General features: G+C 44.7%; 2 protein-coding genes, 5 long non-coding RNA genes and 1 pseudogene across 11 annotated transcripts; 5 read left to right on the top strand and 3 right to left on the bottom strand.

The window, feature by feature from the left end:
- Positions 1 to 7,902: 7,902 nt before the first annotated feature.
- On the top strand, positions 7,903 to 30,117 carry LOC141270544 (uncharacterized). Of its 3 annotated transcripts, XM_073680601.1 has the most exons (8): positions 18,110 to 18,168; positions 20,826 to 20,942; positions 23,941 to 24,088; positions 24,218 to 24,397; positions 24,481 to 24,604; positions 24,686 to 24,783; positions 24,982 to 25,072; positions 28,774 to 30,117. In XM_073680601.1, the coding sequence occupies exons 3-8, from the start codon at positions 24,011 to 24,013 to the stop codon at positions 29,886 to 29,888; spliced, it is 1,686 nt and encodes a 561-aa protein (XP_073536702.1). In that variant the 5' UTR covers positions 18,110 to 18,168; positions 20,826 to 20,942; positions 23,941 to 24,010; the 3' UTR covers positions 29,889 to 30,117. The 3 variants fall into 3 exon arrangements, with proteins under 3 accessions (XP_073536705.1, XP_073536703.1, XP_073536702.1); XM_073680604.1 differs by lacking the exons at positions 18,110 to 18,168; positions 20,826 to 20,942 and adding an exon at positions 7,903 to 8,316; XM_073680602.1 differs by lacking the exon at positions 20,826 to 20,942 and having other exon boundaries at positions 18,100 to 18,168.
- A 16,500-nt stretch (positions 30,118 to 46,617) lies between these two features.
- LOC141270499 (uncharacterized) lies at positions 46,618 to 275,225 on the top strand. Of its 2 annotated transcripts, XM_073680505.1 has the most exons (15): positions 46,618 to 46,704; positions 48,800 to 48,840; positions 71,997 to 72,153; positions 72,283 to 72,462; positions 72,546 to 72,669; positions 72,753 to 72,847; positions 73,046 to 73,136; positions 170,508 to 170,543; positions 185,144 to 185,301; positions 261,471 to 261,620; positions 261,750 to 261,929; positions 262,008 to 262,131; positions 262,211 to 262,308; positions 262,507 to 262,597; positions 272,719 to 275,020. In XM_073680505.1, the coding sequence occupies exons 2-15, from the start codon at positions 48,815 to 48,817 to the stop codon at positions 273,894 to 273,896; spliced, it is 2,688 nt and encodes an 895-aa protein (XP_073536606.1). In that variant the 5' UTR covers positions 46,618 to 46,704; positions 48,800 to 48,814; the 3' UTR covers positions 273,897 to 275,020. The 2 variants fall into 2 exon arrangements, with proteins under 2 accessions (XP_073536606.1, XP_073536607.1); XM_073680506.1 differs by lacking the exons at positions 46,618 to 46,704; positions 48,800 to 48,840; positions 71,997 to 72,153; ... (2 more) ...; positions 72,753 to 72,847; positions 73,046 to 73,136 and adding exons at positions 138,150 to 138,210; positions 161,094 to 161,243; positions 161,373 to 161,552; ... (1 more) ...; positions 161,842 to 161,939; positions 162,138 to 162,228 and having other exon boundaries at positions 272,719 to 275,225.
- Positions 52,896 to 69,515, bottom strand: LOC141270603 (uncharacterized). 2 transcript variants are annotated; one of them, XR_012321704.1, is made up of 4 exons: positions 69,426 to 69,515; positions 68,093 to 68,260; positions 67,752 to 67,800; positions 52,896 to 55,048 (listed from the first exon to the last, which is right to left on the bottom strand). It is a non-coding gene; the product is annotated as an uncharacterized lncRNA (long non-coding RNA). The 2 variants fall into 2 exon arrangements; XR_012321703.1 differs by lacking the exon at positions 67,752 to 67,800.
- LOC141270607 (uncharacterized) lies at positions 75,458 to 107,211 on the top strand. Its single transcript, XR_012321707.1, has 3 exons — positions 75,458 to 75,589; positions 79,954 to 79,989; positions 107,108 to 107,211. It is a non-coding gene; the product is annotated as an uncharacterized lncRNA (long non-coding RNA).
- On the bottom strand, positions 104,227 to 118,095 carry LOC141270609 (uncharacterized). Its single transcript, XR_012321709.1, has 3 exons — positions 118,011 to 118,095; positions 109,511 to 109,615; positions 104,227 to 105,253 (listed from the first exon to the last, which is right to left on the bottom strand). It is a non-coding gene; the product is annotated as an uncharacterized lncRNA (long non-coding RNA).
- An 88,687-nt stretch (positions 275,226 to 363,912) lies between the features above and the next one.
- Positions 363,913 to 487,032, top strand: LOC141270552 (uncharacterized; annotated as a pseudogene).
- Positions 398,006 to 398,551, bottom strand: LOC141270604 (uncharacterized). The gene is made up of 3 exons (XR_012321705.1): positions 398,456 to 398,551; positions 398,290 to 398,385; positions 398,006 to 398,209 (listed from the first exon to the last, which is right to left on the bottom strand). It is a non-coding gene; the product is annotated as an uncharacterized lncRNA (long non-coding RNA).
- LOC141270602 (uncharacterized) lies at positions 399,410 to 400,201 on the top strand. Its single transcript, XR_012321702.1, has 4 exons — positions 399,410 to 399,508; positions 399,590 to 399,751; positions 399,822 to 399,917; positions 399,998 to 400,201. It is a non-coding gene; the product is annotated as an uncharacterized lncRNA (long non-coding RNA).
- Positions 487,033 to 498,888: the final 11,856 nt, after the last annotated feature.

Here is a 498,888-nt window from a genome sequence, read left to right as displayed (position 1 = left end):
CTACAAACAAGGGATCTAAAGAACCTCCCTTGGCCACGTTTCTCTTTTCACCCTCCTCCTCACCCCCTCAAGGACCAAGTTGATGTTAAAGTTGAAGTCTGCCCCGAGTGTAACATATAAATGTAAAAATTCATGCATACCAGTCCATAGGGCATTAATAGCAAAGGATATCACTTGATTGAGTAATCCATCTTGATCCGAGGATTGCCATGATTAGGCGTGTGTTGGAGGGTGGCTGTCAGCAGGAGGCGGGTAGTCCATCAAAGGGTAGAGAGACCCGCACAATCATGGATCAACATCCGGTGCTTAAGCCATATCGGTTGTTGTAGCCAAGGAGGATGAAAAGTGGTTTCGCCATCTTGGACACTGCGGTAAAGGAGGGTAACGCTCCACCAAGAGCCAATTAGGAATAGTGATGAAGTCAATACCCAAGTGTTCAAAGGGAGCAGGCAGGTCTCTGTGTCTTTAAGAAAGAAGGTAGAACTCCCCCTTTTAACCTCTCTGATCTTTGCCAGAAATGGTTGCAGTAGACGTCTCGTGTATAAAGTGCGACCAGAAACATCCGTAAACAACTTCACCATTGCTTCATTCATAGATATGATACTAGACGACCAGGCACAACGAAAAATCTCTTGTCCGTGTAGTAATGTAGACTGCATAAAACATCTCTCGGGTTAGAGGGTCAAGGGGATCCATTCTGGTTACCCTATGCACTCTATCAATGACATAAGAGGCATCTGAGGTTCTCTGGGTGACTTTATTAAATAGAGAAACGATCTGAGGCTTAAGGTCTTCCTGGCCCGTGGTCTCTGGGATCCCCTTTATACTAATATTATCTCTCTGGCCTCTGTTTTCTTGGTCGTCAAGTAAAAGGGATAAGTTCTGTATCTGGGAATTGATATTCTCTCGTTTTCACTCAAGGGATTGCAGTCGGTCAGAAAAATCCTTAGAGACTCTTTCTGTTGCTGTTGCTCTTGAGGAGAGCAAGTTGATGTCACCCCGTAATGTGCCCATAGCCTGCTGATGAGTGGCTTCAATTCTCTGGGCCAAATAGTCAATGTTTTGTTTTGTTGGCAGAGCTTGTATCAAATCCCATAGTGTTTGAAAATCTGAGTGCATCTGGGGAGAATGTGGTGTCCCTGCACTTGGGTGCAAATGAATTGGTAAGCTTGTCTGTGAGGATTGTGAGATGACTAAGTCTTCCATGTCGACTGTATCGGAGAGAGTCTCTGCAAGCGGTAAGAAAGAACTACTCTGCTAAAAATAGTATTTGAGGTTTTGAGAGGCGTCACCTTAGGTTTCTTAGACACTCCACGTGATCCTGCTGTTGAGTTAGGCATATAGGTCACTTTAGCCAATCAGGTATGAGATACTGCCACGATAGCAGGTGTAAAGAAATGTCCTATGGAAATTTTTGTAGGTCAGTAGAGCTGCTCAATAGAATCGATGAAGAAGATTGTTACGGATCCGGGTGGTGGAACCTCTGTGCTTCGGTGCAAGGAGGGGCGTAACTGGGTATCAACTCGGACTGACCAAGGTCACACGGCAGTTCAGTCGACTCCGTGAACCATGGAAGGACCGAGCAGAGGGACCAGGTGCTACTCTGGACCAGTCCTTGTATGAGAGCAGGTGACTCCCACGTGTCAGAAGGCAGGGACTGACCAGTACAGCAGATGAGCACGGCAGGTAGGCTGACGGGTGATCCGGGAAGACGGACTGGCAGACACCACGGGTAACTGGCAGTAGCCTCCAAGTAGGCTGGATGGTAGGTACGGCAGGTAACTGGTACGTTCTCCGGGTAGGCAGGCAAGCTGGCCCATAGACAGATTGGCGGGTTTGGACCGTAAGCAGACCATCGGGCTGGAGAGTGTACTTGGCTGGCAGACACAGGTAGTCAGGCTGGCGGACTGGACTGGTAGTCAGGCTGGCGGACTGGACTGGTAGTCAGGCTGGTGGACTGGACTGGTAGTCAGTCTGGCGGGCTGGACTGGTAGTCAGACTAGCAGCGGGACCTGAAGGCTGAAGCAGACTTTAGAACACAGAGCTACAACCTTGCACGGGCACCTCCATTTTGGAGGAGGCACCTTTTATATGAGAGGTCCTCCGGCCATTGGCCGGGGACTCCTCAGGACAGCGCACGCAGCCCCTTTAAGCACAGTGCTCAGGAATCTGCGCGCGCAGGCAGCAGCAGAGGGTCGGAAGATGGCGGGCCAGGAGCGCGGCAGTAAGGGGGACGGCGTCTCTGCCTGTCAGGGGGCAGAGACGCCGATGCTACAGTACTCCCCCCTCCCCACCCCCCCTTTATGCCGCTTCTTTTTTAGGCCTGAAAAAAAAAATTTAAGAAGAAGCTGGCCATGGATGTTCTCCCTGGGTTCCCAAGTTCTCTCCTCTGGGCCAAACCCCTTCCAACCCACCAGAAAAAAGGTTTTTCCTCTTACCCTCTTGGTGGCCAGAATGTTCTCTACCTCATAGACATCCTCAGCAGAGACCGGAGCTGGGGAGGTACCGGGATCGTCGGAAAAAAGAATTAAGATCAACTGGTTTGAGGAGAGATACGTGGAAGGAGTTGGGAATCTGTAAGGTGGCCGGGAGTTTTAACTTGTAGGCCACTGGATTGATTTGCTTGAGGACTTCAAATGGACCCAACTTATAGGAGTGTTTTTTGAGATTAACATGTTTGGAGGAGAGCCAAACCTTGTCTCCTGGACGGAATTGAGCCGCATCCAGACGTCTCTTATCAGCATGTCTCTTCATCCACTCGGAGGATGAAGAAGTGTGAATCTAGTGTCCTCCCAAATGGTGGAAAATTTGCTGACCAGAGAATCCGCGGCAGGATTATCCACTGAAGCGGAGACGGGAAACAGAATCCGGGGGTGTTGACCGTAGACCACAAAGAACGGGGACTTGGAAGAAGATTCGCTCTCATGGTTATTATAGGAGAACTCGGCCCATGGTAGGAGCTCTACGCAATCGATATGGTGAGCGTTGACGAAGTGCCGGAGGAAGCTGGTAAGGATCTGGTTGATATGTTCCACTTGGCCATTGGACTGAGGATGATAAGCAGACCGTCAGGCTGGAGAGTGTACTTGGCTGGTGGACTGGTAGTGTTAGGCATCGGGCTGCTGCTGGATTTGAAATGGATCCAGAACCTTCTGTGGTCTCCCATTCCAGTCCAGCCAGGGCTGATGCTGCTCAGCATCATCATCAGCCCAAATGCCTAGCTGGTCCACGAGATGTACAGATTGTCTCTTGGGTATTTGTGCCTAGCAATGTTAAACATAGGTTGCGGAGGGAGACAGGGCAGTTGGAGTCTAAGTCCAGGATTCGCTGCACTGAGCATGCCCGTGACCTGGCGGACCGTGATTGGTGGTTTGGAAACCACCTGACCCGGTGACCTGGCACTGCCTGATTGGTCCACGGGTGGCGTCACCAATGGTGCGATGGTGGGCAGGGCTTAGTCTTTAAAAGGCCCGCCCACAAACATGGGGGCGCGCTCTGATCATTGAGCAAGTGATGCTGTTGTGTGGACGACTGTGTTCCACGTAGTTTTCATAGGCAGGCTAGTGGAAATAGGCAGGTAGCTTCGTCTAGCAGTCTGGCTCTGCCAAAGGGGTCGCCTAACACCCCGAGCAGCCTGCAGACATCCTATCCACGGCTATCGCCTGTTAGTCACGTGGAGTAGTACCCTTCAGTCTGGTAGCACACCGGCTGGAGGCACGTGTACCCGTCGGCGTAGTCACACATGCATCCTAGTGCCGCCAGTGTAGTCCCTGTGCTGTAACAGGACTACAGATAGTTTTTCACCGCATATCTCTCGTGCTGCTAGCGGAGATAGTGCGAATTGCTATCCCCGTACCAGTGTGCAGTAACACGGAAGGGTTTATCATTTAAGTTGGTTGCTTTCCTTTTCACCCGGAAAGTGTTCGGCAGCAGTCCACCAGGCCGCATCGCGGACCCCGGGGTCGGTTGCATTCCATTATAATAAAGTTGTTTGCAACCGCCCTCCTAACAGTATCAGAGCGCCAGGGTCTTGCCGAACATAACCGACAACCAGCAACTGCAGCGTTACATACAGCAACTGGAGACCAGACGTAGGTCTCTGGAACAAGCTCCGGTCGCTGATATCACTGCAGTAGGTACCCAAGCGGCTTCTCAAGCAGCCAATCTGGTTAACTCAGCTGCGGTAAATGCTGCGACCGCTGCAACTGCCCCATTACCCCGTTTTGCTCTCCTGGAAAAATTTTCTGGAGACAGTAAATCCTGCAGGGGTTTTATTAATTTATGCTCCATTCAGTTGGAGATGATGGAGGCACGGTTCCCCTCCTAAAGAGCCAAAGTGGGTTATGTCACCTCATTACTCTCCCACAGGGCTCTGGAGTGGGTTACTCCTCTATGGGAGCGGAATGATCCGGTTGTAGCAAATGCTGGTCTTTTCCTTAAGACCCTAAAAAGTATATTCCTAGGTCCTCAGGTCACGCATGATATGGCTCTTAAGCTTCTTGCGTTGATCCAGGGTTCGGCCACCGCCAGCCACTATGCCATCCAGTTTAGAACCCTAGCTTCTGAACTGGATTGGTCTGAGCGGTCACTTATCCTGGTGTTCTGGAAGGGTCTGGCTGGGCATATTAAAAATGCTCTATCTACCAGAGAGATTCCAACCTCCCTGAAGGAGTTAATCTCTCTTGCTAGCCGAATAGATTTGCGTCATGCAGAACACAAATTAGAGTTGGAGGTTCCCAGACCTCAGTATCGGTTGGCACCGTCCTTCTCTAGGCCCGTTTCCAGACCCGCGACTCCTGACCCGGAGCCTGAGGCTATGGATATATCCCGGACTGAGTCTAGTCCCTCTCGTTCCCGACCTGCACATCTCTTGGAGTACTCCGTAAATAAGGGTTCCAAGCAGTCGGAAGAACGAGTAGGTCTTACCACCGTTGGAGGAGGTGTGTTAGATTCTGGAGCTTCTTCCTCCAAATTATTATATAAGGTGACATTGTCCTTTGGTACATCTGCAGTTACTGCCAAGGCGTGGGTGGACTGTGGTGCTGATGGCAATTTTTTGTCATCTACGTTTGCCCAGAGGCACGCCATCCCTATAGAGTTACTGCCTAGACCAATGAACATTAGAATAGTCAATGGTTCACTTCTGGACACGCAAATCACCCACCAGTCGATTCCCTTCACCATGTCATTTCCTCAGGGCCACCGGAAGGTCATCTCCTTTCTTATTATTCCCGGTGGATTAGACAAGGTGTTATTGGGTCTCCCCTGGTTATATTGTCATACTCCACACATTGACTGGAATACGTGGAGAATTTCTTCCTGGAGTGAGAATTGTGTGTCTCAGTGTATGGTCACAGTCACCCGGAGGGTAGTCTCTGATCCCTCTACCGTTGTGGCTTCCGGTACAAATTCTTTGTTTGTCCCCAGGACCCGGGTCTTGTCAGACTATGTCAAAAAGAACTCTCAGGTAGAGAGGGTGGCTGCAGTGTCCTCTAACCAGGTTCCGTCGGGGAGGACGTTTGTTCCCCCTAATTTACAAAATGTGGTGCTCTCCTGGGCTCATGCCCCTAAGATCGGAGCTCATCTGGGGGTTAAACGTACCACTAAGTCCCTTCAACGGTCCTATTGTTGGCCCCAGTGGCCCCAGGACGTCAAGGAATTTGTTCTCGCGTGTGCCTTCTGTGCGAGAGATAAATCATTCCGTCAAAGTCCGGCTGGTCTTCTCCATCCGTCACTCGGGATGGACTCCACAGATAGACAGTCGGTTGGCACTTCTCGTCGTCCTGCCCCCGTATTCTATCCGGGCGACAGATTGTGGCTATTGGCTTGCAATTCTAAATTTTGCGGGAGATCTGCTAAGTTGGCTCCTCACTTTATTGGCCCGTTCAAAATTTTGGCTCAAGTAAACTCTGTAATGTACCGGTTACAGTTACCACGATACCTGAGGAGTCACGACACTTTTCATGTGTCGCTCCTTAGACCCTTTCACCTGTCAGAACTCGCTGTTCCCCAACCTGCTTCAGACACCAGGGGTGATAATCTTGAGCTACAGGCTATTATGGGGTCTAAGATGGTTCGTGGGAAAAAAGGGTACCCTGTACACCAGAGGGGTCACGGATCTGAGGATCTGCTGTGAACCGGTGGACCACATTCATGCTCCTCTGCTCTTTGAGGAAAATGAGCGGCAAGTGGAGGGGGGATAATGTTAGGCGTCGGGCTGCTGCTGGATTTGAAATGGGTCCAGAACCTTCTGTGGTCTCCCATACTGGTCCAGCCAGGGCTGATGCTGCTCAGCATCATCATCAGCCCAAACGCCTAGCTGGTCCACGAGATGCACAGATTGTCTCTTGGGTATTTGTGCCTAGCAATGTTAAACATAGGTTGCGGAGGGAGACAGGGCAGTTGGAGTCTAAGTCCAGGATTCGCTGCACTGAGCATGCCCGTGACCTGGCAGACCGTGATTGGTGGTTTGGAAACCACCTGACCCGGTGACCTGACACCACCTGATTGGTCCACGGGTGGCATCACCAATGGTGCGATGGTGGGCAGGGCTTAGTCTTTAAAAGGCCCGCCCACAAACATGGGGGCGCGCTCTGATCATTGAGCAAGTGATGCTGTTGTGTGGACGACTGTGTTCCACGTAGTTTCCATAGGCAGGTGTAGTGGAAATAGGCAGGTAGCTTCGTCTAGCAGTCTGGCTCTGCCAAAGGGGTCGCCTAACACCCCGAGCAGCCTGCAGACATCCTATCCACGGCTATCATCTGTCAGCCACATGGAGTAGTACCCTTCAGTCCGGTAGCACACCGGCTGGAGGCACGTGTACCCGTCGGCGTAGTCACACACGCATCCTAGCACCGCCAGTGTAGTCCCTGTGCTGTAACAGGACTACAGATAGTTTTTCACCGCATATCTCTCGTGCTGCTAACGGAGATAGTGCGAATTGCTATACCCGTACCAGTGTGCAGTAACACGGAAGGGTTTATCATTTAAGTTGGTTGCTTTCCTTTTCACCCGGAAAGTGTTCGGCAGCAGTCCACCAGGCTGCATCGCGGACCCTGGGGTCGGTTGCGTTCCATTATAATAAAGTTGTTTGCAACCGCCCTCCTAACAGGTAGTCAGACTAGCAGTGGGACCTGAGGGCTGAAACAGAGTTTAGAACACAGAGCTACAACCTTGCACGGGCACCTCCATTTTGGAGGAGGCGCCTTTTATATGAGAGGTCCTCCGGCCATTGGCCAGGGACTCCTCAGGACGGCGCGCGCAGCCCCTTTAAGAGGGAGGGAGCGCCCTAAGCACAGTGCTCGGGAAGTTGCGCACGCTGGCAGCAGCAGCAGGAGGGCCGGAAGACGCCGGGCCAGGAGCGCGGCGGTAAGGGGGACGGCGTCTTTGCCTGTCAGAGGGCAGAGACGCCGATGCTACAAAGATCTTATATCGTAGTCTGGCCGCTTCCCTGACATTCCTGAGAGCATAGGTAATGAAAAGAGTCCATGTCAGGTGTCTGGGCCCATATAGCACAAAATTCATTTTATTCTCACTTCATCATAGTTGAGCCTCATGAACCGGTCAATTGGTTATCGGAACAGAAGCGGTGTGCCGTCCAGGGTAATATACACTAAACACGGGCCAGTTAGTTTTATCATATGAAAAGCCTGTCGTACTTCAGCGTATGGTCACCGGATGTCAGGGATGCATCTGTTATATGCTGAGCCGTTGGATTCCTGGCTAGACCTGTTAAAAGTGGTGCTAGGGATGCCACTCTTATATATAATAATTCCGATGGTCTGTGCCCGATTATAACAATTAGTCAGCAGTTGTGATTGAGGATGTAATTATGGTGGATAACCACTAGATGGCAATAGTGTCAATGTGAGCCCCAGTGGTATTAACTCTCATAATTCTGAAATCTTCCAACACTTCCCAGCGTATTGTAATACGAGGCCTGTGTGCTGAGGCCTTATAGAGAGGCTGCTGTTGTTGTATATCACAAGGATACTTAGCAAGATGGCAGGGGGCTGCTTAAGTGTCACAGCTGAGCTGTCAGTGGAGACTTTTTGCTAGTGTGAGAGAGATGGGCGCCTGTTTATGTTTCCTTCCAGCCCTGGTTTAAATTTCCCCAGTGGAGGCTGCTCAGGACTTCAATGCCAGCTGCTCACCCTTAGATCACAGAGTGTCGGCGGTTCTCCCCTGTGCTCACGCAGTTCCTCTCACCTCCAGTGCATGTCTGCCGTGGATCACCGAATGCCCAGATAACGGGGCTGGCCTCCTCCTCCAGAGCCTAGATGCCCAGCAGGAGAGACTGTGGTCTCAGACTCTCAGGTAGGCCGCAACTCACCATTGCATCGTATCTCCACCAGAAAGGTCTCAAAATGCTCCTCTCACCCAGACAGAGCTTTTGGGACACGGTAGGGTTTAGGATGGAGCCTCTGTTTTACTGAATTGTGTGGATTGGGTTTTTTTACCCTAGGAACTCTCACATCCACCTCCGTCCTTTACCACTTCCGGTCACGCTCCCCAGGTCATAAATTCTTAAAATAATCAAAAACTATGCAGAAATAAGAGTTCCTAGAGTATGTTTTAATTCACCATCAAAAGAAAAGGACAAATATTAGGATTAAAAGAAGCATCCAAATGTTAGCTGTTCATTTAGACCATGTGGTGACATTGTACACTGCTCAATGAATGAAATATTCCAGTACCTCTGGCAAGCACATGGAGGGCTGTGTGACCCTCCAAAGAAATGCCTTCCCACACCATTACTGACCCACTGCCAAACCGGCCATGCTGAAGGATGTTGCAGGCAGCAGAACGTTCTCCATGTCGTCTCCAGGCTCTGTCACGTCTGTCACATGTGCTCAGTGTGAACCTGCTCTCATCCATGAAGAGAACAGGGCGACAATGTTGAATCTGCCTAAGTTGATGTTCTCTGTCAAATGCCAATCGCCCTGCACGGTGTTGGGCTGTAAGCACAACACCCAATTGTGAACATCTCGCCCTCATACCACCCTCATGGAGTCTGTTTCTGACAATTTGAGCAGATACATGGATGTTAGTGGCCTGCTGGAGGTAATTTTGCAGGGCCCTTGCACTGTTCCTCCTGTTTCCCCTAGCACAAAGGAGGAGGTAGCAGACCTGATGCTGAGTTGTTGACCTCCTACGTCCCACTCCACATCTCCTGGTATCTGCTCCATGGTCTGTATACTGTGCTGACAGACACAGCTACCCTTCTTGCCACAGCTCGCATTGATATGCCATCTTGGATGAGCTATGTGAAAACCCAGGGTCTCCCGTGGGCGTAATACTACTCAGACAACACAGGGTGAGGGTAAAACCTTGTGGCAATATTTTATTGAACCACCAAACAGACAATAAACACATAGAACAGTCCCAGCAAAATACCCAAGATGGTGCGAAATTACACAGTATCACCCGTCCACTGGCCCGCCAGGAATAGAACAACTGCAACTTTGGGACTTCCAGGGCCAACTACCTCAACCAGTGGCCCCCCGCTTTTGGCGGGCCCTCACAGAGAGGAGGTAGCGGCAAGCTTAGGAAACTGACAGTTCATTGAGATATAAGGCCAGGAGACCCGAGGGTCCCATCCTGACCTCTTCAAACAACTCCATGGGTTTCAGGTGACCTCATTGTCCCAACCTGGTTTTCCCAAATGTATCCATGGGATCTCTGGTGGTCAATGGAACAGATCTGTATCCTTCCAGTTAGGTCCCTGTACCCTTTGGCTGGAATCCTGTAAAATCCAAATCTGTGTCTCTCTGGTTGGAGCCATGCTACCAAACTACTGTCCTGAAGTGTCTTTCTGATTCTCCTTGCAGAAGGATAGAAAACCCTTTTTATATGTACATATGTGGCTAAGGTCATCAGTCACAGGTCAGGGGGAAAGGTGCAGGGTTCAGGTCTCATTGTTTGAGCATTAAATCTATTTACACAGTTGGTATCCCCCTGCTCTTGTAAATCAACAATTAGCTGGCTTAATACAAAATGTAATTAGCATATTAACAAATACTATTGTTTCCAGACCAAGAAAAGTCAATATTTAGGTTTATACAAATACTAGTATGTCCTTCTTGACCCATCAAAGGAACACACACAAATTCTAAAGTCAGCACAAACACAATAGTGTATTTTTCCTGGCTTAACAAATCTAGATATCTGAGTAATTAAGATTAGAAGCGGTGTCGTCACAGACAAAGTCTTCTGACCTACTGAAAATAGACGTCTGGATAATTAAGATTTAATTCTGTTTCGTCAAATCTCGTAATTGTGAAGGCAGCATATAACATCTTTTGTTGGGAACGCCGCAGATTTAGGCTTCAAGGCCCTGTGAGCTCTATCGAATTTAATAGATGTACTCTGGCTATCATCTGTAATGGAACTAAAGATCTCTTGGAGCGTTGTCTTTAGTTCCTCTCGACCCTCCGTCTCAGGAAGGCCTCTCAGCCTGATATTACATCTCCTGCCTCTATTGTCCAGGTCTTGTATATGAGAGTGCAGATACTGTAATTTGATTTTTTGATGGCTAACCACTTGCTGAAGATTAATCACATGGGTTCTGGTAATGTCATGGTCCCTCTCCAGGGGGGGACCTGTTAACTGATGAAGATCTTACCTTATACTTGCGATTTCAGACCTGCATGTTTCCTTCACTTCTGCTATTAAGTTCTTAACGTCATTCTTAGAGGGCAAGTTTTCCAAATATTTCTTCCAGGTTAGATTATAAGATGCGGAGCCCTGTTTACCCCACTCATCATCTGACTGTGCAGGAGAGGAGGACCAACTGTCCATCTCTGAGTGACTGATAAAGAGAGGTATATCCCCTGCCCCAGTCCCCTCATCACCCTGAGTGACTTAATTTCCCCAGCACACTTTATGAGGGTGTTTATTTTGCCCTTGGAGGGAGCTCATATAAAGATTTTGAGTGAGGACCGCCTGTTGACCCTGTTGATATGGTTGAAGAAAAGGAGCAGGACAAGAAAATTAAAAAAACATGAACCATATACCCTTTTTTGGGTGAGAAGGTGTACATGTGAATACACCGGAAAAAAAGGAACATTTTAATTGGCTTTATGTCTTTCTGCTGTCACCCAGTAGGGTTGAGAAACCTGGGCCAATTCAGGCCTTGTGCATTTTGATAAGAGTCAGCCTGTCAGGGTTTAATATTGCCATTGCAGCTCTTGTGTACCGTTGCTGTTGCTCAATTAAAACAACAGTCCTTGTCAGGGAAAAAAATGTTTTCCTTATTAATACTGTAAAGTTTGAAGTCATATATATATATACCTAATTTAAAATGTGCAAGGGAAGGGGAAGTGGACATGCTGCTGATGGTACATACAGAGGCTGAGGCCTTTCGCCAGGCGAAACTGTGCCTGCTGCAGGAGCACAATAAACGCACTCATCCACGACACCAAGCTTCCTATCCCACTTTGCAAGGAATAATTGAACACCACCCTTAAAGCCAGAACGGTGCGAACAAGTGGTTGATTGGATGGCAGATAATTCTTCTGTAACGCTGGCATCCCGGCATGCTTCTGCTCCTCCCTCCTGACAGGGACGCCAACTTACTCACTGCCCCGGCCGCCCTGCTGTGTCCCCTGCTCCGGCACCCATGTCCCAGTCTCGGCATGCGCCGCACAACTCCCCTGGCGGTGCGCTTGGGGCGCGTGCGCACTCCCAGTCTCTTAAAGAGACAGCACGCACAATCCTAATGTGTCCCTAGCCTATAGCTGGGAGGCACTTAGTACTTAAAGCGCACCTGTCAGCAGGATTGTGCTCAGTAAACTACATATACTGTCAGGAGGGAGAAATTACACTGATTAATATGATACCTTGGTTGTTGAAATCCATCCTGTGGTTCTAGTGTAATCTTTACTTTCAGTTTGGAGATAATGATATGCTCGTGCTTTGGGGTGGGCTTTATCTGGTGCTCTGCTTACATATTCGTCTGTATGCTCTTATGACTTTATGTCCCACTGCCTTTTCCGTGACCCTCGCATTATACGCATTTTGGCTAACACTGATTACTGATTGTTCACCCTTCTAGACCCACGCTACAAGGAGAACTTTCCATGTGTCTTTCATGCAGCGGAGAGGGCTAGTAAAATTGTGCAAAAGCAAAAGGCCGTAGTCGAACAAATAGTAAAAAAATTCCCATCTGACAACGCTGGCAACAGAGGTCATAGATTTTTGGGCAATAAGGAGGAGAGACGAAGAAGACACACAACAGGTCCAACAGAGGCTGGGGAACAGTATCAAAGGTCTGGGACAGTTTCATTAGACCCTCCCAGCGCCCAGGCCCTAATGCGGGGGATAGTCTGTCAAAGAGGGAAACGTTGGTGAAGAAGTACCTGGCCAACTGTACCAGTGTCCTCCGTGATTCCTCTGTGCTGTACAACTATTGGGTATCCAAGCGGCATACGTGGCATGAACTGTTCCTCTATGCCTTGAAGGTGGTGACCTGCCGTGCCCCTAACATTTTGTCAGAGAGGATTTTTCGTGCCACCGGGGGCATAATAATTGATAGGCGCATCTGCCTGTCAACTGAAAATCCTGCCTAGATGACTCTAATCCTAAACTTTCCCTCCACTGTATGCAGGTTACAGTGGTTTTGCTAGAGAAAGAAATATTTAGCCCTGATAAGGACTGTTGTTTTAATGCTGCAGGAACAGTATGCAAGTACTGCTATAGCAATATTAGTAAACCCTGACTATATCCCTGCTCTAAACTTCACTCTCCCTTGTATAACAACTCTTCCTGAACAGCTTCCTGAACATACTTTACTGAGCATCACATCACCGGGTTTTATATAAGACCCTAAGACGCAATGCTGCCGGCCAATCACAGTAAAGCCAGTAGCCAATGGCTATGGCATTACCATGCATAGCAGGTTATTCCCACATGTTCATTGACTGTCTAACAGGCGCCAAACATGTGGGGTGAGGACTCAAGCATGGCGCTCGAGCACCCGCGATACTCTATCCAGTGTCGAGCAATGGTGATCATGCTCGCTCATCATTAATCCTTATCCATCTCAAGTATAGGCCAGTATTTTTCAAAAATATTTCTTATCTCTTTAGCTCCGAGGCTGAAAGTGGTGATAAATCTCACAACCTCATAATTCTTTGTTTTAATGGCCGGAGTTAAGTGTTCCACCCTATCCTTAAGTTTAAGTGTTCCTTAAAAACTTTGTATGTTATCCCCTTTCTAGGTATCTTGATTCAAGATCATCTGCCTGTTCTTTAAAAACCTTATTGTTGGAACAGTTCCTCCATATATGCAAATACTGACCTCTGGGAATACCTTTTTTGAGGGTAACTGGATGGTTACTCTACCATCTCAGCAAAGAATTGGTTGCTGTGGGTTTTCTATAAGTTCAAGTCTCCAAAAGTCCAGTATCCATCCTCCTAACAAGTACATCCAGAAATGGCAGGCATGTGGGACCACATTCGAAAGTGAATTTGAGACCTATGAGATTTTCATTTAGGCTATCCACAAAGCATGAAGTCATCATCAGGCGTGCCTTTCCAGATAACAAAAATGTCATCTATATAGCTGGCCCACATGTATACGCTTTCAGTGTTATAGGAGTTACGGATCCGGGTGGTGGAACCTCTGTGCTGCGGTGCAAGGAGGGACCAGAGGGGCGTAACTAGGTATGAACTCGGACTGACCAAGGTCGCACGGCGGCTCAATTGACTCCGTGAACCAGGGAAGGACCGAGCAGAGGGACCAGGTGCTACTCTGGGCCAGTCCTTATATGAGAGCAGGTGACTCCCACGCGTAACTGGCAGGAGCCTCCAGGTAGGCTGGCTAATAGGCATGGCAGGTAACTGGTAGGAGCCTACAGGTAGGCTGGCTGGTAGGCACGGCAGGTAACAGGTACGTTCTCCGGGTAGGCAGGCAAGCCTGGCCCATAGACAGACTGGTGGGTTAGGACCGTAGGCAGACCGTCGGGCTGGAGAGTACACTTGGCTGGTGGAGACAGGTAGTCAGGCTGGCGGACTGGACTGGTAGTCACAAAGAGAATGACGGCACTTCCACTACAAAAACTAGGTGTGAACAGGTGCTTACTAAGAGCAGCTACCTCCATATATAATGAACAAATAAAGTAGCACACTGTAACACTGAGTATATAGATGTGAAATATGAAATATGAATAGCATAACTGCTGTAAAAAATAGAAATAAATGAAAAATTTTTTGAAAAATTTTTTTAGCGCATGAAATATGAAGTATGGAAAATGAATAGCATTACTGCTGTAAATAAATGAGAAATCTTAGCGCATAAATTGGCCAATTCATGTGTACCTGACAGCCGCGGTAAGGCGTTTCTCGATGTCAGGACCTACCAATGTGAATACCTCTCTAAGAGACCTCCGTCTGCTTATGTGTGGGAAAGACAGATCCTGATGCATTTAAAACCACCTGCGGCATGGGGGTGGGGGTGGAGTGCTCAGTCAACGCTAAATCTAGTAACAAAGAGAATGACGGCACTTCCACTACAAAAACTAGGTGTGAACAGGTGCTTACTAAGAGCAGCTACCTCCATATATAATGAACAAATAAAGTAGCACACTGTAACACTGAGTATATAGATGTGAAATATGAAATATGAATAGCATAACTGCTGTAAAAAATAGAAATAAATGAAAAATTTTTTGAAAAATTTTTTTAGCGCATGAAATATGAAGTATGGAAAATGAATAGCATTACTGCTGTAAATAAATGAGAAATCTTAGCGCATAAATTGGCCAATTCATGTGTACCTGACAGCCGCGGTAAGGCGTTTCTCGATGTCAGGACCTACCAATGTGAATACCTCTCTAAGAGACCTCCGTCTGCTTATGTGTGGGAAAGACAGATCCTGATGCATTTAAAACCACCTGCGGCATGGGGGTGGGGGTGGAGTGCTCAGTCAACGCTAAATCTAGTAACAAAGAGAATGACGGCACTTCCACTACAAAAACTAGGTGTGAACAGGTGCTTACTAAGAGCAGCTACCTCCATATATAATGAACAAATAAAGTAGCACACTGTAACACTGAGTATATAGATGTGAAATATGAAATATGAATAGCATAACTGCTGTAAAAAATAGAAATAAATGAAAAATGTTTTGAAAAATTTTTTTAGCGCATGAAATATGAAGTATGGAAAATGAATAGCATTACTGCTGTAAATAAATGAGAAATCTTAGCGCATAAATTGGCCAATTCATGTGTACCTGACAGCCGCGGTAAGGCGTTTCTCGATTTCAGGACCTACCAATGTGAATACCTCTCTAAGAGACCTCCGTCTGCTTATGTGTGGGAAAGACAGATCCTGATGCATTTAAAACCACCTGCGGCATGGGGGTGGGGGTGGAGTGCTCAGTCAACGCTAAATCTAGTAACAAAGAGAATGACGGCACTTCCACTACAAAAACTAGGTGTGAACAGGTGCTTACTAAGAGCAGCTACCTCCATATATAATGAACAAATAAAGTAGCAGCAGTAATGCTATTCATTTTCCATACTTCATATTTCATGCGCTAAAAAAAAATTTCGAAAAAAAAAAAAAAAATTCATTTATTTCTATTTTTTACAGCAGTTATGCTATTCATATTTCATATTTCACATCTATATACTCAGTGTTACAGTGTGCTACTTTATTTGTTCATTATATATGGAGGTAGCTGCTCTTAGTAAGCACCTGTTCACACCTAGTTTTTGTAGTGGAAGTGCCGTCATTCTCTTTGTTACTAGATTTAGCGTTGACTGAGCACTCCACCCCCACCCCCATGCCGCAGGTGGTTTTAAATGCATCAGGATCTGTCTTTCCCACACATAAGCAGACGGAGGTCTCTTAGAGAGGTATTCACATTGGTAGGTCCTGACATCGAGAAACGCCTTACCGCGGCTGTCAGGTACACATGAATTGGCCAATTTATGCGCTAAGATTTCTCATTTATTTACAGCAGTAATGCTATTCATTTTCCATACTTCATATTTCATGCGCTAAAAAAAATTTTCAAAAAATTTTTCATTTATTTCTATTTTTTACAGCAGTTATGCTATTCATATTTCATATTTCACATCTATATACTCAGTGTTACAGTGTGCTACTTTATTTGTTCATTATATATGGACTGGTAGTCAGGCTGGCGGACTGGACTGGTAGTCAGGCTAGCAGCGGGACCTGAGGGCTGAAGCAGAGTTTAGAACACAAAGCTACAACCTTGCACGGGCACCTCCATATTGGAGGAGGTGCCTTTTATATGAGAAGTCCTCCGGCCATTGGCCGGGGACTCCTTAAGACGGCGCGCGGCCCCTTTAAGAGGGAGGGAGCGCGCCGCCCTAAGCACAGTGCCCTGGAAGCTGCGCGCGCCAGCACCAGCAGCAACAGGAGAGCCGGAAGACGCCGGGCCAGGAGCGCGGCGGTAAGGGGGACGGTGTCTTTGCCTGTCAGGGGGCAGAGACGCCGATGCTACAATAGGGCATATGGTTACAAAAAAAACATAGTTTCCTCCCACCAGCCCAGGAGCAGATTTGTGTAAGTGAGTGCACAGGAGCTACCCATCGCAGTGCCCTTAAGCTGGTGGTAGTACTTTTGATCAAATATGAAGTAATTCTTTGTGAGGCAAAATTCAAGAACCCTAAGAACAAAATTACTGTGTATCTGACATTGTGTGCCCCTCAGTATGTGATCGCATCCAATCCTTTATCATGGGGAATTGAGGAGTATAGAGCCTCAACATCTATACTTGCTAGGTCTGTTCCAGGGCCCACTGAGATCCTCCCCTTCACTTTTAATAAGAGGTCAGTTGTATCTCTGGTATATGACTGTAAAGGACAAAGGGTCGGAGTACTTGATCCAGATAAATACTCAGATTCTGGCAAAGACCGTCTATCCCCGAGACAATGGGTCTACCCTTAAGGGGGTTCATACTCTTGTGTATCTGACAACCCTTCTTCTCCTCTTCTGAGTGATGTCTCCGCTCTTCTGACTCTCCGGATTACTCTGCGCTCTGCGTGACCCAGATGTGACTTCTACAATGTAAGTCTATGGGGTGTCAGGACGAGGATAAATACACTTACATTATATAAGAGACTTCGGCTCACACATTGAATATAGCGAGAGCCGTGAGTGTCAACTGAGGTGACATCACTGAGAAGAGGAACAGAACGGCGTTGGACACCGGAGAGGGTGGCGGTAGGACAGTATAGTAATACCCTCACACTACATTACATGCACATACACACATTTACTGAATAGAACACTTAATGGCCGAGCTTCTCTAATACAGGAGAAATGTGGCCCCTCAAATCCACTTATAAAATGACTTGGTCTCCAAAGAAAAAAGATCGATGTTGGATATTTGCTACTAAACCAATAAACCTTCTAATGTCCTAAAAAATAAAAGGACGTTAAAAAATATAATGTCGCCATATAGTAGACGTCCAGTAACTGGTAATAATAATGTATGTCGTCTATTTGTCTCCACCGTTACATTCACACATAAAACTGTAGAAAAGGCGGCGCTGGGTAATTGTACCAGTAGTGAGGGGAAATAATGCCGGAAATGTCACTGACTGCGGAGAAGTCTCCAAGTAGCGTCTGTTAGAACCCTCCTGTTAGTGTTTTCTATTTTTGCTGGTCACATGACTTTTTGCCTATATAATCCAGCTCCGCCCTTCTGGCCTTGCTGGACTTCAGTGTTACATTTACTGTTAAGCTAGCCAGGTGCCTTGTACCTTACTCTGTAGTTTGCTTGGTCTTTTGACCACTAGTACTTCTGTTTGTTTGTTTGTCTTTGTTCTGCTACAATTTCTGTCAGGAGGTGTCCAACTATATCCCAGTCCTTAGTTCTCGTAGGGACCCCTCCCTTATATCTATAGGTCTGCGTTCAGGCTAGCCGAGGACTTAGGCCGGTCTGTTCACAAGGAACAGGTCCCCCGCTGCATCGTAGGGAATCAGCTTAGTCCTATTGTAGGGACAGTTTTCCTTTCTTTTCTTAGTGTTTGTAGCAGTTCATAATAGCGTCTTCACTCCAGATATCACTGTACATACATGGAGGCCCCTGATCATGTGACCCCTGACTCCTCCCCTCCTGTGACCTCATCACAGGTCCTGTGCGCACAGAACAGCCATATATGTGGTGGCGGCTCTGCAGGTGGAGGTATGTGGAGATCCCCCATTACTGACGCATTAATACTAGATATATATTGCACAAGGGATATCGCAGGCGATTCCCTCTAGAATAATCCTGGAAACACAGAATTAGAGATGATTATTTCTCAGCAGTTTCTATAGGACTTAATACATTCCTGATTCCGGAGAGTGATATAAATACAGCAGAAAACAGAGGAGTAAAGTTCCGAGAAGAAGCTTCATAGAAAGACCCTGAAGTTACAGACGTCGTTTAACCCTTTGAGAGGAAGTGATTCCAGGGAGTAAATCCAGAACTCGTCTCAGTAGAAGTTTACAGCGTTGTGATTGTGAATCCGCTGCGGTCGTCTCTTCTAACGCCGACCATCGGAGATCAGAACTTTTCTCACCATCTCCGAGAAATGTCTGGCCACGGTGGTCACCAAACTACTGCTCTTCTTCATTTTTTTTTTTGCAGGGGCCGCAGTGGATTTCACTCTAGATTCAAGTTAAATGTGTGTTAGATCTAAGCACATACTTCCCTATTTATTTAGACCTAGCTAAGGGGAAGGCACTTCATGCAGGGGCGCATTTGTGTAGATTTTATCAAAGTGCCATAATTTTTTAAGTGACAGGACAGTGAAACATGACAGTTGGACAGGGCAGGAGACAGGTAAGACATTCAAGACAATTAAATAAACTTGCTTCCAGGTAATCTGATTTGCAAATAGTATTAATCTATGTGTTTGTAACATTTATATTCTGCTGCATCTACTCACATCCACTGTCCTTTCACACACTCTTTGTACTACATCCATATAAGCCCCTCTCTCCTCTCCTATGTATAGCACTCACGCTCTCTTCACAATTTTAAACCGCACAGATCCATTCACTCCCACCATGCAACACAAGAGATGGTTTCACAAATCGCTCAACCATCTGCTCACTCTCTCTATTCTCATTCTCCTAGTCGCCAGAGATATTTCTCCTAATCCAGGCCCTTCTTGTAATAATAAGTCTAACTCCTTCCCTGCTACACTCAGAAACCCTGCAAATCTCATTAATATTCCCTGCATGCCTTCTGTCTCTTTTAATTGTACCCTTTGGAACGCTCAGTCAGTATGTAACAAAACTTCCTACATCCATGACTTTTTTTCTTTCAAATTCCCTTAACCTTCTGGCTCTTACTGAAACCTGAATCCAGCAGTTGGACACCATTACCATTGCTCTTATATAGTGGCCTACACTTTTATCATACCCCGAGACCTGACAACAGATCAGGTGGAGGTGTCAGCCTGCTCCTTTCAACAAAATTAACTTTTAAGGTCATTCCCCCAGTTCCCTCTCTTATTTTCCCTTCTTTTGAGACCCACACTGTGAGACTCTACCGGCTCTTCTCCCTGCGAGTGGCGGTTGTGTATCGCCCTCCAGGCACCTCCTGTCAGTTCCTGGATCATCTTGCCACCTGGTTTCTAAACTTTCTATCCTGTAACATCCCCACCCTCATCATGGGGGACTTTAACATCCCCATTGATGATCCCCTCTCCCTATCTTCCTTCCACCTTTTATCGCTAACTTCCTCCTTTGGCCTTTCACAGCTTACTAATTCTCCTATACATGAAGATGGTAATACGCTCGACCTGGTCCTTTCCCGGCTCTGCTCAGTGTATGACTTCACTAACTCCCCTCTTCCGCTCTCTGACCAAGAATCATCACCTGGCTCAGAACACCAACACTTTCCACACGTTGAGAAATATACGTGCCATTAACACGAATGGCACCTTTTAGACCTTTTCTACCTTTTGGCTCAGCAAAAACTCGTACAGTTGCTCTTATTCATTCTCATCTGGACTATTGCAACTCTTTACTAATCGGTCTCCCCGTTACTAAACTCTCCCCTCTCCAATCCTTCTTGAATGCAGCAGCCAGGATCATATTCTTTTCCAACCACTACACCGATGTCTCTACCCTGTGCCAGTCGTTGCACTGGTTGCCCATCCGATACAGAGTTCAATATAATCTTAGCACTCTCACCCACAAAGTGCTCCACGGTTCAGCACCACTCTACATCTCCTCCCTCATTTCAGTCTACCACCCTACCCGTGCCTTCTGTTCTGCTAATGACTTAAAACTAAAATCTCAATAATCCGAACCTTCCATTCCTTTCTCCAAGACTTTTTTGCGTACTGCGCTAATTCTTTGGAATGCACTACCCAGGAAAATTTGATTAATTCCCCAATACCCACAGTTTTAAGCGTGGTCTAAAAATGCATTTCTTTATACTGGCCTATTGCCTCACCTCACTTATCTAACTATCCCTGTTTGGCCCATACAAAATTTTCTTAAAAAAACATGACCCCCGTATCATCTGTTCACGCCCTCCATGCACTTAATAGCCCTATATGTCTCTACTCTATACATACTGTCTGGCAACCAGTTTATGCAGCATTATGTGCATACCCTATTTAGTATATTATGGCTGTATTGTACAATATAATCACATTTTACCATTCACCTTTCGCGTCTTCCCTATTTCCTCATAGATTGTAAGCTTGAGATCAGGACCCTCACGCCTTTTGATATCTTAGTTATGCTTATTCTGTAGTGCCTGTACAAGTCCCCTCTAAAATTGTAAAGTGCTGCGGAATATGTTTGGCACTATAAAAATAAAAATTATTATTATTATAGAGCCGAACTGAGGACCGATGTTCGTTCAGTCTGATTTTAATTGATCGTGACGTTTGTCCAACGTCCACTTTACCACAAGGGCACTTTAACGAGTAAATCACACCAGAACTGTAGCAGGTAAGAAACACCAATATCCACAGGTGTCCCTTCTAATTGGTGATGAACACTGTCACCTTAAATAATCCTCGAATCCTTTTTGGATCAGAAAGGAAGTCTGTTTAGAAACTTTAGCTTAATAGTATCAGCTCTAATCACATAGTTAGATAGCGATTTACTCTGAAGATGCAGAGATTGTGGGGTTGTTTTAAAAATATTATATTCAGGGTGTTTTTGTGTTGCCACCTTAAAAGAATCACAATGGTTTTGTTCCCTTTCCACTGATAGATACATACGACGCGACTATTAAAAACTGGAACCAAGTAAAAATGTATTGCCCACATAGTACAGTGCTCCTTTCTTGGCCTACCCACGCAGTATAATGTTCCCCCAATACTGCCATCCTCAACATACATTATGATAGTACAAGATGCCTCACACAATATGCTATCTCCCAAACCACTGGATAATAAATCCTAATTTATCCCCATTCTTAATGCAGTACAGTGCCCCTTTATTTTTTCCCACACAAAGTATAAAGTTTCCCAGACTACTGCCATGACCCCACACACTGTATAATATCCCCCTAGTACTGCTATCCCCCACACACAGTATAATGTTCTCACAGTACCGTCATTCCCCCACACATTGTATAATCTTCCCACAGTACTGCCACCCCCCCACACGCAGTTTAATGTTCCCACAGTACCACCATCCCCAACACAGTACAATGTTCCCACAGTACCGCCATTCCCCCACACACTGTATCGTGTTCCCACAGTACCGCCATCTCCCCACACACAGGATAATGTTCCCACAGTACCTCCATCCCCTTACACACTGTATAATGTTCCCACAGTACTAGCATCCCCTACACGCAATATAATGTTCCCACAATACTGCCATTCCCCCACCCACAGTACAATATTCCCACAGTACTTCTATCCCTTGTGGCAAGCCGACTCACTCAGCCGCCTTTGGAAGTAGACTCAGGAACTGGTTTTCTCTGCAGGTTTATTGTATGGGATAAAGCCCTGCAGCTCCAGCAAAAATAAACACGGCCTTTCTGGCAAAACGACAAAGCAAAAGCTAAACGATAGCTCAGTCCATAGAAGTGTGCGGTTCTCCCACACAGGTTGTAGCGCAGCCTTCAGCTCCTCCTGAAGGCTATAGCTTCCCAGTCTGGAGTCCTTGCCTCTCCATATGCACAACACAGAAAAAAAAGAAATATTGATTGAGCATTTAATCTTGCTCAGCCCCAGCCCCAGGGGAGGTAGGGTAAATGACTTCCCACCCATCTCTATGCCATTCACACAAAACCACGACCGTTAGGTGAATTAACCTCCAACATATAACATGCTGGAGGAAAGTTGTAGGTTTAGTTCACACAGGCTAGCAGCTGGAGTAACACATACCTCCCCTCGCATATAACAGCAGTGACTCTGTCACACACCCCCACACACTGTATAATGATCCCACAGCACCCCCATGCACCAATACACAATATAATGTTACCACAGTACAACCATCCCCTCACAAACAGTATAATGTTCCCAGAGTACTGCCACTCCCCCACACACAGTATAATGTTTCCACAGTACTGCCATCTCCTCACACACAGTATAATGTTCACACAGTACTAGCATCCCCCCACACACAGTATAATGTTCCCACAGTACCACCACCCCCCAACACAGTATAATGTTCCCACAGTATTACCATCCCTACACACTGTATAATGTTTACTCAGTACTAGCATCCCCTCATACACAGTATAATGTTCCTACGGTATCTCCATCACCTCACACGCTGTATAATGTTCACACAGTACTGCCATCCTTCCCACACACAGTATAATGTTCCCACAGTACCGCCATTTCCCTATATACCAGATAATGTTCTCACAGTTTGACCATCCCCCCACACACAGTATAATGTTCCCACAGTACCACCACCCCCCACACACAGTATAATGTTCCCACAGTTCCGCCACCCCCCACACACTGTATAATGTTCACACAGTACTAGCATCCCCCCACACACAGTATAATGTTCCCATAGTATTACCATCCCTTCACACTGTATAATGTTTACTCAGTACTAGCATCCCCTCATACACAGTATAATGTTACCACAGTACCGCCATCCCCTCACACACAGTATAACGTTCCCACAGCACTGCCATCCCCCAAACACAGCATAATGTTCCCACATTACCTCCATGCCCTGACACACGCTATAATGTTCTAACAGTAACACCCCCCCCCCAAACACAGCATAGGTGTTCTCATGGTACTGCCATCTCCCCACACACAGTATAATGTACCAACACTTCCGCCACCCCGCCCACATACATTATAATGTTCACACAGTACCATCATTCCAATGTTATTTTTTTTTTTACATTTTAACAACTGTTTTTTTGGGGGTGTTTTTCATGTGAAATATGGAAAACTACTAAAAAAAATCATCATATCCAGAGAAAAAGAAAGCACTATACATGGAGATATTGGCAACAAATAACTCCTGTCTTGGTGTTCTTACAAACAAGCTTTTATAAATGCCTGAAACTATCAGACATGAGATCTATCGGGATAGAAGATTACAGTCCGGGGAAGACAGGAAACATTAATATAGACGGCTGGTGGTGATGTAGTCTGTAACGGAACCTGGCCAAATTTTTATAGAGCCATAGTAGAAGATGAAGATGTGGTCCTCATTATGAAGTAGTTATTTCTCATGTCATGTAATGAATATCTCCTGCAGTATTGCTTATGCTGATTCCAGTGTCGGTAAATGAGACGAGAATTAGCTTTATGGAAGTTGGGTCTATGAGAAACGTATTCAGCTGCATACTCGGAGGGAGAAACTGTTTGTTGTCTGTGGCCTAAAATATATAGGTTTTATTAGTAGATCTCAGTGAAGAAAAAAAGAATGTTTTAAAATATTGTCTCCAGTAATTGTATTATTACACGGAATTCTTTATGATGTTACATTGGCTCATCGTCTTCCTATTCAGGTACCTACAATATCAGATCCTCTCATTGGACATCTATAGTTAGAGAATTTTTCTGATTTACCCATCAAGGATGGATATGGACAAGAAGAATATGGCAGGGAGGATATTACACCTCACCCTAGAGATCCTCTTCCGTCTTACTGGAGAGGTGAGATATTCTGATGACGTCACATTACATCTTTCTTATCTATGGGAATAACAGATGGACAGAACTGGAGAGGTGAGGACTCTGGAAATGTCTGTAGTGAGATTTATTAATGTGTCTCTCCATGACCAGGATTACACAATAGTGAAGAAGACATCTAATGAGCACTGTCAGGATCCTGTGTCTGAGGAATGGGGAAGACCCCTGAGCCCAATCACAGGGTATCCACCTCACCCTCTGATACATGAGGACATCAATGAACAGAAGATCCTAGAACTCACCTACAAGATGGTTGAGCTGCTGACTGGAGAGGTGAAACTGCTGGGAATGCTGGGACATTATACAGTAATGCTATGGAGGGATCGGGGGAATGACGGTATCATTGTATGTGTCAGGTACCTATAAGGTGTCAAGATGTCGCTGTCTATTTTTCTGTGGAGGAGTGGGAGTATTTTGAAGGAAACAAAGATCTGTACAAGGACGTCATGATGGAGGTTCCCCAGGCCCTCACATCACTGGGTAATACACAGGATTAAATACACACTCTATAATTATCTGTATGCAAAGAATGAATTCAGTCCCTGTATGTCTTTGATCCAGATCTATCCAGTAAGAGGACAACACCAGAAAGATGTCCCCATCCTCTTCTTCCACAGGACTGTAAACAAGAAGATCCCAATGTTTCTCAGGATCACGAGGTAGATGGAGAGAAGGTGTCATGAGATTTCCCCTATGATGTGTAGATGGCTTCGAAGGTCTTGTTTTCAGTCTTGTTTTATCCACCAGGATTATATGTTTTATACTTGTGTAATGAGAACGGTGGAGATGGCAGGATTAGAGCTGATCATAGATGGGACTTCTCCATCTGTCTGTGACTTTTACAATATTTGTTCCAGGGTGAAGATCTGACCTATATTAATACTTCAAAGACACATATGAGGGGAGATGAGCGGTGTAAAGAGGAGATTCCTACATATGACTACCCAGGTGAGTAGTAACCACTAAATGCAGAGCAGTCACAGATTCTTCTCGGTCACCGGCTGTGGTTGCTTTATCGGTGGTGTAGTTCGGCCGTATCACAATAGTTTGATCACCATTTTGCCGCTAGAGCATAACATTCTCCTCCATCCGAAAATGTTCAAATTACTTTGAAATTGCGAAAGCCCTTATCTATAGAACTTACAACCTGGAGAATCCACCTACCCCCTGGGGTTAGAAGACGCTGACCCTTACATGCCCAGGTCTGTAAACTACTATATAAAATGATAGCGTACATAGAATGTGCTGACAAGTTAGAAAATCTCTTGAAGAAAAATATTGTGATGGGCCTTTAAGAGAAAGCGGAGGGTAATGATGCTGTTGGCTTCCTAGAACCCAGATATCTTATTGGATGAACCTACCTTCTCTCCCTTCTGTGCTGCTGAATGTGCTCATATGGTCCCTACAAGACCAGGTCCAGTCTTTCTGGCCAAACTTGGCATTTATGATCCACAACACTAAATGTGCAGTGAGGGCCAAGTGTAAATTTCTGTACAATAGCAACAGAGTTTCCCTTTATCCTGACTTTTCAATTTCTTTTAAAACCAACTAACTTCAAACAAGATCGTGATAAACTACATACAAACTATGTAGTGATTTTTTTTTATTTAACCCACTTATATAGCGCCATTAATTTCACAGTGCTTTACAGACATTATCTGCACTGTCCCCATTGGGGCTCACAATCTAGATTTGCTATCAGTATGTGTTTGGAGTGTGGGAGGAAACTGGAGAACCTGAAGGAAACCCACGCAAACATGGGGAAAACATACAAACTCCTTGCAGATGTTGTCGTTGGTGGGATTTGAACCCAGGACCCCAGCGTTGCAAAGCGACAGTGTTAACCACTGAGCCATCTTGCTGCCCATATAACTTTAAGCTGTGAGTGGCTGATGGCTGTAATATACATTAATTTATATCTACATGAGATGTTTTATAAAGAAACCTTAGGCACTAAATTGAAGTAGATTTGCAAAAAATAGTTTATTGAATCAGCCCTTGAGAGACAACTTTAAGTACCAGCAGTGTTTCAGCCTCTCTGGCCTTTATCAAGGTTATCTGTCCATGTGCTCATCAATAGAAAAAGGGGATATCTGTCCCATTGTGTGTCAAAGTAAGCAGGTGTGTCACTCTGGCGTGCTATGACACGCTGTTCATCTCCATATTTTGACAAGGGATTGCTCAATAAACAATTTTTTTGCAAATCTACTTCAATTTAGTGCCAAAAGTTTATTTATAAGTGATTTACTCTTTTCCTTCTTGGTACTTACAATTTTGGTCTTGCAGATCCTCTATAAACTGTATTGCTGGAGATGTGTTGGCATGGCTGGAGCCCTGGTTACATGAATTCACTCCACATCATAAAGTCCATTATGATTTCAATCCTAAGGAATTCAGATTACTGCAAATCTATCCTGAAATGGGGGACACTAATACTTTCTCTACTCTTCTGGTCAGAATTCATAGTAGCTCCAATGATCCACCATAAATGAGTGCAACTCCGGTTTAGTGTTGGAGCTTTCCCCTCATATATATATTGTTGTTGAGGATTTAACATATTTTTATTCTATATCTTTTTTTACAGGTTAATTTTGCATGTTAGTTTGATTGTGGTCGGATCGGCCTTCCTCATTGATGCTAGTCTGTAACTACCTGGTAGTCTTAAAAAAAAAACAGATCTCCATTTCTTCTTCATAATGCCAGAGATCTACATCTAAGACACTTCAGCTCTGCACTATTGTAAAAAATTTTCTTTTAATGCCTAAAATTTCTTCAAGAAACTCATCTAACAGAAAATATTGGCCCCTACGATAGTTTCGATTGCAAAGAACCACCGAGCCACATAGTCTAATTACTCCAGAGAGGTTTCACCGCTAGTTACTAATTTTTTACTGATGAAGACTGTTGAGTTTGATCATTTCAGTAGATGTGCTATTGTCTATAGTCACAGTTTTTGACTACAGTAGTTTGTGTCCAAAATACTCTGATTTAACCACTATCTGCATTCAGTTTTGTGTTCCTAACCAGTAAATCTGACATGTGTCACTTTCTGTGGTGAAAACTTTGGATTCTTCTTCTGATTACAAGAATTCTGAGATATTTTTTTTTCTGTGACGCATTGTTTTTTATGTTTCTGGTAATTTTAGGTTGATATGATGTGTTAATTTTTGAAAATATCTGAAAATTGCCAAATAATTTAGAAAGATTTATACTTTTAAAACTCTAAATTTTTACGCTCTTAAAACAGTTAGTTATACCACACAAAATAGTCAATAAAGATAATTTACCATATTTCTACTTTAATAGAATATCCTTTTCATTTTGTCAACATCCTTTTAATTTTTTGGATGATAGAAGGCCTACAAGTTTAGCAACAAGTGTTGTGTGAACCAGACCTTAATCACAGGACAATAAAACTTTCACACTCCTTATCTATGAACTGCTCCAATGTTTACAGCCACAACTCTTTATCCCACCTCCCATACTTATAGTTCAGCTTCACGTCACTTGTCTCATCTATTGCATTATTTTTGTGCCCTGTTGTGTATAAATATGTGATTCTTCAGATTTTGTGTTATTCTATGCCTGATGAAAAGGCCTGAGCCATTAAAAGGTATCAACCACTGAGGGCTCTCAAATCATAATATTTTTCTGTATGTTCAATTACAGTCATATGAAAAAGTTTGGGCACCCCTATTAATCTTAAGCTTAATGTTTTATAAAAATTGGTGTTTTTGCAACAGCTATTTCAGTTTGATATATGTAATAACTGTTGGACACAGTAATGTTTCTGCCTTGAAATGAGGTTTATTGTTCTAACAGAAAATGTGCAATCTGCATTCAAACAAAATTTGACAGGTGCATAAGTATGGGCACCCTAATCATTCTCATGATTGCATACACCTGGCTATGAAGTTCAAAGCTCAATGAGGTTACAAAACCAAAAAAAAGTGCTTTAGTAAGTCAGTAAAAAGTAGGTAGGAGTATTTAAAACAAGAAAATGATAAGGGTGCCCATACTTATGCACCTGTCAAATTTTGTTTGAATGCAGATTGCACATTTTCTGTTAGTACAATAAACCTCATTTCAAGGCAGAAACATTACTGTATCCAACAGTTATTACATATATCAAACTGAAATAGCTGTTGCAAAAACACCAATTTTTATAAAACATTAAGCTTAAGATTAATAGGGGTGCCCAAACTTTTTCATATGATTGTACATTTACAAAACCTCTTTTTTGGATAACAAATCGTTTTTCAAAATGACTTTGAGGAGCCTAGAAAGTTGAGTCACTAAAAATATGGAAACCTGTGTTTTTCCATTCACAGATGAAGAACCTGAGTAGAGGCTTGTTTTTTATGAGATGAGTAGAAGTTTTTATTGGTATTATTTTTGCCTACGTAACATATTTTAGTGACTTTTTATTCCATATTTAGGAGGCCGAATGAAGAACAGTTGAACACCACGCTCTACTGGTTCATTTTATGAGGATTTCTATTAGACTATGAACTGTCATTGTCTTACTAAGTAATTCAATTTTTTTACATAACTTGCCATTTTTAAGGGCATTTTAAGTAGAAATGTTCAAAAACATAAATTTCATGGATATTTTGTTAAAAAATAATAATTTGTTTTATTCTTGGCAGGTGACTGTACCAGGGTATCAGAGGGACAGCTGACATCTTCAATTTTTAAATCAGATGATCTTGAGATCCCACAGGATACAATTGAAGTTAATGTCATTACTCCAGATATACCATCATCACTTCACAGCAAAGATCTGTCATCTCATCCTTGGAAACAGGTCCTGTCTTCTGATTCATTTTCACGTTCAGAATATGGAAATTGTTTTCCCCTTGAAAAGGCTTTTCTTAAACATAAAAAAAATCAGACTGCAAAGAATAGACTTTCTTGTTCCAAGTGTGGGAGATATTTTAACCAGAAATCAGATCTTGCTAGGCATGAGAGAATTCACACAGGGGAGAAGCCATTTTCATGTTCAAATTGTGGGAAATGTTTTAACCGAAAAGCACATCTTGATAGCCACCAGAGAACTCACACAGGGGAGAAGCCTTTTTTATGTTCAGAATGTGGGAAATGTTTTAACCAAAAATCAGATCTTGTTTGTCATGAGAGAACTCACACAGGGGAGACCCCATTTTCATGTTCAGAATGTGGGAAATATTTTACAAAGAAATCAACTCTAGTTACACATCAGAGAATTCACACAGGGGAGAAGCCTTTTTCATGTTCAGAATGTGGGAAATGTTTTGGAGAGAAATCTTTTCTTGTTAGACACCAGATCAGACACACAGGGGAGAAGCCATTTGCGTGTTCAGAATGTGGGAAATGTTTTACAGAGAAATCAACTCTTGTTACACATCAGAGAACTCACACAGGCGAGAAGCCTTTTTCATGTTCAGAATGTGGGAAATGTTTTGGAGGGAAATCACACCTTATTACACACCAGAGACTTCACACCGGGGAGAAGCCTTTTTCATGTGTAGAATGTGGGAAATGTTTTGTAGGGAAATCACACCTTGTTAGACACCAGAGACTTCACACAGGGGAGAAGCCTTTTTCCTGTCCAGAATGTGGGAAATATTTTAACCAGAAATGGAATCTTATTATACATCAAAGAACTCACACAGGAAAAAAGCCTAATTCATGTTCAGAATGTGGGAAATGTTTTAACCAGGAATTAGATTTTGTTGTGCACCAAAGAACTCACACAGGGGAGAAGCCTTTTTCTTGTTCTTAATGTGGGAAATGTTTTACATGGAAATCAACTCTTTTTAAACATCAGAGAAGTGACACAGTGGAAAAGTCCTTTTCATGTTCAGAATGATGTCAGTTTGAGGCTAAATACCCTGTCTGAGAACTGATTCTGACGAGTGAATTTGAAGAGTGAATTTGAAGACTGATTCTGACGACTGATTCTGACAAGTGACTTTTACAACTATAATAATAAAAATAAACTGTTTGCTGATGGGACTTGAACCCAAAATTCTGTGTCCCAAAGCCAGTGCACTAACCACTGAGCTATAAACTCAGTTGTGAAATCCTAGGAGTTCTATTTGGTTATATGATTTTCAGTGCAAACTTGTCTAAAACTCATTGGGACTTATGCACAGACTGCAAGCAAGCTAAATTCAAATGATGTTTGATTTTGATGTGTGAGTCTGATGTGACTTTCTTCAAACATCAGAATCAAAATCATAATGACTTTTAGTTACCCTGAGTATTTTCATGGTTGATCTCATAAGACAAGAACAGCTATCAGTTAGTATCACTTGACTGAATAGCTTAATGGTAAGGCGTCAGTTTCTGAAACTACAGTGTTTGAGTTCAAATCCTCATAGGAATAAGATTTTTTTTTTTTTTTTATTATGGCTATTTAGCACACAAACTACAGGGGTGTTTTACTTTTAATATCTGACACTCTGATTGTCATCCTGATGTGTTAAGAGTTTCAGACGCGCTGTATATTTGCATGGTAAATTACATAGCCAAAGTAAATGTAAATTGGGAGTTTGCAGCCAGTACTTGGGTGGATGGAAATAAAAATTTACAATAAAGACATTTTATCAATAGACCCCTTTAAGAAATTATGCAAATACAAAGTCACTTGGAAATAGATATGTAGTAAATTATTGCCTCCCAATTTACTTTGGCTATGTAATTTACCATGCAAATAGACAGCATGTCTGAAACTCTTAACACGTCAGGATGACAATCAGAGTGTCAGATATTAAAAGTAAAACACCCCTGTAGTTTGTGTGCTAAACAGGCATAATTTAAAAAAAAATATTTTTTTTTATTCCTATCAGGATTTGAACTGTTAATACCATAGCTTCAGAGGCTGACACCTTACCTTTGCACTATCCAGTCAAGTGAAACTAAATGATAGCTTTTCTTGTCTTATGAGATCAACCATGAAAATACTCAGGGTGACTAAAAGTCATTGAGATTCTGATTCTGATATTTGAAGAAAGTCACATCAGACTCACACATCAAAATCGACCACCATTTGAATTTGGCTTGCTTGCAGTCTGTGCATAAGACCTAATGAGTTTTAGACATGTTTGCACTGAAAATCATATAACCAAATAGAACTAATTTTACTACTGAGTTTATAGCTCAGTGGTTAGTGCACTTGTTTTGGGATACAGAATTTTGGGTTCAAGTCCCATCAGCAAACAGTTACTTTTTTTTATTATTATTATTATTATTATTATTACAGTCACTTGTCAGAGTCACTCGTCAGAGTCACATGTCAGACAGGGTATTTAGCCTCAAACTGACATCATTCTGATGTTTGATTTTGATATCTGATCATGTCCTAAAATGGACACTGTATGTTGGAAATGTTTTAACCGAAAATTGTATCATTTCTGTTAACTGTAAAACTGATCAAAAGCTGTTAAGATTTTTCTAGGGTTTAATTTCTCAGCCACATAGTGGCTGGAACACTTGACAGAATAGACACTGGTGCAGGTTCAGACTACATGGGTTTCACAAACAGGTTCTGGATCAGACAACAAAGGTTTCAGTTTCAGACAACACGGGACTTAAATATAGGGACCTGGCAACATACTAGTTGCACACAAACCCAGTAGGAAAATACAGGGTTTGCTCAGGCACATCCCTATGGGGGAGGGTTCCTTATATACCTGATGCCTCCCAGCTATTGGCTGGGGGCATTTCGAAAGTGCACGTGCTGCCACTTTAAGAATCTAGGCATGCCGCTGGGAGACCTGTGTAGCATGTATAGGTCCAGAGAAGCAGAAAGCCATAGCAGGGAACAAAGACACCGCCGGGGCTGTGAGTATGTCGACTTCCCTGCTGGGAGGAGGGAGAGGGAACCATTAATGACAGAGGCAGGAACATTTTTCTATATAGTAGAAAAAAAGCTTTTATCCCTTTCAGGTCGCTACTTAAGGGGATCATAAAAAACGTCATTGCCGACTACCTAAGTCGCCATTCACTCCGTCAAGGGGAGTGGACTTTAAATTGGAGAATTTTTAGTCAAATTTGTATGGCATGGGGTCGCAAGAGGTAGGCCTATCACTGCCAAAGAAAATCACCAGGTGGACAAATTTTTCTCCCTAAACCCAAGGGAGTTCCTGAGTGAAGTGGATGCGCTTCTCCAAAAATGGGATTTTTGTCTGGCCCACGCCTTCCCACCCTTTCCTCTGATACCAATAGTATTGAAGAAAATATGTGAGGAGAAAGCCATAAATTTCTCCCTTTTGGCCAAAAAGAGCATGGTTTACTTGGCTAAGAGTAATGTCAATTTCAGACCCCTGGATACTACCCAACAATCCAGATCTCCTGTCACAGGTACAGGTCGTCCACCCACAGGTTCCCAACTTATGTGGCACCCTGCTACTACAGGTACCACAGGACCCAAAAGGGTGCATGGACGGACTTCTCCACAAGAAGCCCTCACTACAAACAGACACCTCCACCCTTCCACCTCAGACCACCAGAGGGAGCCCTGTTAGGGATATATATATGGAGGGTGGAGTCAGGCAGTTCAGTTCAGTCAGAGAGTTCAGTCGGAGAGTGTGCTGGCACTTAGACCAGTGAAGAAGCAGCACGTGAGCTGCTGTGTTCTGAGGGCCTGGCCTTGAGTGTGGCCGGAGGCAAAGAGGAGAGGAGAAAGGAGTTAAGGGGGCAGAGGACCATCACAGGCTCACCCCAGAATACAAACTGGACACCGGGTCCGCGCCTACAGGGTCCTCTACACCCAGTAGGGATTAACGGCATACCAGGAGGATTACAGATCCCTGGTCGACCTGAAGCTAAACCCTTTACAGGACTAGGAACCACAAAGGCCCCAGCGTCCAGGGATAGTGGTTGCCAGGGAAAGGTTCTACTACCAAGCGACAGGTGTGAGAACAACACAACTCAGAAGCTAGGCCCAGTTGCAGGCTGGCCAGGAGCTTAGAGAGAGGGAGAAACGGACCAGGATGCCTTATACCCACTCACTGGGGAGAGTCCTGAAGTGCACCCTTCCTACCGAGTACCCTGGACAGTACCTGACATCTGCACCAGTAAAGGTACTGAAGTGAATCTCCAGTCTCTGTCAGTTACTCCTGCTGCGCCATCTCTTCTCCACTACAACACCCAGCATCACCATCTGCACCTACACTGCCCTGGGGCTGTGCTCTGCCTGTGGAGAGCCGCACCAACACAGCTGCCCTAACACGTGCCCCGGAGGTCTGCAGCAGCGCTGGTACCCCTTACCAGAAACCACAGGTGGCGTCACGAGACAAAAACTGTTACCGACCAAAAAGACCCCTTTTTCAAGAGAGACCCCAGAGTACGGGACCGGGAGCCGACTGCCTTCACATCCTAAACAAGGTAAAAGGCCCTGGTACCGAGTCCCCTATATCCCCCTGGGCGAGACACTTACACCTGACTGCCTCGAATTTGAAAGGGAGTATTGTTTGAACAGAAAATAGCTGACCACCCATGGGTGCATAGATTCATTACAGCCTCCTTTTCGTTTAGGCCAGTAAGTGCTCCTTAGATAGCCCCTTGGGACCTGAATTTGGTTTTGAATGCTGTTACAAAGCCTCCTTTTGAACCTATATAATCTGCTACTATTAAGGTGCTTACACTAAAAACAATACTTTTAGCAGTGCTTTGGCTAGACGGGTGAGTGAGCTACGGGCTATTTCAATTAATACTCCTATTACAAATATCTTAGAGGATAGGATGAAATTAAGAAGTGACCCAGCATTCCTTCCAAAAGTAAGTTCTTGGTTTTACAGAGGCAAGGAAATAATTCTTCCCTCTTTTTGTGACAAGCCAAAAACCCAGCAAACGAGACATGCTACAGCGCATGCGTGGGGGCCAGCGCCATGTTGCTGCAAGCAAATTTCTGGATTTGTACCACAGAATTACACATGCAGTACTTAAGCTTTGCCCTGATGAAGGGCAGTACCCCGAAACATAGTGTCTGCAAATTGACATTTTGGTTTTGTCTATTATCCAAAGTCATGTGACAAGGCTCGTCGGAGAGTCAATATTGACTTTTAGGATTGCTACTTCATATAGGTGGCACTAGAGTTCTAGTTCTCTTCCTCTCTGGAGAGACAATTTGCATATTTCCCAGAGGAGCATTGTGGCTTAAAAGTCTCACCTTGACATGCTTAACATGTCACTCTCCACAAGGAGAAACGTTACCCCTTGGATAAAGTGTAATACTGACATGTGGACAGTGTCACGAGGACTAGTAGCAGGGCTGATTCTAGCTATCCTGATAGCTGAAGTTAAAGTTAAAATGGCGTCCCTTCCCCACAGTGCAATAAAAACATGTAGTGAATAAACGCAAATCCTCTTATTTTTGTTTTCTTTCTTCTGTTGGGAGGGAGGTGGGAAGGGTATTGTTTTCAACATTATCGGCATGGTAAAATGACTTGTCAGTATGATTCTGTTGGTCATTATAACACTGCTGCAATCCCAAAATAATAACACCAGGTGCCTCCCCTCCCTCCAAAACCCTATAGAACAGATAACAATACGCACACAAGTTGATGGATGAAGGTCTTTCACAGCTTTTTCTATGGTACATATTTATAGTGTAACACCAAAACGCAAGCACGTAAAACTTTGAAAAATACAAGAGTGGCAGCCTAATGCCCTACAGCACTTCAACAGGCAAGTCAGCCTACGTAGTTGAAATGTTCCGGGGTTTCCTTTCTTTAATTGAAACAGCCACTGTGACTTGAATTTCTACAATGAAACAACAATTATTAAAATCACACAAGGAAAAAAAAAGGGGAGATTGTGATGGATGAGAGTACCTCCAGGACTCAAAAGGGAAGAGCAAGAGACTGGCAAGCACCGGAAGTGGCTGTACTAGACCCTCTGACTATAATTGTCACATTGAAAGGTACTAGCCTCTCTGGCCACATTGAAAAGCTAAGCAAACACATCCTCAACAGAGGGGGAGAGAGGCCTCTGAATCGCACAGTACCAGGGTGGGTTGGAGAAAGGGGGCAACTGCCTTGAACAGTGTTGTGCCATCCAGACTGCAGTGACTCCAAAATGATAACACGGGGTGCCTTCCATCTCTCCAAAACCCCATAGAACAAATAACGACACTCCCACAAGTTGATGGATGAAGGTCAGTCTCAGCTTTACTAAAGTATACATTTATAGTGTAACAGCAAAAGAAAAGCACATAAAACATTGAAAAATACAAGACTATCAGCCAAATTCCCTGCAGCACTTCAATAGGCAAGCTATCCTACATAATTGAAACGTTCCAGTGCTTTCTTTCTTTAATTGAAAGAGCCAAGGAGGATACTTTGTAAACCTATATAGGACTCTGACCCCCACCGATCAGAGACAATGCTTGTTCAACTCCATCTTGAAGGCCAGATAAGAAAATATCAAGGCCGATATCTGTAAGATGCACACCATCTGACCTGAGTAGGAATGAGTTGTCACCTTCAAGTTGGTGATGTCTTACTACAACATTACTTTTATCACAAATGAACTTGGCCATACAAGCATTTATAGTGCGCCAGCTCCGCTCCACCGCCATACTATCCGGTGCTCCTTTCCATACTGCTCATGGAACTATCTCAGACCAAACCAGAAGGAGTTTGTAGAAAAAAATGGGAAATTACCACCCGCTTGCAAAACCAATATTACTGGGCCAGACACATCTCTCTCAATGTCGATGACCTCAGGTAAGACCTGAGGCCATTGTAAACCTCTGATACCTCTCCAAGTCACATTAATACCCCGAAAACCCACGTTTCTCCCGCCTGGGTGACATGCGACCTGCTGTGCAACTCCTAATATGTAAATGTAGCCCAACAGCCACACAGATGGCTTGATGGAACCTAAAATCCAGAAATAACAAAACTTTATTTTTTAAATGAGGTCTGACATATCATACAAAACAAGCCGAACGTCATCTATGTAGCATCGGCGTCTCTGCCTCTTGCACGGCAGAGACGCCATCCCCCTTACCGCCGCGGTCCTGCTCAGGCGTCTTCTGGACTCCCTGCAGCTGCTGCTGGTGCTCGCAGCTTCCCTGGCTCTGTGCTTAGGGTGCGCGCGCGCTTCCTCCCTCTTAAAGGGGCCGCGCGTGCCATCCTAAAAAGTTCCCGCCCAGTGGCCGGAGAACTTCCCCTATAAAAGGCACCTCCTCCAATATGGAGGTGCCCGTGCATGGTTATAGCTTTGTGTGTTATACTCTGCTTTAGCCCTCAGGTCCCGCTGCTAGCCTGACTACAAGTCCTGTCCGCCAGCCTGACTACTAGTCCAGTCCGCCAGCCTGACTACAAGTCCAGTCCGCCAGCCTGACTACAAGTCCAGTCCACCAGCCTGACTACAAGTTCTGCCCGCCAACCTGACTACAAGTCCAATCCGCCTGCTTGTCTACTCTCCAGCCCGACAGTCTGTCTTCAGTCCAGTCAGCCAGTCTGTCTAGGGGCTCTGTCCGCCTGCTTACCTGGAAGCACTTGCCCGTTACCTGCCGTGCCTACCAGCCAGCCTACCTGGAGGCTCCTGCCTGTTACCTGCCGTGCCTGCCAGCTCGCTTACCTAGAAGCACCTGCCTGTTACCTGCCGTGCCTTCCAGCTCTTTTACCTAGAAGCACCTGCCTGTTACCTGCCATGCCTACCAGCCAGCCTACCTGGAGGCTCCTGCCTGTTACCTGCCGTGCCTGCCAGCCTGTCTGCCCGGATCACCCGTCAGCCTGCCTGCCGTACTCATCGGCTGTACCGGTCAGCCCCTGCCTTCTGACTCGTGGGAGTCACCTGCTCTCATTCAAGGTCGGTCCCCAGAGTAGCACCTGGTCCCTCTGCTCGGTCCTTCCCTGGTCACGGAGTCGATTGAGCCGCCGTACAACCTTGGTCGGTCCGAGTTGATACCTAGTAACGCCCCTCTGGTCTCACCTTGCATCGCAGCACAGAGGTTCCACCACCTGGATCCGTAACAATCTACTAATCCTCTGAACCTCAGCCTCGGACACACCCACCCTGGCAGCCTCAGTAGCGGCCCCTATTAGAAAAGAATGTGTGTAGCGTCGGCGTCCTTGCACGCTTTCACTCCTCCCTCCCGTCAAGGACGCAGACTTACTCACTGCCCAGGCCACCCCTCCGTGCCTCCTGCTCTTGCGTCCCAGGGTCTGCACATGTCAGGCAGGTCCCATGGCAGCGCACTTAGGGTGCGCTTCTTGTCTCTTAAAGTGCATTCTCCAAAATTATTACCAGCCAAAAGCTGAGAGACACTTACTATCTAAGGCACCACCACCTAATGGGAGGTGCCTGAGCAACATTAATGCAAAGTCAGTTATTTCTTGCCTGCCTAATCAGTTCCCTTGTCCGTTTTGTCTTTTCTCTTTCCTGTATTACTTAGCTTGTAACCCACCTTGATACCTGACCCATCTGCTATCCAGAAATCGAACAATCTGTACCAGTACCAGTGGCCATCCTGTCTGCTATCTAGAAGCCACACAGTGTACCAGTACCAGTGGCCACACTATCTTCTATCGTGAAGCTGCACAATCTGTATGCGTACCAGTGGCCGTCCTGTCCTGCCTGGGACACACGCCTAACCAGCATCCCTGACTTTTGGGGTCAGCCTCTATTGTTTCGGAAACTGCCCTGGAGTTGTACCTGGCAGCTACCTGCTGCGCAAGCCTGACCTCACCATCAGAGGCCTCAGTGAAAACCAGGTAGCTGCTTAGTTATGCCCCTTCAGGATAAACCCGGCTAGTGGCACAGTGGGTACATGATCCACTAGCATTACAATGTGTACAATAACCATGTTGTCAAACTCCTGCAGCCTGTAAGCATTTATGATAAATTGCCTGGAATTGAAATTTTGTTAAGGGGGAACCATCCACATGTGACAAGAAGAATTTACAGCCACATCTACAACTTAAATAGTTGACGACTAATTTAAATGGACAAACCAAACCTGAAACTGAGTGTAAGGGAAGCCAAGTGCCCCTGCCCGCTTTTTCTGTTTTTGATATGCGAATATGGAGACGTATTGCATTAGCCTCAATAACCATGTCGCCAAATAGTAAGCCACCCACTGACCTATTTTTTGAACTTGGAATGAATTCACTAATATACTAGGAGCCAAAAAATTGCAAACATAGCAGGCAAGAGAGACAACTTAAAATGGGAAGAACAAACCAATGGCTTAAGGGAAAGAGAGAGCAAGGAGAGAGAATAGGTCATCTACATTCCTTGCTAGGTTGAGACCTTTTCTACCCTTTTAAGGCCTGTCTAACAATAAATGCATTTGTAACATTCGGCCATCCTTAGCTGAAAATAAAAAGCCAAACCAGATAAACGCATATGGGCAGAAAACCCCGAATCCTCCTTATTATAAAGTTGCAAAATAAACTCGATTGTTACTTCAAGTTTGGACTGGCACCAATTGTGGACTTAATCAAGAGGCACCACCTTTCCCAAGCCTTACCATAAGATTACCATTTTGAGGGTGCAATGGAAGATCAAACTAAAGGCATCCAATGTTCGCTACTAGGTCCCACAGGGAAGACTGGCAAGGCGAGCCCACCTGATGGGCATTGGGGAGAAGCTCTCTGAAAACCTGCCAATTAAAGCTTGATAATGTATCAGCAATACTATTATTAATTCCAGGAATGTGACTGGCTCCAAACCAGATATTTTTTTTGCATAAACACATCAGTGCTAGGTGGCGAAGGAGGCTGTGTATCGGAAGTGAGGATGAAGATAAACGATTTATGCAATGGGCCACACTGAGGTTGTCACACCAAAACACGCACTTTCTTACTGGCCAAATGGCCACCCCATATTTCTACCACTGCAACAATTGGAAAAAAATCTAGTAAAGTAAGGTTTTTGCAAAAACCTTGGTTCTTCCATGAATCAGGCAACGCTCCTGCACACCACTGATTACAAAAGATTGTACCAAAATCTGTCGATCCTGCTGCATCAGAAAATAAATTAAGTGCCTGGTTAGAGATCTCAGGGGACATGCAACAAGTGTGACCATTATGACCATTAAAATAAATTAAGAAGCTTGTTTGAGACTGGCATGCTCATAGCCGAACAAAACATTAGATGGATTCTCTGCTGGGCAGACTGGAGACTTCTCATAAATGCGATATGTCTAAGGGAAGGATCTTCGTGCTCAGATGTGCTTGGCACTCGCCGAGCATTGGCTGGTGCTCGAATTTCAAGCTTGAATTCCCACCCCGCATGTTTGTCGCCTGTTACAGAGCCAGTAAACATGTGGGGATTGCCTGCCAGTCACTGTAATGCCGCTTGGTGGCATTATTGTGATTGGCTGGCCACATAGTAGGTTGTAGTTGTAGGGAGTAGTTGTCCAGGCCTGTGTGTGCACAGTTTCACGAATCAGAGTCCTTTAGTGGTGATACTGGTGCTGAACATCATACTAACAGTTCTTGCAAGGGTTAATCTTGTGCTTTGCTGTTTGTATGTATGAGATACAGTCTGCATTTAGCCTAGGGACAACTGCAGGTGCAGGGAGAGTGGCTGAATACAGCCTCTAGCCGGGGCTTTGCAAACCGTTGCTAAATATATAGCTGCTGCAGTTGAAAACCTTCATTTTTTGAGGGGTGAAAAAATTGAATATATTGTCATCCATTCAGTTTAACATGCTTAGTGTTACATTACGGTGGTATATTAAACTCCCAAAAACTTTGCCTGCTGTAGGTGACTCATTTTTTTTAAATTAAAAATATACTTGGTTTCCAGAGATCTAGCAATTAGAAAATGAGTAAGGCGTGTGATAAGGGACAGAAAAGTAGAAGTGCTGATGAGTGTGCACGCAAACGCCGAGGACATGGGGCAGGTGCGACTGTGCCTGTTTCTGGAGCACAAGAAACACACCCATCCATGACACATAGCTTCATGTCCTACTTTGCAGGGAGGCACTGGTCACCACTTTTCAAGCCACACTAGTGCGAACAGGTGGTCAGTTGGATAGCAGATAATGCTTCCAGCATGCTCGCCAGCACCACTCAGTCTTCCACACAGTCCAGTCTCACCAGCCAAGAGTCTGGATCACTTTATCCTCACCCTGGCCCACCTTTCTCCCAGCATCTTGAGTCCCAGGAGACCAGTGATCCCACCCTAGGACACTCAGAGGTGCTCTTTACAACATAATTTCTTGATTATGACCTCTCACTCCGCATGTTCCAAGAGGAACAGGAGGACATGCTGTTAGTAATGCACAAAACTTAGAACAGCCACAGTCACAAGAAGATGAAGGTGGGGAATGGCAATGGCAAAGCAGGTACATGATGATGAGTCACAGTTGCTGATAACTCAGGTTCTAGTTAAGTCACCAAGTCAGGAGGACCAGGGTGCGGGAGTGGAAGACAAAGTGGTGGATGACGAATTCACTAATCCAAACTGGGATGCTGACATGCAAAGCGAGGCCAGCAGCGCTGAAGGGGGTGGATCAGCAGCACCAAAACAGTCAGGAAGTGGCAGGTGGGGACCAGAGGGAGGAAGCAGACAACTGTTCTTCAGAGCAACAACACTCGTGAATTTCTGCGTCAAAAAGTTAGGTGTTCCCCAGTCTGGGACTTTTTTTTAAAGAGAGTTCTGAAACAAAAAAATGGTCATTTGCAACCTGTGCCATGCCAAAATCAGCAGGGGCTTGACCACTAAGAGCCTAACCAGCACCAGCCTGATCAGGCACATGTCATCTAAGCACCCGAGAGGCCAAAGATTGCTGGCCCTACTTTTATCAGGGTTTCCTCCACCTCCTAAACCAGTTCCTCTACCCCCTCCTACTTCTCCCCATCTTCTATCTCCGATTTATCTCAGAGTGCATCGTCCACATCAGCAGGAAGCTGGAAGATCTGCAGTACTGCCTCAGCGAAGAGGCAACAGGCTCTGCTGAAGCTAATTTGTCTAGGAGACAAACTGCACATTGCAGCAGAGTTATTGAAAGGAATAACAGACCAGACAGATCTGTGGCTTTTGCTGCTGAACCTCTACCCAGGCATGGACGTGCGTGATAATCGGCGTAACCTGGTGTCAGCTGTGAAGCTCATACATGTACCATGCTTAGCACACATGCTCAACTTGGTAGTTCAGCGATTTCTGAAAACATACCCAGATTTGTCAGAGCTTCTGGTCAAGATACGCCGCATAAGCGCCCATTTACGCAAGTTGGCTATAGCTGCCACCGCATTGGCAGTACTGCAGCAGCGCATGCAAGTGCCAGCTCACTAACTGGTGTGCAACGTGACCATGCTCTTTAACTCCACACTGTACATGCTGGCAAGGTTTTGTGAGCAGCAGAGGCCAGTTGTCGAATACAAGCTCCAACACGACTGTCGGTATTCTGGACAGCCTCCGCACATAACAACTGAAGAGTGGGGATGGATGTCTGCCATTTGTGCTGTTCTCCAAGACTTTGAGGACTCCACAAAGATGGTGAGTGGTGATGACGCCATAATCAGCACAACGATCCCGCTTCTGTGCCTACTTAAACAGTCACTGCTCACAATGAAACATGAAGCTATGCATGCGGACCAAGTGGAGATGGAGGAAGACATGAGACAGGGAGATACAAGCCAGCTCAGCCTCATCTCATCTTCTCAGCATGGATTGGGTAATAATGAGAATGTAAAGGCTGAGGAGGAGGAACAGGAGCTAGTTTCTAGAGCAATAGAGGCTAGTAGGCTGTTGGCTGTAGGGAGCTTGGTACATATGGCCAACATTATGTACCGCTGCCATCCCTGTGACCCTCGTGTTATATTCATATTGCACAAAAAAAGAGTACTGTTTGTTTGCCCTGCTAGACCCATGCTACAAGGAGAACTTTGCATCTCTTCTTCCTGAGGCTGAGAGATTTACTAAAATGGTGCTATGCCAGAAGGCCATTGTGGAAAATATGTTGAAAAAATTCCCATCAGACAACGCTAGCAACAGGGGGAAAGCTTCCTTGCCAACCAAGGAGGAGAGACGAGGGAGACACACACCAGGTACAACAGAGGCAGGGGTACACTGTAAAAGTCCTGGGCCAATTTCATAACACCCTCCCAGCGTCCAGGGCCTGATGACCTGGTATTTTTGACAAGGAGGGAAAAGTTTGTAGAGATGGTCAAGCAATTCCTGGCCGACCAAACAAGCGTACTCCTTAATTCCTCTTATAGATATTGTTTTTGCTGTGTATACCCCCTTTTTCACATGTAAAGCGCCATGGAATAAATGGCGCTATAATAATAAATAATAATAATAATAATAAATAAACCAAAAAGCAAAAGATTCTTCAAAAAATGCCAGGACAAAAATGGTCTACCCCTGATGAAGCATTTGCGAAATGCGTATTGGGTCTTTGGTGGGTAAGTGAATAACTGTGGATATATACCACATGATGACTGACTTCATTCTTTTCAACTGTGGGACATCTCCTATTTTATACACTTAAATGTACACTGCTCAAAAAAATAAAGGGAACACTTAAACAACACAATGTAACTCCAAGTCAATAACACTTCTGTGAAATCTACCTGTCCAGTTATGAAGCGACACTGTTTGTGAATCAATTTCTCCTGCTGTTGTGCAAATGGAACAGACAACTGGTAGAAATGATAGGCAATTAGCAATATACCCCCTATAAAGGAGTGGTTCTGCAAGAGGTGACCACAGACCATTTCTCTGTTCTCATCCTCTTTGACTGTTGTTTTGGTCACTTTTTCATTTTACCATTGCTCTCACCCCTAGAGGTACAGTAGCATGAGGCAGTGTCTACAGAACATCCCACAGAAGTTGCTCAGGTAGTGCAGTTCATCCAGGATGGCACATCAGTGCGAGCTGTGGCAAGAAGGGTAGCTGTGTCTGTCAGCACAGTGTCCAAAGCATGGAGCAGATACCAGGAGATGTGGAGGGAGCCATAGGAGGGCAACAACCCAGCAGCAGGACCATTACCTCCTCCTTTGTGCAAGGAGGAACAGGAGGAGCACTGCCAGAGGCCTGCGAAATGACCTCCAGCAGGCCACAAATGTGCATGTGTCTGCACAAACGGTTAGAAACCGACTCCATGAGGGTGGTGTGAGGGCCCGACGTCCACAGATGGGGGTTGTGCTCACAGCCCAACACCGTGCTGGACGCTTTGCATTTGCCACAGAACACCAGGATTGACAAAGTCGCCACTGGCACCCTGTGCTCTTCACAGATGAAAGCAGGTTCACACTGAGCACATGTGACAGACGTGACAGAGTCTGGAGACGCCATGGAGAGTGATCTGCTGCCTGCAACATCCTTCAGCATGACCGGTTTGGCAGTGGGTCAGTAATGGTGTGGGGTGGCATTTCTTTGGAGAGCCGCACAGCCCTCCATGTGTTCACCAGAGGTAGCCTGACTGCCATTAGGTACCGAGATGAGATCCTCAGACCCCTTGTGAGACCATATGCTGGTGCGGTTGGCCCTGGGTTCCTCGTAATGCAGGACAATGCCAGACCTCATGTGGTTGGAGTGTGTCAGCAGTTCCTGCAAGATGAAGGCATTGAAGCTATGGACTGGCCGGCTCGTTCCCTAGACCTGAATCCGATCGAGCACATATGGGACATCATGTCTCGCTCCATCCACCAACGTCACGTTGCACCACAGACTGTCCAGGAGTTGGCGGATGCTTTAGTCCAGATCTGGGAGGAGATCCCACAGGAGACCATCCGCAACCTCATCAGGAGCATGCCCAGGCGTTGTAGGGAGGTCATACAGGCACGTGGAGGCCACACACAATACTGAGCCTCATTTTGACTTGTTTTAAGGACATTACATCAAAGTTGGATCAGCCTGTAGTGTGTTTTTCCACTTTAATTTTGGGGGTGACTCCAAATCCAGGCCTCCATTGGTTAACAAATTTGATTTCCATTGATGATTTTTGTGTGATTTTGTGGTCAGCACATTCAACTTTGCACAGAACAAAGTATTCAATGAGAATATTTTGCAGATCTAGGATGTGTTGTTTGAGTGATCCCTTTATTTTTTTGAGCAGTGTATCTCTACCTAGTTAAACTACCTGAGAGTGTATTATTATTACAAAACTATTGTGTCATACTTACCTGACTGCTCAGTGTATATACTAAAATATTATATATATTGTTTACCTAGTGTAAATTTTACCTTTTGGTCTCCTCAGTAACCCACCAACCTTTTTTGTATGTGTCTTTGGGTCTGTATTTTGGATTTTATTGTTAATGTTTTACTATGTAATAAAATTTATAACTTTTTAAAATTTATAAAAGATCATTTTTGTCCTGGCATTTTTTTTGTTGCAGAATCTTTTTGCTTTTTGTATATTGAGTAAATGCTTTATGGGATAATTACCCCTGCGAGGGATTCTCTTGCAGTTTAATGATACTCCCTAATTCCTCTGTGACCTTCAACTATTGGGTCTCAAAGCTGGACACCTGGCATGAGCTGTCCCTCTATGCCTTGGAGGTGTTGTGCTACCCTACCACTTTTGTCTTGTCTGAGCGGGTTTTTAGTACCACCGGAGGGGGATCATAACAGACAGGCACTTTTGCCTGTCAACAGAAAGTGCTGATAGGCTCACTCTGATAAAAATGAGCAAAGCCTGGACTAGACCAGACTTTTCCACACCACCAGATGACAGCAGCACATAAAGCATTTTTAATCTTCAATATTTGAATGAGGCCCTCCAGTTGTTGCCCTCTAGGGACTATATATGACTGGATGACCCTCCTTATTATTTTTTCCTAGATTTGAACTTTGTGCAGAGCCTTTATGAGTGTAGGAGCACATAAACTACACTTTCTTAATATTGGAATGAGGCCCTCTAATTGTTGCCTTCAAAGGACTATGGATGACAGTGCACTTTATTATAGACTACTGCGGTATTGGGCAGAGTTAGTGATTATAGCTGACATCTATTACTACCGTAATATTACAAACTGCTAGACCTATGTCATCTCATTTTTATGGGATAATTAGGGGGTGTACAGTTGTGTCCCAAGGCAGATTTATACATGATAGTGAAATAATTTGCCAAGATAACAATTAATTTTCATATTCTTTGAATTGCATAACTGCTCCACCTGATATTAGCATTGAGGCTATTCCAATATATGGGGATATCATTTACATATTTCCTCGGTCCTATATTAGAGGGACTGGACAGAGGTGTCCCAAATTTGCCCTACACTGCATCTAGCCAGACTTATTAGTGGGTACCATCTTTATACTCTAATAGATGGTTACCTTATATGCATCTATAGATGCATTAAATATTTTGTATTTTAAGATTTAATAAATGAATAAAGGTTATGAATTTTAAATTTAAATTTTTCTATATATCCACACTTCTCCTACTTCCCCTTCCCCCTATCTAACATGATTATTTTTGGTGGTGTACACCTGTGGATATGTGGATATAGATCTGATGAGAATAGACCATCTCCCTTCTCTTTCAAAGGTAGCCTGATTATGACCTAGTAATTTGGACACCATAAGTCTAATCTAGGGCAGGGATCTTTGGCATTATTTTGTCTTGCAACAGCAACGTCTCCTCAGGGGAATTTACCTGCACTGGAGCGCTCGGAGAAGCGGCAGCTTTCTGAGAAGCATCTGACCACCCTTAATCAATCTTCCCCAATGAGATGATGAACACTTCTAGAGATGAAGCATTTAGAGAAGTACTCCCATTAAGGTTTATGTTCAATAAATTTGTGTATGTAATGTAATGTAGTGTGAGTGTATTAATATACTTTCCTATCGCTGCTCTCTCTGGTGTCCAGCGCCGTTCTTCTCTTCTTCTGAGTGATGTCTCCGCTCTTCTGACTCTCCGGATTACTCTGCGCTCTGCGTGACCCAGAAGTGACTTCTACAATGTAAGTCTATGGAGCGTCAGAACGAGGATAAATACACTTACATTGTATAAGAGACTTCGGCTCACACATTGAGTATAGCGAGAGCCGCGAGTGTCAGCTGAGGTGACATCACTGAAGAGGAACAGAACAGCGCTGGACACCAGAGAGGGTGGCAGTAGGACAGTATAGAAATACCCTCACACTACATTACATGCACATACACACATTTACTGGATATAACACTTAATGGCCGAGCTTCTCTAATACAGGAGAAATGTGGCCCCTCAAATATCACTTATAAAATGACTTGGTCTCCAAAGAAGAAAGATCCATGTTGGATATTTGCTACTAAACCAATAAACCTTCTAATGTCCTAAAAAATAAAAGGACGTTCAAAAATATAATGCCGCCATATAGTAGACGTCCGGTAACTGGTAATAATAATGTATGTCGTCTATTTGTCTTCAAGCAGGAAAATCCCACGTTACATTCACACATAAAACTGTAGAAAAGGCGGCGCGGGGTAATTGTGCCAGTAGTGGGGGGCAAATAATGCCGGAAATGTCACTGACTGCGGAGAAGTCTCCATGTAACGTCTTCACTACAGACATCCCTGTACATACACGGAGACCCCTGATCATGTGACCCCTGACTCCTCCCCTCCTGTGACCTCATCACAGGTCCTGTGTGCACAGAACAGCCATATATGTGGTGGCGGCTCTGCAGGTGGAGGTATGTGGAGATCCCCCATTACTGGCGCATTAATACTAGATATATATTGCTCAGGGGATATCGCAGCCGATTCCCACAAGAATAATCCTGTAAGCACAGAACAACCATATATCTAGTCATGTGGCTAAATCCCAGTGGGCTAAAGGACCTGATCCTTATTAGTGAATTAATACTAGACCTGGTGGTCATAAATTCACCATGACTCACGGGTTCAGGAGTTTCCTCCGATGATCTTCATGGAAACACCATAGAGATATAACCTCATGCAAAATTAAGAGCACTGAATGAGTTAATAAACCATTTCAAGGAAGAGCGCATCGGAGGATACTCCTGAACATGGTGGATTTATTCCTAACAGACCACATCGCCTTTGGGAATTACCATTATTTATCATTAGGATTAAAAAATAATGTATATATTTTTTTCATACATCTTTTTTGTGTCATTATTATCATGTGGTGTAACGCCAATGAAGGCAAACCACGTGGCCGCTATGGGGCACGTAAGTTGGGGGAGGGCTCTGTGCCAGCACTGACACTGGCCCCCCATCGCCCAGCATCACGTTTTCAAGTACTGGCATCCTGGATGCTGATACAGTTGAAAGCAATGATGGAGGAGAAAGAATCCGCAAACATTTCCTCCTCCATAATTGTCGAGCAGTGCAGAGCTGCAGAAGACACGCCGAGGACACCAGAGCAACGGGGACCGGAGACAGGTGAGTATTTTTTATTTTTTTTTCTAATCATTGGGTACATTGTAGGGGATATTATATTATATGGAACCCAATGAGGGGCCCATTACATTATATTTAGGGATATATGGGACCATTATATTTCTAGATTGTGAGCCCTCATGGGCAGGGTCCTCTCTCCTCCTGTACTAGTCGGTGACTTGTTTTTGTTCAAACAATTGTACTTGTTGTCTGCTACATATACCCCATTTTCACATGTAAAGCGCCATGGAAATAATGGCGCTATAATAATAAATAGTAATAATATGGAAGGCTATGTGGGGCCATGATATTGTCTGGAGGTCTGTGTGGGGGATATTATATGATGAGCTACGTGGAGCCCATTATATTACATGGAAGGCAATATGGGGCACATTCTATTACATGGAAGGCTATGTAGGGCCATTATAATGTTTGGAGGGCTAAGTGGGGGCCATTATTCTGTTTGCAGGCCTATGTGGAGGTCTGTATGGGGGCCCATCATATTGTGTGGAGAGCGGTGTTGGGGCATCATATTGTGTTGGGGTCACCATAGTTTGCTCTTTAGCTACAGTCAGGGCCGTGACGAGGCGTAGGCACCTGTATAGGGCACTACCTTGCTGAATGCCTGCAGCTCCGCTTCACCTTCCTCCAGCCCCAGGCATCCAGCATAGTAATGGCTGGGGCTAGGGCACACAGTGGAGCAATGTTGCAGCCGATTCCCACAAGAATAATCCTGTAAGCACAGAACAGCCATATATCTAGTCATGTGGCTAAATCCCAGTGGGCTAAAGGACCTGATCCTTATTAGTGAATTAATACTAGACCTGGTGGTCATAAATTCACCATGACTCACGGGTTCAGGAGTTTCCTCCGATGATCTTCATGGAAACACCATAGAGATATAACCTCATGCAAAATTAAGAGCACTGAATGAGTTAATAAACCATTTCAAGGAAGAGCGCATCGGAGGATACTCCTGAACATGGTGGATTTATTCCTAACAGACCACATCGCCTTTGGGAATTAACATTATTTATCATTAGGATTAAAAAAAAATTATATATTTTTTTCATACATCTTTTATTTTGTGTTATTATTATCATAAGTGGTGTAATGCCAATGACGGCAAACCACGTGGCCGCTATGAGGTTAGCGTGGCAGCAATGGTATAGGTCGTGGTTTATAGAGGCAGATGGTGTGGCGGTTATAGCTGATAATGGCAGACAGTGAGGCGGGTATTCCTCATTAAGGCAGACATTGTGGCAGATGTAGCTCATAAGGGCAGACAGTGTGGAGGCCATATACAATAGGAGGTTTATTTAAGTCATAATATGGACAGATATTTTTATGCTGAGGACATTTTAAAAACACTCTTATTTTTAGGGGCACCGTGTCGGGATGTGCTGCAGGAGACTGGAGAAGAGGTAAGTCTGCAGAGAAGTGTGGATGTGAAAAGTCACCATGCCATCTGGACAACATGGAGATGAAAAGATAGAAACTACTCAAATAAAAAAAGATGTCACCTATAAGGTACCTGGATGTAAATGTTTATTTTTTTATACTGACTACATCTCATCAGTACTGTGGTCCACAGTCTAATAATGACTGATTACAACAACAACTCCCAGCATCTCCTTACTATTGTTAAGGACATACTGGGAGTTGTAGGTTCACCAGATACAAATGTATATGGGTCTAACTTGACATTACAATTGATTGCTATAATAAGCTTGGGAATATATTCATGTATTGATGGTGATTCTGGTGATATATTCATGTACTGATGGTACTGGTATTGTATTTATTTACTGACAATGATTCTTGTGAGGTATTCATGTACTGATGAAGGTTCTGATGATGCATTTATCTACTGATGGCGGTTTTGGTGATGTATTCATGCACTGATGTTGGTTCTAGTGACCTATTAATTTACTGATGATGGTTCTGGTGCCGTTTTTATGTACTGTTGATGGCTCTGGTGATGTATTCATATACTGATGATGATTTTAGTTTTGTATTCATTTACTGATGTTTCTGGTGAGGAATACAGACCCAGAACCATCATCGCTACGTGATTACATCAACAAAACCATTAATAGTACATGAATACAGTACCAGAACAACCATCACTACATTAAGATGTCACCACAATCCCCATCTGTACATGAATACGTCACCAGAACCACTCTCCATACAGGAATATGGCACCAGAACCAATATCCGTTTTGTTTCAAACTGTATTTATTGCATGACGGATATAAAAATCATCATCCACATCTCTTTATAATGTTTTTTTTTTCTAACTTCCATTGTGGTATCCGCCAAATGCTGCACACTTTAATTGAAACCAAACGACCCCCATTATAGTTAAGCTATATTAGTATCCACGACTATCCTTGAGCTTGACATTTAAAATAAAATTTAAAATAAAGGATTTCAGGGATGAATAGTGATATTTTTACCTGGTATTGTATATATGGTCTGCAAGCAATGTATGATTTCATATCTAACTATTAAAACACACTCCCTGTTGAGCCTCACCTCTAAAGTACACCACTTTTTTGTACTTTTGCTGCTACAGGTGCTACTCACTAAATTAGAATATCATCAAAAAGGTAATTTATTTCAGTTCTTCAATACAAAACGTAAAACTCATATATTATATAGAGTCATTACAAACAGAGTGATCTATTTCACGTGTTTATTTCTGTTAATGGAAACTGTTTGTGGAAACTTCACACTAGACCTCAAGCAGCCTGGATAGTAACATAGTCTTCCTTCAACCTTAAAAACTAAGTCCATCTAGTTCAACCCATAGCCTACCATGTTGATCCAGAGGAAAGCAAAAAAAAACCCATGTGGCAAACACTAAGCTCCACATTGGGGAAAAAAATTCCTTCTTGACTCCACATACTGCAATCAGACTAGCTCCCTGGATCAACGCCCTATCAAGCAATCTAATATATATATCCTCTAATATTATACTTTTCAAGAAAGTAATCCAGGCCCTTCTTAAATTTTAGTAGTGAATCACTTATTACAACATCATGTGGCAAAGAGTTCCATAGTCTCACTGCTCTTACAGTAAAGAATCCGCGTCTGTGATTATGATTAAACCTTCTTTCTTCCAGACGTAGAAGATGCCCCCTTGTCCCCGTCTCAGGCCTCAGAGTAAAACGATTAGTAGAAAGGTACTGTCCCCTCGTATACTTGTACATAGTAATAAGATCACCCCTAAGCCTTCGTTTTTTCCACAGTAAATAACCCCAAGTGTAATAACCTGTCTTGGTATTGCAGACCCCTCGGTCCTTTAATAACCTTGGTCGCTATTCTCTGCACCCGCTCTAGTTCAGCAATGTCTTTCTTATACACCGGAGACCAGAACTGTAAACAGTATTCTAAGTGTGGTCGCACTAGTGACTTGTATAGAGGTAAAATTATTTGTGTGCCTCTCCACTGTTCCTCCAGACTCTGGGACCTTGATTTCCAAATGAAAATTGGAACTCTGGGACCTTGTGGAGTGTATCAATGACTACCTTCTGGACATCTGTCAAGTCAGCAGTCTTCCCCATGATTGTGGAGCCTACTGAAATAGACTACGGGACCTTTTTAAACGCTTAGGGAGCCTTTGCAGGTGTTTTTTGTTAATTATTTTAATTTACTGAGATAATGACTTTTGTGTTGTGATTTCATTGGCTGTAAGCCATAATCATCAACATTACCAGAAATAAACACTTGAAATAGATCACTGTTTGTAATGACTCTATATAATATATGACTTTCACTTTTTGTATTGAAGAACTGAAATAAATTAACTTTGTGCTGATATTCTAATTTAGTGAGATTCACCTGTATGTGTGTAATATACAGTGGAGTAAATATTTGACACGCTGCCGATTTTGCAAGTTTTCCCACCTACAAACAATGGAGAGGTCTTTAATTTTAATTGTAGGTACAGTTCACCTGTGAGAGGCAGAATGTTAAGAAAAAAAATCAGAAAATCACATTGTATGATTTTTACATAATTAGATTTTAGACATGAAATAATTATTTGATACAATAAAAAAACAAAACTTAATATTTATTACACTAACCTTTGTTTGCAGTTACAGAGGTCAGACGTTTCCTGTAGTTCATGACCAAGTTTACACACACTGCACAAGGGATTTTGGCCCACTCCTCCATATAGATCTTCTCCAGAACTTTCAGGATTCGGGGCTGTCACTGGGATTTTCTATTGGGTCAGGTCTGGAGACTGGCTAGGCCATTCCAGGACCTTGAAATGCTTCTTATGGAGCCACTCCTTAGTTGTCCTGGCTGTGAGTTTCAGGTCATTGTCATGCTGGAAGACCCAGCCACAACTCATCTTCAATGCTCTTACTGAGGTAAGGAGGTTGTTGGCCAAAATCTCGCAATACATGACCCCATCCATCTTCCCTTCATTGCGGTGCAGTCACCCTGTCCCCTTTACAGACAAGCACCCCAAAAGTATGATGTTTCCCCCACCATCCTTGCCAGTTGAAAAGGTGTCCTCATCCTTCTTCCACCAAACACGGTGAATGGAGTTGATATCAAAAGTTCTATTTTGATCTCATCTGACCACATGACCTTATCCCATGCCTCCTCTGGATCATCCAGATGGTCATTGACAAACTTCAACTGGGCCTGGACATGTGCTGGTGTGACTAGTGGAACCTTGTGTGCCCTTCAGTATTTTAATCCATGATGGCGTAGTGTGTTACTAATTGTAATGTTTGAGACTGGTTCCAGGTCTCTTCAGGTCATTGACCAGGTCCTCCCATGTAGCTCTGGGCTCATTCATGACCGCTCATAATCATCCTTACCCCACGAGGCGAGATCTTACATGGAGCCCCAGACTGAGGAAGATTGACAGTCATCTTAGGTTTCTTCCATTTTCTAATAATTGTGCCTGCCAAAAGTTGTTGCCTTCTCACCAAGTTGCTTGCCTATTGTCCTGTAGCCCATTTCAGCCTTGTGCAGGTCTACAATTTTGTCCCTGGTGTACTTAGACAGCTCTTTGGTATTGGTCATGGTGGAGAGGTTGGAGTGTGATTGATTGAGTGTGTGGACAGGTGTCTTTTATACAGGTAACGAGTTCAAACAGGTGCAATTAATACAGGTAATGAGTGCAGAGTAGGAGGGCTTCTTAAAGGAAAACTAACTGGTCTGTGACCGTCAGAATTCTTGCTGGTTGGTAAGTAATCAAATACTTATACTTATTTCATGCAATAAAATGCAATTTAATTATTTAAAAATCTTACAATGTGATTTTCTGTTTTTTATTTTTAGATTATGTTTCTCACAGGTGAAGTGTACCTACGATAAAAATTACAGACCTCTCCATTCTTTGTTGGTGGAAAAACTTGCAATATCGGCAGTGTATTAAATACTTACTTTTCCCCACTATGTATACATACATTTATAAAGTTGGTGTGTGTGTGTAATAATTTCTTGGCTTTTTAATGCTTTTTTGGAGTAAATGGGGTTTTTAATGGCGTAGACATCAAAAGTTGTACATTAATTTTGATAATTGCTGTTAGGGGAGAGAAAGATCCGGTGTATTGGAATTCCAATAGTTGATCCTCTTGTTCTCTCTGAAGATAAGCTGCCACCAGAGGAGTTCGACACCTGCTCTCTAATAGAGAGCACAAGAACGTCTGGCTCCTGTATGATAGTCATGAGAGAGCTGTCAACCATTGGATTGTAGGTATGTTGAGGGAGGGCACCAACGTCCCTTCACAGTTGACCAAGTGAGTGTCAAATTATTATGTTGATTGCGCAATCCACAGAAAACCATACAGAGACAGTGCTCTGTATGGGAGGATTCAGAGAATCTCTAATCCCGTTTATTTCTACTTAGCATTTTATATTGTTTTGAGTTTATTAATAGACAATCATCTACAGCCATACTACAGTACTACAGGCTTAGGCCAATGTTAGTGCAATTATTACGGAAACACACATATGGTCATATATCATCATTAGTTTGGCGCATGATGGAAATTTACAAGGTTACCCATCCCGGCTCAGACTAGTCAGATAACGAGAGCAGGGTGTCTCACAGAATGTTCTTGTGAGAAAAGGTTAGTGTGGGAAAGATGCTTGGGAAGCATGAGAAAAGAAGGAAAGAATGCATGTTATGCAAGGAGTATAATTGATTTTAAAGCAAGCAGACAAAATGGAGTTGCTCTAGCATGAGTATCAATATGTCCTTTACACTTGGATAGCATGAATATTAATATGTCCTTTACATTCCATCCTAAAAATTATGTTATTATCAACAATAGAGGTGCTTTTCCAGGGTCATGTTTTGAGCCTGAGGGACATTGGTCTTCACTCAATTAGTGCCCTTGTTACCAATTGAGGCTGTCGCGGCATGTCCATCCCCCCTTGTTTGTTGACATAATCATAAAGCTCTGATCTTCAGACGTGAGGTTGGTGGGGGCAAGCAGGTAAAGGTCATCATTCCTTTGTCGTCCAGGTCCTCAATGCTGGTTACATCTGGGAGGTCCGTGTATAGTAGCACTGGATGTTGGTTGACAGAGTCCTCCTTGCTCTCTGATGATTGGCAGGTTTTCCTCATGCAAAATGGGATACAATAAAAGACTAGTTTTAGTAAGTCAAATATTAACAAGATGCAAGCAGCAATATGCAACACTCCTTGTAATATTCCAGCAATCCATCCACCAATCCCTTTAAACCAATTAGCAGGATTTAAAAAGGAAAATGTATCAGCCCACCAATTGTCTTTGGTCAATTCATTATGTTTGTTATATTGTTCTCTGAGTTTCCTAATGTCTTCCATTTTAGTCTTTAACCGCATGGTAGAGTTGGGGTCAATATAGTGACAACAGGCTGGGCCTATAACCTGACACATCCCTCCTTGAGCTGCTGTCAAATAGTCCAGCACTAAAGTATGTTGATTAGCTACTATAATAAGTTGATTCTGCACTGCAACAGTAGTATTAATTACTTCCAATACACTCCAAATCTGGTCATCTAAGTAATCAGTGACTTTCACTAATTTGTCCCACATTTGTGTTACCATAGGCTACAGGAAGACAGTACTGACTATCTTATTGGGTATACTCATTTGTACTAAATGAGGTCTTCCTGATGGGCGTGGGGTGTTGTCCTTAGCACGTTTATAGATGGTATGAAGAGGGATGGCTCTCATATCTACTTTACTATGGGGAATAAGATAAGTGGCTGGAGTTAGCCGGGCCAACGTACAAATCCCCCCTACTCCGACTGGGAGCCATTTATATGCATTATTCCTACAGACCCAATATGTGGCTGATGGCAGATCCCATAAAGCAGAGCGCTGTAATACTAATTTATGTACCAAATTGATAAAAACGCTGTTATTTGATAGCATACACCATGAAGGCATTTGTCCCCGGGGGCTACAATATCCAACATCCGGATTGCCACATGTTGGATCACTAGACTTCTATTCAGAAAATTCATGTTTTACTGCTGTTGGGGTTGTCAGGAGCACTTGATATGGTCCGTCATACAATGGTTCTAGTCCGTGTTTCCAAACATGCTTCTTCATATACACATAATCTCCAGGTTTGAGGGTATGACAACCTTCTGCATCAGCTGGATCTGGAATAGAAGATGATACTAAGGCATGGGTGTTAGTTAGTGCTTTGGCAAGCTGAATCACATATTGCACAACATGATCTGTTTCTTCTGATAATCGAGCTATGGCTGGTTGCGACCCAAATAGTATCTCATAGGGTGACAGTTTGTATTTCCCTATGGGGGTGGTGCGTATGTAATATAGTGCAATGGGAAGGAGCTCAGGCCACTGGGCTGTAGTCTCCTGCATCATTTTGGTTAATTGCCTTTTCAGTGTGCTATTCAATCTCTCCACCTTGCTGCTTGACTATGGATGGTAAGGAGTATGCAGCGCCACTGTTGATCCGATCATTGTAAGTATTTCTTGATATACGCATGAGGAAAAGGCTGGTCCTTGATCACTTTCGATAACTTCTGGGACTCCATACCAGCAAACAACTTCAGAGACCAACTTCTTGGTGGTAGTCTCACAGGATAACCTGCAGTCGTGACAAATCCTCTCCTTGCCCAGATCTCCCCAAAAACATGTGCAATCCCGAAGGCGTATCTTGAGTCAGTAAATATATTCACACGTTTTCCTTTGGCCTGTTGACAAGCAGCAATCAGGGCTTTGAGCTCTGCTTCTTGTGCTGGCATACTGGGAGGTAAGGCTGCAGCCTCTACCAATGTATCTTCAGTTGTGACAGCATATCCAGTATGAAACCTGCCAGAGGTGTCAGCATATCTGGATCCAACCATATATAACGTAAGTTCTGGGTCATCCAAAGGTACTTCCCCCACTAAAACAGGTGGAGGTGACTCCGCAGTAATCTGTTCCAGACAGTCATGTGGTGGAGCCTCTTTCCCCTCTCCTTCAGGTGCTGGTGGCAGGGTGGCCGGGTTGATGGTGGTGCGCCGGTGTAATTTCACATTTTCTGGCAAAATCAACGAACACTGCAGCTGCAGATGTCTCTGTGTGGACAGATGTTTATCATAGAATCATAGAATGTTAGAGTTGGAGGGGACCTCCTGGGTCATCTGGTCCAACCCCCTGCTCAAAGCAGGATTCACTAAATCATCTCAGACAGATATCTGTCCTGCCTCTGTTTGAAGACATCCATTGAAGGGGAACTCACCACCTCTCGTGGCAGCCTGTTCCACTCATTGATCACCCTAACTGTCAAAAAGTTTTTTCTAACATCTAATCTGTGTCTCCTCCCATTCAGTTTCATCCCATTGCTTCTAGTCTTTCCTTGTGCAAATGAGAATAAAGATGATCCTTCTACAATGTGACAGCCCTTGAGATATTTGTAGACAGCTATTAAGTCTCCTCCCAGTCTTCTTTTTTGCAAGCTAAACATTCCCAAATCCTGTAACCGTTCCTCATAGGACATGGTTTGCAGACCGGTCACCATTCTGGTCGCTCTTCTCTGAACTTGCTCCAGTTTGTCGATGTCTTTTTTAAAACGTGGTGTCCAAAACTGGACGCTGTATTCCAGATGAGGTCTGACCAAAGAGGAGTAAAGTCTGATAATGACTTCACGTGATCTAGACTGTATGCTTCTGTTAATACATCCCAGAATTGTATTTGCCTTTTTTGCTGCTGCATCACACTGTTGACTCATGTTCAGTCTATGATCTATTAATATACCTGTCTTTTTCACATGTACTGTTGCTTAGCTCTATTTCTCCCATTTTGTATATGCTTTTTTCATTTTTATTGCCCAGATGTAGTACTTTGCATTTTTCCCTGTTAAAAAACATTCTGTCAGTTACAGCCCACTGCTCCAGTTTATTTAGGTCTTTTTGATTCCTCTCTCTCTCTTCTCTAGTATTAGCTATCCCTCCTAGCTTTGTGTCATCAGCAAATTTAATCAGTTTACCCTCAATTCCTTCATCTAAATCATTGATAAAGATGTTGAACAATACAGGTCCCAGGACAGAGCCCTGTGGTACCGCACTTGAGACATTCATCCAACTGGATGTGAAGCCATTTACGACCACTCTTTGAGTCCGATCACTAAGCCAGTTATGAATCCACCTAACAGTTGCCTTGTCCATTCCATACTTGGTAATTTTTTCAATAAGGATGGTGTGAGATACTTTGTCAAATGCTTTGCTGAAGTAAAGATATACTATATCTACAGCATTTCCCTGATCCACCCAGTCAGTGATTCTGCCATAGAAGGAAATTAAGTTAGTCTGACATGACTTGTTAGTTACAAACCGCTCGTAGACAGCTGGGGGAGGCCCTGGCTACCGGGTCCAGATGTGCTGAGTGATAACCGACTGGGCGCTGCTTTGTACAGTGAGTGAGTACTCCGACTGCATGCCCTCCTGTCTCAGAAACATACAAGTGGAAAAGTTGAGCATAGTCCGGCGTTCCAAGGGCAGGGGCTGTCATTATCCTTGATTTTAGTTGCTCAAAGGCTTGTTGCAGCTGTTCTTGCTGGTCCTTGTTGTTTACATCAGCCAGAGTGTCTTCTTTTAATGCATCATATAGGGGCTGCATCAGACGTGAGGCATCTGGGATCCATTGTCTGCAATATATACATAGTCCAAGGAACCGTTGCAGCTCTATGGGATCTTTTGGGAATGGTAGCAGGTACATGGCCGTCATCCTTTCTTCTGTGAGATGTCTGGCACCCTGAGTAAGGCAGTGGCCTAAGAAGACCACTTTACCAAGGCAGAACTGAAGTTTCGAGGCTGAGACTCGACAATTCAGTTTTGCTAGATGCTTGAGGAGGCTAACACTGGCCCTGATGGACACTTGCTCCGTGAGGGCACACAAAAGAAGATCATCCACTTATTGTAATAGTACTACCTCAGAGTTGTCCAGCTGCCACGGCAGCAGACAGCTAGGCATGTTCTTTGCAAACTGATTAGGGCTATTCTGCGCACCCTGCGGCATCACCGTCCAAGTCAATTGCCTGTCCTGATATGTAAATGCAAACAGAAACTGACAGTCTTTGTGTAGTGGAATGCTGAAAAAGGCATTTACTAAATCAATTACTGTAAACCAGGCTGCGGTAGATGGTATTTGTGAGAGAAGTGTATGTGGGTTATGCACCACAGGAGTTTCCAAGACTGTCGCTGCATTTAGTATGTAAACCCTGGATAAAGGTGGACACTAACAGCTGGCAATGAGTTTTAGTATGTAAGGAGAACCCAAGGTTCTTATAGACCTGCAAAAGGCTCCCATAAAACTTCTCAACTGACTCTCCCTTCTCTTGAGTGACATCTGTGAGGGTGGTGGATTGATCAGCCAGCTTATCCTGAGCCCATATTTTAAGGGCTTGACAGAAGTCAACCCCACTCTCATACGTATTGGCGTCTAATGCTCTGTCACACACTGATCATGATGATCTTCCTCATACACATTCTGGGTGTAGTGTGTATTGCGGCCTGTATTCCGTGTGTGCCAAGATGGCCGCCACCAAAGGGACATCTGGTCAGAGGCCGGAGGTGATGCAATGGGTGTAGCTACATGGCCGCTGCAGGAAGGGTTGGAACTTTGGGCGGACATATGTATAACAGATGAGGATGGGGCACTAGGAGTGGCTTGGGTAGTAGCGAGAGGTGGGCCTCTTGGATGGGGTGCGTGACATGCAACACAATAATCTGCTGACTGCAATTTGTACAGGTCAACACCCCCCCGTCCGTCATTATCGGGCGGTGGCTGGAGAGCAGTAGCTTTGTAATACACATAACATGGCATCTTTCCCTTATTGTCTGTATTTTCTTCCTCCATCCACCCTTCTTTGACAAATTCTCTGCTGTTCTGTATCAAGCCAAGGCTGTTTGCTATTCTAGCAGCTGTAACCGGCCCTTATCTAGTAGCTCGCATATTTTAGTTAACTGTTTAAGTTTCTGCACATACTTTTTCCCTTCTTTCGATAAACTCAGCACAGCCTTTTTTCCACATCAGCTTCATTTTGTAGCACAAAACAACCAATCTTTGTTACAGTGCTAGATAATTCTCCCGTCTTGACATAAAGATAATTGAAACAACCAGGCTTCGTCTCCTCCTCTATTTCAACATACCCCTCACCACAAATCTTGTGGGCAACTTTTCTGAACTTTTCAGCGTCTTCCAACAATCCACAGTCAACTAATCTTCCCGTTTTGACGGATTCCTTCGTCCCACAATGCAGGCCGAAGTCTCCCCTCCATGGGAAAATGTAACACCTTAAACACTTTTGGTGCATTCTTAAATGATCTTTTCCCCTCTCGACCGACCATGATATTCATCACATCCTCTCCCTCCTGCAGGGGAGACAATTTCTTTCTGCTCCACGGAAACATTGATTAATCACTACAACTGACAAAAGATCCTTGGTTTGTGCACAGCACGAGTCCGGCCGAAACTCATCTGCTATTCCACTGACTTCACTTCACCCCTCCCATCGGGGGAGTCTCGAAAGGCTCAGATGAAAGGAGAACTCTCGTCCGCAGCTCTCTGGACACTAGATATATGTATATCTGTGTGTGTGTCCTACCCAATCTTCGATCACCTGCCGCGACTGAAACTAACAGTGTTCAGTCTCCTAAGGATCTTTGTCAGAAGTTAAGGAAGATTCACACAATATTCACTTGTCAATCCGAGGTGATACTGCTTTGAAAGTTATCAATATCAGACCCCTAATGGGACTACACCGCTTATAGTCTCACCTTTGACTATATCCAACCAAGACGTCCGATGATACTGGAAACAACCACACACCACGTGGAAACCACGCCAAATGGTCAGTATCACTAGTAAAGAACTCATGCACTTACCATGGCTTTTTGTGGGGGATGATCAGTCCCAATTCCAGTGGGGGAGGCTGAAAGCAAGTCTCTGTTTGTGGACGTCCAGGGGTGGTGGGGCGTCCCCGGTTAGGGATCCGAGTCACGGCACCAAGCTGTTGAGGGAGGGCACCAACGTCCCTTCACGGTTGACCAAGTGAGTGTCAAATTATTATGTTGATTGCGCAATCCACAGAAAACCAAACGGAGACAGTGCTCTGTATGGGAGGATTCAGAGAATCTCTAATCCCGTTTATTTCTACTTAGCATTTTATATTGTTTTGAGTTTATTAATAGCCAATCACCTACAGCCGTACTACAGTACTACAGGCTTAGGCCAATGTTAGTGCAATTATTACGGAAACACACATATGGTCATATATCATCGTTAGTTCGGCGCATGATGGAAATTTACAAGGTTACCCATCCGGGCTCAGACTAGTCAGATAACGGGAGCAGGGTGTCTCACAGAATGTTCTTGTGAGAAAAGGTTAGTGTGGGAAAGATGCTTGGGAAGCATGAGAAAAGAAGGAGAGAATACATGTTATGCAAGGAGTATAATAACATGATTTTAAAGCAAGCAGACAAAATGGAGTTGCTCTAGCATGAGTATCAATATGTCCTTTACACTTGGATAGCACGAATATTAATATGTCCTTTCCAGGTATTGGGTGTTTATTGGCCTTAAAGGGTTTGTTTAATGAAAACAAGTTATCATCTATCCATGAGATAGGTGATAACTTGATAATCAGTGAGTGTCCGACCCACACTGATTGGGAAAATGGGGAATTTTTAGCCCTGTTACAGAATGGAGCAGCAGGTTGGATGTCTGACCATTGCTCCACGCTATCAATGTGGCTGCTGGAAAAAAAAACAGAGCATCACTTCACAGCCCCATACGGTAAGAATGGAGCTCAGAATGAGCATGGGCACAGCTGCTCAATTCTACAAGAGATAAAAGTGCCGCATTCTGCTCGATAGATGCTCGCCGAGTATTTCCGGGTTGCTCGGCGGGAGCTCGGGTCCCTTCACTGCATGTTTGGCGCTCTTTAGAGAGCCAATGAACATGCCGGGATTGTCTGCCACACACGGTAATGCCGCAGCCATGTTGGTTGTGGCATGACAGTGATTGGCTGGACGCATAGCGTCATCAGGTCTATATCAGACCTGGCGCCGCTGTGCTCATCACAGTCACTCCGGAATCAGGCAGTGTAGGGAGAGATGCTGCTGAGCTAGGGAGAGATTTGCTTGTTTCTTAGTTAGTGTAGGTATACCACAACATATTCTACACATATCCATCTGAACTAACAGTCCTTCTGAGGACTAATCCAGCTGCATAGATATCAGTGCTAGGCAGCTAGCAGTGTATGTGGCAGACTGCAGTGCATATAGCAAGAGGGTCCATTCCAGTTCTGTCTGCTGGTGCTTTTACAGATATTTCTAGAAATAGCCCCAGGTATCAGGGGCCAGGAATATATTTTTTTGGATCTTAATCCTGATTATTTGCTTAAAAAGCAATCCAGAGAACACAGATTTTCTACTCCATTTGCTTTTTGGCACTGCAGAATACAGCCATATAACTTCCATATTACAGCGCTAAAAATCCATCTATTTAAAACTGTGGTTTGTTCATCACACGGATCACATATAATTGCGCTGAAAATTCTGCCATTTCTGGCCTCCATTGAAATTTTGTTGCAGTGCGTCAGCGAAGTTATTGACATGAGGTCGGCACTATTAAAAATAGTTACCTACAGGTCAGCTATTTAAAACTGTGGTTTGTCCGTCACACAGATCACATATCACTGCGGTTCAAATGCAGCTATTTGTACTGAACGTGGAAAATATTGTCCTCCATTTAAAATGAGCAAGGCGCATGGCAAGGGACGGGGAAGTGGACGTGATGGTGATGATGGTACATGCAGAGGACGAGGCCGAGACCATCGGATAGCTGACATTGTGCCACAACAAACACCCACATCTTCTCGCTCAACCTTCCTGCCCCAATTAATTGGGGACCGCAGAATACCACTATTGAACACAGAGCAGTGTGAAAAGATTATTGGTTGGATAACAGATAATGCTTCTAGTCACTTAGCCACCACCACCCTGTCTTCCACATGGTCAAGTCTCAGTAGCCGTGAGTCTGGAACGCATATTCCTCACCCTGATCCTCCTTCCTCCCACCATGCCGAGTGCCCGGAGACAACTGATCCCACACTTGGACACTCCGAAGAGCTGTTCACTTCCATTTATAGATTCGGCCTCTTGCCTGGTCCACTTGAAGTGGGGCAAGAGGAGATCGCATGTAGCAATGCCCTAATATTTGAGAAGCCATGGTCACATGAAGGCGATGGTGGGAAACTGTCACAAGAGGTGGATGATGAGGAGACACAATTGCCAGAAAGTCAGGAGGAGGACCAGGATGCAGAAGTGGAAGCCGAGGTTGTGGATGATATAGTAATTGACCCAACCTGGCAGGGGTACATACAGAGCCAGGACAGTAGCACACAGGGGGAGGGAGGCGTAGCACAACAACAGTTCAACAGTTAGGAAGAAGCAGTGTGGTAGCCGCAGACAGAAGGCGGGCAACCGTTCTCCGTAACATCAACACGACCGAAGTTGCCAGTACAACTGGTAGGTCTTCCCGAGTCTGGTTGTTTTTTAAAGACTCTGCCGATAACCCCGAAAAGGCCATTTGCACCACCTGCGAGGCCAGCATCAGCAGACATAGCAAAACTACCAGCCTGACCACTACCAACATGATCAGGCACATGGCAGCAAAGCACCCGACTAAGTGGGCCAAACCCCAGGGTCCATGAACAGTGTCTGCGGGTTGCACCACTGCTTCTTCTGCTGTTTTGCGTGCAAGCCAATCCTCTGTCCATGGCGCATGCGAATATGCCTCCTCCCTGCACCTGTCGTTGCACACTCTCAAATAGCACCATCAGCAAGAACGTCCACGTCATTGTCCCAGCGTAGCGTTCAGTTGTCCCTACCCCAGTCCTTGGAACGCAAGCGCAAATACGCAGGCAACGCCCCACAGGCCTCACTACTAAAATCACACATTTCGCGACTTACGCTCAAAATGTTGCCTTTTAGGCTCGTGGAGACTGAAGCTTTCCGCAACCTGATGGCGGTGGCTGTCCCTCGGTACTCAGTCCCCAGCCGCCACTATTTCTCCCGGTGTGCCGTCCCTGCATTACACGAGCATGTGTCCCACAATATTAGCCGTGCCCTCAACAACGCAGTTACTGAAAAAGTCCACCTAACCACGGCCACGTGGACAAGTCCTTGTGGGCAGGGACGGTACATCTCGCTGACGGCACACTGGGTAAACATAGTGGAAGCCGGGACCCAGTCGGACCTTGGGACAGAACACGTCCTCCCGATGCCGAGGATTGCAGGCCCTGGGTCAATCAGCATTGCCCCCACATTCTACATCTCCTGCACCTCCTCCTCCTCTTCAGCATCCATCTCCGAAATGACCACATAAGTCGCAAGCTGGAAGCACTGCAGCACTGCCTCGGCCAAGCGGCAACAGGCTGTGCTGAAGCTAATATGCTTAGGTGACAAACCACACAAAGCTGAAGAGTTGTGGACAGCTCTGAAAGAGCAGGCAGATCTGTGACTGACACCGCTGAACCTACAGCCAGGCATGGTCGTGTGTGACAATGACCGGAACCTGGTGGCGGCACTGAGGCAGGCAAGCTCACACACATACCATGCCTGGCCCATGTGCTTAACCTCGTGGTTCAGAGGTTTCTCAAAATCGACCTGGAGCTGCTGGATCGGTTTCTCAAAGTACGCCGCCTCTGTGCCCATTTTAGAAAGTCACCTACAGCTTCCGCCGCCCTTGCCGTGTTTCAGCAGCGTTTGCAATTTCCGGCTCACCGGTTTGTGATGTCCCCACGCATTGGAACTCTACGTTGCAGATGTTGGAAAGGATTTGTGAGCAGAAGAGGGCAGTTGTTGACTACCAGCATAAAAAAGGCTGTCGGTATTCAGTTCAGACTCCATACATAAGACCTCAGGAGTGAACATGGATGTCAGACATATGCACCATCCTCCAAAAACTTTGAGGACTCCACCAAGATGGTGAGAGGCGATGATGTCATAATTAGCGTCACCATCCCGCTTCTCTCTCTTCTAAAACGCTCTCTGCTCACAATCAAAGAGGATGCATTGCAGGCGGAACACGATGAGATTGAGCAAAGAACCATACAGAGTGATTACATGCAGCCCAGCCTCATCTCATCCCAACGTGGATTGGGTGACAATGAGGAAGAGGAGGAGGAGCTAGTTTCATGCGCTTTAGATGGTACTACCAGCACAACTGTCATACTGTCTGTTCAGCGTAGATTGCATGGGGACAGGGAGGAGTAGGAGGAGAGCATGGTCAGCCATCCTCTTGGTGAGGACACAGAAGTCTTGTCTGTTAGCAGTCTGGCACACATGGCTGAGTTTATGTTACGCTGCCTTTCCCGTGACCCTCGCGTTCTCCAAATTTTGGATGACAGTCATTACGTGACACTTCTAGACCCACGCTAGAAGGAGAACTTTATATCTCTTATTCCCGAGGCGGACAGGTCTATTAAAATGGGGCAGTACCAGAAGGCCCTTGTTGCGGAATTATTAAAAAAATTCCCATCTGAAAACGCTGTCGGCAAAAGTCACAGTTCGTTGGACAACCAAGGAGTACAGGCGAGAGAGACACAACTCCAATCCAGCAGAGGTAGGGGAACACTGTCAAAGTTCTGGGACAGTTTTCTCAGACCCTCCCATCTTACAGGCCCTGAGGCGCGGGGTTCTCTCACAAGGCGTGCAATGTTTGGGAAGATGGTGAGGGAGTAACAACGTCTTCCGTGATTCCTCTGTGCCTTATAATTACTGGGTATCCAAGCTGGACATGTGGAATGAACTGGCTCTCTACACCTTGGAGGTCCTGGCCTGCCCTGCCGCTAGCGTTTTATCAGAGCAGGTTTTTAGTGCCGCCGGTGGAATTATAACCGATAGGCGCATCTGTCTGTGAACTGAAAATGCTGACAGGCTGACTCTTATAAAAATGAACAAGCGCTGGATTGGGCCAGACTTCTCAACAGCACCGAATGATAGCAGCGTAACAAACTCAAATCCTGTGTCTTTTTTTGGGAGGTCTATTCCCATGCACCTCTTTACACCTACATATGGGTATATGCTTCCTGATTTTGTCTATTTGCTCTTGTCCTCCTCCTTCTCCTCATCCTCCATCACCATATCATTCACCACCATATCTACCATATAACCTCCTCTATGTGTCTTCCAAGGTGCATTGGAGTGCCTCCAAATTTTTGGCAGCCCTTGCAGTCACTGCATACGCAATAACAATATAGGAGACCCACTCGTTATGGGAACAACAAAACATAGCCGGCTGATGGCTCTCTAACAATAGCGAGGGCCAACTGCTGGCCCTTTAAGAATAGTAAGGGCCGCCTGATGGCCCTATAAAAATAGGCTGTGACTTTCAGAGTCCCTTCATCATAAATGAAACAGGATGTGTCAGATGATGTGTCACACAGCACATGGCCAGATAAGGTTGTAAAATGTTTAAATGACATTTACCAGTGAATGCATTTGTCTTGGTTGAAAGCAATGCAAAAGTGCAAAAACGCATCAAAAACGCTACATGTGAACATAGCCCAAGGTGTGGAGGAGCATTTTTATTTTTGCATATTTATTTTGTCTTATATACAAGTCATTACCCTGGAAAGGATGTTCCTTAACATATTTCCCAGGAAAATCCATTTTGGTTTCGTTTTTGTATGTTTTATTGTAAGTCCGTAAAAGTGGCATAATACCTCTGACAACTTTGTTGACAGCAGTGACCTGGGAGTCAGAAATGCTTCCAGGGGTCTTCCCCATGCTGTTCTCATGTCATTTGAGCACTGTTCCCATCAATTTGGGCAATTTTTAGGCCCTGTGCAGACCGCCGGGGGGAGCCGCCTAAAAAATGCTCGAGTTTCCCATAGACTTACATTGGGCTCGTTGCTCAGGTCGAGCACCCGAGCATCTTAGTTCTTGCCCATCACTAGTAATGTGACCTCTACCAGAGCCTGTCCTAAGGAACAGTGGCGGCACCAGCAGTCAGACCTTCAGCTAAAAGCAACTGATCTCTCTTTGCACAAAAAAATAAAAATTTGCAAAATAAAAATGTTTTGCCCCATATATCACCTGGACAACTAACCAGGCTGTATGGCCCTCATAGAAAGCGAAGTCGCATTAGTGAGTATCATGTTTTTTTTTTTTAAAGCTTGCTCCTGAAGACAAAATAAATAGTCAGCGAGAGCTGAACCATTTAGTGCTGGTCTACTCAGGACCAGTGTCACCACCCGGGCAAGTGCCGGGGCCCTGAAGCGAGCGTGGGGGCCCACTCGCCATTGGGGACAACGGCACACTATGGGGCCTTCCCAGTTGCTTTAGGCAGTTTGAAATACTTACCACTCCTGTTCCACGCAGCTCCGGTGTCTTCCACATCTTCTGAATCTGTGACATCTCTGGGCAGAGGGTTCGATGATGTATGGAGCATTATTATATGTGGCCCATTCTGTATGGAGCATTATTATATGGGGCACTGGGGCCCATTCTCTATAGAGCACTGTGCGGTGCCCATAACACTCTATGGAGCATTGTGCGGTGCCCATAACACTGTATGGAGGACTATACTGTCCGGTCTAAAATAAAAACTTTTGAATCCTCCAAGGACATGCACTGTGCACTGCGAGGATCGCCGGTTTCTGAGCTATTGTAGAATTTACAATAGATATCGCTCATGTAATGTAAGAAGTGAAATCTTTGGCATTGTACTATATATATATTTCTCTGCTGTATCTGTGCATCATGAATCGTGGTATGTGTTAAAGGGGCCCACTGAGACTCTCTTGCCCGGTGCCCACGAAAATCTGGAGCCGGCCCTGGGTCTACTGGTGAGGACTGCTGCAGATAATTTCCCCAGCAAATCGCAATGTGTGAACATGCCATGATACAGATCCAACTGGCAGTTACTCTTCACTAATGTCACACCAAGATTTATAATTATAAAAATGAAAATTCAGCCCATAGTTCTCAAACAGTTTTATTAAAAAACATAAATAATCTAACAAAAAGGCGCAAGATATAAATATATTTATACATGCAAGTCTATAACAATGAACTTTACAAATCAATACGTAGAATTAAGCTTTTTTGGATATTTTGGATATTAGGGCTAATGAAAGCAAAAACCCTTTGTACCCGAGTCCCCAGCGCTTTAGTAGTAAAAAAATTGTTGAAAAATGTGATTTCTATATTTACCATAAAATTCCTTTCTGGTTTAATACATTGGAGGACGCAAGGGCGTGACTATATGTCCTGCCACTAGAGGGCATTCCATCTTATAACCTGGATATACCAGAGTCAGGGATGTGGTGTCCATCCGGATCCCCCTGAGGGAGAGCTGTCCTCCAAGCTGGAAAGGTGAAATGACCACAGGAGGCGGCCTATGGGGCTTCCAGCAAGATGACAGGGTTCCTGGAAAAAATGAAAAATAGGCCCAGGAGGAGTAACGGTGCAGGAGCTGTGACACCACGCTGTGACCGCAAATGGCAAGAGTGACAGAAGGCACCTGGGTCTTCTGTCTGGATGTTTGCCATGGAAATGAACAGTGCCAGGAGAAAAGAGGCAGAAAAGGGTCCTGCAGTAGTGCAAACACCAGCTGGAGCCCAAGAGAAAAGAGATAGTAATAGAGCCGGCAGAAGTGCCAACATCAGCTGGAGTCCAGGAATGAAAACCCAGGAAAATAAACACTGAAAACTGCTTGAGGGGAGAGAAAAAACTAATCTTCAACCCTGTCACTCACTGACCCCCAGCAGGGTGGCGGAGGTTAGAGTGGTATCATGCCATCCTATAGGCTAGTTGTGATAAAAGCATTATTTTGTGAGACTACCTGGCAACTTGGAATCTTGGAGCAGAAGCCAGTGGAAGTTGACCAGAGCCTAGAGAAGAAGAAGAAAAAAAAAAGAGGCCACCGGTCAGAAGGAAGGGGACCTGGGTGGCCCCATACCACAGATAACACTTCCTAGGATGGTGCAGAAAAACGACATAGTGCCGGAAAAAAACAGAAGCGTCAAAGTATAGAAAGGGGCTGTAAAGCAAAAGTCAGCAAAGGGGGGGAAAGACTTCCCAAGGGAAGTAAAAAGGTGGGAGACACCCAGGGGACAGAACCTAGCAAGCCAATAGAAATGTAGAGAGGGAGAGGGGGGGTTTAGAGGAAGTATACTCATCTACCTGACATCATCAGACGTCCGTAGTGTCACCCCTTCGTTGTTCTCACATGGATTGTGACAGCAGTCCACATGGTGAAGAGATGACCAGTGATGGAATGGCATCTACAGGGAGGTGCACTATTCTGGAGTCACAGGAGGGTGAAAACATGGTGGTGGAAATCCACAATATCTAGAACAGAAAAAAAAATCATGCAGAAGACTGGATACAAGTCGTGCCTGACTCCTATAGACACTAGGCTAAAACGGAGCAGCATAGAGTCTGAGGAGAGAATATAACCCGTTATGTGGAAGCAACTTTTTCTTTTGCAGTCCTGTGTCACTCAATACTATTAATGAGAAAAACAGATTTATGTACAAAACAGGACTCACTCATCACCAAGCAGCCCCTTCAGGCAGATTTTCATATAAATAATATCAATCCCCCCTTTAGATCACCCCGTTAACTATTCTGCCCCACCCACCACGCGCAGACCTTCACAAGTAACACTACACTTCCCTGCACACTCCCCAACCGCCGACACATAACAGGCCTCCCTCCATCCCCATGCGAATAACTGCACCACCTCGCAGCACCACGCAGACCCCCAGCACCCCCTCCTTCCCAATGCAAACCCCAAGCAAGCAGCCCTACAAAAGTAACAGCGCCCCCTCCTTCCCCACACAGACCCACAGCACGCAACCACATGCAAGTAACAGAACCCCTCCATCCTTACACACAGCACAAGAACGCAGCCTCACACATGTAACAGCATCCCCTCCTTTCCCATGCAAATGCCCAACACGCAGCCCCATGCAAGTAACAGCACCCCCTAATTACCCATGCTGACCCCCAGCATGCAGCCCCACGCAAGTAACAGCACCCCCTAATTCTCCATGCAGACCCCCAGCACGCAGCCTAATGCAAGTAACAGCACCCCCTAATTCTCCATGCAGACCCCCAGCACGCAGCCTAATGCAAGTAACAGCACCCGCTAATTCCCCATGCAGACCCCCAGAAAGTAACAGCACCCACTAATTCCTCATGCAGACCCCCAACATGCAGCCCCACACAAGTAACAGCACCCCCTCCTTCCCCACGCACAACCCCAGCATGCAGCCCCACCCAAGTAACAGCACCCCCTAATGCCCCACACAGACCCCCAGTCCCATGCAAGTAACAAGACCCCCAGCACACAGCCCCACACAAGTAATAGGACACCTCTCCTTAATCATACAGCTTCACACTTGCATACAAAATCCCCCTGTTCCATGTGCAGTCTCCAACATGCAGCCCCCATGCAGGAACATCCACTTATCTGCGCCCCTAAAACCCCTCAGCTCCTCAATGTCATCACCACAGCCTCAGCAGCAGAAACCATCTTCCTAGAACCAGGTCTGCACTGGAGTCCCCGCCCCTTCCTGTGACATCACCACCTCACCTGGTCACATGGGCATGACATCAGCAGAGGTCCTTTAGCCTACTTGGATTTAGCCTTTACCGGCTCTGCAGGTGGAGGTATGTGGAGATCCCCCATTACTGGAGCATTAATACTAGATATATATTGCACAGGGGATATAGCAGCAGATTCCCTCTAGAATAATCCTGGAAACACAGAATTAGAGATGATTATTTCTCTATAGGACTTAATACATTCCTGATTCCAGAGAGTAATATAAATACAGCAGAAAACAGAGGAGTAAAGATCAGAGAAGAAGCTTCATAGAAAGACTCTGAAGTTACAGACGTCATTTAACCCTTTGGGAGAAAGTGATTCCAGGGAGTAAATCCAGAACTCGTCTCTGTAGAAGTTTACTGTGTTGTGATTGTGAATCCGCTGCGGTCGCCTCTTCTAACATCGACCATCGGAGATCAGAACTTTTATCACCATCTCCGAGAGATGTTTGGCCATGGTGGTCTCACCAAACTTCTGCTCTTCTTCATTCTTATTCTTGCAGTGGATTTCATCCTAGATTCATAGAGCCGAATAGAGGAGCAATGTTCCTTCAGCCTGATAGTAATTGATCGTGACGTTTGTCCAACATCCACTTTACCACTAGGGCACTTTAGTGAGTAAATCACTCCAGAACTGTAACAGGTAAAAAAAAACACCAATATCCACAGGTGTCCCCTCTAATTGGTGGGAAAACTATCACCTACAATAACCCTCGAATAGTTCTGGCATGACAAACACGGTAAAGTGACCCTTTATGGATTGGAAAGAAAGTCTGACCAGACACTTTAGCTTAATAGTATCAGCCCTAATCAAATGGTTAGATAGCGATTTACCCTGAAGATGCAGAAATTGTGGGGTGGTTTTAAAACTGTTATATTTAAGATGTTTTTGTGTTGCCACCTTATAAGAATCTCAATGGTTTTGTTCCTTTTCCGCTGATAGATACATACGACCCAAGTATGAAAGATGGAAACCAAGGAATTATGTATTGTTCTCATAGTACAGGACCCCTTCCTTGACCTTCACACACAGTATAATGTTCCCCCAGTACAGCCATTTTCCATAAACATGACAATACAAGATGCTCCACACAATACAGTGCCGATTTTTTGGCCAAAACACACTGTATAATGTTCTTACAGTACCATCATCCCCACCCCTCACACATAGTATAATGTTCCAGCCTTACCACTATTACCCCCACACACAGCGTATTGTTCTCACAGTACCGCCATTACCCCACATACAATATAATTTTCCCACAGTACCGCCATCCCCCACACACTGTATAATGTTCTCCCAGTACTGCCATTACACCACACGCTGTATAATGTTCTCACAGTACCGCCATCCCCTCACATACAATATAATTTTTCCACAGTATGCCATCCCACACATAGTATAATGTTCCCACAGTACCGCCATCCCCCACACACTGTATAATGTTCTCCCAGTACCGCCATTACACCACACGCTGTATAATGTTCCCACAGTACCGCCATCCCCCACACACTGTATAATGTTCCCCAAGTACCAACATTACCCCACACACTGTATAATGTTCCCACAATACTGCCATCCCCCCACATATGGTATAATGTTCCCACAGTACCGCCATCACCTCCACACACAGTATAGTGTTCTTACAGTACTGCCACCCGTACACAGTGTAATGTTCCCACAGTACCACCATGCCCCCACATACAGTATAGTGTTCTTACAGTACTGCCATCCCCCTACATAAAGTATAATGTTCCCACAGTACCACCATGGCACCAGGACATAGTATAATGTTCCCACAGTACCTCTATCCCCAATTTTATTTTTTTGTAACATTTTAACAACTGTTTTTTTGGGGGTATTTTTCATGTAATATATTGAAGCCTACGGGAAAATGCCAAAAAACACATCATATCCAGAGAAAAAAAAACACTGTACATGGAGACTTTGACATCATCTAATTTAGTGTTATTACAAACAAGCTTTTATAAATGCCTCAAACTTCCGTGTGTGAATCAGACATGAGATCTAATGTGATAAAAGATTACAGTCGTGGGAAGACGGGAAACATTCATATAGACGGCCGGTGGTGATGTAGTCAGTGACGGACACTGGCCAAATGGTTCCAGAGCCGTATTAGAAGATGAAGATGTCATCCTCATCGTGAAGTAGTTATTTCTCATGTCATGTGTAATGAATATCTCATGCAGTATTGCTAATGCCGATTCCAGTTTGGTAAATTCCTACAGCTGTCCAGGTTCCCAAAGCAGTGGCAAACTTAGCCAGTGATTGGGAGCATGGAGGAGATGTCTTAGTCAGCAATTCAGCTTGGGTTCCAGTCCATATAAGACTAGAGAAAACAACATCTACACGTTCTAGCTCCTGATAAGTTTCCCCTTATTATCTCCAGTAATTGAATTATTACACAGAATTTGTTTTGATGTTCCATCTGCTCATCCTTTTCCTATTCAGGTCCTTACAATATCAGATCCTCTCCCTCTCAGTGGACATTTTCTATATTAAGAAAATTTTTCTGATTTACCCATCAAAGATGGATATGGACAAAGACAAGATGGCAGAGAAAATATTAGACCTCACCCTAGAGATCCTCTTCCGGCTTACTGGAGAGGTGAGAGATTCTGATGACGTCACATTACATCTTTTTTATCTATGGGAATAACAGATGGACAGAACTGGAGAGCTGAGGACTCTGGAAATGTCTGTAGTGAGATTTATTAATGTGTCTCTCCATAACCAGGATTACACAGTAGTGAAGAAGACCTCTAGTGAGCGCTGCCAGGACCCTGTGTCTGAGGGATGTGGAAAAATCTTGAGCCCAATCACAGGGCCTCCACCTCACCTCCTGATGCATGAGGACATCAATGACCAGATCATCCTAGAACTCACCTACAAGATGATCGAGCTGCTGACTGGAGAGGTGACACTGCTGGGAATGTTGGGACATTATACAGTAACGCTATGAAGGGATCGGGGGGATGACGGTATCATTGTATGTGTCAGGTTCCTATAAGGTGTCAGGATGTCACCATCCATTTTTCCATGGAAGAGTGGGAATATTTAGAAGAACACAAAAATCTGTACAAGGACGTCATGATGGAGGTTCTGCAGCCCATCACGTCACCAGGTAATAGACAGGACTAAATACACACAGCCTATAATTATCTCTATGTAAAGAATGAATTCAGTCCCTGTATGTGTTTTCTCCAGATCTATCCAGTAGGAGGACAACACCAGAGAGATGTCCCCGTCCTCTTCCACAGGACTGTAAACAAGAAGATCCCAATGTTCCTCAGGATCATCAGGTAGATGGAGAGAAGGTGTCATGAGATCTCCCCTATGACGTGTAGACAGCTGTGAAGGTCTTGTGTTCAGTCTTGTTTTATCCACCAGTATTATATGTTATATACTTGTGTAATGAGAACGGTAGAGATGGAAGGATTAGAGCTGATCATAGATGTGACTTCTCCATCTGTCTGTGACTTTTACAATATTTGTTTCAGGGTGAAGATCTGACCCATATTGATACTATAGAGACATATGTGAGGGGTGATGAGTGGTGTAAAGAGGAGATTCCTACATATGACTACCCAGGTAAGTAGTAACCACTAAATACAGAGAAGTCACAGATTCTTCTCAGTCACTGGCTGTGGTTGCTTTATCGGTGGTGTAGTCCGGCCGTATCACAATCACGTGATCACCATTTTGCTGCTAGAGCATAACATTTTCCTCCACCCAAAAATGTCCAAATGACTTTGTGAAAGTCTAGTGATTCTCCCATGTCTTGCTACCTGACGTGTGGCTTAATAAAAGAGAACTTCGAGAACACCGTAGCATAGTCATATACACAGAAACCATGTTGTTATACGCTACTATGGGGACTGTTTTATAGACCAACCGCTCTATGCATTATCAGAAAGGAGGGTGACCCGAGGGTCAAAAAATAAGCGGTACTTGGTCATCAATATGTGAAAAAATGTGTAAATATCTTTATTAATATCATAATTACAGACAAATGGAATAAAGTGCGTCAGACAAATAAATAAAAACCAACACCTAAGGTGCTCATGGTGGTATATATAGGACTAATACATTAAATCCAAAAATGTAGAATGCAGCAGAAACGAAGGGGTACAAGAGGATATGTTTAGCCTAATATACACTGTGTTCCAAATTATTATGTCAATAATATTTTCTCAGATTTTCCCAAATTACCTATATGAATTGCAGTCATTGTAATTTTCCAGTCAAATAACTATTAGAGTACAATTGAAAGGTTTTTGTACAAACTGCCTATGATAACAGTAGATTTTTTAAAAAAATAAAAAACTCAAACTGCACTCAAAATGCATGTTCCAAATTATTATGCACAGCAGCATTTTCAACCTTTTCATTTTAATAAAGAACAAAAAAATTGTCATTTTTGAAATTATAAGCATAAGCAGGTTATTACAAACTGAAATCAAAGTTTTCAACTCAAAACTTTATTCTAGGTGATGTTACATTTGCACATAGGACCGCTTGTTCGAAAGGAGCTTCTGAACTCTCTCGTCCATTGAATTTGTCAGGTTTTGGATGGTTTCTGCTTCAATTGTTTTGCATGAGGACAGAATACCCTCCCAGAGCTGTTGCTTAGATGTGAACTGCCTCCCGCCATCATAGACACTCCTTTTGATGATGCTCCAGAGGTTCTCAATGGGGTTGAGGTCAGGGGAGCATGGGTGCCACACCATAAGTTTGTCCCCTTTTATGCCCATAGCAGCCAGAGATGCAGATGTGTTATGTGCAGCATGAGACGGGGCATTATCATGCATGAAAATGATCTTGCTGCGGAATGCACGGTTCTTCTTCTTGAACCATGGAAGGAAGTGCTGTTTGAGAAACTCAACATACATTATGGAGTTCATCTTTACCCCTTCAGGGATCCTAAAAGGGCCGACAATCTCTCTCCCTATGATTCCAGCCCAAAACATTACTCTACCTCCTCCTTGTTAGCGCCGTAGCCGTGTTTGCATGGGGTGTCCATCAACCAGCCATCCTCCACTCCATCCATCTGGACCATCGAGATCATTTCATGCATGATAATGCCCCGTCTCATGCTGCACATAACACATCTGCATCTCTGGCTGCTATGGGCATAAAAGGGGACAAACTTATGGTGTGGCACCCATGCTCCCCTGACCTCAACCCCATTGAGAACCTCTGGAGCATCATCAAAAGGAGTGTCTATGATGGCGGGAGGCAGTTCACATCTAAGCAACAGCTCTGGGAGGGTATTCTGTCCTCATGCAAAACAATTGAAGCAGAAACCATCCAAAACCTGACAAATTCAATGGACGAGAGAGTTCAGAAGCTCCTTTCGAACAAGGGGTCCTATGTGCAAATGTAACATCACCTAGAATAAAGTTTTGAGTTGAAAACTGTTTGATTTCAGTTTGTAATAACCTGCTAATGCTTATAATTTCAAAAATGACCATTTTTTTGTTCTTTATTAAAATGAAAAGGTTGAAAACTCTGCTGTGCATAATAATTTGGAACATGCATTTTGAGTGCAGTTTGAGTTTTTTATTTTTTTAAAAATATACTGTTATCATTGGCAGTTTGTACAATAACCTTTCAATTGTACTCTAATAGTTATTTGACTGGAAAATTACAATGACTGCAATTCATATAGGTAATTTGGGAAAATCTGAGAAAATATTATTTGCATAATAATTTGGAACACAGTGTAAATAAAACATGGTAAAATTAGATACTAAAATCACATTAAAACATATATGTCAAGATGTAACATAGGACTTCTAACAGGCCGGGAACTACAAGAATGGAACGAAGCTAATATTTTCATTCAATCCAGATGGATGCAACGTTTTGAGTGTCCAAATCCATCTGGATTCCATTTGTGCTAGCCGCTGGGAAGCAGGGCCTCCACGTATGTTGTCCGCAATATTGTCAATGCCTCTCACTCTTAATAACCTTGCATCACAAGCATGATGAAGTTTGAAATGCCGCGGAATGGTTTTTAGTCTGGACCCTGCGAGATTAAGGTAACAAAATGCAGTGATTACACTGCCATGGCTATGTGGGACAATTTAATTTATGTGAATTGATGATATATAGCCATGTGGCCTATAAAGAGTATATGACTGTTCACATTTTGTATTTTACATGAAATATTGCCATTGCATACCCTAATATTTAATAACCCAAATACATCAATCCAGGACCCACCACTACAAGCACTGTAATGTTATGCGGGAGGCGCTCTATGTGATTGGTTTAAACTTTAAGTCATTGAGATAATATGTTATGTGGATGGTACAATACATGTAAATCAAGCAACATAGCCTATAGATGGCACATGATTGATTATATTATGTACTATGTAATGTGTATACCCTCTGCATATTTTTGGATTGAATGTATTAGTCCTATATATACCACCATGAGCACCTTAGGTGTTGGTTTTTAATTATTTGTCTGACGCACTTTATTCCATTTGTCTGTAATTATGATATTAATAAAGATATTTATACATTTTTTCACATATTGATGACCGAGTACCGCTTATTTTTTGACCCTTGGTCACCCTCCTTTCTGGCGTGTATCTTGCAGCCTGGGCGTGTGGCCTGCAGCCTGGGCATGTTGCGTGCAGCCTGGCGTTTCTTGTTTAGGTGCTGTGGCTTAGTTGGTTAAACAGCCCATCTTGTCAACAGATCCTGTGTTCGATTCTCAGTAGTGTCTGGCCTCATATCTTGTATGTTGGGCCTGCCACCTCATGTCTTGTGTGTTGGGCCTGCCGCCTCATGTTTTGTGTATTGGGCATGCCGATTCATGTCTTGTGTGTTGGGCATGCCAATTCATGTCTGGCCTCATGTCATGTCTGTTGGGCCAGTTGTTTCGGGTATGGCCTCATGTCATGTGTGGGGGCCTGTTGCTTCATGTCAGGCCTCATGGTATTTGTGCTGGGCCTGCCACCTCATGTGTGGCCTCATGTCTTGTGTGTTGGGCCGGCCGGCCGCCTCGGGTATGGCCTCATGTTATGTGTGGGGGGCCTGCTCATTGGTGTCTGCCGCCTCATGTCTAGTGTGTTGGGCTTGCCTTCTCATGTCTTGTGTGTTGGGCCTGCCGCCTTATGTCTCTGATGCTGGACCTGACGCCTCATTTCTGGCCTCATGTTTTGTGTGTTGGGCCAGTCGCCTTGTGTTAAGGGGACGGTTGCAAACAACTTTATTAAATAATGGAAAGCAACCGAACCTAGGGTCCGCGATGCAGCCTGGAGGACTGCGGCCGAACACCTTCCGGGTAAGAAGGTAAAACAACCAACTGAAATAACAATCCCCTCAGTGTTACTGCACACCGGAATAGGAATAGGGATTCGCACTATCTTCGTTAACTGCACGAGAGATGTGCGACAAATAATGTATCCGTAGCCCTGTTTACTGCTCAGGAACTACGCTGCAGGCGCTAGGATGCGTGTGTGATTCACGCCGGCGTATACGTGCTCCCAGCCGGCGTGCTACCGGACTGAGGAGTATCTCTCCACGTGGCTTACAGGTGGTGCCGGGAATACGGCGTCTGCAGACTGCTCGGGGTGTATGGCGACCCCTTTGTAGGAGCCAGACTGTCGGACAAAGCTACCTGCCTCCCTCCATCTAAGGCTGCCTATCCCCCGCTAAACCTGCCTGACAGAAGCTAAAGCACACGTGGAGCCCAAACGACCAAGCGTCCACACAATAGCACCACCATAGCTCAATGAGCAGAGCGCGCCGCCATGTTTGTGTTGGGCTGGCCGCCTCGTGTATGACCTTTTGTAATGTGTGTTGGGCTGGTCTCCTCAGGTATGGTCTCATGTCTCATGTTTGCCCATGCCACCTCATTTCTCATGTTTGGCCTGCCTGAAGGGTTTCCGGCTGCTTCATAGTGTGGAATAGCTTGGCATTAGGGATTAGCAACCCGAATTGTAAAGTTGGGGCTTCGTACCGGTTGCCTAGTGACCGGTACCGAACTCTGAACACGGACTTTTTACCGGAAGTGCGTTTTACTGTTCGAATTCAGTGCCGAATAAAGTTTGTTGAATAGCTAAGCTCCAGCCTATCAACAAGCTTTTAGGGAGCTCCAGCCTATCAACAAGCTTTTAGCCTGTGGGCAGTTCAGAAGCCATCACAGCCATTTCAAGTTTTGACAAGGCTGTGATTTTCCAGCCCACGTGACCAGGGCTGTATAAATGCTGGATCAAGGGTGCTGCTGCCATTCTTCTCTGATTATCTTAGGGACAGGATGCAACTCAAATGAGAGACAGTGTTAGGTTCTTCAGGTTTACTCATGCATGCGTCCTTGTGGGAGTACTGTGCCAAAAAGTCTTTGTGTGTACTCTGCACCTGTGATTGTGGAGTACTGTGCCTAGAAACCTCTTTTTTTTTACTCTGCACCCATGTTTTTGGGAGTAGTGTGCCCAAAAAAAACATTTTTTCTTACTCTGCACCTGTGTCTGTTGTAGTATTGGGCCAAAAATGCACTTTTTTTTTTACTCTGCACCCTTGTCTGTTGGAGTACTGTGCCTGAAAAACACTTTTTTTTTTTTAAGCTCTGCACCGGTGTCTGTGGGAGTCCTCTGCCAAAAAGCCTCTGTGTGTGCAGAGTGCCATAACAGCCTGGTACAGAGTACAATAAAAGCCTGGTGCAGAGAATCATAAAAACATGATGTAGAGTGCCATAACATGCTGGTACTTGTGGTACAGGGCCTCACCTTCCAAATGCCATCCACTTCACAATCTTTAAATTCATCCCAAATTTTTTTCAGAGAGTCAAATTCTTGCTTTTGCCATCTTGTTCTGTTTCATGTTGTCTTGTATAAATATCATCTGCTGGAAATGAGTGTCCCTTCTGGTCACATACCTTTTTTTCCACAGTCCACAACATGATAGCTTCTTTCCATGCATTCATTGAAAGATTTAGACTGCTTATGGTCATCTGCAGACAGAAATTCCCAAAAGCAGGCAAAATGAACTGATTTAATGACCATTCACAGTTTCACTGTACCATCCGTGTGTATTCGGTAGTCGTGGGAGAGGGCCTCCTGTTTCAAACCTTTTCAAATGCAATCCAATTCACAATGTTTTTAAAATTGTCCCAAAATTTTTTTGGCGGTCAAGTCAAATTCTTGCTTTGTCCCATCTTCTTGTATTTCTCGTCTCTGTTTGTGTACTCTGCAAAACAGTCTCTGTCAGTGTACAATGCAAAACAGCCTCTTGGGGGGGTACTCTGAAAACAGCCTGTGGGTCACTCTGCATAAAGGCAGAATAATAATCGTGTATTGTTATTTTGCCTCACCACCTCACCGGGTTGGGAGTGGGTAATTTGCACTTGCTGCCTTCCTTGGATGTGGTAGTCGTTCTCAGGCTCCCTCTCTGGAATTGCGAACACTGATTCTCCGTTCACAGGCAAAAAGAAAGGGGTATTCCAGCTCCTTTAAAAAGTGTAACTTTTATTTATTAAACTTACAATAGTCTCTAGCAGGAATTACTTGAGGAGATACTGCAATACTGCTCCATATCGCAGAGCCATATAATACGCAGTTCAACGTCAAAATTTGCATAACATATCAGAACATATCAGAAAGACGCTTGAAGAACTAATGATGATTATAAAAATATACATTTTATTAATTTCAATATTATAAAGCCAATTAATATTAGGTAACAATGACAGAAAAGTTATGGTGGCTATTGCCAAAGAAACAGGAGCACTATGGAATGGCACATACACACCAAAAGTAGTACAAGTTAAATGCAATATACCTTAAACCCACAGATGAGATGGAACTAATTACCACTATTGTCCCAGTTGTTAGTACATAAAGCTAACGTGCACAGTGCAAATGGCTAATCTCATACCAAGATTCATACCTTAAACCATCATGGGGTAAATGTAATAGTTGATAGCAATAACTTACATAGGTGTGGATGCGCCAAACGATGGTGCCACTTCCCCTACGCGCGTTTCGGCAAGCGAGCCTTCGTCTGGGGGGAGTCATTAAATCCATTAAAAGTAGATGTGTCCCCAAATTAGCAGAGACTAAGGGGGGGCACGTGGTGCAGCGCGTTTCGAACGCTGTTTGAGCGTTCTTTTTCAAAGCTGCTATGGCAAAAGTGAGCAAATATTAAATACATACATAATGAATAGCAGATGGTTAGACTGGTCATGTGATTAGTGACCTCATCAGATAATAATAATATGCAGTTTACAATATACAGTATATGCAACCCATTAGTAATGGTACAAGAATTCTTTGCGCATGTTCAGACCGTTAGGAGCATATGTACCTAAATTTTAGATCCAGAACGCTTCCCTTGTGCGCAAATGTTGTCAGTGATCTCCACCTCTGAACGATTTTTTTATTTTTTTCCAGACCAAACACCTGCAGACTATCCGTTTGTCTTTGATGGTAAGTAATAAAATGAAAAAACGCATGTGATATATTGCGGCTAGCAGAACTAGTACTGATGATATCTGTTATATGTTCCGACATTCGGGTCTTTAATCTGCGTGTAGTGCAGCCTATGTATAATTTATGGCAGATTGTGCAGTTTATGCCATATACCACGTCCTGAGAGTTGCAATTTATGAAATCCTTTATGATATATCTGTAGGATCCGTCTAGATTTTGGAAAGTTTTAGTAACACAGGCGTGAGCACATGTGCGGCAACGATTTCCGCCACATTTAAAAAGTCCCTTGCAGGAAAGCCAGGTTCCAGAAAGTTTCTGGGACGAAAAATAATTTGGTGATATTATGTTACCTATGGTATTTGCTTTTTTAGCGACATTACAACCAGGCTCCAAAATAGAAAATAATATAGATGGATGGGTATTAAATGTAATACTATTGATTTAATGTGACTAAATTGTGAACTATACTGAATTGATAAAACAGGTTTATCTATTTGACTATTTTTATGTTTTTTGTGTATTAATTACGATCTGTTTTTGGATTGAATGATATTGGCCGCTCTTTTTAAGGTCCATGAAGAAAAATTTCTTTTACTCAATATATCACGGGATTCCATAATTTACTTGTCCAAAATATCAGGGTTATTGCAGTTTCTTTTAATTCTGCTGAATTCTCAGACAGGGATGGCCTGGATGGTGTGTGTCGGGTGACTGATTTTTGCATATAAAATGGTATTTCCTGTAATTGGTTTGACATAAGCAGAAGTAGAAATAATTTTACCTGGGACACCTGGGTCTAACCACCTGCTATTCATTATGTATGTATTTAATGTTTGCTCACATTTGCCCTAGCACCTTTGAAAAAGAACGCTCAAACTGCGTTCGAAACGTGTCGCATCGCATTTGGGTACACGTCTACTTTTAATGGATTTATAAATAAAAGTTATACTTCGTAAAGGAGCTGGAATACTCCTTTCTTTTTGCCTGTGAATGTTCTACATCTGGTCAGGATGAATCTTCCGTGCTCCCGACCTCTATATCACTGCAGGTGAGCTGGCATTTTCACTTTTTTTTTACTCCACTGATTCTCCGTTACCCGTGGTCACCATGGAAGTGAGCCCATATGGCATGGGGGCATGATCGGAAGGGAAAGTGGCTGCTGTGCAGGCAGGTCCCAAAGTGGCTGGCATCCGGAAAACACCCCTTGCATGGGGAGGGCGAGGTGACTGACCTCCAGAGGACATCACGGCCACCCTGCCTCATCACCCACCGCACCCAAGGTGTTGCACAGGGTCACTCGGGCAAGGGCGTGGGGGGTCTATGTGGTGCCTCCGTCAGGCTTAGGACCTGCCTCCGCCACGGGGGTCCTCAACCCACCAGCGGACAGGCTCTTGGGAAAGAGAATGTGACCATCAGGGTCCCCGTGCCTCCAGCACAAACTATTTAAATATAGTGGCTCCTGGGCCTGAGGTGGAAAGCCTTTTTTACACATGTCCTACCACCAGCAACGTGTTGTGTGCCATGCCGCGCTGCTATGAGTACTTCACAAAGATGGCCAGTGCTGATAATGCCATCATCATCGTTCCTATTCCACTTCTATTCTTCCTTTGTTAAAACGCTTCAGGCGATAATGGATGGGGTGGTGGCACAGGACGAAGAGGAGGAGGAACAGGGACCATTCACACCATTATGAGACCAGTCATCCACACATGGCTCAGAGGTTGGGTTCCTGTACCAACAGCGGCCAGGTAAACAACTGTCCAGCCAGGGTCCAGTTTTGGAGGAGGAGGATCCGTGTTCACAACAGTGTGGCACTCAAAGCAGCTCACGGGTATCATTGGAGCATGGCTGGGGGGGATAAAGAGGACCCAGTCGATACACCTCCAACCGAGGACATCTTCTCATTGTTTTTGGCAGCCTGGCACACATGAGCCAATATATGTTGCTGTGTCTGCGCAACGACCATAAAGTTGCCCATATTGTTACTAGTGTTTATTACTGGGTCGCCACCCTGCTGGATCCCCACTACAAGGACAACGTACCATGCTTACATCCGTCACTGGAGCGGGATCGGAAAATGCGGGAATACAAGCATACGCTGGTAGACACACTACTGACTGTGTTCCCACCTGACAGCCGGGGCTCAGTAGAAGAACAAGGAAGAGGAGGAAGTAGTCAACGCAGCTGGGGCACACGCACCACCTCAGAAGGGAGAGGGTTACCGTGGCCGAAATGTGGAAAACCTTCCTCAGCACACCACAACATCCAGCACCACCATCTAATACGGTCCGTATTAGCAAGAGGTAGCATTTCAAAAACATGGTGGAAGAGTACGTGTCCACACGTCTCTATGCACTAACTGATGGGTCTGCCACCTTTAACTTATGGGTCTTTAAATTGGACACATGGCCTCAGCTTGCCTTTTACACCTTGGAGGTGCTGGCCTTCCCTGCAGCAATTGTACTGTCAGAACGTGTGTTTAACACATAAGGGGGTGTAATCACAGCCACGGGCATCCGACTGTCAACAGCCAACCTGGGCAAGCTCACATTCATTAAAATGAACCAGGTGTGGATCCCACAAGACGTACCTTTGGCTGACTAGAGAAGTAGAATAACCGCATCCATACATTATTATACTCAACCGCAGTTTATTCATTCAGTTTGCCATTCCCAATGTTTTGGGACCTGTCCAAATTATAAAAAAAAAAGTGTTGGCTGCCTCCTCCTCCGACTCTTCCACGTACTCCCCACATTCACCTCCTCAGCCTCCTCCTCCAGTTGGACTTCCTCCTCCTGGTTCAAAATTATTATTTTTTTTTATTCTGTTATTTTAAAGGGGTTGTCCCATGAACAAAGTTTATTTTAATCAATACATCTTGGAAAAAAAAAATAACCACAATTGGATGTGTTTAAAAAAAAAAATGTTCCTGTGCTGATATGTTATAAATGTTCCCCTGCTGTAGTGGGAATCCAGCATGGTGGACACCCTGCTGTACTGTGTAATGATTGTTTCTGACCATACACGGAACATGGTCTGATTATACCACATCTCCTGGGCAGGGGAGGAAAGAAAAAACGTATACAGACCTTACAGCACGAATAATTCTTCCTTTGAGGTAAATAATTTTTTAAAAACAGGCAGGGAAATGCTTTATCTCACAAAAAAAATCAGCTGTGATCCCCTGCTGTCATGTCTGAATACTCTTTTGCTTCCTCCCCTGCCCAGGAGATGTGGTATGATCAGACCATGTTCCTGCATGGTCAGACACAGCCATTACACAGTACACAGCAGGGGCATATTTATAAAATTATCTCAGCAGAGGAATATTTTTTTAAACACACCCAATTGTGGAAATGATTATTATTTCAAGACGTATTGATTAAAATCAACTTTAAAATTAACTTTGTACATGGGAAAACCCCTATCCACATTCTTTGCACCCCAAAAAAGTGCAGAGTGTTACACAGCCTGGGCAGAGAGAGAGAGTGGCCAGCAGATTATTACACTGCTTGTATGTAGTGTGCCCCCAAGGAGCCTGTATTCCGAGTACTCGCCCCTCTGCCACCAAAAAAAATTAAAACAAAACACAAAAACAGTGTTGGCTACCTCCTTCTCCGCCTCTTCCACCTACACTGCCCCGTCCACCTACTCCTCAACTTCCTCCTCCACTTGGACCTCCGCCTCCTGGTTCAAGATTATTATTATTTTTTTATTCTCTGTTATATTAAGTCATTTCCCTATCCACATTTGTTTGCAGGGCAATTGTCCAGCTCTTACCCACATTTTGCTTCCTTTTGCAGCCCCCTAGCCCTTAATCTGACTTTTTTACTGCAATTTTGAAGCACCAAAGTTCGGGTTCCCATTGACTTGTATTGGGTTTGGGTCAAGTTCTGATTCCCGAACTGAACTTTGAGCTACAGCAGTTTGGCCAAAGCCGAGCATCCACGGGTCCGCTCATCCCTACCTGCCATGTCAGGTCTAGGGTATTCTTGGGCTGTCTCTGCCTCATGGCATGACTTGATGGGGCCTTTGGAAGAGCATGACTTTCAGTGGTATGTACAAATTTGGGGGCCGTGGCATTTGCCTGGTCAGCCGGCTGACTTGAGGCTTGTAGGTCTGTTTTCACTACTTTCTCAAAGCTTCACTACCCTTTACTAGCAATACTGCTGATATTGGTAAGGATGGATGACAGATGATGCCGCCAGTCTGTGGTGATTCTATTAAACAACAGGGAGGGACCTTAATAAAATACCGTCCTGAGGGTAGCTGGTGAGTCCAACAGATATCAAGTCAATCCCTTATACTTGGGAAGCATATTGAACTGGTCCGCATTTAACATCTATGTCCCAGTTTGTCCTCTTGTAAATGGTTGGAGGTGTAAATGGTTGTGCTAATCAGAATGAAACCACTGTAAGTCCAGTGTAGGGAGTCTCAAAATGTACTGGTCGACTTTCAGCTTTGGAAGATATCTACGTCCCAGTTTTCCTTCTAGTTGGATTTGGTCATGGTTGTGATAAACCAAATGAAATCATTGTAAGTCCAGTTAATATTCAGGATCTGAAGTCATAATTTGGACTGGTTGGCATTTAAGTTGGTTAATCGTTTAGGTTCCAGGTTAACCTTCTAGCGAGATCTGTAGCTTAGACATGGCTAAGCTGAACAAAACCAGTGTAAGTCTCCAGCTGATCCTACCGGTCTGATGTTAAAAGACGGTTGCTAAGCATTTAAGTTGATAAACATTTACATTTCAGTTCACCCTTCTAGTTGGAGGTGCAAGATTAACATGGTTGCGCTAAGCTGAATAAAACCACCGTAAGTCCAGTTAAGGCTCCTAGCTGGAGTCACAAAATGGCCTTTTGGACGCTAAGTGATTAAACTCTTGATGCCCCAATCTACCCTACTGGTATGAAGTGGTATGATGAACTTGATGGTGCCAAGTCATGCAGCATTATACTGGTCTGCCCTACGAATGGAGGTGCGAATTGGACTCGCCAGTACGGGGCTGATACACTACCAATTGCCCCAATCTACCCTCCTGGTATGGAGTAGTAAGATGAACTTGATTGTGCCAAGTCACTATACCAGTCTGCTCTCCTAATGGAGGTGCAAGTTGGACTCGTCGTTATGGGGCTGATAAACCATCAATATCTCAGTCTATCATTCTAATAATTGGAGTTGCATGACACACATGGTTATACCAGATCTGGTGAAAATATTTCAAGACCAGTGTATTGTGGGAAATCAGAATCCATTTTGTCTTATCAGTTCCAATTTTATGCTCTAAAATCTATCACACAGCATTTTTACAAAGAAACTTCCCCACTACACATTCCAAGTCCCTGAGATCTAGATCGAACCAGACACTTAGACACAACTATGTCTGAATCCCACAAAATAGTTTCTTGCTTGTTGGCATAAAGCCCTTTCTACCAGGGGTGTATATAACCCTCACCCACATTTAATTAAAGTGCAATCTTATGCTAGACACTATATGTGTGCGTGTACTGTAATAATTCTCCGAAGTCGTTCTTTATACCTCTAATCTGGCCTCGCACATCAACTCTGGTGGGCCCGTTGTGCCCACAGTATTCTTCTGGTTGAAGTTGGAAAATGGATTAATTGGAAATTAAGTCGGAGGAGGTATTATACCCAATAAGTATTTTGGGAATGAAGTCATAAAACTGTAGACTGAACTAAGTGGTGAGTTGGTTAAATATCCAGTCAATGCGCTTTTGGAGTAATAAAACGGCAACTCTGCAAAAAACCTATAAAAGGAGGAATTGATGGATGAGTTAAAATCTTCACTTACCTGTCAGACTCCTGTGGCAAAGAAGGAACATCTTCACTTGTCAAGATGAATGCCTTAGCACTGAAGGAAAACCATTTTCTTTATTACTCAAGAAAGGCATGATACATCCATAAGGTACAGTAGTGTTCAAAATAATAGCAGTGTGTTCAAAAACATGTTAAGCACAAAATCTTTATACTAGTTTTTATTTCCATGCATTGGGAACATTGCACACTGTTTTCTAATTTAAAACTTGAAGAGGAATGTATATAATTTTTCACTACTTTACAGAAAATAACAAAAAATGAACATTGGGCTGTTCTAAAAAATAGCAGTGTCTGCATTTGTCTTTACAAACTCACAATATGTACTCTTTTTTGAGGATTTAGCATCCCTGTGAATCAATAACCTAATATTTAGTTGTATAACCACAGTTTTTTAGAACTGCTTCTCATCTATGTTGCATAGAGTCAACCAACTTCTGGCATCTGTCAACTGTTATTCCAGCCCAGGATGCTTTGACTACATCTCACTATTTTTTGGCATTTGTTGGCTTTGCATCAGAAACTGCATTTTTGATGTCACCCTACAACTATTCTATCGGATTAAGGTCCGGGGATTGGGCTGGCCAGTCTATAGCCTCAATTTTGTTGGCCTGGAACCAAGATTTTGCTCGTTTAGGGTCATTGTCTTGTTGAAACACCCATTTCAAGGGCATATCCTCTTCAGCGTAAGGCAACATGACCTCTTAGAGTATTTTAATGTATGCAAACTGGTCCATGATCCTTGGTATGTGGTAAATAGGTCCGGCGCCATAGTAAGAGAAACATGCCCATATCATGATACTTGCACCACCATGCTTCACTGTCTTCAGAGTGTACTGTGGCTTGAATGTAGAGTTTGGGGGTCGTCTGACGAACTGTCTGTGGCCCTAGGATCCAAAAAGAACAATTTTACTTTCATCAGTCCACAAAATGTTTCTCGATTTCTCTTTAGGTTAGTTGATGTGTTCTTTGGCAAATTGTATCCGCTTCAGTACATGTCTGTTTTTTAACAGTGGGTCTTTGCGGGATTTCATGCTAAGAGATTAGCTTCACACGGGCGTCTTCTAATTATCACAGTACTCACAGGTAACTTGAGACTGTCTTTGATCATCCTGGAGCTGATCGTTGGCTGAGCCTTTGCCATTCTGGCTATTCTTTGATCCATTCGAATGGTAGACTGTTTTCTTCCACATCTCTCTAGTTTTGCTTTCTATTTTAAAGAATTGGTGATCATTTTAGCTGAACAGCCTATCATTGTCTGCACTTCTTTATAAGTTTTACCCTCTCCAATCAACTTTTTAAATCAAAGTACGCTGCTCTTCTGAACAATGTCTCGAATGACCCATATTTCTCAGGCTTTCAAGGAGAAATGCATGCATAACATGTGCTGGCTTCACACTTAAATAAGGGCCTCCTGATTCACACCTGTTTCTTCACAGAATGATTGACCTCACTAATTGAACTCCACACTGTTATTATTTTGAACACATTAATTATTCAAATACACAGACTCAAAAACATGCAGATCATGAATGCGGAGTCTGTTGGTTTTCTTATAACCTACTGCACCAACTCGTAAATTGTTTGACATGTGGTAATATAATTTTATACCAAAACCAGTGATTAATCTGGTTAGTCATATTGGACTGCTATTATTTTGAACACTACTCTACATGGTTGAGGGGATGGGGTCTAATAGCTTGGTTTAAGACCATCTGAGATTTGGCCAATACCATATGATGTCTATATCTCTGACTGAGTCGCTTCCTCATTGGAAAAAAAGAACAGTGGTGTATCAGAGGTGATTGTTATCACTTGGTTTTCTTAAGTTCTTTGCTCAAAAACTAATCTATTTTACATTGGACTGTTTTCAACTAACAATCTTCATGTTTGGATTGTATTATTAGCATACATTTACGTTGTGGAATTGATGCCATTATAGAGAATATGATAAATTCTATCATCCCTAAATGAATGTTTGATTGTGGCGGCTCTTTATATTGAATAGCTCAGACCTCTATTTTTTTGGGGGTATTATAGTTGTTTCAGCTCTTACTACTTGGCTAGGATGCGGTAACCAGAAATTCTCTAAACTTTAGTTGTTAGTTTTGGATTAAATAAATTTCTAAGGGGAACTTAATGATACATCCTTAGGGACACACACACACACAAAAATGGAATTGTTAAAGTTGGATTATAATAAAGTACTAAATATTTCTTCTGGTTTCTGGAACCCCTTTGGCAATTTGAGTTCTCAATCTACACTTGATAGCATAGAGGTGAGCAGATTTTGAACCATTAGGTGATCATTGAAACTAGAAAGGTTTCTTACGATTCAGATCTTGGCCTTAGGGGTTCCTTACTTCAATGGAAAATGTCAACAATATTGGGTGTGATATTACTTAATATTTTAACCCCTTTAAAGCCCAAGAAGCACTAATACGTATCTGCGCCCTGGGACTTAAGAGCCTGATACGTATTAGTACGTCTTGGCAATCGCACCCGCACACAGGCTGTGCGGGCGCGATCACTGCCGGGTGTCAGCTGATTGTTACAGCTGACACCCGGTGCTATGTGCAGGGAGCGGCCCCGCACCGCTCCCGGCACATTAACCCCCACAATGCTGAGATCGAAGTCGATCGCAGCACTGCGGTGGCAAGGGGAGGTGATCGGGATACTCACCTCTCCTGCCGGCATCCAGCGATGTCTGCCGCGGCTTCCCGGATGTTGCCATGACAACCCGATGTTTCCAAAATGGGGTCACTTGTGGGGGGTTTCCACTATTTAGGCACATCAGGGGCTCTCCAAATGCGACATGGCGTCCGCTCTCGATTTCAGCCAATTTTGCGTTCAAAAAGTCACACAGTGCTCCTTCCCTTCTGAACTCTGCCGTGCGCCCAAACACTGTATTTTCCCCGCATATGGGGTATTGGCGTACTCAGGAGAAATTGCACAAAAGTTTTAGGGCTCCATTTTCTCCTCTTACCCTTGTGAAAATAAACGAAAATGGGGCTAAAACATCATTTTTGTGGAAAAAGTTAGATTTTTTATTTTCACGGCTCCATGTTATAAACTTCTGTAAAGCACTTGGGGGTTCAGGGTGCTAACCACACATCTAGATAAGTTCCCCGAGGGGTCTAATTTCCAAAATGGTGTCACTTGTGGGGGATTTCCACTGTTTAGGCACATCAGGGGCACATCCGCTAATTATTCAAGCAAATTTTACATTCAAAAAGTCAAATGGTTCTCCTTCCCTTCCGAACCCTGCCATATGCCCAAGCAGTGGTTTTCCCCCACATATGGGGTATTGGCTTACTCAGGGGAAATTGCACAACAAACTGCATGGTGCAATTTCTCCTGTTACCCTTATTAAAATGCAAAATTGGGGTCTGAAAAACATTTTTATGGGAAAAATGTGAAAACTTTATTTTTACGGCTCAATGTTATAAACTTCTGTAAAGCACTTGGGGGTTCAGGGTGCTCACCACACATCTAGATAAGTTCCCTGAGGGGTCTAGTTTCCAAAATGGTGTTACTTGTGGGGGGTTTCCACTGTTTAGGCACATCAGGGGCTCTCCAAACGCAACATGGCGTCCACTAATTATTCAAGCAAATTTTACAATCAAAAAGTCAAATGGCACTCCTTCCCTTCCAAACCCTGCCGTGCGCCCAAACAGTGGTTTTCCCCCACGTATGGGGTATCTGCGTACTCAGGGGAAATTGCACAACAAATTTTGGGGTCCATTTTTTCCTGTTACCCCTGCGAAAATAAAAAAAATTGGGTCTAAAGTAAGATTTTTGTGAAAAAAGTTAAATGTTCATTTTTTTCTTCCACATTCCAAAAATTCCTGTGAAACACCTGAAGGATTAATAAAGTTCTTGAATATGGTTTTGAGTACCTTGAGGGGTGCAGTTTTTAGAATGGTGTCACTTTAGGGTATTTTCTGTCAAAGACCCCTCAAAGTGACTTCAAATGTGATGTGGTCCCTAAAAAAATGGTTTTGTAAATTTTGTTGGAAAAATGAGAAATTGCTGGTCAAAGTTTAACCCTTATAGCTCCCTAATAAAAAAAATTTTTTCTCAAAATTGTGCTGATGTAAAGTAGACATGTGGGAAATGTTATTTATTAACTATTTTGTGTGACATATCTCTCTGATTTAAGGGCATAAAAATTAAAATTTTGAAAATTACAAAATTTTCAACATTTTCGCCAAATTTCCATTTTTTTCACAAATAAACGCAAGTGATGTCGAAGAAATGTTACCACAATCATGAAGTACAGTATGTCACGAAAAAACTTTCTCAGAATCAGGGGGATCCGTTGAAGCGTTCCGGAGTAATTACCTCATAAAGTGACAGTGGTCAGAATTGTAAAAATTGGCCTGGTCATTAACATGCAAACCACCATGGGTTGTAAAGGGGTTAAGCAGGTGCAGTTGCTGGGCCCATTGGACACTAGGAACCCTAGTCAAGGCCTTGTTAAATTTATCAGATTCTTTGAATCACTTGAATTCTGTCTCCATTAATATGCTAAGTCTTAGTACCAGTTTCTATATATTTCAGTTGTTGGTTAGGTGATTTAATAAGTACAGAATATCTAATTAAAGCTGAGGAAGAAAACCAACCATACATATAAGTGAAGTCTATAAATATAAACCCTCTCTGAAAAAAAAGAGAAAAAGTTGTTGTAACTAGTGATGAGCGAATATGTTTGAAATTCGATCTCCAAACTTAAGTTCGACACGAATGTGGCACATTCGGATTCGTGATCGGAAAGGCGAGCATTTTTTCTTAAATTCGGTAAAATCGACACCGTTCGGCGAATAAGTGTGGGAGCGTGTGTATAGTGCCTGTTTATGATGAGTGTGGGGACGTGTTAGATGTGTGGAGTGGCTGGTGAAAGCTCAGAAGAGGTCAAAGCAGCGGCGCACTTGTAATTTTTTTTTACCTGCACCTTTAAGTGAGGAAAGAGCGGCTAGCCACTCAGAGCTCAGGAAGCATCCACACTGTTCAGACACAAGGGCTTCTGCAATTGGCTGCTGAAATCACATGTCCTCTCTATATAAAGAGTGGCCATGCTCTCTCAGCGCCATTTTATGCATGTCACACTGTCGGTTACAGACGCTGCTGAGTGTGCTCCTGTAATATGAGAGAAATTGGTTAGATAGATGGACGCCAGAAGTCAGATAGTGTAGATAAGAACTGTGCTGTTTACCTGTGAAATCGATGTTGCAGCACATATTTTTTTTCTTGCGCAATTACTGAGATTCTGACAGAAACACCAGTTGTATTGTGCTCCATGCATGAGCATGCCTTCAATCTATTTTTTCACTTGCTACTGTGATAAAGCAAGCAAGCCCTTTCAGCCTATCTTTTGATTTTGTGTGGTTGAAATTGAGCACTCTGCTAAAAGCCACCTACTATTTTAGTGGCGTTGAAGTTCAGCTGTTTTCAGAGTAAAAAAATATATTTTTTCTCTTGCTAGGCAGAGCCCAAAAAATATATATTTTTTGTGTGACAAACATGATACACTCTGCTATAAGCCATCTACTATGTTAGTGACAGTGAACTTCAGCTGTTTTCAGAGTAAAAAAATATATTTTTTCTGTTGCTATATATATTCCACCACCAAATATTTTTTTGTGTCGCAAACGTAATACACTCTGCTAAAAGCCACCTACTATTTTAGTAGCGTTGAAGTTCAGCTGTTTTCAGAGTAAAAAAATTGATTTACCTACCAGACGTTAACCACCGGGGAGGGAGGTGATCCTGTTGGGACTCAGATACCTAAGGCTCATGCAGACTGTACTGTGCTGTCAGGGCAACAAGAGGAGAAGGGTCACTCTGAGGGTGAGGGATGGTATTACACATTGGATGATGACGAGGTTGAAGGTCCTACTTGGTGTGAACCCAGAGTCACGTAACCGAGTAGCTCATCTGAGGAGGTGGAGGAGGAAGACAAGGAGGTTACCTTTCGCTGTATGGCGCAGACACGGAGTGAAGCAAGCACGAGGAGCACTGCATCCTTAGCCACAACTGTGGCTGTGGCCAGCAGCGGTCGCGGGTCTGCAGCTCGCAGGGGTGGCAAGGGTTGCCTAGCCTGGGCCTTTTTTGAGACCGCAAAGGATGAACCAACTCATGTTATCTGCAAACTTTGCAATAAAAAACTCAGTAGAGGGAAAAAGTGCAATAATTTAACTACTACATGCATGAACCTTCAGATGCTCACACAACATGCATTACGCTGGGAATCTCACTGCACTAAAATGTGAACCTCAACAACCATCAGCTGCCCTATAAACTGCATCAGCTGCTTCTTCCTCCTCCTCTGTTACCGTGCCAAGCATCGTCACGCAGGTCTCCCACCGCAGAACCTCTGGTTCTGTACCCGCTCCAGTCAGACTGAGTGAGAGTCTGTTAGCTGTAACAGAAGCGCATATACCTGCTGTGTTTGTTTCACCGAGCACACCACATCTTTCTCAATCCACCGTAACATCTCTGCCTGCACCTCACTCACGGTCCAGCAGTTTGTCCGGTTCACCCTTACTCCACCCTCTCTCAGCACTGCTGCTAGCCCTCGGTCCCGCAGTTGTGGTCACGTAAAAGATTGTTTCCTCCTACACATGACAAAGATAAGAGGTTGAGCTCCACCATCTCCAATCTGTTGGCCATGGAAATGGTGGTGTTAGATCCTAATTTTTTAAAATGTGAACACTCCTGATTGTATTTCCATCTGTTGGGTTGGCTGTAGTGGAAGAGGTGTCGGTCCCTATTATAATACTTACAAGCTATTAAGCCCGTTCTACGCCCGGGTGGTGAGCATTTTTATTGGTATATGGTCTCCCATCCTGGTATTTGTGCTGCCCCCATCCTGGTATTTGTGCTGCCCCCATCCTGGTATTTGTGCTGCCCCCATCCTGGTATTTGTGCTCCCCAATCTTGTTCCCCCATCCTGTTATGTGCTGCCCTCATGCCTATCCTGGCATGCATGGCACGCCTCATCCCTATCCTGGTATGCATGGCACCCTTCACCCTCAATCCTAGTATGCATGGCACCCCTCACCCTCAATCCTGGTACGCATGGCACCCAAAACAAAACCAAGAACCAAAGGCTCAAGTAGTAGTGTTAAATAGGTGTACCAAAAATGCAAAAACCACAAAGAACATGAAGTATACACCCTAAGACAGAGGTCCCCAACCGCCGGTCCGCGGACCAGGACCGGGCCGTTGGGGTTTTTCAGCCGGTCCGCGGCGCCGCTGACAGCTAGCTCCGCGGCCCTGCGCCTGGTCAGAGCTCGCTCTGTGTGGATTTATAATGTTTTCTGCCATAGCCGTGACAGCTCGCAGCTCCTGGCAGAGAACATTATGCAGGACGGGGTGGGGCGTCGGGCGGGTCTTAGTGACGCGGCCCTCCACAGCACAGCATGGTGTGTTCCTGACGGGGTGGGGCGGCAGGCTCTCCTCACTGACACGCCCCCGGCAGAACATGTTATGTGGGGCGTGCTGGGGCAGCAGACTGGCTTCAGTGACGCGGCTCCCGGTACCGGTGTTCAGTGTGTAGCGCTGCTAAGCAGCAGCGCTGTATACACTGACGCTCAATGTACAATGCTGCTACTTAGCAGCGCTGTACACCGAGGTTCCGCCAGCATCCTCCCCATACAGCTCCACCCCTCCATAACCCCACCCCCATATGACCAAAGCCCCGCCCCCACCCCCACCGGGCCATGGAAAACTGGTCTTCCTTATAGCCGGTCCCTGGTGCAAAAAAGGTTGGGGACCTCTGCCCTAAGATATAACTTTTAATAGATATTTTAAAAGATAATAGCAATAATTCAGGACAAAAATTCAGATAAAAGTATGGGGAAGGAAAGGCAATGGGGCAACACAAAATGGCATACAGACTTGCCCTATAGACCCTAAGGGAGGAATGCCCTACCTAACAGCGGAGTAATCACCCTAATGTGTCGGCGTGGTGTCCCCGCTCCACGGAGGCTGTCCCTTGCCTGTCCCTAGCACGTCCCTATACAGACATACAAACATAAAAACAAAAAGCAAAAAACAGGAACAAAAAATAAACCGGTGTCCCAAAATTGGGAGACCTGACAGTCATATCAAGAGTTAATATGCTGTAAGAGTAAATAAAAACCATGCATCAGTTATGATAAGATGGGTAAGGAGTGTCAACAAGATAACTTATTCTATTGAAATGACCACAGACAATCACTGTCAATGCCCCAAGGAAGTTAGGGGTATAGTTGTAAAAAATGGACTTGACAGAGACCATGTACCCCTATCAATAAATTTCTGTATGAGAACCATAGATCACTGTCTTTTTTGTAAACCAAAGATAGGATTGGAATAGCTTTTTGCGTCTCAGTTAATGCACATAATGGCCAAAAAAGGTATCCGCAGACCACTTTAATAATCATATAGTAACAACAGTGTTAATCAAATGTTCTCATTAAGGTAATATAACAGCAGTCATAAATATACAGACTGCTAGATAACAGAGACATGTGATGCTCAATAATTCATAGTAATAATGTGTGCTACACTCCCAGTACTTATTGCAATGTGCTAAATGAATTCACATCACAGCAATCACATAATAACAAACTGCTAGATTGCAGACTTATCTGATGCTGATAGGTTCATTATCACAATATATATAGATGAGGTCCCAGTCCCAACACGTTTCACCCCCTCCTAGGTCAGGGCTCATCAGGGGACAATCACAGGAGTACACCATAATAGGTCGGGCTGGATGGAAAAGTAAATATATCCCATCAATTGAATCACCAAGCCAAAAGAGTCAGTGACCCATCAGACTTAAATACACCCCCTGCAATAATTGTACAGGAAACACCTGTCAGCTGTATCTAGCGCGGTTGAGCAATCACCGCGGATGATGATGAGATTGTAGATCCCACTTGGTGTGAATCCAGAGGCACGCAGCTGAGTAGCTCATGTGACGAGGTGGAGCTGGAGGAAGACGATGAGGTTACGTTGCGTCCTACGGCGCACACACAGTGATGCAACCGCGATGAGCACTGCATCCTTAGCCACAACTGTGGCTGTGGCCAGCAGCGGTTGCGGGTCGGCAGCTCACAGGGATCGCAAGGGTTGCCTAGCCAGGGCCTTTTTTGAGATCGCAAAGGATGAGCCAACTGACGTTATCTGCAAACTTTGGGATAAAAAGCTCAGTAGAGGGGAAAAGTGCAATAATTTGACTACTACATGCTTGAACCTTCACATGCGCAATCAAGATGCGTTACTCTGGCAATCTCACTGCGGACCTCAACAACCATCAGCCGCCCCATCAAACGCATCTGCTGCTTCTTCCTCCTCCTCTGTTACCATGCCAAGTATTGTCATGCTGGTCTCCCACCACAGAACCTCTGGTTCTTTACCCACTCCAGTCAGGCTGAGTGAGAGCCCGTCAGCTGTAACGGAAGCAGACATGCCTGCTGTTTTTGACCGATCTCAGAAAACGAGCACACCACAACTTTATCAACCCATCGTAACATCTCCACCTGCATCTCACTCACGGTCCTCTCTCTGAATAGCAGCCAGCCCCCGGTCCCGTAGTTGTGGTCAAGTAAAAGATTGTTTCCTCCTACACATGACAAAGCTAAGAGGTTGAACTCCACCATCTCCAATCTGTTGGCCATGGAAATGGTGGTGTCAGGCCCTAGTGTTTTGAACTGTGAAAACTCCTGTATGGCTGTTTTTTTACTGAGGAAGAAACCGGAGAACCTGGGGGAAACCCCTGCAAACACAGGGAGAACATACAAACTACTTGCAGATGTTGTCCTTGGTGGGATTTGAACCCAGGACTCCAGCGCTGCAAGGCAGCAGTGCTAACCACTGAGCCACCGTGCTGCTCTCTGTTCTCCCAGCTCTGATATCTAACATGCTGGAGAAACTTGCACCTACTGCCACTCAGTGTCTTCAGCTCATTTGTGAGAAACTAACGTTTGGGCAGCCACTCAGTCTACCAAATAAAATTCCTGAGAAGGAAATTGTGGGTGGCTTCTCTTCTGGTACTTAGTACACTGCTAATAACATGGCTTTGTGCCATAATTCACTGGAAATATTCCAGGCTGGTGGGAGACGAGCTCATTCCCACAGAAAAATACCAGCAGCAAACTAAGGAGATGGTGGCCTCTATCATCATAAAGAAGTTAGCTCGTTGTCTAGGAGACCGACCACCGCTGCTGTCTACTTTGTGAACATTGTGTTGAAGCTTGCAAGGAGTTACAGATTTATCGTGACAAACAGGAGCCAGAAGACCACAGCGTCTGATTCCTCCCACTCCTGCAGTCATTAGAAGCCTTTCGCCTTCATTATAATCGGTGCAGGGGTTAATCTGCTCAGTTGTGAGCTCCTGGAAGCTTACGGTGATTTAGGCACTCAGCAGATTTGTCCCGTGCATCTCACCTACTGTGTAACACTGTACCCCAATACATCAGACTGTCGCCTATCGTGGAAACCTTGAAAAGGAAGCTGAAGACCCACTTCTTGTGACAAGTGTACTCTGCGGTAACCCTTGCTCCAGCATACCGCTGCACGAATAGCTGTATCCTGACCTACTGTATCCTCACTCATTCCTTGTAAATTGTTTGTGCGCCCTTGCGGGCAGGGTCATCTCTCCTCTTCTACCAGTCGGTGACCCCATTTCACATGTAAAGTGCCATGGAATAAATACCGCTGTAATAATAAAAATAATTATAGTACTTGTACTTTGGGTTAATTGATGTCACTTTCCAGGTATCTACCCCTAATTTGATGTGTTTAGGAAGCTTTTGGGCCTGTTTGAAGGTGTTGTATATGCATTTTTTTTGCCCCCCATTGAATCCTATGGTGTTCTGTAATGTTCGGCGAATATTCTACAAATTAATCGGCGAATATTACAAATTCAGCGATCGTAATCCGAACCGAATATTGAAACATTCGCTCATCTTTAGCTGTAACCAGTAAAATAATTCCCTTTTTTTACTCTTGTTGGTGCTTTTTTGATGGAGCTCCAAATTGATAGAGAAATTATCTTAATTGAATGATATCTAAAACTGTCACAATCTTCCTTCCTGAAATTGTTAGAATATGTTTAGAGCAACAACTCCATCCCTGTGTATGTAAATGTTCTATTGCTAGGTTTGTGTATTGTCTATAAAGTTAAAAAAAAAAAAAACTCCCAGAGGCTCACACACAGAAAAGACCATGATGTGACTGTGTTCAGTTTCCTGTGTCTGTGCATGAGAGGAGAAGCAGCCTGCTGATGCTACACAGAAACACTTAAGATATGTATATTCCTGATTCCACAAAGCCTATCATATCTGTACCTGTTTATAGCTAATTAAAGCTTTGTTCTGTTGTCAACACGTTTTGAGAGTATCCTGAATGATCCGCTGCCAACAGGTTATGGGCCCAGCGTGACACAGAACCCCAGGAGTGACACAGAAGAGTAATACAGCAACAGAAGTCCAAAGCCAAAGCGGCACAGAGCAACAGAGAAGATGTCCACAAGCAGGCATCATTGCAAGTTCTCAGTGCAAAGTCTCATCAATCAGAATTATCAGTCTTGGAAATTTAAGATGAAAAGATGATGATCAGATTGTGCATATATGCAAATGTGCAACTGCAAAAGAGATGTGGGATGAATTACAGAAAGTGCATGAAAGATCAAATCTCAGCAATAAGCTTTATCTCATGAGAAAACTGTATCAGTCTAAGCTAAGCTAAGTAATGGGCAGATTATGCTGGACTATATAAGAAACACCCTAGAGATTGTGGAGCGTCTCAGAGGCATTGGAGAAAAAATGAAAGACTTTCATGTTGCTGCACTACTATTAAGTGGTCTTCCAGAAAATTATGACAAACTTGTCACTGCACTAGATGCAAGGCCAGATGATGAGCTCACACTAGAATATGTCAAAGGCAATCTTGTAGATTAATTCAAGCGAAAAACACACAATGTAAGCAGCAGTAATGAATCTAGAGCAGAAACTGCATTATAGACACAGGACTTTCCTAAAAATAAGAGCAATCTAAGGGAAATTCGTGAATGTTTTGTCTGTAGAAAGCCCGGCCACCTTAAAGCGGACTGAACAATTTGGAAAGCAAGAATGAGTCAGCTTCAAAAGCAGAACAGTGATCAAAAGGTGAAAACAGCTGTAGAGGAAAAGTCTGCATGTGTTGAAACTGCATTTAATACCAGTACCGGCTCATCTGCAAAGCATATGTGGTGTATAGACTCTGGTGCTCGCAGCCATATGACGAATAACATGGATTTCTTCACTGACCTTGATGAAAGCAAGTCAGAAAAGGTCATCTTAGCCAATGGTCAATATATGACTTCGGAAGGAGTAGGAGATGGCTACCTCCACTGTCCAGTTTCCTCAGCACAAAGCAGAAAGATCCCAGTAAAGGATGTTCTCTATGTTCCCAGTCTTGAAAGCAATCTTCTGTCAGTAAAGAAGCTTACGCAAAAAGAGAATGTAGTTACTTTTAAAGACAACAGCTGCATTATATCAAAGAAGGGTCACACTCTTGCAGAAGGAAAAATCTAAAATGAACTTTATCAGCTAAAATGCAAAGAAAGAGTGTACATTGCTAGACAACATCTGCATAAGAACTGTATCCATATATGGTACAGACGTCTTGCGCACAGAGACCCAGAAGCAATAAGGAAGCTAAGTCAACTTGCAAATGGTGTGGAAATCAAGCAATGTAGTCAAATGATGAAGTGCACTAGCTGTCTTAAATGGAAAATGTCCAGAAAATCCTTTCCTAAAATAAGCACCACTAGATCTGCACAGCCACTGGATTTGATACACACAGATGTTTGCGGTCCAATGAGTGTTCAAACTCCAAGCAAGAAGAGATATTTTCTCACATTTATTGATGACTACTCCAGATATACAGTCGCCTACCTGCTTCACAGTAAGGATGAAGTTCCACAGAAACTTGAAGAATATCTTGCCGTAGTATTTAACAAATTTGGAAGAATGCCAAAAGCCCTGCGTGCAGATAATGGGACTGAATATACAAGTGGTAAGGTGCAAACCATTTTGAAAAATAATAGAATCGTGTTCCAGACTACCATCCCATACAACCCAGAGCAGAATGGCATTGCAGAGAGAAAGAACCGCACTCTCTGTGAAAGTGGAAGAAGTATGTTGTTTGATGCGAATCTACCTACAATGTATTGGGGAGAAGCCATCACGACAGCTTGCTATCTTCAAAACAGACTGCCAGGTAAAGCCACAAATAAAACTCCATATGAGCTATGGAACTGTGAGAAGCCTAACCTGAAGCACCTAACGATATTTGGAAGCAAAACGTTTGTGTATGTTCCCAAACAAAAACGTTCGAAGTGGGAATCACATGCAAAGCCAGGACGGTGGGCTATAGTGAAACGCAAAAGGGATACAGAATCTTGCACCCAGAGACCAACACAGTAACAATCAGCAGAGACGTAGTGATTGATGAGAACTCAGTTTCGCTCAAAATGAAGTTACACCAGTCATTCAAGCCAAGAAACTAGAACAAGAATCTTAATTACCAAACCCAGACACTGAAAAAGAAAACACTGAAGTCTGGATAAGCTCTGAAGCCAGCAAGAAAGAAACAGAAGAACCGAGTCAATCTCCAGTCAGGAGATCAGAAAGACCAAACAAAGGTATCCCAGCTCGACACCTTTCTAATATGGTCAGAACACTTCCTGAGCCAGAGCCACCGTCATGGCAAGAGATGCAAAAACTGCCTGTCCACGAGAAGCAGAAGTGGATAAATGCCGCTAATGAAGAGGTGGAGTCCCTTCACCAACTCCAGACATGGGAGCTTATAGAGCTGCCACAAGGAAAAAGAGCTATCGGATGCAAGTGGGTCTTGAAAAACAAATATGACTCAGAAGGTAAAGTTCACCGGTTTAAGGCAAGATTGATCGCAAAAGGGTACTCGCAAAAATATGGTGAAGATTATGATGCTACATTTTCTCCAGTTGCGAAGAAAACCACATTCAGAACTTTAATGTCCGTAGTTGCAGTTCAACAGATAACAGTGAGACATTTTGACATCAAAACAGTCTTCCTACATGGTGATATTGAAGAAGAGTTGTACATGAGCCAACCCGAGGGATATATTAAAAAGGGTGAAGAGCACCTTGTTTGTAGAATGCAAAAATCTCTCTATGGACTTAAGCAGTCGGCAAGAGCATGGAACTCAAAAATGAACAAAGTTTTGATGGATGAAGGATTTAAAGGGTCTCAAGCTGATCCATGTTTGTATATGAAAATTGCAGCAAAGGAGTGGATGTATGTTCTCCTATATGTAGACGATGTAATCATGTCTCATCGAGATGAAAAGGAAATTACAAAGTTAGGTGAAATTCTCAACCAGCACTTTGAGACCAAGGACCTTGGAAATGTGACGTATTATATGAGAATTCAAATCCAGAGAGAGGAAGATGGGAGTTTTCTTCTCAATCAAAGTTCTAAAATTTCCACAATCCTGAACCAATTTGAACTGTCAGAAGCCAAAGGTGCGTCAACACCAATGAATCCATCCTACGTAAAGTTGGAAGGAGAAGAATATCTGCTACCCACCAATGAGAGTTAAAGACAAGCAGTGGGGGCGCTTCTGTATATAGCAATCACAACTCGTCCAGATATTACAGCTGCAGTTGGAATTCTCTGCCGACGTGTAAGCAAGCCACGCCAAAGAGACTGGAACACAACTAAGAGAGTTCTACAATATCTTAAGGAAACTCAAAGGCTAAATCTTAAGATATCTGCATCAGGAGATCTCACTCTCAGAGGTTATGTGGATGCAGATTGGGCTGGAGATACAAGTGATTGGAAATCAACAAGTGGTTACTTGTTCAAGTTAGGAGAAAATTCAATTTCTTGGTCCAGCAGAAAACAAGTGTCAGTCGCATTGTCTTCTACAGAAGCAGAATAGGCGTCAGCTGCTTATTCAAGTCAAGAAGTTATTTGGTTGAAACAACTTTTGGAAGATTTCGGCAAGCCACTAGCTCAGCCAATAGTTATCTATGAGGACAACCAAGGATGTATTAAACTTGCCAGCAGTGAGAAGATTAGTGCAAGGACTAAACACATCGACGTTAAACATCACCACTTACGTGCCTTAGTAGAACGTGGTGTACTAGAGTTTGTTTATTGCGAGTCTGACAAGATGTTAGCTGATGGTATGACAAAACCATTGCCATGAGCCAAGTTCGAGGACTTCAGAACCGCAATGGGACTAACAGGATAAGTAGTTGTTGAGTGGGGGTGTTGGAATATGTTTACTGCAACAACTCCATTCCTGTGTATGTAAATGTTCTATTGCTAGGTTTGTGTATTGTCTATAAAGTTAAAAAAAAAAAAAAAAAAAAAAACTCCCGGAGACTCACACACAGAAAAGACCATGTTACTGTGTTCAGTTTCCTGTGTCAGTGCATGGAGAGGAGAAGCAGCCTGCTGATGCTGCAGAGACACTTAAGATATGTACACTGCTCAAAAAAATAAAGGGAACACTTAAACAACAGAATTTAGCTCCAAGTAAATCAAACTTCTGTGAAATCAAACTATCCACTTAGGAAGCAACACTGATTGACAATCAATTTCACATACTGTTGTGCAAATGGAATAGACAATAGATGGAAATTATTGGCAATTATCAAGACACACTCAATAAAGGAGTGGTTCTGCAGGTGGGGACCACAGACCACATCTCAGTACCAATGCTTTTGGGCTGATCTTTTGGTCACTATTGAATGCTGGTTGTGCTTTCACACTCGTGGTAGCATGAGACGGACTCTACAACCCACAGACGTTGCTCAGGTAGTGCAGTTCATCCAGGATGGCACATCAATGCGAGCTGTGGCAAGAAGGTTTGCTGGGTCTGTCAGCATAGTGTCCAGAGGCTGGAGGCGCTACCAGGAAACAGGCCTGTACACCAGGAGACATGGAGGGGGCCGTAGGAGGGCAACAACCCAGCAGCAAGACCGCTACCTCCGCCTTTGTGCAAGGAGGAACAGGAGGAGCACTACCAGAGCCCTGCAAAATTACCTCCAGCAGGCCACAAATGTGCATGTGTCTGCACAAACGGTTAGAATCCGACTCCATGAGGGTGTTATGAGGACCCGACATCCACAAATGGGGGTTGTGCTCAAAGCCCAACACCGTGCAGGACGCTTGGCATTTGCCACAGAACACCAGGATTGGCCAAGTCGCCACTGGCGCCCTGTGCTCTTCACAGATGAAAGCAGGTTCACACTGAGCACAAGTGACAGACGTGAGAGTCTGGAGATGCCGTGGAGAGCGATCTGCTGCCTGCAATATCCTTCAACATGATCGGTTTGGCAGTGGATCAGTAACGGTGTGGGGTGGCATTTCTTTGGAGGGCTGCACAGCCCTCCAAGTGCTCACAAGAGGTAGCCTGACTGCCATTAGGTACCGAGATGAGATCCTCAGACCCCTTGTGAGACGATATGCTGGTGCGGTTGGCCCTGGGTTCCTCCTAATGCAGGACAATGCCAGACCTCATGTGGCTGGAGTGTGTCAGCAGTTCCTGCAAGATGGAGGCATTGAAGCTATGGACTGGCCCGCCCGTTCTCCAGACCTAAATCTGATTGAGCACAAGCTTTAGTCCAGGTCTGGGAGGAGATCCCACAGGAGACCATCCGCAACCTCATCAGGAGCATGCCCAGGCGTTGTAGGGAGGTCATACAGGCATATGGAGGCCACACACAATACTGAACCTCTTTTTGACTTGTTTTAAGGACATTGCATCAAAGTTGGATCAGCCGTAGTGTGTTTTTCCACTTTAATTTTGTGGGTGACTCCAAATCCAGGCCTCCATTGGTTAATAAATTTGATTTCCATTGATGATTTTTGTGTGATTTTGTTGTCAGTACATTCAACTTTGTACAGAACAAAGCATTCAATGAGAATATTTCATTCATTCAGATCTAGGATGTGTTATTTGAGTGTTCCCTTTATTTTTTTTGAGCAGTGTATATTCCTGATTCCACAAAGCATATCATATCTGTACCTGTTTAGAGCTAATTAATGCTTTGTTCTGTTGTCAACACACTTTCAGAGTATCCTGAATGGTCTGCTGCCAGCAGAAATACTATCTGTTGAACTAGGATATTCTTGGGATCTTTCTTCAGGTGTAAGATCTTACAGGGGTGCTCTCTCTCTATCAGAGGATTCCTTGGTTATTGTCTCTCAGGTGCTGTCATGGGTGAGGCGAAAAATGCTAATTACTTACTGGTAATTTGATTTTCCGGAAACCCATGACAGCACCCCTATTTTTCCCTCGCTCTGGCTTATGGTTGGTGGTGGTTCTCAATTTTCTCTTCTCACAAGAATAAGCTTGAGTGAGTAACGGCCAAAAGTTTTGCTTTTTTTTTTAAAGTGTGATTACTTCTGTCTGGTTGCTGTGATGCCATTTCCCTGGTGATGAATTGAAAGTGCATGAAGTTCTCATCATGCAAGACCTTAGTTTTAACCAAAATGCTATTGAATATAGGTATGGTCATTTCATTAAAGAAAATTGTATGGCAAAAGTTTTGCATATACTATTTATTGATCACAACATAGAGAGTAATTCATGGTTTACAATGCCATAACTTAGTATTTTTTAGCATAGCCTCTTACTTTAATTACTGCAGCACACCGACGGGGCATTGAAGCCACTCGGGTATTCAAGTCATCTTGAGGGATCGTGCTCCATTCCATTTGCAAATCTGCAAACTATCCATCTTTATTGCTATGGGTACAGGCCCCAACTCATTGCCCTAACTCATCCCAAAAGTGCTCTATATGGTATAAATCAGGTGACTGGCTTGGCCATTGCAACAGTCGAACATTTTTATTTGCTAACCAATTTTTGACTAAATTGGATGTGTGTTTAGGATCATTGTATTGCTGGAATCTCCATCCCCTACCTACTTTGGTTTTACCATGTGGCAGCATTACATTCTCCAGTATATCCTTGTACATGGCAGCATTCATATTTCCATCAATTCTATGGCGAAGGCCAATGGCAGATGCAGAGAAGCAGCTCCAAACCATGACATTGGCATCACCATGTTTCACTGTAGGTTTTTGGTACCTTACATCATTACATTTTCCAATTGGGCAGTATATATAGTGCTTGTCATCACTACCAGACAGATTGAACTTGGATTCATCTGACCACAACAACGTAGACCAATCTGTCTCTTTCCATTAGCTGTGTTCTTTGAAAAACTGAAGTCGGACCTTTTGAGTTCTTTGCAGAGATGAAAGGTTTTTTGACTGGAACTCGTGCATTCAACTCTACTGCCCTTAGATGTCGCACCACAGCTTGGCAACTCCCTTTGACCTCATATTCTTCGTTCTGACTTTTTCTTAATAATGTGATCAATTCTGGAGGAAGTTTTCCATGGTCCACTTCTAGGTTTGTCAGCTTTTCCATAACCTTCTTTTTCTTTCTTTATGTAAGGCAGCGCTAGTCATCACGCTGGGGGACACTCGCTTCACCGGGTCAATTAAAGCACACATGCAACATTTTCCAGTAACATGAAATTCAGCAGTTTATTACACTTCATAACTGCTTATAACATAGTCCATCTCAGTGGCTCACCGGCATGTATACACACATAATATCCAAGAGCCTTTCAAGTGGCTGACAGGCCCACTTGGCTCCAGTTACAGCCTTCAGCAAAGTAACTATATCAATGTCCATATAACGCACCGCTTTTACCTTTCGCCAGGTCTAGCGGTTTCCATCAGTTTTGTTCTGCCACAGCTGTGGCTTTACGGCTTCCCAGATGGGGGTCTCCAGCCCTCGTACCTTCCAAGGCTACTGGCATCTGTTACACACACAGGGATCCAGCCTCTGCCTTTCAGGACTCTTGTCTTCCAAGCCTCTTGCCCTCCAAGGCTACTGGCATCTCTTACACACAGGGATCCAGCCTCTGTCTTTCAGGTTTCACCAGGCTTCACCAGGCCTCTCTAGGCCTCACTAAGCCTCTCCAGGCTAACGGTGTCCCACACACGAGGAACAGGTCTCACACCTTTCACACCCTGTTTCAAAAGCACCAGGGTTTATATATCCTTCAGTGCACACAGGGCCTGCAATGATGTCACAGTCATGTGATCAGTCCTTCAGTGCACACAGAACCTGTACTGATGTCACAGTCATGTGATCAGTCCCTCTGAGGGAGAGGTACATGGTCAGCCAGAACACCCTGGACTATTACAGTAATGCTGCAAGCCGCTGCATTACATTTACTATATGTGACACTTGACTCTGAGAACAGTAGAATTCCATATCTGCCTCTTTTTGGCTTTTGCCTGACTTCACTCTCAGACTTCACTCTTCCTGACATCTGGTGATAAATTTGGCTTGGTCTTTGCCATGTTTTAACCTAAGAACACAAAAAATAAATACAATTTTAGCCAAAATTCGACCACCCATGACAAAATATGCAAAATATTTGGACCAGCAAATGTTGAAAACTAACACATAAACAAGTGGTTATATGTTCAGTTAAATTTACAAAACCTCTTTTTTGGGTAACAAATCGTTTTTGAAATGACTCTTGAGAGTCCTAGAAAATTGAGTTTTATATAGCATCAAAAACCACATACAAGAATTCACACAAAGCGGAATGCAAAAATTATTATTTTTCTTTAAAATGTTGATGTAGCCCCAATTTATTTCATTTTCACAAAGGCTAATAACAAACAGATGGACCTTACAAATTATTTTCCAACTTCTTCTGAATCTGACTTCCTATATGAATCTGAATCCCTATATATGGTTGTACACTACTGTGTGGGAACATGGCAGGGTTTTGAAGGGAAGGTGCACCATTTACCTGTTGCATTGTAGATTTTTCTGAAATAGTTTGCAGATACAATGTACTGGGGCTCTGGTTGTGGTCACCTGGCAGCTGAAAAGATGGTTACTATGATCTGGCTTGGCGCTATTTACTTTGCTTTCCAGATCCCAGGGATTGCCTTAGCCTTCATCCTTTAACCCATATACATGGATCTGGACTTACACAGAGACTCCTAGCCTTGTGCCACGGTGTTACATTCTTTTCTGTTGTGTGAGATGTCAAGAAGAATAGTCATTTAGCCTTTTCAGAACCAGGAGGGCAGAAAAAATACAAAATCAGAAGCCACAATAGTAGTCAGTAAAGAGATCTGGATCACAACAGGAAACAAATACACAAGCCGGGAGCTGAGCACAGAGGACTAAACCAGAGGAAAACAAGGCTGTATCTGGCAGCCTCTGCAATATGCTCCAAGCTTTGTTAGGGTGTGATGCTTTTCAATTTTCAAGAAGCAGGGAGCTGAGTACTCCAGCAGGACAGCACACATCCATACTGCCAAAGTGGATACTACAGCTCCAGGCTGGACAGAACATGCAGCGCCCAGAGCTTCTGGTTCCGACATCTTTTCTATCAACAGCGCCATCTGCAGAATGAATAAGGCGGCGCCTGGTGACAGAAGCAGATGTCACAGGAGCAGATCCCAGAAGAGAAGATACACACCATTTACAGAATCCTTAATATGACTAAATGGCAGAAAACCAGAGCTGTAAAAATCCACATAAAGTTACTACATTTTGGAAATTATAACCCTTATTGAATTAATCTATAGGAGTAGTGAATGTTGGAGAGTGAAAATTCCAAATATGCCATTTTATTACCCAACATATAGTGCCCAGATTGTGCTCCAGTAGACAAACACACAGTAAATTAAGTGGGTTCTTCTCACTGTCGTAATATAGTAATACCAAATACATGGATGCTAAATGTGATTTGGTCATTGCAAGGCTCAGAAGCAAGGGAGAGATTTGACTTTGGGAAAGCGGATATTGCTGGATTGGTTTGTGGAAGCCATGTTGGTTTTCAAGAACCTTTGAGACACAAATAATGTGGAAACCTCTCTTATTTCATTGACAGATGATGGACCTGAGTGGGGGGCTTGTTTTTTGTGAGATGACAAAGTTTTTATTATTTTCACCCACATAACATTTTTTGGTTACTTTTTATGCCATATTTGGGATTCAGAATGAACAAAGAGTTGAACACCACGTTCCACTACTATGAGGTTTTCTATTGGACTGTAAACTGTCATTGTCTTGGAGAATAATTAACAGTTTTTACATAACCTACCATTTTTACAGACAATTTTAAGTAGAAATATTCAAGTATATAAAACTCGAGAATAATTGCTTAAACAATAATATCTGGTTATTTTTTTGGCAGATGACTGTACCAGGAGATCAGAGGGACAACTGACATCTTCAATTTTTAAATCAGATGATCTTGAGATCCCACAGGATACAATTGAAGTGAATGCCATTACTCCAGATATACCATTATTCCTTCACAGCAAAGATCTGTCATCTGATCCTTGGAAACAGCTCCTGTTTTCTGATTCATTACCGACTACTAAGGAAAATCTAAGTCACAAAATAAGCATTATAAAACAAACTGTCCCTAAAGCAAAAAAGTCATTTTCACGTTCAGAATATGGAAATAGTTTTCCACTCAAAAAGTCTTTTCTTAAACTTGAAAAAATTCACACAGCGCAGAATAGATTTTCTTGCTCCATGTGTGGGAAATGTTTTAAAGGGAAATCAAATCTTGTTAGTCACCAGAGAACTCACACAGGTGAGAAGCCTTTTCCGTGTTCAGAATGTGGGAAATGTTTTAACCATAAATCAGATTTTTTTAGGCACCAGAGAATTCACACAGGGGAGAAGCCTTTTTCATGTTCAGAATGTGGAAAATGTTTTAACCAGAAAGCACCTCTTGATAGCCACCTGAGAACCCACACAGGGGAGAAGCCTTTTTCATGTTCAGAATGTGGAAAATGTTTTAACCAGAAAGCGCCTCTTGATAGCCACCTGAGAGCTCACACAGGGGAGAAGCCTTTTTCATGTTCAGAATGTGGGAAATGTTTTAACCATAAATCAAATTTTGTTAAGCACCAGAGAACTCACACAGGGGAGAAGCCTTTTTCATGTACAGAATGTGGGAAATGTTTTGTACAGATATCACATCTTAATCAACATCAGAGAACTCACACAGGGGAGAAGCCTTTTTCATGTTCAGAATGTGGGAAATGTTTTGTACAGAAATCACATCTTAATAAACATCAGAGAACCCATACAGGGGAGAAGCCTTTTTCATGTTCGGATTGTGGAAATTGTTTTGTGAAGAAATCATCTCTTCTTAGTCATCAAAGAATTCACACATTGGAGAAGCCTTTTTCTTGTTTATAATGTTGGAAATGTTTTACATGGAAATCAACTCTTAATAAACGTCAGAGAACTCACACAGTGGAGAAACCTTTTTCATGTTCAGAATGTTGGAAATATTTTAACTGAAAATTGTATCTTTTTAAAGGGGTTGTCCAATATTAGGAAAACCCTTTTGTAATTCCTCGTGTTTGACCTTGTTAAAATAAAAATACTCATACTCACTTTCCCTTTCCGTTCCTGCACCATTCCAGTGGTGCTGTCAATCACGTTCCCGGGGCTCATGTGAGATTGTTACTTCACACGAGCCCTGCGCCCAATCAGCGCCAGCTTCACTATCCCCGCCTTCCAACTTACTGAACAGGAAGCAGGAAATTTCCGGAGGTTCTCCCGTGAATGGTAAGTGGAGATCCCCACAGAGAGATTCAAATGGAACCGCTTGATTAGCATTCAGGTTACAAATCTCGGTATCGAATAAAAAATAGTGTTTTTATTTAAAAATAGTACAATCACGGAGATTTTTAGAATTATCGCACAACTCTTTTCTGCTCCCAAGGAGCCTTCATTGGGTGCATATGGAACTGTGCAATATACAACCTTTATATACCCCATTTTACTTGGTAGGAGGTGGAGTTCCCACCGCATGCTGAGATCACATTAATTATTGCAAACAGCTGGTACAAACCTCTGATCGTGCACACATACTCGTAGCTATGTGAGCACCTCGTTAGAGAAGAAACACCCAAACAATAGTAGACTGTTTTTTAGATATTGAAACAAATCCCTACATTTATCCTTTTCTTTTAATATTTAATCAAGTGTATATTAGCATAATAATAACTCATGGATAAATATAAGTGTATAATTGCCCTACTACAATTTGACTCAATGCCTAAAATACAGTATATCTATTTGTGTATTGAATATGGACAGTTTAGCCATATAACCTTTGCTATTATCCGATTGCAAGGTCACACCATACATTTTTACCATTAACATTCATCTTTTAAAAAATTATTTTCTCCCATATGAAATTAACCCTTACCATTATATTTTTCAGCAGAACACCTCTGTTCAATGATTATTCAGTATCCGTTCCAAATTTGTCACATTTAGAGGTTTTAGCATATACTTCCTAATATTCAAACATCCTCCATGGTACATATAAATATATTTGATGAATCAATACTGTGTTCTACTCATTATTGTACATGTACATCAATGCCTTCTGAAAAATGAATGTACTGAAACAGAATATTTTTATTGAAAATATATAGATTATCACAATTCCCTTTCCTTTGATTATATATCTCAGCGGCTGTCTTTTTTATTTGGAGATAGGGATATATTCATCCCAGAGAGACCGCGCAAGCTTCCATCCCTGCAAGGACGCAAACTTACTCACCGTCCAGGCCATCCGTCTGCACCTCCTGCTCCGGCTCCAGCATCCCAGGGTCTGCACATGCCAGACACGTCCCATGGCGGAGCGCTTAGGGTGCTCTTCTTGTCTCTAAAAGAGAAAGTGTGCACTTTCCTAAACATTCACCAGTCAAAATCTGGGAAACAGTACGTACGGCACCGCCACCTGTTGGGAGCTGCCTGAGTAACATTAGTGCAAAGTCAGTTATTTCTTGCCTGCCTGTTTTTAGGTTCCCTTGCCCATTTTGCCAGTTCTCTATATTGTATTGCCTAGTCTGTAACCCGCCTTGATACCGGACCCATCTGCTATCCAAAAACCGCATAGTCTATACCAGTACCAGTGGGTGTCCCATCTGCTATCCAGAAGCTGCAGACTCTGTATGGGCACCAGTCCTGTGCTGCCTGGGACACTTGCCGAACCAGCGTCCCTGACCTTTGGGGTCAATTGCTACTGTTCCGGAAACTGCCCTGGAGTGGTACCTGGCAGCTACCTGCTGCACAAGCCTGACCTCACCATCAGAGGCTCCAGTGAAAACCAGGTACCTGTTTAGTTACGCTCCTCCAGGGTAAGCCTGGCTAGAGGCACAGGTGGTTCACGATCCACTAGCATTACAATGTATACTATAATCATGTTGTCGAACTCCCACAGCTTCTAAACATTTAAGATAAATCACCTAGAATTGAAATTTCATTAAGGGGGAACCATCCATATGTGACAAGAAGAATTTGCCGCCACATCTACAACTTAAATAGTTGCCAATTAATTTAACTGGACAAAATGAACGTGAAAATGAGTGTAAGGGAACCCAAGTGCCCCTCCCCGCTGGGTCTCTTTTTGATATGTGAATATGGAGATGTATCGCATTATCCCCAATGACCACGTCGCCAAATAGTACGCCACCCACTGACCTATTTTTGAACTTGGAATCAATTCACTAATATGTAAGGTGCCAAAAAAATTGCGAACACAGCAGACAAGAGACATGACTCAAAATGGGAAAAACAAACCAATGGCTTAAGGGAAATCATACTACCCAGTACTCGTAGATTCTCTGCGTTCCTTGCTAGGTTGAGACCTTTTCCACCTTTTGAAGCCTATCTAACAGTAAATACCTTTGTAATATTCCGCCGTCCTAATAGTTGAAAATAAAAAGCCAAACCAGATAAACGCAGTTGGGCAGAAAACCCTGAATCCCACTTATTGTATAGTTGCAAAAAAAAAAACTAGATTGTTAATTCAAGTTTGGACTGGCAGCAATTATGGACTTACCATAAGATTGCCATGTTGAGGGTGCAACTGAGGATCGAACTAATGGCATCCACTGTTCTCTACTAGGTCCCATAGGGAAGACGGGCAAGGCAAGCCCACCTGATAGGTATTAGGGAGAAGCTCTCTGAAAACCTGCCAATTAAAGCTTGATAATGCATCAGCAATACTATTATTAATTTCAGGAATGTGACTGGCTCTAAACCAGAAATTTCTGCATAAACACATCAGTGCTAGGTGGCGAAGAAGGCTGAGTATCGGAAGTGAAGATGAAGATAAACAATTTATGCAATGGGCCACAATTAGGTTTTCTCCCCAAAACACACACGTTTTTATTGGCCAGATAGCCACCCCATACTTCTACCGCTGCAAAAATAGGAAAAATTTTTAACAAAGTAAGTTTTTTACAAAAACCTTGATTACCAAGGATTGTACCAAAATATGTTGAACCTTCTGCATCAGAAAATAAATTAAGCTCCTGGTTAGAGACCTCAGGAGACATGAAAAAAGAGCATTAAAAAAAAATTGAGAAGCTTTTCCAAGCCTCTACGTGCACCTGCAAAGATCTGGTTATCCAAATTCTATGGCGGGGAAGAGATGCCCCTCTTGTTGCCAATCACAAGGGCCATGAAAAAACCCTACTTACTGCCATGATATGGCAGGCAGAAATCCAGCAACCCTAGTAATGATTGTATTTGTCATAGTGTAACTTTAACAGAACAAAAACCCTTGATCTTGTGCATAAACTTCTCAATTTTCTCTAATGGTAAATGGAAATCCATTGCCACATTGTCTATCTCAATTCTCAAGAAAGACAGGGTGGTAACAAGGGCCAATAGATTTTTCTGAAGATAAAAAGACACCGAAACATTGAGTAATGATTTTGAAATAATCTAATAACTGTTGGAATAATACCAAATCTTTTGGACCCACAAATAAAAAATCATCCAAATAATGGGTAAGGGACCTATTACCAATCTCGAATCTAACAGCCTAATCCAGGAAGGAACTAAAAAGTTCAAAATACTAACATGAAATTGAACAACTCATTGTGAGGCACGTATCAAAATTATAACCATCATCAACCTGACAGCCCAAGAGATGAAAACAATCAGAATGAAAAGGTGGACTCAATATCAGATTTTGCTAAAAGAGCCCCGGCCCTAGCCTACGGGATTAACGTGACTGCCCTGTCGAAGGAGACGTACAATACTGAGGCATCCTTGAGGGAGATCCCATCATTACCAGAGTCACCCTTAGGGTGGGATAAATGGTGTGTAAGTCGGAACGTACAAAGTTCTTTTTTTGGAACTGCGCCCAATGGTGAAACTCTAAATTTCCAAAATGACAGTGATTGAAATGGTCCATCAATTCTGCCTAATGCTACCCCTTTATTGATTTTATTACGGAGTATCTCAGGGTATTCTTGGGTTGGATAATAAAGAACCTTCAAGGAATATCGCAGCAAGAGACTTCTTTTCCAGCAGCGCAGCTGATTTTAAACTTGATTTTTATCCTATTTCAGAAAGCTTCCATCTGGTGGATTCCTCCCCCAGCCACGAGGCAGCAGCAGCAGCAGTTGGTTATTTAAACCTTTACAATGCTTGTGTCTGTACACAACCACCCCAAGTGAGCCAACCCTATTGTATGGTCCACCTCCTATATTAGGGATTTACACTATTGTACGCATCTACCTCCACAGTTATTGTTTCTCCTTATTGTTAGGGAAGCTTTGTGAATTTTGTCAAGAGGAAGAAAACATTTCATGAGTCTCAAGTCCAGAACAATCCCCAGGAATAACAGACTTTAAAGTGGAATCAGACTGGATTTTGGGAAATAATCCAGCCTAGATGAGTCATGATCTTCACTACTTGCTCTACTTTGACCCAATTTTTCTGTTGTCCCTGAACCTTCACTTCTGTTGGAGCTACAATCAACAAATGGTCCAAGTAAGCAATGAAGAGAATATCCTTTTCTCAGTTATGAGCTGCCATCTCTGCCATGATCTTGATGATGATCCAAAGGGTAGATAAATTCTAAATGGTGGGTCCCGATACTAGAAATGAGATATTTTTCCCTTGAATAATGTTACTGCTCCAAGGAATCTTTTATAGTCCTTGTGAATTAGTTCTTGGTAATATGCATTCTTTATATCTGCTACATCAGTCCTGAAAAAGAAGGTCTACTGTAGACTTTATAGTTTACATTTTTAATTTCTTACAAACAAGGTGTCTGTTTAGACTTTTGAGGTTTGTGATACATTCTGAACTCCCCATTTGGTTTTTTGAAGAGATTATGACCTGGTAATTTGGACACCAGAAATCTTAGCGAGGGTTGGGATCTGAGCTCTTTCTTTAATTTGACCCTTTGGCATTATTTTGTTGTGCAGCAGCAACTTCTCCCCAAGGGAATTTAACCACACTGGAGCTCTCAGAGAAGCAGACAGCTTTTGAGCAGCATGTGACCAGCCTTAAAATTGTTCTTCAAAGAGAACTTCGAGCTCACATGTTGAGTATAGCATGAACTGACTAGTATCAATTGTGGTGATGTCACTGAGAAGAAGACAGAACGGCGTTGGACACCATAGAGAGCAGCGGTAGGTAATGTAATGCAGCGGTGTTTGCACAGTGTGGTAAAGAGGCAGTGACCCAGATTACTCCAACTTAAAAGTCTTTATTTTGGCTACGTACAACGAAAATGCAAACGTTATCCTCTGGATCACAACCGGATCATCCAAACAGTCCTTAACACTCCGTCGGCGACGACATCACCGTATATCCCGTGGGTGTATCCGTGGCTTTGTTTTCCGTGGCTCTGGTCTGTGTTCAGTCTCACACAGGGACCTGTGCTACAGAGAGCTCCTACTATCAAGCTTGCAAACTAAAAACTGACAGCTCAAACCTTTACTGCAGGTTTAAATGAAAACTGTGGACATGGGCCACTTGTAAGACCTGGACTGGTGGGAGAGACCTCACTTGGGAGCGATCTGAGGTATCACTGGAACTGTTTCTATTTAACCCCTTAACGACCACTGTAACACACTTTTACGGTGGTCATTAAGGGTCGCTGTGGAATAGGAGTATAGCGCCGCCCTGCGGCGATTCCTGCGGGTGCCAGTACAGAGGTACTGCAGTGTATGAGACCAGCAATCAAAGTGAAAATCACACATGTCCCATAGTGGGACTTGGTGAAAAAGTGAAAAAAAAACACCCAATGTGCACACAAATCACTAAAATCCGTTTCGCTGCTCAAAACGCAGCGTTTGTGACAAAACAAAAAGAGACACAAAATGTACACATAATTAGTATAACCGCGTCCAGAATGACCCGCTCTATAAAACTGTCGCATAATTTAGTCTGTTTGGCGAATGCCGTAAAAACATAAATAAAAAATACGCCAAAAATGACGCTTTCATCATACTGACTCACCAAAAAAGTGAATAAAAAGCGATCAAAAAGTCGTATGTAAAAAACAATTATATAAATAAAAACACCAAACTGTCCCGCAAAAAAACAAGCCATAATATGGCTCATTTGGCAAAAAAATAAAAAATGTACAGCTCTCAGAATGTGACGATGCAAAATCAAGTTCTTTTTTTGTAAAATACTGTTTTTAGTCTGTAAAAATAGCTAAACACAAAAAAACCCAATATAAATCTGGTATCGCTGCAATTGTACCGGTCCGACGAACATATCGGTCTTATCACTTTTTCTGCACGGCGCAAAAAATAAAAACAATAACTGAATTGCTGTTTTTTGTACATTCTGTGTCTGAAAAATCTGAATAAAAAGTGATCAAAAATTACTATGTTCCCCAAAATGGTACGAAAAAAATCTGCAACTCGTCCTGCAAAAAAGAAGCCATCATACAGCTCTGTTCATCAAAAAGTAAAAAAGTTACAGCTCTTAGAATATGGTGACGTAAATAACTACTTTTTATTAGAAAAAAGCATTTTTACTGTGTGATGGCAACAAAACCTAACAAAGCCCATATAAATCTGGTATCACTGTAATCGCACCAACCGGAAGAATAAATCCGCCTTATCACTCATACCGCACTGTGAACCCTGAAAAAACAAAAATAAGAACTATTCTGGTACTGTTGTCTATTTCTTCATTCTGTCTCCAAAAAAATCGGAATAAGGTTCGGCTCACGTTTATCCTGCGCTCTCCGCTGAGCGCTTATATTGGGGTTTCCATGTAAATTTACCAAAACCGCAATTCAGGCAAAAAACCCAGATGGAGCCACTCACTTATGAGGCCGATGGAGTCCCTTTGGACTCATCTCTGTTCCGGTGCTGTACCATTATTTTAGTTGTTTTTTTTAGCGCACAAGTGTGGACAACCACAGATCTCTGTGTGCCTAAAAAGATGGAGACCACCGGAGCAGACATCAAACGGACTCCAAAGTGTCTCCCTCTGCCTCTTTGTGGAGGGTGGTTCCGTTGGGGGTTTCGTCTGAATTTCATTTTTGTGGGATTTACACGGAAACCCTGTTGTAAGTGCTCAGCATAGACTTGCGATTCTGTCTTATTCTGGAAGCAATCAAAAATGATGTACCCCAAAATGTTACCAATAAAAACCCTAATTTATCCCACACAAAACCAGCTCCCTCTCAGGTCCATCATCTGTCACTTAGACTATAGGGGGTCCCACGTTACTGGTAGAAAAAGACCCTGGAAAAGCGACATGGCTCCCACCCCCTCAATTAAAATCCAGTGAATTCTGCACTCCCAAATCCAAATGCCCCCTCCTTCTGAGCCCCACTGTGCCTAAACCGCAGTAAGAGGCCACATGTTTGACATTATTGTAGCGGGGAGCGCATTTAATTTATGGGGTGTGTGTCACCAGGAGAAATGTATGGGGGCACTACATTTTTTGGGGGCACAATCTATGGGCACTAAACTGGCATATTTGGAATTCTCTGGAATAAAGCATAGCGTGGATGTTACATAATAGTCACTGCAGAGTAGATGATTTCATTGAGTTGTGTAATTTCTACAATGGGGTCACTTTTGGGGTTTTTGTGCTGTTCTGGCACCTTAGGGGCTTCACAAATGTCGCCCACAAACTATTGTATAAAAATCTATGCTCAAATGGTGCTCCTTCCCTTCCAAACCCTGCCGTGCGCCCAATCAGTGGTTTTCCCCCACATATGGGATATCGGCATGCTTATGAGAAATTGCTCAACAAATTTGTGGTCCATTTTCGCTCGTTACCCTTGTGAAAATAAAAAAATTGGGTCTGAAGTAAACATTTTGTGAAAAAAAGTTAAATGTTAATTTTTTCCTTCCAGTTCCTGTGAAGCACGTGAAGGGTTAATTAACTTCTTGAATGTGGTTTTGAGCTCCTTAAGGGGTACAGTTTTTAAAATGTTGTCACTTTTGGGTATTTCTGTCATATAGATCCCTCAAAGTCACTTCATATGTGATGTGGTCCCTAAAAAAATGGTTTTGTAAATTTTGTTGGAAAAATGATAAATCGCTGGTCAACTTTTAACCCTTATAACTTCTGAATAAAAAAAAAAAATTGGTTCCAAAATTGTTTTGATGTAAAGTAGATATGTGGCAAATGTATTTATTAACTATTTTGTGTGACATATCTCTCTCATTTAAGGGCTGAAATGAAAATTCAGAGTTTGAAAATTGCAAAATTTTCTAAATTTTCTCCAAGTTTCTTTTTTTTTTTCACAAGTAAAAGCAAGTCTTATTGAAGAAATTTTACCACTATCATGAAGTACAAAATTTAATTAAAAAAAAACAGTCTCAGAATCAGTGGGATCCCTTGTAGCGTTCCGGAGTAATTACCTCATAAAGTGACAGTGGTAAGAATTGTAAAATTTGGCCCGGTCATTAAGGACATAATTGGCTCCATGCTTAAGGGGTTAAAGTCCGGCTGGTTTATTTCAGTCCTCATAAACGACATCACAGGAAAACTTAAATACAGCCTTTGTCCGGCACAAAGTGAAACATAATGTAACAAGTCCATACAATAGTGCTGGTTAGTCCGCCTGGCTTAGAGTCCAGCTTTTTAGTCCTTTAGCAAAGGTACTGAATCCAGGAGATCTGTACACCTTCATACACACAGACATGTGTGAGACAAACAGGTCTCATTTTACAAAGTGAACCATACAAAGGGGTGGAGATATGGTGAGCAGCCGTCTCTCCCAACTCTTCAGTTGCTCACAATCTACCGGTCATGGCCGATTAACCCCATTCTAGTCCTATATATACAAAATCAATATTCCAGGTTTATCTCCCATCCACTTAGTGTCCTATAGCCTTCTTACATACCTTCCCCCTGGAGCCTTGCAGTGCTGGGGTCCTGGGTTCAAATCCCACCAAAGACAACATCTGCAAGGAGTGTGTATGTTCTCCCCGTGTTTGCGTGGGTTTCCTTCCGGGTACTCCGGTTTCCTCCCACACTTCAAAAACTTACTGGTTGGGAATGTAGATTGTGAGCCCTAATGGGGACAGTGCCCATAATGTCTGTAAAGCACTGTGGAATTAATGGCGCTATATAAGTGAGTAAAATAAATAAATAAGTATTTGGCGGCCTCTTTCTCGATGGCACATTTTTTTTTGATTTATAGAGAACCCTGCCTTCCTGAGAGCATCAAACACCACCTGGACCTTTCCCAGATGACTTCCCCAATCTGGGTTGAAGATTACAATATCATCCAGGTATGCCACAGCTTAATTCTTATGGGATGCCAGAATCCAGTCCCAACGGAATCCGGACATATTGGAAGCAACCGTCGGGCGTAGAGAAAGCCGTCTTCTCCTTGGCTTCTTGTGACATGGGGATTTGCCAAATATCTCTTTGTTAGATACAAGAGATCCAAGGTGGTTATGTACCCTGCTGGCCCAACTCTCTCGATCAGCTCATCGACAAACGACATCAGATATGCATCGAACTTGGAGACTTTGTTCAGCTTTTGATAATCATTACAGAATCCCCATTCTTCATTGGGTTTTGGACAATCAGGTTAGACCACTCGCTCTTAGATTCCTCAATGACTCCAAGACTTTCTCAACGGGCCTCTTGAATTTGGTAGGGCTTCGAATTCAACAACACTAAAAAAGAACCACCTACTATATACAACAACTTTAATCGAAAAATCTTAAAAAGGGCGGCTTTTTTAATTATCAAACAGGGATAGGTCATAGAAATGATCGATATGGGTACTGGCCCTAATTTCGGCCTGATGGTTACCTTACCTTGTCTCAGAGGTTGGCACCCTAGGAAATGATGTGGCGCCCTCGCTCAATGCTAGCTTGCCCCGGCACTGCCCATAACTGACCCTGTAAAAAGAAAGCACCACCGTGAAAAAACAACAATCAAGAATACGTGATCTTAAAAACCCCAACAGTGTATATACAGAAATAATCACATCAAGGATACTATTTTAATGTCAATCCTGTCCTTCATTAAATAAATAGTGAACATCAAGAGCATTTCCTGGCTAGAACAGACAGAAGTTGTGTTTGGTTTGTCAAGTACAGTATGTCACAGATATGGACACTTGGGATACTGACCCTAATTTTGGCCTGATAGAATCCCTACTTTGATGCATAGGTTGGCAACCTAAAGAGCGATATGGCGCACCCCGCTCAACGACAGCTAGCCCTCAATGACCCTGTTATGCCCTACAGATAAGATGTACAACCATGAATAAATGAACAAGAAAAATATATGTGACCACTTATAACCCAATTGGTAACCTAAGGATACTATAACAACTATACAAAAAGAGATAGTTGTGTCCAAGACGCAAAAAATTATCAATCATATGTCAATATTTAGTTACTAATTCACATACACCTCATCGGAATAGATAATTGGTATTGTGAGCATTTTTTTTATAATAAACCAGATCCAAATAATGTTTGGACTATGATCCTGTGTAATCGACAGGTAATGTTTAAAGGTATATTTCACAAGCCCAAATGGCCTAGGACAGTTGCATCAGATACAAATACCCTGAGAAATGTACTTTGCCCAATTTGTGTATTCAAAGAAAGTCAAACATTGCACTTGCCCAGTGGACCCTTAATGTTAATACATGCCGCCCTAGAGTATGCACATAAAAATACAGGGACATAATCAACCTATCATAACTGATAACCCATGGGAAAAATATAAGGACACAGGAACATGATCACAAATAATAGCTAATAGCCCATGGGAGACATATAAATGATGTCTATAAGGGACTTATCATAAATGTACTAATGTTCATCCCAACGCGTTTCCCCCCTCTCATGTCATAGGTTCATCAGGGGAGCATTGTACCATACAGCAGTATTCTATGCAGAAATTCTCACAAATTGAAGAAATGGCGTGATGACCTGGTGCTTAATTAATGTTCCAGTTATATAGAACCTGGAGCTCACTATTTCCAAGTCTAGAACGGCCATGTGACTTCACTATGGCGTGTGGCATAGGTGTCTGCTGGAGCGCAAAATCATTCCATGCCTCTCTTCTGGGCTAGATTGTAAAAAGATGTAGATGGAATGCAAGTATGTTACACATCATGGTCAGGTTACTGTAATTAATACAGGTCATGTGACTGGAAGAGCGCGGGCCATAATGTTCCTCTGCCAACAATTAGATATGCAGATGCGTACCACGTCAGAACAAATGGCCAGGGGGAGTGACCCCTGCCGGTCAAAAATGATTATAGCACCCTCTTTCTAATTTCTTGACCATGTTATTTAGCGTTACTGCTTTTTTACAGACTGTCATACTGACGCGCCCCCTGGGCCGTGGGGTACTTGGTAGCCGGGCTGGTCGATGCTGGGGGATGTCATGTACACTATTGTATGCTGGCAAACCTGATTAGGGGACCCCTCCTTGCTTCCAGGCATGGCATCACCCCCTGTGAGGGAGGCAATGCCACTGTGGCAACCAGACCCCTGGGGTGCCACATTCCCCCTTAGTTAAATTCAGTACTCCCGGACTGAGGACACCCTTTTGGAATTAACAATTAACAACAATAGCAATTCACATTACAAATAGTTTAAAAAGTCTCAAAAAGGCAAAAATTGCAGAATAACAAAAACCAAATTAGAATTGAGAACAGTCATTGCGGCACTTAGTCTTTACGCCACAATCCGGGAATTGTCTTTTTCCGGGCATTTGAAGGTTGGTTGGTGGGAACCGCCTCAGCCCACTTTGTGTATCGTCCCTGGGCGTGGCTTCAGGGCATTCTGTTGGTGGGCCTAGTTTTCGGCCACACCTGCGGTTTATTTTCAAGGCCAACAATTAACTTTATTCAACACTGTCCTGACCACACCTAGTCCTGTGGTCCATTTGTCCATAGATTTAATAACTATTTACACTCACGATTACTTAAAAGTTCTTACAGGAAGTCTCTGTAGGCTCTCATACTTAACGGTTGCAACTATATAACATATACTACTATATTATTTACACTTTAGTCCCTATAACGGGCAGGGAGCTGACCTATGGTACTATAGGTTGATCTACGCAGTACAGTGGTGGCCAATTACCTACCCGGGTCTCTAGTGTCTACCGCTGGTGTGGTGGGCTCAGTGTGGACTACATTACGGTTATGTACACTACGGTTAGTCTGAGGTAACACCGGTAGGCTTGGCAGTCTTCTTCGACTTCTTTGACTCACCATGGGTATGACAGATTCACCGCTAGCATGGGGTAGATTCTCCTGATCTGCTGCTGAAGAAGCATCTGTTTCTGGGGCCGTCTGGTCTCTCTGCTGGTCTAGAGTCTCTGCGGCTTCCAGTGAGGCTACTTTGGGAAAGGTCAGGACAGGTACCACGATTGCTTGGTTCACCTGAGTCCAAGACCGGGGAAATTCTCCAAGGATGGTTTGAACCGTTTCTTCCACCTTTTCTGTGTGCTGGGGGCTGTTTTGGTCTTCCGCTTTGTTCCTCTTAATTGATATCATAAGCATTCTGGATCAGGGTGCGAGTCAGGTTGAGTCAGCTTGCGTCAGCAATTCCTTTACTAGGTGGACAGCCAGGTCGCTATCCTGCGTCTCTGCCTATCCATGGTGGGGCAATGGGTTAAACGTGGCCTCTCTGTTGGCGGAGCGCATGTTCCTCACACAGTGGGAGCACTGGGTCACCCCGTGATGGAAAGTGGGTATGTCTATCTCCTCCAGCTCTTCTCCCCATCTGGCAAGTTGGGCATCCTGGACAGCGCATCAGCATTAGTGTTTTTATGCCCCACCCGATACTTGATGGTAAACTCGTAGTTGGACAGTCAAGCCATCCATCATTGTTCTAGGGCACAAAGCTTCGCAGTCTCCAGGTGCATCAGTGTGAAGACTGTAAATCTGGAGGAGGTGAGGTAGTGTTTGAAGTGCTCTGTTACAGCCCAGACTATGGCTAAAAACTCCAACTTAAAGGAAATATAGTTTTCAGGATTCCTTTCCGTAGGACAGAGCTTCCTGCTGGAGTAGGCAATCACTCTCTCTGCCCTGCTTTACCTGGGACAGCACCGCTCCCAATCCCATGTTGCTGGCATCCGTATGGAGTATAAAGGGTTGGCCATAGTCGGGGTAGGCCAGGAATTCGTCTCCCGTAAGAGTCTCTTTCAGTCGAGTGAATGATTCGTCTTCTGTTTTACTCCACTTGAATGGAGGATTCGGGTTCTTGGCCTTCATGGACTGGCCCACTAGGAGGTCCTGCATGGGTGCTGCTATCTTGGTGAAACCCTTGATGAATCTTCTGTAGTAGCCTACCATCCCGAGGAACTGCCGCACTTCCTTGATAGTGGAGGGTCTTGGCCAGTCGTTGATCACAGTGACTTTTTCAGGGTCTGGTGCTACACCTTCGTCGCTTACCACATGACCTAGGTACTGCACCTTGGGCTTCAACAAGTGGCACTTAGATGGCTTTACTTTCAGGCCATAACCAGATAGGGCTTCAAGCACCTCGGCCAGGTGCTCCAGGTGGTCTTCATATGACTTTGAGTAGACTATTACGTCGTCTAGGTACAGCAGGACGGTTTAGAAGTTTTTGTGTCCTAGGCAACAGTCCATTAACCGCTGGAAAGTTCCCGGGGTCGTTGCAGAGCCCGAATGGCATGCAGTTGAACTCGCAGAGGCCCATTGGTGTCGTAAACGCGGTCTTCTCTGTGTCCGCCTCAGCCACGGGAACCTGCCAATACCCACTGGTGAGATTCAAAGTGGAGAAATAGTTAGGGGATCTTAGTGCACCTAATGATTCCTCAATTCTGGGTAATGGGTAGGCATCCTTATGTGTAATGCGGTTAATCTGCCTATAATCAACACACATCCTCATTGTTCCATCTTTCTTTCTAACGAGGACTAATGGAGCTGCCCAGGGGCTACAACTATCTCTGATCACCCGAACCTCCTTCATCTCCTGTAACATTCCTTTGTCACATTGATAGTGAGCTGGGGGTACAGGCCGGTACCTCTCTTTAATGGGCGGATGATATCCTGTGGGGATATGATGTTGGACCGCTTTTACCTGCCCAAAGTTTAGCCTTGCTAAAGACTCGCTCATATTCTTGGATCACCAGGTACACCCCATGCTTTTGGTGCAAAGGGGTGGACTCAGTGCCTACTTGTAGCTTCTGACACCAATCCTCCAGCTGCACCTTGGAGCCATTATCCTCCGCCTGTTTGGGCGGAGGCAAGGGATTCCATTGCCTTTATTGCATTGTTACTGACAGTGAACAGCTTAGCAAGGGTGGCATACCGGGGTAAATGGACCTCTTTCTCCCCACAATTCAGGATGCGTATCGGTACTCTCCCCTTGCGGACATCGACCACTCCTCTGGCCGTCAAGATGGTGGGCCTACTATCAGAGTACATGAGTTCTACCAGGGCCTGATAATCTTGAGCCCTGAGACCTATTGCTGCCCGACACCATATTAACATTTCACTCCTAGGAGGCATTGCAATGGGAAATGGATCACTTATTCTGACACTGCCGACTTCTCCACCAGACAGCTCTACCTGTTGTCTTTGCATCAGGGCTTTGATCTCCTTCTGCAGAACTCACTGCTGACTGGAACTGGCAGTCTCTGCGACCTCTTGCAACAAAACAATAATTTCCCCAAGACAATTCTCTATCACATTGGTACCTATAGTTATCATAGGATGACTTTCTCGACAATCAATACCAACAATAATCATCCCTTGTGATAGCAATTCTACTTGGCCAACCTTTATGGTCACCTCTTTATACCCCACCTGAGGCAAGGGCTGACCATTGCTGGCATAGATGTCAATATGTTCATCTGGACTGCGGGTAATGTCTGAATCAGTCCAGTATCGTTTGAAAAGGATATATGGCATCGTTGTCACCTGGGAACCGGTGTCCAGCAATGTGTTCATCGGGATGCCATCAAGCACGACAGGTAGGACCGGTCGTCCTCCCACATACTTGTCTCGCCAGCTTTGTGGGCCTGGTCTTTTTACTCCTGGGGTTTGGCCCTCTGCCCCAGTGGTTGCTCTTTTAAATTGCAGAATCTTGCGAGGTGCCCCGCCTTTTGACAGCGGCGGCAGATGGGCTGCCCGTCCTGGTCGTAGCCATCGCTGTTTCTCCCTCTGGTCGGTGGAATTCTTCTCTCTCATCACCACGGGACGTTATCTCGACTGGAAGCCAGCGGGATTCTTTCCTTTGGAGACACTTGCATGGCCTGCACGGTTTTGGTTAGTGTAGCCTTTTGGTCAGCTCCTGGACCTGAAGGCGTAGGTCTGCAGAGGGGTCATTATCTAGGGTCTGCGCATCAGCCTCCACAGGTGCTGGGGAAAAGGACGCCACCTCCTGGTGGTATGTGATAGCTGGGCGCCGGAGGGGTGCAGTGCCACTTGGGGTTGGTTCTCGCTGCACCCGGATGGTTTTGCAGAGCCATTATGCGCAGCTGTGTCCGGTGAGTGTTAGACAGGAGCCCCTCAATAAACTGCTCAGTTAGCAATCCGTCCTCGTCTCGCACACTGTCGGGGTCTACCTGTTTAATGGCCTACAGCGCCTCCTGCAGGTTTAGAGCATAGTCCCGTACACTGTCCTGTACCCTTTGTTTGCACCCGTAGAACTTCATTTTAATCTCTGCTGCTGTGCGGGTGTCAAAGGTATCCTTCAACCGGGCCAATATTTCTTTAACAGTGCTTTTGTCCCTGCCAGGCCAGGACTTCACCTCTCTCTGGGCCGCACCGATTAGCTGGCCTATGAGGATGCTGACTTTTTGCTCCTCAGACAGGGGGTACACTTGAAACAAACTGCGCAGTCGCTCCTCAAATTCACTCAGGGTGTGCGACTCCCCTGAGTACTGGGGCAACCACGCCGCCCCCTGGTACATACTGCATGGATAAAGGCATTACTGTGGCGGCTGCCGCACCCGCAGCTAGATCCTCTCCCAGGTTAGGCATCTTCCTCCCCCCTAGTGTACCTCAGCCAGGTCCTGGGTTTCTGCTGACGTACCAGTATGCTGCTCTGCAGGCGAGAGGGATCGCTTACCCGGCGGTTCCGGATCGGGGCTTCCTGCTTCCCCTCGGCTGACGGCAAATGACATGATGATACAGTTCAGCAAAGTCTATGGCACACAGTACCCGGTTATAACGGGCTTCGAATCCTGTTCGTGATGCCAAGTTGATGCGCCCCCTGGGCCGTGAGGTACTCGATAGCTGGGCCGGTCGATGCTGGAGGATGTCACGGTGGCAGTGACCCGGTCCGTGACTCAGGGCGGTCAATTAAAGGGAAAGTAAAAGGAAAAATAACGTTTTTAGAGATAATGTTCGTGACGCCATCTGTGGTATGCGGCTATATGGGGCTGCCGCTGCAGTGCAGATCCTCTGGAGCTGATGGTGACACAGCAGAGTTGGTTTAGTTCTCCACAGGCAGAGCTTAGCTCCATGGCAGTAGATGGTGATTTTATGAGGTAGATGTTGTTGGTGTGGTGTAATGCAGGTGATGGCGCAGATAATGACCAGTCCACAGCTTAATGGCGGTTTCCTCTTATCTTTACTTGCGGTTTGTTAAGCAGACCGGGGCACGGGTACTAGCTTGTAGTAGAGGTACGGGCGGCCTGGGGGGCACGGGTACTAGCTGGTAGTAGAGGTCCGGGCGGCCTGGGGGCAAGTTGGAGATCCACCTCGCCAGGTGAAGTTGTAGGCCTTCCCTCTGAGCTAATCTCTTTGGCCCTGCTGCTTGAAGCTATGCTGTGGCCCTCGTCCCTGAGTAAAACGTCTTTTTCCTCACCCGTATGGCAGGCAGCTCGAGCCTTACGTAAGGGTCGCTCCCACGTGGCGGTGCAGGGCCCTATGGTGCTGCTGTGTTGCCGGGCGTCTGGTGGAGCCAGGAGACCTGCAGTCTCCTGCCCTCTGGATTCTGCTACTGGGCCTTCCGTGCCCCACAACCATGGACTCCGGTGTCCGGTTCACTTGTGCTTCTCTCCTCTGGGGTGAGCTTGTACACAGCTCCATTCCCCAGGTTCTTCCTCGTGGCTGTTCTGTCTTCAACTCCTCTCAACTCCCAACTCACTAACCCCACCTCCAGATTCCAGTTTGAAGGAGAGGAGCTCCCCTTTCTGGTCTGGAGCCAGGAAAGTGTTGTATGCTGGTAAACCTGATTAGGTGACCCCTCCTTGCTTCCAGGCATGGCATCACCCCCTGTGAGGGAGGCAATACCACTGTGGCAATCGGACCCCTGGGGTGCCGCAATACCGTGTGTGGCTGGCTGTGTTGACCGTCCTACTTTGTGTGATGAGGGCTGTGAGGACCATCATTACTGTCTGTGGGGGATATGTGGGCTATCACTATGTTTGGGGGGCTGTGATGACCACCAAACCATGTGTGGAGGAGGGCTCTGAGATCCCCCATAATGTGTGGGGAGCTGTGTGGCCATCAAATTATGTTGGGGAGCTGTGGGGGCATCATACTGTGTTGGGCATTGAACTGTGTGTGACGGGAGCTGTGTGTGTGTGGGGGTAGAGCATCGTACTGTGTGTGTAGACATTTGGGAACATCATACTATGTGTAGCTGTTGTAATGCAGCAGCTTGCTGCATTGCTAAAATGTCCAGGGGGTGTGTTCTGGCTGACCATTTACCTCCCCCTCAGGTGACTGATCACATGACTGTGACATCATCACAGGTCATGTGTGCACAAAAGGATATATAAATCCTGGTGGTTTTGAAACAGGGATAGAGAGGCCTGGTGAGGCAAGAAGCCTGGTCCCTGTGTCTGGATATGTCATAGGTCTTGTATCCCCCTCTGATCCCACATCCTTTCCAGCACATGACAGCTGATTTGGTCCATCCACTAGCCAGGAAGGCAGAGGCTGGATCCCTGTGTCTGGGATACCAGTAGCCTTGGAAGGCAAGAGGTCTGGTCCCTGTGTCTGGGACTCCACTAGCCTGGAAGGCAGAGGCTGGATCCCTGTGTCTGAGATACTAGTAGCCTTGGAAGGCAAGAGGTCTGGTCCCTGTGTCTGGGACTCCACTAGCCTGGAAGGCAGAGGCTGGATCCCTGTATTTGGGACACCAGTAGCCTTGGAAGGCACGTGGCCTGGAGAATACGTCTGGGGAGCCTTAAAGCCACAGCTGTGGCAGAACAGAGCTGATAGAAGCAGCTGAGACCCAGCAAAGGTAAATCAGCGCTTTAAGTGAATATTGTTGCTGTACCTTGCTGAAGTCTGTATTTGAAGCCAAGCGGGCATAGCTGCCACTGAAAAGGCTTGAGGATATACATGTGTAACATTCCTGCGGGCCATTGAGATGGACTATGTTATAAACAGTTTATGAGGTGTAATAAACTGCTGGTCTTCATATTACCGGAAAACGGTGCATGTGTGCTTTGATTGACCCGGTGAAACGAGTGCCCCAGCGTGATGAATAGCGCTACCTTACACTGTTTATTAAGGTACAATGGCTGAATAACAAGAACACATGATTTATACACTTTATATAAAGCAGTGAATTATATGGTGCTGATTTGCTGCTACAAGTAAGGATACAAGTTACAATAATCCCTATCATAATATGTAGCAGCGAGTCAGCGGAATTAATTCTGCTCAGTATTAAGGGATATAAATAATATAAAATAATTATATTAATATTGAGCAGAATTAATTTCAGCCTATTGGCTCAGCCCTCTACAACAGTCACAGTCTCTCATCTGGCCCCTCGGGAAAATAAATTGGCTACCCCTGGTCTTCGTAGAATCTCATTATGAGGATAGGTGATCGGTGGTGTCCAACAGCAGGGACCTGCACTGGTTGACAGAATGGGGCAGTTTTATGTCTTTTAGAATTGAACAGCAGTGCACATGCTCAGTCTGAGCTCCATTCTTGTTCTGAGGCTGCCGAGCGATCCATAAAGAATGAATAGAGTACTGGTCGAGCATCCAACCAGTCGCTCCATTTTGGAACGGGGATAGAAAGTCCCTGTTTTGCCTATCGGTGCAGGTCCCAGCGATCGCACACTCACTGTTCAGCAAGTTATCACCTATCCCATAGTTAGGCGATAACTTGTTTTCACTGCACAACCCCTTTAAAGTGACTCTGTCAGCACAGAATGACTATTCAAACCAAAAACAGGCTCTCGGTGCACACTTGGTGTGGCCAAACATTTAACCCCACTCACGACTTATTACGTATAGATATGTCATAGGTCTTGTATCCCCCTCTGATCCCACATCCTTTCCGGCACATGACAGCTGATTTGGTCCACCCACAGTTATTAACATGTTAAATTTCGCTTCCAATCTCTGACCGGCATTTAACTTGCGCAAACTGGATGCACGTCACAAACTCTGATCATTGGTGCGCTCCTGTCACATGATCGCAGGGCGCCGACAGTTGATCTGCAGAAGACCTCTGTGCTTGTTATTGTCATTGTCACTGTGGCCGGTGTTTAAAGGAGATGATTACTGCTACACATAGCAGGGCTGAAGCACTGCTATGTGTAGCACAAGTGATCAATTGGTAAATGTCAATCTCTGACAGCGGTCTTTAACATGTTCGCACCGGAAGCGTGTCACACACTCCACCCATCAGCACCCCTGTCGCATCATTGCGAGGTGCCGATAGGTTGGCATGACAACTGGGGGTCTGCCCATGGCTGGCATTCATAGCAGATGTTGATTTTTGCTACACATAGCAGGGCTGAACAAGCGATCAGGCGATTGCAGCTTCAAGTCTCCTAAGATTATTGAAACCAGTAAAAAGTAGAAAAGAAAGGTTTAAAAAAATGTAAAAAATATAAAAGTTCAAATCCCCCCCAAAATAAAAAATACATGTTTGTTATTGCTGTGTTCAGAAACACCCAATCTATCAAAATATAAATCCGATCGGTAAGCGGCGTAACAAAACAAAAATCGAAATGCCAGAATTCCATTTTTTTGGTCGCTGCAACATTGCAATAAAATGCAATAACAGGTGATCAAAACATTGTATGTATCCCAAAATGGTATCAATAAAAACATCAGCTCGGCGCACAAAAAATAAGCCCTCACTCAGCCCCAGATCCCGAAAAATGGAGACACTATGGGTCTCAGAAAATGAAATAAGAAGAAAAGATGTGAGCACATAACAGGGATCACCACAGATGTATAAAATAAACTAATTGTATTAAATGTTAACAGACCAATACTGACATGTTAAAAACATTTAAAAAGGGGAAAAAAAAACATAACAATCGGACAGACAACAGTGTGATAATACCATAGTCTTAAACATCAGCTTGCACTTTTATACAAGAGAGCCCATTGCAATTATAGCCTAGAATTGGATATACACATAATTTTCAATCCCCTCAAATTAGCAGTAAATAAGGTGTGAAAGTGCACTAGAGCGTAATATAGCAATATTATCAAATAATGAAAAAAAATTATACTAAAGAATTAGAAAATACTAGAAAATGGTCCAATAAGAGAGACCAATCTCAAGTACATATAAGGTAATATACCTATAAAGATTATACTACTTGCACAAGAGGCAAAATGAGTAAATAACCACTAAGCAGCATCATTATCCCTATTATTTAGAGTAGATTATCAAGGCTAAAGCTGCAACAACTCACTTATACAGGAATGTATATATGCAACCTGTTAAAATGAACAAGGCAGACCATGATGGAAAAAAGATACCCAAAACGCCCCACATGTATCGCCACTCAAAGGAGTAGCTTCATCAGAGGTAGAACTATGGCCATGTGAGGTCAGGAAACATATATACTGTATATACATCTTATAACAAAAGTTAATTAGATACCTAATTAGGAACCAGCCACAGAGAGGCAGATAGGTTTGGAACACCTGTATGTTAAAAGATGCCAGAAGTGATGCATCGCGCTCCAACATGGAGCGCAGGCACCTCCCAGCAATACAGCATGATTATTTGATCTGATTGGTGCAGACGGCGCACGCATCAGCGCACATACTGGAAGAGATGCACTGCGCTTACCTGTGGAGCACAATCACTTCCAGGCAGTGCAGCAAAAATACTTAGCATGATTAATCCAGTACAAACGGTGCAGGCCCAAGTGCACATGTCGGAAGTGATGCACTGGACCACCGTGGACCACAGGCACCGGGGGGCAGCACAACACAATTTCTCCATAGGATTGATCCAGCACAGATGGCACAAGCATCAGTGCATATTCCAGAAGAGGTGTACTGCGCTCCACTGTGGAACGCAGACACCCCTTTGGGAATGGAGAATAGTCCATGCATATGATAATAAAGACAACATTTATGTGCCTATGTCTGACACCGTGTCATTGCGTTTCACAATAGATCACAGACACTTCTCCAAAAGTAATTATTTTATCTTATGTGGTAAAGAGACTTGCTCGACTCTCACAGAGGCAGACACAGGAAACACGTCTCGGGTTAACTTCCTGCAGGTTTAGTGATATATGGCATAAACCTCAGCAGGGTTCCACAAAATAAACAAGGCCTCTCCGGAATAACAAAAAAACAAAAAAAAAAAGATAAATTATAGAACAGTCCATTGGCGAGCAGGGTTTCGCCCTCTCTGGGTAGCACATAAAGGTTTCACCACAAAGTCCTTCTGTGGAGCTCTCTGGCTTCCACACACACAGTCTGGAGACTTTCTTCTCCAGACCACACCAGAGAAAAAAAACAGTGACTGAACATTTAACTTCCCCAGCCACACCCTTTAGGCAAACATATGGTGAATGACCTCCCACAATTCACAATGTCATTCACAAAAAAACACTCCCTTTTGAAATGGTGATTTAACCCCCCAACACATAATATGCTGGAGAACTTGTAGGTATAGTTCACTGAAGCTAGTAACCACAGCGAAACATATCTCTCCTCACATATCACCAGTGACTCTGTCACACTTATCAAAATAGGGATACTGTATATATGCTAATAAGCCCCGGAGGTGGAGTCCTGCGTTCCACCATGGAACACGGGCAGCACTCCGGAAGTAGTAAATTCAAATCGTTAGCTCAAAAAGCAAATAAAACCCATAAAATAAAAAAAAATCATATTTCACAAAGTACAAACCAAGAGGCACAAACCTACGAGAATCAATCTAAGGTTATTTACACCGCAAAAATGTGGATACACTGCGTTTTTATAACAGAAGATATGTCAGAAATGACCTAGGTTAAGCGCAGAGATGAATACCAGGTCGTGCATTAGTTTGCACAGCGAGAAGGGGTTAAAAAGGTGGGGAGAGGTAGACATTCCATATTGCCAACACATATAGGATTCAACTACACAGGGCTCACAAGGGCTCAATATGTTATATTCATGTAAATCATTGGATATTAAGAATGCATAGATAGAAAGTCACCCTATATAAACCTATATGGTGGATGTACTAATTGTGCATATATTAATACGCATCCATAGGATATGCACATCCACAATCCATTAATATTCACCAAAAGAGCCCACATAAATCTCCCATGTACAGGAAAATCACTCCCATTATCAATCATGTTAATAAATTAATACCAGTTGTGCCAGCAGTATAATAGGTGAATATATATATGTATATAACCTATACATTTTTTGTATCTGCGAACCCATCATGACCTGGAGAATCATAATGGCTGGTCAGTTTTTTAGTGAACATAGTAAAAAAAAAAACAATTGTGGAATTGCACGTTTTGCAATTTCACCGCATGTGGAAATTTTTTCCCGTTTTCCAGTACAATATATGGTAAAACCAATTGTGTTGTTCAAAAGTACAACTCGTCCTGCAAAAAAACAAGCCCTCATATGGCCATATTAATGGAAAAATTAAAAAGTTATCGCTCTGGGAAGAAGGGGAGCAAAGAATGAAAACGCAAAAACGCAAAAACGGAAAATTCCAAGGTCGTGAAGAGGTTACGGCTTTTTTCTCTATCTCCGCCCTCCCTCTATTATTTTGATTTGACAGCTCTGGCTTTATTGAACCAGAGAAGGGCAGAGATAGAGGGAAAACAAGTAGGTGAGAAGATGCAGTTAAAAGTTTGGTTGCACCTTAGGTGCATCGAGCACCTGTGCTTGGTTTGAACAGTCATTCTGTACAGACAGAGTCCCTTTAAGGCCCTCAAACATATTAGATAAGTGTCAGCCCTACAGCCATTTGGCCGACAACAATCTCTCCTAATTAGCACATACACAGGAGCACTTTGCCAAATGTTTTTGTGCTATTAGCAGATGTGTGACTCCTCTAGCAGTGGCTGGTGTTCAGAGAAAACAAGAGGATCAACCATTGGTACTCCATGTCAGATCCTTCCCTTTCCTCACATACACTATCAGAGGAAAGTCAAGAGGCCCGAATATACATCAGATTGTTGACTGAACCTGCCGACTTTAGCCTTATATGCATGGAAGTCTTAGTGTAAGGTCACGGCACCACTATCAGTATTTGGTCAGTGTTCGGTCAGTATTTTTTCTCAGGAGTGGAAGACAAAACCAGGAGTGGGTGATAAATGCAGAATTGGTGACTTGTTTCTATTATACCTTTTCTCTGGTTTTGGGTCTCAACCCTGAGATAAAATATTGACCAAATACTGATAGGGGGGCCGTGGCCTTACCTGTAGAATAGACAGTACTGTGTGCACAGCAAGCATAGGCCTCTGTACAGTAACTCCACTCTACTCATCTCTGTAGTTAGGTGACTAGAATGGAGTTGCTGAGTGCACAGAAATCATGAACCTCAGCGCAGCAACTCTGATCTAATCATCTCTGTAGTGAGACAGCTAGAATGGAGTTGCTGTATAGAGGACATCCTTATAGACAGTACTGTGTTCACAGAAATAAACCTCAGTGCAGCAACTCCAATCTAATCATCTCTATAGTGAGGTGGCTAGCATGGAGTTGCTGTATAGAGGATGTTCTTATAGACAGTACTGTGTGCACAGAAATCAAGAACCTCTGTACAGCAACTCTGATCTAATCATCTCTCTAGTGAGACAGCTAGAATGCAGTTGCTGTATAGAGGACGTCCTTATAGACAGTACAGTCATGGCCAAAAGTATTGAGAATGAGACAAATAGTAATTTTTCCAAAGTTTACTGCTTCATTTTTTGTAATGGCAATTTGCATATACTCCTGAATGTCAAAGAGTGATCAGCTTAACAGCAATTACTGTACTTGCAAAGTCAATATTTGCCCAGAAAATGATTTTTAACCCCCAAAACACATTTCAACATCATTGCAGTCCTGCCTTAAAAGGAGCAGCTAACATCGTTTTAGTGATTGATCCATTAACACAGGTGTGGGTGTTGATGAGGACAAGGCTGGCGATCAATCAGTCATGATTAAGTAAGAATGACATCACTGGACACTTTAAAAGGAGGCTGGTTCTTGGTATCATTGTTTCTCTTCAGTTAACCATGGTTATCTCTAAAGAAACACATGCAGCCATCATTGCACTGCACAAAAATGGCCTAACAGGGAAGAGTATCGCAGCTACAAAGATTGCACCTCAGTCAACAATCTATCGCATCATCAAGAACTTCAAGGAGAGAGCTTCCATTGTTGTCAAAAAGGCTCCAGGGCGCTCAAGAAAGACCAGCAAGCGCCAGGACCATATCTTAAAACTGTTTCAGCTGCGGAATCGGACTACCAGCAGTGCCGAGCTTGCTCAGGAATGGCAGCAGGCTGGTGTGAGTGCTTCTGCACACACTGTGAGGCGGAGACTCTTTGAGCAAGGGCTGGTTTCAAGGAGGGCAGCAAAGAAGCCACTTCTCTCCAGAAAAAACATCAGGGACCGACTGATATTCTGCAAAAGGTACAGGGAGTGGACTGCTGAGGACTGGGGCAAAGTCATTTTCTCTGATGAATCCCCTTTTCGATTGTTTGGGACATCTGGAAAACAGCTTATTCGGAGAAGAAGAGGTGAGCGCTACCACCAGTCTTGTCTCATGCCAACTGTAAAGCATCCTGAAACCATTCATGTGTGGTGTTGCTTCTCAGCCAAGAGAATCGGCTCACTCACAGTCTTGCCTAAAAACACAGCCATGAATAAAGAATGGTACCAGAATGTCCTCCATGTTAGAACCTTGCTCTTAGGTTTTTTCCTTTGCTGGTCACATGACCTTGTTGGCCTATTTAATCCTGCTCCGCCCTTCTGGCTTTGCTGGACTTCATTGTTTAACTACTTTCTAGCTAGCCTGTGCTCTGTATCTAACTCTGTTAGTTTGCTTGGTCTACGGACCTCTATGTTCTATATATTTTGTTTGTTCGTCTGTCTGCTACTATTTCTGTTAGGAGGTGTCCCATTTTCCTCCCAGTCCTTAGTACTTGTAGGGATTCCTTCCCCACATCTATAGGTCTCCGTACAGACTAGCTTAGGACTTTAGCAGGTCTGATCGCAGGATCAGGTTCCCTGTTACATCGTAGGGATTAAGCTGAGTTCTATCGTAGGGACAGATCTCCTCTCTTTCCTTAGCTCTGGTAGCAGAACATAACAGTAAGTCCAGCCCAGCAAATGCTCTAAGGAAAGATTTTTTTTTCTGTTTCATCATGGTGTCGGTTCTGGATTTGGCTAAACACCTGCAGGGACTCTCTTTGGAGGTGACTGAGCTCCGTCAGCACGTGAGTAACTGTCCTGGAGCACATTTCTTGGAGCCTAAGGTACGTTTCCCGGATTTATTTTTTGGTGAACACCGAGAATTTTTTTCATTTAAAAATGCTTGCTTATTGTATTTTCGTTTGAGACCCAAGTCCTCTGGGGATGATTCCCAGCGCATAGGGTTTATAATGTCACTTTTGCGCAAAGAGCCTCAGGAGTGGGCCTTTTCTTTGCAACCTAGTGATACATGCTTCAGTTCAGTGGATAGTTTTTTTTCTGCTTTGGGACTATTATATGATGATCCTGATCGTGTCTCATCAGCTGAGACTGAGTTAAGACGTTTGAGACAGGGATCAGGTAATGTGGAAAAATATTGTACTCATTTCCGTCGTTTGGGTCGTTCTCCAAGTTGGGATCTGCCGTGCCTGAGGAGGAGAATTTTTCCGGTGATTTGGAGAGAGTTTGGACGGATGTGCGTGGTAATCTTCAGGAGGCCAACAGAAAATCTAAAGACTACTTTGATAGGAAACGACAGGAGGTTTTGTTCGCTGTTGGTGACATGGTTTGGTTGTCCTCTAGGAATCTGCGGTTGAGGATTCCTTCTAAGAAATTGGGTCCCAAGTTTGTAGGGCCCTTTAAGGTGCTTCAGGTTGTCAACCAATCTGCTGTTAGGTTGGAGGTTCCTACCTCCTGGAGAATTAATCCGGTATTTCATGTCTCTCTGTTGAAAAAAGCTGTTGTATCGGATTGTGACGCCTCTGCCTCTGTTCCTCCAGTGGTGGAGGACAGGGAATATGAAATTTCTCGCATCCTTAACTCTAGACAGTATAGAGGTAGTTTGCAGTATCTTGTGGCCTGGAAAGGTTTCGGACCCGAGGATTACTCTTGGGTGAGGTCGGATGATGTTTCCGCGTCCAGACTTATCAGAGCGTTTCACAGGAGATTTCCTGATAAGCCTGGTCCTAGGGGATCCGGAGGATCCTCTTAGAAGGGGGGGTACTGTTAGAACCTTGCTCTTAGGTTTTTTCCTTTGCTGGTCACATGACCTTGTTGGCCTATTTAATCCTGCTCCGCCCTTCTGGCTTTGCTGGACTTCATTGTTTAACTACTTTCTAGCTAGCCTGTGCTCTGTATCTAACTCTGTTAGTTTGCTTGGTCTACGGACCTCTATGTTCTATATATTTTGTTTGTTCGTCTGTCTGCTACTATTTCTGTTAGGAGGTGTCCCATTTTCCTCCCAGTTCTTAGTACTTGTAGGGATTCCTTCCCCACATCTATAGGTCTCCGTACAGACTAGCTTAGGACTTTAGCAGGTCTGATCGCAGGATCAGGTTCCCTGTTACATCGTAGGGATTAAGCTGAGTTCTATCGTAGGGACAGATCTCCTCTCTTTCCTTAGCTCTGGTAGCAGAACATAACACTCCAAGAGCAACTTCTCCCAACCGTCCAAGAGCAGTTTGGTGCCCAACAATGCCTTTTCCAGCATGATGGAGCACCTTGCCATAAAGCAAAGGTGATAACTAAATGGCTCATGGAACAAAACATAGAGATTTTGGGTCCATGGCCTGGAAACTCCCCAGATCTTAATCCCATTGAGAACTTGTGGTCAATCATCAAGAGACGGGTGGACAAACAAAAACCAACAAATTCTGGCAAAATGCAAGCATTGATTATGCAAGAATGGACTGCTATCAGTCAGGATTTGGTCCAAAAGTTGATTGAGAGCATGCCAGGGAGAATTACAGAGGTCTTGAAGAAGGAGCAACACTGCAAATATTGACTTGCTGCATTAACTCATTCTAACTGTCAATATAACCTATTGGTACTCATAATATGATTGCAATTATATTTCTGTATGTGATATAAACATCAGACAAACACTAATAAAAACCAGAGGCCAGCAGATCATGTGAAAATATAATTTTGGTGTCATTCTCAAAACTTTTGGCCATGACTGTACACTGTGCACAGAAATCATGAGCCTCAATGCAGCAACTCCAATCTAGTCATCTCTGTAGAGAGACAGCTAGAATGGAGTTGCTGCAGTGAGTTTCGTTATTTCTGAGCAGTTACATAAGATTACAGCCCTGATAAACGAACACTGGCATGTTACAGGCCCGTCTTAGTGAAGGTTTAGCGGGAAAAAACTGTTGCACATTTCGTAGTATAAAACATTACACACAGCGCTGATTGTTCAGTTTTGATAGAATTCGGCTTTTCCCGTATGTACACATGTCTCGACCACCATTTTGGAGAGTGGGTGGAGCTTTGCAGGGAGGGGCGTGGCCATGATGGAGCTCAGCCGACATCATCAACTTACATAACAGAAGTGGCGTAAATTCAAGCAGAATCGCCCCCACATTTCTGTCATTGACGTCACATTTGTGTTGTACATTATGGTGACTGTCGGCAGCGCTCCATTACACATCTCCCCATGACTGTTGGCAGCACTCCGTTACACCTCTCCCCATGACTGTCGGCAGTGCTCCGTTACACCTCTCCCCATGACTGTCGGAAGCGCTCCGTTACACCTCTCCCCATGACTGTCGGAAGCGCTCCGTTACACCTCTCCCCATGACTGTCGGCAGTGCTCCGTTACACCTCTCCCCATGACTGTCGGCAGCGCTCCGTTACACCTCTCCCCATGACTGTCGGAAGCGCTCCGTTACACCTCTCCCCATGACTGTCGGAAGAGCTCCGTTATACCTCTCCCCATGACTGTCAGAAGCGCTCCGTTACACCTCTCTCCATGACTGTCAGCAGCGATCCGTTACACCTCTCCCCATGACTGTCAGAAGCGCTCCGTTACGCCGCTCCCCATGACTGTCGGCAGCGCTCCGTTACACCGCTTCCCATAGAGCTCCGTCATTTATCTTATTTTTGTTAGCCATTAAAAGGTATCTTAACTACAGGATAATCTTGTTTTTCCCACTTTCAACTGGCTTACAAGGTATCAAACCCCTTTTGTACACCTCGTACACGCGCGGCTCTGCTCCGTACGCCTCGTACACGCGCGGCTCTGCTCCGTACGCCTCGTACACGTGCGGCTCTGCTCCGTACGCCTCGTACACGCGCGGCTCTGCTCCGTACGCCTCGTACACGCGCGGCTCTGCTCCGTACGCCTCGTACACGCGCGGCTCCGCTCCCTACACCTCGTACACGTGCGGCTCCGCTCCGTACACCTCGTACACACGCGGCTCCGCTCCGTACACCTTGTACACACGCGGCTCTGCTCCGTACACCTCGTACACAAGCGGCTCCGTACACCTCGTACACACGCGGCTCCGCTCCGTACACCTCGTACACACACGCGGCTCCGCTCCGTACACCTCGTACACACGGCTCTGCTCCGTACACCTCGTACACGCGCGGCTCTGCTCCGTACACCTCGTACACGCGCGGCTCTGCTCCGTACACCTCATACACACGCGGCTCCGCTCCGTACACCTTGTACACACGCGGCTCTGCTCCGTACACCTCGTACACGCGCGGCTCCGCTCCGTACACCTCGTACATGTGCGGCTCTGCTCCGTACACCTCGTACACACGCGGCTCCGCTCCATACACCTCGTGCACACGCGGCTCCGCTCCGTAATCCTCGTACACACGCGGCTCCGCTCCGTACACCTCGTACACGCGCGGCTCTGCTCCGTACTCCTCGTACACACGCGGCTCCGGTCCGTACGCCTCGTACACGCGCGGCTCCGCTCCGTACTCCTCGTACACACGCGGCTCTGCTCCGTACACCTCGTACACGCGCGGCTCCGCTCCGTACACCTCGTACACACGCGGCTCCGCTCCGTACACCTCGTACACACACAGCTCTGCTCCGTACACCTCGTACATACGCGGCTCCGCTCCGTACACCTCGTACACACACAGCTCTGCTCCGTACACCTCGTACACACACAGCTCTGCTCCGTACGCCTCGTACACACACAGCTCTGCTCCGTACGCCTCGTACACGCGCGGCTCTGCTCCGTACACCTCATACACACGGCTCTGCTCCGTACACCTCGTACACACACGGCTCTGCTCCGTACACCTCGTACACACGCGGCTCCGCTCCGTACGCCTCGTACACACACGGCTCTGCTCCGTACACCTCGTACACGCGCGGCTCCGCTCCGTACGCCTCGTACACACACGGCTCTGCTCCGTACACCTCGTACACACACGGCTCTGCTCCGTACACCTCGTACACACGCGGCTCTGCTACATCCACACTGTAAACCCCTCCTGACCCCACACATAAACTTCCCCTCATCCAGCACCATGACAACCAGCACAGCAGAGTCCTGCATCCACTGAGGCCCCTGATCATGTGACCCCTGACTCCTCCCCTCCTGTGACCTCATCACAGGTCCTGTGCGCACAGAGCAGCCATATATGTGGTGGCGGCTCTGCAGGTGGAGGTATGTGGAGATCCCCCATTACTGGCGCATTAATACTAGATATATATATTGCACAGGGGATATTGCACAGGGGATATTGTTCACTATACCCCTTGATAAAATCCTCGAGGGGTCTAGTTTCCAATATTTAGGCGCATCAGGGGCTCTCCAAACGTGACATGGCATCCGCTCTCTATTCCAGCCAATTTTGCGTTCAAAAAGTCACACAGTACTCCTTCCCTTCTGAACCCTGCCCTGCGCCAACAGTGTATTTTCTCCACATATGGGGTATCGGCGTACTCAGGAGAAGTTGCACAACAGTTTTTGGGGTCCATTTTCTCCTTTTACCCTTGTGAAAATAAAAAAATTGCAGCTAAAAATAATTTTTGTGGAAAAAGTTTGATTTTTTTTTTTAAATTTTTTCGGCTCCATGTTATAAACTTCTGTGAAGCACCTGGGGGTTCAGGGTGCTCGCTACACATCTAGATAAGTTCCCTGAAGGGTCTAGTTTCCAAAATGGTGTTACTTGTGGGGGGTTTCCACTGTTTAGACACATCAGGGGCTCCCCAAATGCAACATGGAGTCCACTAATTATTCAAGCAAATTTTACATTCAAAAAGTCAAATGGAGCCCCTTCCCTTCCAAACCATGCCATGTGCCCAAACAGGGGTTTTCCCCCACATATGGGGTATTGGCGTGCTCAGGAGAAACTGCACAATACATTTTTGTGGTCCATTTTTTCCTGTTACCCTTGCGAAAATAAAAAAATTGGGATCTAAAGTAATATTTTTGTGAAAAAAGTTAAATGTTCATTTTTTTCTTCCACATGCCAAAAATTCCTGTGAAGCAACTGAAGGGTTAATAAACTTCTTGAATGTTGTTTTGAGCACCTTGAGGGATGCAGTTTTTAGAATGGTGTCACTTTTGGTTATTTTCTGTCATAAAGGCCGATCAAAGTCACTTCAAATGTGATGTGGTCCCTAAAAAAGGTTTTGTAAATTTTGTTGGAAAAATGAGAAATCACTGGTCAACTTTTAACCCTTATAACTTCCTAACAAAAAAAAATTTTGGTTCTAAAATTGTGGTGATGTAAAGTAGACATGTGGGAAATGATCTTTATTAACTATTTTGTGTGACATATCTCTCTGATTTAAGGGCATAAAAATTCAAAGTTTGAAAATTGCGAAATTTTCAAAATTTTTGCCAAATTTCCACTTTTTAGCACAAATAAACGCAAGTCATATCGAAGAAATTTTTTACCACTATCATGAAGTACAATGTGTCAGGAAAAAACGTTCTTAGAATCAGTGGGATCCGTTGAAGCGTTGCAGAGTTATTACCTCATAAAGTGAAAGTGGTCAGAATTGTAAAAATTGGCCTGCTCATTAACATGCAAACCACCCTCGGGGGTAAAGGGGTCAAAGCTCTGCACAGAGTGCAAAGCCTGACAATAATTACAAGCAGAGTCATCCATACTCCCTTGAATGCACCAACTGCCAACTGCCTGCAATTTAAGAAAGTGTAGTTGTGGTACTTATAAACTCATAAAGACTTTCCACAAAGTGTACAGCTAGGTAAAAATGATAAATAGGGTCATACAGTCATGTATAGCCCCTTGAAAGCCGCAACTGTTGGGCCTCATTCAAATATTGAACATTAAAAACACTTTATTTTGCTGCTATCATCTGGTGGTGTGGAAAAGTCGGGTCTAATCCAGGCTTTGTTCATTGTTATCAGAGTGAGCTTGTCAGCACTTAAAACCCGCTCAGATAAGACGCTAGTGGCAGGGCAGCATAATTGGAAGTGGAAACCCACAGTCTGGGGAGCGCCAGGAAATCAGATGGGGGAGAGAGGTGCTGAAAAAAAACTCTATTTCTAAGTGTTTTCACACAGACTGCGAATCTCCACTTCCAATTCATCCACGTAGGAGAGACTGGACTAAGCTTGTGTGGGTACTAGACTCTTTTGCGCTATCAGCCAGCTTCTGTTCCTCCTCCTGTTCCTCAACCTATACCTCTTCATTGTTCCTCAACCTGCGCTGAGCAGAAGAGATGAGGCTGGGCTGGGTAGTATTTCCCTGGCTCATGTTTTCCTCCATCTACACCAGGTCTGTATGCAAAGTTTCATGTTTAATTGTCAGCAGTGACTGTTTAAGTAGGCATAGAAGCGAGATCGTTGCGGTGATGATGGCGTCATCACTGCTCACCATCTTTGTGGCGTCTTCAAAGTCTTGGAGACCTGCACAAATGTCAGACATCCATGCCCACTCTTCAGTTGTTATGTGTGGTGGCAGACCAGAATACCAACGGGCGTGTTGGAGCTGGTAATCTATAATTGGCCTCTGCTGCTCACAAAGCTTTGCCAGCATGTGCAGTGTGGAGTTCCAGCCCGTGGCCACATTACACACCAGTCGGTGAGCTGGAACATGCATGCACTGCTGTAGTACTGGCAGAGCGGCGGCAGCTGTAGCCGACTTGCGGAAATGGGCGCTGATGCGGCTTACCTTGACCGGAAGCTCTTGCAAATCTGGGTTTTCAGAAATTGCTGAACCACCAAGTTGAGCACGTGGGCCAAGCATGGTATGTGTATGAGCTTGCCGAGCTTCACAGCCGCAACCAGGTTATGCCCTTTATCACACATGACCATGCCTGACTATAGGTTCAGCTGTGAAAGCCACAGGTCTGTCTGGTCTGTTATTTCTTTCAATAACTCTACTGCAGTGTGCGGTTTGTCTCCTAGACAAATTAGCTTCAGCAGAGCCTGCTGCCACTTCTCTGAGGCAGTTATACAGCGCTTCCAGCTAATGCAGACGACGTGATCTGAGAGAGCACATCAGAGATGGAGGAGGAGGAGCTGGAAAGAGTGCAGGAACTGGTGTAGAAGATGGAGGAGACCTTGATAGAAGTGGGGACAGCAATCCTCGGTGTCGGTAGCACAAGTGCCGTGCCAGGGTGAGACTCAGACCCAAACTCCACAATGTTCACCCAGTGTGCCGTCAGGGAAATGTAGCGTCTTTGGCCACAAGCACTTATTCACGTGTCGGTCATTAAGTGGACAACCCCAGTAACTGTGTGGTTAGGGGCATGGGTGACGCCACACAGGGAGAAATAATGGCAACTTTGAACAAAAATATTTTGTCAATTGTACCAGGCCAAACGGATTTTAAACATTTTAACCCACCGTAATTTTACACAAAGCACATTAAACTGAATAGATGACTAATTGAATCCAGAAAAAAATTCTGAATGTTGTTTTTGGAGTTTTAGATCCAGACAAATTTTTCAACGCTTTTTTGGAGTCTTATATACCACCGAAATTTAACATAAAGCACCTAGTAATGTATGGATGACTAATTGAATCCAGACCAATTTTTTATCTCTTTTTTTTCGTCTAATATATCACCGAAATTAAACAGAAAGCACGTAATGCTCTATAGATGACAGATTGAACACAAACAAAGTTTAAATGCTTTTTTGGAGTCTTATTTACCACCAAAACGTCAGAAGAAGCACCAGATAATAAGTGGATGACTAACTGAATAGAGAGAAATTTTTCAACTCTTTTTTTTTTTTTTTTTTGTTGCAGTCTTATATACCACCGAAATGTCACAGAGAGCACCTAATTCTCTATGGATGACTAATTGAATACAGGCAAATTTTTCAACTATTTTTTGGAATGTTAGATACCACCGAAATGTAACAAAAAGCACCTAATACTGTATGGATGACTAATTGAAACCAGACAAATTTTTCAACACTTTTTGGAGTCTTATTTACCACTTTAATGTAACAGCATGTAATACTGTACGAATGATTAGTTGAATTCAGAAAAAAATGAAGAAAGGTGGGCGGTTTTATGTACCTCATCCAAACTCCCAAATAATTTGGCTTCCAAACCGTCCCTAATGAACCAGAAATCTGACAATGTTGGGGATGCTAGCTCCCCTCAGCCAGATGATGAGGAAATATTGGACTCTTTAATTTTCACTGTCCATCTTGACAATTCCGATACATTTGAAAAATTATCACCAGTAGGAACATATAGGGGGTCTGATTAAGTCAGAATTCCGGACACCTCAATAGGCAGAGATATTCCTCCGCAGATAATACCAAGGAATGAAGTTAGCTCTTTTTTAAACTCTGCCCCCTTTTTGGAAGAAAATCCCACTATATCCCCCAGATCCAGATAACTGTGGAACCTTGCAGACAAGTAAATAAAATCACCAAATTTTTTCCAAAAATTCCTCGGGTGACGACTGCATCTCAGAAATATACAAAAAGAAAAGCAAAACCAGAGGAAGGGGAAAACGGGGCAATTTTGTCAGTCATCCCATCTCAAGTACCCAACCTCCCAAAAAGGAACAAACTATAGAAATCTTTAATTTGTCCAAGTATATTCTTTCCAAAAATGAGGTCCAATTATTAAATAAGGGGCTATCCTTTTGCCCAATGGCTCACGCTTATACATAAAGAAAGCACTTAATGCTCTATGGATGACTAATTGAATATAGACACATTTTTATATTCTTTTTTGGAGTCTTATATATCACCAAAATGTCACAAAAAGCACCAAATACTAAATGGATGACTAACTGAATACAGACAAATTCAACTCTTTTTTGCAGTCTTCTATACCACTGAAATGTCACAGAAATCACCTAATTAAATACAGACAAATTTTTCAACACGTTCTGGAATCTTATATACCACCAAAATGTTACAGAAAGCACCTATAATAATAATTTTTATTTATATAGTGCCAACATATTCCGCAGCGCTTTACAATTAAGGGGGGACATGTACAAACAATAAATTCAATACAAGGTGAGACAGTTTAACAGTTACATCAGGAGTGAGGTCCCTGCTCGCAAGCTTACATTCTACACGGAAATGGGGGGACACAATAGGTGGAAAGTGCTTGTTATTTCAGGTCAGGCAATTATAATAAGTCGGGATTATCATATAAAGCTGTATGATCCGGTCATCAGCCTGTATGTTAAAGTGCAATACTCAATTACCGAGTGCAGTTATCGTGTGCATGGAGGGTGTAGAAACAGATGAACAGTAGGGGGCAGATTCTGAGTAGTATTTAGGAGGGAACAGGGAAAAGTTAGTTTACTGGGTATTTGAGATGGTAGGCTTGTTTAAAGAGGTGGGTTTTTAAAGCGCGCTTGAAGACATCGGGGCTAGGCATCAATCGGATCGTCTGGGGTAGAGCATTCCAGAGAACTGGTGCAGCACGAGAGTAGTCTTGGAGACGGAGGTGCGAGGTTCGGATTATGGGAGATGTTAGCCTTAGGTCATTTGTGGAACGGAGGGCACGTGTAGGACGATAGACTGAGATGAGAGAGGAGATATAAGGTGGTGCAGAACTGTGGAGAGCTTTGTGGGTGAGAGCAATGAGTTTATATTGGACCCTGTAGCGAATGGGTAACAAGTGTAATGACTGGCACAAGGTGGAGGCATCGATGAAGCGGCTGGACAGAAATACGACCCTGGCTGCCGCATTCAGGACAGATTGGAGAGGGGAAATTTTGGTAAGAGGGAGACCGATCAGAAGAGAGTTGCAGTAGTCCAGACGAGAGTGAATAAGAGTGACAGTAAGAGTTTTAGCAGTTTCCAAAGTGAGAAAAGATCGGATTCTGGAGATGTTTTTAAGATGCTGGTGACAAGAGCGAGTGAGTGATCGGATATAGGCAGTAAAGGAAAGGTTAGTGTCGAATATGACCCCAAGGCAGCGGGCGTGCTGCTTGGGAGTTATGGTTGAACCCTCCAAGGTAATTTCGATGTTAGGTAGAGTTCGGTTAGTAGATGGGGGAAACACAAGAAGTTCAGTTTTGGAGAGATTCAGTTTGAGATAGAGGGAGGACATGATGCTAGACACAGCAGACAAACAATCCTTGGTATTTTGTATTAGGGTAGGGGTGATGTCAGGGGAAGAAGTGTATAGTTGGGTGTCGTCAGCATAGAGATGATACTGGAACCCAAATCTGCTGATTGTTTGTCCAATAGGGGCAGTGTATAGAGAGAAGAGGAGGGGGCCTCCATAATGCTGTATGGATGACTAATTAAATCCTGACTAATTTTTTAACTTTCTTTAGTGTTATATACCACCCCAATGTCACAGAAAGCACCTAATACCCTATGCATGACTAATTGAATCCAGAATTTTTTTTTTAACACTTTTTGGCATGTAATATACCACCGAAATGTACCTCAGAGCCCGTAAAACTCTATGGATGAGTAAGTGAATCCAGATACATTTTTGAACGCTTTTTTTTAAGTGTTATATACCACCGAAATGTAACCCAGAGCACGTAATAATCTATGGATGAGTAAGTGAATCCAGATAAATTTTTGAATGCTTTTTTTGGAGGGTTATAGATCACCAAAATGAACCCCAAATCACGTACACTGTGTGCAGAATTATTAGGCAAGTTGTATTTTAGAGGATTATTTTTATTATTGATCAACAACTATGTTCTCAATCAACCCAAAAGACTCATAAATATCCAAGCTTAATATTTTTGGTAGTTGGAGTGGTTTTTTTTTTAGATTTGGATATCTTAGGAGGATATCTGTTTGTGCAGGTAACTATTACAGTGCAGAATTATTAGGCAACCTAATAAAAACCAAATATAATCCCATCTCACTTGTTTATTTTCACCAGGTAAACCAATATCAGTGCACAAAATTTAGAAATAAACATTTCTGACATGCAAAAACAAAAACCAAAAAAATTAGTGATCAATATAGCCACCTTTCTTTATGATGACACTCAACAGCCCTCCATCCATAGATTCTGTCACTTGCTTGATCTGTTTTCGATCAATATTGCGTGCAGCAGCCACCACAGCCTCCCAGACACTGTTCCGAGAGGTGTACTGTTTTCCCTCCCTGTAGATCTCACATTTTATGATGGACCACAGGTTCTCTATGGGGTTCAGATCAGGTGAACAAGGGGGCCATGTCATTATTTTTTTCTTCTTTTAGACCTTTACTGGCCAGCCACGCTGTGGAGTAGTTGGATGCATGTGATTGAGCATTGTCCTGCATGAAAATCATGTTTTTCTTGAACGATACCGACTTCTTCCTGTACCACTGTTTGAAGAAGTTGTCTTCCAGAAACTGGCAGTAGGTCTGGGAGTTGAGTTTCACTCCATCCTCAACCCGAAAAGGTCCCACAAGTTCATCTTTGATGATACCAGCCCATACCAGTACCCCACCTCCAACTTGCTGGCGTCTGAGTCGGAGTGGAGCTCTCTTCCCTTTACTGATCCAGCCTCTGGCCCATCCATCTGGCCCACCAAGAGTCACTCTCATTTTATCAGTCCATAAAACCTTTGAAAAATCAGTCTTAAGATATTTCTTGGCCCATTCTTGACGTTTTATCTTATGTTTCTTGTTCAAAGGTGGTCATTTTTCAGCCTTTCTTACCTTGGCCATGTCCCTGAGTATCGCACACCTTGTGCTTTTTTCATACTCCAGTAACGTTGCAGCTCTGATATATGGCAAAACTGGTGGCGAATGGCATCTTGGCAGCTTCGCGCTTGATTTTCCTCAATTAATGGGCAGTTATTTTGCCCTTTTTTGGCAAACACGCTTCTTGCGACCCTGTTGGCTATTTGCCATGAAACGCTTGATTGTTCAGTGATCACGCTTCAAAAGTTTGGAAATTTCAAGACTGCTGCATCCCTCTGCAAGACATCTCACAATTTTGGACTTTTCGGAGCCAGACAAATCTCTCTTCTGACCCATTTTGCTAAAGGAAAGGAAGTTGCCTAATAATTAAGCACACCTTATATAGGGTGTTGATGTCATTAGTCAACACCCCTCCTCATTACAGAGATGCACATCACCAGATTTACTTAATTAGTAGTTGGCTCTCAAGCCTATGCAGCTTGGAGTAGGACAACATGTATAAAAAGTATCATGTGATCAAAATACTCATTTGCCTAATAATTCTGCACACAGTGTAATACTCTATGGATGAATAAGTGAATCCAGATAAATGTTTGAATGCTTTTTTGGAGGGTTATATAGCACCAAAATGTAGCAGAAATCAAATAATACTCTATGGGTGAGTAATTAAATCCAGATACATTTTTAAACCCTTTTTTGGAGTTTGACATACCATCATAATGTACCCCAGAGCAAATAATAGTAAATGGATGAGTAATTGTTTACAGAAAAAAATTTGAACACTTTTTTTAGAGGGTTATATACCACAGAAATGTACTCAAAGGACGTAATACTGTATGGATGACTAATTGTATACTGAAAATTTTTTAATGCTTTTTTGGAGGGTTATATACCACAGAAAGGAAATGGGAAGCAAGTAATACTCTATGGATGAGTAGTTGAATGTTTCAACACTTTCATGGAGTGTTATATAACAGAATGTACCACAAATCGCATAATACTGTATGAATCACAATATAGTCAATTTTTTCACACAAAAAAAAGAATGTGGTCAATTGCCGCACCTATATATTTAACAACGGACTGCAAAGCCATAATCCCGGCCTAGTGGCTGTATTCAGCCATGCACCCTGTTCCTGCAAGTCTCTCTCCCTCCCTATGCTAAATGCAGAATGTATGTGATACAAACAGCAAAGCACAAGATTAGCCCTTAGAAGGACTGTTAGTATGATGGGTCAGCTTCAGCACCAGTATCAACACTACAGGACTCTGAATCGTTGAACTGTGCACACACACCCCTGGACAAGCACTCTCTCCCTCCAATAACAACTGTCACAGAGCTGTGCAATGGCATCCGTCTGCCGAGCATGTTGGAGCCTGTCCTTTTATATAGTTACATAGTTTATAAGGCCGAAAAAAGACAAGCATCCATCCAGTTCAGCCTATTTCTTGTGCACTGCAGCTATTCCGCAGCGTTGATCCAGGGGAAGGCAAAAAAAAAACCATGCGGTATAGGCCAATTTACATCATTGAGGAAAAATTCACTTCCCGACACCAATCTTGCAGTCAGATTAAATCCCTGGATTAATTAACTAAGCATAAGATGTAATTCTATTGTTCTCAAGAAAGGCGTCCAGGCCTCTCTTGAACTCATTAAGTGAGTTGGACATCACCACCTCCTCTCCCAGAGAGTTCCAGAGTCTCACGGCTCTGACCGTAAAGAATCCCCTTCTATGCTGGTGCAGGAACCTCCTTTCCTCCAGACGCATAGTGTGCCCCCTCGTCTTTGTCACCATCCTTGGTATAAACAGGTCATGGGAGAGATCTCTGTACTGCCCCCTGATGTATTTATACATGTTTATGAGGTCTCCCCTAAGCCTTCTCTTTTCCAACGTAAATAGGCCTAATTTTGACAACCTCTCTGGGTATTCTAGTCCCTCCATTCCCTTTATTACCTTATTCGCCCTCCTTTGTACCCTCTCTAGCTCCAATATGTCTTTCCTGAGCACCGGAGCCCAGAACTGTGCACAATATTCTAAGTGCGGCCTTACCAGCGCTTTATACAGAGGAAGAACAATGTTCTCATCATATGCCCCTATTCCTCTTCTGATGCATGCCATGACTCTATTTGCCTTCGCAGCTGCTGCCTGACACTGGGCACTCCAATTTAATTTGCTATTAACCAAGACGCCCAGGTCCTTCTCCATGTCAGATTTCCCCAACGGTTTCCCATTTAATATGTATGGGTGACTGCTGTTTTTCTTTCCCATGTGCATGACCTTACATTTATTGGCATTGAACCCCATTTGCCATTTTTTGGCCCAACTCCCCAATTTATCTAAATCCTCCTGTAGCTGTGCCCTATCCTCATCTGTATTAACTACTTTACAAAGTTTAGTATCATCTGCAAATATTGCTATTTTACTATGCAACCCTTCCACTAGATCATTAATAAATATATTAAATAATATAGGGCCCAAGACAGACCCTTGAGGCACCCCGCTAGTAACCCTGACACACCCTGAGCTTACTCCATTGATAACCACCCTCTGCTTTCTATCACTCAGCCAGCTATTTACCCACCTGCACACATTATCCCCCAGACCAAGCATTCTCATTTTATATACCAACTTTTTGTGCGGCACGGTATCAAACGCTTTGGAGAAGTCAAGGTATACAACATCCACTGACTCTCCCCGGTCCAGCTGTGAGCTCACCTCCTCGTAGAAGGCGATCAGGTTTGTTTGGCAGGAGCGATCCCTCATGAATCCATGTTGATATGGAGTTAGACAGTTATTATCATTAAGATATTCTACAATAGCATCTCTAAGAAATCCTTCAAACAATTTACCCACAACAGACGTTAAGCTGACTGGTCTATAGTTCCCAGGGTCACTTTTAGACCCCTTTTTCAATATTGGTACCATATTTGCTTGGCGCCAGTCTAGTGGGACAGTCCCTGTCCATAAAGAGTGCTTGAATATAAGATACAGCGGTCTGTCTATCACATTACTTAATTCTTTTAGTACCCGGGGGTGTATGCCATCTGGGCCTGGTGACTTGTCTATTTTGATATTATTTAGGCGTTTCTGAACTTCCTCCTGGGTTAAGTGGGTGATATTTAGCGGAGGGTTTACTTTATCACTCTGCATTTCCTCCGATAAATTGTTTTCTTTTGTGAAAACAGTGGAGAAGAAGCTATTGAGTAGGTTTGCTTTACCCTCATCGCCCTCTATGATTTTACCCAGGTTATTTTTCAATGGGCCAACTCCATCAGTTTTAATCCTTTTACTGTTTATATAGTTAAAGAACAGTTTGGGATTCGTTTTACTTTCCTTGGCAATTAGTCTCTCTGTCTCCTCTTTTGCTATTCTTATTTGTTTCTTACAGATTTTGTTTTTTTCCCTATAAGATATTAGCGCTTCCTCGCTGCCTTCTTGTTTAAGTTTACCGAAAGCCCTTTTTTTGTTTTTCATTGCCCTCTTGACTTCCTTATTTAGCCACATTGGCTTCCTCCTATTCCTAGCCCTTTTATTCCCATAAGGTATGTACCTTCTACAGTGACTATGTAGGACTGTTTTGAAAATTTCCCATTTTCTATCCGTGCTCCTATTACAAAAGATACTATCCCAGTCTATAAGGTGAAGGGCATCTCTTAGCTGATCAAACTTTGCTCTCCCGAAGTTCAATGTTTTTGTGACTCCCTTGCTGGGCACCCTACTGAAGCACATGTGGAATTATATAATGTTGTGGTCACTATTTCCCAGGTGCTCCCCGACCTGCACCTCAGTTATTCTGTCTGGCCTGTTAGTTAATATTAAGTCTAAAAGGGCCATCCCTCTAGTTGTTTCCTTCACAAGTTGTGACAAATAATTGTCTTTGATAATTGACAGATACCTGTTTCCTTTCTGAGATCTACAGCTTTCGGTTTCCCAGTCTATATCGGGATAGTTGAAGTCCCCCATAATAATCACCTTGTTATTTTTTGCTACTTCGTCTATTTGTCTCATTAATAGACTTTCCGTGGCTTCTGCTATATTTGGTGGTTTATAACAGACTCCTATGATAATTTTATTATTGTTTTTTGCCCCATGTATCTCCACCCATAAGGACTCGACCTCCTCATTTCCCTCCCATACATCCTCCCGTATTGTAGGCTTTAGACACGTCTTTACATATAGACAGACTCCACCCCCTTTTCGACTTCTTAGATCCCTTCTAAACAGACTGTAACCCTGTAAGTTAACTGCCCAGTCATAGCTTTCATCTAACCATGTCTCGGTTATTCCCACTATGTCATAGTTACCTGTAGATATTTCTGCTTCCAGTTCATCCATCTTGTTTGTCAGGCTCCTGGCATTTGCTAGCACGCAGTTTACACGATTTTGTTTTGTTCCAATCTTCTCCCTGTGGATTGTATTGGAAATTTTCTTACCTCCCTTCCAAGTATCTTGTCTTGGACCTTCTTTGTCGCACTTCATATCTTTCATTAGTATGTTCTCTGGTTGCATGTTCGTGTCCGGTGTTTTTCTTCCCATCCCCTCTTCTTCTAGTTATAACCCTTGATGATGTCACATGGCCAGCCAATCACAGTAATGCCACTACCAAGATGGCTACGGCAATCCCCGTATGCTTATTGGCTGAGTAACAGGCGTCAAACATGTGGGGCGGGGACTTGAGTTTGAAATTGAGTACCAGCTAATGCTCGCCAAGTAACAAGCACATCCGAGCACTCAGATACTATAGTGATATCCGAGTATCACCGAGCATGTTCACTCATCCCTACGGATTGCGGAGAGTATTATAAATATGGCAGAAAACAGAGGAATAAAGTTCAGAGAAGAAGCTTCATAAAAAGGCATTGCAGTTTGTCAGGAAGATATTAATGTCAGGGCGATATTTAGAACATATTAACCATTTCTCCTCCCTGAAGCCCCCTCACCACTTGTCAGTGCAAAAGCTGTCTCCATGTAAATCGCAGTTCTGATGATAACGGGACCCATAGTTTTAGTGGCAGGGACAGCCACGAAACAAGATGCTCATTTTCTCGTAGCCGTAGGCTCCTCTGGAGGGCTGTGGTGCAAAAGTAACAAAATTTGTAACACTGCCTCCGTTTTAGATTAAATATAAAATGTAATAATCCTTTTTCTTTTGTCCAGTAATCGTTCCCTTCCCCAAAGCCGTACGCTACCAGAACGCAGGCGTCCAGCGAGGCCTGTATTATATTTCAAACTCGGCCGGATGTGACAGAGAATAATAATAATTGGGCTATTGTGAAGCAGACAGTGACCATACAGAGGACGTAAACATGTATTCAATGCGTTGGAATCCAGAGGTGTAGCGCCCATACGCTCACTTGTCGCTTGCTGATACCTAAGGAGTGTGTAGTCAGGATCGAGTGCCCGCGAATATAGACGAAATCCGTGACATAGTGACAACACGGTGAGATATTGCCCGGTGTCGTCTCTGTGGAATACCTGACCCAGTTACAGATGTAATTTAACCCTTTGGGAGAAAGTGACTCTGGGGAGTAAATCCAGAACACGTCTCTGTAAAAGTTTACTGCGTTATGATTGTGAATTCGCTGCGGTTGCCTCTTCTAACACCGACCATCGTAGATTAGAACTTTTTTCACCTATCTCCAAGAAATGTCTGGCAACTGTGGTCTCACCAAACTTCTGCTATTTTTCATTCTTTTTCTTGCAGTGGCCTCAGTGGATTTCATTCTAGATTCAAAGAGCCGAATAGTGGACCCGTGTTCCTTCATTCTGATTTTAATTGATCATGACTAGAGATGAGCGAATCTTTCAATATTCGGTTTGTTCCAGTTCGGCAAACTTCCCGATGTTCACAGAATAATTCACCGAACATACTGAACCCCATTGGATTCAGTGGGAGGCAACACCACACTCATACACAAACCTTCAAAAGAGATCAAATTAGGAGCAGACACCAGGAAAGTAACATCAATTGACCCACAGTACAAATGTTATACCCAGCAGCAATCAGCCATGGGCCATGCATGAGATATGAGGGTATAGGCCAGCATTTACAGCTTTAAATTGAACTTCAAATTAACTTCAAATTAAGAAGAGGTGGGTGAGGGATCGCTGTAGGTCTGCTGTGCTGGGGGCACTGATACCACATGCAACAGCTCAAGCTGCTTTTATGCTCAGCCACACTTAGATGGCAGAAAAATCAGTTTCATAGAGTAGTATTGGTACAAAAATTTAAGGATAGTAACACGGGTAGTTGACTGAAAGTGAGTGGAGGCCTGCCAGTCCCGGAGGCCTGCTTCTACAGGCGACACACATGAAGGGAACCCAACCGGGAGTCTCCCAATTTCCAAAAATTAGTGGCAGACACCACCAAAGTGGCATCAGTTTTACAAGAGTAGAACTAGTATAATGGGGACAGACACCTCTTCGACTACAGCCAACCCAGCAGATGGACACCCAACCAGGAGTCTCCACATTTCCAAAAATTATTGTTAACATCTGCAGCAAACGCAAGCACAGAAGCCTTGCTAAAGATATCACAGACTGCAATTACGCGAGATCAATGCAGCACACTAAAAACTACATCAACTAGTCTGTACAGTCATGGCCAAAAGTTTTGAGATTGACACCAAAATTATATTTTCACATGATCTGCTGGCCTCTGGTTTTTATTAGTGTTTGTCTGATGTTTATATCACATACAGAAATATAATTGCAATCATATTATGAGTACCAATAGGTTATATTGATAGTTAGAATGAGTTAATGCAGCAAGTCAATATTTGCAGTGTTGCCCCTTCTTCTTCAAGACCTCTGTAATTCTCCCTGGCATGCTCTCAATCAACTTTTGGACCAAATCCTGACTGATAGCAGTCCATTCTTGCATAATCAATGCTTGCATTTTGCCAGAATTTGTTGGTTTTTGTTTGTCCACCCGCCTCTTGATGATTGACCACAAGTTCTCAATGGGATTAAGATCTGGGGAGTTTCCAGGCCATGGACCCAAAATCTCTATGTTTTGTTCCATGAGCCATTTAGTTATCACCTTTGCTTTATGGCAAGGTGCTCCATCATGCTGGAAAAGGCATTGTTGGGCACCAAACTGCTCTTGGACGGTTGGGAGAAGTTGCTCTTGGAGGACATTCTGGTACCATTCTTTATTCATGGCTGTGTTTTTAGGCAAGACTGTGAGTGAGCCGATTCCCTTGGCTGAGAAGCAACCCCACACATGAATGGTTTCAGGATGCTTTACAGTTGGCATGAGACAAGACTGGTGGTAGCGCTCACCTCTTCTTCTCCGAATAAGCTGTTTTCCAGATGTCCCAAACAATCGAAAAGGGGTTTCATCAGAGAAAATGACTTTGCCCCAGTCTTCAGCAGTCCACTCCCTGTACCTTTTGCAGAATATCAGTCGGTCCCTGATGTTTTTTCTGGAGAGAAGTGGCTTCTTTGCTGCCCTCCTTGAAACCAGCCCTTGCTCAAAGAGTCTCCGCCTCACAGTGCGTGCAGAAGCTCTCACACCAGCCTGCTGCCATTCCTGAGCAAGCTCGGCACTGCTGGTAGCCTGATCCCGCAGCTGAAACAGTTTTAAGATACGGTCCTGGCGCTTGCTGGTCTTTCTTGGGCGCCCTGGAGCCTTTTTGACAACAATGGAAGCTCTCTCCTTGAAGTTCTTGATGATGCGATAGATTGTTGACTGAGGTGCAATCTTTGTAGCTGCGATACTCTTCCCTGTTAGGCCATTTTTGTGCAGTGCAATGATGGCTGCATGTGTTTCTTTAGAGATAACCATGGTTAACTGAAGAGAAACAATGATACCAAGAACCAGCCTCCTTTTAAAGTGTCCAGTGATGTAATTGTTACTTAATCATGACTGATTGATCGCCAGCCTTGTCCTCATCAACACCCACACCTGTGTTAATGGATCAATCACTAAAACGATGTTAGCTGCTCCTTTTAAGGCAGGACTGCAATGATGTTGAAATGTGTTTTGGGGGTTAAAAATCATTTTCTGGGCAAATATTGACTTTGCAAGTACAGTAATTGCTGTTAAGCTGATCACTCTTTGACATTCAGGAGTATATGCAAATTGCCATTACAAAAAATGAAGCAGTAAACTTTGGAAAAATTACTATTTGTCTCATTCTCAATACTTTTGGCCATGACTGTACTGTCTGCGATTAGAATTGAAAAGTCCTTGTAGATCCATGAGTTGTTCATCTTGATAAAAGTTAGGCGGTCTACACTTTCAGGACTACGCTTATTCATCAGGACACCATCAGCTGCGCTGAAGACACGTTCTGAGAGAACACTGGCTGCCGAGTATGATACAACCTCCAAGGCATGACAGGCGAGCTCAGGTCACTCTTCCATTTTTGAAGACCATAATGTAAATGGGTCCAAACCCTCCTTGATGGTATTGATATTGAGCTCTAGATACTCTTGCACCATCCTCTCCAGTCGTTCACCATGTGTCAGACTTGTACTCTGTTATGCTGGTGCAAGAGCTGGCCTAAAAAATGTGCGAAAGGACTCACAGAAATTGCTTCTGCCACTTGCGCAGTGGCTAATGTTTTAGCGTTGACGAATTGACATCCCTGAGGTTGGAAGTCTATAGCTGCGATGCACACTGCGTGCATTGCTGTCTTGGGGAAAACCTCCCTTAAGGTTGTGTAAAAGCGTGTTTCAATACTACAGCATTCGCGGGTCTGTTTCCAGGGTGGGAAGCATCTGGCAAAATTTACTCTTATAACTTGGATCTAACAGAGTGACAACCCAGTAGTCATGACTATTTTGAATCATAACTATATGGGAATCATGTTGCAGATAGTGCAACAAGAATGCACTCATGTGTCGGGCTCTTACATGAGGTCCAAGCCCATGGTGTGTTGATGGTGAGATAACACGCAAGCTTGCTTCCTCCATCCTCTCCTGTCAACCACAAACAACAAAGAGGGGATGATTATCCTCTTCAACTCCTGACTGTTTCTCGCCCATCACCTCTTCCTCCTCCATTTGTTCCTTGGCTTGTGCACCTTCACTAACAGTTTGTCTTGTATCACAAGCCCCCCTCGATCGCTGTAATCCACACTCACTTGACACCCGCCTGTGTGATGACAGTCTGGAATGTAAAGACATTGTTATCCATTCCACATCCTCCTCTGCTTCTTCTGGGACTGCCACCTCCCCCCCACAGGCTATTCAAAGTCTGCTCCATGTAGATGACCAGAATGGTGATGCTGATGACGGCATCGTCAGTGCTAACCATCTTAGTAGCCATTTCAAAACTGTGGAGAATGGTGCAGAGGTCCTTAATCTGTGCCCACTCTGTAAACATAAGATGCCCCACGTACGTACCAGGTTGGCTCAGGCTATACGACATGACATGTTGCATCAGGGCTCATTGCTGCCATAGTCGCTGCAACATATGCAGAGTGGAATTCCACTGTGTGGGCACATCGCCTATGAACCGGTTAACTGGCATAGACAAAGATCTCTGTATCGATGCAAATCGATGACCTGAGGAGTGCAAACGGCAGAAGTGAACACACAGCTTCCTTGCTTTCTGAAGCGGAGCATCCAGGTCGGGATAGTGGCGGAGAAATTGCTGTACCACCAGGTTGAGGACATGAGCCATGCAAGGCACGTTTGTGAGCTTGCCTTGGCGTAGGGTCCCCACCAGGTTCCCACAGTTATCGCACACGGCCTTCCCTGGCTCCAGGTTCAGCTTAGACAGCCATTGCTCAAACTCGGCCTTTATAGCTGTCCACAACTCTTCACCTGTATGACTGCGCCCCTTCCCTGTGTGTTCCCATAGCCACCAGAGTCACCCAGTGCCCAGTCAGCGAGATGTAATGCCCCTGGCCATGCTTTCTTGTTCAGCTGTCTGTGGTGAAATGCACCCTGGCAGACATAGATTTAGTCAAGAAACGAGTGATGTTGTCAGTGACATGCTTGTGTAGCGCAGACACAGCTTTCTTAGAAAAGTAATGGCGACTGGGCAACTGGTACTGGGGGACTGTGATGGCCACGAGCTTTTGGAAACTGTATATCTACCAGGCGGAAAAGCAGCATTAACGTGGCCAACAGATTGGAGATGGTGGAGTTCAACCTCTTAGCTTTGTCGTGTAGGAGGAAACAATCTTTTACCTGACTACAACTGCGGGACCAAGGGCTGGCTGCAGTGCTGAGAGAGGGCGGAGTATGGTGTACAGGACAAACTGCTGGACCATGAGTGAGGTGCAGTCGGAGATATTACAGTGGATTGAGAATGATGTGGTGTGCTCATTGTCTGAGATTAGTCAAAAACAGCAGGCATGTACACTTCGGTTACAGCTGACGATCTCTCACTCAGCCTGACTGGAGCAGGTAAACAACAGGTGGTTCTGCGGTTGGAGACCTGCGTGATAACACTTGGCACGGTAACAGAGGAGGAGGAAGAAACAGCAGATGCGGTTGATGGGGCGGCTGATGGTTGTTGAGATCCACTGGTCCCCATTTTATCACAGTGAGATTGCCAGAGTAATGCATGTTGACTGCACATGTGAAGGTTCATGCATGTAGTAGTAAAATTATTGCACTTTTTCCCTCTACTGAGTTTTTTTTTTTTTTTACAAAGTTGGCTGATGTGAGTTGGCTCTTCATTTGCAGTGTCAAAAAAGGCCTAGGCTAGGCAGCCCTTGCCGCCCCTGCGAGCTGCACACCCGCAACCGCTGCTGACAACAGCCACAGTTGTGGCTAAGATGCAGTGCTCGTCGTGGTTGCATCACTCCGTGTCTGTACCGTAGGGCGGAATGTAACCTCTTCGTCTTCCTTCTCCGCCACTCCTCAGATGACTGACTCCGCTGTGTGCCTCTGGGTTCGCACCAAGTGGGATCTACAACCTCATCATCATCCTCTGTTCTCCCATTCCATGCCCTGAGAGTCACCCTCCTCCTGCCCTGACAGCACAATACAGTCCACTTAAGCGTCAGGTATCTGAGTCTCATCAGGATGACCTCCCCCCCAGGGGTTAAGGTCTGGTGACGAGGTATGTTGCTCGGACCCTACTTCGTCCGGCCCCAGATAGAACCGAAAAAAAATTTAGGCATCGGTGCAGATGCTTTCCTCCTCTTGAGTCTCTAAATCTTTGGAACAGACTTCTGATTCCCATGGCATAGAATATGTGAACAGCTCTGCAGAGTCACCCATCTGTGGTTTCCTGCAGTCAGTTGGGTGGTTGGAAAGTTGTGACGTGGGGGAAAGCAAGGGTAATTGGGATGCAAACTCTGAGGACAGTACTGTGTGTGATGTTGAGGTGAAGGAAGAGGAGAGGCCACTTGATGCAGCGCTTGCCATCCACTGGAGCACATGCTCTTTCTGGCCCTCATTTACAAGGCGTACCGCTGTGCGGCTGCCAAAGGAAAGGAGTGAAGTAACCCGTCCAGTAACAGAAGTTGTCATTTGTCTTTGGATAGGACGTGACGGTGTTGGTTCACCAGTACTTTCACTAACGTTACCACCTACCCCACATATACCTTGAACACCAAGCCTATTCCCCCTTCTACCATGACCTCGCTTTTTCCCACTCATGTTGCTCAGATAGTGTGGTTGGAACATGCTGTGAGCAATAAAAAATTTCATTTTTTACTGTGGATGAGGCCTGTATACAATAGATTATATGCTCCAAGAAATTTCAAACTGAGATCTAGCGTGCTGTATCACCTTAGTAACAGAAGAAAGTTTTTTTTTTTTATTGTGGATGAGGCCTTTATAATATAGAATATATGCTCCAAACAATTTCAGACTGAGATCTGGCCTGCAGTATAACATTAGTAACAGAAAAAAATATATTTTTTTTATTGTGGATTAGGCCTGTATTAAATAGAATATATGCTCCAAACAATTTTAAAACTGATATCTCCCATGCTGTATCACGTTAGTAACAAAAAAATAGTTTTTTTTTTACTCTGAACGAGCTCTCCATACAGCCACAAAATGACAAATTGAGATATGACGTGCTGTATCACGTTAGCAACAGGAAAAATTAGATTTTTAAAGGTGTACTCGTGCATTGAGTACAATAGAAGCAGTGCACAACAGATTTCTTTGAAATATGCCCTGCTGTCTTTGTCTGGACCTCACTAATGGCACAAAAAAAAGAAGGTTGATTTTACAGCCACACAGGACCCTATCTATCTAAAGTATCTGACTTAGAAGCAACCGCCTAGCTAGCTATCTAAAAACGCTCAGTATCCAGGAGCAGCCTCTCTGACCTGTTCTTTTAGCGCCATTTTTTCAGTATCACGTGTCTGCTCTTTATATAGAGAAGGACATGTGATTTCAGCAGTCAATGGCTCAAGCCCTTTGGTCTGGACACTGTGGTTGGTTACTGAGCCCTGATTGGCTAACTGCAATTTGCACACATAAAGTTTAGGGAAAAAAATTAGATCACAAAACGCCGCTCCTCTGGCCTCTCCCCACCCCCTCCCCTCATCAAACACTTTCCCCCGCTCATCATACAGCACCACTATCCTAGCCAAAGTGATAAAAATACTGTAGGGGAAACACAATCATTTCCCGCACTTTTACTGAATTTTGCTGATTTTAAGTAAAAACGTTCGGGTGTCTGATCACAAATCCGAATGTGCAACATTCATGCCGAATTTGAAATTGGCGACCGTTTTTCGAGCATATTTGCTCATCTCTAATTGTGCCATTTGTCTAACATCCACTTTACAACAAGTGCACTTTAACGAGTACATGACATCAGAACTGTAGCAGGTGAAAAACCACCAATATCCACAGGTGTCCCTTCTAATTGGAGGGGAAATTATCACCTTTAATAATCCTCGAACAGTTCTGGCATAACAAACATGGAAAAGTGCCCCTTTTTGTATTTGAAGGAAAGTCAGTTTAGACATTTCAGCTTAATAGTATCAGTTCTAATCAAATAGTTAGATAACAATTTACCCTTAAGATGCAGAAATTGTGGTGTTGTTTTAAAAATTGTATATTTAGGGTCATTTTGTGTTGCCACCTTATAAGAATCACAATGGTTTTGTTCCTTTTCCACCGATAGATACATACAGCCGACTATGAAAGACGGGAACCAAGGAAACATGTATTACTCTTTTTAGAATGGTACCCCTTTCTCGGCCCTCTCAAACAGTATATTGTTCCCCCAGTACCCCCATTATGATAATACAAGATGACCTACACAATATGCTACTTCCAAAACCACTAGACAATAAATTCTCACTTACCCCATTCTTGATGCAGTACGGTGCCCCTTTCTTGGTTCTTACACACGGTATAATGTGCCCACAGAACTGCCATCCCTCCACACACTTTATAAAGTGTATAATATTCCCACAATACCGACTCCCCCCCCACAGTATAATGTTCTTACAGTACCACCATCTCCCCTTACTGTATAATATTCCCACAGTACCACCACCCCCCACATACAGTATAATGTTGCTGTCAAACACTGTATAATGTTCCTACAGTACTGCCATTCCCCCACACACAGTATAATGTTCCCACAGTACCTCCGTCCCCTCAAACACTGTATAATGTTCCTACAGTACTGCCATTCCCCTATACACAGTATAATGTTCTCACAGTATCACCTTACCCTCCCACTGTATAATGTTCCCACAGTACCACTATCCAACCACAGACAGTATAATGTTCTCACAATACTGCATTCCCTACACACACTGTGTAATGTTCCTACAGTACTGTCTTTCCACCACACACAGTATAATGTTCTCACAGTACCTCCATTCCCAATTTTGGATTGTAATTGTAACATTTTAACACTTGTTTTTCTTTTGGTATTTTCCATGTAATATATAGAAGCCTACGGGAAAATGCTAAAAGAAACCATCATATCCAGAGATAATAAAAACACTGTACTTGGAGTCATTGGCATCAAATCACTCCAGCCTTTGTGTTACAAACAAGCTTTTATAAATGCCTCAAACTTTTGTGTGTGAATTAGACATGAGATCTACCGTGATAGAAGATTACAGTCTGGGGAAGAAGAAAAACATTCATATAGACGGCCGGTGGTGATGTAGTCAGTGACGGACGCTGGCCAAATATGTTTCTAGAGCCGTAGTAGAAGATGAAGATGTCGTCCTCATAATGATGTAGTTATTTCTCATTTCTCGTGTAATGAATATCTCCTGCAGTATTGCTAATGCCGATTCCAGTGTTGGTAAAGGAGACGAAAATTAGCATTATGGAAGATGAGTCTGAGAAATGTATTTGTCATGGTTTCATCACTCACTATGGCGTATGAATGCTGTGAGTGACAGCTCAGCCACCCTATAGGATCTGGAGTTTGCTTGACTTCAGTATTGTGAGTGACAGCCCAGTCATCCAATCTGAGGCAGGGGCATGCTGGGCTGCCAGCATTTTGATTGACAGCACTGCTGCTCAATCTGGCCTAGACTGTGGGCTTTCCTCCAGGTGTTTTCCATTCTTGTTAATTTGCTAGCTATTTAGCTGGCTAGCTATGAGCAGATCATTGTCAGCTGTAGTGTTTCTCAGTGATCTGTATGCTTTGCTCTGTGTCTGATATCCTAATCTTGTTGCTGGACCTTGGATTTGCCTTGACTATTCGTATGTGTTATCCATTTTGCTCTTGACACTTTCTGACCTCAGGTACCTGAACTCAGACTTGGCCTCTGAATATCCGTTTCTCTTATCCCCTTATCTTGACGTTCCCTCCTGGCATTTGACCTCAGACTGATATTTGACCATGTCTGTGGGTTGCCCCTCTGTACTATGAGCCCTCCTGGTAACTGACCTCAGATCTCCAGACTACCCTGTCTGACGGCTTGTCCGTGAGTAGTGACTCAGCATCACAGTATTCAACTGCAGACTCAAAGGAAGAAACTGCTTAGTATGTGAGTGGCCTAAAATATATTAATTTTATTAATAGATGACAGGGAAAAAGACTGAATATTGTAAAATAATTAAAATACTATTGCTGCATGGGTCCCCCCCCACAGTCTCTGTATTTCCTGGTCAGTCCCAACGAACTTGTGATTCCTACAGCTAATCAGTTGCTGAAGCAGTGGTCAACTTGACCAGTGATTGGGAGCATTGAGGAGATGTCTTAGTCAGCAATTCAGCTTATGTTCCAGCCCATACAAGACTAGAGAATACAACATCTACACGTTCTATCTCCTGATATGTTTCTCCTTATTATCTCCTGTAATTGTATTATTACACAGAATTCTTTATCATGTTACATCAGCTCATCTTCTTCTCATTCAAGTCTCTACAATATTCAGCTGCAGACTCTGAGGATGAAGCTGCTTGTTGTCTGTGGCCTAGAATAAGTATTTTTTATTACTAGATCTAAAGAAGAAAACGAAATACTGTAAAATAATAAATCTCATCATATGTTTCTCTTATTATTTCCAGTAATTTTATTATTACACATGATTTTTATGATGCTACATCGGCTCATCATCTTCTCATTCAGGTCTCTATAATATCGGATCCTCTCAGTGAAGATCTTCTAGATAAGAGAATTTTCCTGATTTACCCACCAAAGATATATATGGACAGAGACAAGATGGCAGAGAAAATATTACACCTCACCCTAGAGATCCTCTTCCGGCTTACTGGAGAGGTGAGAGATTCTGATGACGTCACATTACATCATTCTTATCTATGAGAATAACAGATGGACAGAACTGGAGAGGTGAGGACTCTGGAAATGTCTGTAGTGAGATTTATTAATGTGTCTCTCCATAACCAGGATTACACAGTAGTGAAGAAGACCTCTAGTGAGTGCTGTCAGGACCCTGTGTCTGAGGGATGGGGAAGACCCCTGAGCCCAATCACGGGGCCTCCACCTTACCCCCTGATACATGAGGACATCAATGACCAGGAGATCCTAGAACTCACCTACAAGATGATTGAGCTGCTGACTGGAGAGGTGACACTGCTGGGAATGCTGAGACATTATACAGTAACGCTATGAAGGTATTGGGGGATGACGGTATTATTGTATGTGTTAGGTTCCTATAAGGTGTCAGGATGTCACAATCCATTTCTCCATGGAGGAGTGGGAGTATTTAGAAAAACACAAAGACCTGTACAAGGACGTCATGATAGAGGTTTCCCAGCCCCTCACATCACCAGGTAATAGACAGGATTAAATACACACGGCCTATAATTATCTGTATGTAAAGAATGAATTCAGTACCTGTATGTGTTTCCTCCAGATCTATCCAGTAAGAGGACAACACCAGAGAGATGTCCCCGTCCTCTTCTTCCACAGGACTGTAAACAAGAAGATCCCAATGTTCCTCAGGATCATCAGGTAGATGGAGAAAAGGTGTCATGAGATCTCCCCTATGATATGTAGACGGCTGTGAAGGTCTTGTTTTCAGTCTTGTTTTATCCACCAATATTATATGTTTTATACTTGTGTAATGAGAACGGTGGAGATGACAGGATTAGAGCTGATCATAGATGTGACTTCTCCAGCTGTCTGTGACTTTTGCAATATTTGTTTCAGGGTAGAGATCTGACCCATATTAATACTACAGAGACATATGTGAGGGGTGATGAGCGGTGTAAAGAGGAGATTCCTACATATGACTACCCAGGTGAGTAGTGACCATTAAATACAGAGAAGTCACAGATTCTTCTCAGTCACAGGCTGTTGCTGCTTTATCAGTAGTGTAGTCCGGCCGTATCACTATCGCGTGATCACCATTTTGCCGCTAGACCACAACATTCTCCTCCACCCAAAAATGTCCAAATGAATTTGTGAAATTGTGAAAGCCCTTTTCTGTAGAAATTACAACCTGGAAAATCAACCACCCACTGGGATAAGAAGACGCTGACTCATACCTGCCTATGTCTGTAAACTAGAAAGCCATATGACAGCGTACGTAGAATATGCTGATAAACTAGAAAATCTCTTTAAAGAAAAATATTGTGATGGGCCTGTAAGAGAAAGTGAAGGGTAATGATGCTGTTGGCTTCCTAGATCCCTGATATCTTATTGGATGAATCTACTTTCTCTCCCTTCTGTGCTGCTGAATGCGCTCATATGGTCCCTACAAGACCAGGTCCAGTCTTTCTGGCCAAACTTCACTTTTATGATCAATAACATTAAATGTGCAGTGAGGGCCAAGTGTGAATTTCTGTACAATAACAACAGAGTTTCCCTTTATCCTGACTTTTCAATTTCTTTTAAAACTGATTAACCTCAAACAGGAGGGCGATAATCTACATAAAAAATTTAACACCTTTGCCATGATGTATTTCTAAGCTGTGCGTGGCTGGTGGCTGTGGTATATATTTATTCACGCCTGCAGGAAATGTGTTGGTGTTATGATCTGCAACATGTACTAAGGAAAGATAGGGGAAAGCTGTCCCTACAGTAAGACTAAGCTGAATCCCTACGATGTAGTGGGCTGCCTGTTCCTAGTGAACAGACCCGCTTTAGTCCTCGGCTAGTCTGAACGAAGACCTATAGAATTAAGGGAGGGGTCCCTAAAAGAACTAAGGACTGGGATAAAAATGGGACACTTCCTAAACAAAGAAGTTGTTGCAGAACACAAAAAGACAAACTGACAAAAATGTACTAGAGGTCCCAGAGGACCAAGCGAACTTGACAGAGAAAGGCACCGAAGCACCTGGATAGAGAAACAGTCAAACACTGAAGTCCAGCACAGCCACAAGGGCGGAGCTGGAATATAAAGGCAGATGGTCACGTGACCGCAAAACACAAGATGGAAAAAAACAAACACGAGGGTTCTAACAGTTGGCATGGCTCGAGCCCTGGTTTCATGGATTCACTCCATGTTATAAATTACATTTATGTTTTCGATCCTAAGGAATTCGGATTACTGCACAATCTCTCCTGAAATGGGGAGCATTAATACTTTTCCCTTCACCAATGATGGCACCTGACAGAAATGAGATCTGCCCCTAACACAGGAGAGGAAGCTAAAAGCTCAAAATAAAAATGAGATAGAAATAGTAGTCGGCACTCCGTCATTAATCGTCCTATTTCAGTGGTGCACGTGGAGAGGTTACATACCACAGCAGAAAAAGATCCCGGCACTCACGTGTGAAAATCAATTATTTATTCACATCAACAAAACGTTTCCACTCCACCAGAGCTTTTGTCAATTGTGAACAATCACTTTCAATTATGACATACAGTACATATAGAGAAACCAAGGAAATGACATCACAAATGAATATATAAAAAACATATTTCAAAAAAATATATAAAGCATGCAAAAAACATAGATAAATATATATGTATATAAACCTAAAAAAAAAAAAAATATATATATATATATATATATATATATATATATATATATATATATATACATAAACGTAGGAGAAAGCCTATGAAAAAAACCTACAAAAAAAGGAATATACAATTAATATAATGGGATTACCACAATAAACGCTAGCTTATCTTAATCATTTTGCTGTCTAATTTCAGCAGAATTTTATAATTAATTCATAAGTCATATTGACTTCGCAAATATTATTCATCTTCCTTTTTTATTAATTTTTTTTATTTATTTTTTATTTTACATTTTTAAAAATGTTGTTACTTTTTAATATTTTTATAATGCTCTGAATTACAATTAACCACAAACCCATGAGAGCTGAAATTAGTGTCATCCCACTGACAAAACATCAGCATGTTCACTCAGCATAATCAATGGAATGATTCTGAAAAATTTTGCTATACACTCAATGATCATATGAATCACCCATCTTATACAACCCCTGGAAAAAATTATGGAATCACCGGGCTCGGAGGATGTTCATTCAGTTCCATAATTTTTTCCCTCTGCTTGGTCTGAAAAAAATGACCCTTACCGAGTACCACATTTTTTATCTTGATTTCTTTTAGTGTTTCTTAAAGCCCTAAAGTTGCCATTTGAAATGACTTTAGTTTTGTGCCATGTCTGTGATCTGCTTTTTTTCAACAACATTAAACAACTGAATGACAATCCTCCGATTCCATAATTTTTGCCACGGGTTGTATATGGTACTCGAAAGTCCAAAATCGATTATATAGAGACATTCCACAATCTGATGATGTACCAATCCAGATAAATACCTTCCTGTCCAGTGCGGGATAAAACGTGAAATTCTCAATAGTTTGATGTGTCACATAACCCTCTTCCCATTGGAAAAAATAAAGTTGGATCCAAAATGGCTGCCATGGTCACCACCCATCTGGAAAAGTTTTCTCCCTCCCATATACTAATGTGCCACAAACAGGAAGTTGATATCACCAACCATTCCCATTTAATTTAGGTTTATCTATATAAATGGCCCACCCTGTATAATGTGGGTCAGATTTTTTGAGTTCCCGTAGAAGCAGTTTATAAGATGTACTCTTTCTTTCCTTTTATGCAGACTTCACAGATGCGGTGATTTTATCCCGCACTGGACAGGAAGGTATTTATCTGGATTGGTACATCATCAGATTGTGGAATGTCTCTATATAATCGATTTTGGGCTTTCGAGTACGATATATACAGTGCTGGCCAAAAGTATTGGCACCCCTGCAATTCTGTCAGATAATACTCAGTTTCTTCCTGAAAATGATTGCAATCACAAATTCTTTGGTATTATTATCTTCATTTAATTTGTCTTCAATGAAAAAAAACACAAAAAGAATTGTCCTAAAGCTAAATTGGATATAATTCCACACCAAACCTAAAAAAGGGGGTGGACAAAAGTATTGGCACCCTTTGAAAAAATCATGTGACGCTTCTCTAATTCGTGTAATTAACAGCACCTGTAACTTACCTGTGGCACCTAACAGGTGTTGGCAATAACTAAATCACTCTTGCAGCCAGTTAACATGGATTAAAGTTGACTCAACCTCTGTCCTGTGTCCTTGTGTGTACCACATTGAACATGGAGAAAAGAAAGAAGACCAAAGAACTGTCTGAGGACTTGAGAAACCAAATTGTGAGGAAGCATGAGCAATCTCAAGGCTACAAGTCCATCTCCAAAGACCTGAATGTTCCTGTGTCTTCCGTGTGAAGTGTCATCAAGAAGTTTAAAGCCCATGGCACTGTGGCTAACCTCCCTAGATGTGGACGGAAAAGAAAAATTGACGAGAGATTTCAACGCAAGATTGTGCGGATGGTGGATAAAGAACCTCGACTAACATCCAAACAAGTTCAAGCTGCCCTGCAGTCCGAGGGTACAACAGTGTCAACCCATACTATTCATCGACATCTGAATGAAAAGGGACTGTATGGTAGGATACCCAGGGAAACCCCACTTCTTACCCCGAGACCTAAAAAAGCCAGGCTGGAGTTTGCCAAAACTTACCTGAGAAAGCCTAAAACGTTTTGGAAGAATGTTCTCTGGTCAAATGAGACAAAAGTAGAGCTTTTTGGGAAAAAGCATCAACATAGAGTGTACAGGAAAAAAAAGAGGCATTCAAAGAAAAGAACACGGTCCCTACAGTCAAACATGGCGGAGGTTCCCTGATGTTTTGGGGTTGCTTTGCTGCCTCTGGCACTGGACTGCTTGACTGTGTGCATGGCATTATGAAGTCTGAAGACTACCAACAAATTTTGCAGCATAATGTAGGGCCCAGTGTGAGAAAGCTGGGCCTCTCTCAGAGGTCATGGGTCTTCCAGCAGGACAATAACCCAAAACACACTTCCAAAAGCACTATAAAATGGTTTGAGAGAAAGCACTGGAGACTTCTAAGGTGGCCAGCAATGAGTTCAGACCTAAATCCCATAGAACACCTGTGGAGAGATCTCAAAATGGCAGTTTGGAGAAGGCACCCTTCAAATATCAGGGACCTGGAGCAGTTTGCCAAAGAAGAATGGTCTACAATTCCAGCAGAGCATTGTAAGAAACTCATTGATGGTTACCGGAAGCAGTTGTTCGCAGTTATTTTGGCTAAAGGTTGTGCAACCAAGTATTAGGCTGAGGGTGCCAATACTTTTGTCTGGCCCATTTTTGGAGTTTTGTGTGAAATGATCAATGATTTGATTTTTGCTTCATTCTCTTTTGTGTTTTTTCCTTGCAAGCAAATTAAATGAAGATAATAATACCAAAGGATTTGTGATTGCAATCATTTTCAGGAAGAAAGTATTATCTGACAAAATTGCAGGGGTGCCAATTTTTTTGGCTAGCACTGTAAGATGGGTGATTTATATGATCATCATTGAGTGTATAGCAAAGTTTTTCAGAATGATTAAATCATTCCATTGAACATGCCAATGTTTTGTCGGTGGGATGACCCTAATTTCAGCTCTCATGGGTTTGTGGTTAATTGTAATTCAGAGTATTATAAAAATATTAAAAATCAACATTTTTAAAAATTCAAAATAAAAAATAAATGTAAAAAAATTATAAAAAAAAAAGGAAGATGAATAATATTTGTGAAGTCAATATGACTCTAAAGAATTAATTATAAAATTCTGCTGAAATTAGACTGAAAAATGATTAAGATAAGCTAGTGTTTATTGTGGTAATCCCGTTATATTAATTGTATATTCCTTTTTTCATGGGTTTTCTCTTACATCTATATATATATATATATATATATATATATATATATAATGTGTGTGTGTATATATATATATATTTTTTTTCTTATGTTTATATACATATACATTTATATATGTTTTTTTTTGCATGCTTTATATAGTTTTTTGTAATATATTTTTTGTATACTCATTTGTGATTACGATGCAGTTTCTTTATTAATATGATTTGTGATGTCATTTCCTTGGTTTCTCCATATATACTGTATGTCATGATTGCGTTTTGCTGATGTGAATAAATAATTGATTCTTCACACGTGAGTGCTGGGATCTTTTTCTGCCAAAATAAAAATAAAACTCCCACTCCTTCAAATGCAAATGTTTTTTCCTGTCCTTTGAATGTAGGAGCCTTGAGCAGACAGCTGGAGCAGCCGTGAATCATAGAACACCATAGTTTATTCTGTAGCAACCTCTAGTAAGAAAGGTAGTGGATACAGGAAGCTAGCTGGGTGCTGAAATATTAACATCAGTCTGGGAGTATGCTTCAATATCTCCCTATGTTTGATGTCTGGTCTATGGGCTTTTGTATGGCCTGGGTCCTGGTGATTCTCCCATGTCTTGCTACCTGGCGTGTGGCCTGCAGCCTGGGCATGTGGCCTGCATCCTGTGGTTTCTTGTTTCGATGCTGTTGGTTAAACAGCCCATCTTGTCAACAGATCCTGTGTTCAATTCTCAGTAGTGTCTGGCCTCATGTCTTGTGTGTTGGGCCTGCCTCCTCATGTCTGGCCTCATGTCTTTTTTGTTGGGCCAGTTGCCTCGGGTATGGCCTCATGTCATGTGTGGGGACCTGCTGCTTCATGTCAGGCCTCATGTATTTTGTGCTGAGCCTGCCCCCTCATGTGTGACCTCACGTCTTGTGTGTTGGGCCTGCCGGCCGCCTCAGTTATGACCTCATGTCATGTGTGGGGGGCTTGCTGCTTGATGTCTGGCCTCATGTCTAGTGTGTTGGGCTTGCCTCCTCATGTCTTTTGTGCTGCACCTGACGTCTCATTTCTGACCTCATGTCTTGTGTGTTGGGCCTGCCACCTCATGTCTAGCCTTATGTCTTGTGTGGGCCAGTCGCCTCGGGTTTATGGCCTCATGTCATATATGGGGGGCCTGCTGCTTGATGTCTGGCCTCATGTCTTGTGTGTTAGGCCTGCCTCCTCATGTCTTGTGTGTTGGGCATGCTGATTGGTGTCTGGCCTCATTTCTTGTGTGTTGGGCCTGCTGCCTCATGTCTGGACCCATGCCTTGTGTGTTGGGCTGGCCGCCTCGTGTATAACCTTTTGTAATGTGTGTTGGGCTGGTCTCCTCAGGTATGGTCTCATGTCACCTCATTTCTCATGTTTGGCCTGCTTGAAGGGTTTCCGGCTGCTTCATAGTGGGGAATAGATTGGCATTAGCGAAACCGAATTATAAAGTTCTGGTTTCATACCGGACGCCTAGTGTCCGAAACCGAACTCCGAACACAGACTTTTTACCAGAAGTCCATTTTACTGTTTCAGTTTAGTGCCGAATAAAGTTTGTTGAAAGGTTGGAGCTCAGACAATCAACAAGCTTTTAGGCTGCGGGCAGTTCCGAAGCCATCACAGCCATTTCAAGTTTTGGCAATGCTGTGATTTTCCGACCCACGTGACCCGGACTGTATAAATGCTGGATCAAGGGTGTCGCTGCCATTCATCTCTGATTATCGTAGGAACAGGATGCAGCTCAAGTGAGAGACCGTGTTAGGCTCTTCGTGTGTACTCTGCATGCGGCTTTGTGGGAGTACTGTGCCAAAAGCCTTTGTGTGTACTCTGCACTTGTGCTTGTGGAGTACTGTGCCTAGAAATCACTTTTTTTTTACTCTGCACCCATGTCTGTGGGAGTAGTGTGCCTGAAAAAAAACATTTTTTTTTTACTCTGCACCTGTGTCTGTTGTACTATTGGGCCAAAAATGCACTTTTTTTTTTTTTTTTTTTTTTACTCTGCACACGTGTCTTGGAGTACTGTGCCTGACAAACACTTTTTTAAAAAAAAAAACCCTCTGCACTGGTGTCTGTGGGAGTCCTCTGCCAAAAAGCCTCTGTGTGTGCTGAGTGCCATAACAGCCTGGTGCAGAGTACAATAACAGCCTGGTGCAGAGAATCATAAAAGCCTGGTGTAGAGTGCAATACCATGCTGGTACTCGTGGTACAGGGCCTCACCTTCCAAACGTTTTCAAATGCCATCCACTTCACAATCTTTAAATTCGTCCCAAATTTTTTTCAGAGAGTCAATTTCTTGCTTTTTGCCATCTTGTTCTGTTTCATGTTGTTTCGTATAAATATCATCTGCTGGAAATGAGTGTCCCTTCTAGTCACATACATCTTTTCCACAGTCCACAACATGATGGCTTCTTTCCATGCATTTATTGAAAGATGTAGACTGCTTATGGTCATCTGTAGACAGAAATTCCCCAAAGCAGGCAAAATGAACTGATGTAATGACCATTCGCAGTTTCACTGTACCATCAGTGTGTACGCGGTAGTCGTGGGAGAGGGCCTCCTGTTCCAAACCTTTTCAAATACAATCCAATTCACAATGTTTTTAAAATTGCCCAAAACATTTTTTGGAAGCCAAATTAAATTCTTGCCTTGTCCTATCTTCTTGTATTTCTCGTCTCTATTTGTGTGCTCTGCAAAACAGTCTCTGTAGGTGTACTCTGCAAAACAGCCTCTTGGGGGTACTCTCCACCTGGCTCTGTGGGGGTACTCTACATAAAGGTAGTATAATAATCATGTATTGTTATTTTGCCTCACTACCTCACCGGGTTGGGAGTGGGTAATTTGCACTTGCTGCCTTCCTTGGATGTGGTAGCTGTTCCTCAGGCTCCCTCTCTGGAATTGTGAACTCTGATTCTCCATTCACAGGCAAAAAAGAAATAGGTATTCCAGCTCCTTTAAAAAATATAACTTTTATTTATAAATCCATTAAAAGTAGATGTGTCCCCAAATTAGCAGAGCAAAAGCTATGCTTTGCATTAGCAAAGGGGGGCAGGTGGTGCATCGCGTTTCCAACACAGTTTGAGCGTTCTTTTTCAAAGCTGCTATGGCAAATGTGAGCAAACATTAAATACATACATAATGAATAGCAGATGGTTAGACCGGTCATGTGATTAGTGACCTCATCAGAAAATAATAATATGCAGTTTACAAAATATATGCAACCCATTAGTAATGGTACAAGAATTCTTTGCGCATGTTCAGACTGTTAGGAGCATATGTACATAAATTTTAGATCTAGAACGCTTCACTTGTGCGCAAATGTCGTCGGGGATATCCGCCTCCTCAATGATTTTTTTTATTTTTTTCCAGACCAAACACCTGCAGACTATCCGTTTGTCTTTGATGGTAAGTAATAAAATGAAAAGACGCATGTGATATATTGCGGCTAGCAGAACTAGTACTGATGATATCTGTTATATGTTCCGACATTCGGGTCTTTAATCTGCGTGTAGTGCAGCCTATGTATAATTTATGGCAGATTGTGCAGTTTATGCCATATACCACGTCCTGAGAGTTGCAATTTATGAAATCCTTTATGATATATCTGCAGAATCTGTCACGGTTTTGGAAAGTTTTAGTAACTCAGGCGTGAGCACATGTGTGGCAATGATTTCCTCCACATTTAAAAAATCCCTTGTATTAAATTTAATACTATTGATTTATGTGACTAAATTGTGAACTATACTGAATTGATAAATCAGGTTTATCTATTTGACTATTTTTATTGTGTATTAATTCCAATCTGTTTTTGGATTGAATAATATTGGCCGCTCTTTTCAAGGTCCATGCAAAATATCCTCTTGTGGGGTTTATACTCACTTAGGAGCGTTGGTAGGCAAAACAGGAAGCGTTTCCATTTAAAAGTCCATTCTGGTTTATTACGGTGTCATAAACCAGCCATAAACAAAGGAAAATAAACAGCCTTCAGTTCAGGCAAACAAAGTAAACAGTTCTTTAGGCAAAGTCTCTTTGAGAACCAGTTCTAGTCACATCGGCTGGAAAGCATGGAGTACACCAGCTCAGTTTGCAGATACCACACAGGAGGACCTCTTCCTCCTCACACAGAGACCATGTGTCAAACCACGGACTCCATTTTACCTTGTTAACTACACCCAGAGGTGATGTATGTGTAGCCAGACCCATCCATTTCTCTGGCTATCAGTAAAACCTGGGCCCAGATGCACCAAACAATCCTCTTAGTGCTTATGTGCAGTAGAACAACATTCCAGGATTACATCACAGATGACAGCCATCTCTATGATACATACCTCCCATCAACTATGTGTCCGTTAGTCACTTTACATATCTCCCCCCTCTGCCTAAAGCTCTGAGGCTCGGTACCTTCTACTACTAGTCAGGGGGAATTCTTGAGAGTACATCGGCATTGCCATGTAGCTTCCCTGCTCTATGTTCCACATGGAAGTTGAAATACTGTAGGGCTAAAAACCAGCGGGTGACCCTAGCATTTTTTTCCCTCATCCATCTGAGTGGGGCATGGTTGGATACTAATTTAACCCTTTTCCGACGAGGTCAGCAATAGTACGTAGCTGCGCCCTGGGCCTATTGGGCCAGCTACGTACTATTACGTGTGTGACGATTGTGCCCGCACACAAGCAGTGCGGGGCGATCGCCGCCGGGTGTCAGCTGATTGTCACAGCTGACACCTGGTGCTATGTACCAGGAGCGGTCAAGCACCACTTCCAGCACATTAACCCTCGAAATACTGCGATCGAAGTCGATCGCAGCATTCCGTGAGCAAGGGGAGGGAAGCGCAGATACTTACCTCCTCTCCGGTGTCCCGCGCTGTCTGTGTCGGGTCCCGGATGTTGTCTTGGTGACCCAATGTCGTCATGACAACATCCGGGTCACCAGGAGGCAAGAAGTTACTTTAGTCATGCGCAATGCGTGACCAAAGTGACTTCTGCATGCAGTGCTGATAGGCTGTATATAGCATAGAGATGCTGCTGCATCTCTATGCTATAAAAGTGATCAGACTGCAAAAAGTGGAAGTCCCATAGTGGGACAAAGTGTAAAAATTCCAAAAGTCTCAGAAAGTGAAAAAAAATACAAAAAAAATTTGTAAAAATATTAAAAAAATATCCAAAAAAATAAAAATATACTGTACCCATAAATAAATATTATTGTGAAAAAGCAAAACAAAACAATAAAAGTACAAATATTTGGTTTCGCCGCGTCTGGAACGACCTGACCTATAAAACTGTCCCACTAGTTAACCCTTTTAGTGAACACGGTAAAGAAAAAAAAACGAAGCAAAAAACGGTGCTTTATCATCATACCGCCAAACAAAAAATGGAGTAAAACGCGATCAAAAAGACTAATGTACTGTATTTTCCGGAGTATAAGATGACAGGGTGTATAAGACGACCCCCAACTTTTCCAGTTAAAATATAGAGTTTGGGATATACTCGCCGTATAAGACTACCCCTCTTCTAAAGCACATACGGTAAAAATTTAAAAAAAAAAATCAGATTTGATTTCAATATGGTAAGTTTAAAATGATGAACCTTACCGGCGATTGGCTGGTTGTTGTATACAAATCCTGCTTGGATTGGTCAGCTCTCCCTGCCTGCCCAGCTCTCCCTGTCTCAAAGACTATCAGAGCTGTAGCACATCCCTCTGGCCCGCCCTTGTATCCTATTACCGGTACCTCCTCCCTCTCTGATCTCCTCTCTCTGAGGACTGCAGTGATGAGGTGAGGGGGCGCCTCACCGGGAAAGTGTAAGTGAAGCAAGCTGCAGGCGTCCGGGAAGCCCGGGGTATGGAAAAAAGAGAGGGAGCGGTGCTGTGCCCAGAAAAACACGCCCTTCACTCATCTGGCCCGCCCTTGTATTACCTCCTTCTCTGCCTCTCAGATCTCGCACATGCTTGCCCTCGCCGCTTCACTGCAGTCCTCAGGAGCGAGATCAGAGAGGCAGAGTAGGAGGTACCAGTAATAGAATACAAGGGCGTGATGTGCTACCGCTCTGATAGTCTTGGAGACAGGGAGGGCTTATAAATTACCATAAATACCGTATTTTTCGGACTATAAGACGCACCGGACCATAAGACGCACCTAGGTTTTAGAGGAGGAAAATAGAAAAAAAAATGTAAGCAAAAAATGTGTTTACGATGCACTTTTAAGGGGGAGGGGGTCTTCTGCTGACACTGGTATAGGGGTAATGTCCCCCAGTTCTGACAATATCCCCCATCCTGGTATATATACCCCCCCTTCCTTTTATATGTGGCCCCCATACCCATCCTGGTATGCCTCGCATCCCTCCATCCTGGTATGCATGGACCCCCTCCATCCTTGTATGCATGGCACCCCTCATCCCTATCCTGGTATGCATGGCACCCCTCATCCCTATCCTGGTATGCATGGCACAGCAATACCCCATCCTGGTATTCATGGCACCCCTCATCCCTGTCCTGGTATGCATGACACCCCTCATCCCTGTCCTGGTATGCATGACACCCCTCATCCCTGTCCCGGTATGCATGGCACCCCTCATCCCTGTCCTGGTATGCATGACACCCCTAATTCCTATCCTGGTATGAATGGCACAGCAATCCCCATCCTGGTATGCATGGCACCCCTCATCCCTGTCCTGGTATGCCTGGCACCCCTCATCCCTGTCCTGGTATGCATGGCCGACTCATCTTTATCCTGTTATGTATGCCCCCCCTCAGCCTTATCCTGGTATGTATGGCCCCCTCAGCTTTATCCTGTTATGTATGCCCCCTCATTCTTTTACTGGTATGCATGGTCCCCCTAATCCCCATCATGCTGCAGATAAAAAAATAAACACTCCTACTCACCTTTCTTCTCTCCTCCAGCGCTGCGTCCTGCCTGCCCGCACTGATCTCTCCATGTGAGCCGCGCATGGCGTCACTACCATGCACGGCTCACAAGGAGAGATCAGCTGCCAGAAGTCACTGCTCCCCAAGCCGGGACTGTGTGCGCGGGGAGCAGTGACATCATGCTCCTTAATAGCTGGCACACAGCGTAGCTGCAGTGCGGCTCCTGCTGCTGCCGGGCGATCGCGTGTGCTCGCTATTAAAGGGCATGAATATTCACCCCTCCCCACGCCCATGGGCGTGAAGAGAGATTGAATATTCATGCCCTTTAACAGCGGGCACAGGCGATTCCGGCAGCAGCAGGAGCCGCGCTGCAGCTACACTGTGTGCCGCTATTAAGGAGCATGAATATTCTGTGCTCCCCATGCCCCATGGGCGTGGGGAGCACTGATTATTCATTTTCTTTAGAAGCTGGGACAGTGTAGGCTGCAGCGCGGCTGCTGCCTCCTGTGCCCTGCTCCTCCGCGGCTACCTCTCCCCCACACCCCACACATCATATGTATATACCCCCTCCTCCCCCAACATTCGGACTATAAGGGTATATGCCCTATAAGATGACACCCGGCATATAAAACCACTCCTGACTTTTGAGAAGATTTTCAAGTGTTAAAAAGTCATATTATGCGCTGGAAAATCCGGTAAATAAAAATGGTACCACTAAAAACGTCATCTTGTCCCGCAAAAAAGAATCCGCCATACAGCTCCATCAGCCGAAAAATAAAAATTTATAGCTCTCAGAATAAAGTGATGCAAAAAATATATATTTTCTATATAATATTTTTTATTGTGTAAAAGCGCCAAAACATTAAAGATATAAATGCGGTACCGCTGTAAACGTACTGACCCGAAAAAGAAAGCTGCCTTATCAATTTTACCACATGCAGAACAGCATAAAAAAAGCCCAAAAAACAATTCCTGAACTGTTGGTTTTTGTTTATTCATTCCTCCCAAAAATCGAAATACAAAGCAATCAAAAAATGTCACGTGCCTGAAAATGGTACCAATAAAAACGTCAACTCGTCCCGCAAAAGACAAGCTGTCACATGACTCTGTCAGCCGAAATATGAACCAATTATAGCTCTCAAAATATGGTGATGCAAAAACTAGTCTTTTGCAAAAAAAGTTTTTTTTTAGTGTGTGACAGCTGTCAATCATAAAAACCTGATATGAATCTGGCATCGCTGTAATCGCACCGACCCCAAGAATAAAGTCGTCTAATCATTTATACCGCACGAGGAAAGGTGTAAAAAATAAACTCTAGGGTTAGGGTTGTGCTATCGTTAGGGTTGTGCTTGGGTTAGGTTTAGGGTTGTGCTAGGATTAGGGTTATGTTAGGGTTGTGCTAGAGTTAAGGTTGTGCTAGAGTTAAGGTTGTGCTAGAGTTAGGGTTGTGCTAGAGTTAGGGTTGTGCTAGAGTTAGGGTTGTGCTAGAGTTAGGGTTGTGCTAGAGTTAGGGTTGTGCTAGAGTTAGGGTTGTGCTAGAGTTAGGGTTGTGCTAGAGTTAGGGTTGTGCTAGAGTTAGGGTTGTGCTAGAGTTAGGGTTGTGCTAGAGTTAGGGTTGTGCTAGAGTTAGGGTTGTGCTAGAGTTAGGGTTGTGCTAGAATTAGGGTTGTGTTAGGGTTAGGGTTGTGCTAGGGTTAGGTTTAGGGTTGTGCTAGGATTAGGGTTCTGTTAGGGTTAGGGTTGTGCTAGGGTTATGCTAGGGTTAGGGTTGTGCTAGGGTTATGCTAGGGTTAGGGTTATGCTAGGGTTAGGGTTGTGTGTGCTAGGGTTGGGGTTGTGCTAGGGTTGGGGTTGTGCTAGGGTTGGGGTTAGAGTTGTGCTAGGGTTGGGGTTGCGTTAAGGTTTGGATTTTTCCAAAAGTAAATACAAAAAAAATGATGATGATATGGCGACTAGTGTTGAGCACAAGTGGTCCCTACTTTAGTTTGCATTGGGTGCTTGGGTATTCACCGAGTATCGCGGGTGCTCAAGTGACATTCTCGAGTTTCCACCCCATATGCTTTGCGGCCAAAAAACGTTGCGGGGATTGCCTGCCATGCACGAGCGATCCCCGCATGTTTTTTTGGGGGTCTAATAACCATGAAACATGCGGGGCGGGGACTTGAGCACTTGCGATACATGGTGTATACCTGAGTACCCGATGCAAACTCAAGTAGCGAGCACTTGCGCTCAAGACTAATCACTACTTATTCAATATGATGACCTAATGTTATCAATTTCAGTGTCATACCTTTCAGTTCAAAATGATAAAATCCTTAAGGGGTCTAGTTTCCAAAATGGGGTCACTTGTGGGGGGGTTTTCATTATTTAGGTGCATCAGGGGCTCTCCAAATGCGACATGGCATCCGCGTTCAATTCTAGCCAATTTTGCATTCAAAAAGTCACACAGTGCTCCTTCCCTTCCTAACCCTGCCGTGCGCCCAAACAGTGTATTTTCCCCACATATGGGGTATCGGCTTATGCAGGAGAAATTGCACAACAAATGGTATTGCACAATTTCTCCTGTTACCCTTATGAAAATGCAAAATTGGGGGCTGAAATACATTTTTGTGGGAAAAATGGGAAAAATGTATTTTTACGGCTCAATGTTATAAACTTTTGTGAAGCACCTGGGGGTTTAAGGTGCTTACCACACTTCTAGATAAGTTCCCTGAGGGGTCTAGTTTCCAAAATGATGTCCCGTGTGGGGGGTTTCCACTGGTTAGGCACATCAGGGGGTTCAAACGCAACATGGCATCTGCTAATTATTCAAGCAAATTTTACATTCAAAAAGTCAAATAGCGCTCCTTCCCTTCCGAGCCCTGCCGTGCACCCAAACAGTGGTTTGCCCCCACATATGGGGTATTGGCGTGCTCAGGAGAAATTGCACAACAAATTTTGGGGTTCATTTTTTCCTGTTACCCTTGCGAAAATAAATAAATTGGGGTCTAAATTAACATTTTTGTGAAAAAAGTTAAATGTTCTTTTTTTTCTTCCATATTCCAAAAATTCCTGTAAAGCACCTGAAGGGTTAATAAACTTCTTGAATGTGGTTTTCAGCATCTTGAGGGGTGCAGTTTTTAGAATGGTGTCACTTTTAGGTATTTTCTGTCATAAAGGCCCCTCAAAGTCACTTCAAATGTGATATGGTCCCTAAAAAAAATGTTTTTGTAAATTTTGTTGGAAAAATGAGAAATTGCTGGTCAACTTTTAACCCTTATAACTTTCTAACAAAAAAAATTTTGGTTCCAAAATTGTGCTGATGTAAAATAGACATGTGGGAAATGTTATTTATTAACTATTTTGTGTGACATGTCTCTCTGATTTAAGGGCATGAAAATTCAAAGTTTGAAAATTGCGAAATTTTCAAAATTTTCGCCAAATTTCAGATTTTTTCACAAATAAACACAAGTCATATCAAAGAAATTTTACCACAATCATGAAGTACAATATGTCATGAAAAAACAATCGCAGAATCAGTGGGATCCATTGAAGCATTTCAGAGTTATTACCTCATAAAGTGACAGTGGTCAGAATTGTAAAACTTGTCCTGGTCATTAACGTGCAAACCACCCTCGGGGGTAAAGGGGTTAAATTTTCGTCCTAACAGACAGTACCATAATGTATCCACCGCCCACTTTATGGCCATGCATTCCTTTTCTATGATGCAATAATTAATTTCACATGCGGATAGCTTCCTATTTGGGTAAAGAATCGGGTGCTCCTCCCCGTGCATCTACTGAAAAAGGACTGGTCCTAAACCAACATCTGAGGCGTCTGTCTCTAGTATAAATTCCTTCTTGAAGTCAGGGGCAACCAGAACCGGTTGCTTATAGAGAGCTACTTTCAGTTTTTGAAAGGCTGTCTCCACCTCTGCAGTCCATTTGGCCATTGCTGATTTAATCCCCTTAAGGAGGTCAGTCAGAGGTGCGGCCATCATGGCAAAGTTTGAGATGAACCTCCTGTACTATTCCATGATTCCAAGAAAGGCTCTCACTTGCTTCTTTGACAGCGATCTTGGCCAATTTTGGATTGCTTCCACTTTACTGATTTGGGATTTGATCTCGCCTCTACCTACTATATAACCTAAGTATTTGGCTTCTTCTTTCCCCATGGCACACTTTTTTGGATTTATTAAAAATCCCGCCTTCCTAATAGCATCAAACACTGCCTGGACCTTTTCCAGATGACTTCCCCAGTCCAGGCTGAAGATTACAATATCGGCCAGGTATTTCTTATGGGGTGCGAGGATCCGGTCCATGGCCCTTTGGAAGGTGGCCGGGGCTCCCTGCAGTCCAAATGGTATCCTGACAAATTGGAAGCACCCGTCGGGCATAAAAAAAGCAGTCTTATCCTTGGGTCCCTGTGACATCGGGATTTGCCAAGTTCCCTTAGTTAAATCCAAGGTGGTTATGTACCTTGCAGGCCCAAGTCTCTCCATAAGCTCATAGACACGCGACATTGGATGTGCATCAACTTTGGAGCCTTCATTCACCTTCCTATATTCGTTGCAGAATCTCCACTCGCCATCGGGTTTTGGAACGAGGACAATCGGGCTTTACTATCTGCTCTTGGATTCCTCATTGACTCAGAGTTTCAACATACATCTCACTTCCTTGGAGATCAACTCTCGTCGTGCCTCGTGAATTTGATAGGGCTTCAAGTTCACTCACGTGGTTGCGTCAGAACCTCATGTTCTATGACTTTTGTATACCCAGGCAGTTCAGAGAACAGGTCTCTGTTCTTCTGCAGCAATTCCCGACACTGCTGTTTTTGGGCCTTTGACAGCATCTACTCCAACCTCGGCTTCTGGCTTGACCAGCAAACATGGAGTTTTAACAGGCTCTCTGTCTTGCCATTCATTGATGAGATTGACATGGTAGATCTGGTATGGTTTACGTCTTCCCGGTTGATGAATCTTATAATTCACTTCACCAAGCTTCTCTACCACCTCATAAGGCCCTTGCCACTTGGCCAAGAATTTACTTTCCACAGGAGGAATTAGTATGAGGACTCTGTCTCCAGGATTGAACTGCCTCACTCTGGCTGACCGGTTGTAGACCCTAGCTTGAGGATCTTGTGCCTGGAGGTGGTGTCCTTTTATGATGGACATCACCTTCGCAATCCTTTCCTGCATCTGTGCCACTTGCTCGATGATGCTCCTGTGGGGTGTGACTTCAGCTTCCCAGGCTTCCTTTGCAATATCAAGGAGACCCCGCGGATGTCGGCCAAACAGAAGTTCAAATGGCGAGAACCCAGTAGAGGCATGTAGAAACTCTTGGATAGAGAACCGCTGAGCTGATTTAACCTGGGGACAAACCAAGTCCATGGCAATTCTCTCAAACGGCACTTCAGTGATGGGCAATGACACATGGGAACTTCGAAAGTGAGAAGTGGGGGCAATTAACTGGCACGTAGGACAGGACCTGCAATACTTTAAGATTTCCCAGTGACATCAGGGCCAATAGAACCTTTGCATGATCCGTTCCTAAGTTTTTTCCACTCCCTGATGGCCACCCAAGACATGTGAATGGGCCATATCCAACACCCTTTGTCTATAGGGCACTGGTACCAATAAGTGTTCCACAAGCTCCTACCTCACTTTTGTAACCCAATACAATAACTCCCCACTCAACATAAAATAGGGAAATTTTGTGTCAGCCCCCTGCTCCTGTGCAATACCATTTATGACTGTGACATTGTTAAATGCTTCCCTCAGAGTTAGGTCCCTATGTTGGGCAGACCCAAAATTTTCGCTGGTCACCCCTAACTAAGGAATGCCAGTCTCAGGGGACACTACCTTCTCATCCCCCATAAAGACACAGAAAAGGAAACCAGTCCGACTCTGGATGTGGTGATACCTCTTTAGGGCTAACTGGTTTCGTATCCGAGCTACCGAGCCCTGAACCCTTCCCCCTCAGATCCCAAAACAAGCAAAAGTCCCGGCCTATAAAAATGGGGTGCAATAAGTCCTGGACGACTTCGACCTCATGGGCTGTTTCAATGTTCACTCTGGCCACAGGATAGTCTTTAGCATCACCATGAATGCTGCAGATGCCACCCTTCTTCCCTGGGATCAGCTGCAGAGGAAGTGTGGCCCTCACAAGGGTCACCAGACTCCCTGAGTCTAGCAGTCCAGTTACTTGCCAACCATTTACCTTTACGAGACAATCTTGTAGCCCCTCGCTGGGTGGACAGTTCACACTGCAGGCCGGATACACATAGTATGAACAGCGGCGTCCCAGGCTGTTGTCCATTTGCTTGGAGGTCAGGGGACAATGGGTGGCTATATGATCTGGGCCGTGGCATTTCCAGCATATAATATCACCAGCAGGGACCTTGGACATTACCTCCCCCCGCCCCTTTTGACCTTGGACGCCCCACCCCCTTTTGGGCCTCTGCACCCTGTTGGGATCCCCAGTATGGAGTGGGATGCTTTTCCAAGGAACCTTAAATCCCCTGATACATCTCGACCAGTCCAAATCAGTTCATCACCATTCCGGGGATCACCCTAGGCAACCCAAGTCTGTATTGGCCTTGGCAGGGAATGCACAAACCAGTCCATCACCACTCGCTCCACCATCTGCGCAGGGGTACAAGACTCCGGTTGCAACCATTTGTGGACCAGATGCAGTAGGTCAAACATTTGGGAGTGAGTGGATTTGTCATGGTGATATGCCCAGCGGTGGACCCGCTGAGCCCTGACAGTCGTCGTTACCCCCAAGCGTGCCAAAATTTCAGTTTTTTAGCTTGCCATATTCCTTGGTGTCTTGCAAGGCCAAGTCATAGTAAGCCTTCTGGGCTTTCCTCGCCAAGTATGGCGCCCGCACCTCTGCCCACTGCTCTGGCGGAAGTTTCTCCCTCTCGGCGACCCTTTCAAACAGTCTACAAGGCCTCTATGTCATCACCCTTTTCTGCAGGGCTCTCCTTACTACCTTCCGGATGGAAAAATCGTCCACTGACCTTGTCGGAGCGGTCGCCGTGCCACAAATTGCCTCTGCAAGCAGGCTGCTCTGTTCACGGTGCTGGTCCTGTTGCTGCTACTGCTGGAGCTGGAGCTGCTGCATAAGCTGCTTACTTGTCTCCTGTTGCGCCATTTGTTGCTGCTGCTCCCTGTGCTGCTGTAACAATTGCAGGTGCTGCTGGTGCTGTGCCTGCTGTGCTTGCACTAGATGATTAAGCAGGTCCTCCATTTTGTCTGGCGTCGCTTCCTAGCTTGTGGCAGACTTCACCCAAGACATGCACTACGTCTTGTAGCAGTCACACGTACTTGCTGGGAACGCTGCCTGCACTTCTAACACCAATTGTGGGGTTTCTACTCAATTGGGTGCACTGGTCCGTACAGGAAACGTTTCCATTTAAAAGTCCATTCTGGTTTATTGCAGTGTCATACTGCATAAGCAAAGAAAATTAAACAGCCTTCAGTTCAGGCAAACAAAGTAAACAGTTCTTTAGACAAAGTCTCTTGAGAACCTACCTGACTATTCTTCTTGACATCTCACACAACAGAAAAGCAGGTAACACCGCGGCCCAAGCCTAGGGGTCTCTGTGTAAGTCCAGATCCATGTATATGGGTTAAAGGATGAAGGTTAAGGCAATTCCTGGGATCTGAAAAGCAAAGTAGAATAGTGCCAAGCCAGTTCATAGTAACAATCTTTTGTGCTGCCAGGTGACCACGAACAGTGTCCCTTTACATTGTGCCTACAAACTATTCCAAAAAAATCTGCAATGCAATAGCTAAATGGCACTCCTTCCCTTCTAAACCCTGTCATGTTCCCACAGAGTCAGACTCAGAAGAAGTTGGAAAATAATTTGTAAGGTCCATCTGTTTGCTATTACCCTTTGTGAAAATTAAAAAATTGGGGCTACATCAACATTTTAAAGAATAATATATTTTCCATTCCACTTTGTATTAATTCCTGTATGTGGCTTTTGATATATAAAATTCAACTCTCTCCCTTCTGAGGAGGTGCCGGTGCCCCAGCTGTGTTGACGACTTCCTCTTCCTCCTCTACCTTGTTCTTCCACTGAGCCCCCGCAGTCAGGTGGGAACACAGTCAGTAGTGTGTCTACCAGCGTATGCTTGTATTCCCGCAGTTTCCGATCCCGCTCCAGTGATGGATGTAAGGATGGTACGTTGTCCTTGTAGTAAGAATTCAGTAGGGTGGCTACCCAGTAATCAACACCAGTAACAATATGGGCAACTTGACGGTCGTTGCGCAGGCACAGGAGCATGTATTGGCTCATGTGTGCCAGGCTGCCAAAAAGCAACGACAAGATGTCCTCGGTTGGAGGTGTATCGACTGGGTCCTCTTTATCCTCCCCAACCACGCTCCAGTGATACCTGTGAGCTGCTTTGAGTGCCACACTGTTGTGAACACGGATCCTCCTCCTCCAAAACTGGCCCCTGGCTGGACAGTTGTTTATCTGGCTACTGTTAGTACAGGAACACACCCTCTGAGCCATGTGTGGATGACTAGTCTGATAATGGTGTGAATGGTCCCTGTTCCTCCTCCTCTTCCTCCTGTGCCTCCACCCCATCCATTATCGCCTGAAGCGTTTTTTCAAGGAAGCATAGAAGTGGGATAGTAAGGATGATGATGGCATTATCAGCGCTTGCCATCTTCGTGGAGTACTCGAAGCAGCGCGACACTGCACACAACACGGTGGTGGCAGGACATGCATAAAAGAACGCTTTCCGCCTCAGGCTCAGCCGCCACTATATTTAACCACTTTGTGCTGAAGGCGCGGGGGACCCTGATGGCCAGACTCCCTTTCCCAAGCGCCTGTCCGCTGGTGGGTCGAGGACCCTCGTGGCAAAGGCAGGTCTAAGCCTGACAGAGGCACCTCATAGACCCCAACACACTCATCCGAGTGACCCTGTGCAACACCTTGGGTGCGGTGGGTGATAAGACAGGGTGGCCGTGATGTCCTCTGGAGGCCAGTCAACTGGCCCTCACAATGCAAGGGGTGTTTTCCGAACGCTTGCTGCTTTGGGACCTGCCCGCACAGCAGCCACGTTCCCTTCCGATCATACCCCCCATGCCGTATGGGCTCTTCCATAGTGACCACGGGTAACAGAGAATCAGTGGGAATAAAAAAGGGAAAATGCTAGCTCACCTCCAACAGTTTAGAGGTCGGAGGCACGGAAGATTCGTCCTGATGAGACGTAGAACATTCACAGGCAAAAAGAAAGGAGTATTCCAGCTCCTTTACGAAGTATAACTTTTAGTTATAAAACCATTAAAAGTAGATGCGTCCCCAAATTAGCAGAGGCAAAGGAGGGGGGCAGGTGGTGCAGCATGTTTCGAACGCAATTTGAGAGTTCTTTTTCAAAGCTGCTAGGGCAAATTTGAGCAAACACTAAATATGTACATAATGAATAGCAGATGGTTAGACCCAGGTGTCCCAGGTAAAATAATTTCTACATCTACTTATGTCAAACCAATTACGGTAAATACCATTTTACATGCAAAAAGCAGTCACCCGACACACACCATCCAGGCCATCCCTGTCTGAAAATTCAGCAGAATTAAAAGAAACTGCAATAACTTTGATGTTTTAGACAAGGAAGTTATGGAATCCCGTGAAAGATTGAGTAAAAGAGTGTAAGATGGCTGACGGACACATAGTTGATGGGAGGTATGTATCACAGAGATGGCTGTCGTCTGTGATGTAATCCTGGAATGTTGCTCTAGTACGTAAGCACTAAAAGGATTGTTTGGTGCATCTGGGCCCAGGTTTTACCGGTAGCCGGAAAGAGGTGCGGGTCTGGCTACCGACATACCTCACATCTGAGTGTGGATAATAAGGTAAAATGTAGTCCGTTGTTTGACACATGGTCTCTGTGTGGGATGAGATCGGTCCTCCTGTGTGGTATCTGCAAACTGAGCCGGTGTACTGGATGCATTCTAGCCAGTGTGACTAGGACTGGCTGGGTCAAAACCAGAAGGGCAGAGGAAATACAAAATCAGAAGACTCAATAGTAGTCCGTAAACAGATCGGGATCACCACAGGAAACAAATACACAAGCTGGTAGCTGAGCACAGGAGACTGAAACAGATGAGAGCAAGGCTGTATCTGGCAGATTCTCGTAATATACTTGGAGCTATAGTAGTGTATGGTGCTTTCCAGTTGGCTGAAGCAGGGAACTGATTATTCCAGCTGGACAGCACACACACCCATACTGCCAAAGTGGATAATACAGGTCCAGACTGCACAGAACATGCACTGCCCAGAGCTTCTGGTCCCGTCATCTCTGCCATCACCAGTGCCGTCTGCAGAATGAATATGGCCATGACAAAAGTAGACATCACAGGAGTAGAGCCAGAAAAGATGGGACACACCATTTGCAGAAGCCTTGATATGACAAAATGGCAGAAAACCACAGCAGTAAAAATCCACATAAAGTTACTACATTTTGGAAATTATAACTTTCTGTGAAATAATCTATAGGAGTAGTGACTATTGTAAATCCACAGTCACTTTCTGGAAATTGGCATACAGTGGATGGTGGAGAGTGAAAATTGCAAATATGCCATTTTATTACCCAACACATAGTGCCCAGATTGTGGTCCAGGAGACTCATACAGTAAATTAAGTGGGTTCTTCTCACTATAGTAATGCCAAATACATGGATGCTAAATGTGGTTTGGGCACACTGCAAGGCTCAGAAGTGAGTGGGAGATTTGACTTTGGGAAAGCAGATATTGCTGGAGTCATTTATGAAAGCCATGTTGTTTTTCAAGAACCTTTGAGACCATAATAATGTTGAAACCTCTCTTATTTCATTGACAGATGATGGACCTTAGTGAGGGCTTTTTTTATGAGATGACTAAAAGTTTTTATTATTTTCACCCACATAACATTTGTTGGTTACTTTTTATTCCATATTTGGGAGGCAGAATGAACAAAGAGTTGAACACCACGTTCTACTGATTCATCCTATGAGGTTTTCTATTAGACTGTGAACTGTCATTGTCCTGGTGAATAATTTAAATTTTCTACATAACTTGCCATTTTTACGGACAGTTTAAATAGAAATAATCAAATATATAAAACTTAAGAATATTTTATTAAAAAATATCTGGTTATATTCTTGGCAGATGACTGTACCAGGAGATCAGAGGGACAGCTGACATCTTTAATTTCTAAATCAGATGATCTTGAGATCCCACAGGACAAAATTGAAGTGAATGTTAATACGCCAGATATACCATCATTCCTTCACAGCAAAGATCTGTCATCTGATCCTTGGAAACAGGTTCTGTCTTCTGATTCATTACCGACTACTAAGGAAAGTCAAAGTAACAAAATAAGCATAAATAAAAAAACTGCTCCTAAAGCAAAAAAGCCATTTTCCTGTTCAGAATATGGAAATAGTTTTCCCCTCGAAAAGTATTTTCTTAAACATGAAAAAATTCACACAGCAGAGAATAGATTTTCTTGCTCCAAGTGTGGGAAATGTTTTAACCAGAAATCAAATCTTGTTAGTCACCAGAGAATTCACACAGAGGAGAAGCCTTTTTCATGTTCAGAATGTGGAAAATGTTTTAACCATAAATCAAATTTTTTTAGGCACCAGAGAATTCACACAGGGGAGAAGCCTTTTTCATGTTCAGAATGTGGAAAATGTTTTAACCAGAAAGCACCTCTCGATAGCCACCTGAAAACCCACACAGGGGAGAAACCTTTTTCATGTTCAGAATGTGGAAAATGTTTTAAACAGAAAGCGCATCTTGATAGCCACCTGAGAGCTCACACTGGGGAGAAGCCTTTTTCATGTTCAGAATGTGGGAAATGTTTTAATCATAAATCAAATTTTGTTAAGCACCAGAGAACCCACACAGGGGAGAAGCCTTTTTCATGTGCAGAATGTGGGAAATGTTTTGTACATATATCACATCTTAATCAACATCAAAGAACTCACACAGGAGAGAAGCCATTTTCATGTTCAGAATGTGGGAAATCTTTTGTACAGAAATCACATCTTAATAAACATCAGGGAACTCACACAAGGGAGAAGCCTTTTTCATGTTCAGAATGTGGAAAATGTTTTAACCAGAAAGCACCTCTCGATACCCACCTGAAAACCCACACAGGGGAGAAACCTTTTTCATGTTCAGAATGTGGAAAATGTTTTAACCAGAAAGCGCATCTTGATAGCCACCTGAGAACTCACACTGGGGAGAAGCCTTTTTCATGTTCAGAATGTGGGAAATGTTTTAACCATAAATCAAATTTTGTTAAGCACCAGAGAACCCACACAGGGGAGAAGCCTTTTTCATGTGCAGAATGTGGGAAATGTTTTGTACATATATCACATCTTAATCAACATCAGGGAACTCACACAATGGAGAAGCCTTTTTCATGTTCAGAATGTGGAAATTGTTTTGTGAAGAAATCATCTCTTCTTAGTCACCAAAGAATTCACACATTGGAGAAGCCTTTTTCTTGTTTATAATGTTGGAAATGCTTTATACAGAAATCAACTCTTAATAAACATCACAGAACTCAGACAGTGGAGAAGCCTTTTTTCATGTTCAGAATGTTGGAAATATTTTAACTGAAAATTGTATCTTTTTAAAGGGATTGTCCAATACTAGGACAACCCTTTGTAATTCCTCGTGTTTGACCTCGTTAAATTAAAACACCCATACTCAGTTTCCGTTCCTGAATCTTTCCAGTGGTGTTGGCACTCGCGTTCCCGGTGCTCTTGTGAGGTTGTTACTTCACACGAGCCCTGTGCTCAATCAGCGCCGGCTTCACTGTCCTCCCCTTTCCGACTTATTGAACTTCAACAGGAAGTCAGGACTACAACTGGTCTTGGAGTTCCTCTTAAAGAAGTTATCCACTACTCTTACTCATTTCATTTTTTATTCATTAATCTTTCTATTACGTGACAGTAAATGCATCCATGCTCTTATTATAGTAATACAGTGTCATGTAAAAGTTTGGGCACCCCTGGTCAAAGTTAGTGTTATTGTGAACAGTTAAGCAAGTTGAAGATGAAATGATCTCTAAAAGGCCTGAAGTTAAAGATAACAGATTTCCTTTGTATTTTAGGCAAAAAATATATATTTTTTAATCTTTTACATTTTAAAAATGACGAAAAAGGAAAATGGACCAATGCAAAAGTTTGGACATCCTGCATGGTTAGTACTTAGTAGCACCCCCTTTTGAAAGTATCACAGCTTGTAAAAGCTTTTTGTAGCAAGACAAGAGTCTTTCAATTCTTGTTTGAGGTATTTTCATCCATTCTTCCTTGGAAAATTCTTCCAGTTCTGTGAGATTCCTTGGTCATCTTGCATGCACTGCTATTTTGAGGTCTAGCCACAGATTTTCATTGATGTTCAGAAGAGGGGACTGTGAGGGCCATTGTAAAACCTTCAGCTTGCACCTTTTGAGGTAGCCTATTGTGTATTTTGATGTTTGTTTAGGATCATTAACCATTTGTAGAAGCCATCCTCTTTTCAACTTCAGCTTTTTTTTACAGATGGTGTTATGTTTGCATCAAGAATTTGTTGAAATTTCATTGAATCCATTGTTCCCTCTACCCGTGAAATGTCCCATGTACCATTGGCTGCAGCACAACCCCAAAGCATGACTGATCCACCCTCATGCTTAATAATTGGCGAGATGTTATTTTCCTGAAATTTGGTGGCCTTTTTTCTCCACACATACCTTTGATCATTGTGGCCAAAGACTTCTATTTTAACCTTTTCAGTCGACAGAACTTGTTTCCAAAATGTATCAGGCTTGTTTAGATGTTCTTTTGCATACTTCTGATGCTGACTTTTATGGTGAGGCTGCAGGAGAGGTTTTCTTCTGATGACTCTTCCATGAAGGTCATATTTGTGCAGGTGTCTCTGAACAGTAGAACAATGAACCACAAAGCTAGAGTCTGTTAAATCTTTCTGTAGGTCTTTGGAGGTCAAGCGGGGGTTCTGATTTGCCTCTCTAGCAATCGTACGAACAGCTCTCACTGAAATTTTGCTTGGTCTTCCAGACCTTCTCTTGACCTTCACTGTTCCTGTTAACTGCCATTTCTTAATTACATTTCAAACTGAGGAAAGGGCAACTTGAAAACACTTTGCTATCTTCTTATAGCCTTCTCCTGTTTTATGGGCCTCCACCATTTTCATTTTCAGAGTGCTAGGCAGCTGCTTAGAAGAACCCATGGCTGCTATTTTTTGGCATAAAGTTAGAGGAGGCGTAGTTTTTATAAAGCTGGGAAATTTTCATTACCTGGCATTTCCTAACGATGGTAGTGAACAAGCCATAACCCTAACAGGCTAATTAAGGTCAGAAACTTTGGTCAAAATTATCAAAGCACACAAATCTCCAAGGGTGCCCAAACTTTTGCATAGGCCCATTTCCCTTATTGTAATTTTTTAAAATGAAAAAAAAAAAGACCATCTATATACTTATTTACCTAAAATACAACTGAAATATGTCATCTTTAACAATATGCCTTTTAGAGATCATTTCATCTTCAACTTGCTTAACTGTTCACAATAACAATTATTTTGACCAGGGGTGCCCAAACTTTTACATGCCACTGTACATATCTTTATCATGCAGATAGCATCACTTGGTGTCTGCCAGCTGCAATGTTTATCTCGATCACTTCCTTTCCCTAGGCTTACTGTGTTACTACAATACTACACGTTCCATCATGCATTGCAGTGGCCTGTGAGCCATCACTAATCACACCTCCTCTATTCTCCACCCAAACTCCTCACTCCCTCCTCACTCGTTAGGAAGCATGCTCAGGCAAGCTGTCATTCAATTCCGATTCCTGTGCCCGGAAAAGGAAGTATCAGACAAGACAGAAGAGGAAGAAGAATCTCTATTATACAGTACCATGTGATCCCCACATGAGCCCCAGGAAGGCAAGTGCCGACACCGCTGGAATGGCACTGGCATGGGAAGATTGTACAATTGTTTTTATTTTAACAGGACCAAACATGAAGAATGAGAAGGGATTGTCCAATTAGTGGGCAATCCATTTAAACATCAAAAATCCCACAAAGAGAGAAGTTATTATCATATCTAGAGTGAGAAAAATTAATTACTGGAAAATCGTATTTTGTTGACCATCAAAAATAACTCAGACAGGATGAAATTATATATGTTATTGACAAATTGTACAAAATCATATACCAGAAAGTTGTATAATTAATTGAGAAAGGGAAATTACTTTAGAACTTACTGCATTTTTTGAACTATAAGACACACTTTTAGCAAGAAAAAATCGTGCTAATTACTGAGTGTGTCTTACAGACTGGAGGCAGCTTCCTGTGGCAGAGGTGAACAATGAGACAGTGCTCTTCGTGATCACTGAAACAACTGCTCTCTCTTCCAGCCCCACACTTATCTAACTGATTGGTGCAGATTAGGAGAGGAAGGTAACGGGACATGCAAGGAGGCTACACATTCTGAGTGAGCAGTTGAAGAACCTTCCACCTGTCTAGCTCAAGGACCTTTCAGATCATGTAAACAATCACATGACCTGGAAAGAACTGCATAATGAAGTAGTGTATATACAGTGTATGTGTATTCAAACGTGCATATGTAGCAGAGTTGTGTGTATGTAAATTTGCATGTGTAGCAGAGCTGTTTATATGTGAATGTGTGTATTTAGCAGAGCTGAGTGCTTATGTCGATTTGCATATGCAGCAGTGTTGTGTGTGTATTTAAATATGCAAATGTAGCAAAGCTATGTATGTAAATGTGCTTATGTAGCAGAGATGTGTATATAAATGAATAATAAATCGTAATAATAAATAGTAAATAAAAACACTTGGTCATACCTTGCAGCCCTCTGGCGCCCCCTTATCCTGCTGGTCAAACATGGTATTGACCAAGGATAAGCACGGGCGCAGCTGCTCTAATTTATGTCGACTATTGTGGCACGTGATGTGACAGGACGTATATATACCACCAGTTCCTTCCAGGAACGTATGTATACTTCCGTCCAGCCACCCTCAAACCACAATATCACATAAATACTGGTATACTGCCACTACCGATCGCTTAACAGGTGGATCGGGTACCTGTTAGGTAATGTGAATTAGCGGGTGAGGAACGTGTTTGCTCGACATAGGACAAGAAGAACAAAGCTGGTAAATAATAATGATTTACTCCCGAAAGTGGGCAGTGTTTACAAAAGATATACAAGATATTATAAAAGAGACAATTTACATATACAGTGCCTACAAGTAGTATTCAACCCCCTGCAGATTTAGCTGGTTGACACATGCGGAATTAACTTGGCATTGTGACATTTGTACTGTAGATCAGCCTGGAAGTGGGAAATGCACTGCAGCAAATTTTTTTTTTATTTTTTTTTTTTAAAACGTAAAAAGTTAATTCAGAGTGTCATTTATTATTCAACCCCTCAAACCACAAGAATTCTGTTTGGTCCCCCTAAAGTATTAAGAAGTAGTTCAGGCACCAAGAATAATGAGCTTCACATGTGTGGATTAAAGATCTCTTTTGCCAGCCTTTTGTGACTATTTAAGACCCTCCCCAAACTTGTGAACAGCACTCAGACATGGTCAACATGGGAAAGACAAAGGAGCATTCCAAGGCCATCAGAGACAAGATCGTGGAGGGTCACAAGGCTGGCAAGGGGTACAAAACCCTTTCCAAGGAGTTGGGCCTACCTGTCTCCACTGTTGGGAGCATCATCCGTAAGTGGAAGGCTTATGGAACTACTGTTAGCCTTCCACGGCCAGGACAGCCTTTGAAAGTGTCCTCCCGTGCTGAGGCCAGGCTTGTCCGAAGAGTCAAGGCTAACCCAAGGACAACAAGGAAGGAGCTCCGGGAAGATCTCATGGCAGTGGGGGCATTGGTTTCAGTCAATACCATAAGTAACGTACTCCACCGCAATGGTCTCCGTTCCAGACAAGCCCGTAAGGTACCTTTACTTTCAAAGCGTCATGTCAAGGCTCGTCTACAGTTTGCTCATGATCACTTGGAGGACTCTGAGACAGACTGGTTCAAGGTTCTATGGTCTGATGAGACCAAGATCGAGATCTTTGGTGCCAACCACACATGTGACGTTTGGAGACTGGATGGCACTGCATACGACCCCAAGAATACCATCCCTACAGTCAAGCATGGTGGTGGCAGCATCATGCTGTGGGGCTGTTTCTCTGCCAAGGGGCCTGGCCATCTGGTCCGCATCCATGGGAAGATGGATAGCACGGCCTACCTGGAGATTTTGGCTAAGAACCTCCGCTCCTCCATCAAGGATCTTAAGATGGGTCATAATTTCATCTTCCAACAAGACAACGACCCAAAGCACACAGCCAAGAAAACCAAGGCCTGGTTCAATAGGGAAAAAGTAAAGGTGTTGGAGTGGCCTAGTCAGTCTCCTGACCTTAACCCAATCGAAAACTTGTGCAAGGAGCTCAAGAATAAAGTCCACATGAGACACCCAAAGAACCTAGATAACTTGGAGAAGATCTGCATGGAGGAGTGGGCCAAGGTAACTCCAGAGACCTGTGCCGGCCTGATCAGGTCTTATAAAAGACGATTATTAGCTGTAATTGCAAACAAGGGTTATTCCACAAAATATTAAACATAGGGGTTGTATAATAATTGACCCACACTTTTATGTTTAAAATTTAATAAAATTCAACTGAGCAACATAACTTTTTGGTTTGTAAGATTTATGCTTCTGTTCATAAAACCTACTCTCGTTTGCAGTTTGAAGGCTCTAACTTATTTGCATCTTATCAAACCAGCTAAATCTGCAGGGGGTTGAATACTACTTGTAGGCACTGTATGCATAAAACAGTTATTAAAATAAAAGGGATAAGTAATCGCAAAACCTGCGCCACGAGGTGATGGTCTCAGATTCTGTGGGGGGACGGCTCCCCGGAAATTAAATGTGATTCTTCCTTGCAGCGAGGAGTGCATGCGTCTGACGTCCCGGGTAAGAATGAATAAAAATGGCCGTTCTGGTTTTTAGTAAGGGGCCAAAACATTAGGAGACACCCATGTTGTTTACCTCACATGGGGGCTCGGTTTTGTGAACCCACCCAGCTGCATAAGACATAAAGATCCTTCAGATTTCATATCTTGGTATGGGGGGGTCCCACATCCAAGATGGAGACATCATGTTTGCCGTCACCACTATTCATGAAGATGGATATCAAATATGATATCTCTATGATGCTCAGAAGCTCAGAATCCATTTCCCAGGTTCCTGGTGGTGTCCCAGCCACAAAAACCACACCATCACAATTGGAAAAAGGTGAACATCTAAAAAATGTGGTCCCTGTGTTTGTGACAGTCATGTGCATTATTAAAATCGACATTAAAAGTTTGTACAGTTAGACAATAGGATCTTGGAGGGAATTTCCAGTTTAGACCAGAATGCTTGCTCTGGGCTGAGGCTTTATGGCGGTCATAAAAATTATTATTATTATAAATGTGCATAAGTAGCAGAGCTGAGTGCGTGCACTGTCCATGTAGCAGTGTGTAGATATATGCGCTGTATAGTGTACATTAGTATTCGCGCTGTGTGTTAGAACCCTCCTGTTTGTTTTTTCCAACTTGTGTTTAGCGGTCACGTGACCATCTGCCTTTATATTCCAGCTCCGCCTCTATGGCTGTGCTGGACTTCAGTGTTTGACTGTTTCTCTAGCCTGGTGCTTCGGTGCCTTTCTCTGTCAGTTCGCTTGGTCCTCTGGGACATCTAGTACATTTTTGTCAGTTTGTCTTTTTGTGTTCTGCAACATCTTCTCTGTTTAGGAGGTGTCCCATTTTTGTCCCAGTCCTTAGTACTTTTAGCGACCCCTCCCTTTATTCTATAGGTCTTCGTTCAGACTAGCCGAGGACTAAGGCGGGTCTGTTCACTAGGAACAGGCAGCCCGCTACATCGTAGGGATTCAGCTTAGTCTTGCTGTAGGAACAGCTTTCCCCCATCTTTCCTTAGTACATGTTGCAGATCATAACACTGTGAAGCAATATGTGAATAAAACACATGTTGCAGAGAAAGGCCCGGGTCCGACTAGCGTATGGCATTCGATGCCAGAGCATCGGATGCGATATGCTAATGACACTCAGCTCCCTCTCTGCTGCAAGCAGGAGCCGAGTGTCAGTGCACCGTGCTCCGATTCTCTCACACAGAGAGGATCGCAGCACAGCTGCAGAGGGGACAGAGAAATCAATTTCTCCATCTCCTCTGTTGCCAGCGTCAGCCGGAATCTCACTGCACTCGGGTGTTATCAGAGTGCAGTGTGATATTTCACACGCACCCATAGGCTTATATGGGTGCATGCAATCCGAATCCAGCATGCAATCGCAGCATGCTGCATTTTTTTCCGTCCGATCGCAATCCGATCAGAGCTGGAGATAAAAACGCCACTGGGCACACCATCATAGGATTAAATTGGTCTGAATGCAATTCTATTTTTTATCAGATTGCATTTGTCTGATTTAATGGCAAGTGAGAGAGAGCCCAAACTCGAACAATAGATTTATTACTTCACTATTCTACCCTAGTGCTTTTAAAATTTGTACTATTCACCCCTCCACTTTACACCATCAGGGGAAATTTAATTAGCAGAAAAATAGTTATTCCTTTTTTCTACTGTCTAAACCTTGGATGCGTCTTATGGTTAGGTGTGTTTTATGGTCCAAAAAATACGATATATTAAAATTAAAAATACTTGCAGTTACTAATATATTTAATACAATAAGTATTTAAAAAGCAATATTCAATGTGCAGTCAATATTTCACATTGTTAAACAGCAAGTGAAATAAGCATTGAACACCTCACCAAGTAAATATACTTCTAAAGGTGCTATTGACATTAAATTCTCATCAGAATGCCACACAATAAACATCTTACGATGGGTAAAACCAGTGAGCTATCGTAAGACCTTTGCAACCTTATTGTTGCAAAACATACTGATGGCATTGGTTACAGAAGGATTTCTACACTACTGAATACTGTTGTGGCAACAATCCGGTACTTGAAAGAACATCATGTCACCATAAACCAGCCATGACCAGGTTTCAGACAATTTCAGTCAGAGGACTAAAAATAATTATTCAAAAAATTGTTCAAGACCCAAGGATTACATGAGGAGAGCTATAGAAAGACCAGGAATCAGCAGGTACAGTTGTTACAAAGAAAACTAAAAGTAATGTACTCAACTTCCATAGCCTCTTTGCACGCTCACCACGCAAGACTTCAAAAGCATGTTTAATATAGATGAGCGAGCACTAAAATTCTCAGATGCTCGTTATTCGAATCAAGCAATTTCTAATGCTCGGGTGCTCATTTAGAGTAATGAGTATAATGGGGGTCAATATAAATCGGAGCATTTTTCCGGCAGCCTCTAGGGGGCCAGTGAACATGTTAAAATGGTTGGAAAAAGTGCTTAATGGAAGTAGAAGAGCATGGGGAAGAATCATGGAAGCATCTCAGACTCCCAGGTCACTGCTGAAAACAATGGTGTCACACTTTTACTCCACTTTAAAGGCTGACAATAAAACATTCAAAATTGATGAGAAATTGTAGTTTACAGGGAAAATAAATGTTAAGAAACATTTCTTTCCTGTATAATGACTTGTACATAAGGATAAATTTAAAAAGTATTTTAAAAAATATAGAATTTAAGTAAACAAAATTGAATTTTTTTATTAAATTTCAGTGAAATTAATGAAGGAAGCAAGAAGTGCCAAAAATTAGAAACTTTAACCCCTTTCCGACCATGTCAGTAATAGTACGTAGCTGTGCCCTGGGACTTATGGACCAGCTACGTTCTATTACGCGTTGTAATGCAGCGCCTTGCTTGGCATTACTTTAATGGTCCAGTGTATGTTTTGACTGACCATGTACCTCCCCCTCAGCTGACTGGTCACATGACTGTGACATCACACAGGTCCTTCTGCACACCGAAGGTCTGAACACTTGACTGTGACATCAGCTCAGGTCCTGTCTGTGTGTGTGCGTGCTACAGGATATAAAAACCCTGTTAATTTGAGACAGGTGTGAGAGAGGCATGAGGCCTGTTCCCGCGTGTGTGGGACACCGTTCGTGTGAGGCCTAGTGAGGCCGAGAGTGAAGCCTGGCAGCCTGAAAGGTCGAGCCTGGATCCTGTGCGTGGATGCCAGTGGCCTTTGAGGGAGAGCCGGCTTGGCATACAAGAGTCCTGAAAGGTGCAGGCTGGATGTTGTGAGTGTGAAAGACATACCAGTAGCCTTAGAGGGAGCGACTGCTAGAGACCCCCATCTGGGAAGCCGCAAAGCCACAGTGGTGGCAAACAAATGGACTGAAGCAGCTAAATCCCGGCCAAGGTAATACTCTTTGTTATATGGACATTTACATGGACATTGCTAATTTATTACCTTGCTGAAGGCTGTACCTGGAGCCAAGTGGGCCTGTCTGCCACTTGGGGCTCATGGACATTGTGTGTGAACAGCGGTTTATGATAATAATAATAAACGGCTGCATTGAGAAAATACCGGAAGGATATTGCATGTGTGCTTAATTTACCCGGTGCAGCGAGTATCCCCCAGTATGATGACTAGCGCTGCCTTACAGCGTGCAGCGATCGTGCCCGCACACAAGCGGTGCGGGGCGATCGCCGCCGGGTGTCAGCTGATTGTCACAGCTGACACCTGGTGCTATGTGCAGGGAGCGGTCCCGCACCGCTCCCGGCACATTAACCCTCGCAATGCTGCAATCGAAGTCGATCGCAGCATTGTGGTGGCAAGGGGGGAGGTGATCGGTATACTCACCTCTCCTGCCGGCGTCCAGCGATGTCTGCGGCGGCTTCTGGATGTTGCCATGACGACCCGATGTCGTCATGACAACATCCGGGTCACCAGGAGGCAGGACGTTAGTTTGGTCATGCGCAGTGCGCGACCAAAGTAATGTCTCCCCTGTGTGCAGCGCTGACAGGCTGCATGACAAAGGGAGCTGCTGCTCTCTATGCGATGCAGCCGATCAGGCTGCAAAAAGTGAAAGTCCCATAGTGGGACAATGTGTAAAAGTCAAAAAAAAAAAAAAAAAAGTAGAAAAGTGAAAAAAAAATAAAAAAAAAATTGTAAAAATATATATAAAAAAAGAAAAAAATAATCCCCCAAAAATAAAAAATATATTGAACCCATAATATTTATTTATTATGAAAAAAAAAAAATAAACCAATAAAAGTACACATATTTGGTATCGCCGCGTCCGGAACGACCTGACCTATAAAACTGTCCCACTAGTTTACCCCTTTAGTGAACACTGTAAAAGAAAAAAAAAAACAAAAAACGAAGCAAAAAACAATGCTTTATCATCATACCGCCAAACAAAAAATGGAATAACACGCGATCAAAAAGACTAATGTAAATAAAAATGGTACCGCTAAAAACGTCATGTTGTCCCGCAAAAAACAAGCCACCACACAGCTACATTGTCCGAAAAAAAATAAGTTATAGCTCTCAGAATAAAGCGATACAAAAAAATTATTTTTTCTAGAAAATCGTTTTTATTGTGTAAAAGCGGCAAAACATAAAAAACTATATAAATGCGGTACCGCTGTAAATGCACTGACCCGAAGAATAACGCTGCACTATCAATTTTACCACACGCGGAACGGCATAAAAAAAACCGCAAAAAAACAATTCCTGAATTGTTGGTTTTTGTTTATTCTTCCTCCCAAAAATCAGAATAGAAAGCGATCAAAAAATGTCACGTGCCCGAAAATGGTACCAATAAAAACGTCAGCTCATCCCGCAAAAAACAAGCCATCACATGACTCTGTCTGCCAAAATATGGAAAAATTCTAGCTCTCAAAATATGGTGATGCAAACACTAGTCTTTGTAAAAAAAGCGTCTTTTAGTGTGTGACAGCTGTCAGTCATAAAAACCCGATATGAATCTGGTATTGCTGTAATCACACCGACCAGAAGAATAAAGTAGTCTAATCACTTATACCGCACGAGGAACGGCGTAAAAAAATAAACTCTAGGGTTAGGGTTGGTCTAGGGTTAGGGTTGGGGTTGTATTAGGGTTGGGGTTAGGGTTGGGGTTTTTTCAAAAGTAAAGAAAAATAAGTGACGACAATATGGCGACCAGTGTTGAGCGCAAGTGCTCGCTACTTGAGTTTGCATCGGGTACTTGGGTATGCACTGAGTATCGCGGGTGATCGAGTGACATGCTCGAGTCTCAGCCCCATATGCTTCGCGGCCAAAAAAAAACGTTGCTGGGATCGCCTGCCATGCACGAGCGATCCCCGCATGTTTTTTTTGGGTGTGTAACAACTGGGAAACATGCAGGGCGGGGACTCGAGCATGTCATTCGAGCACCCGCGATACTTGGTGCATTCCCGAGTACCCGATGCAAACTCAAGTAGCGAGCACTTGCGCTCAAGACTAATGACAACTTATTCAATATAATGACCTAATGTTATCAAATTCTGTCGTACCTTTGGGTTCAAAATGTACACTATACCCCTTGATAAAATTCTTGAGGGGTCTAGTTTCCAAAATGGGGTCACTTGTGGGGGGTTTCCACTATTTCGGCACATCAGGGGCTCCCGAAATGTGACATGGCGTCCGCTCTTGATTCCAGGCAATTTTGCGCTCAAAAAGTCACACAGTGCTCCTTCCCTTCTGAACCCTGACGTGCGCCCAAACAGTGTATTTTCCCCACATATGGGGTATTGGCGTACTCGGGAGAAATTGCACAACAGTTTTTAGGTTCCATTTTCTCCTCTTACCCTTGTGAAACTAAAAAATTGGGGCAAAAAGATCATTTTTGTGGAAAAAGTTAGATTTTTTTATTTTCACGGCTTCATGTTCTAAACTTCTGTGAAGCACCTGGGGGTTAAGGGTGCTCACCACACATCTAGATAAGTTCCCTCAGGGGTCTAGTTTCCAAAATGTTGTCACTTGTGGGGGGTTTCCACTGTTTAGGCACATCATGGGCACATCCGCTAATTATTCAAGCAAATTTTACATTCAAAAACTTAAATGGCGCTCCTTCCCTTCCAAACCCTGCTGTGTGCCCAAACAGTGGTTTTCTCCCACATATGGGGTATCAGCTTACTCAGGAGAGATTGCACAAGTTGCATGGTGCAATTTCTCCTGTTACCCTTATGAAAATGCAAAACTGGGGGCTGAAATACATTTTTGTGGGAAAAATGTGAAAATTTTATTTTCACGGCTCCATGTTATAAACTTCTGTGAAGCACCTGGGGGTTCAAGATGCTCACCACACATCTAGATAAGTTCCCTGAGGGGTCTAGTTTCCAAAATGGTGTCACTTGTGGGGGGTTCCCACTGTTTAGGCACATCAGGGGCTCTCCAAACGCAACATGGCGTCCGCTAATTATTCAAACAAATTTTAAATTCAAAAAGTCAAATGGCGCTCCTTCCCTTCTGAGCCCTGCTGTGCGCCCAAACATTGTTTTTTCCCCACGTATGGGGTATCTGCATACTCAGGGGAAATTGCACAACAAATTTTGGGGTCCATTGTTTCCTGTTACCCCTGCAAAAATAAAAAATTAAAGTAATATTTTTGTGAAAAAAGTTAAATGTTCATTTTTTTCTTCCCCATTCCAAAAATTCCTGTGAAGCACGTGAAGGGTTAATAAACTTCTTGAATGTGGTTTTGAGCACCTTGAGGGGTGCAGTTTTTAGAATGGTGTCACTTTTGGGTATTTTCTGTCATAAAGACCCCTCAAAGTGACTTCAAATGTGATGTGGTCCCTAAAAAATGGTTTTGTAAATTTTGTTGGAAAAATGAGAAATCGCTGATCAACTTATAGCCCTTATAGCGCACTAATAAAAAAAAAAAAATGTTGGTTCCAAAATTGTGCTGATGTAAAGTAGACATGTGGGAAATGTTATTTATTAACTCTTTTGTGTGACATATCTCTCTGATTTAACGGAATAAAAATTCAAATTTTGAAAATTGTGAAATGTTCAAAATTTTCGCCAAATTTCCAATTTTTTCACAAATAAATGCAAGTGATATCAAAGAAATTTTACCACAATCATGAAGTACAATATGTCACGAAAAAACAATCTCAGAATCAGGGGGATCCGTTGAAGTGTTTCAGAGTTATTACCTCATAAAGTGACAGTGGTCAGAATTGTAAAAATTGGCCTGGTCATTAACGTGCAAACCACCCTCGGGGGTAAAGGGGTTAATACACCCTGTATTAGACATAAAGGAGGGCCACATACACATTTTGTTCAAATTGTCATGTAGTGGTAATACTACATTCATAAAAGCTCTGCACACAATGCAAAGCCTGACAATAATTACAAGCAGAATCATCCATACACCCTTGAAGGCACCAACTGTAGTGCCTCATGAAAAAAATTAAGAAAGTGTAGTTGTGGTACTTCTACACTCATAAAGTCTTTGTACAAAGTGTAAAGCCAGGAAAAAAAAGTATAAACAGGTAACAACTGGCTGGCCTCATTCAAATATTGAAGATTAAAAATACTTATGTGCTGCAGTCATCTGGTGTGGAAAAGTCCGGTCTAAACCAGGTTTTGTTCATTGTTATCAGAGTGAGTCTGTCAACACTTTCTGTAGACAGGTGAAAGCCCCTATTTGTTATGAACCCCCACCCCCAGGTTGCACTAAAAATCTGCTCAGACAAGACTCTATCGGCAGGGCAGCACAACACCTCCAAGGCATAGAGGGACAGCTCATGCCAGGTGTCCAGCTTTGAGACCCAATAGCTGAAGGTGGCTGAGGAATTAGGGAGTGCCCTGGTTAAGTCGGCCAGGTATTGCTTGACCATCTTTAAAAACTTACCTATTTAAACATTTAATATGGTGCGGGGATTTTAATCTGACCTTAAACCCTAGCCTGGACAGCTCCACCATTGGCAGAGCGGATTTATCCAAAATAGAATGTAAAAGGATCAATTACCTTATTAAATCCAACCAACTAACTGATACCTGGAGATAATCCAATAGCTCTAACAGAGGGTATACATTCTTCTCACCAGTACATAAAACCTACTCTAGGATTGACCTGATCCTAACAAACTCATGTACGTTACCAACAATGTTATACTCTAGACATATCCCTTCCTCCTGGTCAGATCATGATGCTTTTTTAACGGTTTTCAAACTTAATACTCCAACAACACGGCTTTTCTCTTGGAGACTAAATGAGGCTATCCTTACAGACCCAATAATAGCAGCTCAAATTAAGGAAGACTTGGATATTTATTTTTCTACAAATTGTACGGAAGACATTAGCCCTGGAACCATTTGGCTGGCTCACAAAAAATACATAACAGGAACACTAATTAAATTGGCGGCTCATAGAAAAAAAGAAAGATCCCAAATACAAAGGAATCTAGAAACCCAACTAGCTAGATATGAAATAGCGAACCAATCGCAAACATCGAAATATCTAATAAAACGCATCCTAGACACGAAACTACAATTAAATGCCCTTTTAACTACAAAAACGGAGAAGGCTATGAAATGGACAAAAACATACTTCTATAAACAAGTGAACAAACCCAGTAAGCTATTAGCTAGACAACTCCATAAAAAAGAACTACTAAACACAGTTGTAACGGGGCCGGGAGGTGGAACCTCTGAGCTGCAATACAAAGGGGAAGTCCTTGTAAGGAAGCGGGTGACTCCCAGGGAAGGCAAGCAGGTAGCCACAGCAAGTGACGGGAGCAGTCTCTGGGTAAGCAGGCAGGTGGTCACGGTAAGTGACGGGGACAGTCTCTGGGTAGACAGGCAGGTGGTCACGGCAAGTGACGGGGACAGTCTCTGGGTAGACAGGCAGGTGGTCACGGCAAGTAACGGGGACAGTCTCTGGGTAGACAGGCAGGTGGTCACGGCAAGTGACGGGGACAGTCTCTGGGTAGACAGGCAGGTGGTCACGGCAAGTGACGGGGACAGTCTCTGGGTAGACAGGCAGGTGGTCACGGCAAGTGACGGGGACAGTCTCTGGGTAGACAGGCAGGTGGTCACGGCAAGTGACGGGGACAGTCTCTGGGTAGACAGGCAGGTGGTCACGGCAAGTGACGGGGACAGTCTCTGGGTAGACAGGCAGGTGGTCACGGCAAGTGACGGGGACAGTCTCCGGGTAGACAGGCAGGAGGTCACGGCAAGTGACGGCAGGATCTCCAGGCAGGCTGGCAGAAAGCAAGCAGGTGCTCCCAGAAGAGCGGGCAGACAGACGAGGCGGATACCTGACAGGTAACTGGCGGGCGCTCCCAGGTGAGCGGGCTGACGGATACAGCAGGTAACAGGCAGGTAACTGGTGGACGCTCCCAGGTGAGCGGTCTGACAGACGAGGCAGGTGACAGGTAGGTAACTGGTGGACGCTCTCAGGTGAGCGGTCTGACAAACAAGGCAGGTGACAGGCAGGTAACTGGTGGACGCTCCCAGGTGAGCGGTCTGACAGACAAGGCAGATAACAGGCAGGTAACTGGCGGATAACAGGCTGGCAGGCAGGACGAGAAGTCAGGCTAGCAGCGGGACCTGAGGGCTGAAGCACAGGAAGACACAGTGCAAACAACTTTGCTCGGGCACCTCCATTTTGGAGGAGGTGCCTTATACATGGGAGATCCTCCGGCAATTGGCCGGGGACTCCTTAGGACGGCGCGCGGCCCCTTTAAGAGAGAGGGAGCGTGCGCGCTAAGCACAGTGCTTAGGAAGCAGGACGCCGAGCACGGAGCAGAGAGGTGAGGGGAACGGCTACAACAGTATTCTCCATAAAAGATACCTCAGGTAGCGTAACATCACACCCTGACAAAATTTATGCCACATTTCATTCTTTCTATCAACAACTATATTCAAAGCCCCAACCCTTGCCTCAAAACCAGATAGAGTCCTTCCTACAAACGATACACCTCCCAAAAATTGACAATAATACAAGTAAAGTTTTGCAATCTGAGATAACGGAAGAGGAAATCACTATGGTGATAAAACAGCTTAAGAAAGGGAAGGCTCCAGGACCCGATGGGCTGACAGCCATGTACTATATAAAATATATTGACACCCTTCTCCCACACATCAAAAAATACTCTAATGCCTTACTTTTAGGTGAACAAATGCCGACAGAATTTTATACTGCTCAAGTTACGGTAATACCCAAACCCAAACGAGACCTCCTCATGATCAAAAATTATAGACCAATATCCCTACTTAACATTGACCTTAATATTTATACATCTATCATCACCAGACGATTAAACAAACTTTTGCCATCTCTAATCCATAGAGATCAGGTAGGTTTTATCCCCACTAGGCAAGCGCCAGACAATATTAGGCGTAACCTAAATATTATACATGCCGCAACAACGAAAAAGACACCACTAATGATGCTCGCTTTAGATATTGAAAAAGCGTTTGATTTGATATCCTGGCCCTATCTTTTCAACATTTTGAGCAAGTATGGATTCCCCCACTCTTTCATCGACTCCATTGCATTGCTTTATGATAAACCCTCCGCTTATCTTAAACTCCCAACAACCAAACCGACCCCTATAAATATATGCAGAGGTACACGCCAAGGCTGTCCACTTTCTCCTGCGCTATTTGCACTGGCGATGGAACACCTTGCTGAAGCTATCTGAGGCCACCCTGACATAAGTGGTTTTAAGCTCTCCAACGATGAATACAAGAGGAGTCTATTTGCAGATGACCTTCTCCTATCCATTACCCAGCCTTTAATATCCCTGCCCAATTTATTTTCCCTCCTCAAATCATTTGAAAAAATCTCAGGACTCAAAATCAATATAGAGAAATCCGAAGCACTATTCATCAATATGACCCAAACACCGCAAGAACAAATTACCTCAAACTTTGGCTTTACTAAAAAAGAACACTACATTACATATTTGGGAATTAACCTCACGAAAGAAAAGGGTACACTTTATAAATGGAACTACGCCACTCTTATACAGTTTTAAAGCTGACCTAAATAGATGGTCCACCCCGTCACTTTCTTGGTTAGGTAGAGTACACGCAATCAAAATGGTCACACTCCCGAAATTTCTTTACCTCTTTAGAACCATCCCTATAAATATACCTCATAGGACCTTTTCCATGATACATTCGCTGATAGATAAATTCATATGGAACAACAAGCGGTCCAGAATCGCTCAGAAAACTATGTTTTTACACAAGAGCCTGGGAGGAGTGTCGCTGCCAAACTTTTCCTTATACTACAAAGCAGCTCAAGTGGCACAGCTGTCAAATGTGTCTGCTCAATCTAATGTGCCCAGATGGGTAGGAATTGAGTCTTCACTATTGGAGCCATACTCACTCCCAGGGCTCCTGTGGTCAGTGGGCAAATTACCTAAAAATGTGACTATATTTTCCCCATTTTCATTCCACTCTGAGCATCTGGAGGAAAGTAAGATTTAAGTTCCATCTACAATCTCAACCCTCCCCGTTGCTGAGGATACTTAATAATCCGATGTTCCCCCCTGGATTAGAACCACAAGCGTTCCAATGGTGGAAGCTAAAGAGGCTTATAAGTTTGAAGGAATTTTGCCCGTCCTATAAACTGATCACTAGACAGGAATTCATAGACACACACACCCCTCCATATAGAGAAGCAATGCCTACCAACCAGGTACTACCTTTTGTAGGAAGACAAGTCCCAAAGAAAATTCTCTCACATCCAGCGAGTTTTGAACAAAAATATATCTACGACCCGTTTGGTAGGGGAATCATCTCACACTTATATTCTATATTTAACACCCCAACACATAATAGAAAACAAAAATTCCTGCTAAACTGGGAAACAGACCTCAATGTAACAATGACCCCCCAAAGATGGCAATGCTGTTGTGACACAATTTCAAAGGGTAGCAATCAAACTTCATTGAAACCTCAATAAAACTACTACACAGAACATGCTATGTCCCAACTAGACTGCACAGAATCTACCCAGGGGTCTCGGAAAAATGCTTCAGAGGATGTGATGCCCAGGGAGACATGAAACATATCTGGTGGACGTGTTCCAAGGTGCAAGCCTTGTGGAAAGATATTGGAGATTTGATCACGAGACTGCTTGGGACATCTGTCCAGATATCTTTGACAGTTTTGCTACTAGGATATAAACCTTCTGGAATCTCTAACACTTCTTTTAAACTCCTTAATTATATCACCATGGCGACGAGGATCCATATAGCATCCAAATGGAAAACAACAACATTATCCCTTTTGGAAGTAAAAAACAGAATTAATACAATAATGTTACACGAAAGAATAGAAGCCACAAGAACTGACAGCCTGATAACATACTTCGACACCTGGACCCCCTGGTTAGATTTTCACACGGACACACAGCTAGCAGCAGCCCTGCGTATCTCCCCTTGATATGGAGTTTGTATATAAAGATGGGCATGATTGGATCATATTAGCTTGGTAGGCTTAATTAAAGGACATCATATTATGTGTCATTAGGGTTACTATGAGTTTGCCTATCCATCTGTAACAAATTATAGGTGGACAATGAGATTTAGGAAATGTGATTGACATGGTAACCTCTGGATATCCATTCCCTCCCCTTCCCATGTTGAGTCTGGAGTCTTATTTGTTTGATGTGTTACTGTAAAAATGTAAAAAGCGAAGGGACAAATGGACATGAATAGTATTATACTCCCCCTGCGTGGGGTAATTGTCACCGAATTTATTGTTCCTTTTTAAATAAAACAATATGAAACTAAAAACTTACCTATTTCTTAACAATACTCAGATATCATGGATGCTGGGAGGGTGTTATGAAACTGGCCCAGGGCTTTGACAGTGTACTCCTGCCTCTGCTGTGTGTCTCCCTTTGCCTCTCCTCCTTGGTTGGGCAAGGAAGCTTGCCCCCTGCCGCTAATGTTCTCTGAGTGGAATTTTTTAAACATATTTCCCACAATGGTCTTCTGGTATAGCACCATTTTAGAAGACCTCTCCCCTCCAGGAAGAAGAGATGTAAAGTTCTCCTTGTAGCGTGGGTCTAGCAGGGTGAACAACCAATACTCTTTTTGTGCAATATGAATGTAACGCGAGGGTCATAGGAAAGGCAGTAGTAAATAAAGTTTGCCAAATGTGCCAAGGTCCCTACAGCCAACACTTCCCTGTCTCCCCCATGATGACTATTTACCATCTCCTCCTCTTCCTCCTCATTCCCCTTCTCAGCCAATCCACGTAGGAGAGATGGGATGAAGCTTGCGTGGGTACTAGCCTCTTTTGCGCTATCCACCAGCTCCTGTTCCTCCTCCTCTTCCTCACCTTCACCTTCTCATTGTTACCCAGTCCGCACTGAGCAGTGCAGATGAGATGAGCCTGGGCTGGGTAGTATTTCCCTTTCTCATGTATTTCCCTGTCTCCACCTTGTCCGCATGCAAAGCTTCATGTTTCATTGAAAGCAGTGACTGTTTCAGTAGGCACAGAAGTGGGATTGTTGGGCTGATGATGGCGTCATTGCCGCTCACCATCTGCGTGGAGTCTTCAAAGTCTTTGAGAAATGCACAAATTTCAGACATCCATGCCCATTCTTCAGTTGCTAGGTGTGGCGGCTGACCAAAATAACGATGGGCGTGTTGGAGACGGTGTTCCACAACAAAGCCTTGCCAGCATGTGCAGTGTGGTGTTCCAGAACGTGGTCACGTCACACGCTAGTCGGTGAGCTGGCACTTGCATACACTGCTGCAGCACTGCCAGAGCGGCGTCAGCTGTACCCGACATGTCACAATGGGCGCTGACACGGCGTACCTTGACTAGAAGCTCTGGCAAATCTGGGTAGGTTTTCAGAAACCACTGAACTGCCAAGTTGAGCACATGGGCCAAGCATGGTACGTGTGTGAGCTTTCCAAATTTCACAGCCGCCACCAGGTTATGGCCATTATAACACACGACCATACCTGGTTGGAGGTGCAGCTGCGAGAGCCTCAGATCTGTCTGGTCTGTTATTCCTTTCAATAACTGTGCTGTGGTGTGCAGTTTGTCTTCTAGACAATTAAATTTCATGAGATCCTGTTGCCACTTTGCTGAGGTAGTGCTGCAGAGCTTCCAGGTGATGTGGACGACATGCTCTGAGATAGCACTTCGGAGATGGAGAATGAGGAAGAGCAGGAAGGGGTGGCGTCGGTAGCACATGCGCCGTGCCAGAGTGGGAGTCCACAATGTTCACCCATGTGCTGTCAGTGAAATGTAGCATCCCTGGCCACATGCACTTGTACAGGTGTTGGTTGTTAAGTGGACAGTCCCGTTAACCACGTTAGTAAACGCAAGGATGCTGGTACAAGGCGGGGATGCCACAACGGGAGAAATAGTAGCGGCTGGGACAGAGTACCAAAGCACCAAATTTGTACACGGGTAGCATGACAATGTTAGTTTTTTATTTCAAACCAACGAAATGTCATATGAACGAAGTTCGACAGTATATATGACAAGTAACCCACCCTTTTTTCCTTCATTATTTTTTTTTAACTGTACAGTTTTCAAGAAATGAAACATCTTTTGCTGAAAAGATTGTTAACTAAAAGAAAACTGTGTGACAAAATGTCATAAAAAAGCCATAAAAAAAAATCTGTATTGTAAGTCAATTTTTGAACAACCAAATTTCTACAACTGTAGCAAGCCAATTTTGTTTTTTATTTCAAACCAACCAAATTTCACACAAAGCAAATTCTACAGTATATACAGCAAGTCAGTTTTTTGAACCAAAAATTTTTGTGAACTGTACCAGGCCAAGCAGTTTCTAAAAATTTTTACCCACTGTAATTTTACACAAATCATTTATACTCTATAGAGTTATATGAAAAAGTTTGGGCACCCCTATTAATCTTAAGCTTAATGTTTTATAAAAATTGGTGTTTTCGCAACAGCTATTTCAGTTTGATATATGTAATAACTGTTGGACACAGTAATGTTTCTGCCTTGAAATGAGGTTTATTGTACTAACAGAAAATGTGCAATCTGCATTCAAACAAAATTTGACAGGTGCATAACTATGGGCACCTCACCAGAAAAGTGACATTAATATTTAGTAGATCCTCCTTTTGCAAAAATAACAGCCTCTAGTCGCTTCCTGGAGCTTTTAATGATTTCCTGGATCCTGGATGAAGGTATTTTTGACCATTCCTCTTTACAAAACAATTCCAGTTCAGTTAAGTTTGATGGTCGCCGAGCATGGACAGCCCTCTTCAAATGATCCCACAGATGTTCAATGATATTCAGGTCTGGGGACTGGGATGGCCATTCCAGAACATTGTAATTGTTCCTCTGCATGAATGCCTGAGTAGATTTGGAGCGGTGTTTTGAATCATTGTCTTGCTGAAAGATCCATCCCCTGCGTAACTTCAACTTTGTCACTGATTCTTGAACATTATTGTCAAGAATCTGCTGATACTGAGTGGAATCCATGCGTCCCTCAACTTTAACAAGATTCCCGGTGCCATCATTGGCCACACAGCCCCAAAGCATGATGGAACCTCCACCAAATTTTACTGTGGGTAGCAAGTGTTTTTCTTGGAATGCTGTGTTTTTTTGCCGCCATGTATAACGCCTTTTTGTATGACCAAACAACTCAATCTTGGTTTCATCAGTCCAAAGGACCTTCTTCCAAAAAGAAATTGGCTTCTCCAAATGTGCTTTTGCATACCTCAGCCGACTCTGTTTGTGGCGTGCTTGCAGAAACGGCTTCTTTCGCAACACTCTCCCATACAGCTTCTCCTTGTGCAAAGTACGTTGTATAGTTGACCGATGCACAGTGACACCATCTGCAGCAAGTTGATGCTGCAGCTCTCTGGAGGTGGTCTGAGGATTGTCCTTGACTGATCTCACCATTCTTCTTCTCTGCCTTTCTGATATTTTTCTTGGGCTGCCACTTCTGGCCTTAACAAGAACTGTCCCTGTGTTCTTCCATTTCCTTACTATGTTCCTCACAGTGGAAACTGACAGGTTAAATCTCTGAGACAGCTTTTTGTATCCTTCCCCTGAACAACTATGTTGAATAATCTTTGTTTTCAGATCATTTGACAGTTGTTTTGAGGAGCCCATGATGCCACTCTTCAGAGGAGATTCAAACAGGAGAACAACTTGCAAGTGGCCACTTTAAGTAGCTTTTCTCATGATTGCATACACCTGGCTATGAAGTTCAAAGCTCAATGAGGTTACAAAACCAAAAAAAGTGCTTTAGTAAGTCAGTAAAAAGTAGCTAGGAGTATTTAAAACAAAAAAATGATAAGGGTGCCCATAATTATGCACCTGTCAAATTTTGTTTGAATGCAGATTGCACATTTTCTGTTAGTACAAGAAACCTCATTTCAAGGCAGAAACATTACGGTGTCCAACAGTTATTACATATATAAAACTGAAATAGCTGTTGCAAAAACACCAATTTTTATAAAACATTAAGCTTAAGATTAATAGCGGTGCCCAAACTTTTTCATATAACTGTATATGACTAAGTGAATCCAGAAAATTTTTTGAACCTAAATATTTTGAAAGTGTAGTTGATGTACTCCTACACTCATAAACGCTGTGCAGAAATTTCAAAGCCATAAAAAATAACAGGGTAATACAGTAATCCACCTGCTTCCTGGAGCCCGATTCCCAGGAGCCTGGATGGTAAGTGACCCTGCGTTGGGTTTTGCCGGAGTCCCCAACATGTAGAAATGGGCAACAGCCCCCTGTGTCACCTGCACTATCGCCTGCTCTTTCATAGGAGGTGGGGAACCCCAAGGCAGTACAATCTCTGGGTTGGTACTCTCTTCTCGAGCCACTTTGAGGAGTCTCTCCCAGGCCCCTTCATTTCTCAAGAAAGGTTCATCCTGCTCCCTTCCTTCTGGGATCACACTCACCGCATACCAGCGATGTTGACCCTCCATTTTGAGAAACGTGATCTTGGTTCCAGCCATCTGCTCTTGCAACCTTAAACGCAAGTGTTTTGTCTCTACTGCCCCCTGGTTGAACAAGATGTGATGACAGATCCCAAATTCCTCGATGGACCCTCTTCTCCGCTGATGGTCATACGTAACGACCTGACTCAGGGATGCCAACAGTCGGTACCTTGCGGTTAGCGGGCCTGCTAGCATTTCTCTAGCCTTGGTCCAGGCTCGCCTCCTTGTCTCTTCCGACCAGCCTAGGCACCGCAGTCAGCTCATTCATTGTTGGTTACTGGCTCTCCTGTCTGTAGTCCACAAGAACCCCAGCGGTGAAGGCCATGGGCCTTGATGGTTCCGGTAAAGCGGCTGGTTCTGGACCACAGGTTACTGCCACCTTCACTGTCGCGCCAGCTTCGTCTGGCTCCGATATTCATCCAGTCGCTCCCTTGGGAGTCTCATGGGTTCTGCCATCTTTGTTACCTTGTCGCCCACTAAGCACGTTACACTGTATGGATTACTAATTCAGTTCAGAAAAAAAAATGTAATTATTTTTTTGGAGTGTTATATACCACCGAAATGTACTAGAGAACACAATATTCTATGGATATTGTAGCATCGGCTTCTCTGCCTCCTGCTAGGCAGAGACGCCGTCCCTCTCACCTTCCTGTTCAGCGTGCGGCGTCCTCCAGCGCTCCTTCCCTCGCTGCTGCCGGCGGCCGCTCCTTCCCGGGCACTGTGCTTAGGGCGCGCGTGCGCTCCCCCTCTCTTAAAGGGGCCGCGCACGTCGTCCTAAGGAGTCTCCGGCCAATTGCATGTATAAAATGGAGGTGCCCGAGCAAAGTTGTTTGCACTGTCTCTGATCTGTGTTTCAGCCCCCAGGTCCCGCTGCTAGCCTGACTTCTCGTCCTTCCTGCCAGCCTGTTATCTGCCCTTTACCTGCCGAGCCTGCCAGCCTGCTCACCTGGAGCGCCCACCTGTTACCTGCCTTGGCTATCTGTCCGCTTACCTGGGAGCATCCGCCTGCCCTGTCAGACCGCTCACCTGGGAGCGTCCACCAGTTACCTGCCTGTTACCTGCCTAGTCTGTCAGACCGCTCACCTGGGAGCGTCCACCAGTTACCTGCCTGTTACCTGCTGTGTCCGTCAGCCCACTCACCTGGGAGCGCCCACCAGTTACCTGTCACTTACCCGCTTCGTCTGTCTGCCCGCTCACCTGGGAGCACCTGCCTGTTTCCTGCCAGCCTGCCTGGAGATCCTGCCGTCGCTTGCTGTGACCACCTTCCTGGTAAACCTAAAGACTGCTACTTGCCCTGCTTTCTCGAACTGTGATCACCTGTCAGCTACCAGAGACTTCCGCCTGCTTGCCGTGTCCATCCGCCATACCGGTCAGTCCCAGCCATCTGACCCATGGGAGCCACCTGCTCTCTTACAAGGTCGTCCCCAGAGTAGCACCTGGTCCCTCAGCCCGGATCCTCCCTGGTCACGGTGTCGTTAGCTGCCGTACGACCAGGGTCGGTTCGGGTGGATACTTAGTCACGCCCCTCTGGGTCCCTCCTTGCAGCTCGGCACAGAGGTTCCACCACCCGGACCCGTAACAGATATAATACCGAAACATTTTTGACAACTTGTTTTGAGGATTATATACCACCGAAATGTATCCCAGAGGATGTAATACTATATGTATGAGTAATTGAATCCACATAAATTTTTCAACGCTGTTTTGGAGGGTTATATACCAACAAAATGTATCCCAGAAGCCATAATACTCACAAAAACTGCACCTCCTGGACGGCAAAAACACATTTCTCTAGTTTGGCATATAGTTTGTTATTTGATATCTGTAGTACCTGTTTAACATGACCCTGATGCATCTTAAAATCAGGTGAGTAAACAAAAATATCATCCAGATCGACCACCACAAACCTGCCCAAAAGGCATAACTAGACTCTCAAAATGCCCCTCAGGGGGTATTGAACGCCATTTTCAATTCATCTCCCTCTCTGATTCTAACCAGATTGTAGGCTTCCCTTAAATCCAACTTGGAGAACACCTTAGCTCCCACAACCTGGTTGAATAAATCCAGAATCAGAGGAAGAGGATACATATTGTAACGGGTCCGGGAGGCGGAACCTCTGAGCTACTATACAAGGGGGCGGCCCTTGTAAGGGAGCGGGTGGCAGTCTCTGGGTGAACGGACAGGGAGTTACGGCAAGTGATCAGGGCAGTCTCTGGGTAAGGGGTAGGTACGACCTGTGATGGCAGAGCCTCCGGGTAGGCTAGCAGGCAGATGGTAGATGTGTGCTCCCAGGTGAGCAAGCGAGAGTCTCTGGAATAGCAGGTGGTCACGGCACGTGACGGCGGAACCTCCGGGCTGGCAGGCAGGTAGGTAACGGAGAAGCGCTCCCAGGTGAGCGGGCAAGAGTCTCTGGAATAGCTGGTGGTCACCGCACGTGACAACGGGACCTCCGGGCTGGCAAGCAGGCAGGTAACGGAGATGCGCTCCCAGGTGAGCGGGCAAGAGTCTCTGAGATAGCTGGTGGTCACAGCACGTGACAACGGAGCCTCCGGGCTGGCAAGCAGGCAGATAACGGAGAAGCGCTCCCAGGTGAGCGGGCAAGCTGGTCCATAGACAGACTGACCGGAGTAGTAAGGCAGACCGTCGGACCTCAGGCAAGCAGGCAGGTAGCTGATATGCGCTCCCAGGTGAGCGGGCAGGCTGGTCCTTTAGACAGACTGACAGGAGTAGTAAGGCAGACCGTCGGACCTCAGACTGGCAGACAGGTAACAAGTATTCAGGCAGGAATCAGGCAGGTAACTGGCAGGTAACTGGCAGGAAACTGGCAGGAAACTGGCAGGAAACTGGCAGGAAACTGGCAGGAAACTGGCAGGAAACTGGCAGGAAACTGGCAGGAAACTGGCAGGAAACTGGCAGGAAACTGGCAACGGGACCTGAGGGCTGAAGCACAGGTGAGACACAGGTGCAAACAACATTGCTCGGGCACCTCCATTTTGGAGGAGGTGCCTTATATATGATGAAGTCCTCCGGCCATTGGCCGGGGACTCTTTAGGGCGGCGCGCGCGGCCCCTTTAAGAGGAGGGGAGCGCGCGCGCGCGCGCCCTAAGCACAGGGGCCGGGAAGGAGCGCGCGCTGAGAGCAGAGCAGGAGGAGGACGCCGGGACGGAGCGCGCGCTGACAGCAGAGCGGGGGGAGGATGCCGGGCACGGAGCAGAGCGGTGAGGGGAGCAGCGTCCCTGCCTAGCAGAGGGCAGGGACGCCGGCACTACACATATCTTGGACTGTAATTTAATTAAATTCCCAGAAATCTTAACAGGGACGGAGACCGCCATCCCTCTTTTTAACGAAGAAGAACCCTGGCGCCACGGGCGAAGATGAGGGTCTGATATGTCCCTTCTCCAGACTCTCAGCAATGAAATCCTTCATGGCTTGTTTCTCAGGACCAGAAAGATTATTTAGTCTGGTTTTGGGTAGTTTAGCTCTGAGAGTCAGGTTGATAGGACAGTCATATGGATGATGGGGAGGCAAATTCTGACACCCCTTCTCAGAAAATGCGTCCTCAAAACCAGACAACAATGCAGGTAAGGTCTAGAGACCGTAGAAAGGAAAATGCTTAAGCAATTCTCATGACAGTAATCTCCCCATTGAACAATCTCTCAGGATTGCCAATCCACTATGGGATCATTTTTCACTAACCAGGGTAGACTCAGTACAAACGGAGTGGGAAGGCCCTCCAGGACATAACAAGGCATTACCTCATAATGAGACGACCCCACCCTCAGTCTGATATTATGTACAATTTGAGTCAGAGATCTCAGTACAAGTGGCGCTGAGTCAATGGCCAAAATAAGGATGGGCTTTGTTAATGTACAGCAAGTAAGCCCATGAGTTCTCACAAATCCAGCATCAACCATGCTGACTCCAGCTCCACTGTCCATAAACATAGAAATTTTCTCAGTCCTGCTCTCTAGTACCACCTCGGCCATCAGGACGAACCGAGAACTGCATGTTGAAGAAAAACACACCCCCTGATTATCCAACTCCACACCATCAAGGGTTAATCAAGTTTCTCTTTGCTTAGGGATCGAGGGACAAGGCCCCAATAAAATATTCCTTTTAGCACAAAAAACACCCCCCCTTTCTCTTTCAGATGTCAGGGGAAATATGCAAGACAGTAGCTCCCCCTAACTGCATGGGTTCCTCCAACTCCATAAGCACAGGATCACCCCTAGACCGCCCTCTCAGAAATGGGGCGTTGCCCTGAAAAGAGGACTCAGGAAAAGGTAGTCTCACCCACCTATCCCGAAGGTGTCTATCCACGCGTATAGCCAATGACATGGCAGCCTCCAAGAACCCTGGGGTCTCTCGTAAACTGCCAAGGCCTTCTTCCACCTTTCTGTGAGGCCCTAACATTCCATTTGGTATCAGTTGCCAATCTACGTAATTCGGAACTATAAGTCTCCACTGACCGATTCCTCTGCTGAATGCGACGCAGCCTGGAATCAGCCAAGGAGATTTTGTCAGGATCATCATAGATGAGGACCAGAGCCCCGAAAAACCTTGGAGACAAACAGAACCTTGTGGCAAAGAGAAAGCCCAGGATTTAGGATTTCCTTGAAACAGTGAGATCAGAATCCCCACTTGCTGCTCCTCATCTTCAGAGGAGTAAGGTCAAAGTTTAAAATATAACTTACAAGCTTCTTTAAATGCAAAAAACTTGTCTCTACCTCCAGAAAACCTGTCCAGGAGGGCAATTTGGCTTCAAGATGGACTGGCCTATCTGCAGAGTCCCCAACATTAGGAGTCTGCAGCCGCTCCTGTTGCTGCTGAACCTTCTATCGAAGGCCAGTCACCTTCAGTGACAACTTCCGAAGCTGCTCTCTGCCAGCACCGAAAAGGGATCCATAAGCCCTAGGTAGGGAGGGGGAGCACTAGTAAGCCCCACTGCAACTAGAGACAAACAATGAAAATAAACAAGGGGATACACTTAGCTTTGATAAGACACCAGAGTGATCACGACTACAATCACAAAGGAACTGCAAAAAAAAACTAGCCGACTGCTAGAACTCCAGGCCTGAACAGAGAAAAATACTTCTATCACCGGCAACTCTCTGGACACACTGAGGGTTTTAACGATCAAGCAAGGGTGTGTTAATTAGCAGCAGAAGGTGGAGATCACTGCTGGGTCCTAGGGAGAGAAGGGAGATGAAAAGATCAAGGTGTCTGCAAAGCCAAGTGCAGCGACCTTCTACAGCTGGATCCAGAACTGTCTGTCAAACCTGATATACCAGTGACAAATACGCTATCCATACTGCAATAGTTCACTCGTAAACAAATTTAAGATAAGACAGGTAATATTTTCTGGAATATAGAATCTATTAGAATTGTCCTTCCCATTATTAAGGAGTGGGTCTACTATACTGTTATTGCATATGCAGCAATTTCAAGGGCTGACAAAAATTAGGACACACTCCAATACACATTTGAAGAGATGTAAAAAAAAAAAAAAAAAACTACAAAAACACAGCAGGATATTTAGTATAAAAACCAGACTAGCCAATGTAACCTCAATGCAATCACATTCAACAGCTCCTGCACCTCCTCCTCTTCAGCCTCCATATCCGAAATTACCACGTCAGTTGCAAACTGGAAGCACTGCAGCACTGCCTCGGCCAAGCGGCATCCGGCTGTGCTGAAGATAATATGCTTAGGTGACAAACCACACACCGCTGCAGAGTTGTAGAAAGCTGTAACAGAGCAGACAGATCTGTGGCTCTCACCGCTGAACATACAGCCAGGCATGGTCGTGTGTGACAATGGCCGGAACCTGGTGGCGGAGACGTGCCAGCCGGAGTAGATACGGTTTCCCTCTATGCCAGTCCTTTCACCGACCTAAAGCTGCAAGGTCTGCACTATTAACTCCTCTGAAAGAGAAGCCAGGGCCCACCAGAGGATTCTCTGGTGGGCCTGTCCAACCCTGCCGAGAAGCTGCCCTGGCTAAGAAAACTGTGTGTGAAGGTTCCCGGACACGCTATGACTTCTTTTTTACTGTGGACTAGCTCCAGCAATCTATAAGACTTAATACTTTAAGATATGCAATCTGGCACTTTGTCAAAGCCCAATGTTCTCCCTCTGATACCTAACAAACAGGTCATGCTGGAGAAACTTGCACCTACTGCCATTCAGTGTCTTCAGCTCCTTTGTGAGAAGCTAATGTTTGGGCAGCCAGTCTATCAAAAAAAATTCCTGAGATGGAAACTGTGGATAGCTTCGCTTCTGGTACTGTGTGGTAATACCAAACAATGGCGTGCCATAATTCACTGGAAATATTCCTGGTTGGTTGGAGATAAGCTCATTCCCACAGAAAAGTACCAGTGTCACTGTGATGAAAGCCGGCCGGTGGGTGAAGCTCTCTGGCGCCCCCTTACCTCTCAGGTCAGTCAAGGTACTGCACCTAGAGAAAGTAGTGCCAGGAAGCTGCAACCAGCGCAGGGAACACGGTAGAGTGTTCCCTTCAACGTCACTAAACCGTAACGTCACTACACAGCACAACTCGCTAGCGCCCTCTTAGCCTCAGGTCAGTCAAGGAACTGCACCTAGGATAAGCGGTCGCCAGGGAGACTGTCCTGTAACCTACTGGGTATCGGGGCCCTCTGTAGTGAGGGCGGTATATATATCTTCCTTGGCCGCGCCAGGAATATATATATCTGAACCTCCGACCATCACTACCAGCCTTCCCCAATCCCCAGTTGGTATGCTGCCACCAGTCCCTATTTTAGATATACGCCCAGTCCGTGAATGGGCCTATATCGGGTCAGGAACCAACCCTGGGTAGCGTTTTTGGCTTGAGCCGAGCTCACACGGACGTGCGTTCGTTATGCAGAATAAAAGGCAGGCCCACAATTACTTGAGGTAATTGATTATAATAATACACTAGATACACGATATACAACTAAATATACACAGGTATAAGGTCAGGCTAAACTATACAACAATGGAATACAACACACAGAATCACCACAGCATATCAGTTACCGGTTTCTTGATTTTCTTGTGACGCAGGGAGAGGATTCTGCGGTCGCAGGCATGGTTCTTTGTTACAGGCTGAGGCCTACCACCGCATGGTCAAACTGCTCCTCCCCTTGGTGGCCTCAGCTGGTGCTCAGATGTTCAGCACACCACTCTTGGGTCAAAACTGACTTATCTCTTGTCTGTCCTGCTATCTTACCTGCCCCGTCCCGCCCACTGCTGGTGAGGTCAGCTGGCTCAGTCTCCACCCTCAGGTCTAACTTCGATCAGAAGCCCAAATTCTATGGAACCCAATAACTTCTTCTGGGATGGTCTCAGGATACCCCCAGGGGTTCCCATGGATTCGGGCCGCCGTAACCGACCTTTTGATATCAATTATGATACCATACGGTCCTCAGGAATGGCTCAGCGCTATATCTTGGCTTCCAGAGCACGTACAAACGTCTACCGCGGAGGCTTGTGTGCGCAATGGCTCCGGGACGCCGTGATATTTTTTTATTGGCCCATCCCACGCAACATGCGTGTACTTTTCATGTTTCTATATCTTATGCCTCCATGCTTGTGACAGACAAAGAAACTAGTCCTATGGGACAAATGGTCAGGTACAGATAGACGAAGCACCCCCCCCCGCTGGCTGTGTTTCCTCTCGAAGTCTTTGAAGCTCCTAGCATTCAAGTGTTAAGTAGGCCCCGGGGCTTCTTATCTTACAGGAGCCTGGATGGGGGGAAACTATCTAGTTGACGTTTTAACAGAAGGTCCCAAGGGTGGGGGCTGCTGAAGTGTGGCCATCCCTGGATATGATTTATCATTACCAAGATGGCGGCTACAGGTTCATCACAGTCACTGAATGACAAGGGGATATCCGACGGACGGCACAACACACGGATGCAACGGGAGATAGCGGGGGAAGGAGGGTCCTAACAGGATGGAACAAGGGAAGGGACCTCTCCTGACACCAACCTGTGTCTGTCCCTAAGTTCCCCTATCGTCTCTAAATGGGTCCTTCTCCCTGAGCCCGATCACGTGCCTAAGCCCTCGCTGGCTCTGGACTTAACCTGGCTAGTGCGCAGGCAAGCGAGACACTAGTCTCACCACTACAATAGGACAACACAAGGAAGAGAAGACAAACAATGGGAAGATAAGTGTATTTTATGTTATGTCTCCAATGGAAAACTTCACCCCTGCAATAGCAACGAACACCAGAGCTTCTCCAGAGACTGGCTCCTTCAAAGAGGTCAGCATGGAATGAACTATAACCGGCGGTCAACTGATGGATCAAATTGCTGTTTAAAGGGAGGTGGGAGTGGCACCAACTAACATCAGCTGACCGCTAACAAAATGCTGCCAGCAAGAGACTAATATTAACCCTTACTGGACCAAAAGGAAAAAAAATGACATTAAAATTACAGCATATCCAGAGCTGCCACGAATCTCCAAATTATTTGTGCCAACCACCAAGCTCAGGAGATGGAGGCCTCTATCATCATGAAGGAATTTGCTCGTTGTCTACAAGATCTACCACCGTTGCTGTCTACCTTGTTAGCATTGTGTTGAAGCTTGATTGACCCAGAGACCGCAATCCTCTGCGTCGGGAGGACGTGTTCCATCCTAGGGTCTGACTGGGTCCCGGCTTTCACAATATTAACCCAGTGTGCTGTCAGTGGGATGTACCGTCCCTGGCCACAAGCATTTGTCCATGTGTCTGTGGTTAGGTGGTCCTTCCCAGTAACTGTGTTGGGGAGGGTACAGGTAATGCTCTGGGACCAATGGCGGGGACGGCACATAAGGAGAAATAATGGCGGCTGGAGACCGAGTACCGAGGGACAGTCGCAGCCATGAGGTTGCGGAAAGCTTCCGCCTCCACAGGCCTAAAAGGCAAAATTTCTAGTGCAAGCAGTCAAGAAATGTGGCAGTTTAGTAGTGTGGCCTGTGAGTGGGTGGCTGCATATTTGCGTTTGCTTTGCAAGGACTGGGTTAGTGACAACTGAACGTTGATGGACAACTGAGGAATATGCCGACTCCAAGTTAAACAAATCTACTGGATCCACACATTCCTCAAACCATAACACTAACACACATAACTCAAAACACTAGTCCATGCCCTCATCATCTCCCGCCTCCATTACTGCAACCTCCTGCTCTGTAGCCTCCCTTCTAACTGTCAGGACTCTGAGTATTTTCTATTGCCTTTTGGGCATTCCTGCCCTCTTTCAAGATGGTATCCTTGGTCTCATGTGCCCTTTGTCTTCTGCTTTATAACTCCACCCCACCCTCCAGCCAGTGCTTGAGTATTCTGCCTGAGACCTGTTCCTGGTGGCTTCCTGGCTTTCTGCACGCTCCTGCAATTTTTGTGCCTCTGCCCCCACCTGCATTTGCTGAGCACATAAGCTGGTTTCTGCTCTGTTCCTTCCTACTATAAATAGAATCAGAGCACAGGTGTGATCTGGACTTTGAGACTTTCTATCCAGGCCTCCATGGACAATTAAATCTATATGTATGGACTTGCTTAAATATATGTATATATCTATGTTTGGACTAAACAAAGACTTTCTTGTGTCGAGCATCTTCAAGTGTTTATGGACTTTGAGTTTTTTTCTCTGCACTAGTGTTTATTCACCATGTGTTAATAATATATACTTTCCACCTATAAACTGTGTTCTGTCGTGTCTCCACGCAAAAGGACCCCTGAGCTATCCATTATAGTTGTTACACTAAGACTCTCGCACCCCTCCAATCTATCCTAAACTCTGCTGCCTGACTAATCCACCTGTACCACCGGCCTTTCCTCTCTGTTAATCCCGTCACTGGCTCCTCATTTCACAGAGACTATAGTTCAGATCCCTAAGCTTGGCATACAAAGCCATCCACAACCTGTCTCCTCCATACATCTGTGACCTAGTCTCCCAGTACTTACCTACACACAACCTCCGATCCTCACAAGATCTCCTTCTCTACTCCCCTCTTATTGTCACAGGTGTGTCAGGTTTGACAGACAGTCATACGGGATCCGGCTGTAGAAGGTCGCTGCATTTGGCCTTGCAAACATCTTCCTGATTCTTTCATGATCCCTCTCTCTCTAGGACCCAGCTGTGATCCTCACCTTGCTTGGGGATTATACCATTAGGTATAATCCATTTACACCTCCATTACACCTCTCCCCATGACTGTCGGCAGCGCTCCGTTAAGCCACTCCCCATGAAGCTTTGTCATTTATCTTATTTTTGTTAGCCATTAAAAGGTATCATAACTACAAGATTATCTTGTTTTTCCCACTTTCAACTGGCTTACACGGTACCAAACCCCTTTTTTTTTCTAATCCTCACTACAGACATCCATTGTATCACCTCACTAGTGAGCCGTCTAGAGCGGAGCTGCTGGCAGGAGCCTCCAATCTAGATGCAACCTTACACTGAGGCCCCTGATCATGTGACCCCTGACTCCTCCCCTCCTGTGACCTCATCACAGGTCCTGTGCGCACAGAACAGCCATATATGTGGTGGCGGCTCTGCAGGTGGAGGTATGTGGAGATCCCCTGTTACTAGAAATATATTGCACAGGGGATATTGCAGCTGTTATACACACACGGCGTCGCATGCGCCCTGCTCCGCTCCGCACACGTCGCCCGGCTCCGCTCCGCACACGTCGCACGCGCCCGGCTCCGCTCACCTCGCACCCGCCTCGCACGCGCTCCGCACACCTCGCACGCGCCCGGCTCCGCTCCGCACACCTCGCACGCGCTCCGCACACCTCGCACGCACCCGGCTCCGCTGCGCACACCTCGCACGCACCCGGCTCCGCTCCGCACACCTCGCACGCGCTCCGCACACCTCGCACGCGCTCCGCACACCTCGCACGCGCCCGGCTCCGCTGCGCACACCTCGCACGCGCTCCGCACACCTCGCACGCATCCGGCTCCGCTCAGCACACCTTGCACGCGCCCGGCTCCGCTGCGCGCACCTCGCAGGCGCCCGGCTCCGCTGCGCACACCTCGCACACGCCCGGCTCCGCTGCGCACACCTCGCACGCGCCCGGCTCCGCTGCGCACACCTCGCACGCGCCCGACTCCGCTGCGCACACCTCGCACGCGCCCGGCTCCGCTGCGCACACCTCGCACGCGCCCGACTCCGCTGCGCACACCTCGCACGCGCCCGACTCCGCTGCGCACACCTCGCACGCGCCCGACTCCGCTCCGCACACCTCGCACGCGCGAGGGCATCAAGAGAATGCCAAGAGTGTGCAAAGCAGTCATCAAAGCGAAAGGTGGCTACTTTGAAGAACCTAGAATATAGAATTATTTTTGTTAAGTATATAATTCCACATGTGTTAATTCATAGTTTTGATGCCTTCAGTGTGAATGTACAATTTTCATAGTCATGAAAATACAGAAAAATCTTTAAATGAGAAGGTGTGTCCAAACCTTTGGTCTGTACTGTATATATATATTTTTTTGGTCTAATATATCACCGAAATTAAACAGAAAGCACTTATCGTATTTTTCACACTATAAGACGCACTTTTTTCCTCCAAAATTTTTGAGGAAAGTGTGTGTGTGTGTGTGTGTGGGGGGGGGTGTCTTATAGTCCGAACATATGGGGCTGGGGGGAGTGGCAGCGGGGGATGAGCAGGGCACAGGAGGCAGGAGCCACCTGCTGCAGCCTACACCCATGGGCTCCCCATGAGCAGTGAATATTCATTTTCCTTAATAGCCGGCACATTGTGCCTGCAGCGCTGCTCCTGGTAAGTATGACACCCTTCATCCCTGTATGTATGGCTCCCCTCATCCCTCTTTCTGGTATGTATGGCACCCTTCAACCCTGTATGTATGGTCCCCCATCATCCTGGTATGCTTGGGACCCCCTGATCCCCGTCACGCTGCACAGAAAAAAAAATAAATTAGGCTGCGTGCACACGATGCGTTTTTCATGCGTTTCCACTGCGGAATTTCCGCAGCGGAAACGCATCAAAACCGCATGGTAATCCGCACCCCATGGTCCCCAATGGCATTCCGCAATGTCAATGCACATGCTGAGGATTTTTCCGCAGCGTTTCTACAGCGCTCATAAATCCGCAGCATGTTCATTAATTTTGCGGAAGCGCCGCCACTGACTTGCATTGAGACGCATAGAATCCGTGTCTGTACATTTGTACAAGCGGATAATATTAGTTTCAATGTGCGGATGATACCCAGTTCTGGAGGAGAGAAGACTCTCATCCAGACCTGGGTGCCATTGTACCTGTAAAAAAAAGAATAAAATAAAAAATAAAGTTTATATTCACCTGTCCGGCGGCCCCTGCAGCGCTTCTCCTTCCAGTACCTGAGATGACGTCGCGGTCATGTGACCTCAGCCTGTCTCGCGAGATGCCGGCAAGCCAGGAAGGAACCAGGAAGGAGCGCGACAGCACACGCGGCAGCATCGGAGGTAAGTATAGTTTTATTTTTTTTATTTTTACGGTCACACTGTATAAATACATGCCGGTTGCATGGATTTATACAGTGTGACCTAGTTGTCAAGCACTTTCCAAGTGATGCTAATCGCCTGGAAAGTGCTTGTCAGTCCGCATGCGGAAACACATGCGTTAACACATGTGAATCCGCATGTATTCCGCAGGAAAAACGCGTGCACAATCTGCATGCGTTTTTTCTGCCAGGGAGATGCAGAAATGCTGCAGAAATTTTCTGCTTCATTTCTGCATCGTGGGCACATAGCCTTATACTCACCTCCTCTCTCCTCCAGTGCTGTGTTCCTCTCTGTGCCAGAATAGTCACTGCTCCCCACGCCCAGCCTGCGTGCGTGGGGAGCAGTGACCATTCATTCTCCCTAATAGCGCGCACACTGTAGCCACGCTACGATGTACTTACTTATCGCTTTTTTCTCTTTTTAACAATTAATTTGGAGTGTATATATGATTTGTACTCTTGTTAGTGTATTGTTTTGTTTTCTATGATTTATAATCATGTCAATTTTATGTATATTCATGATTTTTAAAACCTGTATGCAATTAATTATCAACCAATCACGTCAGTACCTGTCTATTTAAAGCACTGATCATGGTATACATTTTGTAATGACCTGATGAAGGGGACAGATTGTCCCTGAAACGTGTTGTGTGTTGAATAAATCGACTTTTCTTATCTGACCTGGATGGTTCCTGATTCAGAGCGTGGATTCCTGTGGATTTCCACTGCTCACCTTTCTTCATTTTGTACTGCATTACTGCTCCTGAACAGGATGTCAGGAGTGAGTGGAAGGTGCTGCAAGATCGCCATCTTTCTTCACTTAGCATCAGCGGTGTGCCTACAATATAAAACTACCAGAGGTGAGTTGAATACCTCTTCCCCACCGCATATGTGTTGTGACATTCTTCATATGGAGCGCCCTCTCATTTTTTTTATTTTCACATAATTGAATTCAGAAATTTTTTTAACTCCTTTTTAGAGTCTTATCTACCACCGAAATGCAACAGAAAGCACCTAATACTGTATGGATGTCTAATTTAATCCAGACCAAATTTTCAACGCGTTTTTGGAGTCTTATATATTACCAAAATGTCACAGAAAGCATCTAATGCTCTATGGATGACTAATTGAATACAGAAAAATTTTTCAACGCTTTTTTTTAGAATGTTATACACCACCGAAGTTTAGCATAAAGCACCTAATCCTGTATAGATGATTAATTGAATCCAGACTAATTTTTTAACTTTTTTTTAGTGTTATATACCACCCCAATGTCACAGAAAGCACCTAATACTCTATGGATGACTAATTGAATCCAGAAGAAATTTTGAACACTTTTTGGAGTGTTATATACCACAGAAATGTACCCCATAGCACGTAATAATCTATGGATGAGTAATTGAATACAGAAAAAATTTTGAACGCTTTTTTAGAGGGTTATATAACACCAAAATGTATGCCAGAGCATGTAATACTCCATGGATGAGTAAGTGAATACTGAGATTTTTTTACCACTTTTTTGGATTGTTATATACCACCGAAATGTAACAGAAAGCAAGTAGTTCTCTATTGAAGAGTAATTGAATCCTGATAAAAAAAAAATGTAATGCTTTTTTGGAGGGTTATATAGCACCAAAATGTACTTCAAAGCACGTAATACTCTATGAATGAATAAGTGAATCCAGATAAATGTTTGAATGCTTTTTTGGAGGGTTATATAGCACCGAAATGTAACAGAAATCAAATAATACTCTATGGGTGAGTAATTAAATCCAGAGGCTTATATACCACAGAAATATACTCAGGGGATGTAATATTGTATGGATGATTAATTGTATACTGAAATTTTTTTAACGTTTTTTTTGAGATTTATTTACCACAGAAAGAAAACGAAGCAAGTAATACTCTATGGAGTAGTAACTGAATGTTTCAACACTTTCATGGAGTGTTATATAACAGAATGTACCACAAATCACATAATACTGTATGGATCACAATATAGTCAATTTTTTCACACAAAAAAAAAAGAATGTGGTCAATTGCCGCACCTATATATTTAGCAACGGACTGCAAAGCCATAATCCCAGCCTAGTGGCTGTATTCAGCCATGCAGCCTTAAACAAACGCTGGCAGCCAAGAGGTGCCACCAAACTACTTAAAATGCCATCATCCTTCTCCCTGGCAGACACAGGGGGTGATTAGACACAGAGAGGTGGATGACGCTCATTAAGTTCAAAGGTACTCACAAACAATTCCCAGCCACCAGCCCCAATCCAATCGGAGCTGATATGAAATATGGAATAACTGAAGTTCCATAATTCTGATGTTTTTAGTGACCGGGACAGCCAAGAAACAAGATGCTCAGCTTTTCGTAGCCGTAGGCCCCTCTGGGGGGCTGTGGCGCAAAAGTAACAAAATAGCAAATTGCAACGGTGCGATGTGTGGTTTCTAAACGTAGGTAAAATCATAATAATAGAAAATATGGTACCACCTTAGCAGACAGTGGCCATACGGAGGGCGTAAACATGTATTCCATGCGTTGAAATCCAGAGGTGTGACCGTCAGGACACCATCAGCAGCGCTGAAGACATGTTCAGAGAGAACACTGGCTGCCGAGTATGATACAACCTTCAAGGCGTGACAGGCAAGCTCAGGCCACTCTTCCATTTTTGAAGACCAAAATGTAAATGGGTCCAAACCCTCCTTGATGGTATTGATGTTGAGCTCTAGATACTCTTGCACCATCCTCTCCAGTCCTTCACCATGTGTCAGACTTGTACTCTGTTATGCTGGTGCAAGAGCTGGCCTAAAAAAATGTGTGAAAGGACTCTTACGGCACTTACACTGCGGCTAATGTTTTGGCGTTGACGAATTGACATTCCTGAGGTTGGAAGTCTAGAACTGCGATGCACACTGTGTGCCTCACTGCTGTCTTGGGGAAAACCTCTATTAAGATTGTATAAAAGCTTGTTTCAATACTCCAGCATTTGCGGGTCTGTTTCCAGGGTGGGAAGCGTTTGGCAAAATTTACTCTTATAACATGGATCTAACAGAGTGACAACCCAGTAGTCAGCACTATTTCGAATCATAACTATACGGGAATCATGTTGCAGATAGTGCAGCAAGAAGGCGCTCATGTGTCGAGCTCTTACATGAGGTCCAAGCCCATGGTGTATTGATGGTGAGATAACACGCAAGCTTACTTCCTCCATCCCCTCCCGTCAACCACAAACAACAAAGAGGAGATGATTATCCTATTCATCTCCTGACTGTTGCTCGCACATCAACTCTTCCTCCTTCATTTGTTCCTCGGCTTGTGCACCTTCACTAACACTTTGTCTGGTAGCACCAGCCCCCCTCGATCGCTGTAATCCACACTCCCTTGATACCCGCCTGTGTGACAACAGTCTGGAACTTAGACATTGTTATCCCTTCCACATCCTCCTCTGCTTCCTCTGGAACTGCCACCTCCCCCACAATCTATTCAAAGTCTGCTCCAGCATGTAGATGACCGGAATGGTGGTGCTGATGATTGCATCGTTAGCGCTAAACATCTTAGTAGCCATTTCAAAACTGTGGAGAAGGGTGCAAAGGTCCTTAATCTGTGCTCGCTCTGTAAACATAAGATGCCCCACGTCCGTACCACGTTGGCCCAGGCTATACATGAAATGCTGCGTCAGGACTCGTTGCTGCCACAGTCGCTGCAATATGTGCAGAGTGGAATTCTACATATGAACCAGTTAACTGGCATGGGCAAAGATCTTTGTATTGATGACCTGAGGGGTGCGAACGGTGGAAGTGAGCACACAGCTTCTGTGCTTTCTGAAGCAGCGCATCCAGGCCGGGATAGTGGCGGAGAAATTGCTGTACCACTAGGTTGAGGACCTGAGCCATGCAAGGCACGTGTGTGAGCTTGCCCCGACAGGGCCGCCACCAGGTTCGCACCGCTATCACACATGGCCTTCCCTGGCTCCAGGTTCAGCGGAGATAGACATTGCTCAAACTCGGCCTGTATAGCTGTCCACAACTCTTCAGCTGTATGACTGCGATCTCCAAGGCATATTAATTTTAACACTGCCTGAATGCGGTGAGCCCTGGCTGTGCAGTACGGAGATGGTGGGGATTCGCTCTGCACTGTTGAAAGGCATGTCTTATCACGGCAGAGGTTGAGGGTGCAGGTGGAGGAGGCAGAAGCAGTGGAGAAAGTGTGAAATACAGAGGTTTGTCCAGCAGGCCTTGGGGATTCCAAGACTTGTGGAGCAGCCCCTTCCCTGTCTTTCCCCATAGCCACCAGAGTCACCCAGTGCCCAGTCAGCGAGATGTAATGCCCCCGGCCATTCTTACTCGTTCAGCTGTCTGTGGTGAAATGCACCCTGGCAGACATAGATTTAGTCAAGAAACAAGTAATGTTGTCAGTGACATGCTGGTCTAGTGCAGGCACAGCTTCCTTAGAAAAGTAATGGCGACTGGGCAACTGGTACTGGGGGACTGTGACGGCCACAAACTTTTGGAAACCGTCTATCTACCAGGCGGAAAGGCAGCATTAACGTGGCCAACAGATTGGAGATGGTGGAGTTCAACCTCTTAGCTTTGTCGTGTAGGAGGAAACAATCTTTTACCTGACTACAACTGCGGGACCAAGGACTGGCTGCAATGCTGAGACAGGGCGGAGTAGGGTGTACAGGACAAACTGTTGGACCGTGAGTGAGGTGCAGTCGGCGATCTTACGGTGGATTGAGAATGATGTGGTGTGATCATTGTCTGAGATCAGTCAAAAACAGCAGGCATCTATGTAACGGGCACTGGAGCGCAGGGCCGACACCCTCCAGTATGCCGGGCATGGGTCAGAGCCTTTCTGCGGCCCCTGGTCGCAATGTCGGTGGTGGCCGTGCCCGACGCCTGGCGCTGCAGAGGTTACGTTATAAGGAACACACAGCTGTGGGTGTGTGAGGGTTAAACGCCACTGCATGCTTCCCTCTGGGCTGCGAGATGTGGATGGCGTTCCCCATGATCGGTGCAGAGGGAAAAGGGTGGATCAGATGAACAGGTTAACTTTACTTCACACGCAGTCTTGTTGGTAACAGCCATGGATGGTACAACATGTGCAGATGTTAAAGCAGGTTCCAGAGTCACAGACAGCATTTGATGAAACGGAGGCAGAGAGGTGGAACAAATGAGGAGCTTACAAATAGGTCCTTCCAGGTGTCTAAAGTCTGGTGTCTGCTACTAACGCTACAGAGATTCCTTGCAGCGTCTCCATCCAACTTAGGCCTCACTGCGAGTTTAGGCCTCAATGTCCCATCCTCACTAACAATCATGTTTCATGAAGGGGCAGACTACTGCGAGACGATATCCTCACTATCGGGCCGTGAGTAACCACCAATGGCCGAGTGTAGCTCCTGCATCCTAGGCACACCTGCACACGGCAGTAGACGGTTGTGTACTCGTGAGGATCAGGCAATCACTCACCCCCACTGGCAGACGACTTGTTCTTTCATGATGTGTTCTCATGTTAGCCGTTCCCAATGCAGTCCGGTAGGAACAGGGGAATGATTTCCCTCACATGCTAGCTGGGTGCTGTGGTGGTTCTCTGTGAGATGTTATCTCCTCTCCATCTAGATCTGAACTGAGTAGAACTTAGTGTAACTTGTGTAGTTAGCTCCACCCAACAAAATGTTCCCTAGCAACATGCTCTGATGAGGAGACTTAACTACTTATGTACTGACCTGGTCTGTTAAGTGCTAAGTCACAGTGACCGTACATAACATTAAAGGCACATATGCAATATTTAGCATTCTGATAAAACACTAATGTAATACCCAGCTCCAGGGCATTACATGTACACTTCCATTACAGCTGACGAGCTCTCACTCAGCTTGACTGGAGCAGGTAAACAACTGGAGGTTCTGCGGTTGGAGACCTGCATGATAAAACTTGGCACGGTAACGGAGGAGGAAGAAGCAGCAGATGCGGTTGATGGGGCGGCTGATGATTGTTGAGGTCCGCTGGTCCGCATTTTATCACAGTGAGATTCCTAGAGTAATGCATCTTGATTGCGCATGTGAAGGTTCATGTATGTAGTAGTCAAATTATTGCACTTTTTCCCTCTACTAAGTTTTTTTTATACAAAGTTAGCCGATAATGTGAGTTGGCTCATTCTTTGCAGTGTCAAAAAAGGCACAGGCTAGGAAACCCTTGCCGCCCTTGCGAGCTGCACACCCGCAACCGCTGCTGGCAACAGCCACAGTTGTGGCTAAGGATACATTGCTCGTCGTGGTTGCATCACTCAGTGTCTGTGCCATAGGGCAGAATGTAACCTCCTCGTCTACCTTCTCCGCCACTCCTCAGATGACCGACTCAGCTGCGTGCTTCTGGGTTCACACCAAGTGGGATCTATAACCTCATCCTCATCCTCCGTGTTCTCCCATTCCACGCCCTGAGAGTCACCATCCTCCTCTTCCTGCCTTGACCGCACAATACAGTCCAAGTGAGCCTCAGGTATCTGAGTCTCATCAGGATGACCTCCCCCCCGGGGGTTAAGGTCTGGTGACGAGGGTCAGGATTCTGCTCGGACCCTACTTCGTCCTGCCCTGGATCCAACCTAAAAAAAATGTAGGCATCGGTGCAGATGCTTTCCTCCTCTTGAGTCTGTGAATCTTTGGAACAGACTTCTGATGCCCGTGGCATAGAATATTTGAACAACTCTGCAGACTCGCCCATCTGTGGTTCACTACAGTCAGTTGGGCGGTTAGAGAGTTGTGACGCGGGGGGAAACGAGGCTAATTGGGATGCCAACTCTGAGGACAGTACTGTGTGTGATGTTGAGGTGGAGGAAGAGGAGAGGCCACTTGATGCAGCGCTTGCCATCCACTGTCCAATGGAGCACATGCTCTTTCTGACCCTCATTTACAAGGCGTACCGCTGTGCGGCTGCCAAAGAAAAGGAGTGAAGTAGCCCATCCAGTAACAGAAGTTGTCAGTTGTCTTTGGATAGGACGTGACGGTGTTGGTTCACCAGTACTTTCACTAACATTACCACCTACCCCACGTATACATTGAACACAAAACCTATTCCCCTTTCCACCACGACCTCACTTTTTCCCACTCATGTTGCTCAGATAGTGTGGTTGGAACACGCTATGAGCAACAACAAATTTCATTTTTTACTGTGGATAAGGCCTGTATGCAATAGAATATATGCTCCAAGAAATTTCAAACTGAGATCTAGCGTGCTGTATCACCTTAGTAACAGAAGAAAGTATTTATTTTTTTATTGTGGATAAGGCCTGTATAATATAGAATATATGCTCCAAACAATTTCAAACTGAGATTTCCCCTGCTGTATCACGTTAGTAACAGAAAAAAATATTTTTTTCAAGGTGTGCTGTCATGGGTGAGGGGAGAGAGGGATCCGCCCCACCAAGGACAGGAAACTGTCTGAAATAAAAGGGCGGTACCTCTCCCTCGCTTCAGCTGGTTTCCAGTCCTTGATGGGAACCTGTCTGAAGAAAGGTGTCCATACTTACCTGGGCCTGTTCTGGTGTGGAAGAGCGGGCACCAGCCTGTGCACCGGGTTCCAGGCTCCAGAAGCGCCGTCCGCGGTTCCCTGGAGCCGTGTCTGAGCGTGCGCAGGCGGTGAGGAGGGCTCCGGCTCCCCGCAGACCGCTGCGCTGTCCTCTCCCTGGTGCAGGCTCCTCGCTGGCCGCACGCCGGGATCGGCGTCTTCCGGGTGTGACGCGCCTGACGTCACGGCGCGGTGCACGCTGGGAGACGTCGGAGGGCGGCACCCGGATCCAACATGGCGGCGCCCTGTAAGCGCTTGCCGGCCGGCTTTTTTTCAAACATCGGCCGGTGGGCACCAGGAGGGGGGGGGACACAAGAACCGGAGGAGGTTCCAGATATGCCCTGTTTAAGGTGGAGGGGTTGTCCTGGTCAAACGCTGCCTATACTCTCGTGGTGTAGCAGCTATGGCAGACCAGGACAGCCAGGAGCAGCAGCAACTGACCCCTCCATCTCATCAACGTCAGCGGAAGAAACAGTCGGACACCTCTCACACGGACAGCCGCTCCAGCAACCGCAGCGGCAGCAAGAGAAGTAAGGTGTCGGACGCTTCAGGGCCTTCCAGAAGGGATTCATCTTATGTCCCGCCACAGCCTCCGAATCCGGTACCCTTTTGTGACTTCAGGGGTGAGTGATCTTCGTGTATGTCACTTAAAAGTAATGGAAAGTTATGTGCTTCATTCCTTAGGAACCTAAGAAGAGTAGCGCCAAACAGAAGCACAGGGTTTGCGCCTTATGCCAGGCCCCCCTTTCTATAGATTGGCAGAAACAGCTTTGTGCTAGCTGTATAAACCAAACCATAGCGGAGAGCACCCCGGATTTTGCTTCTAATTTGAGGTCCGTAATCCGTTCAGAGGTTCAGGATTCCCTGAAAGACTTACTAAAGGGGAAAAAGAGAACCCATAAGGATATCTCCTCTGACTATGATTTATCCTCCCAGTCAGAGGATCTTTGCCTCAGTGATTCAGCATCTTCCTCTTCATCAGACAGTGGTAGGCCCTGTTTCCCTATTGAGGATACTGACAAGTTGGTTAGAGCGGTCAGATCTACCATGGGGTTGAGGGAGGAAAAGGCAGCCAGGTCCCTGGAAGACATTATGTTTGCAGGCCTGGAGGAAAAAAAGAGACGCTCCTTTCCAGTGAATCCTAAACTTCAGACCCTTATAGACCGGGAGTGGAGGAAGCCGGAGAAATCAGGAGTGTTGCCCTCATCCTCTAAAAGGATAGTGCCTCTGGGTCCTGGGATAAAATTTATAAAGTTGACGGGTCTGTCGCCCGATCATCCAAAAGATCGTCCCTACCCCTGGAAGATTCGGGCAGTCTAAAGGATGCTCTTGATAAGGCAGATTCCTTCCTGCGTCATGCCTGGGAAGCGGCGGCAGGGGGCCTGAAGACAGCTAGGTCACTCATGGTGTGGCTTCAGCAATTAGGAGACCAGCTCAAGGATAAAAAGATATCCAGAGATAAAATCCTCTCCAATCGGCCTTTGCTGCAAGCAGCATCTGCTTTTCTTGCCGACTCCTCAGCGGATTAGGTTAAACTCGCTGCCAGGTCTGCAAATTTGTCTAACGCTGCCAGACGAGCCCTGTGGCTCAAGGTTTGCCCAGGAGACCTACAATCTAAACATAAGCTTTGTTCCCTTCCTTGTGATGGTAAACTCTTGTTTGGCCAAAAACTGGACGAGCTTTTGGAGAAGGCTGGCGACAGGAAGAGAGGTTTCCCAGGGTTCACGGGGGACACAAAAAGGTCCTGTTTTCGGAGGAAGAGATTTAACCGGGGTCGCCCTCTGGGAGAAAGGAAAAGATGGGAGCCCAGATCTAAAAAGGACTCTGCTTACATGTTTGGGGGGCCATCCTCCAGTACCAAAAAATCTTCCCAATGACGCGAGGCTAGAGGTCGGGGTGAAAGGGCAATGAACCAAAATGATGCAGGAGACTACGGCCCAGTGGCCTGAGCTCCTTCCCATTGCACTATATCACATACGCACCACCCCCATAGGGAAACACAAACTGTCACCCTATGAGATACTATTTAGGTCACAACCAGCTATAGCTGGGCTTGGGTAGTGGCAAGGGGTGGGTCTCCTGGACGGGGCACGTGACATGCAACACAATAATCTGCTGACAATGGATTCTGCTGGCCACAATTAGAACATTTCCAACAATTCATTACTCCGCCATTATCGGAGAGCAGTATCTTTGTAATACACATAACATAGCGTCTTTCCCTTATTGTCTGTATTTTCTTCCTCCATTCACCTTTCTTCTTTTTTTTTTCTGCTCTGTATCAAGAAAGGCCGTTTTGCTATGCTAGCAGCTGTAACTGGGCGCTTATCTGGCAGCGCGCTTATTTCATTTAACCATTTAAGTTCCTCCACATATCTACATACTTTTTCCTTCTGTCAACAAACTCAGCGCAATTTTCAGCGCAACTTTTCCCTCACATGCATTCACTTTTCAACATTCCATTATCTTCCTTGCTGCATTTAACATCTTGTACTGTAATCTTACACAATGACATTACTCTTTTTTTCTCTACATGTATAACAAACTGACATGATAGCTGTCCTGCTCTTGTAGCTATCACCTCTCCTTCTCTTAACGGACCATGGTCACGGATGTAATCATTAGATGCAGCTTGTATTGTAGGTCCCCCAATACGACATATCTCTGCAGCTAGCCCCCACCCATGCTGCAGTTTCGCATTTGCTGCGTTTACAATGATCCCAACCTGCTGTTGTGGTATACTCCCCATACCTATTCTCAGTATAGTAGAAAATTCTGAAGGACCATTCAGTAAAACAAATCCACCTCCTCATACTAGCGTCCATGTTCTATTTCCCCAGTTTGGGAGAGGGTGAATAGGGAAGAGTTCAGAGGACGGACCCTGGGTCCCTCTGAATGGAATATGATGGTAGGGGCAGGTGGGGGTAGTGATGCATAATACCCCCGGTCAGCGTTAAGTAATGGGCAGGTTGGTGCTACAACACCGGATTTACGTGCGTGCTTCACAATTATAGCACGTCCTGCGCCATCCTGGATTAGTGACCCAACACACATTACAGAGCCAACCGTCTGGGTTATATGATGGTTGCTGGCTCTCAGTGGGAAGTGCAGGGTCTTTAACCCCTTAACCCCCGAGGGTGGTTTGCACGTTAATGACCAGGCCAATTTTTACAATTCTGACCACTGTCACTTTATGAGGTAATTACTCTGGAACGCTTCAACGGATCCCCCTGATTCTGAGATTGTTTTTTCGTGACATATTGTACTTCATGATTGTGGTAAAATTTCTTCGATATCACTTGCGCTTATTTGTGAAAAAAATGGAAATTTGGCAAAAATTTTGAAAATTTTGCAATTTTCAAAATTTTAATTTTTATGCCCTTAAATCAGAGAGATATGTCACACAAAAGAGTTCATAAATAACATTTCCCACATGTCTACTTTAAATCAGCACAATTTTGGAAACAAAATTTTTTCTCATTTTTCCAACAAAATTTACAAAACCATTTTTTTAGGGACCACATCACATTTGAAGTCACTTTGAGAGGTCTTTATGACAGAAAATACCCAAAAGTGACACCATTCTAAAAACTGCACCCCTCAAGGTGCTCAAAACCACATTCAATACGTTTATTAACCCTTCAGGTGCTTCACAGGAATTTTTGGAATGTGGAAGAAAAAAATGAACATTTAACTTTTTTCACAAAAATGTTACTTTAGACCCAATTTTTTTTATTTTCACAGGGGTAACAAGAAAAAATGGACCCCAAAATTTGTTGTGCAATTTTCCCTGGGCACGCAGATACCCCATATGTGGGAAAAAAACACTGTTTGGGCGCACGGCAGGGCTCGGAAGGGAAGGAGCGCCATTTGACTTTTTGATTGTAAAATTTGCTTGAATAATTAGCGGACGCCATGTTGCATTTGGAGATCCCCTGTATGCCCAAACATTGGAGCTCCCCCACAAGTGACCCCATTTTGGAAACTAGACCCCCCATGGCACCTATCTAGATGCATAGTGAGCACTTGGAACCCCCAGGTGCTTCACAAATTGATTCATAAAAATGAAAAAGTGAAAAAAAAAAACACTTTTTCATTTTTATGAATCAATTTGTGAAGCACCTGGGGGTTCCAAGTGCTCACTATGCATCTAAATAGGTGCCTTGGGGGGTCTAGTTTCCAAAATGGGGTCACTTGTGGGGGAGCTCCAATGTTTGGGCACACAGGGGCTCTCCAGGCGCAACATGGTGTCCGCTAACAATTTGAGCCGACAATTTGTTAGCGGACACCATGTTGCATTTGGAGAGTCCCTGTGTGTCCAAACATTGGAGCTCCCCCACAAGTGACCCCATTTTGGAAACTATACCCCTCAAGGATTTTATTAAGGTGTATAGTGAACATTTTGAACCCAGAGGTACGACACAGAATTTGATAAAATTAGGTCATCACATTGAATAAGTTGTCATTATTCTTGAGCGCAAGTGCTCGCTACTTGAGTTTTCATCGGGTACTCAGGTATGCACCATGTACTGCGTGTGCTCGAGTGACATGCTCGAGTCCCCGCCCGGATGTTTCACGGTTATTAGACACCCAATAAAAAACATGCGGGGATCGCTCGTGCATGGCAGGCAATCCCCTCAAACTTTTTGGGCCTTGAAGCATATGAGGCGGAGACTCAAGCATGTCACTCAAATACTCACAATGCTCAATGCATACCAGAACACCCGATGCAAACTCAAGTAGCGAGCACTTGCGCTCAACACTAGTCGCCATATCGTCATCTTTTTTTCTTACTTTTGAAAAAAATCCCAACCCCATCACAACCCTAACCCCAACCCCAGCCCTAACCGTAGCACAACCCTAACCATAGCACAACCCTAACCTGAGAGTTTATTTTTTACGCCGTTCCTCATGCGGTATAAGTGATTAGACTACCTTATTCTTCGGGTCGGTAAGACTACAGCGATACCAGAATCATATGGGGTTTTTATGACTGACAGCTGTCACACACTAAAAGTCGCATTTTTTGTAAAATCTAGTTTTTGCATCGCCATATTTTGAGAGCTATAATTTTTCCAGATTTTGGCAGACAGTCATTTGACGGCTTTTTTTTTGCGGGATGAGTTGACGTTGTTATTGGTGCCATTTTCAGGCACGTGACATTTTTTGATCGCTTTCTATTCCGATTTTTGGGAGGCAGAATAAACAAAAACCAACAATTCAGGAATTGTTTTTTTTTTTTGTTTTTTTATTATGTTCCGCGTGTGGTAAAATTGATAAGGCAGCTTTATTCTTCGGGTCAGTACGTTTACAGCAGTACCACATTTATATCGTATTTCTATGTTTTGCACTTTTACATAATAAAAGCAATTTTATAGAAAAAATAATTTTTTAGCATAGCTTTATTCTGAGAGCTATAACTTTTTTATTTTTCGGCTGATGGAGCTGCATGGCAGCTTGTTTTTTGCGGGACGAGATGATGTTTTCAGCGGTATCATTTTTATTTATATTTGTCTTTTTGATCACGTGTTATTCCATTTTTTCTTTGGCGGTATGGTGATAAAGCATTGTTTTTTGCTTCGTTTTTTATTTTATTTTTTTACTGTGTTCACTGAAGGGGTTAACTAGTGGGACAGTTTTATAGGTCAGGTTGTTCTGGACGCGGCGATACCAAATATGTGTACTTTTATTGTTTTTTTTTTTTGTTTTGTTTTTTATAATAATATTTATTGATGGGTACATTATATTTTTATTTTTGGTGGATTATTATTTTTTTATTTATTTTTTTTTCACTTTCTGAGAGTTTTTATATTTTATTACTTTGTCCCACTGTGGGACTTTCACTTTTTTTTCTCTGATCGCCTGCATGGCACAGGAATGCAGCACCATCCCTGTGTCATGCAGGCTGTCAGCGCTGGACAGGGAGAAAATTGTTTGGAGATGCACTGCGCATGTCCAAAAAATCTTCCTGCTGTCTGGTGACCCGGATGTTGTCATGACGACATCGGGTCATCATGGCAACATCCTGGAAGCCACGGCAGTCAGCGCTGGAAGCCGGAAGAGGAGGTGAGTATCTGCGATCACCTCCCCTTGCCACCGCAATGCTGCGATCGACTTCGATCGCAGCATCGCGGGGGTTAATGTGCTGGGAGCGGTGCAGGACCGCTCCCTGCACATAGTACCGGGTGTCAGCTGTGACAATCAGCTGACACCCGGCGGCGATCGCGCCCGCACAGCCTGTGTGCGCGCGCGATCGCCATGACGTACTAATACGGGTCTGGCTCTTAAGTCCCAGGGCACAGACGCGTATTAGTACGTCAAATGTTGTTAATCTCATAAGGTATAAGTTGCTCGCTCAGTTTCCGGATTCAGTGGCTGGGGTACTGCTACATTTGTGGGAGATGCTTCTTTAGGGGCTCTGGATTTGGATTGTGGACACATAATTTGGGAAGGGGGACCTACTTCCTCCTGTACTTTTTCAACATATCCTTCATCACAAATCTCATGTGCCACTTTCCTAAAGTTTTCAGCATCTTCCAACAATCCACAGCAGTCAACTAATCTACCCCTTTGCTGCCGGATGCCTTCATCCCACAACACAGGCTGAAGCCTCCCCTCCACAGGAAAATGTAACACCTTAAACACTTTTGGCGCGTGCTTAAATGATCTTTTCCCTTCTCGACTGATCATGATATTCATCACATCCTCCCTCTCCTGCGGGGGAGACAAATTCTTTCTGCTCCACGGAAACATTGATTATTCACTACAACTGACAAAAAGATCCTTAATTCGTGCACAGCGGAGTCTGGCCAGAGCTCCCAGCTGTTCCACTACTAACTCACCCCTCCCGTCGGGGGAATTCTTTCACACAACAAATGAAAGGAGTAGCAGTTTTGCAGCGCTCCGGACACTCGATATACGTATATCTACTTGCGTGTCCTACCCAATCTTCGATCACCTGCCGCGACTGAAACTAACAATGTTCAGTCTCTCCTAAGGATTTTTGTCAGAAGCTGAGAAAGATTCACACAATATTCACTTGTCAATCCGAGGTGATACTGCTTTGAAGTTAAATGATATCAGACCCCTAATGGGACTACACCCCTTATAGTCTCACCTTTGACTATATCCAACCAGGACGTCCGGAGATGCTGCAAACAACCACACACCACATGGAAACCACACCAAACGGTCAGTGTCGCTAGTAAAGAACTTGTGCACTTACCGTGGCTTTTTGTGGGGGATGATCAGTCCCAATTCCAGTGGGGGAGGCTGAAGGCAGGTTTCTCTTTGTGGACGTCCAGAGGTGGAGGGGCGTCCCTGGTTAGGGATCCGAGTCACGGCACCAGCTGTTAAGGGAGGGCAATAACCCTTCACGGTTGACCAAGTGAGTGTCAAATTATTATGTTGATTGCGCAATCCACAGAAAACCAAACGGAGGCAATGCGTGCTCTGTATAGGGAGGATTCAAAGAATATCTGATCTCGTTTGTTTTGCTTAGCGTTTTATATTGTTTTGAGTATATTAAATAGCCAATCAACTCTACAGCCATACTACAATACTATAGGCTAACTGATGTTAGTACAATTATTACGGAAAACACATATATGGTCATATTATCATTGTTAGTTTGAAGCACTATGGAAATTTTACAAGGTCAAACCTGGCCTAAACAAGTTAGCTAACAGAGTGTCTGACAAAATGTTCTCTTGAGAAAAGGTTAGTGTGAGATAAGTTCCATGGGAAGAGAAAGAAAGAATGTATGTTATGCAAGGAGTGATAATAACATGATTTTAAAGCAAGCCGACAAAATGGAGTTGCTCTAGCATGAGTATCAATATGTCCTTTACAGGGGGAAGGCTTTCCCATTTTATCCCAGCTTGGGAAGCCATCACTTCGAATCCCTGGGTCCGGTCAGTCACCGAACCTTCATGATCACCTCCAGGAGGAAGTCCAGGGAGGAGCAGATAGCCCTAGAATTAGAAGTGTTAGATTTAGTCAACAAGCAGGTCCTTCAAGAAGTTCCAGATTCACAATGGAGACGGGGATTTTATTCCCCCCTGTTCATGATAAAAAAAACAAATGGGTCCTTAAGGACCATTATCAACCTCAAAAGTCTGAATCAGCTGATAGAGAACCAGACTTTAAAAATGGAATCAGTGAACTCTGCCGTAAAACTCCTACACCACCATTGTTTCATTGCAGTTATCGATCTAAAACATGTCTACTATCACGTCCCAATCCATCCAGACTACCAGAAGTACCTAAGGGTAGCATCCAAGGGGAATTGAGACAATTCCAATTTACTGCCCTACCTTTCGGACTCTTGATAGCACCGAGAGTATTTACAAAGGTTATAGCGGAGGTGACAGCTTTTCTCCGAATCAAAAATGTGGTGATTGTTCCCTACTTGGACGACTTTCTGATAATAGGGAAATCGGAGGACCACTGTTCCTCTCAACTTTTAGAGGTCAGGACAGCTTTACATCAGCTAGGGTGGTTGCTAAATATTCAAAAATCAAAACTATCCCCCTCAAGGACTCAGATCTTTCTGGGCTTGACCCTAAATTCCCAACTCCAATCCTGCTTCCTCCCGGAAGACAAGGTTTGCAAAATAATCAGCCTGGTCTCAAGGGCCATAAAGTCTCCCGTGATGTCCCTGAGAGGGGCAATGTCCCTAATAGGCTCCATGACTTACTGTCTCCCGGCAGTCAAATGGGCCCAGAGTCATATGAGGCTTCTTCAGTGGGAGGTCCTGTCAGCGCAAAAATCCTTCAACGGACATTTAGAAAAAAGACTTTGTCTTTCTTTGGAGGCAGTAAACTCCCTCTCCTGGTGGACAAACAGGGAGAATCTGACCTCAGGCTTACAGTGGTCCAGACCAGTCGACCATACAATTACAACAGATGTAAGTGGCTCCGGCTGGGTGGTCATCTAGCAGATCTCTCAGTTCAGGGGCTCTGGTTACGTCACAAAATATACTCATCATCGAACCTAAAAGAGCTTTTGGCAGTGGAGAAATCCCTGATAGGCTTCCTTCCCCACATACAGGGTCGCCATGTCCAGATCAGGTCTGACAATCGGATGACAGTAGCTTATATAAATCACCAGGGAGGAACAAGATCTTGCTCCCTTATGGTAGTGGCAAACAGAATCCTGCAACTAGCAGAACAGCATCTCCCATCCCTCAGTGCTCCTTACATCCGGGGGGTAGAAAATTCAAGGGCAGATTATCCTTTGTCGGATAAACCTCCAATTAAAGATGTCCTAGAATTTTTGCAAAAGGGACGTGACCTGGGGTTAGCTACGGGAACCCTTAAAGTTCAGGTGTCCGCCCTAGGGGCGCCCTATAATTGTAACCTGGCGGGGAACAGATGGGTCTCTAGATTCATTAAATCCTGTTCCAGAGCTAAGCCAGTTCGGGCTCTCAGAGTTCCTCCCTGGGACCTGAATTTGGTTTTAAACGCACTCTCTGGCGACCCATTTGAACCCCTGCAGGTTATCTCTCCAAAGTTCCTCACCCTCAAAACCATTCTCTTAGTGGCCCTAACGTCAGCCCGTAGGGTGAGTGACCTGCAGGCCCTTTCTGTTGATCCCCCATACACCCAAATTCATGAGGACCGGGTCGTCCTGCATACAGATCCGGCATACCTTCCAAAAGTAGTATCCAGATTCCACTGTAATCAGGAGATTGTGCTTCCCTCTTTCTGCAGTAACCTTAAAAACCCCGGGGAGGTTAGGTTCCACAATCTAGATGTTAGAAGGGCATTACTACAGTACATAGACATGACTAGTCAGTGGAGGAAGGACAAGTCCTTGTTTCTTGCCTTTCAGGGGAGTAGGAAAGGTCACGGGGTATCAAAGGGAACTATTTCTAGGTGGCTTAGGGAGGCCATTTGTCTAGCTTATACATCTACAGGTGTTCCGGCACCGGACGGTATTAAAGCTCATTTCACCAGAGCTGTAGCAACCTTCTGGGCAGAGAGAGCAGACGTCTCGATTGACCAGATATGTAAAGCTGCTCCTTGGTCTGCACCATCCACCTTCTACAAGCACTATCAGTTGGATCTATCCTCCTCTGACCTTACCTTTGGGAGAAGGGTACTTCAGGCGGTGGTCCCTCCCTAGGGTGCTCATATTCTCCAAAATTCTCTCAAGGTGTGCTGTCATGGGTGAGGGGAAAACACCTAGGTTACTTACCGGTAGCCGGTTTTTCCTGAACCCATGACAGCACCCGTAGTCCCCTGTCCCCCCCCTGTCTTTTTCACGCCCTGGTGAAGCACTTTTTGGGTGATATATATATAATATTATATAATAAAATATATATATATATATATATATATAATATAATATATATTGTAGGTGTTGGTTATGTGTCTAACCTTTTCTGGAGGTTCTCTCAATGCTCTGTAATCCAACTGAAGCAAGGGAGAGGTACCGCCCTTTTATTTCAGACGGTTTCCTGTCCTTGGTGGGGCGGATCCCTCTCTCTCGAGGTGTGCTGTCATGGGTTCAGGAAAAACCTGCTACCGGTAAGTAACCTTGGTTTACTCCGAACGAGCTCTGCATACATCTGAATTTCACCGCCACAAAATGACAAACTGAGATATGGCGTGCTGTATTACGTTAGTAACAGGAAAAATTAGACTTTTTAAAGGTGTACTCGTGCATTGAGTACAATAGAAGCAGTGCACAACAGATTTCTTTGAAATATGCCCTGCTGTCTTTGCCTGGACCTCACTAATGGCACAAAAAAAAGGTTGATTTCACAGCCACACAGGACCCTATCTATCTAAAGTATCTGACTTAGAAGCAACCGCCTAGCTAGCTATCTAAAAACGCTCAGTATCCAGGAGCAGCCTCTCTGACATGTTCTTTTAGCGCTATTTTTTCAGTATAACATGTCTGCTCTTTATATAGAGAAGGACATGTGATTTCAACCGTCAATGGCTCAAGCCCTTTGGTCTGGACATTGTGGATAGTTACTGAGCCCTGATTGGCTAACTACAATTTGCACACATAAAGTTTAGGGAAAAAAATTAGATCACAAACACGCCGCTCCTCTGGTCTCTCCCCACCCCCTCCCCTCATCAAACACATCCCCCCCGCTCATCATACAGCACCACTATCCTAGCCAAAGTGATAAAAATACTGTAGTGGAAACGCAATAATTTCCCACAGTTTTACTGAATTTTGCCGATTTTAAGTAAAAACGGTCAGGTGTCTGATCACGAATCCGAATGTGCAACGTTCATGCCGAATTTGAAATTGGCGACTGTTTTTTGAGCATATTTTCTCATCTCTAATTGAGGCATTTGTCTAACATCCACTTTACAACAAATGCACTTTAACGAGTAAATCACATCAGAACTGTAGCAGGTGAAAAACCATCAATATCCACAGGTGTTCCTTCTAATTGGAGGGGAAATTATCACCTTTAATAATCCTCGAACAGTTCTGGCATAACAAACATGGAAAAGTGCCCCTTTTTGGATTTGAAAGAAAGTCAGTTTAGACATTTCAGCTTAATAGTATCAGCTCTAATCAAATAGTTAGATAACAATTTACCCTTAAGATGCAGAAATTGTGGTGTTGTTTTAAAAATGGTATATTTAGGGTAATTTTGTGTTGCCACCTTATAAGAATCACAATGGTTTTGTTCCTTTTCCACCGATAGATACATACAACCAACTATAAAAGATGGGAACCAAGGAAACATGCATTACTCTTTTAGAATGGTACCCCTTTCTTGGCCCCCTCAAACAGTATATTGTTCCCCCTGTACCCCCATTATGATAATACAAGATGCCCTACACAATATGCTACTAGCAAAACCACTAGACAATAAATTCTCACTTATACCCATTCTTAATGCAGTACGGTGCCCCTTTCTTGGTTCTTACACACGGTATAATGTGCCCAAAGTACTACAATCACCCCATGCACAGTATAATGTTCTCACAGTATCACCTTACCCTCCCACTGTATAAAGTTCCCACAATACCACTATCCAACCACAGACAGTATAATGTTCTCACAATACTGCATTCCCTACACACACTGTGTAATGTTCCCACAGTACCGCCATGCCCCTACACACAGTATAATGTTCCCACAGTACCTCCATCCCTAATTTTGAATTGTAATTGTAACATTTTAACACTTGTTTTTCTTTTGGTATTTTCCATGTAATATTTAGAAGCCTACGGGAAAATGCTAAAAATCCCCATCATATCCAGAGATAATAAAAACACTGTACCTGGAGACTGTTACGGGTCCGGGTGGTGCAACCTCTGTGCTTCGGTGCAAGGAGGGACCAGAGGGGCGTGACTAAGTGCCTACTTGGCCCGACCAAGGTCACACGGCGGCTTAGTCGACTCCGTGAACCAGGGAGGGACCGGGCAGGTGGACCAGGTGCCACTCTGGGACCGACCTTGTGTGAGAGCAGGTGACTCCCACAGATCAGATGGCAGTAACTGACCGGTACAGCGGATGAGCACGGCAGGCAGGCTGGCGGGTGGTCCATGTAGATAAGCAGGCAGGTACGGCTAATAGCCCGACAGGTGCTCCAGGTAGGCAAGCAGGCGGGCACGACAGGTTACTTGGCAGGTGCTCCAGGTTGACGGGCTGGCTGGCACGACAGGTAACTGGCAGGTGCTCCAGGTAGACAGGCTGGCGGGAACGGCAGGTAACTGGCGGGTGCTCCGGGTAGGCAGGCTGGCGGGCACGGCAGGTAACTGGCCGGTGCTCCAGGTAAACAGGCTGGCGGGCACGCCAGGAGACTGGCGGGCCGAACTATAGACAAACTGGCGGGCTGGACTGACAGGCAGTGGGACCTGAGGGCTGAAGCAAATGTTAGCACACGGAATAACAACCTTGCACAGGGACCTCCATATTGGAGGAGGTGCCTTATATAGGGGAAGTCCTCCGGCCATTGGCCGGGGACTCTATATAACGACGCGCGCGGCCCCTTTAAGAGGGAGGGAGCGCGCGTGCCCTAAGCACAGTGCCTGGGAAGCTGCGCGTGGTGCGTGCCACAGCAGCAGGTGTGCGGGAGGATACCGGACCTGGACCGCGGCTGTGAGGGGAACGGCGTCTCTGCCCAGCAGGAGGCAGAGACGCCGATGCTACAGTACCCCCCCCCCCCTTTACGCCCCCTCTTCTTTAGGCCCGCAAGAAATTTTTTAAGAAGATGAGGGACATGAATGTTCTCCCTGGGTTCCCAAGACCTCCACTCAGGGCCATACCCCTTCCAATCCACAAGAAAGAAAGTCTTTCCTCTTACCCTCTTGGTGGCCAAAATGTTTTCTACCTCAAAGATGTCCTCAGCAGAGATTGGAGCTGGAGCGGTACCTCGATCATCAGAGAAAGAATTAAGGACAACAGATTTGAGGAGAGATACATGAAAGGAGTTGGGAATCCGTAAGGTGACCGGGAGTTTCAGCTTGTAAGCCACTGAATTGATTTGGCTCAGAGCCTCGAACGGACTGATGAACCATGGACCCAACTTATAGGAAGGTATCTTGAGACAAACATATTTGGAGGAAAGCCAGACCTTGTCTCCCGGACGGAATTGAGGCAGATCCAGACGTCTCTTATCAGCATGTCTCTTCATCCGCTCAGAGGACTGAAGAAGTGCAGATCTAGTGTCTTCCCAAATAGCTGAAAATTCGCTGACCAGAGACACGGCAGGATTGTCCACTGAAGAGGAGACGGGAAACGGAATCCGGGGGCGTTGACCATAGACCACAAAGAACGGGGATTTAGAAAAAGACTCGCTCTCATGGTTGTTATAGGAGAACTCTGTCCAGGGTAGGAGCTCAACCCAATCGTTATGGTGAGCGTTGACAAAGTGCCGAAGAAAGCTGGTAAGGACCTGGTTGATACGTTCCACTTGACCATTGGACTGAGGATGATAAGTGGAGGAGAAGTCCAAGGAGACATCCAGCAGCTTACACGTAGCTCTCCAGAAGCGTGAAGTGAACTGAACCCCGCGATCAGACACAATGTGGAGGGGTAGGCCGTGAAGACGAAAGATGTGATGGATGAGGTCCTTAGCCAGCACAGATGCAGATGGAAGGCCAGGCAGAGGGATGAAGTGGGCTATTTTAGAAAAGCAGTCAGCGACCACCCAAATGACAGTACAACCGGCAGAAACAGGGAGATCCGTAATGAAGTCCATAGCAATGTGTTGCCATGGAGCGGAAGGCACGGGATGAGGTAGAAGACGGTTGGATGGAAGGTGCCTGGGAACCTTGTTACGGGCACAGGAGGAACAAGCCGCGATGAAGTCTGCAGCATCCTTGCGCAGGGAAGGCCACCAGTAATGTCGGGCGAGCAGCAGAAAGGTCTTCTTCTAGCCAGCATGACCGGCTAATTTGGATGAATGGCCCCAGAGTAGAACCTTCTTACGATCCGTAACCGCTACAAAGGTCTTACCGGGTGGAAAATGAGACAGGTCAAACGAAGCCACAGTCATTGCTTTGGAGGGGTCAATGATATGTAGAGGCTCCTCCTCTTGGTCGGAAGACAGGAATGAGCGGGATAGAGCGTCAGCCTTAATGTACTTGTCCGCTGGGCGTTAATGCAGAGTGAAGCAGAATTGGGCAAAGAATAGAGAGCACCTGGCCTGGCGTGGATTTAGTCTTTGGGCATTCTGTAAATAAGCGAGGTTTTTGTGGTCAGTGTAGATGACCACCGGGTGCAGAGCCCCCTCAAGCGCCACTCCTCCAGCGCTAACTTGATGGCCAGCAGCTCACGATCTCCTATGGAGTAGTTGTGCTCGGACGAGGAGAAGAGCTGGGAGAAGAAGCCGCAGGTTCCCATTCTCCCGGACGAGGATTTCTGGGTGAGCACCGCTCCGGCTCCGGAGGAGGATGCATCAACCTCCAGGAAGAACTGCTTGCTGCAATCTGGACGGTGTAGCACCGGAGCGGAGGCCTCCTCCGCTTCGGAAGTCCATTCCCTGGGATTTTCTCCTTTACGGGTGAGCGCGGAGATGGGAGGAGAAATGAGGAATGAAGAGGTGGTAATAATTTGCGAAGTCCAGGAATCACTGAATCACCTTTAACCCCTCTGGTCAGAGCCACTTTAAGACGGCAGAGACCTTCTCCGGATCCATCCGCAGACCAGTCTCGGAGATAATATAGCCCAGAAATGGTAGAGAGGTCTGCTCAAAGAGGCATTTCTCGAATTTAGCGTATAGGCGATTCTGCCGGAGCCTAAGCAGAACCTGACGAACATCCCTCCGATGTGAGGGCAGATCCAGAGAGAAGACCAAGATATCGTCCAGGTACACCACCACGCAAGAATACAGAAGATTACGGAAGATGTCGTTAACCAGCTGCTGGAAGATGGCTGGAGCATTACAGAGACCAAAGGGCATCACACGGTATTCGTAGTGACCCTCCCGGGTGTTGAATGCCGTCTTCCACTCGTCTCCCTGGTGGATCCGGACCAAATTGTTCGCCACACGAAGATCTAGCTTAGTGAAGATCTTCGCGCCTTTAAGGCGGTCGAACTGCTCCGAGATGAGAGGCAGGGGGTACTTATTTTTGATGGTAATCTGGTTAAGACCCCTGTAATCGATACAGGGACATAGGGAGCCGTCTTTCTTCTTGACGAAGAAGAATCCTGCCCCAGCCAGATAGGTGGATTTCTGGATAAATCCCCTAGCAAGATTCTCCTCTATGTACTCAAACATGACTCGGGTCTCAGCCAGCGACAAATGGTAGATACGCCCGCGGGGAGAAGCACCAGGTCGATGGGGCAATCATACGGCCTATGAGGTGGTAGTTTCTCTGCTTCCTTTTTTCCGCATAGGACCAGTAGGGTGCCGGCAGACCAGGTAGATTAGCTGGAGTAGACGAAGGTCGAGCTGGACGAATCGGAACCAGACAGGACTCATGGCATTCCTGACCCCAACGGAGCACTTCTCCCGATTTCCAATTCAGGACGGGCTTATGTCTTTGTAACCAGGGTAGACAAGCAAGAGGGGGTGAGAGAGACCGGACAGCACATGAAAGGAGTTCTCTGAGTTCAGCATTCCCACCTGAAGGGTTACAGGCTCTGTGACAAGCAAGATGGTCTCCGGAAGAAGCCTCCCATCCACGGAGGCAACCGCCAACGGTTCAGCCAGACGTTCAGTAGGAATCTGATACCGCTCCACAACAGCCTGTTGAATGAGATTCCCAGCGGCTCCGCAATCCAGATGGGCAATCTCGAAGAAGAAGGTCTCACCACTAGAAATAGAAACAGACAGAGTCAAGGACAGAGAGGATTTACTCTTGCCTAGGACAACCTTTCCGAGCGGTTCTAGACACTGGAGTTTCCCGGCCTCACTGGGCAGGAACGGATCAGATTCTCTTTACTGCCACAGAAACAACTCCCCTCGGCGCGGCGCGTCTCCTGGCGAGACTTGACCATCTTGGTTTGGTCAATTTGCATGGGCTCAGGCGAGCATACCTGGGGAATAGCTGGTTGCGAGGCTGGCTTTTGGAATACAGGAGCGAGACGCGGAAATCTTCTCTCCCGGGTAGTCTCCTTAGCACGTTCCAGAAAATGGATGTTAATCCAGGTAGCTAATGACACCAGGTCGTCCAGGGTGGAAGGGTTGTCCCGACCGGCTAGCTCATCCTTGATCCGTCCGGAAAGACCCGCCCAGAAGGTGGACACCAGGGCCTCATTGTTCCAGGCAAGCTCAGATGCGAGGGTTCGGAAATGTATGGCATACTGGCCCACGGCGAGACTCCCTTGGCGGAGACTGAGAAGGGAGGAGGCAGTAGAAGATTTTCGTCCGGGCTCATTGAAAACCTTCCGGAAGGCAGCGAAGAAAGCCAGAAGATCGGACACCAGGGGATCCCCTCTTTCCCACATAGGGTTTAGCCATGCCAATGCCTCCCCGGTGAGGTGAGACATGATGAATGCCACCTTGGTCTGGTCTGAGGGGAATTGATGTGCCAGGAGTTCAAAGTGCAGCGTGCACTGATTTAGGAAGCCCTGACATAAGACGGGGTCACCACCAAACCGTGGAGGCGCAGAGAGCCGGGGTCCAGAGCCGGGTGCCATAGCACCCGTAGGTTGAGGTGCCGCTCGGCTAGAGACAGACAGACGGGTTGGACATCGTGTCCAGGCGGGAGTTGACATTCCGCAGATAGGACAGGATAGTCTCCTGTTGGGATATCTGATGTGAGACCTCCTGGTACAGGTCAGAGAGCGAAGGAGCCTGGGGGCCACCGAGTTCCATGGCCTGTGCAAACTGTTACAGGTCCGGGTGGTGGAACCTCTGTGCTTCGGTGCAAGGAGGGACCAGAGGGGCGTGACTAAGTGCCTAATCGGCCCGACCAAGGTCACACGTCGGCTTAGTCGACTCCGTGAACCAGGGAGGGATTGGGCAGGTGGACCAGGTGCCACTCTGGGACCGACCTTGTGTGAGAGCAGGTGACTCCCATGGGTCAGATGGCAGTAACTGACTGGTACAGCGGATGAGCACGGCAGGCAGGCTGGCGGTTGGTCCAGGTAGATAAGCAGGCAGGTACGGCTAATAGCTCGACAGGTGCTCCGGGTAGGCAAGCAGGCGGGCACAACAGGTTACTTGGCAGGTGCTCCGGGTTGACGGGCTGGCGGGCACGGCAGGTAACTGGCAGGTGCTCCAGGTAGACAGGCTGGCGGGCACGGCAGGTAACTGGTGGGTGCTCCGAGTAGGCAGGCTGGCGGGCACGGCAGGCAACTGACAGACTGGCGGGCAGAACTATAGACCGACTGGCGGGCTGGACTGTAGACAGACTGGCGAGCTGAACTGGCAGGCAGTGGGACCTGAGGGCTGAAGTAAGTGTTAGCACACGGAACAACAACCTTGCACAGGCACCTCCATATTGGAGGCGGTGCCTTATATAGTGGAAGTCCTCCGGCCATTGGCCGGGGACTCTATAGGACGGCGTGTGCAGCCCCTTTAAGAGGGAGGGAGCGCTCGCGCGCGCCCTAAGCACAGTGCCCGGGAAGCTGTGAGCGGTACGCGCCACAGCAGCAGGGGAGCGGGAGGACGCCGGACCTGGACCGTGGTGGTGAGGGGAACGGCGTCTCTGCCTGGCAGGAGGCAGAGACACCAATGCTACAGAGACATTGGCATCAAATCACTCCAGCCTTTGAGTTCTTACAAACAAGCTTTTATAAATGCCTCAAACTTTTGTGTGTGAATTAGACATGAGATCTACCATGACAGAAGATTACAGTCCGCGGAAGAAGAAAAACATTCATATAGATGGCCGGTGATGATGTAGTCAGTGACAGACTCTGGCCATATATGTTTCTAGAGCCGTAGTAGAAGATGAAGATGTCATCCTCATCATGAAGTAGTTCTTTCTCATGTCACGTGTAATGAACATCTCCTGCAGTATTGCTAATGCCGATTCCAGTGTTGGTAAAGGAGACGAGAATTAGCATTATGGAAGATGAGTCTGAGAAATATATTTGTCATGGTTTCATCACTCACTGTGGCGTATGAATGCTGTGAGTGACATCTCAGCCACCCTATAGGATCTGGAGTTTGCTTGACTTCAGTATTATGAGTGACAGCCCAGTCGTCCAATCTGAGGCAGGGGTATGCTGGGCTGCCAGCATTTTGATTGACAGCACTGCTGCTCAATCTGGCCTAGACTGCGGGCTTTCCTCCATGTGTTTTCCATTCTTGTTAATTTGCTAGCTATTTAGCTGGCTAGCTATGAGCAGATCATTGTCAGCTGTAGTTTTTCTCAGTGATCTGTATGCTTTGCTCTGTGTCTGATATCCTAATCTTGTTGCTGGACCTTGGATTTGCCTTGACTATTCGTATGTGTTATCCATTTTGCTCTTGACGCTTTCTGACCTCAGGTACCTGACCTCAGACTTGGCCTCTGACTATCCGTTTCTCTTATCCCCTTATCTTGACGTTCCCTCCTGGCTAGTGTTGAGCCACCCCCGTAGTGTTCGAGTTCGGTTCGGTTCGTCGAACACCCGTGTGTTCGCCGAACTGTTCGTCGAACACCTTCGAACACCGTTAAAACCAATGGCAGGCAAACAAAAACACATAGAAACACATAGAAAACACCTTCAAAGGTGTCCAAAAGCTGACAAACTGCTCAGAAGACACAACTAACACATGGAAAAGTGACAAGTACATATAGTCATGCGAAAAGAAAAGAGGTGGAGGAGTAAAAGGAGGGGGAGACACAGATATAGGCATGTCATGCCCTTCTAAAATCCAAAAAGTGAGAAGCCGACACGTTCAGTCCGCTCCTGCCCGTGCCACCTCCGTGTCGCCGGGTTTGTGCCAGAGCCGCGGTGAACCCTGACGGCCAGCCCCCCTCTCCCAATACTGGTGCCTGTCCACTGGTGGGTCGAGCGAGCCCCCCTGTGGTGGAGGCAGCTCTAAGCTTTTTAATTTAAATTGTCTCTCTAATTTGAATAAATACACTTTAAATCCATTTACAAGAATCTATTGGAGGGCAAGTCTCATGCCAGCAGCCGCGTAATTCCAGCTCCAGTAGCGTCCACTAAAGCTGCTGCAGTTAAAAAGCTTTTATAAGGATCGAGCTCGGCTGTCCACCGCAAGGCATCCTACTGCCAGTCCGAGCCCCTATGCCTTGGGGTGCCTCCTGATGCTCTTTACTGAGTATCCCGTGGTCCCGAAGCATTTCCTTTGAAAAAATGAAGTGTCCAAACTACAGGTGGTGTAGCTTGCTTAACAGCCGGGATAATCCGCTGACTAGCAGACACTGCTACTAGGCACAAAGTATTTCCTGGGCTAGATGCAGTTAAAAATTTGTCTTTAGATACTCTCGTTGGATGCTGAGAAAGCATTCCATAGAGTCTCCTGGCACGCCATATATGATTCTCTTAAAAAGCTTGGGGTAGGGGTCTAGGGGACCCTTTTATAGCCAAAATCACGGCCCTGTATCGCAATACGTCACCTAGGCTGAAGATAAATGGAACTGTAGCACCCTGAGGGCTCGGTTGCTACAGAGGTATTGCACCTCACCCAGAGGTGTGATATCTCACTCTCAGGTAAGGATGTAGTGTGGATCAGGACCCGACACCTGCATGCATTACACCACATTGCCGTGGGGCAGGGCGACCAATATGCCCCTGAGATGGGCACGACAGTCCCTGTCCCTGGCTGGAGTGGGGGGAGGGAACACTGAGGAAGGGGAACCCTGTAGTGCAGGAGCAGGGAGGAAGCAGTTCCTGGGTGCATTGAGAAGGGAGTATAAAAGGTGGGCACCATCTTAGTTCAGTGCAGAGAAGTCTGAGCAGAAGTGGCAGGGAGCAGGGGCTCTGCATGAGCTCTGCTCCGGAGGCGGGCCTAGTAACAGAGGCCCAGGCCTGGAAGAGGGAGAAGGAAGGAAGAGGAGCGGAGAAGGCTCCAGGAACGAGGAACGAAGGGATCTCAGGGGTGCGGACGGGCGAGTCGCCACCGCACGCCCGAATCCACCTGCGTGGAGGGGTCAGGCCAAAGGGGGAGACCGGTCCCCGAAACTAGTGGAGGCAGGAAACGACCCTCAGCTAGAAACAGGAGGCTGTGACATTTTATGTGGCGCAGCCCCTCGCTACACCCGCTAGGAAGGCACCACATAGGGTCAGGGAAACTGGCGCCAAGTTTACCAAGAGGAGGCCCGAGGCAGCCGGACAGAAGGGTTGGTAAGAAAGGCCAGACAAAGGACACACAAAGGGGGTCCTGTGAAGCACTCCAAAGTTATCTGGGAGTTGTCTGAGCCCCTCACCTGGTGAGCACAGTACGACGTGGGCAGCCGTTACCTGCAGACGTGGTCTGGATAATAAGAACTGTGAGTAAAGGCCCTGGACTGCATCACTGATTCCGTGTCATTACTGCTGCTGCCCTGCACCATCACCCCCATCCTCCGCATACACTGCCCTGAGGCTATACTCCTCCCGTGGGGAGTTATGCTACGCTCTGCTGCACCCACAACACCAGCCTCAGCGGTCTGCCCTGGAGCGGCGGTTCACTCTGACCGCAATCCACGGGTGGCGTAGTCGGACATTTAAACATCAAAACCACATAAATAGTTCCGCCACTGGTTTGACCGCCCTGAGCCACGGAACCGGGTTGCCGCCACGGAGACTACAACCACCAGAATCCACCAAAAAGGGTCCGGCTCCGGGTGTCCCAAGGCCCAGGGGGCGCGTCAGAACATTTTCATCACCTTTCACAATCACTAATGGGACAAGGCAGGGATGTTCTCTGTCCCCTCTCTTATACATCCTAGTGACGGAGCACCTGCTCTCATCAATTCGCCATAACCCCAATATTAGGTGGATTGAGGTGGGAGGCACCGAGTACAAGTGCTCTCTATTTGCTGATGATGTCCTAGTATATATCACTCAATCACATATATCCATCCATGCTGTTATGGCTGAAATAGATCACTTTGTTACATGGTCAAATTTTAAAATCAATGCAGCGAAGTCTGAGGCCCTCGATGTCTCCCTCCCCAAATCCATATAGGATTCCATCCAGTCCAACTTTCCCTTTGCCTGGCCCTCACAGGGTATCAAATACTTAGGAATTCCTATTCATAGAGACCTCTCCCATCTATGTTATCTTAATTTTGGGCCCTTTATTGAACAACTCCATACAGACCACGGTTGGCAAGTTAGAACTGTAAGATTCACTACGTGAACCACTGGTGTTTTGTGGAAAAGCACATGTACACTGTGTTCCAAATTATTATGCAAAAAGTGTTTAGGAGTGATAAGGGAAGAATTTGTTTGTTTGTCAGTTAAACTCATTGATGGTGATGTGTGTCAGGGCTCTTTATATCACTGTAAGCAATTGCAGACACCTGTGCTAATTAGTTTGGCAGGTGTGTCCAATGAAAGGCAAGACTACTTAAGAAGGCTGTCTCACATTATTAAGCAGCCTACATTTTCTGCCAAAATGGGAAAGAAAAAGGATGTGTCGGCTGCTGAGAAGCAACAAATTGTGGAGTGTTTAGGTCAAGGCATGACTACAATCAACATTGTGCGATGATCAGGATGAAGTGTCTTGGCAATCAAGAAGTATGTAGCTGATTCACAGTACACACGTGTGCGTGCTGATAAGGGCAAATTGAGGACTCTTTCCTACAGGCAATTACGTCAGGTTGAAAGAGCAGCGGCAAAAAAGCCTTGTCATAGCAGCAGACAAGTTTTTGAAGCTGCTTGTGCCTCCAACGTCCCCCAAACAACAAGATGCAGGGTCCTTCAGAGGTTTGCAGCTGTGCATACGCCATCCTGTCGACCTCCTCTATCCACTTCACACAAGCAGAAACGGCTCCAGTGGGCCAAACATTACATGAAGACTGATTTCAAAACTGTTTTGTTCACGGATGAGTGCCGTGCAGCGCTCGATGGTCCAGATGGATGGAGTGGAGGATGGCTGGTTGATGGACACCCCACGCAAACACGGCTACAGCGCCAACAAGGAGGAGGTGGATTAATGTTTTGGACTGGAATCATGGGGAGAGAGATTGTCGGCCCCTTTAGGATCCCTGAAGGCGCTAAAGATGAACTCCATAATGTATGTGGATTTTCTCAAACAGCACTTCCTGCCATGGTTCAAGAAGAAGAACCGTGTATTTCACAGCAAGATCATTTTTCTGCATGATAATGCACCATCTCATGCTGCACATAAAACATCTGCATCTCTGGCTGATATGGGCATAAAAGGGGACAAACTTATGGTGTGACCCCCATGCTCCCCTGACCTCTACCCCATTCAGAACCTTTGGAGCATCATTAAAAGGAGTGTCTATGATGGCGGGAGGCAGTTCACATCTAAGCAACAGCTCTGGGAGGGTATTCTGTCCTCATGCAAAACAATTGAAGCAGAAACCATCCAAAACCTGACAAATTCAATGGACGAGAGAGTTCAGAAGCTCCTTTCGAACAAGGGGTCCTATGTGAAAATGTAACATCACCTAGAATAAAGTTTTGAGTTGAAAACTGTTTGATTTCAGTTTCTAGCAACCTGCTAATGCTTATAATTTCAAAAATGACCATTTTTTTGTTCTTTATTAAAATGAAAAGGTTGATCGAAAAGTTTGGGGGATCTAAGAGTGTGGCAACCCAGTAGTCATGATTACTTCGAATTCTGACAATATGAGGGTCATGCTGCAGGTAGTGCAGCAAGAAGGCACTTATGTGTCTTGCGCATCTCGGAGCCCCAAAATTATTTTCCGGGCTAGATGCAGCTAAAAATTATTATTAATTTTAAATCTGGTGAAGCTTTAGTATAGATGGCCTAATAGGATCAGTGCTGCACACTGCTACAAAGCCCAAATTATTTTCCAGTCAAGATACAGATAAACATGATTAGTAATTTTAAATCTGGTGGAGCTTATTATAGATGGCCTAATAGAATCAGTGCTGCACACTGCTACAAAGCCCAAATTATTTTCCAGCCAAGATACAGATAAACATGATTAGTAATTTGAAAGCTTAAAATGGTTGGTAGGGTGATTTTAACCAATCATCAAGCTTTTACTCTCCCCAGGATGACACAGGGGTAGAAAAGTCGTTTCGGATCCATGATTTGTTCATCTTTATGTACGTGAGTCTGTCTACATTATCAGTGGAGAGCCGCGTGCGCTTATCTGTCAGCACACCACCAGCAGCGCTGAACACACGTTCAGACAGAACGCTGGCTGCGGGGCATGACAAGATCTCCAAGGCGTAAGTGGCTAGCTCCGGCCATTTATCCAGATTGGAAGCCCAAAAAGAGCAAGGGTCCAGTGACACAGTCGTGGCTTCAATGTTTACTTGGAGATACTCCTGTACCATCGTCTCTAGGCGTTGACTATGTGTCAGACTTCTTGTCTCCTGTGGCCTTGCAAAGGATGGGCTAAAAAAGTGGTGAAATGATTCCGCAAAATTGATGTTACCAGCAGATACTGTGGTTCTGTTACGGTTTGAGTGCTGAACACTTGACGGTCCCACGGTTGGCAAGTTGGAACTGTGAGATTCACTACGTGCACCACTGGTATTTTGTGGAAAAGCACATGTAAGATTCTGCAACAGTATCTGCTGATACTCCTGCATGCGTGCATCCCTTTCTATGGCAGGAATAATTTCTGCAAATTTACTTTTGTACCGGGGATCTAACAGTGTGGCAACCCAGTAGTCAGGATTATTTCTAATTCTCACAATTCGAGGGTCATGTTGCAGGTAGTGCAGCAAGAAGGCACTCATGTGTGTTGCGCATCCAGGAGCACCAAGTCCCTGTTGTGTTGGTGGCGAGGTAACAATCATGCTTCCTTCCTCTGTCCTCTCCCCCCAACCTCGCACAACAGAAATGTGATCAAGGTCTCCCTCATCTGATGAGTCTTCCATCAGTTCGTCCTCCACTTCTTCCTGGGCTCCTGCAACTTCCTCACTAGTTTGGCTGCTACCATGCTCCCTGGTAAAACCATCTCCCCCACCCTCACATGCCTGCCGCCTTGGTGCTGCCGACCATCTGGACCTTGCAGATGTTAGCCCTTCCGCATACAACTCCTCCTCCTCTACTTCCTCCACCTCCTCTTGTGCCACCACCTGACTCCGAATTCTGTTTAACATGTGCTCCAGCATGTAAATCACCGGAATAGTCATGCTGATAATGGCATCGTCAGCACTAAACATCTTCGTCGCCATTTCAAAACTGTGCACAAGGGTGCATAGGTCCCTGATCTGAGACCACTCCTCCAGCGTGATTTGCCCCACCTCTGGATCTCGTTGGCCCAGGCTATACGTCAGAACGTATTGCACCAGGGCTTGTCGGTGCTGCCACAGTCGCTGCAACATGTGCAGAGTTGAATTCCACCGGGTAGGCACATCGCATTTTAGCCGCTGAAGTGGCAGGCCCAACGACTTCTGTAGAGATGTAAGTCGCTGAGCTGCGGGATGCGAACGGCGAAAGTGAGCACACAGCGACCGTGCCCTCTGCAGAAGGCCATCTAGTCTGGGATAGTGGGCTAAAAATTGCTGGACAACCAGGTTCAACACGTGAGCCATACAAGGCACGTGTGTGACATTGCCCCGGCGAAGGGCCGCACCCAGGTTTGCAGCATTGTCGCACACGGCCTTCCCTGGTTTCAGGTCCAGTGGAGACAACCATTCATGAAATTGGTTCTCCAGAGCTGACCACACCTCCTCAGCTGTGTGACTCACATTTCCCAGACATTTCAATGTAAAAGCCGCCTGATGACGTTGAGCCCTACTGCCAGCATAGTAAGTAGGTGTGCAGGATCCCTTCTGCGCAGTTAGAAAGCTTGTGGCATGACCAGACAGGCTTTGGGTGCAGGTGGAAGACCGAGAGGAGGTTGAGGAGGCAGAAGCAGTGGAGGAACTTTGACATAAAGAGGATTGACGCACAACTCGTGGGGACGGCAAGACTTGGACAGCAGCCCCTTGTCCTGCTGTCACCATAGTTACCCAGTGCCCAGTCAGCGGCATGTAACGCCCCTGTCCATGCCTACTCGTCCAAGTGTCTGTGGTGAAATGCACCCTGTCACACACAGAGTTTCTCAAAGAAGCGGTGATGTTGTGTGCGACATGCTGGTGGAGCGCAGGCACACCTTTCTTTGAGAAGTAGTGCCGACTGGGCATCTGGTACTGGGGCACTGCGACGGACATAAGGTCTCGAAAATCCTCTGTGTCCACCAGGCGGAAAGGCAGCATTTCTGTAGCCAAGAACTTGCAGATGGTGAAATTCAACCTCTTAGCTTTCTCATGGCTAGGAGGAAATGGTCTTTTACTTGTCCACATCTGAGGGACCGAGGGCTGGCTATTGTGCTTAGACAGGGTTGATAAGGGTGTCCCCGGCAAACTGCCGGTCTGTGAGGAAGATGCAGGCGGACATGTTAGGTTGCCTTGATCCAAAGGTGGTGCTATCGATGTCGGACAGCGCTCAACACCAGCTGGTGTTACCACCTCCAAAGAAAATGATGACCTGCCAATCACGCTGGCTGTTGCGGGTAAAGAGGTGGCAGGTCTGCGCCCCAAAACAGGTGTGACTGCTGTCCCCCCAGTCACAGAGGATGAAGAGGCTGCGGATGCACAAGATATGGCAGACGGTGGTTGGCCCGGCCGGCTAGGCCGCATTGTAGCACACTGAGCTTCCCACTGCAACTTATGCTTCATGTCCATGTGCCGGTTCATGCATGAAGTACTCAAACTATGTATTTTTTGGCCTCTACTTAGCTTTTGCTGACAAATGTTACAGATAACACGAGTTGGGTCATCTTTATCGATCTGAAAAAATGCCCAGGCTATGCAAGGCTTAGCACCCATGCGACCTGAAGAGCCACCACGACTTGTGGTGAGAGGCAGAGTTGTGTTTGAGGATGCAGTTGTTGACGTGCTTCCAGTACTACGTCTCTGTCCAGGAAGGCGCAACCTGACCTCGTCGTCACTAGCATCTTCCTCCACCTCCTCTGCTGACCTCATCTCTTGGCTGACTGTGGGTTGACAGTAAGTGGGATCTCCAACCTCATCATCATCACCCTGTGCGTTATCACACCCGTCGTCCTCAGAGCCAACCTGTTCCTGCCCTGACAAAAAACTAAAGTTGTCGCTCCAATCAGGTATTTGAGTCTCATCATCGTCTTCCTCATTGTCTCCACCAACAGGAGTTACAGTTTGGGAATGAGGGTCTACATTATGGTCAGAACCTTCTGCGTCTGGTCCTGGATCCGACTCATAAAGATTCTGGGCATCAGTGCAGATCATTTCCTCGTCTGGATTCACAGAAGCGCTGGAGTCGACCTCTGATTCCCAGGCTATAGTATGAGTAAACAGCTCTGCAGACTCAACCATCTGTTCTACCTCATACTCAGACGGGCAGCTGGAGATTTGGGAGCTGTGAGGAAGCAAGTGCGATTGGGGTGACACCTTTGAGGACTGGAGTATTTGTGATGTTGAAGTTGATGTGGAGGAGAGCCCACTTAAAGGAGCACTTGATATCCGTTGAAGCACCTGCTGTTTTTGTGCCTCATCTGGAATTTGTAGCGATTGGCGTGGCCGTAAGAAAGGGATCTTATCACATTGTCCGCTAAAAGAAGTAGACATTTTAGTTTGGCTGGAAGATGGTCTTTCTTCTGCAGATGTTACTGTTGCTTTAACACCTACCCCACGGACACAACCTTTTTTCCCCTTCCCAACACGCCTATTCCCCTTTCCACCAGCAGCAGGCCTTTTTCCACTCATTTTGGTGGTTAACTAATTAACAACTCTGGAGTTGTTTGCACAAAAAAACAATGGATGGGAACCGAGCAGAGCTGAGTGGCCAAACTGTGGTATTAGGCCAAAACTATTGGCTGGGTTAGATGCAGAAAAAAATTATATTCAATTTGCAACCTGATGGAGGTCAGTATAGATGGACTAATAGAGAAAGTCCCACACACTGCTAGAAGGCCAAATATTTTTTCAGAGCTAGATGCAGAAAAAAATATATTCAGTTTGCAACCTGATGGAGGTCTGTATAGATGGATTAATAGAACAAGTCCCACACACAGCTAGAAGCCCAATATTTTTTCAGAGGTAGATGCAGAAAAAAATATATTCAGTTTGCAACCTGATGGAGGTCAGTATAGATGGACTAATACAACAAGTCCCACACACAGCTAGAAGCCCAATATTTTTTCAGAGGTAGATGCAGAAAAAAATATATTCAGTTTGCAACCTGATGGAGGTCTGTATAGATGGATTAATACAACAAGTCCCACACACAGCTAGAAGCCCAATATTTTTTCAGAGGTAGATGCAGAAAAAAATATATTCAGTTTGCAACCTGATGGAGGTCTGTATAGATGGACTAATACAACAAGTCCCACACACAGCTAGAAGCCCAATATTTTTTCAGAGGTAGATGCAGAAAAAAATATATTCAGTTTGCAACCTGATGGAGGTCAGTATAGATGGACTAATACAACAAGTCCCACACACAGCTAGAAGCCCAATATTTTTTCAGAGGTAGATGCAGAAAAAAATATATTCAGTTTGCAACCTGATGGAGGTCTGTATAGATGGATTAATAGAACAAGTCCCACACACAGCTAGAAGCCCAATATTTTTTCAGAGGTAGGTGTAGAAAAAAATATATTCAGTTTGCAACCTGATGGAGGTCAGTATAGATGGACTAATACAACAAGTCCCACACACAGCTAGAAGCCCAATATTTTTTCAGAGGTAGATGCAGAAAAAAATATATTAAGTTTGCAACCTGATGGAGGTCAGTATAGATGGACTAATACAACAAGTCCCACACACAGCTAGAAGCCCAATATTTTTTCAGAGGTAGATGCAGAAAAAAATATATTCAGTTTGCAACCTGATGGAGGTCAGTATAGATGGACTAATACAACAAGTCCCACACACAGCTAGAAGCCCAATATTTTTTCAGAGGTAGATGCAGAAAAAAATATATTCAGTTTGCAACCTGATGGAGGTCAGTATAGATGGACTAATACAACAAGTCCCACACACAGCTAGAAGCCCAATATTTTTTCAGAGGTAGATGCAGAAAAAAATATATTCAGTTTGCAGCCTGATGGAGGTCAGTATAGATGGACTAATACAACAAGTCCCACACACAGCTAGAAGCCCAATATTTTTTCAGAGGTAGATGCAGAAAAAAATATATTCAGTTTGCAACCTGATGGAGGTCAGTATAGATGGACTAATACAACAAGTCCCACACACAGCTAGAAGCCCAATATTTTTTCAGAGGTAGATGCAGAAAAAAATATATTCAGTTTGCAACCTGATGGAGGTCTGTATAGATGGACTAATACAACAAGTCCCACACACAGCTAGAAGCCCAATATTTTTTCAAAGGTAGATGCAGAAAAAAATATATTCAGTTTGCAACCTGATGGAGGTCTGTATAGATGGACTAATACAACAAGTCCCACACACAGCTAGAAGCCCAATATTTTTTCAGAGGTAGATGCAGAAAAAAATATATTCAGTTTGCAACCTGATGGAGGTCAGTATAGATGGACTAATACAACAAGTCCCACACACAGCTAGAAGCCCAATATTTTTTCAGAGGTAGATGCAGAAAAAAATATATTCAGTTTGCAACCTGATGGAGGTCTGTATAGATGGATTAATAGAACAAGTCCCACACACAGCTAGAAGCCCAATATTTTTTCAGAGGTAGATGCAGAAAAAAATATATTCAGTTTGCAACCTGATGGAGGTCAGTATAGATGGACTAATACAACAAGTTCCACACACAGCTAGAAGCCCAATATTTTTTCAGAGGTAGATGCAGAAAAAAATATATTCAGTTTGCAACCTGATGGAGGTCTGTATAGATGGATTAATAGAACAAGTCCCACACACAGCTAGAAGCCCATTATTTTTTCAGAGGTAGATGCAGAAAAAAATATATTCAGTTTGCAACCTGATGGAGGTCTGTATAGATGGATTAATAGAACAAGTCCCACACACAGCTAGAAGCCCAATATTTTTTCAGAGGTAGATGCAGAAAAAAATATATTCAGTTTGCAACCTGATGGAGGTCTGTATAGATGGATTAATAGAACAAGTCCCACACACAGCTAGAAGCCCAATATTTTTTCAGAGGTAGATGCAGAAAAAAATATATTCAGTTTGCAACCTGATGGAGGTCAGTATAGATGGACTAATACAACAAGTCCCACACACAGCTAGAAGCCCAATATTTTTTCAGAGGTAGATGCAGAAAAAAATATATTCAGTTTGCAACCTGATGGAGGTCTGTATAGATGGATTAATAGAACAAGTCCCACACACAGCTAGAAGCCCAATATTTTTTCAGAGGTAGATGCAGAAAAAAATATATTCAGTTTGCAACCTGATGGAGGTCTGTATAGATGGATTAATAGAACAAGTCCCACACACAGCTAGAAGCCCAATATTTTTTCAGAGGTAGATGCAGAAAAAAATATATTCAGTTTGCAACCTGATGGAGGTCTGTATAGATGGATTAATAGAACAAGTCCCACACACAGCTAGAAGCCCAATATTTTTTCAGAGGTAGATGCAGAAAAAAATATATTCAGTTTGCAACCTGATGGAGGTCAGTATAGATGGACTAATACAACAAGTCCCACACACAGCTAGAAGCCCAATATTTTTTCAGAGGTAGATGCAGAAAAAAATATATTCAGTTTGCAACCTGATGGAGGTCTGTATAGATGGATTAATAGAACAAGTCCCACACACAGCTAGAAGCCCAATATTTTTTCAGAGGTAGATGCAGAAAAAAATATATTCAGTTTGCAACCTGATGGAGGTCTGTATAGATGGATTAATAGAACAAGTCCCACACACAGCTAGAAGCCCAATATTTTTTCAGAGGTAGATGCAGAAAAAAATATATTCAGTTTGCAACCTGATGGAGGTCTGTATAGATGGATTAATAGAACAAGTCCCACACACAGCTAGAAGCCCAATATTTTTTCAGAGGTAGATGCAGAAAAAAATATATTCAGTTTGCAACCTGATGGAGGTCAGTATAGATGGACTAATACAACAAGTCCCACACACAGCTAGAAGCCCAATATTTTTTCAGAGGTAGATGCAGAAAAAAATATATTCAGTTTGCAACCTGATGGAGGTCTGTATAGATGGATTAATAGAACAAGTCCCACACACAGCTAGAAGCCCAATATTTTTTCAGAGGTAGATGCAGAAAAAAATATATTCAGTTTGCAACCTGATGGAGGTCTGTATAGATGGATTAATAGAACAAGTCCCACACACAGCTAGAAGCCCAATATTTTTTCAGAGGTAGATGCAGAAAAAAATTATATTCAATTTGCAACCTGATGGAGGTCAGTATAGATGGACTAATAGAATGATGCTATGCCCAAAAGATTTTACTTCACTAGGTGCAGTAAAAAAATTCGTATTCTATACACAGGTGGTATATCTTGCAACACAGATAGGCTACTCCACTGACTAACACACTCTGCAATAGGCCAAAAAGGATTAGCTTTGCTAGATTCAGCCAAATGCTGTGAAAAAAACTTGCACAGCACTGGCATAGACCTGCCTGGCAAAAACTGATAGGAACTGATGTAACCTAGTCCTGAAAAGGACTCCAATTACAATTAGTCTTTGCTCCCACAATCTATCTATTTAAGAGCACAGACCTGCCTGATAAAAGTCATAGGAAATGCTATAACCTAGTCCTTAAAAGGACTGCAATCACAACTATTCCCTACTCCCAAGCTATCTGTAGATTTGTGCGAAAATTGGCTTGAAATTAACAAGGTATAGCGCACACAGCAACAGCGGTGCCGTCTAACACGCAGCTGCAGCAGTGAGAAAATGGTGGCGACGGGGAAAATTGCTTGGTCTTATAGGGCAAGGACATGTGACATACACTGCCAATGACACATGCCCTTGCTTGTGTGAAAAAAAGCACTTCGCTCCGTGTGTGCGCTGCTGATAGGCTGACAGATTGCACCTCCCCACTGTAAATGCGGGAAAGAGGAAAAAAAATGGAGATCTTCATTGTTCCTGCAGAGATCCATCCCCTGCCCCTCCCCCCACCCCGCTGTACACTCAAACTGCGTATTAACATTAATTTTCATCATTACTGAGAAAAAATCCAGTTATGATTTTGGTGCACGAACAGTTATCGAACATAACCTCGAACAGCCGAATTTTTCTCAAATTGTTCGTGTTCGCCGAACGGCTCGAACACCGCCCAAAACAGCTCGAATTTGAGATTGGCGAACAGTTCGAGTAGAACAACGCTCATCTCTACTCCTGGCATTTGACCTGAGACTGATATTTGACCATGTCTGTGGGTTGCCCCTCTGTACTATGAGCCCTCCTGGTATCTGACCTCAGATCTTCAGACTACCCTGTCTGACGGCTTGTCCGTGCGTAGTGACTCAGCATCACAGTATTCAACTGCAGACTCAAAGGAAGAAACTGCTTAGTGTGTGAGTGGCCTAAAATATATCAATTTTATTAATAGATGACAGGGAACTAGACTGAATATTGTAAAATAATAAACATACTATTGCTGCATGGGTCCCCCACAGTCTTTGTATTTCCTGGTCAGTGCGAACGAACTTGTGATTCCTACAGCTAATCAGTTGCTGAAGCAGTGGTCAACTTGGCCAGTGATGGGGAGCATTGAGGAGATGTCTTAGTCAGCAATTCAACTTATGTTCCAGTCCATACAAGACTAGAGAATACAACATCTACACGTTCCATCTCCTGATATGTTTCTCCTGATTATCTCCTGTAATTGTATTATTACACAGAATTCTTTATGATGTTACATGTTCTTCTCATTCAGGTTTTTACAATATTCATCTGCAGACTCTGAGGAAGAAACTGCTTGTTGTCTGTGGCCTAAAATATGTGTTTTTAATTACTAGATGTAAAGAAGAAAACGAAATACTGTAAAATAATAAATCTCATCTTATGTTTCTCTTATTTCCAGTAATTGTATTATTACACAGGATTTTTATGATGCTACATTGGCTCATCTTCTCATTCAGGTTTCTATAATATCGGATCCTCTCAGTGAAGATCTTCTAGATAAGAGAACTTTCCTGATTTACCCATCAAAGATATATATGGACAGAGACAAGATGGCAGAGAAAATATTACACCTCACCCTAGAGATCCTCTTCCGGCTTACTGGAGAGGTGAGAGATTCTAATGACGTCACATTACATAATTTTTATGTATGGAAATAACAGATGGACAGAACTGAAAAGGTGAGGACTCTGGAAATGTCTGTAGTGAGTTTTATAAATGTGTCTCTTCATAACCAGAATTACAGAGTAGTGAAGAAGACCTCTAGTGAGTGCTGTCAGGACCCTGTGTCTGAAGGATGGGGAAGACTCCTGTGCCCAATCACTGGGCCTCCACCTCACCCCATGATACATGAGGACATCAATGACCAGAAGATCCTAGAACTCGCCTACAAGATGATTGAGCTGCTGACTGGAGAGGTGACACTGCTGGGAATGCTGGGACATTATACAGTTATGAAGGGATTTGGGTGATAACGGTATAATTTTGTGTGTCAGGTTCCTATAAGGTGTCAGGATGTCTCCGTCTATTTCTCCATGGAGGAGTGGGAGTATTTAGAAGAACACAAAGATCTGTATAAGGACGTCATGAAGGAGGTTCCTCAGCCCCTCACATCACCAGGTAAGAGGACTAAATACACACGACCTATAATTACCTGTATGTAAAGAATGAATTCAGTCCCTGTATGTGTTTCCTCCAGTTCTATCCGGTAAGAAGACAACACCAGAAAGATGTTCCCGTCCTCTTCTTCCACAGGACTGCAAACAGGAAGATCCCAGTGTTCCTCAGGATCATCAGGTAGATGGAGAGAAGGTGTCATGAGATCTCCCCTATGATGTGTAGACGGCTGTGAAGGTCTTGTTTTCAGTCTTGTGTTATCCACCAGTATTATATGTTTTATACTTGTGTAATGAGAACGGTGGAGATGACAGGATTAGAGCTGATAATAGATGTGACTTCTCCATCTGTCTGTGACTTTTGCAATATTTGTTTCAGTGTGAAGATCTGACCCATATTAATACTACAGAGACTTATGTGAGGGGTGATGAACAGTGTAAAGAGGATATTCCTACATATGACTACCCAGGTGAGTAGTAACCACTAAATGCAGAGAAGTCACAGATTCTTCTCAGTCACCGGCTGTGGCTGCTTTATCAGTGGTGTATTTATTTAAAACGTAACTTTAAATAGACCACAAGATAAAATATTATAATTGCTGCATGTAAAAAAAGAGGTAGAGATTCCAGTCAAAGTAAAAGTGACCTTCGGCATAAGATGGAGATCTACTGTCTTTAATACATAGTATAAAACAAATTTATGAATTCATATTTTTTTATTCTATGTCTATTTGTTTACCATTTTTCATTCTGTATGATAGTTTGATTGTGGTGGGATCATTTATGTGAGTCTGTAACTCCCTGGTAGTCTTTAACCCCTTTACCCCCGAGGGTGGTTTGCACGTTAATGACCAGGCCAATTTTTACAATTCTGACCACTGTCACTTTATGAGGTAATTACTCTGGAACGCTTCAACAGATCCCCCTGATTCTGAGATTGTTTTTCGTGACATATTGTACTTCATGATTGTGGTAAAATTTCTTCGATATCACTTGCGCTTATTTGTGAAAAAAACAGAAATTTGGCGAAAATTTTGCAATTTTCAAAATTTGAATTTTTATGCCCTTAAATCAGAGAGATATGTCACACAAAATAGTTAATAAATAACATTTCCCACATGTCTACTTTACATCAGCACAATTTTGGAACCAAAATTTTTTTTTTGTTAGGGAGCTATAAGGGTTAAAAGTTGACCAGCAATTTCTCATTTTTCCAACAAAATTTACAAAACCATTTTTTTTAGGGACCACATCACATTTAAAGTCACTTTGAGAGGTCTTTATGACAGAAAATACCCAAAAGTGACACCATTCTTAAAACTGCTCCCCTCAAGGTGCTCAAAACCACATTCAAGAACTTTATTAACCCTTCAGGTGCTTCACAGGAATTTTTGGAATGTGGAAGAAAAAAATGAACATTTAACTTTTTTCACAAAAATGTTACTTTAGACCCAATTTTTTTTATTTTCACAGGGGTAACAAGAAAAAATGGACCCCAGAATTTGTTGTGCAATTTCCCCTGGGCACGCATATACCCCATATGTGGGGAAAAAACACTGTTTGGGCGCACGGCAGGGCTCGGAAGGGAAGGAGCGCCATTTGACTTTTTGATTGTAAAATTTGCTTGAATAATTAGCTGACGCCATGTTGCGTTTGGAGAGCTCCTGTGTGCCTAAACATTGGAGCTCCCCCACAAGTGACCCCATTTTGGAAACTAGACCCCCCAAGGCACCTATCTAGATGCATAGTGAGCAATTGGAACCCCCAGGTGCTTCACAAATTGATTCGTAAAAATGAAAAAGTGGTTTTTTTTTTCACTTCTTCATTTTTACGAATCAATTTGTGAAGTGAAAAAAAAAACACTTTTTCATTTATCTTCTCCCTGCCCATGCAGGCTGTCAGCGCTGGGCAGGGAGAAGATAGTTTGGAGATGCACTGCGCATGTCCAAAAAATCTTCCTGCTGTCTGGTGACCCGGATGTTGTCATGAAGCCGGAAGAGGAGGTGAGTATCTGCGATCACCTCCCCTTGCCACCGCAATGCTGCGATCGACTTCGATCGCAGCATTGCGGGAGTTAATGTGCCGGGAGCGGTGCGGGACCGCTCCCTGCACATAGCACCGGGTGTCAGCTGTGACAATCAGCTGACACCCAGCGGCGATCGCGCCCGCACAGCCTGTGTGCTGGCGAAATCGCATGGGCGTATAAATACGTATCTGGTCCATAAGTCCCAGGGCACAGATACGTACTAATATGCCCTATGTCATAAAGGGGTTAAGAAAAGGTCTGCATTGCCTCTGCCAAATGCCCTAAGTCTAAATTTAAAACATCTCAGTTCTGCCGTATTTTATATAGTTTTCTTTAAATGTGTTAACTCATCTGACAGGAAATATTGTCTCTTACGATAGTTTAGATGGCCAAGAGCAACCGTGCCCCATACTCCAATTACCCCAGAGAGGTTTCACCAATGGTTACTCATTTTTTACTGATGAAGACTGTTGAGTTTGATCATTTCAGTAGATGTTATTGTCTATAGTCAGTTTTTGACCACAGTAGTTAGTGCACAAAATACTCTGATTTAACCCCTTCCTGCAGCCAGTTTTGTGTTCCTATCCAGGGCCCATTTTTCAAATCTGACGTGTGTCACTTTATATGGTGATAACTGGATTCTTCTTCTGATTTGAGGGATTCTGAAATATTTTTTTCTGTGACACATTGTACTTTATGTTTTTGGTAATTTTAGGTTGAAATAATTTGCGTTAATTTTTAAAAATATTTGAAAATTGACAAATAATTTAGAAAGATTTGTGCTTTTTTATGCTATTAAAACAGTTAGATAATAAAGAACATTTACCATATTTCTACTTTAGTAAAATAACCTTTTATTTTTTTCAATAATAGTTTTTAGGTTGATAAAAGGCCTACAAGTTTATGAACAGGTTCTTATATGTTCAATTATCATTTTTTAACTCTTTTGTGCCAGAGCCTGTTTTCGCCTTTGTGACCAGGCTAATTTTTTCAATTCTGACCACTGTTACTTTATGAGGTAATAACTCTGCAACGCTTCAATATATCCCAGTGATTATGAGACTGTTTTTTTTTCATGACCTCATGTACTTCATGACAGTGGTAAAATTTGTTTGATATAACTCACATTTATTTCTGAAAATATCGGAAATTTGGGGAAAAGTTTGAAAATTGCAAAATTTTCCAACTTTGAATTTCTATGTCCTTAAACCAGAGAGTTATGTCACACAAAATAGTTAATAAATAACAACATTTCCTACATGTCTACTTTACATCAGCACAATTTTTGAAACATAATTTTTTTTTGATTAGGAAGTTAGAAGGGTTAAAAGTTGACCTGCGATTTCTCATTTTTCCAGCAAAACTTAAACAATTTTTTTTTATGGACTACATCACATTTGAAGTTACTCTGAAGGGTATATATGACAGAAAATGCCTAAAAGTGACACAATTTTAAAAACGGCACCCCTCAAGGTGCTTAAAACCACACTCAATAATTTTTTTAACCCCTCAGGTGCTTCACAGGAATTAATGGAATGTGGAAGGAAAAAAATAACGTTTTACCTTTTCCCACAAAAATGTTACTTTCTCCTGAGTGCGCTGATACCCCAAGTTTGCAATTTTCAAAGGTGTAATAGGAGAAAATGTTATGCAATTTCTCTTGAGTACATCAATATGCCGTAAGTGGTTGAAAAATTCTTTTTAGGCACAGTGCAAAGCTCAGAAGGGAAGGAAAGCCATATTGCAGTGCTTATTTTACTGTTATGGTTTGCAGGTGACATGACCCACTGGGAGAACCCCTGAGGTCCCAGAACAGCAGAAACCCCCCATAAATGACCCCATTTTACAAATAACACCTCTCAATGAATTCATCTAGGGGTGCAGTGATCATATTGACACCACATGTGACTCACAGAAATTTATACCATTGGGCGGTGAAGAAAAAATAGTTATATTTTTACCACAAAAAATAGTTTTAGCCCCAGATTGTACATTTTAACACAGGAAAATGGGTAAAAATGGTGCCGAAATGTGTTACACAATTTCTGCAGAATGTGGCAATACCCCATATGTGGCTGTACATTACTGCTTAGCACTATGGCGAGACTAGGGAGGGACTATTTGACTCTTGGAGAACAAATTATTGTAAAATAGTTTGCAGATTCCATTTTTAGAGTCCCTAAGTGCTAGAAGAGCAGAATCCCCCCTCAAGTTACCCCATTTTGGAAATTATACCCCTCTGGGAATTTGTCTACAGGTGTAGTGATGATTTTGCCTCCATGGGTGTTTTCCAGAAACGAGCAGCAGCGGATGTTGCTGAGTGAAAATTACACACTGCCGTTGTAGTGACCAGCTCATGCGTCTGGAGACGTGCACCCATAAATTAGGAGGGCTCTCGATGCTACAGAAATGCCAAACATGTGGACCCTAAATGTGGTTTAGGCACACTGTGAGGTTCAGAAGGGAGGGGGACATTTGGATTTGAGAGCACAGAATTTGCTGAATTTCTTTTGTGGGGCAGGACCTTTTTTTTTTTTTTTTCCCAGAGCCTTTGTACTACCAGTAACGTGAACAGTTCACGGACCTGAGTGGGGGCTTTTTTTGTGGATTGAGTTGACGTTTTTATTGGGAACATTTTACACAACATTTTGGATCACATTTATCTGGCACTCTGGGCTGAGCACTTACATTGGGGTTTCCAACTAAATCTCCAAGTCACGTGATTCAGAGTTACTCTGGATGTCCTTCTTTTCAGAAGTGCACAAAACTGTGTCCAACCCCACTTTTATGCATGCCGAAAAAAACTGACACCGCTGGGTCACAGGTCAGACAGAGTCCACAGTCCATCTGCCTCATCACAGGGAATCTTCCACCGGGGGATATCCATCTGAATCAAGTATTTCAGAGATTTAGACAGAAACCCCTGTGTAAGTGTAAAGTGAGTCGTGCCTTTCTGCGTTGTTTTGGGAAGCAGAATTAACAAATCAATAGCAGGTGAAGAATTCGTTTTTTTTATTTTTTACGCTGCTCCTCGTGCGGTGTAAGTGATTAGATGACTTTATTCTTCGGGTCGGTGCGATTACAGCGATACCAGATTTATATCGGGTTTTTATGATTGACAGCTGTCACACACTAAAAAACGCTATTTTTTAAAAACTAGTTTTTGCATCGTCGTATTTTGAGAGCTATAATTTTTCCATCTTTCGGCCGACAGAGTCATGTGATGTTTTTTTTTTTTTTGCGGGACGGGTTGATGTTTTTATTGCTGTCATTTTCGGGCACGTGACTTTTTTTTATCGCTCTCTATTCCGTTTTTTGGGAGTGGTGTGGTCAAATTGATAAGGCAACTTTATTCTTCGGGTCAGTACGATTATAATGATACCACATTTATATAGTTTTTTTATGTTTTGGCGCTTTCACACACAAAACTATTTTATAGAAAAAGAATTGTTTTTGCATCGCTTTGTTCTGAGAGCAATAACTTTTTTATTTTTCCACTGATGGAGCTGTACGGTGGCTTGTTTTTTGTGGGACAAGATGAAGTTTTACCATTTTTATCTCCATTGGCTTTTTGATCGCGTTTTATTCGATGGTATGATGAAAAAGCATAGTTTCTTTATCTGTTTTTTTTTTTGTAAGGTGTGCACAGAAGGGATCAACTAGTGTGTCAGTTTTATAGATCTGGTTGTTCCAGATGTGGCAATACCAAATATGTGTACTTTTTTTATTTTTGTGTAAATATACAGATTGGTTTAATATTTTTTTATTATTTATTTATTTCGTGATTTTTATTTTTTTTTTAAAAAAAAAACATTTTCTCACTTTTTTTTTACGATTTTACTCAGTCCCTGTATGGGACTTCAATGTTTATTTTTCGGATCACTGGTCTCATGCAATGCAATAGACATGTATTACATTGCACGAGACCTGACAATTTTACACTGGCAGATTCACTGTTAGACTCAGCTGCTGGCTGAGCCAAGCCGGCCACCGTACATGGCAGACCCAGAGTTCATCATGTGAACTCCGGCTGCCATGACAACGCCAGATCTTGTCACGGGGGCCGTCGGAAAGGTGAGTGGATGACCCCCCCCTCTCCCTCTCACTATCTTCTAAATGCCACAATCGCTATGGCTCGCGGCATCTAGAAGATAGAAAAGGGTTATCATGATTGGGACCAGATCCAATAAGGTCCCGATGATGTTGCCTGTCAAAGCTGTCGCTCTGCTCCTCAATCGCAGCACTTGCAGGACCCTGGGGGTCCTGAACGCTGTAAGACCGCCGACCTATGCGCTGCACAGAGCCTAGCAAGCGCGGACGTTTATATACAGTGGTCGGTCGGCAAGAAGTTAAATGACTTTGAGGGGCCTAGAAAATTGCACTTTTCGTAGTATCAAAAACTGACTTAAAACAAAGTGGATTGCAAAATTTTTTTTTTCAGTAAAATGCTGATGTAGCTCCAATCTTTTTATTTTATCAAAGAGTAATATGAAACAGATGGATTTTACAAATTATTTTCCAACTTCTTCTGAATCTGACAATACCCTGTATACGGTTGTACACTACTGTGTGGGAACATGGCAGGGTAAGAAGGGAAGGAGCGCCATTTAGCTATTTGAATGCAGATCTTGCTTGGAATAGTTTGCAGACACAGTGTATTGGGGGCACTGTTCGTGGTCACCTGGCAGCTCAAAAGATGGCTACTCTGCTTTCCAGATGCCAGGGATTGCCTTAACATCTACCTTTTAAACCCTTTACATCAGAGGCGTAGCTGGGGTTTTGGTTCAGGGGGGAACGAAACTTCTGAGTGGGCCCCTAACCAGGTAACCCTGATTACAACTATGGTGGCACACCCAGATAGTGGATATAGGAGAACCTCAGCAGATGACCGCGCTGTTACTGAAAATAATCTTTATACTAAGACCAGCATTGATATTACCGCCATATGGTGACCAAATATTGATAGATGCCAGTCCGTCCTGCAGAACATATAAGAGATCACAGCACAGTTATATATGGTAACTTACAGCTGACATTCTTTCTGATGAAATCATTCACTTTTTCAGTCTTTTCCATCTGGCCCAGACCGACACGATGACTTCTCCATCCAGGACTCAGAGTCTCAGATCTGCAGAGATCACAACAAAGACACATTAGACTCCTTACATTTCAGGCACCGTCCTCATCTATTCCCAACCTGCACAAACTCTTCATCCTTCTGATACCCCAATACTGAGCCTCTGTTGCTGTATGTGTCTCTATTACTGCAACTACTGTGTACCCTCTAGATGGTAAATCAAGCCTCTAGAATATTGTAATGCCCTGTGCAAGTGCCATTGCCCCCTAGAAAGTAAAAATTCCCTCTGTGTGCCCCTTTGACAGTCATAATAACCTGAGTTCCCCTATAACGATAAGTGTCCACTTAAGATTTAATAATGTCCTGAGTCTCCCCCCATGTACAGCTCCCCTCTACATAGTATGATGCTCTTTTATACACCGTATAATGTCCCCTCACTGTATAGTACCCACCACAGTATACTGACCCCTTAGTAGCCTCCAAACTGATGTCTCCCACACTGTATGATGGCCCCCACACTGTACAAAGACCCCACATTATCTCTCACACTGTATGAGGGCCCCAACACTGTGCAAAGGCCCCACATTATCTCCCACACTGTATGATGGCCCCCACACTGTGCAAAGACCCCACATTATCTCCCACACTGTATGACCCTAACTGTAATCCCCTTGCTGTATAAATAGCCTACATATAGTATAATGCACCATATAGTTCTCGATATAGTATAATGCACTCCCCATAGTCCTTCATATGGTATAATGCACCCCCCATAGGCAGAGTCTGTAGTATAATCCCCCCCCCATAGACAGTCTGTAGTATAATGCCCCCATAGGCAGATTCTCTGTAGTATAATGCCCCCCTGCCCCCATAGGCAGAGTCTGTAGTATAATGCCCACCCATAGGCAGAGACTGTAGTATAATGCCTCCCCCTGCCCCCATAGGCAGTCTGTAGTATAATGCCCACCCATAGGCAGAGACTGTAGTATAATGCCCCCCTGCCCCCATAGGCAGAGTCTGTAGTATAATGCCCACCCATAGGCAGAGACTGTAGTATAATGCCCCCATAGGCAGAGTCTGTAGTATAATGCCCCCCCCCCATAGGCAGAGTCTGTAGTATAATGCCCCCTGCCCCATAGGCAGAGTCTGTAGTATAATGCCACCCCGCCCCCATAGGCAGAGTCTGTAGTATAATGCCCACCCATAGGCAGAGACTGTAGTATAATGCCCCCATAGGCAGAGTCTGTAGTATAATGCCCCCCCCCCATAGGCAGAGTCTGTAGTATAATGCCCCCTGCCCCATAGGCAGAGTCTGTAGTATAATGCCACCCCGCCCACATAGGCAGAGTCTGTAGTATAATGTTCCTCCATAGGCAGAATCTGTAGTATAATGCCCCCCATAGGCAGAGTCTGTAGTATAATGTCCCCCCATAGGCAGAGTCTGTAGTATAATGTCCCCCCATAGGCAGAGTCTGTAGTATAATGTCCCCCCATAGGCAGAGTCTGTAGTATAATGTCCCCCCATAGGCAGAGTCTGTAGTATAATGTCCCCCCCATAGGCAGAGTCTGTAGTATAATGTCCCTCCATAGGCAGAGTCTGTAGAATAATGTCCCCGCCATAGGCAGAGTCTGTAGTATAATGCACCCCCCATAGGCAGTGTCTGTAATATAATGCACCCCCCCATAGGCTGAGTCTGTAGTATAATACCCACCCATAGGCAGAGACTGTAGTATAATGCCACCCCTGCCCCCATAGGCAGAGTCTGTAGTATTATGCTTCCCCCCCACCCCCATAGGCAGAGTCTGTAGTATAATGCCACCCCTGCCCCCATAGGCAGAGTCTGTAGGATTATGCTCCCCCCCCCACCCCCATAGGCAGAGTCTGTAGTATAATGCCCCCCCCTGCCCCCATAGGCAGAGTCTGTAGTATAATTCCACCCCGCCCCCATAGGCAGAGTCTGTAGTATAATGCCCCCCATAGGCAGAGTCTGTAGTATAATGTCTCCCCCCCCCCCCCCCCAGCAAAAGATGAATAAACACAACACTCACATCTCCTCCTCATTCCCCCACTGCTCAGAGCGCCCGGCCCACACATCTTCAGAACACCGGGCCAGGCGCCAAGTGATGACTTCAGTCGCAGAGGGGACTGATATGAGAGGGGGGCCCGATTCTCTCATCAGTTAACTTACGGTGACGGGCGAGGGAGGCCCGATGCTGGCACCGGGGCCCCCCTCCTGCTCAAGGGTCCCATAAAGGCCGCCGGGCAGTGCAGGGACATAGAGTCTCCCTGTTCTGCGCTGGAGTGTAACTGTATCGGCGAGCTGCGCACGCCGACACAGTTGCAGTAGCATAGCTCTGGGTGTGCCCCCTCAGAGCGCAGGGCCCGGGGCGACTGCCCCCTCTGCCCCCACGGTAGCTACGCTACTGCTCTACGTGGATCTGGATTTGCACAGATACCACTCAGCTTGGGCCATAGTGTTACCTGTTGTTCTGTGATATGAGATGGCAAGAAGAATAGTCAGGTAGTCGGGTCCTAACCGGGAGGGCAGAACATACAAAATCAGAAGACACCAGAGTAGTAAGTAAACTGGCCGGGGTCACAACAGGAAACAAATATACAAGCCGGGAGCTGAGCACAGAGAACTGATCCAGAGGATGACAAGGCTGTATCTGGCAGCTTCCAGCAATATGCTTCCAGCTTTAATAGGGTGTCGAGAAGCAGACGTCGTAGTATCATATCCCAGATGAGATGGGACACCCCATTTGCAGAAGCCCTAATATGATAAAATGGCAGAAACCCAGAGCAGTAGAAATCCCCATAAAGTGATTCCATTTTGGAAATTATACCCCCCAGTGAAATAATCTATAGGAATAGTGACTATTTTGACTCCACGGACATTTTCCTGATATTAGCACACAGTGGATTTTGGAGAGTGAAAATTACAAATATTCCATTTTATTAGTCAACCGATTGTGCTCCAGGAAACACTCAAACCGTAAATTTAAGTGGGTTCTTCTCACTATAGTAATGCTAAATACATGGATGCTAAATGTGCTTTGGACACACTGCAAGGCTCAGAACGAGGGGGAGATCTGACTTTGGAAGAGCGGATATTGCTGGATTGGTTTATGGAAGCCATGTTGCTTTTCAAGAGCCTTTGAGCCACTAATAATGTGGAAACCTCTGTTTTTCCACTGACAAATGATGGAGCTGAGTATAAGTTTTTATTGGTATTATTTTCACCTACATAATACTGTTTGGTGGCTTTTATTCCATATTTGGGAGGCAGAATGGACAAACAATTGAACACCACGGTTCTTCCAATGAGGCTTTCTATTACACTGTGAACTGTCATTGTCTTAGTAAATAATTAATTTTGCTAAATAACTTGTCATTTCTTCAGACATTTTAAGTAGAAATGTTAAAAAAATTTATTTCAAAGATATTTTATTCAAAAGTGATAATTGTTTTTGTTTTTTTATGGCAGATGACTGTACCAGGAGATCAGAGGGACAGCTGACATCTTCAATTTTTAAATCAGATGATCTTGAGATCCCACAGGATACAACTGAAGTGAATGCCATTACTCCAGATATACCATCATACCTTCACAGCAAAGATCTGTCATTTGATCCCTTGAAACAGGTCTTCTCTTCTAATTCATTACTGACTACTAAGAAAACAAAAAGTCACACAAAATGGTTAAAACCGCAAACTGCAAAAGTGTCAATATCACGTTCAGAATTTGGAAATGTTTTTCCAATCGAAACTTCTTTTAAACATCAAAAAATCTACACAGAGGAGGATAAATTTTTTTGTTCCAAGTGTGGGAGATATTTTAACCATAAATCAAATCTTGTTAGGCATGAGAAAATTCATACTGGGGAGAAGCCACATTCATGTTCAGAATGTGGGAAATGTTTTTCACAGAAATCATTTCTTGTTAGTCACCAGAGAACTCACACAGGGGAGAAGCCATTTTCATGTTCAGAATGTGGGAAATGTTTTACAGAGAAATCAAATCTTATTGCACATCACAGAAGTCACACCGGGGAGAAGCCTTTTTCGTGTTCAGAATGTAGAAAATGTTTTGTACTGAAGTCATCGTTTGTTAGACACCAAAGAAGTCACACAGGGGAAAAGCCTTTTTTATGTTCAGAATGTGGGAAATGTTTTGTAGATAAATCAACTCTTGTTACACATCAGAGAAGTCACACCGGGGAGAAGCCTTTTTCATGTTCAGAATGTGGAAAATGTTTTGTAGTGAAATCACACCTTGTTAGACACCAGTATCTTCACACAGGGGAGAAACCATATTCATGTTCAGAGTGTGGGAAATGTTTTATACAGAAATCAAATGTTATCGCACACCAGAGAACTCACACCAGGGAGAAACTATATTCTTGTTTACAATGTGGGAGATTTTTTAACTCAAGATCACATCTTGTTAGACATCAGAGCAGTCATACAGGGGAGAAGCCTTTTTCCTGTTCAGAATGTGGGAAATGTTTTAACCAGAAAGCGCACCTTGATAGCCACCAGAGAACCCACAAACGGGAGAAGCCTTTTTCCTGTTCAGAATGTGGAAAATATTTTGTGAAGAAATCATCTCTTCTTAGTCACCAGAGCATTCACGCAGGGGAGAAGCCTATTTCATGTTCTTAATGAGGGAAATATTTTACATGGAAATCAACTCTTAATAAATAGCAGAGAAGTCACACAAGGGAGAAGCCCTTTTCATGTTCAGGATGTTGGAAATGTTTTAACCAAAAATTGTATCCTCTATAAGGGATTGTCCCTTTGTCATTCCTCATGTTTGGCCCCGTTAAAATAAAAAAACTGATATCTCCTGTGCCTGTGCCATTTCAACGGTGTCGGGACTCGCATGCCCGGTGCCTACATAAGGTTGTTACATCACTCGAGCCCTGGTCCCAATCAGCGCTAGCTTCACTGTCCCTGCCCTTTGAACATTAATAGGAAGCCAGGGCTGCAGCTGCTCTTTGACTTCCTCTTGATGTTTGAATTGTCTGAAGGTGGGGAGAGTGATGCCAGTGCTTATTGGGCACAGGGCTCATGTAACGCAACAACCTCACATGAGTCCCAGGAACGCAAGCGCCGTCACCGCTGGAACTACACTGGCATGGGAGGTGAGTATAAGTGTTTTTATTTTAACTACACCAAACCTGAGGAATGAGAAGGGGTTGTCCAAGTAGTGGACAACCTCCTTTAACTCCTTTACAGCCTGTGACGTATTAGTACGCACAGGCTGTAATCCACCGGTTCAGTGAGGGCTCCGGCGGTGACCCCGTCACGTGATCGCAGGTCAATGATGGGTGGGCATGACAACCCAGGGTCTGCAGCAGACGCCTGCGGTTGTCATGAGCTGGTCGCTATGAGCGTCACTGTTATGTTCTGCTACCAGAGCTAAGGAAAGAGAGGAGATCTGTCCCTACGATAGAACTCAGCTTAATCCCTACGATGTAACAGGGGACCTGATCCTGCGATCAGACCTGCTAAAGTCCTAAGCTAGTCTGTACGGAGACCTATAGATGTGGGGAAGGAATCCCTACAAGTACTAAGGACTGGGAGGAAAATGGGACACCTCCTAACAGAAATAGTAGCAGACAGACGAACAAACAAAATATATAGAACAAAGAGGTCCGTAGACCAAGCAAACTAACAGAGTTAGATACAGAGCACAGGCTAGCTAGAAAGTAGTTAAACAATGAAGTCCAGCAAAGCCAGAAGGGCGGAGCAGGCTTAAATAGGCCAACAAGGTCATGTGACCAGCAAAGGAAAAAAAACCTAAGAGCAAGGTTCTAACAGTACCCCCCCTTCTAAGAGGATCCTCCAGATCCCCTAGGACCAGGCTTATCAGGAAATCTCCTGTGAAACGCTCTGATAAGTCTGGACGCGGAAACATCATCCGACCTCACCCAAGAGTTATCCTCGGGTCCGAAACCTTTCCAGGCCACAAGATACTGCAAACTACCTCTATACTGTCTAGAGTTAAGGATGCGAGAAATTTCATATTCCCCGTCCTCCACCACCGGAGGAACAGAGGCAGAGGCGTCACAATCCGATACAACAGCTTTTTTCAACAGAGAGACATGAAATACCGGATTAATTCTCCAGGAGGTAGGAACCTCCAACCTAACAGCAGATTGGTTGACAACCTGAAGCACCTTAAAGGGCCCTACAAACTTGGGACCCAATTTCTTAGAAGGAATCCTCAACCGCAGATTCCTAGAGGACAACCAAACCATGTCACCAACAGCGAACAAAACCTCCTGTCGTTTCCTATCAAAGTAGTCCTTAGATTTTCTGTTGGCCTCCTGAAGATTACCACGCACATCCGTCCAAACTCTCTCCAAATCACCGGAAAAATTCTCCTCCTCAGGCACGGCAGATCCCAACTTGGAGAACGACCCAAACGACGGATGTCTCCCAGAACAACAAAAAAAAGGCGAACAACCAGCAGAAGAAGATGTATGATTGTTCAGAGCAAATTCAGCAAGTGGCAGAAACTCAGACCACCCCTCTTGATTGTCTGCCACAAAACAACGCAAGAACTGCTCAACATCCTGGTTTTTCCTTTCTGTCTGGCCATTAGATTCAGGATGATATCCGGACGAGAACGATAAATGAACTCCCAACCTGTCACAAAAGGCACGCCAAAAACGAGCCACGAACTGAGGACCCCTATCAGAAACAATGTCAGTAGGAACGCCATGAAGTCTGACAATTTCCTTGACAAAGGCCTTAGCGAGAGTTTTAGCGCAGGGCAGTTTGACGAAGGGAACCAAGTGACACATCTTGCTAAAACGGTCCACGACCACCCAGATGACAGTAAAACCCTCAGAGGGGGGAAGGTCAGTTATAAAGTCCATAGCCAAATGTGTCCAAGGAGCACTGGGAATGTCCAAAGGACAAAGCAACCCCGCAGCAGGAGTATGTGAGGACTTAGATCTAGCACATATAGTACATTGACGCACCCACTTAATGACTTCCTTCTGCCATCCAGGCCACCAAAAACTGCGACCCACCAGTCTCTTGGTCTCAGAGATTCTGGGATGACCTGCCAACCGAGATTCGTGACACTCAACAAACAAATCTCTCCTAAAGGTCCCAGGCACAAACAACCTCCCATGAGGAGTGTTAGATGGGGCATTCTGTGCTTTAAGAATCTCATCTTCCAAAACGGAGTCCAAAGCAGCTATCACAACACCTTCTTGTAAAATGTTCTCCTCTTTCTCAGCACCGACTATGGGAGAAAAACTGCGAGACAAGGCATCCGCCTTAACATTCTTAGTACCAGGGATGTAAGTAACGGAGAAATTAAACCGCGAGAAAAACAGTGCCCACCTAGCCTGACGGGCATTCAGGCGCTTGGCAGCATCAAGATATATCAGATTTTTATGATCCGTAAGAACCTGAACGGGAAATTCCGCACCTTCCAAGAAGTGACGCCAGTGTTCAAATGCGAGTTTAATAGCCAATAATTCCCGATTACCAATATCGTAATTCAGTTCAGTCTCCGAAAAAAATTTTGAAAAAAAAGGCACAGGGATGTAATCCATCCCCGTTATCCTGAGACAATACTGCGCCAACCCCCACAGAGGAAGCATCAACCTCAACCAAAAACGGCTTAGTCACATCAGGCTGCATAAGGATGGGAGCAGAGGTGAACCTCTCCTTGAGATACACAAAAGCTTCAATGGCCTCAGAAGACCACTGAACCGCATCAGCACCTTTCCTGGTGAGATCGGTCAGAGGTTTGACAATACTAGAAAAATTTTTTATGAATTTTCTGTAATAATTGGCGAAACCTAAAAACCTCTGTATCGATTTCAAACCAATAGGCCTAGGCCATTCCTGTACAGCTTGAACTTTAACCGGGTCCATCTCAAAACCTTCGCTGGAGATAATGTAACCCAAAAAACTAATTCTCTGTACAGCGAACTCACATTTCTCCAGCTTAGCAAAAAGCGAATTGTCCATTAATAACTGTAATACCTCACGTACGCTCCGCCAATGAGACTCCAGATCCGGCGAATAAATCAAAGTGTCATCCAAATACACAACCACATTTTTGCCGATCAAAGGTCTAAGGATGTCATTAATAAGATTCTGAAAAAATGCAGGAGCATTAGTAAGACCAAAAGGCATAACCAGATTCTCAAAATGACCCACAGGAGTGTTAAAAGCAGTCTTCCATTCGTCACCCTCCTTCATGCGCAACAGATTGTATGCCCCCTTAAGGTCAATTTTTGAGAACCACTTGGCCCCCATTAACTGGTTAAACAGATCAGGAATCAATGGCAGTGGGTAAGGATTGCGTACAGTAATTTTGTTAATCTCACGAAAATCCAGACAAGGACGTAAACTGCCGTCCTTTTTTTTTTACAAAAAAAAATCCAACCGCCACAGGAGACTTAGATGGCCTAATGTGACCGGCGGCCAAACTTGTCTGTATGTATTCCTCCAAAGCCTTCCTCTCAGGAATAGTAAGGTTAAATAAACGACTTTTAGGAAGAGTCGCTCCAGGGACAAATTCAATAGAACAATCATAGTCTCTATGGGGAGGCAAAACCTGCGATTCCTTCTCAGAAAAAACTCTCCAAAAATCCTGAATAGGAACAGGCAATTCTCCCCTATCCAAAGCTGCAATACGCCCGTTACAACACTTGTCATAACATTTATGGCTCCAGGATTTAATTTCACTGGTAGACCAATCCAGTACAGGATTGTGAAATTTTAACCAGGGCAATCCCAATATTACTGGAGAAGGCAAGTTATTCAAAACTACCAAATCCAATTTCTCGTGGTGAACACCATTAATAGTGAGAGGAAATTCACAGACCTTGAGAGTAATATTCATCAAAGGGGAACCATCCACCGAAACCACAGCAATGGGGGATGATAAAGGTTCGGGTTTTAAATTGAGTCTTTCCAAGAATCCCCCATCAATTACATTCAGAGTAGACCCACAATCAACAAACACCCGAAATTCCATTAATTTTTCCTGAGCAATCGTGGAAGCAGCTAAAAATACACCCTTGGAATTTAAACAGGCAATACGGGCATGACTGACCATTTTTTTTTCTTTCTTGATACGAAGCTCACAGTCTTTAATTAAATGACCAGATTTTCCGCAATAGAAACACAAGCCTTCAGAAAATCTGCGATCTTTTTCTTGAGAGCGAGGTGCCATCGCTCCAATCTCCATCGGTTCACCACTGTTAGTACACACATTCTCATAACCAGAAACTGACATAGCAGAGGATTTGCTCTCATTAACCCTTGCACGCAGTCTCCTATCCACCCGTATAGCTAATTGCATAGCCTGTTGCAAATCTTCAGGTGTAGGATAAGCAATTAGCAGGTCTTTAACCCTTTCACTGAGCCCAGCAAGAAATAGACTTTTCAGAGCAGAATCGTTCCACCCTGTTTGAGTAGACCATCGACAGAAATGAGTACAATATTTTTCCACATTACCTGATCCCTGTCTCAAACGTCTTAACTCAGTCTCAGCTGATGAGACACGATCAGGATCATCATATAATAGTCCCAAAGCAGAAAAAAAACTATCCACTGAACTGAAGCATGTATCACTAGGTTGCAAAGAAAAGGCCCACTCCTGAGGCTCTTTGCGCAAAAGTGACATTATAAACCCTATGCGCTGGGAATCATCCCCAGAGGACTTGGGTCTCAAACGAAAATACAATAAGCAAGCATTTTTAAATGAAAAAAATTCTCGGTGTTCACCAAAAAATAAATCCGGCAAACGTACCTTAGGCTCCAAGAAATGTGCTCCAGGACAGTTACTCACGTGTTGACGGAGCTCAGTCACCTCCAAAGAGAGTCCCTGCAGGTGTTTAACCAAATCCAGAACCGACACCATGATGGAACAGAAAAAATCTTTCCTTAGAGCATTTGCTCGGCTGGACTTACTGTTATGTTCTGCTACCAGAGCTAAGGAAAGAGAGGAGATCTGTCCCTACGATAGAACTCAGCTTAATCCCTACGATGTAACAGGGGACCTGATCCTGCGATCAGACCTGCTAAAGTCCTAAGCTAGTCTGTACGGAGACCTATAGATGTGGGAAAGGAATCCCTACAAGTACTAAGGACTGGGAGGAAAATGGGACACCTCCTAACAGAAATAGTAGCAGACAGACGAACAAACAAAATATATAGAACAAAGAGGTCCGTAGACCAAGCAAACTAACAGAGTTAGATACAGAGCACAGGCTAGCTAGAAAGTAGTTAAACAATGAAGTCCAGCAAAGCCAGAAGGGTGGAGCAGGCTTAAATAGGCCAACAAGGTCATGTGACCAGCAAAGGAAAAAAAACCTAAGAGCAAGGTTCTAACAGCCACCTAGTGGTCGGCGCTCATAGCACAGGACCATTTCTGCTGCATACAGGGGATCTGTTGATCCCCTGTATGTAGGAGAGGCGATCGGACAGTTGCTGCTTCTAGTCTCCTATGGAGACTATAGAAGCATGCAAAAAGTGGAAAAAAAAAAAAAAGTTTTTAAAAATATAAAAAAAATTAAAAAATATAAAAGTTTAAATCACCCCCCTTTCGCCCCATTCAAAATAAAATAATTAAAAAAAAAACCTACATAGACATATTTGGTATTGACGCGTTCAGAATCGCCCGATCTATCAATATAAAAAAAGAATTAATCCGATCGGTAAACGGCGTAACGAGAAAAAAATTCTAAACGGCAGAATTACGTTTTTTGGTCGCCGCAAAATTGCAATAAAATGCAATAACAGGCGATGAAAACATCGGATCTACCCCAAAATATTATCAATAAAAACGTCAGCTCGGCGCGCAAAAAATAAGCCCTCACCCAGCCCCAGATCTCGAAAAATGGAGACGCTGCGGGTCTTAGAAAATGGCGCTATATATATATATTTTTTTTACCGAATTTTGGAATTTTTTTTCACCACTTAAATAAAAAAGAACCTATACATGTTTGGTGTCTACGAACTCGTAATGACCTGGAGAATAAGAATGGTGGGTCAGTTTTAGCATTCAGTGAACGTGGTAAAAAAATTAATAAAAAACAACTGTGGTATTGCACTTTTTTTGCAATTTCACCGCACTTGGAATTTTTTTCCCGTACACGATATGGTAAAACTAGTAATGGCGTTGAATAGTACAACTTGTCCCGCAAAAAATAAGCCCTCACATGGCCGTATTGACCAAAAAATAAAAACGTTATGGCTCTGGGAACAAGGGGAGCAAAAAACGAAAATGCAAAAACGAAAAATCCCAAGGTTGTGAAAGGGTTAAATCTCAAAAATCCCACACAGAGGGAAGTCATTTATCATACCTAGAGTTGAAAACTGAATGAATTGAAAATCATTTTTTGTTGACCATCAAAAATATCTCAGACTGGGAAAAACTATATATTTTATTGACAAATTGTTAAAAAACATAAAACAGACAGTCGTTTATTTTAGGAACGTTTACACACTCACATAAGGGGAACTCCACACCTACACCCAATTGGTCCCTGTACAGACTGGAAAGGGCCTAGCACTTAACTAAAAACACCACCTTGGATCTAACTCCCTTAAAGGCTGTCAAGGGGTTTCTCGTACCTCCTGAGGAACCAGTGGGGAGGCTGCAACACACTGTCAACAAGGGGAAAGGAAAGTGTGACGTAAGAAATGAAAACCCTGGTTGAGAATCAAACCCATTCATATAGGGCAGAAAGGGAAAGCTAAGAAGAACTAAAATTAAAAGGAACAACTATAGTTTTCAAGAAACCTACAACACCTGGCAAGAATTATGGAATCATCGGGCTCGGAGGATGTTCATTCAGTTGTTTAATGTTGTTGAAAAAAAGCAGATCACAGACATGGCACAAAACTAAAGTCATTTCAAATGGCAACTTTATGGCTTTAAGAAACACTAAAAGAAATCAAGATAAAAAAAATGTGGTACTCAGTAAAGGTAATTTTTTTTAGACCAAGCAGAGGGAAAAAATTATGGAATCACTCAACTCTGAGGAAAAAATTATGGAATCATGAAAAACAAGCACACAAAAGGACACTCCAATACATCACTAGTATTTTGTTGCACCATCTCTGGCTTTAATAACAGCTTGCAGTCTCTGAGGCATGGACCTAATGAGTGGCAAACAGTACTCTTCATCAATCTGGCTCCAACTTTCTCTGATTGCTGTTGCCAGATCAACTTTGCAGGTTGGAGCCTTGTCATGGACCATTTTCTTCAACTTCCACCAAAGATTTTCAATTGGATTGAGATCCGGACTATTTGCAGGCCATGGCATTGACGTTATGAGTCTTCTTTCAAGGAATGTTTTCAGTTTTTGCTCTATGGCAGGATGCATTATCATCTTGAAAAATGATGTCATCATCCCCAAACATCCTTTCAATTGATGGGATAAGAAAACTGTACAAAATATCAATGTAAACTTGGGCATTTATTGAAGATGTAATGACAGCCATCCCCCCAGTGCCTTTACCTGACATGCAGCCGCATATCATCAATGACTGTGGAAATTTGCATGTTCTCTTCATGCAGTCATTTTTATAAATCTCATTGGAACGGCACCAAACAAAAGTTCCAGCATCATCACCTTGCCCAATGCAGATTCGCGATTTATCACTGAATATGATTTACTTCCTGTCATCCATGGTCCACGATTGCTTTTCCTTAGCCCATTGTAACCTTGTTTTTTTCTGTTTATGTGTTAATGATGGCTTTTGTTTAGCTTTTCTATATGTAAATCTCATTTCCTTTAGGCGGTTTCTTACAGTTCGGTCACAGACATTGACTCCAGTTTCCTCCCATTCTTTCCTCATTTGTTTAGTTGTGCATTTCCTGTTTTGGAGACATATTGCTTTAAGTTTCCGGTCTTGACGCTTTGATGTCTTCCTTGGTCTACCAGTATGTTTGCCTTTAACAACCTTCCCATGTTGTTTATATTTGGTCCAGATTTTAGACACAGCTGACTGTGAACAACCAACATCTTTTGCAACATTGCGTGATGATTTACCTTCTTTTAAGAGCTTGATAATCCTCTCCTTTGTTTCAATTGACATCTCTCATGTTGGAGCCATGATTCATGTCAGTCCACTTGGTGCAACAGCTCTCCAAGGTGTGATCATTCCTTTTTAGATGCAGACTAACGAGCAGATCTAATTTAATGCAGGTGTTAGTTTTGGAAATGAAAATTTGCAGGATGATTCCATAATTTTTTCCTCTGCTTGGTCTGAAAAAATTACCCTTACTGAGTACCACATTTTTAATCTTGATTTCTTTTAGTGTTTCTTAAAACCCTAAAGTTGCCATTTGAATTGACTTTCGTTTTGTGCCATGTCTGTGATCTGCTTTTTTTCAACAACATTAAACAACTGAATGAACATCCTCCGAGCCCGGTGATTCCATAATTTTTGCCAGGGGTTGTAATAGTTGCAGAAGTAAAAGGTGCTGGGAGGGAAACCAAACAGACCCTCTGCAAGAATTCAACTGGAGTTTACCAAGCAAGGTAAATTCCATAGCTGAAGGGCTGGAACTTCTGAACACACATTCACCAAGAGGTATAGCCAGCAAAGAAGTACAGTGAAGGGCGAACATATAAAACCCCACCCAGAATGTGATAGGGCAAACCAAAACGGGAAAATGAGAAACACCTGGAGAGGAGCAAACCAAGAAAAGAAAACAAAGATAATACAAACCATCAGCATTTGGACAGAGATGAAAAGGCAATATCTCAGCAAACAGAGGAACTGACCACGCAGCAACAGGTCACTGGATCAAATCCCCAGACAGAGCTATGATGGTAGCCTCCCTTCTACGAGGAGCCACGAGACCCTATTAAACCCCTACTGTCTGATGTTGCTGATGGAACGCTCTCACCACGCAATTCATAAATAGGTTGAAAATAGTTAAATAGGTTAAAAAAAGACCTAGGTCCATCAAGTTCAATCTTTCTCCACCAATTATACATTTTTGTCACTACATTATCTATAACTCTCAATGTTATGTGTACTGAGGAAATCATCCTTCCCTTTTTTAAAAGCTGTTATAGTGTCTGCCATTACTACCTCTTGCGGTAGGGCATTACACATTCTGACTGCTGTAACTGTAAAGAACCCTTTAATATTTAACTGCCAGAATCGCCTTTCTTCCACCCGTAATTAGGGCCCCTGTTCCTTAGTATGGTCTTTGGAAGGAGTAAGTGATGTGCCAGTCCTTTGTATTGACCACACATCTATTTATTCATATAGATAAGATCTCCTTTGAGACATCTTCCTAAGCCAAACAAGCCCAACATTTCCAACTTCTCACCATATTGGAGGGCTTCTATCTTTTGAAATAATCTTGTTGCCCACTTTTGAACTGACTCTAAGTTCTGAATATCCTTTTTTAAAACTGGAGCCCAAAACCTGATCACATATTCTAGATATGGCCTTACCAGTGATTTATAGAGGGGTAACAATACATTGGGATCACATCTCTCTTTTTATATACCCTAAAATTTTGTTTGCTTTTCCAACTGTTGCTTGACATTGAGTACTACTGCTCAGCTTACTTGTAACCAGAATACCCAAGTCCTCCTGTTCTATAGTCCCGAGTATGCTTCCATTTAATGTATATGCAACAATAGGATTACTCCTTCCTATATTACTCTACACTTATCAACATTAAATGTAATTTGCCAAGTGTTTGCTCATTCTGACATCTTATCCAGATAATTTTGTAATGTTTAGGGATGAGCGGACCCGTGGAAGTTTGGGTTCAGCCGAGCTTGAGTCCAAAGCTTGATTCGGGTACCCGAACTTGACCCCGGTCCCGAACTGAATATAAGTCAATGAGGGCACGAATGTTGGTGCTGTAAAATTGTCATAGTAAGGGCTATTGTGCTGTAAAAGGAAGCAAAATGGATTAAGAGCAGGATAATTGCCCTGCAAACAAATGTGGATAGGAATGTCTTAAAATTACAGTATAAAATAAAAATTAAAAATAATTTTGAACCAGGAGGTGGAGGTCCAAGTGGGTGAGTGGAGCAGTGCCTTGCTTGTTTATTTTACTGTACTTGTTAAATAAATGAAAAAACTGACTTGTGGTATCCCCTATGTTTATAACCAGCCAAGGGAAATCAGACCGCTGTGAGTCGGTTTTATTATGCTAGGAAAAGGCTAATATCCATGGAGCTTCCCAGCCTATTGATATCAGCCTCCAGCTTTCTGCTTTACCTCTGCTGGTTACTAGAAATGGGGGGTCCCCCTATTTTTATAACCAGCTAAGGCAAAACAGACAGCTGGAGGATGATATTAGTAGGCTGCGAAGGTCCATGGTTATTGACACCTTCCCAGCCTAATTAGACCAGCCCTCATCCACCCCAGAAACATCGCATCCATTAGATGTGCCAATTCTGGCACTTAGACTCGGCTCTTCCCGATTGTTCTGGTGCATTAGCAATCTGGGTAATGATTATGGGGTTAATGTCATCAGACACCCCTATTACTAGCCCCAGAGTCAAAAGAAAGAAACATACACACAAAAGTCCTTTATTTGTAAAAATCGCTAAGTTTGTGGTTAGCACCTCTTTTTGCTCAGTCACTAGCTACCAAAAGATCTCTTTCGACCTCCCTTCGGACCGGGAAGAAAATCTCTTCTCCTGTGGCGCAGAGGACTGTAAACCTTAAAAATTCCCTAACACTGGATGAAAGCGGCCACAGCAAAGAAAAAGAAAAAGGTGAGGTCAAGGTAGGCGTGGAGGAATGGTTATTTAGAGAAAACTCGGCAAGGTGCAGACTCTCCTGCCAGTCTTCTTGATCAAAGGAGACAAAACATCCCAAATTCTGATCTACTTCTTGGTTCTTTCTGTTTGACCATTAGTCTCAGGATGATAGCCTTAGGAAAAAGACAGCTTGATACCCAATCTGGAGAAAAAGCTACGCCAAAAGCTAGTCATAAATTGGACCCCTCTGAAATTATGTTTTGGGGAACCCCATGAAATTTAACGATATGAGAAATTAACAAAGTTGCTAAGCTCCGAGCAGTTGGCAGCTTTTAAAGTGGGACCAAAAGAACCATTTTGCTAAAATGGTCCACCGCCACCCACACAACAGTATTATCACCAAATTCAGGAAATTGGTGACAAAGTCCATGGACAAGTGGGTCCGCGGCTGCAACGGAACATCGTTAGGCTAGAGATAACCCACTGAGTTTTATTGAGAGACTTTAGCCCTGGCCCAGACTTTGTATTTACAAACATACTCTTAAATACTCTTACAAGCATTTTGCGACCAAAAAGATGTAAAAAGAGATCTCCAAGTGTCAGAAGAACCCGGGTGCCCAGTTATAACGGAATCATGTAGTTCATTAAGAAAATCTATGTGAAAAGAGGGCAGCACATAAAGTTTGTTTATAGGTAACCCTTCCAGTGCACTGTCCTGAGCATCATCAATGTGGTGTCTGAGATCTACCTCAAGCGCTCCAACCACCACCCCGTCACTAAGAATCTTGACTGGATTTTTGTCCCTCAACTCTGGGACAAAGCTACGATACAAAGAGTCAGCCTTGAAATTATTAGATCCGAGGAGATGAGTGACGGCAAAATCAAACGGGGCAAAAAAAAAGGGCCCACCAAGCCTGTCTGGTGTTTAAGCACTTAGCAGCATCAATATTCAACAGGTTCTTATGATCGGTAAAAACAGTCACATTATGTCTTGCCCCCTGCAACCAATGTCTTCATTCCTCAAAGACTCTTTTAACCGCCAGAAGCTCTCGATCACCTCCGTTGGCTTAGGAAAGTGTTCACCCCTTGGCATTTTTCGAGTTTTGCTACCTCGCAACCTGGAATTTCAGTTTTTTTGCGGGTTTGTATCAGTTCATGTAAAGAATATGCCTACAACTATGAACATTTGGTTTTCTTTTTATTGTGAAGCAAACAACAAATAGGACAAAATAACTGAAAACTTCAGTGTGAATAACTATTCACCCCCCTAAAGTTGGCACTTTGTAGAGACTCTTTTTGCAGCAATTACAGCTGCAAGTCACTTTGGGTAACTTTCTATGAACTTTCCATGTCTTACAATTTTTGCAAATTCCTGAAGCAAAACTGCTCTAACTCCTTCAAGTTAGATGGTTTCCTATGGTAAACAGCAATCTTCAAGTCTGACCACAGATTCTCAATTAGATTAAGGTCTGGGCTTTGACTAAGCCACGCTATTTACATGTTTCCCCTTAAACCACTTGAGTTTTGCTTTAGAAGTATGCTTTGGGTGATTCTTGTTGGAAGGTGAACCTTCATCCCAGTCTCAAATCACTGACAGACTGAAACAGGTTTTGCTCAAGAATATCCCTGTATTTTGCACCATCCATCTTCCCTTGACCCAGACCATCTTCTCTATCCCGGCTGATGAAAATCTTCCCACAGCATGATGCTGCCATCACCATGTTTCACTGTGGGGATGGTGTACTTGGGGTGATGAGCTATGTTGGTTTGGCACTAGACATATTAATTACTTTAGTAATCAAAAAGATAATTTTTGGTCTCATCTGACCACAGCACCTTCCTCCATACATTTTTGGAATCTCCCACATGTCTTTTGGCAAACTCAAAATGAGACTACAATTTTTTTGTGTAAGTAAAGGCTTTTTTCTGCCCACTCTTCCATAAAGGCCACCTCTATAGAGTGTACGGCTTGTTGTGGTTGTATGGACAGATACTCCAGTCTCTGCTTGGGAATTCTGCAGCTCATTCAGGGTTACCTTAGGTCTCTGTGCTGCCTCTCTGATTTATGCCCTTCTTGCCCGGGCTGAGAGTTTTGGTGGGCGGACCTCTCTTGGCAGGTTTGCTGTGGAACCATTTTATTTCCATTTGATAATAATAGATTTGATAGTGCTCTGGAGGATCATCAGAGATTGGGAGTCTTTTTTATAACCCAACCCTGACTTGTACTTCTCAACGACTTTTTCCCTGACTTGTTTGGAGATTTCCTTGGTCTTCATGGTGTTGTTTGGTTAGTTATGCCTCTTGCTAATTGTGTTGTAGCCTCTCTCTGACAGACATGTGACACATGGTGGACTTCCTTTCACTAAGCATGGGACTTATGAAGGGACTTGCACCAGAAATTTGTAGGAACATCATAACTAAAAACTGCCATGTTCCCCTTTTGTTATTTGATGCCATAATTTTTTGTATTAATATATTTATCTCACTTCACCAACTTAAACTATTTAGTGCTGATGCATCACACAGAAATCATATTACAAAAATATTTACACACAGGTTGTAATGTAACAAAATAGGTAAAAAGCCAAGGGAGTAAAAACTTTCGCAAGCCACTGTATATTCTAATTAAACTGCTTGTTAGAACTTCTGGGAAAAAAAGAGTAAGGATGTAGATGCCCACTTTTATGTCTGTGATAGAACAGCTCCCATCCCAATATCTCACGTTGGCTGAGAACTGGAGCCTAACAGAAAGCTATGTTGAGAGCAGAAAAAGCATTTATCACCTCGGCTGACCAAGAAGAAAAATTTGTTCCCTTCTAAAGTCTTGTCAGTGAAAGACTTGGCTATGACAGAAAAGATGTTAATTAACTTCTGCTAAAAATGTGCAACGCTCAAGAAATCTCTAACGCTTTCAGGTTACTCGGTTGAACCAAACAAGGACTGCCTGGACCGTAACTGGGTCCATCTGAAGCCCCAATGCAGAAACCCAATGTCCTAAGAACTGGAACTGCTGTACCTTAAATTGACATTTCTCCAGTTTAGCAAATAAATGGTTGTCACATAGAACCTGTCTGACATGTTCATGATGCTACTCCAGAGTAGACGAGTAAATCAATATGTCATCTAGGTAAATTACCACAAATCTACCCACCAGTGAGCAAAAAATGTTATTTATGAAATTTTGAAAGACTGTCGGAGCATTGGTTAACCTCAATGGCAGCACCAAATTTTCAAAATTCCCTTCAAGCGTATTGAATGCGACCTTCCATTATTCGTCACCCTGATGTATGCATATAAGGTTATATGCCCTTCTCAAGTCAAGTTTGGAAAACCATTTTGCTCCAGATAATTGGTTAAACAGGTCCTGTATAAGGGGCAAAGGACAGGGATTGTGAACTGTGATTTTATTGGTCTCTCTAAAATCCAAGCATGAACACAGTCCTTCATCCTTTTTTAACAAAAAACCCCACGGTGACTGCCGAGGTGAATGGCCGTATATGACCCTTAGGCTACGGCCCCAATATCAGTATTTGGTCAGTATTTTTTCCCAGGAGTGAGAGCCAAACCAGGCGAGGAACAATCAGAGAAAAAGTATAATAGAAACAAGTGCACCACTTCTGTATTTTTGACTCACTCCTGGTTTTGGCACCCACTCCTGAGAAAAAATACTGACCAAATACTGATAATGAGGTCGTAGCATTAGGTCACGGTCCCACTATTAGTATTTGGTCAGTATTCAGTCAGTATTTTTATTCAGGAGTGGGAGCCAAAACCATGAGTGGGTGATAAATATAACCACAGACCTCACTTGTTTAATCTAAAGATTAAACAAGTGGGTGATAAATGTAGAATTGGTGACTTGCTTCTATTATACCTTTTCTCTGATTGTTCCTCACCTGGATTTGGCTCCCAATCCTGAGAAAAAAATACTGACCGAATACTGATCGTGGGCCGTGGCCTTAGCTGGACTCTTTTGAATATAATCTTTCAAGGCCGCCCTCTCTGGAAGAGGTTAAACACACAAGATTTTGGTATTTTAGCTCCTGGTATGAAGTCGATAGCACAGTCATATGCCGCCATGAAAACTGGTAATAATTCCCTCATGTGTCGTCTATTTGTCTCCAAGCAGGAAAATCCCACGTTACATCCACACATAAAACTGTAGAAAAGGCGGCGCGGGGTAATTGTACCAGTAGTGAGGGGCAAATAATTTCGGAAATGTCACTGACTGCGGAGACGTCTCCATGTAGCGTCTTCACCCCGGATATCACTGTACATACATGGAGACCCCTGATCATGTGACCCCTGACTCCTCCCCTCCTGTGACCTCATCACAGGTCCTGTGCACACAGCCATATATGTGGTGGCGGCTCTGCAGGTGGAGATATGTGGAGATTCCCCAGTACTGGGTGCAGGGGGCATTAACCCCTTCAGCACGGAGACTCTTTTGGGGTCTCTGTGTGGTGTGAACAGTGAGGTAACAGCTGTGGACAGAATGCGGCTTAGCTGGTTCCCGTCCACATTAGATCCATTCAGACGACTGCAGGATGAAGGACAGAAGCCCAGAGAAGTCCTCACACAACGCCATTATTCATCCCCTAGTTCCAGCACAATAATGTAGATACTAGTGATGACATTCAGGCGATTTGCAGGAATATGTGGCAGATTTCAGGATCGGTTCCTCCTGTAAGTCCTATTAACCTTTCCGCCCCAGAGCCTGTTTTCACCTTCCTGACCAGCCTCACTTTATGAGGTAATGACTCTAGCTTCATCAGATCAAGTGATTCTGATATTGTTTATTCGTGACAAATTGTTCTTCATGTTAGTGGTAAATTTAGGACGATTTTTTTTGTTTTATTTGTGAAAATATCGAAATTTGGTGAAAATTATGAACTGTTCAAACTTTTAATTTTTATGCTCTTAAATCAGAGAGTTATATCACACAAAATAGTTAATAAATAACATTTCCCACATGTCTACTTTACATCGGCACAATTTTTGAAACATAATTATTTTTGTTAGGAAATTAGAAGGGTTAAAATTTGATCACCAATTTCTCATTTTTCCAACAAAATTTATAAAACCATTTTTTTAGGGACCACATCACATTTGAAGTGACTTTGAAGTGCCTATGTGACAGAAAATGCCCAAAAGTGACACCATTCTAAAATCTGCACCCCGCAAGGTGCTCAAAACCACATTCAAGAAGTTTATTAACCCTTCAGGTGCTTCACAGGAATTAAAGCAATGGTGAAAGAAAAAATGAAAATGTAACTTTTTACCACAAAAATGTTACTTTAGCCCCCTATTTTTTTTATTTTCACAAGGCTAACAATTAAAAATGGAAGCCCAAATTTGTTGGGCAAATTGCCTCTTCAGAGAAAGAAAGGTCTTGAACTCTATAGCACAACCTATTGGAAGCAGCAATCCTACAAGTCACAATCAACCCTTTAACGAGTCGTGCAATATGACTTAGGATAAAAGCCAAATCAGAATCTCAGTTTCCAGACACGGTGTTTCAGGCTGTTGGCCCTCGTCAGTGCAAAGTATGAAAACTGATTTAGCTAGATGAGAGGTTCTGTACTGAGGTCTAAGGGGTAACGTTTCTCCTTGTGGAGAGTGACACACCAGCTCTGGCATGTCAAGGTAAGGAGGTTAATTCGCCGTGCAATGCTCTTCTGGGAAATTTAATATGCAAATTGCCTCTTCAAAGTAAAAGAGGACTTGAACTCTATAGCGCCACCTATTGGAAGCAGCAATTCTACAAGACACAATCAACCCTTTATTAAATTTCCCAGAGGAGCATTGCACGGCAAATAAGCCTCCTTACCTTGACATGTCAGAGCCGGTATGTCACTCTCCACAAGGAGAAACGTTACCCCATTAGACCTCAAATTTGTTGTAAAATTTCTCCTGAGTACACAGATACAGTAGTGTTCAAAATAATAGCCGCCCAATATGACTAACCATATTAATCTGTTTTTGTTAAATTATATTACCACATGTCAAACAATTTAACAGTTGATGCAGTAGATTCAGACTCCTCATTCATGATCTGCATGTTTTTGAGTCTGTATATTTGAATAATTAATATGTTCAAAGTAATAGCTGTTTGGAGTTCAATTAGTGAGGTCAATCATTCTGTGAAAAAACAGGTTTGAATCAGATGGCCCTTATTTAAGTATGAAGCCAGCACATGATGTACATGCAGTTCTCCTTGAAAGCCTGAGAAATATGGATCATTCAAGACATTGTCCAGAAGAACAGCGTACTTTGATTAAAAAGTTGATTGGATAGGGTAAAACGTATAAAGTGCAGACAATGATAGGCTGTTCAGCTGAAATGATCTCCAATGCTTTAAAATGGAAAGCAAAACCAGAGAGACATGGGGAAAAAAAAAACAGAAGACTACCATTTGTATGGATCGAAGAATAGCCAGAATGGCAAAGGCTCAGCCAATGATCAGCTCCAGGAAGATCAAAGACAGTTTCAAGTTACCTGTGAGTACTGTTACAGTTAGAAGACACCTGTGTGATGCTAATCTCTTAGCAAGAAGTCCCCGCAAAGTCCCAATGTAAAAAAAAAAAAAAAAAAAAAAAACATGTACTAAAGCGGATACAATTTGCCAAAAATCACATCAACTGACCTAAAGAGAAATGGAGAAACATTTTGTGGACTGATGAAAGTAAAATTATTCTTTTTGGGTCCAAAGGCTTGAGGTGGAAACCTGTATAATAAGTTTTAGAAGAAACTCAATGGGTTTGAAAGTTTTGAACAAATCAGGGAGCCGATCGACCGCAGACAAGAGAAACACGACCAAATCTGTCTGTGTCCCAGACTCATCTGAGTCTCAGATGACTGGTCACATATCTTTAGTACAAGCAAAGAGATAAGGAAAAAGGGGAATGTCTTTACAGGCTTTACTTGAAAAGGAATATTTAAGAAGCCATTTATAGGCGTGGTGATCACATACTAGATATAAATCCTTAGGCAGTATGCAGGTTATGATGTCAGTGAGTCTCCCAAGGCAACGTATAGAAGTCAAAACTCCTTACATCAGAGGTTTCCTTCGTCGTAACAGGCTTTATCAAAAGTCTCTTTGTGGAAACAGCTATAGTTGAAAGCCTCCTATGACATAGTATCAGAGGATATTGGGTTGTGGGTGCATATCCAGCAGTTCTTAGGACAGTCTTTAGAAACTACGTCTCACAGCAGGACTTGCTGATACTTATCAGTTTGTTGTCCCAGTCCTCTCCTTCTTTAGTACGTCATTGGGAGTTAGGGAAAGGAATTCAATTGCCATCAGAATGGTCCAAAGGGGCAGGGTCATCATCTTTGCTGCTGCCGGGGAGCAGGACCTTTTTCAGTAGCTGGCGTTGAACCAAGTGTCTTTGCCTTGGAGCTTGACAGAAGTGGCAGTGGTCAGTACTTAAAATGGCTCACCGTATCTGTGTTAGAACTCTCCTGTTAGGTTTTTTTTAGTTTGCTGGTCACATGACCATTTTTGCCTATTTAATCCGGCTCCGCCCTCCTGGTCTTCCTGGACTTCATTGTATTTACTACTCTTGAGCTAGCTTGGTGCTCTGTTGCCGTTCTCTGTTAGTTTTGCTAGGCCTTCTGACCTCTATGCTTTTTGTTGTGTGTTTGTCTTTGACTGCTACTATTTCTGCTAGGAGGTGTCCAACTTATCCCAGTCCCTAGTTCTTGTAGGGATCCCTCCCTCACATCTATAGGTCTTCGTTCAGACTAGCCGAGGACTTTAGCGGGTCTGATCGCAGGATCAGGTTCCCCGTTACATCGTAGGGATCTAGTTTAGTTCTATTGTAGGGACAGTTCTCCTGTCTTTCCTTAGTCCCTGTAGCAGATCATAACAGTAAGTCCAGCCCTAAAAGAAAAAAAAAAAAAATTTTCTCTAGGAAAGACCTCCAGTTTTCCATCATGGTCTCGGTTCAAGATTTGGCTCAACGCTTGCAGGGACTCTCTCTGGAGGTGGCCAAGCTCCAACAACACGTGAGTAGCTGTTCTGGAGCACATTTTGTGAAACCAAAGGTACGTCTGCCTGATTTATTTTTTGGCGAACAACAAGATTTTTTTTCTTTTAAAAATGCTTGTTTATTGTATTTTCGTTTGAGACCCGGATCCTCTGGTGATGAATCACAGCGCATAGGGTTCATAATTAGTGTTGAGCCACCCCCGTAGTGTTCGAGTTCGGTTCGTCGAACACCCGTGTGTTCGCCGAACTGTTCGCCGAACTGTTCGTCGAACACCTTCGAACACCGTTAAAACCAATGGCAGGCAAACAAAAACACATAGAAACACATAGAAAACACCTTCAAAGGTGTCCAAAAGCTGACAAACTGCTCAGAAGACACAACTAACACATGGAAAAGTGACAAGTACATATAGTCATGCGAAAAGAAAAGAGGTGGAGGAGTAAAAGGAGGGGGAGACACAGATATAGGCATGTCATGCCCTTCTAAAATCCAAAAAGTGAGAAGCCGACACGGCCAGTCCGCTCCTGCCCGTGCCACCTCCGTGTCGCCGGGTTTGTGCCAGAGCCGCGGTGAACCCTGATGGCCAGCCCCCCTCTCCCAATACTGGTGCCTGTCCGCTGGTGGGTCGAGCGAGCCCCCCTGTGGTGGAGGCAGCTCTAAGCTTTTTAATTTAAATTGTCTCTCTAATTTGAATGAATACACTTTAAATCCATTTACAAGGATCTATTGGAGGGCAAGTCTCATGCCAGCAGCCGCGTAATTCCAGCTCCAGTTGCGTCCACTAAAGCTGCTGCAGTTAAAAAGCTTTTATAAGGATCGAGCTCGGCTGTCCACCGCAAGGCATCCTACTGCCAGTCCCAGCCCCTTATGCCTTGGGGTGCCTCCTGATGCTCTTCACTGAGTATCCCATGGTCCCGAAGCATTTCCTTTGAAAAAATTAAGTGTCTAAACTACAGGTGGTGTAGCTTGCTTAACAGCCGGGATAATCCGCTGACTAGCAGACACTGCTACTAGGCACAAAGTATTTCCTGGGCTAGATGCAGTTAAAAATGTGTAATTAGATACTCTCGTTGGATGCTGAGAAAGCATTCCATAGAGTCTCCTGGCACGCCATATATGATTCTCTTAAAAAGCTTGGGGTAGGGGTCTAGGGGACCCTTTTATAGCCAAAATCACGGCCCTGTATCGCAATACGTCACCTAGGCTGAAGATAAATGGAACTGTAGCACCCTGAGGGCTCGGTTGCTACAGACGTATTGCACCTCACCCAGAGGTGTGATATCTCACTCTCAGGTAAGGATGGAGTGTGGATCAGGACCCGACACCTGCATGCATTACACCACATTGCCGTGGGGCAGGGCGACCAATATGCCCCTGAGATGGGCACGACAGTCCCTGTCCCTGGCTGGAGTGGGGGGAGGGAACACTGAGGAAGGGGAACCCTGTAGTGCAGGAGCAGGGAGGAAGCAGTTCCTGGGTGCATTGAGAAGGGAGTATAAAAGGTGGGCACCATCTTAGTTCAGTGCAGAGAAGTCTGAGCAGAAGTGGCAGGGAGCAGGGGCTCTGCATGAGCTCTGCTCCGGAGGCGGGCCTAGTAACAGAGGCCCAGGCCTGGAAGAGGGAGAAGGAAGGAAGAGGAGCGGAGAAGGCTCCAGGAACGAGGAATGAAGGGATCCCAGGGGTGTGGACGGGCGAGTCGCCACCGCACGCCCGAATCCACCTGCGTGGAGGGGTCAGGCCAAAGGGGGAGACCGGTCCCCGAACTAGTGGAGGCAGGAAACGACCCTCAGCTAGAAACAGGAGGCTCTGACATTTTATGTGGCGCAGCCCCTCGCTACACCCGCTAGGAAGGCACCACATAGGGTCAGGGAAACTGGTGCCAAGTTTACCAAGAGGAGGCCCGAGGCAGCCGGACAGAAGTGTTGGTAAGAAAGGCCAGACAAAGGACACACAAAGGGGGTCCTGTGAAGTGCTCCAAAGTTATCTGGGAGTTGTCTGAGCCCCTCACCTGGTGAGTACAGTACGACGTGGGCAGCCGTTACCTGCAGACGTGGTCTGGATAATAAGAACTGTGAGTAAAGGCCCTGGACTGCATCACTGACTCCGTGTCGTTACTGCTGCTGCCCTGCACCATCACCCCCATCCTCCGCATACACTGCACTGAGGCTATACTCCTCCCGTGGGGAGTTATGCTACGCTCTGCTGCACCCACAACACCAGCCTCAGCGGTCTGCCCTGTAGCGGCGGTTCACTCTGACCGCAATCCACGGGTGGCGTAGTCGGACATTTAAACATCAAAACCACATAAATAGTTCCGCCACTGGTTTGACCGCCCTGAGCCACGGAACCGGGTCGCCGCCACGAAGACTACAACCACCAGCATCCACCAAAAAGGGTCCGGCTCCGGGTGTCCCAAGGCCCAGGGGGTGCGTCAGAACATTTTCATCACCTTTCACAATCACCAATGGGACAAGGCAGGGATGTCCTCTGTCCCCTCTCTTATACATCCTAGTGACGGAGCACCTGCTCTCATCAATTCGCCATAACCCCAATATTAGGTGGATTGAGGTGGGAGGCACCGAGTACAAGTGCTCTCTATTTGCTGATGATGTCCTAGTATATATCACTCAATCACATATATCCATCCATGCTGTTATGGCTGAAATAGATCACTGTTACATGGTAAAATTTTAAAATCAATGCAGCGAAGTCTGAGGCCCTCGATGTCTCCCTCCCCAAATCCATATAGGATTCCATCCAGTCCAACTTTCCCTTTGCCTGGCCCTCACAGGGTATCAAATACTTAGGAATTCCTATTCATGGAGACCTCTCCCATCTATGTTATCTTAATTTTGGGCCCTTTATTGAACAATTCCATACAGACCACGGTTGGCAAGTTAGAACTGTAAGATTCACTATGTGAACCACTGGTGTTTTGTGGAAAAGCACATGTACACCGCGTTCCAAATTATTATGCAAAAAGTGTTTAGGAGTGATAAGGGAAGAATTTGTTTGTTTGTCAGTTAAACTCATTGATGGTGATGTGTGTCAGGGCTCTTTATATCACTGTAAGCAATTGCAGACACCTGTGCTAATTAGTTTGGCAGGTGTGTCCAATGAAAGGCAAGACTACTTAAGAAGGCTCTCTCACATTATTAAGCAGCCTACATTTTCTGCCAAAATGGGAAAGAAAAAGGATGTGTCGGCTGCTGAGAAGCAACAAATTGTGGAGTGTTTAGGTCAAGGCATGACTACAATCAACATTGTGCGATGATCAGGATGAAGTGTCTTGGCAATCAAGAAGTATGTAGCTGATTCACAGTACACACGTGTGCGTGCTGATAAGGGCAAATTGAGGACTCTTTCCTACAGGCAATTAAGTCAGGTTGAAAGAGCAGCGGCAAAAAAGCCTTGTCATAGCAGACAAGTTTTTGAAGCTGCTTGTGCCTCCAACGTCCCCCGAACAACAAGATGCAGGGTCCTTCAGAGGTTTTCAGCTGTGCATACGCCATCCTGTCGACCTCCTCTATCCACTTCACACAAGCAGAAACGGCTCCAGTGGGCCAAACATTACATGAAGACTGATTTCAAAACTGTTTTGTTCACGGATGAGTGCCGTGCAGCGCTCGATGGTCCAGATGGATGGAGTGGAGGATGGCTGGTTGATGGACACCCCACGCAAACACGGCTACAGCGCCAACAAGGAGGAGGTGGAGTAATGCTTTGGGCTGGAATCATGGGGAGAGAGATTGTCGGCCCCTTTAGGATCCCTGAAGGCGCTAAAGATGAACTCCATAATGTATGTGGATTTTCTCAAACAGCACTTCCTGCCATGGTTCAAGAAGAAGAACCGTGTATTTCACAGCAAGATCATTTTTCTGCATGATAATGCACCATCTCATGCTGCACATAAAACATCTGCATCTCTGGCTGATATGGGCATAAAAGGGGACAAACTTATGGTGTGACCCCCATGCTCCCCTGACCTCTACCCCATTCCGAACCTTTGGAGCATCATTAAAAGGAGTGTCTATGATGGCGGGAGGCAGTTCACATCTAAGCAACAGCTCTGGGAGGGTATTCTGTCCTCATGCAAAACAATTGAAGCAGAAACCATCCAAAACCTGACAAATTCAATGGACGAGAGAGTTCAGAAGCTCCTTTCGAACAAGGGGTCCTATGTGAAAATGTAACATCACCTAGAATAAAGTTTTGAGTTGAAAACTGTTTGATTTCAGTTTCTAACAACCTGCTAATGCTTATAATTTCAAAAATGACCATTTTTTGGGTCTTTATTAAAATGAAAAGGTTGATCGAAAAGTTTGGGGGATCTAAGAGTGTGGCAACCCAGTAGTCATGATTACTTCGAATTCTGACAATATGAGGGTCATGCTGCAGGTAGTGCAGCAAGAAGGCACTTATGTGTCTTGCGCATCTCGGAGCCCCAAAATTATTTTCCGGGCTAGATGCAGCTAAAAATTATTTTTAATTTTAAATCTGGTGGAGCTTATTATAGATGGCCTAATAGGATCAGTGCTGCACACTGCTACAAAGCCCAAATTATTTTCCAGTCAAGATACAGATAAACACGATTAGTAATTTGACAGACAGAACGCTGGCTGCGGGGCATGACAAGATCTCCAAGGCGTAAGTGGCTAGCTCCGGCCATTTATCCAGATTGGAAGCCCAAAAAGAGCAAGGGTCCAGTGACACAGTCGTGGCTTCAATGTTTACTTGGAGATACTCCTGTACCATCGTCTCTAGGCGTTGACTATGTGTCAGACTTCTTGTCTCCTGTGGCCTTGCAAAGGATGGGCTAAAAAAGTGGTGAAATGATTCCGCAAAATTGATGTTACCAGCAGATACTGTGGTTCTGTTACGGTTTGAGTGCTGAACACTTGACGGTCCCACGGTTGGCAAGTTGGAACTGTGAGATTCACTACGTGCACCACTGGTATTTTGTGGAAAAGCACATGTAAGATTCTGCAACAGTCTCTGCTGATACTCCTGCATGCGTGCATCCCTTTCTATGGCAGGAATAATTTCTGCAAATTTACTTTTGTACCGGGGATCTAACAGTGTGGCAACCCAGTAGTCAGGATTATTTCTAATTCTCCCAATTCGAGGGTCATGTTGCAGGTAGTGCAGCAAGAAGGCACTCATGTGTGTTGCGCATCCAGGAGCACCAAGTCCCTGTTGTGTTGGTGGCGAGGTAACAATCATGCTTCCTTCCTCTGTCCTCTCCCCCCAACCTCGCACAACAGAAATGTGATCAAGGTCTCCCTCATCTGATGAGTCTTCCATCAGTTCGTCCTCCACTTCTTCCTGGGCTCCTGCACCTTCCTCACTAGTTTGGCTGCTACCATGCGCCCTGGTAAAACCATCTCCCCCACCCTCACATGCCTGCCGCCTTGGTGCTGCCGACCTTCTGGACCTTGCAGATGTTAGCCCTTCCGCATACAACTCCTCCTCCTCTACTTCCTCCACCTCCTCTTGTGCCACCACCTGACTCCGAATTCTGTTTAACATGTGCTCCAGCATGTAAATCACCGGAATAGTCATGCTGATAATGGCATCGTCAGCACTAAACATCTTCGTCGCCATTTCAAAACTGTGCAGAAGGGTGCATAGGTCCCTGATCTGAGACCACTCCTCCAGCGTGATTTGCCCCACCTCTGAATCTCGTTGGCCCAGGCTATACGTCAGAACGTATTGCACCAGGGCTTGTCGGTGCTGCCACAGTCGCTGCAACATGTGCAGAGTTGAATTCCACCGGGTAGGCACATCGCATTTTAGCCGGTGAAGTGGCAGGCCCAACGACTTCTGTAGAGATGTAAGTCGCTGAGCTGCGGGATGCGAACGGCGGAAGTGAGCACACAGCGACCGTGCCCTCTGCAGAAGGCCATCTAGTCTGGGATAGTGGGCTAAAAATTGCTGGACAACCAGGTTCAACACGTGAGCCATACAAGGCACGTGTGTGACATTGCCCCGGCGAAGGGCCGCACCCAGGTTTGCAGCATTGTCGCACACGGCCTTCCCTGGTTTCAGGTCCAGTGGAGACAACCATTCATGAAATTGGTTCTCCAGAGCTGACCACAACTCCTCAGCTGTGTGACTCACATTTCCCAGACATTTCAATGTAAAAACCGCCTGATGACATTGAGCCCTACTGCCAGCATAGTAAGGAGGTGTGCAGGATCCCTTCTGCGCAGTTAGAAAGCTTGTGGCATGACCAGACAGGCTTTGGGTGCAGGTGGAAGACCGAGAGGAGGTTGAGGAGGCAGAAGCAGTGGAGGAACTTTGACATAAAGAGGATTGACGCACAACTCGTGGGGACGGAAAGACTTGGACAGCAGCCCCTTGTCCTGCTGTCACCATAGTTACCCAGTGCCCAGTCAGCGACATGTAACGCCCCTGTCCATGCCTACTCGTCCAAGTGTCTGTGGTGAAATGCACCCTGTCACACACAGAGTTTCTCAAAGAAGCGGTGATGTTGTGTGCGACATGCTGGTGGAGCGCAGGCACACCTTTCTTTGAGAAGTAGTGCCGACTGGGCATCTGGTACTGGGGCACTGCGACGGACATAAGGTCTCGAAAATCCTCTGTGTCCACCAGGCGGAAAGGCAGCATTTCTGTAGCCAAGAGCTTGCAGATGGTGAAATTCAACCTCTTAGCTTTCTCATGGCTAGGAGGAAATGGTCTTTTACTTGTCCACATCTGAGGGACCGAGGGCTGGCTATTGTGCTTAGACGGGGTTGATAAGGGTGTCCCCGGCAAACTGCCGGTCTGTGAGGAAGATGCAGGCGGACATCTTAGGTTGCCTTCATCCAAAGGTGGTGCTATCGATGTCGGACAGCGCTCAACACCAGCTGGTGTTACCACCTCCAAAGAAAATGATGACCTGCCAATCACGCTGGCTGTTGCGGGTAAAGAGGTGGCAGGTCTGCGCCCCAAAACAGGTGTGACTGCTGTCCCCCCAGTCACAGAGGATGAAGAGGCCGCGGATGCACAAGATATGGCAGACGGTGGTTGGCCCGGCCGGCTAGGCCGCATTGTAGCACACTGAGCTTCCCACTGCAACTTATGCTTCATGTCCATGTGCCGGTTCATGCATGAAGTACTCAAACTATGTATTTTTTGGCCTCTACTTAGCTTTTGCTGACAAATGTTACAGATAACACGAGTTGGGTCATCTTTATCGATCTGAAAAAATGCCCAGGCTATGCAAGGCTTAGCACCCATGCGACCTGAAGAGCCACCACGACTTGTGGTGAGAGGCAGAGTTGTGTTTGAGGATGCAGTTGTTGACGTGCTTCCAGTACTACGTCTCTGTCCAGGAAGGCGCAACCTGACCTCGTCGTCACTAGCATCTTCCTCCACCTCCTCTGCTGACCTCATCTCTTGGCTGACTGTGGGTTGACAGTAAGTGGGATCTCCGACCTCATCATCATCACCCTGTGCGTTATCACACCCGTCGTCCTCAGAGCCAACCTGTTCCTGCCCTGACAAAAAACTAAAGTTGTCGCTCCAATCAGGTATTTGAGTCTTATCATCGTCTTCCTCATTGTCTCCACCAACAGGAGTTACAGTTTGGGAATGAGGGTCTACATTATGGTCAGAACCTTCTGCGTCTGGTCCTGGATCCGACTCATAAAGATTCTGGGCATCAGTGCAGATCATTTCCTCGTCTGGATTCACAGAAGCGCTGGAGTCGACCTCTGATTCCCAGGCTATAGTATGAGTAAACAGCTCTGCAGACTCAACCATCTGTTCTACCTCATACTCAGACGGGCAGCTGGAGATTTGGCAGCTGTGAGGAAGCAAGTGCGATTTGGGTGACACCTTTGAGGACTGGAGTATTTGTGATGTTGAAGTTGATGTGGAGGAGAGCCCACTTAAAGGAGCACTTGATATCCGTTGAAGCACCTGCTGTTTTTGTGCCTCATCTGGAATTTGTAGCGATTGGCGTGGCCGTAAGAAAGGGATCTTATCACATTGTCCGCTAAAAGAAGTAGACATTTTAGTTTGGCTGGAAGATGGTCTTTCTTCTGCAGATGTTACTGTTGCTTTAACACCTACCCCACGGACACAACCTTTTTTCCCCTTCCCAACACGCCTATTCCCCTTTCCACCAGCAGCAGGCCTTTTTCCACTCATTTTGGTGGTTAACTAATTCACAACTCTGGAGTTGTTTGCACAAAAAAACAATGGATGGTAACCGAGCAGAGCTGAGTGGCCAAACTGTGGTATTAGGCCAAAACTATTGGCTGGGTTAGATGCAGAAAAAAATTATTTTGAATTTGCAACCTGATGGAGGTCAGTATAGATGGACTAATACAACAAGTCCCACACACAGCTAGAAGCCCAAATATTTTTTCAGAGGTACTGTAGATGCAGATAAAAATTAGTTTTAATTTGCAACCTGATGGAGGTCAGTATAGATGGACTAATAGAGAAAGTCCGACACACTACTAGAAGGCCAAATATTTTTTCAGAGGTAGATGCATAAAAAAATATATTCAGTTGGCAACCTGATGGAGGTCAGTATAGATGGACTAATAGAACAAGTCCCACACACTGCTAGAAGCCCAAATATTTTTTCAGAGGTACTGTAGATGCAGATAAAAATTAGTTTTAATTTGCAACCTGATGAAGGTCAGTATAGATGGACTAATAGAGAAAGTCCGACACACTACTAGAAGGCCAAATATTTTTTCAGAGGTAGATGCAGAAAAAAACATATTCAGTTTGCAACCTGATGGAGGTCAGTATAGATGGATTAATAGAACAAGACCCACACACAGCTAGAAGCCCAATATTTTTTCAGAGGTAGAAGCAGAAAAAAATATATTCAGTTTGCAACCTGATGGAGGTCAGTATAGATGGACTAATAGAACAAGTCCCACACACTGCTAGAAGCCCAAATATTTTTTCAGAGGTACTGTAGATGCAGATAAAAATTAGTTTCAATTTGCAACCTGATGGAGGTCAGTATAGATGGACTAATAGAGAAAGTCCGACACACTACTAGAAGGCCAAATATTTTTTCAGAGGTAGATGCAGAAAAAAATATATTCAGTTTGCAACCTGATGGAGGTCAGTATAGATGGACTAATAGAACAAGTCCCACACACTGCTAGAAGCCCAAATATTTTTTCAGAGGTACTGTAGATGCAGATAAAAATTAGTTTTAATTTGCAACCTGATGGAGGTCAGTATAGATGGACTAATAGAGAAAGTCCGACACACTACTAGAAGGCCAAATATTTTTTCAGAGGTAGATGCAGAAAAAAATATATTCAGTTTGCAACCTGATGGAGGTCAGTATAGATGGACTAATACAACAAGTCCCACACACTGCTAGAAGCCCAAATATTTTTTCAGAGGTACTATAGATGCAGATAAAAATTAGTTTTAATTTGCAACCTGATGGAGGTCAGTATAGATGGACTAATAGAGAAAGTCCGACACACTACTAGAAGGCCAAATATTTTTTCAGAGGTAGATGCAGAAAAAAATATATTCAGTTTGCAACCTGATGGAGGTCAGTATAGATGGATTAATAGAACAAGACCCACACACAGCTAGAAGCCCAATATTTTTTCAGAGGTAGATGCAGAAAAAAATATATTCAGTTTGCAACCTGATGGAGGTCAGTATAGATGGACTAATAGAACAAGTCCCACACACTGCTAGAAGCCCAAATATTTTTTCAGAGGTACTGTAGATGCAGATAAAAATTAGTTTCAATTTGCAACCTGATGGAGGTCAGTATAGATGGACTAATAGAGAAAGTCCGACACACTACTAGAAGGCCAAATATTTTTTCAGAGGTAGATGCAGAAAAAAATATATTCAGTTTGCAACCTGATGGAGGTCAGTATAGATGGACTAATAGAACAAGTCCCACACACTGCTAGAAGCCCAAATATTTTTTCAGAGATACTGTAGATGCAGATAAAAATTAGTTTTAATTTGCAACCTGATGGAGGTCAGTATAGATGGACTAATAGAGAAAGTCCGACACACTACTAGAAGGCCAAATATTTTTTCAGAGGTAGATGCAGAAAAAAATATATTCAGTTTGCAACCTGATGGAGGTCAGTATAGATGGACTAATAGAACAAGTCCCACACACTGCTAGAAGCCCAAATATTTTTTCAGAGGTACTATAGATGCAGATAAAAATTAGTTTTAATTTGCAACCTGATGGAGGTCAGTATAGATGGACTAATAGAGAAAGTCCGACACACTACTAGAAGGCCAAATATTTTTTCAGAGGTAGATGCAGAAAAAAATATATTCAGTTTGCAACCTGATGGAGGTCAGTATAGATGGATTAATAGAACAAGACCCACACACAGCTAGAAGCCCAATATTTTTTCAGAGGTAGATGCAGAAAAAAATATATTCAGTTTGCAACCTGATGGAGGTCAGTATAGATGGACTAATAGAACAAGTCCCACACACTGCTAGAAGCCCAAATATTTTTTCAGAGGTACTGTAGATGCAGATAAAAATTAGTTTTAATTTGCAACCTGATGGAGGTCAGTATAGATGGACTAATAGAGAAAGTCCGACACACTACTAGAAGGCCAAATATTTTTTCAGAGGTAGATGCAGAAAAAAATATATTCAGTTTGCAACCTGATGGAGGTCAGTATAGATGGACTAATAGAACAAGTCCCACACACTGCTAGAAGCCCAAATATTTTTTCAGAGGTACTGTAGATGCAGATTAAAATTTGTTTTAATTTGCAACCTGATGGAGGTCAGTATAGATGGACTAATAGAGAAAGTCCGACACACTACTAGAAGGCCAAATATTTTTTCAGAGGTAGATGCAGAAAAAAATATATTCAGTTTGCAACCTGATGGAGGTCAGTATAGATGGACTAATAGAACAAGTCCCACACACTGCTAGAAGCCCAAATATTTTTTCAGAGGTACTGTAGATGCAGATAAAAATTAGTTTTAATTTGCAACCTGATGGAGATCAGTATAGATGGACTAATAGAGAAAGTCCGACACACTACTAGAAGGCCAAATATTTTTTCAGAGGTAGATGCAGAAAAAAATATATTCAGTTTGCAACCTGATGGAGGTCAGTATAGATGGACTAATACAACAAGTCCCGCACACAGCTAGAAGCCCAAATATTTTTTCAGATGTACTGTAGATGCAGATAAAAATTATTTTTAATTTGCAACCTGATGGAGGTCAGTATAGATGGACTAATAGAGAAAGTCCGACACACTACTAGAAGGCCAAATATTTTTTCAGAGGTAGATGCAGAAAAAAATATATTCAGTTTGCAACCTGATGGAGGTCAGTATAGATGGACTAATACAACAAGTCCCACACACAGCTAGAAGCCCAAATATTTTTTCAGAGGTACTGTAGATGGAGATAAAAATTAGTTTTAATTTGCAACCTGATGGAGGTCAGTATAGATGGACTAATAGAGAAAGTCCGACACACTACTAGAAGGCCAAATATTTTTCAGAGCTAGATGCAGAAAAAAATTATATTCAGTTTGCAACCTGATGGAGGTCAGTATAGATGGATTAATAGAACAAGACCCACACACAGCTAGAAGCCCAAATATTTTTTCAGAGGTACTGTAGATGCAGATAAAAATTAGTTTTAATTTGCAACCTGATGGAGGTCAGTATAGATGGACTAATAGAATGATGCTATGCCCAAAAGATTTTACTTCACTAGGTGCAGTAAAAAAATTGGTATTCTATACACAGGTGGTATATCTTGCAACACAGATAGGCTACTCCACTGACTAACACACTCTGCAATAGGCCAAAAAGGATTAGCTTTGCTAGATTCAGCCAAATGCTGTGAAAAAAACTTGCACAGCACTGGCACAGACCTGCCTGGCAAAAACTGATAGGAACTCATGTAACCTAGTCCTGAAAAGGACTCCAATTACAATTAGTCTTTACTCCCACAACCTATCTATTTAAGAGCACAGACCTCCCTGATAAAAGTCGTAGGAAATGCTGTAACCTAGTCCTTAAAAGGACTGCAATCACAACTATTCCCTACTCCCAAGCTATCTGTATATTTGTGCGAAAATTGGCTTGAAATTAACAAGGTATAGCGCACACAGCAACAGCGGTGCCGTCTAACACGCAGCTGCAGCAGTGAGAAAATGGTGGCGACGGGGAAAATGGCTTGGTCTTATAGGGCAAGGACATGTGACATACACTGCCAATGACACATGCCCTTGCTTGTGTGAAAAAAAGCACTTCGCTCCGTGTGTGCGCTGCTGATAGGCTGACAGATTGCACCTCCCCACTGTAAATGCGGGAAAGAGAAAAAAAAATGGAGATCTTCATTGTTCCTGCAGAGATCCATCCCCTGCCCCTCCCCCCACCCCGCTGTACACTCAAACTGCGTATTAACATTAATTTTCATCATTACTGAGAAAAAATCCAGTTATGATTTTGGTGCACGAACAGTTATCGAACATAACCTCGAACAGCCGAATTTTTCTCAAATTGTTCGTGTTCGCCGAACGGCTCGAACACCGCCCAAAACAGCTCGAATTTGAGATTGGCGAACAGTTCGAGTAGAACAACGCTCATCTCTATTCATAATGTCACTTTTGCGCAAAGATCCTCAGGGATGGGCCTTCTCTCTCCAACCTAGTGATCCGTGCTTTAGATCAGTGGATAGTTTTTTTTCTGCTTTGGGTTTGTTGTATGATGATCCTGATCGTGTCTCATCTGCTGAGTCTGAATTAAGACGTTTGAGGCAGGGATCAGGTAATGTGGAAAAATATTGTTCTCACTTCCGTCGGTGGTCTGCCCAGGTGGGGTGGAACGATTCAGCTTTGAAAAGCTTGTTTCTTGCAGGGCTAGGTGAAAGGGTTAAGGATTTACTGATTGCTTATCCCACACCTGGAAACTTGCAGGAGGCTATGCAATTAGCTATACGGGTGGACAGGAGACTGCGTGCAAGGGTTAACGAGAGCAAATCCTCTGCTATGTCAGCTCGAGTCTTGAGAGGGTCTGTGCTGACAATGGAGAGCCGATGGAGATTGGAGCGATGCCACCCCGCTCTCAGGAAAAAGATCGCAGGCTTTCTGAAGGCTTGTGCTTCTATTGCGGAAATTCTGGTCATTTTATTAAGAACTGTGTGCTTCGTTTGAAGAAAGAAAAAAAAATGGTCAGTTATGCCCGTATTGCCTGTTTAAATTCTAAGGGAGTATTCCTATCTGCCACTACTGCTGCTCAGGATGAATTAATTGAATTTCGGGTATTTGTGGATTGTGGTTCTACTCTGAATGTGATTGATGGGGGATTCTTGGAAAAACTTAGATTAGAACCTAAAACTTTGTCATCCCCTATTGCTGTGGTTTCTGTTGATGGCTCTCCCTTGAAGAGTGTTACTCATAAGGTCTGTGAATTTCCCCTCACTATTAATGGTATTCACCAAGAAAATTTGGATTTGGTGGTATTGGATAATTTGCCTTCTCCAGTAATATTGGGGTTACCCTGGTTAAAATTGCACAATCCTGTACTGTATTGGTCTACCAATGAAATTAAGTCCTGGAGCCCTAAGTGTTATGACAAGTGTTGTAACGGACGTATTGCTGCTGTGGATAAAGGGGAATTGCCTGTACCTATGCAGGATTTTTGGAGAGTTTTTTCTGAGGAGGAGTCACAAATTTTGCCTCCCCATAGAGACTATGATTGTACCATTGAATTTGTCCCTGGAGCGACTCTTCCTAAAAGTCGTTTATTTAATCTTACTATTCCTGAGAGAAAGGCTTTGGAGGAATACATACAGACAAGCTTGGCCGCCGGTCACATTAGGCCTTCCAAGTCTCCTGTGGCTGTTGGATTTTTTTTTGTAAAAAAAAAAGATGGCGGTTTACGTCCTTGTCTGGACTTTCGTGAGATTAATAAAATTACTGTACGCAATCCTTACCCACTGCCATTGATTCCTGATTTATTTAACCAGTTAGTGGGGGCCAAGTGGTTCTCTAAAATTGATCTCCGGGGGGCATACAATTTGTTGCGCATGAAGGAGGGTGATGAATGGAAGACTGCTTTTAACACTCCTGTGGGTCATTTTGAGAATCTGGTTATGCCTTTTGGTCTTACCAATGCTCCAGCATTTTTTCAGAATCTTATTAATGACATCCTTAGACCTTTAATCGGCAAAAATGTGGTTGTGTATTTGGATGACATTCTGATTTATTCGCCTGATCTGGAGTCTCATTGGCGGAGTGTACGTGAGGTATTACAGTTATTAATGGACAATTCGCTTTTTGCTAAGCTGGAGAAATGTGAGTTCGCTGTACAGAGAATTAGTTTTTTGGGCTACATTATCTCCAGTGAAGGTTTTGAGATGGACCCGGTTAAAGTTCAAGCTGTGCAGGAATGGCCTAGGCCTATTGGTTTGAAATCGATACAGAGGTTTTTGGGTTTCGCCAATTATTACAGAAAATTCATAAAAAATTTTTCTATTATTGTCAAACCGCTGACCGATCTCACCAGGAAAGGTGCTAATGCGGTTCAGTGGACTTCTGAGGCCATTGAAGCTTTTGTGTTTCTAAAGGAGAGGTTCACCTCTGCTCCCATCCTTATGCAGCCTGATGTGACTAAGCCGTTTTTGGTTGAGGTTGATGCTTCTTCGGTGGGGGTCGGTGCGGTGTTGTCTCAGGAAAACAAGGATGGAGTACATCCCTGTGCCTTTTTTTCAAAAAAATTTTCTGAGACTGAACTTAATTACGATATTGGTAATCGGGAATTGCTGGCGATTAAACTCGCATTTGAACACTGGCGTCACCTCTTGGAAGGTGCTGAATTTCCCATTCAGGTTTTCACTGATCATAAAAATCTGATCTATCTTGATGCTGCCAAGCGCTTGAATGCCCGTCAGGCTAGGTGGGCACTTTTTTTCTCGCGGTTTAATTTTTCCGTTACATCCCGGGTACCAAGAATGTTAAAGCGGATGCTTTGTCTCGCAGCTTTTCTCCCATGGTCGGTGTTGAGGAGGAAGAGGAGAGCATTTTACAAGAAGGTGTTGTGATTGCTGCTTTGGACTCCGTTTTGGAGGATGAGATTCTTATAGCTCAGGAGAATGCCCCATCTAACACTCCCCATGGGAGGTTGTTTGTGCCTAGGACCTTTAGGAGAGATTTGTTTGTTGAGTGTCATGAGTCTCGGTTGGCAGGTGATCCAGGAATTTCTGAGACCAAGAGACTTGTGGGTCTCAGTTTTTGGTGGCCTGGATGGCAGAAGGAAGTCATTAAGTGGGTGCGCCAATGTACTGTGTGTGCTAGATCCAAGTCTTCGCATGCTCCTGCTGCGGGGTTGCTTTGCCCTCTGGAGGTTCCTAGTGCACCTTGGACACATCTGGCTATGGACTTTATTACTGACCTTCCCCCCTCTGAAGGTTTCACGGTCATCTGGGTGGTCGTGGACCGTTTTAGCAAGATGTGTCACTTGGTTCCCTTCATCAAACTGCCTTGCGCTAAGACACTCGCTAAGGCCTTTGTCAAGGAAATTGTCAGACTACATGGTGTTCCTACTGACATTGTTTCTGATAGGGGACCTCAGTTCGTGGCTTGTTTTTGGCGTGCCTTTTGTGACAGGTTGGGAGTTCATTTGTCGTTTTCATCTGGATATCATCCTGAGTCTAATGGCCAGACAGAAAGGAAGAACCAGGATGTTGAGCAGTTCTTGCGTTGTTTTGTGGCAGACAATCAAGAGGGGTGGTCTGAGTTTCTGCCACTTGCTGAATTTGCTCTTAACAACCATACATCCTCTTCTGCTGGGTGTTCGCCTTTTTTTTGTTGTTCTGGGAGACATCCGTCTTTTGGGTCATTTTCCAAATTGGTTTCGGCTGTGCCTGAGGAGGAGAGTTTTTCCGGTGATTTGGAGAGAGTTTGGACGGATGTGCGTGGTAATCTTCAGGAGGCTAACAAAAAATCTAAGAGGTACTTTGATAGGAAACGGCAAGAGGTTTTGTTTGCTGTTGGTGACATGGTTTGGTTGTCCTCTAAGAATCTGCGATTGAGGATTCCTTCTAAAAAATTGGGTCCCAAGTTCGTAGGGCCCTTTAAGGTGCTTCAGATAGTTAACCAATCTGCTGTTAGGTTGGAGGTTCCTACGTCCTGGAAGATTAACCCGGTGTTTCATGTTTCTCTGTTGAAAAAAGCTGATGTGTCTGATGGTGACGCCTCTGCCACTGTTCCTCCGGTGGTGGAGGACGGGGAATATGAAATTTCCCGCATCCTAAATTCTATATGGTATAGAGGGAGTTTGCAGTATCTCGTCGCTTGGAAGGGTTTCGGACCTGAGGATAACTCATGGGTGAGGGCGGATGATGTTTCTGCTTCCAGACTTGTCAGAGCGTTTCACAGGAGGTTTCCTGGTAAGCCTGGGCCTAGGGGATCCGGAGGATTCTCTTAGAAGAGGGGGTACTGTTAGAACTCTCCTGTTAGGTTTTTTTTAGTTTGCTGGTCACATGACCATTTTTGCCTATTTAATCCGGCTCCGCCCTCCTGGTCTTGCTGGACTTCATTGTATTTACTACTCTTGAGCTAGCTTGGTGCTCTGTTGCTGTTCTCTGTTAGTTTTGCTAGGTCTTCTGACCTCTATGCTTTTTGTTGTGTGTTTGTCTTTGACTGCTACTATTTCTGCTAGGAGGTGTCCAACTTATCCCAGTCCCTAGTTCTTGTAGGGATCCCTCCCTCACATCTATAGGTCTTCGTTCAGACTAGCCGAGGACTTTAGCGGGTCTGATCGCAGGATCAGGTTCCCCGTTACATCGTAGGGATCTAGTTTAGTTCTATTGTAGGGACAGTTCTCCTGTCTTTCCTTAGTCCCTGTAGCAGATCATAACAATCTGGGCTCAGTGGTCTCCTCATATGTCTCTTGACCATGACCCAGTCTCCTGTTACCAATGTGTGCCGCTTATACAATTGGGGTCTGGGATGGAGGAAAGAACACAGGTATGAGTAACAGTCAGACATTTGTGCAATTCCAAGACTTATTCAGTGAGGGAACTGTAGGGGGCTGCAGCTACTGCGGCAAATACAACCCTGTCTTAGGGACACTACCAAACAGTATTTCATTGGGGACAGCTTCTTCCTACACCTTGGGGTGGTCCTCACTGAGTATAATGCAATGGGCCAGAAATCTACCCAGGACAAGTGTGTTTCCTCCATGCACTTCTGGATCTTTAATTCCAGAGTACCATTAAGGCGTTACACCCTCCCACTACTTTGAGTGATAGGGAACATGGAAAACCTGTTCTATACCCAAAGTGACCATGATCTGTTTCATCAGTTCTCTAATGAAGTGTGTCTCTGTCACTCTCTATGGTTTTGGTTACCCCATATCTACAAAGCACCTCACTTATCAAAATTTTGTTTTGAACTTTGGTCACAGCCCAAGCTTTAGGCAACAAAGGGACAAGATCGGTGCATACCAGAACGTATTAATAAGTACCCACCTTAGGTAGTTGTATGTAGTCCTCCTGCAGTCTCTGAAATGGGTAATCTGGTTTTGGCGTGCATTTTGTGGGACTTGAATAGGTCTACCGGGTTATGTTTCGCACAAACTAGACATACTTTGTAGCTGCATTTGGGAGCCCTGGGGCGCACCCGTTTTGTAGCACCACTGCACACATAACACCCTTTGAGTTGTGCACCGAAGAAATGTGCTAGGGCAGCCATTATGGGGAACAGGCAGTGTGGGAGGCAAATGGTGTTTACCTGTTATACCCCTGACTCTGACTGTACAGCACCCACTTTGGCCCATGCGTTCTGTTCGTGTGGGGGAGCCTGGGTCTGGAAGACCTGCAGTAGTTCACGATCAACGGCCACTGGGGTTGGTGCGGTGACAGTCTCCTCTGTGAAAAGGTAGCTTACCGCACACTCGGTCACTGAGTCCCCTAGCGAGGCCGTGTCTCCTATGGCCTGTATTCCAGTCAGAGGTAGTTGTGCTGCTTCCTTAGCCGCCTGGTCGGCCAAGGCATTCCCTTCTGTAAGGGGAGTTTGTTCCGTGTGTGCCGATAGCTGCCCTTTGGGGAATGGTGAGTGCTGTGAGTAGCTGTTTTACCGCCTCATAGGTTTGCCAGCAGAGATCAGAAAATTACGGCTCCGCCAAATGGCGCCAAAGTCATGTGCGGCCCTTTATAACATCTCGAGTCCGAAAATACGTAAATCTCTTTACCTTTTTCCAGATTACACTCTGCAGTGAGCGCCTTCAGCTCATCCTCTGGCATAGAGCAGCTGGAGGAGAGTGGTTCATGTATTACTGCCTTACCATTGTGGACTACTGCATACCCCATGATGAACCATCCTTAATCGTTGTCCCGAGCACTGGAACCATCTACAAAATACTCAGCAGAGGGGTTAGTAAGGTGACGTCAGTGATATCTAACAAACCATTTGCTTCTGCATCCATCAATGCCTGACAGTCATGTTCATGTGTCAATGTCACACTGAGCTTCCTCATCTGCTAGTTTACAGTGTACTGTCCAGGGCTGTAGGAAGTGTCAGGGACAAGAGACTACACAGGGTGCCTTAGTCTAAGGAGGTAGTCATTTTGGGGCCATTTAGAGCGAATTCTATGCAATCTCCAATTTGTAGCAACACTTCTATCCCTAACAAATTAAAAGATACATCAGGGGAAACTAAAACCTGGATCACAATTGAAATTGAATTATGCAAATCCAGTCAGAGGGGCTGAATCATTTGTAATTTAGTAGCTCTCATCCCTCTACCCCTTCACAAGAGACATATTCGGGGGACAGTATGTCTTCTGATCTTGCATTAATATTGTACTGACTGCTCTAGTATCTATCATGAAAGTAACAGTTTATCCCTGCCCAAAGAAATGGGGATAGTGTGTGAGAGCGTGTGGGTCCCTGAGGGGTGACAACGAGGCACAGGGAGACATCTGGATTGCCAGTTTCCTATAGGGGTTCTGGATAGTAGCTGTTGATCTTATAGGACATTTGGCTATAAAAAGTCCTTTCTTTCCCTCTTTTCTTTCTTTCCCACAATACCAACATGTACTTTGCTGCAGTCTCTATCTCTTGATGATTGCTTCCCCTCCCTCTTCCCTTTTTTGTTGCAGGGTCCTAATTAACTCTTCCTTTGACATGCTTTCTACTTCAGCACCCCTGGCTGAATCCTTCAGATCAACCTATTGCGCCTCTCCAGGCGACTAGTGCGTGCTACAATCTTGACTATATCTCTAAAACCATTTATGAATCACTGCAGCCATAATAAGGGGTCACTGTAAAATGACTGTGACTAGATCATCCCATGTGGCCCGATATGCCTCCTCAACACCATGGAGAAGCATTATAAATGTTAGGGGGTCCAGGAGCTGGATACAAAGAGCGATGAGCTCACTGGGGGACCAGGGCCACTGTTATTCTATTCGCTATACCTATGGTGGGTCATGTACCAGCAGTTTATTTTCTATACTAAGAGGTAGAAAGTGTACATGACTCATGGTCCTCATGGGGGCAGAGGCACCTTGGACATCCATGGACATGGGGACCCACAGGGCACAGTAATTAACCCCACAGGGATTCTGTACACAATATATGCAATTCCTGCATAAGGCAGGGATGTCACAAAAGATGCAAGTTTTACATCAAGTACAGCGACTACAGGGATCTCTGTGCTTTCATACTATCATAGATTACATACACAGTTCTATGTCTATTTTCTTTACTCTGATTTAAGTTCACTCATTGAGAGGTGCTTTGAATACTTCTAACCAAATCCTAGCCAGCTCAAGTCTGCTCTTAGCTCTTATCTATCTTCCAGTAATCCTTGCCAATTGCAATTACACTTCTCCCATTCCTTAGTCTTTTCACTATATCACCTGCATGGACAAAGGTGGTACCTCTCAGATTGCTTACTTCCTTTCAATTGCCAGTCCTCATGACTGCAACTTTAATGCCTGCAGTTAACCAAAGAACTGAATGGGCCTATAGAGTCTTAACCGTAGAAGACTCTACTCTTCTCCCAGCTTCCAATTAGCTCGCAAGAGAATTAATTCAACTCCCAGAACCAAAATGTTCTCGAAAAAGAAGAATTTTAGGAAACATCAACATCAGGTAACCAGCCCTATTTACCCATACAACTTTGATACATAACCAAACAAATAACAATCCAAAAATTATACTATTAATAGTTATTGCACTTACTTCCACAAGTGAAAAATAACATGTCATGGGAGGATAAATTATTTTTCTACAAAACCTTTGTCCACCTCCTCTGATTCAGACAGATTACATCTAGGACAAAAGAGGAGGGGTTACTTAGATCAGAGCATAATGGCAGGTTTTAAGTACTCCAAACAAGGAGTTCCCTTCAACATCCTGCAGGGGGCAGAGCTTCACAATGAAATCTGTGTTAAGTCTCCCCTCTCTGGATATACTGGCTATATAGACTACAACTCCTATTATAATATTTTCTCTCTTGAGTTCACACAGCACGGACACCAAGGATGATTATTCATCAGAACTAGTTACATAAAACAGCACTGGCACTGAGGACAACTATTCTGATTCATCAACCGTTTTACAATACGTCAGTCACTCAATCCACACTCCACAATTACTGGTATAAAATCCTCCTGCTGTATTCGGGCTAAGGCTGCATTCAGCGCTTCTTTCAAGAGAGTGCCCTTATCAATTTACAGGGGACAATTAATACCCTCAGAGTACTACCTTACCATGAAGGATTCCTCTGTTATGAACAGTCACACTTCCCTGATCCTGTTAGGGACCAATTTTTCACTTCACCGCATGAGAAGGAACACTCCTAATGGGATCCCTTATCAATCAGAGACTGTAGTCCCTTATTGGTCACTCAAAAATCATTCAGTCCCACATTCAAGGATCCTCATAGTTAACAACAATATCACACCAGACTTTAAAATCACATAGATAATGAGAACAACATATAACAATCCTCCGACCCCTGAAATATACAGGCAGAATTGCGAAGGCGCATGACCAAAATTGTTGCCCAAGTTTGGCATACTTGTCACTTCACTCAGTGTTCATTCAACTGTCATCAGTTGTACATCTAAATACAGAATGAAACATATGACAGACCACAAATGATACCCATTACCCATCTTGGAGCCCTCTAGGTAACACTGAATTTTTAGTAACACAATGGGCTACTCACCATGGATCATCATTCAGTGTTCCGAGAGAGATATGCTTGCAGTCAGGTCCAAAGGAGGTCCAGTTCTGACAATCCCGGGTTTTCGACACCATGTAATGAGGTGGAAACCTGTATAGTAAGTTTTAGAAGAAACTCAAAGGGTTTCACACGTTTGCCAGTTTTGATCAAATCAGGGAGTCGATCGATCAGAGACCAGAAAAACACGACCAAATCTGTTTGTGTCCCAGACTCATCTGAGTCTCAGATGCCTGGTGACATATCTTTATTACAAGCAAAGAGATAAGGAAAAAGGGGAATGTCTTTACAGGCTTTACCTAATAAAGAACAACACCTTGATTTTATGAATAACACTTATAAAGCTAATATTAAAATACGAAATTGTCAAAGATATTTAAATTGTCTAAATAATAAAGAAAAGTATAAATATTTACCATAACAGGCTGCAGTTTGTCTGATGACCCCCAAATTCTGCATTGAAGCCACAGTACACTCTTAAGACAGTGAAGCATGGTGATGAAAGCATCATGATATGGCCATGTTTCTCTTACTATGGTGCCGGACCTATTTACTGCATACCAGGGATCATGGACCAGTTTGCATATATTAAAATACTTGAAGAGGTCATGTTGCCTTATGCTGAAGAGGATATGCCCTTGAAATGGGTGTTTCAAAAAGACAACGACCCTAATCACACCAGTAAACAAGCAAAATCTTGGCCCCAGTTCAACAAAATTGAGGTTATGGAGTGGCCAGCCCAATCCCTGGACCTTAATCCGATAGAACACTCGTGGGATGACATCAAAAGTGCAGTTTCTGAGGCAAAGCCAATAAATGCCAAAAAATTGTGGGATGTAGTCAAGGCATCCTGGGCTGGAATAACAGTTCACAGGTGCCATAAGTTGGTTAACTCTATGCAACATACAGATGCTTCTCACAAAATTAGAATACCATGAAAAAGTTAATTTATTTCAGTTCTTCAATACAAAAAATGAAGCTCATATATTATATAGAGTCATTACAAACAGAGTGATCTATTTCAAGTGTTTATTTCTGTTAATGTTGTTGATTATGGCATACAGCCAATGAAAGCACAAAAGTCATTATCTCAGTAAATTAGAATAAATAACAAAAAACACCTGCAAAGGCTTACTGTGCATTTAAAAAGGTCCCTTAGTCTGTTTCAATTGGCTCCACAATCATGGGGAAGACTGCTGACTTGACAAATGTCCAGAAGACAGTCATTGACACACTCCACAAAAGCCACAAAAGGTCATTGCTAAAGAAGCTGGCTGTTCACAGAGTGCTGTATCCAAGCATATTAATGGAAAGTTGAGTGGAAGGAAAAAGTATGGTAGAAAAAGGTGCACAAGTAACCGGGATAACCTCCGCCTTGAAAGGATTGTTAACAAAAGGCCATTAAAAAAATTGGGAGAGATTTACAAAGAGTGGACTGCTGCTGGAGTCATTGCTTCAAGAGCCACCACACACAGATGTATCTAGGACATGGGCTACAAGTGTCGCATTCCTTGTGTCAAGCCACTCATGACCAATAGACAATGCCAGGTCTTTTTCTCCTTGGCCCAGGTAAGACACTTACCTGGGCTAAGGAGAAAAAGACCTGGACTGTTGCTCAGTGGTCCAAGGTGTTGATTTCAGATGAAAATAAATTTTGCATTTCATTTGGAAATCAAGGTCCCAGAGTCTAGAGGAAGAGTGGAGAGGCACACAATCCAAGCTGCTTGAGGTCTAGAGTGAAGTTTCCACAATCAGTGATGGTTTGGGCAGCCATGTCATTTGCTGGTGTAGGTCCACTGTGTGTTATCAAGACCAAAGTCAGCGCAGCCGTCTACCAGGAAAATGTAAAGCTCCGTCCCTCTGCCTACAGTTTTTTTGGAGATGGAAATTTTATTTTCCAGCAGGAATTGGCACCTGTCCACACTGTCAAAAGTACCAATACCTGGTTTAAAAACAAATGTATCACTGTACTTGATTGGCTAGCAAGCTCGCCTGATCTTAATCCCATAGAGAATCTATGTGGTATTGTCAAGAGGAAGATGAGAGACACCAGACCCAACAATGCAGACGAGCTGAAGGCTGCTATCAAAGCAATCTTGGCTTCCATAACACCTTAGCAGTGCCACTGGCTGATCGCCTCCATGCCATGCCGCATTGATGCAGTAATTGAGGAGGAATTAAAGGAGCCCCGACCAAGTATTGAGTGCATTTACTGAACATACATTTCAGTAGGCCAACATTTCGAATTTTAAAATCATTTTTCAATCTGGTGTTATAAAGTATTCTAATTGAATGAGATAATGACTTCTGTGTTTTCATTGGCTGTAAGTCATAATCATCAACATTAACAGAAATAAACACTTGAAATAGATCACTCTGTTTGTAATGACTCTATATAATATAGGAGTTTTACTTTTTGTATTGAAGAACTGAAATAAATTAAATGTTTGAAGATATTCTAATTTTGTGAGAAGCACCTGTAGATGTTCTAAATAACTGTAGTTATACAACTAAATATTCGGTTAGTGATTCACAGGAATGCTAAATCCTAAAAATAGGTGTACATATTGTGACTTTGTAAAGACAAATGCAGACACTGCTATTTTTTAGAAAAACTCAATGTTCATTTTTTGTTATTTTCTGTAAAGTAGTTAAAAATATAATTTTCTCTGCATGTTTTGAATTAGAAAACAGTCTGCAATGTTCCCAATGCATGGAAACAAAAACTAGTAAAAAGATTTTGTGCTTAACTCATGTTTTTGAACACGCTGCTATTATTTTGAACACTACTGTACCCCATATGTGGTGGAAAACTACGGTTTGGGCTCATGGCTCGGAATGGAAGTGACGCTATTGACTCGCCCCCTGGGCCGCTTGGGGAACCCGGAACCGGGCCTTTTGTGGGATGCTGGGTGTTGTAGTCACCGTGGCGATGACCCGGTCCCGTGGCTTAGGGTGGTCAAACTAGTGGCAGTCAATTGATATGGTTTTCATTATTTTCAAATATCTGACTACGCCACCCGTGGATTGCGGTCAGGATGAACCGCCGCTGCAGGGCAGACCGCTGGGGCTGGTATTGGTGAGCAGCACAGGAATGGTATAACTCCCCACGGGAGAAGTGTAGCCCCAGGGCAGTGTAGGTGGATGATGGGGGTGATGGTGCGAGGGAATAACGACTCAGAGTCTCCGTAATGCAGTCCAGGATCTTTACTCACAGTTCGTTACTCCACGTTACTCCGGCCGGCTGTAACTTCCCGCATCGCACCATGTTCACCAGGTGAGGGGGCTCGGCCAACTCTCAGATAATTTTGGACTGTTTCACAGGACCCCCTTCGTGTGTCCTTCCTCTGGCCTGTCATACCCCACCAGTGACCACACTTCTGTCCGGCTGCCTCGGGCCTTCTCTGGGTAAACCTCGGCGCCAGTTTCCCTGACCCTATGTGGTGCCTTCCTAGCGGGTGTAGTGAGGGGCTTCACCATATGAAATGTCACAGCCTCCGGTTTCTAGTTGAGGGTAGTTCCCCGCCTCCACTAGTTTCGGGGACCGGTCTCCCCCTTGGCCTGACCCCTCTACTCAGGTAGATGCGTGCGTATGGTGGCTACCAGCCGGTCCACACCCCTGGGGTCCCTTCTCTCCTCTGTGCTCCTGGAGCCTCCTCCGCTCTTCTTCATTCCTTCTCCCCAACTCTCTCTCTCTCCTTTCAGTGCTGACTGGGCCTCACAGGCTAGACCCGCGTCCGGAGCAGAGCACCACAGAGTCCTGCTCTGTCACATCTTCTCTCTGACTGAACTGAACCGACTTCTCCCTGAACTAAGATGGTGCCCACCTTTTGTACCTCTCCCTAGGTGTACCCAGGAACTGCTTCCTCCCTGCTCCTGCACTACAAGGTTCCCCCTTTCCTAGGTGTTCCCTCCCCACACTCCAGCCAGGGACAGGGACTGTCGTGCTCTGCTTGGAGCATATCGGTCGCCCTGCCCCCCGGACATGTGGTGTAATGCATGCAGGTGTCGGGGTCCTGATCCACACTCCATCCTTACCTGAGAGTGAGATTTCACACATCTGGTTGAGATGCAATACCTCTGTAGCAACCGAACCCCCAGGGTGCTACACTATTTTGGCCAGAATAGGTTGCGGACACCATGTCATATTTGAAGAGCCCCTGACATGTCAAAGTATCAGACACCGAAACCCCTACAAGTGATAACATTTTGGAAACTACACCTCTCGTGGAATTCATGTAGGGATGTAGTATTTTAAACCCTCAGGCGATTCACAGAATTATAAAACATTGGGCTGAATAAATTAAATATTACCATTTTTTCCAATACAATGTTGCTTTGGCCCCAAGTTTGTAATTTTTAATAGGGTTAATCGGAGAAAACAAACAATACAATTTGTTGAGAAATTTCTTCTGAGTATGCCAATACCCTATAAGTGGTCGAAAACTACTTTTGAGACACAGTGCAAGGCTCAGAAGGGAGGGAACACCATATTGCAGTGCAGATTTTGCTGTTATGGTTTGCAGGTGCCAATTCACATTGGCAGAGGACCTGAGATCCCAGAACAGCAGAACCCCCATAAGTGACCCCATTTTACAGACTACACCTCTCAATTAATTCATCCAGAGGTGCAGTGATCATATTGACACCACAGGTATGTCACAGAATTTTAATTGGGCAGTGAAGAAAAAATAATTACATTTTTGCCACAGAAAAATAGTTTCATCCCAAAATTTTACATTTTCACAAAGTGAAATGGGTAAAAATGGCACAAACATTTGTCACTCAATTTCAGCTGAATGTGGCAATACCTCACATGTGGCTGTACAGAACTGCATAACCACAGGGCAAGACTTGGGAGGGAAAGAACACTATTTGGCTCTTGGAGAACAAATTTTCATAAAAAAATTGCAGACTTCATATACAGGGCCCCTAAGTGTCACGCCAGGTGTGGGAAAGACTTAGTGCTACACAAAGGGAAGAAGGAAAGGGAGACCAGACTCTAGGGAAAGGGGGAAGAGGAGACCTAGTCTGGTCTAGTGTCACCCTGTCTCAACTACCGTCCCTATATTGGCAATTCACCAATCGCCGCATGCGTGCCTCGCCCTGGCTTATGGCTAAGGCTAGGGAAGAGAGGAGATGAGCACTAGTCGATCTCCACTAAACTCTATAGACAACAAGGGTAGACAAACGGCGGGATTGCTTAGCATTAGATGACTCCAGACAAATGCGCACACGGCCTCAAGCTCCAGAAAGGACGAAGTACTGCTCTTGCTAAACCCTCATAAGTAGTAATGAATATCGCCGGCACCTCCTTCCCAGACACACCAGGTGTTTATACACCCAGGCCAGGGAGCTAATTAACCAGAGGGAGGTAGCCGCTGGGTTCTAGAGACAGCCAGCCTCTAAGAAGATGTCTGTAATGCCAAACGTAGAGATTTCCTACGTTTACCAACTGCAGGGTGACTGTCTGTCACCTCTAACACACCCTTGACACTAAGTGACGGAAGAGCAGAATCCCCCCTTAAGTGAAACCATTTTTTAAATTGCACCCCTCTGGAAATGTATCTACAGGTGTAGTGTGAGTGACGATTTTGACTCCATGGGTGTTTTCCAGAAACAAGCAGCAATTGCTTAGTGAAAATTACAAATCTGACAATTGTGGTGCCCAGAACATAGCAGTACATTGTAGTGCCCATACAGTGTGCCCAACTCCTGCTTCTGGATACATGCACCCTTAAATTAAATCTGCTCTCATCGCTATAGAAATGGCAAACATGTGGACGCTAAATGTGGTTTAGTCACACTGGGGCTCAGAAGGGAGGGGGGGCATTTGGATTTGTCATTTGAATTTTACATGTTCTCAATCAATTTACAGTGTGTCCATCTGGCTCATTATAGGGAATCTTCCGCCAGGGGTTACGTCTGAATCACGTATTTCAGAGATTTATACGGAAACCCCGGTGTAAGCGCTCAGCGCAGAGCGCAGAATAGATGTCAGCTGAGCCTTACTGCAATCTTTGGGAGGCAGAATGAACAAATCTGCAGCAGGTGAAGAATTGGTTTTATTTATTTACGCCGTTTCTCATGCAGTAGAAGTGGTTAGATGACTTTATTCTGGTCGGTGCGATTACTGCGATACCAGATTTATATTGATTTTTATGTTTGGCTGCTGTCACACAATAAAAGACTTTTTTTTTTTGCAAAAACTCGTTTTTGCATCTCCATATTTTGAGAGCTTTAGTTTTTCCATATTTCTCCTGACAGAGTCATGTGAAGGTTTGATTTTTGCTGGGCATTTTTATTGATATCATTTTCAGGCACACAACATTTTTTGATCGATTTCTATTCTGATTTTTGGGAATCATATATATACTAGTTATTGAACCCGTTCTACGCCCGGGTGGCGAGAATTTTTATTGGTATATGGTCTCCCATCCTGTTATGTGCTGACCCCATCCTGTTATGTGCTGCTCCCATCCTGTTATGTGCTTCCCCCATCCTCAAGAGGAAAATTGACAAGAGGTGTCTTCGAAGGTTGGTGAAAATGGTGGAAAAAAACACGGCAAACATCCAAAGGCCTGAAGGCCAACCTGGAACAGTCTGGGGTCACGGTTTCAACAATTACCATACGCTGCACACTAAGCTAAGCAGAGCTTTAGGGGGAGAGGCCAAGGAATAAACCATTTCTGAAGAAAAGACATAAAAAAGAACGACTGATCTTTGCCAAAGACACACCACAGTCCTGGGAAAATGTTCTTTGGAGAGATGAAACAAAAATAGAGCTTTTTGGCAAGGTTTGTTTACAAACGGCGCAATGAAGCTTATAAGGAAAAGAACACCTTACCAATATTTAAGCATGGTGGAAGATCCATAATCCATATTATATAGCATCCCCTGTTATACAGTCATGAGCAAAAGGGTAACAATGGTTTGAACTTTTGACTTTCAGGCTCCATATCTCACCATCCACTACTGCTTTGAACATGATAGACAATCATCTTAGCTATCGCATACATAAATTTGACTTGCAACTATTTTGTATATGATTAGTGATGCAGATTATTGTACCATGTCACTCCATTGTTCCTGTTTTGTTCCTAAAAATCTAGATATTTTTATTTTATTAGTATTTTATAAATCCACCTTTGTTTTTCAACACTGCCTGAATCCTTCTGGGCATGCTCTCTATCAGATTTAAGCATGTCTTGACTGAAATCTGATCCCAGGTCTCTTCTGCAAGTTCTCAAAGTTGGTGCATACGGGTCGACTCACTTGGGTATGTATACAGCTTTTTCTTCAACTCTACCCACAAGTATTTGATTGGGTTGAGGTCTGTGGATTGTGGGGTGAATCCAGCACCTCTACTTCATTGTCATTGAACTATTTCTTCACCAATCTCGTAGTATGCTTCAGGTCGTTGTCCTGCTGGAACACTGTCGTCCTTTTCATACCCATAGTACTTGAGTATTGCCATAAAAATATTAAGGATTTCTCTCTCCCCCTGAAACTCCTCATTCCCCCGTCCTTTCTACCATTTGTCACAGGAAAAGAGCTGACAATCTACGGAGCTGTCGGTATGCAAATAGCAGTACAAGAAGCTCAAAAGCCCCTTCTAATTAACATACGAATGCAGTCCCTGTTAGCACAGGCCTGTGATAAATTGACACCTTTGAGCCCATGGGCCAGAGATTGAAAGACAGAGGATACAGCTCTTGGGCTTCAAAGGAACTCTGTCACACTCCACACAATGGCAGGGTCACCCTCATTTGCAAAATCCTTGCACTTAGCAGAGATCTGCAGTCGGTGCAGCGCTGACACGAAATATGGAATATCTCAAGTTCTATACTTCTAATAATAATGGGACCCATATTTTTGGTGGCAGGGTCAGCTAAGGAGCAATATGGATATTTTTCCGTAGCTGTAAACCACTCCGGTGATCTGTAATGCAAAAGTACAGAATAACGGACCACAGCCAGGTCATGTGTAGTCTCTGGTGAAAGGTAAATTCATGCTGGAAAATATGGTATCACTTTCGGGCTTCTGCAATCAACCAGCGATAAGTTATCTCAGAAGTTAGAGATTCTAATAAAAATTTGAAGACTGGAGCCCAGCCCACATGAGGTCATCACAGGGGGTGTGTGGGCAGATCTCCCCTTTCGGCATAAAAGGCCCAGCCAAAGGGGGGTCAGTATTCATTGCCGGGGGGGTATAGATTCTATAAGCAACGGGTCCCGTTTGATAATGGTCAAATCAATAATTGGGGCGCCTCCCCTCCAGCTATACTGAGTTGTCTCTGAGATCTTTATAGTAAGTCTTCTTTAATCCTGTTTATTTTTTGTAACTATATTCTGTATTGTAAGGTATTCTTTTGTAAAACCTTTTGTATATTTTTCATAAACACTGCCTCCCTTTTGGATTAAATATACAATTTAATAGTCCTGTTTCTTTTGCTCTGTAATCGTTCCCTCCCCCGAAGCCATATGATACCAGAAAGCAGGCGTCCGACCAGGCCTGTATTATAGTTCAAACTCAGTCGGTGGTGGCAGCGAATAATATTAATTGGGCTATCGCGAAGCTGGCATTGACCGTACTAGGGCGTATACACATATTCCATGTGTTGGAATCCGGAGGTGTGATGCCATATGCTTGCTGACACCTACATAGTGAGTAAGCGGGGTCGTGTGTGCACGAATCCCTGATGAAATTCTGACAGAGTGATGGCAGCAGTGGGATATTGTGTGATCTCCCAGGTGTCGTTCCTGTGGATCCCTGACAAGTATGCAAAGTAACTAATCTTGTAAGATTCTCACATATAGCTCAGCATTGAGACTACCATCAATCCTGGTCAAGTATCCAACACCTCTGGTGGTGAAACAACCCCATATCATCAGGCTTCCTCCACCGCACTTGACAGTTCCTTCAATTTCTCAATTGGTTAAACTGTTTTTCCCTTGTTTCTTCCAGACACATTTGCACCCATCAGAGCCTAGTCTATGCGTCTCGTCGCTCCAAATCGCCCATTTCCAATCTTTTACCGTACACTTTTCATACTTCTTTGCAAACTCGACGCTTCTTATGACGATATTGAAGTCGAGGCTTCTTCTCCTTTTTTTGGGCCTCCATTCCAGACTTGTGTAACGTGCGTCGCACAGTGCTTAAATGGACATCTGTGATCTCACTATTACAAAGCATCCAAGCCACCTGCACTGCTGTGTTTGTCGCGTCAGATCTGATAGACCTTGTGATGAGCCATCTTGTTGACTCCAATATTTTGCCTGGACGTCCACTTCTTGGCTTTTAAATAGATGGACAGACTTAATTTCGTATTCTTCCAATTGTCATGGCACTCACATGATGCAGTTTGGCAATTTTCTTGGCCGAGAGACAACTATTGATGAGCTGGATTGATACTGTTTCTCTTTTCTTGGGAAATCTTCTTCATGGTCGCTCCTCGATTCAAACCAGTGACCTTTCGCTTGGGAATCTACCTAATAACACACTAAGCTATTAGGGAATGTGAGAACAGATTGTAATTTGTAGTATACAGGAAAAAGATTTTTCCACCACCAGGAGCAAAACAGTAGCAATGCAGTGACATGACAGGAATCTGCATAACTAATCATATGCTAAATAGTTGCAATTCAAATTTATGTATAAGATAGCCAAGATGATTGTATATAAAATGATGGTAGTCTCACATTAGAAGCAATAGTGGATGGTGAGATATGGAGCCTGAAAGTCAAAAGTTCAAAACATTGTTACCCTTTTGCTCGTCACTGTATATAGCGCTGTTGCTTATTATATAGCATTCCCTGTTGTTATATATAGCGCTGTCCCTTATTACATAGATTCCCCTGTTGTTATATACAGTACAGACCAAAAGTTTGGACACACCTTCTCATTTAAAGATTTTTCTGTATTTTCATGACTATGAAAATTGTACATTCACACTGAAGGCATCAAAACTATGAATTAACACATGTGGAATTATATACTTAACAAAAAAGTGTGAAACAACTGAAAATATGTCTTATATTCTAGGTTCTTCAAAGTAGCCACCTTTTGCTTTGATGACGGCTTTGCACACTTTTGGCATTCTCTTGATGAGCTTCAAGAGGTAGTCACCGGAAATGGTTTTCACTTCACAGGTGTGCCCTGTCAGGTTTAATAAGTGGGATTTCTTGCCTTATAAATGGGTTTGGGACCATCAGTTGTGTTGCGAGGTGTGTCCAAACTTTTGGTCTGTACTGTATAGCGTTGTTTCATATTATATAGCATCCCTTGTTATTATATATAGCACTGTCCCTTATTATATAGCATTCCCCTTTGTTATATATAGCGCTGTCCTTTATCATACAGCTTCCTCAGTGATATGTAGCGCTGTCACATATTATATAGCATCCCCTGTTATATAAAGCTCTGTCCCTCATTACATACCTTCTCCTGTTGTTATATATCTCACTGTCACATATTATAGAGCATCTACTGTTGTTATATATAGCGCTGTCCTTTATTATATAGCTTGCCCTGTTAAATAAAGCGATGTCCCTGATTACATAGCACCCCCTGTTGTTAGAAGTAACCCCATATTATATAGCACTGTTCCATATTATATAGCATCCCCCGTCATGTATATGTCATGTCATTCATGCGATCACTGTGACTAAGCACACAGTGATCGCATGATGGTGCCAGCTGTTTCTTACAGCAGGGTACATGGAATCTTCATATTATGGGGAAGTGATGCCCCCCCGCAACTACGAATGCTGTGATTGGTTGTTCAGATTTGAACAGCCAATCACAGCGTTTTCAATGTTTCAGGCAAACAGATTGCCTGAAACACTGATGTCTGGCCTACAATCGTTGCTGTAAGAGCACTGATCATACATACACTGGAGCCTAGCAACGTCAATAGGGTCAGTTTTGATTGGTGCGATTGACAATGATGTCAATCGCACCAATCAGAGCGCACAGATGCGATCTGACCCCACGGTGACTGCCCTGTACTTCCTCATTCTAGCTGCGGATTTGTACAGGGTGGTCACTGTGTCGGTCTGTGCTCAATGCTGGGCCTCGTGCTGCCTCAAAGCCTGTGCCATCACTGTTATAGCTGCTGAAAGAAAGAAGACTTCCTGATCCTTCCTTAATTCGTTCCTAATCTTTCCTAATCCACCCAATCCCCCTCTGCCACCTTTACCCACCTTCCCCCCCCCTTTTCCGACCTTCTTCCCCCTCCCACACCCCTTCTGCCGCCAATCACTGACCAGTACTTGAGCGCTCGAATTTTAGCAGTTTACAGTATATCTTTTTCATGCGTCCTGCAGCCACTGAGCACAAATTGCTCTTGCTTTTGTCAGCCTATTTCCCACCCCACCTTTGCACCACTTCCATGCGTGCATACGCAGCCGTCAAGCGTTTATCAGTGGCGCAAATCACTGAACGGCACTCGTGCTCGTTGTTTTCCTTGACTTCTTTTGTCCCTGTCTATTTTTTTCTCCCTCCCATTCCCACTTTGCACCCTCTGTGTGTGCGTGCTTCAGCCACCAAGCAACTGATGAGAAGCACACCACTGATTAGAACCCGTGCTCGCTTTTGGCAAGGGCTTTTCTTTTTCCTTTTTTTTTTAATCCTCTTTTTGCACCACATCCGTGCACGTGTCCTACAGTTGTCCAGTGCTGATCACTGACGTACATCAGTGATCGGCCTCCTGTTGTTGTTTTTTTCTGTACTGAAAAAAACGAGATTACTTGATAGGATAAGATTAGGGACAGTAAAAATATACTGTAGTAATCATCATCTACTACAGTATTTTTTACTGAATTGAGTCAAGGTAAGTGTCAGCGGGGAAAAAATCATACGTGCGTGTATCCTTCAGCCGTCGAGCGCTGATCTCAGATGCACATTAGTGATCAGCCTCCTGTTGTTACTTTCTTTTAAGTGAAAAAAGAATAAAAAAAAATTGATTAGGGACAGTAAAATATGCTGTTGTAATCGGCATCTATTACAGTATTTTTTACTGAATTTAGTTAAGGTGCCAGCGCGGAAAAAAATCATGTGTGTGTGTTCTACTGCCATCGACATTGAGCGCTGATCGCTGACGCATATCAGTGATCAACCTTTGGTTGTTGCTTTTTTTTTTTTGAGTGAAAAAAGAATAAAAAAATGCAATTAGGGACAGTAAAAATATATACTGTAGTAATCGGAGACTACTACAGTATTTTTTACTGAATTGAGTCAGGTTTAGTGTATGTTACGGGCGCTCAATAATTTTTTTGCTGACGTCTGTCAGTAAGTTGGTTTTTTATTTGACCAAATTTTTATATTTTTCTATATTCTTTTTTTCTCTTATAAATAAAAAAAGTTTACTCCAAGCACTCACACACATACCTGAATAAAATTTGGTACACAACGTCCCGCTCGTCTTAAACCCGGCATTCAGTGGAAGAGAAATATGCCTGGGGCCTGGTTGGAAGCCCTCAGGACCAGGCTGAAATCATTTCGGGGGCTCCGGTGCCTGCGGGTCGCATTAAGTAGCCTCAGGGGCCGCATGCGGGGTACAACAAGAATTGGGGGGAGTTAATCTCTCTGATCAAGTCCTCCAAGAGTACAGTTATTCAACGTTATAATATTCTATGATGTGCTCTTTGGGGATCAAGGGGCTCACTACACATTTACAAAAATATTTAGATTTGAGAGTCCTCAGTGGTTGATACCTTTTAATGGCTAACTGAAAAGATGGTAACAAATTGCAAGCTTTCGAGACTACTCAGGTCTCTTCATCAGGCATAGTATAACACAAAATCTGAAGAGTCACATATTTATACACAATAAGACACACAAGAGAAAAAAAATGCAATAGGTAAGACAGGTGATGAAAAGCAGAGTTATTATGGAAGAAATAAACAGTTCTGGCTATAAATATTTTAGCAGTTAATAGATAAGGAGTGTGAAGGTTTTATTGTCCTGTGTCCAGTGTTGTGATGACCTCACAGGTCTGAGAGTCTGAGGAGCACATTCCTTAGTTGATGTAGAATGACATAAATCCATGCGACACATTCATTCCTGCTCTGAAAGTGTTAAAGGTCATCATCAGTTTATATTCTGAGACTCTCCTTTCTCTCTGAGATTGGAAGTTACCTTTTAATACTAGTAATTTCATATCTTTTATGCTGTGATTAGGGGAACAAAAATGCTTGGCTACAGGTAGATCTATTCTTTTTTCTTTTATTGTGTGGCGATGATGATTCATCCTTGTTCTAAGTTTTTGCCCTGTCTCCCCTACATAAAGACCCCCAGCTAGACATTTGGTACATATAATTAAGTACACTACATTAGATGTGATACAGCTGAACATACCTGGGATCTTATAGTCCTGATGTGAATTGGGGATCTTTATCTTGTCTGTGGTCTTTATACATGGATAGGTTTTAAATTTTTTCTGGTTGCAAGGAAAGGTACCTGTAGCTGGTGGAGATAAGATAAGATAAGATATACTTTATTTATCCCGGAGGAAATTGCGGTATCACAGCAGCAGAACACAGATCTCGAACATGACACATATGATAACATAACATTTGGAATGCTTTAGACATTACTTTTCAGACATTTGTTAAACACCCCCATAGCTGTTGGAACAAACGATTTCCTGTATTTTTCCTTTTTACACCCTAGTTGTATTAGGCGATTGCTGAATGTGCTCTTCTGTTTCGCAAACAGTTCATAAAGCGGGTGTGTGTTGTTGCCCATTATAGCTCTGCACTTCTTCTTAATCCTATCCTCTACCACCTCTTCAAAAGTCCCAAGCTGTAGGCCCACCGTCGCGCTAGCCTTCTTGATAAGTTTGTTGAGCTTGTTGGTGTCAGCAACACGCACACTGTTACCCCAGCAAATTATTGCCGCAAAGGTGGCACTAGCCACAATGGATTGGTAGAACACCTCAAGCATTTTGCCACACACATTAAAAGACCTTAACTTCCTTAGGAAGTACAATCTACTCATCCCCTTCTTGTAGACCTTCTCCATGTGGCACTTCCAGTCTAGCTTGCTATCCAGGTAAACCCCCAAATATTTGAAACTGTCCACCATTTCCACATCCTGACCGTCAATGCTAACAGGTAGGCATACCTTCTTGCACCTTCCATAGCTCATCACCAACTCCCTGGTTTTCTTAACATTTAGTTCTAGATGGTTAGCCTGGCACCATACTACAAAGTCCGCAACCACCCTTCCATATTCCTCAGGGAGCTTCTGACAATGATGCTTCTTAGATTTGGGGGCTGCCTGAAACACAGAAGTGGGGGGTCTGGAAATATGGATTGTAATCGGGCATCTTTTTGTAGTAAGGGTTGTAGTTTCCATGCAGCTCTTCTTAGCGCCTCCAGATTTGGATTGTAGGTGACTACTAGAGGCACCCGGTTGCTTTCTTGTTTAGTTTTGTAATGTAGGAGATGATTCCTCGATATTCTGGTGGCTCTTGTAATCTGGTTCTCAATTGTTCTTGGATGGTAGCCCTGTTTCAAAAAGGTCTTTCTGAGGCCATCAAGGTGTTTGTCTCTATCCATCTGGTTGGAACATATCTGATTGTATCTGATGGCTTGGCTGTAAACAATAGAGTTTTTTATGTGTTTTGGATGGAAACTGTCCCATTTAAGGTATGTTGGATGGTCGATTGGTTTCCGGTACAAGGATGTCTCTATTTCATTGTTCTGTAGCTTGATGATGGTGTCCAAAAAGTTAATTTCAGTACAGGAGTAGTTGAGTGTTAGGTTGATGGTGGGATGAAATTGATTAAAGTGTTCATGGAACGTCTTCAGCTGTTGCTCAGACCCCATCCAGATGATTAAAATATCGTCAATGAAACGATAGTAGGCCAGAGGCCTGATGGGACATGAGGACAAAAAGTCACTTTCAAGCTTGGCCATGAAAAGATTTGCGTACTGTGGAGCCATTTTACTTCCCATCGCTGTACCAGTTTCCTGTAGATATATGTTGTTATCAAATTCAAAGTAATTGTGGGTGAGGATGAATTCTGTAAGTTTGACCACAGAATCAGCAATAATTCCTGTATTTTCTATGAAGATTTTGCAGGCATTTAATCCATCCTGGTGTGGAATATTCGAGTACTAAGATTCCACATCCATGGTGGCCAGGATGGTTCCTTCTGGTAGAGGACCTACTGCTGTTAGTTTAATCAGTAGGTCTGTCGTGTCCTGAATGTAGCTGGGTGTGCTCTTTACCATGGGTTTAAGAACACACTCTACCCATCCAGAAACTTGCTCAGTAAGGGTGCCCACACATGAAATAATTGGTCTTCCTGGATTTCCAGATTTGTGGATTTTGGGGAGCATATAGAATGTCCCCATTCTTGGACTCTCTGGTATCAGGTCATCGGCTCTTATGAATTCGTCAGGCAGATACGATACCAACTTGTTTAGTTCCTTGTAATAGTCCTGTGTAGGATCAGACTCCAGTTTTTTGTAGTAGCGCGTGTCCACCAGTTGTCTGTTTGCTTCCTTCATGTAGTCTGATGTGTTCATCATCACTATTGCACCACCCTTGTCAGCAGGTTTAATGATGATTTCTTTGTTGGTTTTCAAATATTGTATCGCCTTGTATAGCCAGAACTGTTTATTTCTTCCATAATAACTCTGCTTTTCATCACCTGTCTTACCTATTGCATTTTTTTTCTCTTGTGTGTCTTATTGTGTATAAATATGTGACTCTTCAGATTTTGTGTTATACTATGCCTGATGAAGAGACCTGAGTAGTCTCGAAAGCTTGCAATTTGTTACTATCTTTTCAGTTAGGCATTAAAAGGTATCAACCACTGAGGACTCTCAAATCTAAATATTTTTCTATCTACTGGCTAACACGGTACAAGAATATATATTTTCCCTATATCAAAATGGAGGATACCAGAATGTACCGCATCTTCATGGAACTTAAGCCACTTCTGAAGAAATGTGCACAATTGGACAGCGACATTTTTTTCTTATCTAAATGCAAAAAGGAGAATCTAATTCCCAAAGGACTCCGGATTATAAACCCAATTCTTCATACCTACAATACTCATTATGCACAAAACCTTTGCCACAGGACTTCTGAGAGACTAAGGAACCACCTTTTGCATGTCTTCTACAGCATCAAGAGTAAAGTCCAAGGGCAATTTGAAACTCGGAGGAAAACACTTACAGAAAACACAGAGCAAAAATTACAGCAATTCTACAACAAACTACGGACCCTTCTGATTCATAACAAGGAAAGGAAGCTGCACAGATTGCGCCTAAACTCAGGACGCTATACAAACAGTTACAAAACAAAGCCAAAACCTGACAATTTGGGCAACCACTCCATTCCAGACACAGAAGCATCTAACTGTGTCATCAATCTCTGAGATTATACACCAAACAAAGCGGAGCTGACCTTGCTTTCTAGAGGACTCTCATTTTGTCCTACTAAGGCCCTAGATAAAACTGAACTCTGTAGTGATATGGAAAATTATTTCAGGAGACTGCGCCTGAGGGAATACTTCAATGCTACAGAAGATTCAGAACCCACCCTAACTGAAGGAAAAGGGATTTTGACAACCAAGAAGAGGTCAGATTGGACACCTCCACCTGGACGATACCCTCATTTGGATACATATATAGACTCCTTCAGACATGTGATAAAATACACCATCTTAGACACAAACAGGAGACAAGCATCCAACATCAGTGCCCAGGAGAGAATGGCCATACAATCTTTGAAAACCAACAAAGAAATCATCATTAAACCTGCTGACAAGGGTGGTGCAATAGTGATGATGAACACATCAGACTACATGAAGGAAGCAAACAGACAACTGGTGGACACGCGCTACTACAAAAAACTGGAGTCTGATCCTACACAGGACTATTACAAGGAACTAAACAAGTTGGTATCGTGTCTGCCTGATGAATCCATAAGAGCCGATGACCTGATACCAGAGAGTCCAAGAATGGGGACATTCTATATGCTCCCCAAAATCCACAAATCTGGAAATCCAGGAAGACCAATTATTTCATGTGTGGGCACCCTTACTGAGCAAGTTTCTGGATGGGTAGAGTGTGTTCTTAAACCCCTGGTAAAGAGCACACCCAGCTACATTCAGGACACGACAGACCTACTGAATAAACTAGCAGCAGTAGGTCCTCTACCAGAAGGAACCATCCTGGTCACCATGGTGGTGGAATCTTTGTATTCTAATATCCCACACAAGGATGGATTAAATGCCTGGAAAATCTTCATAGAAAATACAGGAATTGTTGCTGATTCTGTGGTCAAACTTACAGAATTCATCCTCACCCACAATTACTTTGAATTTGATAACAACATATATCTACAGGAAACTGGTACAGCGATGGGAAGTAAAATGGCTCCACAATACGCAAATCTTTTCATGGCCAAGCTTGAAAGTGACATTTTGTCCTCATGTCCCATCAGGACTCTGGCCTACTATCGTTTCATTGACAATATTTTAATCATCTGGACGGGGTCTGAGCAACAGCTGAAGACGTTCCATGAACACGTTAATCAATTTCATCCCACCATCAACCTAACACTCAACTACTCCTGTACTGAATTTTAACTTTTTGGACACCATCATCAAGCTACAGAACAATGAAATAGAGACATCCTTGTACCGGAAACCAATCGACCATCCTACATACCTTAAGTAGGACAGTTTCCATCCAAAACACATAAAAAACTCTATTGTTTACAGCCAAGCCATCAGATACAATCGGATATGTTCCAACCAGATGGATAGAGACAAACACCTTGATGGCCTCAGAAAGACCTTTTTGAAACAAGGCTACCATCCAAGAACAATTGAGAACCAGATTACAAGAGCCACAAGAATATCAAGGAATCATCTCCTACATTACAAAACCAAACAAGAAAACAACCGGGTGCCTCTATTAGTCACCTACAATCCAAATCTGGAGGCGCTAAGAAGAGCTGCACGGAAACTACAACCCTTACTACAAAAAGATGCCCGATTACAATCCATATTTCCAAACCCCCCACTTCTGTGTTTCAGGCAGCCCCCAAATCTAAGAAGCATCATTGTCAGAAGCTTCCTGTCATCTCCACCAGCTACAGGTACCTTTCCTTGCAACCAGAAAAAATGTAAAACCTGTCCATGTATAATGACCACAGACAAGATAAAGATCCCCAATTCACATCAGGACTATAAGATCCCAGGTACTTTCAGCTGTATCACATCTAATGTAGTGTACTTAGTTATATGTATCAAATGTCCAGCTGTGGGTCTTTATGTAGGGGAGACAGGGCAAAAACTTAGAACAAGGATGAATCATCGTCGCCACACAATAAAAGAAAAAAGAATAGATCTACCTGTAGCCAAGCATTTTTGTTCCCCTGATCACAGCATAAAAGATATGAAATTACTGGTATTAAAAGGTAACTTCAAATCTCAGAGAGAAAGGAGAGTCTCAGAATATAAACTGATGGTGACCTTTAACACTTTCAGAGCAGGAATGAATGTGTCGCATGGATTTATGTCATTCTACATCAACTAAGGAATGTGCTCCTCAGACTCTCAGACCTGTGAGGTCAGCACAACACTGAACACAGGACAATAAAACCTTCACACTCCTTATCTATTAACTGCTAAAATATTTATAGCCAGAACTGTTTATTTCTTCCATAATAACTCTGCTTTTCATCACCTGTCTTACCTATTGCATTTTTTTTCTCTTGTGTGTTTTATTGTGTTTAAATATGTGACTCTTCAGATTCTGTGTTATACTATGCCTGATGAAGAGACCTGCGTAGTCTCGAAAGCTTGCAATTTGTTACCATCTTTTCAGTTAGCCATTAAAAGATATCGGCCACTGAGGACTCTCAAATCTAAATATTTTTCGATCTACTGGCTAACACAGAGCAAGAATATATATTTTCCACACATTTACATAAATTTCTTGGGGGGTCTAGTTTCCAAAATATGGTTACTTGTGGGGGATTTCCACTATTTAGGCACACCAGGGGCTCTCCAAATGTGACATGGTGTCTGCTCTCAATTCCAGCCAATTTTGTGTTAAAAAAGTCAAACTGTGCTCCTTCCATTCCAAGCCATGCCATGCTCTCTAACAGTAGTTGTCCTCCACATATGGGGTATTGGCGTCCTCAGGAGAAATTGCACAATACATTTTGGGGTATATTTTCTAGTGTTATCCTTGTGAAATTAAAACATTTAGGGCTAAAAGATCATTTTTGTTGAAAAAAGTAAAATGTTAATTTTTTCCTTCCACATTGCTTTAGTTCCTGTGAAGCACCTGAAGGGTTAATAAACTTCTGGAATGTAGTTTTGAGCACCTTGAGGGCTGCAGTTTTTAGAATGGTGTCACTTTTGGGTATTTTCTAGCACATAGACCCCTTAAAATCACTTCAAATGTGATGCGGTTCCTAAAAAAATGGTTTTGTAAATTTTGTTGTAAAAATGAGAAATCACTGGTCATTTCGAACAAATTTTACCACGATCATGAAGTACAATATGTTACAATAAAACAATCTAAAAATCAGTGGGATGTGTTGAAGTGTTCCAGAGTTATTACCTCATAAAGTGACACTGGTCAGAATTGTAAAATTTGGCCTGGTCATGAAGGTCAAAACAGGCTTGGGGGTGAAGGGGTTAACCCCTTCACTACTGAGACTATTTTGGTGTTTTTGTGCTGACACTTTATAGAATCATAACATTTTTGTTCTGTTTCCTTAAATAGATACACATGACCCAACTATGAAAGACAGGAAGTGAGAAATGTATTGTTCTCATAGTACAGTGTCTCTTTTTTGGCCCCCACACAGTGTAATGCCCCCATTATGCCCCTTATGCAGTATGTATGATGCCCCCCACACAGTGTAATGCCCCCATTATGCCCCTTATGCAGTATGTATGATGCCCCCACACAGTGTAATGCCCCCATTATGCCCCTCATGCAGTATGTACTAGTGATTCTCACTAAAATACAATATCATCAAACAGTTAATTCATTTCAGTTCTTCAATACAAAAAGTGAAAGTCATATATTATATAGAGTCATTACAAACAGAGTGATCTATTTCAAGCGTTTATTTCTGTTAATGTTGATGATTATGGCTTACAGTCAATGAAAACACAATAGTCATTATCTCAGTAAATTAGAATACTTTATAACAACAGCTTGAAAAATGATTTTAAAATCCGAAATGTTGGCCTACTGAAATGTATGTTCAGTAAATGCACTCAATTCTTGGTCGGGCTCCTTTTGCATCAATTACTGCATCAATGCGGCAATGTGGCATGGAGGCGATCAGCCTGCAGCACTGCTGAGGTGTTATGGAAGCCCAGGTTGCTTTGATAGCAGCCTTCAGCTCGTCTGCATTGTTGGGTCTGGTGTCTCTCATCTTCCTCTTGACAATACCCCATAGATTCTCTATGGAGTTACGGTCAGGCGAGTTTGCTGCCAATCAAGCACAGTGATACTGTTGTTTTTAAACCAGGTATTGGTACTTTTGGCAGTGCGGACAGGTGCCAAGTCCTGCTGGACAATGAAATTTCCATCTCCAAAAAGCTTGTCGGCAGAGGGAAGCATGAAGTGCTCTAAAATGTCCTGGTAGATGGCTGCGCTGACTTTGGTCTTGCTAAAACAGAGTGGACCTACACCAGCAGATGACATGGCTCCCCAAACCATCACTGATTGTGGAAACTTCACTCTAGACCTCAAGCAGCTTGGATTGTGGCCTCTCTACTCTTCCTCTAGACTCTGAGACCTTGATTTCCAAATGAAATGCAAAATGTATTTTCATCTAAAAATAACACATTGGATCACTGAGCAACAGTCCAGGTCTTTTTCTCCTTGGCCCAGGTAAGACGCTTCTGGCATTGTCTATTGGTCATGAGTGGCTTGACACAAGGAATGCGACACTTGTAGCCCATGTCCTGGATACATCTGTGTGTGGTGGCTCTTGAAACCATGACTCCAGCAGCAGTCCACTCTTTGTGAATCTCCCACAAATTTTTGAATGACCTTTTCTTAACAATCCTTTCAAGGCTGTGGTTATCCCGGTTGCTTGTGCACCTTTTTTCTACTTTTTCAACTTTCCACTAATATGCTTGGATACAGCACTCTGTGAACAGCCAGCTTCTTTAGCAATGACCTTTTGTGGCTTACCCTCCTTGTGGAGTGTGACATTGACTACCTTCTGGACATCTGTCAAGTCAGCAGTCTTCCCGATGACTGTGGAGTCTACTGAAACAGACTAAGGGACCTTTTTATACACGTAGGAAGCCTTTGCAGGTGTTTTTTGTTAATTATTCTAATTTAGATAATGACTTTTGTGTTTTCATTGTAAGCCATAATCATCAACATAAACAGAAATAAACACTTGAAATAGATCACTCTGTTTGTAATGACTCTATATAATATATGAGTTTCACTTTTTGTATTGAAGAACTAAAATAAATTAACTTTTTGATGATATTCTAATTTAGTGAGAAGCACTTGTATGATGCTCCCCACCCAGCATAATGTTCCCACAGTACTGGCATCCCTCACAAACAAAAATAATCTTTCCACAGTACCGCCATCCCTCCACATGCAGTATATTCTTCTCAAAGTACCGACATCCACTCCACACAGTAAAATGTTCCCACAATATCACCATCCCCCCACACACCGTATAATGCTCCCACAGTATTATTATTATTTTTTTTTTGAGCACCATTGATTCCATGGTGTTGTACATGAGAAGGGTTACATACAAAATATAAATTAAAATGAACAAACCAGATACAGACAGGTATAGAGTGGAGAGGAGCCTGCAGGCTTATATTCTACAGGATAATGGGGAAGGAGAGAGTAGGTTTGGGGGACTCAGCAGCTCTGCTGTTGGTGAAGCAACGGCTTTGGTAGTGGTGAGGTGGCAGCACGGTCATTGCAGTCTGTAAGCGGATCTGAAGAGATGGGTTTTCAAATTCCGCTTGAAAGTTCTGAGTGTAGGGGATAATTGTGTGTCACCCAGGCCTGGATGCCACAAAATGTAATAAAGCTGTGTCTGAGAGCAAGGGGGAGGTTCTCTAGTCAGGGGAACATTAGCATGCAGTACCTCCTGTCTCAGGCCAGTAGGGGGAGCAGGCTGCCCCTATAAAAGCTGGTGCTGGGGGCAGGGTTAATGAGAACTGGACAGAAAGTTGTATTGCACCTAAGAGGAAGTGTGGCAGGAGGAGAGCCACAAGCCAGAGACAAGAGGCAAAGTGAGCCTGTCTTGGCAGAGAAAGAACTCGATTTACCAGACTTTGGTGTCTGAGGCTGGGAGGATTCTATATCCCACAGCAGATAACCAGTCTGCAGGGGACTGTATATTCCTTGGCCTAAGAAGCCTGAAGGCCCTGCCACAACAGAAGGGACCAGGAAAGCCGTACCAGGCCGGGAGCAGAAAGGAACCCACGTTGCAGGCCATACAGGCGAGAGTACACGGAGAGCTCGGAACCATGGGCCGTTACCCTATAAGGAGGAGATAGCCAGAAGGAGCACAGAAAGCACGGTAGGCCTACACCCTCACCCTGACCAGGGCCAATTTCCCCATTGCTCTCAGACATCCAGGTCCTCTCCTAGCCGGGACTGTTTATGGGTCAGTTTACCTGTTTTAGTAAAGACCCTGGACTGCAACCTGTTGTCTGTGTGCTCCTTTGCGCCTCCAGCACTACCGGTACTGGGACTCTCACCACCATCACTCCCACCATCCATTATACTGCCCTGGGGCCGCACTCTTCCCGTGGGGAGTCACACTACCCTAGCTGCACACCTCATCAGCCTCAGCGGTCTGCATGCAGCGGCGGTTCCTAATAACCGCAATCCACGGGTGGCGTAGTCGGACATAATCATCAGCGCATAACGGACTACCACTGGCCTAACCACCCTGAGCCACGGAACCGGGTTGCCACTACTACTCCCATCTTTCCCCTACTGCCCGGATCCGAGTGCCCCACGGCCCAGGGGGTGAGTCAATTGCATGTTGGGGCACAGATTTCCAGAGGATGGGGGATGCTCGGGAGAAGTTTTGAAGGCGATTGGATGAGGAACATATGAGTGTGGAGGAGAGAAGGAGGTCTTGGGAGGACCTTTGATTAGTTCAGAGATGTATAGGGGAGACAGAATATGTACTGCTTTGTAGGTCAGGGTTAATAGCTTGAAGTAGATACATTGAGGAATTGGGAGCCAATGAAGGGATTTGTGGAGGAGTAGTGCGAAGAGAGGTGGATTAGTCAGGCAGCACAGTTAAGGACAGACTGGAGAGGGGCGAGAATATTGGCAGGTAGGTCACTGAGGAGGATATTGCAGTAGTCTAGGCCGGAGATGATAAGGGCATGCACTAGTATTTTAGTAGACTGAGTGTTGAGGAAGGGACGGATTCTGGAAATATTTTTGAGTTGAAAGCGGCAGTAGGTGGCGAGTAGTGTTGAGCCACCCCCGTAGTGTTCGAGTTCGGTTCGGTTCGTCGAACACCCGTGTGTTCGCCGAACTGTTCGTCGAACACCTTTGAACACCGTTAAAACCAATGGCAGGCAAACAAAAACACATAGAAACACATAGAAAACACCTTCAAAGGTGTCCAAAAGCTGACAAACTGCTCAGAAGACACAACTAACACATGGAAAAGTGACAAGTACATATAGTCATGCGAAAAGAAAAGAGGTGGAGGAGTAAAAGGAGGGGGAGACACAGATCTAGGCATGTCATGCCCTTCTAAAATCCAAAAAGTGAGAAGCCGACACGTTCAGTCCGCTCCTGCCCGTGCCACCTCCGTGTCGCCGGGTTTGTGCCAGAGCCGCGGTGAACCCTGACGGCCAGCCCCCCTCTCCCAATACTGGTGCCTGTCCGCTGGTGGGTCGAGCGAGCCCCCCTGTGGTGGAGGCAGCTCTAAGCTTTTTAATTTAAATTGTCTCTCTAATTTGAATAAATACACTTTAAATCCATTTACAAGGATCTATTGGAGGGCAAGTCTCATGCCAGCAGCCGCGTAATTCCAGCTCCAGTAGCGTCCACTAAAGCTGCTGCAGTTAAAAAGCTTTTATAAGGATCGAGCTCGGCTGTCCACCGCAAGGCATCCTACTGCCAGTCCGAGCCCCTATGCCTTGGGGTGCCTCCTGATGCTCTTCACTGAGTATCCCGTGGTCCCGAAGCATTTCCTTTGAAAAAATGAAGTGTCCAAACTACAGGTGGTGTAGCTTGCTTAACAGCTGGGATAATCCGCTGACTAGCAGACCCTGCTACTAGGCACAAAGTATTTCCTGGGCTAGATGCAGTTAAAAATTTGTAATTAGATACTCTCGTTGGATGCTGAGAAAGCATTCCATAGAGTCTCCTGGCACGCCATATATGATTCTCTTAAAAAGCTTGGGGTAGGGGTCTAGGGGACCCTTTTATAGCCAAAATCACGGCCCTGTATCGCAATACGTCACCTAGGCTGAAGATAAATGGAACTGTAGCACCCTGAGGGCTCGGTTGCTACAGAGGTATTGCACCTCACCCAGAGGTGTGATATCTCACTCTCAGGTAAGGATGTAGTGTGGATCAGGACCCGACACCTGCATGCATTACACCACATTGCCGTGGGGCAGGGTGACCAATATGCCCCTGAGATGGGCACGACAGTCCCTGTCCCTGGCTGGAGTGGGGGGAGGGAACACTGAGGAAGGGGAACCCTGTAGTGCAGGAGCAGGGAGGAAGCAGTTCCTGGCTGCATTGAGAAGGGAGTATAAAAGGTGGGCACCATCTTAGTTCAGTGCAGAGAAGTCTGAGCAGAAGTGGCAGGGAGCAGGGGCTCTGCATGAGCTCTGCTCCGGAGGCGGGCCTAGTAACAGAGGCCCAGGCCTGGAAGAGGGAGAAGGAAGGAAGAGGAGCGGAGAAGGCTCCAGGAACGAAGGGATCTCAGGGGTGCGGACGGGCGAGTCGCCACCGCACGCCCGAATCCACCTGCGTGGAGGGGTCAGGCCAAAGGGGGAGACCGGTCCCCGAAACTAGTGGAGGCAGGAAACGACCCTCAGCTAGAAACAGGAGGCTGTGACATTTTATGTGGCGCAGCCCCTCGCTACACCCGCTAGGAAGGCACCACATAGGGTCAGGGAAACTGGCGCCAAGTTTACCAAGAGGAGGCCCGAGGCAGCCGGACAGAAGGGTTGGTAAGAAAGGCCAGACAAAGGACACACAAAGGGGGTCCTGTGAAGCACTCCAAAGTTATCTGGGAGTTGTCTGAGCCCCTCACCTGGTGAGCACAGTACGACGTGGGGAGCCGTTACCTGCAGACGTGGTCTGGATAATAAGAACTGTGAGTAAAGGCCCTGGACTGCATCACTGACTCCGTGTCATTACTGCTGCTGCCCTGCACCATCACCCCCATCCTCCGCATACACTGCCCTGAGGCTATACTCCTCCCGTGGGGAGTTATGCTACGCTCTGCTGCACCCACAACACCAGCCTCAGCGTTCTGCCCTGGAGCGGCGGTTCACTCTGACCGCAATCCACGGGTGGCGTAGTCGGACATTTAAACATCAAAACCACATAAATAGTTCCGCCACTGGTTTGACCGCCCTGAGCCACGGAACCGGGTTGCCGCCACGGAGACTACAACCACCAGCATCCACCAAAAAGGGTCCGGCTCCGGGTGTCCCAAGGCCCAGGGGGCGCGTCAGAACATTTTCATCACCTTTCACAATCACCAATGGGACAAGGCAGGGATGTTTTCTGTCCCCTCTCTTATACATCCTAGTGACGGAGCACCTGCTCTCATCAATTCGCCATAACCCCAATATTAGGTGGATTGAGGTGGGAGGCATCGAGTACAAGTGCTCTCTATTTGCTGATGATGTCCTAGTATATATCACTCAATCACATATATCCATCCATGCTGTTATGGCTGAAATAGATCACTTTGTTACATGGTCAAATTTTAAAATCAATGCAGCGAAGTCTGAGGTCCTCGATGTCTCCCTCCCCAAATCCATATAGGATTCCATCCAGTCCAACTTTCCCTTTGCCTGGCCCTCACAGGGTATCAAATACTTAGGAATTCCTATTCATAGAGACCTCTCCCATCTATGTTATCTTTATTTTGGGCCCTTTATTGAACAACTCCATACAGACCACGGTTGGCAAGTTAGAACTGTAAGATTCACTACGTGAACCACTGGTGTTTTGTGGAAAAGCACATGTACACTGTGTTCCAAATTATTATGCAAAAAGTGTTTAGGAGTGATAAGGGAAGAATTTGTTTGTTTGTCAGTTAAACTCATTGATGGTGATGTGTGTCAGGGCTCTTTGTATCACTGTAAGCAATTGCAGACACCTGTGCTAATTAGTTTGGCAGGTGTGTCCAATGAAAGGCAAGACTACTTAAGAAGGCTGTCTCACATTATTAAGCAGCCTACATTTTCTGCCAAAATGGGAAAGAAAAAGGATGTGTCGGCTGCTGAGAAGCAACAAATTGTGGAGTGTTTAGGTCAAGGCATGACTACAATCAACATTGTGCGATGATCAGGATGAAGTGTCTTGGCAATCAAGAAGTATGTAGCTGATTCACAGTACACACGTGTGCGTGCTGATAAGGGCAAATTGAGGACTCTTTCCTACAGGTAATTATGTCAGGTTGAAAGAGCAGCGGCAAAAAAGCCTTGTCATAGCAGCAGACAAGTTTTTGAAGCTGCTTGTGCCTCCAACGTCCCCCGAACAACAAGATGCAGGGTCCTTCAGAGGTTTGCAGCTGTGCATACGCCATCCTGTCGACCTCCTCTATCCACTTCACACAAGCAGAAACGGCTCCAGTGGGCCAAACATTACATGAAGACTGATTTCAAAACTGTTTTGTTCACGGATGAGTGCCGTGCAGCGCTCGATGGTCCAGATGGATGGAGTGGAGGATGGCTGGTTGATGGACACCCCACGCAAACACGGCTACAGCGCCAACAAGGAGGAGGTGGAGTAATGTTTTGGGCTGGAATCATGGGGAGAGAGATCCCTGAAGGCGCTAAAGATGAACTCCATAATGTATGTGGATTTTCTCAAACAGCACTTCCTGCCATGGTTCAAGAAGAAGAACCGTGTATTTCACAGCAAGATCATTTTTCTGCATGATAATGCACCATCTCATGCTGCACATAAAACATCTGCATCTCTGGCTGATATGGGCATAAAAGGGGACAAACTTATGGTGTGACCCCCATGCTCCCCTGACCTCTAACCCATTCAGAACCTTTGGAGCATCATTAAAAGGAGTGTCTATGATGGCGGGAGGCAGTTCACATCTAAGCAACAGCTCTGGGAGGGTATTCTGTCCTCATGCAAAACAATTGAAGCAGAAACCATCCAAAACCTGACAAATTCAATGGACGAGAGAGTTCAGAAGCTCCTTTCGAACAAGGGGTCCTATGTGAAAATGTAACATCACCTAGAATAAAGTTTTGAGTTGAAAACTGTTTGATTTCAGTTTCTAACAACCTGCTAATGCTTATAATTTCAAAAATGACCATTTTTTGGTCTTTATTAAAATGAAAAGGTTGATCGAAAAGTTTGGGGGATCTAAGAGTGTGGCAACCCAGTAGTCATGATTACTTCGAATTCTGACAATATGAGGGTCATGCTGCAGGTAGTGCAGCAAGAAGGCACTTATGTGTCTTGCGCATCTCGGAGCCCCAAAATTATTTTCCGGGCTAGATGCAGCTAAAAATTATTATTAATTTTAAATCTGGTGAAGCTTTAGTATAGATGGCCTAATAGGATCAGTGCTGCACACTGCTACAAAGCCCAAATTATTTTCCAGTCAAGATACAGATAAACATGATTAGTAATTTTAAATCTGGTGGAGCTTATTATAGATGGCCTAATAGAATCAGTGCTGCACACTGCTACAAAGCCCAAATTATTTTCCAGCCAAGATACAGATAAACATGATTAGTAATTTGAAAGCTTAAAACGGTTGGTAGGGTGATTTTAACCAATCATCAAGCTTTTACTCTCCCCAGGATGACACAGGGGTAGAAAAGTCGTTTCGGATCCATGATTTGTTCATCTTTATGAACGTGAGTCTGTCTACATTATCAGTGGAGAGCCGCGTGCGCTTATCTGTCAGCACACCACCAGCAGCGCTGAACACACGTTCAGACAGAACGCTGGCTGCAGGGCATGACAAGATCTCCAAGGCGTAAGTGGCTAGCTCCGGCCATTTATCCAGATTGGAAGCCCAAAAAGAGCAAGGGTCCAGTGACACAGTCGTGGCTTCAATGTTTACTTGGAGATACTCCTGTACCATCATCTCTAGGCGTTGACTATGTGTCAGACTTCTTGTCTCCTGTGGCCTTGCAAAGGATGGGCTAAAAAAGTGGTGAAATGATTCCGCAAAATTGATGTTACCAGCAGATACTGTGGTTCTGTTACGGTTTGAGTGCTGAACACTTGACGGTCCCACGGTTGGCAAGTTAGAACTGTGAGATTCACTACGTGCACCACTGGTATTTTGTGGAAAAGCACATGTAAGATTCTGCAACAGTCTCTGCTGATACTCCTGCATGCGTGCATCCCTTTCTATGGCAGGAATAATTTCTGCAAATTTACTTTTGTACCGGGGATCTAACAGTGTGGCAACCCAGTAGTCAGGATTATTTCTAATTCTCACAATTCGAGGGTCATGTTGCAGGTAGTGCAGCAAGAAGGCACTCATGTGTGTTGCGTATCCAGGAGCACCAAGTCCCTGTTGTGTTGGTGGCGAGGTAACAATCATGCTTCCTTCCTCTGTCCTCTCCCCCCAACCTCGCACAACAGAAATGTGATCAAGGTCTCCCTCATCTGATGAGTCTTCCATCAGTTCGTCCTCCACTTCTTCCTGGGCTCCTGCAACTTCCTCACTAGTTTGGCTGCTACCATGCGCCCTGGTAAAACCATCTCCCCCACCCTCACATGCCTGCCGCCTTGGTGCTGCCGACCGTCTGGACCTTGCAGATGTTAGCCCTTCCGCATACAACTCCTCCTCCTCTACTTCCTCCACCTCCTCTTGTGCCACCACCTGACTCCGAATTCTGTTTAACATGTGCTCCAGCATGTAAATCACCGGAATAGTCATGCTGATAATGGCATCGTCAGCACTAAACATCTTCGTCGCCATTTCAAAACTGTGCAGAAGGGTGCATAGGTCCCTGATCTGAGACCACTCCTCCAGCGTGATTTGCCCCACCTCTGGATCTCGTTGGCCCAGGCTATACGTCAGAACGTATTGCACCAGGGCTTGTCGGTGCTGCCACAGTCGCTGCAACATGTGCAGAGTTGAATTTCACCGGGTAGGCACATCGCATTTTAGCCGCTGAAGTGGCAGGCCCAACGACTTCTGTAGAGATGTAAGTCGCTGAGCTGCGGGATGCGAACGGCGAAAGTGAGCACACAGCGACCGTGCCCTCTGCAGAAGGCCATCTAGTCTGGGATAGTGGGCTAAAAATTGCTGGACAACCAGGTTCAAAACGTGAGCCATACAAGGCACGTGTGTGACATTGCCCCGGCGAAGGGCCGCACCCAGGTTTGCAGCATTGTCGCACACGGCCTTCCCTGGTTTCAGGTCCAGTGGAGACAACCATTCATGAAATTGGTTCTCCAGAGCTGACCACAACTCCTCAGCTGTGTGACTCACATTTCCCAGACATTTCAATGTAAAAACCGCCTGATGACGTTGAGCCCTACTGCCAGCATAGTAAGGAGGTGTGCAGGATCCCTTCTGCGCAGTTAGAAAGCTTGTGGCATGACCCGACAGGCTTTGGGTGCAGGTGGAAGACCGAGAGGAGGTTGAGGAGGCAGAAGCAGTGGAGGAACTTTGACATAAAGAGGATTGACGCACAACTCGTGGGGACGGCAAGACTTGGACAGCAGCCCCTTGTCCTGCTGTCACCATAGTTACCCAGTGCCCAGTCAGCGACATGTAACGCCCCTGTCCATGCCTACTCGTCCAAGTGTCTGTGGTGAAATGCACCCTGTCACACACAGAGTTTCTCAAAGAAACGGTGATGTTGTGTGCGACATGCTAGTGGAGCGCAGGCACACCTTTCTTTGAGAAGTAGTGCCGACTGGGCATCTGGTACTGGGGCACTGCGACGGACATAAGGTCTCGAAAATCCTCTGTGTCCACCAGGCGGAAAGGCAGCATTTCTGTAGCCAAGAACTTGCAGATGGTGAAATTCAACCTCTTAGCTTTCTCATGGCTAGGAGGAAATGGTCTTTTACTTGTCCACATCTGAGGGACCGAGGGCTGGCTATTGTGCTTAGACGGGGTTGATAAGGGTGTCCCCGGCAAACTGCCGGTCTGTGAGGAAGATGCAGGCGGACATGTTAGGTTGCCTTGATCCAAAGGTGGTGCTATCGATGTCGGACAGCGCTCAACACCAGCTGGTGTTACCACCTCCAAAGAAAATGATGACCTGCCAATCACGCTGGCTGTTGCGGGTAAAGAGGTGGCAGGTCTGCGCCCCAAAACAGGTGTGACTGCTGTCCCCCCAGTCACAGAGGATGAAGAGGCCGCGGATGCACAAGATATGGCAGACGGTGGTTGGCCCGGCCGGCTAGGCCGCATTGTAGCACACTGAGCTTCCCACTGCAACTTATGCTTCATGTCCATGTGCCGGTTCATGCATGAAGTACTCAAACTATGTATTTTTTGGCCTCTACTTAGCTTTTGCTGACAAATGTTACAGATAACACGAGTTGGGTCATCTTTATCGATCTGAAAAAATGCCCAGGCTATGCAAGGCTTAGCACCCATGCGACCTGAAGAGCCACCATGACTTGTGGTGAGAGGCAGAGTTGTGTTTGAGGATGCAGTTGTTGACGTGCTTCCAGTACTACGTCTCTGTCCAGGAAGGCGCAACCTGACCTCGTCGTCACTAGCATCTTCCTCCACCTCCTCTGCTGACCTCATCTCTTGGCTGACTGTGGGTTGACAGTAAGTGGGATCTCCAACCTCATCATCATCACCCTGTGCGTTATCACACCCGTCGTCCTCAGAGCCAACCTGTTCCTGCCCTGACAAAAAACTAAAGTTGTCGCTCCAATCAGGTATTTGAGTCTTATCATCGTCTTCCTCATTGTCTCCACCAACAGGAGTTACAGTTTGGGAATGAGGGTCTACATTATGGTCAGAACCTTCTGCGTCTGGTCCTGGATCCGACTCATAAAGATTCTGGGCATCAGTGCAGATCATTTCCTCGTCTGGATTCACAGAAGCGCTGGAGTCGACCTCTGATTCCCAGGCTATAGTATGAGTAAACAGCTCTGCAGACTCAACCATCTGTTCTACCTCATACTCAGACGGGCAGCTGGAGATTTGGGAGCTGTGAGGAAGCAAGTGCGATTGGGGTGACACCTTTGAGGACTGGAGTATTTGTGATGTTGAAGTTGATGTGGAGGAGAGCCCACTTAAAGGAGCACTTGATATCCGTTGAAGCACCTGCTGTTTTTGTGCCTCATCTGGAATTTGTAGCGATTGGCGTGGCCGTAAGAAAGGGATCTTATCACATTGTCCGCTAAAAGAAGTAGACATTTTAGTTTGGCTGGAAGATGGTCTTTCTTCTGCAGATGTTACTGTTGCTTTAACACCTACCCCACGGACACAACCTTTTTTCCCCTTCCCAACACGCCTATTCCCCTTTCCACCAGCAGCAGGCCTTTTTCCACTCATTTTGGTGGTTAACTAATTAACAACTCTGGAGTTGTTTGCACAAAAAAACAATGGATGGGAACCGAGCAGAGCTGAGTGGCCAAACTGTGGTATTAGGCCAAAACTATTGGCTGGGTTAGATGCAGAAAAAAATTATATTCAATTTGCAACCTGATGGAGGTCAGTATAGATGGACTAATAGAGAAAATCCCACACACTGCTAGAAGGCCAAATATTTTTTCAGAGCTAGATGCAGAAAAAAATATATTCAGTTTGCAACCTGATGGAGGTCTGTATAGATGGATTAATAGAACAAGTCCCACACACAGCTAGAAGCCCAATATTTTTTCAGAGGTAGATGCAGAAAAAAATATATTCAGTTTGCAACCTGATGGAGGTCAGTATAGATGGACTAATACAACAAGTCCCACACACAGCTAGAAGCCCAATATTTTTTCAGAGGTAGATGCAGAAAAAAATATATTCAGTTTGCAACCTGATGGAGGTCTGTATAGATGGATTAATAGAACAAGTCCCACACACAGCTAGAAGCCCAATATTTTTTCAGAGGTAGATGCAGAAAAAAATATATTCAGTTTGCAACCTGATGGAGGTCAGTATAGATGGACTAATACAACAAGTCCCACACACAGCTAGAAGCCCAATATTTTTTCAGAGGTAGATGCAGAAAAAAATATATTCAGTTTGCAACCTGATGGAGGTCTGTATAGATGGACTAATACAACAAGTCTCACACACAGCTAGAAGCCCAATATTTTTTCAGAGGTAGATGCAGAAAAAAATATATTCAGTTTGCAACCTGATGGAGGTCAGTATAGATGGACTAATACAACAAGTCCCACACACAGCTAGAAGCCCAATATTTTTTCAGAGGTAGATGCAGAAAAAAATATATTCAGTTTGCAACCTGATGGAGGTCTGTATAGATGGATTAATAGAACAAGTCCCACACACAGCTAGAAGCCCAATATTTTTTCAGAGGTAGATGCAGAAAAAAATATATTCAGTTTGCAACCTGATGGAGGTCAGTATAGATGGACTAATACAACAAGTCCCACACACAGCTAGAAGCCCTATATTTTTTCAGAGGTAGATGCAGAAAAAAATATATTCAGTTTGCAACCTGATGGAGGTCTGTATAGATGGATTAATAGAACAAGTCCCACACACAGCTAGAAGCCCAATATTTTTTCAGAGGTAGATGCAGAAAAAAATATATTCAGTTTGCAACCTGATGGAGGTCAGTATAGATGGACTAATACAACAAGTCCCACACACAGCTAGAAGCCCAATATTTTTTCAGAGGTAGATGCAGAAAAAAATATATTCAGTTTGCAACCTGATGGAGGTCTGTATAGATGGATTAATAGAACAAGTCCCACACACAGCTAGAAGCCCAATATTTTTTCAGAGGTAGATGCAGAAAAAAATATATTCAGTTTGCAACCTGATGGAGGTCTGTATAGATGGATTAATAGAACAAGTCCCACACACAGCTAGAAGCCCAATATTTTTTCAGAGCTAGATGCAGAAAAAAATTATATTCAATTTGCAACCTGATGGAGGTCAGTATAGATGGACTAATAGAATGATGCTATGCCCAAAAGATTTTACTTCACTAGGTGCAGTAAAAAAATTGGTATTCTATACACAGGTGGTATATCTTGCAACACAGATAGGCTACTCCACTGACTAACACACTCTGCAATAGGCCAAAAAGGATTAGCTTTGCTAGATTCAGCCAAATGCTGTGAAAAAAACTTGCACAGCACTGGCACAGACCTGCCTGGCAAAAACTGATAGGAACTGATGTAACCTAGTCCTGAAAAGGACTCCAATTACAATTAGTCTTTACTCCCACAATCTATCTATTTAAGAGCACAGACCTGCCTGATAAAAGTCGTAGGAAATGCTGTAACCTAGTCCTTAAAAGGACTGCAATCACAACTATTCCCTACTCCCAAGCTATCTGTAGATTTGTGCGAAAATTGGCTTGAAATTAACAAGGTATAGCGCACACAGCAACAGCGGTGCCGTCTAACACGCAGCTGCAGCAGTGAGAAAATGGTGGCGACGGGGAAAATGGCTTGGTCTTATAGGGCAAGGACATGTGACATACACTGCCAATGACACATGCCCTTGCTTGTGTGAAAAAAAGCACTTCGCTCCGTGTGTGCGCTGCTGATAGGCTGACAGATTGCACCTCCCCACTGTAAATGCGGGAAAGAGGAAAAAAAATGGAGATCTTCATTGTTCCTGCAGAGATCCATCCCCTGCCCCTCCCCCCACCCCGCTGTACACTCAAACTGCGTATTAACATTAATTTTCATCATTACTGAGAAAAAATCCAGTTATGATTTTGGTGCACGAACAGTTATCGAACATAACCTCGAACAGCCGAATTTTTCTCAAATTGTTCGTGTTCGCCGAACGGCTCGAACACCGCCCAAAACAGCTCGAATTTGAGATTGGTGAACAGTTCGAGTAGAACAACGCTCATCTCTAGTGGCGAGGGCTTGGATGTGTGCTTTGAAGGACAATTCTAGTCGAGGATTGCTCTGAGGCAGCAGAGTTCAGGTACAGGGGAAAGCGTGGTGTAATTTATAGTGATAGATAGAGAGATAAGGTAGGGAAGATAGATGAGATGGAGGAAAGATGCTGAGCTGAGTTTTGTCTATGTTGAGCTTTAGGAAACGAGAGAAGAAGTAGGAGGATATGGCTGATAGACACTCTGCGATTCTGGACAGCTGAGAGGTGACTTCTGGGCCAGAGACGTAGATCTGAGTGTTATCAGCATATAGATTGTACTTGAAGCCAAGGGACTTTGGCCTGGGACAACTCATAAAGGTGTAGATGGAGAAGAGTAGGGGTCCCAAGACAGAGCCTTGAGGGACTCCGACAGAGAGAGGATGGGATGAAGAGCTAGTGTGGCAATGGTTGACGCTAAATGTGTGGTTGAATACAGCACATTTCCTCCACACAGTATAATGTTCCCATAGTACCGCCACCCCCCCACACAGTATAATGTTCCCACCGTACCAGCTTCCCCCACACACAGGATAATGTTCCTAAAGGACTAACATCCCCCTCATACACAGTATAATGTTCCCACAGTACTGCCATCCCCCATTTTCTATTGTGCCCACATTACTGCTCCCTATACACACAATATGCTACAATCCACTCCACCAACTTCCCCACTGCTAATTAATAAATACTTAACTCCATTCTTTATGCAGATACTAATGTGGGTTCATTAGTATCTGCATAAAGAATGGAGCGAAGGTCCTATGAGATATTTACAACACAATAGTTGGATAGGCATGGGTGTATCATACATAGAGGCAGCCCACAAGGCCGCTATGCTGCCGTACATTGAAAAGACTCAGTGTGGCTCAGCACCTGCTCCTTCCCCATCATTGCTTCTTCACCGATATCAACATTCCTATGACAATGATACCAATGAATAGAGTAGTGAATCAGGAGGTCGAACGCGGCTTGATCCACCATTCAGCCTTCGCCTGTGAGTCTAAAGCTATGTGCACACTGTGTGTTTTTGGTGAGTTTTCGCACCATTTTTTCCACACTGAAATGGGCCAAAAATGCTAGCGAATCCTTGTAGCAGCTAATGCAATGACAATCTTGAAGTGCTGTGCACATGATCAGGAACTTTCCTGTCAGGATTATGATTGTGGTTAAATCTGCAGCATGTCAATTCTTTGTGCGTTTTTACAGCATTTTTCACCCATTGACTTCAATGGAGTCAGGCAAATCTGCAGCAAAAATACAGGAATAAAAATATTTGCATTTGCGGATTTGCTGCGGATTTGACTGATTCAAGTCAATGTGGCAAAAACGCACAAAGAATTGACCGTCGAAGACTACTCCTCCCATCAGCCTATGGCCGCTCCCGCTGCTAATAGCAAGAGCAAGCACGGCTGATGGGAGAAGTAGTCTCTTCAGCCAGCGTCTGTGCTCAGTGTAAAAAAAAAAAAAAGTTAAAATAAATTGATATTAGAATTAAAAAAACACCTTATACTCACCTATCCACCGAATCCTGGGTGACCCATGGCGATCCGATCACCAGGCAGTTTTCTATACACTGACGAGAGCGTGATCGCTTCCGGCAGTGTATAGCGCTGAGCTGCCGGGAGTGAGGTCACTTGAGTTCAAACAGTCGATGACAGCTGATTGAACTCCAATGACCTACGTCCGGGCAGCTCAGTTCTATACACTGACAGGGGTGATTACACTCCTGTCAGTGTATTGAGTGCTGTCTTCTACAACAATCACACTAGTGATTGCTAATGTAACTGCTCTCGTAGTGACTCAGATCTTTGTGGGATATTCTGAAATATATCATCACGTTGAACAGGTGAGGGATATGGTTGTTTTTTATTTTTGTTTTTTTTACAGGGGACAATGGCATCAGTGGATTTGGCGTTAGGTGTGTATACGGTGTTTTTTATTTTTAAATAAATGATTAAAACCGTGTATAATTTTATTTAAAATAAAATTCTTTATTCTTTTACTATTACTATGGGGTTAGTCATGGGGGTGTCTTATAGACGCCCTCCAATACTAACCTGGGCTTTATGTCAGCTGCCAATAGAAGGCTGACATGAACCCCAACCTTATTACCCCACTTGCCACCGCACCAGGACAAGTGGGAAGAGCGGAAGCTAAGCGCCAGATTTGGCGCATCTTATAGATGTGCCATTTCTGGGGCTGCTGAGAGCTGATATTATTATCCTCAGAGGGGGCCATGGATCATGGCCCCCTTCCCTGGCTATTAATTTCAGCCTGCAGCTGTGTGTCTAGCCTTTGCTGGTTAGATTTTCTAGGGGGACCTTACGTCAATTTTTTTCTGCAGTCCCCCTGTAATCTAGACAGTAAAGGCTAAGCAAACAGCTGTGGGCTGCAGTCCCCAGTGGTTGGCTTTTCCTCTGCTGGTTATGAAAATGATGCTGGATCTCACATGATTATTTCATATTTTTGCTGCGTTCTATTGAATGCAGGTAAATCCGCATGTGTTCACTGAACCATGTGGATTTACTGCATTCAATACCTTTTAGTGGTCAAATTTCTGTTGCAGGGACCAGGGACTCCGCAACACAAGAGAAATTGACATGCTGCGGCCCTGAAAGATGCGCTGCATGTCAGTGCCCACAGATGATCCACAGACTCAGATGCATGCATAGGGGGCATGAGATTTCTAGAATACCATCAACTATGCTGTAATATACGGCCGCTGCTGATTTGACGCTACATAAATACACAATGTCAAACCCGCAGCATTTCCTGATCATGGGCACGTACCCAAACTCTCTCGCAGCATGTCAATTTCTATACCTGAGACACTAGTCTCTGCTGCAGATTTTAACCGATTGAAATGTCATTACATGCAGTGGATCCGCCTGTACTGACAAAACAAGTGTGGCATTAGACGTAATGGGATTAGGGTTAAACTGAGTGATGTCTGTGGGGGCCAACACACTGTGTAGGAGCCCTCATTCTGAGTAAAATGGGCACACAGGAGAATCATTTTCTGGTAATGAGTCAGATAGGGATAAGTAAGTGAGAAATACAGACCTTTAGACTATCTGGTTGCAGTCTTGATTTGATATGGTGTTGTGTGCCAGGGGGAGACGTGAGATATTACATTCTAAAGGAAAGCAAAGCTATAATGGCAGTGGGAATCCGGATTCCAGGCAGGGAGCATAAAGAGCAGGGCAAGGTCCAAAGCTCAGGCCAGGAGGCCTACTTAAAGGAGTTGTCCACTACTTTCACATTAATGCTCTATCCATAGGGCATCAATGTATGATTGGCCGGGGTCCCACACGCAGCACCCCTGCAGATCAGCTGCTATTGGTGCCGGCGGCCGCCGGCCGGAAGTACTTCCATGCAGTGCTTGGCCATCCATCAGTATCCATCAATTGAATAGGAAACAGATGTGCAGTAACAAGCGCCGGCCACTACAACTTGACGGCTAAGCACTGCAGGTAAGCACTTCTGGCCAGCGGCCGCTGGCACCGATAACAGCTGATCGGCGGGGATGTCGTGTGCGGGACCCCGGCCGATCATACATTGATGTATCAATAGGGCATCAATGTGAAAGTAGTGGACAACTCCTTTAAACAATATTGAACTTTGCCCAGGGGGGGCAGAAGGCCAAATTAAAGGGGGTTACATCTTAGACAAACAAGATATAAGCAAACAATTGTCTATACAAGAGAGGAAGCTAGTGTTGCCAAACTGGAATGCAAGTTCTCCTACAAAGAGCTGAAGTTGCATCACCACGGAAAGGAGTGTGTGGCCCACATCGAATAGACTATGACATTACTAATTAGGAGTTGTATCGATGCACCTCAGCCAGTGAGTTCCTCACAAATCAACTGGGTGCTGAGAGTATCTCTGAGGGGCCGTAGACAGGGCTGCCACCAGGAATTTCGGGGCCACATACTGGCAAAATTTTCGGGCCCCCTTGAGACTCCGCCCAAGCTCTACCTCCATCCCTTAAACCTTCTACAGTCCCACCGCCCACTCTTGGAAAAACTCCACTTCTGCATCACGTCCTCGACAATTACACATTACCAGTTCCCAGTGAACACCAGATCACATACATAGCCAGCAGCTTTTGTTTTGGCCAAAAGATTTAATAAAGCTGCCACCACGATAAGGTAGACTCTTCTGGCCAGGCCCTACTCTAACCTATTAAAATTTTCTTAAAATATCCAATACTCTTTTAGGTATTTTTATTTATTTTTCTTTAAGAGAATGTGTCATATACTGTACATTTTTTAAAATGACCAATAATACCACATACAAGGAATACCGCCACACCATGACCAGACCACATATTACCACCACATAGTGACCGAATAATACCACACAGAAGGGACACAAACCGCCACACCATGACCAGACCACATATTACCACCACATTGTTACCGAATACTACAATACTGATCATTAATAAAAGAACACAATACTAATATTACCATAAGTGCCATTATACACAGGATCTCTGTACATGGTATACAGTGTATAATGTAAGTGTACAGGTAATCCAGTGATCACCAGTGACATTATACACAGGAGCTCTGTGCATAGTATATAGTGTATAGTGTCAGTGTACATGTAATACACTGACTCACCGGTGACATCTCTAGGTTAAGTCCTTCATCTTCGCTTTTCTCCTTCATCCAGCACAGACTGCCATCACTTCTTCCAGCCGGGACTTGTCTCTGCATAAAATAACACATTTACCTAGAGCACATTCCCCAACTTCTACATTACATAGCTGAATACAGATGTGCACCCACCATTAATATATAACTAGTTATTATGCAACCCACCATTCCAAATATAAATTGTAATCCACCACTGTGCCCCAACTAACTGTAAAAAGCCACTTTCCCCACCTAATAAATATATTAATTAATTAGAACCTGTACTCTTTCCCCCCATTTATTACCAGTCACACTCCTGCATCCGCAATGCCCCCTACTCTGTACCTCCTGCTCCCCCGATTCATTATATTTACATGCACCCTCTGCCTCAATTCATTATGTCATGTCCGTGTTCTCCCCACCCCCACCCTCTATTCATCATAATTTACTCTCCCCCACCCCATTCATCATGTGCTCTCCCCACTCCTATCTCCCAATTAACCATGAGCTCATTCTCCCCCCACTCCCAATTCCCCATGAGCAGATCATTCTCCCCCCACTCCCAATTCCCCATGTGCAGCTCATTCTCCCCACTCCCAATTCCCCATGTGCAGCTCATTCTCTCCCCATTCCCAATTCCCCATGGGCAGCTCATTATCCCCCCCACTTCCAATTCCTCAGGTGCAGCTCATCCTCCCAATTACCCATGTGCAGCTCATCCCCCCACTTCCAATTCTCCATGTATAACTCATTCTTCCCTCACTCCCAATTTCCTATGTGTAGCTCATTCTCCCCCCCCACTTCCAATTCCCCATGTGTAGCTCATTCTCCCCCCCAACTTCCAATTCCCCATGTGTAGCTCATTCTCCCCCCACAACTTCCAATTCCCCATGTGTAGCTCATTCCCCCCCCCACTCCCGATTCCCCATGTGTAGCTCATTCTCCCCCCCCCACTCCCAATTCCCCATGTGTAGCTCATTCTCCCCCCCAACTTCCAATTCCCCATGTGTAGCTCATTCTCCCCCCACAACTTCCAATTCCCCATGTGTAGCTCATTCTCCCCCCCACTCCCAATTCCCCATGTGTAGCTCATTCTCCCCCCCATTTCCCATTTAATTAATTGTATTTAAAAAAATAAAGTTGTCGTACTTACCCCTCATACTATCCCTGCAGAATCCTCGCGCTCAATGCCACTGCCGCCGGGTTCTCCTGACTTCTGGTCATGTGATGGTGTGGCACCCCAGGGGTCTGGTTTCCACAGTAACAGCAATGTTATGTCTGAGAGCAGGTGGGAGGTCTCTTGGTCAGGGATCCTGTGCATGCCACACCTCCTGCCCAGTCCTGGGAGGGGAAGAACTTCCCCTATATAAACCTAGGGCTGAGGCAGGGTTAGAGAGTAGAGAAGAAGTAGAGACAGAGAAGAGAAGCAGATCTAGGAAAAGAACATCAGGAGCTCTGTGGGAGCAGTGCTATAAGGAGTCAGGGGCTGGCAGCTGCAGAGCTCGCCCTGACTGAGAAGCTATCACCGGACCCGGAGTCCGAGGCTGTGGGGACTAATCTTTACCCAGCAGCAGAAACCGCCCGGCAGGGGATTTCAGGTCCTCTGGCCAAGAAACCCAAAGGCACGGTCACACGCGTGGGACCAGCACCGCCGTCGTGGAGCGGACGCCACTAGAAGGCCCCGAGTCACCGGCCATACGGGTGAGCACCACACGGTACACTCAGGGACGTGGGCTACTTATACCCGCCTCTAGCAAGGTAGCCAGAAGAGTACAGTCAGTTTGGGAGGCCTACAACTCCGCCTGGCCAGGGGAGATCCCATCTGCTCAAGGACTGACCAGGCCCCGATCGCTAGCCAGTACTCCGGGAGGGTCTATCTTTATCACCAGTAAAGACCCTGAATTACACTGCATCGTCTCTGAGTAATTCCTGCTACCCCCATCATCCACGTCGGCTGCCCTGAGGCCATACCCCTCCCGTTGGGGGTGATACTATCACGCTGCACAATCCTACCACCGGCCTCAGCGGTCTGCCCTGCAGCGGCAGCTCCTTCGCTGCATTCAACGGGTGGCGTAGTCGTCCAACATCTATCGCTAATACATCGCCGCTCAGTTTGACTCCCTGGGCACGGACCGGGTCACCGCCACGAGACTACAACCCTCAACAGATCCGGCTCCGGGTAAGCTCCCGTGCGCGCGATGCCGCGCGACGAAGGCCCAGGGGTGCGTCAACTTTTGGCGTAGTCGGCAGGATTTCGTGCCCGCAACCACCGGGTACTGCGTGCCTGAAAAAGACTGTTCAAACTTACCAGTGGTGAAGATTCCCGCCATCCGGCGCCATCTTCTGCCTTCTTCCCGCCATCCGCGAAGTTTTCCCGCCATCCGGCGCCATCTTCTGCCTTCTTCCCGCCATCCGTGGAGTTTTCCCGCCGTTGGACGCCATCTTGAAGACGCCGCGCGGGAAGAAGAGGGGCGTGGACTCCGAAAGCGCGCGAGAACTGAAGCCCCGCCTCACGTCCGGACGTTGCGTAAGGTCCTGGAAGGAGCCCAGCAGACGCCGACGTCACAGGAGCGCGACGGAAGGTCCTCAACCCTGACGATCCACTGCGGAGCCGCGGCCTATGGAAGAGGATCATCGCAAGGTAGGTCACGGTCCACTAGGGGGGAGGAAGATGTCGGATACGGAGGAGAGCTTCACTGCCTCAACCCCCGCCAGCGCCACCGCTGCTGCAGTCATGCCTTTCACCATGCCCTATATCCCGGGAGCGGCCTGGCTACCCCAGTACTCAGGGGAGTCACATACCCTGCATGACTTTAGAGAAAAGCTGGATAGCCTCTTCCAGGTGTATCCCCTCACAGAAGAGCAAAAAGTGAGCATCCTGGTGGCCCAATTAACCGGGGCAGCCCAAAGGGAGGTAAAGTCCTGGCCACCTGGGAGAAGGATTGTTGCAGGGATACTAACCCGGCTGAGGGACACCTTTGATACCCGCACCTCAGCCGAGATCAAGCTTGGATTCTACGGGTGCAAGCAGCGAGCACACGAGAGTATAAGGGACTATGCCCTGAACCTACAAGAGGCCCTGAGAGCCATTAAGCAGACCGACCCTGACGGCGTGGGAGACGAGGACAGGCTGTTGACTGAACAATTTATAGAGGGTTTATATTGCAATGCCCACCGAACCCAGTTGCGGGCAATGGCCTTACAGGACCCTCATCTGGGATTTGCACAGTTCAAGGACAGAGCCATCCGGGTGCTCCGAGAACCGGCACCAGGTGGCGTTGTGACCCACAGACGCCCCACTACCACTTACCACCAGGAGGCGGCACCCTTGTCGGCAGGGCCTGTGGGAGCTGATGCGCAGGCTTTGAACAATGACCCGGCTCCAGACCTGCACCATCAGGTCCAAGAGCTAGCTAAAAGCGTTGCCGCGCTAACCCGAACTGTGCAGTCTTTACAGGTTTCCACTCCAGGGAAGATCCAGCTGGCATCCGGACCGGAGGACATCCCGTGGCGTCGACCAAGGAGGACCCCACCGGCCAGAGGAAGACCCAGCGACCGATACAACGAGGACGGACAACCCATCTGCCGCCGCTGCAATCAACCCGGACATATGGCAAGGTACTGTCCTTTAAACTGGCACAACCTGGGGTAGAGGGCCAAACCCCAGGAAAAAGATCATCAGGCCCATCGAACTGGCGCGACAAATATGTGGGAGGACGTCCAGTCTTGCCCGTGGTACTGGATGGCATCCCCATGAGTGCCCTACTGGACACCGGGTCACAGGTTACCACTATCCCGTACATGCTCTTCAAGCAGTACTGGAATGACTCGGATATCACCCGCTACCCTGACGACGACTTGAGTATCATCGCCAGCAATGGTCAGCCCGTGCCACAGATTGGATTTAAAGAGGTGACCATTAAAATCGGTAGAGTCGAATTGGCGGCACAGGGACTGATCATTGTAGACATTGACAAGCGCGAGAGTCACCCAAAGATAACTCTAGGAACTAACGTAATTGAAAATTGTCTTGCAGAGGTGATTTTCCTTTTACAGCAGGTTGCCAAGAACGCCAGCTCCGGCCAGCAGCGAGTGCTCCAGAAAGAGATCCGGGCACTGATGCGACGGCAACAGATAGAACTCTCCGGTGGTGAGATTGGTAGCGTAAGAATGTGTGACCCTTTTCCTATTGCCATGCCCCCAAAAAGTGAAATGATGATTTGGTGCCGGGCAGCTATTGGTCTGAGAGGTAGAGATTACCAGGCAATGGTAGAACCAGTTTACTCAGACAGTAGGCCCACCATTTTGACAGCACTGGGGGTGGTCAATGTACGCCATGGGAGGGTGCCCGTTCGCATAATAAATATCGGGAAGAGGGAAGTGTACCTGCCCCGGTATGCCACGCTAGCCAAATTGTATACCATCAATCAAAATTCCATACAGTCTGTAGAACCCTTGCCTCCATCTTCCCCGGAGGAAAGTAACGGCTCTAAGGAAACAATGGAGGACTGGTGTCAGCAACTACATTTGGGTACTGACTCCACTCCCTCACACCAGAGACAGGGAGTCTATCGGGTGGTTCAAGAGTACGAGAGAGTGTTTAGTAAACACCCGTTAGACTTCGGGCGAGTCAAGGGGGTAGAACACCACATCCCCACGGGAGACCATCTTCCCATAAAAGAGAGGTATCGACCCGTACCCCCTGCACACTACCAACACGCCAAGGGGATGCTTAGGGACATGAAGGAGGCTGGGGTGATCAGGGATAGCTGTAGCCCCTGGGCAGCTCCACTAGTCTTAGTCAAAAAGAAAGACAACACCATGAGGATGTGTGTAGATTACCGGAAAATCAACCGTATCACACACAAGGATGCGTACCCCTTACCAAGGATAGAGGAGTCTTTGGCTGCTTTAAGATCTGCTAACTTCTTCTCTACCTTGGACCTCACTAGCGGGTACTGGCAGGTTCCTGTAGCAGAGGCGGACTGGGAGAAGACCGCATTCACCACCCCGATGGGACTTAGCGAGTTTACCTGCATGCCGTTCGGACTCTGTAACGCACCAGGAACCTTTCAACGATTAATGGAGTGCTGTCTGGGCCACAGAAACTTCGAGACGGTCCTGTTGTACCTGGACGATGTCATCGTATATTCCAAGACTTATGAGGACCACCTGAAACACCTGGCGGAAGTGTTCGAAGCTCTGGCAAACTACGGCCTAAAGGTAAAACCCTCCAAGTGTCACCTCCTAAAACCAAAGGTGCAGTACCTGGGACACGTGGTGAGCGCTGACGGAGTGGCTCCCGACCCTGATAAGATCACCGCAATTAAGGAATGGCCAAGTCCCTCCAGTGTAAAGGAAGTGCGGCAGTTCCTCGGGTTGGTAGGCTATTACCGCAGATTCATCCCCGGTTTCACCAAAAAGGCAGCTCCTATGCAGGACCTCCTGATAGGCCAGTCCCGGAAGGCCAAGAACCAGAAGCCGCCCTTCAAATGGGAGAAGTTAGAAGAAGAGTCCTTCCGCCAGCTGAAGATGGCCCTCACGGGGGATGAAATCCTGGCGTACCCTGATTACAGCCAGCCCTTTATCCTCTACACCGACGCAAGTAACATCGGGCTAGGAGCCGTACTGTCCCAGATCCAGCAGGGGAAAGAACGAGTAATCGCTTACGCCAGTCGAAAACTGCGACCCACCGAAAGAAACCCTGAGAATTACAGCTCATTTAAGCTAGAGTTCCTGGCAGTAGTGTGGGCAGTCACCGAACGCTTTAAGCACTACCTCGCTTCTTCCCGGTTCACCGTGTACACGGATAACAACCCGTTGACACACCTGGACACGGCAAGACTCGGTGCCCTAGAGCAGAGATGGATGGCCTGTCTGTCCAACTACGAGTTCACAATCAAATACCGGGCAGGACGCTCCAATACCAACGCTGACGCCCTGTCCAGGATGCCAAACCTACCGGACGTAGGAGAAGATCCAGAGGGATTGGAAGAAGTCGAACTCCCCGCGTTCCACCGTCATGGGACTATCCAGTATTCCCATCGGGTAAGGAGTAAGCAAGCCGCTACGTTTAACCCCTTGCCTCACTACAACTGGGAGGAAACGCAAGACAGTGACCCTGCCGTCCGACTGGTGAAGGAGATGCTCACTCAGCCAGATGCACGCCTTGACCCAGACGCTCCGGAGGAAGCCAAACAACTGTGGGCTGAGAAGAGTCGACTGTTCCTTTACAAAGGGAAGTTGTGCCGCAGAATGGTTAACTCCCGGACGCATGAACTAATCTGACAAGTAGTGGTGCCACGAAGAGACGCAGCCATGGTGATGGAGGCATACCACGACGGGGCTGGACACTTCGGATGGAAGAAGCTGGAGTTCCTGCTGCGCGGGCGGTTCCACTGGGTAGGCATGAGGGGAACCATCGAGAGGTGGTGCAGAGACTGTGGCCCGTGCAACCTATGAAGGAAGGACCGTGCCAGCCAGAAGACCCCCCTTCAGTCCATTGTCACCAAGCAGCCGTTGGAACTGGTAGCCTTGGATCATGTAAAACTGACCCCAAGCAGAAGTGGCTACGTCTACGCGTTAACCATTGTGGATCATTACTCCCGGTTCTTGGTTGTCGTCCCCGTTAAGGACTTAACAGCTCAAACAGCAGCTAGAGCCTTCCAGCAGCACTTCTGCCGTCCACACGGGTACCCGGACCAAGTGCTGACGGACCAGGGACCTGCCTTTGAAGCGGAGGTCTTCCAGGAATTCTGCAATCTGTATGGCTGCCGGAAGATAAGGACGACACCCTATCATCCGCAAACTAATGGACTTTGTGAGAAAATGAACCAGGTGGTAATGGATCTTCTGAAAACGTTGCCCCTGGAAGAACGCAGTCTGTGGCCTGAGAAGCTGCCCGACCTGGTGGACCTATATAACTACATCCCTGTAGGTTCCACCAACTGTACCCCGGCTTACCTAATGAGGGCAAGGCCTGGTAAGCTACCTGTTGACCTGGAGATGGGAGTCCTGACACCCGAGGACACTTCACCGGAAGCAGACTGGGACACAGAGAGGCAGCAGCAGTACCGGAAAGTACAGGAGAGCGTGGAGCGAAGTCTCTGTCTCGCTAGGGAAAGACAAGAGAAAAATTACAACCAGTATGCTCCCGCTGTTCCCCTGGTACCCGGAGAGCAGGTCTTGAAGAGGAAGAGACGGCTCCACAAGTTGGACGACCAGTGGGAGAAGGACCCGTACACCGTACTGCCCTCAAGCCACGACAACCCAAAGGTTTGTACCATCAGTAAAGACGGAGGGGAAACCACAGCCATTGTATCCCGGGATCACCTGAAGAAGTGTCCCGAACAGCTACGGAACCCAGAAGGAGAGCAAGAAGACCCTCGACCCGTAGAGGAAAGGGAAGATATGGTTAGTACTGTGCTCGGAGACTTCCCTCGATCCTGGACTCAAGTCAATGGTGCAGTTGTGGTACCCGTCCTCACGTTCCTCCAACCAGCATCCCAAGTGCCTACGGAGCAACAGGTAGAGCTGGAAGAGCAGCCGGTCCAGAAGGCAGCAGACTCCACACAAGCAGAACAGGAGGATCAACCCTCTGCTCATAGTGAGCCTGCCGTACCCCTAGTGAGCCAAAGAGCCCGTAGACAGCTGCCCAGTTTACCCTTGACAGCTCCTACACCCTGTAGTTCAGGGCCAGACAGTCAACTCCGTAGGTCCACTAGGGCCACTAGAGGCCAGTTACCCGCACGTTGGAGGATTTGAAGTGTTTAAATTGTTTTATTTGTGGTCACCTGTCTGTTACTTGTAAATAATTATGTGTTTCTAGTTATTTTTAGGAGTCCTTGGTGGATTTACCGGGAATCCTTGTACAATTGGTTGGAGCGTAACCCAGGAATGGACTAAAGACTGTTAAGGACTCGGGGCAGGACAGACCCCTACCTGTTTACGTCTCCCTGTTTTGGTGAAATGGACACCTTTGTTTTCTTCAAAGACTGCACCCGGTTGCGGACACGCCGTAACCATCTTTATGTGTTTTTCTTATTGTATTATTATTGTTTATACCTTGTTATGTTTTTCTAAAAATATGTTTAGTCCCGGAGTACTAAATTTCACTAGGGGGGAATGTGGCACCCCAGGGGTCTGGTTTCCACAGTAACAGCAATGTTATGTCTGAGAGCAGGTGGGAGGTCTCTTGGTCAGGGATCCTGTGCATGCCACACCTCCTGCCCAGTCCTGGGAGGGGAAGAACTTCCCCTATATAAACCTAGGGCTGAGGCAGGGTTAGAGAGTAGAGAAGAAGTAGAGACAGAGAAGAGAAGCAGATCTAGGAAAAGAACATCAGGAGCTCTGTGGGAGCAGTGCTATAAGGAGTCAGGGGCTGGCAGCTGCAGAGCTCGCCCTGACTGAGAAGCTATCACCGGACCCGGAGTCCGAGGCTGTGGGGACTAATCTTTACCCAGCAGCAGAAACCGCCCGGCAGGGGATTTCAGGTCCTCTGGCCAAGAAACCCGAAGGCACGGTCACACGCGTGGGACCAGCACCGCCGTCGTGGAGCGGACGCCACTAGAAGGCCCCGAGTCACCGGCCATACGGGTGAGCACCACACGGTACACTCAGGGACGTGGGCTACTTATACCCGCCTCTAGCAAGGTAGCCAGAAGAGTACAGTCAGTTTGGGAGGCCTACAACTCTGCCTGGCCAGGGGAGATCCCATCTGCTCAAGGACTGACCAGGCCCCGATCGCTAGCCAGTACTCCGGGAGGGTCTATCTTTATCACCAGTAAAGACCCTGAATTACACCGCATCGTCTCTGAGTGATTCCTGCTACCCCCATCATCCACGTCGGCTGCCCTGAGGCCATACCCCTCCCGTTGGGGGTGATACTATCACGCTGCACAATCCTACCACCGGCCTCAGCGGTCTGCCCTGCAGCGGCAGCTCCTTCGCTGCATTCAACGGGTGGCGTAGTCGTCCAACATCTATCGCTAATACATCGCCGCTCAGTTTGACTCCCTGGGCACGGACCGGGTCACCGCCACGAGACTACAACCCTCAACAGATCCGGCTCCGGGTAAGCTCCCGTGCGCGCGATGCCGCACGACGAAGGCCCAGGGGTGCGTCAATGGCGCGTATATGCCATCACATGACCGAAAATCAGTAGAAGCATGAAGGAGCTGCGGCAGCAGCGCAGCTCCGGTAAGGAACCCAGCGCCGAGATGGACCTTCCCATAATGGTGTCCGGAGTGTTTAGCTTGTAACAAAAGTTGCATGTAACCAGAAAGTTTCTGACTGCATATTGCAAAAGAAGAATTAAAAAACTGTTGTGCCTGCTATCTAATGTACATAAATCTCATCAAGTTCTTGTTAAGTAAAGACAAGTTTATTTTTGGACTTTGGTCTCCCTTAGGCTGTGTGCCCACGATGCATTTTTAATGCGTTTCTGCAGCTTTTTTGCAGCTGCGGAAACGCATTAAAAACGCATGGTAGAAGGGCAGCAAAGTTCCCCAATGATAATCCGCATGTGCTGTGCACATGCTGCGGAAATTTCCCCTGCGGATTATCATTGCAGAAAAAAACGCAGCACTACCAATTATTTTGCGGAAGTGCTGCGTTTTCGCCGCCATTGACTTGCATTAGAATGCGCCAATTCCGCAAGACTGCATCTGTACTTGTGTAATTGGCGCATTCTAATGTGCGGATGGTACCCGGGTGTAGAGGAGAGGAGACTCTCCTCCGGACCCAGGTACCATTAAAAAATCAGTAAAAAAAGAATAAAATAAAAAATAAATGTACTGTATATTTACCTTCCGGCGGCCCGCGCTGCGCTCCTCCTTGCTTCCCGGCACTTCATGGTGGATTGAAGGACCTGCGCTGACATCAGAGTCATGTGACGGGTCACGCGGCGCTGACGTCGGCAGGTCTTTCAATCCACCGCTGCCGGCAAGGGAGAACAGAGCGAGCAGAACACCCGGGGCCATCGGAGGGTAAGTATACATTTATTTTTTTATTTTTACCACTCTCTCGGGTCACACTATATAAATCCATGCTGTTTGCATGGATTTATATAGTGTGACCTAGTTGTCACAAGCACTTTCCAAGTGATGCTAATCGCTTGGAAAGCGCTTGTCAATCCGCATGCGGAAATGTCAGTGAATAACGCTCCATTTCCGCATGTCCCTGGCAGGAAAACGCATGTACAATCCGCATGTACAATCCGCATGTGTTTTTTTCTGCCAGGGAGATGCAGAAACGCTCAGGAAAAAATCCTGAGCATTTCTGCATCGTGGGCACATAGCCTTATTCATCTCCATACCATCTGGTCCGGGCCTGCCAAGTTCAACAACAGCATGTGTTCTGCAGAGTCAGGAGATATGATAGATGGATAGATATATATATAGATAGATAGATAGATAAAAGGAGGAAGCACTCCTTTAATAAGCAAAAAGTGTGGACTTCTTTAGCCGATATTGCAACATTTTAGTCATATCACAGAACCTTTGTCAAGCAAATGCCGGTTAGTGTTGGTAAATGAGACGAGAATTAGTGTTATGGACGATGAGTCTATGAGAAACGTATTCAGCTGTAGACTCTGAGGAAGAAACTGTTTGTTGTCTGTGGCCTAAAATATATAGGTTTTATTAGTAGACGTAAAGAAGAAAACTAAATACTGTAAAATAATAAACCTCATCATATGTTTCCCTTATTATATCCAGTAATTGTATTATTACACAGGATTTTTATGATGTTACATAGGCTTATCTTCTTCTCATTCAGGTCTCTACAATATCAGATCCTCTCAGTGAAGATCTTCTATATAAGAGAATTTTCCTGATTTACCCATCAAAGATCGATATGGACAGAGAGAAGATGGCAGATAGGATATTACACCTCACCCTAGAGATCCTCTTCTGGCTTACTGGAGAGGTGAGAGATTCTGATGATGTCACATTACATCATTCTTATCTATGGGAATAACAGATGGACAGAACTGGAGAGGTGAGGACTCTGGAAATGTCTGTAGTGAGATTTATTAATGTGTCTCTCCATAACCAGGATTACACAGTAGTGAAGAAGACCTCTAGAGAGCACTGTCAGGACCCTGTGTCTGAGGGATGGAGAAAACCTCTGAGCCCACTCACTGGGCCTCCTCCTCACCCCATGATACATGAGGACATCAATGACCAGAAGATCCTAGAACTCACCTACAAGATAATTGAACTTCTGACTGGAGAGGTGACACTGCTGGGAATGCAGGGACATTATACAATAATGCTATTAAGAGATTGGGGGGATGACGGTATCATTGTATGTGTCAGGTTCCTATAAGGTGTCAGGATGTCACAGTCTGTTTCTCCATGGAGGAGTGGGAATATGTAGAAGGACACAAAGATCTGTACAAGGATGTCATGGAGGTTCCCCAGCCCCTCACATCACCAGGTAATAGACAGGTAGACAGGACCAAATACACACCACCTATAATTATCTGTATGTAAAGAATGAATTTAGTCCCTGTATGTGCTTCCCCCAGATCTATCCAGTAGGAGGACAATAATAATATAATAATAATAATCTTTATTTATATAGCGCCAACATATTCCGCAGCGCTTAACAATTCACAGGTTCATGTACAACAGTCATAAGTAACATAGCTAAAGATAATACAATAATTACAGCAAAAATAATGACGACCCTGCTCCTAAGAGCTTACAATCTACAATGAGGTGGGGGTGACACAAAGTACAATGGCTTATTTACAAGGATGGTCCAGCCATCTTGAGGGGATGAGGGATAGATAGAGGCTGCATGAGCTTATCACCAGCCAGTATCTAGTGCTTTTTGGTTGGGTGGAGACTTATGTTGGACAACACCAGAGGACAACACCAGAGAGATGTCCCTGTCCTCTTCTTCCACAGGACTGTAAACAAGAAGATCCCAATGTTCCTCAGGATCATCAGGTAGATGGAGAAAAGGTGTCATGAAATCTCCCCTATGATGTGTAGACTGCTGTGAAGGTCTTGTGCTCAGTCTTGCTTTATCCACCAGTATTATATGTTTTATACTTGTGTATTGAGAACAGTGGAGATGGCAGGATTAGAGCTGATCATAGATGTGACTTCTCCACCTGTTGGTGACTTTTACAATATTTGTTTCAGGATGAAGATCTGACCCATATTAATACTACAGAGACATATGTGAGGGGTGATGAGCGGTGTAAAGAGGAGATTCCTACAGATAACCGCCCAGGTGAGTAGTAACCACTAAATACAGAGAAGTCACAGATTCTTCTCAGTCACCGGCTGTGGCTGCTTTATCCATGGTGTAGTCCGGCCGTATCACAATCGTGTGATCACCATTTTGCCTCGAGACCACAACATTCTCCTCCACCTAAAACTGTTCAAATGACTTTGGGCATTGAAAGCCCTTTTCTATAGAACTTACAACCTGGAGGATCCACCTACCCCCCGGGATTAGAAGATGTTGACCCTTACCTGTCTAGGTCTGTAAACTGCAAAGCCAAATAACAGCGTATGTAGAGTGTGCTGACAAGTAAGAAAATCACTTGAAGAAAAATATTATGATGGGTTTCTAATAGAAAGTGGAGGATAAAGATGCTGTAGGCTTCCTTGAACCCTGATATCTTATTGGATGAATCTACCTTCTCTCCCTTCTGTGCTGCTGAATGTGCTCATATGGTCCCTACAAGACCAGGTCCAGTCTTTCTGGCCAAACTTCACTTTTATGATCGATAGCATTAAATGCGCAATGAGGGCCAAGTGTGAATTTCTGTACAATAACAGCTGAGTTTCCCTTTATCCTGACTTTTCAATTTCTTTAAAAACCAACTAACTTCAATTAGGATCGCGATAAACTACATAAAAAACATTGCACTTGTGCCATGATGTATTTCTAAGCTGTGCATGGCTGATGGCTGTAATATACATTTATTCACGCCTACCGGAGATGTGGTGGCATGGCTCGAGCCCTGGTTTCATGGAATCATTCCTTGTCATAAATTACATTATGTTTTCGATCCTAAGGAATTCAGATTACTGCACAATCTCTCCTGAAATGGGGGCCATAATACTTTCTCTATTCTTTTGGTCAGACCTCATAGTAGCTCCAATGGTCCACCATAAATGAGTGCAACTCCGGTTTAGTGTTGGAGTTCTCCCCTCATATATACTTTGATGTTGTGGATGTAACGTACTTTTTTATTCAATGTCTTTTTTTTACAGGTTTATTCTGTATGATAGGTTGATTATGGTGGGATCATCCTGCCTCACTTATGTGAGTCTATAATTCCCTGGTAGTCTTTAAAAAAAGGTCTCCATTGCCTCTTCCAAATGCCTGAGGTTTCAATTTAAGACACCTCAGATCTGCACTCTTATAAAAAGGTCTCTTTTGAATATCTAATATTTCTTCTTGATAGAAAATATTGTCCCTTATGATAGTTTAGATGGCCAAGAGCCACCATGCCCCATACCCTAATTACCCCAGAGAGGTTTCACCACCAGTTACTCATTTTTTACGAATGAAGACTGTTGAGTTTGATCATTTCAGTAGATGTGTTATTTTCTATAGTTACAGTCTTTCACTACAGTAGTTAGTGCCCAAAATACCCTGATTTAGCCCCTTCCTGCAGACAGTTTTCTGTTCCTAATCTGGCCCATTTTTCAAATCTGACGTGTGTCACTTTATATGATGATAACTTTTGAATTCTTCACAAAGGATAATAGGAAACAAATGGACCTTACAAATTGTTTTCCAACTTCTCTTGAATTCAACAGTCCCCTATATATGGTTGTGCACTACTGTCTGGACACATGGCAGGGTTAAAAAAGGAAGGAGCACCATAGCTTTTTAATGCAGATTTTATTGGAATAGTTTGCCCTTTGCAGATGGAATGACACTTAGGAATTGCCAGTGTTCATTCTTACTGCCTGGTTTGGAGTTGGAAGTGTAGTTCTGTCAGGGTTTCTGTTGTCCTTCTACAGTTTGACCACTAGTGGCTGCTATTGTTCACCTTGATATTATGCTCCAATTTCACCTCTTACCACTGGAGACACATCTTGATTCCTGTTTGGGCCTACTTAAAGGCACATGGATCCCTCATTCATTGGTTGAGTATTGTGTCTAGCATTTTAGACTAGTTCAGTCTCCAGCTCCTTGTTCTGAGAACTACTGTATTTTATCCAGACTGTTCCCACTTTTCTACGGATTGTTTCAGCAACTCACACTGATACTTGTAAGAACTTCAACTACTGCCTGCCATTTCTTGATCATGCTCCTCTGCCCACTGGATTCCAGTAGTGCTACGCCAGTAACGTAACAAGTTTGTGGTTGGAGTAGGCGTTAGGAGATTTGTTCAGGAGATTGTTGCTTGACGTTTTATTTGTGTGCACATCCTCATCCTTTCTACAGATTTCCGCGACTATAAATTATTTGTCAAGTAATTTGAAAGTATGTTCTCAGTTCAGGGGATCCCTTTTCTGGGTTATTTCTTTTCATCCACCAGTTTTCACATGGATTCGACTAAAGTCTGGGCGGTACTGGATTGGGATTATCTTGAAGACTTAACAGCTTTACAAAGGTTTTTAGGTTTCGCCAATTACTACCATAAGTTCATCAAGAACTTTTTCGTTAGTGGCCAAACCTGTGACAGATATTACCAGGAAAGAGACGGACCTTTCCAAATGGTCTAGTCCGGCCAGTGAGGCATTTGATACTTTAAAAAAATGTTTTGCTTCTGCACCAATTCTCATACAGCCTGATGTCACTCAGCCATTCACTGTAGAGGTTGACGCGTCTGAAGTCAGGGCTGTATTGTCACAGAGCGTGTCTCCAAGTAAATGGCGTCCGTGTGCATTCTTTTCAAAGATACTGTCATCCGCTGAGAAAAACTATGACAATGGTAATAGGGAATTCTTGACAAGAGAATGGGCTTTTGAAGAGTGGTGACATTTTTTGGACGGGGCAGTACATCAGGTCATGGTAATCACTGATCTTAAAAATCTTTTATATTTGGATTCTGCAGAGCGTGTGTGTAACGGGTCTGGGAGGCGGAACCTCTGAGCTACTATACAAGGGGGCGGTCCTTGTAAGGGAGCGGGTGGCGACCAGGGAAGACGGGCAGGCAGTCACAGCAGGTGACCGGGACAGTCTCTGGGTGAACGGGCAGGAGGTCACGGCAAGTGACCGGGGCAGTCTCTGGATGAACGGGCTGGAGGTCACGGCAAGTGACCGGGGCAGTCTCTGGATGAACGGGCTGGAAGTCACGGCAAGTGACCGGGGCAGTCTCTGGGTAAAGGGTAGGTATGACCTGTGATGGCTGAACCTCCAGGTAGGCTAGCAGGCAGATGGAAGATGTGTGCTCCCAGGTGAGCAAGCGAGAGTCTCTGGATGAACGGGTGGTCACAGCATGTGACGGCGGATCCTCCAGGTAGGCAAACAGGCAGGTAGCGGAGGAGCGCTCCCAGGTGAGCGGGCAAGAGTCTCTGGAATAGCAGGTGGTCACAGCACGTGACGGCGGAGCCTCCAGGTAGGCAAGCAGGCAGGTAGCGGAGGAGCGCTCCCAGGTGAGCGGGCAAGAGTCTCTGGAATAGCAGGTGGTCACAGCACGTGACGGCGGAGCCTCCAGGTAGGCAAGCAGGCAGGTAGCGGAGGAGCGCTCCCAGGTGAGCGGGCAAGAGTCTCTGGAATAGCAGGTGGTCACAGCATGTGACGGCGGAGCCTCCAGGTAGACTAGCAGGCAGGTAGCAGATGTGCGCTCCCAGGTGAGCGGCCAAGCTGGTCCATAGACAGACTGACAGGAGTAGGAAGGCAGACCGTCGGACCTCAGGCTAGCAAGCAGGTAGCAGGAATATCAGGCAGGAAACAGACAGCAAACTGGCAGGACTCTGGCAGGAATCAGGCAGGTAACTGACAGGTAACTGGCAACGGGACCTGAGGGCTGAAGCACAGTAGTGAACAGTGCAACAACATTGCTCGGGCACCTCCATTTTGGAGGAGGTGCCTTATATATGGTGAAGTCCTCCGGCCATTGGCCGGGGACTCCTTAGGACGGCGCGCGCGGCCCCTTTAAGAGGGAGGGAGCGCGCGCGCCCTAAGCACAGTGGCCGGGAAGGAGCGCGCGCCGCCAGCAGAGCGGGAGGAGGACGCCGGGCTCGGAGCAGAGAGGTGAGGGGAACAGCGTCCCTGCCTAGCAGAGGGCAGGGACGCCGACGCTACAGTACCCCCCCCTTTAGGCCCCCCCTTTTTTAGGCCAGACAGAAATTTAGCAAGGATGAGAGGGGCATGGATGTTCTCCCGGGGCTCCCACGTTCTCTCTTCAGGACCAAACCCCTTCCAATCTACTAGAAAAAAGGTCTTCCCTCTTACCCTTTTGGTGGCCAGAATGTTCTCTACCTCAAATTCGTTTTCAGCGGAAACCGGAGCAGGAGGCGTACCTGTAGACTTGGAAAAAGAGTTAAGTACCACAGGTTTGAGGAGAGATACATGGAAGGAGTTAGGGATCCGCAAGTTGGCCGGGAGTTTCAATTTATAGGCCACCGGGTTGATCTGACTGATGACCTCCAGAGGACCGATGAACCGAGGCCCTAACTTATAGGAAGGAATCTTGAGCCGGACATACTTGGACGAGAGCCAGACCTTATCCCCTGGACGGAATTGAGGAGGATCCAGACGTTTTTTGTCAGCATGTCTTTTCATACGCTCGGATGACAGAAGGAGTGCGGACCGGGTACTCTCCCATATGGAGGAAAATTTGTTAACAAGAGATTCCGCAGCCGGATTGTCCACCGAGGTGGAGACGGGAAACGGGATCCGAGGATGCTGACCGAAGACTACAAAAAACGGGGATTTGTAGGAAGATTCGCTGTCTTGATTGTTGTACGAGAATTCGGCCCATGGCAGGAGATCCACCCAGTCAGAATGCTGGGCATTAACGAAGTGCCGGAGGTAACTGGTCAGGATCTGATTGATCCGCTCCACTTGACCATTAGACTGTGGGTGGTAAGCGGAGGAGAAGTCCAGGGTGACGTCTAGCAATTTACAAGTGGCTCTCCAGAAACGAGAAGTGAACTGTACCCCACGATCCGACACGATGTGACGGGGCAGGCCATGAAGACGGAAGATGTGGCGGATAAAGTCTTTAGCCAGCTCGGGTGCAGACGGGAGGCCTGGCAGGGGAATGAAGTGAGCCATCTTGGAAAAGCGGTCAGCGACCACCAAAATGACCGTACAACCGGCAGAGACGGGAAGATCAGTTATGAAGTCCATCGCTATATGCTGCCAGGGGGCAGCAGGTACTGGCAGAGGAAGGAGGCGACCGGCTGGCAGGTGTCTCGGAACTTTGTTGCGGGCGCAGGACACACAGGCAGAAACAAAGTCTATTACATCCTTGTGCAGGTTAGGCCACCAGTAGTGCCGGGTAATAAGCTGGAGGGTCTTTTTCTGACCGGCGTGGCCAGCTAGTTTAGACGAATGACCCCAGTGTAGCATCTTCTCCCGATCAGGTACCGATACGAACGTCTTACCGGGAGGGAGACGATTTAGACTCACGGGAGCCACCTGCATTACTCTGGCGGGATCGATGATATGTTTAGGTTCTTCCTCGAGGTCAGATACCAGAAAGGATCGGGACAAGGCGTCCGCCTTGATGTTCTTGTCAGCCGGGCGAAAATGTAGAACAAAATCAAAGCGAGCAAAAAACAAGGACCCCCGGGCTTGGCGCGGGTTAAGTCTCTGGGCATGCTGGAGATAAGCCAAGTTCTTGTGGTCAGTGTAAATTATTACCGGATGAAGAGCCCCCTTGAGTAGGTAACGCCACTCCTCCAATGCCAGCTTGATGGCCAATAACTCTCGGTCTCCTATGGAATAATTGCGCTCAGAAGAGGAGAAGAGTTTGGAGAAGAAGCCGCAAGTTACCATCCTCCCGGAAGATGATTTTTGAGTAAGTACAGCTCCGGCTCCAGAGGAGGAGGCGTCAACCTCCAGGAAGAACTGCTTGTTGCCGTCCGGACGATGCAGCACCGGGGCGGAAGAGAAGGCCTGTTTTAAGGAAAGAAAGGCCTCCTCTGCTTCGGACGGCCACTCCTTGGGATTAGTACCCTTACGGGTGAGCGCGGAAATTGGGGCAGTCCGGGAAGAGAAGTGTAGTATGAAGAGGCGGTTGTAGTTGGCGAAGCCCAGGAACCGCTGAATGGCCTTCAACCCCTCCGGTCGGGGCCATTTCTCGATGGCAGACAGTTTCTCTGGATCCATTCGTAGGCCGGTCTGAGAAATAATGTAGCCCAAAAACGGAAGCGAGGTCTGCTCAAAGAGGCACTTCTCATATTTAGCGAAGAGGTGATTCTGCCTGAGCCTGAGCAGGACCTGACGAACGTCCCTCCGGTGAGTCTGGAGATCCGGAGAGAAGACCAAGATGTCGTCCAGGTACACCACTACGCAGGAGTAGAGAAGGTCCCGGAAGATGTCATTGACCAACTCTTGAAAGACGGCAGGAGCGTTACAGAGACCAAAGGGCATTACCAGATATTCATAGTGGCCGTCCCGGGTGTTGAATGCAGTCTTCCATTCATCCCCTTGACGGATACGGACCAGGTTGTACGCCCCACGGAGGTCCAGTTTGGTGAAGACTCCAGCCCCCCTCAGGCGATCAAATAATTCTGGAATGAGCGGAAGGGGGTACTTATTCTTCACCGTGATCTGGTTAAGGCCTCTATAGTCTATACAGGGACGGAGAGAGCCGTCCTTCTTTTTTACGAAGAAGAAGTCTGCTCCCGCCGGGGAGGTAGATTTCCGGATGAATCCCCTGGCCAAATTCTCCTCAATATATTCGGACATCGACCGGGTCTCAGCAGCGGACAATGGGTAAATACGCCCACGGGGAGGAGTAGTACCGGGTAACAGGTCGATAGGACAGTCGTATGGTCTATGAGGGGGTAATGTCTCTGCCTCCTTTTTATTAAAGACATCAGCAAATGACCAATAGGGAATCGGAAGTCCAGGTAGATTAGTTGGGGTAGGAGAAGGACGGACGGGATGAACAGGAACCAAACAAGTCTCATGACAGTCCTGTCCCCAGCGAAGGACTTCTCCGGTCTGCCAGTCATGCACGGGTGCATGTCTCTGGAGCCAAGGTAGACCTAGTAAGAGGGCGTGAGAGAGTCCAGGCAGAACATGAAAAGAGATGCTCTCAGAATGCAGCATTCCCACCTGCAGAGTTATGGATTCGGTGATGAGTTGGATGGGACGTGGTAAGAGGCCCCCATCCACAGCAGCGACAGATAATGGTACAGCCAGAGGTTTGGTTGGAATGCGGTATTTTTCTACCAGGGACTGTGAAATAAGATTCCCGGCCGCTCCAGAGTCAAGTTGGGCTAGTTCGAAATAACGATTCTCCCCGCAGATAATAGAGACTGACAGTAGCAGAGATGGAGAGGATTTATTCTTGTCTAGGTCGACCTCTCTGAGCGAACCTAGACACAGGCGTTTCCCGACCTCTCCGGGCAGGTACGGATCCGGTGCTCCTTACTGCCACAGTAGAAGCAGCTCCCTTCGGCACGGCGTAAGTCCTGACGGGTTTTGACCATCTTGGTCTGGTCGACCTGCATAGGCTCAGGAGAGTGTACCTGGGGAGAAACGGAGGGAGTGACGGGTTTCTGAAAAGTAGGAGCTAGACGTAGAAACCTCCTCTCACGGGTGACCTCTTTGGCACGCTCCTGGAACCGTAGGTCAATCCGGGTGGCAAGCGTTATTAAGTCATCGAGAGTGGTAGGAATGTCCCGACCGGCGAGTTCATCTTTAATACGGCCGAACAGAACCTCCCAGAAGACAGATACCAGAGCGTCGTTATCCCAAGCCAGCTCCGAGGCAAGGGTACGGAACCGTAAGGCATATTGGCCCACGGTGAGATTTCCCTGGTGGAGGCGTAGCAGAGAAGATGCGGATGAGGTCTTCCGTCCGGCTTCGTCGAAGACTTTCCGGAAAGCCGTGAGAAAGGCAGGCAAGTCGGACACCAGGGGGTCTCCTCTCTCCCATAGAGGATTTAGCCAGGCCAGGGCCTCCCCGGTGAGATGGGACATGATGAAGGCAATTTTGGCCCGGTCGGAGTTAAACTGGTGGGACAGGAGTTCAAAGTGCAGGGTGCACTGATTTATGAAGCCCCGAGCCTGAGCGGAGTCGCCTCCGAAGCAAGGAGGTGCAGAAAGCCGGGGTCCGGGGTAGGATACCATGGTATTGGTGGGCAGCGGAGCTGCCGGGTTGCGAGTCATGGCACTGGCGGTGGTTGCTGGTGGAGCAGTCAGAGTGTCCAGGCGAGAATTGACATTCCGCAGGTGACCCAGGATGGACTCCTGTTGGGACCTCTGACGGGACAGTTCATGACAGAGGTCCGAGAGTGAGGGAGCTTGGGTGCCACCGGGTTCCATGGCCCGAGCAAACTGTAACGGGTCTGGGAGGCGGAACCTCTGAGCTACTATACAAGGGGGCGGTCCTTGTAAGGGAGCGGGTGGCGACCAGGGAAGACGGGCAGGCAGTCACAGCAGGTGACCGGGACAGTCTCTGGGTGAACGGGCAGGAGGTCACGGCAAGTGACCGGGGCAGTCTCTGGATGAACGGGCTGGAGGTCACGGCAAGTGACCGGGGCAGTCTCTGGATGAACGGGCTGGAGGTCACGGCAAGTGACCGGGGCAGTCTCTGGGTAAAGGGTAGGTACGACCTGTGATGGCTGAACCTCCAGGTAGGCTAGCAGGCAGATGGAAGATGTGTGCTCCCAGGTGAGCAAGCGAGAGTCTCTGGATGAACGGGTGGTCACAGCATGTGACGGCGGATCCTCCAGGTAGGCAAACAGGCAGGTAGCGGAGGAGCGCTCCCAGGTGAGCGGGCAAGAGTCTCTGGAATAGCAGGTGGTCACAGCACGTGATGGCGGAGCCTCCAGGTAGGCAAGCAGGCAGGTAGTGGAGGAGCGCTCCCAGGTGAGCGGGCAAGAGTCTCTGGAATAGCAGGTGGTCACAGCACGTGACGGCGGAGCCTCCAGGTAGGCAAGCAGGCAAGCAGGCAGGTAGCGGAGGAGCGCTCCCAGGTGAGCGGGCAAGAGTCTCTGGAATAGCAGGTGGTCACAGCACGTGACGGCGGAGCCTCCAGGTAGGCTAGCAGGCAGGTAGCAGATGTGCGCTCCCAGGTGAGCGGCCAAGCTGGTCCATAGACAGACTGACAGGAGTAGGAAGGCTAGCAAGCAGGTAGCAGGAATATCAGGCAGGAAACAGACAGCAAACTGGCAGGACTCTGGCAGGAATCAGGCAGGTAACTGACAGGTAACTGGCAACGGGACCTGAGGGCTGAAGCAGAGTAGTGAACAGTGCAACAACATTGCTCGGGCACCTCCATTTTGGAGGAGGTGCCTTATATATGGTGAAGTCCTCCGGCCATTGGCCGGGGACTCCTTAGGACGGCCAGCAGAGCGGGAGGAGGACGCCGGGCTCGGAGCAGAGAGGTGAGGGGAACAGCATCCCTGCCTAGCAGAGGGCAGGGACGCCGACGCTACAGTGTGACACCTAGACAGGCAAGATGGTCATTGTTCTTCACCAGGTTCAACTTTTTTGTGACGTATAGGCTCGGGCATAAGAGCATTAAGCCAGATGCCTTCTCTCGTTATTTTCCTCGGTGAGGAGCCAGTTGTGAACTGGTTCGTAATTTACAGAAAAGGGTAGTTATTGCTACTATATGTTCTGCTGCCTGTCCTTTAGGTAAACTGTTCTAAGCGAACATCATGATTAGGTCTTGGCCGGACATCCTGGTATTAAAGCCTCCAAAGATCTTCTCACTCGTCGTTTTTCGTGGTCTGGGGTACACCAGAATGTTCGGTGTATGTAGGTGCCTGCAGTATTTGTGTGCATGCTAGGACCACACATACTTATCCGTCCGTCTATGGCTCCTCAACCTTTGGTGATTCCCTGTAGGCTTTGGACTCATTTGTGGGTAGATTTCATCACTGATCTACCTGTGTCAGCAGGTAATACTGTCATTTTGGTGGTGAATAGATTCAGCAAGATATCTCATTTCATTGCACTACCTGCTTTACCTAATGCCAAGATCTTGGCACAAATTTTTATGAAAGAAATCATAAAGTTACATGGGATTCCTACTGATATTGTTTCCTACCGGGGTGTGCAATTTATTTCCAAATTTTGGAAAGCACTTTGTGCTCGTTTGGGGGTCCATCTTTAATTTTCTTCCGCTTTTCATCAACAGTCTAAAGGGCAACCTCAACTTGGAGGCTTGGAGCACTAACAGTCAGCTAGTTTCTTATTTATGCACGACAATGCTTCATTGCAACATCGAAGTCTCTAGTGCTTGGCTGTCAGTAAAGACCTTAAGATGAAAGAATAATGACATGGCCCCTTCATCGCCTGACCTAAACCCTATTGAGAGACAGAAAAAACTGACCGGCACATCCAATTGCAGCAGGATTTTGACTTCCCATACACATGCAGACTTTGGTCTCTTAGTCTTTCCCACACCTTGTGTGACACTTAATGCAACACGAAGGGAAGAGGGGGAGGAAGCCCAAACACTAGGGAAAGGGGGAATGGAGACCCCTGGGCAGATCTAATATCACCCTGCCTACCCTATCGTCCCTATATAGGTTTCACACCTATCGCCGAGCAGGAACCTAAGCCCTGAATGTCCCTAGAGCTTGGCCCTAGATATGGAGGGGACAGGGTGAGCACTAGTCAGACCCCACAACAAACTAAAGATAACAAGGTAAACAAACAAAGGGGATACACTTATCTTGAGCAGACACCAGAGAGATAACGCCAACTGTCCTCCAAGGGCACCAGAGAAGAAACTAGCTGACTGCTAGTGCTCCAAGCCTACACAGAGGTACAAACTGAGACCATTTAACTACCCAGCAAGGGTGTGTCAATCAGGAGCAGAAGGTAGAGGTCACTGATGGGTCATAAAGGAAGAATGATATAACTATACTACAGAGATGAGGGAATCAAGAAGGCGTCTGCAATGCCAAGCGCAGTGACCTACTACAGCCAACTCCAGAGCAACTGTCTGTCACACCTGACACACCCTTGACAGTCATATCATAGGTGTTTTGCGTCTGAGAATCAGGAGGAATGAGTTTCTTACTTACCTCTGAATTCACTGTGAATAACTGTTGTCATGAGTCCACTGGCAAGTCCCTGTTCTTCGGAGCATATGGATTTCATCCTCAATTCTGCTCTTTCAATAGGAATTGTTCTTCAGGAGTACCTGAGGACGAACGGTTTTCTTCATCTATTACATCAGTGTGGCAGGGTATTTTTGATAATTTGAAGAAGATGGGGTCCAAATATAAGAGTATGGCTGATCGGAGACATTTGGTGGGTCTGGATCTGTGTGTTGGTGATTTGGTGTCAATGTTCTCGAAGAACATTAAATTCTTGGAAATTGGGATCCAGGTTCATTGGTCTCTATAGATTGTGGCAGTTGTCAATCCAATGGCGTTTTGCCTTGCTTTACCTCCCACTTTTAGGATTCGTAATGTGTTTCACCAATCTCTTCTGAAGAAATACATCGCTTGATCTGAACCATCTCCACTACCACTTTCTCCATTCATTGTTGATGGGAATCTGGAATTTCAGATAGCTAAAATTATCATTTCCCGCTTGATTTATCTGTCTCTTCAGTATCTGGTACACTGGAAGGGTTACTGTCCTGAAGAGAGAATGTGGGTACCGGCATCTGACCTTCATGCGATCAGGTTGGTCCAGTTGTTTCACTCAGTTCACCTAGATAAACCCGGCCATGAGGTTCCAGAGATCCCATTTAGAAGGGGGGTAAATGTCACTGGGATATCTTGAAAGAGAAGAGAAAGAAGATTGCGGTGTCTGGTTTCACTAACTCCTGCACTGGTTAGAAACACTTCACCATCTTATTAAACAGTGCATTTTTTTCCTTGTTAGCAGTGCAAGGGTTAATCTGTTCAGTTGAAGGTCCTGGAGCTTTCCTACCTTTATTGTCTCAGCTGTTCATTGTTGGCCACTCCCCTCTGCTATATATGTTTGCCACTGGCACTTAGGGATTGCTAGTGTCAGTTCTTACTGCCTGGTTTGGAGTTGGAGGTGGTGTTCATGGTTGTAGTAGGCGTTAGGAGATTTGTTCAGGAGATTGCTGATTGGAGTTTTGTTTGTGTGCATATTCTTATCCTATTTGGTTTCTCCTTTGTGTGTTTTCACTCTGTTGTTTGGTGACTGTATTTTGTATTATTGTTGTTTTCATTTATCTCCATCAGTCTTCCCTTGTTTGTCTGGTTAGTGTATTCCTATATACTTTGGCTTCCCACCTCTCTGGGTGGGTGAGGGGATAAATTAGGTTTGATATAGGAGCATAGTAAGACACAAGAACACTGTGTTTCCACCTTAAGGAGTAATCCATGGGACAAGAATAGTCTAGTGTGCCCCTAGTTCTAGGGACCTGTTTAGTGCCCACAGTCCCAAGGTAGTGCGTGACAGTGGCTGCCACAAACAGGCTTGGCACCATCTACTCCATTTTCCAGATTCCATGGATTGCCTTGCTCATTACATTTTTAACCTCTCTACATTGATCTGGAATCTGGACTTATACAACAGGAAACAAGGCTGTATCTGGCAGCTTCGGCAATATGGTTTGAGCTTTAATAGGGTGTGGTGCTTTCCAATTGGCTGAAACAGGAACGAGATTACTGCATCTGAACAGCACACACACCCACACTGCCAGACTGGATGGTTCTACTGGTCATAGGCACCCTCCATCACCAGCGCCGCTTGGTGACAGAAACAGACGTCGCAGGAGCAGATCCCATAGAAGATGGGACACATGATTTGCAGTAGCCCTAATATGACAAACCGGTAGAAAATTAGAGCAGTAGAAATCTCCATAAAGTGACTCCATTTTGTAAATTATAACCCTCAGTGAATTAATCTATAGGAGTAGTTACTAGAGATGAGTGAGCATGCTCGCATATAGTGCTATCCGAGCATGCTCGGGTGTTATCCGAGTAGCTACGGCATGCTTGAATATTATGCTCGAGTCCCCGCAGCTGCATGTATTGCGGATGTTAGAAAGCCACAACATATGTGGGGATTGCCTCTTTGTTAGGCAATTCCCGTATGTGTTGCAGCTGTCTAACAGCCACAACAGATGCAGCCGCGGTGTCTCAAACATATTTTTCGAGTATGCCGGAGCTACTTGGATAACACCCAAACATGCTCTGATAAAAATATTTTCTAGCACACTCACTCATTTCTAGTAGTTACTATTTTGACTCCACGGGCACTTTCTGGAAATTAGCAAGCAGTGGATGTTGGAGAGTGAAAATTGCAGATTTGCCATTTTATTACCCAACACGTTGTCTCCTGGAGCACTCATCTTGTTTTTATGAGATGAGTAAGACAGAAAAGGCCAAATGCATAATACAGAAGAAACGCCAGGTACGTGGTCACAATGTATGCCGGGACCGGCGTGAAAAACGCCAACTCAGACTAAGTATCTAAAGGTGGAGAATGAGAGTTTAACTGGTGTATAAAATCTGATTTTATTGACATATAAATTCATGTGATACATAACAATCAAATAGCATTATCTCAACAGACAACAAACAGTGCAATGTGCCAACAAGCTGCAGAGCAACAGAACAAATCCGCCTGAAATATAGCTGCCAATATGGTAAAAGGCAGTTAAAGCTACATGAGCAGGGACCACAATCTAGTAGAAAATAGGTGTCACTGAATGGAATAGATACCTGAGGTTGAACTGTTGAGCAAACAAATCACTAACTAAACACAGCAAGCAAATTTCTAACAAAACACAAAATTAAGATTGACGAAAATGGGTGCTCAGTGCTGGAAAAGTATTTAGTAAGTGGCCAGGTCCTCACAGTACCCCTCATTTAATGAAAGAAAAACCCACAATGGTCACAGAAATAACTTGAATCTGAGTAAATAATGATAAATTAAAAATCTATGAAAATGAACAAATGAAAGTCAGACATTGCTTTTCTGCTTCCACAGAATTTAAAAAAAAAATTAAACTCATGAAATAGGCCTGGACAGAAATGATGGTACCCCTGAAAACAATGTGACAAAAGGGACATGCTAAATCAAGTTGTGTCCACTAATTGTCATCACAGGTGTCTACAATTTTGTAATCAGTCACTGGGCCTGTATATAGGGCTATAGATACTGAATGTGCTGTTTGGTGACATGGTGTGTACCACACTCAACATAGACCAGAGGAAGCAAAGGAAAGAGTTGTCTCAGGAGATTAGAAAGAAAATTATAGGCAAGCATGTTAAAGACCATCTCCAAGCAGCTTGATGTTCCCGTGACTACAGTTGCACATATTATTCAGAAATTTAAGATTCATGGGACTGCAGCCAACCTCCCTGGACGTGGCCGCAGGAGGAAAATTGATGACAAATCAAAGAGACGGATAATACGAATAGTAACAAAAGAACTCAGGATAACTTCTAAAGATATTAAAGGTGAACTTCAAGCTCAAGGAACATCAGTGTCGGATCGCACTTTCCGTCGTTGTTTGTTTCAAAGTGGACTTCATGGAAGACGACCAAGGAGAACACCATTGTTGAAAAAAAATCATAAGAAAGCCAGACTGGAATTTGCCAAACTACATGTTGACAAGCCACAAAGCTTCTGGGAGAATGTCCTATGGACAGATGAGACAAAAATGGAAGTTTTTGACAAGGCACATCAGCTCTATGTTCACAGATGGAAAAATGAAGCATATCAAGAAAAGAACACTGTCCCTACTGTGAAACATGGAGGAGGCTATGTTATGTTCTGGGGCTGCTTTGCTGCATTTGGCACAGGGTGTCTTGAATCAGTGCAGGATAAAATGTTATCTCAAGACTATCAAGGGATTCTAGAGAGAATGTTCTGCCCAGTATCAGAAAGCTTGGTCTCAGTCGCAGGTCATGGGTCTTGCAACAGGATAATGACCCAAAACACAGCTAAAAACACCCAAGAATGGCTAAGAGGAAAACATTGGACTATTCTAAAGTGGCCTTCTATGAGCCCTGACCTAAATCCTATTGAGCATCTTTGGAAAGAGCTGAAACATGCCGTCTGTAAAAGGCAACCTTCAACCACGAGACAACTGGAGCAGTTTGCTCATGAGTAGTGGGCCAAGATACCTGTCGAGAGGTGCAGAAGTCTCATTGACAGTTACAGGAATCGTTTGATTACAGTGATTGCCTCAAAAGGTTGTTCAACAAAATATTAAGTTATGAGTACCATCATTTCTGTCCAGGCCTATTTCATGAGTTTAATTTTTTTTTTAATTCTGTGGAAGCAGGGTTGAAAAGCAATGACTGACTTTCATTTGTTCATTTTCATATATTTTTAATTTATTATTACTTTTGTCAGATTCAAGTTATTTCTGTGACCATTGTGGGTTTTTCTTTCATTAAACGAGGGGTACCAACAATTTTGACCACGTGTGTATTTCAATAAAATTAGATTTTATTCACCTGTTAAACTCTCATTCTCCATTTTTAGATTTTTTGTGAGGGGAGTAGAAGTTTTTATTGGTATTATTTTTGCCTACATAACGTTTTTTGGTGGCTTTTTATTTAATATTTGGGAGGCAGAATAAACAAACAGTTGAAGACCACGCTCTACTGGTTCATGGTTCTATGAGGTTTTCTATTAGACTGTGAACTGTCAGTGTCTTAGTGAATAATTCAATATTTTTCCATAACTTGTCATTTCTACAGACAGTTTAACTAGAAATGTTAAAAAATGTAAAATTCAAGGATATTTTATTCAAAAATCAAAAATAATAATTGGTTTTCTTCTTGGCAGGTGACTGTACCTGGAGATCAGTGGAAAAGCTGACATCTTTAATTTTTAAATCAAATGATCTTGAGATGTCACAGAATACAATTCAAGTGAATGCCATTACTCCAGATATACCATCATCCCTTCACAGCAAAGATCTGTCATCTGATCCTTTGAAACAGGTCCTGTCTTCTGATTCATTACCGACAACTAAGGAAAATCAAAGTCACAGAATAAGCATTAAAAAATGAACTGCTCCTAAAGCAAAAAAGCCATTTTCACATTCAGAATATGGAAATGGTTTACCCCTCAAAAATTATTTTCTTAAACATCAAAAAAATCACACAGCGGAGAATAGATTTTCTTGCTCCAAGTGTGGGAAATATTTTAACCAGAAATCATATCTTGTTAGTCATCAGAGAAGTCACACAGGGGAGAAGCCATTTTCATGTTCAGAATGTGGAAAATGTTTTTTATGGAAATCAAGTCTTATCAGACATCTCACATCTCACACAGAGGAGAAGCCATTTTCCTGTTCAGAATGTGGGAAATATTTTACACAGAAATCATCTCTTGTTACACATCAGAAAACTCACACAGGGGAGAAGCCCTTTTCCTGTTCAGAATGTGGCAAATATTTTAACCAGAAATATAATCTCATTATACACCAGAGAACTCACACAGTGGAGAAGCCTTTTTCCTGTTCAGAATGTGGGAAATATTTTAAACAGAAAGGGAATCTTGTTATTCATGAAAAAACTCACACAGGGGAGAAGCCTTTTTCATGTTCAGAGTGTGGGATATATTTTAACCAGAAAGGTAACCTTGTTATTCACAAAAGAACTCACACAGGAGAGAAGCCTTTTTCATGTTCTGAATGTGGGAAATGTTTTACCCATAAATGGATTCTTGTTATACACCAGAGAACTCACACAGGGGAGAAGCGTTTTTCCTGTTCAGAATGTGGGAAATGTTTTTACCAGAGATCAGATTTTATTAGGCACCAAACAACTCACACAGGTGAGAAGCCTTTTTCATGTTCAGAATGTGGGAAATGTTTTAACCAAAAATCGTATTTGGTTAAGCACCAGAGAATTCACACAGGGGAGAAGCCTTATTCATGTTCAGAATGTGGGAAATGTTTTAACCAAAAATCGGATTTGTTTAAGCACCAAAGAATTCACACAGGGGAGAAGTCTTATTCATGTTCAGAATGTGGGAAATGTTTTAACCAGAGATCAGATTTTTTAAGCACCAGAGAACTCACACAGGGGAGAAGTCTTTTTCCTATTAAGAATGTGGGAAATATTTTACGCAGAAATCAAATTTTATTAAGCACCAGAGAACTCACACAGGGGAGAATCCTTTTTCCTGTTTAGAATGTGGGAAATGTTTTAACCAGAGATCAGATTTTATTAGGCACCAGACAACTCACACATGGGAGAAGCCTTTTTCCTGTTCAGAATGTAGAAAATGTTTTAACAAGAAATGGAATCTTGTAATTCACAAAAGAACTCACACAGGGGAGAAGCCTTATTTATGTTCACAATGTGGAAAATATTTTGTGAAGAAATCATCTCTTCTTAGTCACCAGAGCAGTCACACAGGGGAGAAGCCTTTTTCATGTTCTTAATGTGGGAAATGTTTTACATGGAAATTGAATCTTATTAAAGGGGTTGTTCACTCCTCTTGTTTGGCCTTGTTAAAATAAAAATACTCATACCCACCTCCTGTGGCAGTGCCATTACAGCGGTGTCGGCACTCAGGTTCCCGTGGCTCACGTGAGGTTGCTGCATCACGTGAGCCCTGCACCTAATCAGTATCAAAAGAAAATAGTCAGCACTCCGTGTAGCTAGGATGGTGCACGTGGAAAACAATGTCTGTAGGAAAAAAAAATAAATAAATAAAAAAAATTAAAAAAAATCCCATCACTCACGTGTTGATGATTAGTTCGTTTATTCCACAACTCACAAAAAGACGTTTCAGCCTATCCAAGGCTTTTTTCAATTGAAAAAAACCTTGGTTAGGCTGAAACATCTTTTTGTGAGGTGTGGAATAAACGAACTAATCATCAACACGTGAGTGCTGGGATTTTTTATTTTTTTTTCCTGCACCTAATCAGTGCCGGCTTCATTGTATGGAACATCAATAGGAAGGCAGGGCTGATTGGGCACAGGGCTCACGTGACATAACAACCTTACATAAGCCCCGGGAACGCAAATGCTGACACCGCTGGAACGGCACTGGTATGATAGGTTTGTATAATTGTTTTTATTTTAACTGGACCAAATATGAGGAATGAACAGGGGTTGTCCATTTAGAGGACAACCCCTTTAAACATGAACAATTCCACACCGGGAGAATCCATTATCATAATGTGAAAATTAATTAATGAAAAATCAATTTTTGTTGACTATCAAACCTAGCTCAGGTGGGGAGAAGCTACAGTATATATGTTATTGACAAATTGTAAAAAAAACATAGAGATTTGTATAATTAAATGAGAAAGGGAAATTAGTTTAGAACTTACTGTGTTTTTTTTAATATAAGACACGCTTTTAGCAAGAAAAAATATTGCTAATTATTGAGTGGGTCTTATAGACTGGAGGCAGCTTCCTGTGACAGAGGAGGATGCTGAGACAATGTCCTTCCTGATCACTGAGAGAGCTACACTCTCATTTCCAGCCCCACACTTATCTAACTGATTGGTGCAGAGCAGGAGAGGAAGGTACCAGGATCTGCAGAGAGGCTGCATGTCCTGAATGAGCAGCTGAAGGACCTTCCACTCAACTAGCTCAAGGACCTTTCAGATCATGTAATCAATCACATGACTTGGATGAAACTGTAAAATGGGATAATGTATATATTGCGTATATGTATACAAATGTGCATTTGTAGTAGAGCTGTGTGTATGCAAATATGCATGTGTATCAGTGTTTGTGTGTGTGTGTATGTAAATGTGCGTATGTAGCAGATATGTATTCGTATGTAAATGTGCGTATGTAGCAGAGCTGTGTGTATGTAAATGTGCATATATAGCAGAGCTGTGTGTGAATGTAAATGTGTGTATGTAGTAGAGCTGAATATGCATGAACTGTCCATGCCGCAGTGTTGTGTGTGTGTGTGTGTATATATGTGCACTGTAGAGTGTTCATTAATGTTCGAGCTGTAAAAGCTGTATGTAAATAAAACACATGGTGCGGAGAAACATTAACAATAGATTTATTACTTCCATATTCTTCCATAGCGAAATTTGTAACATTCACCCCTCCACTTTACACCATCAGGGAAGATTTAATTAGTAGAAAAAATGTTTTTCTTTTTTATGCTGTCTAAACCTTTGATGCATCTTATGGTTAGGTGTGTTTTATAGTCGGAAAAATACAGTATATTAGAATCAAAAATATATGCAGTTACTAATATCTTTAATCCAAAAAAGAAATAAAAACAATATTCAATGTGCAATCAATATTTCACATTTTTGTACATCTAGAACCTGGATGAAGGACCTGGGGAGGGCGGGTGAAGATATATGGAGAACCTCGGGAGGGGGAAAAGAAGCTATATGGATAAACTGGGGATGGGGGAGAGAATCTATATGGAGAAACTCGGGAGGGGGTGAAGCTGCATAAAGAACCTGGATGAAAAACCGGGGAGGGGTGAGAAGCTATATAGAGAACGGGGGGAGGGGGGAAGAAGCTATATGGAGAAACTGGGGAGGGAGGGAGAGAAGCTATATGGAGAAACTGGGGAGGGGAGAAGCCATATGGAAAATCTGGAGAGGGGGGAGAGAAGCTGTATTGAGAACTTGGGGAGGGGGAAGAAGCTATATGGAGAAACTAGGGGGGAAGGAGTAGCAATATGTAGAACCTATGGAGGGGGGAGCTATATGGAGAACCTGGGGAGGGGGGAGAAGATATATGGAGAACCTGGGGAGGGGGCTCTGTGTGGAGAACATTGGCAAGGGGCTCTATGTGGAGAATGGAGAGGACAGTGTGGTGGTTTTCGTTTATGAGGGGGTGCTGTGACTGTCATATAAATTTTCCAATAGTGTGGTTGGAAAATTTTATAGGAGAGAATAGGGTGGACACCGTGTACCATAAGTAAGACAGTCTGGGGTAATTTTTTTGCAAAGGCAGAACAGTGAGTGGCAATTATTTATTCAGGGGCACAGCATAGGGCTTATTTAGGGAACGGCTTGGGTAGTTATTCTTATTCAGGAACATTATAATGACAATCTTATTTTTAAGGGAATTGTGTCGGGATGTGATGCAGAAGACTGTAGAAGATGGAAGCCTGCAGAGACTAGCTGTGGCTGTGAGAGGTCATCATGAAGTCAGGTACTTAGATCTAAGGTTCATGTACATTGGCCAGTTCCAGCCTTTTAACGACCGCTAATTTGCTATATGAAGCCGATTGACAGTCGCTTAATAACCTGTTTAGACAGGATGTGACCTCATGTGCACAGAATGATTGTTAACATGATCATCCTGTACACATAGAAAAGCATTTTCTCAGCAGCACATGTGCACACAGGACAATGTGTTGCTGAGAACGATGATATATAAGGAGTCATTCATCCCCAAAATGCCAATTATTCAGCATACAGATTTATATAGGGGACATAGCCCAGGCACATACAATTTTAACTTAAAGGGGTGGTCCAGTCAAAAGTGATAAGTCTGCAGTCACTCTGTGTGACTGCAGACTTATGAATCCCCCTAGCACAAGTACTGTGCGCTGCGGTGATTCACCAGTATGAGACCCGGTAACGGAGGGTATGTATGTGCTATACATACCCCCGGTCAGTGGGCGTGGCCTCGCTCTCCATGCACTTGTATTGAGCAAGGCCGCTGCGCCTTCTAGTTGGACGTGCCCACTGGCCATCCAAGTCACTAGACAGGGTGTGGCCTCTCATGAATGGAGAGAGGCGGCGATGAATGGCTGGGGGTATGTATAACAAATAAATACCCTCCAGTCCCGGGTCACTTTTGAACAGACAACCCCTTTAAATCATGAATTTATTTTTTTATATGCAAATGAGGGCGTTTCTGTGCGTGGCCTATGCCTTGATGCACCGTTACACCCTACTATTTGCATACCCCTTGTTATAATTCACAAAGGTCCTTTGGTGAGAAGAAGTGCTGTCTAAAATAACTAGTGCTTCAAGTGTCAATGTGAACACGCACACTGAATCTGCAGACGCGTTCTGATGCCTGGTTGGTGCCTGCTTTTGGCTGCGGAGGAAGGGCATCGAATTGAGCAGACAGCACATCATAACGCATTGTCCCCCTCCTCACTGAAGTCGCTAACTACTTCCAGGTGCACCATGTGGCAGCCACAGATAGATAAGATCTGGGCATCAGAACACGCCCACAGCCACATTATGTGCACAACTGCACTGACACTTGAAGTGTACTGTTGTAGGTTGCCTTGCTCGCACCTGCCTTTTCAGCTTTGCCCATTAATTTTCAATACAATTGAGCCCAGTGATTTGTGATGGCCACTCCAAAACATTGACTTTGTTATCCTTAAGCCACTTTGTTACCATTTTGGCAGTATGATTCGGGTCATTATCCATTTGAAAGACCCATTTCCGCCCAAGCTTTAACCCCCTGACTGATGTCTTGAGATGTTGCTTCAGTATTGCCACATAATCTTCTTTTCTCATGATGCCATCTATTTTGTGAAGTGCACGAGTCCCTCCTGCAGCAAAACAAGCCCACAATATGATGCCGCCACCCGCGTGTTTCACCGTTGGGATGGTGTTCTAAGGCTTCCAAGATTCTCCCTTTTTCCTCCAAACGTAACGATAGTCATTATGCCCAAAAAGTTCAATTATAGTTTCATCAGACCACAGGACATGTCTCCAAAAATTAAGGTCTGTGTTCCTGTGTGCATTTGCAAACATTAATCTGGCTTTTTTATGTTTCTTTTGAAGTAATGGCTTCTTCCTGCAGAGTGACCTTTCAGTCCATGTTGATACATTACTCCATTCACTGTGGTTATTGACACAATCTTATCAGCTTCCGCCATCATCTTCACAAGGTCTTTTGCTTTTTTCCTTGGGTTGATATTCACATGTCGAACCAAAGCACGTTCATCTCTGGGACACAGAACCCGTCTCCTTCCTGAGCGGTATGATGGCTGGACATTCCCATCTTGTTTGTGCTCACGTATAATTGTTTGTACAGATGAATGAGGCACCTTCAGGTATCTTGAAATTGTACCCAAGGATGAGCCAGACTTGTGCAAGTCCACAATTCTGTTCCTGATTTCTTTAGACTTTCCCATTATGCTACACAAAGAACAGTGTGTTTCAGGTGTGCATTAAAATACATTCACAGGTGTGTCTCGAATTAACTCAGATGTTGCCAAAAAAGAATCAGAAGCTTTCAAACACATGACATCATCATATGAGCAGTCCAGAATTGTTTAACCCCTTTAAGGACAGAGCCAATTATGTCCTTAATGACAAGGCCAAATTTTACATTTCTAACCAGTGTCACTTTTTATCGGGTAATAACTCTGGAACGCTTCAACAGATCCCACTGAATCTGAGAGTGTTTTTTCGTGACATATTGTACTTCATGATAGTGGTAACATTTATTCAATAAGATTTGCATTTACATGTGAAAAAATGAAAATTTGGCGAAAATGTTAAAAATGTTGCAATTTTAAAGCTATGAATTTTCAAACCCTTAAATCAGAGAGATATGTCACATAAAATAGTTAATAAATAACATTTCTCACATGTCTAATTTACATCAGCACAATATTTTAAACACATTTTTTTTTTATTAGGAAGTTATAAGGGTTAAAAGTTGGCCAGCGATTTCTCATTTTTCCAACAAAATTTACCAAACCATTTTTTTAGGGACCACATCATATTTGAAGTGACTCTGAGGGATCTATTTGACAGAAAATACCCAAAAGTTACACCATTCTAAAAACTGCACCCCTCAAGATGCTCAAAACCACATTCAAGAAGTTTATTAACCCTTCTCATGCTTCACATGAACTGAAGCAATGTGGAAGGAAACAATGAACATTTTACTTTTTTTCACAAAATGTTTACTTCAGACCCAATTTTTTTATTTTCACAAGGGTAATGAGAGAAAATGGACCACACAATTTGTTTTGCAATTCCTCCTGAGCACGCAGATACCCCATATGTGGGGGAAAACCACTGTTTCGGCGCACGGCAGGGTTCGGAAGGGAAGGAGCACCATTTGATTTTTTTAATGTAAAATTTGCTTGAATAATTAGCGGACGCCATGTTGCGTTTGGAGAGCCCCCTGATGTGCCTAAACAGTGGAAACCCCCCACAAGTGACACCATTTTGGAAACTAGACCCCTCAGGGAACTTATCTTGATGTGTGGTGAACACCCCCAGGTGCTTCACAGAAGTTTATAACCTAGAGCCGTGAAATTAAGAAATTTTATTTTTTTCCACAAAAATGTAAGTTTAGCCCCAATTTATTTTATTTTTCACAAGGGTAACAAGAGAAAATGGACCCAAAATTTGTTGTGAAATTGCTCGTGAGTATGGACATACCCCATATGTAGGGGGAAACTATTGTTTGGGTGCACGGCAGGGCTTGGAAAGGAAGGAGTGACGTTTGGAACGCAGACTTTGATGGAATAGTTTACGGGTGTCATGTCGCGTTTGGAGAGCCCCTGATGTGCCTAAACAGTGGAAAACCCCAACAATTTATCCCATTTTGGAAACTACACCCCTCAAGGATTTTATCCAAGGGTATAGTGAACATTTTGAACCCACAGGTACTACACAGAATTTGATAACATTAGGTGGCCATATTGAAAATTTTCATTTTTTTCACAAAATGTAGTTTTAGCCCCAAATTTGTAATTTTTACAAATGATAATAAAAGAAAACGGACCCCATAATTTGTTATGCTATTTCTCCCGAACGCAATGAAGCCCCATATGTCATCATAAATTACTGTTAAGCCACACGTCAGGGCCGAGAAGGAAGGAGCACTATTTGGCTTTTGGAGCATAGATTTTGGTAGAATAGTTTGTGGGTGACATTTGCAGAGGCCCAAATGTGATAGAACAGCAAACAAACCCCAATAGTGACCACATTGTATAAATTACACAACTCAATGAATTCATCTACAGCTGCAGTGACTATTATGTAACATGCATGCTGTGCTTTATTCTGGAGAATTCCAAATATCTCAGTTTAGTGCCCATACATTGTGCCCCCATAAAGTGTAGTGCCCCCATATATTGTAGCGCCACCATACATTTCTCCTGATGACACACACCCCATAAATTAAGTGCTCTCCCTGCTATAGTAATGCCAAGCATGTGGCATTTACTGGGGTTTAGGCACGGTGGGGCATTTGGATTTGGGAGTGCAGAATTCACTGAATTTTATTTGAGGGGGTGGGAGCTGTCGCTTTTCCAGAATCTTTGTTCTACCAGTAACGTGGGACCCCCTATAGTTCCAGTGACAGATTATGGACCTGAGAGGTTGCTGGTTTTGTGTTGGATAAATTAGGGGTTTTATTGGTAACATTTTGGGATACATAATTTTTGATTGCTTCCAGAATAAGACTGGATCGCCAGTCTACGCTGAGCACTTATGTCGGAGTTTCTGTGTAAATCCCGCAAAAATACGATTCAGACAAAACCCCCAACCGAACCACCCACCTCAAAGATTCAGAGGGAGACACTTTGAAGTCCGTTTGACATCTACTCCGATAGTCTCCATCTTTTTAGGCGTGTATAGATCTGTGGTTGTCCCCACTTGTGCACTAAAAAAAAAGCCTAAAATGATGGTACGCCGCCGGAACAGAGTCCAGTTCAAAGGGACTCCATCGGCCTCATAAGTGAGTGGCTCTATCTGGAGTTTTGTCTGAATTGCAGTTTTAGTGAATTTACACGGAAACCCAAAGTAAGCGCTCAGTGGAGAGTGCAAGATAAACGTGAGCTGAGCCTTATTCCGAAGTAGTTATTTTTGTTGCCATATTCTGAGAGCTGAATTTTTTTTATTTTTTGGTGAACAGAGCAGTATGAGGGCTTATTTTTTGCAGGACAAGTTGCAGATTTTTTTGGTACCATTTTGGGTCACATAGTAATTTTTGATTGCTTTTTATTCAGATTTTTCAGACACAGAATGAACAAAAATCAGTAACTCAGTTATTGTTTTTATATTTTTTTTGCGCTGTTCACCGTGTGGTAAAAATGATAAGACTGATTTGTTCATCGGGTCGGTACGATTACAGCGATACCAGATTTTTTATTTATGCTTTGCTATTTTTACACACTAAAAACAGTATTTTACAAAAAAGAATTTGATTTTCCATTGTCACATTCTGAGAGCTATAACTTTTTTATTTTTTTGCTGAACGAACCATATTATGGCTTCTTTTTTGTGGGACGGTTTGACGTTTTATTTGTATGTATATTTTTTATATATAACTTTTTGATCGCTTTTTATTCTCTTTTTTGTGAGTTAGTATGATGAAATGTCTAATTTTCACGTATGTTTTATTTATTTTTTTACGGCGTTCACCAAATGGAATAAATAACACAACAGTTTTATAGAGCGTGTCCAATTATGAGTACGTTTTTTCTTTTCTTTTTGTTTTATCACAAACGCTGCATTTTGAGCGGTGAAACGGATTTTAGTGATTTGTGTACACATTTTTGTGTATTTTTTTTTTACTTTTTTACATATTTTATTGCACTTTTTTTTACTTTTTCACTAAGTCCCACTGTGGGACATGTGTGATTGTCACTTTGATTGCTGATCTCATACACTGCAGTACTCTTGTACTGTAGTGTATGAGACCTGTCAGTGAGTCACTGAACTCACTGACTCTGTCTGTGAAATCCAGCTTATTGCTGGATCTCACAGGCCACCGTACGCTGAGATCATCACATGATCTCAGGGTTCCATGGTAATCATCGGGATCCGGTCTGAAGGTTACTAAGGGAGTTGCAAGACCCCTTTGTAAGCACTTAAGGGGTTAATCTGCCCCATTCGGCATCGAAACTGGCCGGGGACAATACTGCAGGGTGTCAGCTGTCATACACAGCTGACACCAGAAGGAATCGCTGCCACCAGGCAACGCTATTTACTTGTGACTCAGCGACGTGTTTTCATCGCGCTGAGGCATAAGTACTCTTAATGACCGCCGTAAAAATGCATTACGGCGGTCGTTAAGAGGTTAAAGGCATAGTAATCTTAGTGTTTGTAAACTTTTGACTTTGCAGTAAGTTATAAAAATGCCTTAATACATTCTATCTCTCTCATTATTCTGGCATTTGGCAAATATTAAAAATTATGGTAATCCTAATTGACCTAAAGCGGGAAAGGTTTATTCTGATTTCATGTCAGATATTGAGAAAAACATGCATATGTGTCTTTTTATATTGTGTATGTAAATTTCTGGTTTCAACTGTATAAGGCCTCTGTTACAGCATTCTGGTATGCTGTCTGTGACTCGCCCCCTGGGCCGTGGGGCACTCGGATCCGGGCAATAGGGAACGATGGGGGTAGTAGTGGCAACCCGGTTCCATGGCTCAGGGTGGTCAGGCCAGTGGTAGTCCGTTATATTGATTATGTCCGACTACGCCACCCGTGGATTGCGGTTATTAGGAACCGCCGCTGCATGCAGACCGCTGGGGCTGATGAGGTGTGCAGCTATGGTAGTGTGACTCCCCACGGGAAGAGTGCGGCCCCAGGGCAGTATAGTGGATGGTGGGAGTGATGGTAGTGCTGGAGGAGCAAGGAGCACACAAACAACAGATTGCAGTCCAGGGTCTTTACTAAACAGGTAAACTGACCCACAAACAGTCCCAGCTAGGAGGGGACCTGGATGTCTGAGAGCAACAGGGAAATTGGCCCTGGTCAGGGTGAGGGTGTAGGCCTACCGTGCTTTCTGCGCTCCTTCTGACTATCTCCTCCTGATAGGATAACAGCCCACGTTTCCGAGCTTTCCGTGCTTTCTCGCCTGTATGGCCTGCGACGTGGGTTCCTTTCTGCTCCCAGCCTTGTACGGCTTTACTGGTCCCTTCGGTTGTGGCAGGGCCTCCAGGCTTCTTAGGCCAAGGAATGTACAGTCCCTTGCGGGCTGGTTCTCTGCTGGGGGATGTGGAATCCTTCCAGCCTCAGACACCAAAGTCTGGAAAAATTAAGCCTTTTCTCTGCCAAGACAGGCTCTCTTCGCCTCTTGTCTCTGGCTTGTGGCTCTCTCCTACTGCCACACTTCCTCTTAGGTGCAATCAACTTTCTGTCCCTGCTCCACTCTGGGACACGTCTCAAAGCTGAGACAGGCAATCCAGTTCTCTCTAACCCTGTCCCCAGTACCAGCTTTTATAGGGGCAGCCTGCTCCCCCTACTGGCCTGAGACAGGAGGCATTGCATGCTAATGTTCCCCTAACCAGAGAACCTCCCCCTTGCTCTCAGACACAGCTTTAATTACACTTGTGGCATCCAGGTAGGGTGACACATCTGTATGTCCCCAATCTCCTAGGCAAGGCACAAAAAATAGCTTTTATTACACTCACAGACGGCGTGGTTTGGTCTGATGGGCGTCTCTGGTCTTGATCCGGCTCTCTTACAATCATCCTCCTCTTTCCCTGCTTCGTGTGAATAATGTGTCCTATGTCATCCACACGGTGTCCCTCCATCGCACTCCTGCGCGGTCGCACCTCTCTCTGCACTACATGTGCAAGCTTTACCTACTTGTCATCAGTTCTCTTTTGTGTTTCCTGGCTCATGCACAATACAGCACATTGCTCTGCCCTCGTCATGGCAGAGAGAAGTGCGTCTGAGCAGGAACGTGATTGGGGGACACCACGATGATATGATGTTGGATGCATCATCCACGTGAAGCAGGGAAAGAGGACGATGATTGTAAGAGAGGAGATGCCGGATCAAGACCAGAGAAGCCCATTGGATCGGACTGCTCTGTCTGTGGGTATAATAAAAGCTTTTTTTATTGACACCGGAATCCTCACAGCACACAGAGTGTGCACTAGGAGGATTCACAACTATGTGACTGCAGATTTGTACTTTTAAACCGGGCAACTCCTTTATTGCTCCTTTAAAAGGGTTGTTTCAAGCTGGAAAGTTATCCCCTATCCGCAGGTGGTTGGATACCCAGCATTTCTGAAAACTGGAGCAGAGGTCGATCATGCACACTACCTCTCCATTCATTCTTATTGGGGGTGCTGGAGATTACTGAGTGCAGCGTTCTGCTGATCTTTTGCGTCTCAACAGGCTGCAGCCTGCAGCTGGATCTGGAGTTGGAGCTGAAGCATTTTTTGCTGGTGCTCGCTCTCCTATTGACGTTCTGCCGCTGCCTCACGACTTTCTGCTGCTGCCTCGCGCTGTTCTGCTGCTGCCTCGAAATGTTCTGCAATGAGGGTCTGGTAGGTGGTTTTGTCCCCAGCCTTGAGACTGGCCAGGGCAGCTTGCATGAGGTCATCTGAGCCTGCCTGGCTTGGGAAATGGGCAGGTGGTGAATGGCCCACTACGGGACTGAGCGTAGATGACTGGCTCCCTGGGTAGCCTGGGCTGGACTCACCCTTTCCTAGAGCGACATTGTCTTCCACCTCCTGCCCACCACCCGTACCATTGGCCATCTCCATGGTTCTGCCCCTGGTGCCACTTAACAGCCTTGCACTCTTTGGTCACTGACAGAGCTGCAACCTGGTGCACCCACACACCTTACAGTATTTGCACTCTGACTGTCTAGTGCTGAGCTGATCTTAAGACCTCAGCAGCAAAAGCTACTGCTGGCAGTCTTTGGTGTCTGTGAGTATGCGTTCCGCAACCACGCACACTATTATCTTGATCCCACCGCACTGCCAACACATGTGAAGGATCTCCATCGTGCCTCCCGCCCGACGTCGCTATCACGTCAGACAGATCACATGACACGGATCCGCACCTTGCACCAACGTGACGTTCTGCTCCCCCTCGGGGACATATAAGGTCAGATTGGTACAGTTTTACACAGACACCCCCTGTCCAGACGGGTTCAGGAAGGTACTGAAAGTGAGAAGAGGTGGCCCACTCAGTCAGTGACGTGGCAGCACACTCACTCACACCCCTCACAGGCCCCTTTCACTGACCCCAATGAAACAGAACATTACCAGTCTGGTAGAGCCACCATTAGTTCCTATTAGATATAAGCCCTGATCCATAACAGGAATTATATCGGGCCAGAAACCAGCCCTGGTAGCATGTGAGTTAACCAAACAATGGACGTACGGATTCGTGGATCGAGATAAAAGAGCAGCCAAAGGTTAAATTATATAGTTAATCACCTTAAGGGCACACTAGACAATACACTATATACACACGTGGTCAAAATTGTTGGTACCCCTCGTTTAATGAAAGAAAAACCCACAATGGTCACAGAAATAATTTGAATCTGACAAAAGTAATAATAAATTAAAAATCTATGAAAACGAACAAATGAAAGTAAGACATTGCTTTTCAACCCTGCTTCCACACAATTTTTAAAAAAAATTAACTCATGAAATAGGCCTGGACAGAAATGATGGTACTCTTAACTTAATATTTTGTTGAACAACCTTTTGAGGCAATCACTGCAATCAAACGATTCCTGTAACTGTCAATGAGACTTCTGCACCTCTCGACAGGTATTTTGGCCCACTCCTCATGAGCAAACTGCTCCAGTTGTCTCGTGTTTGAAGGTTGCCTTTTACAGATGGTATGTTTCAGCTCTTTCTAAAGATTCTCAATAGGATTTAGGTCAGGGCTCATAGAAGGCCACTTTAGAATAGTCCAATGTTTTCCTCTTAGCCATTCTTTGGTGTTTTTAGCTGTGTGTTTTGGGTCAGTATCCTGTTGCAAGACCCATGACCTGCGACTGAGACCAAGCTTTCTGATACTGGCCAGCACATTTCTCTCTAGAATCTTTTGATAGTCTTGATATTTCATTGTACCCTGCACAGATTCAAGACACCCTGTGCCAAATGCAGCAAAGCAGCCCCAAAGCATAACAGAGCCTCCGCCATGTTTCACAGTAGGGACAGTGTTCTTTTCTTGATATGCTTCATTTTTCCATCTGTGAACATAGAGCTGATGTGCCTTGTCAAAAACTTCCATTTTTGTCTCATCTGTCCATAGGACATTCTCCCAGAAGCTTTGTGGCTTGTCAACATGTAGTTTGGCAAATTCCAGTCTGGCTTTTTTATGATTTTTTTTCAACAATGGTGTTCTCCTTGGTCGTCTCCCATGAAGTCCACTTTGAATCAAACAACGACGGATGGTGCGATCTGACACTGATGTTCCTTGAACCTTTAATCTCTTTAGAAGTTATCCTGGGTTCTTTTGTTATCATTCGTATTATCCATCTCTTTGATTTGTCATCAATTTACCTCTTGCGGCCACGTCCAGGGACGTTGGCTACAGTCCCATGAATCTTACATTTCTGAATAATATGTGCAACTGTAGTCACAGGAACATCAAGCCGCTTGGTCTTATTACCTTTACCTTTAACATGCTTGTCTATAATTTTCTTTCTAATCTCCTGAGACAACTCTTTCCTTTTCATCCTCTGGTCCATGTTGAGTGTGGTACACACCATGTCACCAAACAGCACAGTGAGTATCTGTAGCCCTATAAACAGGCCCACTGACTGATTACAAGATTGTAGACACCTGAGATGCTAATTAGTGGACACAACTTGATTTAACATGTCCCTTTTGTCACATTATTTTCAGGGGTATCATCATTTCAACATCTGTATTGTTCAACATCTTTATCAATGATTTAGATGAAGGAATTGAGGGTAAACTGATTAAATTTGCTGATGACACAAAGCTAGGAGGGATAGCTAACACTAGAGAAGAGAGAGAGAAGCTTCAAAAAGACCTAAATAAACTGGAGCAGTGGGCAGCAACTAACAGAATTGTTTTTAACAGGGAAAATGCAAAGTACTACATCTGGGCAATAAAAATGAAAAAAGCATATACAGAATGGGAGGAATAGAGCTAAGCAACAGTACATGTGAAAAAGACTTAGGTATACTAATAGATCATAGACTGAACATGAGTCAACAGTGTGATGCAGCAGCAAAAAAGGCAAATACAATTCTGGGATGTATTAACAGAAGCATACAGTCTAGATCACGTGAAGTCATTATCGGTCTTAACTCCTCTTTGGTCAGACCTCATCTGGAATACTGAGTCCAGTTTTGGGCACCACATTTTAAAAAAGACATTGAGAAACTGGAGCAAGTTCAGAGACCAGAATGGTGACTGGTCTGCAAACCATGTCCTATGAGGAACGGTTACAGGATTTGGGAATGTTTAGCTTGCTAAAAAGAAGACTGAGAGGAGACTTAATAGCTGTCTACAAAAATCTCAAGGGCTGTCACATTGTAGAAGGATCATCTTTATTCTCATTTGCATAAGGAAAGACTAGAAGCAATGGGATGAAACTGAATGGGAGGAGACACAGATTAGATATTAGAAAAAACTTTTTGACAGTTAGGGTGATCAATGAGTGGAACAGGCTGCCACAAGAGGTGGTGAGTTCTCCTTCAATGGACGTCTTCAAACAGAGGCTGAACAGACATCTGTCTGAGATGATTTAGTGAATCCTGCTTTGAGCAGGGGGTTGGACCAGATGACCCAGGAGGTCCCTTCCAACTCTACCATTCTATGATTCTATGATTTCTGTCCAGGCCTATTTCATGAGTTTAATGTTTTAAAAAATTCTGTGGAAGCAGGGTTGAAAAGCAATGTCTGACTTTCATTTGTTCATTTTCATAGATTTTTAATTTATTATTACTTTTGTCAGATTCAAGTTATTTCTGTGACCATTGTGGGTTTTTCTTTCATTAAATGAGGGGTACCAACAATTTTGACCACGTGTGCACATAAGGGTTATACATACATAATGGTAAGAGATGCAAACACAATAGTAGTGGTACAAAAGTACACAGATATTGAGAGTCAGTTACCAGTCAGATGAAAGGCCTGGCTTGTGGGAGAGTGCTGCCACATGGAAGACTGGTGGTTTGCTTTGTTGCGTGACTTCTCCCACACGATATGTCGTTGCGACCTCCTAGAGAAAAAGCACTAGCCCAAGAGCTGCAGGAGCTTTTAACCCCTCTGGGTCACCCCCTCCTGCCCCCTGGGCTGGACTTAAATCTCCACACCTGACCTCTAGCAGCTAGAAACTCCAGAAACTAAGATGGGTCATAACACCTTAATGGATGGTCCTAGGGAGCCAGTTCTGGTGTCATCAGATCCAGCCTGCTAGGATTATCAAGATGAAACGAGGGTTTACATTTCAGCAAGACAATGATAACAAACACACAGCAAATTAAATTCTCAATTGGTTTCAGAGGAAAAAAAATAAAGCTGCTAGAATGACCCAGTCAATCACCTGTCCTGAATCCAATAGAAAATTTATGGGAGGAATTAAAGCTCAGAGTTCATAGAAGGAGCCCATGAGACCTTCAGGATTTGAAGAGTGTTTGTGTGGAATAATGTCAAAAGACTGACCGTCACTTCCAAACAGAAAGACAAATGCAAACAGGTGCAAACTAGGTGAGCCCCTCTATATGTAACTAACAAATTAAAGCTGCACTCTAAAACGCTATATTATGTAAACATCTATAATATAACCAGAGATGTGTCGTTCTGTCTGAAGCCTCGGCACTGGAGTCAGCGGATGCACGCGTACCTCACTACGGCACCATTTTATTGGAGAGGAGGGGGCGGTGCTGTCAGATGTGAGCGGCTTCACCGGCCTGGGTTTCACCGGCACTGAAGGTGCATGTTCCTCCTGCCCTTGTACCCACAGCTTGTCTTTTTCTATGGGGCCCCCCCAGTTCTCCCCTTGATGCCAGATCTGCCCGATATCAGCCCATGTCTGAGATCAGGAACAGGCTGTACACACACAGGTGTATGTATGTATTGTGGTAAAGTGGCTTGCTTGGCTGTACACTGGGGTAGACACGGACCACTGTCTCTTTAAATTTCGAGTTAGTTTATTAAGCGTCATAAACTAACTGTTCTATAGTAAAAATCGCGCTATCGGTAGTGAAAAAGAGATCAGGAGAAGAGTACTATTATTTTATAAAAATAAGATTTATTTGTTTGGATGCTAGCAATAAAAACTTAATAAAATACAGGATTTAATACAGGATTTAAAAGACGAGTGTAGACAACAATATTTCGATTGGGGTAAAAGAACTAATGGTATACAAGGTGTAATAAATAGTAAAATCCAGCGGTTAATCTGGTGTGGTAAAATGCCTGTGGTGGCTTGGTACCTGGAAAGAAGAGGAGTTTGGTTAGGGCTATTGTTCTCTAGTAATGAATATGCTTAGCTGGCTGTGGATCTGTTACTCACCAGGTATCAGAGTGGGTAAAGTGCAGGTGTGCACTAGGGCTGTGGTCCGTCAGGATTCTTAGAGTGGGGCGTGGTCCTGAACGCTTTGTTATGCTCCTGGAGATTTAATGATATGGGGTTAGTGCTGTTAGCTCTGGGTAGGTAGATAGTGGGGTTAGCGACTTACCCACGGAGGAGCTGTTCTGCTTTTGGAGATTGCTTGTTAGCACTCCCTCAGTGGGGGGTGCAGCAGGAGGCTCTGGATTGTATCTCACTTTGTCCCTGATGAAGACAGCCGTCAGCTGTCGAAACGCGTTGGAATTGACTGACCCAGCAGAGAAGGCGCCCACAGGCATCCGTCCTCAATACACGCTGCACACCACGTGTCAGCGCGTCTCTCTGCCTCTCGCGCGCTTCCAATAGAACGCGCCCCCTCACCTTCTCCGCCCCTCCTCTCCTGCTCCACTTACCCGGAAGCCCGCGAGTAGCGGCGGTCACCGGCCGGGACCCCGCTCTCGCCCCGGGCCCCACAACTCCTTGACATCTCCGCAGGACTACGGACCGTAAGTACTCTGGGCCACGGCCCCCACCGCTTATGACACACGCCACCACAAGGACCAAAACCACACATACTCACCTCTTTATTACCGACAGGATTCCAGGAACGCGGCCTGCCTGACTCCACATGAGTAGGGACCGTGCCTGAAAACCGGACTCCACAACCATAGACCTTGCCCGGATATCTACTACACAGCCTGCCACCAAAGCCTTCCACCTACTTGAATATACTTACCCAGACCAGGCCTCCTGCCACATTTGCAGCCGGTCCCCTGCTGCACCTCAGCGTCCAGGGACAAGACCCACTGCTACTTAGCCAGTAAATTACTCAGCCAGAGCCTCCTGCTGCACCTACCACTAGGCTGAACCCTCTTGCAGAACCTCCTGAACACCTTCCCTTGATTTAGGCCTTCAGCCACAGATAAAGAAGGTGACTGACCATTTCACACCTGGACCCTAAACAAGGTAATCAACCGGGCTTACTTATATTGTGGCTTATTGTTTGCACACCTCAGCTCCTAACTCTCCCTCCCCATCTATATACAGGACATCAATTATCCTTGAGTGCCACAACGCCCCCTATCACCCGGCAACCAGAAGCCTCCTGCTACATCTCTGCTCAGAGACAGATACAATCCAGAGCCTCCTGTTGCACCCCTGGATTACTGATAATCACGCACAGGTAAACATCTAGGTTTACCACATACTGTGGACTATTCCTGTATTCCTCAGTTCCTAACCCTTCCTCCATATCTATATACAGGACATTGAGTATCCTCAAGCGTTACTACGCCTACTGGCAATCAAAAAGCCCCCCTGTCACATCTCTGCAACAAAGTGAGATACAATCCAGAGCCTCCTGCTGCACCCCCCACTGAGGGAGTGCTAACAAGCAATCTCCAAAAGCAGAACAGCTCCTCCGTGGGTAAGTCGCTAACCCCACTATCTACCTACCCAGAGCTAACAGCACTAACCCCATATCATTAAATCTCCAGGAGCATAACAAAGCGTTCAGGACCACGCCCCACTCTAAGAATCCTGACGGACCACAGCCCTAGTGCACACCTGCACTTTACCCACTCTGATACCTGGTGAGTAACAGATCCACAGCCAGCTAAGCATACCCAATACTAGAGAACAATAGTCCTAACCAAACTCCTCTTCTTTCCAGGTACCAAGCCACCACAGGCATTTTACCACACCAGATTAACCGCTGGATTTTACTATTTATTACACCTTGTATACCATTAGTTCTTTTACCCCAATCGAAATATTGTTGTCTACACTCGTCTTTTAAATCCTGTATTAAATCCTGTATTTTATTAAGTTTTTATTGCTAGCATCCAAACAAATAAATCTTATTTTTATAAAATAATAGTACTCTTCTCCTGATCTCTTTTTCACTACCGATAGCGCGATTTTTACTATAGAACAGTTATTTTATTGTAGTGTATCTACTACGGACATTAGTGGTTCCCTGTCCACAATTATCGCTGCCATTGGTAGTAGTTAGCCTGATAAGCGCCTTTTACACATATAATACCTTACAAGCGTCATAAACTAACCTGGAGTCCATAAAGTAAACACAGCCCATTCGGCATAATGGCAAAACAAAATACATAGTTGCAGCACAGTCCGTATATCGCCCGAGGTCTGGCCACTTAGGGTTAACTACACATGGTTCAGCACAATGCATGCAAACTCCTTTCTGGAGCAAGCCTCTCCAGATACTGAACACCATCTGAATCAAAAGGCTGGCTCTTTATAGCCCCAAACCACACCCTGGGGTGCAGATTTGGTGGATGTCCGCCCGCACCATAGCCATCCATAAATAAAACATGCCTTTTGTAACTGGCTGTTTAACCCTCTTTGTATACACAGTATACACAGGAACAAGTGGTGTTAGAATTGTGGGGAACACCCCCAGCGAACACATGTGACTGTCACAGGAAGACCTGCATGTCCTGGGTGAAGTCGGCTGTGAGCCAACAAGTGATGCCGGACAAAATGGAGCACCTCCATAAACATTTGTTGCAGGCACAGCAGGCACAGCACCAACAGCAACAAACTCCGCACCAGCAGATGCTGTAGCAACAGCAGATGGCGCAACAGTAGACCACCAAACTGCTTATGCAGCAGCTCCAGCTCCAACAGCAGGCCCACCAGGACCAATGCCGACAACAGCAGCAGCAGATCGATTTGCTCACAGAGGCGATCCATGGCTCGGCAACAGTTCCAACTATAAGGTCAGTGGACGACTTTTCTGTCCGAAAGGCAGTAAAGGGAGCGCTGCAGAAAATGACTCAGGGTGATGACGTAGAAGCTTTTCTGACTGTATTCGAGAGGTTCGCCGAGAGGGAAAGGCTGCCGCCAGAGCAGAGGGCAGAGTTGTTGGCGCCATATCTGATGGGGGAACCCCAGAAAGCATATTATGATTTGGCCTTGCAGGACGCCAGAGAATATGCAAAATTAAAAACTGAAATTTTGGCACATTTGGGGCTAACAATGACTGTCAGGGCATAGCGCGTCCACCACTGGGCGTATCATCGCGAGAAATCACCACAATCCCAAATGTTTGAGCATTTGCACATGGTGCAAAAATGGCTGCAACCAGAATCTTCTACCCTGGCGCAGATGATAGAGTGAGTAGTGATGGATCGGTTCGTGCACTCCTTACCAAGGCCGGTACAGACTTGGGTTGCCCAGGGCGATCCCCGGAATGCAGATGAACTGATTGGTCTGTTTGAGAAGTACCAGGGTGTCGAGGGTTCCGTGGGAAAACAGCCCACTCCATATTAGGGGTCCAAGTCGGGGGCGCAGGCCCAAAAGGGGGTGGTCGTCCAAAGAGGTGGGGAGGTGGTGCCCAAGGTCCCCTCGTGAGAAATGATTTGTTAGCGGTGTCAAGGCCCAGACCATATAGCTGCCTGCTGACCTCTGAGCAAATGGACTGTAGCCTGGGACGTCACTGTTCTTACTCTGCCTACCCCGCCTGCAGCATGGACAATCAGCCCAGTGAGGGGCCACAGTCATGTCCGGTGACTGTTAATGGGGTACTGGTGGCAGGACTCCTGGACTCAGGGAGCTTGGTGACTCTCATAAGGGCCACGCTCCCACACCAGTTGATCCCCGGGAAAAACGTGGGTGGGCGGTGCATCCACGGGGACGCAAAGGATTACCCTATTGCCAGAGTGACAATACATACTGACTGTGGAGCTGAGCCCTAAGAGGTGGGCGCGGTTAGGAATCTGCTCCACTCGGTGATAATAGGGCAGGACTTAGTCTTTTCTGGGACTTGTGGCGGAAAGCAGGGGTGCCAAGTGTCTCAACCGAGAGTTGGTTACCCCATGTTGCATCACCGTCGCTGTCATAAGCAGATGACTTTCCCCTGTGCGTCCTTGCGGGGGACGAAGATGAGGTGGTGACCCCGGAAGAGGAGGTCCTAGACTAGGGGGTGTCTGGGGGGAATTTTGGGACTGCACAGATGCAGGATCTCACCTTGAAATTTGCATTTGACAATGTGTCTGTGATCAGTAGGGTTGCTCAGGAAAGTGGAGGCTGACACAAGGTTCCCATATTTTGCACTCAATGGGGAGCTTCTTTATAGAGACACTAACCCAAAAGGGGAGGTAATAGAGCAGTTGGTAGTGCCGGGACCGTATAGGCTTAGAGTGTTAGGCCTAGCCCATTCTCACATCTTGGGTGGACAGCTAGGGGTAGATAAGACTCGGGAGAGGGTCCTACAAAGGTTCTACTGGCCTGGATGTCACCGGGAAATTGTGAACTACTGCCGGTCATGTCCCACCTGTCAGCAAACGGCTCCCGTGTCCCATTTCCGGAGCCCCCTAGTGTTGTTACCTCTCATAGGGATCCCATTTGACCGGATCGCCATGGACCTTGTCGGACCCCTGGTGAAGTCTGCCCGGGGACACCAATACATTCTGGTTATATTGGATTATGCTACGCGATATCCGGAGGCAGTACCATTAAATAATTCCTCTGCCAGAAGTATCGCCAGAGAGCTGGTTCATATTTTCTCCCGGACAGGTCTGCCAAAGGAGATCCTGACGGACCAGGGAGCTCCGTTCATGTCGAAGCTGATGAGAGAATTGTGTAAGGCCCTCCAAATTACACAACTCCGAACGTCGGTATACCACCCGCAGACAGACGGACTGGTAGAACACTTCATCAAGACCTTAAAGTCGATGTTAAGACTCATAGAGGAAAATCACTGGTCAGATATACTGGAAAGAGTTCCACAGCTGTCTTTAAGTGAATCCCATAGACTGTCCCATATATATGTGATACACCAGGTATACAGGACACCTCAATTCTTATTTAACATAGAATTTCATTCAAGTCCCCACTGTCCTAGATGCAAAACTAACATAGCAGATATGCTTCATATGATGTGGAACTGTCCTAAATTGGTGTCCTTTTCGAAGAGTGTTGTAGCAATGATTAACAGGGTTTATTCAATTAATGTAGAGCTTTCACCATTAGTTCGTATATTGGGATATGTTGAAGATCTGACTATTGATGAGTACGGCAAAATTGTGTGTGGCGGCACGTATGTTATATATGGCAAGAAAATTGATAGCCCAAAAATGGATAGCAGATCAGAAGCCTATGATATCAGAATTTATTGATCAAGTTAACCGGCTAGTAAATTTGGAAAAAGGCATATACCTAAAAAGAGATGCTATCTCTAAATTTGACAAGATATGGGGTCTATGGATTGATGGCTCTGGTTTGACATCTAGGCAACTGAGATTTTGCCTCTGCTTGCTTTGAGTTACGTTTATATGCTGCCTCAAATTAAACATCTCTGAAAGTTAATAAAAATGTTATTAGTACTTCCACAAGTTATATGTAATTGGATTGACTATTGTTACTACACTGTGTTCCAAATTATTCTGCAAATAATATTTTCTCAGATTTTCCCAAATTACCTATATGAATTGCAGTCATTGTAATTTTCCAGTCAAATAACTATTAGAGTACAATTGAAAGGTTTTTGTACAAACTGCCTATGATAACAGTATATTTTTTAAAAAATAAAAAACTCAAACTGCACTCAAAATGCATGTTCCAAATTATTATGCACAGCAGTTTTCAACCTTTTCATTTTAATAAAGAACAAAAAAATGGTCATTTTTGAAATTATAAGCATTCGCAGGTTATTATAAACTGAAATCAAACAGTTTTCAACTCAAAACGTTATTCTAGGTGATGTTACATTTGCACATAGGACCGCTTGTTCGAAAGGAGCTTCTGAACTCTCTCGTCCATTGAATTTGTCAGGTTTTGGATGGTTTCTGCTTCAATTGTTTTGCATGAGGACAGAATACCCTCCCAGAGCTGTTGCTTAGATGTGAACTGCCTCCCGCCATCATAGACACTCCTTTTGATGATGCTCCAGAGATTCTCAATGGGGTTGAGGTCAGGGGAGCATGGGGGCCACACCATAAGTTTGCCCCCTTTTATGCCCATAGCAGCCAGAGATGCAGATGTGTTATGTGCAGCATGAGACGGGGCATTATCATGCATGAAAATGATCTTGCTGCGGAATGCACGGTTCTTCTTCTTGAACCATGGAAGGAAGTGCTGTTTGAGAAACTCAACATACACTATGGAGTTCATCTTTACCCCTTCAGGGATCCTAAAAGGGCCGACAATCTCTCTCCCCATGATTCCAGCCCAAAACATTACTCCACCTCCTCCTTGTTGGCGCCGTAGCCGTGTTTGCATGGGGTGTCCATCAACCAGCCATCCTCCACTCCATCCATCTGGACCATCGAGATCATTTCATGCATGATAATGCCCCGTCTCATGCTGCACATAACACATCTGCATCTCTGGCTGCTGTGGGCATAAAAGGGGACAAACTTATGGTGTGGCCCCCATGCTCCCCTGACCTCAACCCCATTGAGAACCTCTGGAGCATCATCAAAAGGAGTGTCTATGATGGCGGGAGGCAGTTCACATCTAAGCAACAGCTCTGGGAGGGTATTCTATCCTCATGCAAAACAATTGAAGCAGAAACCATCCAAAACCTGACAAATTCAATGAATGAGAGAGTTCAGAAGCTCCTTTCGAACAAGGGGTCCTATGTGCAAATGTTATATCACCTAGAATAAAGTTTTGAGTTGAAAACTGTTTGATTTCAGTTTATAATAACCTGCTAATGCTTATAATTTCAAAAATGACCATTTTTTTGTTCTTTATTAAAATGAAAAGGTTGAAAACTCTGCTGTGCATAATAATTTGGAACATGCATTTTGAGTGCAGTTTGAGTGTTTTATTTTTTTTAAAATATACTGTTATCATAGGCAGTTTATACAAAAACCTTTCAATTGTACTCTAATAGTTATTTGACTGGAAAATTACAATGACTGCAATTCATATAGGTAATTTGGGAAAATCTGAGAAAATATTATTTGCATAATAATTTGGAACACAGTGTATGTTCAAATATTTGTTCATCTAATTATGCTGGTTTTGCAGCGCCAAGATGTATAAATAACTCATGTTTAATGCTTCTTTAGGCTGGGGGATGGAGAACTGTGTTTCTCCAATGTTTGTCTGGTTGTTGTTTTTTTCCTTTTTTTTTTTTTCCCTTTGTGTAAATCTTTATAAAAATCAATAAAAAACATTTGATTTAAAAAAAAAAAAGTCGATGTTAAGGAAAGTTGTGGAGAAGGATGGGAGAGACTGGGATTGCCTGCTGCCGTACCTGCTGTTCTCAGTTAGGGAAGTTCCTCAGAGCTCAGGGTTCTCGCCTTTTGAACTGCTATACGGATGACACCCTCGGGGACTTCTGGACATAGCAAAGGAGACCTGGGAAGCAGAGGTTACACCCCACCCCGGAGTGTCATCGAGCATGTGGCCCAAATGCAGGACCAGATCTAAAGGGTTTTAGGGATCCGGGTGGTGGAACCTCTGTGCTGCAGTGCAAGGAGGGACCAGAGGGGCGTAACTAGGTATCAACTCGGACTGACCCAAGTCATACGGCGGCTCAATCGATTCCGTGACCAGGGAAGGACCGAGCAGAGGGACCAGGTGCTACTCTGGGCCAGACCTTGTATGAGAGCAGGTGACTCCCACGGGTCAGAAGGCAGGGACTGACCGATACAGCAGATGAGCACGGCAGGCAGGCTGACGGGTGATCCGGGTAGATGGACTGGCAGACACTGCAGGTAACAAGCAGGGGCCTCTAGGTAGGCTGGCTGGTAGGCACGGCAGGTAACAGGCAGGTGCTTCCAGGTAAGCAGGCGGGTAGGCACGGCAGGTAACAAGCAGGAGCCTCCAGGTAGGCTGGCTGGTAGGCACGGCAGGTAACAGGCAGGTGCTTCCAGGTAAGCAGGCGGGCAGGGCCCATAGACAGACTGGAGAACTGGACTGTAGACAGACTGTTGGGCTGGAGAGTAGACAAGCAGGCGGACAGGACTGGTAGTCAGGCTGGCGGACTGGACTGGTAGTCAGGCTGGCGGACTGGACTGGTAGTCAGGCTAGCAGCGGGACCTGAGGGCTGAAGCAGAGTTTAGAACACAAAGCTACAACCTTGCACGGGCACTTCCGTTTTGGAGGAGGTGCCTTTTATATGAGAGGTCCTCCGGCCATTGGCCGGGGACTCCTTAGAACGGCACGCGCGGCCCCTTCAAGAGGGAGGGAGCGCGCGTGTGCCCTAAGCACAGTGCCCGGGAACCTGCACGTGCCGGCAGCAGCAGAAGCAGGAGCGCTGTAGGACGCCGGGCAGGGAGCACGGCGGTAAGAGGGACGGCGTCTCTGCCTGTCAGGGGGCAGAGACGCTGATACTACAAAGGGTTATGCCAATCGTGAAGGAGAGCCTTCTATAGGCCAAAGAAGCCCAGGCAGGGTCTACAATCAGGCTGCAAGGCTGAGACAATTCAGCCCTGGAGATCAGGTGTTGGTGTTGGTACCCACGGTCGAGAGTAAGTTCCTGGCTAAGTGGTAAGGACCGTACGAAGTAGTTGAGAAGCTGAGTGAAGTCAACTACACCATGTTCCAAATTATTATGCAAATAATATTTTCTCAGATTTTCCCAAATTACCTATATGAATTGCAGTCATTGTAATTTTCCAGTCAAATAACTATTAGAGTACAATTGAAAGGTTTTTGTACAAACTGCTTATGATAACAGTATATTTTTTAAAAAATAAAAAACTCAAACTGCACTTAAAATACATGTTCCAAATTATTATGCACAGCAGAGTTTTCAACCTTTTCATTTTAATAAAGAACAAAAAAGTGGTCATTTTTGAAATTATAAGCATTAGCAGGTTATTATAAACTGAAATCAAACAGTTTTCAACTCAAAACTTTATTCTAGGTGATGTTACATTTGCACATAGGACCCCTTGTTTGAAAGGAGCTTCTGAACTCTCTCGTCCATTGAATTTGTCTGGTTTTGGTTGGTTTCTGCTTCAATTGTTTTGCATGAGGACAGAATAGCCTCCCAGAGCTGTTGCTTAGATGTGAACTGCCTCCCGCCATCATAGACACTCCTTTTGATGATGCTCCAGAGGTTCTCAATGGGGTTGAGGTCAGGGGAGCATGGCTGCCACACCATAAGTTTGACCCCTTTTATGCCCATAGCAGCCAGAGATGCAGATGTGTTATGTGCAGCATGAGACGGGGCAATATCATGCATGAAATGATCTCAATGGTCCAGATGGATGGAGTGGAGGATGGCTGGTTGATGGACACCCCATGCAAACACGGCTACGGCGCTAGCAAGGAGGAGGTGGAGTAATGTTTTGGGCTGACCACGCCACTGCTATGGGGCCCGTGGCAGGAGGGGGCCCGTGAGGGCCCCAAGCAGCATGGGAACGAGGAGGATAGGTGAGTAGGAGGTTGCGGCGGTGGAGGAGCGTGTTGTGGCGGTGGAGGAGCGGAGCACACGCAGTAGCCGCTGCTGCAGCTATCACGTGTGCCCGCTGCTAAAGGGACATGAATATTCCCTCTTCTCCACTTCCATGGCCGTGGAGAAGACGGAATATTCATTCTCTTTAGTAGCGGGCACGGAGGAGCGCTGAGCCCTGGCTCCTGCTGTCAGCGGCCGCCGCTAAAGAGAAAGCATATTCACGCGAGAGGAGTGAATGTGCCGGCAGCAGCTCACCTCGGCTTCTGAGAGCGCACGCAGCTCAGATGCCGACATGAGCTGCTGCAGACAGGACTCATCGCTGGAGCAGAGGTGAGGAAGGAAGGTGAGTATAAGTGTTTATTGTTTTATGTGCAGTGATTGGGGGGATGAGGAAGCCACACATACCAGGATACTTGGATTGAGGAGGCCACACATACCAGGATACTTGGATTGAGGAGGTCACACATACCAGGAATGGGGGATTGAGGAGGCCACACATACCAGGAATGGGGGATTGAGGACACCACACATACCAGGATTGGGGGGATTGAGGAGGCCACACATACCAGGATTGGGGGGATTGAGGAGGCCACACATACCAGGATTTGGGGATTGAGGAGGCCACACATACCAGGAATGGGGGATTGAGGAGGTTACACATACCAGGATTTGGGGATTGAGGAGGCCACACATACCAGGATTTGGGGATTGAGGAGGTCACGCATACCAGGAATGGGGGATTGAGGAGGCCACACATACCAGGAATGGGGGATTGAGGAGGTCACACATGCCAGGAATGGGGGATTGAGGAGGCCACACATACCAGGATTGGGGGGTTGAGGAGGCCACACATACCAGAATTGGGGGATTGAGGAGGCCACACATACCAGGATTTGGGGATTGAGGAGGCCACACATACCAGTATTGGGGGATTGAGGAGGCCACACATACCAGGGATTGAGGAAGCCACACATACCAGGGATTGTGGGATTGAGGGGGCCACACATACCAGGGATTGTGGGATTGAGGGGACCACACATACCAGGGATTGTGGGATTGAGGGGGCCACACATACCAGGAATGGGGGATTGAGGAGGCCACACATACCAGGAATGGGGGATTGAGGAGGTCACACATACCAGGAATGGGGGATTGAGGAGGCCACACATACCAGGATTGGGGGGTTGAGGAGGCCACACATACCAGAATTGGGGGATTGAGGAGGCCACACATACCAGGATTTGGGGATTGAGGAGGCCACACATACCAGGACTGGGGGATTGAGGAGGCCACACATACCAGGGATTGAGGGATTGAGGAAGCCACACATACCAGGGATTGTGGGATTGAGGGGGCCACACATACCAGGGATTGTGGGATTGAGGGGGCCATACATACCAGGGATTGGGGGATTGAGGAGGCTACACATACCAGGGATTGTGGGATTGAGGGGGCCACACATACGAGGATGGGGATATTTACCAGTAGCTGCTGCATTTCCCACCCTAGGCTTATACTCAAGTCAATAGGTTTTCCCATTTTTATGTGGTAAAATTAGGGGCCTCGGCTTATATTCGGGTCGGCTTATTTAAAATATACGGTATTTTAAAATCAGTGAGTACGTGATGCCCATAATACTGCAGGACTGTGGCGTGCATTATACTATATGGGGGCTGCATTACCCTATGGGGTGTGTAATATACTGTATGGAGGACTATGGGGAGTGCATTATATTCTATGGAGGATCATGGGAAGTTCATTATACTATATGGAGGATTATGGGGGGTGCATTATACTATATGGAGGATTATGGGGGCACGTTATACTATATGGAGGTTTATGGGGGGAGCATTATACTATATGGAGGATTATGGGGGCGCATTATACTATATGGAAGATTATTGGTGGTGCATTATACTATATGGAAGGCTATGTGGGGCCATTATAATATGTTGAGGGCTATGTGGGGGGCCATTATACTGTATGAAAGCAATTATACAGTGTGAAGGTTTGTGTGGGGTCATTATACTGTTTGGAGGGCTGTGTGGGGGCCATTATACTGTTTGGAGGGATGTGTGGGGGCCATGAGAGTGTATGGAGGACTCTGTGGGGTTCACAGTTGGGGGATTATACTGTGTTAGGGTCACCATACTTTGCCATGGGAGTTGAAGTGGGGTACAATAGGGTCATTATACTGTGCATGTGGAGGAATGCACCATAGGGGTATCATACTGTTTGGGGGGCACTTTTGTTGGCATCATACTTTATGGGGGCAATGAAGAAGGAACCTACGACTTCAGAAGGAGGTAAATTGCTATGTAAAGGCTGGAAAGTTATGAGATCTGCTCTTTTGTGACACAGACAAATATTTATTTTTTGTAGGGGCGTGGGCCCAATTAGAGCTTTTGCTATGGGGCCCCATGACTTCTATGTACGCCCCTGGCGGCACCCCTAACCGACTAACTTAGAGGTACGAAGACGGCAATGGCTAAGTGGTCTTCTGAGGTAGAGATAGCGTTCCAGGGGCTGAAACGTGCCCTTTGTAACCAGCCGATCTTGATAGCACCTGACTTCCGGAAAGAGTTTGAGCTCCAGACAGACGCCTCAGACGTCGGCATAGGAGCCGTCTTATCGCAGGAGGTAAATGGGGAAGAACATCCCATTCTGTACCTGAGCAGGAAACTCTCTGCCTGTGAGAAGAATTATGCAATTGTGGAAAAGGAGTGCCTGGCCGTCAAGTGGGCGGTTGATACCATTAGGTACTACCTATTAGGCCCCAAATTCAGACTGGTCTCAGACCATGCCACCCTTAGATGGATGAGGGAACCGATGGGAAAAATGCCCAGGTGACCAGGTGGTTCCTAGCCCTCCAAGATTTTAGTTTTTTGGTAGAGCACAGGCCGGGGAAACTGCATGCTAATGCCGATTCCCTGTCCAGACTTCACTGTCTAGTGAGTGAAGGTGCCAAAACCCCTGGCTTTGGGCAGAGGGGGGAATATGTGACAATGTCACTGGTAGAGTGTCAGAAGGGAGGTAGGTGTCACTGGGACTCAAGCTTAGTGATATGAAAACATGCAAGTTCTCCTGCACAAGTAGGTGCAGAGAGAGTTAATAGAACCACGTTTACAAGGGAATCTTTTTAGTGGATAACAAAAGTGCAGGGAGGGACGTTATTCACCCTACCTCCCAATCAGGGAAGTGTCTGGGCTTTAAATAGCCAGCCCTGACGCTCAGGTGGGTTCAGTACCTGGGAAAACTTTGCTCCAGGAAGGAGCTAGCATAGGGTATGCTGGACCTGTGCGTGGCTAACTGTGTGTGTGGCCATACCTTGGCCGGGATACGGACCGTGCTGCAAGTTTTGTATTTTGTTTTGTCTCTTTAGCCGAATGGGCTGTGTTTTCTGTTTAGACTCCAGGGTTGTTTATGACTGTTAAATAAACTAACCCGAAAATTTAAAGAGACAGTATCCCGTGTTTTACCTCCGCATACAGCCGAGCTTGTCGATATACTACAATATAAATATACAGTACAGACCAAAAGTTTGGACACACCTTCTCATTTAAAGATTTTTCTGTATTTTCATGACTTTGAAAATTGTACATTCACACTTAAGGCATCAAAACTATGAATTAACACATGTGGAATTATATACTTGACAAAAAAGTGTGAAACAACTGAAAATATGTCTTATATTCTAGGTTCTTCAAAGTAGCCACCTTTTGCTTTGATGACTGCTTTGCACACTCTTGGCATTCTCTTGATGAGCTTCAAGAGGTAGTCACCAGAAATGGTTTTCACTTCACAGGTGTGCCCTGTCAGGTTTAATAAGTGGGATTTCTTTCCTTATAAATGGTGTTGGGACCATCAGTTGTGTTGTGCAGAAGTCTGGTGGATACACAGCTAATAGTCCTACTGAATAGACTGTTAGCTGCTTTTTTCTTGCCATAATACAAATTCTAAGTAAAGAAAAACGAGTGGCCATCATTACTTTAAGAAATGAAGGTCAGTCAGTCCGAAAAATTGGACAAACTGTGCTGTGTGTATATATATACAGTTATATGAAAAAGTTTGGGCACCCCTATTAATCTTAAGCTTAATGTTTTCTTAAAATTGGTGGTTTTGCAACAGCTATTTCAGTTTGATATATGTAATAACTGTTGGACACAGTAATGTTTCTGCCTTGAAATGAGGTTTATTGCACTAACAGAAAATGTGCAATCTGCATTCAAACAAAATTTGACAGGTGCATAAGTATGGGCACCTCACCATAAAAGTGACATTAATATTTAGTAGATCCTCCTTTTGCAAAAATAACAGCCTCTAGTCGCTTCCTGTAGCTTTTAATGAGTTCCTGGATCCTGGATGAAGGTATTTTTGACCATTCCTCTTTACAAAACAATTCCCGTTCAGTTAAGTTTGATGGTCGCCGAGCATGGACAGCCCTCTTCAAATGATCCCACAGATGTTCAATGATATTCAGGTCTGGGGACTGGGATGGCCATTCCAGAACATTGTAATTGTTCCTCTGCATGAATGCCTGAGTAGATTTGGAGCGGTGTTTTGGATCATTGTCTTGCTGAAAGATCCATCCCCTGTGTAACTTCAACTTTATCACTGATTCTTGAACATTATTGTCAAGAATCTGCTGATACTGAGTGGAATCCATGCGTTCCTTAACTTTAACAAGATTCCCGGTGCCGGCATTGGCCACACAGCCCCAAAGCATGATGGAACCTCCACCAAATTTTACTGTGGGTAGCAAGTGTTTTTCTTGGAATGCTGTGTTTTTTTGCCGCCATGCATAGCGCCTTTTTGTATGACCAAACAACTCAATCTTGGTTTCATCAGTCCACAGGACCTTCTTCCAAAAAGAAATTTGCTTCTCCAAATGTGCTTTTGCATACCTCAGCCGACTCTGTTTGTGGCGTGCTTGCAGAAATGGCTTCTTTTGCATCACTCTCCCATACAGCTTCTCCTTGTGCAAAGTGCATTGTATAGCTGACCGATGCACAGTGACACCATCTGCAGCAAGTTGATCCTGCAGCTCTCTGGAGGTGGTCTGAGGATTGTCCTTGACTGATCTCACCATTCTTCTTCTCTGCCTTTCTGATGTTTTTCTTGGCCTGCCACTTCTGGCCTTAACAAGAACTGTCCCTGTGTTCTTCCATTTCCTTACTATGTTCCTCACAGTGGAAACTGACAGGTTAAATCTCTGAGACAGCTTTTTGTATCCTTCCCCTGAACAACTATGTTGAATAATCTTTGTTTTCAGATCATTTGACAGTTGTTTTGAGGAGCCCATGATGCCACTCTTCAGAGGAGATTCAAACAGGAGAACAACTTGCAAGTGGCCACTTTAAGTAGCTTTTCTCATGATTGCATACACCTGGCTATGAAGTTCAAAGCTCAATGAGGTTACAAAACCAAAAAAAAGTGCTTTAGTAAGTCAGTAAAAAGTAGGTAGGAGTATTTAAAACAAGAAAATGATAAGGGTGCCCATACTTATGCACCTGTCAAATTTTGTTTGAATGCAGATTGCACATTTTCTGTTAGTACAATAAACCTCATTTCAAGGCAGAAACATTACTGTGTCCAACAGTTATTACATATATCAAACTGAAATTGCTGTTGCAAAAACACCATTTTTAAGAAAACATTAAGCTTAAGATTAATAGGGGTGCCCAAACTTTTTCATATAACTGTATATATATATATATATGTGTGTATATATATATATATGTATATATATATATAATATATATATATATATATATATGTATATATATATATATATATATATATATATATATATATATATATATAATGAGTCCGAGGGCAGGAAAAGGCTGTACACACAGGTGTATTAACCAGAGCTAGCATGGGTTTGTAGCAAGCAAGTCATGCCAGACTAATCTAATTTCCTTCTATGATGGAATCACTGACTGGGTGGATCTCAGGGAAGTGCAGTAGATATAAAGTATCTTATACTATCCTTATTGAAAATATGTCCAAGTATGGGATTGACAAGGCAAGACTACTGTTAGATAGATTCATAACTGGCTCAGTTATCATACTCAAAGAGTGGTATTAAATGGTTGCACATCCAATTGGAAGAGTGTTTCAAGTGAGGGTACTTCAAGGCTCTGCCCTGGCCCCAGTGTTGTTCAACATTTTTATAAATGATCTAGAAAAGGGAACTGAAGGTAAACTAATCAAATTTGCAGACGATGCAAAGCTAAGAGGTATAGCTAACACTAGAGAAGACAAAGAACCGATTCAGAAGGATCTAGAGAAGCTTGAACAATGGGCAGCGAGTAATAGAATGGTATTTAATAGGGAGAATTGCAAAATTCTACATATGGGCAAGAAAAATGAAAATTACATCTACAGAATGGGATGAATAGAACTAAGCAACAGCACATGTGAAAAAGACTTGGGTATACTAATAGATCACAGACTGCACATAAGTCAACAGTGTCATGCAGCAGCAAAAATGGCAAACACAATTCTGGGATGTATAAGGAGAAGCATAGAGGCTAGATCACGTGAAGTAATTATTCCCCTCTACTCCTCCTTGGTCAAACCTCATCTGGAATACTGTGTTCAGTTCTGGGCACTACATTTTAAAAAAGACATTGAAAAACTGGAGCAAGTTTAAAGAAGAGCAACCAGGATATTGAGCGGACTGCAAACTATGTCCTACGAGGAATGGTTAAATGATCTGGAAATGTTTAGCTTGCAAAAAAAATGGCTAAGAGGAGACTTATTAGCTGTCTACAAATATCTGAAGGGATGTCACAGTATAGAGGGATCATCCTTATTCTCATTTGCTGAAAGGGAGAAGATACAGATTAGATTTTAGAAAAAACTTTTTGACAGTGAGGGTGATCAATGAGTGGAACAGGCGGCCACGATAGGTGATGAGTAGAGATAAGCGAATGTTTCAATGTTCGGTTCGGATTACGATAGTCAAATTTGCAATATTCACCGATTTATTCATCGAACATTCACCGAATATTATCGAATGCCATAGGATTCAATTGAGGGAAATAACAAATGCATACACAACACCTTCAAATGGGCCCAAAAGCTGCCAAAACATTAGGGGCAGACATCAGGAAAGTGCCATCAATTGACCCAGAGTACAAGCACTATTATTATTATTATAGCGATATTTATTCCGTGGTGCTTTACATGTGAAAAGAGGTCATCAACTGCTACAAGAGGAGAGAGGACCCTGCCCGCAAGGGCGCACAAACACACTACAAGGGATGGATGAGGATAAATCCAGGGTACAGCTGGTCGTGCAGCGGTATGCTGGAGCGAGGGTTACCGCAGATTGTACGCTTGTCAGAAGAAGTGGGTCTTCAGCTTCCTTTTCAAGGTTTCCACGGTAGGTGAGAGTAGGATGTATTGGGATACAGAGTTACACAGTAGGGGAGATAAACGGGACAAATCATGTATGCAATTGTGGCAAGAAGAGATAAGAGGGAAGTAGAGAAGGAGATCTTGGAAGGATGGGAGGTTGCATGCACAACAAGTACAGGGAGACTCGGTCACACATATATGGAGGAGACTGGCTTTCGATGGCTTGGTATGCCCAAGTTAGGCTTTTCAACTGGAGTCTCTGGGATTGACAGAGAGAGGGGAGAAGCCGGGGAATAGCGGAGTGAAAGGTGGATTAGTCGGCCAGCACAGTTTAGGATAGATTGCATTAGTGCGAGAATGGTAGAAGAGAGGCCACAGAGCAGGAGCTTGCAGTAGTCGAGGAGGGAGAGAATGAGGGCGTGCACTGGTGTTTTTGTAGATTCATGGTTGAGGAATGTGCTGATACCAGAGATATTTTGGAGTTGAAGTCGACAGCAAGTGGAAAGGGCTTGGGTCTGACGTTTGAAGGACAGATCAGAGTGGGAAGCCATTGCCTTTGATGTTAATTTTTACAAATCTAGCTGAGAAGAAAGCTGAAATAGCGGATACACATTGTAAGGGGGTGATATCAGGTCCAGTCAGGTCTATCTGTGTGTCATCAGCATAGAGGTGATTCAGAAAGCCGTGAGACTCTATGAGCTGTCCCAGGCCGAAGGTGTAGATGGAGAAGAGCAGGGGTCTAGAACTGAATCTTGGGGGACACCGACACATAGGGGCGAGATGAGGAGGTGGGAGACACCCAGGTGAGTGGGAGACACTGAATGTCCGGTCGGTTAGGTATGAACAGATCCAAGATAGGGCCAAGTCGGTGATGCTGATATAGTGGTACGCTTTGTAGATGAGGGCCAGAAAGAACATGTGCTCCAGTAGATGACAAGCGCCGCATCAAGTGGCCTCTGCTCCTCTTCCTCCACCTTAACATCACACACAGTATGGTACTCAGAGGTGGCACCCCAGTTACCCTTGTTTTCACCCGTGTCACAACTCTCCAACTGCCCAACTGACTGTAGGGAGCCACAGATGGGCGAGTCTGCAGAGCTGTTCACACATTCTATTCCAGGGCATCAGAGGTCTGATCCAAAAGCTTCACAGACTCAAGAGGGGGAAAGCATGTGTAGCGATGCCCAAATTTTTTTTCAATTGATCCAGGCCCTGACTAAGTAGGGCCCGAGCAGAATCCAAACCCTCGTCACCAGACATTAACCCCTGGGGGTGAACATGGATGGGTTGGAGAACAAAACAAATACAGAACCAGAACATGGAGAACTAATCTAATAAACATCAGGGGTTGGAGAACTAAACTACTAAACAGTTAAGGTTGGTGAATGAAACAAATACTCACCAGAACATGGAGAAATAAACTAATAGAAAACAGGGGTCTGAGAACTAAACTAATAGACAACAGGGATTGGAAAACTAAACTACTAAACAACTAGGGTTAGAAAACTAAACTACTATACACCAGGAGATGGAGAACTAAACTACTAGACACCAAGGTGTCACTAGACAGCAAGTGTTGGAATCCCCAAGGCTTGCGGGACAAACATCTGAATCTAACACTTCCTCCAGTGCTTCTGCCTCCTCCACCTGCTCTAGGGCCTCCACCTGCACCCTCAACCTCTGTATTACTGAGACTCACGTTCCAACAGTGCAGATAGAACCCCCTCCCCACCTCCGTACTGCGCAGCCAGGGCTCACCGCAATCAGGCAGTGTTAAAATTAATATGCCTTGGTGATCGGAGCCATACAGCTGAAGAGTTGTGGACAGCTCTCCAGGCTGAGTTTGAGCAATGGCTGTCTCCACGAACCTGGAGCAACGGAAGGCCATGTGCGATAATGGTGCAAACCTGGTGACGGCCCTATGCTGGGGCAACCTCACACACATGCATGCCTTGCATGGCTCGCATCCTCAACCTGATGGTACAGCAATTTCTCTGACACTATCCCAGCCTGAATGCACTGCTGTAGAAGCCACGCTCTCTGTGTGCTTGCAAGCTTCAACACAATGTTCACAAGGTAGTCAGCAGCAGTGGGCAGTCCACTAGACAATGAGCAAACTCCTTCATGATGAGAGGCCACCATCTCCTTAGCTTGCTGGTACTTTTCTGGGGGAATGAGCTTGTCTCCAACCAGTCAGGAATATCCAGTGAATGGCACGCCACGGTTTGGTATTAGCACCCAGTACCAGAAGCAGAGCCATCCACAATTTCCATATCTCAGGAATATTATTTGGTAGACTGGCTGGCCAAACATTACTTTCTCACAAAGGAGCTGAAGATAGTGAATAGCAGTAGGTGCAAGTTTCTCAAGCATGACCTGTTTGTTATTGTTAGATATCAGAGGGAGAAACTAATTGGGCTTTGCCAAGGTGCGATATGGCATCTTAAGTCTTATGGACCCTGCACTTGCGGGCTTACATTCTACAAGATGGTAGGGAAAAACACAGTAGGTTGTGGGGTTTCAGTAGTTACAGTGGTGTTGAGGTGGCACTGAGGTAATGACAGGCTGTAGGCTGTCTTGAAGAGATGGGTTTTCTGGTTCCGTCTGAAGGATCCAAATGTGGTGGCTAATCGGGCATGTTGAGGCACAGAATTCCAACTGGTCAATTGGGAGCCAGTGAAGGGATCTTATTGATTGCAATCTTATAGATAGCTGTAGCTAGTCCACAGTAAAAAAGCAGCCAAGGTGTCCCGGAACCTTCCCACAGACTTTTCTTAGCCAGGGCTGCTTCTCGGCAGGGTTGGACGGGCCCACCAGAGAATCGGAAACTCCTCCGGTGGGCCCTGGCTTCTCCTTCAGGAGAGTTCATAGCGCATTCCTTGCAGCTGCTATGGGGCTCTTGAGCGGGGGAGAAAGGTGGGCCCTCAGAATCAAATCCTCTGGTGGGCCCAATTTTTTTCAGTCTGACACTGCTTCTCAGTGACAGTTGTATTTCACCACAGCCATATTCTTTATCTTGGTGAAAGGATTGGCATAAAGGGAAATCATGTCTACGCTGGCTGTCATTTTTCCCAGTAAAGTCCTCTAATGCAGTTTGTTCCATAAACAATGAGAGCCCGTCCAACATCAGCTCACACTTCTTGGTGGTGCTTGACACCTTTGCACCTTGAATTTCATGGGTACAGAGATGAGCAATGGCCTGATCTGCAATGCGTTTTGAGAAATAACGTGCATAAGCAAAGCCATGGTTTAGGCCACTGAAGGTTATCATTAAGCGAAACTCATACAGCTTTCCCACAGACTGAAAGAGGAGTATCAAGACTTTCAAGACAGCCAAGACTTCCCTGTCCTCACTAAGAGGACGACTGTCCATGTTCTCCTCCTCATCCTCCTCATTATCATCCAATCCGTGTTGAGATGAGATGAGGCTTGGCTGTGTAGCATCACCCTGTATAGTTCCTTGCTCCGCCTGCAATGCTTCCTCTTTAATTGTGAGCAGCAAGCTTTTCAGTAGACAGAAAAGCGGGATGATGACGCTAATTATGGCGTCATCACTGCTCACCATCTTGGTGGAGTCCTCAAAGTTTTGAAGGACAACACAGATGTCAGACATCCATGCCCACTCATCAGCTGTTATGTTCGGAGGCTGACCTGATTTCCAACAGGCGTGTTGAAGCTGGTACTCAACAAATCCTTCCCAACATCTGCACTGTTGATTTCCAACATGTGGTCACATCGCACAACAGTCGGTGAGCTGGAAGCTGCAAACGCTGCTGAAGCACTGCCAGGGTGGCACAAGCAGTAGCTGACTTTCTGAAATGGGCAGACAAGCGTTGGATTTTCACAAGCAGCTCTGGCAGAGCTGTGTAGGTTTTGAGAAACCGCAGAAACACTAAGTTAAGCACATTTAGTGCTCGCTCATCACTAATGTGTACCCCTCTATGGTGAACAATATCAGCAGCAAAGAATTAAAAGAGGAAATATAGCCTGCTTTATATACCATGGTAGAAAAAAAAACAGTTTCTATTTTATCATGTGTACACCTGTGAAAACAATATCTGCACTATAGAATTAAAAGATGAGATGTAGCCTGCTTTATATACGACAGTAGTAAGACAACCAATTTTGAAACTGACATCTGGCCTGCTGTATGACGTTAGTAACAGAAAAGAGAATTTTTTAGTGTGGATGAGGCCTGTATAAGATAGCAGATATGCTCCAAACTATTTCAAACTGAGATGTCCCCTACTGTATCATGTTAGTAACAGAAGAAAGAATTTTTTCCCCTGTATGGAGAACAATATTTGCACCAAAGAATTAAAAGAGGAAATATAGCCTGCTTTATTTACCACAATAGTAAGAAAACCAATTTGTATTATATCATGTGTACCCCTGTGACAATAATATCTGCACCAAAGAATTAATTTCACTAGAGTAGAACTAGTATAATGGGGACCGACAACTCTTCCATTACAGCCAACCCAATAGATAGTGGCCCAATCAGGATTCTCCACATTTCCAAAAATTAGTGACAGACACCAGCGAAGTGGCATCAATTTCACTTCATTAGAAATAGTAGAATTAGAACCGACACCTCTTCCACTACAGCCAACCCAGGAGCTGGAGACCTAACCAGGAGTGTTCACATTTCCCTAAATTAGGGCCTAACACCAGGTAAGTGGCATCAATTTCACTAGAGTACAAGTAGTATAATGGAGACCAAAACCTCTTCCACTACAGCCAATCCAGCAGATGGAGACCCAATCAGGATTCTCCACATTTCCAAAATTTAGTGGCAGATACCATCGAAGTGGCATCAATTTCACTAGAGTCAAAGTAGTATAATGGAGACCAAAATCTCTTCCACTACAGCTAACCCAGCATATGGAAACCCAATCAGTATACTCCACATTTCCAAAAATTAGTGCAGACACCAGCGAAGTGGCATCAATTTCACTACAGTAAAAATAGTAGAATTAGGACCGATACCTCTTCCATTACAGCCAACCCAGTAGATGCAGACCCAATCAGGAGTGTTCACATTTCCCTAAATTAGGGCCTAACACCACCAAAGTGGCATCAATTTCACCAGATTAGAAGTAGTATAATGGAGACCAGGGCAGCCACCAGGAATTTCAGGGCCCCATACTGGCAAAATTTTCGGGCCCCCTTGAGCCTCAGCCTAGGCTCCACCCCAGCTCCGTCTCCATCCCTCAAACCTTCCAAAGTTCCACCGCCCACTGTTGGAAAAACCCCACTTCTGCACCATGTCCTCACCAATCACACATTAACAGTTCCAATCTAACACCAGATCACATACATAGCCAGCAACTTTTGTTTTGGCCAAAAGATTTTTTTAAGCCGCCACCATGACATGGTAGACTCTTCTAGTAGGGCCCTACTCTACTCTAACCTATTAAACATTTGTTAAAATATTCAGTACTCTTTTTAGGTATATTTTTATTTATTTTTCTTTAAAGGAATGTGTCAAATACATTTTTTAAAATGACCAAGAATACCAAATACAAGGGACAAATACAGTCACACCATGGCCAGACCATATGTTACCACCACATAGTGACTGAGTAATATCACATACAAGGAATTAATACTGTCACACCATGACCAGACCACATATTACCACCACATAGTGACCAAATAATACCACATACAAGGAACAAATACCGCCGCACCATGGCCAGACCACATATTACAACCACATAGTGACCAAATAATACCACATACAAGGAACAAATACCGCCGCACCATGGCCAGACCACATATTACAACCACATAGTGACCAAATGCTACAATACTGATCATTAATAAAAAAGCACAATACTAATATTACCATAAGTGCCTTTATACACAGGAGCTCTGTACATAGTATACAGTGTATAATGTAAGAGTACAGGTAATACAGTGATCACCAGTGACATTATACACAGGAGCTCTGTATATAGTGTCAGTGTACAGGTAATACAGTGATCACTGGTCATATTATACATAGGAGCTCTGTATGTAGTGTACAGGTAATACAGTGATCACCAGTAACATTATACACTGGAGCTATGTACATAGTACATTGTATACAGTGTAAGAGTACAGTTAATACACTGACTCACAGGTGACGTCTCTAGTTGAAATCCTTCATCTTTGCTTTTCTCCTTAATCCAGCACAGACCGCCATCACTTCTTCCAGCCAGGACTCGTCTCTGCAGAAAATAACACGGTTATCTAGAGCAGTGTTCCCCAACTCCAGTCCTCAAGGCCCACCAGCAGATCATGTTTTCAGGATTTCCTTAGTATTGCACAGGTGATGTAATTATTGCCTGTGCAGGTGATGTAATTATCACCTGTGCAATACTAAGGAAATCCTGAAAACATGATCTGTTGGTGGGTCTTGAGGACTGGAGTTGGAGAACACTTATCTATAGCACCGCTTCCAGAGCACATTCCCCAACTTCTACACTACACAGCTGAATACAGACATGCACCCACCATTAATATATAAATAGTTATTATGCAACCCACCATTTCAAATATAAATTTTATTACCAGTCACATGCCGTCATCTTCAATGCCCTCCATTCTGTACCTCCTGCTCCCCTGATTCATCATATTTACATGCCCCCCTCCACCCCAATTCATTATGTCATGACTGTGCTCTCTCCCACCCCCACTTCATTTGCTCTCTTCCCCCACTCCTAATTCATCATTTTCTCTCCCCACCCCTCACTCCCAATTCACCATATGCTCTCCCCACCCCCCCACTCCCAATTCATCATTTGCTCTCCCCAACCCCCACTACCAGTTCATCATTTACTCTCCCCACCCTTCACTCCCAATTCATCATTTGCCCTCCCCACCCCCTAATCCCAATTCACCATGTGCTCTCCCCACCCCCCACTCCTAATTCATAATTTGCTCTCCCCACCTCCTACTCCCAATTCATCATTAGCTCTCCCCACCCCCATCCCCCTTCCCAGTTCATCATTTGCTTTCCCCACCCCCCACTCCCAATTCATCATGTGCTCTCCCCACCCCCAGTTCAACATGTGCACTCCACACACCCCCAATTCATCATGGCTGTCCCCACCCCCAGTTCATCATGTGCGCTCCCCATCCTCACTCCCAGTTCATCATGTGCTCTCCCCACCCCCCACCCCCACTTCCAGTTCTTTATGTGCTTTCCCCCAACACCGTTTAATTAATTCAATAGAAAAAAAGTTTTCATACTTACCTCTCATACAATCCCCTGCAGCTCCACTTCTGGACTGGCATCCTGGCGCTCGATGCCAGCCAGTATGCGATGACATCATCACATACGCGTCATCTCCAGCCTGTCACAGAAGAGACGGAGGTACTCCCTTGAAGATGCACGGCCGTTCAGTTTTGATGGCTGTTAGAGCTGCAAGGCCCCCTGCGTGGAGAAGATGTACACCGCGCTCCGGCACAAGATATCCCGGGGCCCAGTGAGCAGAAGCATGAGAGGAGGGGCCCAGGACCGGGCCCCCACTCTTTCTTCTGCTCACTGGCCCCCATACAGCAGTAAGGGCAGTAATGCCCCAATGGCGGTCCTGATGGAGACCAAAACCTCTTCCACTATAGCCAACCCAACAGATGGAGACCCAATCAGGACTGTTCACATTTAAAAAACTTAGGGCCTAACCCCAACAATGTGGCATCAATTTCACTAGAGAAGTAGTAGTATAATGGGGACAGACACCTCTTCCACTACAGCCAAGCCAGCAGATGGAGACACAATCAGGACTGTTCACATGTAAAAAAATTAGGGCCTAAGATCACCATTTCCGTGGCCAACAGATTGAAGATGGAGGAGTTCAACCTCTTAGATTTGTCATGTGTAGGAGGAAACAATCTTTTACGTGACCACAACTGCGGGACCGAGTGCTGACTGCAGTGCTGAGAGAGGGCAGAGTATGGTGAACTGGACAAATTACTGGACCATGAGTGAGGTGCAGGCGGAGATTTTATGGTGGAATGAAAAAGATGTGGTGTGCTCAGTGAAACAAACACAGCATGCATGTCCGCTTCTGTTACAGCTGACGGGCTCTCACTCAGCCTGACTGGAGCGGGTATGCAAATATAGGTTCTGCGGTTGGAGACTTGCCTGACAATACTTGGCACGGTAACAGAGGAGAAGGAAGAAGCAGCAGATGCGGTTGATCGGGTGGTTTATGGGGCGGCTAATGGTTGTTAAGGTCCGCTGGTCTGAATTTTATCGCAGTGAGATTGCTAGAGTAACGCATGTTGATTGCGCATGTGAAGGTTCATGCATGTAGTAGTCAAATTATTGCACTGTTTCCCTCTACTGAGTTTTTTCTTGCAAAGTTGCCAGATAACGTGAGCTGGCTCATCCTTTGCGGTGTCAAAAAAGGCCCAGGCTAGACAATCCTTGCTGCCCCTGTGAGCTGAAGACCCGCAATCGGTGCTGGTCACTGCCATGGTTGTGGCTAAGGATGCAGTGCTTATCACGGTTGCATCACTTTGTGTCTGCGCCTTATGACGCAACGCAACCTTCTCATCTTCCTCTTCCTCCACCTCCTCAGATGAGCTACTCAGCTGCGTGCCTCTGGGTTCACACCAAGTGGGATGTACAACCTCATCATCATCCAATGTGTTATCCAATTCCTCGACCTAAGAGTCATCCTCCTCCACTTTTTGCCCTGACAGCAAAGTAGAGTCTGCATGACCCTTAGGTATCTGAGTCCCATCAGGATCACCTCCCTTCCCCTGGAGGTTAACGTCTGGTGATAAAGGGCCTAACACCACCAAAGTGGCATCAATTTCATCAGAGTAGAAGTAGTATAATGGAGACCAAAACATCTTCCACTACAGCCAAGCAAGCAGATGGAGACCTAACCAGAAGTGTTTACATTTCCCTAAATTAGTGCCTAACACCACCAAAGTGGCATCAATTTCACTGGAGTATAAGTAGTATAATGAGGACCGACAACTCTTCCACTACAGGCAAGCCAGCAGATGGAGCTCCAATCAGGAGTCTCCACATTTCCAAAAATTAGTGGCAGACACCAGCGAAGTGGCATCAATTTCACTAGAGTAGAAGTAGTATAATGGAGACCAAAACCTCTTCCACTGAAGCCAACCCAGTAGATGGAGACCCAAACAGGATTCTCCACATTTTCAAAAATTAGTGGCAGACACCAGCGAAGTGGCATCAATTTCAGTACAGTAGAAATAATAGAATTAGGACCGACACCTCTTCCACTACAGCCAATCCAGTAGATGGAAACTCAATCAGGAGTGTTCACATTTAAAAAAAATTAGGGCCTAAGACCACCATTTTCGTGGCCAATAGATTGGAGAGTGGAGTTCAAACTTTTAGCTTTGTCATGTGTAGGAGGAAACAATCTTTTATGTGGCCACAACTGTGGGACCGAGGGGAGGCTGCAGTGCTGAGACAGGGCGGAGTAAGGTGAACCAGACAAACTGCTGGACTGTGAGTGAGGTGCAAGCAGTCGCGAAATGTGAGAATTTAGTAGTGTGGCCTGTGGGGCGTTGGCTGCGTATTTGCGCTTGCGTTCCAAGGACTGGGGTATGGACAACTGAACGCTGCGCTGGGACAAGGACGTGTTTTCTGATGGTGCTAGTTGAGAGTGTGCAACGACAGGTGCAGGGCAGGAGGCATCTTTGCATGCAGTATGGACAGGGGATTGGCTTGCACACACAACAGCGGAAGAAGCAGTGGTGTCACCCGCAGACACTGTTCCTGGACTCTGGGGTTCGGCCCACAAAGTTGGGTGCTTTTCTGCCATGTGCCTGATCATGCTGTTGGCTGGTAGTTTTGCTACCCCTGCTGATGCTGGCCTGGCAGATGGTGCAAATGGCCTTGTTGGGGTTATCGGCAGAGTCTTTAAAAAACAACCAGACTCGGGAAGACCTAACAGTTGTACTGGCAACTTCCGTCGTGTTGGTGTTACGGGGAACGGTTGCCCGCCTTCTGTCCGCAGCCACCACACTGCTTCTTCCTGCCTGTTGGGGTGCTCTGCCTCCCTCCTCCTGTGTGCTGCAGTCCTCGCTCTGCATGTTCTCCTGCCAAGTTGGGTCAGTTACAATATCATCCACCACCTCGTCTTCCACTTGCGACCCTGGTCCTCCTCCTGACTTTCTGGCAATTGTGTCTCATAATCCTCCACCTCTTGTGACACTTTCCCACCGTGACCTTCGTGTGACCGTGGCCGCTCAAATATTTGGGCATCGCTACATGTGATCTCCTCTTGCCCCGCTTCGAGAGGCCCGAATCTATAAATGGAAAAGTGAACAGCTCTTCGGAGTGTCCAAGTGTGGGATCAGTTGTCTCTGGTCTCTCAGTATGGTGGGAGGAAGGAAGATCAGGGTGAGGAATATGCAGTCCAGACTCACGGCTACTGAGACTTGACCGTGTGGAAGACAGGGTGGTGGTGGTGGCTATGTGACTGGAAGCATTATCTGCTATCCAACCAATAACCTTTTCAAACTGCTTTGTGTTCAACAGTGGTGTTCTGTGGTCCCCTATTAATTGGGACAGGAAGGTCGAGCAAGAAGATGTGGGTGTTTGTTGTGGCACAATTTCAGCTTGCCAATGGCCTCGGCCTCTGCATGCACCATCACATCCAGTTCCCCGTCCCTTGCCACGTGCCTTGCCCATTTTAAATGGAGGACAATATCTTCCACGCTCACTACAAATGGCTGAATTTAGAGCGAACTTATATGTGATCCGTGTGATGGAAAAAAACACAGTTTTAAATAGCTGGCCTTTAGGTAACTATTTTTAACAGCAAACTGGTGTCAATAACTTCACTGATACACTGAAACAAAATTTTAATGGAGGCCAGAAATGGCATAATTTTCAGGGAACTTATATGTGATCCGTGTGACGGAAAAACCACAGTTTTAAATAGCTGGACTGTAAGTAACTATTTTTAACAGCGACCTTGTGTCAATAAGTTCGCTGACACACTGCAACAAAATTTCAATGGAGGCCAGAAATGGCAGAATTTTCAACGCAATTATATGTGATCCGTGTGACAGACAAACCACAGCTTTAAATAGCTGGCCTATAGGTAGCTATTTTTAACAGTGACCTCGTGTCAATAAGTTCGCTGACACACTGCAACAAAATTTCAATGGAGGCCAGAAATGGCAGAATTTTCAGCGCAATTATATGTGATCTGTGTGACGGACAAACCACAGTTTTAAATAGCTGGCCTGTAGGTAGCTATTTTTAACAGCGACCTCGTGTCAATAAGTTCGCTGACACACTGCAACAAAATTTCAATGGAGGCCAGAAATGGCAGAATTTTCACCACAATTATATGTGATCCGTGTGATGGACAAACAACAGGTTTAAATAGCTGGACTTTTAGCGCTGTAATATGAAAAGGACCTGTATTCTGCAGTGCCAACAAGCAAACGTCGCAGAAAAACGGTGTTCTCTGGATTGCTTTTTGTAGCGTCGGCGTCCCTGCCTCCTGCTAGGCAGGGACGCTGTTCCCCTCACCTCTCCGCTCCGTGCCCGGCGTCTTCCTCCCGCTCTGCTGGCAGCGCACGCTCCTTCCCGGCCACTGTGCTTAGGGCGCGCGCGCGCTTCCCCTCTCTTAAAGGGGCCGCGCACGCCGTCCTAAGGAGTCCCCGGCCAATGGCCGGAGGATCTCTCCATATATAAGGCACCTCCTCCAAAATGGAGGTGCCCGAGCAATGTTGTTGCAAAGCCTTCACTCTGCTTCAGCCCTCAGGTCCCGTTACCAGTTACCTGCCAGTCACCTGCCAGATTCCTGCTTGTTACCTGCCAGTCACTTGCCAGATTCCTGCTTGATACCTGCCTGATATCCGCTTACCTGCTTGCAAGCCTGCGGTCCGACGGTCTGCCTTCCGACACCTGTCAGTCTGTCTATGGACCAGCCTGCCCGCTCACCTGGGAGCGCTCACCTGCTACCTGCCTGCTAGCCTACCTGGAGGCTCTGCCGTCACTTGCCGTGACCACCTGCCCGTCCAGAGACTCTTGCCCGCTCACCTGGGAGCGTCCTCCTGCTACCTGTCTGCTAGTCTACCCAGAGACTGTCCCTGTCACTTGCCGTGACTACCTGCCCTTCTACCCAGAGACTGTCCCTGTCACTTGCCGTGACTACCTGCCCTTCTACCCAGAGACTGTCCCTGTCACTTGCCGTGACCACCTGCCCGTCTTCCCTGGGAGCCACCCGCTTCCTTACAAGGACCGCCCCCTTGTATAGTTGCTCAGAGGTTCCGCCTCCCAGACCCGTTACACTTTTTAAGCAAATAATCAGGATTAAGATAAAAAAAAAATTATTCCTGGCCCCTGATACCTGGGTTTATTTCTACAAATATAATATCTGTAAAAGCACCAGCAGACAGAACTGGAATGGACCCTCTTGCTATATGCACTGCAGTCTGCTACATACCCTGCCTGCCTGCCTAGCACTGATATCTCTGCAGCTGGATTAGTCCTCAGAAGGACTGTTAGTTGAGATGTACAGTACAGACCAAAAGTTTGGACACACCTTCTCATTTAAAGATTTTTCTGTATTTTCTTGACTATGAAAATTGTACATTCACACTGAAGGCATCAAAACTATGAAATAACACATGTGGAATTATATACTTAACAAAAAAGTGTGAAACAACTGAAAATATGTCTTATATTCTAGGTTCTTCAAAGTAGCCACCTTTTGCTCTGATGACTTCTTTGCACACTCTTGGCATTCTCTTGATGAGCTTCAAGAGGTAGTCACCGTAAATGGTCTTCCAACAATCTAGAAGGAGATCCCAGAGATGCTTAGCACTTGTTGGCCCTTTTGCCTTCATTCTGCGGTCCAGCTCACCCCAAACCATCTCGATTGGGTTCAGGTCTGGTGACTGTGGAGGCCAGATCATCTGGTGTAGCACCCCATCACTCTCCTCCTTGGTCAAATAGCCCTTACACAGCCTGGAGGTGTGTTTGGGGTCATTGTCCTATTGAAAAAAAAATGATGGTCCAACTAAACGCAAACCGGATGGAATAGCATGCCGCTGCAAGATGCTGTGGTAGCCATGCTGGTTCAGTATGCCTTCAATTTTGAATAAATCCCCAACAGTGTCACCAGCAAAGCACCCCCACACCATCACACCTCCTCCTCCATGCTTTACGGTGGGAATCAGGCATGTAGAGTCCATCCGTTCACCTTTTCTGCGGTTCACAAAGACACGGTGGTTGGAACCAAAGATCTCAAATTTGGACTCATCAGACCAAAGCACAGATTTCCACTGGTCTAATGTCCATTTCTTGTGTTCTTTAGCCCAAACAAGTCTCTTCTGCTTGTTGCCTGTCCTTAGCAGTGGTTTCCTAGCAGCTACTTTACCATGAAGGCCTGCTGCACAAAGTTTTCTCTTAACAGTTGTTGAAGAGATGTATCTGCTGCTAGAACTCCGTGTGGCATTGACCTGATCTCTAATCTGAGCTGCTGTTAACCTGCAATTTCTGAGGCTGGTGACTCGGATAAACTTATCCTCAGAAGCAGAGGTGACTCTAGGTCTTCCTTTCCTGGGGCGGTCCTTATGTGAGCCAGTTTCTTTGTAGCGCTTGATGGTTTTTGCAACTGCACTTGGGGACACTTTCAAAGTTTGCCCAATTTTTCGGACTGACTGACCTTCATTTCTTAAAGTAATGATGGCCACTCGTTTTTCTTTACTTAGCTGCTTTTTTCTTGCCATAATACAAATTCTAACAGTCTATTCAGTAGGACTATCAGCTGTGTATCCACCAGACTTCTGCACAACACAACTGATGGTCCCAACCCCATTTATAAGGCAAGAAATCCCACTTATTAAACCTGACAGGGCACACCTGTGAAGTGAAAACCATTTCCGGTGACTACCTCTTGAAGCTCATCAAGAGAATGCCAAGAGTGTGCAAAGCAGTCATCAAAGCAAAAGGTGGCTACTTTGAAGAACCTAGAATATAAGACATATTTTCAGTTGTTTCACACTTTTTTGTTAAGTATATAATTCCACATGTGTTAATTAATAGTTTTGATGCCTTCAGTGTGAATGTACAATTTTCATAGTCATGAAAATACAGAAAATTCTTTAAATGAGAAGGTGTGTCCAAACTTTTGGTCTGTACTGTATATGTAGAGAATCTTGTGGAATACCTACACTAACTAACAACCAAATCTCACCATAGCTCAGCAGCACCTCTCCCTACATTGCCTGATTGTGGAGTAGACTGTGACGAGCACGGCGGCGCCAGGTCTGATATAGACCTGATGACCCTGTACGGCCAGTAAATCACTGTAATGCCACAACCAACATGGCTGTGGCATTACAGTGTGTGGCAGACAATCCCTGAATGTTGATTGGCGCTCTAAAGAGCGCCAAACATGCAGGGAGGGGACCCGAGCATCCGCCCGAGCATCTCGGAAGTACTCAGCGAGCTCCGAGCATCTCGAGTACTGAGATGCTCGGGCAAGCGAAGATGAACGACATCACCTACAGATGTCACCGGTGAGTCAGTGTATTATATGCACACTGACGCTATGCGCTATATACTATGTACAGGGCTCCTGTGTATAATGTCATCACTGGTGATCACTGTATTACCTGTACAGTATATACAGAGCTCCTGTGTATAATGTCACTGGTGATCACTATATTACCTGTACACTTACATTATACACTGTATACCATGTAGAGAGCTCCCGTGTATAATGGCACTTGTGGTAATTGTTATGTTCTGCTACCAGAGCTAAGGAAAGAGAGGAGATCTGTCCCTACGATAGAACTCAGCTTGATCCCTACGATGTAACAGGGAACCTGATCCTGCGATCAGACCTGCTAAAGTCCTCAGCTAGTCTGTACGGAGACCTATAGATGTGGGGAAGGAATCCCTACAAGTACTAGGGACTGGGAGCAAAATGGACACCTCCTAACAGAAATAGTAGCAGACAGACAAACAAACAAAATATATAGAACACAGAGGTCCGAAGACCAAGCAAACTAACAGAGTTAGATACTGAGCACAGGCTAGCTAAAGAGTAGTAATACAATGAAGTCCAGCAAAGCCAGAAGGGCGGAGCAGGACTAAATAGGCCAACAAGGTCATGTGACCAGCAATAGAAAAAACCTAAGAGCAAGGTTCTAACAGTACCCCCCCTTCTAAGAGGATCCTCCGGATCCCCTAGGACCAGGCTTATCAGGAAATCTCCTGTGAAACGCTCTGATAAGTCTGGACGCGGAAACATCATCCGACCTCACCCATGAGTTATCCTCGGGTCCGAAACCTTTCCAGGCCACGAGATACTGCAAACTACCTCTATACCGTCTAGAATTAAGGATGCGAGAAATTTCATATTCCCCGTCCTCCACCACCGGAGGAACAGAGGCAGAGGCGTCACAATCCGACACAACAGCTTTTTTCAACAGAAAGACATGAAACACCGGATTAATTCTCCAGGAGGTAGGAACCTCCAACCTAACAGCAGATTGGTTGACAACCTGAAGCACCTTAAAGGGCCCTACAAACTTGGGACCCAATTTCTTAGAAGGAATCCTCAACCGCAGATTCCTAGAGGACAACCAAACCATGTCACCAACAGCGAACAAAACCTCCTGTCGTTTCCTATCAAAGTAGTCTTTAGATTTTCTGTTAGCCTCCTGAAGATTACCACGCACATCCGTCCAAACTCTCTCCAAATCGCCGGAAAAATTCTCCTCCTCAGGCACGGCAGATACCAACTTGGAGAACGACCCAAACGACGGATGACTCCCAGAACAACAAAAAAAAGGCGAACAACCAGCAGAAGAAGATGTATGATTGTTCAGAGCAAATTCAGCAAGTGGCAGAAACTCAGACCACCCCTCTTGATTGTCTGCCACAAAACAACGCAAGAACTGCTCAACATCCTGGTTTTTCCTTTCTGTCTGGCCATTAGATTCAGGATGATATCCGGATGAGAACGACAAATGAACTCCCAACCTGTCACAAAAGGCGCGCCAAAAACGAGCCACGAACTGAGGTCCCCTATCAGAAACAATGTCAGTAGGAACGCCATGAAGTCTAACAATTTCCTTGACAAAGGCCTTAGCGAGAGTCTTAGCGCAGGGCAGTTTGACGAAGGGAACCAAGTGACACATCTTGCTAAAACGGTCCACGACCACCCAGATGACAGTAAAATCCTCAGAGGGGGGAAGGTCAGTTATGAAGTCCATAGCCAAATGTGTCCAAGGAGCACTGGGAACCTCCAGAGGGCAAAGTAACCCCGCAGAAGGAGTATGTGAGGACTTAGATCTAGCACATATAGTACATTGACGCACCCACTTAATGACTTCCTTCTGCCATCCAGGCCACCAAAAACTGCGACCCACCAGTCTCTTGGTCTCAGAGATTCCGGGATGACCTGCCAACCGAGATTCGTGACACTCAACAAACAAATCTCTCCTAAAGGTCCCAGGCACAAACAACCTCCCATGGGGAGTGTTAGATGGGGCATTCTCCTGTGCTTTAAGAATCTCATCTTCCAAAACGGAGTCCAAAGCAGCAATCACAACACCTTCTTGTAAAATGTTCTCCTCTTTCTCAGCACCGACTATGGGAGAAAAGCTGTGAGACAAAGCATCCGCCTTAACATTCTTAGTACCTGGGATGTAAGTAACGGAAAAATTAAACCGCGAGAAAAACAGTGCCCACCTAGCCTGACGGGCATTCAGGCGCTTGGCAGCATCAAGATATATCAGATTTTTATGATCCGTAAAAACCTGAACGGGAAATTCAGCACCTTCCAAGAGGTGGCGCCAGTGTTCAAATGCGAGTTTAATCGCCAGCAATTCCCGATTACCAATATCGTAATTCAGTTCAGTCTCAGAAAAATTTTTTGAAAAAAAGGCACAGAGATGTACTCCATCCCCGTTATCCTGAGACAATACTGCGCCAACCCCCACAGAGGAAGCATCAACCTCAACCAAAAACGGCTTAGTCACATCAGGCTGCATAAGGATGGGAGCAGAGGTGAACCTCTCCTTGAGATACACAAAAGCTTCAATGGCCTCAGAAGTCCACTGAACCGCATCAGCACCTTTCCTGGTGAGATCGGTCAGAGGTTTGACAACAATAGAAAAATTTTTAATGAATTTTCTATAATAATTGGCGAAACCCAAAAACCTCTGTATCGATTTCAAACCAATAGGCCTAGGCCATTCCTGCACAGCTTGAACTTTCACCGGGTCCATCTCAAAACCTTCGCTGGAGATAATGTAGCCCAAAAAACTAATTCTCTGTACAGCAAACTCACATTTCTCTAGCTTAGCAAAAAGCGAATTGTCCATTAATAACTGTAATACCTCACGTACGCTCCGCCAATGAGACTCCAGATCAGGCGAATAAATCAGAATGTCATCCAAATACACAACCACACTTCTGCCGATCAAAGGTCTAAGGATGTCATTAATAAGATTCTGAAAAAATGCTGGAGCATTGGTAAGACCAAAAGGCATAACCAGATTCTCAAAATGACCTACAGGAGTGTTAAAAGCAGTCTTCCATTCGTCACCCTCCTTCATGCGCAACAGATTGTATGCCCCCCGAAGGTCAATTTTAGAGAACCACTTGGCCCCCACTAACTGGTTAAACAGATCAGGAATCAATGGCAGTGGGTAAGGATTGCGTACAGTAATTTTGTTAACCGGTTCCCGACCGCCCACTGTAGATAAACGTCGGCGCTTGCCGGGCTCTGTGCAGCGCCGACGTTTAAAAACGGTGGGTGGTCTCGCAGCGCTCAGGACCCCCAGGGTCCTGCAAGCCCTGCGATTCTGGTGCAGAGCGTTAGCTCTGACAGGGAACATCATCGGGACCTGATTAGATCAGGTCCCAGTGATGTTAACCCCTTGCTGTCTTCTATATGCTGTGATCTATAGTGATCGCGGCATATAGGAGACAGCAGGAGGAGAGGGGGTCGTCTTACCTCTCCGAAGACCTCCGTTTCCTTCCAGGACCTGGGGTTGCTATGGCAGCTGGAGGTCACATGACCGCCTCCAGCTCTGCCATATATGGTGTCCTGTCTGGCTCAGCCTGCAAGCTGAGCCAGACAGGAGACTGACTGAAACAGTCAGGGAAGATCTCATGTAATGTAATATATGTCTATTACATTACATGAGATCAGTGATCAGAAAAATAAAAATTAATGTCCCATACAGGGACTAAGTAAAAATGTAAAAAAAAGTAAAAAAAAAGTTTTTAAACTATAAAAAAAAAAAATCACAAAATAAATAAAAATAAATAAATAAAATATTAAACCAATAAATCCGTATATTTTTACAAAACCAAAAAAAGTACACATATTTGGTATCGCCGCGTCCGAAACAACCCGAGCTATAAAACTGTCACACTAATTAACTCCTTCTGTGCACACCGTAATAAAAATAAATAAAAAACGGAGCAAAAAAATATGCTTTTTCATCATATCGCCAAACAAAAAGTGGAAAAAAATGCGATCAAAATACAAAATAGAAATAAAAATGGTGCCACTGAAAACGTCATCTTGTTCCGCAAAAAAAAAGCTGCCATACAGCTCCATCAGCCGAAAAATAAAAAAGTTATAGTGCTCAGAATAAAGCAATGCAAAAAAAATATTTTTTTCTATAAAATAGTTTTATTGTGTAAAAGCGCCAAAACATAAAAAAAATACAGTAAGTGTAGTATCGCTGTAAACGTACTGACCCCAAGAATAACGCTGCCTGATCACTTTTACCACACGCAGAACGGCATAAAAAAACCTCAAAAAACAATTCCTGAATTGTTTTTTTTTGTTAATTTTACCTCCCAAAAAACGGAATAGAAAGCGATCAAAAAATGTCACGTTCCCAAAAATGGTACCAATAAAAATGTCAACTCGTCCCGCAAAAAACAAGCCATCACATGACTCTGTCGGCCGAAATATGGAAAAATTATAGCTCTCAAAATATGGTGATGCAAAAACTAGATTTTGCAAAAAAAGTGTATTTTAGTGTGTGACAGCTGTCAGTCATAAAAACCCGATATAAAACTGGTATCTCTGTAATCGCACCGACCCGAAGAATAAAGTAATCTAATCTGTTATATCACACTAGGAACGGCGTAAAAAATAAATAAAACCAATTCTTCACGTGCTACTGATTTGTTTATTATGTCTCCCAAAGATCCCAGTAAGGCTCTGCTCACATTTATCCTGTGCTCTGCGCTGAGCACTTACACCAGAGTTTCCGTGTAAATCTCTGAAATACGTGATTCAGCCGGAACCCATGATGGGAGATTCCCTGTAATGAGGCAGATATAGACCACTGTGGACGCCGTCTAGCCTGGGATCCCACGGTGTCATTTGTTTTAGGCGTGCATAAAAGTGCGGTTGGCCACAGTTTTGTGCACTTCTGAAAAAAAGGACACCGCTAAACAGAGGCCAGACGGAGTCCAGAGTAACTCTGCTGCCTCATTATAGTGAATGGATCCTGCAGGGGTTTCATCTGAATTACATCACTTGGAAATTTAGATGGAAACCCCGATGTAAGTGCTCAGCCTAGAGCGCCGGATAAATGTTACGTAAAATGTTCTCAATAAAAGCTTCAACTCAGTCCTCAATAAAAGCTAGTCCCCACTCAGGTCCGTCATCTGTTAAAAATATAAGGGACTTCCAAGTTACTGGTAGCAGAAAGGCTCTGGAAAAGCAAAATGACCCTTGCCCCCCAAAAGAAATTCAGAAAATTTTGTGCTCCCAAATCCAAATGCCTATTCTACAATAATTTGTTCTCCAATTGTCAAATAGCGCTCCGTCCCCCCCAGATCTCGCCGTACGATACAGCCACATATGGGGTATTGCCACTTTTAGAAGAAATTGTGTGACACATTTCGGCACCATTTTTACCCATTGCCCTGTGTGAAAATGTAAAATCTGAGGGTAAAACATTTTTTTGTGGTAAAAATATAATTATGCTTTTTTCACTGCCCAATGGTATAAATTTAAAAATTAAAAAATACTCACTACTTCCCTAGATGAATTCCTTGAGAGGTGTAGTTTACAAAATGGGGTCACTTGTGGGGGTTTCTGCTGTTTTGGCATGTCAGCGACTCTTCAAATGTGACATGGCGTCTGTGCCTATCCCAGCCAACATAGCGCTCCTTTCTCTTCCGAACCCTGCCGTACACCAAAGCAGTGGTTTTCCCCCACATATGGGGTATCGGCGTACTCAGGAGAAATTGTACAACAAATTTCATGGTGCAATTTATCCTGTTACCCTTTTGATAATGCAAAATTAGGGAATGAAAAACATTTTTTATGGGAAAAATGTGAAAATTTTATTTTTACGGCTCAATATTATAAACTTCTGTGAAGCAGCTGGGGGTGCAAGGTGCTCACCACACATCTAGATAAGTTCCCTAAGGGGTCTAGTTTCCAAAATGGTGGCACTTGTGGGGGGTTTCCACTGTTTAGGCACATTAGGGGCTCCCCAAATGCGACATGGCGTCTGCTAATTATTCAAACAAATTTTACATTCAAAAAGTCAAATGGCGCTCCTTCCCTTTCAAACCCTGCCATGCGCCCAAACAGTAATTTGCCTCCACATATGGGGTATCAGCGTGTTCAGGAGAAATTGCACAACAAATTTCATGGTGCAATTTATCCTATTACCCTTATGATAATGCAAAATTAAGGGATGAAAAACGGTTTTGTGGGAAAAATGTGAAAATTTTATTTTTACGGCTCAATATTATAAACTTCTGTGAAGCAGCTGGGGGTGCAAGGTGCTCACCACACATCTAGATAAGTTCCCTAAGGGGTCTAGTTTCCAAAATGGTGGCACTTGTGGGGGGTTTCCACTGTTTAGGCACATTAGGGGCTCCCCAAATGCGACATGGCGTCTGCTAATTATTCAAACAAATTTTACATTCAAAAAGTCAAATGGCGCTCCTTCCCTTTCAAACGCTGCCATGCGCCCAAACAGTAATTTGCCTCCACATATGGGGTATCAGCGTGTTCAGGAGAAATTTCACAACAAATTTCATGGTGTAATTTATCCTATTACCCTTATGATAATGCAAAATTAAGGGATGAAAAACGGTTTTGTGGGAAAAATGTGAAAATTTTATTTTTACGGCTCAATATTATAAACTTCTGTGAAGCAGCTGGGGGTGCAAGGTGCTCACCACACATCTAGATAAGTTCCCTAAGGGGTCTAGTTTCCAAAATGGTGGCACTTGTGGGGGGTTTCCACTGTTTAGGCACATTAGGGGCTCCCCAAATGTGACATGGCGTCTGCTAATTATTCAAACAAATTTTACATTCAAAAAGTCTAATGGCGCTCCTTCCCTTTCAAACCCTGCCATGTGCCCAAACAGTAATTTGCCTCCACATATGGGGTATCAGCGTGTTCAGGAGAAATTGAACAACAAATTTCATGGTGCAATTTATCCTATTACCCTTATGATAATGCAAAATTAAGGGATGAAAAACGGTTTTGTGGGAAAAATGTGAAAATTTTATTTTTACAGTTCAATATTATAAACTTCTGTGAAGCACCTTGGGGTTCAAGGTGCTCACCACACATCTAGATAAGTTCCCTAAGGGGTCTAGTTTCCAAAATGGGGTCACTTGTGGGGGGTTTCCACTGTTTAGGCACATCAGGAGCTCTCCAAACGCAACATGGCGTCTGCTAATTATTCAGACAAATTTTACATTCAAAAAGTCTAATGGCGCTCCTTCCCTTCCGAACCCTGCAGTGTGCCCAAACAGTGGTTTTCCCTCACATATGGGGCATCAGCACGCTCAAGAGAAATTGCACAAAAAAATTTGGGGTCCATTTTTTCCTGTTCCCCCTATGAAAATAAAAAAAATTGGGTTTAAAGTAACATTTTTGTGAAAAAAGTTAAATGTTAATTTTTTTCTTCCACATTCCAAAAATTCCTGTGAAGCACCTGAAGGGTTAATAACGTTCTTGAATGTGGTTTTGAGCACCTTGAGGGGTGCAGTTTTTAGAATGGTGTCACTTTTGGGTATTTTCTGTCATAAAGACCCCTCAAAGTGACTTCAAATATGATGTGGTCCCTAAAAAAATGTTTTTGTAAATTTTGTTGGAAAAATGAGAAATCGCTGGTCAACTTTTAACCCTTATATCTCCCTACCAAAAAAAACTTTTGGTTCCAAAATTGTGCTGATGTAAAGTAGACATGTGGGAAATGTTATTTATTAACTATTTTGTGTGACATATCTCTCTGATTTAAGGGCATGAAAATTCAAAGTTTGAAAATTGCAAAATTTTCAAAATTTTCGCCAAATTTCCGATTTTTTCACAAATAAACGCAAGTTATATCGAAGAAATTTTACCACTATCATGAAGTACAATATGTCATGAAAAAACAATCTCAGAATCAGGGGAATACATTGAAGCGTTCCAGAGTAATTACTTCATAAACTGACAGTGGTCAGAATTGAAAAAATTGGCCCGGTCACGAAGGCAAAAACAGGCTCTGGCGCGAAGTGGTTAATCTCACGAAAATCCAGACAAGGACGTAAACCGCCGTCCTTTTTTTTTACAAAAAAAAATCCAACAGCCACAGGAGACTTGGAAGGCCTAATGTGACCGGCGGCCAAACTTGTCTGTATATATTCCTCCAAAGCCTTTCTCTCAGGAATAGTAAGGTTAAATAAACGACTTTTAGGAAGAGTCGCTCCAGGGACAAATTCAATAGTACAATCATAGTCTCTATGGGGAGGCAAAACCTGCGATTCCTTCTCAGAAAAAACTCTCCAAAAATCCTGAATAGGAACAGGCAATTCCCCCCTATCCACAGCAGCAATACGCCCGTTACAACCCTTGTCATAACATTTATGGCTCCAGGATTTAATTTCATTGGTAGACCAATCCAGTACAGGATTGTGCAATTTTAACCAGGGCAATCCCAACACCACCGGAGAAGGCAAGTTATTCAAAACTACCAAATCCAATTTCTCATGGTGAACACCATTAATAGTGAGAGGAAATTCACAGACCTTGAGAGTAACATTCTTCAAAGGGGAGCCATCGACAGAAACCACAGCAATGGGGGATGACAAAGGTTCGGGTTTTAAATTGAGTTTTTCCAAGAATCCCCCATCAATTACATTCAGAGTAGACCCACAATCGACAAACACCCGAAATTCCATTAATTTTTCCTGAGCAATAGTGGAAGCAGCTAAAAATACACCCTTGGAATTTAAACAGGCAATACGGGCATGACTGACCATTTTTTTTTCTTTCTTCATACGAAGCACACAGCTTTTAATGAAATGACCAGAATTTCCGCAATAGAAACACAAACCTTCAGAAAATCTGCGGTCCTTTTCTTGAGAGCGAGGTGCCATCGCTCCAATCTCCATCGGCTCTCCACTGTCAGTACACACATTCTCATGACCAGAAACTGACATAGCAGAGGATTTGCTCTCATTAACCCTTGCACGCAGTCTCCTATCCACCCGTATAGCTAATTGCATAGCCTGTTGCAATTCTTCAGGTGTGGGATAAGCAATTAGCAGGTCTTTAACCCTTTCACTAAGCCCAGCAAGAAACAGACTCTTCAGAGCAGAATCGTTCCACGCTATTTGAGTAGACCACCGACGGAAATGAGTACAATATTTTTCCACATTACCTGATCCCTGTCTCAAACGTCTCAACTCAGTCTCAGCAGATGAGACACGGTCAGGATCATCATATAATAGCCCCAAAGCAGAAAAAAAACTATCCACTGATCTAAAGCATGTATCACTAGTTTGCAAAGAAAAGGCCCACTCCTGAGGCTCTTTGCGCAAAAGTGACATTATGAACCCTGTGCGCTGGGATTCATCCCCAGAGGACCTGGGTCTCAAACGAAAATACAATAAGCAAGCATTTTTAAATGAAAAAAATTCTTGGTGTTCACCAAAAAATAAATCAGGCAAACGTACCTTAGGCTCCAAGAAATGTGCTCCAGGACAGTTACTCACGTGCTGACGGAGCTCGGCCACCTCCAGAGAGAGTCCCTGCAGGCGTTTAGCCAAATCCTGAACCGACACCATGATGGAACAGAAAAATCTTTCCTTAGAGAATGTGCAGGCTGGACTTACTGTTATGTTCTGCTACCAGAGCTAAGGAAAGAGAGGAGATCTGTCCCTACGATAGAACTCAGCTTGATCCCTACGATGTAACAGGGAACCTGATCCTGCGATCAGACCTGCTAAAGTCCTCAGCTAGTCTGTACGGAGACCTATAGATGTGGGGAAGGAATCCCTACAAGTACTAGGGACTGGGAGCAAAATGGACACCTCCTAACAGAAATAGTAGCAGACAGACAAACAAACAAAATATATAGAACACAGAGGTCCGAAGACCAAGCAAACTAACAGAGTTAGATACTGAGCACAGGCTAGCTAAAGAGTAGTAATACAATGAAGTCCAGCAAAGCCAGAAGGGCGGAGCAGGACTAAATAGGCCAACAAGGTCATGTGACCAGCAATAGAAAAAACCTAAGAGCAAGGTTCTAACAGTAATATTAGTATTGTGCTTTTTTATTAATGATGATCGGTATTGTAGTATTCGGTGACAATGTGGTGGTAATGTGTGGTCTGGTCATGGTGTGGCGGTTTTTGTCCCTTCTATGTGGTATTATTCGGTCACTATGTGGTGGTAATATGTAGCCTGGTCATGGTGTGGCGGTATTCCTTGTATGTGGTATTATTCAGTCACTATGTGGTGGTAATATGTGGTCTGGTCATAGTGTGCTGGTATTTGATCCTTGTATGTGGTATTATTGGTCATTTTAAAAACGTACTGTATATGACACATTCCCTTAAATAAAAATAAATAAAAATATACCTAAAATGAGTATTGGATATTTTAAGAAAATTTTAATAGGTTAGAGTACAGTAAGGCCCGACCAGAAGAGTCTACCTTATCATGGTGGCGGCTTTAAAAATCTTTTGGCCTAAACAAAATCTGCTGGCTATGTGTGTGATGTGGTGTTCACTGGGAACTGGTAATGTGTAGTGTTGAGCGAGCACTAAAATGCTCTGGTGCTCGAAGCTCGGGCCGAGCTCACCGTGATACTCGGGTGCTCGACCCGAGCAAGGATCCCAATGTTAGTCTATGGGAGACACGAGCATTTTTGCGGCGGCACCCCCGGCAGTCTGTAGAAAGTCTAAAAAGTGCCCAAAACGATAGTGACAGTGTTCAAATGACATGGGGACAGCATAGGGATCGCCCCAGGAAGCATTTCTGACCCCCAGGTCACTGCTGTCAACAACGTGGTCAGAGGTATTAAGCCACTTTTACGGGCTCACAATAAAACGTTCAAAAACGAAACTGAAACGGTTTTCCTGTGAAATATGTTAAGGAACTTCCTTTCCAGGGTAAAGACTTGTGTATGAGGTAAAATAAATAACCAAAAACAAAATTACTCCTCCACACCTTGTGCTATGTTCACAAGTAGCATTTTTTATGCGTTTTTGCACTTTTGTATTGCTTTCAACTGTGACAAATGCATTCACCGGGAAATGTCATTTTAACATTTTACAACCTTATCTGGCCATGTGCTGTGTGACACATGCATAAAGTGCTGAAAAGACATGGGAACAGCATGGGGAAGACCCCTGGAAGCATCTCTGACTCCCAGGTCACTGTCTAAAAGTGTGCCCATCATAAGTGATCCTTGCCGCATCAGAAGATGCAGACTTGCAACTATCCCCGTGCAAGTCCTTGTCCCAGGGCAGTGTTCAATTGTACCTCTCCTATTCCTTGCAATGCAAGCGCAAGTATGCAGCCTGTCACCCACCCCCAGGCTGCAATACCATACTGCTTGCTTGCTTGCACTTGAAATTGGGCCTTTTAGGCATATGGAGGCGGAATCTGGCCACCACGTCATGGCTGCATCGGCGGCCTGGTATCCATACTCAGTCCCCAGCCGCCCCGCGGCCGGGTGCCCACACACGGTCCCCAGCCGCCTGGGGGCTTCCCGCGTGTCCATAAACGGTCCCCAGCCACCCCTATTTGAAGGACAGCCTAACCACAAACACGTGGACAAGTGAATGTGGCCAGGGATGGTCCATTTCACTGACGCCTTCACACTGGGTTAATATTGTGGAAGCCGGGACACAGTTGGACACTGGGATGCAACACGTCCTCCAGACATAGAGGATTGCGGGTCCTGGGTCAATCAGGCTTCAATACAAAGTTCAGAAGGTAGACACAAAGAGTAAATTATTCATGATCATGAGGCCATCCATCTCCTTAGCTTTCTGTTCCTAGCGGCTAGGCCTGAGGTGGTCAGCGTTTTGGCGCATATCCTACCTCCTCCGAGGATTGCTGGATGTTTTCCTGCTACTATCCCAGTTCTATGACTCCCGTTAAAACAAAGCTTCAGGTGATAAATGATGGATGAGGTGGTGGCAAAGGAGAAAGAGCAGGAGGAACAGGGACCATTCACATCAATATCAGGCCATTCAACCACACATGTCTTGTAGGATATGTTTCTGTACCAAAAGGAGCAGTTCAGCTACACAGTTATAGGGCATATAGAGAGTGCAATGCCTACCAATAATTTCGAGGCACTCCAATGCCCCTTGGAAGTGACATGGAGGTCAGAGGGCCTTAAGCAAACCGTTTTTTCCATTTATAGCAACTGGGTCTCCTGTACACTGTTGGCCTAAGCAGTGAATGGAAGGCTTTCCAAAAATTATGAGGAACTGCAATGCCCCTTGAAACATATGTGGATTACAGTGTACTAAAAACCTTCTACCCATTATTCGGGAGTGGGTCTCCCTTAGTTTTCGCCTATGCATTGAAAAGCAAAAGCTGACTAAAATTAAGAGGAAATGCAATGCCCGTTGGAAGAGTCGTGGAGGTTAGAGGCAATTAAAAACAACATTTCAATGCTCCTTAGAAGAGCTGTGGAGTGCAGAGTGGTTTAACAAGATGGTTTTAATGCCCCTTGGGAGAGTGGTGGAGGTCGCAGTGGAATAAAAAGACAATATCAATGCCCCGTGGAAGAGACGTGGAGGTCACAGTAGCTTAAAAAGACAGTTTTCATGCCCCTTGGAAGAGCTGTGGAGTTCAGAGTGGTTTAACGAGACGGTTTTAATGCCCCTTGGAAGAGACGTGGAGGTCACAGTAGCTTAACAAGACAGTTTTAATGCCCCTTGGTAGAGTGGTGGAGGTCGCAGTGGAATAAAAAGACAATATCAATGCCCCTTGGAAGAGTGGTGGAGGTCCCATTAGCTTAACAAGACGGTTTTAATGCTCCTTGGAAGAGCTGTGGAGTTCAGAGTGGTTTAACAAGACGGTTTTAATGCCCCTTGGAAGAGACGTGGAAGTCACAGTAGCTTAACAAGACGGTTTTAATGCCCCTTGGAAGAGATGTGGAGGTCACAGTAGCTTAACAAGATGGTTTTCATGCCCCTTGGAAGAGCTGTGGAGTTCAGAGTAGCTTAACAAGACAGTTTTAATGCTCCTTGGAAGAGGCGTGGAGGTCACAGTAGCTTAACAAGATGGTTTTAATGCCTCTTGGAAGAGCTGTGGAGTTCAGAGTGGTTTAACAAGATTGTTTTCATGCCCCTTGAAAGAACTGTGGAGGTCACAGTAGCTTAACAAGACGGTTTTCATGCCCCTTGGAAGAGACGTGGAGGTCACAGTAGCTTAACAAGACGGTTTTCATGCCCCTTGGAAGAGCTGTGGAGTTCAGAGTGGTTTAACAAGACTGTTTTAATGCCCCTTGGAAGAGACGTGGAGGTCACAGTAGCTTAACAAGATGGTTTTAATGCCCCTTGGAAGAGCTGTGGAGTTCAGAGTGGTTTAACAAGACGGTTTTAATGCCCCTTAGAAGAGACGTGGAGGTCACAGTAGCTTAACAAGACGGTTTTAATGCCCCTTGGAAGAGACGTGGAGGTCACAGTAGCTTAACGAGACAGTTTTAATGCCCCTTGGAAGAGACGAGGAGGTCACAGTAGCTTAACAAGACAGTTTTAATGCCCCTTGGAAGAGTGGTAGAGGTCGCAGTGGAATAAAAAGACAATATCAATGCCCCTTGGAAGAGTGGTGGAGGTCACAGTAGCTTAACAAGACGGTTTTAATGCCCTTTGGAAAAGCTGTGGAGTTCAGAGTGGTTTAACAAGACGGTTTTCATGCCCCTTGGAAGAGCTGTGGAGTTCAGAGTGGTTTAACAAGACGGTTTTAATGCCCCTTGGAAGAGACGTGGAGGTCACAGTAGCTTAACGAGACGGTTTTAATGCCCCTTGGAAGAGACGTGGAGGTCACAGTAGCTTAACAAAATGGTTTTCGTGCCCATTGGAAGAGCTGTGGAGTTCAGAGTGGTTTAACAAGACTGTTTTAATGCCCCTTGGAAGAGACGTGGAGGTCACAGTAGCATAAAAAGACAATATCAATGCCCCTTGGAAGAGATGTGGAGGTCACAGTAGCTTAACAAGACGGTTTTAATGCCCCTTGGAAGAGCTGTGGAGTTCAGAGTGGTTTAACAAGATGGTTTTCATGCCCCTTGGAAGAGACGTGGAGGTCACAGTAGCTTAACAAGACGGTTTTAATGCCCTTTGGTAGAGTGGTGGAGGTCGCAGTGGAATAAAAAGACAGTATCAATGCCCCTTGGAAGAGTGGTGGAGGTCACAGTAGCTTAACAAGACAGTTTTAATGCCCCTTGGAAGAGCTGTGGAGTTCAGAGTGGTTTAGCAAGACGGTTTTCATGCCCCTTACAAAAGCTGCCAAAAATTAGGACGGAGGAACTTGCAATGCTGGCAAACAAGAGCCATGCAGTACAGCATATTAAAAACATTATTCCCATTATTGGGGAGTGGGTCTCCCATAGTCTTTGCCTATGCCTTCCAAGCAAAAGCTGCCAAATTTAGGACTGAGGAACTTGCAATGCTGGCAAACAAGAGCCATGCAGTACAGCATATTAAAAACATTATTCCCATTATTGGGGAGTGGGTCTCCCATAGTCTTTGCCTATGCCTTCCAAGCAAAAGCTGCCAAAAATTAGGACGGAGGAACTTGCAATGCCCCTTAGAAGAGCCATGCAGTACAGTATATTAAAAACATCATTCCCATTATTGGGGAGTGGGTCTCCCATAGTCTTTGCCTATGCCTTCCAAGCAAAAGCTGCCAAAAATTAGAACGGAGGAACTTGCAATGCTGGCAAACAAGAGCCATGCAGTACAGCATATTAAAAACATTATTCCCATTATTGGGGAGTGGGTCTCCCATAGTCTTTGCCTATGCCTTCCAAACAAAAGCTGCCAAAAATTAGGACGGAGGAACTTGAAATGCTGGCAAACAAGAGCCATGCAGTACAGCATATTAAAAACATTATTCCCATTATTGGGGCGTGGGTCTCCCATAGTCTTTGCCTATGCCTTCCAAGCAAAAGCTGCCAAAAATTAGGACGGAGGAACTTGCAATGCTGGCAACACGGACCACGGTCACCCTGGTGGTATAGTGGTGGTGGAAGCTGAGGATAAGGAGAAGAGCAAAATACAGCCGAAATGAGGAAGCATATACCCATGTGTGGGTGTAAAGCGGTGCATGGGAATACACCTCCCGAAATAATACAGTGGATTTGACTTTATGTTACTCTGCTGTCATTTGGTGGTGATGAGAAGTCTGGCCCTATCCAGCCTCTGTTCATTTTGATAAGGGTCAGCTTGTCAGCATTGTCAGTTGACAGGCGAGTGCGCTTATCAGTTATAATTCCCCCACTGGCACTAAAAACACGCTCCGATAACACGCTAGCGGAAGGGCAGGCCAAGACCTCCAAGGCGTACAGAGCGAGTTTATTCCAAGTGTCCAGCTTGGATACCCAATAATTAAAAGGCACAGAGGAATCACGGAGGACGCTGGTACGGTCAGCAAGGTACTCCCTCACCATCTTTTGAAACTTTCCACTCTTTGTGAGAGTACCCCGCGCCTCAGGGCCTGTAAGCTGGGCGGGTCTCAGAAAACTGTCCCAGAATGTTGACAGTGTTCCCCTGCCTCTGCTGGATTGGAGTTGCGTCTCTCTCGCCTGTACACCTTGGTAGTGCAATGAACTGTGACCTCTGCCACTAGCGTGTTCAGATGGGAATTTTTTTAACAGTTCTGCAGCAAGGGCCTTCTGGTACTGCCCCATTTTTGTAGACCTCTCCACCTCAGGAATAAGAGAGTGAACGTTCTCCTTGTAGTGGGGGTCTAAAAGTGTCACCAACCAGTAATGACTATCACCCAACATTTTAGCAACGCGAGGGTCACGGTTAAGGCAGCGTAACATAAAGTCAGCCATGCGTGCCAGACTGGTAACGGGCAAGACTTCTGTGTCCTCACCAAGATGACAACTGACCATGCTCTCCTCCTCCTCCCCCCTGTCCTCAGGCCACCCACGCTGAACCGACGGTATGACAGTTGTACAGGTACTACCGTCTACAGCGCATGATACCAGCTCCTTTTCTTCCTCCTCTTCCTCCTCTCCCTCATTGTCCCCCAATGCACGTTGGGATGAGATGAGGCTGGGCTGTGTGTAATCGCCCGTTACGGCTTCTTGATCCATCTCATCATACTCTGGCTGCAATGCCTCCTCTTTAATTCTCTGCAGAGAGCGTTGCAAAAGACAGACAAGTGGGATGCTGACGCTAATGATGGCGTCATCACCACTCACCATCTTGGTGGACTCCTCAAAGTTTGTCAGGATGGTACATATGTCAGACATCCAGGTCCACTCCTGAGGTCTTATGTGTGGAGTCTGACCTGAATATCGACGGCCTTGTTGCAGCTGGTACTCCACAACTGCTCCCTTCTGCTCACAAATCCTTTGCAACATGTGGAGGGTAGAGTTCCAATGTGTGGGGCATCACACACCAGTCGGTGTGCCGGAATCTGCAAACGCTGCTGCAACACAGCAAGGGCGGCGGAAGCTATAGCCGACTTCCGAAAATGAGCTGACAGGCGGCGTACTTTGACGAGCAGATCTGGCAACTCGGGGTACGATTTAAGAAACTGCTGAACCACGAGGTTAAGCAAATGAGCCACGCATGGTACATGTGTGATCTCGCCTCGCCTCAGAGCCGCCACCAGGTTACGGCCATTGTCACAAACGACCATGCCTGGATGTAGATTCAGTGATCTCAGTCACAGATCTGCCTGCTCTTTCACAGCTGTCCACAACTCACAAGCAGTGTGAGGTTTATCACCTAAGCTTATGAGTTTCAGCACAGCCTGTTGCCGCTTGGCTGAGGCAGTACTGCAGTGCTTCCAGCTTGTAACTGATGTGGTGATATCTGAGATGGAGGCTGAACATGAGGAGGAGGAGGAGGATGATGCGCAGGAGCTGTACACTGTGGGGGCAACTCTGACTGACATAGGGTCCGCAATCCTCGGTGTGGGGAGGATGTGTTCCATCCCAAAGTCCGACTGGGTCCCGGCTTCCACTATGTTTACCCAGTGTGCCGTCAGGGAGATGTACCGTCCCTGGCCACAAGCACTTGTCCACGTGTCCGTTGTCAGGTGGACTCTCCCAGTAACTGCGTTGTTGAGGGCACGGCAGATGTTTTGGGACACGTGCTTGTGTAGTGCGGGGATGGCACACCAGGCAAAATAGTGTCGGCTGGGGACCGAGTACCATAAGATTGCGGAAGGATTCCGTCTCCACAAGCCTAAAAGGCAACATTTCCAATGCAAGCAGTCGTGAAATGTGTGAATTTAGGACTGTGGCCTGTGGGGCGTTGGCTGCGAATTTGCGCTTTCGTTCAAAGGTCTGGGATATGGACAATTGAACGCTGCGGTGGGACATGGACGTGGACGTTGATGCCGTTTCTTGAGAAACTGCCATAACAAGTGAAGACTGAGAGGAGGGGGTATCTTTGCATGCAGTATGGACAGGGGATTGCCTTGCACGCACAACAGGGGGTTCTCTTACATGCACAACAGCGGAAGAAGCAGTGGTGACACCCGCTGACACTGGTCGTGGACCCTGGGGTTCGCCCCACAAAGTCGGGTGCTTTGCTGACATGTGCCTGATCATGCTGGTGGTGGTCAGGCTGGTAGTTTTGTCACCCCTGCTGATGCTGGCATGGCAGGTGGTGCAAATGGCCTTTTTGGGGTTATCAGCAGAGTCTTTAAAAAAATTCCAGACTCTGGAAGACCTACCGGTTGTACTGGCAACGTCCCTCGTGTTGGTGTTACGGGGAACGGTTGCCCGCCTTCTGTGTGCGGCCACCACACTGCTTCTTCCTGCTTGTTGGGGTACTCTGCCTCCCTTCCCCTGTGTGCTGCTGGCCTCGCTCTGCGTGTCCTCCTGCCACGTTGAGTCAGTTACTAGATCATCCACCACCTCCTCCTCTTCCGCTTGCGCACCACGATCCTCCTCCTCACTTCCTGGCAATTGTGTCTCGTCATCGTCCACTTCTTGTGACAAATTGCCAGCGTCGACTTCCTCTGGCCGTGGCTGTTCAAATATTTGGGCATCGCTACATGGGATCTCCTCTTCCACCACTTCAAGCGGAGCAGGCAAGGGGCACAAATATGGAAATGGACCAGTGAACAGCTCTTCAAAGTGTCCAACTGTGGGATCAGTTGCTGTCTGGCGACACTCGGCATGGTGGGAGGCAGGAGCATCTGGGTGAGGAGGAGTATGCGGTTGAGACTCACGGCTACTAAAACTTGACCATGTGGAAGACAGACAGGAGGTGGTGGTGCCCAGGTAACTGGAAGTATTATCTGCTATCCAATTAATAACCTGTTCACACTGATCAGTTCGCAATACTGCTGTTGTAGTGTGCTTCCCTAGTAATTCGGTCAAGAAGTGGGAGCGAGAAGATGTGGCTGTTGGTTGTGCAACATTTTCACCTTGGCCACGGCCCCGTCCTCTACATGCACCCTCACCAGAACGTCCAGTTCCACGTCCCTTGCCACGCGCCTTGCCCATTGTAATTGAAGTAAAATAGCTTACACTCGCACTATCAATGGAAAAAGGGTAATAAAAAGGAGATTAGAACCGTGGAAGAGGAAAACCACAGTTCTATTTCTCTGGCCTACACCAGAATCTTTTAAACAGATATATTTGTGTCTGAACACTGAGCGAGACACTCAAACTGTTTTTTTTTTTAATGTAAAAAAGGCAAAAAGGTAGATAATACAGTGAATTGAACCGTGGAACTGCAAAACTACAGTTATAGTTATGTGGCCTACACCAGAATCTTTTAAACGGATATATTTGTGTCTGAACAGTCAGCGAGACACTATTACTGTATTTTTTTTTACGGAAAAAAGGCCAAAAGCTGGATAATACAGAGATTTGAACCATGGAACTGCAAAACCACAGTTATAGTTATGTGGCCTACACCAGAATCTTTTAAACAGATATATTTGTGTCTGAACAGTCAGCAAGACACTATTACTGGGTTTTTTTTACGGAAAAAAGGCCAAAAGCTGGATAATGCAGAGATTTGAACCGTGGAACTGCAAAAACACAGTTATAGTTATGTGGCCTACACCAGAATCTTTTAAACAGATATATTTGTGTCTGAATAATCAGGGAGACACTATTACTGGGTTTTTTTTACGGAAAAAAGGCCAAAAGCTGGATAATACAGAGATTTGAAATGTGGAACTGCAAAACCACAGTTATAGTTATGTGGCCTACACCAGAATCTTTTAAACAGATATATTTGTGTCTGAACAGTCAGCGAGACATTATTACTGTTTTTTTTTATGGAAAAAAGGCCAAAAGCTGGATAATACAGAGATTTGAACCGTGGAACTGCAAAACCACAGTTATAGTTATGTGACCTACACCAGAATCTTTTAAACAGATATATTGGTGTCTGAACAGTCACAGACACACTAAATTTTTTTTTTTTTGGGGGGGGGGGGGGATACCAAAAGGTTAATAAGACGCGTATTTGTACAGTCTGACCGAGGAAAAAAAAAATACAGGATTTAGATGAAAAAAAAAAGGATTTTTCCTGGCCCCTGAGACCGGGGGATAAGTCTAGCTATTTGACCAGCAGGAGCACACAGGACTGTAATGCACTGTTTGTTGGTATAACCACTGCGTCTCCTATACAGCCTGCCTGCCTGATATCTGGGATGGATATTAGTCCTGAGAAGGACTGTTTGTTTGATTTGGCAGGCTTTAGAGACCCCATACTACCTATTTCGCACTATATATCTCTCCCTAACTCAGCAGCACTGACCCTACACTGTCTGATCCCGGGCGACTGTGTCCAAGATGGCGGCACCCGGTTTTAAATGCTTGAGGTGACGCTGTGCGGCCAGCCAATCACTGTAATGCCCACAAACAACATGTCTGCGGCATTACAGTGACTGGCTGGCAATCCCTGCATGTTCATTGGCTCTGTAAAGAGCGCCAAACATGCAAGGTAGAGACCCGAGCTCCCGCCCGAGTAACCCGGAAATGCTCGGTGCTCGCCGAACATCCCGAGTAGCGAGATGCTCGGGCGAGTACCAAGCAGTGTCGAGCATGCTCGCTCAACACTAGTAATGTGTGATTGGTGAGGATGGGGTGCAGAAGTGGAGTTTTTCCAAGAGTGGGTGGTGGGACTGTAGAACTTTCGAGGGATGGAGGCGGAGCCTGGGTGGAGTCTCAAGGGGGCCCCAAAATTTTGCCAGTATAAGGCCCAGAAATTCCTGGTGGCAGCCCTGATTACAAGGGATGTGTGTGTGCTCCTTTTTTGTATCACCATGTACCCTACTTGTTATAATAAAGGTGTCTTTTATTTACATCAAAGACCTATTTGTCGGATATTTCTATATTCGTTCTAATTCTGTTCCGATTGGTCGATCCAATCTAGTCAGCAGATATACATATCTCCATTATGTTGATGTTTATGACTACTAAGATTGTATGTAAATGGAAATGTATATCATCTGCGTGCCCTCTGCAATTCTTTCGTAGATGTAGTTTAATGTAGATAAATGTAGAGTAATGCACCCAGGACGGAGTAATCCTATTGCTACATATACATTAAATGGGACTACAGAACAGGAGAAGGACTTGGGTATTCTGGTTACAAGTAAACTGAGCAGCAGAACTCAATGTCAAGCAGTTGCCACAAAAGCAAACAAGATTTTAGGATGTATAGAAAGAGAAATAAAATCTTGTGATCCCAACGTATTGTTACCCCTTAATGAATCACAGGTGAGGCCACATCTGGAATATGGAATCCAGTTTTGGGCTCCACATTTTAAAAAAGATATTCAGAAGTTACAGTCAGTTCAAAGGCAGCAACTAGATTATTACAAGGGATGGAAGGCCTCTCATATGATGAGAGGTTGGAAAAGTTGGGCTTGTTTAGCTTAGAAAAAAGATGCCTTAGAGGAGATCTCATTTACATGATGTAAGATAGCTCGATGGTTGTAAGATGTTGTCGATGGGAGGTATGTTTCACAAAGATGGTTGTCCTCTGTGATGTAATCCTGGAATGTTGGTCTGGCGTGCGTAAGCACTAAGACGATTATTTTGGATCATCCGGGTGCAGGTTTTATGGGCAACTTGAGAGACGGGCGGGTCTCTCTTGGTGTGGTTAACCAGTTAAAAATGGAGGCCGTTGTTAGACACATGGTCTGTGTTTGGAGGGAGAAGTCCTCCTGTGTGTCGATGCTCTCCAGTCTGTGTGCCCACAGGATGGGCTACCTATAGACTTTGCCTAAAGGGCTATTTACTTTGTTTTGCCTGCACTAAAGGCTGTTTGTTTGCCTTTTCCTTTTGATCGGTTTATGAAGCAATAAACCGACATGGACGTTTAAATTAAAATGCTTCCTGTTTGCCTCCAAGTGAGTAGAAACCCCACAATTGGTGGAGAGTGCGGGCAGCGTTCCCAGCAGATACATGTGACTGCTAGAAGACGTACTGCATGTCCTGAGTAAAGTCTGCCACAGGGCAGCAAGCGACGCCATTCAAGATGGAAGACCTGCTTAAACATCTAGTGCAAGCACAGCAGGCACAACATCAGCAGCACCAGCAATTGTTACAGAATCACAGGGTGCAGCAGCAGCAACAAATGGCGCAATAGGAGATAAGTAAGCTGCTTATGCAGCAGCTCCACCTTCAGCAGCAGCTCCAACAAGACCAGCACCGTCAACAGCAGCAGCAAATTGATTTGCTCGCAGAGGCCATTTGTGGCACAACAACAGTTCCGACAAGGTCAGTGGGCGACTTACATCCGGAAAGCGGTAAGGGGAGCCCTGCAGAAAAAGACCCCGGGAGATGATATAGACGCCTTTTTGACAATGTTTGAAAGGGAGAGGGAGAGACTTCTGCCAGAGCAGTGGGCAGAGGTGCTGACGCCATACTTGAAGGGTATGAAGGGTACGTCCAGAAGGAGTATTATGACTTGGCCTTGCAGGAAGCCAAAGAGTATGGCAAGCTGAAAATTCTGGCGTGCTTGGGGGTGACGATGACTGCCATGGCGCAGCGGGTCAACCGCTGGGCGTATTACCGTGACAAACCCTCTCGCTCCCAAATGTTTGACCTTTTGCACCCGGTCCAAAAATGGCTGCAGCCGGCTTCCTCTATGCCAGCGTAGATGGTAGAACGAGTGGTGATAGACCGGTTTGTGCATTCCCTGCTGAGGCCAATACAGACTTGGGTTGCCCAGGGTGATCCCCGGAATGCCGATGAACTGGTCGGACTGGTCGAGAGATACCAGGGGGTTGAGGGTTCCTTGGAAAGGTAGCCCACTCCATTCTGCGGATCTCACCAGGGGGCGGAGGCCCAAAAGGGGGTAGGGCATCCAAGGTCCAAGGGGGCAGGAGAGGAAATGCCCAAGGTCCCTACGGGTGATATCATATGCTGGAAGTGCCATGGCCCAGGCCATATAGGCATCCATTGTCCCCTGACCCCCGAGCAAATGGACTGCAGCCTGTGATGCCGCTGTTCATACTATGCGTATCCGGCCTGCATTGTGAACTGTCCACCCAGCGAGGAGCCACAAGCTTCTCCCGTGAAGGTAAATGGTTGGCAGGTAACTGGACTGCTAGACTCCAGGAGTCTGGTGACCCTGCCACACTTCCTCTCCAACTCATCCCAGGGAAGAAGGTTGGCGTCCGCTGCATTCATGGTGAGGCTAAAGACTATCCGGTGGCCAGAGTGGATATTGAAACGGCCCACGGTACTGAGTCCATGAGGTCGGCGTCGTCCAGGACTTGTTACACCCCATTATTACAAACCAGAATTTTTGTTTGTTTTGGGATCTGTAGGGGAAGGGTTCAGGGTTCGGTGGGTCAGATATGGAACCAGTTAACCCTGAAGAGGTATCACCATACCCAGAGTCAGACGGGTTTCCCTTCTGTGTTCTTGTGGGGGATGAGAAGGTAGGTTCCCTTGAGACTGATATTGCTGAGTTAGGGGTGACCAGCAAGAATTTGGGTCTGCCTAACATAGGGACCTAACTCTGAGGGAAGCCTTTAACAATGTCACTGTCATAAATGGCATTGCACAGGAGCCGGGGGCAGACACAAGATTTCCTTATTTTATGTTGAGTGGGGAGTTGTTGTACCGGCTTACAAAAGTGAGCGAGGAGCTTGTGGAACAGTTGTTGGTGCCAGGGCCCATATCTGGATGGTGTTGGACATGGTCCATTCACATGTCTTGGGTGGCCATCTGGGAGTGGAAAAAAAGCAGGAACGGATTGTGCAGAGGTTTTATTGGCCCGGATGTCACCGGGACATCTTCAAGTATTGCAGGTCCTGCCCTACATGCCAGCTAACTGCCCCTACCTCTCACTTTCAAAGTCCCTTCGTGCCATTGCCCATCATTGAAGTGCCGTTTGAGAGAATTGCTATGAACTTGGTCGGTCCCCTGGTTAAATCTGCTCGTGGGCATCAATATATATTGGTCATCTTGGACTATGCCGCACTCTATCCTGAAGCGATCCCTCTGAGAAACTCCTCCACTAAGAGTATAGCTCGCGAATTGGTCCATGTTTTTTCCCGGACAGAGTTACCAAGGGAGATCCTGACCGACTAGGGAACACCCTTTATGAGTAAATTGATGAAGGAATTGTGTAAGGCCCTGCAAATCTCCCAACTGTGAACATCAGTATACCATCCTCAGACAGATGGCCTTGTGGAAAGATTCAACAAAACTATGAAGAGTATGCTGAGAAAGACCATAGAAAAGTATGGCAGACAGGGACTGTCTCATGCTGTATCTGTTGTTCTCTATCCGAGAGTTTCCACAGGCCTCTACTGGGTTCTCGCCATTTAAACTTCTGTATGGCCGACATCCACAGGGTCTCATGGATATAGCAAAGGAAACTTGGGAAGCCGAAGTCACGCCCCACAGAAGCGTCATCGAACACGTTGCCCTGATTCAGGAGAGGATTGTGAAGGTGATGCCCATCGTAAAAGGACATCTCCTCCAGGCACAAGAGGCTCAGTCCAGGGTTTACAACCGGTCAGCCAGAGTGAGGCAGTTCAATCCTGGAGACCGAGTTCTCGTGCTAATTCCTACCGTGGAGAGCAAATTCTTGGCCAAGTGGCAAAGGCCGTATGAGGTAGTGGAGAAGCTTGGTGAAGTGAACTATAAGATTCATCAACCAGGAAGACGTAAACCATACCAAATCTACCACGTCAATCTCATAAAGCCGTGGCAAGACAGAGAGCCTGTTGAAACTCCATGCTTGCTGGGCAAGCCAGAAGGCGAGGTTGGAGGAGTCGCAAGAGTGGAGACGCTGTCGAAGGCCCAAAAACAGCAGTGTCGGGAATTGCTGCAGAAGAATAGGGACCTGTTCTCGGATTTGCCTGGTTGCACAAAGGTCATAGAACACGAGGTTCTGACCGAGCCACATGTGCGGGTGAACTTGAAACCCTATCGAATTCCTGAGGCTCGACGAGAATTGATCTCCAAGGAAGTGGAGCGTATGTTGAAACTCGGGGTAATTGAGGAATCCAAGCGCGGATGGCCGATTGTCCTGGTTCCAAAATCCGATGGCGAATGGAGATTCTGCAAGGACTATAGGACGTTGAATGAGATCTCCAAATTCGACACCTACCCGATGCTGCGTGTCAATGAGTTGATCGAGGGACTTGGGCCAGGAAGGTACATAACTACCTTGGATTTAACAAAGGAATATTGGCAGAACCCCATGTCACAGGGAGCCAAGGAGAGGATGGATGCTTCAAATATGTCCGGATGCCGTTTGGACTGCATGGGGTCCCTGTCACCTTCCAGAGAGCCATGAATCGAATCCTTGAACCCCATAAGAAATACGCCGCGGCATACCTGGATGATATTGTAATCTTCAGCCCAGACTGGGAAAGTCATTTGGAAAAGGTCCAGGTGGTCTTTGATGCTCTAAGGAAGGCGAGGTTTTCAATTATTCCCCAAAAATGTGCCATGGTTAAAGAAGAAGCCAAATACCTGGGATATGTAGTGGGTAGAGGCGAGATCAAACCCCAAATCACTAATGTGAGGCAATCCAAACCTGGTCGAGACCACTGTCGAAGAAGCAAGTTAGAGCCTTTATGGGAATTGTGGGGTACTACAGGAGGTTCATCCAAATTTCTCCATGATGGCCGCAACCTTGACTGACCTCCTTAAGGGTACGAAATCAGCCATGGCCAAGTGGTCTACAGAGGTGGAGACGGCCTTTCAAGAAATTAAAGTGGCTTTGTGTAGGCAACTGGTTCTGGTTGCCCCCGACTTCAAGAGGGAGTTTGTACTCCAAACAGACGCCTCACATGTCAGTTTAGGTGCAGTCCTTTCCCAGGAGATACACGGGGAGGAGCACTCTGTTCTCTACCTGAGTAAGGTTGTCTGTAATAGGATGAAGTTGGTGCCGGGAATAAAAACCGCGCTCCTCCGTGGTGAAGAAATTTGACGAGAGATTGTATATATTTAACAATCTTGTAGTTTATTACTAAGAGCTACGATTACTACGCGTTTCGTGGACGTCCCGTCCACTTCCTCAGGTACATAGCTGATGTAGACCGATTCATCAAACGGTCTTATATACATAAATCCACACGTGGTAAAAAGGCCCGCTGTTATTCTTGGCGCCAAAAACAACAAACAGTTTACAGAAAAAACAATGAAATTATTGATAAATAGATTAAATGAAAATATTGATCGACTAGTTACACTCTTATGGATATATAATGAAAACCATAAAAAAATAATATGACCTCTGGAATGGAATCATCCAAATACAAAATATAATTACATTTATATTTGAGCACATTGGATAAACTATTGTAGTTGACGCAGTGCATGCGATCCCAAAGTCTTGGTTCTTTTGTGTCATGTGTGAAAGATCAGAGCGTCCAGACCGCTATGCCAGACCTCACAACTAGTCGGCTGACAGGGAGAAACCCGAGAGCTGAAAGAATGGAAGAAAGTGCAATATATTCTCTGTATAAAGGTGCAACACCTGCTTTTAGTGTATTAGGTATGTGGTGTTTGTCAGTAAAGAAAGGGGGAGAGGAGGGAGGACGGGAATGAGGAGATAACTGTGGACCAGATCTCACACCTCCTCGGCTGACTGACAGAAGACAGAGAACTAAGGGTACCGTCTCACATAACGACGCACCAGCGATTCCGACAACGATGTGACCTGGCCGGTATCGCTGGTGCGTCGCTAAGTGATCGCTGGTGAGCTGTCAAACAGGCAGGCTCACCAGTGATCAGGGGAGCAGCGACATCGTGGAAAGAATCTTTCCACGATGTCCTGCTCCTGGTTACCAGCTTGCTGCTGAAGCAGGAGCAGGGTGGTAACCATGATAAACAGCGTGTTACTAGGGGCACACGCGCACTTAGTAACCCGCTGTTTATCATGGTTACCACTCTGCTACGGTGAGCGGTAACCTCCCGCTCACCGTAGCAGAGTGGTAACCATGATAAACAGCGGGTTACTAAGTGCGCGTGTGCCCCTAGTAATCCGCTGTTTATCATGGTTACCAGCCTGATCGCTGGTCCCGCTGGTCACACACAGCGATGTGTGCTGACCAGCGGGAGGGCAAGGACCAAAAAATGGTCCAGGACACTTTGCAGCGATCAGCGACCTCACAGCAGGGGCCTGATCGCTGCAAAGTGTCACACATAGCGACATCGCTGGTGAGGTCGCTGTTGCGTCACCAAAACCGTGACTCAGCAGCGATCTCGCTAGCGATCTCGCTATGTGAGACTGGGGCTTAAGGGAATGGAAGAAAATGCAATCTAGTTTCTATGTAACGTACTAGTCTGCTTATGGTATATTGTGCATGTTATCTGTGTTAGTGTAAATAAAAGGAGGGGAGGTGGGAGGGAGGGAAGAGGACGAGAATGAGGAGATGACTGTGTTAATGCTAAATAATTGCCACTAGCATGCTGAGATTCTCAATGCACCAATTTCATCCTATTACAGACAACCTTACAAGATCACTAGGGATTCTGTGCTGGCTGCAGCCCTTCGCTGCAAATTCTTACATGAGTTGTGCATTACATAACTCATAAAGGTGAGCACATTTTCTTTTACCTACTTGGTTGTTGTTGGATAACAGCGCTATTGCGCCCCATCTCTCTACTTATTCTCTACCTGAGTAGGAAGCTGTCCTTTTGTGAGAAAAATTATTCTGTCATAGAAAAGGAGTGCTTGGTCATAAAATGGGCAGTGGACACGTTACAGTACTATCTGTTGGGATTAAAGTTTAAACTGGTATCAGACCATGCCCCACTCAGGTGAATGAGGGAAAAAAAAGGGAAAAATGCTAGATGTTCTTAGCCCTGCAGGATTTCAGCTTCCAGGTTGAACATAGAGTTGGGAAGCTACATGGAAATGCTGTTGCCCTCTCGAGAATCCCCTGTCTAGTAGTAGAAGGTGCTGTGAAGACCTGGGGTCTTCCGTGGGCGTAACACTACTCAGGCAACACAAGGTGAGGGTAAAACAGCATGGCAATACTTTATTGAACCACAAAGCGGACAATAAACACAAAAAACAGTCCCAGCAAATAGTACAACATTACACAGTCTCACATTTCCGCTCCACCCACCTGGGATAGAACAGCTGCGACTTTGGGACTTCCAGGGCCAACTACCTCAACCAGTCGCCCCCCACTTCTGGCGGGCCCCCACAGAGAGGAGCTAGCGGCAACTTAGGAAGCTAACAGTCCATCGAGGTACAAGGCCAGGAGACCCGAGGGTCCCACCCCGGCCTCTCCGAGAGTTTCCATGGGGCCAGATGACTGGCTGGTCGCAATCTGGCTTCTCTGAGTGTCTCCATAAGTTCCAGGCGACTGGTGGGTCAACAGCCTCATGTCTCACTGTTTGAGCATTTAATGAATTTGCTTAGCTTGTCCTCCTGTCTTGTGGGCGTAACACTACTCAGGCAACACAAGGTGAGGGTAAAACAGCGTGGCAATACTTTATTGAACCACAAAGCGGACAATAAACACAAAAAACAGTCCCAGCAAATAGTACAACATTACACAGTCTCACATTTCCGCTCCACCCACCTGGGATAGAACAGCTGCGACTTTGGGACTTCCAGGGCCAACTACCTCAACCAGTCGCCCCCCACTTCTGGCGGGCCCCCACAGAGAGGAGCTAGCGGCAACTTAGGAAGCTAACAGTCCATCGAGGTACAAGGCCAGGAGACCCGAGGGTCCCACCCCGGCCTCTCCGAGAGTTTCCATGGGGCCAGATGACTGGCTGGTCGCAATCTGGCTTCTCTGAGTGTCTCCATAAGTTCCAGGCGACTGGTGGGTCAACAGCCTCATGTCTCACTGTTTGAGCATTTAATGAATTTGCTTAGCTTGTCCTCCTGTCTTGTAAGTCAATAAGCCACATGGTCCACAAAGGTTAATCAATTTACATAGTTGGTATACAGTGAGCTCTTTAAATCAACATTCAGCTGGCTTTTAGTACAATATGTAATTAGCATATTAGCAAACATCATTGTTTTCAAACCCAAGTGGAGATAACAATCAGGGTTATACAAATACTGGTCTGTCCTTCTTGAAATACACATGCATTTACAAGTCAACAGAAACACAAAGATAATAGTGTATTTCTCTTGACTTAACAAATCTAATCATCTGGCCAGTTAAGATTTTTATGCTGTATTGTCACAGATGCCAAACCCCACGGTTTTAGGCAGAGGGGGGAGGTACGTAAGATAGCTCAAGGACACATAGTCGATCATAGTATGTATCACAGAGATGGTTATCCTCTGTGACGTAATCTGGAATGTTGCTCTAGTGCTCGTAAGCACTAAGAGGATTATTTTGGTGCATCCGGGTCCAGGTTTTATGAGCAACTTGAGAAAAGGGAGGGTCTTGTTGCCCACATACCTCATCTCTGGGTGTGGTTAGCCAGTTAAAAATGGAGGCCGTTGTTTTGCACATGGTCTGTGTTTGGAAGAAGGCCTCCTGTGCATTGTTGTCTCCAGAGCCCATGTACTGGATGCTACCCAGCCTGTGTGCCCACAGGACGGGCTACCTAGAGACTTGTTTTGCATGCACTAATGGCAGATTGTTTTCCTTTTGCTTTTGATCGGTTTATGAAGCAATAAACTGACATTGACGTTTAACCCCTTAACAACATCTGACGTACTAATACGCGTCTGTGCCCTGGGACTTAAGAGCCAGACCCGTATTAGTACGTCATCGCGATCGCGCGCGCACACAGGCTATGCGGGTGCGATCGCCGCCGGGTGTCAGCTGATTGTCACAGCTGACACCCGGTACTATGTGCAGGGAGCGGTCCTGCACCGCTCCCAGCACATTAACCCCTGCAATGCTGCGATCTAAGTCGATCGCGGCATTGCGGGGGCAAGGGGAGGTGATCGCCGATACTCACCTCCTCCTCTTCCGGCTTCCAGCGCAGTCTGCAAAGGCTTCCCGGGTGTTGCCATGACGACCCGATGTCATCATGACAACATCCGGGTCACCAGACAGCAGGAAGATTGTTTGGACATGCGCAGTGCATCTCCAAACAATCTTCACACTGTGCACCGCTGACAGCCTGCATGGCATAGGGATGGTGCTCCATTCCTATGCCATGCAGGCGATTAGAGAAAAAAAAGTGAAAGTCCCATAGTGGGACAAAGTAATAAAGTGTATAAACTGTCTGAAAGTGGAAAAAAAAAAAAAAATTGCAAAAATATATAAAAAAAAAATAAAAAAAATAATCCACCAAAAATAAAAATATAATGTACCCATCAATAAATATTATTATAAAAAAAAAACAATAAAAGTACACATATTTGGTATCGCCGCGTCCGGAACAACCTGACCTATAAAACTGTCCCACTAGTTAACCCCTTCAGTGAACACGGTAAAAAAAAAAAAAAAAAAACGAAGCAAAAAACAATGCTTTATCACCATACTGCCAAACAAAAAGTGGAATAACACGCGATCAAAAAGATGCATATAAATAAAAATAGTACTGCTGAAAACGTCATCTTGTCCCGCAAAAAACAAGCTGCCATACAGCTCCATCAGCCGAAAAATAAAAAAGTTATAGCTCTCAGAATAAAGCAATGCTAAAAAATATTTTTTTCTATAAAATAGCTTTTATTGTGTATAAGCGCCAAAACATAGAAAAATGATACAAATGTGGTACCGCTGTAAACATACTGACCCGAAGAATAAAGCTACCTCATCAATTTTACCACACGCGGAACAGAATAAAAAACAAAAACAAAAAACAATTCCTGAATTGTTGGTTTTTGTTTATTCTGCCTCCCAAAAATCGGAATAGAAAGCGATCAAAAAATGTCACGTGCCTGAAAATGGCAACAATAACAACGTCAAGTCATCCCGCAAAAAACGAGCCTTCACATGACTGTCTGCCAAAATCTGGAAAAATTATAGCTCTCAAAATATGGCGATGCAAAAACTAGATTTTACAAAAAATGCGTCTTTTAGTGTGTGACAGCTGTCAGTCATAAAAACCCCATATGATTCTGGCATTGCTGTAATCACACCGACCTGAAGAATAAAGTCGTCTAATCACTTATACCGCACAAGGAACGGCGTCAAAAATAAACTCTTGGGTTAGGATTGGGCTAGGGTTAGGGCTGGGTTTGGGGCTAGGGTTCTGCTGGGGCTAGGGGTGTGCTGGGGCTAGGGTTGTGCTGGGGCTAGGGTTGTGCTAGGGTTGTGCTATGGTTATTGTTGTGCTAGGGTTAGGGCTGGGGTTGGGATTTTTTTCAAAAGTAAGAAAAAAAGGTGACGATATGGCGACTAGTGTTGAGCCCAAGTGCTCGCTACTTGAGTTTGCATCGGGTGCTCTGGTATGCATTGAGTATCGTGGGTATTTGAGTGACATGCTCGAGTCTCTGCCCCATATGCTTCGCGGCCAAAAAAACTTTACGGGGATTGCCTGCCATGCACGAGCGATCCCCGCATGTTTTTTTTTGGGTGTCTAATAACCGTGAAACATGCGGAGCAGGGACTCGAGCATGTCACTCGAGCACACGCTGTACATGGTGCATACCTGAGTACCCGATGCAAACTCAAGTAGCGAGCACTTGCGCTCAAGAATAATGACAACGTATTCAATATGATGACCTAATGTAAACAAATTCTGTGCCGTACCTCTGGGTTCAAAATGTTCACTATACACCTTAATAAAATCCTTGAGGGGTATAGTTTCCAAAATGGGGACACTTGTGGGGGAGCTCCACTGTTTAGGCACATCACGGGCTCTCCAAACGCGACATGGTGTCCGCTAACGAATTCAATGGAAAATCGGCTCAAATTGTTAGCAGACGCCATGTTGCATTTGGAGAGCCCCTGTGTGCCCAAACATTGGAGCTCCCCCACAAGTGACCCCATTTTGGAAACTAGACCCCCAAGGCACCTATCTAGATGCATAGTGAGCACTTGGAACCCCCAGGTGCTTCACAAATTGATTCGTAAAAATGAAAAAGTGAAAAAAAAAACACTTTTTCATTTTTATGAATCAATTTGTGAAGCACCTGGGGTTCCAAGTGCTCACTATGAATCTAGATAGGTGCCTTGGGGGGTCTAGTTTCCAAAATGGGGTCACTTGTGGGGGAGCTCCAATGTTTGGGCACACAGGGACTCTCCATATGCAACATGATATCCGCTAACAAATTGTCGGCTCAAATTGTTAGCGGACACCATGTTGCGTTTGGAGAGCCCCTGTGTGCCCAAACTTTGGAGCTCCCCCACAAGTGACCCCATTTTGGAAACTAGACCCCCCAAGGCACCTATCTAGATGCATAGTGAGCACTTGGAACCCCCAGGTGCTTCACAAATTGATTCGTAAAAATGAAAAAGTGAAAAAAAAACACTTTTTCATTTTTATGAATCAATTTGTGAAGCACCTGGGGTTCCAAGTGCTCACTATGAATCTAGATAGGTGCCTTGGGGGGTCTAGTTTCCAAAATGGGGTCACTTGTGGGGGAGCTCCAATGTTTGGGCACACAGGGACTCTCCAAATGCAACATGATATCCGCTAACAAATTGTTGGCTCAAATTGTTAGCGGACACCATGTTGTGTTTGGAGAGCCCCTGTGTGCCCAAACTTTGGAGCTCCCCCAAAATTGACCCCATTTTGGAAACTAGACCCCCCAAGGCACCTATCTAGATGCATAGTGAGCACTTGGAACCCCCAGGTGCTTCACAAATTGATTCGTAAAATGAAAAAGTGAAAAAAAAACACTTTTTCATTTTTATGAATCAATTTGTGAAGCACCTGGGGTTCCAAGTGCTCACTATGAATCTAGATAGGTGCCTTGGGGGGTCTAGTTTCCAAAATGGGGTCAATTGTGGGGGAGCTCCAAAGTTTGGGCACACAGGGGCTCTGCAAACACAACATGGTGTCCGCTAACAATTTGAGCCGACAATTTGTTAGCGGATATCATGTTGCATTTGGAGAGCCGCTGTGTGCCCAAACATTGGAGCTCCCCCACTAGTGACCCCATTTTGGAAACTAGACCCCCCAAGGCACCTATCTAGATTCATAGTGAGCACTTGGAACCCCAGGTGCTTCACAAATTGATTCATAAAAATGAAAAAGTGGTTTTTTTTTCACTTTTTCATTTTTACGAATCAATTTGTGAAGCACCTGGGGGTTCCAAGTGCTCACTATGCATCTAGAAAGGTGCCTTGGGGGGTCTAGTTTCCAAAATGGGGTCACTTGTGGGGAGCTCCAAAGTTTGGGCACAGAGGGGCTCTCCAAACGCAACGTGGTGTCCGCTAACAATTTGAGCCGATTTTCCATTCAATTTGTTAGCGGATACCATGTTGCATTTGGAGAGTCCCTGTGTGCCCAAACATTGGAGCTCCCCCACAAGTGACCCCATTTTGGAAACTAGATCCCCCAAGGCACCTATCTAGATGCATAGTGAGCACTTGGAACCCCCAGGTGCTTCACAAATTGATTCGTAAAAATGAAAAACTGTTTTTTTTTTCACTTTTTCATTTTTACGAATCAATTTGTGAAGCACCTGGGGGTTCCAAGTGCTCACTATGCATCTAGAAAGGTGCCTTGGGGGGTCTAGTTTCCAAAATGGGGTCACTTGTGGGGGAGCTCCAAAGTTTGGGCACACAGGGGCTCTCCAAACACAACATGGCGTCCGCTAATTATTCAAGCAAATTTTACAATCAAAAAGTCAAATGGCGCTCTTTCCCTTCCGAGCCCTGCCGTGCGCCCAAACAGTGTTTTTTCCCCAAATATTGGGTATCTGTGTGCCCAGGGGAAATTGCACAACAAATTTTGGGGTCCATTTTTTCTTGTTACCCCTGTGAAAATAAAAAAAATTGGGTCTAAAGTAACATTTTTGTGAAAAAAGTTAAATGTTCATTTTTTTCTTCCACATTCAAAAAACTCCTGTGATGCACCTGAAGGGTTAATAAAGTTCTTGAATGTGGTTTTGAGCACCTTGAGGAGTGCAGTTTTTAGAATGGTGTCACTTTTGGGTATTTTCTGTCATAAAGACCTCTCAAAGTGACTTCAAATGTGATGTGGTCCCTAAAAAAATGGTTTTGTAAATTTTGTTGGAAAAATGAGAAATCGCTGGTCAACTTTTAACCCTTATAGCTCCCTAACAAAAAAAAATTTTGGTTCCAAAATTGTGCTGATGTAAAGTAGACATGTGGGAAATGTTATTTATTAACTCTTTTGTGTGACATATCTCTCTGATTTCAGGGCTTAAAAATTCAAATTTTGAAAATTGCAAAATTTTCAAAATTTTGGCCAAATTTCCGTTTTTTCACAAATAAACGCAAGTGATATCGAAGAAATTTTTCCACAATCATGAAGTACAATATGTCACGAAAAAACAATCTCAGAATCGGGGGGATCCGTTGAAGCGTTCCAGAGTAATTACCTCATAAAGTGACACTGGTCCGAATTGTAAAAATTAGCCTGGTCATTAACGTGCAAACCACCCTCGGGGCTTAAGGGGTTAAATGGAAACGCTTCTTGTTTGCCTCCCGAGGCACCCAAGTGAGTAGAAACCCCACAATGTATAAATATATGTGTGGTCAGTACAAAGGACTGGCACATGACTTGTTCCTTCCAAAGACCATACTGTGGACCAGGGGGCGCTCATTACGGATGGAAGAAAGGCGATTCCGGCACTTAAGCAAGGGTTCTTTACAGTCAGAGCTGTCAGACTGTGGAATGCAGACCAAAAGAGGTAGTGATGGCCGACACTATAACAGCTTTCAAATAAGGGCTGGACGATTTTCTCGATACACATAACATAACATTGTGGGTTACAGTTAAATTAGATAAAATATATAACTGGTGGAGGAGGGTTGAACTTGATGAACCTAGGTCTTTTTTCAACCTAAGTAACTATGTAATATAAAAGATAAGACTTCATGAGAGCAAATACAGAGGGTTCACCACAAGGTGGAAACTATTAGGCTGCGTGCCCACTATGCGTTTTCCAAGCGTTTATGCTGCGGAATTTCCGCAGCGTAGACGCTTGGGAAACGCTTGGTAATCCGCCCCCCATGGTCCCCAGTGACAAGCCGCAATGTCAATGCCCATGCTGCGGATTTTTCCACAGCGTTTATGCTGCGCTCAAAAATCCGCATCATGTCCATTAATTTTGCGGACACGCAGCGTAATTGCTGCCATTGACTTGCATTAGAAAGCATGAAAAGCGCATCACTGCATCTGCAGATGCGCATTCCATGCGTTCTAATGTGCGGATGGTACCTGGGTGTGGAGGACAGGAGACTCTCCTCTGGACCCAGGTACCATAGAAACTGTTAAAAAAAAAAGAATAAAATAAAAAAATAAAGATTATACTCAACTTCCGACTCCTTCTCTGTGCTTGCCGGCAGATCGCTGTGGACTGTAGGACCTGCGCTGACGTCAGAGTCATGTGACGGCAGGTCCTAGTGCAGTGTACCGCGAGCTGCCAGTAACGGAGAACTGAGCGAAGCAAGACACCGGGGGCCATCACAAGGTATGTATACATTATTTTTTTATTTTTAACCATTCTTTCGGTCACACTATATAAATCCATGCCGGTTGCATGGATTTATATAGAGTGACCAAGTTGACAAGCACTTTCCAAGTGATGCTAAAATCGCTTGGAAAAGCGCTTGATAATCCGCATGCAGAAATGCATGTGAAGAACGCTTCACATCCGCATGTCCCTGGCAGGAAAAACACATGCACAATCCGCATGTACAATCCGCATGTACAATCCGCATGCGTTTTTTTCTGCCAGGGAAATGCAGAAAAAATCCTGAACATTTCTGCATCATGGGCACATAGCCTTAATCAGACTTAAAAATACAAAGGCCAGATTAGACTTTGCCAAGAAAAAACATCTCAAGAAGCCAGTCCAGTTCTGGAAAAGCATTCTTTGGACAGATGAAACTAACAACCTGTACCAGAATAACAGGAAGAATAAAGTATGGAGAAGGCTTGGAAAGGTTTATGATCCCCGACATGGCACATCCTCTGTAACACATGGTGGAGGCGGTGTGATGGCACGGGCATGCATAGCTTCCAATGGCGCTGGGTCACTAGTGTTTATTGATGATGTGACTGAAGACAGAAGCAGCCGGATGAATTCTGAAGTGTACAGGGCGATACTTTCTGCTCAGATTCAAACAAATGCAGTAAAGCTGTGCAATTACAGCTATACCAGATTTATATGGGGTTTTTATGTTTGGATGTTTTATTGCAAAAAACGCAACGCCATATTTTGAGAACTAAACTTTTTTCATATATTTCAGCCAACAGTCATGTGACATCTTGTTTTTTGCGGGATGAGTTGATGTTTGTATTGGTATCATTTCAGGCACGTGACATTTTTTGATCGCTTTCAATTCTGATTTTTGGGAGGAAGAATAAATAAAAACCAACAATTCAGGAATTGTTTTTTGTTTATACCGTTCTGTGTATGGTAAAATTTATAAGGCAGCTTTATTCTTCAGTTCAGTACGATTACAGAAGTAGTATATTTATAATTTTTTTTATGTTTTGACACTTTTACGCAATAAAAACAATTTTATAGAAAAAAAGAATTATTTTTGCATTGCTTTAGTTTGAGAAGTATATTTTTATTCTTTTAGATAATGTAGCTGTATAGAGGCTTGTTTTTTGTGGGAATAGATGACGTTTTCAGAGATATCATATTTATTAACATAAGTATTTTCAATCACGCTGACACCTGGCAATGAGTACACCTCCGCTCCGCACGCCTAATACACGCTTTGCTCCGCTCCGCACGCCTCGTACACATGCGGCTCTGCTCCGTACACCTCGTACACACTCGGCTCTGCTCCGTACACCTCGCACACGCGCGGCTCCGCTCCGTACACCTCGTACACGCGCGGCTCCGTACACCTCATACACACACGGCTCTGCTCCGTACACCTCGTACACACACGGCTCTGCTCCGTACACCTCGTACACGCGCGGCTCCGCTCCGTACACCTCGTACACACACGGCTCTGCTCCGTACACCTCGTACACGCGCGGCTCTGCTCCGTACACCTCGTACACCCCCGGCTCTGCTCCGTACACCTCGTACACCCCCGGCTCTGCTCCGTACACCTCGTACACCCCCGGCTCCGCTCCGTACACCTCATACACACGCGGCTCTGCTCCGTACACCTCGTACACACGCGGCTCTGCTCCGTACACCTCGTACACACACGGCTCCGCTCCGTACACCTCGTACACACACGGCTCTGCTCCGTACACCTCGTACACACACGGCTCCGCTCCGTACACATCATACACACGCGGCTCTGCTCCGTACACCTCGTACACACACGGCTCTGCTCCGTACACCTCGTACACACACGGCTCTGCTCCGTACACCTCGTACACACGCGGCTCTGCTCCGTACACCTCGTACACACGCGGCTCCGCTCCGTACACCTCGTACACACGCGGCTCCGCTCCGTACACCTCGTACACACACGGCTCTGCTCCGTACACCTCGTACACGCGCGGCTCTGCTCCGTACACCTCGTACACCCCCGGCTCCGCTCCGTACACTTCATACACACGCGGCTCTGCTCCGTACACCTCGTACACACACGGCTCCACTCCGTACACCTCGTACACACACGGCTCTGCTCCGTACACCTCGTACACCCCCGGCTCCGCTCCGTACACCTCATACACACGCGGCTCTGCTCCGTACACCTAGTACACACGCGGCTCCGCTCCGTACACCTCGTACACACGCGGCTCCGCTCCGTACACCTCGTACACGCGCGGCTCTGCTCCGTACGCCTCGTACACACGCGGCTCCGCTCCGTACACCTCGTACACACACGGCTCTGCTCCGTACACCTCGTACACACGCGGCTCTGCTCCGTACACCTCGTACACACACGGCTCTGCTCCGTACACCTCGTACACACGCGGCTCTGCTCCGTACGCCTCGTACACACGCGGCTCAGCTCCGTACACCTCGTACACACGCGGCTCTGCTCCGTACACCTCGTACACACGCGGCTCCGCTCCGTACACCTCATACACATGGCTCTGCTACATCCACACTGTAAACCCTTCCTGACCCCACACATAAACTTCAGCTCATCCAGCACCATGACAACCAGCACAGCAGAGTCCTGCATCCACTGAGGCCCCTGATCATGTGACCCCTGACTCCTCCCCTCCTGTGACCTCATCACAGGTCCTGTGCGCACAGAACAGCCATATATGTGGTGGCGGCTCTGCAGGTGGAGGTATGTGGGGAGACCCCATTACTGGGCGCAGGGGGCATTAACCCCTTCAGCATGGAGACTCTTTTGGGGTCTCTGTGTGGTGTGGACAGAATGCGGCTTAGTTGGTTCACAAGTCCAGCACAGTAATGTAGATACTAGTGATGACATTCGGGGGATTTGCTATGTGGCAGGTACTTGCTGGATCTTCTGCTTTCTGGACAGGTTCCTCCTGTAAGTCCTATGAAACAATCCAGGAGAAGATCCTGTCAGATCTGTGACCTGAGATCCATCTGCTGTTGGCACAAGCAGCACTTCATGGGGACATCATGGAGAGGGAGTTGTGGTGTGAACATGCACCTGTTGCCTTTTTCAAACCGATGTCATATCCGTTGGGTGTTCCTTATATAGTGATTGTCACATGACAACAAGATATCAAATGTCAGAACCAATACACATACGTTACATAAAGATAAGAAATGACACAAGAAACAAACAACCACTGCACGGCCAGTGTCAAACTCCCAGGGCCCCACTCTTCAGCTACATGCAGATGTGACATTATCCTCAATCACACATTTATATAACAATGAATAGAATAGAATAAGTGGATAAGATGTTGCCTTTGTCTGTACATAGAGATTCAAGTATATAGTGTCAAGTACTGCTCATATAAGAGGGTGGTGGCCCACCGGAGGATTCTCCTCTGGGCCAGTCAAAGACTATGCACATCCATTGAGTGACAGGATTATAACCCATTAATACTAGATATATATATTGCACAGGGGATATCACAGCCAAATCCCACAAGAAGAATCCTGGAAACACAGAATTAGAGATGATTATTTCTCTATAGGACTTAATACAATCCTGATTCCGGAGAGTGATATAAATACAGCAGAAAACCAAGGAATAAAGTTCAGAGAAGAAGCTTCATAGAAAGACCCTGAAGTTACAGATGCCATTTAACCCTTTGGGAAAAAGTGATTCCTGGGAGTAAATCCAGAACTCTTCTCAGTAGAAGTTAAATTTGATTTTAATTGATCGTGACGTTTGTCCAACGTCCACTTTACCACAAGGGCACTTTAACAACTAAATCACACCAGAACTGTAGCAGGTAAAAATAACACCAATATCCACAGGTGTCACTTTTAATTGATGGAAAACTATCACCTTTAATAAACTTTGAACAGTTCTGGCATGACAAACACAGAAAAGTGCCCCTTTAGCGATTTGAAAGAAAGTCTGCTTAGACACTTTAGCTTAATAGTATCAGCTCTAATCAAATGGTTAGATAGCGATTTACCCTGAAGATGCAGAAATTGTGGGGTTGTTTTAAAAAATGTATATTTATGATGTTTTTGTGTTGCCACCTTATAAGAATCACAATGGTTTTGTTTCTTTTCCGCTGATAGATACATATGACCCAACTATGAAAGACCGGTACCAAAGAATCATCTATTGCCCCTTTCTTGGCCCCACACATAGTATAATAATCCCCCAGTACCGCCATCACCCCACAAATAGTATAATGTTCCCCCAGTACCACCATCCTTCACACATGTTATGATAGTACAAGATGCCTCACACAATATGCTGCAACCCAAACCACTAGATAATAAATCCTCACTTATCCCCATTCTTGATGCAGTACAGTGCCCCTTTCTTGGTTCCCACACACAGTATAATGTTCCCCCAGTACTGCCACCCCCTCACACACACACACTGTTATTCCCACAGTACCTCCATCACCACCACACAGTATAATGTTCCCACAGTAATACCATGCCTCCACAGACAGTATAATGTTCCCCCAGTACTACCATCCCCCATACACAGTGTTATATTCCCACAGTACCTCCATCACCACCGCACAGTATAATGTTCCCACAGTAATACCATGCCCCCACAGACAGTATAATGTTCTCACAGTACAGGCATCCGCCCACACACAGTATTTTATTCTCACAGTACCTTCATCACCCACACTGTATAATGTTCCCACAGTAATACCATCCCCTTACATACAGTTTAATGTTACCCTAGTACTACCACCCCCCCCCCGCACACAGTATAATTCCCACTGTACCGCCATCCCCGCACACAATATAATGTTCCTACAGTACAGGAATCTACCCACACAGTATAATATTCCCACAGTACTGCCATCCCCCCACACATAGTATAATGTTCCCACAGTACCGCCATCTTTCACATACATCATAATGATCTCGCAGTAACACCATCTCCCACACATTGTATAATGTTCCTACAGTAAGTACTGCCACCCCCCCACACACAGTATAATATTTTTGCAGTACTGCCATCCCCCCACACTTAGTATAATGTTCCCACAGTACCACCATCCTTCGCACACAGCATAATGATCCCACAGTACCACCATCCCCAACACATACAAAATAATGTTCCAACAGTACCACATAATTCCCCCACATACAATATAATGTTCATAAAGTAGTTATTTCTCATGTCACGTGTAATGAATATCTCCTGCAGTATTGCTAATGCCGATTCCAGTGTCAGTAAATGAGACGAGAATTAGCGTTATGGAAGATGGGTTTATGAGAAACGTATTCAGCTGTAGACTCCGAGGAATAAACTGCTTGTTGTCTGTGGCCTAAAATATATAGGTTTTATTAATAAATGTCAGGGAAAAAATACCAGAATGTTGAAAAATAATAAAAATACCATTGCTGCTTGGATAACTCGCCAGTCTCTGTATTTCCTGGTCAGTTCCAACAAACTTGCGATTCCTACAGCCAATCAGTTGCCAAAGCAGTGAGTAACACAGCCAGTGATTGTCTTAGTCAGCAATTCAACTTATGTTCCAGTCCACACAAGACTAGAGAATACAACATCTACACGTTCCATCTCCTCATATGTTTCCCCTTATTGTCTCCAGTAATTGTATTATTACACAGAATTCTTTCTGCTGTTCCATTGGCTCATCTTCTTCTCATTCAGGTCCCTACAATATCAGATCCTGTCAGTGGAGATCTTCTTTATTAACAGAATTTAACAAGATGGCGGAGAGGATATTACATTTCACCCTAGAGATTCTCTTCTGGCTTACGGGAGAGGTGAGATATTCTGATAACATCACATTACACATAGAGTAAATGATAATCAGCACGGATTCATGAAAAATAGGTCGAGTTTAACCAACATGTTGGGGTTCTATGAGGAGGTAAGTGCAAATCTGGATGTTGGTAATGCGGCAGATGTGATTTATCTGGACTTTGCGAAGTCCTGTACTACATAGCAGCCTTATACTGAAGCTACAGAAGCAAGGACTTGGGGGAACTATATGCAGATGGGTAAGGAATTGGCTAAATTATAGGAAACAAAGGGTCATCATAAATGGGACATTGTCAGTGCCGCAGGGATCTGTGCTAGGACCAATCCTCTTTAACCTCTTTATTAATGACCTGGGGGATGGGATTAATAGTAAAGTGTCAGTTTTTACTGACGATACCAAACTATGTAGGATATTAAAATCTGATCTTGACATTACGATATTGCAGAACGATCTGGATAAGATGACTGAATGGGCAAACACTTGGCAGATGAAGTTTAATTAGAACCTATATAGAAATATCCGACAAATAGGTCTTTGATGTAAATAAAAGAGACCTTATTATAACAAGTAGGGTACATGGTGATACAAAAAAGGAGCACACACACATAGTACTGACATGTTAAAACATACGGTTGATAGTAGTATACAGACTGGATATCAGAGCATAATGTCAATGGAAACACTCTAATGATGGGATCCTTGGTAACTACCACTAAAACCTGCTACATTGGCAGGGTATCAATCCCGAATAACTGCCACTGAAACCTGCTATGCTAACAGGGTATTAGTCTCAGATACTGTACCCTTATAGCCAATTAGGCCCAACCAGGGATATAATCAGTAGTCTCTGTCTCTATCAGGAATAAGTACCATTTAAAAGTGGAACTAATACATTGCATTAATTGCTTGTTATATCCATATACAGTACAGACCAAAAGTTTGGACACACCTTCTCATTTAAAGATTTTTCTGTATTTTCTTGACTATGAAAATTGTACATTCACACTGAAGGCATCAAAACTATGAATTAACACATGTGGAATTATATACTTAACAAAAAAGTGTGAAGCAACTGAAAATATGTCTTATATTCTAGATTCTTCAAAGTAGCCACCTTTTGCTTTGATGACTGCTTTGCACACTCTTGGGATTCTCTTGATGAGCTTCAAGAGGTAGTCACCGGAAATGGTCTTCCAACAATCTTGAAGGAGTTCCCAGAGATGCTTAGCACTTGTTGGCCCTTTTGCCTTCACTCTGCGGTCCAGCCCACCCCAAACCATCTCGATTGGGTTCCGGTCTGGTGACTGTGGAGGCCAGGTCATCTGGCGTAGCATCCCATCACTCTTCCTCTTGGTCAAATAGCCCTTACACAGCCTGGAGGTGTGTTTGGGGTCATTGTCCTGTTGAAAAATAAATGATGGTCCAACTAAACACAAAGCGGATGGAATAGCATGGCGCTGCAAGATGCTGTGGTAGCCATGCTGGTTCAGTATGCCTTGAATTTTGAATAAATCCCCAACAGTGTCACCAGCAAAGCACCCCCACACCTCCTCCTCCATGCTTCACGGCGGGAACCAGGCATGTAGAGTCCATCGTTCACCTTTTCTGCGTCGCACAAAGACATGGTGGTTGGAACCAAAGATCTCAAATTTGGACTCATCAGACCAAAGCACAGATTTACACTGGTCTAATGTCCATTCCATGTGTTCTTTAGCCCAAACAAGTCTCTTCTGCTTGTTGCCTGTCCTTAGCAGTGGTTTCCTAGGAGCTATTTTACCATGAAGGCCTACTGCACAAAGTCCCCTCGTAACAGTTGTTGTAGAGATGTGTCTGCTGCTAGAACTCTGTGTGGCATTGACCTGGTCTCTAATCTGAGCTGCTGTTAACCTGCGATTTCTGAGGCTGGTTACTCGGATAAATTTATCCTCCGAAGCAGAGGTGACTCTTGGCCTTCCTTTCCTGGGGCGGTCCTCATGTGAGCCAGCTTCTTTGTAGCACTTGATGGTTTTTGCAGCTGCACTTGGGGACACTTTCAAAGTTTGCCCAATTTTTCGCACTGACTGACCTTCATTTCTTAAAGTAATGATGGCCACTCGTTTTTCTTTACTTAGCTGCTTTTTTCTTGCCATAATACAAATTCTAACAGTCAGTAGGACTATCATCTGTGTATCCACCAGACTTCTGCACAGCACAACTGATGGTCTCAACCCCATTTATAAGGCAAGAAATCCCACTTATTAAACCTGACAGGTCACACCTGTGAAGTGAAAACCATTTCCGGTGACTACCTCTTGAAGCTCATCAAGAGAATGCCAAAAGTGCAAAGCAGTCATCAAAGCAAAAGGTGGCTACTTTGAAGAATCTAGAATATAAGACATATTTTCAGTTGCTTCACACTTTTTTGTTAAGTATATAATTCCACATGTGTTAATTCATAGTTTTGATGCCTTCAGTGTGAATGTACAATTTTCATAGTCAAGAAAATACAGAAAAATCTTTAAATGAGAAGGTGTGTCCAAACTTTTGGTCTGTACTGTATATGGATATAACAAGCAATTAATGCAATGTATTAGTTCCACTTTTAAATGGTACTTATCCCTGATAGAGACAGAGACTACTGATTATATCTCTGGTTGGGCCTAATTGGCTATAAGGGTACAGTATCTGAAACTAATACCCTGTTAGCATAGCAGGTTTCAGTGGCAGTTATTTGGGATTGATACCCTGCCAATGTAGCAGGTTTTAGTGGTAGTTACCAAGGATCCCGTCATTAGAGTGTTTCCATTGACATTGCGCTCTGATATCCTGTCTGTATGCTACTATCAACCATATGTTTTAACATGTCAGTATTATGTGTGTGTGCTCCTTTTTTGTATCACCATGTACCCTACTTGTTATAATAAAGGTCTCTTTTATTTACATCAAAGACCTATTTGTCGGATATTTCTATATAGGTTCTAATTCTGTTCCGATTGGTCGATCCAATCTAGTTAGCAGATATACATATCTCCATTATGTTGATGCGTGTCCTCTGCAATTCTTTCGTAGATATAGTTTAATGTAGATAAATGTAGAGTAATGCACCCAGGACGGAGTAATCCTATTGCTACATATACATTAAATGGGACTACAGAACAGGAGAAGGATTTGGGTATTCTGGTTACAAGTAAACTGAGCAGCAGAACTCAATGTCAAGCAGTTGCCGCAAAAGTCAACAAGATTTTAGGATGTATAAAAAGAGAAATAAAATCTTGTGATCCCAACGTATTGCTACCCCTTAATGAATCACAGGTGAGGCCACATCTAGAATATGGAATCCAGTTTTGGGCTCCACATTTTAAAAAAGATATTCAGAAGTTACAGTCAGTTCAAAGGTGGGCAACTAGATTATTACAAGGGATGGAGGCCTCTCATATGAGGAGAGGTTGAAAAAGTTGAGCTTGTTTAGCTTATAAAAACGACGCCTCAGAGGAGATCTCATTTACATGTATAAATATATGTGTGGTCAGTACAAAGGACTAGCACATGACTTAGTCCTTCCAGAGACTATACTAAGGACGAGGGGTCACTCATTACAGGGGGAAGAAAGGCGATTCCGGCACCTAAACAGGAAGGGGTTGTTTACAGTCAGATCAGTCAGACTGTGGAATGCCGACCACAATAGATAGTAATGGCAGATACTATAACAGCGTTCAAAAACGGGCTGGATGATTTCCTCGATACATATAACATTGTGGGCTAAAATTAAATTAGACAAAATGTTACACCTATAGTAGTAGTACTTTTGATCCAGGGTTCTTGTACTTACCGCCTTTCTCAGGGTCAAGAAGGAATTTTTCCCCATGATGCAAATTGGCTGAATGTGTCCTGGGGTTTTTGCCCAGATTTAGGTACAGGGATTTTAGTAATACTATAACAGTAATACAAAAATAAAACTAATTATAAACAGGTTTATGTGTAATTGTAATAGTGCAGTAATAATAAAAATAAAAATGGTAATTCATTTGTGAGGCCTAGTTCCACTAAGTTAGTGTAGTGTTGGTATCGGGAGTAGAACTGGGGGAGAAAGGTTGAACTTGATGGATCTAGGTCTTTATTCCACCTACGTTATTATGTTACTATCATTCTTATCTATGGAAATAACTGATGGACAGAACTGGAGAGGTGAGGACTCTGGAAATGTCTGTAGTGAGATTTATTAATGTGTCTCTCCATAACCAGGATTACACAGTAGTGAAGAAAACCTCTAGTGAGCGCTGTCAGGACCCTGTGTCTGAGGGATGGGAAAGACCCCTGAGGCCAATCACAGGGCCTCCACCTCACCTCCTGATGCATGAGGACATCAATGACCAGAAGATCCTAGAACTCACTTACAAGATGATTGAGCTGCTGACTGGAGAGGTAACACTGCTGGGAATGCTGGGACATTATACAGTAACGATATGAAGGGATCGGGGGAATGACAGTATCATTGTATGTGTCAGGTTGCTATAAGGTGTCAGGATGTCGCCTTTTATTTCTCCATGGAGGAGTGGGAGTATTTAGAAGAACACAAAGATCTGTATAAGGACGTCATGATGGAGGTTCCCCAGCCCCTCACGTCACCAGGTAATAGACAGGACTAAATACACACAGCCTATAATTATCTGTATGTAACTAATGAATTCAGTCCCTGTATGTGTTTCCTCCAGTTCGATCCAGTAAGAGGACAACACCAGAGAGATGTCCCCGTCTTCTTCTTCCACAGGACTGTAAGCAAGAAGATTCCAATGTTCCTCAGGATCATCAGGTAGATGGAGAGAAGGTGTCATGAGATCTCCCCTATGATGTGTAGACGGCTGTGAAGGTCTTGTGTTCGGTCTTGTTTTATCCACCAGTATTATATGTTTTATACTTGTGTAATGAGAACGGTGGAGATGGCAGGATTAGAGCTGATCATAGATGTGAGTTCTCCATTTGTCTGTGACTTTTACAATATTTGTTTCAGGGTGAAGATCTGACCCATATTAATACTACAGAGACATATGTGAGGGGTGATGAGCGGTGTAAAGTGGAGATTCCTATATATGACTACCTAGGTGAGTAGTAACCATTAAATGCAGAGAAGTCACGTCGTGGGTGCTTTATCGGTAGCTGTGTAGTCTGGCCATATTTGTTTGCTGTGGATTAATCTCTGTACTTTCCAGCCGTTCAACAGTGAATATATAGGGAATAACAGTTTCTAAGTGGTAATTGTTATAGTTTAGGAAGAATCCTGTCTGTCAGTTTGCAAAATGAAAGTCAAATGTGCTCAGCTATACATTGAGGAGGAACTGCCTGGTGTTTTGTTTTTTTGTTTTTTTTATATATATATCAGTGCTTGCTGGCAATATACTCTTAGCTCCCAACGCTTACAGGTTCAGCGGGAATGTCTCGATTTGTATATATAAAATTGTATACTGAGGTGACAGAAAAGATTTTTTTGTTCCTATAAAAGTAGTAAATATAATAATGAGCAATTATAAAATAAGTTGTTTTTTTCTGTGAGTCTCCCCAGTTTTTGAACCCACAACCTTAACATTATAGGCAGGAGCCTAAGCTGCTGAAGCACAAGCTCTGGTGAGGTCACTAGGAGAATTTTCTATACTTAATCTGTATTGCTGGCTCTTAATCCACAAGTGGATTACAAATAGCTACATTGTACCCAGCAAAGTATTTCTATGTATTTGTATTCTAGAGGGAGAATAAGATTTTTTCATCCTATAAAATTACTAAAAAATAATAATTAATAACAAATAATAAAAATCACAAATAATATGGACATATTTGTGCCCCTGTAACCATAACGACCCGCACAACACAGCAATCAGATTATTTACAGGGATCGGTAAATGACATAAAAAAATGGCGTGATTTGATATTTTTTCTCTATTAAACCCATAAAAATGTAATAAGACTGTAACGCTGAGGCCGTGCACGGAGATTTCATTGAATCACATCCTCTTTGCTGGGGTTTTTTGCACAAAAGTTATGCTGTGTTTAACCCTCCACTCAAAGTGGATGTGATTTCATGAGAACTGCCCCGAAGTGGCGACTAAAGATGCTACTGAACTGTGCAGTTCTGGTGTTTTTTTTTTTCTCTCTTGCCTTCTATGTGCAGCCTAAAAAAACACATGTAAAAAACTGTAGTTACTTTTTTAAGTGCAGAATCAAAGCTTTTCTGTACTATCAAACTGTACCAAAAATGCATCAAGTAAGGGGGAGAAGATTGTTATTGTGTAATTTGGTGCAGACTTCTGCCGAAAACGAAAACACAGTATTTCTGCAACGTGTGAACACGGCCTTACAAGCATAAAAAAGCCAGATGTCAGCTACATAAAGATGAGATTGTCCTGGCGGCTTCGACTTTGACTGAATGAACAAAAAATAAATCCACAGGTCCCAACTAGAGATGAGCAGGACACACAGATGACATCCCGCCAGCCTTGGCTAATCAAAAGCTGCGTCAGGTTGCCGGATGGTTAGAGATTTGCGACCTCCCATCAAGCTGCCAAGTAGCACTGACCTGGACCAGAGACCCGTGTATCGATCAGCTCATCTGTAGTACCAGCTGTCCTGGATATAGCAAACAGTCACAGATTTGGGTCTATGCTTTGCAGTCTCGGGCATCTGCTGAATTTCCCTCACTATTATCGCCCCTCTGACATCTCTTCATGCCAGAGTAGAAAGAAATGATAAATGGGTGTGGTCAGGGGCGTGGCCAAATTTTGCTGGGTTTATGAGCAGTCAGAGAGATGGGTGGGATTTGCTCACATATCCTGACCCAGGTGGCGTGGTACAGCAAATATAAAGGACACCAGTTGACTCAGTCAGTGTCTGTGTGTGGAGGTGTGCAAACCTCCAGTGATGTTCGTGTTTGCCAGAACTAAAGAGCTGGATACTAAAACAGGCGGGTGATCCCACACCCCTGTATGCACTATTTACTTTGTGTTCACACTTTGTGCCAGAAGAGGCTGGTTTTTTTTTGTTTGTATTTTCTGAGCGGTTTATGAGGTTTTTAATAAACCAGCCTGGACATTTTACTGAAACCGCTTCCTGTGCCTACCAGAAGCGCAACCGAGCGTGTAGAAACTCTACAATTGGTGGAGAATGCGGGCACTAATCCCGAGGGGCATGTGTTACTCATGCTGAGATACCGCATGCCCTGGGTAAAAGCGACAGTAGGAGCGAAAGCCAATAACATGGTAGAGTTGATAAAGCATCTGGTGCAGGCTAATCTCCAGCAGCAAGAGCTATAACAGCAGTGGCAACAGCAGATGCAGCAGATGGAACTCCTAGCTGAGGCGATTCGTGGCAGGGCAACCACCCCACCCCCAAGTCAACAAGTCAAGATGATGACTCACAGGTGAAGAAGACGGTAAGAAGAGCCTTGCAAAAGATGACTCTGGGTAATGATGTCGAGGCATTCTTGACCGTGTTCAAAAGGGTTGCAGAACAGGAGAAACTGCCTTCGAAGCTGTGGGCGGAGGTTCTGGCGCCATATCTAATGAGGAAACCGCAGAAGGCCTAATATGACTGTAAAATAATACTCTTTCTGTATTATTTTTTCCTACTGAGGACTTCGCAAAGTATCAATATCACGATATTCTTATAAAAAAATGTATCGATTTATTCTTGGATTGTCCATTAAAAAGAATCAGATTGCAGCAGGTACATACAATAATTAGTTATAAAGTAATTGTCCATTTGTCCATAATTAGCTTAATTGTTGAGATTCACCCATCTTTCCTTGGATCCTGGCTGGTAAATCATGTCTTTGTCCAGCACGTGTCCAGGCCTACATGTCAGATACTTCTCAGCATGAAGATTCTGTGTCTTGTGGGGTGGGAAGAGCAAGAGAGCCCCCCCCCTTTCTGTACCATGGGCTTTTATAGCCAGTCGTATGGCACACCTGTTCTACATATGGTAGTGAACCAAAAATACACACACAAATAGCGCATGTCAAGTAGACACGATGGCTGAGGCATAGAACTCAGATTTAAGAAAAATGATTATCGATTATTAATTATTTAACAATGACCTGGCCTTACAGGATGCAAAAGAGTGTGCCAAGTTGAAAACTGAGATATTGGAGTGCTTAGGCGTGACTCTGATTGTCAGAGCGCACCATTGGGCCTATTTGGTGACAAACCTCCCCAGTCCCAAATGTTCGACCTCCTGCACCTGATTCAAAAGTGGTTGCAACCTGAATCTTCATCCCCAGCGCAGATGGTGGAGAGGGTCGTCATGGACAGATTCATAAACTCCTTTAGTTTAAATATAATCAATTAGCACTGGAGATAGGTGGTACATAGGGTTTTTACAGAACCTGCTGTACGGTATATTCCTGTATCGCTGTTTGCCTTAACTGGGCAGGGTGATCACTGTAATGCTGAGGACCTGGTGAAGGGTACCAGGCAGTCGAGAGTTCCTTGGGTAGGCAAGGGGTTTTAACATCTACACACTGGGTTCCCAAAGGAGGGCTGACACTCAAAAGAAGGGAACTTGACCCACATCCAGGGGCAGTCCAAAAGCCCAGAAAGTGTCAGATTTGTTGCAGAAGGCCCAATCTAACAATGTAATTTGTTGGAGGTGTTACACTCAGGGTCACATAGTCACCTATTGCTCCATGACCACCGAACCAATGGACTGCAGCATAGGACAGCGCTGCTCATATTTAGCTTATCTTGCCTGCAGTGCAGTCCTTCAACCAGGCGAGGGGCCACAGGTATGTCCCTTATCAGTGAACGTAGTGCAAATGATTGATCTGTTGGACTTGGAATGTTTGGTAATCTTAGTAAGGACCACAATTCTTCATCGGCTGATTCCTGGGAAGATGGTGGGCGTCTGCTGTATCCATGGGGATGCTAAAGACTACACTGTGGCCTGAGTGGCTATAGACACAAAGTGTGGCACCGAGTCCCATGAGGTTGGCGTAGTCAAGTCTCACCCTCTTATGATAGGGTGGGACTTTGCATTGTTTTGGGACTTGTGGGGGAAAGTGAGGTTGTCTGGTTGACTCACGAAAGCCAGGTCGCTCCTAAAGAAAATTCGTCACAGGCCGCAGATGACGGATTTTCCATTTGTGTGCTTGTTGACGATGAGGATGAGGGAGCATCCCCGGAGGCCAATATCTCTGATCTGGAAGTGTCTGTGGGAAACTTTGGAACTGCCCAGCTCAGGGACTTAACTATAAAGGGGGCATTTGATAATGTGACTGTACTTAATGGTGTTGCTCAAGAGCCAGGGGCCGACACCCTATTCATATTTTGCCATTAAATGGGGAGTTACTATATCGGGTCACCGAGCAGAGAAGTGAGGTAATCAAGCAGTTACTGGTGCCAGGGCCATACAGATGCAAGGTGTTAGACATGGCTCATACTCATATGTAAGGTGGTCATCTGAGAGTAGAAAAAAAAACAGGAACGTATCCTCCAGAGAGGTTCTACTGGCCCATTTGTCACCAAGAAATCATGAATTGTAGTTCACCAACCAGGGAGAAGCAAGCCCTACCAGGTGTATCACATCAACCTGATTAAGCCATGGCGAGATAGGGAACCCATGGAAGCTCTGTGTTTGGTGGGTAAGTCTGAAGCCTACGTGAAGAAGGTCAAACTGACAGAGTTGCTATAACGCTCCCAAAAGCAGCAGTTCTGAGAGTTGTACATCAGAAGAGAGACCTGTTCTCAGAATTACCAGGTTGTAAGCAGATCATAGCACATGAGGTTCTCACGGAGCCTCATGTTCAGAAGAACTTGAAGCCATGTTGGATCCCTGAAGCCTGCCGAGAGGCGATCTCAAAAGAAGTGAAGAGGATTCTGAGCCAGGGAGTCATTGAAGAGTCCAAGAGTGGCTGGTCCAGTTCCATAGTCTTAGTGCTGAAAACAGATGGACAATGGCGCTTTTGCAAAGACTGTAGGAAGCTGAATGAGGTCTCTAAGTTCGATACGTATTCAATGCCCCTTGTCGATAATCTGATTGAGAGGGTAGGAACAGCCCGGTACATTACCACCCTGGATCTCATGAAAGGGTATTGGGAAATTCCCATGTCCAAAGTCGCCAAGGAGAAGATGGCCTTGTCAACGTCAGACAGATGTTTCCAGTACACAAAGATGCCATTCGGGTTGCAAGGACCTCTGGTCACCTTCCAGAGAGCCATGGACCGGATCCTAGCTCCACACAAGAAGTACGCAGCGGCCTACCTGGATGACATTGTGATATTCAGCCAGGATTGGGTAAGCCATCTGAGCAAAGTCCAGGGAATACTTGATGCTCTACAGAAGGTAGGGTTTTCCATAAACCCAAAGAAATGTGCCATGGAGTTTGAGGAAGCTAAATACTTGGGCTATGTCATAGGCAGGTGTGAAATCAAGCCCCAAATAAACAAAATTGAAGCGATCCAGAGTTGGCCACAAACCCTCTCAAAGAAACACATCAGAACGTTCCTGGGCATCGTGGGCTACTACCGTTGGTTTAACCTTACCTTCACCATGATAACCACCCCTCTGATGGACCTCTTTAAAGGGATGAAGTCAGCTATGGTTAAGTGGTCTCCAGAAGCCGAGACGGCTTTCCAGGAACTGAAGCTGGCCCTGTGTAAACAGCCAGTTTCGGTGATATCGGACTTCTCTAAGGAGTTTGTGGTCCAGACCGATGCATCAAATGTCAGCGTGGGTGCTTTCTTGTCACAGGAGGTGAACTGGGAAAAGCTTCCCATACTGTATCTAAGTTAGAAGCTGTCTTACTGCTAGAAGTAGTACTCCATAGTGAAGAAGAAATGTTTGGCCATCAAGTGGGCGTTGGACACTCTACTACATCTTAAGCAGGAAGTTCAGGCTAGTGTCAGACCATACCCCGCTGAGGTGAATGTGGGAGAAGGGGAGCATGGCCCGAGTGACCAGCTGGTTCCTAGCACTTTAAGATTTTAGCTTCCATGTAGAACATAGGCCTTGGAAACTATCATCGAGGTTGGTAACCTCCAGTGATGTAAGCACGGAAAGCAGGCTCCAGCTTGTATAGTGCTGAGAGTTAATATGGCGTGTCAGGGTCAGGTTTACTAGCAGTCAGAGAGATGGGTGGGACTGGCTGCTTACATCCCCACACTGAGGGCGTAGGTAAAAAGGAGACCAGTTGTCTCATTCAGTGTCTGTGTTTGGAGGTGTGCAACCCTCCAGTGTTGTTTGTGTTTGTCAAGAGCTAAAGAGCTAGAAACTTACCCAAGTGGGCGATCCCGCACTTCTGTATAGACTATTTGCTTTGTGTTTCCACTTTGTGCCAGAAGAGGCTATTTTTTCTTGGTTATCCTGAGCAGTTTATAAAGTTTTTAATAAACCAGCCTGGACATTTTACTGCAACTGCTTCCTGTGCGCAACCAAGCGAGTAGAAACTCTACACCTCCTACATACGTTCTTGTTGGGGATGTAAGAACATTTATTTTATGTCTGTTTGTTTACAGTTTTTCATTCTGTATGATAGTTTGAGTATGTGAGTCTGCAACTCCCTGGTAGTCTTTAAAAAAAGGTCTCTATTGCCTCCTTCAAATTCCCCTGATCTAAATTTAAGACACCTCAGCTCTGCAGTATTTTAAACATTTTCTTTAAGTGTCTAATATTTCTTCTTGAAACTCATCTGACAGAAAATATTGGCCCTTACGATAGTTTAGATTGCCAAGAGCCACCAAGCCACATACTCTAATTATCTCAGAGAGGTTTCACCACTAGTTACTCATTTTTTACTGATGAAGTCTGTTGAGTTTGATAATTTCAGTAGATGTGTTATTGTCTATAGTCACTGTGAAGATCTGGGGTTGTGGGTTGTAATAATCACCTAGGCAGGTTAACAATGTAACTATTTTTATTCCTTATGTCCATAGTCTTACAGCAATTCTGGGTATATGCTCACAATTCAAAGTCTCCAGTCTACAAGATCCCATCTTGGGGCCGATAGTTCCACTGCCCCCGTACCAGGCAATACCCACTGTCTCCGAACTTTTGGTTGATACACAGCTTTTGTATCTCCCACTGGTATAGTCTGCAGTCACAGCATATGCTCCTCCAGACAACGGATACCATGACCGTAGCATTTATATCCAACTCCAGCCAGCAACAACCCCTCCATTTCCTCGTCAGTGTCCAAAATACCCCAAGCCGCCCCCCCTGGAATTGAGCCCGGCCCTCAGGAAACACCAAAGCATTGGTGTTGGTATTTTCCTCAGGCCGAGCCCCATCATCTAGGTCAGCATTTGACACTCCCTGTGGTGACAGCTCCACTGGGTCTAGTACCCCCATCCACATAATGAGACTAGTGACTGGGAGAACAATAGCTTGAAGCCCTGAGACACTAATGAGAGTAATGGAATGATTGCTTTACCTGACTACCAACCTTGTGTCTGGCCTTATGTATACATAAGATCCAGCTCGCATGTCTTCCTCTGCTTACTGTCACTGAATGGGAACATTGATTCCTGAGGCTGAACTGACAAGCAAGCAAATCTCTAATAAAACATAACAATCAGATCAACGTAACTGGTGCTCTGTGCTTGAAAAAGTCCACACCCCTTAGAGCCGTGGATTCCACTCTACGTGCATTGGTCCAATAGTCTTTAGAACAAGGCCAGCAACTCACAGTCACAATTTTTCACTACAGTTGTTAGTTCCCAAGATACTCTGATTTAACCACTTCTCGCAGCCAATTTTGTGTTCCTAATCAGGCCCATTTTACAAATCTGACGTGTTACTTTGTGATAACAACTTTGGATGCTACTTCTGATTCCAGGGTTTCTAAAATATTTTTTTTTCTGTGACACATAGTACTTTATGTGTCTGGTAATTTTAGGTCGATATAATTTGTGTTTAGTTTTTGAAAATATTTGAAAATTGCCAAATAATTTAGAATGATTTGTACTTTTAAAACTGCATTTTTACACTCTTAAGACAAGTGTTTATATGTTCAATTAAATTTACAAAACCTCTTTTTTTGGGTAACAAATCATTTTTTAAATTACATTGAGGGGCTAGAAAATTGCTCTTTTCATAGCATTAAAAAACACATGCAGGAATTAACACACAATGAATGCAAAAATTTTTTTTTTTTTCAGTAAAATGTTGATGTAGCCCCAATATTTTCATTTCCATAAAGGGTAATAGCAAACAGGTGGACCTTACAAATTATTTTCCAACTTCTCCTGAATCTGACAATATCCTATATACAGTTGTACACTGCTGTCTGGGCACTTAGAAGGGTTAAGAAGGGAAGGAGCGCCATTTAGCTATTGGAATACAGATTTTGCTAGAATATTTTGCAGGCACAATGTAATGGGGGCATTGTTCGTGGTAAACTGGCAGCTCAAAAGATGACTACCATGAACAGGCTTGGCGCTATGTACTCTGATTTCCAGATCCCAGGGATTGCCTTAACATTCATCTTTTAACCCCTGTACATGTATCTGGACTTACACAGAGACCCCTAGGCTTGGGCCATGCTGTTATCAGCTGTTCTGTGGTATGAGATGGCAAGAAGAATAGTAAGGTAACCAGGTCAGAATAAGAAGGGCAGAGAAAATACAAAATCAGAAGACGCAAGATTAGACAGTAAACCGATCGGGATCACAATAGGAAACAAATACACAAGCTGGTAGTTAAGCACAGAGGACTGAATCAAAGGAGAACAAGGCTGTATCTGACAGCTTTTAGCAATATGCTTCGAGCTTTAGTAGCTATAACTGTAGAAAAGACATGGAGCGCACATCCCAAAATTCACAATTTAATCTAATACCACTAGGCAAAAATTACAAATTGAACATGAATTTCTTAATTTAACCCTAGAACGCATGACCATAAAAATCTACACTTTCACATACCTGGAGCCTTTTAGGCCCGTGTGCAAATAATAAATAAATGACCAACTGGAAATGACAAACAACTATATACCTGAGGAATACCTAGAGTTTCAAAATTCTAACTAAAGAAATCTTGCAGAAAATTGAAAACAATTAACAGGGCGGGCCTGCGAGGCCCCAGGTATGCGTTCTAGGGTTAACATTCTGATCAGACAGTATGAAGCCCACTACCACGTCACGGTGAACTTCTCGATGGGTCCCTAGCCTAAAAAAGTGTGGCATCGAGCACAAACCATCATCACAGCGACAGTGCACCAGCAGGGCGGGCAACCTGGGGCCCCACAGCACCCATGCTGCGAGGCTGAGACCCCATGACTCCAGACCATGCTGCCCCACAGGCTCAAATTCATAGCAACAATGACCACCACACAACACCAACACTAGGTGAATAGATGTAAAAAAAACCTCACCTTCGACACGCTGTAAACTGAGGGCAAGAATAGGCAGAACCCCTCTTGCAGTCTCCTGCTGGTGCACTGTCGCTGTGACGTGGGCTGCGCATGACGCCGCACCTTTTAGGCTAGGAACACACTGAGAGGTTCACTGTGACGTGGTAGTGGGCTTAATACAGTGTTATCAGAATGTTAAACTAAGAACCTCATGTTCAGTTCGTAAATTTTTGCCTAGCAGCATAAGATTAAAGTATGAATTTTCTCCATGTCTTTGTCTACAGTTATAGTTTTGAGCTTTAGTAGGGTATGGTGCTTTCCAATTGGCTGAAGCAGAGAGCAGATTACTGCAGCTGGACAGCACACATACCCATACTGCCAGATTGGATGGTACTACAGGTCCCAGCAACCCTTATCTTAGAGGTTGAACATAGCATGCACCGTCCAGAGCTTTTGGTTCTGACGTCTCCTCCGCAGGAGCAGATCCCAGAGGAGATGGTACACCCCATTTGCAGAAGCCCTAATATGATAAAATGGCAGAAACCCAGAGCAGTAGAAATCCCCATAAAGTGACTCCATTTTGGAAATTAGAACCCTCAGTGAATTAATCTATACGAGTAGTGAATATTTTGACGCCACAGACAGTTTCTGGAAATTAGCACACAGTGGATGTTGGAGAGTGAAAATTACACATTTGCCATTTTATTGCCCAACACATAGTGCCCAGATTGTGCTCCAGGATACACACGCACTGTAAATTAAGTGGGTTCTTCTCACTATAGTAATGCCAAATACATGGAGGCTAAATGTGGTTTGGGCACACTGCAAGGCTTAGAAGCGAGGTGGAGATTTTCCCTTGGGAGAGCGGATATTGCTGGATTGGTTTATGGAAGCCATGTTGCTTTTCAAGAGCCTTTGAGCCACTAATAATGTGGAAACCTCTGTTTTTCCATTGACAGATGATGGACCTGAGTGAGGACTTGTTTTTTGCCTGATGAATAGAAGTTTATATTGGTATCATTTTCACCTACATAACATTGTTTGGTGGCTTACTATTAAAATATTTCGGAGGCAAAATGAACAAACAGTTGAACACCACGCTCTACTTGTTCATGCTGAGGTTTTCTATTAGACTGTGAACTGTCATTGTCTTAGTGAATCATTCAATTTTGCCATATTACTTAACATTTCTACAGACATTTTAAGTAGAAATGTTCAAAAATATAAATTTCAAGGATATTTTATTCAAAAATAATAATTGTTTTTGTTCTTGGCAGATGACGGTACCAGGAGATCAGAGGGACAGTTGACATTTTCAATTTTCAAATCAGATGATCTTGAGATCACACAGGATACAATTGAAGTGAATGCCATTACTCCAGATATACCATCATCCCTTAATAGCAAAGATCTATCATTTGATACTTTGAAACAAATCCTAACTTCTGATTCATTGCAGACTGCGAACTATAAAAAAAGTCACAAAACTGGTCTTAAAGCAAAGAAGTCAATTTCACATTCAGGATATGGAAATATTTTTCCCCTCGAAACATTGTTTAAACATCAAAAAAGTTACACAGAGAAGACTAGATTTTCATGTTCCAAGTGTGGAAGATATTTTAATCATAAATCAAATCTTGTTAGGCATGAGAAAATTCATACTGGGGAGAAGCCACATTCATGTTCAGAATGTGGGAAATGCTTTGTGCTGAAATCAGTTCTTGTTACTCACCAGAAAAGTCACACAGGGGAGAAACCATTTTCATGTTCAAAATGTGGGAAATGTTTTAACCGGAAAGTGCATCTTGATAGCCACCAGAGAACTCATACAGGGGAAAAGCCTTTTTACTGTTCAGAATGTGGGAAATATTTTATACAGAAATCAAATCTTATTGCACATCAGAAAACTCATACAGGGGAGAAGCCTTTTTCATGTTCAGAATGTAGAAAATCTTTTGTACTGAAATCACACCTTGTTAGACACCAGAGACTTCACACAGGGGAGAAGCCATATTCATGTTCAGAATGTGGGAAATGTTTTATACAGAAATCAAGTCTTATCGCACATCAGAGAAGTCACACTGGGGAGAAACCGTTTTCATGTTCAGAATGTGGGAGATTTTTTAACTGGAAATCACATCTTGTTAGACACCAAAGCAGTCATACAGGTGAGAAGCCTTTTTCCTGTTCAGAATGTGGAAAATGTTTTCACCGGAAAGCGCATCTTGATAGCCATCAGAGAACTCATACAGGGGAGAAGCCTTTTTCATGTTCAGAATGTGGAAAATGTTTTGTACAGAAATCAAATCTTCTTAGTCACCAAAGAATTCACACAGGGGAGAAGCCTTTCTCATGTTCTTAATGTGGGAGATGTTTTTCACGGAAATCAACTCTTAATAAACATCAGAGAAGTCACACGAGAGAACCCTTTTTCATGTTCACAATGTTGGAAATGCTTTACCTGAAAATTGTATCTTCTTAAAGGGGTTGTCCAATACGAGGACAACCCTTTGTCATTACTCATGTTTGACTTTGTTAAAATAAAAACACTCATATTCATTTTCTGTGCCTTTCTGTGCCACGTGAGGTTGTTACATCACACGAGCCCTGCGCCCAATCAGTGCTGGCTTCTGTTCCCACCATTGGACTTAAAGAAAATCTACAGGAAGCCAGGGCTGCGGCTGCTATCTGACTTTTTTCATGATGTTCGATTTGTATGAAGGTGCGGACAGTGATGCCAGTGCTGATTGGGCGCAGGGCTCATGTGACGTTACAACCTCACATGAGCTCCATGAACGTAAGTGCCGACACCTCTGAAACGGCGCTGGAACAGAGGTGAGAATAAGTGTTTTATTTTAACGGGACCAAGCATGAGGAATGAGAGTTGTCTAATTAGTGGACAACCCCTTTAAACATCAAAAATCACACACAGAGAAGTCATTATCATACCTAGAGTGTGAAAAATGAATTACTGGAATATTATATTTTGTTGACCATCAAAAATAGCTCCGAAAGGGAGAAACTATATATGCTACTCACACATTGTACAAAAACATATAACAGACAGCTGTATATGTTATGAACATGTACACACTTGCACACTGGTAACACCGCACCTACATCCAACTTGTCCCTGTGCAGACTAGAAAGGCCCTTACTGCGCAACTAAAAACACCACCTCGAACCTAACTCTCTAAAAGGCCATCGAGGGGTGTCTTGTACCTCCTGATGAGGAACAGTAGGGGAGGTCGCAACACACTGTCAGCAAGGAGAAAGAAAAAAGTGAAGTAAGATACAAAAATTCTGGTTGAGAAAGTAAAACACATTCATATAAAGCATAGAGGGAAAGCTAAGGAGAACCAAAAATAAAAGGAACAAGTATAACCTCCCAGAAACCTAACAGTGGTAGAAAGAAAAGGTGCTGGGATGGAAAGTGTGTGACCTTGCCACTTACTAAATACTTTTCCAGCACTGAGCACCCATTTTCGTCAATCTTAATTTTGTGTTTTGTTAGAAATTTGCTTGCTGTGTTTTGTTAGTGATTTGTTTGCTCATCAGTTCAACCTCAGGTATCTATTCCATTCAGTGACCATATCTCCGAGACCTTGGGCCATTGTTCTCTCCGTCACCACAGGTAGTCTCACATGCAAACCCAGGGGATGGGTTCCACCTGAGAAAATATCTCCACCAAAGCACAATTAGCTGGGAGAGGGAGGGGTGAGCTCTTCTGCCAATTCAGGCTATATGCCCATGATGCAGAAATACTCCGGATTTTTCCTGAGCGTTTCTGCATCTCCCTGGCAGAAAAAACGCATGCGGATTGTACATGCGTTTTTCCTGCCAGGGACATGCGGATGTGAAGCGTTCTTCACATGCATTTCTGCATGCGGGTTGACAAGTGCTTTCCAAGCAGTTTTTAGCATCACTTGGAAAGTGCTTGTCAACTTGGTCACACTATATAAATCCATGCAACTGGCATGGATTTATATAGTGTGACCGTAAAAGAATGGTTAAAAATAAATCTATACTTACTTTCCGATGGCCCCCGCAGTCTTGCTTCGCTCCGTTCTCCCTTGCCGGCAGATCGCGGTACACTGCACTGAAGGACCTGCCATCACATGACTATGACGTCAGCGCAGGTGCTTCAGTCCACCGCGAGCAGCCGGCATGGGAGGACGAGTGCAGTGGGGGCCATCAGAAGGTAAGAATAATATTTATTTTTTATTTTATTCTTTTTTTTTACAGGTACTATGGTACCCGGGTCCGGAGGAGAGTCTCCTGTCCTCCACACGCGGGTACCATCCGCACATTGAAACGCGTGGAATGCGCATCTACATATGCAGTGATGCGTAATCCATGCGTTCCAATGCAAGTCAATGGCAGCGAAAACGCAGCGCTCCCGCAAAATAATTGGTAGTGCTGTGTTTTTTTCCACAATGATAATCCGTAGCGTAAATTTCCGCTGCATGTGCACAGCACATGCGGATTATCATTGGGGACCATGGCAGGCCTTCTAACATGCGTTTTTTAAGCATTTCTGCAGCGTTTTTGCCGCTGCAGAAACGCTTAAAAAAAGCATTGTGGGCACACAGCCTAAGTTGGCTGAATCCTGTGCAGGAGAAAGAGAAGATTCATTGCTAGTCGGACTGAGAGCTGGGTGGTATCACGGGCTGCGGTCGTGATATCCATCATCCGAAGGAGCATATGCTGTGACTGCCAATATACTGGCGGGAGATACAAAAAGCTGTGGGCCAACCTAAAGTTGGGGGACAGTGGGTATCACCTGGTACGGGGCAGTGGAACTACTGATCCCAGGTTGGAAACTCTATGACTAAGAGAATTGCCTGTTGGACTTAGCTGAAGAGCCAAAACACCTGAGCAAACATCCACCAAGAGATATAGCCAGCGAGGAAGTGCAGTGAAGGGTGAACATATAAAACCCCACCCAGAATGTGATTGCGCAAACTAAAATGGGAAACACCTGTAGAGGAGTAAACCAAGACAGGAAAATAAAGATTAATACAAACCATCAGCATATGGACAGGGAACAAAGGTCAATAGCTCAGCAGACAGAGGAACTGGCCATGCAACAACAGGTCTCCAGATCAAATCTCCGGACCGACCTATGACAGTCCCCCCTTCTACAAGGGGACATCAGACCCTCAGAAACCTCTACCATCTGATGGAACTCTCATCAGGCAATTCATAGTTACATAGGTTGAAAAAAGACCTAGGTTCATCAAGTTCAACATTTCTCTACCAATTGTACATTTTTGGCACTAAGTTAACTATAACTCACAATGTTATGTGTACTGAGGAAATCATCCAGCCCTTTCCTGTCTGTCTGCCATTACTACCGGTAAGGCATTCCACAGTCTGACTGCTCTAACTGTAAAGAACCCTTTCCTATTTAGCTGCCAGAATATTCTTTCTTCCATACGTAATAAGTGCCCCCTGGTCCTTAGTATGGTTTTTAGAAGGAAAAGTCAAGTGCCAGTTCTTCGTATTGACCACACATATAAATGAGATCTCCTCTTAGACGTCTTTTTTCTAAGCTAAACAAGTCCAACTTTTCTAACCTCTCATCATATGAGAGGCCTTCCATCACTTGTAATCATGGTTGCCCGCCTTTGAACTGACTACCTTCTGAATATACCTTTCAAAATGTGGAGCCCAAAACTGGATCCCATAATCTAGGTATGACCCTCCCTCCTGTGACCCCACTCCACCGCAGCCACCCTCCCCTGTAAGCTACCGTAAAATCAGAACTATAAGATTCACCACCATATTATTTAACCCCTTTCTGACATTATACGTACTAATACGTATTTGTGCCCTGGGCCTATTGGAACAGATACGTATAAGTACGCATCGGCGATTCTGCCCGCACACAGGTTGTGCGGGCGCAATCACCGCCAAGTGTCAGCTGATTGTCACAGCTGACACCCAAGTGCTAGGGGCAGTGCTGCACCGCTCCCAGCACATTAACCCCCGAAATGCTGCGATCAAAGTCGATCGCAGCATTCTGGTGGCAAGGGGAGGTAAGCGCTGCTTACCTCTTCCCCGGCGTCCGGTGCTCTCTGTGCCGGGTTCCAGTGGTTGTCATGGTGACCCGATGTCATCATGTCGACATCTGGGTCACCAGACAGCAGGAAGTTAGTTAGATCGTGCTCAGTGCGCTGTCTAAATCAGGGTTCCCCAACTCCAGTCCTCAAGGCCCACCAACAGGTCATGTTTTCAGGATTTCCTTAGTATTACACAGGTGATAATTGCATCACCTGCACAGGCAATAATTCCATCACCTGTGCAATACTAAGGAAATCCTGAAAACATGACCTGTTGGTGGGCCTTGAGGACTGGAGTTGGGGAACCCTGGTCTAAATAACTTGTGTGCGCAGGGCTGCAGCCTGCATAGCATAGAGATGATGCTGCAGCATTTCTATGCTATGCAAGTGATCTGGGTTAAAAAAAAATGAAAGTCCCATAGTGGGACAAAGTGTAAAAGTAAAAGAAGAATCAGAGTGAAAAATTGTAAGAATATTTAAAAAAAAATTAAAATAATCCAAAAAAAAAAAAATACTGTACCCATAAATAAATATTATTCTGAAAAAAAAAAACAATAATAGTACACATATTTGGTATCGCCTAGTCTGGAACGACCTGACCTATAAAACTGTACCAAAAGTTAACCCCTTTAGTGAACGCGGTAAAAAAAAAAAAAATGATGCTTTATCATCATACCGCCAAACAAAAAATGGAATAAAACGCGATCAAAAAGATGAATGTAAATAAAAATGGTACCGCTGAAAACGTCATCTTGTCCCGCACAAAAACAAGCCGCCATACAGCTCCATCAGCCGAAAAATAAAAAAAAATTATAGCTCTCAGAATAAAGCGATACAAAAAAAATATTTTTTCTATAAAATATTTTTGTGTAAAAGCGCCAAAACATTAAAAAATATATAAATGTGGTACTGCTGTAAACGTACTGACCCGAAGAATAAAGCTGCCTTATCAATTTTACAACACGCAGAACGGCATAAAAAAAATCCCAAAAAAACAATGCCTGAATTGTTGGTTTTTGTTTATTTTGCCTCCCAAAAATCGCAATAGAAAGCGATCAAAAAATGTCATGTGCCTGAAAATGGTACCAATAAAAACGTCAACTCGTCCCACAGAAATCAAGCAGTCACATGACTGTCAGCCAAAATATGGAAAAATTATAGCTCTCAAAATATGATGATGCAAAAACTAGTCTTTGCAAAAAAAAAAGGGTTTTGTAGTGTGTGACAGCTGTCAATCATAAAACCCGATATGATCTGGTATCGCTGTAATCGCACCGACTCGAAGAATAAAGTCGTCTAATCACTTGTACTTCACAAGGTACGGCATAAAAAATAAAATCTAGGGTTAGTGTTGTGCTTGGGTTAGGGTTGGGGTTGTGCTAGGGTTGGGATTTTTTCAAAAGTAACGGAAAAAAAATGAGGATATGGCGACTAGTGTTGAGCGCAAATGCTCGCTACTTGAGTTTGCATCGGGTGCTCGCATCGGGTGCTCGAGTATGCACTGAGTATCGCGGATGTTCGAGTGACATGCTCGAGTCTCCGCACTATATGCTTTGCAGCCAAAAAAAACTCGTGGGGATTGCCTGACATGCACGAGCGATGCCTGCATGTTTTTTTTGGGTGTCTAATAACTGTGAAACATGCGGGCGGGGACTCGAGCATGTCACTCGAGCACCCGTGATACATGGTGCATGGGTGGGTACCCGATGCAAACTCAAGTAGCGAGCACTTGCACTCAAGATTAATGACAAATTATTCAATATGTTGACCTAATATTATCAATTTCTGTGTCTTACATCTGGGTTCAAAATGTTCACTATACCCCTTGATAAAATCCTTGAGGGGTCTAGTTTCCAAAATGAGGTCACTTGTGGGAGGTTTCCACTATATAGGCGCATCAAGGGCTCTCCAAAAGGCGACATGGCGTCTGCTCTCAATTCCAGCCAATTTTGCATTCAAAAAGTCACACAGTGCTCCTTCCCTTCTGAACCCTGCCGTGCGCCAAAACAGTGTATTTTCCCACATATGGGGTATCAGCGTACTCAAGAGAAATTGCACAACAGATTTTGAGGTCTACTTTCTCCTGTTACCTTTGTGAAAATATTTTTTGGGGGTTAAAATAACATTTTTGTGGAAAAAAATTTGATTTTTTTATTTTTATTTTTACGGCTCTACGTTATAACATTTGTGAAGCACTTTGGGGTTCAAAGTGCTCACCACACATCTAGATAAGTTCCTTAAGGGGTCTAGTTTCCAAAATGGGGTCACTGGTGGGGGGTTTCCACTGTTTAGGCACATCAGGGGGTCTGCAAAAGCAACATGGTGTCCGCTCTCAATTCCAGCTAGTTTTGCGTTGAAAAAGTCCAACAGTGCTCCTTCCCTTCCGAGCCCTGCCGTCTGCCCAAACAATGGTTTTCCCCCACATATAGGGTGTCTGCGAGCTCAGGAGAAATTGCACAACAAATTTTGGGGTCTATAAAAAAAAATTGGGTCTAAAATAAAATTTTAGTGAAAAAAAAGTTAAATGTTCATTTTTTTCTTTTTCATTCCATTAATTCCTGTAAAGCAGCCGTAGGGCTAATAAACTTCTAGAATGTGGTTTTGATGACTTTGAGGGGTGCAGTTGTTAGAATGGTGTCACTTTTGGGTATTTTCTGTCATATAGACCCCTCAAAGTCACTTCAAATGTGAAGTGGTCCCAAAAAAAATGGTTTTCTAAATTTTGTTGAAAAAATTGGAAATCGCTGGTCAACTTTTAACCCTTATAACTTTCTAACAAAAAAAATGTTGTTTAAAAAATTGTGCTGATATAAAGTAGATATGTGGGAAATGTTGTTAAATATTTAGTGTGACAAGACTTTCTGATTTAAGGGCATACAGATTCAAAGTTTGTAAATTGGAAAATTTCGAAATTTTCGCCAATTTTTTTTTTTTTACACAAATATATGCCAGTCATATCGAATCAGTGGGATCCTTTGAAGTGTCCCAGAGTTATTACCTCATAAATTGACACTGGTCAGAATTTTAAAAATTGGCCTGGTCATTAACATGCAAACAACCTTCGGGGATAAAGGGGTCAACTGACATAACTTTTTCTGCTTTCAAGACAGCTTTCTCTGCGGCTTCTGTTCTCAGCCAACCCAAGGTCATTCTACCTTTTTTTGTTGAGGTAGACGCTTCTGCTATTGGGATGGGAGCTGATCTTTCACAGAAAAAAATGGGTATCTACATTTTTTCCCAGAAGTTCCCTCAAGCACAGTCTAGTTATGATATACGTGACCGAGAGCTTCTGGCAGTTAAAAGAGCCTTTTAGGAATAGAGACATTGGTTGGAGGGGGCAAGACATACTGTCTTTATCGATCATAAGAACCTGTTGAATATTGATGCAGTGAAGTGCTTAAACACCAGACAGGTTTAGTGGGCCCTTTTTTTTGCCCGGTTTGATTTTGCCATTACTTATCTTCCCGGATGTAAGAATTTAAGGGCTGACACTTTGTCCCATAGCTTTGTCCCAGAATTAAGGGATGAAAATCCAGTCAAGATACTTAGTGAGGGGGTGGTGGTTAGCACTTGTTAGTACACAAGAGACCCCATTTTGGAAACTAGACCCCTTAAGGAACTTATCTAGATGTGTGGTGAGCACTTTGAACCCCCAAGTGCTTCACAAATGTTATAACATAGAGCCGTGAAAATAAAAAAAATCAAAATTTTTTCCACAAAAATGTTATTTTAACCAAAAAAAAATATTTTCACAAAGGTAACAGGAGAAAGTATACCTCAAAATCTGTTGTGCTATTTCTCATGAGTACGCTGATACCACATATGTGGGAGAAAACTACTATTTGGGGGCGTACGTCAGGGCTCGGAAGGGAAGGAGTGACGTTTTGGAATACAGACTTTGATGAAATGGTCTGCAAGCGTCATGTCGCATTTGCAGAGCCCCCGATGTGCCTGAACAGTGGAAATGCCCCACAAGTGACGCCATTTTGGAACTAATCTACTGTTTCCTGGGATGTGAAATTTACAATGTAGTGGCATACGTGAGTTATGTAATGTACGTCAGGTTGGCATATGTTAGTTGTGTAGTGTTCGTCAGGTTGGTATACGTGAGTTGTGTAAGTCAGAAATGAATTTAGTAGTCGATAGATGTGTGGTACAATCTGAAGCAGTCTTTCATACACAAACCAGGTTTGTCGGGGCAGGTGTCGCATTGATAAGTGGTGTCCTTGCGTATCCCCCTTCTGTAACACACTCTGCACCTCTTTTGTGACCTTTCTTTTTTGTGCTTTGAGGAACCTAACCCGGGAAATGTTGGCCTGGTACGATACGAGCACATTCAATTTCGGAAGTACCGGGGCCCGCTCCTTCACGACTGCCAAATATCAGGACCCTGATCACTACCTCCTGGTTTTGAAGGTACAACATAGCGGTCTGGCCTGCAGATCGTGATAGCACGAAAGCATTGTACATTGCCATCTGTATGATGTGCACAGCTAGCTTCTTGTACCACACATTGGTTTTTCTCAAGGCACTGTATGGCTGGAAGACTTGATCAGAGAGATAAACTCCCCCCAAGTACTTGTTGTACCCCAGTACAACGTGTGGTTTGTGGACCTGTGTAGCAGTACCTCATACAGTCCTGGGGGTTCTGTCATCACCATGTATGGTGGTCAAGTAAAGGACATCGCTCTTGTACTTGACCACCAGAATGTTGTCGCTACATTAGGCTCTGCTCTCACCCCTTCTGAGCAGCTGCCCAATTAGCATTTTAGGGAGGCCTCTCTGATTTTTGCGGACAGTACCACAGGCTGCGGTCACACAGAGAAGAATGTGAGCAGTGGGATGCCAGTATAAAAGTTATCCACACAGAGGTGATAACCTTGATCCAGCAGTGGGTGCACCAAATCCCACTCCTAGGACAGGGTGGCATTCAGGGGGTTAAATCCAGGAGTCCTTCCCTTCATGAGGTACTCTCACACAGTTTGTACAGCTTAATTCCGTACCTGGCCCTCTTACTGGGCAGGTACTGCCGGAATTTGAAACTCCCTTTAAGATGTAGTGGGGACTCATCCACGCAGATGTATACTTCAGCAAACTTGTTGCTAAAGTGCTCAAGAACCGGCCAAACTTTGAAAAAAATTGGGGTCATTATACATTGCTCAAAAAAATAAAGGGAACACTCAAATAACACATCCTAGATCTGAATGAATGAAATATTCTCATTGAATACTTTGTTCTGTACAAAGTTGAATGTGCTGACAGCAAAATCACACAAAAATCATCAATGGAAATCAAATTTATTAATTAATGGAGGCCTGGATTTGGAGTCACCCCCAAAATTAAAGTGGAAAAACACACTACAGGCTGATCCAACTATGATGTAATGTCCTTAAAACAAGTCAAAATGAGGCTCAGTATTGTGTGTGGCCTCCATGTGCCTGTATAACCTCCCTACAATGCCTGGGCATGCTCCTGATGAGGTTGCGGATGGTCTCCTGTGGGATCTCCTCCCAGACCTGGACTAGAGCATCCGCCAACTCCTGGACAGTCTGTGGTGCAATGTTATGTTGGTGGATGGAGCGAGACATGATGTCCCAAATGTGCTCAATCGGATTCAGTTCGGGGGAACGGGCGGGCCAGTTCATAGCTTCAATGCCTTCATCTTGCAGGAACTGCTGACACACTCCAGCCACATGAGGTCTGGCATTGTCCTGCATTAGGAGGAACCCAGGGACAACCGCACCAGTATATGGTCTCACAAGGGGTCTGAGGATCTCATCTCAGTACCTAATGGCAGTCAGGCTACCTCTGGCGAGCACATGGAGGGCTGTGCGGCCCTCCAAAGAAATACCTCCCTACACCATTACTGACCCACTGCCAAACCGGTCATGCTGAAGGATGTTGCAGGCAGCAGATTGCTCTCCACGGTGTCTCCAGGCTCTGTCATGTCTGTCACATGTGCTCAGCGTGAACCTGCTTTCATCACACAGGGCCTAGTGGCGACTTTGCCAATCCTGGTGTTCTGTGGCAAATGCCAAGCATCCTGCACGGTGTTGGGCTGTGAGCACAACCCCCATCTGTGGACGTCGTTGTGCAGACACACGCTCATTTATGGCCTGCTGGAGGTCATTTTGCAGGGCTCTGGCAGTGCTCCTCCTGTTCCTCATTGCACAAAGGCGGAGGTAGCGGTCCTGCTGCTGGGTTGTTGCTCTCCTACGGCCCCCTCCACGTCTCCTGGTGTACTGGCCTGTCTCGTAGTAGTGCCTCCAGCCTCTGGACATTACACTGACAGACACAGCAAACCTTCTTGCCACAGCTCGCCTTGATGTGCCATCCTGGATGAGCGGCACTACCTGAGCAACTTCTGTGGGTTGTAGAGTCCGTCTCATGCTACCACGACTGTGAAAGCACAACCAACATTCAAAAGTGAACAAAACATCTGTCACGGGTGTGTTGCCACGAAGATCGTCACGAGTACACAGCCTGACTTCTCGCAGCTGACTTGTTGGTGCTTTGTGTTTTCTCGGCAGTGAAGGAGTTAATTCTCTCTCTCTCTGGGCTAGCTGAGGTCCAGCCTCGCCCAGCTGCAATCAATGCTTCGTTAGTGAGACTCCTTTATATTCCTGCAGGTCTGTTTGTGAGGTGTCGGTGAAAGCTTTTCATTCAGACTTACAGAGCGGATCGTGGTGTTTGGAGTTGCTGAGATAAGTGTATTTGGAAGTGTTATTTCCCTTTCCTCGCTTTATCATTTATCTCCTTTCCCGTTGGTGTTCCCTCTGTTGTAGTTGTGTTGAAGTTGTATGCAAGGTGGTTTTGGTTTTTCCCTTGTACTGTCTCGTTCGTCTAAATACTGTGTGTGGGCATATTATTGCTGGTTCCCAATTGTTGTGATCGGGGTCCTTCTCAGGACTAGATTACTGTGGTGCAGGGATCCTCAGGAGGTAGGGGTTACGCTGGCGGCCTGGACCTCTGTACCTTTAACAGTACCTCCAGGATGAGGGATTAGTCAGGGCCCCAGCTTAGGGTCAGCTTAGGCCCCCTACCTCCAGTATTCTGTGACAGTGTGACATTTTCACCGACCAACTTAGTTTTTCTCCAGCTACCATGGATCCAGTAGCCGGTCTAGCTCGGCAGTTGCAGAGTTTGTCCATGGGGCTGGCGGACGTTAGGTCCAAGGTTTTGCATCCTCTGGAGCAAGCCGGACCAGAACCTAAAGTAGCTCTCCCTGACAGGTTCACTGGGGGGCGGGACAAGTTTTTTGTTTTCCGGGAGGCATGCAAATTGTACTTTCGGCTGCGGCCTCGGTCATCGGGCAGTGAAGAACAAAGGGTGGGAATTGTCATCTCGCTCCTACAAGGGGACCCACAATCTTGGGCGTTCTCTCTTCCCCCAAGCTCCCCGGTTCTCCAGTCAGTGGATAGGTTTTTCGCTGCTTTGGGACTCGTATATGATGACCCAGATCGGATCTCCCTTGCTGAGTCTAAGTTACGTAGGATTCAGCAGGGAGATCGTCCGGCGGAGGAATTCTGTTCGGAGTTCCGTAGGTGGGCCACGGACACCCAGTGGAATGACCCGGCTCTTAGGAGCCAGTTTTGTCATGGTTTATCCGACAAATTACAGGATGTGTTGGCACAGTATGACTCTCCCGCGTCACTGGAAGCCGCTATGGCCCTTGCTATTCGCGTTGACAGACGGCTTCGGGAGAGGTGCGGGATAACTCTACCCCCAGTAATGTCTCCACCTCTTACAAGGTCCCCTCATATGGTGGTTCCCCTGGTCAGTCCGGAGGAGCCTATGCAATTAGGAGGGACATCATTTCGGGGAAGGGGACCGGTGGTGCGCCATAAGACAGGAAGGTGTTTCCTCTGCGGGAAAAAGGGACATTTTATTGGGGGGTGTCCATCCCGCCCCTTGCAGAGTAAAGAGTCGTCGAAAAAACTGTTGATCCCAGGTTGTGTGGTGGACGGCAATCTGGGAGTAGGTATTTCGTCCCTAGGTTCGTCTCAGTTTCTCGTACCGGCGGAGGTGGTGGTGGGTACGAGAACTGAGAGGATATCTGTTCTGCTGGATAGTGGGGCCGGGGCTAATCTGGTTGATGCTCGGTTTGCCCGGGTTCAAGGTATGCGATTGAGTGAGTTGGCTAAACCCATCCCCATATTCTCGATCGATGCCAGGCCTCTCGGTCAGGGAAGTTT

The sequence above is a fragment of the Phyllobates terribilis genome, unplaced genomic scaffold (assembly GCF_046119375.1).
Source record: "Phyllobates terribilis strain yellow unplaced genomic scaffold, ASM4611937v1 Scaffold_5__5_contigs__length_657084704, whole genome shotgun sequence".
Lineage (NCBI taxonomy): Eukaryota > Metazoa > Chordata > Amphibia > Anura > Dendrobatidae > Phyllobates > Phyllobates terribilis.
Note: the sequence above shows the minus strand (reverse complement) of the source record. Positions and strands in the feature narration are given on the sequence as shown.

Coding starts and splice junctions, on each gene's coding strand:
- LOC141270544 (XM_073680604.1), top strand. CDS start 24,011: ATGGATATGGACAAGAAGAATATGGCAGGGAGGATATTACACCTCACC. Junction 24,398..24,480: donor TTGAGCTGCTGACTGGAGAG/GTGAAACTGCTG, acceptor TGTATGTGTCAG/GTACCTATAAGGTGTCAAGA. Junction 24,784..24,981: donor ATGTTTCTCAGGATCACGAG/GTAGATGGAGAG, acceptor TATTTGTTCCAG/GGTGAAGATCTGACCTATAT.
- LOC141270499 (XM_073680505.1), top strand. CDS start 48,815: ATGTGCTGCAGGAGACTGGAGAAGAG. Junction 72,670..72,752: donor GCAGCCCATCACGTCACCAG/GTAATAGACAGG, acceptor TGTTTTCTCCAG/ATCTATCCAGTAGGAGGACA. Junction 262,132..262,210: donor TCAGCCCCTCACATCACCAG/GTAAGAGGACTA, acceptor TGTTTCCTCCAG/TTCTATCCGGTAAGAAGACA.